This window comes from Bufo bufo, chromosome 9 (assembly GCF_905171765.1).
Source record: "Bufo bufo chromosome 9, aBufBuf1.1, whole genome shotgun sequence".
NCBI lineage: Eukaryota > Metazoa > Chordata > Amphibia > Anura > Bufonidae > Bufo > Bufo bufo.
In genome coordinates, this window is record NC_053397.1 from 109757823 (window position 1) to 110334538 (window position 576716).

Sequence of the window (576716 nt, forward strand, 5' to 3'; positions counted from 1 at the left end):
GCAAACTAAGCTGAAAAAAACAGTGTCAGGCAGCTGCTGCCAAGGCCAATAAGATAATGGGTTGCATCAAAAGGGGCATAGATGCCCGTGATGAGAACATATTCCTACCACTTTACAAATCGCTAGACAGACCACACATGGAGTACTGTGTACAGTTCTGTGCTCTCGTAAACAAGGCAGACATAGCAGAGCTGGAGAGGGTCCAGAGGAGGGCAACTAAAGTAATAACTGGAATGGGGCAACTACAGTACCCTGAAAGATTATCAAAATGAGGGTTATTCACTTTAGAAAAAAAGACGAATGAGGGGAGATCTAATTAATATGTATAAATATATCAGGGGTCAGTACAGAGATCTATCCCATCATCTATTTATCTGCAGGACTGTGACTGTGATGAGGGGACATCCTCTGCGTCTGGAGGAAAGAAAGTTTGTACACAAACATAGAAAAGGATTCTTTACAGTAAGAGCAGTGAGACTATGGAACTCTCTGCCTGAGGAGGTGGTGATGGTGAGACAATTGATGATAAAAAAGGGGACAATCGATGATAAAAACTTAATCTGCATGGAGCCCCCTTACACCGAAAGTGGAAATTTGAAAAATATGATATTGATGGTGGTAGTGATAACCACAATGTTATCATAAAATACTATCCATCAGTGGTAACACTGAGGGTACTTAGTTTGGAACTTATAGCAACTTATTATTTGTTGTCAAGTGACAAATAGTGTTGTACATACAATAATGTGGATACTTTAAACCTGAGGTTAAGACCAAAACTATGACTAATAGTGGCTGTATTCTAGAGTTTCATTTAGATCGAACAGAGAGAGTGTTGAACCTGTAGATCCAAAACATCTCCTTTTTGCACAGCTGGGAGTATGATTGGGGAACCAAGTCTATGGGGGTCAGTTTCAGGCCTGAAAAGTTGCTTGCATGTATTTCAGAGAAGTTTTTGGACACGCCGTGTTTTAGGTAATGTCTCTGAATGTTGGACCAATGTTGGTTGAGCCTATCTCTTACTGTTTGAGTGGTGCGTCCTATATACTGTAGGCCGCAGGGGCACTCCAACATGTAGATGACATACCTAGAGTTACAATCCATGTTGTGTCTGAGTGGGATAGATTGCCTTGTGTTCGAGATGGTCACTGTATTAACATTATTAGAGATGGTGTGGCAACACATACATCGTTTGGAGTCACAGAAAGGACCCCTTAGGTGTTACCACTGAATTAGCTTCAGGGGCAGCAATGTTTTGAATGGGAAGTTTTGGGCACGAAGGGGCTAGTACATTTTTCAAAGTCTTTGCTCGTCTGAAAGTGATATTGGGTGTAATGGGAAGGGTTTTGCCAATGACTGGATCTTGGTGAAGAATTGGCTAATGTTTTTGGAGAATCTGTTTAATGGATTTATGAGGAGAGCTATATCTCGTAAAAAAAAATGTAGTTGAACGTCCATTGGTTTTGGTTCAGAAGTGGTCATTTGGGGTTTTAAACAGTCATCCTGGATCTCCTTCAGAATTTTATATTTGGAGTCTAGTATGAGGCTCTTTGGGTACCCCTTGTCTCCGAATATTTTCTGTATTATCTCTAGTTGATTTACCAGGATATAATCATCCGAGAAATTCCTATGGACCCGTTTCATCTGCCCGTAGGGAATGTTCTTTTTCCATTTGTGAAAATGGCAGCTGTTAAAGTTCAAATATATATTGGCATCTACTTCTTTAAAATGTGTGCTGGTTATGATACGACCCTCTCGAATTTGGAGGTTACAGTATATAGGACGCACCACTCAAACAGTAAAAGATTGGTTGAGCCTATCTCTTACGGGCAGATGAAACTGGTCCGTAGGAATTGCTCAGATGACTATATCCTAGTAAATCAATTAGAGATAATACAGAAAATATTTTGAGACAAGGGGTACCCAAAGAGCCTCATACTAGACTCCAAATCTAAAATTCTGAAGGAGATCCAGGATGACTGTTTAAAACCCAATATGACCACTTCTGAACCAAAACCAATGGACGTATATAGCTCTCCTCATAAATCCATTAAACAAATTCTTCAAAAACATTGGCCAACTCTTCACCAAGATCCAGTCATTGGCAAAAACCTTCCTATTAGACCCAATATCACTTTCAGACGAGCAAAGACTTAGAAAAATATACTAGATAGAGTTGAGCGAACACCTGGATGTTGGGGTTCGAGAAGTTCGGCCGAACTTCCCGGAAATGTTCGGGTTCGGGATCCGAACTCGACCCAAACTTCGCCCCGAACCCCATTGAAGTCAATGGGGACCCGAACTTTTCAGCACTAAAAAGGCTATAAAATAGCCCAGGAAAGGGCTAGAGGGCTGCAAAAGGCAGCAAAATGTAGGTAAATCCCCTGCAAACAAATGTGGATAGGGAAATGAAATAAAAGAAAAATAAAATTAATTCAAATTAACCAATATCAATTGGAGAGAGGTCTCATGGCAGAGAATCAGGCTTCATGTCATAGCAGAGAATCAGGTTTCACGTCACCCACCACTGGAACAGGCCATTGTCAGATATTTAGGCCCCAGCACCCAGACAGAGGAGAGAGGTTCCATAGCAGAGAATCAGGCTTTATGTCATAGCAGAGAATCAGGCTTCAAGTCATAGCAGAGAATCAGGCTTCATGGCATAGCAGAGAATCAGGCTTCACGTCACCCACCGCTGGAACAGGCCATTGTCAGATATTTAGGCCCCGGCACCCAGACAGAGGAGAGAGGTCCCATAGCAGAGAATCAGGCTTCATGTCATAGCAGAGAATCAGGGTTCAAGTCATAGCAGAGAATCAGGCTTAATGGCATAGCAGAGAATCAGGCTTCACGTCACCCACCACTGGAACAGGCCATTATCAGATATTTTTAGGCCCCGGCACCCAGATAGAGGAGAGAGGACCCATAGCAGAGAATCAGGCTTCATGTCATAGCAGAGAATCAGGCTTCACGTCACCCACCACTGGAACAGGCCATTGTCAGATATTTAGGCCCCGGCACCCAGACAGAGGAGAGAGGTCCCATAGCAGAGAATCAGGCTTCATGTCATAGCAGAGAATCAGGGTTCAAGTCATAGCAGAGAATCAGGCTTAATGGCATAGCAGAGAATCAGGCTTCACGTCACCCACCACTGGAATAGGCCATTGTCAGATATTTTTAGGCCCCGGCACCCAGATAGAGGAGAGAGGACCCATAGCAGAGAATCAGGCTTCATGTCATAGCAGAGAATCAGGCTTCACGTCACCCACCACTGGAACAGGCCATTGTCAGATATTTAGGGCCCAGCACCCAGACAGAGGAGAGAGGTCCCATAGCAGAGAATCAGGCTTCATGTCATAGCAGAGAATCAGGCTTCAAGTTATAGCAGAGAATCAGGCTTCATGTCATAGCAGAGAATCAGGCTTCATGTCACCCAACACTGGAACAGGCCATTGTCAGATATTTTTAGGCCCCGACACCCAGACAGAGGAGAGAGGTCCCATAGCAGAGAATCAGGCTTCATGTCACCCAACACTGGAACAGGCTGCTGTCAGATATTTTTAGGCCCCGGCACCCAGACAGAGGAGAGAGGTCTCATAATAGAGATTCAGGCTTCATGTCATAGCAGAGAATCAGGCTTCATGTCACCCAACACTGGAACAGGCCACTGTCAGATATTTTTAGGCCCCGGCACCCAGACAGAGGAGAGGTTCATTCAACTTTGGGTTGCCCCGCAATATAATGGTAAAATTAAAATAAAAAAAGGATTGAATGAGCAAGTGCACCTGGAGTACAATAATATATGGTTAAGGGGAGGTAGTTATAAATGTCTAATCTGCACAAGGGATGGACAGGTCCTGTGGGATCCATGCTTGGTTCATATTTATGAACGTCAGCTTGTCCACATTGGCTGTAGACAGGCGGCTGCGTTTGTCTGTAATGACGCCCCCTGCCGTGCTGAATACACGTTCAGACAAAACGCTGGCCGCCGGGCAGGCCAGCACCTCCAAGGCATAAAAGGCTAGCTCTGGCCACGTGGACAATTTGGAGACCCAGAAGTTGAATGGGGCCGAACCATCAGTCAGTACGTGGAGGGGTGTGCACACGTACTGTTCCACCATGTTAGTGAAATGTTGCCTCCTGCTAACACATTCCGTATCAGGTGGTGGTGCAGTTTGCTGTGGCGGGGTGACAAAACTTTTCCACATCTCTGCCATGCTAACCCTGCCCTCAGAGGAGCTGGCCGTGACACAGCTGCGTTGGCGACCTCTTGCTCCTCCTCTGCCTTCGCCTTGGGCTTCCACTTGTTCCCCTGTGACATTTGGGAATGCCCTCAGTAGCGCGTCTACCAACGTGCGCTTGTACTCGCGCATCTTCCTATCACGCTGCAGTGCAGAAAGTAAGGTGGGCACATTGTCTTTGTACCGGGGATCCAGCAGGGTAGCAACCCAGTAGTCCGCACACATTAAAATGTGGGCAACTCTGCTGTCGTTGCGCAGGCACTGCAGCATGTAGTCGCTCATGTGTGCCAGGCTGCCCAGAGGTAAGGACAAGCTGTCCTCTGTGGGAGGCGTATCGTCATCGTCCTGCGTTTCCCCCCAGCCACGCACCAGTGATGGGCCCGAGCTGCGTTGGGTGCCACCCCGCTGTGAACATGCTTCATCCTCATCCTCCTCCACCTCATCCTCGTCCTCCAGTAGTGGGCCCTGTCTGGCGACATTTGTACCTGGCCTCTGCTGTTGCAAAAAACCTCCCTCTGAGTCACTTCGAAGAGACTGGCCTGAAAGTGCTAAAAATGACCCCTCTTCCTCCTCCTCCTCCTCCTCCTGGTCCATCTCCTCTTCCATCATCGCCCTCAGTGTTTTCTCAAGGAGACATAGAAGTGGTATTGTAACGCTGATAACGGCGTCATCGCCACTGGCCATGTTGGTGGAGTACTCGAAACAGCGCAACAGGGCACACAGGTCTCGAATGGAGGCCGAGTCATTGTTGGTGAAGTGGTGCTGTTCCGCAGTGCGACTCACCCGTGCGTGCTGCAGCTGAAACTCCACTATGGCCTGCTGCTGCTCGCACAGTCTGTTTAGCATGTGCAAGGTGGCGTTCCACCTGGTGGGCACGTCGCATATGAGGCGGTGAGCGGGAAGGCCGAAGTTACGCTGACAGGCGAGCAGCGGCAGGATGTGAACGCCGGAAGCGTGCACAGACGGCCTGCACTTTATGCAGCAGCTCTGACATGTCGTGGTAGTTGTGAATGAACTTCTGCACCACCAAATTCAGCACATGCGCCAGGCAAGGGATGTGCGTCAAATCAGCTAGTCCCAGAGCTGCAACGAGATTTCGCCCATTATCGCACACCACCAGGCCGGGCTTGAGGCTCACCGGCAGCAACCACTCGTCGGTCTGTTGTTCTATACCCCGCCACAACTCCTGTGCGGTGTGGGGCCTGTCCCCCAAACATATGAGTTTCAGAATGCCTGCTGACGTTTACCCCGGGCTGTGCTGAAGTTGGTGGTGAAGGTGTGTGGCTGACTGGATGAGCATGTGGAAGAAGAGGAGGAGGAAGCCGAGTAGGAGGAGGAGGCAACAGGAGGCAAAGAATGTTGCCCTGCGATCCTTGGCGGCGGAAGGACGTGCGCCAAACAGCTCTTCGCCTGGGGCCCAGCCGCCACTACATTTACCCAGTGTGCAGTTAGGGAGATATAGCGTCCCTGGCCGTGCTTACTGGTCCACGTATCTGTGGTTAGGTGGACCTTGCCACAGATGGCGTTGCGCAGTGCACACTTGATTTTATCGGATACTTGGTTGTGCAGGGAAGGCACGGCTCTCTTGGAGAAGTAGTGGCGGCTGGGAACAACATACTGTGGGACAGCAAGCGACATGAGCTGTTTGAAGCTGTCTGTGTCCACCAGCCTGAATGACAGCATTTCATAGGCCAGTAGTTTAGAAATGCTGGCATTCAGGGCCAGGGATCGAGGGTGGCTAGGTGGGAATTTACGCTTTCTCTCAAATGTTTGTGAGATGGAGAGCTGAACGCTGCCGTGTGACATGGTTGAGATGCTTGGTGACGGAGGTGGTGGTGTTGGTGGTACATCCTCTGTTTGCTGGGCGGCAGGTGCCAACGTTCCTCCAGAGGCGGAGGAAGAGGCCGAGGCGGCAGCAGCAGAAGAGGTAGCAGGGGGAGCCTGAGTGAGTTCCTTGTTTTTAAGGTGTTTACTCCACTGCAGTTCATGCTTTGCATGCAGGTGCCTGGTCATGCAGGTTGTGCTAAGGTTCAGAACGTTAATGCCTCGCTTCAGGCTCTGATGGCACAGCGTGCAAACCACTCGGGTCTTGTCGTCAGCACATTGTTTGAAGAACTGCCACGCCAGGGAACTCCTTGAAGCTGCCTTTGGGGTGCTCGGTCCCAGATGGCGGTGGCCAGTAGCAGACGGACTCTATTGGCGGCGGGTGTTCTGCTTTTGCCCACTGCTCCCTCTTTTGCTACGCTGTTGGCTCGGTCTCACCACTGCCTCTTCCTCCGAATTCTGAAAGTCAGTGGCACGACCTTCATTCCATGTGGGGTCTAGGACCTCATCGTCCCCTGCATCGTCTTCCACCCAGTCTTCCTCCATGACCTCCTGTTCAGTCTGCACACTGCAGAAAGACGCAGCAGTTGGCACCTGTGTTTCGTCATCATCAGAGACGTGCTGAGGTGGTATTCCCATGTCCTCATCATCAGGAAACATAAGTGGTTGTGCATCAGTGCATTCTATGTCTTCCACCGCTGGGGAAGGGCTAGGTGGATGCCCTTGGGAAACCCTGCCAGCAGAGTCTTTAAACAGCATAAGAGACTGCTGCATAACTTGAGGCTCAGACAGTTTCCCTGATATGCATGGGGGTGATGTGACAGACTGATGGGCTTGGTTTTCATGCGCCATCTGTGCGCTTTCTGCAGAAGACTGGGTAGGAGATAATGTGAACGTGCTGGATCCACTGTCGGCCACCCAATTGACTAATGCCTGTACCTGCTCAGGCCTTACCATCCTTAGAACGGCACTGGGCCCCATCAAATATCGCTGTAAATTCTGGCTGCTACTGGGATCTGAGGTAGTTGGTTCACTAGGACGTGTGGCTGTGGCAGAACGGCCACGTCCTCTCCCAGCACCAGAGGGTCCACTAACACCACCACGACCATGTCCGCGTCCCTTACTAGATGTTTTCCTCATTGTTACCGTTCACCACAAAAAGAAAAAAATTATTTGGCCCAATGTATTGAATTTAAATTCAGGCCTTTTTTTTACAGGCACCTAACACTATCTGGCTATCTATTTAGGTACCGTATTACACTAATACAGGCACAGCAGTAACGACCGATTTAGCTAAATATAAATTGTAGGCCTAGTATTTAGGCCCTGGATGACAGGTATCCCTTTTACGGACAGAATTAGACTTGGAAATGCACGGTAGCGTGTGAAGTTATTGAGAATGACCCTATCCGCACCTTCAATGTAATATACCCTTTTATGGGTAGATTTAAACTTGGCCTGATACAGCAGAAACCACTGATTTGGGGAATTGCTAAGTTGGGAATTGTATTTCAACCCAGAACAAAAACTGTGCTTTGGCGGACACTAAATAGATTGACCAGCCACAGCAGTAACAACAGATTTAGTTGAATATAAATTGTAGGCCTAGTATTTAGGCCCTGGATGACAGGTATCCCTTTTACGGACAGAATTAGACTTGGAAATGCACGGTAGAGTGTGAAGTTATTGAGGATGACCCTATCAGCACCTTCAATTTAATATACCCTTTTATGGATAGATTTAAACTTGGCCTGATACAGCAGAAAACAATTATTTAGGGAATTGCTAAGTTGGGAATTGTATTGAACCCAGAACAAAAACTGTGCTTTGGCAGACAGCAGACAGTATTACAATTGGCTAGCCACAGCTGAAACACCAGATTTAGGGTACTGCTATTTTGGCAATTGTATTTTACCCCTCAATAAAATAGCAAGCACAGCCAAGCCCCTGATGTAGGATATAGCAAAAAAAACAACACACTATTGATGGTTAAAAATGGACTTGGTGGGAGCTTGTGCTGGCGCGCCACAAGACACAAAATGGCCGCCGATCACCCCAGAAAAAAGTGACTGAAAAACGCTCTGGGCAGCCTTAAAACAGTGAGCAATTGAATAGCTGAGGTTGTATGATATACAGCTGTATATATATATATATATATATATATATATATATATATGTAAATAAATCACTGCCTAATCTCGCCCTAACAGCAGCAGCTGCATCCTATCCCTACACTGATCAGAGCAGAGTGACGTGCGGCGCTACGTGACTCCAGCTTAAATAGAGGCTGGGTCACATGCTGCACTGGCCAATCACAGCCATGCCAATAGTAGGCATGGCTGTGATGGCCTCTTGGGGCAAGTAGTATGATGCTTGTTGATTGGCTGCTTTGCAGCCTTTCAAAAAGCGCCAAGAAAGCGCCGAACACCGAACCCGGACTTTTACGAAAATGTTCGGGTTCAGGTCCGTGTCACGGACACCCCAAAATTCGGTACGAACCCAAACTATACAGTTTGGGTTCGCTCATCCCTTCACATGATCGCACATCACAAACGCCTATGGGATCAACACATGATGACGAGTAGAAGCAGCACACAAGCTCAAAGCCACCATCCTCCTCCTGGTCCAGCATCTTCAGCCACGTCAACCACTGCTGTCCTCCTTGCCCTCTCTCAACCACCCGCCACTCCGCCTCTCACCTTCAGCAGTTCCATCTCATCTGCCCACAGTCAGGTGTCTGTAAAAGGAAATGTTTGAGCGTAGGAAGCCAATGTCACAGAGTCACCCCCTTGCCTGGAGTCTGACAGCTGGCTTGACGGAACTCTTAGCCCGCCAGCTTTTACCATACCAGATGGTGGAGTCTGAGGCCTTCAAAAAATTTGTCGCTATTGGGACACCACAGTGGAAGTTACCCGGACTAAATAAAAAAAAAAAGGCAATCCCAAACCTCTACTCTCAAAAGGCAATCCCAAACCTCTGATTGAAAAGGAAGTCATGGCATCTCGCATACAGTGTTGGGGCAAGGGTCCATCTGACCACTGATACCTGGTCTGCAAAGCACGGGCAGGGCAGGTATATCATCTACACTGTGCATTGGGTCAACCTGCTGATGGCTGACAAGCATGGAATGCCTGATCGTATACACACACTGGATGTTTTAAACCACGTTGTTCAAAAAAAATTGGATTGCTAGGTGATTTATGCCCTTTATGGATTAAAATCCAACTCTGCGAACATTTGCTAAAATTTGTGTTCGCCATTCGCAAACGGAAAATTTTATGTTCGCGACATCTCTACTTGCTAACAGCCAGGTACTGGATATAATATAATCTTATCTTCTATGTCTTTCTTGCTTTCTGCAAACTACAGGGCGTTTCTCCCTAGTGACAAGCATCAATCTTCTGCTCCATTTTTTGTACAGGTTGCCAACAGAAACGGTTCCACATGGTCCATAGAGGAATATAGTAACTTTGCGCTTAGTCATCAGGATGTGTGCAGGTGCTGGAGGCTTCTCCTGGTCACTTGGTGCTGTGGAGTCCATAAGCTAAAGACTTCTGCTATCTCCACTAGACTTGCTCTATATCCACTATATCTACTGGTCTGTGTAGCTTCTGATGAATTCTCCTCCAACCTCCCTCAGCCTAGCCACTACCAAGGGGGCTAAAATGGTAGCTACATGGTGGACTTTCATCTGACTCTCCTTACTGCACACTTTTCTTCTCCTTCTAACTCCTTATTAGAGTTGAGCGAACCCGAATTGTAAATTCAGGGTTTGTACCGAACTTTACGATTTTCTTCCACCCGAACCCAAACATTTACGTAAAAGTTTGGGTTCGGTGTTCGACGATTTCTATGGCGCTTTTTGAAAGGCTGCAAAGCAGCCAATCAACAAGCGTCATACTACTTGCCCTAAGAGGCCATCACAGCCATGTCTACTATTGGCATGGCTGTGAATGGCCAAGTGCACCATGTGACCCAGCCTCCTTAAAAGCTGGAGTCATGTAGCGCTGCACGTCACTCTGCTCTTCACTAGTGTAGGGATAGGTTGCTGCTGCTGTGAGGGAGAGATTAGGCAGGGAGAAATACAACGAAGTCCTGAAATTCTGCACATCTACAGATGAGAATCATCAATCTTTTGTGGGTGCAGAGCACACAGGTTTTGTGCCTGCCCTGCGCGTTTTTTCAGACACTTTTTTCAGTGGTCATCGGCGGCTATTTGACCGCAATTGCAGTGCATCAGCACAGCATTGCATGATCTCACTCTTGTCTTCATGCCATACCGCTCTGAACCAATCTGTGTGTAACAGAACCAATTTTTTTTGAGTAGCTGAACTAAAGCTATTTTGCTGTGAATCTGTCAATTTAACTAGCCCATATTCACCGCTGTGAGACTATCTGTGTGTGATCAAACCTATTTATAAGTAGCTGAACTAAAGCTATTTTTCGGAGAATCTGTCATATTAACCAGCCCATATACACCGCTGTGACACTATCTGTGTGTGACCGAACCTATTTAGAAGTAGCTGAAATAAATCTATTTTGCTGGGAATCGGTCATATTAACCAGCCCATATACAACGCTGTGACACTATCTGTGTGTGACCGTACACATTTAGAAGTAGCTGAACTAAAGCTATTTTGCTAAGAATCTGTCATAGTAACCAGCCCATATACACCACTGTGACACTATCTGTGTGTGACCAAACCTATTTAGAAGTAGCTGAACTAAAGCTTTTTTGCTGGGAATCTGTCATATTAACCAGCCCATATACACCGCTGTGACACTATCTGTATGTGACCAAACCCATTTAGAAGTAGCTGAACTAAAGCTATTTTGCTGAGAATCTGTCATATTAACCAGCTCATATACACTGCTGTGACACTATCTGTGTGTTAGCGAACCTATTTAAAAGTAGCTAAAATTAATCTATTTTGCTGGGAATCTGTCATATTAACCAGCCCATATACACCGCTGTGACACTATCTGTATGTGACCGAACCCATTTAGAAGTAGCTGAACTATAGCTATTTTGCTGAGACTCTGTCATATTAACCAGCCCATATACACCGATGTGACACTATCTGTGTGTGAACGAACCTATTTAGAAGTAGCTGAAATAAATCAATTTTGCTAAGAATCTGTCATATTAACCAGCCCACATACACCGCTGTGACACTATCTGTGTGTGACCGAACCTATTTAGAAGTAGCTAAAATAAATCTATTTTGCTGGGAATCGGTCATATTAACCAGCCCATATACAACGCTGTGACACTATCTGTGTGTGACCGTACCCATTTAGAAGTAGCTGAACTAAAGCTATTTTGCTAAGAATCTGTCATAGTAACCAGCCCATATACACCACTGTGACACTATCTGTGTGTGACCGTACCCATTTAGTAGTAGCTGAACTAAAGCTGTTTTGCTGAGAATCTGTCATATTAACCAGCCCAGATAGACAGCTGTTACACTATCTGTGTGTGACCGTACCCATTTAGAAGTAGCTGAACTAAAGCTATTTTGCTGAGAATCTGTCATATTAACCAGCCCATATACACTGCTGTGACATTATCTGTGTGTGACCGTACCCATTTAGAAGTAGCTGAACTAAAGATATATTGCTGAGAATCTGTCATATTAACCAGCCCATACACACCGCTGTGACATTATCTGTGTGTGACCGTACCCATTTAGAAGTAGTTGAAATAAATCAATTTTGATGAGAATCTGTCATATTAACCAGCCCATATACACCGCTGTGACACTATCTGTGTGTGACCAAACCTATTTAAAAGAAGCTGAAATAAATCTATTTTTTTGGGAATCTAAAATATTAACCAGCCCATATACACCGCTGTGACACTATCTGTGTGTGACCGTACCCATTTAGAAGTAGCTGAACTAAAGCTATTTTGCTGAGAATCTGTCATATTAACCAACCCATATACACTGCTGTGACACTATCTGTGTGTGACCGAACCCATTTAGAAGTAGCTGAACTAAAGCTATTTTGCTGAGAATCTGTCATATTAACCAGCTCATATACACCGCTGTGACACTATCTGTATGTTATCGAACCTATTTATAAGTAGCTAAAATTAATCTATTTAGTTGGGAATATGTCATATTAACCAGCCCATATACACCGCTGTGACACTATCTGTGTGTGACCGAACCTATTTAGAAGTAGCTGAAATAAATACATTTTGCTGGGAATTTGTCATATTAACCAGCCCACATACACAGCTGTGACACTATCTGTGTGAGACCGTAACCACTTAGAAGTAGCTGAACTAAAGCTATTTTGCTGAGAATCTGTCATATTAACCAGCCCATATACACCGCTGTGACACTATCTGTGTGTGACAGAACCTATTTAAAAGAAGCTGAACTAAATCTATTTTGCTGGGAATCTAAAATATTATCCAGCCCATATACACCACTGTGACACTATCTGTGTGTGACCGTACCCATTTAGAAGTAGCTGAACTAAAGCTATTTTGCTGAGAATCTGTCATATTAACCAACCCATATACACTGCTGTGACACTATCTGTGTGTGACCGAACCCATTTAGAAGTAGCTGAACTAAAGCTATTTTGCTGAGAATCTGTCATATTAACCAGCTCATATACACCGCTGTGACACTATCTGTATGTTATCGAACCTATTTAGAAGTAGCTAAAATTAATCTATTTTGCTGGGAATATGTCATATTAACCAGCCCATATACACCACTATGACACTATCTGTGTGTGACCGAACCCATTTAGAAGTAGCTGAACTATAGCTATTTTGCTGAGAACCTGTCATATTAACCAGCCCATATACACCGCTTTGACACTATCTGTGTGTGACCGAACCTATTTAGAAGTAGCTGAAATAAATACATTTTGCTGGGAATCTGTCATATTAACCAGCCCACATACACCGCTGTGATACTATCTGTGTGAGACCGTAACCATTTAGAAGTAGCTGAACTAAAGCTATTTTGCTGAGAATCTGTCATATTAACCAGCCCACATACACCGCTGTGACACTATCTGTGTGTGACCGTACCCATTTAGTAGTAGCTGAACTAAAGCTGTTTTGCTGAGAATCTGTCATATTAACCAGCCCAGATAGACAGCTGTTACACTATCTGTGTGTGACCGTACCCATTTAGAAGTAGCTGAACTAAAGCTATTTTGCTGAGAATCTGTCATATTAACCAGCCCATATACACTGCTGTGACATTATCTGTGTGTGACCGTACCCATTTAGAAGTAGCTGAACTAAAGCTATTTTGCTGAGAATCTGTCATATTAACCAGCCCATATACACTGCTGTGACATTATCTGTGTGTGACCGTACCCATTTAGAAGTAGCTGAACTAAAGATATATTGCTGAGAATCTGTCATATTAACCAGCCCATACACACCGCTGTGACATTATCTGTGTGTGACTGTACCCATTTAGAAGTAGTTGAAATAAATCAATTTTGCTGGGAATCTGTCATATTAACCAGCCCATATACACCGCTGTGACACTATCTGTGTGTGACCGAACCCATTTAGAAGTAGCTGAACTAAAGCTATTTTGCTGAGAATCTGTCATATTAGCCAGCCCATATACACCGCTGTGACACTATCTGTGTGTGACCGAACCTATTTAGAAGTAGCTGAAATAAATCAATTTTGCTGGGAATCTGTCATATTAACCAGCCCACATACACCGCTGTGACACTATCTGTGTGTGACCGTACCCATTTAGAAGTAGCTGAACTAAAGCTATTTTGCTGAGAATCTGTCATATTAACCAGCCCATATACACTGCTGTGACACTATCTGTGTGTGACCGTACCCATTTAGAAGTAGCTGAACTAAAGCTATGTTGCTGAGAATCTGTCATATTAACCAGCCAATATACACCGCTGTGACATTATCTGTGTGTGACCGTACCCATTTAGAAGTAGCTGAAATAAATAAATTTTGCTAGGAATCTGTCATATTAACCAGCCCATATACACCGCTGTGACACTATCTGTGTGTGACAGTACTTATTTAGAAGTAGCTGAACTTAAGCTATTTTGATGAGAATCTGTCATATTAACCAGCTCATATACACCGCTGTGACACTATCTGTTTGTGACCAAACCTATTTAAAAGAAGCTGAAATAAATACATTTTGCTGGGAATCTGTCATATTAACCAGCCCACATACACCGCTGTGATACTATCTGTGTGAGACCGTAACCATTTAGAAGTAGCTGAACTATAGCTATTTTGCTGAGAACCTGTCATATTAACCAGCCCATATACACCGCTGTGACACTATCTGTGTGTGACCGAACCTATTTAGAAGTAGCTGAAATAAATACATTTTGCTGGGAATCTGTCATATTAACCAGCCCATATACACTGCTGTGACATTATCTGTGTGTGACCGTACCCATTTAGAAGTAGCTGAAATATATCAATTTTGCTGGGAATCTGTCATATTAACCAGCCCATATACACCGCTGTGACACTACCTGTTTGTGACCAAACCTATTTAAAAGAAGCTGAAATAAATCTATTTTGCTGGGAATCTAAAATATTAACCAGCCCATATACACCGCTGTGACACTATCTGTGTGTGACCGTACCCATTTAGAAGTAGCTGAACTAAAGCTTTTTTGCTGGGAATCTGTGATATTAACCAGCCCATATACACCGCTGTGACACTAGCTGTGTGTGACCGAACACATTTAGAAGTAGCTGAACTAAAGCTATTTTGCTGAGAATCTGTCATATTAACCAACCCATATACACTGCTGTGACACTGTGTGTGACCGAACCCATTTAAAAGTAGCTGAACTAAAGCTATTTTGCTGAGAATCTGTCATATTAACCAGCCCATATACACCGCTGGGACACTATCTGTGTGTGACCGAACCTATTTAGAAGTAGCTGAAATAAATACATTTTGCTGGGAATCTGTCATATTAACCAGCCCACATACACCGCTGTGACACTATCTTTGTGTGACCGTACCCATTTAGAAGTAGCTGAACTAAAGCTATTTTGCTGAGAATCTGACATATTAACCAGCCCATATACACCGCTGTGACACTATCTGTGTGTGACCGAACCTATTTAAAAGAAGCTGAAATAAATCTATTTTGCTGGGAATCTGTCATATTAACCAGCCCATATACACTGCTGTAACCCTATCTGTGTGTGATCGTACCCATTTAGAAGTAGATGAACTAAAGCTATTTTGCTGAGAATCTGTCATATTAACCAACCCATATACACCGCTGTGACACTATCTGTGTGTGACCGAACCCATTTAGAAGTAGCTGAACTAAAGCTATTTTGCTAAGAATCTGTCATATTAACTAGCCCATATACACCGCTGTGACACTATGTGTGTGTGACCGTACCTATTTAGAAGTAGCTGAACTAAAGCTATTTTGCTGAGAATCTGTCATATTAACCAGCCCATATACACCGCTGTGACACTATCTGTGTGTGACCAAACCTATTTAGAAGTAGATGAAATAAATCTATTTTGCTGGGAATCTGTCATATTAACCAGACCATATATACCGTTCCCTTTTTTTTTTTATTTCTTGCTTGGCAGAACGTCTAACCATGAGGAAATATTCTAATAAGGGACGCGGTCATGGTCATGGTGGTGGCGTTGGTGGAGCCACTGCTGCTGGGAGAGGACATGGCCATTCGGGTCCAGCTACACGTCCTAGTGATCAAACTACTTTGAGTCCCAGTAGGCGCCAGAATCTCCAGAGATATTTGGTCGGGCCTAATGCGGTTCTAAGGATGGCAAGGCCTGAGCAAGTACAGGCGATAGTAGATTGGGTGGCCTACAGTGGATCCAGCACGTTCACATTATCTCCCACCCAGTCTTCTGCAGAAAGCGCACAAGTGGCACCTGAAACCCATGCCCATCAGTCCTTCACATCACCCCCATGCATATCAGGGAACCTGTCTGAGCCTCAAGTCATGCAGCAGTCTCTTATGCTGTTTGAAGTCTCTGCTGGCAGGGTTTCCCTAGGGCATCCACCTAGCCCTTCCCCAGAGGTGGAAGACATAGAATGCACTGACGCACAACCACTTATGTTTCCTGATGAGGACATGGGAATACCACCTCAGCAGGTCTCTGATGATGACGAAACACAGGTGCCAACTGCTGCGTCTTTCTGCAGTGTGCAGACCGAAAAGCAGGTCAAGAAGGAAGACTGGGTGGAAGACGATGCAGGGGACGATGAGGTCTTAGACCCCACATGGAATGAAGGTCGTGCCACTGACTTTCAGAGTTCGGAGGAAGAGGCAGTGGTGAGACCGAACCAACAGCGCAGCAAAAGAGGGAGTAGGGTGCAAAAGCAGAGCAGCCGTGGCAAAGACAGTTTGCCTGCTACTGGCCACCGCCACCAGGGACCAAGCACACTAAAGGCAGCTTCAAAGAGTTCACTTCATCACACAATGTGCTTACGACAAGACCCGAGTGGTTTGCACGCTGTGCCATCAGAGGCTGAAGCGAGGCATTAACGTTCTGAACCTTAGCACAACCTGCATGACCAGGCATCTTCATGCAAGACACGGGCTGCAGTGGAGTAAGCACCTTCAAAACCAAGAAAGGGCTCAGGCCCCTCCTGCTCCCTCTTCTGCTGCTGCCTCGGCCTCTTCCTCCGCCTCTGGAGGAATGCTGGTACCTGCCACCCAGAAAACGGAGGATGTGCCACCAACACCACCACCTCCGTCACCAAGCATCTCCACCATATCACACGGAAGTGTTCAGCTCTCCATCTCCCAAACCTTGGAGAGAAAGCGTAAATTCCCTCCTAGCCACCCTCGATCTCTGGCCCTGAATGCCAGCATTTCTAAACTACTGGCCTTTGAAATGCTGTCATTCAGGCTGGTGGAAACGGACAGCTTCAAACAGCTCATGTCACTTGCTGTCCTACAGTACGTCGTTCCCAGCCGCCACTAATTCTCCAGGAGAGCCATGCCTTCCCTGCACAACCAAGTATCGGATAAAATCAAGTGTGCACTGCGCAACGCCATCTGTGGCAAGGTCCACCTAACCACAGATACGTGGACCAGTAAGCACGGCCAGGGACGCTATATCTCCCTAACTGCACACTGGGTAAATGTAGTGGCGGCTGGGCCCCAGGCGAAGAGCTGTTTGACACACGTCCTTCCGCCGCGAAGGATCGCAGGGCATCATTCTTTGCCTCCTCTTCCTACTCGGCTTCCTCCTCCTCTTCTACCACGTCCTCATCCGGTCAGCGACAGACCTTCACCGCCAACTTCAGCACAGCCAGGGGTAAACGTCAGCAGGCCGTTCTGAAACTGATGTGTTTGGGGGAAAGGCCCCACACCGCGCAGGAGTTGTGGCGGGGTGTATAACAATAGACCGACGAGTGGGTGCTGCCAATGAGCCTCAAGCCCGGCCTGGTGGTGTGCGATAATGGGCAAAATCTCGTTTCAGCTCTGGGACTAGCCAGTTTGACGCACATCCCTTGCCTGGCGCATGTGCTGAATTTGGTGGTGCAGAAATTCATTCACAACTACCCCGAGATGTCTGAGCTGCTGCATAAAGTGCAGGCTGTCTGTGTGCGCTTCCGGCGTTCTCATCCTGCCGTCGCTCGCCTGTCTGCTCTACAGCGTAACTTCGGCCTTCCCGCTCACCGCCTCATATGCTACGTGCCCACCAGGTGGAACTCCACCTTGGACATGCTGGAGAGACTGTGCGAGCAGCAGCAGGCCATAGTGGAGTTTCAGCTGCAGCACGCACGGGTGAGTCGCACTGCGGAACAGCACCATTTCACCACCAATGACTGGGCCTCCATGCGAGACCTGTGTGCCCTGTTGCGCTGTTTCGAGTACTCCACCAACATGGCCAGTGGCGATGACGCCATTATCAGCGTTACAATACCACTTCTATGTCTTCTTGAGAAAACACTTAGGGCGATGATGGAAGAGGATGTGGGCCAGGCGGAGGAGGAGGAGGAAGAGGGGTCTTTTCTAAGACTTTCAGGCTAGTCTTTTAGAAGTGCCTCAGAGGAGGTTTTTTTGCCACAGCAGAGGCCAGGTACAAATTTGGCCAGCCAGGGCCCTCTACTGGAGGACGAGGAGGATGATGAGGAGGAGGATGAAGCATGTTCATAGCAGGGTGGCACCCAACGCAACTCGTGCTCATCACTGGTGCATGGCTGGGGGGAAACGGAGGATGCAGACGAAACGCCTTCCACAGAGCACAGCTTGTCCTTACCTCTTGGCAGCCTGGGACACATGAGTGACTACATGCTGCAATGCCTGCGCAACGACTACAGAGTTGCCCACATTTTGACGTGTGCTGAGGGTGGCCACCCTGCTGGATCCCCGTTACAAAGACAATGTGCCGTCCTTAATTCCCTCACTGGAGCCTTATAGGAAGATGCGCGACTGAAAGCATTCCCGACTGACGCCGGGGGACAAGTGGAAGCACAAGGCGAAGGCAGGGGAGGAGAAAGAGGTCGCCAACGCAGCTGTGTCAGCGCCAGCACCTCAGAAGGCAGGGTTAGCATGGCCGACATGTGGAAAAGCTTTGTCACCTCGCCGCAACAACGGCTCCAAATGCTGATATGGAGCGTTTTAGCAGGAGGCAGCATTTGACCAACATGGTGGAACAGTACCTGTTCACACGACTACACGTACTGACTGATGGTTCTGCCCCATTCAACTTCTGGGTCTCCAAATTGTCCACATGGCCAGAGCTTGCCCTGTATGCCTTGGAGGTGCTGGCCTGCCCTACAGCCAGTGTACTCTCTGAACGTGCATTTAGCACGGCAGGAGGCGTCGTTACAGACAGACGCAGCCGCCTGTCCACAGCTAATGTGGACAAGCTCACGTTCATTAAAATGAATCAGGCCTGGATGCCACAAGACTTGTCTGTACCTTGTGCAGAAAAGACAGTTCTAACAGCCTCAACCATCCATCCTTGTACTCAAGTGCACTTATTCCTTTTTTTTTAATGTCCCAATATTTTGGGGGATACCCCTATGTAAAAATGCAAAATAACACACATCTGTGTTTGCTACCTATTCTTCCTTCGCCGCCGCTTCCACCAAGACCGCCACGTAAGCCTACACCGCCACATCCACCCATTCACCGCCTCCTCAACCTCTTCCTCCTAGATCATTCCTAATTATTATTTTTTTATTTTCTTTTATCTTATTTTAATTCATTTCCCTATCCACATTTGTTTGCAGAGCATTTGTCATGCTCTTAAGCACATTTTGCTGCCTTTTGCAGCCCTCTAGCTCTTTCCAGGGCTATTTTAGAGCCATTTTAGTGGCCAAAAGTTCGGGTCCCCATTGACTTCAATGGGGTTCGGGTTCGGGGTCAAGTTCGGGTCAAGGTCGGGTCCCGAACCCAAACTTTTTTTTAAAGTTCGACCAAACATGCCGAACCCGAACATCCAGGTGTCCTTATCACTCCCTTCCTGTGTCTAGCCTGTCCCTTTTATAGAGAACTGTACCAGCACCATCTAGTGGTGACTAGTGTGAAGTGTTGATTACAAGTCTGTTAATAGGAATTTACAACTACAGACATATACAGCATAGAATGACATTGTTAAAATACCCTTAAACATACAGGGCCCCACTACTAATACAGAGTGAGTGGGACACTGCAGTATCCTGCCGGCTGCTGCTGGGGAGTGCTGTGATGATCATCCGAGGAACTAGATGAGAATTTACTGTTTTCTTTTCTTTCCTGTGAAGGGGGAACATTTCTGGGCAAAACTGCTGTGAAGGGGCACATATCTGGGCATAACTACTGTTAATGGAGGACATCTGGGCATAACTACTGTGAAGGGAGCACATCTGGGCATAACTACTGTAAGGGGGGCACAGTGTGGGAATAGCTACTATGAAGGGGCCCAATGTGGGCATAGCTACTGTGAGTGGGCACAATGTGGGCATAGCTACTGTGAGGGAGCACAACTTGGGCATTACTACTGTCAAGGGGGCACAATGTTGATATTACTACTGGAAGGAGGCACAATGTGTGCATATCTACGGTTAGGGGGCACGGTGTGGGCATTGCTACTGTGAGGCTGGTACATGTGGGCATAACTACTGTGATGGGGCAGATGTGGGCATAACTACTGTGAAGGGGGCACATCTGAGTATAACTACTGTGAAGGGGGTACAGTGTGGACATAGCTACTATGAAGGTGCCCAATGTGGGCATAACTACTGTGAGGGAACAACTACTGTGAAGGGGGCATAATGTGGATACCACTACTGGGACAGGGCACAATGTGTATATTACTACTGTGAGGCTGCACAATGAGGAAATAACTACTATGAGGGGCACATTGTGTATACTACTACTGTAAGGGAGCACAATGTGGGTATAACTACTTTGAGGGACACATTGTGGGCATAACTATTGTGTGTTGGGCAAAGGGGGAATAGTTACTATGTGGGTGCTTTAAAGAGGACCTGTTACCAAAAACAGTACAATCTGATAGCACCATGTTGTTGAGCAGGAGAAACTGAGCAGGTTGATATATATTTTTGTGAGAAAAGATTCAGTAGGACCTGTAATTTATACATTTATATCTCTGCATTCTCCACCTCCTGTGAACAGCTATCAGCACAAGAGGGAGTTGTTATCAGTGACTGATGGCAGTGTGTATATGAGGGAGGTGTCAGTTAGTATCAGGGAGTGATGCACCCTGTGCCCTAAGGACAGTCCTGCCCAGAATTGTCATTCCATGGTGAATGCAAGTAGTTACTAACATAGACATGTCAGGAGAGGAGATAGAGCCTCTTTAATACTTTATTTTATTTATTTTATGCACTGCTATATTCCACAGTACTTTACAGGCATTAGAATCAAGCTGGCCCTAATGGGGCTCACAATCTAAGGTCCCTATCAGTATGTCTTTGGAGTGTGGGAGGAAACCCATTCAAACATGGGAAAAAATACAAACCCAGATGTTGTCCTTAGTCAGATTCGAACCTAGGACCCCAGCACTACAAGGCACCAGTGCTAACGTACTTTATCTCCTATTATGATCCACTCCTGATTCTGGCTTCAAAAGTACATGAAAACTACATGTCTGGCAGCACCATAACTCCATATCTAATTTTACCTTCTGAGAAATCTGCTTTACAGGGCAAGTTTAAACTGGCAAGTGCATAAACTAAAAAGCAACCTCACCCATCTCCTGAGATAAAAGGAGGTTTTGCCAGGCTCTGAAACCTGCCTGGTAGCCAAAGTGCTCTGACAAATTGAATTAAGAAGAACATGTTTACAGAAAAGTGGTTTATTGGCTGGAAGCTATTTAAAGGGGTTCTCCCGGAATTAAGAAAATAAAAATACTTAAATATTACTTTATTATAAATAAATTCCCAAATACTTTTCATTAGTTATAATGGCTTGTTTTGTCTGGGAGAAATCATTACTGTACTTCATGTCTCCTCATGTCTCCATTCCCACAGAGATAAAGCTGAAGATCATATTAAACGGTATTCAGAATCATAATCCCTGACAAGCAGAGCAGAGAGGAGGATGACAAAGCTCATTAGTTCAGTGTTGTGAAGTAACTTGTCCTCCTTTGTGATTAGGACAGGTTTTATATGTATTAGGCCTCCTGCACACGAACGTATTTTTTTGCGGTCCGCAAAAACGGGTCCCGTTTTCCCGTGATCCGTGACCGTTTTTTCGTCCGTGGGTCTTCCTTGATTTTTGGAGGATCCACGGACATGAAAAAAAAGTCGTTTTGGTGTCCGCCTGGCCGTGCGGAGCCAAACGGATCCGTCCTGAATTACAATGCAAGTCAATGGGGACGGATCCGTTTGACGTTGACACAATATGGTGCCATTTCAAACGGATCCGTCCCCATTGACTTCCAATGTAAAGTCTGGAGTCCCTTTTATACCATCGGATCGGAGTTTTCTCCAATCCGATGGTATATTTTAACTTGAAGCGTCCCCATCACCATGGGAACGCCTCTATGTTAGAATATACTGTCGGATATGAGTTAGATCGTGAAACCTCATTTCCGACAGTATATTCTAACACAGAGGCGTTCCCATGGTGATGGGGACGCTTCTAGTTAGAATATACTACAAACTGTGTACATGACTGCCCCCTGCTGCCTAGCAGCATCCGATCTCTTACAGGGGGCCGTGATCAGCACAATTAACCCCTCAGGTGCCGCACCTGAAGGGGTTAATTGTACTATCATATCTCCCTGTAAGAGATCAGGGCTGCCAGGCAGCAGGGGGCAGACCCCCCCCTCCCCAGTTTGAATATCATTGGTGGCCAGTGCGGCCCCCCCCCCTTCCTTCCTCTATTGTAAAAATTTGTTGGTGGCACAGTGTGCCTCCCCCGCCCCCCCCCCCTTCCTCCCTCTATTGTAATAATTTGTTGGTGGCACAGTGTGCGGCCCCCCCCCTTCCTCCCTCTATTGTAATAAATCGTTGGTGGCACAGTGTGCGCCCCCCATTGGCCCCCCCTCCCTCTATAGCATTAACAACATTGGTGGCCAGTGTGCGGCCTCCCATCTACCCCCCCCCCCGATCATTGGTGGCAGCGGGTTACTAGCAATAGTACAATAGTAAAAGATTCATACTTATCTGGGAGCTGCGATGTTCGTGTCCGGCCGGGAGCTCCTCCTACTGGTAAGTGACGGTTCATTTAGCAATGCGCCACACAGACCTGTCACGTAACAGTAGGTGGAGGCAGCTCCCGGCTGGACACGAACATCGCAGCAGCAGGTAAGTATGAATCTTCTACTATTGTACTATTGCTAAGTAACCATGGCAACCAGGACTGTAGTAGCGTCCTGGTTGCCATGGTTACCGATTGGAGCCCCAGCGATTAAACTGGGACTCAGATCGGAACTCCGCTGCCACCAATGATGATGGGGGGGGGGGGAGATGGGAGGCCGCACACTGGCCACCAATGTTGTTAATGCTATAGAGGGAGGGGGGCCGATGGGGGGCGCACACTGTGCCACCAACGAATTATTACAATAGAGGGAGGGAGGGGCGCACACTGTGCCACCAACGAATTATTACAATAGAGGGAGGGGGGGGGGCGCACACTGTGCCACCAACGAATTATTACAATAGAGGGAGGGAGGGGGGGGGGGCGCACACTGTGCCACCAACGAATTATTACAATAGAGGGAGGGAGGGGGGGGGGTGCACACTGTGCCACCAACGAATTATTACAATAGAGGGAGGGGGGGGGGCCGCACTGGCCACCAACCTATTATTACAATAGAGGGGGGGGGGCCGCACTGGCCACCAATAATATTCAAACTGGGGAGGGGGGGAGGGTCTGCCCCTTGCTGCCTGGCAGCCCTGATCTCTTACAGGCCGTGATCAGCACAATTAACCCCTTCAGGTGCCGCACCTGAAGGGGTTAATTGTGCTGATCACGGCCCCCTGTAAGAGATCGGGTGCTGCCAGGCAGCAGGGGGCAGTCTTGTACACAGTTTGTAGTGTATTCTAACTAGAAGCGTCCCCATCACCATGGGAACGCTTCTGTGTTAGAATATACTGTCGGTTCTGAGTTTTCACGAAGTGAAAACTCAGCTTTGAAAAAGCTTTTATGCAGACGGATCTTCGGATCCGTCTGTATAAAAACTAACCTACGGCCACGGATCACGGACACGGATGCCAATCTTGTGTGCATCCGTGTTCTTTCACGGACCCATTGACTTGAATGGGTCCGTGAACCGTTGGCCGTGAAAAAAATAGGACAGGAAACACGGATCTCGGATGCGGCTGCAAAACGGTGCATTTTCCGTTTTTTACACGGACCCATTGAAAGTCAATGGGTCCGTGAAAAAAAACGGAAAACGGCACAACGGCCATGGGTGCACACAACGGTCGTGTGCAGGAGGCCTTAATAGGATGGCGGCCATTTTATTTCACCTAATGATTCCTCCCTAGACAAAACAAGCCATTCTAACTAATGAAAGGTATTTGGGAATATATTTATAATGAAGTAATATTTAAGTATTTTCATTTTCATAATTTCCGGAGAATTGCAAGGGGTGGTCCCTTGGGGGTAGTGCGAGGGCACCCCCCAAAATAACTACTCGTTAATTGACACCAATGGAAAAGAAAGGGGTAGTGACGTATTAAAACCTAATTTTTATTAGGATAATTATAAGTCCCAAAATGGGAAGAGAACCCCTACCAGACAAATAAAACACACAACTACAGGGGACCTGAGTTGGCAGGTCGCCCGGTGGTCAAATACACGTTCACGTCCCCAGGTGGAGCGGGAGGTGGACTGTATGACCTATAGACATAAACAAATAATGGAGACCGTGGCGTTTGCCGTGGTCTAAAACATGCCAAAAAGGCAAGATAAGGGTAGGTCTTACCGGTGGTGGACGAGAGGACCAGCAAGTCCAATGCCCTGAGGAGGTGTTCTCGCGTGTTGATACGTCCTCCAATTGGCGGTCACTTTGTACAAGAGGGCCACAGGGAAAAATCTGTCCCTGGTAATGCCCTACCTGGCCTAACAAGCCCTAAAGTGCCTGCTAACACGGGGTCCGATCCCCGCAAGGATAGCCCTGTGAGGACAGGGAAAAGGCCCTGTGGGGCTTTTTGGCCTGGGTAGGCCAATAAAGTGGGGGTATAAACTAGTATGGAGATATGTGCAGCGTACTCAAGTTGTGTGCAATAGGTGTTTCTGGGTGATGTAGTGCAATATACACTAACCTGGTACAGCTGACTCTCTGCAAGGGCAGGTATAGGTAGAAATAGTTCGTGACGCCAGTGCCAAGTAAACGGTGGCACGCCGTTTGCGGATGCAGGAATAAATTGAGGAAACGTAGTATTAAAACAGAACTCCAACTTTAGTAGTTTTCAAGCAGAGACAATTTTGGAATCGCAGTTCCTTGGCATACAGTCGATTTCGCAATTCGGTCGATGCAGGCAATTCAGTTACAGCAAGGTGATTACAGAGTGTTGAACACAGGACTTGCAGCACAGGAGCTTGCACTCTAATTCTGTCTGATCCTGGAATATAGCATATCTTCACCAAGGCCCATTAACCTAGTTCTGGCTTTATATCCTTGGCTATAGCTTTAATAAGTACCTCCTCTGTCTTTCTGAGTACCTCTTGCTTTCCTGATCTTTGCTTCTGTCTCTCTCAGCTTCTGGACACTTCCTCAGGCTCTAGAAACTTCTGAGCTGTGGTCTAGACTGACTTTTGCTTCCCTGTCTGGCCTTATATAAACTAGGGCTCTCTAGCTCCCTCTAGCGACTAGAAGCTGGAATGACACCCCTGCAGGCCTGTACATGCAAGTTTCACAGCAACAGGGAAACACATAGCATTGCATTACATGACATTTTATAAAACTGACATATACCAACTTCTCCATAACTAAGGAGGGACGACAGCACACCAAGTGACACTTTGGTAGTGACGGGTATTACAGTTCCCGTACACTACATACCCCACTGCTTTAAGCTGAGTACGACCTCGTACTCCATCATGGGTCGCCCAACTGGAATCTCTACCTGAAATAGAAAATAGAGACATGCAGGCATACATACATGTAATTCATCTGCATTTGCATTTACATCAGATCCAATTGGCAAAGGTGAAGGGTAGTGACAAGGGGCGTCGTTCTCTTCTCTCAGGATAGTGAATGGAACGGGGGCGCTGACCTGGCACAGCGTAACATTATAACCAGGATAGTCCATGACAATGAATAAGTCCATGATAGAACAGCAAAATGGATAAAACAGTATAAAAGTTCTTGGAGGCTCAAAGAACAAACATGAGTCCGTACCCAGGTTATTTCTTATTAATCACAGAGGCTCCCATGCGGTGGAGTCCATCTCTGGGCACATTACTTTTAAAAGAATAAGAATCTCAGAGGCTCAGGTACTTTTGAGTCTGTCTCCGGGCACGGTTCCTTAGTATGAAGTTGCACAATAAAAGGACAGCAAAATAACGGAACTACCCAGGAGTTTCCCGTGGGTGTATCACAGGCAAGGGCTCACGTGGAGGAGTCCATTCTTGCGCACAAATGTCAAGTAAGGTATTGCCAGTGGCAACTGTTTGGGAGGAGACACCACCAGAATAATCAAAGTCTCCTAAACGGACTGGCGGGCGTCCCCTGGTCATCCGGGTAGACCTTCTCAAAACAGGGGTCTCCTCTTCCCTTAGCAACGAGGTAGAAGGGAGAGGAGCAACAGGAGGGTCTCCATCCGTGAGACCTTGGTCAGGAACAGCTGGAACAAGAGAAACAACTGGAACAACAATATCCACGAGAGGGGGTACTGGATCCGAAGCAACTTGAACCGGCTCTTCTGGAGGTGAAGCTACAGTAGGTGCCGGAGCAGGCACCAGCAAGTTCAACCAAGGTGTCAGAAGCCAATGCATGGGATCAGCGTCATACCTCAGATTACTAACAGCCTGCATAGGATCCTCGGGCTGTAGTGCTGACTCTGACACAGGATATTCAGATCCAGAACTCTCGTCACTAGGTTCTGGTGTCAGGCAGAGCTTTAACCGGTTTCGGTGTACAATTTGGGATCCCTTGCCTTCCCGGGTGATCTCATAAGTGTGAGTTCCAACATTTGGGATTGCAGTGACAACATAAGGACTTCGCTCCCACTTACTGTCCAATTTGCTAGTACGACGGTTATTCTTTAACCATACCACAGCCCCTATGGTCAAGGGTTCTGCATGGGCTGTCTGATCATAGTCTCTCTGCTGTCGGTCTCTAGCAAAGTCCATACGTTCCTGAACAATGGCTTTGGCTGCATCCAATCGCCTTTGGTGCTCAGCAACCCAGTCGGTGTTAGGTAATGGGTTAATGCAATCAGGTACATGTATGTCCAATGAATGATCAGCAGGCAATGTCCCTTGGCGCCCAAACATCAAGTAAAAAGGGGTATACCCGGTGGAACAATGTATGGTATGATTGTATGTGAACATGAGCTGTGGCAACAGACTGGGCCAATCTCCTCTGTTCTCAGGAGGCACGGCCCTCAGCATCTCTATCAAGGTCTGATTCATTTTTTCACATAATCCGTTACCTTGAGGATGGTAGGCCGTCGTCCGGATCTTCTTACAGTTGTGTAAGCGGCACAGTTCATGGAACAGATGGGACTCAAAAGCAGGTCCTTGATCGGTGAGGATCTTTTCTGGACATCCATAGGGCAGGAGGAAGTGCTTCCAGAACATTTCGGCTGTAGTCTTGGCTGTCTGGTCTCTCACAGGCACAGCTACAACAAACTTTGTGAAATGGTCAATAATAGTCATGGCATAAGCATACCCTGAGCGACTAGGCTCCAGTTTCACATGGTCGATGGCAACCAGTTCAAGAGGACGAGTACTTACAATGGGTCTCAGTGGTGCCCTCTGATCATGGTGCTCACTTCGTTTTAAGGCACAGGCTACACACTCTCGACACCACTTCTCCATGTCTTCTCTCATGCCCACCCAGTAAAACCGCTGGCGGATAGTAGCCTCAGTCTTTTGGACCCCAAAGTGACCGGATTGATTGTGGTACATCTCCAACACCATACCTGCATCTCGTCGGGGTATGAGAATCTGGTGCACTCTCTCGTTGGACACTGGGTCTAGGCTTCTCCGTAGCAATAGGCCCTTTTGTATGAAGAGTTGATGGCGCTGTCTCCACAGTTTGATGAGCTCAGGATCTGCACTCTTCTGCCGAATCCTCTCAGGGGCTCTGCCACTAGTAATGAAGTCCAACAACTCACCCAGCACTCTACTTTCAGACTGTAGTTTCACCCACCTTTCTTCTTTAGGATCAGGCCTACTGGAGGGTGAAGGAACTGCAGCTCTGTTATTGGTAGCTCAAGCCTGATCCTGTTGAGCAAATTTGTTATAGAAAGCCGGCATCTCTACATCTTCCCAAGCATCTCGCACATCATCAGGAGCCGTCTCTGTGGGAAGCCTGGATAAAGCATCAGCATTATCATTAGTACGTCCAGCACGATACTTTACAGAGAAATTATAGTTGGCAAGGCGAGAGGCCCATCTCTGCTCCAAGGCCCCTAATTTAGCTGTATTTAGATGTGCTAGAGGGTTATTGTCAGTGAATGCAATGAACGGGGTGGCGGCTAGATAATCCTTGAATTTTTCCGTCACCGCCCACACTAATGCCAGGAACTCTAGTTTGAAGGAACTATAATTCTGGTCATTTTTCTCAGCTCCTTTCAGGGAGCGGCTTGCATATGCTATCACTCTCTCTTTTCCCTCTTGGATCTGGGCTAACACAGCTCCCAGGCCTCGCTTGCTAGCATCAGTATAGAGATGGAAGGGCTTGCTATAATCTGGATAACCTAACACTGGAGGCTCGGTCAGTTTCTTTTTTAGCAATTGGAACGCTATCTCTCTTTTCTCATTCCACTCAATGGGCACAGGAGTTCTAGGACTCTTTTTGGGTTGCCCCCTCAAGAGTTCCTGGATAGGATCAGCTATTTGAGCAAAATGGGGGATAAAACGTCTATAGTAGCCGGCAAAACCAAGGAAACTCCTCACCTCTTTGACGGTAGTAGGAACCGGCCAATTACGGACAGCTGCTAATTTATCAGGGTCAGGTTGCACTCCCTCTCCGCTTACTACATGCCCCAGGTATCTTACTGCAGGCTTGAGCAGGTGACACTTGGATGGCTTTACCTTCAAGCCATATTTGATAAGGATTTCAAATACTTCTGCCAAATGTTTCAGATGGTCTTCATATGTTTTTGAATACACAATGACGTCATCTAGATACAGCAGCACTGTTTCGAAGTTTTTGTAACCCAAACACCGTTCCATTAGTCTCTGGAAAGTTCCTGGGGCATTACATAGCCCGAACGGCATACAATTGAATTCAAACAGGCCCATGGGAGTAGTGAAAGCAGTCTTTTCCCTATCCTCGGGGGCCATGGGTACTTGCCAGTAGCCGCTGGTCAAGTCCAATGTGGAGAAATAGGCAGAAGAGCCCAGAGCAGTTAGTGACTCCTCAATGCGGGGCAGTGGGTATGCATCTTTGTGGGTTATTTGATTAATTTTCCTATAATCCACACAGAAACGGATACTTCCGTCCTTCTTCTTTACAAGAACCAGGGGTGCAGCCCACGGACTACGGCTGTCCCGGATCACATTAGAGTCTTTCATCTCTTGGATCATTTCCTTTACAGTCTGATATGAAGTAGGTGGTAAGGGTCTGTATCTCTCCTTGATAGGAGGATGAGAGCCAGTAGGTATGGTGTGTTGTATGGCACTAACCTCTCCATAGTCAGTAGCATGCTTACTGAAGGCCTGGTGGTGCTCCTTGACAAGCTGTAGAATCCCTTCTTGTTGATGTTGGGGGGTAGTCTCGTCCCCTACATGGAGCACTTCCCACCAGGGCACTTGTGGCTGGGTCACCGGCGAACATCCGCTGACTGCAGCTGGTGGCTTTTCTGTCACTGGAAGACGAATGACGTCTTGGAAGGACACCTGGGACAGCTGGGCAACACTGCAATGCTTAGTAAGCGCAACAGGATGATTACTCAGGTTAATCAGACGGACAGGTACTTTACCTTGGGAGACGTTCACCAGGCACTTGGCAGCTCTCACATAAGGATAATCCTCCATCTGGATCGGTTCCACCAGGGCTGGATAATCTCGGCCTTGGACTCCCAGGACAGCACGACACCATAAAAGAGTTTGAGAATTAGGAGGCAAAGTCACAGGTTTATTATCACGGATCTTGGCAGTACAAATTTCTCCTTTCCCATTAGCAAACCTCTGCTGGGCACTTAACACAGTAATAGTCTTTTGAATCACCCTCCTGGATGCAGAGGAAGCAGTGGGCAAAGTCTGATGTAATACAGCAAGTATTTCTGAATAACAGTTTTTGAAGACATTGGTGCCTAGAATGACAGGATGTCCTCCTCTGTCACCGGCCTGCACTACGATCACTCCCTGTTGAGGCAGGGTTACTTCTCCCACCTGCAGGGTGGGTTCCCAGTATCCATGAACCTTTACTGGTTTGCCATTGCTGGCGATAATTTCCACCCAGGATTCAGGCGGTTGGGTCAACTGGTTGGTGTCCCAGAACTTTTCAAATGCAGGCAGCTGAATAGTAGTGACCTGAGACCCAGTATCTAATAGGGCTTCAAAAGGGATCCCGTTGATCTCTATATTGATTTTAGGATGGGATCCTACATAACGTGGCATCCAATTTGGATCCTCTGGACCTAGTGTTCTACCTCCCGAGGGTTGGTCCTCAGCCTCAGGGGTTGCCCGTTTAACTGCCAGCACGTGGATTCTGTGTGTCCCAGCTTTTTGCAGTATGTACACACGGGCTTCTTGCGACCTCTATTACGCCTCCCAGGATCCCTGGGGTGAGTCTCTTGGTATGGAGGTGAGAACGGCCTAGGAGATGACAGGAACTCTTCTTCTGTCATTATGGGTTTTTCCCATTCCTCTATTTTTCTGCACACCTTCTCTAGACTTTTAGTGAGGTGATTTACTTGCTCTGTCAGCATGGCAATAGTATCAGTAGCTGACACTTGAACAGCTTGGCCGGCCTCAGCTCGGTTAGTGACAAGCGGTTTTGGCTTGCAGGCTGATGACTCAGATAGGGCGCTCAACTCAGGAGATACTGTGGACCCCAGAATTTTTATAGCCAGTTCTTTAAAGTCCAGAAAGGCACTGTTAGGGTGCTGGGCGTACAGCATCTTTAACTGGGTCCTTATTTGTTCACTAGACACCCCGTTGATAAATTGTTCCCTCAGGGTCTGGTCCCGGTTATCAGCCTCTTTGGGATCTATCTGGATTACAGCCCCTAAAGCCTCCTGAAGTGATAGGGCATAGTCACGGAGGGACTCACCGGGCTTCTGTCTCTTGCCAAAGAAGTGCATCTTTATCTCTGAGGCAGTCCTAGTTTCAAAAGTGGCTCTGAGGCGGGTGAAGATCTGTTCTAGAGTACTCCGCTCAGTAGCAGGCCATGATAACACTTCCCTGCGGGCAGCCCCCTCCAGTTGCGCCAGCATGATTTCCATTTGCTGGTCGGCATTTATAGGGTATAATCGGAATAGTGCCAGCAACTTTTCTTCAAAGTCCCGTAGGGTATGGGTCTCTCCCCTGTAGCGGGGGAACCATGGGGCCCCGAAATAGTAGGGCATGGTAAAGGGCATCATGCTAGGGGCTGTAGGGTGATCAGGAGCCGCAAGCTCTCCTGGGGCCGGCTGCTCAGGCACTCCTGGCTCTGACATGGTAGTCTATTGAGAGGTGGCCGCTGGCGACTAAAGAGGCCGGTACACTCCCCTTCCCCCCGGTTACAAGTGCTTACCGGTATCGCCGGGCTTGCGCAGGTCCAGTCTCGCGAGGTTCCGGACGTCCTGAGCACCCGATGACGCAGGAGAAGCAGGGCCGCGGCGGTGCGATGATCAAGAGGGGCGGGACTCTCTGTGTCTTTGCAGGGATCCGCCCACGAAAGTCCTCAGCGGCGCGGGAAACTTTACTCCAGGCAGCCGGTGGCCATCTTTAGCAAAACGCTGTCCATTCACTGACAGCAAGCAGGATTGCAAAAAGTCCACAAAAACACATTCCAATGCGGCGGTTTTCTTCCTCTGTGCAGCGCAACACTGCACAGCGCTTTTTAGAGTTTTTTGGTACACTTTGGGTATGATTTTCAGTCCACAAAGTCCACTTGCAATAAACAGGCAAATTGTCACTTTGGTCACAGGGCAACTGTATAAGGCACAAAGTTCACGCTTCTTGCACTGGAAAGCGTGCGTATCCTGTTCGTGACGCCAAAAGAGAGGTGCAGCGTACTCAAGTTGTGTGCAATAGGTGTTTCTGGGTGATGTAGTGCAATATACACTAACCTGGTACAGCTGACTCTCTGCAAGGGCAGGTATAGGTAGAAATAGTTCGTGACGCCAGTGCCAAGTAAACGGTGGCACGCCGTTTGCGGATGCAGGAATAAATTGAGGAAACGTAGTATTAAAACAGAACTCCAACTTTAGTAGTTTTCAAGCAGAGACAATATTGGAATCGCAGTTCCTTGGCATACAGTCGATTTCGCAATTCGGTCGATGCAGGCAATTCAGTTACAGCAAGGTGATTACAGAGTGTTGAACACAGGACTTGCAGCACAGGAGCTTGCACTCTAATTCTGTCTGATCCTGGAATATAGCATATCTTCACCAAGGCCCATTAACCTAGTTCTGGCTTTATATCCTTGGCTATAGCTTTAATAAGTACCTCCTCTGTCTTTCTGAGTACCTCTTGCTTTCCTGATCTTTGCTTCTGTCTCTCTCAGCTTCTGGACACTTCCTCAGGCTCTAGAAACTTCTGAGCTGTGGTCTAGACTGACTTTTGCTTCCCTGTCTGGCCTTATATAAACTAGGGCTCTCTAGCTCCCTCTAGCGACTAGAAGCTGGAATGACACCCCTGCAGGCCTGTACATGCAAGTTTCACAGCAACAGGGAAACACATAGCATTGCATTACATGACATTTTATAAAACTGACATATACCAACTTCTCCATAACTAAGGAGGGACGACAGCACACCAAGTGACACTTTGGTAGTGACGGGTATTACAGTTCCCGTACACTACATATGCTCTAAGTCCCAGGCCCTGTGGGGCTTTTTGGCCTGGGTAGGCCAATAAAGTGGGGGTATAAACTAGTATGGAGATATGCTCTAAGTCCCTACGCGTTTCGTTGGAGAGTATAACATACTTTATATATCCTGCAGTAAGGGAATAAAGGTGACTACCTATAACAGACCCCTTAACTCGTCAGGGGACAGGGGTAAAGGGTAGAATATAAACCCCACTCACAACCTATCTGTGTGGTTATAACAGATATGGGGGGGGGGGCACTAAGGTGGCGCAGACTTAACAGGACTTCATAGTCCGAGATGACCCAGATTCCTGTAAGGTAAAAGACATACATAGTGGTACAGTCAGGCTGGGGCACTCGCTACACTTAATACAATGGCATGTTATATAAAATTACTTACAATTTAGCATGAGGGTCGTATGGCTTTTCCTCATGGGGTGCGGCGCAGTGGATGCACGTGCCGACCATCTGCCGGCATCTGACAGCGCATAAGGGCGCGCTGTATGATTTAAATGAATGGTGAGAGGAGGCTTGGCGCATGCGCGGTGGGCGCGGTCACCGCTCACGTGAATGTCACGTGACGCGGCTGGTCGCGTCCTAGCTTGCGTATGCGCAATTGCCAGAACGGGCAGCAGCATCGCAGCGCAGCCTCACCACGTCACAGCGCCCCATACCCGTCATATGATGGGGGCGTGACCGCGGCGGATCGCCGCGGCAGCTGTCCAGTGACAGGTGTGGGAGGAGCCGGTATGTGTAATAGTACGGCTCCTACAACAACACACATGCCGGTGCTGGGGAGGACAGAAACCATCCCCTCCAGCACGGGACCTGAGCGGGGACTTGCTTGGCAGTCAGGTCACGGGTAGAGATAGAAAATATGAACTCTACATGCTGTCCGCTACTCGCTATGATAAGGAGATAGCGGCAGATGGCCGCTGTAGGTTATAAATCAAGCAGGGGACATTACAGTGGTGTGTCATCCCCTTTCAAATCTAGTAATGACCACGGGTGGCCCATAGCTAAAGCTGATGACACAAGAAAAAGGGGAAGCATCAACCCATTATATTAATATAGTATATGGGGAATGGAGTAGAGACAATTTGGGAAAAATAGAGATGATAAGGAATAACCTCAATTATATGTAGTCACAGGCGGAGAGATAGGATGAAATCAATTAGCATGATCATAGTAGATGGTAACTCCTATTAGTTAGGGCTACTAGGCACCTGGAGATAGGAGGAACCACATAGTACTTGAGGGGCAAAAAGGCCTTGAGACAGGGGCTCATCAAAGCGATTTAGGTGCCATAGATGATATGAATGCCCTATGATATTCATACCCTTATTTCCTCCCTGCCCACTTGAAGGCATATGCCGGTAGTGTATTTGATTGGCTGACCTGCAAATAGGTCACAAAAAACAGCCAAATTGTAACTGATCGTTCAGACCGAGGGGTTGGGTGGTTTTTAATTGAAAAATCCACCAACATTCTCTCTGGAGGATCTTTTTGTCCCAGTCTCCCCCTCGTAGTGGCTTCCTGATATTCTCTAGGCCTAAAAATGTTACGGCTGATGCCCGTCCCCCATGGGCAGAGTGGACATTTCTTGCCACTGGGGTATCCCTGTTATTGCGGATATCACCCATGTGTTCGCCTATGCGTACCCGTAGTTCCCTACGGGTCTTACCCACATATCTCATACCGCACACACAGGTTAAGAGGTAAATAACCCCTGTGGTGCGACAATTGATGAAGTCGCGTATATGATGGGTAAAGCCCGTGGGGTCAAATGTTAAGGACTTACACTGCGTAACAAATTTACAGAAAGTACAGCGGCCGCACTTAAAACATCCGCTGACTGGTCTATGCAGCCACATGCTTTTCTTGGGGGGATTATAGTGGCTGTGGACGAATTGGTCTCGTAAATTGGTCCCTCTCCTATAGGTCACTGATGGGTGGAGGCTGACCACATCGGCCAAATCTGGGTCCATCAAGAGGGTACCCCAGTTCCGTCCGAGAATTTCTTAAATTTTTGCGGCCGCTGAATCGAATGTGTCTATTCTACTTTTTACCCCTGTCCCCTGACGAGTTAAGGGGTCTGTTATAGGTAGTCACCTTTATTCCCTTACTGCAGGATATATAAAGTATGTTATACTCTCCAACGAAACGCGTAGGGACTTAGAGCATATCTCCATACTAGTTTATGCCCCCACTTTATTGGCCTACCCAGGCCAAAAAGCCCCACAGGGCCTGGGACTTAGAGCATATCTCCATACTAGTTTATACCCCCACTTTATTGGCCTACCCAGGCCAAAAAGCCCCACAGGGCCTTTTCCCTGTCCTCACAGGGCTATCCTTGCGGGGATCGGACCCCGTGTTAGCAGGCACTTTAGGGCTTGTTAGGCCAAGTAGGGCATTACCAGGGACAGATTTTTCCCTGTGGCCCTCTTGTACAAAGTGACCGCCAATTGGAGGACGTATCCACACGCGAGAACACCTCCTCAGGGCATTGGACTTGCTGGTCCTCTCGTCCACCACCGGTAAGACCTACCCTTATCTTGCCTTTTTGGCATGTTTTAGACCACGGCAGACGCCACAGTCTCCATTATTTGTTTATGTCTATAGGTCATACAGTCCACCTCCCGCTCCACCTGGGGACGTGAACGTGTATTTGACCACCGGGCGACCTGCCAACTCAGGTCCCCTGTAGTTGTGTGTTTTATTTGTCTGGTAGGGGTTCTCTTCCCATTTTGGGACTTATAATTATCCTAATAAAAGTTAGGTTTTAATACGTCACTACCCCTTTCTTTTCCATTGGTGTCAATTAACAAGTAGTTATTTTGGGGGGTGCCCTCGCACTACCCCCAAGGGACCACCCCTTGCAATTCTTCATTATCTATTAGGGGACATGGCAGGTTTCCTGACCACGGGCCTAGATAGAGATTTGTGGCTCACCGAAGCCCAAACCATCTTTTCAGAACAGACTTTCACCTCAAAAAAGTACACTCCCACCTTGAACAGGGCGTTTGCCGAACTTACCCGAGTATATAAGGAACACATCAGTTCCTGGTGGGAGGTACAGGCATTAGAAAGTTACATAAAACAGGGGATAATTCCCTGAGGCCTTCGCATATCCCTCAGTCCATCTAGTCGGATCAAGAATCCAGGACTACTAAAGAAGTGGGAGAAGGAGGCCACTAGCAGTTCTTTGCGGTTCATGCAACTATTGCTAGAAGAAGAGAGGGTGTTACTAACGAGAGTAGAGAGTAATTTAGCAGACCAAACCGAGACAACTAAAAAATTCAAGCAAGAGGCCGAGTTCAGTATTAAAGAAAACCAGTTGCAGAACACTATTGAGAGGTACCAATATCATCTGAAGGAATGGAAATACAGACAGTTTGCTAGGGATTCCCAGGACTTCAAGGAGAACATAGCCTATCTGTTCCTTACCACCCCTGACCATTCACAAAGAACTGACGTGTCCTCTACCGATACAGACGTTTCTGACAGTGAGAGGGACAGATATCCCAGGACTAGAGCACGTGGGCGTGGTAATTCCAGATCTAGACGCCGGGGTGGTCGCTACAACACATATCAGTCATACGAACAAGCACAATGCTCGTCCACCGGCCAACAGCCATCTGCCCCACAGCCATCATCATCTGCCTCTTTTTTAGAGCAAACCATGCACTATCCACTACGAAATCGAAACATCAATCCTCCGCCCAACCAGTAGGGCGTACTGAGGACAAACTAGTCATTAATCTTTCATCACGTCCCTTAACAGAGGTGGAGAACAGGGTACTTAGACGAGGCCTATCCTTTGTCCCTACTACCCAATTTGACCTCTTCCGTTGGACTAAGGATCTCCACCTGTTCGCCCGCAAGCTGAAGTGGCACAAATACTTCAAGCTAAAAGATAAGAAGGAGAGCTGAGAGCTGGGCGTGCCGGTGGAGATCCTTAGCGATGTACACTTTCTGTTTAATCTGGATAGCACTCGCTACATAGATGACATTTTCATTCTGTGGAGCGGCTCAGAGGATGACTTCGGCAGGTTGGTGGAGGAGGTAAACCATAACACCATTAACCTTAAATTCACTTCATCCATCGTACGTAATAATCTCCCTTTTCTGGACTTATGCATATCCAGAGATACCAAAGGGGGCCTGCAGACCACCATATACCGCAAAGAGAGCTCAACTAATTCGCTACTTCGCTGGGACAGCTGCCACCCTGTCCCATTGAAGCGGGGGATTCCCATTGGCCAATACTTACGGCTTAAACGCAACTGCTCGGATCAGCAGGAATTCACACGTCAGGCGAAAGAACTGAGAGAACGCTTTCTAGCACGGGGATACCCAGACAACACTCTTAGACAGGCCTACCAGCGAGCACGACAGACGACACGCACTAGACTGTTACATCCGACCGTGGACCGGAAAGCTGAGCGACAAAACAAACTAAGGGTCATAGGCACATTCGATTCAGCGGCCGCAAAAATTTAAGAAATTCTCGGACGGAACTGGGGTACCCTCTTGATGGACCCAGATTTGCCCGATCTGGTCAGCCTCCACCCATCAGTGACCTATAGGAGAGGGACCAATTTACGAGACCAATTCGTCCACAGCCACTATAATCCCCCCAAGAAAAGCATGTGGCTGCATAGACCAGTCAGTGGATGTTTTAAGTGCGGCGGCTGTACTTTCTGTAAAATTGTTACGCAGTGTAAGTCCTCAACATTTGACACCACAGGCTTTACCCATCATATACGCGACTTCATCAATTGTTGCACCACAGGGGTTATTTACCTCTTAACCTGTGTGTGCGGTATGAGATATGTGGGTAAGACCCGTAGGGAACTACGGGTACGCATAGGCGAACACATGGGTGATATCCGCAATAACAGGGATACCCCAGTGGCAAGACATGTTCACTCTGCCCATGGGGGACGGGCATCAGCCGTAACATTTTTAGGCCTAGAGAATATCAGGAAGCCACTACGAGGGGGAGACTGGGACAAAAAGATCCTCCAGAGAGAATGTTGGTGGATTTTTCAATTAAAAACCACCCAACCCCTCGGTCTGAACGATCAGTTACAATTTGGCTGTTTTTTGTGACCTATTTGCAGGTCAGCCAATCAAATACACTACCGGCATATGCCTTCAAGTGGGCAGGGAGGAAATAAGGGTATGAATACTATAGGGCATTCATATCATCTATGGCACCTAAATCGCTTTGATGAGCCCCTGTCTCAAGGCTTTTTTGCCCCTCAAGTACTATGTGGTTCCTCCTATCTCCAGGTGCCTAGTAGCCCTAACTAATAGGAGTTACCATCTACTATGATCATGCTAATTGATTTCATCCTATCTCTCCGCCTGTGACTACATATAATTGAGGTTATTCCTTATCATCTCTATTTTTCCCAAATTGTCTCTACTCCATTCCCCATATACTATATTAATATAATGGGTTGATGCTTCCCCTTTTTCTTGTGTCATCAGCTTTAGCTATGGGCCACCCGTGGTCATTACTAGATTTGAAAGGGGATGACACACCACTGTAATGTCCCCTGCTTGATTTATAACCTACAGCGGCCATCTGCCGCTATCTCCTTATCATAGCGAGTAGCCGACAGCATGTAGAGTTCATATTTTCTATCTCTACCCGTGACCTGACTGCCAAGCAAGTCCCCGCTCAGGTCCCGTGCTGGAGGGGATGGTTTCTGTCCTCCCCAGCACCGGCATGTGTGTTGTTGTAGGAGCCGTACTATTACACATACCGGCTCCTCCCACACCTGTCACTGGACAGCTGCCGCGGCGATCCGCCACGGTCACGCCCCCATCATATGACGGGTATGGGGCGCTGTGACGTGGTGAGGCTGCGCTGCGATGCTGCTGCCCGTTCTGGCAATTGCACATACGCAAGCTAGGACGCGACCAGCCGCGTCACGTGACATTCACCTAAGCACGTGAGCGGTGACCGTGCCCACCGCGCATGCGCCAAGCCTCCTCTCACCATTCATTTAAATCATACAGCGCGCCCTTATGCGCTGTCAGATGCCGGCAGATGGTCGGCACGTGCATCCACTGCGCCGCACCCCATGAGGAAAAGCCATACGACCCTCATGCTAAATAGTAAGTAATTTTACATAACATGCCATTGTATTAAGTGTAGCGAGCGCCCCAGCCTGACTGTACCACTATGTATGTCTTTTACCTTGCAGGAATCTGGGTCATCTCGGACTATCAAGTCCTGTTAAGTCTGCGCCACCTTAGTACCCCCCCCCCTATATCTGTTATAACCACACAGATAGGTTGTGAGTGGGGTTTATATTCTACCCTTTACCCCTGTCCCCTGACGAGTTAAGGGGTCTGTTATAGGTAGTCACCCTTATTCCCTTACTGCAGGATATATAAAGTATGTTATACTCTCCAACGAAACGCGTAGGGACTTAGAGCATATCTCCATACTAGTTTATACCCCCACTTTATTGGCCTACCCAGGCCAAAAAGCCCCACAGGGCCTGGGACTTAGAGCATATCTCCATACTAGTTTATACCCCCACTTTATTGGCCTACCCAGGCCAAAAAGCCCCACAGGGCCTGGGACTTAGAGCATATCTCCATGGCCTTTTCCCTGTCCTCACAGGGCTATCTAGGGTCATTGTTTCTAGGGCTAGGTTCCGGACGGGGCCACCCCTTGCGGGGATCGGACCCCGTGTTAGCAGGCACTTTAGGGCTTGTTAGGCCAAGTAGGGCATTACTAGGAACAGATTTTTCCCTGTGGCCCTCTTGTACAAAGTGACCGCCAACTGGAGGACGTATCCACACGCGAGAACACCTCCTCAGGGCATTGGACTTTCTGGAGTGTAATAATATTACAGGATATAGCTACTAGAAAGGGGTCGTTGATCCAGGGAGACATTCTGATTGCCTGATTGGAGTCGGGAAGGAATTTTTTATTCCCCTAAAGTGAGGAAAATTGGCTTCTACCTCACAGGGTTTTTTTGCCTTCCTCTGGATCAACTTGAAGGATGACAGGCCGAACTGGATGGACAAATGTCTTTTTTAGGCCTTATGTACTATGTTACTATGTTACATTCGGCACACTTTACACAAGGAGATGCTGTATGCGAGAGTGATGCAGAGGAAGCCTTTTCTCCGCCCACAGCACAAAAAGTGCCGCTTGAGGTGGGCTAAAGCATATTTGGACAAGCCAGCTTCATTTTGGAATAAGGTGCTGTGGACTGATGAAACTAAAATTGTCACGAGGGTGTCTAGAACCACGCCTGACTCCGTTATACCCGGGGTCAGGAAGTCGCAGCGGTTCGCTGCGCTCTCTATGTAAGATAGGGCTGTTTCCTTATGGTAGCTTTCTGGGTTTGCTTTGCAAACCCTTTTGGCTCACTCAGGGATCCGTAGCTCTTTCTCCTCAGCTGTTCCTTGTCCAGCACTCCCAACCTCCTTATATTCCCCTCTCACACTTCTCTGGTTGCCAGATATAGAGCTTCCTGCCTGGACATCTATTCTGACCCTCTGGAGCTGTGTTGCTGCATTCTCTGGTTGTTGGTCCAGAACGCTACCCTCCGGATCCCTGTTGGTCCTTTGTGGTCTGCTGTGGTCGCCCACCTGGGTGTACGTGTTTGTCTGTATTGTCTGTCCTCTCCCTGGTGTTTCCCTCTTAGTCTCAGTGGTGCGGACTAGCGATCCCTCCGGCCCGTTCACTTTTTAGGGCTCATTTTAGGGAAAGCCAGGGTTTAGGCACGTGATCGCCGCACGGGTGAGGAACCCGTCTAGGGCAGTCAGGTGCCAGCCGCAAGGTGAGTCAGGGGTCACCACCTTTCCCTCTCCCTTGGGCAGGGCTTTCCCTTTTCCCTCCCTGTGCGTGTCGCCGGTCATTACATTATATCTGGCCCTTATTTTGTGTAGGTAAAAAAATAAATAAAATTTTTACCTACTTAGAATCCAGTATGGATCAAATTGCTGCTCTGTCCAAACAGTTTCATGGCCTGTCTTTAGAGGTGGCAGGATTGAAGGCGTCGGTCCTCCAGCAACAGCAGCAATTACAACTGACCGCAAGCCCAGCGGTTGCTACTGGTAACCAGGTTGTTGCGGAACCCAAGGTCCCTCTCCCTGACAGATTTTCTGGGGGAAGGGACAAGTTTTTGACATTCCGTGAGGCCTGTAAATTATATTTTAAACTGCGCCCTTACTCCTCTGGTAATGAAGAACAGCGGGTGGGGGTTGTTATTTCCCTGCTGCAGGGGGACCCGCAGTCCTGGGCGTTCTCTTTACCTACTGATTCCCAGGCTCTTCGGTCAGTGGATGAGTTTTTCGGGGCCTTGGGTCTCATATATGACGACCCTGACCGAGTCGCACTGGCTGAATCAAGATTACGGAGACTCCTACAAGGAGAGCGGCCGGTAGAGGAGTATTGCTCTGACTTCCGTAGGTGGGCTTCGGATACCCAATGGAACGACCCGGCTCTCAGGAGTCAGTGCTGCTCTGGGTTATCCGAAAGGGTTAAGGATGCGCTTGCATTATATGAGACCCCCTTTTCCCTTGATGCGGTTATGTCCCTTTCTATCCGAATAGATAGACGCCTTAGGGACAGGTTGAAAAAAACGGAGACATTGGTAACCCCTCCCAAGCAGCAGTTAGTCTGTACGGACTTAGACGAGCCTATGCAGCTAGGAGGAACTACTCGTCAGGTCCGTCCTCCTGAGGCTCGCCGTAGGCGTGGGATTTGTTTTTCTTGAGGGGAGAGGGGTCATTTCATTAATGTCTGTCCTTCTTTCCTCAGAAACAAAAGACCGTCGGAAAACTACTAACCCCAGGCTGTGTGGAGGATGTCAGCCGGGGGGTATACGTTTCCTCCATACGTACATCGCAATTTGTGTTACCAGCGGTTATTGTTTTTGGTGATAAGACGGAGACTATTTCTTTCTTTCTAGACAGTGGAGCAGGGGTAAATTTGATAGATGCCCATTTTGCCCGCACTATGGGTTTGTCTCTCTGTACGCTACAGAGACCTATTCCCATATTCGCTATTGATTCTGCTCCTCTGTCTCAGTGTAACCTCACCCACATTGTTCATAATTTACACCTTCGGGTAGGGACCACCATAACGAGATACTTTCATGTTATGTTCTGGAGGGGCTTCCCACTCCGGTAGTGCTGGGTCTTCCCTGGTTGGTAGCGCACAATCCAGTGGTGGATTGGCAGGCCAGGGAGATATTGGAGTGGAGTGAGCAGTGCAGAGAAAATTGCTTAAATAGCAATTGCTTAGTCGCCTCCATAACTACCCTACCTACATTTATTTCGGATTTTGAGGACGTTTTTTCTGAAAAGGGTTGTCAGAAGTTACCACCTCATCGTCCTTATGATTGCCCGGTTAACCTTATTCCCGGCGCAAAATTACCCAAGACCAGGTTATATAATCTTTCAGGTCCAGAGAGACAAGCCATGAAAGATTATATCTCCGAGAGCTTGGCTAAGGGACACATCAGACCCTCTTCTTCACCCGTGGCTGCAGGGTTTTTATTCATTGAAAAGAAAGATGGGGGCCTGCGTCCTTGCCTAGATTTTCGCGAATTAAATCGGATAACCATCCGAGACCCATACCCTCTTCCTCTCATTCCTGACCTGTTTAACCAGATTGCGGGTGCTAGGTGGTTCTCCAAACTTGATCTTAGGGGGCCTACAATCTGATTCGTATTAAGGAGGGGGATGAGTGGAAGACAGCTTTTAACACCCCTGAGGGGCATTATGAAAATCTAGTTATGCCTTTCGGTCTGACCAATGCTCCTGCCGTCTTTCAACATTTCGTTAATGACATTTTTAGTCATCTAATTGGCAGGTTTGTGGTAATATACCTAGATGATATTTTAATTTATTCGTCTGATCTGAGAACACATGAGGTGCATGTCAGACAAGTACTACAGGTCCTACGGACGAATGAATTATATGCTAAAATTGAAAAATGTGTCTTTGCCATTCAGGAGATACAATTCCTAGGGTATTTATTATCTGCTTCAGGTTTCCGTATGGATCCTAGGAAGGTCCAGGCAATTTTGGATTGGGATCTTCCTGAGAACCTCAAAGCACTACAACGGTTCTTGGGCTTCGCGAATTTCTATAGGAAATTTATTAAAAATTATTCTGTGATTGTAAAACCCCTTACTGACATGACTAGGAAGGGGACTGATTTTTCTAAATGGTCTGACGCCGCTAAAGTTGCTTTTTCCTCTCTAAAAGAGAGGTTTACCTCAGCACCTGTACTAGTCCAACCTGATGTCTCTCAGCCTTTTATTGTTGAAGTCGATGCATCAGAGGTGGGAGTGGGGGCTGTACTGTCTCAGGGTCCGTCTCCTGGCAAATGGCGTCCTTGTGCTTTCTTTTCTAAAAAACTATCTGCAGCAGAAAAGAACTACGATATTGGCAATAGGGAACTGTTAGCTATTAAACTTGCGTTTGAGGAGTGGCGTCACTTTTTAGAGCGGGCAGTCCACCCCGTCACTGTGATTACGGACCACAAAAATCTTCTGTACCTCGAATCAGCTAAGCGTCTCACCCCTAGACAGGCTAGGTGGTCGCTATTTTTTTACCAGGTTTAACTTTGTGATTACCTATCGTCCTGGGGCAAAGAATACCAAGGCTGATGCACTATCTCGTTGTTTCCCTGGAGGGGGAAATGTGAGTGATCCGGTGCCCATTCTTCAAAGAGGAGTGGTTGTTTCTGCGGTACACTCTGTTCTGGAGGGGAAGGTGTTAGAGGCCCAGGGGGACGCCCCGGTCTCTTGCCCCTCAGAGAAATTGTTTGTACCGTTGAACCTACGTTTCGAATTATTAAAGGAACATCATAATTCGGCACTTGCTGGTCACCCGGGTAGTAAAGCAACCTTGGAGCTTTTGTCTCGTCGTTTTTGGTGGCCAAGGTTGCGTCAGGATGTATTGGATTTTGTGTCTTCTTGTTCTACCTGTGCGCGCGGAAAAGTTTCACATACACGTCCTGCAGGGTCTCTATTACCACTCGTCATTCCCAATAGACCATGGACACATCTGTCAATGGATTTTATCACTGACTTACCTTTGTCTGCGGGTAAAACAGTTATTTTGGTAGTAGTGGACAGGTTTAGCAAAATGGTACACTTCATTGCGTTACCCGCACTACCTAATGCTAAGACTCTTGCTCAGGTATTCGTCAGTGAGATCGTGAAGCTTCACGGGGTCCCCTCCGATGTTGTTTCAGATCGGGGTACCCAGTTTATTTCTAAATTTTGGAAAGCTTTTTGTTTCCGTTTGGGGGTACACTTGTCCTTTTCCTCAGCTTTCCATCCTCAGTCGAATGGACAGACTGAGCGTACCAACCAAAACCTGGAGACATATCTAAGATGTTTTGTGTCTGAAAACCAAGAGTTGTGGTCATCATATTTACCGTTAGCTGAGTTTGCCATAAATAATCGTCGTCAGGAATCCACTGGCAAGTCACCATTTCTTGGTGCATATGGTTTTCATCCCCAATTCTGTACTTTCAAAGACGGGGGGTCTTCTGGGGTTCCCGAAGAGGAACGGTTTTCGTCATCTCTTTCATCGGTATGGCAGAAGGTGCAAGCTAACTTGAAAAATATGGGAGGTAAATACAAATGCATGGCTGATAAGAGACGGTCGCCAGGTCCGGACCTAGGAGTGAATGACTATGTGTGGTTGTCTACTAGGAATATCAAATTGAAGGTTCCCTCTTGGAAACTGGGTCCTAGGTTTATTGGTCCTTACAAAATTGTAGCCATCATCAACCCCGTGGCTTTTCGCCTGGAGTTACCTCAGACTTTTAAAATCCATAATGTCTTTCATAAGTCGTTACTCAAAAAATATGTTTCACCTCTAGAACCGTCACCGCTGCCACCCCCTCCTGTTGTCATGGATGGTAATCTAGAATTTCAGATATCCAAAATTATTAATTCTCGTCGGGTCCGCCGCTCTCTTCAATATCTGGTGCATTGGAGAGGTTACGGTCCCGAGGAAAGAATGTGGGTTCCTGCATCTGAGGTAAACGCCGACAGGCTAGCTCAGGTTTTTCATGCCTCTCATCCTGAGAGACCTGGTCCTGAGTGTCCGGAGGCCCCTCGTAGAGAGGGGGGTACTGTCACGAGGGTGTCAAGAGCCACGCCTGACTCCGTTGTACCCGGGGTCAGGAGGTCGCAGCGGTTGGCTGCGCGCTCTATGTAAGATAGGGCTGTTTCCTCATGGTAGCTTTCTGGGTTTGCTTTGCAAACCCTTTTGGCTCACTCAGGGATCCGTAGCTCCTTCTCCTCAGCTGTTCCTTCTCCAGCACTCCCAAACCTCCTTATATTCCCCTCTCACACTTCTCTGGTTGCCAGATATAGAGCTTCCTGCCTGGACATCTATTCTGACCCTCTGGAGCTGTGTTGCTGCGTTCTCTGGCTGTTGATCCAGAACGCTACCGTCCGGATCCCTGTTGGACCTTTGTGGACTGCTGTGGTCGCCCACCTGGGTGTATGTGTTTGTCTGTATTTGTCTGTCCTCTCCCTGGTGTTTCCCTCTTAGTTCAGTGGTGCGGACTAGCGATCCCACCGGCCCGTTGACTATCTAGGGCTCATTTCAGGGAAAGCCAGGGTTTAGGCACGTGATCGCCGCACGGGTGAGGAACCCGTCTAGGGACGTCAGGGCAGTCAGGTGCCAGCTGCAAGGTGAGTCAGGGGTCACCACCTTACCCTCTCCCTTGGGCAGGGCTTTCCCTTTTCCCTCCCTGTGCGTGACACCGGTCATTACACTCTTACTCCATATGGACTTCGTCCTCTTAGATCAAGATTATTATTTTTTATTTTTACATATTTTATGTTATTTAACCACTTCAGCCCCCAGTGCTTAAACACCCTGAAAGACCAGGCCACTTTTTACACTTCTGACCTACACTACTTTCACCGTTTATTCCTCGGTCATGCAACTTACCACCCAAATGAATTTTACCTCCTTTTCTTCTCACTAATAGAGCTTTCATTTGGTGGTATTTCTTTGCTGCTGACATTTTTACTTTTTTTGTTATTAATCGAAATTTAACGATTTTTTTGCAGAAAAATGACATTTTTCACTTTCAGTTGTCAAATTTTGCAAAAAAAACTACATCCATATATAAATTTTGCTCTAAATTTATTGTTCTACATGTCTTTGATAAAAAAAAAATGTTTGGGTAAAAAAAAAATGGTTTGGGTAAAAGTTATAGCGTTTACAAACTATGGTACAAAAATGTGAATTTCCGCTTTTTGAAGCAGCTCTGACTTTCTGAGCACCTGTCCTGTTTCCTGAGGTTCTACAATGCCCAGACAGTACAAACACCCCACAAATGACCCCATTTCGGAAAGTACACACCCTAAGGTATTCGCTGATGGGCATAGTGAGTTCATAGAACTTTTTATTTTTTGTCACAAGTTAGCGGAAAATGATGATTTTTTTTTTTATTTTTTTTTCTTACAAAGTCTCATATTCCACTAACTTGTGACAAAAAATAAAAAGTTCTATGAACTCACTATGCCCATCAGCGAATACCTTGGGGTCTCTTCTTTCCAAAATGGGGTCACTTGTGGGGTAGTTATACTGCCCTGGCATTCTAGGGGCCCAAATGTGTGGTAAGGAGTTTGAAATCAAATTCTGTAAAAAATGACCTGTGAAATCCGAAAGGTGCTCTTTGGAATATGGGCCCCTTTGCCCACCTAGGCTGCAAAAAAGTGTCACACATCTGGTATCTCCGTACTCAGGAGAAGGTGGGGAATGTGTTTTGGGGTGTCTTTTTACATATACCCATGCTGGGTGAGATAAATATCTTGGTCAAATGCCAACTTTGTATAAAAAAATGGGAAAAGTTGTCTTTTGCCAAGATATTTCTCTCACCCAGCAGGGGTATATGTAAAATGACACCCCAAAACACATTCCCCACCTTCTCCTGAGTACGGAGATACCAGATGTGTGACACTTTTTTGCAGCCTAGGTGGGCAAAGGGGCCCATATTCCAAAGAGCACCTTTCGGATTTCACAGGTCATTTTTTACAGAATTTGATTTCAAACTCCTTACCACACATTTGGGCCCCTAGAATGCCAGGGCAGTATAACTACCCCACAAGTGACCCCATTTTGTAAAGAAGAGACCCCAAGGTATTCGCTCATGGGCATAGTGAGTTCATGGAAGTTTTTATTTTTTGTCACAAGTTAGTGGAATATGAGACTTTGTATGAAAAAAAAAAAAAAATCAGCATTTTCCACTAACTTGTGACAAAAAATAAAAAATTGTAGGAACTCGCCATGCCCCTCACGGAATACCTTGGGGTGTCTTCTTTCCAAAATGGGGTCACTTGTGGGGTAGTTATACTGCCCTGGCATTTTCCAGGGGCCCTAATGTGTGGTAAGTAGGTAAATGACCTGTGAAATCCTAAAGGTGCTCTTTGGAATATGGGCCCCTTTGCCCACCTAGGCTGCAAAAAAGTGTCACACATGTGGTATCGCCGTATTCAGGAGAAGTTGGGGAATGTGTTTTGGGGTGTCATTTTACATATACCCTTGCTGGGTGAGAGAAATATCTTGGCAAAAGACAACTTTTCCCATTTTTTTATACAAAGTTGGCATTTGACCAAGATATTTATCTCACCCAGCATGGGTATATGTAAAATGACACCCCAAAACACATTCCCCAACTTCTCCTGAGTACGGCGATACCAGATGTGTGACACTTTTTTGCAGCCTAGATGCGCAAAGGTGCCCAAATTCCTTTTAGGAGGGCATTTTTAGATATTTGGATACCAGACTTCTTCTCACGCTTTGGGGCCCCTAGAATGCCAGGGCAGTATAAATACCCCACATGTGACCCCATTTTGGAAAGAAGACACCCCAAGGTATTCAATGAGGGGCATGGCGAGTTCATAGAATTTTTTTTTTTTTGGCACAAGTTAGCGGAAATTGATATTTTTAATTTTTTTCTCACAAAGTCTCCCGTTCCGCTAACTTGGGACAAAAATTTCAATCTTTCATGGACTCAATATGCCCCTCACGGAATACCTGGGGGTGTCTTCTTTCCGAAATGGGGTCACATGTGGGGTATTTATACTGCCCTGGCATTCTAGGGGCCCTAAAGCGTGAGAAGAAGTCTGGAATATAAATGTCTAAAAAATTTGACGCATTTGGTTTCCGTGAGGGGTATGGTGAGTTCATGTGAGATTTTATTTTTTGACACAAGTTAGTGGAATATGAGACTTTGTAAGAAAAAAAATAAATAATTCCGCTAACTTGGGCCAAAAAAATGTCTGAATGGAGCCTTACAGGGGGGTGATCAATGACAGGGGGGGTGATCAATGACAGGGGGGGTGATCAATGACAGGGGGGGTGATCAATGACAGGGGGTTGATCAATGACAGGGGGGTGATCAGGGAGTCTATATGGGGTGATCACCACAGTCATTGATCACGCCCCTGTAAGGCTTTATTCAGACGTCCGTATGCGTTTTGCGGATCCGATCCATCTATCAGTGGATCCGTAAAAATCATGCGGACATCTGAATGGATCTTACAGGGGGGTAATCAATGACAGGGGGGTAATCAATGACAGGGGGGTGATCAGGGAGTCTATATGGGGTGATCACCACAGTCATTGATCATGCCCCTGTAAGGCTTCATTCAGACGTCCGGATGCGTTTTGCGGATCCGATCCATCTATCAGTGCATCCGTAAAAATCATGCGGACATCTGAATGGAGCTTTACAGGGGGGTAATCAATGACAGGGGGGTGATCAGGGAGTCTATATGGGGTGATCACCACAGTCATTGATCATGCCCCTGTAAGGCTTCATTCAGACGTCCGGATGCGTTTTGCGGATCGGATCCATCTATCAGTGCATCCGTAAAAATCATGCGGACATCTGAATGGAGCTTTACAGGGGGGTGATCAGGGAGTCTATATGGGGTGATCACCACAGTCATTGATCATGCCCCTGTAAGGCTTCATTCAGACGTCCGGATGCGTTTTGCGGATCGGATCCATCTATCAGTGCATCCGTAAAAATCATGCGGACATCTGAATGGAGCTTTACAGGGGGGTGATCAGGGAGTCTATATGGGGTGATCACCACAGTCATTGATCATGCCCCTGTAAGGCTTCATTCAGACGTCCGGATGCGTTTTGCGGATCGGATCCATCTATCAGTGCATCCGTAAAAATCATGCGGACATCTGAATGGAGCTTTACAGGGGGGTGATCAGGGAGTCTATATGGGGTGATCACCACAGTCATTGATCATGCCCCTGTAAGGCTTCATTCAGACGTCCGGATGCGTTTTGCGGATCGGATCCATCTATCAGTGCATCCGTAAAAATCATGCGGACATCTGAATGGAGCTTTACAGGGGGGTGATCAGGGAGTCTATATGGGGTGATCACCACAGTCATTGATCACGCCCCTGTAAGGCTTCATTCAGACGTCCGGATGCGTTTTGCGGATCCGATCCATCTATCAGTGGATCCGTAAAAATCATGCGGACGTCTGAATGGAGCTTTACAGGGGGTTGATCAATGACAGGGGTGTAATCAATGACAGGGGGGGTGATCAGGGAGTCTATATGGGGTGATAACCACAGTCATTGATCACGCCCCTGTAAGGCTTCATTCAGACGTCCGGATGCGTTTTGCGGATCCGATCCATCTATCAGTGGATCCGTAAAAATCATGCGGACATCTGAATGGAGCTTTACAGGGGGGTAATCAATGACAGGGGGGTGATCAATGACAGGGGGGTGATCAGGGAGTCTATATGGGGTGATCAGGGGTGATCAGGGGCTAATAAGGGGTTAATAAGTGACGGGGGGGGGGGGTGTAGTGTAGTGTAGTGGTGCTTGGTGGGACTTTACTGAGCTACCTGTGTCCTCTGGTGGTCGATCCAAACAAATGGGACCACCAGAGGACCAGGTAGCAGGTATATTAGACGCTGTTATCAAAACAGCGTCTAATATACCTGTTAGGGGTTAAAAAAAAACACATCTCCAGCCTGCCAGCGAACGATCGCCGCTGGCAGGCTGGAGATCAACTCTCTTACCTTCCGTTCCTGTGAGCGCGCGCGCCTGTGTGCGCGCGTTCACAGGAAATCTCGGCCATCGCGAGATGACGCATATATGCGTGACTCTGCGCAGGGCTGCCACCTCCGGAACGCGATCCTGCGTTAGGCGGTCCGGAGGTGGAAGAGCACTTGCCATGCTCTTAACCACATTTTGATGCCATTTGCAGCCCTCTAGCCCTTTCCATGACATTTTTACAGCCATTAGTGCTCAAAAGTTCGTGTCCCCATTGGGGTTCGGTTTCGGGGTGAAGTTCGGGTTGAACCCGAACATCCAGGTGTCCGCTCAACTCTACCAGAGACTTGTGACAAGCTCACTTGCGTCTCTGTACCTTTGTCTCTCTTGGTTCTGATACTATTCTGCTATTGCTATTGGATACTGTTTTGGCTTTGACATTGACCGCTCTGTTTTTGACCCCAGCTAGTATGACTACTCAACTTGCCTGCTGCACTTGCTAGCAGCTACCTGCCGAATGCAAAATACGATTCCATGCCATCTGCAGAGACCACACAAGGGGGAGATTTATTCAAACTGGTGTAAAGTAGAACTGGCTTAGTTGCCCATAGCAACCAATCAGATTTCACCTTTCATTTTTCACAGCTCCTTTGGAAAATGAAAGATGGAATCTGATTGGTTGCTATGGGCAACTAAGACAGTTCTACTTTACACCAGTATGATAAATGACCCTACGGTTATTTTGGTTTCTGAATAGGATTGCCCTAATCATGGAGGCTATTGCACTGTAGGTAGGACTCCTGTAGTTATAGGGTTGATGCAGGGTAAGTTCACCAGCTCTTGCTGAATTGGCTAACTACTATAGCACAGGATTGGCAGTGGATGCACAGTTTATGGGACAGGTTAACTTTATCCAATCAGTTTCATCATAGGATTCCATGGATGAGCGGCTGCATACAAACCTTAGGCCTTATTCACACATTAGTGTTTAGTGAGTGTTTTCCGTTATTGTGAATTATTATCAGTTATTGTGTGTCAAAATCAGGTTTGGATCAGAAACACAGAACAGGTGCAAATCTTTCCATTATATCTTATTTGTGTGTGCTCCTGGTTTTGGCTCAGGCAATGGTCAGGCAATTCCTGACCAAATGTTGACCGTGTGAATGAGGACTTACATCTCAATACCAAGCATTGGATGGAGTGGTGTAAATCATGCCGCCATGGGACATTGGAGCAATATGTGTTCTGTGGGGAGACAAATCATGCTTCTCTATCTGGAAGTCTGATGGGGAAAGCCTTTTTTTGTTCCAACATGACTGTGCCCCAGGTAGGGTTGCCACCCGGCCAGTATCTCACCGGCAAGGCTGGTATTTTAGTGGCCCTGCCCGTGCCAGAATTTTTTTTCTACCAGCAAAATGTTATCAATAAAAACTACAGAATGGTTACAGATGGAAATCGAAAAAAGTTACAGATGTCAGAATATGGCAATACAAATATTTTCTTTTGAAACTTTTTTTTTTTTTAACCACTTAAGGACCACAGGTTTATACCCCCCTAGTGACCAGGCCCTTTTTTACAAATCGGCACTCCACAACTTTTGCGGTTTATTGCTCGGTCATGCAACTTACCACCCAAATGAATTTTACCTCCTTTTTTTCTCACTAATAGAGCTTTCATTTGGTGGTATTTTATTGCTGCTGACATTTTTACTTTTTTTGTTATTAATCGAAATTTACAAATTTTTTTGCAAAGAAATAAAATTTTTCAATTTCAGTTGTAAAATTTTGCAAAAACAACTACATCCATATATAAATTTTTCTCTAAATTTATTGTTCTACATGTCTTTGATAAAAAAAAATGTTTGGGTAAAAAAAAATGGTTTGGGTAAAAGCTATAGCGTTTACAAACTATGGTACAAAAATGTGAATTTCCGCTTTTTGAAGCAGCTCTGACTTTCTGAGCACCTGTCATGTTTCCTGAGGTTCTACAATGCCCAGATAGTAGAAAACCCCCACAAATGACCCCATTTCAGAAAGTAGACACCCTAAGGTATTCACTGATGGGCATAGTGAGTTCATAGAACTTTTTATTTTTTGTCACAAGTTAGCGGAAAATGATGATTTTTTATTTTTTTTTTCTTACAAAGTCTCATATTCCACTAACTTGTGACAAAAAATAAAAACTCACATGAACTCACTATGCCCATCACAAAATACCTTGGGGTGTCTTCTTTCCAAAATGGGGTCACTTGTGGGGTAGTTATACTGCCCTGGCATTCTAGGGGCTCTTATGTGTGGTAAGTAGTTTGAAATCAAAATGTGTAAAAAATGACCTGTGAAATCCTAAAGGTGCTCTTTGGAATGTGGGCCCCTTTGCCCACCTAGGCTGCAAAAAAGTGTCACACATGTGGTATTGCCGAACTCAGGAGAAGTTGGGCAATGTGTTTTGGGGTGTCATTTTACATATACCCATGCTGGGTGAGATAAATATCTTGGTCAAATGCCAACTTTGTATAAAAAAATGGGAAAAGTTGTCTTTTGCCAAGATATTTCTCTCACCCAGCATGGGTATATGTAAAAAGACACCCCAAAACACATTGCACAACTTCTTCTGAGTATGGCGATACCACATGTGTGACACTTTTTTGCAGCCAAGGTGGGCAAATGGGCCCACATTCCAAAGAGCACCTTTCGGATTTCACAGGCCATTTTTTACACATTTTGATTTCAAACTACTTCGCACGCATTTGGGCCCCTAAAATGCCAGGGCAGTATAACTACCCCACAAGTGACCCCATTTTGGAAAGAAGACACCCCAAGGTATTTCATGATGGGCATAGTGAGTTCATGGAAGTTTTTATTTTTTGTCACAAGTTAGTGGAATATGAGACTTTGTAAGAAAAAAAAAAAAAAACATCATTTTCCGCTAACTTGTGACAAAAAATAAAAAATTCTAGGAACTCGCCATGCCCCTCACGGAATACCTTGGGGTGTCTTCTTTCCAAAATAGAATCACTTGTGGGGTAGTTATACTGCCATGGCATTTTAGGGGCCCTAATGCGTGCAAAGTAGTTTGAAATCAAAATCTGTAAAAAATGGCCTGTGAAATCCGAAAGGTGCTCTTTGGAATGTGGGCCCATTTGCCCACCTTGGCTGCAAAAAAGTGTCACACATGTGGTATCGCCATACTCAGAAGAAGTTGTGCAATGTGTTTTTGGGTGTCTTTTTACATATACCCATGCTGGGTGAGAGAAATATCTCGGCAAAAGACAACTTTTCCCATTTTTTTATACAAAGTTGGCATTTGACCAAGATATTTATCTCACCCAGCATGGGTATATGTAAAATGACACCCCAAAACACATTCCCCAACTTCTCCTGAGTACGGCGATACCACATGTGTGACACTTTTTTGCAGCCTAGATACGCAAAGGGGCCCACATTCCTTTTAGGAGGGCATTTTTAGACATTTGGATCCCAGACTTCTTCGCAAGCTTTAGGGCCCCTAAAATGCCAGGGCAGTATAAATACCCCACATGTGACCCCATTTTGGAAAGAAGACACCTGTCACGACCGCTATCCCAGCAGCAGTCGTGTCGCACCAGACGGAGGGGAAGGGGGACCCTTATCTACGGATGGGAAATAGAATGGCCACCCCTGACTAACCCTAAGCTGGCACCTGTCTGCCCTGATACCCTAGACGGGGTGTGAACCCGTGCGGTGAGCAGGATGCCTAAACCCTCAGTCGCCCTAACAAGACTGGACTGGGGAAAGGCCGATGGGAGCGCTAGTCACCATCACTCACGTCTAGGAAAACAACAGGGGAAGACAGCAACAAACAAACAACAGCAGAGTTAGACTTATCCAGTCACGAGCAGAGAAGGCGATCCCAAACACGACAGTCCACGCCGGACAAGAGCTCCACAGCAACACCATCAAACGATCTCCTTCCAAGGTCAGAGTAGCACTGGAAGTAAGGACTATATCTGGCAATGACTGCAAGTGAAACTGAAACTAATATAGTAGCTGGGAGTGGCAGACAGGACTCACCTGAGAAGGATGCCTACAAACTCCCAGTCAGGACAAATAGGCTCACAAGGCAAAACCCAGATGACATACCCTGAACCACGGAGCAAACTCACAAGCTATCGCGAGTAGCAAGTCGCTGCGACCTTCTCCTCCCAGACCTGTCTGGATCAGTCACAGTCGTGACAACACCCCAAGGTATTCAATGAGGGGCATGGCGAGTTCATAGAATTTTTTTTTTTTTTGGCACAAGTTAGCGGAAATTGATTTTTTTTGTTTTTTCTCACAAAGTCTCCCTTTCCACTAACTTGGGACAAAAATTTCAATCTTTCATGGACTCAATATGCCCCTCAGCGAATACCTTGGGGTGTCTTCTTTCCAAAATGGGGTCATTTGTGGGGTGTTTGTACTGCCCTGGCATTTGAAGGTCTCCGCAGTCATTACATGTATGGCCAACATTAGGAGTTTCTGCTATTCTCCTTATATTGAGCATACAGGTAATGAGATTTTTTTTTTCCGTTCAGCCTCTGGGCTGAAAGAAAAAATGAACGGCACAGATTTCTTCATTCACATCGATCAATGTGGATGAAAAAATCTCTGCCAAAAAAGAAAAGGAGGGGAAAGGCGTCTGCCAGGACATAGGAGCTCCGCCCAACATCCATACCCACTTAGCTCATGTGCCCTGGCAAGCCAGATTTCTCCATTCACATCAATCGATGTGGATGAATAAATCATTGCCGGGATTATTATTATTTTTTTTTAGATATGCAAAGTGTTTGCCAAAGCATATGAACACCGCCGCCTCCTCAGCTCATATGCCTCGGCAAACGTATCTTTTACTGCAGAGGAGAAATCTCGTCTTGCAGCGCCGCATACACCGACTTTTGTGTAACCTGACAGCAGCGCAATGCTTCTGTCAGAATGCACATCAGTGCTGCAGCTGCTTGATCGCTTGGTCCACCTAGAAGGTAAAAAAAAAAAAAAAAACAGGCCGCAACGCAATAAATTTATTAACATTAACTTTAGAGAACATTAACTCTTATAAACTTTTGAAACAGAACAATAACTTTTTTGCTTACCGGTGATTATTATTTTTTTTTTTTACCTTTATAGGACAAACCTCTCCTTCCCCATGGGACAATGTGCAAAGCACAAATCGCCCAGAGATGTGGCGAAGTACATTATGCACTTTGTCCCAGGTGAAAGGAGAGGTTTGTGGCAGCTCTGTGTGAAAGGGCCCTAAGACCCCTGTGTGCCTGTCCTGTGTGACGCAATCCCTACACTAATAGTGTACCTGAGTGTGGAACTTGCGGAAACACTCCTCTATGCATAGGGCAGGCTGGTCAGGACAGTCAGGACAAAAAAAGGTGGTGTCACGCCTTATTCCACCCCTGCTACAGACACGACATCTTTTTCTTGGGGAACGTTGAGTTGGGGTACCAGGATAGACAGACGGGAAGTGTCTGCCATGTACTCACTGCCGGCTCACTACATCAGGGACTTGGGGCACGGACCCTCCTGGATACAGGAGTTCCGAAATGATCTCTTCCTGGAATTTTAGGAAGGATCCTGTTCTCCCAGCCTTACTGTAGAGAACAAAACTATTATACATTGCCAATTGAATTAAATAAACAGACACCTTCTTATACCAGCGTCTGGTGCGTTGGGAAACTAAATAGGGAGCCAACATCTGGTCATTGAAGTCCACCCCTCCCATGTGAAGGTTATAGTCGTGGACAGAGAGGGGTTTCACAATGACTCCAGTTGCCCGTTCAATTTGGACAGTCGTGTCTGCGTGAATGGTGGACAGAAGGTAAACGTCCCTCTACTTCACCGCGAGCAGTTCTTGGTCACACAAGGCAGCCCTCTCCCCCCGTGCAAGTCGGGTACTAACGAGCCATTGGGGGAAGCCCCGGCGACTAGGTCGCGCGGTGCCACAGCATTGAATTCCGACTAGATGTAAGTGCCGAAAGAGGGCCACGTATGAGTAAAAATTGTAAACGTATAAGTGGTACCCCTTGTGGAGTAAGGGTGACACCAAGTCCCAGACAATCTTGCCACTGCTCCCCAGGTAGTCAGGACATCCGACCGGCTCCAGTTTTGAGTCTTTTCCCTCATAGACCCTAAAATGATATGTATAGCCTGTGGCCCTTTCACAGAGCTTATACAGTTTGACCCCATACCGGGCGCGCTTGCTGGGGATGTACTGTTTTATGCCAAGGCGCCCGGTAAAATGTACTAGGGACTCGTCTATGCAGATGTTTTGATTAGGGGTATACGCATCTGCAAATCTGGATGACAAATGGTCTATGAGGGGCCGAATTTTATGGAGCCGGTCATAAGCAGGGTGGCCTCTTGGATGACAGGTGCTATTGTCAGTAAAATGCATAAAGCACATGATGGCCTCAAAACGTGCCCTAGACATTGCAGCAGAGAACATGGGCATGTAATGTATTGGGTCTTTAGACCAATATGACCGCAATCATTTTTTTTTAGTTAGACCCATGCTGAGGAGAAGGCCCAAAAAAAATTTCAACTCGGAAACTGTGACTGGTTTCCACCGGAAAGGCTGGGCATAGAAGCTTTCCGGATTGGCGGTAATAAACTGTGTGGCGTAGCGGTTGGTTTCTGCCACAACTAGGTCATAGAGATCCGCGGTGAAGAACACCTCAAAAAACTGAAGGGCCGATCCTAAATAAGCCGTCTCCACGTGAACTCCAGACTGGGCGGTGAAAGGGGGCAATACGGGTGCGGCAGAAGCAGGGGATTGCCAATTAGGATTTGCCAGCACCTCTGGGAGACTAAGGGTTCTACGGGCCTGTGAACGCGGTGGCTGCGACAGGGGAGTTATTGCACGTGCCACCGTACCAGCTGGAACTGCCCTTCTGGTGCTCGCCACTTCACCAGGGAATACGGCAGTGCTGGTAGAAGGTCCAGGGTGTGCTGCGCTGCTGGTGTATGCCGCACCATAAACAAGATCAGCGCTAGCACCACTCTGCTGCAAATGAGGATCATCATGCGGGGTATGCAGAACTCTGACATGGGATCGGGTACGCCTGACCGTAGCAGGGACCTCTACCTCGTCATCTTCGCTAGAGTGCCACTGCTGTCTACAGGTTCATATTCTGAACCACTGGATTCAGCGGATGAGGCGTCCCCATCACTTTCATCCATCACGGCCAGAATCCTGTAGGCCTCTTCAGCGGAATACCCCTTGTTTGACATTTTGGGTTCACTAAATTTAGGGGGTATTCCTCTGAGACTACCCGGGAAAAAGAGCAAACCTACCTAGTAAAAAGGAGTGCTTGCGAAGTAATACTGCGATCGCTAATAAAGATCCAAAAAGCTCAAAAGTGATCTTTATAGCGGCGCAGCGATTTTACAGTGTTTTTGCAGTGATCAGAAAAAAAATATTTCTGTCACTGCGGTGGGGCGGACTGAACGCAAGTGTGCGCACAAGATCAGGCCTGATCGGGCGAACACTGCGTTTTTTGTAGAACCTAAGGTGACCCTAATGTACTTATATAGATCTGAATGCGATCAGTATTGATCACTTACAAATACTATATAGTACTAGTGCTGATTAGCGACAGCGATGACGCTAATCAGCGACTAATCAGTGACTGCGGTGCGGTGGGCTGGGCGCTAAACTACCTAGCAAGTAGCTAACTACCTGGCAGGGATGAGGGACCCTTACAGGTGGGGGGTGATCAGTGACAGGGGGGTGGACAAGGGGGTGATCAGGGTGATCAGGGAGTCTAATATGGGTGATCAGGTGCTAAATAAGGGGTTAATAAATGGCAGGGTAATATCTAATGTGTAGTGTGGTGATTTGGTGCTACTTACAGAGCTGCCTGTGTCCTCTGGTGGTCGATCCAAGCGAAAGGGACCACCAGAGGACCAGGCAGCAGTTATATCAGACGCTATTTTCAAAATAGCGTCTGACATGCCTCTTTCATTTATCGATTCAAAAATCCACAGCCTGCCAGCCAATGATCGCGGCCGGCAGGCTGTAGATGAACTTGTGCACTACGCGATCCTGTGTGCGCGTGTTCACAGGAAATCTCGGCTCACGCGAGATGACGCCAATCGGCGTTAGTGTAGCCTGAGAGCGCCGCAGCAATGACGCCTTTCGGCGTTACGTGTGCGGCAAGTGGTTAAGTAGAAAAAACACCAGTCAGCTGTCACGGTCCCTCGGGTGACTGATGTCAAGAAATCAAGGAGATTGGCTGAGCGTGGAGGAATCTAACAGCCTCCTTAATTTCTCTTGATTCAGTGTTGATAGGGTTAATGACCACTTCCCTTTTCTCAGCTGTTCCTCACTGGTCATCACTTCTACCCTTTATAGTCTGACTTCACCCTTCTGACTATGTGGTAGACAGCTTCATTTGGGTTTGGCTGAGCTGATGTGAGTTTGTCTCTGGTGGTCCTGCTCTTCAGTCTCTACAGAAGTTAAGTGTCGTGTTTGTTTGTTATATTCCCTGTTGTTTGTATCTGGGCCTGAGACAGAGACTTCCATTCATCCATCTGGGGAGGAATCGGTTGTCTCTGGTCCTAACCTTTTCCAGGGCATAATAGGGCTATAAAGGCCTAGGTATCCTGCATATGAATATTCCTACCTTCAGGGTCTATCCATATTAATAAATAATTAGGGTTGTCTAGGAGTTGACCTGCTATTTCCCTAATTTCAAGGCCCAGTTTCTGTTCCCCCTTCCCTCCTGTGTTCAGTGTGAAGTCCCCCCCCCCCCCCCCCCCCCCCTTCCACCACCACTGATCCTGACATTATCTACAGCTGTGGCGAAACCAACCTCGCCACTGGGTGCTGGAGAAGCCTGGTTTGCAGCCTCTTGCCCCAGGATTATGGGCCCTCTCATCAGCCCATGCTAAACTTAAACCCCATGGCGATTTGACTGTGTTTGTGGCATCTGAGCACTGTTCGGATATATTGAGCGCTCAGATCCAAGCCATCTGGGGATAAGTTGAATGTGGGGGTTCTGTTCAGTTTGATAGGAGTTATGTATGTTTGTGTAGTTTTGCGGTTGTTGTGAATAGAGGTATTTTCTGTACCTAGTTGGCTTACCACACCCAGTTAAGCCAATTATCTCACACCGCCTAAGGCCTAGTTCACACAAACATGTGTTTTTTTTTTTTGTTTTTTTTTTTGTGGGTGTACGGGCTGTTTTTTTGTGTTCCGTATACAGAACCATTCATTTCAATGGTTCCGCAAAAAAAACGGAATGTGTTCCGCATGCATTCCATTTCTGTTTTTCCGTTCCGTTGAAAGATAGAACATGTCCTATATTTGGCCGCAAATCACGTTCCGTGGCTCCATTAAAGTCAATGGGTCCACAAAAAAAACGGAACACATACGGAAATGCATCCGTATGTCTTCCGTATAAGTTCCGTTTTTTCTGAACCATCTATTGAAAATGTTATGCCCAGCCCAATTTTTTCTATGTAATTACTGTATATGCCATACGGAAAAACGGAAACACAACGGAACTCAAAAACGGAACAACGGATCCGTGAAAAACGGACTGCAAAAAACTATAAAAACCATACGTTTGTGTGAACTAGGCCTAACTCTGTAAAAACTGGTTTTGGGCAGAAAAGCCATGCTTCCTTTGTTCACAAAGGACTTTTACTAACTTTTGAACCCCTTTTTTGGATATGTTAAATGTCTGTGTTTACTGTAATGGTTGTGACATTGTATATTTGAATAGTGGTTTCTGTTCTATTGTCCCCACGTGTGTATTGGCGATTTCCCTTTGTCCTGAGAGATAATTTGAATTACTCCTCAGTTGTCTCCAGGACAGAAGACATTGTTTAAAACTATGTATTCTCCTGCCTGTGATAATTACATCAACCCATTGTGTAAGGTAATTGTATCACAGGAGAAGGGGGGAGGATTTGGTATGGGAGTGTTTTACTGTATTGTATGTGTTTATTGGTTGTTTTTACAAAACCCTGTGGGTGGTACTAAGGTGTAACAATGTTATATAAGAACAATAAACACGCAGCTCTTGCTGTCCACTGCTTTACCCTCAACACAGAGCCTCGTCTCGTTCTTGGGGGGGGGGGGGGGATTCACTGTATGCTGTTAGAGACTGATTGCTAGGAGTGTAAGCCGCTTGGGTGCGTTTCCTATTCGTCTGCTAGCAGCTATTCGTGAGGTTCCGTTCGGGAGTTTGGAGCATTCACTTGTAGGCCGTTACAACCGCCATATAAACGGCCATTTTGTTCAGGTCAGTGCAGCTATGGATCCTATGTCTCTACTGGTCGAACAGCTGCAGGGACTGTCTTTGGAGGTAGCTGACCTCTGCGCGACAGTCTTACGGATTCAGAGACCACAGGCGGCTGGTTCCGATGGTGGGTACCAGGCATGCCCTGAACCTAAGGTTGCCCTCCTGGACAGATAGGGTAGTGACATCTTCATTCGGTTCAGGGAATTGTGTAAGTTGTACTTTAAGCTGCATCCATACTCTTCGGGGTAGTGTCAACGTGTGGGTATGATAATTTCTTTGCTTAAGGATGATGCACAGTCTTGGACTTTTTCTTTGCCAACCGGATCACCGTCCCTCCAGTCGGTAGATGAATGTTTTAGAGCCTTGGGTCTTATTTATGATGACCCGGATCGGATCTCTCAGGCTGAGACCAAGTTACGTGGTTTACGGCAGGGAGAACACTCCGCGGAAATCTATTGCTCTGAATTTAGGAGATGGGCTACGGATATGGAGTGGAATGATCCTGCTCTCTGTAGACAGCTCTGTCAGGGTCTATCTGAGAGGCTGCAGGACGCGTTGTCCTTTAATTAAAAACCTGAGTCATTGGAAGCAGCCATGTCCCTTGCTGTACGTCTGGATAGACGCTTGAGCGGGAGATCTAAGAGTCCTCACCCTCAGGATGTACTGTCAAGTAAGGTGGCGCTTCCTTTGACACTTATGGTAAAGAGACACCTGTGGTTACGCCTTGTGAGGAGCCTATGCAGTTGGGGGGAGCAACTCCTGGGACTGCTGGTAAGAGCTCTGGTCATATGAAGGGAGTCTGTTTTTGTTCTGGAAAGAAGGGACATTTTGTGAATATTTGTCCATACATTCAGCGTCAAGGTGTAAACAAAACAAAAACCGCTTAATCCCCAAATTACTACTGGTGCTGTGGGTGGGGAGCAAGAAAACTTTTGTCATTTACTGGTAGTACCTGATTTCTCCTGTCTGCCGTGGTGGCGCTAGAGTCCAAAACTGTGGAAATCAAGGTATTTATAGACAGTGGGGCTGGGGTTAACCTGATTGATGGATCAGAAATCTGTCTTGTGTTATGTGTTGGAGGGTCTGTCTGCTCCAATGGTTTTGGGCTTACCATGGTTAAGCAAACATAATCCTACCATAGATTCTTGATTGGAGTGATTTTTGCATGGACAACTGTCTTAATGTATCTTTCTCTGTGGCCACCACTAAAACTGTACCGTCGCTCATTTCTGCATTTTCTGATGTGTTTTCTGAGAGTGGTAACCAGGAGTTTCCCCCGCATTGGGAGTATGATTGTCCCGCCAATCTTATTCCTGAAGTTAAACTGCCCAAATCTTGGTTGTTTAATCTTTCGGAGCCCGAAAGAAAGGCTATGCGAGAGTGTATCACCAAGAGCTTGGCGAAGGGTCATATCAGACCATCCAAATCCCCAGTGGCTGCTGTTTTTTTTTTTTTTTTTTTTTTTTTTACAAAGATGGTACCCTTAGACCATGTCTGAACTTCCGCGAGCTCAACCATATTTCCGTCCGTGATCCTTACCCTCTCCCGTTGATTCCGGATTTCTTTAGTCAGATTGTCGGTGCCAAGGTGTTCTCGAATTTGGATCTGAGGGCGGCATATAATCTGGTAAGGATCAGGGAGGGGGATGAGTGGAAGACTGCATTTAATACCCCTGAGGGTCATTTTAAAAACCTGGTCATGCCCTTTGGGTTAAACAATGCTTCAGCGTTTTTTCAACACTTTATCAATGACATCTTTCATCATCTGGTGGGGAGATTTGTTGTTGTATATCTGGATGACATACTAATTTATCCTCCAGACATGGAGACTCATGAGGATCATGTGAGACAGGTGTTACAGATCCTAAGAGATAATAACTTGTATGCGAAGATGGAAAAATGTGTTTTTGCTGTTTAGGAAGTGCAATTCCTGGGTTACCTGCTCTCACCCTCAGGTTTTCGTATTGATCCCGAGAAAGTCCGTGCGGTGTTGGACTGGGATCGACCCGAAAATCTGAAAGCACTTATGCAGTTTTTGGGATTCACCAACTACTACCGTAAATTCATCTTGAACTATTCAACTGTGGTTAAACTTTTAACAGACACGACTAGGAAGGGGGTCGATTTCTCAGTTTGGTCTAAGGCGGCATTACAAGCCTTTTCTGCTGTGAAGGAATGTTTTGCTTCAGCCCCTATTCTGGGGCAACCGGACATGTCTCAGCCATTCATTGTAGATGTTGACGCATCCGAGGTAGCGGTGGGAGCAGTTTTGTTGCAAGGTCCTTCACCTAGTAAATAGCACCCATGTGCTTTTTTTCTCTAAAAAAAACTCTCGACTGCTGAAAGAAATTATGACGTGGGTAATAAGGAATTGCTGGCCATTAAGTTGGCTTTTGAAGAATGGTGAAATTGGTTGGAAGTAGCAATTCATCCTATTACGGTAATTATTGATCACAGAAATCTGTCTTACCTTGAGTCGGCTAAACAATTGAATCCAAGGCAGGCCAGATGGTTGCTGTTTTTCACCAGATTTAACTTCATTGTCACCTGCTGCCCTGGGGTTAAGAACGTCAAGGCAGATGCTTTGTCATGCAGTTTTCCGGGTGGGGGGGTGGGGGTGGGGGGGGGGGGGGGTAATTCTAAAGAGCATAGTCCTATATTTTTTTTCTGAAGGGGTAGTCATATCTGCCCTATAGCCTGATTTTGAGGCTAAGGTGTTGGAGGCCCAAGAGGATGCACCAGACTCTTGTCCTCCAGGAGAATTGTTTGTTCCTTCAGACTTACGTCATAAGGTATTTGAGGAACATCACTGTACTGTCTTAGCTGGACACCCTGGGAGTAGATCCACTGTCTATCTCATCTCGCGCAGATTTTGGTGCCAGGGCTGCTTAAGTGTGTTGAGGACTATGTGTCAGCCTGTCGTACCTGTGCTCGTGCTAAGGTGATACATACTCTGCTTTCTGGATCTCTTCTTCCGTTACCCATCCCATCCAGACCTTGGACGCATTTGTCCATGGACTTTATCACAGATTTACCGAATTCTTCGGGAAAAGCCGTGATCCTGGTGGTAGTTGATCGGTTTAGCAAAATGGCGCATTTTATAGCATTGCCTGCTCTACCTAATGCCAAGACTCTTGCACGGGTGTTTGTCGATAACATCGTGAAACTACATGGCATTCCCTCTGATGTGGTGTCTGATCGGGGGACACAGTTTGTTTCCAGATTCTGGAAAGCGTTCTGTACTTGACTGGGGGTACAATTGTCCTTTTTCTTCAGCTTTTCATCGTCAGTCGAACGGACAGACGGAGCACACCAATTAGAATCTGGAGACTTACTTGAGATGTTTTGTTTCGGAGAACCAGGAGGAGTGGTCTTCATTCTTGTCGTTAGCTGAGTTAGCCATTAATAACCGTAGACAGGAGTCCACTGATAAGTCAGTTTTTTGGGGCATATGGATTCCATCCACGGTATGGAACATTTTCTGGTTCAAACTTCCGGTATTCCTGAGGAGGAACGATTTTCCTCTTTGTCTTCAATTGGGCGGAAAATCTAAAATAACCTGAAAAAGATGGGCAGCAGGTATAAGCGTGTGGCTGACAGGAGCCATATGAATGGTCCGGACCTGAGAGTGGGTGATTCTGTGTGGCTGGCCACATGAAACATTAAAGGTACCTTATTGGAAGTTGGGCTCAAGATTTATTGGTCCATATAAGATCATTGCCATTGTTAACCATGTAGCCTTCCGTCTTGAACTTCCTCAGGCTTTGAAAATTCATAACGTATTTCATAAATCATTGTTGAAGAAATGTGTCAAACCTGTTGAGTCGTCCTCCTTGCCTCCCGCTCCTGTCATGTGGACGGTAATTTAGAATTTCTAATCAGCAGGATTGTGGACTCCTGAGTTCTCCATAGATCCCTCCAGAATCTCGTCCACTGGATGGATTACAGACCAGAGGACAGAATGTGGGTTCCAGCGGCTGATGTTAATGCAAATCGTCTGGTGAAGGCCTTTCAGAGCCCATCCTGATAAGGTCGGTCCTGGGTGCCCGGAGGTCACCCGTAGGAGGGGGGGGGGGGTACTGTCACGGTCCCTCAGGTGACTGATGTTAGGAAATCAAGGAGATTGGCTGAGCGTGGAGGAATCTCACAGCCTCCAAGATTTCTCTTGATTCAGTGTTGATAGGGTTAATGACCACTTCCCTTTTCTTAGCTGTTGCTCAGTGGTCATCACTTCTACCCTTTATAGTCTGACCCCACCCTTCTAACTATGCAGTAGATAGCTTAACCACTTCAGCCCCCAGTGCTTAAACACCCTGAAAGACCAGGCCACTTTTTACACTTCTGACCTACACTACTTTCACCGTTTATTGCTCGGTCATGCAACTTACCACCTAAATGAATTTTACCTCCTTTTCTTCTCACTAATAGAGCTTTCATTTGGTGGTATTTCATTGCTGCTGACATTTTTACTTTTTTGTTATTAATCGAAATTTAACGATTTTTTTGCAAAAAAATGACATTTTTAACTTTCAGTTGTAAAATTTTGCAAAAAAAACGAGATCCATATAGAAATTTTGCTCTAAATTTATTGTTCTACATGTCTTTGATAAAAAAAAAATGTTTGGGTAAAAAAAAAATGGTTTGGGTAAAAGTTATAGCGTTTACAAACTATGGTACAAAAATGTGAATTTCCGCTTTTTGAAGCAGCTCTGACTTTCTGAGCACCTGTCATGTTTCCTGAGGTTCTACAATGGCCAGACAGTACAAACACCCCACAAATGACCCCATTTCGGAAAGTACACACCCTAAGGTATTCGCTGATGGGCATAGTGAGTTCATAGAACTTTTTATTTTTTGTCACAAGTTAGCGGAAAATGATGATTTTTTTTTTTTTCTTACAAAGTCTCATATTCCACTAACTTGTGACAAAAAATAAAAACTTCTATGAACTCACTATGCCCATCACGAAATACCTTGGGGTCTCTTCTTTCCAAAATGGGGTCACTTGTGGGGTAGTTATACTGCCCTGGCATTCTAGGGGCCCAAATGTGTGGTAAGGAGTTTGAAATCAAATTCTGTAAAAAATGACCTGTGAAATCCGAAAGGTGCTCTTTGGAATATGGGCCCCTTTGCCCACCTAGGCTGCAAAAAAGTGTCACACATCTGGTATTGCCGTACTCAGGAGAAGGTGGGGAATGTGTTTTGGGGTGTCATTTTACATATACCCTTGCTGGGTGAGAGAAATATGTTGGCAAAAGACAACTTTTCCCATTTTTTTATACAAAGTTGGCATTTGACCAAGATATTTCTCTCACCCAGCATGGGTATATGTAAAATGACACCCCAAAACACATTCCCCAACTTCTCCTGAGTACGGCGATACCAGATGTGTGACACTTTTTTGCAGCCTAGATGCGCAAAGGTGCCCAAATTCCTTTTAGGAGGGCATTTTTAGACATTTGGATACCAGACTTCTTCTCACGCTTTGGGGCCCCTAGAATGCCAGGGCAGTATAAATACCCCACATGTGACCCCATTTTGGAAAGAAGACACCCCAAGGTATTCAATGAGGGGCATGGCGAGTTCATAGAATTTTTTTTTTTTTGGCACAAGTTAGCAGAAATTGATATTTTTAATTTTTTTCTCACAAAGTCTCCCGTTCCGCTAACTTGGGACAAAAATTTCAATCTTTCATGGACTCAATATGGCCCTCACGGAATACCTGGGGGTGTCTTCTTTCCGAAATGGGGTCACATGTGGGGTATTTATACTGCCCTGGCATTCTAGGGGCCCTAAAGCGTGAGAAGAAGTCTAGAATATAAATGTCTAAAAAATTTTACGCATTTGGTTTCCGTGAGGGGTATGGTGAGTTCATGTGAGATTTTATTTTTTGACACAAGTTAGTGGAATATGAGACTTTGTAAGAAAAAAAAAAATAAAAATTTCGCTAACTTGGGCCAAAAAAATGTCTGAATGGAGCCTTACAAGGGGTGATCAATGACAGGGGGTGATCAATGACAGGGGTGGTGATCAATGACAGGGGTGGTGATCAGGGAGTCTATATGGGGTGATCACCATAGTCATTGATCATGCCCCTGTAAGGCTTCATTCAGACGTCCGGATGCGTTTTGCGGATCGGATCCATCTATCAGTGCATCCGTAAAAATCATGCGGACATCTGAATGGAGCTTTACAGGGGGGTGATCAGGGAGTCTATATGGGGTGATCACCACAGTCATTGATCACGCCCCTGTAAGGCTTCATTCAGACGTCCGGATGCGTTTTGCGGATCGGATCCATCTATCAGTGCATCCGTAAAAATCATACGGACATCTGAATGGAGCTTTACAGGGGGTTGATCAATGACAGGGGTGTAATCAATGACAGGGGGGTGATCAGGGAGTTTATATGGGGTGATCACCACAGTCATTGATCATGCCCCTGTAAGGCTTCATTCAGACGTCCGGATGCGTTTTGCGGATCGGATCCATCTATCAGTGCATCCGTAAAAATCATGCGGACATCTGAATGGAGCTTTACAGGGGGGTGATCAGGGAGTCTATATGGGATGATCTCCACAGTCATTGATCATGCCCCTGTAAGGCTTCATTCAGACGTCCGGATGCGTTTTGCGGATCCGATCCATCTATCAGTGGATCCGTAAAAATCATGCGGACATCTGAATGGAGCTTTACAGGGGGGTAATCAATGACAGGGGGGGTAATCAATGACAGGGGGGTGATCAGGGAGTCTATATGGGGTGATCACCACAGTCATTGATCACGCCCCTGTAAGGCTTCATTCAGACGTCCGGATGCGTTTTGCGGATCCGATCCATCTATCAGTGGATCCGTAAAAATCATGCGGACATCTGAATGGAGCTTTACAGGGGGTTGATCAATGACAGGGGGGTAATCAATGACAGGGGGGTGATCAGGGAGTCTATATGGGGTGATCAGGGGCTAATAAGGGGTTAATAAGTGACGGGGGGGGGGGGGGTGTAGTGTAGTGTAGTGGTGCTTGGTGCTACTTTACTGAGCTACCCGTGTCCTCTGGTGGTCGATCCAAACAAAGGGGACCACCAGAGGACCAGGTAGCAGGTATATTAGACGCTGTTATCAAAACAGCGTCTAATATACCTGTTAGGGGTTAAAAAAAACACATCTCCAGCCTGCCAGCGAACGATCGCCGCTGGCAGGCTGGAGATCAACTCTCTTACCTTCCGTTCCTGTGAGCGCGCGCACCTGTGTGCGCGCGTTCACAGGAAATCTCGGCCATCGCGAGATGACGCATATATGCGTGACTCTGCGCAGGGCTGCCAACTCCGGAACGCGATCCTGCGTTAGGCGGTCCGGAGGTGGTTAATTTGGGTTTGGCTGAGCTGCTGTGAGTTTGTCATCTGTATGTTCCTCTACAGAAGTTAAGTGTCGTGTTTGTTTGTGTTTGTTATATTCCCTGTTTGTATCTGGGCCTGAGACAGAGACATCCATTCATTCATCTGGGGAGGAATGGGTTGCCTCTGGCCCTAACCTTTTCCATGGCCTAATAGGGTTATAAAGGCCTAGATATACTGCATATGAATATTCCTACCTTCAGGGTCTATTCATATTGATAAAGGAAAAGGGGGTTAGTCAGCACATCCCAATGCGCAGGTGCACGTCGCTATGGCTGAAAACACATATAGAACAACACATAATGCAACAGCACTTTACAAACCAAATAAAGTACAAAGACATTACATTGCAAATACTATGCTAATAAATTAGAGATGCTTGGCAAATATATTTTGTACAAAAATATTTGAGCCCGTCTGCCGCACGTCAAGGCGATCTCTATAAGACTGGAACCTAACACTAAATTCACCTGTTATGTGCCATGACAGCGACCATGAAATTCAGGAGGTGTAGGTTCCACATGCATGCTGGGCCCCTTTTGGTTTATATCTCTGTGGTGGCAAAATGGCCTCCATTGAATCCAAGTAGCAACATGCATGCAGAGCAAACTATATACTCAGGCTGATTTTAATTAGCATATGAGGCAAAACAGGCTACAGGAGTGCACAACCAAAATAGGAGTCAGCCACGTCTCCCATATAAACTACAAAGGAAAAGGGGGTTAGTCAGCACATCCCAATGCACAGGTGTAATATGTCTTTGTACTTTATTTGGTTTGCAGAGTGCTGTTGCATTATGTGTTATATTGATAGATACGGTAGTTAGTGCCCGGATTAGGGTTGTCTAGGAGGTAACCTGTTTCTTCCCTAGTTTCCAGGCCAGGTAACTGTTCCCCTTCGCTCCTGTGTTCAGTGTGGAGTTCCCACCCCCCACACTGATCGTGACATCAGCATCATCAATCCTATTGTGCGAGGCAGGTAGGGTTGATCATGGCAACTAAAGTGAGCCGTTCTGCAATCAATACTGCCATTGCAGAGAAATTCTTATTTTCAGTCATATGCAAATGAGGTGCTCGGAGCACCACTGTACCTCCACCTCTCCCTATTGCCACTCCCCCTCCTAGTCAGATTGATAGGGCCAGGCATCCTTACTGCTCCAAAGCCTGGCACTAAAATGTAACATACACATACCTCCCAACTTTTGAAAAGGAAGAGGGACAGTATGTGTGGCCATGTGGCCACGCTTCTAACTCCACCCAAAACATAACTAAACTCCTAATCCCACCCAGCCCCCACATAGTAATTATTTCCCCTTTATGCCACTACACAGTACTTATGCCAGCATTCTGCCTCCTTCACAGTAGTTATGGCCAGATGTGTGCCCCCTCACAGTAGCTTTGCCCAGATATGTGCTTCTCACAGTAGTGATGCCCAGATATGTGCACAGTAGCTATGCCCAGATCTGTGCCCTCTTACAGTAATAGGCTCATCTGTGCCCCCTTACAGTAATGGGCTCATCTGTGCCCCCCTTACAGTAATGGGCTCATCTGTGCCCCCCTTACAGTAATGGGCTCATCTGTGCCCCCCTTACAGTAATGGGCTCATCTGTGCCCCCCTTACAGTAATGGGCTCATCTGTGCCCCCCTCACAGTAATGGGCTCATCTGTGCCCCCCTCACAGTAATGGGCTCATCTGTGCCCCCCTCACAGTAATGGGCTCATCTGTGCCCCCCTCACAGTAATGGGCTCATCTGTGCCCCCCTCACAGTAATGGGCTCATCTGTGCCCCCCTCACAGTAATGGGCTCATCTGTGCCCCCCTCACAGTAATGGGCTCATCTGTGCCCCCCTCACAGTAATGGGCTCATCTGTGCCCCCCTCACAGTAATGGGCTCATCTGTGCCCCCCTCACAGTAATGGGCTCATCTGTGCCCCCCTCACAGTAATGGGCTCATCTGTGCCCCCCTCACAGTAATGGGCTCATCTGTGCCCCCCTCACAGTAATGGGCTCATCTGTGCCCCCCTCACAGTAATGGGCTCATCTGTGCCCCCCTCACAGTAATGGGCTCATCTGTGCCCCCCTCACAGTAATGGGCTCATCTGTGCCCCCCTCACAGTAATGGGCTCATCTGTGCCCCCCTCACAGTAATGGGCTCATCTGTGCCCCCCTCACAGTAATATGCCCTGCTGTGTCCCCTCACGCGGAAGGACAGCTCTCTGCTTCATCATTACAGGCAGCTGTCCCTGCTTCCTATGGAAGCAGGGACAGCTGCTAGAAAGCAGGACATAACCCCCTGTGCAAGGACTGCGGGAAGGACAGCCACTGAAATCCAGGACTGTCCTGCAGGATCCAGGACAGTTGGAAGGTATGTATAGAGTATGTGCAAGGTTTGTGTGCCACATAAGAATGAAACACATACAACAATCACTGAATTGCATTTTTCCAGGTTTCCACTACATTGTATGCAATGGCAATGGTGCCATTAAGCCTCATGCACACGGCCGTTGTTTTGGTCCGCATCCGAGCCGCAGTTTCTGCGGTTCGGATGCGGACCCATTCACTTCAATGGGGCAGCAAAAGATGCGTTGCTCCGTTTCGTGGCCCAGCAAAAAAATAAAATAACCTGTCCTATTGTCCGTTTTGGAGACAAGAATAGGCAGTTATATCAATGGCTGTCCGTGCTGTTCTGCAAATTGCGGAACGCACACGGACGCCATCCGTGTTTTGCGGATCTGCAATTTGCGGACCGCGAAACACACAACGGTCGTGTGCATGTAGCCTTAGAGATTACAACTTGTCCTACAAAAAAATAAGCTCTGATATGTGAACAAAAAATAAAGTTATGGTTCCTGCAAAGAGGAAAAATACGGAAAATTGTTGCATTACGAAGGCGTTAAAAAAAAAAATATTGACTGCTGATGTACAGTGCACAGCCACACCGGAGATGACGGTGCTGTATATACAATAGATGAATCCTAGGTGCCTTGTTTGAGAGCACTCCTCCCAGTCTCCTGCTAGAACTATGCTTGCAGTCATTTGCACACAGCCTCCAACAAGCAACCTGGCCCAAAGAATCACATAACTGCCAGCAAGGGGAGCTCTTGCATATAGTCTCTAAGTATTCTCAATCCCCAATACTCTCAAAAACACAAAAAGGGACGGATAAAGTTGTTGAAACTTTGAGTAGTTGCAAAGCATGCTGGGAGTTGTAGTTTGCACTCCAACTTCCCTGCCTGGCACTTATATGCAGACAGAGAGAGAAGGCTACAGGTGAGTGATATGTTGCTGTGTAATGTATGGTATGCTAGGCGCTTTTAACCTCTTGTACACTGCCTGAGTACAAACTGTATTTAGGAAGTGTCTGCTGCCTCCTTCCATAGCACTTCCTCTAGAAAGCGGCTAGTTGTTTCCTTCATTTATGGAGGGCAGGGTGGCTGGGGGCTGGAGCTGTACTGCCTCTTCTAGATGGTATATACTGCAGCACGCAGCTTCTAGGAGATTGGTCATTGCCTTGCTTCCTGTGTCACTGCAGCTGGGAGTTCAGTACTGACTAGACATTATTTCTCTCCCAGCTTCTGCTTTCTTGTATGAGACTAGTTTGAACCATTATGGCTTCACACATGGTTGTAGTTCTATTAGCAGCGGGACCGTGTCGGTAGTATTAGGGTAGCACAGAGTCACTGACAAGGCAATAAGTACAGTAATCTCACAGTATGTCATTTCAAATACATAATATGTACAGTGCTCCATTCATGCAGAGTTTATAGATCAGCCGCGCACATTTATCCGGTGACGTGCCAAATCGATGACCACTTGCACCATTTTTAAGAGTATTCAACAATTTTTGCACATAAAACTGGTATTTCCAAAAGTTGAGGCAAATGTAACTGATGCACAATATTGGTACTCCTGTTCAGCAGGCGGTGTAAAGAAGAAATATGCTTCTAAAACGAAATGTGTTCTGCGGACGCAAACCATGGATACCAGCCATGTCAATGTCACCATTATGTTTCTCCCTGCCGTAGTAGCATCATATTTAGTGTTGAGTGAACTTTTGTTTTCAAGTTCGGTGTACAAGGTTCGAGTTCGGGTTATCTAAGAATTCCATTATGGATTCCGCTACCACGGACCATAGGTTAACCACCTCAGCCCCCAGTGCTTAAACACCCTGAAAGACCAGGCCACTTTTTACACTTCTGACCTACACTACTTTCACCATTTATTGCTCGGTCATGCAACTTACCACCCAAATGAATTTTACCTCCTTTTCTTCTCACTAATAGAGCTTTTATTTGGTGGTATTTCTTTGCTGCTGACATTTTTACTTTTTTTGTTATTAATCGAAATTTAACGATTTTTTTGCAAAAAAATGACATTTTTCACTTTCAGTTGTAAAATTTTGCAAAAAAAACGACATCCATATATAAATTTTGCTCTAAATTTATTGTTCTACATGTCTTTGATAAAAAAAAAATGTTTGGGTAAAAAAAAATGGTTTGGGTAAAAGTTATAGCGTTTACAAACTATGGTACAAAAATGTGAATTTCCGCTTTTTGAAGCAGCTCTGACTTTCTGAGCACCTGTCATGTTTCCTGAGGTTCTACAATGCCCAGACAGTACAAACACCCCACAAATGACCCCATTTCGGAAAGTACACACCCTAAGGTATTCACTGATGGGCATAGTGAGTTCATAGAACTTTTTATTTTTTGTCACAAGTTAGCGGAAAATGATTTTTTTTTTTTTCTTACAAAGTCTCATATTCCACTAACTTGTGACAAAAAATAAAAACTTCCATGAACTCACTATGCCCATCAGCGAATACCTTGGGGTGTCTTCTTTCCAAAATGGGGTCACTTGTGGGGTAGTTATACTGCCCTGGCATTCTAGGGGCCCAAATGTGTGGTAAGGAGTTTGAAATCAAATTCTGTAAAAAATGACCAGTGAAATCCGAAAGGTGCTCTTTGGAATGTGGGCCCCTTTGCCCACCTAGGCTGCAAAAAAGTGTCACACATCTGGTATCTCCGTATTCAGGAGAAGTTGGGAAATGTGTTTTGGGGTGTCATTTTACATATACCCATGCTGAGTGAGATAAATATCTTGGTCAAATGCCAACTTTGTATAAAAAAATGGGAAAAGTTGTCTTTTGCCAAGATATTTCTCTCACCCAGCATGGGTATATGTAAAATGACACCCCAAAACACATTCCCCAACTTCTCCTGAGTACGGAGATACCACATGTGTGGCACTTTTTTGCAGCCTAGATGCGCAAAGGGGCCCACATTCCTTTTATGTCTGAATGGAGCCTTACAGGGGGGTGATCAATGACAGAGGGGTGATCAATGACAGGGGGGTGATCAATGACAGGGGGGTGATCAGGGAGTCTATATGGGGTGATCACCCCCCTGTTATTGATCACCCCCCTATAAGGCTCCATTCAGATGTCCGTATTTGTTTTGCGGATCCGATCTATGTATCCGTGGATCCGTAAAAATCATACGGACATCTGAATGGAGCTTTACAGAGGTGTGATCAATGACAGGGGGGTAATCAATGACAGGGGGGTGATCAGGGAGTCTATATGGGGTGATCACCACAGTCATTGATCACGCCCCTGTAAGGCTTTATTCAGACGTCCGTATGCGTTTTGCGGATCCGATCCATCTATCAGTGGATCCGTAAAAATCATGCGGACATCTGAATGGATCTTACAGGGGGGTAATCAATGACAGGGGGGTGATCAGGGAGTCTATATGGGGTGATCACCACAATCATTGATCACGCCCCTGTAAGGCTCCATTCAGATGTCCGTATGCGTTTTGCGGATCCGATATATCTATCAGTGGATCCGTAAAAATCATGCGGACATCTGAATGGAGCTTTACAGGGGTGTGATCAATGACAGGGGGGTAATCAATGACAGGGGGGTGATCAGGGAGTCTATATGGGGTGATCAGGGGCTAATAAGGGGTTAATAAGTGACGGGGGGGTGTAGTGTAGTGGTGCTTGGTGCTACTTTACTGAGCTACCTGTGTCCTCTGGTGGTCGATCCAAACAAAGGGGACCACCAGAGGACCAGGTAGCAGGTATATTAGACGCTGTTATCAAAACAGCGTCTAATATACCTGTTAGGGGTTAAAAAAACCACATCTCCAGCCTGCCAGCGAACGATCGCCGCTGGCAGGCTGGAGATCAACTCTCTTACCTTCCGTTCCTGTGAGCGCGTGCGCGCGTTCACAGGAAATCCCGGCTCGCGCGAGATGACGCATATATGCGTGACTCTGCGCAGGGCTGCCACCTCCGGAACGCGAATCTGCGTTAGGCGGTCCGGAGGTGGTTAAGGTCCGTGGTAGCGGAATCCAAAAAGGAATTCTTAGATAACCCGAACCTTGTATGCCAAACTTAAACAGAAGTTTGCTCATCCCTAGTCATATCTATTTTGCAAAACGGACAAATATATGACATGTTCTATTTTTATTTATTTTTTCCAAGACTGTAGCACAGACATACGGATGGGGACAGCACAGTCTGCTGCCTGAATTTTTGCAGCCTCATTTAAAGGGATTCTGTCACCTCGTTTTAGCCTATAGTGATGCGGACATGCACGGCTAGATTGCCTCTAGCATGTCCGCATAATACCTGCCCCATAGCGCTGTGTCCTTTTATTATGTTTAAAAAATGATTTTTATAGATATGTGGGTGAGCCTGGTAAGGAGCCCAAGGGCTCTTCTTGGAGCCCAGCACCGCTTGCGTTCTCCGAATCTCCTCCTTGCTCATAGTTAGATCGACGTAATATCGCAATGCGCAGTGCCGGCATAGTGTTCCTTCTCTGGGCTGGCATCAGCCTCAGGGAAGGAACTGCACATGCGCGAGCTCGTGCATCGTGAGATTACGGCGATCTAACTGTGAGCAAGTAGGAGATTCGGAGGCCGCCTTCACAGGGGGGCGTGGCTGGGCTCCAAGAATGTTAGTACAGCCCCTTGGGCTCCTTACCAGGCTCATTTACATATCTATAAAATAATTTTTTTAACACAATAAAAGGACACAGCGCTATGAGACAGGTATATGGCGGACATGCTAGCGGCGATCTAGCCTTGCATGTCCGCATCACTATAGGCTAAAATGAGGTGAAAGAATCCCTTTAAGTAAATGTGTCTCATCCAATATACAAAAAAATGCAGATTGGATGCAGAACATGGCCTAATTATGGAACATTAATTACTAGTAACTGTAGTAATTACATGTCTATGGCCCTATTGACAAACTGTCAACCTTTTAGGGGACATTCTCATGACAGAATTTACAGTGGAATTTTGGAAAGGGCAGCCTCACCAAAATTTCAGCCAAAACCCACGAGCCACTGCATTCTTTTCTTCCTCCCATTCATTTCAGTGGAGGGCAGCACTGACGATTGTGGACACATCCATTCCAGCGCAGCCTCGGCTATGAGCCACCGCTCCTCAATCCTCAGAGCTGTATTCCATTGAAAGGAATAGGAGGCAGAAAGAATAAGGCCGCTGGCGGGTTTTAGATTGAATTTCAGTGGGCCTGTTGGTGCCAAATTCCACTGTAAAAGCAATCGGGTGGTCGTCCCCTTAGGGTGGTGTCACACACAACTTCTGTAGCAATTTTTAATGCAGGTTATTGAGCCAAAGCCAGAAATGGGTTGGAAGGGAATGAGAAATAAAAAGGAAGGTGTAAGGAATATGGATTATTATTTACTGTCAGCCATGTTCCCACACTAGCCATCTGCTGTCAGATAGCAGAGGTAGTGAACTCCACAGGGGGGCCCTGCTTCAAAGCCCAGCCAATTGGCAGAGAACTAGGATGCCAGGGAGGGAAGATATACATATCTCCCCACAGAAACCAAATAACGGTACCATGCTTGGACTCTACTGGTAGCCGGAATCCAGGCGGATCCATTGGTTACAGAACCACCTCCCTGCGACATTATGGTCTGGAGTCATGAGCCCTGATCGGTTTTGACTCATTTGCTGCCAGCCCCAGAAGCTGACCTTACCTGCTGCTCAGGAATGTGGTAACGTCACGCCTTGGTAACCAGTGACCATACCGTATCTCTCTGGCTCTATGTATTTGACGTCCGGCAGCAGCGAGGTCCGGTATTTGTCACAGAAGGACATAGCCCTTTTTCCACTGCATGGAACTGACATGACTTTAGGCTACTTTCACATCAGCGTATTTCCTTTCCGGTATTGAGATCCGTCATAGGATCTCAATACCTGAGGAAAACGCTTTAGTTATGTTCCCATTCATCGTCAAAGGGGACAAAACTGAAAAGAACGGAGTGCGCCATAATGCATTCCTTTCTGTTTGGTTGCGTTCCTATGCCGGACAGAAAAATGCTGCAAGCATCATTTTTCTGTCCGGCATGGGATGAGAAGCAAGACGCATCCGGCATGAAACAAAATGTAAGTAAATAATGACTGATCTGTTGCCCATTGACTTATAATGGTTTTAGTCATGGTCATTTTAGAGGTAATACTACCTAATCTGTTCAGAACGGATGCAGTCGTTTAAATGATCATAACGGAAGCGTTTTTTGCTGAACCCTGCCGGATCCAGTAAAAACTCAGATGTGAAAGTACCCTCAGCGCTTATGCACATGAACGTATTTTCTTTGTGTCCGTGCTGTTTTTTGGGGTCCGCAAAAAAACTGAAGTTACTCCGTGTGCATTCCGTTTCCGTATGTACGTATTTCCGTTCCGCAAAAAAATAGAACATTACGGACAAGGATAGTACTGTTCTATTAGGGGCCAGCTGTTCTGCTACGCAAAATACGGTATCCAAACAGACGTCATCCGTATTTTTTGTGGATTCATTTTTTTTGCGGACAGCAAAATGCATACGGTCGTGTGCATGAACCCTTAATCGACTGTTTCTTTGTTTTTCCACCGTTCAGCTGTCCTGCAGTAGCATTATTGAATTGGAGCAGTGTTGTAGTAACTAGCAGGTGAGTATTCTGTTTTATTTCTTATCTTTCATGAGACTACTGGGGACACTATGGGTAAAGTAAATATTGGTGGCACCTCGGGGGAGTGCTAAATACTGTGGGCACTACAGGAGCAAAATGCTAAACACTGGGGGTAGTACAATGGGGACTGCCATGCTTAATGCTGGGGGGCACTACAGGGAGAAATGCTTAATACTGGGGCCACTACAGGTAATAAGTGCTAGACATGGGGGACACTACAGAGGGGGGAGGCCATGCTAAAGACTGGTGGCACTACAGAGGGGGCTTTGCTAAATACTCGGGGCACTACAGAGAGGGCCATTATAAATACTGGTGACAAATAGGTTTCCCTTATTTCGATTGTGCAATCCCACCCATCTTCCCAGGGCTTTTAATCAGAATATGATTTACACTGTAGCTGGATTCTACATTGTCCCGAGTTTTGTAGGCCAAAAGCTCTAGAGGCAAGAATGTTAGTGTAGGTCCTGTCTGGTAGATGGGCTTGACATATACTTAAAAAATGTGTGCAAATAGCTTCTGATTTACATATAGTAAGTACGGCAGTAATGCAGTTTACATTTATTTATATTTTCAATGTTTGCATATGTCTTTGTGCATAAAGCAGCGTGCTGCTACTTGTAGTATTTTTTTGCTTTTGCATTGCAGCCACTGTAGCAAGCAGCTGACCTTTTAACCTTCCTTTATACATAGTTTGGAGGTGCTGGTCTCTTTTGCATTCACCTGTTTGTGAGAAAACAGGAGGTTTCTTTCAGAAAGGAGAAGAGTATACAGCCTACGAAACATATAATTATACAATGTGTGTGTATATATACAGTACAGACCAAAAGTTTGGACACCTTCTCATTCAAAGAGTTATCTTTATTTTCATGACTAGGAAAATTGTAGATTCACACTGAAGGCATCAAAACTATGAATTAACACATGTGGAATTATATACATGTGAAACAACTGAAAATAGGTCATATTCTAGGTTCTTCAAAGTAGCCACCTTTTGCTTTGATTACTGCTTTGCACACTCTTGGCATTCTCTTGATGAGCTTCAAGAGGTAGTCCTCTGAAATGGTCTTCCAACAGTCTTGAAGGAGTTCCCAGAGATGCTTAGCACTTGTTGGCCCTTTTGCCTTCACTCTGCGGTCCAGCTCACCCCAAACCATCTCGATTGGGTTCAGGTCCGGTGACTGGAGGCCAGGTCATCTGGCGCAGCACCCCATCACTCTCCTTCATGGTCAAATAGCCCTTACTTTCAAAGTTTTCCCAATTTTTCGGCTGACTTACTGACCTTCATTTCTTAAAGTCATTTTTTTTTTTTACTTAGCTGCTTTTTTCTTGCCATAATACAAATTCTAACAGTCTATTCAGTAGGACTATCAGCTGTGTATCCACCTGACTTCTCCTCAACGCAACTGATTGTCCCAACCCCATTTATAAGGCAAGAAATCCCACTTAATAAACCTGACAGGGCACACCTGTGAAGTGAAAACCATTTCAGGGGACTACCTCTTGAAGCTCATCAAGAGAATGCCAAGAGTGTGCAAAGCAGTAATCAAAGCAAAAGGTGGCTACTTTGAAGAACCTAGAATATGACATATTTTCAGTTGTTTCACACTTGTTTGTTATGTATATAATTCCACATGTGTTAATTCATAGTTTTGATGCCTTCAGTGTGAATCTACAATTTTCATAGTCATGAAAATAAAGAAAATTCTTTGAATGAGAAGGTGTGTCCAAACATCACTGATGCGGACCCATTCACTTAAATGGGTCCGCAAATCCGGAGATGCCGAACGGAACCCTACGGAAGCACTACAGAGTGCTTCCGTGGGGTTTTGTCCCGTACTTCCGTTCCGCAAAAAGATAGAACATGTCTTATCTTTTTGTGGAACGGCCAGATCGCGGATCCATTCAAGTGAATGGGTCCGCGATCTGCTGTGGCTGCCCCACGGACTGTGTTCGTGCATTGCGGGCCGCAGCACGACCACGGGGTGCACACGTTCGTGTGCAGGGGGCCTAACAGGGACATCTACAGCACCCCTCCCCCAGAAAAGTGACCTTTTCCCGTAGTTTCCAAAATGGGGTCACTTTTCTGGAGTTTCTACTTTAGAGGTGCATCAGGGGGGGCTTCAAATGGGACATGGTGTCAAAAAAACATTCCAGCAAAATCTGCTTTCCAAAAAACGTATGGCGTTCCTTTCCTTCTGCGCAATGCCGTGTGCCCGTACAGCAGTTTATGATCACATATGGGGTGTTTCTGTGAACTACAGAATCAGGGCCATAAATGTTGAGTTTTGTTTGGCTGTTAATCCTTGCTTTGTAACTGGAAAAAATGGATTCAAATGGAAAATCTGCCAAAAAAGTGAAATTTTGAAGTTTTATCGCTATTTTCCATTAATTCTTGTAGAAGACCTAAAGGGTTAACAAAGTTTGTAAAATTGTAAGATCAGTTTTAAATACCTTGAGGGGTGTAGTTTGTAAAATGGGGTCATTTTTGGGTGGTTTCTATTATGTAAGCCTCACAAAGTGACTTCAGACCTGAACTGGTCCTGAAAAAGTGGATTTTAGAAATTTTCTGAAAGATTTCAAGTTTTGCTTCTAAGCCTTCTAACGTCCCCCAAAAATAAAATGGCATTCACAAAATGATCCAAACATTAAGTAGACATATGGGAAATGTAAAGTAATAACTACTTTTGGAGGTATTACTATCTATTATAAAAGTAGAGAAACAGAAGTTTGGAAATTTGCTAATTTTTCCAAATTCTTGGTAAATTTGGAATTATTTTTATAAATAAAAATACTTTTTTTTTTTTTTTTTACTGTACTGTATTTTACCACTGTCATGAAGTACAATATGTGACTAGAAAACAGTCTCAGAATGGCCTGGATAAGTAAAAGCGTTTTAAAGTTATCACCACATAAAGTGACACATGTCAGATTTGCAAAAAATGGCCTGGTCCTAAAGGGGTTTTCTCATCTCAGACAATGGGGGCATAGCGCTAGGATATGCCCCCATTGTCTTATAGGTGCGGGTCCCACCGCTGGGATCCGCACATATATAGAGAACGGAGCCCTGAAAGTGAAGGAGAGAGCACTGCGCATGCGCAGCCGCCCTCCATTCATTTCTATGGGGCGGCCAAAAATAGCCGAGCGCTATTGGCCGTGCACGCTCCCATTCACTTCTATGGGAGAGGCGGGGATTAGCGCTTGGTGGTGGATAGACCCCGGGAAATCTGCGGTTCTCCAGCCACAGCGCTCCCTGCTCCGTTCTCAATATAGGTGCACCGCACCTATCAGACAATGGGGGCATATCCTAACGATATGCCTCCATTGTCTAGGATAGGAATACTTCTTTAAGGTGAAAAATGGCAGGGTCCTGAAGGGGTTAGAGAAACTCCCCAGTTTATTATTATAGACCCGATCAGAGCTGAGATGACTTCTAGGTATAGAGGAATGCTAACCAGTGTCCTTTTCTCCACAGGACCTACCTTCTCAAAGTTGCTGCGGGAACCCCCATATTTTATCGTCTGGTAGCATCTTGATGCTGTGTGAGCAGGTAACATTTAAATGTATCCGTATGGTGGGCCCTAGGCACCCGAGTCCGACACTGAAACCATGGCTTCATCAGATTGAGTGAGAGACTGGCAGTGTGCCAGAAAGCTTCCGTATATGCAGTATACATATAAATAGTGGAGGGTTAGTTTTGAACTCACTGCCAGATTTGTAGGTTAAAAAAATGAGATGCAGGTTATCAATGGCCAGGTCAGTTTACAGGGAGATTTCTCTGTTGAGGTGGAGTGAAGTCACAGCAGAGCAAGCAATGGCCACAAGGCCTGTTGATCCAGTAGCAATAGACCATGACCTGCCTGAAAGGTCCTAGCAGTGACCATGCTTGCAGTCCAAGTCAGTGAGAAAATAAGTGGCTACTGGTTAGACCAGGTAGGTAAAACATGCAATAGAACCATGTTTGGTGGACTTCAAGCTAATTGGCGCCTGGATGGCGCTTAATCATGAATGTGGTGGCACAGTTGTAGACATATGCATCTGTCCCTTATGCAATCTCACCATGCCCTAATTTGTCATATTTGAACAAGAATTTTGTTTTTGTTAGTGGACATGCACTTTATTAGAATTGTATGAGGGTGATGACCGTAAATGTGGCTGTATTTCTGATGTGGAAACAGGTTTATCATTAGACATTTGTAATGCAGTCACTGATTTGCACAAAAGTTGCATGAGTAAGTACCGTATTCTTTTTCTATTTAACCCCTTAAGGACCCGTACAGCGGGCTGATCGGGCAGGTGCAGGAGCTACGCCCGCCCGATCAGCGGCAGGGGTCCGGCAGTCACTGATAGCCGGACCCCTACTGTATGCGCTGACATTAGTGAAAACACTGATGCCGGCGCATTAACCCTCGCACTGCCACGATCAGCACTGACCGCGGCACGTGTGGGATCCTGCAGGGTGAGGGGTGGCCATCGGGTCCCTGCGCTGCTGTGATGGGGACCCTATGGCAGGGAAGGCAGCTCGATGTCTTCCTTATGCATTGTGGCTGCCTTCTGTGACAGCCTGTGAGATCCAGCCCCCTGGATCTCACAGGCAGGAAGCTGTAAGTGTATTACACTGTGTAATACACTTAGGCTGGGTTCACACGGGCGAGTATTCTGCGCGGGTGCAATGTGTGACGTGAACGCTTTGCACTCGCACTGAATCCGGACCAATTCATTTCTATGGGGCTGTGCAGATGAGCGGTGATTTTCACGCATCACTTGTGCATTGCGTGAAAATTGCAGCATGCTCTATTTTGTGCGTTTTTCACGCACAAAGTGAATGGGGCTGCGTGAAAATCGCAAGCATCCGCAAGCAACTATGGATGCGGTGCGATTTTCACGCATAGTTCCTAAGATGACAGTCTATTCACTGTATTTTCCTTTATAACATGGTTATAAGGGAAAATAATAGCATTCTTTAATACAGAATGCTTAGTAGGTCAATTGAGGGTCAAATTTTTTTTTTTTAACTCACCTCCTCCTCTTGATCGCGTAGTTGCCGGTCTCTTCTTACTACTTTAATCATGAGCTGCCGGCTAAAGGACCTGTGGTGACGTCACATCACATGGTCCATCACCTTGGTGATGGACCATGTGATGAGCTCAGTGACGTCACCACAGGTCCTTTGACAGGTCCTGAAGAAAGCACAGGAGACCGGCAGCTACGCGATGAATTGGAGGAGGTGAGTTAATTTTTTTTTTAATCCTCAATTGACCTTCTATTAAGTATTCAGTATTAAAGAATGCTATTATTTTCCCTTATAACCATGTTATAAGGGAAAATAATTACATCTACACAACCTTGAACCCAAACCTGAACTTCAGTGAAGAAGTTTGGGTGTGGGTACCACATTCAGTTTTTTATCACACACGTGCAAAACTCATTGCACCCGCGCGATAAAAACTGAACGCAATCAAAACTGACTGCAATTGCGTACCTACTCGCGCGGGTTTGCCGCAATGCACCCGGGACGCACCCTGAGCCAAAACGTGACGCCCGTGTGAACCCAGCCTTACAGCCAATGCATTACAATACAGAAGTATTGTAAAGGGGATTAGACCCCCAAAACTTGAAGTCCCAAAGTAGGACAAAAAAGGTGAAAAAATAAGTAAAAAAAATAAGAAGATTCCTTTTCCCAAAAGAAAGTAAATTTTTTTTTAAAAATAGGAGAAAAAGAAAAGACATATTAGGTATCGCTGCGTCCGTATCGACCGGCTCTATAGAAATATCACATGACTTATTCCCTCAGGTGAACACCGTCAAAAAAATAAAATAAAAACTGTGCTAAAAAAACTATTTTGTCACTTTACATCACTAAAAGTTCAACACCAAGCGATCAAAAAAGGCATATGCCCCCCAAAATAGTACCAATCTAACCGTCACCTCATCCTGTAAAAAATTAGCCCCTAAGACAATCGCCCAAAAAATAAATAAATAAAAACTATGGCTCTCAGACTATGGAGATACTAAAACATGTTTTTTTTTTTTCAAAAATATTATTGTGTAAAACTTAAATAACTAAAAAAGTATACATATTAGGTACTGCCACGTCCGTAATGACCAGCTCTATAAAAATATAATATAAAGTGTTAGAGCCCAGGTTGCTCTGCCTTTTTTCATTGTTTCCCCACCCCAGCCTTTGCCTATGCCCGTCCTCCTTTTCCCTTGTGTCATCCTTCAGTCCGGCCAAGATCCCGCTCCTGTGCACTGCCTCGCTGGGCCGGAGCATGCCCACTGCGATGCCCATTGTGGGCACAGCAACGCTTTAACTACTGCGCCGGCAAACACCACATTGCCGCTGGTTTCGCCGACGCATGAGCAGTAGTTAAAGCGATGCTGTGCCAACAATAGGCATCGCAGTGTGCATGCCCCGGCCCAGCGAGGCAGTGCACAGGCGCGGGATCTCGGTCGGACCGAGGGATGGCGCAAGGGAATAGGAGGGCGGGCAGAGGCTGCGGCGGGGAAACAATGAAAAAAGGCAGAGCAGCATGGGCTCCAACACAGTGAACACCGCCACTGGGCACTTGCGAGTGCTCATTTGAATATGAATCTAACTTAGTTTTTCCAGCTTCTGCAAGTGTAAAGAAAAATACAAAGGTACTATTACATTTATGTAAAGGTGTGCTATAGGACAATGTAAGCACTGTGTATATGGCCATATGGAGGTGACAGACTCCCTTTAATTCTTGTGGAACACCTAAAGGGTTAAGAAAGTTTGTAAAATCAGTTTTGAATTCCTTGAGGGGGGTAGTTTCTAAAATGGGACCATTTATGGGTGGTTTCTACTATGTAAGCCTCACAAAGTGACTTCAGACCTGAACTGCTCCTTAAAAACTGGGTTTTCAAGATTTTCTTCTAAACTTCTAAGCCTTCTAACGTCCCAAAAAAAGAAAATGTCATATACAAAATGATCCAAACATGACGTAGACATATGGTAAATGTAAAGTAATAACCATTTTAGGAGGTATCACGATCTGTTTTAAAAGGATAGAAATTGAAATTTTTGAAAACTGAATGTTTCAAAATTTTTGGTAAATTTGGTATTTTTTTATAAATAAAAATGAAATATTTTGACTCAAATTTCCAGTGTCATGAAGTACAATATGTGACGAGAAAAAAATCTCAGAATGGCTTGGCTAAGTAAAAGCATTTTAAAGTTATCAACAAATAAAGTGACACATGTCAGATTTGCAAAAAATTGCCTGGTCCTTAAGGTGAGTCCTGAACAAGGATTTTTGTTAAACACAGTTAAAATGCATAGTTAATTAACCCCTTCTACCCCGGGCCAGTTTTCGCTCTTCTGCCCAGACCATTTTTTGTAAATCTGACATGTCACTTTATGTGGTAATAGCTTTGGAACACTTTTACTTATGTAAGCCATTCTGAGATTGTTTTCTTGTGACACATTTTACTTCATTAGTCATAAATATGAGTCAATATATTTCACCTTTATTTGTGAAAAAATCTAAAATTTACCAATTTTTTTTAAAAATTCCCAGATTTTCAAATTAAAATTTCTCTTTTATAATAGATAGTGATACCTCAACTAATAGTTATTACTTTACATTTCCCATATGTCTACTTCATGTTTGGATCATTTTGAAAATGACATTTTATTTTTTGGGGACGTTAGAAGGCTTAGAAGTTTGGAAGCAAATCTTGAAATTGTCAAAACCCACTTTTTAAGGACCAGTTCAGGTCAGAAGTCACTTTGAGGGGCTTAGATAATAGATACCACCCAAAAATGAAACTACATCCCTCAAGGTATTCAAAACTGATTTTACAAACTTTGTTAACCCTTTAGGTGCTCCACAAGAATTAATGGAAAATGGAGATGAAATTTCAGAATTTCACTCTATTGGCAGATTTTACATTTTAATCCATTTTTTCCAGTAGCAAAGGAAGGGTTAACAGCCAAACAAAACAATATTTATTAGGCTACATGCACACAACCGTATGTGTTTTGTGGTCCGCAAAAAAAACCTGATTACGTTTCGTATGGCATCCGTTTTTTTGCGGATCCATTGTAATAAAGTCTATCCTTGTCCACAAACTAGAAAAAAAATAGGACATGCACTATTTTTTTTGCGGAGAAACGGAACGGACATGCTGATGCGGACAGCACACAGTGTGCTGTCCGCGTTTTTTGCGGACCTATTGAAATGAATGGGTTCCCATCCTATCCGCGAAAAAAACGGATCTGACACGGAAACAAAATACGGTCGTGTGCATGAGGCCTTACCCTGATTCTGCGGTTTACAGAAACACCACACATTTTGGCGTAAAATACTGTATGGCCACACGGCAGGGCGCAGTAGGAAAGGAGCGCCATATGGTTTTTGGAAGGCAGTTTTAGCTTAACTGGTTTTTAGATGCCATGTCTCATTTGAAGCCCCCCTGATGCACCCCTACAGTAGAAACTCAAAAAAGTGACCACATTTTGGAAACTTTGGGATAAGGTGCCAGTTTTTTTTTTGTACTATTTTGGGGTACATATGATTTTTAATTGCTCTATTATGTTTTTTGTTAGGCAAGGTAACAAAAAAATGTTTTGGCACTTTTTTTTAATTTTTTTTTTAACAACCTTCATTTTTTTTTAATCAACCTTAGATCATGCGCTATTTTTATAGAGCAAGTTATGGACCCAATGATATCAAATATGTCTACTTTCTATGATGTTTGTTTCAGTTTTACATAAAGCATTTTTGAAAACAAAAATTTGGTTTTTGTATCCATTTTCTGAACGCCCTATTTTTTTATTTTTCTGTTGATCGTCTTGTGCAGGGGCTCGTTTTTTGCAGGAAGAGTTGCCGTTTTTATTGGTACCGTTTTTGGGTACATGTGATTATTTTTTTTTTTGATCATTCATTATTCACTTTATGGGGCAAGGTGACCAATAAATTGGTTGGTTTGGCACAGTATTTATTTTTACAGCGTTTACCTGAGGGATTAGGTCATGTGACTTTTTTTATAGTGCAGATTTTTACGGATGTGGCAATACCTAATTTGTCTACTTTTTCTTATTTGTTTAAGTTTTACACTATCATTTTTGAAACTAAAATGATATTTTAGTGTTTCCATAGTCTGAGAGCCATAGCTTTTTTATTTTTTGACCGATTGTCTTAGTTGAGGTATCATAATTTGCGGGATGAGGTGATAGTTTGATTGGTATTATTTTGGGGGGTATATGCCTTTTTGATCGCTTGGTGTTGCAGTTTTTGTGATGTAAGGTGCCGAAAATGGGATATATACACTTTTTTAAAAAAAAATTTACGGTGTTCACCTGAGGGATTAGGTCATGTGATATTTTTATAGAGCTGGTTGTTACGGACATGGCGATACCTAATATGTATACTTTTTTTTTTTTATTTATTTATTTCACTAGCACAATAAAAGCCGTTTTGAAGCAAAAAAGTATCATATTTTAGTGTCTCCATTGTCTGAGAGTGATAGTTTTTTTTTTTTTTAAGGATTGTATTAGGTAGGGTCTAATTTTTTGTTGGATGAGGTGACTGTTTCATTGGTACTATATTGGGAGCATACGCCTTTTTGATCGCTTGCTGTTGCAATTTTTGAGATGTAAGGTGCCCTAAATGGATTTTTTTTTACAGTTATTAAATTTTTTTTATGATTATCGGACAGGGCGGATCATGTGATATATTTATAGAGCCGGTTATTACGGACGTGGTGATACCTAATATGTGTGTTTATTTTTTTTCAGTTTTATTTTTAATTTATTTATTTTTTTACTTAAAAACGTTAGACACACTTTTAAACTTTTTTTTTTTTTTTCTTTACTTTATTTTTGATGTTCACTTTTGGGGGTCTGATCCCCTCTGCAATGCATTACAATACATCTGTATTGTAATGCATTGCCTGTTCGTGTACTACAGTGAGTAGTACACAAACAGGTTGCCTAGGAGACCCAGCCTGAGGCTGGATCTCCTCGGCACCCGTAGAAGGCCGGTCCCGATGCCGTGCAAGGCATTGGGCAGCCTCTGCACGGCATCGGGGTGACTTTTGACACATCGAGTCCCCGACACAGCATCACGGGGACTTGATGCGCTCCCTAACCCGACACAAACCTCAGGCAGTGGCTGAGGGACAGACAACATAGGGTTGTAGTCAATGGAGTATATTCAGACCAAGGTCTTGTTACCAGTGGGGTACCTCAGGGATCTGTTCTGGGACCCATATTGTTTAATATCTTTATCGGCGAAATTGCAGAAGGCCTCAATTGTAAGGTGTGTGTCTTTTTGCTGATGACAAAGATTTGGGTTGATGTTCCTGGAGGGATACACCAAATGGAAAAGTATTTCGGAAAACTAGAGGAATGGTCAAAAATCTGGCAACTAAAATTTAATGTTGATAAGTGCAAGATAATGCACCTGGGGCATAAAAACCCAAGAGCAGAATATAAAATCAGTGATAGTCCTAACTTCAGTATCTGAGGAAAGGGATTTAGGGGTCATTATTTCAGAAGACTTAAAGGTAGGCAGACAATGTCATAGAGCAGCAGGAAATGCTAGCAGAATGCTTGGGTGAATAGGGAGAGGCATTACCAGTAGAAGGATGGAGGTGTTCATGCCGCTCTACAGAGCTCTAGTGAGACCTCATTTGGAGTATTGTGCGCAGTACTGGAGACCATATCTCCAGAAGGATATTGATACTTTGGAGAGAGTTCTGAGAAGAGCTACTAAACTGGTACATGGATTGCAGGATAAAACTTACCAGGAAAGATTAAAGGACCTTAACAAGTATAGCTTGGAAGAAAGACGAGACAGAGGGGATATGATAGAAACTTTTAAAAGAGGTAAAAGAGGAGAGAATATTTAATAGAAGAAAAACTGCTACAAGAGGACATAGTTTAAAATTAGAGGGGCAAAGGTTTAAAAGTAATATCAGGAAGTATTACTTTACTGAGAGTAGTGGATGCATGGAATAGCCTTCCTGCAGAAGTGGTAGCTGCAAATACAGTGAAGGAGTTCAAGCATGCATGGGATAGGCATAAGACCATCCTTCATATAAGATAGGGCCGGGGGCTATCCATAGTATTCAGTATATTGGGCAGACTAGATGGGCCAAATGGTTCTTATCTGCCAACACATTCTATGTTTCTATGTTCTATGTCGCGATCAGCGCGGACCGTGGCATAGAAGGGGTTTATTAGGATACTGCAGGGGCCCGGCTACCAGGGACTGTTGGGCCCCTTCAGTGATCCCGCGCACCGCTTCGGTGCCCGCCCCCGATCACCATGACGTACTATTACGTCAAATTGCGGGAATGTAGTGGCTTCCATGACGTAATAGTACGTCGTGTTGGGAAGGGGTTAAGGAATGGTCAATTTTTCTGTTAAGGGGTTCTTTACCTTTTTGTTACAGATCTATCCTTTGGATAAGTCATCAGCATCTGATCGGCGTGGGTCTGAATGTCGCCACCTTCTCAAACAGCTGATTGGCAGGGGTCTCGGGTGTCAGACCTTCACTGATTTAGATACTGATGACCTATTCAAAGGATAGGTTATCAGTAAGAAAAGAGTAAAGAACTTTTTTAGGAGCTCATTCACTGTATCACAAATGGGTTTTGCAGAACATTTACACTTGAATGCTCCCAACTGTGGAATGTTAGCCTACCCCTTTGTTATGTACTCAATAGGTGTATTTGAACATCTTTATTAACTATGATATATGTCTTATTGTTTCGGTTAGAATATGTTTGCCATGTTCCAATCTATTATATGAAGTCTGATGTGCACAACCAGTTACCATATAAAGATTGGAACCATCCTATACAAGAAGTTCCAGCTTCTTTTGTCTTGACTCTCTCTGTATATTCCCCCAGGCCTTTTTATATTTCTTATGGGGCCTATGTACTTGTAGACTGTTAGAATAACTGAAAATATTCCTGAGTTGTTACCTTTTTTGGCTTGCAATTCTTACTTGCAAAACTTTTTCGTTATATGTGTAGTTTTATATATATTATACCTCCTCTCTTTCATATCAGTACACTGCTGGATACACTAAATACACTGACAAACTTTTGAGTTTCAGGCTCTATCTCACCATCCACTACAGTTTTGAACATAAGACTGCCATCATTTTATAGAAAATGATCTTGGCTATCTCATAGTTAAATTGGACTTGCAACTATTTAGCATATTATTAGTTATGCAGATTGTCATTTAACTGCATTGTTACTGTTTTGCTCCTAAAATTCAATTTTTATTTTATTTAGTATTTTGTAAATCCACATTTGGCTTTCAACACTGACTGAATCCTTCTGGGCATGCTCTGATCAGATTCAAGCATGTCTCGACTAAAATCTGTTCCCAGGTCTCTTCTACATGTTCCCATTGTTGGTGCATACTTGTCAACTCAATTGGGTACAAATACAGCTTTTTCTTCATCTCTACCCACAAGTGTTCAATTGGGTTGACGTCTGGGGACTGTGGGGGCCAATCCAGCACCTCTACTTCATTATCATTGAACCATTTTTTTGCTAATATTGTCATATGCTTCAGGTCGATGTCCTGCTGGAACACTGTTGTCCTTTTCATACCCATAGTTCTCAAGTGTATGAAGTAACTTGTCTTATAGCATACCCACATATAGCTCAGCATTGAGATCACCATCGATTCTGGTCAAGTATCCACACCTTTAGCTGTGAAACAACCCCATATCTGGCTTCCTCCATCGAACTTGACATTTCCTTCAATTTATCGATCCGTTAGCCCCCCTTTTTCTTCCAGACCCATTTGCACCCATCAGAGCCCAGTCTATTGACTTTCGTCATCACTCCAAATCACTAATCTTCTACTGCCCACTTTTTTGCAAAATCAAGCTGTAAGGAAAATGGATAATTATTTACTGGCAGCCCTGATTGTCATTTGAGTCACCTTTTGGCATGTACATCAGTGTACATGCAAAATAAGTTCCCACCCCCAGCCATCTGATTGTCAGCTAGCAAGGAAGAAAGCCCCAGGCGTCCAGGCTTCAAGGAGGCCCCAGGTGGAGAATGTCACACCTCAATCAGCCAGTTTGGAGGCAAGCTAAATCCTGCAGGAAAACCCAGCAGGAGGTATCAGCCCTTGCTAGGATCAATGCTACCTCCCAGACATGTTGGCACCTACATTTCATAAGGAATTCTGAATCGCCCGGCCATCGCAGGCGCAAACCGGATACATATTTGTGTCCCGGTGGCCACGATGTACGTGCCCATGGTCTTTGGTTGATGGGGGGATGTCAGGGAAGAGAGATCCATATCTCCCCACAGAAACCAAATAACTGTACCATGTTTGGACTCTAGTTGTAGCTAGAACCCAGGCGGATCAATTGGGCCTGGAACCATCTTTCTGCAACATTCTGGTCTGGGGCTATTAGCCCTAAGGGATTTTATGGGTCATTTGCCCCAGCACAAGAGAAGTTGGGGTGGACCCTACCCATAGGCGGGGAGGGGAGCGGCCGGCTACAGGTCATAAGCCCATACAAGCCAGAGGGTGGCGTATTTTCTGAAGGGGGTCTCATCGTGCCAATGTGTTTTGAGAGACAAGGATCCAGCTGACCTCACTGCCCCGTTAACGGCATGTTGCTGCTGGAGCAGCCTATCAAGCATATACAAAGAGGAGTTCCAGTGTGTCGGGCTGTCACAAATTAGACGTCTGACGGGCAGGTGGTGTCACCGCTGAATGTCAGCAAGGCGAGCCATGGCCGTGTAAGATCTTCTAAAATGGCCAGACGCAAGACGTCCTGGACCCCGGGGTATTTGGCAACGAATCGCTGCACGACTAAGGTCAGGACGTGTGTCATGTCATTTTGCCCTGTTTCAGCGTGCTCAGCAGATTGGCACCGTTGTTGCGCACCACTTTACCAACTGTCAAATTGAGCAGGGTTAGCCACTCATTGGCCTGTGACCACAGAGCTGAAAGCAGTGCAGGACCGGTGTGGCTCTTGGCTTCCAGGCACGACAGCCGCAGCACGGCATAGCAATGTCTCACCTGGCACGTTGAATAGGTTCTGGGGACTGGGGAGCTTGTGGGGCGCAGTGTAAGAGGCAGTAGCAGTGGAAAAGGAGGAGTCAGCCAAGGAGGAGACTGAGGATGGAGTAGGAGAAGGAGAAGAAGAGGCAGGCCTGCATGAAATCCGTGGCGGAAACACAATCTACACGGGAGCCACGGGTTACATGCTTGACTGCCTTCAGAAGGTTCAGTCAGTGGGCAGTAAAAGTTATGTACCTTCCCTGCCCGTGTTTGCTAGACCACGTGTCTGTGGTCAGATGTATCTTGGCACCAACAATGTGTGCCAAAGATGTATTTACTTGCCGATGAACGTGGCCATATAGCTCTGGGATGCCCTTCTGGGAGAAATATTTCCTTCCGGGGACCTTTGTTCCTTTGTTGCGTGCTAATGGCCACAAATTTTCTAAAGGCCTCTGAGTCTACCAGTTTATATGGCAGTAGTTGGCGGGCTAGCAGTTCCGAAAAGCCAGCGATTAGCCGTTGGGCAAGAGGGTTATTCGGCGTCATCATTTACGCTCGAACATTTGGGCCATGGAAGCCAGCCTTCTGCCAGATGAATGCGACAATGGCACGGTTGAAGGGGGAGTGGAGGAAAAATGAGAGGAGAGAGGAGAATGAGAAGAGTCAGGACGTGGAGCGCTGGGAGTGTGGCTTTGCTACCTCCTCTTCCTCATCTGATATCAAGAATGGCTGGCTGTGCATCAGTAAGGTCTGGGAATGGATGGGAAAATAATTCCTCTGACTCGAGTGGAGAGACTATGGTGGTGGTGGTGTCTTTGGGGGTGCACACAGCAGAGAGTGAGGGTGCAGATACAGAGGCTGAGGAGGGTGCAGAAGCGGAAGGCTGAGTGAGCCACTCAACTAACTCTGGTGCGTCCTTTGAAGTAATCGCACGCGCCTTATACAACTTCCCTCTTAGGCTCCGGCTTGGTGCACAACGCCTACCACCCCTGCGGAACGGCCTGCCTCTTCCTCTGCCTGTAATTTTCAAAATGACCCTGTGCCTAAGTCCCTAGAGAAGAGCAGTATTTGTGGAAACAGGTATATCGAACCCCTTAATCAGTATTTTGTGGAAGCAGGTATATCGCAGCCCTCAATCAATATTTAGTGGAGAAAGGTATATCAAACCCCTTAGGCTCCATTCACACGTCCATTCTCTATGGGGACGGAATGGATGTGGAGAGCACACCATGTGCTCTCCGCATTTCCAGAGCACGCCACCGATCTTCTGGTCAGCGGCTGTGGAAAAAAATAGAACATGTCCTATTGTCTGCAATTGCGGACAAGAATATGCATTTTTATGGGGGTGCCGCAATGCACATGACATGTGAATGGACCCTAAATCTGTATTTTGTGGAAGCAGGTATATCGCAGGCTTCAATCAATATTTGGTGGAAACTGGTATATCGAACCCCTTAATCAGTATTTTGTGGAAGCAGGTTTATCACACCCCTCAATCAATTTTTGTCCCTCTATATAGCTGCGGTATCGCAACAGAACCATACACAACTGCTGCTCAATACAAATGCACTATAATATACTTTCTATGTTAGAAAGTATATTATAAGTATATCACACCTATCGATAGCACACCTATACCAGTCTTTAAAAGGAATTTTGTGGCCCTATTAGCTAGCATTTGGTGTCCCTAATAGCCTTTCTCTGCTCCACAAAGCAACCTCTCCCTACACTGGCAAAACACAGAATGTAAATAGGCTGATAGATCGGGTTCTGTTATAGGGTGGAGGTGTGTCCATGTGCTGAAACGTCTCAATTGGCTGTTCTGTCCCACCTGATGGATGTAGAAATAAGTAGATGCTGGACCTTTTGAGCCGAACGTATGGACAGCAGGAGGCGCACTCTCACAACCGGTTGTTTAGCAATTTTCAGTTTATTTGTAGACTGGTTCACGCACAACCATTTCTAGGGTTTACAAAGAATGGTGTGAAAATGGAAAAACATCCAGTATGCGGCAGTCCTGTGGGCAAAAATGCCTTGTGGATGCTAGAGGTCAGAGGAGAATGGGCCGACTGATTCAAGCTGATAGAAGAGCAACGTTGACTGAAATAACCACTCGTTACAACCGAGGTATGCAGCAAAGCATTTGTGAAGCCACAACACGCACAACCTTGAGGCGGATGGGCTACAACAGCAGAAGACCCCACCGGGTACCACTCATCTCCACTACAAATAGGAAAAAGAGACTACAATTTGCACGAGCTCACCAAAATTGGACTGTTGAAGACTGGAAAATGTTGCCTGGTCTGATGAGTCTCGATTTCTGTTGAGACATTCAAATGGTAGAGTCCGAATTTGGCGTAAACAGAATGAGAACATGTATCCATCCTCTGATGGCTACTTCCAGCAGGATAATGCACCATGTCACAAAGCTCAAATCATTTCAAATTGGTTTCTTGAACATGACAATGAGTTCACTGTACCAAAATGGCCCCCACAGTCACCAGATCTCAACCCAATAGAGCATCTTTGGGATGTGGTGGAACGGGAGCTTCGTGCCCTGGATGTGCATCCCTCAAATCTCCATCAACTGCAAGATGCTATCCTATCAATATTGGCCAACATTTCTAAAGAATGCTATCAGCACCTTGTGGAATCAATGCCACGTAGAATTAAGGCAGTTCTGAAGGCAAAAGGGAGTCCAACACCGTATTAGTATGGTGTTCCTAATAATTCTTTAGGTGAGTGTATGTGTACAGTTATAATCTATAATGTGGCACTTCTGAGGTATGAGAATCAATAAGGCATGAAGTACTACTTTTGAGCAGAAAAGGGGACTGTGGGGCACATGGAGAGAAAAGGGGAGAAACTCCTTTTATAAAGTCCATTCTAGTCTCAAAGGAGAGCTTCTCTTGCAGTTTTTCTCAATGCTGTCAGGGAGTGAGGGACTCTTGATGGTATCATCACAAGTCCTGGCAGCTTCACCTTCCTAACCTGAGAACTACATAATTCTCTGTGAAGTACCTTCACTAGATGGTGCAGGACCTGTGATGTATTCTGATGTATAGCAACCAAAAAAACGGCGAATCGGCATTGACTTATTTTCCGTTTTGTCGTGTATGGGATAAATATTTTAATAGTACAGGTGATTTTGCACGGTGATTTCTCCTTGTGGGTCCCCAATAGCTACAGAGCGGGCAGAAAGATGCATTAGCTTTTTTTCTTCTGCGATCCCCTGTTGCATGAGCGTGAACATCTGTTCTAAGATAAATAGCAGAGGAATTACATTGTTTGTGCCATCTTTGTAGCTACTTACACATTTTGTGGCCTCTTCGAAGGACTTCAGTACACAACAGGTATCTCTGAGCTGCCACTGCCTGACATCAAAACAACCCATACTCCCTGCTGAGTTGGTCTGGTGCATGACAGAATCATTCACAGCTTTCTGCTGTTCGCACAGGCCCTTGAGCATGTGTAAAGTAAAATTCCAGCAAGTTGGAACGTCACGGATCAAGGGGTGACCTTTCTGTTGCAGGATGCCGCAGGATAGGCCATCAATATATCACCAGTAGGGGTCCAATACCTCACACAACCAATGATTAGTTCTGCCAGAGCTTCTTTTAGACAGCTACACACCTTTTGTCAACTGTGTAGTGGACCAGGCTGGTATCCTCTTCCATTGAAGTGAATGGGAGCAGTTACCAAATCCGACTACTTCACAATAGACTGAGCTGTGTAGTTCCATCGCTGACTACTAAAGCTAATCATAAACAACTATCATGAGGATAGTCCATCAATATTAACCCCTTCCTGCTGTGGCTCAACTGTGAGCAACGGTGTCTTTACAAACAGCTGATCAGTGGAGATCCCAGGTGTTAGACTCTCCTGTCTGGAGAATAGGTCACCAGTTCAAAAATCTCGTAAAACCTTTTTAAAGGGCTTCTGTCAGCCCACTAAACCGTGTTTTTTTTTTTTTTTGCTTAATAATAACCCCTACACTGCGATTTATCCATACATAAGTGAAATAATAATTTTGGTTCAGTAGAATTTGCTAAAACCCTATTTTTATAATATGTAAATTACCTTGCTACCAGCAAGTAGGGCGGCTACTTGCTGGTAGCAGCCGCATCCTCCGATGGTAATGACGCCCCCTCTGCTTGTTGATTGACAGGGCCAGCGGACGGAATCTTTCTCCGCTGGCCCTGCCTGTTTTCATTCAATATCTGGCGCCTGCGCCGCGGCCGTACCTATCTTCAATCGGCGCAGGCGCACTGAGAGGCGGCCACTCACTCGGCCGCTTCATCCTCAATGCGCCTGCGCCGGGTGTAGATGTGACGTCATCGGCGCAGGCGCATTGAGGATGAAGCGGCCGAGTGAGTGGCCGCCTCTCAGTGCGCCTGCGCCGATTGAAGATAGGTACGGCCGCGGCGCAGGCGCCAGATATTGAATGAAAACAGGCAGGGCCAGCGGAGAAAGATCCCGTCCGCTGGCCCTGTCAATCAACAAGCAGAGGGGGCGTCATTACCATCGGAGGATGCGGCTGCTACCAGCAAGTAGCCGCCCTACTTGCTGGTAGCAAGGTAATTTACATATTATAAAAATAGGGTTTTAGCAAATTCTACTGAACCAAAATTATTATTTTACTTATGTATGGATAAATCGCAGTGTAGGGGTTATTATTAAGCAAAAAAAAAAAAAAACACGGTTTAGTGGGCTGACAGAAGCCCTTTAACCTCTCAGATTCTGTCAGTTGCACCTAAGAAGTCTCTTCCCTGGAGCCATCAAGGGAGCTGTTCGGTTATGGCAGCCTTGGGCCCTCCATAGGAACATAACAAATTACCATTGCAGCCTATAGGAGAAGTGATCAGATGATCACATCTTAAAGTCCCCTAGGGAGACTTGGGGAAAAAAAAAGTTTAAAAATGTAAAAAATCACCCACTGTTGTCATTTTAAAAATAAACAATAAAAAAATTAAGATGATAGGCATTTCTGCCTCCCAAAATGCCCAAACTGTTAAAATATAAAAGTATTTATCCCATGAGGTGAAATCAAAATGGCCAATTTGCCGTTTTTAAATGAATAAAAAGTGATCAAAACACCCCCCCCCGCATGGTACCAATAAAAACTATAGATCGCCCCCCAGAAAAAAAAATGAGCCTTGTACAACCCAATATACATAAATAGTAAAGATGAAAAAGTAACATTGGTCAAAATATAATGATGGAAAAAAAATTAAAAATTTTCAAAACTTTAAAAAAAAAGTTTTAAAACACAAGAAAAACTATAAAAAATGTGGTATTGCTGAAATCAAACTTACTTGGAGAGTGAAGGTCAGCTTTACCATAAACACTAAAAAATAAAACTGGCAGAGTTGTGTTTTTTCCCAATTCCACTTCATTTGGAATTTTCTTTTTCCAGCTTCCCACTACATCTTATGCAATATTAAATGGTGCTATTAGAAAGTACAACTTGTTTTGCAAAAAAAAGCCCTCACACACGTATGTGAACAGAAAAATTCTAAAGTTATGGCTCCAGGAAAGCAAGGAGTAAAAAACAAAAATGAAAAAAATGGAAAATAGCTTGGTCAGGGGAGGGGACCTAGGCTGCAGCTATGTATAAGAGACTTGCAGGCTGGCGGTATTCAGTTTCACTGAATGTTTAACTGCTGCCGCCTTCCCCACACTTAAATCGCAGGATCAAGAGTAGGCTAAGTAAAAGATCCTGCAATACTGCTGACCAGCTTGATTTTCTGCAATATCGCTTTATAAACCTTGGAAATAAGGTGCGTTATATAAAGCGAAAAATACTGTGTGTGTGTGTATAGATAGATGGATAGATATAGGCCGGCAGCACTCCAAATATATCAAGAAAGCGTGTAGTTTATTGACCCAGAGTCAGCAGCGACGTTTCAACAGCTTGTTGCTGTCTTTTTCAAGCCCAGTGTGTGTATGTATGTATGTATGTGTATGTGTGTGTGTGTGTGTGTGTGTGTGTGTATGTATGTATATATATATATATATATATATATATATATATATATATATATATAGTAATTTTTATTTCAGAAAGCACACAAGGATCTATGTATGTCATAGTTCTTTTATCTAATGGAATAATCCGAAAGGGAATTACACAGTATGTCAGTTCCTGACCTTTTTGCTATATTGTTTTAAGTAGTTAAGTAACTATTTCATATTCATCCGTCAATGTACTCTTTGATTATGTATTTTACCTTGAAAATACAATAATTTGGCAAGTATCTCAGAACAAAGTAAAACCCTGTTATCTGAAATAAAATAAAAAAACCTGTAAAGGTTAGCTACTAGAGAGGGGTCGTTAATCCAGGGAGTTGGCTGGGGAAAATTTGGCTTCTACCTCAGTGTTTTTTTTTTTGTTTGTTTTTTTGCCTTCCTCTGGATCAACTTGCCGGATGACAGGCCGAACTGGATGGACAAATGTCTTTTTTTGGCCTTATGTACTATGTAAGGTGGCCAATAGCATTGTAAAGTACTTGTCCAGCTAACACCGTTCCTCCTACTTTCCCCTTTTCATGTGAGCTCTATAGGGGGCATAAAATGCTAAGTCACTCATAGGTTAAGTATGTACAGTGCAATCTGCAGATGGTATATAAGACTCATCTTCTGCGGTTGTGCTGAATTATGCACAACGCTGATGTAGGCTGACATAGAGTGGTGGTTGCTGCTATGTCCCCATACCCTGGTTCTGGATGCTAGCCACATCTGAGTAAGTAGATTTGCCAAAAAAAGGAGTGAGATGGAACAGCGACCACCAGTGGAGAATGGAACACTGTTCAGAACAAGAATAGTAAATAAATATATATGGTATGTAGTGGCTCACCTGCCGTGATTTCTGGAATGAGGTGCCCTGTTAAAAATGCTTACCCTAAAAGCTTCTCAAAAGAAGTATACAAAATGTATTATATTAACAAGCACTCTGTCATTTGGAACTGTATTAAAATCTAGTGCTTTAATTGGATAGTCCTATTGTGCATATAAAAATAGATAACAAGAAAAGAAATGTATGAATAGGACAGATAGAGACTGGTTGCTATAAGTAATAGTCAATATAGATACAATTAGCAAAATATTTCATCGACCCTAATACATATATTTTCACTATTTCATACATAAAAAACACAGCAGTAAAAAAAAATTGAAAAAATTACATATAAAAAGAAGAAAAATGAAAATATATTAAATATGAAAGATATCTGTCACCAAACACGTTTCGGAGCCTGCACGCTCCTTCCTCAGTGGTACACTGGTGCAGGCTCCGAAACGTGTTTGGTGACAAAATTAAATGCAATCTAGGAAGACCCCCTAAAGGATTATATACCGAGATTTACAGCCACAAACAAAACTCAAATAAAAAGGGGATCGACATTTACCAAAGACAAGAGGAAGGAAATATTACAAATACTCTGAAGGTTCAATAGTCCCAGACTTAGTAGTGGTTTGTTAACCCAGAGGAAAGGCGAAGTTACCAACACGTGGGACCCATGTGGAACACCAAACCTGGAAAGGACAACATTGCGGCTACATTGCTCGGTATATGGGGAGCCGTTCCTGTTGAAGATGTCAAGGCGGTAGGTAATATAGCTGCTCAGCAGCGATAACACTCTAACCATACTCTATTGAATATTCTGTTCTGAATGAATACTCTACTCCGAATGTAATAGGGGGCATTATAGAACTAAGCTAATAATCCAAAGGATATTATCACTTTATTTTTACACTAAGAGACTATATACAAACAGAATATATTAAAGGATACTTAATGAAATAGAATATACTAAATAATATTATATTTTTAACAAATCAAGAAATAACAATTGAAGAAATCACAGATCACTATGAAAGCATGATTAATTGAAACATTTTTTATTTTAAGTTTTTTCACAATCACTGGGTTCGATAAATATTATTCCCTTGACTAATTATGTTAAAAATAATTATTTGCCTTAATCATGAAGAAATTTGATTTGGATAGAATTATGGAGTAACAAAAAGAACATTAACATCAATAATTGATTTGGGAACTGAGCATTTTTCTCTCTCTCTATATATATATATATATATATATATATATATATATATATATAGTTGAAAATTCAGGGCAGCACTCCTTGTAGCAGATGTTGGGTGCCAGCGGTATCGACACTCGACCACAGTGTCAAACAACCAGAAAAATAAACACACCGCAGCACATCCATAAGGTGAAAAATGTGGGATCCTTTATTCACCCAAGCAGCGACGTTTCGGTCCGCTTGCTGGGACCATTTTCAAGCATTGCTTGAAAATGGTCCCAGCAAGCGGACCGAAACGTCGCTGCTTGGGTGAATAAAGGATCCCACATTTTTCACCTTATGGATGTGCTGCGGTGTGTTTATTTTTCATATATATATATATATATATATATATAATAATTTTTTACTGCTGTGTATGGAATAGTGAAAATATTATATGTATTAGGGTTGATGAAATATTGTATCTACACCGAGCAAAAATATAAACGCAACACTTTCGGTTTGCTCCCATTTTGCATGAGCTGAACTCAAAGATCTGAAACATTTTCTACATACACAAGACCCATCACTCTCAAATATTGTTCACAAATCTGTCTAAATCTGTGTTAGTGAGCACTTCTCCTTTGCCGAGATAATCCATCTCACCTCACAGGTGTGGCATATCAAGGTGCTGATTAGACAGCATGAATATTGCACAGGTGTGCCTTAGACTTCCCACAATAAAACGCCACTCTGAAATGTGCAGTTTGATCACACAGCACAATGCCACAGATGTTGCAACATTTGAGGGAGCGTGCAATTGGCAGTTCAGGAATGTCTACCAGAACTGTTGCCCGTGCAACGAATGTTCATTTCTCTACCATAAGCCGTCTCCAAAGGCTTTTCAGAGACTTTGCAGTACATCCAACCGGCCTCACAACCGCAGACCACATGTAACCACACCAGCCCAGGACCATGATCGTCTGAGACCAGCCACCCGGACAGCTGCAGCAACAATCGGTTTGCATAACCAAAGAATTTCTGCACAAACTGTCAGAAACCGTCTCAGGGAAGCTCTTCTGCATGCTCGTCATCCTCATCGGGGTCTGGACCTGACTGCAGTTCGTCGTCGTAACCGACTTGAGTGGGCAAATGCTCACATTCGATGGCGTCTGGCACGTTGGAGAGGCGTTCTGTTCACGGATGAGTCCCCGTTTTCACTGTTCAGGGCAGATGGCAGACAGCGTGTGTCGTGTGGGTGAGCGGATTGCTGATGTTAACGTCGTGGATCGAGTTGCTCATGGTGGCGGTGGGATTATGGTATGGGCATGCGTATGTTATGGACAATGAACACAGTTGCATTTTATTGATGGCATTTTGAATGCACAGAGATACCGTAATGAGATCCTGAGGCCCATTGTTGTGCCATTCATCCACTACCATTACTTCTAGTTGCAGCATGATAATGCATGGCCCCATATTGCAAGGATCTGTACACAGTTCCTGGAAGCTGAAAACATCCCAGTACTTGCATGGCCAGCATACTCACCGGACATGTCACCCATTGAGCATATTTGGGATGCTCTGGATCGGCGTATACGACCGCGTGTTCCAGTTCCTGCAAATATTCTGCAACTTCGCACAGCTATTGAAGAGGAGTGGACCAACATTCCACAGGCCACAATCAACAACCTGATCAACTCTATGTGACGGAGATGTTTCACTGCATGAGGCAAATGGTGGCCACACCAGATATGGACTGGTTTTCTGGTGGCCTTTTATTGTGGGAAGTCTAAGGCACACCTGTGCAATATTCATGCTGTCTAATCAGCACCTTGATATGCCACACCTGTGAGGTGGGATGGATTATCTCGACAAAGGAGAAGTGCTCACTAACACAGATTTAGACAGATTTGTGAGCAATATTTGAGACAAATGGGTCTTTTGTGTATGTAGAAAATGTTTCAGATCTTTGAGTTCAGCTCATGCAAAATGGGAGCAGAACCGAAAGTGTTGCGTTTATTTATATTGACTATTACTTATAGTAACCAGTCTCTATCTTTCCTATCCATGCATTTCTTTTCTTTTTTATATAATTTTTATATGCACAATAGAAATTTCCAATTAAAGCACTAGATTTTAATACAGTTCCGAATGACAGTGTGAGTTAATATAATTAATTTTGTATACTGTTCAGGACAAAGCAACTGGTGGAGCAAATCTATGGTGAGATGAATTGCCTCTAGGGCAATATTCTATCAAATTCACAGGCATTGAGAAGGTTCGCCACTCGCCCAGCGGGGAAGGCTGGGACAAACGGATCCTCTAGAGGTAAACATGGTGGATATTCAAACTAAAAACTGTACACCCCCTGGGTCTGAACGAGCAACTGAATTTTTGGCAGTTGTTTATAGTTAAGTCATAAACTCAGCCAGCCCTATAAAACTATTCCAAAAGTCAGATTTATATTTCAGTTTCAGCTTACATTTTGTTCAGTTTTTTATTTACAATTAGAGTTGAGCGAACACCTGGATGTTCGGGTTCGAGAAGTTCGGCCGAACTTCCCGGAAATGTTCGGGTTCGGGATCCGAACCCGATCCGAACTTCGTCCCCAACCCGAACCCCATTGAAGTCAATGGGGACCCGAACTTTTGGGCACTAAAAAGGCTGTAAAACAGCCCAGGAAAGAGCTAGAGGGCTGCAAAAGGCAGCAACATGTAGGTAAATCCCCTGCAAACAAATGTGGATAGGGAAATTAATTAAAATAAAAATTAAAAAAATAAAAATGAACCAATATCAATTGGACAGAGGTCCCATAGCAGAGAATCTGGCTTCACGTCGGCAGAGAAACAGTCTCTTCATGCCATAGCAGAGAATCAGTCTTCATGTCAGCGCAGAATCAGTCTTCATGTTATAGCAGAGAATCAGGCTTCACGTCACCCACCACTGGAACAGGCCACTGTCACACATTTAGGCCCCGGCACCCAGGCAGAGGAGAGAGGTCCCGTAACAGAGAATCTGGCCTTATGTCAGTGTAGAATCTGTCTTCATGTCATAGCAGAGAATCAGGCTTCACGTCACCCACCACTGGAACAGGCCACTGTCACACATTTAGGCCCCGGCACCCAGGCAGAGGAGAGAGGTCCCGTAACAGAGAATCTGGCCTTATGTCAGTGTAGAATCTGTCTTCATGTCATAGCAGAGAATCAGGCTTCACGTCACCCACCACTGGAACAGGCCACTGTCACACATTTAGGCCCCGGCACCCAGACAGAGGAGAGAGGTCCCGTAACAGAGAATCTGGCCTTATGTCAGCGCAGAATCTGTCTTCATGTTATAGCAGAGAATCAGGCTTCACGTCACCCACCACTGGAACAGGCCACTGTCACACATTTAGGCCCAGGCAGAGGAGAGAGGTCCCGTAACAGAGAATCTGGCCTTATGTCAGCGCAGAATCTGTCTTCATGTCATAGCAGAGAATCAGGCTTCACGTCACCCACCACTGGAACAGGCCACTGTCACACATTTAGGCCCCGGCACCCAAACAGAGGAGAGAGGTCCTGTAACAGAGAATCTGGCCTTATGTCAGCACAGAATCTGTCTTCATGTCATAGCAGAGAATCAGGCTTCACGTCACCCAACACTGGAACAGGCCACTGTCACATATTTAGGCCCAGGCAGAGGAGAGAGGTCCCGTAACAGAGAATCTGGCCTTATGTCAGCGCAGAATCTGTATTCATGTCATAGCAGAGAATCAGGCTTCACGTCACCCACCACTGGAACAGGCCACTGTCACACATTTAGACCCAGGCAGAGGAGAGAGGTCCCGTAACAGAGAATCTGGCCTTATGTCAGCGCAGAATCTGTCTTCAAGTCATAGCAGAGAATCAGGCTTCACGTCACCCACCACTGGAACAGGCCACTGTCACACATTTAGGCCCAGGCACCCAGGCAGAGGAGAGAGGTCCCGTAACAGAGAATCTGGCCTTATGTCAGCGCAGAATCTGTCTTCAAGTCATAGCAGAGAATCAGGCTTCACGTCACCCACCACTGGAACAGGCCACTGTCACACATTTAGGCCCCGGCACCCAGACAGAGGAGAGGTTCATTCAACTTTGGGTTGCCCCGCAATATAATGGTAAAATGAAATTAAAACTAGTATTGAATGAGGAAGTGCCCTGGAGTAGAATAATATATTGTTAAGGGGAGGTAGTTAATATCTAATCTGCACAAGGGATGGACAGGTCCTGTGGGATCCATGCCTGGTTCATTTTTATGAACGTCAGCTTGTCCACATTGGCTGTAGACAGGCGGCTGCGTTTGTCTGTAATGACGCCCCCTGCCGTGCTGAATACACGTTCAGACAAAACGCTGGCCGCCGGGCAGGCCAGGACCTCCAAGGCATAAAAGGCTAGCTCTGGCCACGTGGACAATTTGGAGACCCAGAAGTTGAATGGGGCCGAAGCATCAGTCAGTACGTGGAGGGGTGTGCACAGGTACTGTTCCACCATGTTAGTGAAATGTTGCCTCCTGCTAACACGTTCCGTATCAGGTGGTGGTGCACTTAGCTGTGGCGTGTTGACAAAACTTTTCCACATCTCTGCCATGCTAACCCTGCCCTCAGAGGAGCTGGGCGTGACACAGCTGCGTTGGCGACCTCTTGCTCCTCCTCTGCCTTCGCCTTGGGCTTCCACTGGTTCCCCTGTGACATTTGGGAATGCTCTCAGTAGCGCGTCTACCAACGTGCGCTTGTACTCGCGCATCTTCCTATCACGCTCCAATGTAGGAAGTAAGGTGGGCACATTGTCTTTGTACCGGGGATCCAGCAGGGTGGCAACCCAGTAGTCCGCACACGTTAAAATGTGGGCAACTCTGCTGTCGTTGCGCAGGCACTGCAGCATGTAGTCGCTCATGTGTGCCAGGCTGCCCAGAGGTAAGGACAAGCTGTCCTCTGTGGGAGGCGTATCGTCATCGTCCTGTGTTTCCCCCCAGCCACGCACCAGTGATGGGCCCGAGCTGCTTTGGGTGCCACCCCGCTGTGAACATGCTTCATCCTCATCCTCCTCCACCTCCTCCTCATCCTCGTCCTCCAGTAGTGGGCCCTGTCTGGCCACATTTGTACCTGGCCTCTGGTGTTGCAAAAAACCTCCCTCTGAGTCACTTCAAAGAGACTGGCCTGAAAGTGCTAAAAATGACCCCTCTTCCTCCTCTTCCTTCTGGGCCACCTCCTCTTCCATCATCGCCCTAAGTGTTTTCTCAAGGAGACATAGAAGTGGTATTGTAACGCTGATAACGGCGTCATCGCCACTGGCCATGTTGGTGGAGTACTCGAAACAGCGCAACAGGGCACACAGGTCTCGCATGGAGGCCCAGTCATTGGTGGTGAAGTGGGTCTGATCCACAGTGCGACTGACCCGTGCGTGCTGCAGCTGAAACTCCACTATGGCCTGCTGCTGCTCGCACAGTCTGTCCAGCATATGCAAGGTGGAGTTCCACCTGGTGGGCACGTCGCATATGAGGCGGTGAGCGGGAAGGCCGAAGTTACGCTGTAGCGCAGACAGGCGAGCAGCGGCAGGGTGTGAACGCCGGAAGCGCGAACAGACGGCCCGCACTTTGTGCAGCAGCTCTGACATGTCGGGGTAGTTGCGAATGAACTTCTGCACCACCAAATTCAGCACATGCGCCAGGCAAGGGATGTGCGTCAAACCGGCTAGTCCCAGAGCTGCAACGAGATTTCGCCCATTATCGCACACCACCAGGCCGGGCTTGAGGCTCACCGGCAGCAACCACTCGTCGGTCTGTTGTTCTATACCCCGCCACAACTCCTGTGCGGTGTGGGGCCTGTCCCCCAAACATATGAGTTTCAGAATGGCCTGCTGACGTTTACTCCGTGTTGTGCTAAAGTTGGTGGTGAAGGTGTGTGGCTGACTGGATGAGCAGGTGGAAGAAGAGGAGGAGGAAGCTGAGTAGGAGGAGGAGGAGACAGGAGGCAAAGAATGTTGCCCTGCGATCCTTGGCGGCGGAAGGACGTGCGCCAAACAGCTCTCCGCCTGGGGCCCAGCCGCCACTACATTTACCCAGTGTGCAGTTAGGGAGATATAGCGTCCCTGGCCGTGCTTACTGGTCCACGTATCTGTGGTTAGGTGGACCTTGCCACAGATGGCGTTGCGCAGTGCACACTTGATTTTATCGGACACTTGTTTGTGCAGGGAAGGCACGGCTCTCTTGGAGAAGTAGTGGCGGCTGGGAACAACATACTGTGGGACAGCAAGCGACATGAGCTGTTTGAAGCTGTGTGTGTCCACCAGCCTAAATGACAGCATTTCATAGGCCAGTAGTTTAGAAATGCTGGCATTCAGGGCCAGGGATCGAGGGTGGCTAGGTGGGAATTTACGCTTTCTCTCAAATGTTTGTGAGATGGAGAGCTGAACGCTGCCGTGTGACATGGTTGGGATGCTTGGTGACGCAGGTGGTGGTGTTGGTGGTACATCCCATGTTTGCTGGGCGGCAGGTGCCAACGTTCCTCCAGAGGCGGAGGAAGAGGCCGAGGCGGCGGCAGCAGCAGCAGCAGAAGAGGCCGAGGCGGCAGCAGCAGAAGAGGTAGCAGGGGGAGCCTGAGTGACTAGCTTGTTTTTAAGGTGTTTACTCCACTGCAGTTCATGCTTTGCATGCAGGTGCCTGGTCATGCAGGTTGTGCTAAGGTTCAGAACGTTAATGCCTCGCTTCAGGCTCTGATGGCACAGCGTGCAAACCACTCGGGTCTTGTCGTCAGCACATTGTTTGAAGAAGTGCCATGCCAGGGAACTCCTTGAAGCTGCCTTTGGGGTGCTCTGTCCCAGATGGCGGCGGTCAGTAGCAGGCGGAGTCTCTTGGCGGCGGGTGTTCTGATTTTGCCCACTGCTCCCTCTTTTGCTATGCTGTTGGCTCGGTCTCACCACTGCCTCTTCCTCCGAACTGTGAAAGTCAGTGGCACGACCTTCATTCCATGTGGGGTCTAGGACCTCATCGTCCCCTGCATCGTCTTCCACCCAGTCTTGATCCCTGACCTCCTGTTCAGTCTGCACACTGCAGAAAGACGCAGCAGTTGGCACCTGTGTTTCGTCATCATCAGAGACGTGCTGAGGTGGTATTCCCATGTCCTCATCATCAGGAAAAATAAGTGGTTATGTGTTAGTGCATTCTATCTCTTCCACCCCTGGGGAAGGGCTAGGTGGATGCCCTTGGAAACCCTGGCAGCAGAGTCTTCAAACAGCATAAGAGACTGCTGCATAACTTGAGGCTCAGACAGTTTCCCTGATATGCATGGGGGTGATGTGACAGACCGATGGGCTTGGTTTTCATGCGCCATCTGTGCGCTTTCTGCAGAAGACTGGGTGGGAGATAATGTGAACGTGCTGGATCCACTGTCGGCCACCCAATTGACTAATGCCTGTACCTGCTCAGGTCTTACCATCCTTAGAACGGCATTGGGCCCCACCAAATATCGCTGTAAATTCTGCTGGCTACTGGGACCTGAGGTAGTTGGTTCACTAGGACGTGTGGCTGTGGCAGAACGGCCACGTCCTCTCCCAGCACCAGAGGGTCCACTAACACCACCACGACCATGTCCACGTCCGCGTCTCTTATTAGATGTTTTCCTCATTGTTCCCGTTCACCACAATTTTGAGAATGGCAAATTTGGGAATGCTTTTTCAACCCAGAACAAAAAGTCTGCTTTTACGGTCACTACAAATAACTTGACCAGCTAAAACAGTGCAGATTTGGTTGAATAGAGATGTGAGACCTGTTTTTTTTTTTGCGCTGTGTGACAGGTATAGGTTTAATCACAGAATCACACTTCTATCAGCACGCTAGCGTGTGTCTTAGGTTTTCCTGAATGACACTATCAATACCTTCAATGTAAGATTTTTTTTTTGGGATAGATTTCAAGTAGGCCTCAAATACCAGAAACTAATTATTTTGAGAATGGCAATTTTGGGAATGCTTTTTCAACCCAGAAAAAAAAGTGTGCTTTTACGGTCAATACAAATAACTTGACCAGCTAAAACAGTACAGATTTGGTTGAATAGAAATGTCAGGTCTATTTTTTAGGCGCTGGGTGACAGGCTCAACTTGCCCCTGATGTAATATATGGCCAAAAAATAACCACACTGTTGATGGTTAAATGCACTTGGGTGACACAGGCTCAGCCTGCAGCTGATGTAGTATATGGCCAAAAAATAACCAGACTGTTGATGGTTAAATGCACTTCGGTGACACAGGCTCAGCCTGCAGCTGATGTAGGATTTAGCACAAAATAACCACACTATCGATGGTTAAATACACTTGGTGATAGCTCGTGCTGGCGCACCACAAGTCACAAAATGGCCGCCGATCACCCCAGAAAAAAAGTAATCTAAAAACGCTCTGGGCAGCCTCAAAAAAGTGAGCAAGTCAATAATAGCACTTCAATGATCCACAGCTGCAGATCGATCACTGAATGAAGTCTTTTGGAGGAGTTAATCTGCCTAATCTCGCCCTAACGTCGCAGCTGCAACCTCTCCCTATACTGATAATAGCAGAGTGACGTGCGGCGCTACGTGACTCCAGCTTAAATAGAGGCTGGGTCACATGGTGCACTGGCCAATCACAGCCATGCCAATAGTAGGCATGGCTGTGATGGCCTCTTGGGCCAAGTAGTATGACGCTTGTTGATTGGCTGCTTTGCAGCCTTTCAAAAAGCGCCAAGAAAGCGCCGAACACCGAACCCGAACCCGGACTTTTCCGAAAATATTCGGGTTCGGGTCCGTGTCACGGACACCCCAAAATTCAGTACGAACCCGAACTATACAGTTCGGGTTCGCTCATCCCTATTTACAATATCATTTGCATGTTTTAAAGGCTATGTACACTTTTGGATTGTACTCAGTTAGAGCTAAAAATCATTTTTTCAACTGGTCTTTATTAAAAATATGGATTTTTTTAAATGTACATAGCTGAGATGCTCTAGCAGCTGCCTCTGGATTTTCTCTCTTTTCAGTCATCTGGGGAGCAGACAGACTCTTTATCTCTGCTCTCTAACCTTATAAACACTCATTAAAGCTCCGTTCTTATCTTACTGATAAGAATGTGGCTTAAATAAGTGTTTGACCTCTGCATAGTTTAGAAATAAGTTTTATTAGATAGCCGGCACAGAATGAAAGTGAAAGTAACAGTCACACAGTTAGAAAAACAGTTAACCCTTTGTGACAGGATGGCTCAATATAATAAAGGCCAATTGAAAATATGATTTTTAGCCAAAAATTAGTAAAATGGCGTACATTGCCTTTAAACAGTACTTTAGTTTGGTATTCCTGCCCTATAATGCACTTATCTGCTGTAACTATGGCTACTTTCACACCTGCGTTCAGGTGTCCGCTCGTGAGCTCCGTTTGAAGGGGCTCACGAGCGGTCCCGAACGCAGCCGTCCAGCCCTGATGCATTCTCAATGGAGGCGGATCCACTGAGAATGCATCCGTCTGCCAGCGCTCAGCCTCCGCTCAGTGAGCGGACACCTGAACGCTGCTTGCAGCGTTCGGGTGTCCGCCTGGCCGTGCGGAGGCGAGCGGATCCGTCCAGACTTATAATGGAAGTCAATGGGGACGGATCCGTTTGAAGATGACACAGTATGGCTCAATTTTCAAACGGATCCCTCAGCCAAAACTCCGTCCTCCCTCAGCCAAAACTCCGTCCTCCCTCAGCCTTCAGCCAAAACTCCGTCCTCCCTAACTCTAAATATGCCCTACTACACACACTCTTCACCTGACAGAGCTGCTAGCTGCTGGAGAGGCAAAGGACCTATGATGATGTCATGACCATGTGATGAGTCACGTGTGTGGGAGGGGTCAGATGTGCACAGCAGCTGGTAGAGTGTACAGAACTGGAGCCATCAAATAGAGCTCTGTATTAGAGATGTGTGTAACCTGCATGTAGCAGAGCTGTGTACTGTGTAGCAAAGCTGTATGTGTAACCTGCATGTAGCAGTACTGTATGTGTAACCTGCATGTAGCAAAGCTGTGTACTGTGTAGCAGAGCTGTATGTGTAACCTGCATGTAGCAGAGCTGTGTACTGTGTAGCAGAGCTGTATGTGTAACCTGCATGTAGCAGAGCTGTGTACTGTGTATATAGAGCAGTGTGTCTAACCGCATGTAGCAGGGCTGTGTACTGTGTAGCAGAGCTGTATGTGTATAACCTGCATGTAGCAGAGCTGTGTACTGTGTATATAGAGCAGTGTGTCTAACCACATGTAGCAGGGCTGTGTACTGTGTTACAGAGATGTGTGTGTAACCTGGGAACTATAAAAAAGTGTAAAAAAAAACAAAAAACATAAATTCAGATCACCCCTCTTTTCCCAAAATGAAAATAAAAGAACTAAAAAAATACACATCATCGGTTTCGCAATGTGTAAAAACACCCATTGTATAAAAATATATTCCCCATAAGGCAAACAGCAAAACAGAAATAAAGAGTCCAAATGTCCGATTCGCCTTTTTTGATCGCTTAATTTGCTACAAAAATTTAAATAAAAAGTGATCAAAAAGTCTTAAACACCCCAGAATGGTATCGGTGAAAAGTTCAGATTGCCCCGCAAAAAATGAGCCCCCACCCAGCTCCGTACACATAATTACAAAAAAGTTATAGGGCTCAAAATATGGCGATAAAAAAATAAATCAGATTTTTATTTAATTTTTTTTATCACTATTAAAACGCAAGAAAAACTATACATATAAGGTATCGCCGGATTCGATCTGACCTATAGAATAAAAGTAACCAGTCAGTTTTATCGCACATCGAATGTCGTAAATAAAAATCCCGTAAAACTGTGGTGGAATTGCTTTTTTTTTTTTCAACAGGAAGAATGGGCAGTTTTACCATCTGAGAAAATAAAGAGCCTCATCCACAACTACCACAAAAGTCTTCAAGCTGTCATTGATGTTAAAGGGGGCAATACATGGTATTAAGAACTGGGGTGTGTAAACTTCTGATCAGGGTCATTTGGGGAGTTTGTGTTTTGATTATGATTTATAAAGAGTAAACACAGTTGTTTGACATAAATGGCTTCAGCCGACCACTAACCATGAGCGAGAGAAAAGTGTCCGTGTTATCATTCATATTCTCTGAACAATGGTTAAAGGGGTATTCTCATCTTAATGATTACTGTTAAATCTGATAATGATTTGACAGTGAACATTTTTCTAAATAGATTTTATTACCCAATTCCCACCCTTTTTTAGAAAATAAGTCATCTCTTACCTGATGTTGTCTTTGGTCTCCCCTGGTTACGGCCACCTCTCCGGTCGAATCCCGCTGGGCCGCGCTTGCGCAGAAGACTGAAGATTCTCTCCCGGCCGGGCCGCGCAATGTCCTGAACGTGCATGCCACCGCGCATGCACCATGATGACTTCTTCCTGGCCAGTATAGTACAGAGCCGCGAACGCGCACGCCGACTCTGTACTATACAGGCGAGGAATAAGTCACCATGGCACATGCGCGGCGGCGTGCGCGTTCAGTACATTGAGCGGCCCGGCCTGGAGAAAATCTTCAGTCTTCTGCGCAAGCGCGGCCCGGCCGGGAGAAGAATCCATGAAGTGAACATCGCGCTCAAGGAAGGTAAGTATGAAAAGGGAAGATGAGAATACCCCTTTAAGAAATCATAAATTCTGCAAGGGTATGTAAACTTATCAGCACAACTGTAAGTAGCTGTGTGATATAAATCTGTGGAATATGGGAAGCATAAGAGGATGTGAACCATAAATCCCATCTTTGTAAGGCCTCTTGCACATGGCCGCTGTGTGCCTGTGGTTGTATTGTGGACCACATACGGCGGTTCCGCAATACACAGGGCACCAGCCGTGTGCATCCCGCATCCGTGATGTCGACCCATTCACTTGAACGGAAACACGGATCGGATCCCCATAGAAGCACTACAGAGTGCTTCCGTGGTGTTTCTGGCCGTGCCTCCGCACAGCAAAAAGATAGAACATGCTCACGGACCCATTCAAGTTGAATAGGTCTGGATCTGTCCTGGCCGCTGCACGCACGTTGCCCGTGCATTGGGGACTGCAAATTGCTGTCCCCAATGCACGGAATGGACCAACAACGTTTATGTGCAAGAAGCCTAACACTTGTGATCTAGTTTTGTGTGAAGCGGCATATATGCATTCATGTTGCATGTATTTATTTATTAGGGCTACCAATTCTGAGTAACTCGGAGTGGCAGGCAGGAGATTTCCAGAATCAGATTTATTTTTTTTGTCGCCATATTTTGACCCCTATAACTTTTTTGTAATTATGTGTACGGAGCTGGGTGGGGCTCATTTTTTGCAGGGCAATTTGAACTTTTCACTGATACCATTCTGGGGTGTTTAAGACTTTTTGATCACTTTTTATTAAAAAAATTGTAGCAAATGAAGCGACCAAAAACTGCGAATCGGACATTTGGACTCATGCAGGTTACACACACATCTCTGTAACACAGTACACCACTCTGCTACACAGTACACAGCACTGCTACCTGCAGGTTACACATACAGCTCTGCTACATGCAGGTTACATATACAGCTCTGCTACACAGTACACAGCTCTGCTACATGCAGGTTACACATACAGCTCTGCTACATGTAGGTTACACATACAGCTCTGCTACACAGTACAAAGCACTGCTACATGCAGGTTATACATACAGCTCTGCTACACAGTACACAGCTCTGCTACATGCAGGTTACACATACAGCTCTGCTACACAGTACACAGCTCTGCTACATACAGGTTACACATACAGCTTTGCTACACACACAGCACTGCTACATGCATGTTACACATACAGCTCTGCTACATGCAGGTTACACAAACAGCTCTGCTTTATGCAGGTTACACATACAGCTCTGCTACACAGTACACAGCTCTGCTACATGCAGGTTACATATACAGCTCTGCTACACAGTACACAGCTCTGCTACATGCAGGTTACACATACACCTCTGCTACATGCAGGTTACACATACAGCTCTGCTACACAGTACACAGCTCTGCTACATGCAGGTTACACATACAGCTCTGCTACACAGTACACAGCTCTGCTACATGCAGGTTACACATACAGCTCTGCTACACAGTACACCGCTCTGCTACATGCAGGTTACACATACAGCTCTGCTACACAGTGCACAACACTGCTACATGCAGGTTACACACACATCTCTAGTACAGAGCTCAATTTGATGGCTACAGTTCTGTTCACTCTACCAGCTGCTGTGCACATCTGACCCCTCCCACACACGTGACTCGTCACATGGTCATAGCATCATCATAGGTCCTTTGCCTCTCCAGCAGCTAGCGGCTCCGTCAGGTGAAGAGTGTGTGTAGTAGGGCATATTTTGAGTTAGGGAGGACGGAGTTTTGGCTGATGGCTGAGGGAGGACGGAGTTTTGGCTGAGGGAGGACGGAGTTTTGGCTGAGGGAGGACGGAGTTTTGGCTGAGGGAGGACAGAGTTTTGGCTGAGGGAGGACGGAGTTTTGGCTGAGGGAGGACGGAGTTTTGGCTGAGGGAGGACGGAGTTTTGGCTGATGACGGACGACGGAGTTTTGGCTGATGTCTGAGGGACTTTTGCCTGACTGACGATGGAGTTGTGGATGATGTCTGACGATGTCCTAATATGTTTGCCGTATAAACGGGTGGCACGGCTTCCCAGGCTGCCAACTGATATGTCTGGAAACTAAGTGGACCGCCATACGCAGTCTCTGTCTAGGAGATGACATATGCCGGATCCCCTCAGTTATGACCATGGCACCATATGCACTTATAAGGTGGTTTAATCCTTTTATGCCCACTTATAGTTACCCATATGAGGTGGGGGATACGGACAGCGCTCCACCCTCTCTTCTGTGGAACTTTAGTTATCCCCTGATTGCTCTATAATATTTTATTCCCTATCCCCTGATGAGTCTTGGGTTACATTTAGAACGCGTGGGGACTCTCTTCTTTCTCCCTGTTTTGAAGACTTATTATCATTGCCCCATTGATAGGGAAGTCCAGGGCATTGATAACCGGGAAAGGTTCTGGACAGGGCCGTTCTTGTCAGGGCAATTACTGCTTATTTAGGAGATTATTAGAGTAAAAATAGACCTGACAAGGCATTCTCGGGCAAGAAATCTCTGACCACTATATACGATGTAGCAGGGTTAACACACTTTTTTGAGACATGTTATCTAATCTAAATGTGTTAACAATTGCTTTTCAATGGCTTTTGTTTCAAGGTAACGTGATGAGTAGGGATGAGCGAACCCGAACTGTATAGTTCGGGTTCGTACCGAATTTTGGGGTGTCCGTGACACGGACCCGAACCCGAACATTTTCGGAAAAGTCCGGGTTCGGTGTTCGGCGCTTTCTTGGCGCTTTTTGAAAGGCTGCGAAGCAGCCAATCAACAAGCGTCATACTACTTGCCCCAAGAGGCCATCACAGCCTTGCCTACTATTGGCATGGCTGTGATTGGCCAGTGCACCATGTGACCCAGCCTCTATTTAAGCTGGAGTCACGTAGCGCCGCACGTCACTCTGCTATGATCAGTATAGGGAGAGGTTGCAGCTGCGACGTTAGGGCGAGATTAGGCAGATTAACTCCTCCAAAAGACTTCATTCTGTGATCGATCTGCAGCTGTGGATCATTGAAGTGCTATTATTGACTTGCTCACTTTTTTGAGGCTGCCCAGAGCGTTTTTAGATCACTTTTTTTCTGGGGTGATCGGCGGCCATTTTGTGACTTGTGGTGCGCCAGCACGAGCTATCACCAAGTGTATTTAACCATCGATAGTGTGGTTATTTTGTGCTATATACTACATCAGCTGCAGGCTGAGCCTGTGTCACCGAAGTGCATTTAACCATCAACAGTCTGGTTATTTTTTGGCCATATATTACATCAGGGGCAAGTTGAGCCTGTCACCCAGCGCCTAAAAAATAGACCTGACATTTCTATTCAACCAAATCTGCACAGTTTTAGCTGGTCAAGTTATTTGTAGTGACCGTCAAAGCAGACTTTTTGTTCTGGGTTGCCATTCTGAAAATAACTAGTTTGTGGTATTTCAGGCCTACTTGAAATCTATCCCAAAAAGAAAATCTTACATTGAAGTTATTGATAGTATCATTCAGAAAAACCTAAGACACACGCTAGCGTGCTGATAGAAGTGTCATTCTGTGATTAAAGCTATAACTGTCACACAGCGCAAAAAAAAACAGGTCTCACATCTCTATTCAACCAAATCTGCACAGTTTTAGCTGGTCAAGTTATTTGTAGTGACCGTCAAAGCCGACTTTTTGTTCTGGGTTGAAAAAGCATTCCCAAATTTGCCATTCTGAAAATAACTAGTTTGTGGTATTTCAGGCCTACTTGAAATCTATCCCAAAAAGAAAATCTTCCATTAAAGTTATTGATAGTATCATTCAGAAAAACCTAAGACACACGCTAGCGTGCTGATAGAAGTGTCATTCTGTGAATAAACCTATAACTGTCACACAGCGCAAAAAAAAACAGGTCTCACATCTCTATTCAACCAAATCTGCACAGTTTTAGCTGGTCAAGTTATTTGTAGTGACCGTCAAAGCAGACTTTTTGTTCTGAGTTGAAAAAGCATTCCCAAATTTGCCATTCTCAAAATTGTGGTGAACGGGAACAATGAGGAAAACATCTAATAAGGGACGCGGACGCGGACGCGGACATGGTCGTGGTGGTGTTAGTGGACCCTCTGGTGCTGGGAGAGGACGTGGCCGTTCTGCCACAGCCACACGTCCTAGTGAACCAACTACCTCAGGTCCCAGTAGCCGCCAGAATTTACAGGGATATTTGGTGGGGCCCAATGCCGTTCTAAGGATGGTAAGGCCTGAGCAGGTACAGGCATTAGTCAATTGGGTGGCCGACAGTGCATCCAGCACGTTCACATTATCTCCCACCCAGTCTTCTGCAGAAAGCGCACAGATGGCGCATGAAAACCAAGCCCATCAGTCTGTCACATCACCCCCATGCATATCAGGGAAACTGTCTGAGCCTCAAGTTATGCAGCAGTCTCTTATGCTGTTTGAAGACTCTGCTGCCAAGGTTTTCCAAGGGCATCCACCTAGCCCTTCACCAGGGGTGGAAGAGATAGAATGCACTAACGCACAACCACTTATGTTCCCTGATGATGAGGACATGGGAATACCACCTCAGCACGTCTCTGATGATGACGAAACACAGGTGCCAACTGCTGCGTCTTTCTGCAGTGTGCAGACTGAACAAGAGGTCAGGGGTCAAGACTGGGTGGAAGACGATGCAGGGGACGATGAGGTCCTAGACCCCACATGGAATGAAGGTCGTGCCACTGACTTTCACAGTTCGGAGGAAGAGGCAGTGGTGAGACCGAGCCAACAGCGTAGCAAAAGAGGGAGCAGTGGGCAAAATCAGAACACCCGCCACCAATAGACTCCGCCTGCTACTGACCGCCGCCATCTGGGACCGAGCACCCCAAAGGCAGCTTCAAGGAGTTCCCTGGCATGGCACTTCTTCAAACAATGTGCTGACGACAAGACCCGAGTGGTTTGCACGCTGTGCCATCAGAGCCTGAAGCGAGGCATTAACGTTCTGAACCTTAGCACAACCTGCATGACCAGGCACCTGCATGCAAAGCATGAACTGCAGTGGAGTAAACACCTTAAAAACAAGGAAGTCACTCAGGCTCCCCCTGCTACCTCTTCTGCTGCTGCCGCCTCGGCCTCTTCTGCGGCTGCCGCCGCCTCGGCCTCTTCTGCTGCTGCTGCCGCCGCCTCGGCCTCTTCCTGTGCCTCTGGAGGAACGTTGGCACCTGCCGCCCAGCAAACATGGGATGTACCACCAACACCACCACCTGCGTCACCAAGCATCTCAACCATGTCACACGGCAGCGTTCAGCTCTCCATCTCACAAACATTTGAGAGAAAGCGTAAATTCCCACCTAGCCACCCTCGATCCCTGGCCCTGAATGCCAGCATTTCTAAACTACTAGCCTATGAAATGCTGTCATTTAGGCTGGTGGACACACACAGCTTCAAACAGCTCATGTCACTTGCTGTCCCACAGTATGTTGTTCCCAGCCGCCACTACTTCTCTAAGAGAGCCGTGCCTTCCCTGCACAAACAAGTGTCCGATAAAATCAAGTGTGCACTGCGCAACGCCATCTGTGGCAAGGTCCACCTAACCACAGATACGTGGACCAGTAAGCACGGCCAGGGACGCTATATCTCCCTAACTGCACACTGGGTAAATGTAGTGGCGGCTGGGCCCCAGGCGGAGAGCTATTTGGCGCACGTCCTTCCGCCGCCAAGGATCGCAGGGCAACATTCTTTGCCTCCTGTCTCCTCCTCCTCCTCCTCCTACTCAGCTTCCTCCTCCTCTTCTTCCACCTGCTCATCCAGTCAGCCACACACCTTCACCACCAACTTCAGCACAGCACGGGGTAAACGTCAGCAGGCCATTCTGAAACTCATATGTTTGGGGGACAGGCCCCACACCGCACAGGAGTTGTGGCGGGGTATAGAACAACAGACCGACGAGTGGTTGCTGCCGGTGAGCCTCAAGCCCGGCCTGGTATTGTGCGATAATGGGCGAAATCTCGTTGCAGCTCTGGGACTAGCCGGTTTGACGCACATCCCTTGCTTGGCGCATGTGCTGAATTTGGTGGTGCAGAAGTTCATTCGCAACTACCCCGACATGTCAGAGCTGCTGCATAAAGTGCGGGCCGTCTGTTCGCGCTTCCGGCGTTCACACCCTGCTGCTGCTCGCCTGTCTGCGCTACAGCGTAACTTCGGCCTTCCCGCTCACCGCCTCATATGCGACGTGCCCACCAGGTGGAACTCCACCTTGCATATGCTGGACAGACTGTGCGAGCAGCAGCAGGCCATAGTGGAGTTTCAGCTGCAGCACGCACGGGTCAGTCGCACTGCGGATCAGACCCACTTCACCACCAATGACTGGGCCTCCATGCGATACCTGTGTGCCCTGTTGCGCTGTTTCGAGTACTCCACCAACATGGCCAGTGGCGATGACGCCGTTATCAGCGTTACAATACCACTTCTATGTCTCCTTGAGAAAACACTTAGGGCGATGATGGAAGAGGAGGTGGCCCAGGAGGAAGAGGGGTCATTTTTAGCACTTTCAGGCCAGTCTCTTCAAAGTGACTCAGAGGGAGGTTTTTTGCAACACCAGAGGCCAGGTCCAAATGTGGCCAGACAGGGCCCACTACTGGAGGACGAGGAGGACGAGGATGAGGAGGAGGTGGAGGAGGATGAGGATGAAGCATGTTCACAGCGGGGTGGCACCCAAAGCAGCTCGGGCCCATCACTGGTGCGTGGCTGGGGGGAAACACAGGACGATGACGATACGCCTCCCACAGAGGACAGCTTGTCCTTACCTCTGGGCAGCCTGGCACACATGAGCGACTACATGCTGCAGTGCCTGCGCAACGACAGCAGAGTTGCCCACATTTTAATGTGTGCAGACTACTGGGTTGCCACCCTGCTGGATCCCCGGTACAAAGACAATGTGCCCACCTTACTTCCTACACTGGAGCGTGATAGGAAGATGCGCGAGTACAAGCGCACGTTGGTAGACGCGCTACTGAGAGCATTCCCAAATGTCACAGGGGAACCAGTGGAAGCCCAAGGCGAAGGCAGAGGAGGAGCAAGAGGTCGCCAACGCAGCTGTGTCACGGCCAGCTCCTCTGAGGGCAGGGTTAGCATGGCAGAGATGTGGAAAAGTTTTGTCACCACGCCACAGCTAACTGCACCACCTCCTGATACGGAACGTGTTAGCAGGAGGCAACATTTCACTAACATGGTGGAACAGTACCTGTGCACACCCCTCCACGTACTGACTGATGCTTCGGCCCCATTCAACTTCTGGGTCTCCAAATTTTCCACGTGGCCAGAGCTAGCCTTTTATGCCTTGGAGGTGCTGGCCTGCCCGGCGGCCAGCGTTTTGTCTGAACGTGTATTCAGCACGGCAGGGGGCGTCATTACAGACAAACGCAGCCGCCTGTCTACAGCCAATGTGGACAAGCTGACGTTCATAAAAATGAACCAGGCATGGATCCCACAGGACCTGTCCATCCCTTGTGCAGATTAGATATTAACTACCTCCCCTTAACAATATATTATTCTACTCCAGGGCACTTCCTCATTCAATACTATTTTTAATTTCATTTTACCATTATATTGTGGGGCAACCCAAAGTTGAATGAACCTCTCCTCTGTCTGGGTGCCGGGGCCTAAATGTGTGACAGTGGCCTGTTCCAGTGGTGGGTGATGTGAAGCCTGATTCTCTGCTATGACATGAAAACAGATTCTGCGCTGACATAAGGCCAGATTCTCTGTTACGGGACCTCTCTCCTCTGCCTGGGTGCCTGGGCCTAAATGTGTGACAGTGGCCTGTTCCAGTGGTGGGTGACGTGAAGCCTGATTCTCTGCTATGACATGAAGACAGATTCTGCGCTGACATAAGGCCAGATTCTCTGTTACGGGACCGCTCTCCTCTGTCTGGGTGCCTGGGCCTAAATGTGTGACAGTGGCCTGTTCCAGTGGTGGCTGACGTGAAGCCTGATTCTCTGCTATGACATGAAGACAGATTCTGCGCTGACATAAGGCCAGATTCTCTGTTACGGGACCTCTCTCCTCTGCCTGGGTGCCTGGGCCTAAATGTGTGACAGTGGCCTGTTCCAGTGGTGGGTGACGTGAAGCCTGATTCTCTGCTATGACATGAAGACAGATTCTGCGCTGACATAAGGCCAGATTCTCTGTTACGTGACCGCTCTCCTCTGTCTGGGTGCCGGGGCCTAAATGTGTGACAGTGGCCTGTTCCAGTGGTGGGTGACGTGAAGCCTGATTCTCTGCTATGACATGAATACAGATTCTGCGCTGACATAAGGCCAGATTCTCTGTTACGGGACCGCTCTCCTCTGTCTGGGTGCCGGGGCCTAAATGTGTGACAGTGGCCTGTTCCAGTGGTGGGTGACGTGAAGCCTGATTCTCTGCTATGACATGAATACAGATTCTGCGCTGACATAAGGCCAGATTCTCTGTTACGGGACCGCTCTCCTCTGTCTGGGTGCCGGGGCCTAAATGTGTGACAGTGGCCTGTTCCAGTGGTGGGTGACGTGAAGCCTGATTCTCTGCTATGACATGAAGACTGATTCTGCGCTGACATGAAGCCAGATTCTCTGCTATGGCATGAAGAGACTGATTCTCTGCTGACATGAAGCCAGATTCTTTGCTATGGCATGAAGAGACTGATTCTCTGCTGACGTGAAGCCAGATTCTCTGCTATGGGACCTCTGTCCAATTGATATTGGTTCATTTTTATTTTTTTAATTTTTATTTTAATTAATTTCCCTATCCACATTTGTTTGCAGGGGATTTACCTACATGTTGCTGCCTTTTGCAGCCCTCTAGCTCTTTCCTGGGCTGTTTTACAGCCTTTTTAGTGCCCAAAAGTTCGGGTCCCCATTGACTTCAATGGGGTTCGGGTTGGGGACGAAGTTCGGATCGGGTTCGGATCCCGAACCCAAACATTTCCGGGAAGTTCGGCCGAACTTCTCGAACCCGAACATCCAGGTGTTCGCTCAACTCTAGTGATGAGTTAAGAAATTTGAGTTAAAAGAGTGTGTGTGTGTGTGTGTGTTACCCCTGCTACATCTGTATGCTGTCCTGAAACCTGAGAAACTTGAGCAATCCATGGATACAAGTAAGATCATTCCATTTACTGCTGTTCTGTTGAGGCATGGAATGTCGGCGTCCGGGTCTGCTGCTGGAGGAAAGAGGAAGGTAAATGGGTCTGGACTGATAGGAATATATTGTCAGAAGCTGGGTAAGTGATGCTGCAACTTGTCTGCCATGGATCATTGGGCAGTCACAGTACACAGCCATAACAGATCTGACTGATTAGTGGCTTTGCGCTGAACAGTATTCTGTTCTACAATGGTGTCCCCAGTGCCATCTCCCTTCTTTTTTTTTTGCGTATTCTCTATAGGGACAGGGGATTAAGACCCATCTGCTATCAGGGAAAAGTCAGGAGGCATTTATACACAATAAATGGATGGCCGGTCTGCATAATCAGTGGGTTTAGTCGATGTTTGTCTAAAATGTATGTCCACCTTAAATGTTTTATTATTTTTAAAACCGTTTGAGTACCTACAATAATTTTTAAACTGAATATTAAGGGAAGTCAGCACAAAACTCTCTTTTGAACTGTATACAATGCATGGTAGGGCTGTCTCCCCATATTATACCCATACCCTGAAATTCTGTGCTTGAGTCCTTAGTTTGAACCTCAGTATATGTCTAGAACAGCTCTCTGGTGCAACGCCGCCTCAGTCTTATGCCTCATTCACACGTCAGTGTTTTGGTCAATGATTTCTATCAGTAATTTTGAGCCAAAACCAGGTGCGGCTTTAAACACAGAAGAGGTGCAGATCTTTCCCTTATACCTTCTCTGTGGAGACTCCAAACCTGGGGTTGGCTCACAATCACTGATGGAAATCACTGACCAAAACACTAACGTGTAAATGAGGCTTAGGGATGCAGTCTGGGGGCTTAAAGGGTTATTCCCACCTGAGAGATTGATAGCATATTGCTAGAATATGCCATCAATGTCCGAAAGATGTGGGTCCTACCTCTGGGACCTGTTCCTATCTCCAAAATGGGACCTCTGAAGTGAAAAGAGACTGGCCGCGCATGGGAGTTAAAAAAAAATAGCCAACCACTGGCACAGCTATTTTTAGCAGACCCATAGTGGTGAATGGAGAGATGATATGCTCTCAATTCACTGCTATGGGACTACAGAAAATAGCCAAGTGCATTAGCTCGAGTATTTTTGGAACTGCCATGGCTATTAATGGAGAGCACGCTGCATAGGCGCCACATGCTCTCCTTCACTTCAGATGCCCCGTTCTCAAAATAGGGGTGGGACCCACACCTATCTAATATTACCATATCCTAGCGATATGCCATCAATGTCCCAGATGGTCCAACCTCTTAGTTTTTTCAAAAGTACCGCATGAGCTCTTTACTGAGTAGCTACTGGAAACTCCTAAATATATTGTACAGGATTAGAAAACAGTTGGTGCTGTTTACTAGAAGCAGCACCTTTTTTTATCCATGGCTTGTGTTGTGTAAAACATAGTGAAACGTGTCTGCATTTAAATGAAAGTAACCTGAGCTTTTAAAACCAAAACTGACTATTGCCTAAGGTTACTTTCACACCTCCGGTGTAAAACTCTGGCAGACAAGAAGAGAATTGTCTCCTTGTCTGCGTACAGATCTCCGCCGGACTCCATTATGCTTAATGAGGCCAGTGGACATTCCCTACGCATCTGGCAGCGGCAGATCTGGATAATTCTGTCAGGCTGTTCTCTGCTGGAACAGCCTGCCGGAATGCAAACTGGAGGTTTGCCTTCCATTCACTGTTTAACTGCTCACTGTCGACATCGCAGTGGTGAGCAGATGTAATTACAAGCCGTTCCATTCACTTCTGTAGGATGGCTCCTTCCTATTCAAGCATATAGGAATGAGACATCCTATTGAAGTGAATGGGATGGCTTGTAATTACATCTGCTCACCGCCACAATGTTGATGGTGAGCAGGTAAACAATGAAGGGAAGGCAGTCCATGCACGGAGCGCAGCCTTCTCTTAAACCAGCTGATCAGTGAGGGTGCTGGGTATTGGACCCCTGCTTATCGGATATTTGATGACCTATCCTAATCCCAGAAAACCTCTTTAATGTCCTTACAATATTTTTGTGGTGCTTTTCAGTCTATACCATTAATTGCAACTATTGTACAGTTGATTTTCTCTTGTTGACTTAGGCTACTTTCACACTTGCGTTCGGGGTTCCGCTTGTGAGTTCCGTTTGAAGGCTCTCACAAGCGGCCCCGAACGGATCCATACAGCCCCAATGCATTCTGAGTGGATGCGGATCTGCTCAGAATGCATCAGTTTGGCACCGTTTGGCCTCCGTTCCGCTCAGCAGGCGGACACCCGAACGCTGCTTGCAGCGTTTTCGTGTCCGCCTGGCCGTGCGGAGCCAAACGGATCCGTCCTGACTTACAATGCAAGTCAATGGGGACGGATCCGTTTGACGTTGACACAATATGGTGCAATTGCAAACGGATCCGTCCCCCATTGACTTTCAATGTAAAGTCAGGAGTCCCTATTAATATACCATCGGATCGGAGTTTTCTCCAATCCGATGGTATATTTTAACTTTAAGCGTCCCCATCACCATGGGAACGCCTCTGTTAGAATATACCATCAGATTTGAGTTAGATCGTGAAACTCAGATCCGACAGTATATTCTAACACAGAGGCGTTCCCATGGTGATGGGGACGCTTCAGGTTAGAATATACTAAAAGAACTGTGTACATGACTGCCCCCTGCTGCCTGGCAGCACCTGATATCTTTACAGGGGGCTGTGATCCGCACAATTAACCCCTCATAGCCCCCTGTAAGAGATCAGGTGCTGCCAGGCAGCAGAGGCCAGACCCCCCTCCCTCCCCAGTTTTAAATTCATTTGTGGCCAGTGCGCCCCCTCCCTCCCTCCCCAGTATTATATTCAGTGGTGGCCAGTGCGGCCCCCTTCCCTCCCTCCCCAGTATTATATTCATTGGTGGCCAGTGCGGCCCCCCCTCCCTCCCCAGTATTATATTCATTGGTGGCCAGTGCGGCCACCCCTCCCTCCCTCCCCAGTATTATATTCATTGGTGGCCAGTGTGGCCCCCACCCCTCCCTCCCTCGTATTATATTCATTGGTGGCCAGTGTGGCCCCCCTCCCTCCTCAGTATTATATTCATTGGTGGCCAGTGCGGCCCCCTCCCTCCCTCCCCAGTATTATATTCATTGGTGGCCAGTGTGGCCCCCCTCCCTCCCCAGTATTATATTCATTGGTGGCCAGTGTGGCCCCCCTCCCTCCCCAGTATTACATTTATTGGTGGCCAGTGCGGCCCCCCTCCCTCCCTCCCCAGTATTATATTTATTGGTGGCCAGTGCGGCCTCCCTCCCCAGTATTATATTCATTGGCGTCCAGTGCGGCCTCCCCTCTCCACCCCTCCCCTAATTAAAATCACGCCCCCCCATCATTGGTGGAAGCGGAGAGTTCCGATCGGAGTCCCAGTTTAATCGCTGGGGCTCCGATCGGTTACCATGGCAGCCAAGACGCTACTGCAGTCCTGGCTGCCATGGTTACTTAGCAATTTTAGAAGCATTATACTTGCCGGGCGCTCCTCCTACTGGTAAGTGAAAGGTCTGAGCGGCGCATTGCTTATAGCACAGACCTGTCACTTACCAGTAGGAGGAGCGCCCGGCCGGTCACAGACATTGCAGGTAAGTATAATGCTTCTAAAATTGCTAAGTAACCATGGCAGCCAGGGCTGCAGTAGCGGCTTGGCTGCCATGGTAACCGATCGGAGCCCCAGCGATTAAACTGGGACTCCGATCGGAACTCTCCGCTTCCACCAATGATGGGGGGGGGGGTGATTTTAATTAGGGGAGGGGGGGAGAGGGGAGGCCGCACTGGACGCCAATGAATATAATACTGGGGAGGGAGGCCGCACTGGCCACCAATGAATATAATACTGGGGAGGGAGGGAGGGGGGACGCACTGGCCACCAATGAATATAATACTGGGGAGGGAGGGGGGCCGCACTGGCCACAAATGAATTTAAAACTGGGGAGGGAGGGGGGTCTGGCCGCTGCTGCCTGGCAGCACCTGATCTCTTACAGGGGGCTATGATACGCACAATTAACCCCTCAGGTGTGGCACCTGAGGGGTTATTGTGCGGATCACAGCCCCCTGTAAGAGATCGGGTGCTGCCAGGCAGCAGGGGGCAGTTATGTACACAGTTCTTTTAGTATATTCTAACTTAAAGCGTCCCCATCACCATGGGAACGCCTCTGTGTTAGAATATACTGTCGGATCTGAGTTTTCACGAAGTGAAAACTCAGATCTGAAAAAACAGTTATGCAGACGGATCCGTTCTGAACGGATGCAAGTGTTTGCATTATAGGAGCGGATCCGTCTGTGCAGACACCAGACGGATCCGCTCCGAACGCAAGTGTGAAAGTAGCCTTATACAAACAATAGTTACCTACAAGGATCTTTTTTTTTTTTTATTAGGTCTGCCTCTCTTTTTTATGTATTTTGTTTTCCTATAGTCCTGATTCAGTAATGGTTACATGTACTCTGGGGTTTAACTGAACTATCAGGTTACCCTTGTAACATTAGTTAAATCTGCTTTCTATGTCTTCTTGTTTATTTAGGATTGTCAATTCGGTGCTATTTTAGGAGGAAAAAACCTGCTGTGTAAGTCTGTGGTCACAATTTCCTTCTCATGGCGTCCATAGATCCCTATCAGTATATAATAGTAAGTAGATATCTTTCTTGTTTTGCGTTTAGTATTTTTCCATGCAGTAATACCAAACTGATTAAAGAAAATAATTTTAAAGTGTTAGATAAAAACTGTGAAATAAAAAGATAGTGTAAAATGGGGCCCAAGGATGAAAGCAAAGAAATGTTGTTTCAGAAAACTAAGGACAGAAGCTGTCTCTCTAGATAACATGGAAGCGTTGACCATTAGATTCTATGTAAATGTGGTCACATAAGGTCTTTCAAGCTTCAGGTACAATTGTTTCCCCTTTTCATTACTAGTATTTCACAGTGTCTGGGTCACAAGTTTGTCTCTGAAACTGAAATATCTGTATTCAATTCTTACTGTTTCCTCCTTTAAGTTCACTGCCAGGCTTCTACACTGCCTTTCTATTTAAAGAGGACCTTTCACCTTGAAAAACATTGTGAACTAAGTATGCTGCCATGGAGAGCGGCGCCCAGGGATCTTACTCCACTTACTATTACCCCTGGGCGCTGCTCCGTTCTCCCGTTATCCCCTCCGGTATCTTTACTCACTAAGTTATAGTAGGCGGTGTCTGCCCTTATCCTGTGGGCGTCTCCTTCTCCTAGGCTGTAGCGCTGGCCAATCGCAGCGCACAGCTAACAGCCTTGGAGAAAAAAAACTCCCAGGCTGTGAGCTGTGCGCTGCGATTGGCCAGTGCTGCAGCCTAGGAGGGGGAGACGCCCACAGGACAAGGGCAGACACCGCCTACTATAACTTAGTGAGTAAAGATACCGGAGGGCATAACGGGAGAACGGAGCAGCGCCCAGGGGTAATAGTAAGTGCAGTGAGATCCCTGGGCGCCGCTCTCCATGGCAGCATACTTGGTTCACAATGTTTTTCAAGGTGAAAGGTCCTCTTTAAGCTGCTCAATGCATTTATTTTCAGCAGTTGCCGAACTACCACCTCGACAGCCGTTAGCGGGGCCCACTGTTTCTGTACTGGCAGGTGAGGCCCAGGATGTAATGGATGACATACTCCAGTCCGACTACTGTTTCTGTCTTCCATGAGGGCCTGTGCTCTCCCCAGAGGGTGTGATGTAGTGACATAATAGTGCCTGCTGAGTAGAATAGCACACAGGCAGGGGATTATCCTCTGGCCTGTGCACTCTCCTACTCACTTATGAATGCTAGGGGGGCATAACTACTTTGTGGGAGCACTAAGGGGCCTTCTATTGTTGGGGGCACTAAAGATGCATAACTACTGTGAAGGTGGCATTCTAATATGTGCATAACTACTGGGTGGGACTACTAAGGGGACATGATTACTGTGTGGGGGTACTAAAGAGATATTCTACTAAGTGGGGCAGTAAGAGGGCATATCTACTGTGTGGGGACACTAAGGGGGTACAAAAAATACTGTGTGGTGGTACTAAGGCTACTGTGAAAGGGGCAATAAGGCGAGATTCTATTGTGAAGTGGGGATAATTACTGCTTTGGAGCACAAAGGTGGCATGCCTATTGTGTGAGGGCACTAAGGAAGGAATAACTACTGTGTGGAAGCACTAAGGGTGCAGAACAACTGTGTGGGGCCACTAAAAGGGCATAACTACTGTTTGGGGGTACTAAGGGGGCATGACTACTGTGTAAGGGCAGTAAGGAGGAATGACTGCTGTGTGGGGGCACTAAGGAAGCATAACTACTGTGTGGAAGCACTAGGGGGCAGGACTACTGTGTGGGGCCACTAAAGGGGCATGACTACTGCTTGGGGGCAGGAAGTGAGGGGAAGGGGCTGTTCAAAAATTTGCTATGGAGCCCAGCTTTTTTTTGTTACATCCCTCATTTTCTGGGAAAAATAACGCTAATTCTAAACAAAATAAAAAATCTTTTATTGAAAACAAATAGTTTAAAAAATAAGGGGGACACTACACCCTCTTCAGTTGAAAACAGGCCAAACGGGGTACCTAGCAGGTTGAGAGGGACTCAGATATACACCATCAACCTGTATGGTAGCCAAATAAGACCTGAGGTGACTATATATAAAAAAAACTCACTCTTATTCCTAGTATTCTCACAGTTAGTATTGATCACACACAGGTATGAAAAAGACAGCCCACAAAAAAGTCGGGCAGGTCTAGTTAGTGTTACCAGCCTCCCTAAATAGTTTCATACACCCCAGTCTCCTAAAAATGTCCACCTGGGTGAAAGAGCCAGGATCAAAAAACCAAAAGCAATGTGCCAGAGATGAAAAGCCTGATTGCCTATGACCCAGCCTGACAATTCTACACAAATTAGGTGTTAGTACATGCTTTACGCGTTTCTGTGTGGGAGTTACCATGCTTCATCAGGAGCAAATCACACTCATAAATTACTGTCCATGGATAGTGCCGGATAGTGCACTCTACAGTGCGGCAACTTTGTATCCACAGACAGTAATTTATGAGTGTGATTTGCTCCTGATGAAGCGTGGTAACTCCCATGCAGAAACGCGTAGAGCATGTACTAACACCTAATTTGTGTAGACTTGTCAGGCAGGGTCATAGGCAATCGTGCTTTTCATCTCTGGCACATTGCTTTTGTTTTTTTTGATCCTGGCTCTGATTCACCCAGGTGGACATTATTAGGACACTGGGGTGTATGAAACTATTTGGGGAGGCTGGTAACACTAACTAGACCTGCCCGACTTTTTTGTGGCCTGTCTTTTTTATACCTGTGTGTGACCAATACTCACTGTGAGAATACTAGGAATAAGGCCTCATGCACACAACCGTTTTTTTTTTTGCGGTCCGCAAAAACGGGTTCAGTTTTCCGTGATCCGTGACCGTTTTTTTGTCCGTGGGTCTTCCTTGATTTTTGGAGGATCCACAGACATGAAAAAAATGTCGTTTTGGTGTCCGCCTGGCCGTGCGGAGCCAAACGGATCCGTCCTGAATTACAATGCAAGTCAATGGGGACGGATCCGTTTGACGTTGACACAATATGGTGCAATTTGAAACGGATCCGTCCCCCATTGACTTTCAATGTAAAGTCAGGAGTTAGAATACCATAGGATCGGAGTTTTCTCCAATCCGATGGTATATTTTAACTTGAAGCGTCCCCATCACTATGGGAACGCCTCTGTTAGAATATACCATCGGATTTGAGTTAGATCGTGAAACTCAGATCCCACAGTATATTCTAACACAGAGGCGTTCCCATAGTGATGGGGACGCTTCTAGTTAGAATATACTACGAACTGTGTACATGACTGCCCCCTGCTGCCTGGCAGCACCCGATCTTTTACAGGGGGCTGTGATCAGCACAATTAACCCTTCAGGTGCCGCACCTGAAGGGGTTAATTGTGCGTATCATAGCCCCCTGTAAGAGATCAGGGGCTGCCAGGCAGCAGGGGGCAGACCCCCCTCCCTCCCCAGTTTGAATATCATTGGTGGCCAGTGTGCGCCCCCCCCCCTCTGTTGTAATATCATTGGTGGCCAGTGTGCGGCCCCCCCTCTATTGTAATATCATTGGTGGCCAGTGTGCGGCCTCCCCTCTCCCCCCCCCCCCCCCCCCCCCTTGCCCGATCATAATCTTTGGCAGAGGAGATTCCGATCGGAGTCCCAGTTTAATCGCTCTGGGGCTCCGATCGGTAACCATGGCAACCAGGACGCTACTGCAGGCCTGGTTGCCATGGTTACTTAGCAATATTACAATATTAGAAGCATCATACTTACCTGCTGACTGCTGCACTGTCTGTGTCCGGCCGGGAGCTCCTCCTACTGGTAAGTGACAGATCATTAAGCAATGCGCCGCACAGACCTGTCACTTACCAGTAGGAGGAGCTCCCGGCCGGACACAGACAGCGCAGCAGCCAGCAGGTAAGTATGATGCTTCTAATATTGTTATATTGCTAAGTAACGATGGCAACCAGGCCTGCAGTAGCATCCTGGTTGCCATGGTTACCGATCGGAGCCCCAGAGCGATTAAACTGGGACTCCGATCGGAATCTCCGCTGCCACCAATGATCGGGGGGGGGGGGGGAGGGGAGGCCGCACACTGGCCACCAATGATATTAATACAATGGGGGGGGGGCCGCACACTGGCCACCAATGATATTACAATAGAGGGAGGGGGGGGGTGGCTGGGGGAGGCCGCACACTGGCCACCAATGATATTACAATGGATCTTCTCTGAAAAAGCTTTTATGCAGATAGATCTTCGAATCCGTCTGTATGAAAGTAACCTACGATCACGGACGCGGATGCCAATCTTGTGTGCATCCGTGTTCTTTCACGGACCCATTGACTTGAATGGGTCCGTGAACCGTTGTCCGTCAAAAAAATAGGACCGGTCCTATTTTTTTGACTGACAGGAAACGCTGATCACGGATGCGGCTGCAAAACGGTGCATTTTCAGATTTTTCCACGGACCCATTGAAAGTAAATGGGTCCGCGAAAAAAAACGGAAAACGGCACAACGGCCACGGATGCACACAACGGTCATGTGCATGAGGCCTAAGAGGTGAGTTTTTTTTTATATTTAGTCACCTCAGGTCTTATTAGGCTACCATACAGGTTGATGGCATATATCTGAGTCCCTCTCAACCTGCTAGGTACCCTGTTTGGCCTGTTTTAAACTGAAGAGGGTGCAGTGTCCGCCTTATTTTTTAAACCATTTGTTTTCAATAAAAGATTTATTATTTTGCTTAGAATTAGCATTCTTTTAGGCTGAGGCTTCCTATTCTATTTTGGAATGTATACTTTGATACTACCTGTAGTGTGAGGTGAAAACAGAATGAAGCCAAAGAGAGGAGCAGTGTGAATGTTTGTTTAATTTTCTCAACCTATAATTTCTCCTATTTTTAGTAAATTGCTGCTTTGCAATGTTTGCTTACTGCTCTTCCTAATTTTATTTCACTTCTCTTTTCCATCCTTATGCTTTCCAAGCCTTTGGAGGGGGGTGGGGGGTGGGGGGTTCTTTGGAGGTAAGTACCAATTCTTTGTTATTTCTTAACTAATTCTAGTACCCCTTTTTTAATTAATAAACAAACCTCTGTTTAAGGGTACATTCACATGATCGTGAAAAAATGGCCATGAAAAACTGACAGTTTATAGGTTTTTAATGCCCATTATCTGCCTGTTTATCCATTTTTAACAGCTGTTTTGTATCCATTTAGCATTATAGTTTTAAACGGACATTAAAACGAATGTATTTTATAGGCTTTTTTTTAAAAATTATCCCGACTCCTGCATTGCCTACCTGTATCGATAATTACCCCTTTGTTCCTTTGGTATTATAAATTGCCTCCTTTGTGTCCCCAGTATTATAAATTGACCCCTTTGTTGCCCCAGTATTATAAATTGACCCCCTTGTATGCTTAGTATTATAAATTGCTCCCTTTGTGGCCCTGGTATTAGAAAACTGCTCCCTTTAGTGAAAACAAATAAATACTCACCTCAACCACGTCAGAGCGCTCACTCCTTACTGCAGACAGCAGGACCTGTACTCCAGCATGATCACGCTAGGAGCACAGGTCCTGCTGCTTCAAGCATTCTGACGTGTTCCAATGGTTAAGGTTAACACTTTTTTATTTTATTTTTTAACCCCTTAAAGGCTCTTTATAAATTTTTTATGGAAATCTGTCACTAGCAACCTCCCTTTCAAACTGTTTGCCTAGACACATAGGGGAGATTTATCATCTAACTTGCACCAGAAAAGTGGCTTTATAATGTCGCAATGTGTGTGTCTGAAAAAAAAAGTCGCAATTGCCTCTTCTTTCTTTACCAAAAAGGGGTGTGGCCAACACCCAAGACCAATTTATCTTCCTTTACACCGATTCTTTGGTGAAAATGAAACCAGAAATCTACGGCAGCTCAGAGTTGCCATAGATTTCTGTTTAGGTACATGGACTAGTGGAAAATGCGTCTAATTTATGAAAAAGCCTGTGCCTCATTATAAATTAGGTGCAAGCTCCTGTAGTGCAGGGGATATCAAAACTGGCACAGAAAGTGTCGGTCTTGATAAATCTCCCCCATAGTTGTGGTTCAAATTGCTGTTTTTCTTTGGCCCCCTTCACACAGGCGTCGCAGGTGGGGGCCGGATGCGTTCAGGGTGCATTGTGGGACACCCGCGTGAGTAGGCACGCAATTGCAGTCAGTTTTGCTGCGATTACGTTCCGATGTTCATTTTTTTCTGTGCGAGTTCAATGCATTTTGCACGCGCGTGAGAAAAAACTGAATGTGGTATCCAGACCCGAACCCGGACTTCTTCACTGAAGTTCAGGTTTGGGTTCGGTGTTCTCTAGATTTTATTATTTTCCATTATAACATGGTTAATACAGAATGCAAAGTGATGACGTCAGCGAAGGTCCTTTTGCAGGTCCTTCAAGAAGAACAAAGATGATCCCGGCTGCGCGATCAAGTGAATGAGATGAGTAATGTTTTCATTATTTTTTAACGCTCAAGTGACATTTCACTTTGCATTCTGTATTAAAGAATGCTATTATTTTTCATTATAACAATGTTATAATGGAAAATAATAAAGTAAATGGGGACCCGGGTACACTTGCTTGCGGATGCTATGCGATTTTCACGTAGCCCCATTAATTTCTATAGGGCCAGCGTTGCGTCAAAAATGCAGAATATAGAGCATGCTGCGATTTTCACGCAATGCACAAGTGATGCGTAAAAAACATTGCTCATGTACACAGCCCCATTGAAATGAATGAGTCAGGATTCAGTGTGGGTGCAATGCGTTTACCTCGCGCATTGCACCCGCGCAGAAAACTTGCCCGTGTGAAAGGGGCCTTTTCTTTATTTGAGGCTCCCAAGTCATGATACTTTTTCTTAATATGCAGATTTGGTCTTTGGTACATCAATGACGTCACTCTTGCACTTGTTGCACCCAAACTCCGCTCCTTTCTGTGGCCATACACAAATGAGGGGAGCTTGTGTACAACAAGAGCAACGGAGATGCCCTCATTGCACCAAAGGTCTAATTTGCATAGTAAGAAAAAGTATCATAACTCAGAAACAGAGCCTTGGATCAGCTTCTTAATCAGGTGAACCATATCCATGTGTTAATTCAAACTGTTTGATAGGGGGTCGCTGGAGACAGATTCCCTTTAACAGCTGTTAGATGGGTGTGCTCCTGTCTAAACGGCCGTTAAAAACATTCTTATTAATTTCAATGTGATCCTTCAAAGGGGTCTGTCTGGCTGTGAAAATAGCCAAACTTATAGCATGTCCTATTTTTTACATCCTATTTTTTGACCGCCTCTATTCACTGGCTAGTAAAAAATAGAAAAACTAACAAACAAACAAACAAAAAAAAAAAAGAGCCATGTGAATAGCCCCATAGACTTTAATTGATTCTAAAAACGGTTGTGTGACAGCCGTTTTTTACTGCTGTGTGGATTAGGCCTCACTCAATGTTTGTGCAGGGGATTAGGAGCTTTGTAACACAAAAGTGGAACTCCAACCTTTAGAAATGGCACTGGCAAAGAGTACTCAACTTACATGAACGAGGTGAGTCTCCTACTCACTCTGAATAACATATGCGTCACTACTTTTTAACAAAAACTTACAAAAAAATAAAAAATTGCATTATTTATGCACAATAATGGATTTATTACTGCATCTTTGGATCTACAAATTTTGTCGTAAACAGCACATTAAGGCACTTGGTGACATACTGTTACAGTGCTCCAGACAAAAAAAAATTCAAGGAGCCATTGGCTTCTAATCTGAAAAATGTAGGAGCCAAATGAAATTTTTTAGTCGCCATATTTTTGTTGTAACATAGGGGTCAGAAGCTGGGTTTTCTTTAGCCTCTTGGCTATTAGTTTTTCTATTCATAAACCTCAACATTGAGCTCCCAGCAGCAGATAGAAGCCTGCAGGGCACGCTGGCAATTCTGGTGTGACATCACCTGGGCACATGGTCTTTACTCAGCAGAGGCTCTGTTCCCTCCATGCTGTCCCTGGCACTATATGAGCAGTTGGCAGTGGCGCGTGCTCCCCTGTTCCATAAATGGCAGTTAAATTATCATGCGTATTCATACGCATTAGACATTTTTTAGGGAGAAAAACTGTCTGTACAAGCGTCATGAATGCCAGTACAGTCGTTATTGCGACTAAGGATGAGCGAATCGACTTCAGGTGAAACATCCAAAGTCGATTTGCATAAAACTTTGTTCCCTAATTGCGACCTCTCCCGCTCACCATGTCTGCGATGCTGCATGCCCTAACCCTGCTGTTCTGTCGAGACTCCACCTCAAGCCTGGCAGGTAACAGCCATATTTTAATGAGGAGCGCCGTTAGACCTCTCCTGCACATCAGCCGTACTGTGCATACAAAAAGAATAGACTAAGTGCAAAAAAAAAGAGGGGTGTAAAGTGGTTGTCCCAAATGGCCATTTATTACATAACCACAGGTTAAATAAGCCTGGGTTTATATGGTGACTTTGGCCCCTTGCAGACGACCCTTACTCCCGCAGCGAGTCCGCAACACAGCACCCGACCTGACCTCCCAGCACTGAGGGAATCACATAGCATTATATTGATTTATGATGCTATGTAACCCTTACAGTTCTGGAATGTATTGGATAACACGGACAGCATTATGTCAGTGTTATCCAATACATTCCAGAACTGTAAGGGTTACATAGCATCATAAATCAATATAATGCTGGGAGGTCATGCCGGGAGCTACGTTGCGGACTCGCTGCGGGAGGAACGCTAGTCTGCAAGGGGCCTTTGGCTGTGACAAACCTCACATGGCCAGAGATCACAGTGTAGCAATGCAGCATTGCCACTAGTGAGAGGGGTCATTTTGGGACCTGCACATTGTCATGACAGCCCCAATAATTCTCACAACTGTAGGGTTGCAATGCGACCCCATTCACTGTCACGATTTGAAACCCTGCACTACATTACGCTGGCAACAGTGCATTCCTTTCTTTTTATTTAGCACACAGACATAATGTGCACCAGGCCCAGTGACAGAATTGCATAAACCAGCTATGGAATGAGTTTCATCTGCTAGTGTGAGGAGACATGAAGCCCAGCGTTACTCAGCATTCTGTGTGTGGCTGAGCGCACTGCAGCTGTCCTCCATCATTGCCCTCTCTTCTCCACCACTTACCCCTTACATGGGGGGCACAGGGCACCCTCAGCACATGGCGCAGTGTACGCAGAACTCTCACCTCCATGCGTCGCATGACTGAAAAACTCATCTACTTTAGCTGCCCCTTGTCTATGGAGCAGTCGGCAGTGAGCGCACTCCCCGTTTTCATAACTGAAAAGCAAGCTGCTGTGTTCAGCGGGGGAGAAGTGGGGGGGTGTGAGAGGAGCAGCCAATGGTATGGCAGCCTGTGGATACTATGACCAATCAGCAGCCTCCTCACTAATAACAGAGCTCTGTACTGTACGGAGCTCTGTTATTGGATTGCTGTGTGTCTGCTGGATGCAAGACCTTTCTTCTTAAAGCGGCAGAGCAGCGGAGGGTCTAGGCGCAAATGGCGACAAGACTACATAGTCTTGTCGCCATTTTGCATTTCTAAGTCACATTGGCGACCAATTTGGCCGCCATCTGCCATTTTGCATTTCTAAGTCACATTGGCGACCAATTTGGCCGCCATCTGGAGCCCTGTTATTAAACAATCATAGTAGCATAGTTTATAAGACTGAAAAAAGACATTTGTCCATCCAGTTCAGCCTGTTATCCTGCAAGTTGATCCAGAGGAAGGCAGAAAAAAAACACTGAGGTAAAAGCCAATTTTCCTCACCCGACTTCAATCAGGCAATCAAAATAACTTCAGTAACAAATTTTCAAGAAGTCTCTCATGACCCCAGATCCGGGAGATTCATCCGTGCTGCCTTTTTCTTCATATTATGGGAGTGTCTGGATAACGCAAATTGAGGGTCAGCTATGCAAAAAAACATTTTTCTTGCAATCAGAATAACTCCCTGGATCAACAAACCATCTCTAGTAGCTATAGCCTGTAATATTATTACACTCCAGAAATACACTGCTCAAAAAAATAAAGGGAACACAAAAATAACACATCCTAGATCTGAGTTAATTAAATTTTCTTCTGAAATACTTTGTTCTTTACATAGTTGAATGTGCTGACAACAAAATCACACAAAAATAAAAAAATGGAAATCAAATTTTTCAACCCATGGAGGTCTGGATTTGGAGTCACACTCAAAATTAAAGTGGAAAAACACACTACAGGCTGATCCAACTTTGATGTAATGTCCTTAAAACAAGTCAAAATGAGGCTCAGTTGTGTGTGTGTGGCCTCCACGTGCCTGTATGACCTCCCTACAACGCCTGTGCATGCTCCTGATGAGGTGGCGGACGGTCTCCTGAGGGATCTCCTCCCAGACCTGGACTAAAGCATCTGCCAACTCCTGGACAGTCTGTGGTGCAACGTGACGTTGGTGGATAGAGCGAGACATGATGTCCCAGATGTGCTCAATTGGATTCAGGTCTGGGGAACGGGCGGGCCAGTCCATAGCATCAATGCCTTCGTCTTGCAGGAACTGCTGACACACTCCAGCCACATGAGGTCTAGCATTGTCTTGCATTAGGAGGAACCCAGGGCGAACCGCACCAGCATATGGTCTCACAAGGGGTCTGAGGATCTCATCTCGGTACCTAATGGCAGTCAGGCTACCTCTGGCGAGCACATGGAGGGGTGTGCGGCCCTCCAAAGAAATGCCACCCCACACCATTACTGACGCAATGCCAAACCGGTCATGCTGGAGGATGTTGCAGGCAGCAGAACGTTCTCCATGGCGTCTCCAGACTCTGTCACGTCTGTCACATGTGCTCAGTGTGAACCTGCTTTCATCTGTGTAGAGCACAGGGCGCCAGTGGCAAATTTGCCAATCTTGGGGTTCTCTGGCAAATGCCAAACGTCCTGCACGGTGTTGGGCTGTAAGCACAACCCCCACCTGTGGACGTCGGGCCCTCATATCACCCTCATGGAGTCTGTTTCTGACCGTTTGTGGCCCGCTGGAGGTAATTTTGCAGGGCTCTGGCAGTGCTCCTCCTGTTCCTCCTTGCACAAAGGTGGAGGTAGCGGTCCTGCTGCTGGGTTGTTGCCCTCCTACGGCCTCCTCCATGTCTCCTGATGTACTGGCCTGTCTCCTGGTAGCGCCTCCATGCTCTGGATACTACGCTGACAGACACAGCAAACCTTCTTGCCACAGCTCGCATTGATGTGCCATCCTGGATAAGCTGCACTACCTGAGCCACTTGTGTGGGTTGTAGACTCCGTCTCATGCTACCACTAGAGTGAAAGCACCGCCAGCATTCAAAAGTGACCAAAACATCAGCCAGGAAGCATAGGAACTGAGAAGTTATCTGTGGTCACCACCTGCAGAACCACTCCTTTATTGGGGGTGTCTTGCTAATTGCCTATAATTTCCACCTGTTGTCTATCCCATTTGCACAACAGCATGTGAAATTGATTGTCACTCAGTGTTGCTTCCTAAGTGGACAGTTTGATTTCACAGAAGTGTGATTGACTTGGAGTTACATTGTGTTGTTTAAGTGTTCCCTTTATTTTTTTGAGCAGTGTACATCCAGGCCCCTCTTGAACTCTTTTAGTGAACTCGCCATCACCACCTTCTCAGGCAGAGAGTTCCATAGTCTCACTGCTCTTACCGTAAAGAATCCTGTTCTATGTTTGTGTACAAACCTTCTTTCCTCCAGAGGCAGAGGATGTCCCCTTGTCAGTCACAGTCCTGAGGATAAATAGATGATGGGAGAGATCTCTGTACTGTCCCCTGATATATTTATAAATAGTTATTTAGTTATTAGATCTCCCCTTAGGGTTATTCACTTTAGAAAAAAGACAACTAAATTTGCCAATCTTTCAGGGTACTGTAGTCCACCCATTCCAGTTATTACTTTAGTTCCCCCTCCTCTGAACCCTCTCCAGCTCTGCTATGTCTGCCCGTACATACTAAATGGTAAAACACTGGATAACACTTACATGGATAAGGACTTAGGAATTTTAGTGAACAGCAAACTAAGCTGAAGAAATCAGTGTCAGGCAGCTGCTGCCAAGGCCAATAAGATAATGCATCAAAAGGGGCATAGATGCCTGTGATGAGAACATATTCCTACTACTTTACAAATCATTAGTCAGACCACACATGGAGTACTGTGTACAGTTCTGGGCTCCAGTGAACAAGGCAGACATAGTAGAGCTGGAGAGGGTCCAGAGGAGGGCAACTAAAGTAATAACTGGAATGGGGCAACTACAGTACCCTGAAAGATTATCAAAATTAGGGTTATTCACGTTAGAAAAAAGACGACTGAGGGGAGATCTAATTACTATGTATAAATATATCAGGGGGCAGTACAGAGATCTATCCCATCATCTATTTATCCCCAGGACTGTGACTGTGACGAGGGGATATCCTCTGTGTCTGGAGGAAAGAAGGTTTGTACACAAACATAGAAAAGGGTTCTTTACGGTAAGAGCAGTGAGACTATGGAACTCTCTGCCTGAGGACGTGGTGATGGTGAGTACAATAAAGGAATTCAAGAGGGGCTTGGATGTATTTCTGGAGCGTAATAATATTACAGGCTATAGCTACTAGAGAGGGGTCGTTGATCCAGGGAGATATTCTGATTGCCTGATTGGAGTCGGGAAGGAATTTTTTATTCCCCTAAAGTGAGGAAAATTGGCTTCTACCTCACAGGGTTTTTTTGCCTTCCTCTGGATCAACTTGTAGGATGACGGGCCGAACTGGATGGACAAATGTCTTTTTTCGGCCTTATGTACTATGTTACTAAAACGTGTAGAAATCTGAGTCTCAATTCCTTTTGGGATTTGCGTGTCCACCTATCCTTTGTTTGAACTTGATGGACGTATGTCTTTTTTCAACCGTATTAAATATGTAACTATGTAATATAGTGTTATTTGCTTATTTTCAATGCAGTACTCCAAGATAGCATCTCTTAGAAAACCTTCAAACAGTTTACCCACAAAAGATTTTAAACTTACCGGCCTATAGTTTCCTTGCTTGGTTTCTGGACCTTTATCAAATAATGGCACCACATTTGCTATGTGCCAATCCATGGGCAGACACAGACAGCAAATTCTCAACCTAACGTATTCCCTCCTAACATTACATACAGCAATACAAAACATACAGGGTAAGGCTACTTTCACACCTGCAGGACTACGATTTGGCAGAGAATGCAGCGGTTTGTGTCCTGCTGATTCTCAGCAATTTTAACAGATTGTGGCCATATCTCTGCTGGAACCCATTATATTGTAGTTAATGGGGCAGGCGGACATTCTGTCTGTATCCAACAGTGCCGTATACAGTGAATTTCGACAGGCTGTTCTCTGCTGGAACAGTCTGCCAAAATCACTAACGCAGATGTGAAGGTAGCCTAATACATCGCCACATACCTCGTACATCCAGTGACGTTTCCTTAGATGTAGATGTTCTCTTTCCTCATCTTCTTCTTTCAGACCAGACCACCATGATTTCTTTCAGCCATCTCTTCTCTGAAGAGTTTGACAGACAGGCATCTTAGTTTCCTTCTGTTTCATCATCCTCCCACCTACTGAACATCCCATCATACACCCCCAATACTGTGCCCACTGTGCTCCCCAATACTATTCTGCAGAAACAGATAAACCCATGAAAATACTAGTACCACACAGATAGTGCCCCCTTCAATAATTATTCGCACACAGTGTCCTAAAATATAACTGCGCCCAGGAAACAGTGTCCCTGACACTAACAGTGTAAACATAATGTCCCCCAAAAATAATGATGCTGTCCCCCCACACACAGTAATACTGCTCCCCAAAAGTCCCACCAATTGAAATAATTATCTGCCACAGTGCACTTTGTAGTAATAATGTCCCCACTGTGCCCCAGAAGTAATAATGCTGTCATAGTGCCCATGCTAGTATTTATGTTTCCCATAGTCCCCTACTTGTAATAATGCACCAGGTAGTAATAGTCCTCTTTATAATGTGTGACACTAGAAAAAAAGCCCCCTTCTAATGTGCACCAGTAAACATAGAATGTGTCAGCATATAAGAACCATTTGGCCCATCTAGTCTGCCCAATATACTGAGTACTATGAATAGCCCCTGGCCCTATCTTATATGAAGGATGGCCTTATGCCTATCCTATACAAGCTTAACCACCTCCGGACCGCTGTACGCAGATTCGCGTTCCGGAGGTGGCAGCCCTGCGCTCAGCGACGCATATACGCGTCATCTCGCGTGAGCCGGGATTTCCTGTTAACGCGCGAACACAGGCGCGCGCGCTCACAGGAACGGAAGGTAAGAGAGTGGATCTCCAGCCTGCCAGCGGCGATCGTTCGCTGGCAGGCTGGAGATGTGTTTTTTTTAACCCCTAACAGGTATATTAGACGCTGTTATGATAACAGCGTCTAATATACCTGCTACCTGGTCCTCTGGTGGTCCCCTTTGTTTGGATCGACCACCAGAGGACACAGGTAGCTCAGTAAAGTCCCACCAAGCACCACTACACTACACTACACCCCCCCCCCGTCACTTATTAACCCCTTATTAGCCCCTGATCACCCCATATAGACTCCCTGATCACCCCCCTGTCATTGATTACACCCCTGTCATTGATCAACCCCCTGTAAAGCTCCATTCAGATGTCCGCATGATTTTTACGGATCCACTGATAGATGGATCGGATCCGCAAAACGCATACGGACGTCTGAATAAAGCCTTACAGGGGCATGATCAATGACTGTGGTGATCACCCCATATAGACTCCCTGATCACCCCCCTGTCATTGATCAACCCCCTGTAAAGCTCCATTCAGATGTCCGCATGATTTTTACGGATCCACTGATAGATGGATCGGATTCGCAAAACACATACAGGCGTCTCCCTGGAGCCTTCCAGGGGGGGTGATCACCCCATATAGACTCCCTGATCACCCCCCTGTCATTGATCACCCCCCCTGTCATTGATCACCCCCCTGTAAGGCTCCATTCAGACATTTTTTTGGCCCAAGTTAGCGGAATTTTTTTTTTTTTTTCTTACAAAGTCTCATATTCCACTAACTTGTGTCAAAAAATAAAATCTCACATGAACTCACTATACCCCTCACGGAATCCAAATGCGTAAATTTTTTTAGACATTTATATTCCAGACTTCTTCTCACGCTTTAGGGCCCCTAGAATGCCAGGGCAGTATAAATACCCCACATGTGACCCCATTTCGGAAAGAAGACACCCCCAGGTATTCCGTGAGGGGCATATTGAGTCCATGAAAGATTGAAATTTTTGTCCCAAGTTAGCGGAACGGGAGACTTTGTGAGAAAAAAATAAAAAATATCAATTTCCGCTAACTTGTGCCAAAAAAATAAAATTTCTATGAACTCGCCATGCCCCTCATTGAATACCTTGGGGTGTCTTCTTTCCAAAATGGGGTCACATGTGGGATATTTATACTGCCCTGGCATTCTAGGGGCCCCAAAGCGTGAGAAGAAGTCTGGAATCCAAATGTCTAAAAATGCCCTCCTAAAAGGAATTTGGGCCCCTTTGCGCATCTAGGCTGCAAAAAAGTGTCACACATCTGGTATCGCCGTACTCAGGAGAAGTTGGGGAATGTGTTTTGCGGTGTCATTTTACATATACCCATGCTGGGTGAGAGAAATATCTTGGTCAAATGCCAACTTTGTATAAAAAAATGGGAAAAGTTGTTTTTTGCCAGGATATTTCTCTCACCCAGCATGGGTATATGTAAAATGACACCCCAAAACACATTCCCCAACTTCTCCTGAATACGGCGATACCAGATGTGTGACACTTTTTTGCAGCCTAGGTGGGCAAAGGGGCCCATATTCCAAAGAGCACCTTTAGGATTTTTACAGGTCATTTACCTACTTACCACACATTAGGGCCCCTGGAAAATGCCAGGGCAGTATAACTACCCCACAAGTGACCCCATTTTGGAAAGAAGACACCCCAAGGTATTCCGTGAGGGGCATGGCAAGTTCCTAGAATTTTTTATTTTTTGTCACAAGTTAGTGGAAAATGATGATTTTTTTTTTTTTTATTATTTCATACAAAGTCTCATATTCCACTAACTTGTGACAAAAAATAAAAAATTCTAGGAACTTGCCATGCACCTCACGGAATACCTTGGGGTGTCTTCTTTCCAAAATGGGGTCACTTGTGGGGTAGTTATACTTCCCTGGCATTCTAGGGGCCCAAATGTGTGGTAAGGAGTTTGAAATCAAATTCTGTAAAAAATGACCAGTGAAATACGAAAGGTGCTCTTTGGAATATGGGCCCCTTTGCCCACCTAGGCTGCAAAAAAGTGTCACACATCTGGTATCTCCGTACTCAGGAGAAGTTGGGGAATGTGTTTTGCGGTGTCATTTTACATATACCCATGCTGGGTGAGAGAAATATCTTGGCAAAAGACAACTTTTCCCATTTTTTTATACAAAGTTGGCATTTGACCAAGATATTTATCTCACCCAGCATGGGTATATGTAAAAAGACACCCCAAAACACATTCCTCAACTTCTACTGAATACAGAGATACCAGATGTGTGACACTTTTTTGCAGCCTAGGTGGGCAAAGGGGCCCACATTCCAAAGAGCACCTTTCGGATTTCACTGGTCATTTTTTAGAGAATTTGATTTCAAACTCCTTACCACACATTTGGGCCCCTAGAATGCCAGGGCAGTATAACTACCCCACAAGTGACCCCATTTTGGAAAGAAGAGACCCCAAGGTATTTCGTGATGGGCATAGTGCGTTCATAGAAGTTTTTATTTTTTGTCACAAGTTAGTGGAATATGAGACTTTGTAAGAAAAAAAAAAATAAAAAAAAAAATCATCATTTTCCGCTAACTTGTGACAAAAAATAAAAAGTTCTATGAACTCACTATGCCCATCAGCGAATACCTTAGGGTGTGTACTTTCCGAAATGGGGTCATTTGTGGGGTGTTTGTACTGTCTGGGCATTGTAGAACCTCAGGAAACATGACAGGTGCTCAGAAAGTCAGAGCTGCTTCAAAAAGCGGAAATTCACATTTTTGTACCATAGATTGTAAACGCTATAACTTTTACCCAAACCATTTTTTTTTTTTACCCAAACATTTTTTTTTATCAAAGACATGTAGAACAATAAATTTAGAGCAAATTTTATATATGGATCTCGTTTTTTTTGCAAAATTTTACAACTGAAAGTGAAAAATGTCATTTTTTTGCAAAAAAATCGTTAAATTTCGATTAATAACAAAAAAAGTAAAAATGTCAGCAGCAATGAAATACCACCAAATGAAAGCTCTATTAGTGAGAAGAAAAGGAGGTAAAATTCATTTGGGTGGTAAGTTGCATGACCGAGCAATAAATGGTGAAAGTAGTGTAGGTCAGAAGTGTAAAAAGTGGCCTGGTCTTTCAGGGTGTTTAAGCACTGGGGGCTGAGGTGGTTAAACTCCTTCACTGTATTTGAAGCTACCACTTCTGCAGGAAGGCTATTCCATGCATCCACTACTCTCTCAGTAAAGTAATACTTCCTGATATTACTTTTTTGCACCTGTAATATATTTGTAGTAGAAATTTGCTTGCATCAGACTTTGTGTAAGGAAAGGTAAATCTCTTCACGACTCAGAAAAAGGTGTTATCATGTTGAGTTCTGCTGAGCACTCCCCCCCCCCCCCCCCCTCCTGCCCAGTCTGTTCACTTTTATTTAGTCACAAAAAGGGTCTAAAAAGGGGCCGGCCCGTCACCCGACCACTTACTTCATGTAACAAGGATACAGGAAGTGATGACACAGGAAGATGAGAAACCACCATCATTTAGAATAACATAGCCAGCTAACAAACACATGTATACAATAACCTCCCATTACAACTGGAGTGAACTTTATCCAGCCATGCTCAGTGATCAATGCCAAATAAAGTTACTATGATCCTCATGGATGTTTATTTACAGGACAACGTCATTATCTCCAGCGGCTGATCAGGTGCACTAGAGACAACACACGTTCCTTTCATATATTGTTCTCCCCTTTGAGGACCAAGGGACGTATTTGTCCCATGTTTTTAATTGCCTGTATCATCTGATTAAGAACTTAAAATACTTTTTTTTTTTTTTTTGAGTCAAAATATAAGTTCTTATCAACAAATGGATCTAGCTTTTTGCCAGTTATTTCATGAAATGGCTTAGTTACAGCAACTGAAGTGTACGGACTTCAGTTGCTGTAACAAAAAAAAATTTGCTTCTTTTGGCTCTCCACTAAAAGTAACCTAAATAGTCACATTTGTCCCGTGTCATAACTCCTCCCCCAAAAATGACAAGTGTGGAAATGCTTTTATTTATTGTTCAAATACATTCTTAAATGGAAAATATATCATTTTTATATTGATGACTGTAATCTTATGGTCCTCAAAGGGTTAACAAATGCATCCACGGCCAAGCCAATAAATCCGCGTCTTGCACGGTGGCCCTAGCCGGCGTCCATACATTCGCCAAGAAAACACTGCTCCGTTGAGCACATCAGTCTCCCCCGGCCCACAGCCCAGCGCATAGCACATGGACCATTCACCGATGGAGACCTCTGCGCTCGGCAGCTGTGTATCCACATACACAGGAAGATATCCACTCCAATGGTTTACCCTGACACTGAGAGACATGATGACAATACACAATATATTAAATACACATCCTAATAAAATTTCCACAACACCCCTCTTATTTAAAACTATTGTAGCAGTTTTTCTTCTTTTAAATATTCTCTCCTCTTTTACCTTGTTGATTACCTTTTATGTATTTAAAAATTTCTATCATATCCCCTCTGGCTCGTCTTTCTTCCAAGCTATACATGTTAAGGTCCTTTTTAACCTTTTCTGGTAAGTTTTATCCTGCAATCCATGTGCTAGTTTAGTAGATCTTCTCTGAACTCTCTCCAAATTATCAATATCCTTCTGGTCTCCAGTACTGCGCACAATACTCCAAATGAGGTCTCACTAGTGCTCTGTAATGCGGCATGAGCACCTCCCTCTTTCTACTGGTAATGCCTCTCCCTATACACCCAAGCATTCTGCTAGCATTTCCTGCTGCTCTGACATTGTCTGCCTACCTTTATGTCTTCTGAAATAATGATCCCTAAATCCCTTTCCTCAGATACTGAGGTTAGGACTATCACTGATTTTATATTCTGCTCTTGGGTTTTTACGCCCCAGGTGCATTATCTTGCACTTATCAACATTACATTTTAGTTGCCAGATTTTTGACCATTTCTCTAGTTTTCCTAAATCCTTTTCCATTTGGGGTATCCATCCTGGAACATCAGCCTTGTTACAAATCTTTGTGTCATCAGCAAAAAGACGCACCTTACCATCGAGGCTATCTGCAATTTCGCTGATAAAGATATTAAACAATATGGGTCCTAGAACAGATCCCTGAGGTACCCTACTGGTAACAAGACCATGGTCTGAATATACTCCATTGACTACAACCCTCTGTTGTCTGTCCCTCAGCCACTGTCTAATCCATTCAACAATATGGGAGTCCACGCACAAAGACTGAAATTTATTGATAAGCCTTCTATGTGGGACAGTATCAAAAACCTTACTAAAGTCAAGATAAGCAATGTCTACTGCACCTCCACCATCTATTATTTTAGTCACCCAATCAAAAAAAAAAATCTAAGATTAGTTTGACATGATCTCCCTGAAGTAAACCCATGCTGTTTTTCATCTTTCAATCCATGGGATTTTAGATGTTCCACAATCCTCTCCTTAAGTATGGTTTCCATTAATTTCCCCACTATTGATGTCAGGCTTATTGGCCTATAGTTGCCCGATTCCTCCCTACTACCTTTCTTGTGAATGGGCACAACATTTGCTAATTTCCAATCTTTTGGGATGACTCCTGTTACCAGTGATTGGTTAAATAAATCTGTTAATGGTTTTGCTAGTTTACCGCTAAGCTCTTTTAATAGCTTTGGGTGTATCCCATCAGCCCCCCGTGACTTATTTGTATTAATTTTAGACAGCTGACTTAGAACCTCTTCCTCTGTAAAGACACATGTTTTAAAATATTCATTAGTCTTCCTTCCTAACTGAGGTCCTTTTTCTTCTTTTTCTTTTGTAAAAACTGAACAGAAGTATTCATTGAGGCAGTCAGCTAATTCTTTTTCTTCTTCCATGTACCTTCCTTCTTTTGTTTTTAATTTGGTAATTCTTATTTTTTTTTGTTTCCTTTTTTCATTTATGTATCTGAAGAATGTCTTATCGCATTTTTTCACTGACTGAGCTAATTTTTCTTCTGCCTGTTCTTTAGAAGCTCTTATAACTTGTTTGGCCTCTCTCTGCCTAATCTTATAAATTTGCCTGTCATCCTCTTTTTTTTTTTTGTAATTACTAAATGCTATCTTTTTGTTTTTAATGATTTTGGCCACTTCTGCTGAGTACCACAGTGGTCTCTTCCTTTTTTTTGCTTTTACTGACAAGCTTAATGCAATTATCTGTTGCCTTCAATAGTGACACTTTTAAGTAGTCCCATTTCTCCTGAACTCAATTGAAACTGTTCCAATCTGATAGGGACTCATATACCACTAATTTAATTTTAGAAATGTCAGTTTTTCTAAAATCTAAAACTTTTGTTTTTGTGTGGTGTGACTCAGTCACTGTACTTATAGTAAACCACATTGACTGGTGATCACTAGATCCCAAGCTTTCCCCTACCGTAATATCAGATACCAAATTCCCATTTGTGAATACTAAATCTAAAATGGCCTCCTTCTGGGTTGGCTCCTCCACTACTTGCTGTACAGATGATCCCAGTAGGGAATTTAGAATATCTGTACTCCTGGCAGAACTAGCTATTTTGGTTTTCCAGTTTACATCAGTAAGATTAACGTCTCCCATAATAATAACTTCCCCTTTCAATGTCATTTTAGCTATTTCCTCAACTAGTAGATCATCTAATTCTTTGACTTGGCTAGGTAGTCTATGTATCACACCTACACGAGTTACCTTATGATTATCAAGCTGCAAGGTAACCCAAACTGACTCTAAATTTGTCTCGCTAACTTGTATTAAATTAGATTTTATGCTATCTTTTACATACAGGGCCATCCCTCCCCTTTCTTGCCTTCTCTTTCTTTCCTATATATAGAGAACCCTGGTATTGTTATATCCCAGTCATTACTCCCATTGAACCATGTCTCAGTAACAGCCACTAAATCTATATTCTCAGATGCCATTATAGACTCAAGTTCATTGATCTTTTTCCCTAAACTGCGAGCATTTGTAGACAAGACTCTGACCTCAATCGTGAATACAATGTGTCTTGTTTTCTTTGATGTATCCTGCCTTTTTTATTAATTATGTAGTTTATAAAATGTATTTTCTTTTTCCCTAGCGGAATTGATTACTAAGCGAATTGGATAACATCCCACTATATACTTTTCATTATATTGCCTATTGTCGTCAATGAGGGGGAGGAGTCTTGCTGATGTCAGTTCATCTGTATTTCATTTGTCTATTTAAAAGATTCCATGTGAGATGTTTGTGCATAGTCTGAAGAAAGCTTAACCTATCTGCTACTGGCATCTTCTGGCATTGTTCCGGGGGGCAGTCGGACTGCTGGATTATCACTCTTTTGCCTCCCTTTCTTAGTTTAAATGCTCCTTAGCAAATACTTTGAACTGTTCACTGAGGACATTCATTCTTTTGAGAGAAAGATGCAAACCATCTTTCTTTTACAGTTCTTATTCATTCCATCGAAAGCTAACATGAGACACAAAGCCAAACCCTTGGTACAGACACCATTCACCAAGCCATACATTGAATTCCTTAATGTGCATGTTCCTGTCATGCTGAAGGTTATGCACAGGCAAAACTGCAGAGAATGAAACAGTCGGAGCAACCTCCCGTATATCATTACCAAGTGTGTGAAAAGCTTCCTTCGCCTTTGAAACCTCATTGCAAGCCAGATAATTTGTCCCTAGATGGACAATAACATCCACCTCCCTTTCCTGCTTTGCTTGCCTAACAATATTAAGGATGCGTCGTCTGTCCCTGCTAGCGGTAGCACCAGGGAGACCTCTCACAAAACAATTTTCCTCAAACTTCACACCTCTTATGATAGAATCGCCCACTAATAGCACTAGACTGACATACACATTACAAACATGCGTGTACTACCTTTGGCACATATTTCTGAAGCCCCGTTTTCATCAAGGAAATTCTTGGCCGGAAGTGGCTGTTTTCTTGTACTCAGTGATGTACCGGGTCCTTTGCAGGCAAGCAAAGCCTCCTCTTCCGCTGCTCAGGGAGCCCGGTGATGTCACTGTCAGCCTAAGTAATTATGCAGAGTGGATGGAGGGGCGGTAACTAGGCTGGCGGACATTATGCTAAGCCCCGCCCCTCTGGTCTGGTGACTTCACCGGGCATGGAGCTTTATAATGTGCAGGAGGCTGAATATGTATGAGGGGGTGGGTGCAGAGACGAGATGTTAGACTGTAGAAACCAGGAGATGCCGTGCTGCACTGGGACCCACAGTGCAGTGCGGCAGGAAGTTATCGCACAGATAAACAGCTATATAAACAATCTGTTGGGGACCGTAGGAGCCATGCAGCAGTGTAAAAGCTACCTAAAAACATCTGGGGAACATTGACTCTGCTAGTAACAGTGAGTAAACTGTTTTAAAAAAAAAAAAATTGATCCCGGACAACCCCTTTAACCTCTTAAGGACATAGGGCGTACAGGTACGCCCTTGTGCCCTGGTACTTAAGGACACAGGGCGTACATGTACGCCCTGTGTATTTTCGATCACTGCCGTGCGGCTGGCAGTGATCGGAACCCGGTGCCTGCTCAAATCATTGAGCAGGCACCTAGGCTAAATGCGCGGGGGGGTCCCGTGACCCCCCCATGTCGGCGATCGCGGCAAACCGCAGGTCAATTCAGACCTGCGGTTTGCTGCGATTTCTGAAGTTTCTGGTCCCCGCGGTCCCTGACCGCGGGGATCAGAAACTTTATATGCCAAAAAAAAAGTTTTATTCACCCCCCCCTGCACCCCCGAATGATTTTTATGGTGGCGGGAGGTGCAGGGGGAGGGTTGCGAGCGGTGTGGGCGGTGCGGGAGGCGGGCGGTGCGGCAGGCGGGATCGCGATCCCCCGCCCGCCTCCCCTTGTATAATCGTTGGTGTCTAGTGGGGATACCAGGGTGCCAGCACATTGCTGGCACCCTGGTATAAACGGCTGACATCTGCGATGCGATGTCAGCCGTTTAACCCTTTCCATACAGCGGTCCGTACGGACCGCTGTATGGAAAAGGTTAACAGCGCAGGGAGCTCCCTCCCTCTCCCATCGGGGGGCTGCTGTGCCTTTGCAGCCCCCCGATGGGGAGGGAGAGAGCCCCCCGAGAGATCCCCTCCTTACCCTTCCCCGTCTGCGAAGTTCTGAGCAGTACTGAGCAGACGGGGAAGGTTCCCATGGCAACAGGACGCCTCTCAGGCGTCCTGCTGTCCATGGTGCTGAACAGATCTGTGCTGAAAGGCATAGATCTGTTCAGTGTAAGTAAAATACAGTACAGAACAATATATATTGTACTGTACTGTATTATACAGACATCAGACCCACTGGATCTTCAAGAACCAAGTGGGTCTGGGTCAAAAAAAAGTGAATAAAAGTGAAAAAAAAGTAAAAATCAAAAAACACATTTATCACTGATAAAAAATGAAAAAAATAAAATTCCCTACACATGTTTGGTATCGCCGCGTCCGTAACGACCTGATCTATAAAACGGTCATGTTACTTTACCCGAACGGTGAACACCATAAAAATAAAAAATAAAAAACTATGATGGAATTGAAATTTTGCCCACCTTACTTCCCAAAAAAGGTAATAAAAGTGATCAAAAAAGTCGCATGTACGCCAAAATTGTAACAATCAAACCGTCATCTCATCCCGCAAAAATCATACCCTACCCAAGATAATCGCCCAAAAACTGAAAAAACTATGGCTCTTAGACTATGGAAACACTAAAACATGATTTTTTTTGTTTCAAAAATGAAATCATTGTGTAAAATTTACATAAATAAAAAAAAAGTATACATATTAGGTATCGCCGCGTCCGTATCGCCCGGCTCTATAAAAATATCACATGATCTAACCCCTCAGATGACCACCGTAAAAAAATAAAAATAAAAACGGTGTAAAAAAAGCCATTTTTTGTCATCTTACGTCACAAAAAGTGTAATAGCAAGCAATCAAAAAGTCATATGCACCCCAAAATAGATGCCAATCAAACCGTCATCTCATCCCGCAAAAAATGAGACCCTACTTAAGATAATCGCCCAAAAACTGAAAAAACTATGGCTCTTAGACTATGGAGACACTAAAACATTTTTTTGGTTTTAAAAATGAAATCATTGTGTAAAACTTACATAAATAAAAAAAATTGTATACATATTAGGTATCTCCGCGTCCGTGACAACCTGCTCTATAAAATTACCACATGATCTAACCTGTCAGATGAATGTTGTAAATAACAAAAAAAAAAACGGTGCCAAAAAAGCTATTTCTTGTTACCTTGCCGCACAAAAAGTGTAATATAGAGCAACCAAAAATCATATGTACCCTAAACTAGTACCAACAAAACTGCCACCCTATCCCGTAGTTTCTAAAATGGGGTCACTTTTTTGGAGTTTCTACTCTAGGGGTGCATCAGGGGGGCTTCAAATGGGACATGGTGTCAAAAAAACCAGTCCAGCAAAATATGCCTTCCAAAAACCATATGGTGTTCCTTTCCTTCTGCGCCCTGCCGTGTGCCCGTACAGCTGTTTACGACCACATATGGGGTGTTTCTGTAAACTACAGAATTAGGGCCATAAATAATGAGTTTTGTTTGGCTGTTAACCCTTGCTTTGTAACTGGAAAAAAAATATTAAAATGGAAAATCTGCCAAAAAAGTGAAATTTTGAAATTGTATCTCTATTTTCCATTAAATCTTGTGCAACACCTAAAGGGTTAACAAAGTTTGTAAAATCAGTTTTGAATACCTTGAGGGGTGTAGTTTCTTAGATGGGGTCACTTTTATGGAGTTTATAATCTAGGGGTGCATCAGGGGGGCTTCAAATGGGACATGGTGCCAAAAAAACAGTCCAGCAAAATCAGCCCTCCAAAAACCACACCGCACCTTTCACTCTACGCCCCGTTGTGTGCCCGTACAGTAGTTTACGGCCACATATGGGGTGTTTCTGTAAACAGCAGAGTCAGGGCAATAAAGATACAGTCTTGTTTGGCTGTTAACCCTTGCTTTGTTAGTGGAAAAAATGGGTTAAAATGGAAAATTAGGCAAAAAAATGAAATTCTCAAATTTCATCGCCATTTGCCAATAACTCTTGTGCAACACCTAAAGGGTTAACGACGTATGTAAAATCAGTTTTAAATACCTTGAGGGGTGTAGTTTCTTAGATGGGGTCACTTTTAGGGAGTTTCTCCTCTAGGGGTGCATCAGGGGGCTTCAAATGGGACATGGTGTAAATAAACCAGTCCATAAAAATCAGCCTTCCAAAAACCAAACGGCGCACCTTTCACTCTACGCCCCGCTGTGTGGCCGTACAGTAGTTTACGGCCACATATTGGGTGTTTCTGTAAATGGCAGAGTCAGGGCAATAAAGATACAGTCTTGTTTGGCTGTTAACCCTTGGTTTGTTAGTGGAAAAAATGGGTTAAAATGAAAAATTAGACAAAAAAATGAAATTCTCAAATTTCCTCCCTATTTGCCAATAACTCTTGTGCAACACCTAAAGGGTTAACAACGTATGCAAAATCAGTTTTGAATACCTTGAGGGGTGTAGTTTCTTAGATGGGGTCATTTTTGGGTGGTTTCTATTATGTAAGCCTCGCAAAGTGACTTGAGACCTGAACTGGTCCCTAGAAATTGAGTTTTTGTAAATTTCGGAAAAATTTCAAGATTTGCTTCTAAACTTCTAAGCCTTATAACATCCCCAAAAAATAAAATATCATTCCCAAAACAATTCAAACATGAAGTAGACATATGGGGAATGTAAAGTCATCACAATTTTTGGGGGTATTACTATGTATTACAGAAGTAGAGAAACTGAAACTTTGAAATTTGCAAATTTTTTTCAAATTTTTGTTAAATTATGTATTTTTTGGTGCAAAAAAAATTTTTTTTTTGACTCCATTTTACCAGTGTCATGAAGTACAATATGTGACGAAAAAACAATCTCAGAACGGCCTGGATAAGTCAAACCGTTTTAAAGTTATCAGCACTTAAAGGGACTCTGGTCAGATTTTCAAAAAATGGCCTGGTCCTAAGGTGTAAAAAGGCTGTGTCCTTAAGGGGTTAAAAAACAATAAACACTTTTTAAAAAAAAAATTTTTTTTTCATCGCCAAATTCTGACCCCCACAAGCTTTTTATATTTTTGTCTAGAGAGCTCTGTGGGGGCTAATTTTTTTTGTGGGATGTTCTGTCGTTTTTTAATGATACCATGTTGGAGTGTTTTTGACATTTGAAATGGCGAATCGGCCATGTTTTCCTGTTTTTTATATTTTAATAGTTCAGGCATTTTGGGGTAATGCCCATTTATTTTTTATTTTTTTTATATTCTGGGGAAAGGGTGATTTTAAATTTTTTATATTTTTAAAACCTTTAAAAAAAGTTTTACTTTGTTTTACGCCCCCAAAGGCATAGCATAGCAACATGCAGAAAATTCACTGTATTCAAATGAAGTCCTGCAACCTGCAGGCCTACATTGGAATATACCTGTGAAAGGCCCAATAGTCTCCAGCAGGCTCAGCCTTTTCACAACTAATGAACGACTCCAATGATCACTTCATGGGGGAGCTATTCCAGGCCAGGAAGTGCAGCAGTTAAAAACAATAGAAACATAATGAGACTGCCATAGGCTGAAATGATAATTCATTGCAGTGTATGGAATCAGCGATCACATGTTCAAGTCCCCTAGGGGAACTTAAAAACACGTAAAAAAAATAAAAATAAATCAAAATTAAAAATTATGAAAGTTCAAATGGTTCCATTTCCCCATATTAAAAATACTTAGGTGTCCCTGCACTCCAAAATGCAATGAACGTCGTAACGAAAAAAAAAAAAAAAATGTAATAATGGCTGATTCGCAAAACCAACCCAATTTTATTTTTTTTTATTAAAAAGTGATCATAAAAGCCCACACACCAAATAAGCCCACACACAGCTTCATAGACCAACTATAAAAATTTTTATGGGGGCAGCTTTTATTTTTTTTTATGTATTAAAAAACAAGAGACTATATAAATATGGTATCGCTATAATCTTACTGACCTGAAAAATGAATATAGTGGGTTCGTTTTTACACATAAGGAAAACTATAAAAATGAAAGCCATATAACTGTGGCAGAAGATTTTTTTTTTTTTTTTTTTTCAATTATATTTTTTCTAGCTTCCCATTACATTGTATACAATAGTAAATGGTACCATTAGAAAGTACAACTTGTCCTGCAGAAAACAAGCCCTCATATGTCTATATGAATGAAAAATAAAAAACATGGCTTTGGAAAGACAGAGTAAAAAGGAAAACCAAAAATTGCAGGGTCCTGAAGAGGTTAAACCACTGGTATTCAATGTGAATGGTTTAATAACAGTGTATTACTAAGTGCCTTTATATGTTGTTCCCCAGACATTTGTAGAATTTAAGCTATTGGGGGAATTTATCATGAGATTATTTGAAGTCAGTTTTGAGTCTACATTGGCACACTTAGAGGTCGTCTCACCTTTCAGTTCATTCTCTGGCCGTCACACTTGGATTGGTGGCACAGGGAGCGCTGTAATCACGCCCACAGCTTGCCTGTGCCGTGCTCGCTCACCTGGCTGAGAGTGCAAGGGCACACTATATTACAAAGTTAAAAGCCAGCCGAACAGCTGTCATCTATCACAGATGACAGCCTAAATTCCGGACATGTAGCAGTTTGTTCACCCCTATGCCTGGAGCTGCTTTTTCTTGTATGGAACAGCTCTGAGGCTTCTGACATTGCCAGGAGCTGTTCTACACAGCATATATGAGGTGGCCGGGACAGAAGGGAGCTAGTGCACATGAGCAGCTTTGAGAGCTCGCTCCCGTGATCCCAACCACCATACAAGCCAGCTCTGTACTTCACAATGAGCAGACGCTCATCTTGTAGCCCTTAGAGCATGCCTGTTGTCAGGGGTTACGGCCACCACTGCAATCTAGTAGCGGTGGCCGTAACCCCTGACAACAGGCATGCTCTAAAGGGCTACAAGATGAGGATTATCTAGGAGAGGAGGCAGTTTTGAAACATGAAGTATATTAAAAAGTTGTTTATTATGGGCAGGGGCGGATTAAGTGCATGATGGGCCCGGGATGGTCTACCCAACTCGGACCCCTCCCTCCATTTTAGTTTAGTTTTGTTTTCTATATGAAGAGGCTGTGGTGCTTTGTGAGTGCCACAGTCTCTTCCTAGGCCATATGACATGACATTCATCGTTACATGGTCTAGGTGCAGCTCCGTTCCATCCGAGTGATTGGGGCTGAGGTGCAATACCAAGCACAGTGCTATCAAATGACAGCGCTGAGCAAAGAGGCTGCGGCGCTCACTGGAACATCGCAGTCTCCTCAAACAGATTATTGGCTAGGGTGCCAGGAGTTGGACCCCCACCAATCTCATATTGATGACTTATCCTGATGATAGGTCATCAATATATAAATCCCAGAGAACCCTTTACCTTATGCTATCTGTAGTGTTACATAGGACTGCAAAAATACCCAGGAGCCATCTGAAAAATTTAGGAGCCAAATTACATTTTTAGTTGCCACATTTAAAATGCATACCGTATTTTTTACTTTATAAGACGCACCTGAATGTAAGATGCACTCCAAGTTTAGAGGAGGAAAATATTAAAAAAATATTTTCAATCTAAAGGTGGGCTAAAACATGTGCAGTACATGGGTGCATACCTATGGATGAAGGGGGTTATAGTCATATTATATAAACACTGTCCAGTGTACCGTAATTCACCTGTGTTATAATCCCCCTCATCCATAGGAATTCACCATAGGAAGCATTGACTTCTTCCTCCCATTTTGGGGGGGAAAAGTGCGTCTTATAAAGCAAAACATACGGTAAATTATAATAAAATAAGACTCTGAGGAGAAGATGAAACGCAGCTCACAGTAGTGAGCCAGCTCTACAGGAACTAATCAGATTCTACATTTAATTTTCAAAAGGAGCTGCCTAAAATTAAAAGTGGAATCTGGTTTCTATGGGCAACTAAGCCAGTTCTTTGTTACACCAGTTTGATAAATGACCCCCTATAGTGTCTACAGCAATTATAATGTCCCCTGGAGTGCCCCCAGTAATAATAACATCCTATATTGTGCTCCAGGTAATAATGCCTGTATAGTGTCCCTATTTACGGCACCTGACGGGTTAATAGCGGCGGATCGCATCTCGCAGTCATAGAGGCTGGGTGCCGGGTATGGGACACAGCCCCTCCCCTCCCTGCTATCAGCCCATTGGTGGCAGCGGCAGCAGCGGTGCAGGGGGGAGGGACTGCCTCCTTCTCCTCTGTGCTGTTGAGAAGAACATGGCGCACGCTGACAGCAGCGCGTGCCATGTCAGTTTAGTGGGAAAGCAGCGGAGGGTCTAGGAGCAAATGGCGACAAAACTACAAAGTCTTGTCGCCATTTAGCAATTCTAGGTCGCATTTGCAACCATTTTGGTCACTATCTGGAGCCCTGAACATCCCCCACACTACCCCCATATAGTAGTTTGCCCCCACACTGTCCCCACAGTATTAATTTCTCCACACTAGTAATTTGCCCCCACGTAGTAGTTTGCTCCCCACTGTTCCTTCAGTAATATTCTCCTGTGCCCCCCAGTAATGTCCCACAAAGTTGGCACACAAAAAAAATAAAAATAAAAGCTAATACTTACCTGTGTCCCAGTCGGCGCTCACTCGTAGATGGTAGGTAGGTGCGCTGCGCACACACGTCAGTGTGCTGCGTCCAGGCACAGGCACACGATGACGTCATCACGCCCGCCTGCGCCGGGATTTTACTACCGCATAGGCTTCAGGCCTACTAGGCTTGAAGCCTATAGCGGTGATTAGGGGGCAGGAAACTATGCGCTCCCGTGCCCTGTTGTAGTTTGTGGGCGTTTGGGTCAGAGTTGGGCCCAAGAGCGATGCCGGGCCCGGGGCTACAGACCCAAACGCCCCAATTGTAATCCGCCACTGATTATGGGGTTATATTGAACATAACTACCATTGTTCCAAGTGAGACAACCCCTTTATTGCCAGATTTATCAAATGTCTCATGTTTGATACATTTGTGTTATCCTTAAGGCCTCTTTCACACGAGCATGTCCGGATGCGTTGCGGCAAACCCGTGTGAGTAGGTACCCAATGGCAGTCAGTTTTGACTGCGATTGCGTTCCGTTGTTATCGCGCGGGTGAAATGTGTTTTGCACGCGCGTGATAAAAAACTAACTGTGGTACCCAGACCCGAACTTCTTCATAGAAGTTCAGGTTTGGGTTCAAGGTTGTGTAGATTGTATTATTTTCCCTTATAACATGGTTATAAGGGAAAATAATAGCATTCTGAATACAGAATGCTAAGTAAAATAGGGCTGAAGGGGTAAAAAAAAAATTAAAAAAATTAACTCACCTTAATCCACTTGTTTGCGCAGCCGGCATCTCTTTTGTCTTCATCTGTGAGGAATAGGACCTTTGATGACGTCACTGCGTTCATCACATGGTCCATCACATGATCCATCACCATGGTAATGGATCATGTGATGGACCATGTGATGAGCGTAGTGACATCATCAAAGGTCCTATTCCTCACAGATGAAGACAGAAGAGATGCCGGCTGCACGAACAAGTGGATTACGGTGAGTTAAATTATTTATTTATTTTTTAACCCCTCCAGCCCTACTGTACTATGCATTCTGTATTAAGAATGCTATTATTTTCCCTTATAACCATGTTATAAGGGGAAATAATAATAATCGGGTTCCCATCCCGATCGTCTCCTAGCAACCGTGCGTGCAAATCACACCGCATCTGCCACTTGCTTGCGGATGCTTGCGATTTTCACGCAGCCCCATTCACTTCTATAGGGCCTGTGTCACGTGAAAATCACCGCTCATGTGCACAGCCCAATAGAAATTAATGGGTCCGGATTCAGTGCGGGTGCAATGCGTTCACTTCACGCATTGCGCCCGCGTGGAAAACTCGCCCGTGTGAAAGGGGCCTAAACCTAACATTTTTGTCTAGAAAAGATACTCCAGTTTCCTACTCCAGTTTCCTACTCCAGTTTCCTACTCCAGTTTCCTACTCCAGTTTCCTACTCCAGTTTCCTACTCCAGTGAGACTGACCTTTTTTGTGACTTAAAAAAAAAAGCCTCAATGATAAATCTGAATTAACATAGCTTACCACACACACTTTTGCGCCCACATTTCAAAACTGAATTGAGTGGTGTAAAAATACTAAAAGTTAAAAAGAATTGTGTAAGTGAGCCTAAAGTCTTAAAAGGCCCTATATTTTGACTTTTTGAAATGGAATGATAAATCGGGTCCATAGTATCCAACTCCTTTAAAACTCCTAGGGCCAGATTTATCATTAGCTCAGGTCAGAATAATGGAGTGAAAAAGTCCCAAAAAAAGTCCCAAACGCTAAAACTGCGCACAAATTTGGGACTTTTTTCTGCTCTGCACTATGCTCGCCAGTTTTCTGAAAGTGGGCGTGTTTTCTTATGTAAATGAATCTCTAGACAGATTTACTATTGGAACTATTTAAAAAGTCGCAAAAAAGTCGCAATTTCACTCCAGTGAGGACCATGCTTATCTTATGAGACTTTTTAATAGAACATGCGACTTTTGGTTAAAAACGTGCAACTTTTTCGTAAAGATGTGCGACTTTTGTAAAGCTGCTTACTGACAGATAAACTGCTACCGTCAAACCACATTTATTACAGTCTTAAAGGGCCGATCATAAATCTGACTTGGCTAAAACTGACTTTAGCCATATGTTAAAGTGGAGTGAGCTGTCAGTCATGATAAATCTGGCCCCTATTCTTTACATTATTTTTTTTATGTATACCGTAGATCCATTTATTTTTATCTATACTTGCATGCTATTCAGACCTTTTGTCTGAAAATAGCTTAGTACATGTACGGATATTATAAGGCTAAATATTTGCCTATGATATTTTTGTTGTTTTACATATATTATTCAGTGTGATTTCCATACACAGTATTCTATAAAGACATAATACTTGTGTAGTGCAATTTATGAAATAGGCAAGGATTATATGGATAATAAAATGTATAAGTATAATAATGTATAAATAATATAATATATAATGACGTAATAATGCATGTGTAAAAGTATACAAATGAAAAATTAGATTCTTTTTTTTTTACAATATATGCTGTAGATTTTAAAGAGGAAATTAGAAAAGTAAACCAAAATCTACATATAGACAATGGGCCAGATTTATCATGACTCTGACAGCTCACTCCACTTTAACATATGGCTAAAGTCAGTTTTAGCCAAGTCAGATTTATGATCAGCCCTTTAAGACTGTAATAAATGTGGTTTGACGGTAGCAGTTTATCCGTCAGTAAGCAGCTTTACAAAAGTCGCATGTTCTATTAAAAAGTCTCATAAGATAAGCATGGTCCTCACTGGAGTGAAATTGCGCATTTTTTTGCGACTTTTTAGCGACTTTTTAAATAGTCCCAATAGTAAATCTGTCTAGAGATTAATTTACATAAGTAAACATGCCCACTTTCAGAAAACTGGCGAGCATAGTGCAGAGCAGTAAAAAGTCGCAAATTTGTGCACAGTTTTAGCGTTTGCACATTTTTTTGAGACTTTTTCACTCCATTATTCTGACTTGAGCTAATGATAAATCTGGCCCAATGTCTTTTGTATAAAAAAACAAAAAAAACTTTGCAGAGTTAATCAGTCAGTGTGGTACTGCATTGCAAATTTTATATTTTTAGTTGATCCAATGTGACATGACATATGGTGCTTGATCCTATTTCGACCTGCTGACCATTCACTCAGAATGAAGACCACACTCACAGTTCATCATCATGGACAAAGGTTCTCTATGTTAAATGGGTTTTCCAAGAATCAACAAGCGTCATACTACTTGCCCCAAAAGGCCATCACAGCCATGCCTACTATTGGCATGGCTGTAATTGGCCAACTGCAGCATGTGACCCAGCATCTATTTAAGCTGGAGTCACGTAGCGCCGCCCGTCACTCTGCTTGGATTAGTGTAGGGAGAGGCTGCAGCTGCTGTGAGGGAGAGATCAGGGAGGAATCTTATCAAGAACTGTTTTTTGTACTCAGCGATCTACAGAAAGTGTTTTGTGGGTGCAGTGCACAATTTTTTTTAAGCCTGCCCTGAGCCAACTACTGCTGAAAACAATATTTTTTTTTTCTTAAGTTAGTCAATATCAATACATGATTGGCAGCCATTTTATGCAACGATAGCCTGTTCTGGTGCACTATCTGCATGTCTGCAAGTCCAGAAATACTGCTTTGGCATACTGGGGTGAAAAAACCCTCTAATATACTGCACATCTGGGATTAAACATGCATAAGTGACTGTCACATTTATGCCACAAATACTGCTGTCATATACAGTAAAAATAATAAAATTTGAGTGCAATACCCTACATCAGGGTTTTTATTGGCGGTTAATTATTTTTGACAGACTTAACCACTTTTTACTTTGCTTTGTAAACGCTAACTATGAGGAAAATATCTAATAAGGGACGCGGTCGTCGTCGTGGTGTTGGTGGAGCCTCTGTTGCAGGGAGAGGACGTGGCTGTTCTGCCACAGCTACACGTCCTACTGAACCTACTACCTCAAGTCCCAGTAGCCGCCAGAATCTACAGCGATATTTGGTCGTGCCTAATGCCGTTCTAAGGATGGTAAGGCCTGAGCAAGTACAGGTGCTAGTCAAATGGGTGGCCGACAGTAGATCCAGCACGTTCACATTATCTCCCACCCAGTATTCTGCAGAAAGCGCACAGGTGGTGCCTGAAATCCATGCTCATCAGTCTGTCACATCACCCCCGTGAATATTGCGGAACCTGTCTGAGCCTCAAGTCATGCAGCAGTCTCTTATGCTGTTTGAAGATTCTGCTGGCAGGGTTTCCCAAGGGCATCCACCTAGCCCTTCCCCAGGGGTGGAAGACATAGAATGCACTGACGCACAACCACTTATGTTTCCTGATGATGAGGACATGGGAATACCACCTCAGCACGTCTCTGACGATGACGAAACACAGGTGCCAACTGCTGCGTCTTTCTGCAGTGTGCAGACCGAAAAGGAGGTCAGGGAGGAAGACTGGGTGGAAGATGATGCAGGGGACGATGAGGTCCTAGACCCCACATGGAATGAAGTGCCACTGACTTTCAGAGTTCGTAGGAACAGGCAGTGGTGAGACTGAGCCAACAGCCTAGCAAAAGCGGGAGCAGGGTGCAAAAGCAGAGCAGCCATCGCCAAAACAGTTTGCCTGCTACTGGCCACCGTCACCAGACACTGAGCACACCAAAGGCAGCTTCAAGGAGTTCCCTGGCATGGCACTTCATCACACAATGTGCTTACGACAAGACCCAAGTGGTTTGCCCGCTGTGCCATCAGAGCCTGAAGCGAGGCCTTAACGTTCTGAACCTTAGCACAACCTGCATGACCAGGTATCTACATGCGAGATACGGGCTGCAGTGGAGTAAGCACCTTCAAAACCAAGAAAGGGCTCAGGCCCCCCCCCCCCCCTGCTCCCTCTTCTGCTGCTGCCTCGCCCCTTCCTCCGCATCTGGAGGAACGTTGGCACCTGCCGCCCAGCAAACAGAGGATGTGCCACCAACAACACCACCTCCGTCACCAAGCATCTCCACCATGTCACACGGAAGCGTTCAGCTCTCCATCTCACAAACCTTTGAGGAGAAAGCGTAAATTCCCACCTAGCCACCCTCGATCCCTGGCCCTGAATGCCAGCATTTCTAAACTGCTGGCCTTTGAAATGCTGTCATTCAGGCTGGTGGAGACGGACAGCTTCAAACAGCTCATGTCGCTTGCTGTCCCACAGTACGTCGTTCCCAGCCGCCACTACTTCTCCAGGAGAGCCGTGCCCTCCCTGCACAACCAAGTATCGGATAAAATCAAGTGTGCACTGCGCAACGCCGTCTGTGGCAAGGTCTACCTAACCACAGATACGTGGACCAGTAAGCATGGCCAGAGACGCTATATCTCCATAACTGCACACTGGGTAAATGTAGTGGCGGCTGGGCCCCAGGCGGAGAGCTGTTTGGCGCACGTCCTTCCACTGCCAATGATTGCAGGGCATCATTCTTTGCCTCCTCTTCCTACTCTGCTTCCTCCTCCTCTTCTACCACCTCTGAAAGTATCCTTTCCTTCTCAATGCACCTAGATTCCTTTCTTTGTCCTCGGAGACAGGCCTGGAGAACTATCAGTGACACATAGTCTGATGTCAGTAACAGCTCTGAGTTTATTCTTGACCATACGGGCCTTTTATCCATCCATCCATACAAGAACAGCCACGGCTCTCATTTGTCACGGCCATGCCCATGACCGTGACTCTTTTACCGCATGCGGTTGCCTGCGGTTTTGTATGGGCGTTCAACCACGGGTGAGGGCCGCTTGTCTGTGGCCTCACTTGTGGTTGCCGCTGGCAACCAGTGTTGTTTTTAGCAGCAGAGCAGCCTGAGCGTCGCTAGGTAGCTTGCTGCCCTGGCATGCGGTCACACCTAGCAACCTTCTGTTAGGTGTGTGTGTTGTGTGCACTGTGTTGTATGTTATTGTGTGCACTTTCCCTTATGTAAGTGGTGTTTTCCCTTCCCTGGTGTTGGAAGGGTTAATCTCCTTCCTAGTGTGTGTGCACTGGGTGTGTCCGTTTGTGGGTGTGGCTGCCTGGGCTATATAGCCTCAGTTTAGACAGACTTCTGAGGGGTACTCCAGCCTTGTAAGCTGGAGGAACTCTCCTGGTCATTTCCATCTGCCAGTGTGGGCCACCCTTGTGATCATAAATTGTGATACACTATGTTATGTTATGATCAGTTGATTTGTTCCTGTGTATATTTGTGCAGCTATGGATCTGGGTTCCTGTGTGTGGTTGTGTGTTTGCTGGGTTCATTGAATCTTGTTCTGGACTTCAGCTTGCCTGCACAGGGATCCAGTCAGCAAGGCTGTGGCAGGTAAGTGGAACTAGTTCACATTACCTGCCATATCCATAGGACTGTTTGTGTTCCCCCATTTTCCCAACAGCTTGGCCGTTGAGACTCCTGCTCCTCCGTGCCTAGGAGGAGTGGGGCGTCTTACTCTGACTCCTAGCGCAGGAACCGGACGGAGGGTGAGTTAGGGATCCGAGGTTCCTGCGCATGGGTCCTCCTACCTTTAAGGTCGGCCCATGCAGTTAGGAGTTAGGGTCAGGGTAGGGACGCTGTTAGGAGGTGACCTGCTCCCTATCCTGTTCTCCTGGCCGAGTAGGCCATAACATGACCAGGCTTTACACGGCTGAGGATTTCCCCCATCCTCAGTCGTGACATCATTACAATAGTGCTGACTAGGAACAGTTCCTTATACAGACAGAAGGTCAATGTAAATATATATTCACCCGTTAGTATGATGTCACCCAACCTTCTGTCCTTCATACAGATCATATAGCTTATTCTATTTAACCCTTCAATCCCCTCTTAAGTCATGAATATGACTTATCTTTTTTCTCTCATAGAGAGGTAAGTAGCATATGATTGTCCAGGGTCTGTGGGTTTTGGACACATTACACAAAACATCTGTATGAGGGAAGGGATACATTGGATACAACAACATATGACAATCAAGGAAGCAATTATAATACTGATCAATAATGTTCTTAACCTACTCAAATCCGGCAGCCAGCTCGATAACAAGTCCCACCAAGAGGATGAATCAACATCTTTCTTGATATTATTAGCAATTTCATGTAATGCTTGAATATGGGACTGGATTGATCTGGAATGGTCAGATAAATTAAAGCAACACATTCCTTTAAAATCTTGACATCTTATCTTCTGTTTAAGTAACAGATAATCCACAGCAAATCTAGTTTCTAGCACTGCTCCTTTTACGCCTTGTATATCTAAAAGCATGTCTGATAAGGCGATAGAGGTATGATTCAGAGATTTAGCTAAGTCACATGCAATAGAATTTATAGTACGAGTATTATATATAGCCAGTCCAGGCACTCCTAATATAGAGGCGCCCAAACTTGTATATTCTGTACAGCTGAGAAGGGGTAAAGTTGAGTCACAGTCTTCTGATAAAGTCTTGGTAACTGATCTGTAAGCACTCCCGATAGGGGGTTGACTGGGAAGGGCCAAAGTTAGCCTGGATAACGCACAGGGACCTCCAATAACATTAGCAGGAATGTAATTGTAAGTGTTGTTACCACAAGACAAAAAAAATCCCTTAGGGAGCATTATATTCTAGATAAAACTGGGAGTCACAATGGTCTTATTACAACAAATGGAATTATCCAGGGAGCTGGCAAGCCTACTATTCTTTTTTCAAGTGTCGTCAATACACTGCGTGCAAAATTATTAGGCAAATGAGTATTTTGACCACATCATCCTCTCTATGCATGTTGTCTTACTCCAAGCTGTATAGGCTCGAAAGCCTACTACCAATTAAGCATATTAGGTGATGTGCATCTCTGTAATGAGAAGGGGTGTGGTCTAATGACATCAACACCCTATATCAGGTGTGCATAATTATTAGGCAACTTCCTTTCCTTTGGCAAAATAGGTCAAAAGAAGGACTTGACAGGCTCAGAAAAGTCAAAAATAGTGAGATATCTTGCAGAGGGATGCAGCACTCTTAAAATTGCAAAGCTTCTGAAGCGTGATCATCGAACAATCAAGCGTTTAATTCAAAATAGTCAACAGGGTCGCAAGAAGCGTGTGGAAAAACCAAGGCGCAAAATAACTGCCCATGAACTGAGAAAAGTCAAGCGTGCAGCTGCCAAGATGCCACTTGCCACCAGTTTGGCCATATTTCAGAGCTGCAACATCACTGGAGTGCCCAAAAGCAAAAGGTGTGCAATACTCAGAGACATGGCCAAGGTAAGAAAGGCTGAAAGTCGACCACCACTGAACAAGACACACAAGCTGAAACGTCAAGACTGGGCCAAGAAATATCTCAAGACTGATTTTTCTAAGGTTTTATGGACTGATGAAATGAGAGTGAGTCTTGATGGGCCAGATGGATGGGCCCGTGGCTGGATTGGTAAAGGGCAGAGAGCTCCAGTCCGACTCAGACGCCAGCAAGGTGGAGGTGGAGTACTGGTTTGGGCTGGTATCATCAAAGATGAGCTTGTGGGGGCTTTTCGGGTTGAGGATGGAGTCAAGCTCAACTCCCAGTCCTACTGCCAGTTTCTGGAAGACACCTTCTTCAAGCAGTGGTACAGGAAGAAGTCTGCATCCTTCAAGAAAAACATGATTTTCATGCAGGACAATGCTCCATCACACGCGTCCAAGTACTCCACAGCGTGGCTGGCAAGAAAGGGTATAAAAGAAGAAAATCTAATGACATGGCCTCCTTGTTCACCTGATCTGAACCCCATTGAGAACCTGTGGTCCATCATCAAATGTGAGATTTACAAGGAGGGAAAACAGTACACCTCTCTGAACAGTGTCTGAGAGGCTGTGGTTGCTGCTGCACGCAATGTTGATGGTGAACAGATCAAAACACTGACAGAATCCATGGATGGCAGGCTTTTGAGTGTCCTTGCAAAGAAAGGTGGCTATATTGGTCACTGATTTGTTTTTGTTTTGTTTTTGAATGTCAGAAATGTATATTTGTGAATGTTGAGATGTTATATTGGTTTCACTGGTAAAAATAAATAATTGAAATGGGTATATATTTGTTTTTTGTTAGGTTGCCTAATAATTATGCACAGTCATAGTCACCTGCACACACACATATCCCCCTAAAATAGCTAAAACTAAAAACAAACTAAAAACTACTTCCAAAAATATTCAGCTTTGATATTAATGAGTTTTTTGGGTTCATTGAGAACATGGTTGTTGTTCAATAATAAAATTAATCCTCAAAAATACAACTTGCCTAATAATTCTGCACTCCCTGTATAATCATATACACTATTCTTAGGTAATCCACTTTTTATGTCTCTATCACAATATAAAGTCATATCCTGGGAAAAGGTAAAACAAGTCTCTGCTGCAGTCACGTTAATAGTAGTTATCAGCAGACAAACAAATCTCCCAGAATATTGTGGGGTCATCATATTCAGCCTGTGGCAAGGCACTTTTCAGGGAAACTTCTTCTGTGCTCCCCTCTTTGTTCAGGGAATTCACACCTGCTTCACCCTCTTTGTCTTTGTCTGTCACCGGAGAAGAAGCCTCAGGGACCCTTTTCACTTCTAGTGTGAATCCAGATTGGAGCCTCTTCTGTGAGAATCGCTGTTCTGGTGACTGTTACCACTCGGGTGGGTGGTCCAAATGGGAACTTAGTCTGTTTTCGTCCTTTTGCCAGGCACTGGACTATCACCACGTCTCCCGGTTGGAAATGATGCGTAGGTTCCTGTGGAGAGAAAGGAGAGGCACGAGCAACATCTCGTTCAATTTGATCTAAATTTTCTACAAGTTTTCTCACATATTCTGCCTGTACTACTTCTAGATCCCCTTTTTCTATCACAGGGGCCTTTGGACCCCAAGGGGTGGGGAAGGGTCTTCCCATTAGGACCTCAAATGGTGAGTAACCAGTATTCTTATTAGGCTGCATCCTAATTTCTGCTAGGGCTATAGGCAAGAACTTTTTCCAGTTAGTGAATGTACCTCCAGTAATTTTCCTTATTTTCTCTTTAATTGTTCTATTCATTCTATCCACTACCCCTGAACTCTGTGGGTGATAAGGAAGATGAAACTTCCAGTCAATCCTAACTGCTTTGGAAAGCTCCTTACATACCCTGGACGCAATATCTGAGTCAATTTGAACAGGACACCCCCATCTGGGGATGATCTCTTGTAACAAAATTTTTACCACAATTTGTGTGGTTTCATTGGTGGTAGGAAAGACCTCCGGCCATCTAGATAACATATCCACAATTACAAGGAAATACTCCTGCTTTCTTCCTGTCTTTGGGATATGTGTGAAGTCAATTTGTAAGTGAGTGAATGGTGAAGTCGAGTAATTCAGATGCTGATGTTGGGCCTTCTTTGAATTATTTGGGTTGTTTCTAAGATAGATATATAATACACCGTGAAACATAAGATTGTACCTTTGATCTAAGACCTGGTATAAAAATATCTCTCCGAATGAGATCAGTGCTTGCCTGTGCTCCCCTATGGCCAAGACCATGATATTGTGCAATTAAAATCAGGGCGCTTGCAACTAGGATACATGATTTCCCCTCTTTGCAGATAAGACCCATATTAGGGTCTTTTACTGCACCTACCGACTGCCATTCTATTTTTCAAGAGAAGATACAAGCGGCACTTCTGCTTTCAGCGGTGCGGTGCGCGCGTCCCGGGAGGAAGATCCACAGATAATGGTATAGTAAGGACCAGCACTCGCTTCAGTAATAATTTCAAATAGATTTAATGGTCACATACAAATGATAAGTGACGCGTGCGTTTCGGCTACTGTGAGCCTTTGTCAAAACATAGTGTGTACAAGTTACAGACAATTTAAATAGCCCGCGATAGAGCAGGAAATGACATCAGGTTACCATGGCAACATTGTAAACAAAGGACACAACAATGCAGAGATAGTGATAGAACAGGTGGATGAGCAGCTGACATTAATTGCTTGATAGGGCACCAGGCTAGGCACTGCTGTAAGCTGTGAATCATATAATGCTGAGGATATAATATAACATGCTGGATGCTAGTTATTATAACAAACTAATTCAGAGAAAAAAAAAAGGAAAAAAGAGCATAATTAATTCACAGTACACCATGCTTTACACTGCCACATTTTACTAAACCTTGTTATATGATGCAAAATACTGAATGCAGCGGTGCTGCTATTATGCGTGGTAAACTTACGCTCTGATCAAGCACTGAATGATATATTTCCAAAGATATAATATAACATGCTGGATGCTAGTTACTATAGCAAACTAATTCAAAAGAAAAAAGAGGAAAAAGAACATAATTAATGCACAGTACACCATGCTTTACACTGCCACATTTTGCTAAACCTTGTGATATAATGCAAAATACTGAATGCAGCGGTGCTGCTATTATGCGTGGTACACTTACGCCCTGATCAAGCACTAAATGATATAGATTGGAGTCAAGTTCTCTGTGGAAGAAAGAAAGAGGGAACATGTTAAGAGGGTCACTGCACAATAAAGTTTATAAAAAACTGTTTAAGTCATAATCACGATTTAATCCCTTTGGTTCTAGGGTTTGGAGGCGATGGATCCAGAAGGCTTCTCTTTTTTTGAGTATTTTACACCTGTCTCCTCCTCTCCTGGGCAGTGATACGTTCTCTATAATCTGGAAGCGTAGCTGGGAAATGGCATGTCGGTGTTCCTCAAAATGATGTGGGATGGGGAGTAGTAAATTTTTCTTTCTAATAGTAGATTTGTGTTTACAGAAACGGTCTTTCATCCTCATGGAGGTCTCACCGACATACACAAGACCACAGGGACACTTCAGGAGATAGACAACGAAATTACTATTACAAGTGAAGAAGCCATTTATTTTAAATTTTTCCCCTGTGTATGGGTGGGTGAAGTGTTCCCCTTTAATGACACTAGAGCAGTGTATACATTGAAGGCATGGGTATGTCCCATTCTTGGGTGTTGAGAGGGTGGCCTGGCGCTGGGTATGTCTGTCACTACCTACATCAGCCCTGACTAGGATGTCTCGGATGTTTTTGCACCTTTTGTAGCATATCATAGGGGGAGATTGAAATTCCGTGACATTGGGGTAGGCTCTGCTGAGAATACTCCAATGTTTTTTGAGGATAGTCCTGCATTTATTGACCCAGGGGTGGTATTTCACCACAAAAGGGACCCGTGGCGGTTTAACACTAGTAGTGGTACTGTCTTTAGGCGGTTTCGCCTGTTGTGTATTTAACAGATCTCGCGGATAGCCTCTGTCACGGAATTTGTCTAACATTTCCTCCTGACGCGCCGTTCTCATGTCTGTGTCAGACACTATCCTATTCACTCTCTGTAGTTGTGAATAGGGAAGTGATTTTTTGACTGCAGGTGGATGGTTGCTGGTGAAGTGCAGCAGACTGTTGCGGTCAGTATCCTTGGTGTACAGGTCTGTATGTATCTGTCCCTTCTCATCTTTTATGACCCAAGTGTCAAGGAAATTAATTTTAGACATATCTGAATGCATGGTGAACTGCAGTTCCTTCCACACAGAGTTGATGTAATGCATGAATTGTTCGAGGGTTCGAATGTCGCCCCGCCACACGCAAAATATGTCATCGATAAATCGTCTCCAGAAAATGCAGTGGTCCTTATATAAAGTGTCATCATATATATATTCTTTTTCGAACCATGACATATAACAGTTTGCATAAGGCGGTGCGGCATTCGAACCCATCGCGGTCCCCCGCTGCTGGCGAAAAAAAGTGTCCTGAAATAGGAAGTAATTTTCATGCAGTATGGTGGTGAGCAAACTTAGGAAAAAGTTTTTTTCATTGTCATTATAGGTGGATAATGCCAACAACCATTCAACTCTGCCATTCTATTTTGTCACTACTGGTAGCCAAATCCTGGAGGCTGAGCAATAGATTGTCAGTAAGGGTTATGTCTGGAACTAGGGAGAGCATTTGAACTGTTGTTGCCATTCTAATAGCAGCCTCTTTTGCTGCCTGATCAGCTAGGGCATTCCCTTTTAGCTATGTGCGTTTGGAGACCAGTATGTGCCTTACAATGGATAATAGCAACTTTGCTTGGTAATTGGATGGCGGCCAGGAGATCATGTACTAGGGTGGAATGTGAGATTTGTCTCCCATCTGCAGCTATGAAGCCTCTCCTCTGCCAGTTTACCCCATGATCATGTACAACCCCAAAGGCATACTTGGAATCGGTGTATACATTTACATCTTTCCCCTCAAAAAGACAACAAGCTCTAGTGAGGGCAATCCGTTCAGCTGCTTGGGCTGACTGAAAAGGTATAGGATTCGATTCCAGTATAACATCAGGGAGCTGAACCACAGCGTATCCTGCATGATAAGTGTTGTCATTAGGGCGGGAACAGGATCCATCCACAAAAATATCAGGTGCCCCTTCAATGGGTGTGGACTGTCAGGCCTAGGTGAGGTATGTTCATGTAAAGGTTCAGTACATGCATGGGGAGGAGGCAAATCATCCTGCTCTCCCCTATAGCCAAGTAGGGCATTCAGTATAGCCATTGGACCGAATGTGGGTGCTGAGTATTTGATATGAAGTTGAGGATTAGATAGAAACAAAACTTCATATCCAGTCAGTCTTTGTGCTGACATATGTTGCGTATGTATGTTCCTCAATAGGGCGTGAACATTGTGTGAGGTATGCATAGTGGTGGGATGACCTAGGGTAATAGGCGTGGCCATCTCAGCGACCATAGCACAGGCTGCCAAACTCCTGAGACACGCAGGCATGCCCTGAACCTGTACGGGAACCACTTTTGAGAAAAAAAGCAACAGGGCGGAATTTGCCTCCATGATCTTGCGCCAGGACTCCCGCCATGGTTTTACAATTGTCCCTGGCAAATAAGTGAAACATCACGCCATAGTCGGGTAGGCCCAAACCTGGACTTGAAACCATTGCACATTTCAAATGACTAAAAGCTTGTAACATTTCATCAGACCATTTAATGAAGTCAGGCATCTCAGTATTAGTGGCTTGTCTCAGAATATTATCATAGTAGGAACAATCAGCAATCCATTGGCGGCAGTAACCAATCATGCCAAGAAAGGTCAACATGTCTTTCTTGGTTTGTGGGCGGGGAAGACCCAGTACGGAGGTAATTCTGGCATGGCTGATTTTCCTCTCACCTTTACTGAGAACAAAGCCTAAATACTCAACACTTTCCATACGCCATTGTAATTTCTTCCTAGAAACTTTGTGACCACTTTCACATAACCACAGTAATAAACTAACACAGTCTGCCTGGCAGGCCTCCTGAGTAGAACTGCATATGAGGAGATCGTCCACATATTGTAGAAGGACAGATCCATGAGGGGCAGTCCAAGGGCGCAGTGTAACTTGGAGGACAATGGAGTAGACTACTGGGGAGTCTACATAACCCTGAGGCATTCTACACCAAGTATACTGGCGAAATTTAAATGTGAAGGTAAAAAGTGGCCGTGTCTCTTTGTCAACTGGGACAGAAAAAAATGCATTTTTTAAATCAATAACAGCAAAAAACTCTGCATGGGCAGGAATGGCTGATAGCAGAGATGGTACGTCTGGAACCACAGGGTCTATAGGTATGATCCTGTGCATTTACCGCTCTAAGATCCTGAACAAACCTAAAGGTATCATCTGCCTTTCTCACTAGATTGATGGGTGTATTATAGGGGGAGATAATTTCCTCAATAACCCCTGCCTCTAGGAATTCCATCAACATAGACTCAATCCCCTTTTCTTTTTCTGGGGAAAGGGGGTATTGTTTAATGTAAACAGGTGCAGCGCCGGGCTTAAAGGGAGTCTGTCACCACATTTGGGCATATTAGACCGATCAAATAGGGTTATATGATAGTAGCGGGCGCATGCGCAGTAGGTATCGCGATGCCCTGCCAGGAGCGGGCATCGCATTGCGCATGCGCCCGCTACGATTTGGACCGCACAGCCGCAGTGGAAAAGGACAGGGGAGGGGAGTAAACGGGCGGGCAGAGGCACACGGAGGGCGGGGTTATGAGCCGTTTAGGAGGTGCTGCCTGGGGCTCAGAGGATTGAGAGACCGCCCTGGGCACTTGAGAGGGCTCATTAACATAACCTTATAAGTTCATTTTCGGCTAAAAGAAAAGTCCGTTTTCTACAACAAAGGTACCGTTTTTAAGTTCTGGGTGGATCATATAACCCTATTTGATCGGTCTAATATGCCCAAATGTGGTGACAGACTCCCTTTAAGCATTGCCTTATATGGTGTACAAGAGATAAGGCCAACATCTTGGTCCGTATTTGCCCAAACCACAGGAGGTACCGGATCAAGTAGCGGATCCTGAGGTTGGCATTCCAAATACAAAAAACAATTATCCTTTGGAACATGTATGGGCATAACTGAGGATGTGACATGTAGGTATCCCGTCTTGCTAATCCCCAACTGCAACTTTAACAGAACAAACAAATCTCTCCCTTATAAATTCACAGGACAATTTGGAATGATCCTAAAACTGTGTGTGAACATTGACTGGTGCTAGTATGGATGTTGGATCGAGAGGGGAGGAGTTTGATAAGATCTGGTCAGTATCCCATTAATTCCCACAGAGGGCTCAGCATTCTCTCTTGGACCACTATAATAATCCTCACATATAGTACTACTAGTAGCACCAGAATCCACAAGAAAAGGGAGAGGACGTCCCTCTATGGTTAACACAATCAGTGGTGATTCCTTATAGTGGTTTGTATTGAGAGTGAATGCTGGGATACTGTCCCCCAGGCATCCGCATTGTGATGTCTGCTGCCCCCAGGCTACGGGAAAACGAGGGGTATTATTCTGGGGCTGTGGCAGTGTTGGGGGGAGATCTCGGATCTGAACTTGTGGATATGGTTGGGTGCCTTGAGCTTGGGTATCATTTAGGGCAGGTTGCCTGAGTGGGTAAGGGCATCGACTGATCCAGTGGTCAGTTTTCCCACAATTAAAGCAACCTGCCGGACGATTTCTATTATTCCCTCCTCTCCCAGAGCATGGCCCTCTACCCCTTCTTCTGCTACTTCCCCTAGTGAGCTGATTTGAGGGACAATTCCTATCCTGAGTTTGGTAATTGGCCTCTTTAGGTCTTACTATTTCAAAACAACCCGCCGTATCTTTCTCCAGTAACTTATTTTGGAATTGATCTTTATTAAGACTAGGCCATTCGGAGATCATTTGTTTAACAGTAAGCTGGAGATGTGGCTGTAGATTGGTAAGGAAAGTCTGAATGAGCATAGAATGCATATTATCCTGAATACTCATTCCTGCCTCCAGAGTCCAAACTTCATTGAACCTCTTCCAAAAGTCTATAACAGACTCTCCTGATTTTTGTTTACAGGCTACAGCAGTTGGCAACGAGGACCTAGTCGGAAAACACTTCTCCATTTCACACTTAATTTCTTCCCACATTGTGTCTATGCCTGCCTCAGTACTTAATTTATAATTTCCAGCCGGCGTATTCGGAGGCTCTATAGTGCTTATAGAGGGGACCTTACTCCAATCCCAGGGGGAATTGTGTCTAACTATCCCATCTATTATAAGGCGCATATCCTCCTGAGTCAGACATCTCCCTTTACAAGATCTCTTTAAATAATGAAATGTCCCAGATGAAGATGAAGATGAAGAGGGTTTAGGGCAGTGTTTAACAATCTTATTAATATCATCTACTTCAATAGGTTTCTTTAACAAGGTGTCCCCTACAGTCATAAAAGGGAACTGTTCCTCAAGGTCACTGTCCTCATCATGATGAGGTATATGTTCAGGTTTGGGAAAATTATTTTGTGATCTAAGGCGCATGGGAGCTATGACATCGCCAGCACCAACAGCACCAGCTGCTGGATCCTGACCACTCTCATATCAGGCATAGGTTGTGGTAACTGCAGAGGTGGCTGCGGGAGCTGGGGAGCTGTAGGTGGTTGGATGTTGGTAGCAGTATATGCAGCCAGTAAATCTAAGTCATCTTTTGAAAGGGATGGATATATCTGTGGGATATTTCCTAAATAGGGAGGAGAGGGCTTCTGGAGGGAACCCCTTGTCAATTCTTTTTTTTACTCATGTTTCTTTTTATATCCCTCCTGGTTCTCTGCCTTCTGTTTGTTAACCTTTTTATTTGGTCTATCATACCAATATGGTGCATAAGTAAGCCAATTTTCCCCTCCCGACTTCATATACTGCATGTCCCACTGGAGGTCTGGACCATAATATGAGTAAGCTTCAGTGTCACCCAAACATAACCCTTTTACCATATCCATATGGAAGGTGTCATTAGCCCCTTCCCGAGGGAACAAATTTATACTCTTCATCCCCTCTGTCCATCCTGCCATATTTTCCACCCAGGGAGTAACTAAATAATAATCAGTCCCACAGACCCGGGCTACATAATTCTTACATGTTTCTCCTACATTCGGAGGGGGTGGAGAGACCTTTCCTTGCTTTGCACCCATTTCTTATAACTTAATTGAGACGGAGGCAGAGCAAAACTCTCCCCAGGACTGGCTGTACTGAACTGTAAAGGCTCCGACAATTCCTGTCTACTGGGTCAGAGTACTTATGTCTATGCTCAACTTCCTTCTCAACGGACTGTTAGTATTATCCCTTCAAACCGTCACTTGTGTTCACTAATTTCTGGGTTAGCTGGTTTAACCTCGCCAGAAAAGTGGGGCGTCTTACGGTTATCCAGGACACACAATAAAGTTAGTACAGTTTTCACAGTATCATTTGCTGCTTACCTTCAGCATAACAATTACTTCATGCTTTATAACATCATAACATAACAGAAAGCATAAGAAAGCGACAGAAAAGAAGCGATAGAAATTGGGTGACAAGAGAAATCAAGGTGCAGACACTATTTGAATTCCTCTTTTAAATCCTTCCCTAAAGAATTTATCTGTTAGACTTGGCCATTAGTCTATTTATAGTCTATCTTGCCTAAAGATAGATACTGCTCCTTTCAGTTTGTCTAAACTGGATTAAAAAAAGAAGCAACAGAAAAATTTTCGGAAAGCATGGGAATGTCCCCAGTCTTTAAAGACAAGAATGTTCCGTTACTTATCGAATTCCTGTACACTTTATTCCGGACAGAGCCCACAGCTGAAAGTATCCTTTCCTTCTCAGTGCACCTTGATTCCTTTCTTTGTCCCCGGAGACAGGCCTGGAGAACTATCAGTGACACATAGCCTGCTGTCAGTAACAGCTCTGAGTTTATTCTTGACCATACGGGCCTTTTATACATATATCCATCCATACATATAAGAACAGCTGCGGCTCTCATTACAATAGTGCTGACTAGGAACAGTTCCTTAAACAGACAGAAGGTCAATGTAAATATATATTCACCCTCTAGTATGATGTCACCCAACCTCCTGTCCTTCGTATAGATCATATAGCTTATTCTATTTAACCCTTCAACCTCCTCATCCGGTCAGTGACAGACCTTCACCACCAACTTCAGCACAGCCAGGGGTAAACGTCAGCAGGCCGTTCTGAAACGAATGTGTTTGGCGGACAAACCCCACACCGCTGTCACTACCAGAGCTTTGAGACGTTCTCACAGCTCTGTTTCTCCACCCCTGTGATGATGTCACTACCAGAGCTTGGAGGAGTTCTCACTGCTCTGTTTCTCCGCCCCTGGGATGAGGTCATTACTTTCTGTTTCCTTCCTTCCAGCTGTTCCTCCTATGTTTGATTTCTCTGTCTTTAAATCACCCCTCCTCCTTTTGTAGAGTGTGGATTATATTTCTCATTTGAGTTGTAGCTCTTGCTTGAGTATCTTCACTTGTATGCTATCTTTTCACTGGACCTTTGTTCTGCTGCAGCAAGTACTCCGGATATTGCCACCTGTCTTTGGATCCGTCTTCTCTGCTGCCGCAGCACCTTCAGCTAAGTGTGCAGACATTGTAGTGTATCTGTTTGTTTTCTGACCGGATCCGAGGCGACCACGGTTCCCTCCATATACTGAGCAGGGCACCGGTGGCCGTGCCCCTTCCACTATTGTAGGGGTTACAGTGGTCATCAGTCTTAGGTACGCGGGCATGCCTCGTTCCACCATTAGGATCCGGGTATGTGCTTAGCAGCATAGGGAAAGCTTTGAGGGTCTGACAGGGGTCACCCTTTATCCTCTCTAGTTTGGGTCCGGTCAGTGGCTCTATTTTCTGTGTATGCTCTAGTTGCTCACTTACAGCCGTGACAACCACGCAGGAGTTGTGGCGGGGTATAGAACAACAGACCGACGAGTGGTTGCTGCCAGTGAGCCTCAAGCCCGGCCTGGTGGTGTGCAATAATGGGCGAAATCTCGTTGCAGCTCTGGGACTAGCCGGTTTGACGCACATCCCTTGCCTGGCGCATGTGCTGAATTTGGTGGTGCAGAAATTCATTCACAACTACCCCGACATGTCTGAGCTGCTGCATAAAGTGCGGGCCGTCTGTGCACGCTTCCGGTGTTCTCATCCTGCCGCCGCTCGGCTGTCTGCTTTACAGCGTAACTTCGGCCTTCCTGCTCACAGCCTCATATGCGACGTGCTCACCAGGTGGAACTCCACCTTGCACTTGCTGGAGAGACTGTGCGAGCAGCAGCAGGCCATAGTGGAGTTTCAGCTGCAGCACGCACGGGTGAGTCGCACTGCGGAACAGCACCACTTCATCACCAATGACTGGGCCTCCATGCGAGACCTGTGTGCCCTGTTCCGCTGTTTCGAGTACGCCACCAACATGGCCAGTAGCGATGACGCTGTTATCAGCGTTACAATACCACTTCTATGTCTCCTTGAGAAAACACTTAGGGCGATGATGGAAGAGGGGTCATCTCTAACACTTTCAGGCCAGTCTTTTAGAAGTGGCTCAAAAAGAGGATTTTTGCAACAGCAGAGGCCAGGTACAAATTTGGCCAGCCAGGGCCCACTACTGGAGGAGGATGATGATGATGATGATGATGAGGATGGGGATGAAGCATGTTCACAGCGGGGTGGCATCCTACGCAGCTCGGGCCCATCACTGGTGCGTGACTGGGGGGATACAGAGGATGCAGACGATACGCCTCCAACAGAGGACCGCTTGTCCTTACCTTTGGGCAGCCTGGCACACATGAGTGACTACATGCTGCAGTGCCTGCGCAACGACTGCAGAGTTGCCCACATTTAAACGTGTGCTGACTACTGGGTGGCCACCCTGCTGGATCCCCGTTACAAAGACAATGTGCCGTCCTTAATTCCCTCACTGGAGCGTGATCGGAAGATGCGCGACTACAGGCGCACGCTGGTAGACGCGCTTCTGAGAGCATTCCCGACTGACGCCGGGGGACAAGTGGAAGCACAAGGCGAAGGCAGGGGAGGAGGAAGAGGTCGCCAACGCCGCTGTGTCAGCGCCAGCACCAGCACCTCAGAAGGCAGGGTTAGCATGGCCGACATGTGGAAAAGCTTTGTCACCTCGCCGCAACAACCGGCCCAATTGCTGATATGGAGTGTGTTAGCAGGAGGCAGCATTTGAACAACATGGTGGAACATGGTGACTGATGGTTCTGCCCCATTTAACTTCTGGGTCTCCAAATTGTCCACATGGCCAGAGCTTGCCCTGTATGCCTTGGAGGTGCTGGCCTGCCCTGCAGCCAGTGTACTCTCTGAACGTGTATTTAGCACGGCAGGAGGCGTCATGACAGACGCAGCATAATTTATACCACCATCAAACATACATTCTTGTACTCAAGTCAAGTGCAATGATTCTTTGTTTTCTTATTTTTTATTTGTCCCAATATTTTGGGGGCTACCTACCAGAATAAAAAAAATAAAAAAAAACATTGTTGGCTACCTCCTCCACCTACAACACCACATTCACCGCCTCCTCAACCTCTGACTCCATATCCACCTCCTTCTCTGAGTTGCAGATTAATAATTTGTAATTTTTAGTTATTTTATTTCATTTTAAGTTATTTCCCTATCCACATTTGTTTGCAGAGCAGTTGCCATGCTCTTAAGCACATTTTACTGCCTTTTACATCCCTCTAGCCTTTTCAAGGACTATTTTAGAGCCATTTTAATTTTAAAAAAGTGCCAATTTTAGTGCCCTAAATTGAAAAAATTCTTATTTTCAATTGTCGGGTGACATTTTAAAGTTTTTGGCGAATACAAACCCCTGCTGTGCCTGGGTGACAGGGGCCTAAATCTCTCGAAATCCTCTGTTGTATTGCTGGGTGACAAGAACCCCCTTTTGCCGTGAATGAACCCCTGCTGTGCCTGGGTGGCAGGGGCCTAAATCTCTCAAAATACCCTGTTCTTTTGCTGGGTGACATGAACCCCCTTTTGCCGTGAATGAACCCCTGCTCTGCATTGCTGACAGGGAACTAAATTTAGTGAAAACATCTGTTACTGATCGGAAGATGCGCGACTACAAGCGCACGCTGATGATAGCATTCCCACCTGACAGCGGGGGCACAGTGGAAGCACAAGGCGAAGGCAGAGGAGGAGGAAGAGGTCGCCAACGCAGCTGGGGCACCACCAGCACCTGAAAAGGCAGGGTTAGCATGGCCAAAATGTGGAATAGCTTTGTCAGCCTTGGAGGTGCTGACCTGCCCTGCAACCAGTATATATTGTGAATGTGTGTTTAGCACGGCAGAGAGCATTATCACAGGCCGCAGCCAATGTGGACAAGCTTACGTTTATTAAAATGAACCAAGTAGTAGAAAATTGCAGCACACAGTATTTTTCTTTGCTTGTTAAATTTTAATCTTGTATTATCATATGATCATCATGATCCAGTGCAATTACATGGTATATAGGGCAGGCATATGCAAATCAGTTTGGCGACCGGACATTTCGGCCTGTCAGGGTCTTCTTCAGCGGTCTTAATCTAAAAGAGCAATACGTACTTCCGTAAGCAATGGGGTACATGCATAGAGATCAAAAATTGATGAAAAATTATAAAGAGAGGTTTTTTTATATATAGAACACGAAATCAAAACATCTTGAAAAAATATATGGAGGAACTAAAAGCAAGAGACAGTTTGTTAAAGTCTGGGAGTGAACAGAATCGTACCACCAACTATGGTACGGAAGTTGCAATAATGACATACATAAATGCGGTCTGTTGTTCTCATGGTGGGTCACAGGATCTTATTAACTCATGGCCTATTTTGGCCAGTATAAATAGTATATATTCCTGTGTATCTATATGGCCAGTAGACGTATATTGGACTAGACAGCACTAACTGGAGCAGCAACAAGGTAAACATACAGCATAGGCAACATTATTAGACATTCATGCAAGTAGTTATACATTCACCACTGTTAGGAAGGTAGCAAGGGATTAAGGTCCCATCAGTATTTACCTGTAGCTGTGCCCCTGTAGCGTGTGGCGCTGGATGCAGGGCAATGACATGGAAAGTGCGCCCTTTAAAGCGGCGAGGGATGCCAGGCTTGCTGGTCACGTCCGGCGTGAGTCACGTGACACGGGCAGAGCCGACGTGCATTCCAACTGCGTGTCAAGCGCTCAGGCCGGACGTGTGCTGCGCTGTCTGAGAGGCGGAGAATGCCGAGTCATGTGATGTTATCACATGTCTCGGGGGAGGGTCTGTTTCTATTCTAGCCGGTATGCCAAATATGATGAATTATAAGGGCAGACTTTATATAGAACATAAAGGAAATTATTAGCAGCATGCCATATATGAATAATATACAGGTGTCTGGGCATAACAGAATAGGTAATGCCACTGTGGGCAATATATAGTGACCTCTAGAGAAGCGCATATTAAGATAGATAGAATAAATAGACATCTTAGAATAAAGTGGTGAATTAAATGACAGAAGAAGGAGTAATTAGTACATCTCTAGAAAAAATATAGTTATTAAACAATTGATGATATTTCCTGACTCATTGATACAGAAAATAATAATTACATCATACCCCTAATTTCAAGTATAGTGGGTAGAGTGGATGAAAGGAAAGGGTGGGAAAAGGAATGGAGAAAAGGGAGGGAAAGGGGGGGAGAATTATCTCTTACAAGTCGTGTTTCAACGGGTCTGAAAAAGAAAATAAAAAACGTATTAGTTTCATAGAGTCAATCATTTTTACAGTCACATTAAACATTGATGGAAAAATCGCATTCCTGGTTGAGGCCGTGCGGTGAAAGAGTCCCCAGCGTGTGGATCCAGTATGCCTCTCTTTATTTTAAGCGTAAAATCCGGTTACCGCCGTGTCTTGGGGAATCGACTTGCTCCAATACTTGAAAGCGTAATTGCGAGACCCAGTGTTTTTTTTCACTGAAGTGATATGGGACAGGTAACAAGGTGTGTCCAAGTCTGATAGTGGATTTATGTTTGCTAACTCGATCGCGGACATGCTGTGTTGTCTCTCCCACGTATGCCAGGCTGCATGGGCACTTCAGTATATAAATCACAAAACTGGAGTCACACGTGTAGAATCCCTTAATCGGGTATAATCGTCCTGTTCTTGGGTGAGTGACATGTTCACCTCTGATGACACTAGAGCATTGTGCACAGTGTAGACAAGGGAATGTCTTTTGTCGTTGGCTCTTCAAGAATGTCTGTTTGGGTGATTTGGTGAAGCTCCCTATGTCGGCCTTAACTAGTTTATCTCTAATGTTATGGGGTCTTTTGTAGCAAGTGAGCGGGGGTTTGCTGAACTCTACGATATTGGGGTAGGCTTTTGTTAATACTGACCAGTGTTTCCTCAACGCCTGATGAATTTTGGGAACAAGGGGATGATACGTTGTTACGCAGGCCAGTCGTTTAGGCTCATTCCTCCGTGGTGGAGTCATATCACTCATGTTATTTATTGTGGAGTCAAGGAGAGCTTGCGGATACCCTCTTGTCTGGAATTTTTCTGTCATTTCTTTAAGTCTAGATTTTTTTCACGTCGTTATCAGAGACGATGCGGTTGACTCGTATGAATTGTGACTTGGGGAGGGAATTTTTGGTGGCCCTGGGATTGCAACTATTATAATGGAGAAGACTGTTGCGGTCTGTTGGTTTGTTGAAGAGATCTAACGTTATATTGCCCATTGGTTCAAGTTTGACCATCGTGTCCAGGAAGCTTATTTCTTCCTGGCTAGTCTGCATAGTGAAGCACAATTCCAGATAAATTGTGTTAAGGTCCTGAACAAAATTCTCAATGGTGACAATGGGGCCCCTCCATATGCAAAAGATGTCATCAATAAAGCAAAGCCACATGACAGAGAATTGGTGGAATAGAGGGTGTGTGTATACGTGGTCCTTTTTGAAAGCTATCATATAGGCATTTGCATATGGAGGGGCCACATTGGACGGTACCCATTTTCTGGCCATAATATGGATCGCCAAACATGATATTTTTTTATATGTTAGTATGGTTTTTAATAACTCGATACAGAATTCCTGTTGTATCAGGTGGAATCCGGAATGCGTATATAGGAGTCTGGCCGCGGCCTGAGTCCCCTTGTCATGTTCGATAGATGTGTAAAGACTATTGACGTCTAGTGTAACAAGTGTACAGTTCGGTGTTTTATCTGATTGTTGTAGTTTAGAAATACAATCTGTTGTGTCAAGAAGAAAAGATCTGGACGTCTTGATCAATGGGGTGAGGATTTTTTCAAGGTAAATGGCCAATGGAGAGAATACAGAATCCGTGGAGGCCACAATGGGGCGTCCTGGGGGGTCTTGTAGGGTTTTCTGGATCTTGGGTAAAGTGTAAAATACCGGTGTGATAGGATCTTGTTTGGTAAGGAATGTGGCTGTTTTGGAATCGATTACATCTAAACTAGTATGTGTATTAAGGATGTTGGATATAAATTTTTGGACTTGTCTTGTTGGATCCTGCCACAGGGCCTCATATGTTGTATCATCACTTAATTGTCTCCTGATCTCACTCATGTATTTTGTTTTGTCCATTATAACTAGGGCACCACCCTTGTCGGCTGGTTTAATGATAATATCACTCTGTGTTTGTAATGAATCTAGGGCCATCCTTTCCTCTGCTGTTAGATTATTGGTATGTTTGTAATGACCTTGTGTATTATCTTTTAAGATTTCATGTAAAGTCTTTTGGGCAAAGGAGATAAAAGTTTCTACTGGGTGTTTATTGCGTGGCGGCATAAATGAGCTCTTGTTCCTGAGGCCTAGTGATTCCAAAGATAATGCGCTAGGTGAATCAGTGGTGATTACTGGTCCTGGTTCCATTTCGCTAAAGTGTACTTTAAGTCTCAAGGTCCGGTAAAACCTCTGGAGCTCTTGTTCCAGAGTAAATGTGTTTAGGCTTGGTGTTGGGCAGAAGGATAGTCCCTTCTGTTAAATATAAGTCTGTTCTGGGGATAGGTTGGTGGAGGAGATATTAACAACTAAGTTGTTCTCCTTACTTGGGATCTTGTCTGTATGTGACTTCCTTGACCGTTTGCTCCCGCCTCTCCTAGTGCGCCTAGTCCTGGTCTGTCTCTTCTCCTTCGGTTGCCTAAAAAATGAGCCGGGCGTCTGTAGCCTCCTGATCGATCACTATCCGATGAGGAACCAGGGCCTGAATAATGATGGTATCTGTTATCCCAAGAATTATATTGTGGGTTTCCCTTCCACCTGTAGACGTTATCCAAGCGGTAGTCTTCTGCGTCACGTATGAATTTTAGTCGCTTATTCTGTTCTGTGATTTTTCTATATTTGCTCAGTTGTTTGTCAATTCTCTCTTTAGCTCTTTTCCAGTCCTCTTCAGGTGCTGATGTGGTGAGGGTAGTTTCTGTGGTTTCAATCTTCTTGGACAACTCTTCTATTGACTTTTGTAGTTGTTCTAACATGAGAAGGATTATGTCAAAGGAGCACTTATTCAAGATATTCTCGAATCGTGTACAGAATTCTGCGTTGTCCGCGAACAATGTGGGTTTCAGTCTTGATCGCAGACCTCTTGGTATACGATTCTTCTTGTACTACTCGGCAAGAGTACTGCAATGGAGCTCCCATCCAATCAGACGTTTGCGATCTCTTTCATAGTCGCGTATCTTTAATTCGTGGCTGGGTATGTGCAGGAAATTGCTGGGTAGGTTTGCTCCAGAAACAATGCTGTCAGCAGTGTTAGTATCATATGAGAACACATTTGACATGTTCTGATAGGGTGTTGGTAACTCGCAGTACCATTCAATCTGTTAAATTTGGAGTACCGCACACCGTTGATTGCTGGTGCCAGCAAGGACTTGTTTAGTCGTGATCAAGTAGTAGAAAATTGCAGCGCACAGTATTTTTCTTTGCTTGTTAAATTTTAATCTTGCATCATCATATGATCATCATGATCCAGTGCAATTACAGGGTATATAGGGCAGGCATGTGCAAATCAGTATGGCGACTGGACGTTTCGGCCTGTCAGGGCCTTCTTCAGCGGTCTTAATCTAAAACAGAGAAATACGTATGGAAAGGGGGGGGGGGGAATTATCTCACCCTTACAAGTCGTGATTTCAACGGGTAATTTCAGACCCGTTGAAATCCCGACTTGTAAGGGTGAGATAGTTTCCCCCCTCCTTTCCCTACCTTTCCCATGTCCTGTTCCTCCATTCCTTTTCCCACCCTCCCTTTCCTATCCTTCCATCCACTCTACCCACTATACTTGAAATTAGGGATATGATGTAATTTATTATTTTCTGTATCAATGAGTCAGGAAATATCATCAATTGTTTAATAACTATATTTTTTCTAGAGATGTACTAATTACTCCTTCTTCTGTCATTTAATTCACCACTTTATTCTAAGATGTCTATTTATTCTATCTATCTTAATATGCGCTTCTCTAGAGGTCACTATATATTGCCCACAGTGGCATTACCTATTCTGTTATGCCCAGACACCTGTATATTATTCATATATGGCATGCTGCTAATAATTTCCTTTATGTTCTATATAAAGTCTGCCCTTTATAATTCATCATATTTGGCATACCGGCTAGAATAGAAACAGACCCTCCCCCGAGACATGTGATAACATCACATGACTCGGCATTCTCCGCCTCTCAGACAGCGCAGCACACGTCCGGCCTGAGCGCTTGACACGCAGTTGGAATGCACGTCGGCTCTGCCCGTGTCACGTGACTCACGCCGGACGTGACCAGCAAGCCTGGCATCCCTCGCCGCTTTAAAGGGCGCACTTTCCATGTCATTGCCCTGCATCCAGCGCCACACGCTACAGGGGCACAGCTACAGGTAAATACTGATGGGACCTTAACCCGTTGCTACCTTCCTAACAGTGGTGAATGTATAACTACTTGCATGAATGTCTAATAATGTTGCCTATGCTGTATGTTTACCTTGTTGCTGCTCCAGTTAGTGCTGTCTAGTCCAATATACGTCTACTGGCCATATAGATACACAGGTATATATACTATTTATACTGGCCAAAATAGGCCATGAGTTAATAAGATCCTGTGACCCACCATGAGAACAACAGACAGCATTTATGTATGTCATTATTGCAACTTCCGTACCATAGTTGGTGGTACGATTCTGTTCACTCCCAGACTTTAACAAACTGTCTCTTGCTTTTAGTTCCTCCATATATTTTTTCAATATGTTTTGATTTTGTGTTCTATATATAAAAACCTCTCTTTATAATTTTTCATCAATTTTTGATCTCTATGCATGTACCCCATTGCTTACGGAAGTACGTATTGCTCTGTTTTATATTTAGACGGCTGAAGAAGGCCTTGACAGGCCGAAACGTTCGGTCGCCATACTGATTTGCACATGCCTGCTCTATATACCCTGTAATTGCACTGGATCATGATGATCATATGATGATACAAGATTAAAATTTAGCAAGCAAAGAAAAATACTGTGTGCTGCAATTTTCTACTACTTGATCACGACTAAACAAGTCCTTGCTGGCACCAGCAATCAACGGTGTGCTGTACTCCAAATTTAACATATTAAAATGAACCAGGCATGGATCCCACAGGACTTGTCCGTACCTTGTGCAGAATAGACATTTATACCAGCCTCAACCATCCATTCTTGCACTCAAGTGCACTTATTCTTTGTTTTATTTTGTTATATGTCCCAATATTTTGGGGGATACCCCAATTTAAAATAAAAAATAACACAAATCAGTGTTGGCTACCTATTCCTCCTTTACCGCCGCTTCCACCTACACTGCCACGTCAACCTACACCGCCACATCCACCCATCCACCGCCTCCTCAACCTCCTACTCCTAGATCCAGATTGTTATTTTTAATTTTTCTGTATTTTGTTATTTTAAGTCATTTCCCTATCCACATTTGTTTTCAGAACAGTTGTCATGCTCTTAAGCACGTTTTGATGCCTTTTGCAGCCCTCTAGCCCTTTCCAGCACTATTTTAGAGCCAGTTTAGTGCCCAAAAGTTTGGGTCCCCATTGACTTCAATGGGGTGGTTCGGGGTCAAGTTCGGGTCCCGAACCCGAACATCCAGGTGTCCGCTCAACTCTACTGATGACCTATCCTCAAGTATCTGATCGGTGGGGGTCCAACACCTGGGACCCTGGCCGATCAGCGGTTTAAGAAGGCATGGTGCTCCTGTGAGTGCTGTAGTCTTCTCTCTGCTTTTCCAAGGCCAGTGACGTTGCGTCCATCACTCATGTGGCCTAGATGCAGCTTTGCCCCATCCAAGTGAATGGTGCTGAGCTGCAATACCAAGCATAGCCTCTATACTATATACGGCGTTGTGCTTGGTGAGCTGTGAGAAGGCAGTGGCACTCACAGAAGCACCGGTGCCTTCTCAAAACAGCAGATCGACGGGGGTCCTCTTGGACCCCACCGATCAGATTCTGATGACCTATCCAGAAGATAGATCATCCGTACAAAAATCTCAGAAAACATTTTTTAAACATTTTTCCAAATTAAGAAGATGGTGTTAGGCAAATATTTCAGTTGGGTGCAAATGGTAGTATGGTTCCCAAAGTGTATTCACCGGGGAAAAAAATTGTCACAAATATTTAAATACATAAACGTGACCCAAACATATGGTATGATGCACAGCAAAGTTAGTAGCAAAAAAATTTCCTTGCATTTAAAGAAGCACTCCTATATTATTATTATTTTTTTATTCTCTGGCACTTTAGAAAGGTACTCAATTGTCACAGATGTGGTGTGGGAGGGAAACTTCACACTGAGCGCAGGAGGAAAGAGGATAGGAACTAGGCATGGAAACTAGGGTAAAGGAGAAGTTCACCTCCTAGAACAACCTTAACCCAAGTCCTGAATAACTATCAGTATGAACTGACCTCGATGGTAGGAAAGTTCATACACAGGAACCTAGAGCCCTAACACCCCCTGAAGGACCCTGGTTTAGTGACAGGACTTGAGACAACTTATTTCTCCACCAGAAGGATGATCAGTAGTCTCCCTCAGGCCTAGATACAAAAGACATGGAAATACTACAAACAAAATACAAATGGGGGAGATGACACTTAACTTCACGTGGAGCAAAGGAAGCGCCAGGAGCTCAACCAAGATCCAACGACCAGCTAGCCCAGAGTCCAGAATCTGAAGCTATAAACTGCACCCCCAAAAGGGGTAAGCTGTAATAAATAATGGAAGTTAAATGACCAAACCAACCACTCCTACCAGAGGTGTGGTCATTACCAAAACAACACAGACACAAAAAATCCACAAGGAACCATTCAGATTAACCCATGTGTTGCCAGTCTCTCTGATCTCCTGGCACCTGTCCGTGACATCAGTATAAAGTATAGTGAATGTGGTCTTCTTAATGGTGACTGTGTCTGTGAGTTATCCCCTCCATTCTTATCTTAGCTGTCATGTGACTGACACTGACTCTCCACCTGACACAGCATCTTATGTATCAACAGGAAGTCACTTTCTCCATTCATTCTTATGAGACTGACATCAAGGCTCTCATAGGAGTGAATAGAGAAACTGACTTCCTGTTCACACAAAAGAAGCTGTGTCAACTAGAAAGTTAGCATGTCAGTCACATGACACAGCCAAGGAGCAGAAGAGTGGTTGGCTCACAGATACAGTCACCGTTGAGAAGACTACATTCACTACAATTGTAGTATCTTTCTAACTGGCCAGATAATACAAATATTTGTGGGAATGCTTCTTAAATATTGGGACTTGAGGAGGAAATATAATCAAAGAAGTATAAGGCTACTTTCACACTGGCGTTTTGGTTTCCGTTTGTGAGATTCGTTTCAGGGCTCTCACAAGCGGTCCAAAACGGATCAGTTTTGCGCTAATGCATTCTGAATGGATAAGAATCCGTTCAGAATGCATCAGTTTGCCAGCGTTTTGGTGTCCGCCTGACGATGCGGAGGCAAATGGATCTGTTCTGACACACAAAGTAAGTCAATGGGGACGGGTCCATTTTCACTGACACAATATGGCACAATAGAAAACGGATCCGTCCCCCATTGACTTTCAACGGTGTTCAAGACGGAACCGTTTTGGCTATGTTACAGATAATACAAACGGATCCGTTCTGAACAGATGCATGCGGTTTTATTATCGGTGCGGATCCGTCTGCGCAGATCCATGACGGATCGGCACACCAAACGCGAGTGTGAAAGTAGCTTAATACTTTTGCATTAGCATAGTGCCATATAACTGAGACAACGCTAGGTGTCCAAGCAGTAGATTACAAGTGTAAAACCCCAAACCAAGTAGATGGATGGTGCCTCTCTATGTTTATCTCGATGAAGCAAATGCTTCATTAACCCCAAAGGGAGGGGGAGAAACAGGAGACTTGGCTGCACAAATAGACATTAAACGTTGAACACCTAAGGTTACTTTCACACTGGCGTTTCTGGGTCCGCTTGTGAGATCCGTTTCAGGGCTCTCACAAGCGGCCCAAAACGGATCAGTTAAGCCCCAATGCATTCTGAATGGATAAGGGTCCGTTCAGAATGCATCAATTTGGCTGCGTTTGGTCTCCGTTGCGTTTTTTAGGCGGTCACTAAAACGCAGCTTGCAGCGTTTTGGTGCCCGCCTGACTATGCGAAGCCAAACGGATGTACAATGTAAGTCAATGGGGACGGATCCGTTTTTCACTGACACAATATGGTGCAATTGAAAACGGATCTGTCCCCCATTGACTTTCAATGTAAGTCAGGACGGATCCGTTTTGACTTAGGCCCCTTTCACACGGGCGAGTATTCCGCGCGGGTGCAATGCGTGAGTTGAACGCATTGCACCCGCACTGAATCCTGACCCATTCATTTCTATGGGGCTGTGCACACGAGCAGTGATTTTCACGCATCACTTGTGCGTTGCGTGAAAATCGCAGCATGCTCCTCTTTGTTCGTTTTTCACGTAACGCAGGCCCCATAGAAAGGAATGGGGTTGTGTGAAAATCGCAAGCATCCGCAAGCAAGTGCGGATGCAGTGCGATTTTCACGCACGGTTGCTAAGTGACTATCGGGATGGGGACCCGATCATTATTATTTTCCCTTATAACATGGTTATAAGGGAAAATAATAGCATTCTGAATACAGAATGCATAGTACAATAGGGCTGGAGGGGTTAAAAAATATAAAAATAAAATTTAACTCACCTTAATCCACTTGTTCGCGCAGCCGGCATCTCTTCTGTCTTCATCTGTGAGCAATAGGACCTTTGATGACGTCACTACGCTCATCACATGATCCTTCACCATGGTGATGGATCATGTGATGGACCATGTGATGAACGCAGTGACGTCATCAAAGGTCCTATTGCTCACAGATGAAGACAGAAGAGATGCCGGCTGCGCGAACAAGTGGATTAAGGTGAGTTAAATATTTTTTAATTTTTTTTTAACCCCTCCAGCCCTATTGTACTATGCATTCTGTATTCAGAATGCTATTATTTTTCCTTATAACCATGCTATAAGGGGAAATAATACAATCTACACTACAACTAACCCAAACCTGAACTTCTGTGAAGAAGTTCGGGTCTGGGTACCATAGTCAGTTTTTTGTCACGCGCTTGCAAAACACATTGCACCCGCGCGATAAAAACTGAACATCGGAACGCAATCGCAGTCAAAACTGACTGCAATTGCATTCCTACTCGCGCGGGTTTGCCGCAATGCATCGGGACGCATCCGGACCTAATCCGGACACGCTCGTCTGCAAGGGGCCTTAGACTTTTTTTTGAATGAATAATGCAAACGGATCCGTTATGAACGGATACAAGCGTTTGCATTATCGGTGCGGATCCATCTGTGCAGATACAAGACGGATCCGCACTGAACGCCAGTGTGAAAGTAGCCTTAGACCCGTTCACATAATTGGGGTCATTTATCAAACTGGTGTAAAGTAGAACTGGCTTAGTTGTCCATAGCAACTAATCAGATTCCACCTTTCATTTTCAAAAGGAGCTGTCTAAAATTAAAAGTGGAATCTGGTTGCTATGGGCAACTAAGCCAGTTCTACGTTACACCAGTTTGATAAATGACCCCAAATGTTTTTTGGGGCTGCTTTACATGTGTTTTCCACATGGAATCTGTGACAAAAATGCCTCTAAAATGCCTCTTATTCATTTCAATGGCAGAAAAAAAACTTGTTTTTCCCCACTCTGAAAAAAACTGTGTGGAAAAAAGAAGCAGTAAGCTCTATCTTGGAGGAGCGGAATCTGTGCTGATTCTCCCATTAAAGTGAAAGGGAAGGTGAAAAAAATGTGCCAAAAAATGCATCAAAATGGAGCAGAAAATCATCTCGGATTCTGTACTGATCTTTTTTAGTGCATTTTCAAAATCCTTCTCCTAAGGCCGAATGCACACGGCCGTGAGCGGTCCGTGGTAACACGGTTTGGATTCCTGCTGAGAGCAGAAGCGCACGGAATCATTGGTTGCTATGACGCTGTGCGCTTCATGCCGCCGCTGCACTACAGTAATACACTCGTATGATCTATACTGTAGTGCAGCGGCGGCATTAAGCGCACAGCGTCATAGCAACCAATAACGCTGTGCGCTCCTGCTCTCAGCAGAAATCCAGGCCGTGTTACCACGGACCGCTCACGGCCGTGTGCATTCGGCCTAACAGTTATGAAAGTTAATGACCATGTTAATTCAACAAAGCAGAAGCAGCCTAGAGATATAGGTAAAGATCAAGTGGCCTAGCCAGAATAATAGGTAAACAGAAGGCTTGGACTGCCCCAAGTGGAACAGGTGAATCCCCTGGTGGGCCCTAGCCCCCCAACCTCTGCCGGTGGCACATGACACAGCACAATGCATGGACTACATTCAGATAGACAGAGTACAGCATCTCAACCAACCTATGTCCAATTGAAACACTGTAAAGAACAAAGAGCACCACACCCCCGTGTGAACTCTGCTAGACCAGTGATCACTCGGGGACTAAAACTTACCGGAGGAGGTTGGGCTTGACATGCACAACGGCAGTAGTTATGTGAACTTAGTCTGGAAGCAGCTACCTTCTACAGCATGATCTTCAAATCACCCGATCACAGTAATTATAAAAAAACAAAAACAAAGAAAAAGCAGTGACAAGGCTAAAATATTCCACAATTTAGTTACACAATAAGATTTATTGGTATTATGACTAGACACTTTGCCTGCTATGTTGGGAACCAAAAGCCATGCAATGTGGTTGGACTGAGAAAGGAACTAGATGCCAATCACAAGACTAAACTTTAATAATTTCATAGTTTGTGCAGCTGGTACCATTTTGGCACAACACTGCCACTGTACCTTGGCTGGTCTCAGGAATGGTTATTCAAAGCAAGCCTTATTGCAATGCTGGCAATTATAACGCCGAAAGGGCAGGTCTCTAATTGTGAATGATCTGTGCCACAAAAATGACCGCTTTTTCATGCCAAAAGGTTGTGTTTTCGAAACCACCCTAAGATGAGAAGCTCTGTTGAATCATATCTGTTCCTGGGCTAGTCCAGTCATGTCATCCTAGTGCCCAGCTACTTTCTATTTTAATATTTGCTTTGCTCTGGTAAAGTTTTACATAGATGAGCAATGTATTCTTTATACATTGTACACTACAAAGCCACATCTCTAATGAGACTAAACATAGTGGAACATGTATTAGGCAATATTATATAGCACTGGTGGCGGCTGAATATTGTCTCTGAACTTGTAATCTTGTTCCTCCCTGCAAGCATTCAGATTCCACATTGTGGCAATATCACAGATGAGCCCACAGTTTTCATACATGATATTCAATGTGCTTTATCTAAAGGAAAAGTTTTGTAAAGCAGTTACATGTAGAAAGCAAATGTGATGCAGAAATGATTGTTCTTATAAATATTGGCCGTACTTGTAAGTAAAGTTACAGGTACAGTATTATCAGTCTGGTCAAAGAGGACTTATAATCAGTGCTGTTTGTGGATTGAGGATAGTTACTGGGCACCCTGCCTTCCTCAGATAACTGCTGCCAGTTCTGGCACAAAATGCGTTGTATGAGCCCCATTTACGATTCTTATTTTATTTGTTTTAATGTCAAAATAAACAAAAAACCTAAGAAAGTGTTTTATATCATTTGTGGGCTATCCTTGATCCAGGAACAGCGTCAATTCCAAGTCTGTCCTCTTTGACCAGACCAATGATTGTCATACTAGGACTACAGTCATATGATCTGAAAGGACTTGTCAACCAGTTCCCTAAAGGGCAATCCCCTTTAAAAAATGCATATCGGAGTTATGCCTACCAGCATAAATCAAATAGGGAAGTGCAGCTAGCGCAGATATGAGTTGTCTTTATTTTTGGCTGTGGTACACTTTCCATTTTTTCACAAGCTTCTTCGCAGGTACAGTATTAGATCTGAACATAAAACCAAAAACCAATTGTAATTGTTAGTATTTGACAAAAGAGAAGATGTCACCTCTCCTAACATGTCTGTTTTAGTTCCAAGACAGGCTAGCGGACACAGTACAGAGGCAACTACAAAGTCTTTAACTTAAACAGTTCAGTTTTTTATTCACACATAGGGAAAAACAAAAAGTAATGGTTTGCAGTCTTGGTGTTTGTTCACGCCATAAAAAGTCCACAGAACAAAAGCCTTCACCTGGTCAGCAGTTTTTCCACCCGCAGTCCACAGCACGCTTTAGGGCCTGTTTCCCAGCAGGCGTCTCTCAGCCCTTTAGTACGGCACAAGTTCTCAGTTTCAAAAACACACAGAGACTGACAGTGCTCCACGGTCAGATGGAGGATAATCCACACCGAGCTGAGACTGCTGGCTGGGTTTTATATAGGCCAATAAAGACCCGGTCTGGAGCGTGGGGAGAAGCCACCCACCCAGCACTTTGGCTACTCCCAGTAAGAGCTGGCTTGGATTGGCTTTACAGCCACACTGACTACAAACCGTGTCAACCAGCACTAGCTGCCGCTGATACTTAAAAAAAAAAAAACGGCTCTTACCTCACCGAGGCCAGGAATCTCGGTGACACATACCTTCCACCAATGACGGCCCCTTGCACCTTCCTACAATACGTACATTTCCCATGAACTAAGTGATGCAATAAATTGACAATTGGGCGTGGCCATACCTCTTCTGAAAGTGGTGTGTTCCTAGAGTGCACTGATTAGAAGTGTAAGAGTACTGACATGCTCATTTGACAAGGGGAATGGCAACATTCAGCTGTCAGTTTATTGATACATGACCATGATGAATAAGGTACAACACACCAGAGAGTTTTGAGAAATATGATTCACAGCTCTTATTTTATGAGCAATGCAGATAATATATTATCTGTTGTATACTAGGTTAAAAAAAACAGCCAGTATATAGTTTTAAAGTAGTAAAAGAAAAACGAGAAAAGTATGATTTGTATTGTATAATGTGTAATTTATCAAAACCTCATTATTTTACAATTTCACCCCCACAGGTTGAACATCAGTATTCACATAGATTTACAGTAACAGTCCTAAAAGCAACAAATGTTACCAAAGGAACTTTTGGTGATATGCGTAAGTAATATTTATTAAGTATTCTGTACTTCAGCTTCTAGCTCCATTTACAATAGGCACCGCTGTGCAATGAGTATGCTTATTTATACTTGTTATTATTAATCAGCATGTTCTGTCATTAAAGGAGTTGTCCCTGCAGGGACTATTATATCTCTATTGACAGTTTAGGGCAGGCATTCTCAAACTGCGGCCCTCCAGCTGTTGTAAAACTAAAGCTCCCACAATGCCCTGCTGTAGGCTGATACCTGTAGGCTGTTTGGGAATGCTGGGAGTTGTAGTTTTGCAACAGGTGGAAGGCCGCAGTTTGAGGATGCCTGGTTTAGGGCATAAGTGTCTGGATGATGGGGTTCCGACTGCTGGGGCCCTGTGTTCTCCTGTTTGAAAGGAATGGAAGTCACTTATGTGTGCCGCCACTCCATATAAATCTTTGGGAGTAAATTTGCTGGAGATAGCCAAGTGCTTGTACTCAACTATCGCAGGTAGTCCTATAGAGTTGAATGGAGCAGATACATCACTACTGCCCAGTTCAAATGGGGGAACACAGGGCCACCATTCTCATGGTTGGTGGGGGCCTCATTGGTTGGTACCCATCCATTAGACACACATCCCTTATCTTGTAGGGGATAAGTATTTGTGATAGGACAACCCATTTAAAGTATTTTTTTTTTTTTTTTTTTTTTTGTTTATTGTACTATTGATAAAGACTGTTTGGAAAATTGTCATATAAACCTGAGTGAAAATAGCACAATTTAGCTAGTACAGTGAAAAACTACTGTAACCCAAGCCTAAGATGATAGAACTGCCCTTACTTACATCAATACTTTGATCTCTGTTCTTTTATTTTACAGTTGACACGCCTGACCCTTATGTGGAACTTTATATTGCATTAGCACCAGATGGTAGAAAGAGAACTAAACATATAAACAATGACATTAATCCAGTTTGGAATGAGTCTTTTGAATTTATTTTGGATCCAAACCAGGATAATGTTTTGGAGGTATGGTGAACATTCTGTGTTAACAGATATCGCCACATAAAAGTCTGCACATAGCTAAACTCTCCTGGCACCAGTAAGTTCCTGCGTGCCACCTTTCAATGTTTCAAAAAGTGTGCTGTGAATCCCACAGTGTACTAATGGAACCCCTATGTAATATATTTCAAGGCTGGTCATAGGTTTTTATATACTCTTTTCTGATGGTAACCACAGAAGTGGACAAGGTATCTGCTGGTATACACTGTATGTGTTTTCGATACAAGTAATGGGTCGGTGTTGGCATAAAATGTTTTTATCCTTCAAGGACCCTTTTACCCTGGCTGAGGATCGGGCCAGTAATTGCACCTTTTGTGGGGAACCTAAAATCGTCATTTGTCAGCAGCAGTTTGCCCTGTGTAAATGGGATTTGCTACCAACAATACTCAAGCTTCATGGGGGCAAGTAATCAGCATCACAATCATTTATCCCTCATTCATCAGCCGCATTAAAGACCTTTTTAACTACAGTGGCAAGCAAAGGTTTGGGCACCCCTGGTCAAAATTACTGTTACTGTGAACAGTTAAGCATGTTGAAGATGAAATGATCTCCAGAGAGATGGTCTGCTCAGCATCTTCTGCTCTCTAGCATATTGTCCACACAGTGGACACCATGCTTAATGTGACAGGGGTCACATGTATTGCATGGTCATTCTTCTGAATGGCTGGCATTACAGTCTAAATTTGCCCCTGAAGTGTATGAGTAAAGTTTCTCCCAGAGATAACAGCTGGATGTTAGGGGGTTCAGATACTCTTTGTGAGACAATTCCTTCAAGTGGAAGATATATTGAGCCAATTTCACTATCTATCTCACTAGTTTTTTTCTTTTTCATTATTCATGTTTTTTCTTACTCCATGTTTTTCTTACTTTTCTTACTTCTGCCTATCTAAATAATTTTTTCTGTTCATATCTGGTGAACCCTGAAACACTTGTGTGTTCCTAGGTGACTTTAATGGATGCAAATTATGTGATGGATGAAACTTTGGGCACAACAACATTCAAGGTCACATCATTGAAGCCTGGAGAGAAAAAGGAAGTCTCCTTTATCTTTAATAAGGTATTAAATAAGACAAGATTATATTTGTTAACACCCTGGCCCAGTAACACTTGGATTACATTAAAGGCTATTACACCTTCAGCGGCAATTGTTTATTATTACATTCTACTTATTCTTGGGCTACATTTTTTTTCTTCTATTGGTCTTAATTCTAAAAAAAAGTTTGTTTTCTACAGGCTTCATTTTCACTGTATCTTCTGCTTTTCAGTGAATTAGTCAGAGAGCTGCTCTGAGGGCTTTCTCTCTAGTTCCTTGACAGCTCATAAACACTTATTTAAAGGGGTTGTGCAAGAATAGAGGGGTTTTGGCAACCCCCCCGACACACACACACTGGCCCAAGGATACCCTTGCCACTGCATACATTTAGGTGAGCCATTCACCGCAGCAGCCAGTGATTGCCTGTGGTGATGTCAAAATGGATGAGGGAGCCCAGCGGAGCATCACAGACTGGAGGAGAAGGAGCAGGGAGCTAGCACCATAAAGCAGGTAAGTAAGCTTTCCTTCCCCAATTCTTGCACAACCTCTTTAGCCCCTTAGGGACCGGGCTCATTTTCACCTTGAGGACCAGGCCATTTTTTGCTAATCTGACCAGTGTCACTTTATGTGGTGATAACTTTAAAACGCTTTGACTTATCAAGGCCATTATGAGATTGTTTTTTCATCACATATTGTACTTCATGACAGTCATAAAATTGAGTCAAATTTTTTTATTTTTTATTATAAAAAAATACAAAATTTAGCAAAATTCTCTACTTCTATAATACATAGTAATACCTACAAAAATAGTTATCAATTTACATTATCCATATGTCTACTTCATGTTTGGATCATTTTGGGAATTAGATTTTATTTTTTGGGGATGTTACAAGGCTTAGAAGTTTAAAAGCAAATTTTTTTATTTTTCTGAAATTTTCAATAACCTACTTTTTAAGGACCAGTTCAGGTCTGAAGTCACTTTGTGAGGCTTACATAATAGACACAACCCAATGTCCAAATGACCCCATTCTAGAAACTACACCCCTCAAGGTATTCAAAACTGATTTTACAAACTTTGTTAACCCTTTAGGTGTTTCACAAGAATTAATGGAAAATAGAGATACAATTTCAAAATTTCACTTTTTTGGCCGATTTTTCCATTTTAATAATTTTTTTCCAGTTACAAAGCAAGGGTTAACAGCCAAACCAAACTCAATATTTATGGCCCTGATTCTGTAGTTTACAGAAACACCCCATATGTGGTCGGAAACTGCTGTACGGGCACACAGCAGGGCACAGAAGGAAAGGAATGCCATACGGTTTTTGGAAGGCAGATTTTGCTGGACTGGTTTTTTGACACCATGTCCTATTTAAAGCCCCCCTAATGCACCCCTAGAGTAGCAACTCCAAAAAAGTGACCCCATTTTAGAAACTACGGGATAGGGTGGCAGTTTTGTTGGTACTAGTTTAGGGTACATATTATTTTTGGTTGCTCTATATTACACTTTTTGTGAGGCAAGTTAACAAGAAATAGCTGATTTGGCACCGTTTTTTTTTTTGTTATTTACAACATTCATCTGACAGGTTAGATCATGTGTTATTTTTATAAAGAAGGTTGTCACGGACGCGGCGATACCTAATATGTATACTATTTTTTTTATTTATGTACGTTTTACACAATGATTTCATTTTTGAAACAAAAAAAATCATGTTTTAGTGTCTCCATAGTCTGAGAGCTATAATTTTTTCAGTTTTTGGGCAATTATCTTGGGTAGGGTATGATTTTTGCGGGATGAGATGACGGTTTGATTTGCACTTTTTTTAGGGTACGTATGACTTCTTGATCGCTTGCTATTACACTTTTTGTGATGTAAGGTGACAAAAAATTGCATTTTTTTACACCTTTTTTTTTTTACAGTGTTCATCTGAGGGGTTAGGTCATGTGATATTTTTATAGAGTAGGTTATTACGGATGCGTTTATCTAATATGTATACAATTTTTTATTTATGTAAGTTTTACACAATGATTTCATTTTTGGAACAAAAAAAATCATGTTTTACTCTCTCCATATTTTGAGCCATAGTTCAGCAGGTCATGTGACATGTTTATAGAGCCGGTCGATACGGACGCGGCGATACCTAATATTGTTACATTTTTTTCTTTATATTTTTTACAAAAAAAATGTACTTTATTTGGGTGAAATGAAATTTTTCTTTTTTATTTACTTGAAACTTTTAATTTTTTGGGCGGAAAACTTTTATTTTTTTAACTTTTTTTTTCACTTTATTTTTTGTCCCACTTTGGGACTTCAACTTTTGGGGGTCTAGTCCCCTTTATAATGCATTCAAATACTTATGTATTGGAATGCTTTGGCTGTATGAGTAATACAGTGTGTATTATTTATACAGCTTCCTGCCTGTGAGATCCAGGGAGCTGGATCTCACAGGCTCTCCACCGGAAGGCAGCGTCGATGCCTAAGGAAGGCATTGCGCTGCCTTCCATGCCATCGGGTCTCCATTGCAGCCTCACAGGGACCCGATGGCACCTCTGATCACCGCCACAACCACCCCGTAAACGCCGCAAACCACAGGTCTTAATTGACCTGCGGTTTGCGGCGATCGCCGATATGGTGGGGTCACAGGACCCCCCGCGCATTGTCCTAGGGTGCCTGCTCAATGATTTAAGCAGGCACCTTGTCCCGATCACCGCCCGACGCGCGGCGGTGATCGGAACTACACATGACGTACCGGTACGTCATGGTTCCTTAAGTACCAGGACATCATGACGTACCGATACGAAATAATAGAATGCAATAATAAAAAGTGCCTCAAATTAGTTTCCATAGCCTTTAAGTTTGGAAAATGGATATTAAATGACGATTGAAATACTGAGCATCTTCCGAGATCCTCCTTTTCTGTATATAAATCAGCTTGGAGGAAAATAGCTACTAAATACCGTATCAGACCACTAAAATGAAGTCTGAGAGTAAAGCATCACTATTGAATATATATTTTATACCATATTAATGCCTTCCTTACAAGGCTGAGCCCATAAGGTTTATTTAGTTTTTGCGTCATCATATGTAAATAGTAACATTCTAATATTAATGATGTGATATTTGTAAAAAGTTTAAACAATTCTATCCTCTATTAGGTTACAAAGGTTTTTCTAGGAGTCTCATTAGAGGAATGGTATGTATAATAATTTTAGTCACTTTAGAGCTTTTTCATTTTCTTATTATTTTATTATATTTGTAAAGTATACCATTAATTTGATGTTTGTATCTGGAGATGAGCAAAGTTTTGAAAAATTAGATTTGGCCAATTCGCCGAATTTCGACAAGAAATTCAGTTTGTTGAATAAATTCCTCATGAATTGCGATAAATCAGGTATACCCAGGCCACTCTGCCTAATCATATTCATCCCACTTGGTGGCCCAATCTCATTGTGAAGGCTTGGAACTTAAACTGCCGGGACAGTGCAGAGATAGTGTATCGCTGTGTACAGTATGTTCTAGTGCACCCACATTTATAGTTTATCCGTTCTGTAGGTGCTGTGCTTTCAGTATTACAGATGTAATTTAGCTCTGTCTACATCACTGTGCGGTGCACCAAGATTCATACTGTAGATTTTCCCTTCTGTTAAAAATAAAAACATACAGCACTCTTCAGTAAAGCCTGTGCGCACCCCTGCAGGTGCTGTGTCCAAATGGCTCCTTAGTGGAACAAAATAAAGAAATGGAGGCAGCACCAATAAAGTTGGCTGTAGATTTACTATGCATCTGTAATATAGGGCAATGTTAACGTCAGGTCTAATTTGTCGCTATGGACTTAACTGTACAGTGCCCCAAAATTCAAGTTGTGGCAGCAACATTGACAATAGTGGCTTCATGACAGAGTGGGGAGGGTGGCAGCAGTGGCAATACCAGTGGCAGTAGTGGGCCTTTGACAGGTTGGGGACAGTGGCAACAGCAGTGGCAGTAACAGTGACAATAGTGGCCCCCTGACAGAGTTGGGAGGGTGGCAGCATCAGCAGTGACAATAATGGCCCCATGACAGAGTTGGGAGGGTGGCAGCAGTGGCATACTAGATTGTGGCAGATCACAGTAGTAGCAGAACCCAAAAACAGCAGTGTAATAGCAAGGCCCAGTGGCATGCATTTAAAACATTTTACATGTACATATCAGTAGGCCAAGAAGCCCAAATGTAGGAATGGCATTAGTCGCATCAGTCAGGTGGCAATATCAGAATGGTGACAGCAGTACGTTGCCAGAAGTAGCGACTCATTCTGCAGAATATTCTGGTGTGGCAGCACACTACAGTATGATGATTAGTGGCAGAATTATTTATTCTGTTACATCAGCGTTTGGAAATCCAAATTGATCAACGCCTGATTCATCTTTATGAACTTTAGTCTCTCAACATTTTGGGAGGAAAGGAAAGATCTCTTAAGGGTAACTATGCCCCCCGCCACACTGAATGCCCACTCTGATGGCACTCTGAGCAGAAAAGTATGCCCATGGCAAACTCAGCCTGTTGCGGTCACACTTCAAATTTGCATGCCCAATAGTCCAGGGAATCTTGGATCATGGCATGACAGGGTGCAGTCCAATATGTCACCACCTGCTGGTTGAGATTCTTCTGCATGTCACCCTCCCCCCCCCCCCCCCCACACACACACAGACACACCAGTCATGGCAGTGAAGAGTGAGCGCAAAAGGGTCCATTCGGTCAGACCTTTCTGAGGACGGGCGATGACGTTCGTAGGGAGCGACCAACTGACTACACAGCATGTCTCTATAGTAGTCCATTTTTGCATCTAAAAAATGCCCCCATTTTTGACTGGGAGTGAGGGTCTGACAATGTGGATAGCCAGTGGTAAACCCTCTGCCAAATCATGACAATGTGGCTGTCAGTGCACAAACATGACCACATACATCTGGCCATTTGCGCAAAGGACTTGGAGGGCCTCCCTGCCTTCATCTCCAGTGCGTATTGCCACGGTCTGTTTCGGTCATCTGCATCATCTTCATCGTCGCCCTCCAACTCCTTATGCTTCTCCTACTCCTCTCCTGTCACTTGGGCAGATAAACCATCTAGTTGTGTATAAAATTCCTGGGCGTTTATGTCCTACTCCTCCTCCATTTCCAATTCATCCCTTTCAAGGCTCAGGTGGCCATGAAATGGAGGTGCCACGTCTTCTGTCCCTGCACAGATCAGATTTGTCAGCATCCCCTCCAGGACGTGAAGGAGTGGAATGACATCATTCATCCTGTTGTTCTGCCGACTGGCAAAGTGGCAACATTAGCACCCTGGCCGAGCCTCACCTTCTGCCCACATATCCTGCATACTGCCATACTAATGTCCCCCAGCGACTTGGTGAAAAATTTCCACACTGAAGAGTATGGCATTTTCCCTGTGTTGCCTGCCTTCTGCTTCTTCTTTTATGAACCCATGCACTGCTAGTGTGTTCCTCACAGGTTGCCTCCCGACCACCATACGGTGTACTCCTTCCATGTTTGGCTGCAGATCTTCCACTGCTTCCACCCTGCTGTCTTATGAGCATGCTGACAACTTTGCCCCCTGATGATGACGATACCCTCTCTTCTCCTGGCTCCCATGTGCGATCGGCTACATCATCATCTACATCTGCTTGGTCATCACTTGTGTCACCCTCACTCGTCTCTTGCGCTTGTTCCTGACCTCTCGCAACATGGGCTCCCATCCGACTGTCATCATCGATAGCTACATGCCTGGAGGAGCCTTCAGTGGACTCTCCTACAAGTCTGTGCTGGCGTGTAACTGTTGACTGTCCACATAAAGCTCACCCTCGTTGAAAAACAGAGTAGAGCTGGTGGCATACATTACTTGGCTAGCAGACGGAGCAGCAAAAGGAAGAGGTAGGTTCAGGACAGGTGAGGGCAGAGAGGCAGTTCCTGGGCCTTGCCAACTAAGTGTGGTGTCAGAGGAACCCATGGATTCCTGGCTGTGTGTATCTGTTGTCACTTTGAGATGATGTTGAAGTACAATACAGCTGGATTGTTGGTCAAAACACAACCGCTGGATGACAGTGCCAGCTCTGGCCTGTTGCTGCGGCTGCTGCTATCACCACCCCTTCTTCTGCTGCTACTTGTGCCAGCTACAGCAACATTTTGCCACTGCCGTTTCTTTCGAGAGCCCAGGCAACTGTCTGTTGGCCATAGTGTGCAGTAACTGTATCAGTAACGTAACGGATTAGCTAAGATTGTGGTAGTTGAACAAGATGCACTCAGATATTAGACCTCTCTTTAATACTGAAGCACAATAATTATATGTACAAAGTAACAGATTGACAGGAGGTGTGGCAGCAGTTGAACAAGATGCACATGGCGATAACACTCAACCTGCACTGTCCCTATGCTTTCTCTTTAGCAGGGGTGTACAACCCACGGGCCACATGTGGCCCCCAGAACCAAGGTTTGCGACCCCTGTCCTTCTGGGCAGAAGCACAGCTGATCCTGCTATCAGCTGTGTTTCTGCTCAGAGCATCGCACAATGCGGGATTACAGCAGTGTAGGAGGAGCAGGTCATGTTCCCAGCTGTCAGTGACAGCGGAGGAGCCGAGGAGAAGGCAGAAGCGGTTTATCAGTGTTTTTTTCAGATACACAACTGGGCTTCTTGGGATGCACCAACTACAGTGGAAATAGTGCAAAAAACAAAAAGCGACATTGTCTCCCAAAGGTCTTTTTATGAACTTTGAGTGATACTTGGGGGGACATATTATGTAGCAGGAATATATAAAAAATTAAGTAAAAAAAAAAAAATTATAGAAAAAAAAAATACATAAAAGAAAAACACTAACCAAAACCGTACCATTACTGCTCCCATTCATATGAAACTATACTTAATTTAGAATAAAAACAACCAACTCAAAATAGGGAACTAGTTATACTAGTAATTATTTATTTTGGCATCAGTTTGCATATTTAAATAATGAGTTGCAGTTCAAAAAAAAAAGACTTTTTAAAAATGTTTTGTACAGTTTCCCCCAAATAAAACTACTAAATATATTGCAAATCCTATGTGTCACATAAAAAATGTTGCAGAAATTATTTTGGTAGTCCAGCAAATAAAAAAGTTACAACTGTGTGAACCATGTGCGCTAAATCACAAAAAAGTGTCTGATCTTTAAGGCCTATAACCAATAAGCGGTCTCCCCGCTAGTAAGGTAAAGTGCTTATTGATTATTGTATGGCACCTGAAATTGGATTGGCAGGCGGTGGTGATAACTAGAGATATCGCGAACATAAAATTTTCCGTTCGTGGACGGCGAACGCGAATTTCTGCAAATGTTCGCGAACGGGCGAACCGCCATAGACTTCAATAGACAGGCGAATTTTAAAACCCGCAGGGACTCTTTCTGGCCACAATAGTGATGGAAAAGTTGTTTCAAGGGGACTAACACCTGGACTGTGGCATGCCGGAGGGGGATCCATGGCAAAACTCCCATGGAAAATTACGTAGTTGACACAGAGTGTGGTAAGTTGAATTCGCAATGCGATTAATATAACCTGCATTAATCGTATTGCGATTACAACTTAGATCTGAGATCCTAATGGTTGTATTGCTAGAATTGACGAATATAACGAATATAGCACTATATTCTCAATCTTCGTTATATCCTAGCAATACAACCATTAGGAACCCAGCTCTAAGTTGAATTCACAATGCGATTTAATATAACCTGTATTAATCGCATTGCAATTACAACTTAGATCTGAGTTTATAATGGTTGTATTGCTAGAATTGACGAATATAACTAATATAGCACTATATTCTCAATCTTCGTTATATTCTAGCAATACAACCATTAGGAACTCAGATCTAAGTTGAATTCGCAATGCGATTAATATAACCTGTATTAATCGCATTGCGATTACAACTTAGGTCTGAGTTCATAATGGTTGTATTGGTCACGCCGTCACGTGGTAAAGGGGGACGGGGGTGTGACTCACTGCAGCATGGTGAGTGGTGGGGCGCCGCGACAGCTGCCCTGCAGGAGTCTCTGGTGCCAGGAGGAGGAGGTAGGTAGAGCGGCTCTGACTTTATAGACCAAATTATTTTAATACCCCAATAATAATAAGTTAATAACCTAACCCCATTCATAAATTACTGTGGATTATTATAGAGACGGCCCCAGGCCAGGAAACATAAGGGGTTGGGTTGAACTGTGGGCTGGGGCCACCCGGCCACATTTACTAATCTTTGCTCAGGGGGGCCCTCATAAATATAGACCCACATGGTGTGGACTGGTCATTTTTACTAAGGAATATAGTATAAACGTTTATGTGCAAAAGAGAAAATAAGAAGTCAGCTCCAATCAGATATCTGCACATAGACCAAGACTCTGGGTCTATGCAGATATCTGATTGGAGCTGACTTAGTGACTCCCTTTTTTTCTCTCTTTATTATGGCTTCGGGGGGGGGGGGGGCAGGGGTGACACCATTTTCTACCGCACCGGATGACACCAGCCATAGCAACGCCATTGTAACCATTAGGAACCCAGCTCTAAGTTGAATTCGCAATGCGATAAATATAACCCGTATTAATCGCATTGCGATTACAACTTAGTCAAATTTGTGACACTGCAGCTTCAGAATGAATCTAAGATGGATGCTGTCCCTAAAATGGATGCTGTCCTTGCTATTTGATAGGAGGTGGGAGGGTCTGGGAGGGAGGGTATGCTGATTGGCTGGAATGTGTCTGCTGACTGTGAGGTACAGGGTCAAAGTTTGCTCAATGATGACGTATAGGGGCGGACCGAACATCGCATATGTTCGCCCGCCGCGGCGAACGCGAACAAGCTATGTTCGCCGGGAACTATTCGCCGGCGAATAGTTCGGGACATCTCTAGTGATAACCAGTGAGTGCCATCCTCTGAACTGAAGGAAAGCCCTAATTTATGAATAGGAGGCAGGATGGAAGAAAATGTCGGCACTTTTCCAGTAAAAATGATTTTTTAACAAGTTCCCGCAGCACGGCCCCTGAAATAGAAGATTCATAATAGCCTGCTCACTGCCACTCCAGTCCTCCACTGTCTCCATCTTCTGTTCATTGGGTGGAGCACAACATGTGACTATGCCCAGAGCCAGCCGGATGTAAACAGCGCAGAGACAGAAAGGTGGGGGCAGCACGGAGGAACGGAGCACCAGGGAGCAAGTAAGTACAAATCTTCTGTTTCAGGGAACATGCTGCGGGCACTTGTTAAAAAATCATTTTTACCTTAACTTAAATCCCTTTAAGCCTCTATTACACTGCATGATATTTGGGCCACTTACTGGGAACACGTGTTCATAGCAACACTCTTTCCTGATATCTGGCCTCTATAATCGTGCCGCTAATTAGCCAATAAACAAGAATCCATCGTTTTGTTGGCTGATTTGTATATGTTATCAGGATGAAAGATGTACAATAATCATGCTGCCGATAATCAATAGAACTGAATGATAGAGGAATGACTGTGGTAGGGATTCCTCCCCATTTACTTTGCATTGGCCTGTGTAATAGGCCGATGCAAACAAACGCTGATTAATATTTTTTTTTATTCGCAGCCCCTTGAAATAGAGCAATGTGACAATGCGGCCCTCAGACCAAAAAAGGTTATGCACTCCTGCTCTATAGTGTCTAAAAACTCTCCCTATGAGCTCCCTACACTGTCCCTGCACTCTACCTATCCAATATTATTTTAACCCCCTCAGCCCCCCTAGCTTAAACACCCTTAATGACCAGACCACCTTTTACAATTCTGCACTACACTATTTTCACGGTTTATTGCGCGGTCATGCAACTTACCACCCAAATTAATTTTACCTCCTTTTCTTCTCACTAATAGAGCTTTCATTTGGTGGTATTTCATTGCTGCTGACATTTTTACTTTTTTTGTTATTAATCGAAATTTACCAGTTTTGCAAAAAAATTAAATTTTTCACTTTCAGTTGTATTTTTTTAATACATTTCTGTATAAATTTTTCTCTAAATTTATTGTTCTACATGTCTTTGATAAAAAAAAAATGCAATAAGCGTATATTTATTGGTTTGGGTAAAAGTTATAGCGTTTACAAACTATGGTACAAAATTTCCGCATTTTGAAGCAGCTCTGACTTTCTGAGCACCTGTCATGTTTCCTGAGGTTCTACAATGCCCAGACAGTAGAAAAACCCCACAAATGACCCCATTTCGGAAAGTAGACACCCTAAGGTATTCGCTGATGGGCATAGTGAGTTCATAGAACCTTTTATTTTTTGTCACAAGTTTAGTGGAAAATGATGATTTTTTTTTTTTTCTTACAAAGTCTCATATTCCACTAACTTGTGACAAAAAATAAAAACTTCCATGAACTCACTATGCCCATCACGAAATACCTTGGGGTGTCTTCTTTCCAAAATGGGGTCACTTGTGGGGTAGTTATACTGCCCTGGCATTTTAGGGGCCCTAATGCTTGAGAAGTAGTTTGAAATTCAAATGTGTAAAAAATGTCCTGTGAAATCCTAAAGGTGCTCTTTAAAATGTGGGCCCCTTTGCCCACCTAGGCTGCAAAAAAGTGTCACACATGTGGTATCGCCGTACTCAGGAGAAGTAGGGCAATGTGTTTTGGGGTGTATTTTTACATATACCCATGCTGGGTGAGAGAAATATCTCTGTAAAAGTCAACTTTTCCCATTTCTTTATACAAAGTTGTCAATTTACAGAGATATTCCTCTCACCCAGGTATATGTAAAAATACACCCCAAAACACATTGCCCTACTTCTCCTGAGTATGGCGATACCACATGTGTTTTGCAGCCTAGGTTTTGCAGCCTAGGTGCGCAAAGGGGCCTAAATTCCAATGAGAATCTTTACGATTTCACAGGGCATTTTTTACGCATTTGGATTCCAAACTTCTCACGCTTTAGGTCCCCTAAAGTGCCAGGGCAGTATAAATACTCCAGAAGTGACCCCATTTTGGAAAGAAGACACCCCAAGGTATTCCGTGAGGGGCATGGCGAATTCCTAGAATATTTATTTTTTTGGCACAAGTTAGCGGAAAATGATATATATTTTTTTTCTCTTACAAAGTCTCATATTCCACTAACTTGTGACAAAAAATAAAATTTTACATGAACTCGCCATGCCCCTCACGAAATACCTTGGGGTGTCTTCTTTCCGAAATGGGGTCACTTGTGGGGTATTTACACTGCCCTGGCATTTTAGGGGCCCTAAAGCGTGAGAAGAAGTCTGGAATATAAATGTCTAAAAAATTTTACGCATTTGGATTCCGTGAGGAGTATGGTGAGTTCACGTGAGATTTTATTTTTTGTCACAAGTTAGTGGAATATGAGAAAAAATAAATAAAAAATTTCCGCTAACTTGTGACCAAAAAAAATAAAATCTTCTATGAACTCGCCATGCCCCTCAAAAGTGATCTTTTTATAGCGCCGCAGCGATTTTACGGTGTTTTTGCAGTGATCAGAAAAAAAAAAATTCTGTCACTGCGGTGGGGCGGACTGAACGCAAGTGTGCGCACAAGATCAGGCCTGATCGGGCGAACACTGCGTTTTTTGTAGAGCCTATAGAACATGTCCTATTCTTGTCCGTAATTGCGGACAAGAAAAGGCATTTTCTATATAGTTCTGGCAATGTGCGGATCCGCAAAATGCGGAAAGCACATTGCCGGTGTCCGTGTTTTGCGGATCCGCGGTGTCCGTGTTTTGCGGATCCGCAAAACACATACGGACGTCTGAATGGAGCCTTACAGGGGGGTGATCAATGACAGGGGGGTGATCAGGGAGTCTATATGGGGTGATCACCCCCCTGTAAGGCTCCATTCAGACGTCCGTATGTGTTTTGCGGATCCGTGGGTCCGCGGATCCGCAAAACACATACTGACGTCTGAATGGAGCCTTACAGGGGGTTGATCAATGATAGGGGGGTGATCAAGGAGTCTAATATGGGGTGATCACCCCCCTGTCATTGATCACCCCCCTTTAAGACTCCATTCAGACGTCCGTATGTGTTTTGCGGATCCGCGGATCCATGGATCCGCAAAACACATACAGACGTCTGAATGGAGCCTTACAGGGGGGTGATCAATAACAGGGGGGTGATCAGGGAGTCTATATGGGATGATCAGGGGTTAATAAGTGACAGGGGGGGGTGTAGTGTAGTGGTGATTGGTGCTACTTACAGAGCTGCCTGTGTCCTCTGGTCGTCAATCCAAGCAAAAGGGACCACGAGAGGACCAGGTAGCAGGTATATTAGACGCTGTTATCAAAACAGCGTCTAATATACCTTTTAAGGGGTTAAAAAAAATCGCATCTACAGCCTGCCAGCGAACGATCGCCGCTGGCAGGCTGCAGATCCACTCGTTTACCTTTGGTTCCTGTGAACGCGCGCTCCTGTGTGCGCGCGTTCACAGGAAATCTCGCCTCTCGCGAGATGACGCGCCGGCGCGTCCAGGAGGAATGAATCGACCGCCTCCGGAACGCAATCCTGCGTTAGGCGGTCCGGAGGCAGTTAAAGATAGCTTTCTGAAACACTGTCCCTAGCGCATAAGCGCTTGTCACATCTTTCCCTAAGCTAAGCTCACAGTGAAATGGCGGAGATCTCGTGGGATGAGGTTTTTATAAGGCTGTGACATCACAGGACTATCTGCTGATTGGCTGGCTGCACGACATTATGGGTGATATCATGTTCCCGGGCTTCTTACTTTCACTTTGTAACACGTGCAGCCACCATTTTGGGGAAAAAAACGATTTGTTACCATGAAGTGAGAAGAAATTCGGATCCTTGGCGAATCCAATTTTTCCTAAACTGCGGATTGAATTCCACTTCTGATGCTTCGATTCACTCGACACTATTTGTATCATATAGACATATTCCATTTATTATTCATTTTTCTTTTGAGCAGTTAAAATTTTCTTATGCGTTCTATTAAATAAGTTGTATAGGATTAGAAAAACATGGCTGTTTTCAGTCAAAAACTGACAGCCAAATTAATCCCTTAGTGACCAACCTATTTTTGGCAAATGCGATCGCGGGTGGGCCGATGGGAGACAGAGGGAGTCCGCTCTCTTTGTCAGCACTTTACTTGTGGCGAGAGCCATTAAAGTGTTAAACAGCCCAGATCAGCACTCCTCCCGGTCAGGGCTGTTAGAGCAGGGCAGCGGCTCTCTTGTGAGAGCCGGGTCCGTGCTGCACTGGGGATCTGTGCAGAGCTTAGACTGGGCCGCCATAAAAAAGTCTAAGGCCCCTTAGTGACCACCGTAAAAACACGTATCGGTGGTCACTAAGGGGTTAAGAGTTTTCCAGGATTTTTCAATTGGATAGGTCATCAGTATCATATTAGTGGCAGTCCGACACCCGGAACCCCCGCCGATCAGCTGTTTTGAGAAGGCAGCAGCTTACCAAGCTCAGCACTGTACCATACACAGTATAGCGGCTGTGCTTGGTATTGCGCTCAAGTGAAAGGGGCTGAGCTGCTCATAGGCCGCAACACACATGAACGTGACGTCACTCGGCCTAGGAAAAGCATAGAGGAGGCCGAGACAGTTGATAGACGGGGGTCCTGGGTGTCGGACCCCCACCGATCAGATACTGATGACCGATCCTCTGGAATATAAATATCTCGGAAAACCCCTTTAACTTCAATAGAGCTAAGCTACTGTACGAGTTACTGTCCATAAATAGACATATGGTAACAATGTTTCAGAAAGAAAGAAACTGTGTTTTTCTAATCCTTTTCCTTTGTCTTTTTTTTATATGGTAGAACCTATTGTTTCCATTAAATTCATTGCCAGAACTGAAAACTTCCAGGGCAGTAAGAAGTAATACCAGAATAGAAAATAAAAGTTTTAATATCATGCAAGATACTAGGAACTGAGCAATTTATCCAAAAAAGGTTATCTTGCGTAACAAAAGTGTGTACAGAAGTAAATTCATCTGAAAAACGTCTCATACTATGTGTAAGCCAGTGAATAAAATGTGTTATTGCAGCACGGTGGCTCAGTGGTTAGCTCTGGTGTCTTGCAGCGCTGGGGTTCTAGGTTTGAATCCAGCTAAGGACAACATCTGTATGAAGCTTGTACAGTATGTTCTCCCCGGGTTTGTGTGGGTTCTCTCCAGGAACTTCTGTTTTCTCATACAAGACATACTATTAAGAAATTTGAATTGTGAGCTCCACTGGGGACAGCGAGCGATGACAATGTCCATAAAAGTGCTGTGGAATATATCGGTGCTATATACCTAATCAAGCAAAATAAATCCCTTTTAATTGCAGTCTTGCAGATATGATACATTTTAATGGCTAACCAAAAGAAAAACTATGATTTTACATAACGAACTTGCAGTAGGTCTCGTTCTGTTTTTCTTAATGAGAGCGATAAAGTTTAGCATACTGTATTTATCTGCACACATTTGCTATGTTTCATTTTGAGATGTTTTAAATAACAAAATTAAAAAGTTCAGTTTTTTTATGCAGTTCTTCCTCTGATCTGAGGTTCAGCATGGCTCTGTGTGATCAAGAAAAACTTTTCCGTCAGAAACGGAAACATGTGGTTATCAACGGAATAAAAAAGCTATTGGGACCTGAGGAGAGCAAAGATTTGTATTCCACTTCAAGAGACGTAAGTTTAAAAGTTAGTGGGCTATAGAGCTGTGTTTAAAATATAGATAGATACACTGCATATATATATATATATATATAATTTGTTTTACACAGTAAAAGCATTTTTGAAACAGCCATAGATTTTTTTTTTTCTGCCGATCATTTTGTGTAAGGGCTTGTTTTTGCAGGAAGAATTGTCGTTTTTATTGGTACCAATTTTTGGTACATATGATTTTTTTGATTGTTCAAAATCACACTTTTTTGGGGGCAAGGTGACCAAAAAAATGGCACAGTAATTTTTTTTTTTTACGGTGTTCACCTGAGGGAATAGGTCATGTGATATTTTTATAAAGCCGCTCATTACGTACGTACTATGTCTATTTTTATTACATTTTTTTAATTTTTATTTATTAAAAATCATTTAATGAAGGTAAAGGGGCACTTTTTTAATGTAAACTATTATTTTTTTTATTTTTTTATAAAACACTTTTTTTTTCTTGTCTCAGTACAGATACATTTCAGGATCTGATTCCTGTTTCAATGTAGTGAAATACATGCTGTATTGTACTACAATGAGTGTCAGTATACTACACTGACAGTGTTCCATTGAGAACCCGCCTGGGGGCTGAGTCTCACAGGCTTCCATACAAGGCAGACCCTGAGGCCTTTGCGTGGCCTTGGGGTCCCAGGGAAGCATTTTGCCCCCCATCACTGAAGCATGGGGGGTTGATGGAGAAGTAGAGAGAGCCCCTCCCTCTTCGACCCTCGTATATGCTGCAGTCAGTATTGATCACAGCATTTAGCGGTTTGATCTGCCAGCATCAGCATTTACAGCGATCAGTCGGCGGATACAGCAGGGCCCTTGCATTGATCTGGCACGCAAAACTCTAGTGCCCACCTGATCATCATGTTGTACTAGTACATCAAGTTGCGGAAAGTCGGCATGTTGGCAAGTGGTTAAAAGGGCTGTCTGAGTTATGTAAAAAAAAAAAAAAGCACTGTAAATCTGATGGTCAGCAATATATACAGTACATAAGCAAAGCATGTTTTAGGCGAAAAAATATATATTTAATCATTTACCTGGTTCTGTTTTGGCCCCTATGCATGTATTTGCAGAGCTGTGGGGGAGTGTAACAACAATCTCTGTTTTCCTCATGAATATTTGTGTGTATCCACAAAGACTGCCTTTTCCCTCACCCTGTTCTGCAAAGGAAGTGAATAAAATTGCTGCCCTGCCTTCAGTCTGACTGTTGGGATACTCATGTTGTATGTGTTGGACTACAAGTCCTAGGCGTACAGTACAATTACATTGCTGATACACACAGGATCTTCCCCCAACCTGTTCTTGTACAATGCTCTGCAGACAGCAGAAGAGTACAGAGGAGAGAACTCCTCCGGTGTTTGTCAGCTCTGTGTTTGCAGGGTGAGGATGGAGGGAAGATCCTGTGCAAAGCATTTGTCTCTTCAATGCCTGGAGAAGAGGAAACCCTGCAGCTGCTCAGTAATTGAGGCTGAGCGTTCAGCCCTGAGTCTTTGCTGCTTATGGTAGAAGGAGTTAAACTGTACTGAAGAATCCAGTGGGAGGGGAGACACAGGCAGAAATCAGCACATAGTGCAGGGGGCGTGGCTTGTTGCTCCAACCAGCACAGCCTTCATAGTGAGGTTCTGTGCACAGAGGCAGACCTGCTCCCTCAGGCTTGTGCATAAAACATCGTCAGAGCAGGGAGAGAAGCTGACATCACAGGTCATGGGACCTTCAGCTAACTAGGAGAACAGGCCACTCTAGATGAAGCGAGTTCACATCAGCGTTCAGCCTTTCCGTTCTCCTGCTCTATTATAGGAGCAGGAGAAGGGAAAGGATGGATTCGGCACATAACTGAGCCGAACGGAGTATACGGACCCCATAGACTATAATGGGGTCCGTTAGGTTTCCGCTCAAAGGAAGATTTTTGAAGCGGAGACAAGAGTCCTGCGCACACAACTTTTGTCTAAATTTTCTCTGAGCGGAAACCTAACGGACCCCATTTATAATCTATGGGGTCCGTAGGTTCCGTTCGGCTCAGTTATGTGCCGAATCCGTCCTTTCCCTTCTCCTGCTCCTATAACGGAACAGGAGAACTCAGCCTTAGTTAGAAACATACAAAGAATAAAAAAATAACTTGGACAATCATTTCACATTTCTCTGCAGTGTCTACAGGAGACTAACGTTAATAAACCAAATTTCATGTACAGATAAAAAAAAATCCCTTTGTGTGAGTTGTTGTTCACTCGTTTGTCACGTTTTACTCTTCTCTAGGTACCAGTAATTGCAGTTCTTGGCTCTGGAGGCGGATTCCGTGCCATGGTTGGATTTTCTGGGGTGATGAAGGCTTTGTTTGAGTCAGGGGTTCTGGACTGTGTCACGTATATTGCTGGTTTATCTGGATCTACATGGTAATAGTCTAATTTTTATCATTAATAAGTACAAATGATACAAATACTTGATGCTCAGGTCAGTTCATTATGAATTCAGAGTAATATGTGGATGTATACTATTGGTTTTGCTAGCTTTGACTTCTTGACAAATTGAATTGAAAATGAAAAATTCTGTTGATTTTGAAAACTACTTGTTGGTTAACAGGGTGTATTCAAGCTTACTAAACTGATGGTGTCAAGTGTTATTTCTTCTTGCTCTGCTCCAACTAACAACCAATTTGCAAAGCAGCAATTTTTTTTCTTTTTTTATCATCCATTCTTATTGTTGTATTTGTATGAAACACACTATTAGCTAATTTCAATAACTGTGTGCTTCTTGAGAAATTACTAAATTGTACTGTTCTTGTTAACGCTGAAGTATATAAATGCCGGAAAGACAATTCTGGTGGCTCTTGTCTCATAGCAAAATAATATTTCTTTTTTAATTTGACTACATTTGAGTTCTTGAATTACCTGTATTTTGTGGACTGTAAGACAACATAAAAGTAGAAAAGAAAATATTTTCTACTTATTAAAACTTCCCTGGTAGTTTAATGCAAGGGGGGGGGGGGGGGGGGGCGGCGTCAATGTTACTAACTTTAATAGTCATGGGTAGAGGGGGTTAATAGTTTACAGTCAGCTCCTGTTAATCATAGCATGTCATCTTTTGACAATTGAAACGATCAGCAATGGCGCATTTGGTCAGATGATAGGAGTATCAACATCACAAGAAGGTCTCTGATCCACATTTTTTGTGGATTCCAATGCATTCATCTCTATTGGTCTGCAAAAAAATAAAAATAAACGCACTTTGATGTCATCCGTATTCGCATTCATGTGTCCAATCCACAAAAATATAGCACATGTCCTATTCTTGGCCGCAAAATGCAGACCACAGACCCACTGAAGTCAATGGGTCAGCAAAAAACGGACACAACACGGACATCATCCCAAGTTACAGCGTACAGTACAATACAGTCTTGTGTAGTCCTTTTTTACTGGTCTGACTCCTCCTTTAGTTACACTATGGGAAGGGCTATGTGTCTTACGGTGAATGATCATTCAGCCTCCTCTCCTGCCTGCACTGATCACACAGATTGGTGTTGGACAAGAAGAGAGATAAGTTTGCAGATACATATCTCTCTCATTGATCCAGCAAAGCGCTGTATGAGCGTTCTGCCAGTTCATTAAGGAAGCAGTCATGGAGTCTGGCACTGCTGCATCACTCTGAATGAGGACTATAAGACTCAGGTACTTTTCAGCAAGATTGAAAAAAAAAAAAAAAAAAAAGGCATTCTTATGGTCCAAAAATGCTGTACCTTAAGAAATAAGTGACATCATTATGGCATGGCCAATAATTTCCTCTGTTAAAGGCTATGTACACCTTTGTAGGCAATATTTGTTTATGATTGCATTTTATTCATTTTTGGCTAAAAATAATATTTTAATTTGGCCTTTATTAAAAATATTGAGCCATTCTGTCACAAAGGCTTTAACTGTTTTTCTAACTGTGTGACTGGTACTTTCACTTTGTGGCGGTCATCTAATAAACCTCATCTCTGAACTACTAATAAACATGTCTTTAAACCACATTCTTATCAGTAAGATAAGAACTGAACTATAATGAGTGTTTATAAGGTAAGAGAGCAGAGATAAGGAGCCCGTCAGCTCCCCAACTGATGGAAAAGACGGAAAATTCACAGGCTGCTACTACACCATCTCAGCTATGTATAAAAAAAGGACGCCTTATTTTTAATAAATTGAAAAAAATCATTTTTAGCTCAAAATAAGTACAATGCAAAAAATTACCCCCAAAGGTGTACATAGCCTTTAAGTAGTGAACCAGTCTGATGTGCAGCTGCAGCATAACAGTGATTTCTAATCATGCAGCTGATACACGTGCTGTTCTCTGTTCATATCTGCCCTATGGCTTCCCTTTATAAAGGTGGCCATAATACTGTGCTGAATGTGTTGGATGATAGTTCAGAGTCACCTGACCTCCATGGAGTCTGTGGGGCTGTGCCATTGATTGTGTTGTTTTGGTGGAGTAATGCCTCATGCTGTTCTATAGACAAAAAGCCTTTATAGGGATGTGAACACAGCCCTAGACTTGTGAGAAGGATCCCTTTAACTCTTCTGACATGTCATTTTAGTAAATACTGGCATTCTCCATGAAATAAGAATAGTGATGCATCCTTTTTTAGAACACTGCATTGTGCTTATCCTCTCTTATGCCTTCTGAAATGTATAAAGAAATGTACTACTGGGAATTACAATTCCTCCTTTCAATAGGATTTATCCCTACACAGACGGATGTCCATGGGACATGCCCATTTTACAAGCGGGACATGACACCCAGTTGTCCATTAATTCATGTATTTCTAGGAGGAATAACAGAGGAACAGCATGGTTCAGAAATGTTATTTTATGTGGAATAAAAGTATTTTCTTAAAGAGGTCCATCCATCGGGACATTTATGGCATATCGCTAGGATATCCCATGAATGTCACCTCTGGGACCTAACTCCAGAACAGGGCCTCTGCTACGGGACTTAATATTGTTACGCAAGCTCACTTGGCTATTTTCAAAAGTCCCATAGCAGTTAATGTGCAAGCCCCGCCACCTCTCCATTCGCCAGCAATTGCCTATTTTTGGAACTCCCATGTCGGTGAATGGCGGCTGCTCGCTGTTTACTTCAGGCGTCCTGTTCTGGAGTTAGGAGAGGGTCCCAGAATTGAGACTCACAACTATCTGACTGATGGCTAATTGTAGCAATAAACCATCAGTGTCCCAGCTGGGCCAACCCCTTTAAACAACCTGGCAGCATGTTCTGAAAGAGTCAGTGCACTTACATGAATGTTCACACAAGTGTATGTGATTATTCACACCAGGGAGAATGTAAATATCTATGTAGACAGTAGTTTGGATTCCACACAAGGTCTCCATGATAAGGCTGCGCTTCACAGAAATGAGAGCAGGAACTGTCGTCAGAATTGGGCAGCATTTCAGTGTCAGGTTTGGGCCAAGTAATCCAAACCCTAGCATAAAACTAAGACTAAAACTTAAAATCAATGTTTCACACTTTTCATCCATACACATTAGATACAGTAGTTGCCCAATGCAGCTGTAATTGATGGGTTCAGATAACTTCTATATATATGCCCTCTTTACTGCACTAAAGTACGTAATAAAGCATAGTATAAGTTGTATGTAAGCACTCCTGCCCTATGCTTGTTTTTTTTCTATACACATACAGAAGAAATCCAGACAAGAGATTGTACTGTAAGTGCTGGATAATGTTGTGTTATATTTATAGACTCTTTTTGCATCGCCCTGTTTTGCAGGTATATGTCTACACTTTACTCTAACCCTGAATTCCCAACAAAAGGTCCAAAAGAAATCAATAAGGAGCTCATGCACAATGTCAGTTACAGTCCCCTTCTTTTATTAACACCCCAGAAAATCAAACGTTATGTTGAAGCCTTATGGAAGAAGAAGAGCTCCGGACAGCCTGTTACCTTCACTGATATTTTTTCCATGCTCATTGGAGAGACACTTATCAAAGATGTAAGATATCTTATTTTCTACATTTCCAATTTGATGCGGTTGAGGTTTTCCTGGAATTTAGCATTTAATACCACAAAATTATTGTTAACAGAGGGATCACCAATGATAAAGAGGCCTGTAATGGGGCTGGCAGGAATGCATATATCTTGCAGGAATTTATCGAAAAATGTCCAGCTACATGATGTACTGTTGAGACAGTCTAGTAATAATTCTAAACTTTGAAATCTGAAAACAATTATCATAGGTTTATAAAACCACCTCCTCATTCAGTGGCTCACATTTATTATTCAGTCTACACAGGATATTGAAGGAAATTGAGCAAGTTAAAAAGTCACATTTTAAATTGTTCCTAATTTGCCACATTTGTCTTCTCACTCCAAAAACAGATGAGGAAAAGGGTGCATTCAAGTGGGAAATTTGAAATTCTTTTCATCAAAAGCAAAGTTAAAAGGCTGCTCCAAATACACCTGATTTATTAAATGGTGACGGTGTTGTTTCATTAAACTTTGCATTTAACAGCACAAGTAAAAATCTAGCATTTTTGACAGTATCTCTGTTTAAGACGCTGAACAGCTTACACAGAACAGACCCTTTTCAGCCACTTCTGTACCTCTGCCTCCAGCCCTGATCATTCACTCGTAATTTAGTAGTAAACTCTGTCTATAAAGTTAGTGGCAAGATGGATTTTCAGCTTTATTTAGGAATAAGGTTACAGCTGCAGCCCATATAAATCTGTGAAGAGGGGAAAGAGAGAGAGAGAGGCACAGACACAAAGGGATGCTGCTGGCAATAGTACGTTTTCTGTCTCCCTCCAGTGCTGGATTCACAGCAAAACTGTTCAGTACTGCTGTATAATATCCTCCAACAAGATCTGCTGTCCCCTCAGTCTTCACTGAACTCAGGAAAACGGACTATTAGAAATTAATTAGTATGTGAGCCATGAGACTGAATGGTAACAAGCTGGCAGAATATATTTAATATTCAACTAGATATCTGGAAAATTCCATGGAGGCCATGATCTGACATGGACTAGAAATTCAGCAAATTGGACCCTTAATATTCCAGACATTCTGAATTGAAAGTATCTTTTAGTGCCAGTAGGCAGTGGATCCAGCAAGGGTTAACCAGTAGGCAGTGGATCCAGCAAGTTTCTAACTAAATATAGTGTCGCACAAATCTATAACTACTCATAGCAGACACATACCATATTTTTCACCCCATAAGACGCATTTTTCCGCCCGAATACTAATGAGAGCTTCCATTATGGAAGCGCTCATTAGTACCGGAGGACCAGGAAGCAGTGAAGGCTCTGTACTCACCGCTTCCTGGTCCTCGGCTGTTGGCTGTGCAGTGACTGCGCACAGCGTGAGGGCGCTCTGTGACAGCACAGCTGACAGCAGGAGGAAGATGATCGTGTGTGGTGAGGAGCAGGAGAGGTAAGTGTTTTTTATTTTATAAAACATGAGGCTGCTTCGGGGCTGATCTGATATGGTGGGTCTGCAATGGTGGTGATGAGAGGCATAAGGCTGATAATGGGGGCTAATAAGATGCATAAGGACTGATATAGGGGCTAATGAGAGGGATAAGGGATGATAATGGGGGCTGATGAGAGACATAAGGCTCATAAGAGGCATAAGGACTGATATGGGGGCTAATGAGAGGCATAAGGCTGATAATGGGGGCTGATAAGAGGCATAAGGAGGAAAAAATAAACGAACCAGCACCTCCACAATAAGTGAATATAAGAACGCAGGTGCACGCTACCTTGGCTAAAACACACTTGGATTCGTAGAACTACAGGTAACAGCACTCTGCTAGTCAATTGCACAAAGATATAAGCAAACACTGAAAGAATAAATGCTTGGGGGTCATACTTACTGCAAATGCAGCTAGAAGCTTTTTGCGAATATAATTGATCAAAAATATTTCGGGCCCATCTACCGGTCGTCAAGGTCGCTTCTAATCAGATGGGTCCTACTCTGACATGCCTCTCCTGGGCTTACAGCCTACAATCTGGGCAAAGTAGTACCAAGCTGCATCCTACACATGCCTCTCCCAGGTTGTGAGCCTGCAGTATGGGCTGGGTAGAATACAGCTGTACAAGCTATCTAATTAAAAGCACATGGTAAATGGGCTGGTGGTGCACGGTTCAATCTCACCACCAGGGGGAGCCACTCCCCTAGTGGCAGTGACAATGGGGAAAAAATAAACGAACCAGCACCTCCACAATAAGTGAATATAAGAACGCAGGTGCACGCTACCTTGGCTAAAACACACTTGGATTCGTAGAACTACAGGTAACAGCACTCTGCTAGTCAATTGCACAAAGATATAAGCAAACACTGAAAGAATAAATGCTTGGGGGTCATACTTACTGCAAATGCAGCTAGAAGCTTTTTGCGAATATAATTGATCAAAAATATTTCGGGCCCATCTACCAGTCGTCAAGGTCGCTTCTAATCAGATGGGTCCTACTCTGACATGCCTCTCCTGGGCTTACAGCCTACAATCTGGGCAAAGTAGTACCAAGCTGCATCCTACACATGCCTCTCCCAGGTTGTGAGCCTGCAGTATGGGCTGGGTAGAATACAGCTGTACAAGCTATCTAATTAAAAGCACATGGTAAATGGGCTGGTGGTGCACGGTTCAATCTCACCACCAGGGGGAGCCCCTTGACGACCGGTAGATGGGCCCGAAATATTTTTGATCAATTATATTCGCAAAAAGCTTCTAGCTGCATTTGCAGTAAGTATGACCCCCAAGCATTTATTCTTTCAGTGTTTGCTTATATCTTTGTGCAATTGACTAGCAGAGTGCTGTTACCTGTAGTTCTACGAATCCAAGAGGCATAAGGACTGATATGGGGGCTAATGAGAGGGATAGTGGCTTTTGAGAGGCATGGAGGCTGATATCTGAGGTCTGATTGGGGGTCATTTACATTGGGGTCTGAGCTGACGTCTGATTGGGGGTATGATCTGAGGTCTTATTGGGCTCTTATTAACATTGGGCGTCTGATTGGGGCTGTCAGCTGAGGTCTGACTAACTTTGGGGGTCTTATTGGTGGTCTGACCTGAAGTGTAATGAGAAAATATTTTTTCTCGTCTATTGTTCTCCTCTAAAAAAGGGCGAAAAATACGGTATTTCATTTTCTGTCTGGTGTGGGCCTCTTCGTAAATTTGATGCATTTCAATTTATGACTTTCATATAAAAGGGGTATTCCCACCTTGGACATTGGTGGCATATTCCTAGAATATGCCACCAATCTTTTATACTGTAGGTGCGGGTCCCACCTCAGGGACCTGCACCTATACTTAGAACGAAGCTCACAAAGTGCCGGAGGGAGCTCTGCACATGCGCGGCTGCCCTCTATTCATTTCTATGGGACTGCTGAAAATACAGCTCAGGTATTTTTGGAAGTCCTATTGAAATGAATGTGAGGCACATGACTCAAACGTAGCCACCACTCTGTTCACTTCTATGGGGCTTACGGAAATAGCCAAATCAGTGCTGTCTACTTTCCCCAATCCCATAGAAATTAATGGAGGGCACTTTGCGGGCTCCATTCTATGTACAGGTGCAGGTCCTAGCAGTGAGACCCGCACCTATAAGACATTGGCGATATTCCTCCAATGTCCAAGATGGGAATACCCCTTTAAGTACCAGTCTTTAATCTTCCCTTTAGTATGTGTGTGTGTATAAACAAGCATTGTGGTATTGTGCAGAAAAAGGGAAATCAAATAAGTCAGTGCCTTCAGTAAAAGTAAAAGGGAAATATGAATAAAATAAAAAAGTAAATGGTGAAAGAAGGCAACTGTAATATCTTGCTTCAACAGTACAAATGCAGTTCTCTCATTCACATACGGATGAAGCTAATGAATTGGGCACTTTCCTTCCAAGTTCACTTACCGTATTTTTCGCCCTACAACCGCACTTCTTTCCCCCCAAAAGTGGGAGGAAAATGGCAGTGCGTCTTATAGGGCGAAGGCTGCCATTTTTACACTGATACACCGCCGACTGCAAGCTGCACAGCGCGACCGGCATGTGTATCAGCGAGGAGGGGCTGGGGGCCGGCCTTTCGTTTTGTAATGGCAATGGGGCCCGGTGCAGTCACTGTATTCTATTGCACCGGGCCCCGCTCACTGTACTAATGGTATCTACTGTAACTGCAGGCATGCAATGGTTAACTATAGATATGTTCGATCCAGCGCTGAGCAGCCTGTACTTACGATCATAGCAGGCTGGAGGCAGGAGGCTGGGCGGGCACTGGCAGCATAACTTCCTACGTCACATGCCTGTTCCGCCCACTTTATGAATGAAGCAGGCGGCGCAGGCACGTGACGTAGGAAGTTATGCTGCCAGTGCCCGCCCGCCCTGCCTCCAGCCTCCAGCCTGCTATGATCGTAAGTACAGGCTGCTCAGCGCTGGATCGAACATATCTATAGTTAACCATTGCATGCCTGTCATTACAGTAGATACCATTAGTACAGTGAGCGGGGCCCGGTGCAATGGAATACAATGACTGCACTGGGCCCCGCTGCCATTTAAAAACTAGTGTAGATGCCAGACCCCACCCCCTGTATTGAGGGTCATTCACAGTGGCTGACACTGTTATGGGGGGGTCTGTGGATGTCAAAAAGCATAAGATGATATTTATCTGCCATCCACAGACGCCACCATAACAGTGATAGAAGACAGTTGCAGAGCAGCACAAATGGACCTCCTGACCAATCTGGAATGCACCAGCCGCGATAGGAACACCGATCCACAGCAGTCCCATAAGCAATGGTAGAAAGTAAAGAGGTTTACAGCAGCATGTCCGGTGTGACTATTTATGGGGGAAACAAGAGTGCACACACAAAAAGATACGGATGTTTCATCTGAAGTTGATTCGCTCATCCCTAATTATATCCTCATATGTTAGGGAACTTTTCTCCTTCATCTGGTTTCCATAGCATCAGTTTTTGCAAGGAAATGTGTGACCGTTTGCCTGACCAGATGAATTTGGTAAAAGCAGCGTTAAGGGTTAACCACATCTGCATGTTTAATCAATAGGGGGATGGCTTGAAGTGGGTATAACAAAACTCATAATTTTAACCAAGTGACCTCAACCCATAAAGGAAAAGGGAGTGCCACCTTCTGTCCCTGTCTTCTGTATAAGTGGTGGATAGTTTAACCCCTTAGGGACACATGACGTACCGGTACGGCATGTTTCCCGAGTCCTTAAGGACACATGACGTACTGCTACGTCATGTGTTTTTCCGATCACCAAATCATTGAGCAGGCACATCGGCTAAAGTATTCGAATGCATTGTAAAGGAATATACCCCAAAAGTGGGACAAAAAAGAAAGTGAAAAAAAAAGTTGAAAAAATAAAGTTTTCCCCCCAAAAAATTAAAAGTTTCAAGTAAAAATAAACAAAAACTTCATTTTCCCCAAATAAAGTTAAAAAAATTGTAAAAAATAGGAAAAAAAAAAAGTATACATATTAGGTATCGCCGCGTCCGTATCGACCGTCCCTATGAGCATATCACATGGCCTAACCCCTCAGATGAACACCATAAAAAATAAAAACTGTGCTAAATAAACCATTTTTTGTCACCTTACATCACAAAAAGTACAACAGCAAGCGATCAAAAAGGCAATTGCCCACCAAAAAAGTACCAATCTAACCGTCACCTCATCCCGCAAAAAATGAGCCCCTACCTGAGACAATCGCCCAAAAAATAAAAAAAACTATGGCTCTCAGAATATGGAGACACTAAAACACGATTTTTTTTTTGTTTTAAAAATGATATTATTGTGTAAAACTTACATAAATAAAAAAAAGTATACATATTAGGTATCGCCGTGTCCGTATCGACCGGCTCTATAAAAATATCACATGACCTAACCCCTCAGATGAACACCGTAAAAAATGTAAAATAAAAACTATGCTAAATAAACCATTTTTTGTCACCTTACATCACAAAAAGTGTAATAGCAAGTGATCAAAAAGTCAGACGCACCCCAAAATAGTGCCAATAAAACCATCATCTCATCCTGCAAAAATCATACCCTACCCAAGGTAATCTCCCAAAAACTGAAAAAATTATGGCTCTCAGACTATGGAAACACTAAAACATGAATTTTAATTTGGAGTTTCTACTCTAGGGTTGCATCAGGGGGGCTTCAAATGGGACATGGTGTCAAAAAAAACAGTCCAGCAAAACCTGCCTTCCAAAAACCGTATGGCATTCCTTTCCTTCTGCGCCCTGCCGTGTGCCCGTACAGCGGTTTACGACCACATATGGAGTGTTTCTGTAAACTACAGAATCATGGCCATAAATATTGAGTTTGGTTTGGCTGTTAACCCTTGCTTTGTAACCAGAAAAAAATTATTAAAATGGAAAATCCTGCCAAAAAAGTGAAATTTTGAAATTGTATCTCTATTTTCCATAAATTCTTGTGGAACACCTAAAGGGTTAACAACATTTGTAAAATAAGTTTTGAATACCTTGAGGGGTGTAGTTTCTTAGATCCGGTTACTTTTATAGAGTTTCTACTCTAGGGGTGCATGAGGGGGGCTTCAAATGGGATATGGTGTCAAAAAAACCAGTCCAGCAAAACCTGCCTTCCAAAAACCGTATGGCATTCCTTTCCTTCTGCGCCCTGCTGTGTGCCCGTATAGAGGTTTACGACAACACATGGGGTGTTTCTGTAAACTACAGAATCAGGGCCATAAATATTGAGTTTGGTTTGGCTGTTAACCCTTGCTTTGTAACTGGAAAAAAATTATTAAAATTGAAAATCTGCCAAAAAAGTGAAATTTTGAAATTGTATCTCTATTTTCCATTAATTCTTGTGGAACACCTAAAGGGTTAACAAAGTTTGTAAAATCAGTTTTGAATACCTTGAGGGGTGTAGTTTATAGAATGGGGTCATTTTTGGGTGGTTTCTATTATGTAAGCCTCACAAAGTGACTTCAGACCTGAACTGGTCACTAAAAATTGAGTTTTTGAAAATTTCTGAAAAATTTCAAGATTTGCTTCTAAACTTCTAAGCCTTGTAACATTCCCAAAAATATCATTCCCAACATTATTCAAACATGAAGTAGACATACGGAAAATGTAAAGTAATAACTATTTTTGGAGGTATTACTATGTATTATAGAAGTAGAGAAATTGAAACATGGAAATCTGCAATTTTTTTACAAATTTTTGGTGAATTTGGTATTTTTTTACAAAAAAAATAAAAATTTTTTACTTAATTTTACCAGTGTCATGAAGTACAATATGTGACGAAAAAAAAATCTCAGAATGGCCTGGATAAGTCAAAGTGTTTTAAAGTTATCAGCACTTAAAGTGACACTGGTCAGATTTGCAAAAAAAATGGCCTAGTCTTTAACCCCTTAAGGACTCAGCCCTATTTCACCTTAAGGACTTGGCCATTTTTTGCAAATCTGACCAGTGTCACTTTAAGTGGTGATAACTTTAAAACGCTTTGACTTATCCAGGCCATTCTGAGATTTTTTTTTCGTCACATATTGTACTTCAAGACACTGGTAAAATGAAGTCAAATTTTTTTTAATTTTTTTGCATAAAAAATACCTAATTTACCAAAAATTTGGAAAAATTTGCAAATTTTAAAGTTTCAGTTTCTCTACTTCTGTAATACATAGTAATACCCCAAAAAATTGTGATGACTTTACATTCCCCATATGTCTACTTCATGTTTGAATTATTTTGGGAATGATATTTTATTTTTTGGGGATGTTACAAGGCTTAAAAGTTTAGAAGCAAATCTTGAAATTTTTCTGAAATTTACAAAAACCCAATTTTTAGGGACCACTACAGCTCTGAAGTCACTTTGCGAGGCTTACATAATAGAAACCACCCAAAAATGACCCAATTCTATAAACTACACCCCTCAAGGTATTCAAAACTGATTTTACAAACTTCGTTAACCCTTTAGGTGTTGCACAAGAGTTATTGGCAAATGGGGATGAAATTTGAGAATTTCTTTTTTTTGCCTAATATTCCATTTGAACCCATTTTTTCCACTAACAAAGCAAGGGTTAACAGCCAAACAAGACTGTATCTTTATTGCCCTGACTCTGCCGTTTACAGAAACACCCCATATGTGGCCGTAAACTACTGTACGGCCACACAGCCGGGCGTAGAGTGAAAGGTGCGCCGTTTGGTTTTTGGAAGGCAGATTTTGCTGGACTGGTTTATTTACACCATGTCCCATTTGAAGCCCCCCTGATGCACCCCTAGAGTAGAAACTCCATAAAAGTGACCCCATCTAAGAAACTACACCCCTCAAGGTATTCAAAACTGATTTTACAAACTTTGTTAACCCTTTAGGTGTTGCACAAGATTTAATGGAAAATAGAGATACAATTTCAAAATTTCACTTTTTTGGCAGATTTTCCATTTTAATATTTTTTTTCCAGTTACAAAGCAAGGGTTAACAGCCAAACAAAACTCATTATTTATGGCCCTGATTCTGTAGTTTATAGAAACACCCCATATGTGGTCGTAAACTGCTGTACGGGCACACGGCAGGGCGCAGAAGGAAAGGAATGCCATACGGTTTTTGGAAGGCAGATTTTGCTGGACTGGTTTTTTTGACACCATGTCCCATTTGAAGCCCCCCTGATGCACCCCTAGAGTAGAAACTCCAAAAAAGTGACCCCATTTTAGAAACTACGGGATAGGGTGGCAGTTTTGTTGGTACTAGTTTAGTGTACATATGATTTTTGGTTGCTCTATATTACACTTTTTGTGCAGCAAGGTAACAAGAAATAGCTTTTTTGGCACCGTTTTTTTTTTTTTGTTATTTACAACATTCATCTGAAAGGTTAGATCATATGGTAATTTTATAGAGCAGGTTGTCACGGACGCGGCAATACCTAATAATTTCTTTTTATTTATGTAAGTTTTACACAATGATTTCATTTTTAAAACAAAAAAAGTTTGTGTCTCCATAGCCTAAGAGCCATAGTTTTTTCAGTTTTTGGGCGATTATCTGAAGTAGGGTCTCATTTTTGTGGGATGAGATGACTGTTTGGTTGGCACTATTTTGGGGTGCATATGACTTTTTGATCGCTTGCTATTACACTTTTCCAGGACGTCCTCCATGACAGCACCCATGGAGGATGTCCTTACTGGTTTCTGTTGGGACAGGAAGAGAGAGACAGTTTAAAGGGCCCCTCCCCACCCCCTTGCTCCAGTGTTCTTCCTGTCCCAACAGGGATAGGAGGAGTTAGGCAGCTCTCTCCTAGTAAGTTAGGTAGGGAACGGGGGCGAGTCTGGTCGGGGGGTTCCTACCTCTCCTCTTCAGACTCCGGCAGGCCCCCGAACCAGCACCACTCTGGGAAGCGGTCCCCTGGTTAAGTCCCCGATTCTCTCTCTGGCCGGCCGCATGAATCGGGGACGCTGTTGCCGCTTCTCCCCATCGGAGCTCTGGGCTCGGCTTCGGCTCCTGCCTCCTCTGACGTCAGTTCCTGGCCGCGCTCACGTGACCGGAAGCCGGAAGTAATTACGACGCGATGCGGAAGTAACAAGCAGCATGCTGGAGACACGCCGATCCGGTGGTCTCGCATGTCCTGGGGGTTGACTCTTCCCCGGAATGAGTCCCCCTGGGAAAGAGCAAGTGAAGGCGGAGTCAGGCGGCGACGGGCGGACCGGTAAGTCACCTGAATCTTATTTAAGACGCCAGATGGCAGCCTGCTAGGTTGCATCATGGAGGTCCAGGGGTCCAGCAAGCTTGAAACTTGTTCAGACTCCCCCGTCCAGGCCCCTGTAAGTAGTCACTTGCATACTTTGTACAGGGATAGGTCTTTGGCTCAGCAGTTCCCTAATGGCCTTATCCTCCCTTTTCTCTTAGACTTCTAAGGAACCAGGGCACAGGCCTCATGGGGATCCCAAAAAGAAAGGCAGGAAATGCCCGACCTGCCAAACAAAGCTGCTAGAGTCCTATAAGAAGCAGCTATGCCCAGAATGTATCTCCAAAATTATGAGGGACGAACGGGCATCCCTGCTTTCAGATCTAAGGGATATTGTAAGAGAGGAGGTGCAGGCGGCAACCTCTAGCCAAACACCCCCTCCTCCTCCCCCCCCCCTCCTCCAAAAAAGCCAGGATCCAGTCAGGTTCTGACTTAGAGGAAGAAGGGTTATGTGTCTCAGACAATGACGACATAGAGTCCCTCCATCAGAATGAGCAGAGGAGATACTTATTTTCGTCTGAGGACTTAGATTCCCTGCTTACCGCCATTAGACAGACCATGGCTATTGAGGAGGAGGAACAGACTCGTTCGGTGGAGGACGAAATGTTTGGGGGTCTTAAAGTCAGGAGAAAGAAGGTCTTCCCAGTAAATGAAAATCTTAAAGATCTCATCACAGAGGAATGGGCTGACAGCGAAAGGAAGCTCTTTATTCCCAGGGATTTTAAAAATCGTCTGCGGTTTGACCCAAAGGACACTAACCTCTGGGACGAGGTTCCCAAAGTAGATATCCAGGTGGCCAAGGTCGTGAAAAAAACCTCAATACCCTTTGAGGATTCGTCACAGCTAAGGGACCCCATGGATAGGAAGCTAGACGGCCTGTTGAAAAAATCCTGGGAGTCAGGGGCAACCGCAATTAATACCAACATTGCAGCTACTTCGGTTTCCAGAGCCTTAATCTTATCGATTAATCAACTGGAGAGTCACCTTAGGGCAAGAACATCCAGGGAAGAAATCCTAGAGTCTCTCCCGCTTCTAAAGATGGCCTCTAGTTTCCTGGCGGATGCCTCAGCGGAGACCATTAGATTCGCAGCCAAATCCCAGTCTCAGACTAACGCCGCTAGACGGGTCCTCTGGCTCAAGTCCTGGTCTGGGGACGTAGCGTCAAAGAACAGACTCTGCTCCATTCCGTTCTCTGGCTCGTTTATGTTCGGCCCAGTTCTGGACTCTATTCTCCAGAATGCGGCAGATAACAAGAAGGGGTTCCCTGAGGAGAAACCTAAAAAAAAACAGCCCTTTCGGAGACCCTCGGGCCAAAATCAGGCCAGGGCCTATAGAGGGAAAGGAAAATCGGGCCGCTGGAGCTACCCCAAGAGTAGAGGTAGGGGTTTCCTCTTCAACCCCAACACCAATACAGGGAAACCATGACGCCAGACCAGTGGGAGGGAGACTTTGTCACTTTTGGGAAAGATGGAAGAGAGTTACCTGCAATCAATGGATCCTGGACTCCATCAGGGACGGCTTCAGGATAGATTTCAGAACTCCTCCTCCCCAGGTGTTCCAGGTGACCTATTTCGAATCTCCTCTCCTCCAACAGCAACTAAGGTCACATATTCAAGACCTCCTGTCTCTGGGAGCTATCACCCAGGTTCCTCCTCCCCAGCAGTTCACAGGCCATTACTCAAGACTTTTCTTTGTGAAGAAGCCAGACGGGTCGATGAGGACAATCATCAACTTGAAGTTTCTGAACAGGTGGGTGACGTACTACAGGTTCAAGATGGAGTCAATAAAATCCTCCACTCCTCTGATCCCTCCAGGTGCTCACCTTTGCACATTGGACCTCAAGGATGCATACTACCACATCCCCATACATCCCCAACACCAACAGTACTTAAGGTTTGCGGTCAGGTACGGAAAGGAGACCTCTCACTACCAGTTCCAGTGCCTGCCGTTCGGTATCTCATCTGCCCCCCGCCTATTCACAAAGGTAGTATCCGAAATGATGGCCTTCCTTCGCCAGAATACAATTACAATCGTGCCCTACCTGGACGACTTCTTGCTGATAGCAGACTCGGTTCAAAAATTGCTGGGGGACATCCGTCAAACCTTAGCCCTATTCAAGGACTTGGGGTGGATCGTGAACTACCCAAAATCCGACTTGATACCGGACACAAGAAAGGAATTCCTAGGCACTCTCCTGGATACAAGAATACAACACTCTTTTCTTCCAGAGAGAAAACAGACCAATCTGAAACAAAAGATAGAGTTGTTCAAAAAGAGGAAAACACACTCAATCAGGGAAGCCATGCAGATTCTGGGACTGATGACCTCCTGCATCTCAATAGTACCCTGGGCCCAATTCCACTCCAGGACCCTCCAGAATGCAGTTTTGACAGCTTGGAACAGAGATCACCGTTCTCTGAACTCCAGGATGAAAATATCGGGAAAAGTGATAAAATCCCTGTCCTGGTGGACAGAACCAGGGAATCTGGAGAAAGGAGTCCCGTGGAATTTGACTCCAGCCATAACCGTCACCACGGACGCAAGTCTGAATGGCTGGGGGGGCACGTGGACCAGCATCTCTTCCAGGGTTCCTGGCTCCTTCAAGACAAGATAAGATCCTCAAACTACCGGGAACTGAAGGCAGTGCTGAAGACTCTGAGAGCAGCCAAACATCTCCTCAAGGATCAGCATGTCAGGATCCTATCCGACAACATTACTACGGTATGTTATCTAAAAAGACAGGGCGGTACCAGATGCCCGCTCCTTCAGGATCTTGCAGATCAAATCTTCATATGGGCAGAAAAGGAAGTTCGGTCCATTTCAGCAACCCATCTAAAGGGGTCTCAGAACTCGAGAGCCGACTTCCTAAGCCGTCACAGGATCGACGCGGGAGAATGGAATCTGAACAAACAGGTTTTCAGACAGGTCTGCCAGCTATGGGGTTATCCAGAAATAGACCTCTTCGCATCCAGGGGGAATTCTCAACTGGACTGTTTTTACTCACTAAACCCCAGCGAAAACCCAGTGGCAGTAGACGCCTTAGCCCAGAATTGGGACATGAAACTGGCCTACGCCTTTCCTCCCTTTCCCCTAATCCCGGCAGTCCTAAAGAAGATGAGGACCAGTACCACCACTCTGATCCTGGTCGCACCAGACTGGCCCAAGAGAGCTTGGTATCCCATCTTGAGGGAGATGTCGATCAAAGACCCGTACCCCCTTCCAGACAGGAAAGATCTGTTAACGCAGGGACCTCTGGAGCATCCCAATCTCAACAAGCTGAGACTGACTGCTTGGATCCTGAGAGGCAAACCCTGAGGAAAAAGGGTCTCTCCGATCAGGTAATATCAACACTGCAGCAATGTCGTAAACCTGTGACTTCAGCCATATATCTCAAAATATGGAAGAAATTCTCATCTTGACTAGTTCAGAATCATCCAGAGTCTAGTAATCCATCCATAGGCAATATACTAGATTTTCTTCAGAAAGGGTTCGATATAGGTCTAAAACCAAGTACCCTCAAGGTACAGATCTCAGCCTTAAGTTGCTGCTTAGATATACCATTAGCAGAACATAGGTGGGTCAAGAGATTTGTCAGAGCAGTCTCCAGAATACGACCCACCCTGAGACAAACAGTTCCTGAGTGGGATCTAAATATAGTTCTAAATGGCCTATGTGATGCTCCCTTCGAACCTGTTGAGGATATTCCCATCAAACTTCTATCCCTCAAGGCGGTGTTTTTAATAGCTATCACTACTGCTCGTAGGATAGGCGAAATTCAGGCCCTGTCAGTTAGGGACCCCTTTTTGAAAGTCCTAGACGATAGGATAGTTCTTAGGCTGGATCATTCCTTTCTTCCCAAGGTTGTCTCAACGTTCCACAGAGAACAGGAGATAATTCTCCCTTCGTTTTGTACCTCCCCAAAAACATACAGGAGGAGCGGTTCCACTGTCTTGATGTGAGAAGAACGGTCCTCGCCTACATCAAGCGGACAAAATCCTGGAGAAAGTCGTCAAACCTCTTCATCCAATTCGGTGGTAGGAACAAGGGAAGCAAAGCCTCTAAAACCTCTTTAGCCCGCTGGATCAAGGAGACTATCAGTAAATGTTATAGACTGCAGAGTTCATCCTGCCCCATAACGTTGAGGGCTCATTCTACCAGAGCCATGTCTGCAACCTGGGCGGAGAAGGCTGGAGCTTCCATCGACCAGATCTGCAGAGCGGCAACCTGGTCCTCCTCCACTAACTTTGTCAGACACTACAGACTGGACTCTATGGCCAATCAGGACTTAGCTTTTGGCCGTAAGGTCCTACAAGCAGTGGTCCCCCCCTAATATGGCGTTCTAAGTTGTTAGTTCTCCATGGGTGCTGTCATGGAGGACGTCCTGGAAACATATGTTTAGTTTACCGGTAAACTGCTTTCCAGGAGTCCGGAATGACAGCACCCAATACTACCCCCCCCATTTTTTGTTCCTTCCGGGACACTTTTTTGGTTTGTATATTTGTACTGCTACTGTATACAGTGTGAAGTAACACTTGTTCTTGAAATAAAGATGTGGCAGCCTATCCGGTGTAGTAAGTTATAAACACTGGAGCAAGGGGGTGGGGAGGGGCCCTTTAAACTGTCTCTCTCTTCCTGTCCCAACAGAAACCAGTAAGGACATCCTCCATGGGTGCTGTCATTCCGGACTCCTGGAAAGCAGTTTACCGGTAAACTAAACATATGTTTTGTGACGTAAGATGACCAAAAATTGCTTTTTATTTTTATTTTTTTTACGGTGGTCACCTGAGGGGTTAGGTCATGTGATATTTTTATAGAGCCGGTCGATACGGACGCGGCGATACCTAATATGTATACTTTTTTTTTATTTATGTAAGTTTTACACAATGATTTCATTTAAAAAAAAAAAAAAATCATGTTTTAGTGTTTCCATAGTCTAAGAGCCATAGTTTTTTCAGTTTTTGGGCGATTATCTTGGGTAGGGTATGATTTTTTTCGGGATGAGATGACTGTTTGTTTGTTACAATTTTGGCGTACATACAACTTTTTTGATCACTTTTATTACCTTTTTTGGGAAGTAAGGTGGGCAAAATTTCAATTTCATCATATTTTTTTTTTTTTTTTTTTATGGTAAAGTAACATGACCGTTTTATAGATCAGGTCGTTACGGACGCGGCGATACCAAACATGTGTAGGGAATTTAATTTTTTTCATTTTTAATCAGTGATAAATGTGTTTTTTGATTTTTACTTTTTTTTCACTTTTTTTTTACTTTTTTTTTTACCCAGACCCACTTGGTTCTAGAAGATCCAGTGGGTCTGATGTCTGTATAATACAGTACAGTACAGTATATAGTGTACTGTACTTTACTTACACTTTGTCTGAACAGATCTATGCCTTTAACACAGATCTGTTCAGCACCATGGACAGCAGAATGCCTGAGAAGGCGTCCTGTTGCCATGGGATCCTTCCCCGTCTGCTCAGTTGTGGCCACAACTTCGCAGATGGGGAAGGGTAAGGATGGGGGCTCCCTCCCTCTGTCACCCCATCCTGTCGGGGGCTACAAAGGCACAGCAGCCCCCCGATGGGGGAGGGAGGGAGCCGCATCTTACTGTTAACTCTTTCCATACAGCAGTCAGTACGGACCTCTGTATGGAAAGAGTTAAACGGCTGACAATGTGCTGACACTCTGGTATACCAGTAGCAATGTGCTGACACTCTGGTATACCACTGTACACCAACGATTATTCAAGGGGAGGCGGGCGGGGGATCGCGATCCCGCCTGCCGCAGCGCCCGCCTCCCACACTGCCCGCAACACTTCCCCTGCACCACCCGCCGCCATAAAACCATTCAGGGGTGCAGGAGGGGTGGAAAAAAATGTATATGGGGCATTTTGACAGGATGCCGGCTGAATGATTTCAGCCAGCATCTTGTTCGGATTAACCCCAGCAGCGCCGCAATCTCATTTTAAACTCATGACGTACCGGTACGTCATGGGTCCTTAAGGACTCGGGAAACATGCCGTACCGGTACGTCATGCGTCCCTAAGGGGTTAAGGTGAAATAGGGCTGAGTCCTTAAGGGGTTAAAGTATGTAAAAAAATGGGCAAATTCCCTAACTGCAGTCCTAAATAAGTGATATGCTGTTTGAATGAGAAAGGGGCAAGGCTAGAATCGCACCATAGTTGGGGAGAGTGTTTCGGCTGAAACTCCAAAACCTCACTTTTGAGGGGGGTAATATTATAACCTGAAAACGAGCCAAAATGTTTAAGCAATGCCTTTAGGGGGCAGAGATGAAGCTTGGGTTGGGATAGAAAAATCTAAAGATCATCGGCATAAAGGGCAAATTTAACTTCTTTCTTGCCAAAAGAAATACCTTTATATAAGTCAGAGTATTCCAATAAATGGGCCAGTGGCTCCAACGCTAAATCAAATAAGAGTGGCGATAAGGGGCAGCCTTGGAGGGGGAAGATCGGAGGCAAATAACCAGAGGAGTATACCCATGCTAATGCATATAGCCCGTTAAGGAAGGTATGGAAATGTCCATGGATGTTGAACTTGTCCAACACTGCTCCCAACCATTCCCATCTGACTGAATGTCAAAGACCTTTTTGGCATCTAGGGCTAGCAGAATGGGGGAGTCACCTGTCTGGGAGCAGTGCTGGATCCAATCCAGGGTTGCCAACACCTTCCTAATGGTAACCACTGTGGAGCGCCCCTTAATAAAGCCAACTTGAGAAGGACTCACTACGGATGGCATTAGCGAGCCCAACCTATCCGCCTATATTTTCGTCATAATCTTTGTATCTTGGTTGATTGGGAGATGGGAAGATATGAACCAAGAACTTGAGGAACTTTCTGTGGCTTCTATAAGAGTTTGATGTGGGCAATGTTAGAGTGTCACAGGAACTGTCCCATGTGAAGAAGATGATTGTAGTAGGAGAGTAGGGTGGAATTGCCTCGTGAACCCATCGGGACCCGGTGCCCTGCCATTATGGCGTGACTTGATGGTGTTTGTGACTTCCCCTTCTGAAATATGTGAACTCAGAGCCTCCTGTTGCTCCTGTGTCAGAGAGGGCATGGAAGTAGAGGACTGGAACTGTGAACCTGCCGCCGTATCTCCCGAGGTGGCTGAGTAAAGAGTGGCATAAAAATGTCCCAGTATGGGGTTAATGACCTTAGGTGTTGTCTGGGGGGCCCTGCTCTTATCATTCAGAGAAGAGATGACCATAGGGGAGAATCGCCCTCCGGCTAAATTTGCCAGCTTGTGACCACATTTGTTTCCATAGCGGAAGAGGTCAGTATGAAAGGCTGACCTATACATACAGGTGAAACTCGAAAAATTTGAATATTGTGCAAAGTTCATTTATTTCAGTAATGCAACTTAAAAGGTGAAACTAATATATGAGATAGACTCATTACATGCAAAGCAAGATATTTCAAGACTTTTTTATAATTTGGATGATTATGGCTTACAGCTTATGAAAACTCCAAAGTCACAATCTCAGGTACCCTTTGCTCAAAGGGTATGGATTAATTAGCTGACTAGAGTGTGACACTGAGCCTAGAATATTGAACCTTTTCACAATATTCTAATTTTAAGTTGCATTAATGCAACTCCTTTTAAGTTGCATTACTGAAATAAATGAACTTTTGCACGATATTCTCTCATTTTTCGAGTTTCACCTTTATTTTCCCATCCAACCACAGCTCATAATTAGACTGCACAAACGCTGTGGAGGCCGCCCTCAGTGCCCTGCTCACTTCATGGTATTTTTGGGATACTGTCTAACGTAACCCAGGATCTTACCCCTCAGGACTGCTTTAGCCAATTCCCAGTACAGCGGAGCATCCGATGCATGGAGAGCATTGTCGCTCTGGAATTCCAACCACCAGCCTTGCAATATCCCCTTGAAGTTCTCATCTCTAGCTAGAAATGAAGGGAAACGCCACAAATAATCAGTCCCTCTCAGGTGAGTGTCCTGCAAACAACTGGATATGGGTGAGTGATCCAAGATCACCAGGTCATGTATCTCAGCAGTAAGCACACAGTCTCCTAAGCTAGAGCTAGCAACTAGAAAATCAGTGGGAGAGCACTTCTAGTGCACATGTGAAAAGTGTGTGTGTACCCTATCATCCGGATACAGTAATCGCTAGGCATCATGCAACTTTGTGGAGGCCAAGAAAGTATCTAGGACTGTGTCTTTAGGTCGAGGGGTGGCCACCACGCCATCGGCTCAGCGTCTGTGTTCCTGAACGGATAGTACCGAATTAAAATCCACTCCTACCACCTTATTGCGAACCGCATCCTGGTGCAGCTTATTACATAGTTACATAGTTAACGGTTAAAAAAAAGACATAAGTCCATCAAGTTCAACCAAGGGATAGGTGGGGACGCGAATCCCAGAAGGAAGTGAGACTCAGATTTCTACACATTTTCATAAGCATTAATGTCATTTTCTTTCAAGAATTCATCTACTGTAAACCCTTTTTAAAACTGTCCACTGTGGTGGATGACCGAAGAATTCTTTCCTTGGTGAAGAAAACACCCTTCACAACAGTTGTCCAGATCAAGAACACTCTCCAGGAGGTAGGTGTATGTGTGTCAAAGTCCACAATCAAGAGAAGACTTCACCAGAGTGAATACAGAGGGTCCACCACAAGATGTAAACCATTGGTGAGCCTCAAAAACAGGAAGGCCAGATTAGAGTTTGCCAACTGACATCTAAAAAAAGCCTTCACAGTTCTAGAGCAACATCCTATGGACAGATGAGACCAAGATCAACTTGTACCAGAGTGATGGGAAGAGAAGAGTATGGAGAAGGAAAGGAACAGCTCATGATCCTAAGCATACCACCTCATCAGTGAAGCATGGTGGGTGTAGTGTCATGGCGTGGGCATGTATGGCTGCCAATGGAACTGGTTCTCTTGTATTTATTGATAATGTGACTGCTGACAAAAGCAGCAGGATGAATTCTGAAGTGTTTCGGGCAATATTATCTGCTCATATTCAGCCAAATGCTTCAGAACTCATTGGACGGCGCTTCACAGTGCAGATGGACAATGACCCAAAGCATACTGCAAAAGCAACCAATGAGTTTTTTAAGGGAAAGTAGTGGAATGTTATGCAATGGCCAAGTCAATCACCTGACCTGAATCTGATTGAGCATGCATTTCACTTGCTGAAGACAAAACTGAAGGGAAAATGCCCCAAGAACAAGCAGGAACTGAAGACAGTTGCAGTAGGCCTGGCATAGTATCACCAGCGATTAAACCCAGCGTCTGGTGATGTCTATGCTTTCCAGACTTCAGGCTGTAATTGACTGCAAAGGATTTGCAACCAAGTATTAAAAAGTGAAAGTTTGATTTATGATTATTATTCGGTCCCATTACTTTTGGTCCCTTAACAAGAGGGAGGCACATATGCAAACTGTTGTAATTCCTACACCGTTCACCTCAATTGCATGTAAATACCCTCAAATTAAAGCTGACAGTCTGCAGTTTAAGAACATCTAGTTTGTTTAATTTCAAATCCATTGTGGTGGTGTATAGAGCCAAAAATGGTAGAATTGTGTTGATGTCCCAATATTTATGGACCTGACTGTATATGTATAACACAGTGGACCAACACCAGCAGATGACATGCCTCCCCAAACCATCATTGACTGTGGAAACTTCACAGTCGATCTCAAGCAACTTGGATTGTGTGCCTTTCCACTTTTCCTCCAGACTCTAGGGCCTTGATTTCCAAATGAAATGCAAAATTTACTTTCACCTGAAAACAGGACTTTGGACTACTGAGCAACAATCCAGTCCTTTTTCTCCTTAGCCCAGGTAAGATGCTTCTGACGTCGTCTCTGGGTCATCAGTGGCTTGACACAAGGAATATAAACTTGTAGTCCATGTCCTGGTTACGTCTGTGTGTGGTGGCTCTTGGAGTATTGACTCCAGCTGCAGCCCACTCCTGATGAATCTTCTACAAAATCTTGAATGGCTTTTTCTTGATAATCCATTCTGCAGTTATCCCTGTTGCGTGTGTACCTTTTTATGCCACACCTTTTCCTTCCACTCAACTTTACATTATTATGCTTGGATACAGCCAGATTTTTTTTAGCAATGACCTTTTATGGAGGGTGTCAATGATTGTATTCTGGACAACTGTCAATTCAGCAGTCTTCCCTATGATTGGGTAGCCTCGTGAACCAGACTGAGGGTACAAAATGAGTAGTTTTCTGGCAAAACTGACCCGTGACCTTCATTCTCTGGGTCAGTATGATTACAATGATATCACATATGTATAGGTTTTCTATGTCTAAATAGTGTAAAAAAATAAATGAATACTTTTGAAAAAAATTTTACATCACTATATTCTGATCCCCATTACTAATTTTATAGTTATATCTATGGAGCTCATTTTTATAGTTATATCTATGAGGGCTCATTTTTTTGCACGACAATCTCCATTTTGGAGTGTGTTACGGTTTGATCACATTTTATTACATTTTTTGGGGTAAGAGAAGCGATTAAAAAATGGCAAATCGGCCATTTTGACCCTTTTTTCCGTTGGGAAAATATTTTTAGATTTTAATAGTATGGGCGTTTTCAGATGCGGTGATGCCCATGAGGTTTATATTTTTTGTTATTTATGTATTTATTTTTTTATTCTATGGAAAGGGGGGTGATTTAAACTTCTATATTTGAAAAAATATATATATTTTTTAACAGGTTTTTTTTATTTTTATGGTTTGTTAGCTCATGTTTGAGGCTAAAAAACTCTGTATTTTTTTTTATTCTGTACCATTATGTTTATTATTTATCCATATTGGTACTAGAATTGCTTACTTCTTATGTTGGCCTGCCACCTGTTGGCTAAAATAAGAATTGCAGCTTCAATTCCCTGGGTCTCTTCAGAGAGACCCAGCGTATTAAAATCAATTACCAGCATCCTCATTGGTTGCAGAGGATGCCAGATAAGAAGCCTGGAAGCGCAAGCTTCTGCGTTTTTCACCCTTTAGATGCCGCAATCACACTTGATCACAGCATCTAAAGGCTTTAATGTAGGGATCGACCGATATTGATTTTTTAGGGCCGATACCAATAATTTGTGAACTTTCAGGCCGATAGCCGATAATTTATACCGATATTCTGTGAAATTTCATTTTTGAAAAAAATATTCCTACACAAATCTGCTGAAAATGAATATTTTTATTGTTAATGTGTAGTTGTTTTTTTTGTAAATCTTTCTTTTTTATTTATACTTAATATTTTGGTGCTTTTTTTTTTTTACTAACTTTTAGCCCCCTTAGGGACTAGAACCCTTGTCCTATTCACTCTGATAGATCTCTATCAGGGTGAATAGGATCTCACACTGTCCCTGCTGCTCTGTGCACACAGCAGCAGGGAGCTTACCATGGCAGCCAGGGCTTCAATAGCGTTCTGGCTGCCATGGTAACCGATCAGAGCCCCAGGCTTACACTGCTGGGGCTCCGATCGGAGGAGGAGGGGAGAGGGGACCCTGTGGCCACTGCCACCAATGATTAAAACTGGGGGGGCTTGGGTGGGGGGGCGCACTGTGCCACCAATGATTAATGCTTGGGGGGCGCACTGCGCCACCAATAATTAATACTGGGGGGCTTGGGGGGGCACACTGCGCCACCAATGAACATAAATCTCTAATTTATTCATATACAGGAGGCGGGAGCTGGCTGCAGAATCACATAGCTGGCTCCCGACCTCTATGAGCGCTAGCTGCGATCCGCGGCACCTGAGGGGTTAACTACCGCGGATCGCAGCTACCGCTCATAGAGGCCGGGAGCCGGGTATGTGATTCTGCAGCCAGCTCCCGCCTCCTGTTCAATTTGAATGAATGAGTAAGTTAACATCTTTGGTGGCGCAGTGGCCACAGCCCCTCCCCTCCTCTTGTCTTCTCTCCTCTCATTGGCGGCAGCAGCATCACGGGGGGAGGGAGACACTGCTTCCTTCTCCCCTGTGTTGCTGAGGGAACACGGAGAGCGCTGAGAGCAGCGCGATCTGTGTTCCTCATACGTTATCGGAATATCGGCAAAATAGATGCCGATACCGATAACTGTCAAAATCCTGAATATCAGCCGATAATATTGGTAAAACCGATAATCGGTCGATCCCTACTTTAATGACCGCGATTATTGCTGGTCATGGTGATTAGCCACGGGTCTCAGCTGTTTGAAACAGCAGAGACCCAGCCGACCACCATGTTTGCCCATCACTCCAGCACAGTACATGTACGGCACTGGTAGCAAAGGGGTTAAAAGACTTGGATGAATTCTTACAGTTACAGTGCATTCGGAAGTCTTTGCTTTTTTCACTTTTTTTTTGTGTCCCCAGTCAATCTACACTCAATTGCCCTTAATGAAGAAGGTGAAAACTGAATTTTACAAATATTTGCATTCAATAGGAATTTGGGCATATAATTTAACTGTAATTGTAAATATATTTTTTTTATTATTTTATTAACATTTCATGAAGATAATTTAGTTTATTTTTACTCTTGGACAAATTCTTTAAAAGTACTGTAGGTAACTATGACTTACATCAGCTTTAAAGTTGTAAGCACCATGCCTATTTTATTTTATTGCAAACCTGTTCTAATTGTCCTCATTATTAAAAAATATAGACTGAATAACTCACCATGTTAGCCACAAGAGCATTCCGAAAATAAAGGCAGATCTCAGTTCCTAGTCACTTCCAAGGTCGCTAATAGTTTTCTAACTGATATATCACCCACTCTGGAGGGAATTGCAATACATCACATTTGATTTTGATTGAGAACTATTTCTTTCCTGCAATCCTTCAATCTACATGAGCTTTTTTGTGCGGAGAGAAGCCTATCTGTAGGTGTCCCATAGGTAAGAGCCCCACTGATAATAATTTTAATGGTTATCATAGCAATATGCATTCTTGTCACATTATAAAGTAGGAATACCCTTTTAATGACTTTCTTTTGACTTTGTATCAGGGATACACTATATCTGGATGTTTATAGGCACAGTATTCATTAACACAGATTGCCGCATTCAGAATATTTTCTATACAAACTCCTGTGAATCTCTTGACAGCTCTGCTCAGGTATCTTATTGTTATCATGTGATACAGTTGTCAGTAACATTTCCTTTACTATTGCCATGACCAATACGGATTTCAATAGTAGCCTAGTAAAGGACAGTAGGGGACCCTCAGAACATCCCTGCTCACTCCAATTACACTTTAGGGTCAAGCAGACCTCCGTATGCTTTGCCAATAGCTGAATATTCATTAATGTGACCAGTTAGTTATACTTTAACTATCGTGGGTAGGTTGAATGCTCACACACATATGAAGGCTATTAGGTGAACAAGAAGAGGAAGTAGAACCATGAAGCATGAATAGCTTCTTGTATGAAGCAAATAACATAGTTAATGATTCACAACAGTGATAGCAATAGCAATGAAATGGATGATACACACAGGCATGGGCAAATTAGGCAGGAAGTTTGACAAACTAATTGGACCTCAGGTGCAACTACAGTTCATTTTATATGGCTTTAATACTATCTAAAATTATAACACTTCTGCAGATAAGCCTTGTAAAATGGCTTGAGATTGACTTCTTTATAATAAAAGCGTCACTTGGACTCATAAGGCCACATTCACTCGCCCGCTGCATCAAATGTATCAAGACACCCACATTTTCCGAACAGAGGATAAAGAGTGTCCTTTTGGCCTCTGTCGGACTGATATACCTTGGTGTACATTTTTTTCTGTTGTATTGAACAGTTACAGTCTGATGTGCTATTTCATGCAAAGGAATCCTGAGAAATAAAGGATACTGTGCAGAGCACATTTTATATCATGGGAGCCTATAGGCGAATCATCTTCTTACATTGCACTCATTTTGGGCTAAAACTGTTTTCCTAAGGCCTTTACTGAATCGTTTTTAACAATTTGTCCTCTGCAGCCTGCACCTTTTCACATGTACTGTAGGTTGTTCTGTTTCCATAAGAAGTCCATCAAAGAAACTGACAACAATATAGGGGAAAAGGCGCTCATAGGGCAGTATGCATAGATATGTGGGTGTCAATTTAGTTGATTAGGCTCACCTTATGTTGTTGTGCAATCATAGGCACAACACTAGTGTAGGCGGGTATGGAGAAGAGGTCAGTGCTGCGGTGTCATCCAATCCTTGTTGCGAGGGGTTGCCGGCCCCCAGGAGAAACGTGAATCAATAGTAACAGAAGAGATGTAGGTGAGATTCAGCCCACGTGACGCTGACACTTCTTTTGGTGCAAGTTGACGACCACAGGGTTATATAAGAATATCTTTTTATTTCTAAGAGATGACAATGCGTTTCGGAGCAACAGAGCTCTAAGTCTGAAATCCGGGCCAGAGAATGAATGAGTGATGCAGCTACACGCGCAAGGAGCTCTGTTGCTCTTTTTTATATAAACCTATGGTCATCAAGTTGCGCCAAAAGAAGCGTTGGTGTCACGTGGGCGGAGTCTCGCCTACATCTCTTCTGTTAATATTGAAGCAACTGTCTGAGGGCTTGTTCTATAATCCATATCTGCATTCCTGGGAGCTCATAAATTCTTACCAGTCCTTAGACAGATTTCACTGCGAAGGAGACACGGGGCGACTATGCTAAATGTCAAAAGATGCAGGCTGCAGAGGACAAATGGTTAAACATTTTAAACAAAGACCTATTGAAAAACAAATTTTGTAGCCCCAAATGAGTAAAATGTAATAATAATATATCCCCAAAAGTGTCCATAGCCTTTAAGGAAAAGCAAAATTCAAATGACACCAAGGAGATTAAGGGGGTCATTAATCAAGACTAAGCAGATGTTGATATCCCCTGCATCAGTAGGAAGATGCACAAAATGTGTCACCAAAAATGTTTTCTGCCAGTTAAAACCGGCTAGCGAAACATCTTTTTTTTTTCTAATCTATATATTTTTTTCTGATTGCAGTTTTTTTATTCTATTTCCTGAACATGATTATGGGGGAAGCCATCTTGCCTGAGCTGTTCATAACATCCTTTAGAAAGCATTAAGGCCTCTTTCACACGGGCGTCATGTTTTTTGCCCGGATAAGATGCAGGTGTGTTGCGGGAAAATGCACGATTTTTCAGCACGAGTGCAAAACATTGTAATGTGTTTTGCACGCGCGTGAGAAAAATCGGCATGTTTGGTACCCAAACCCGAACTTCTTCACAGAAGTTCAGGTTCGGGTTTGGGTTAGGTGTTCTGTAGATTGTATTATTTTCCCTTATAACATGGTTATAAGGGAAAATAATAGCATTCTGAATACAGAATGCATAGTACAATAGGGCTGGAGGGGTTAAAAAAAAAAGAAAAAATAATTTAACTCTCCTTAATCCACTTGTTCGCGCAGCCGACATCTCTTCTGTCTTCTTTCTTCAGGACCTGGGCAAAGGACCTGTGGTGACGTCACTGCGCTCATAACATGGCCCGTCACATGATCTTTTACCATGGTGATGGATCATGTGACGGGCCATGTGATGAGCGCAGTGACGTCATCACAGGTCCTTTACCCAGATCCTGAAGAAAGAAGAGAAGCCGGGCTGCGCGAACAAGTTAAATTTTATTTTTATTTTTTTAACCCCTCCAGCACTATTGTACTATGCATTCTGTATTCAGAATGCTATTTTTTACCCTTATAACCATGTTATAAGGGAAAATAATAATGATCGGGTCTCCATCCCGATCGTCTCCTAGCAACCGTGTTTGAAAATCGCACCGCATCCGCACTTGCTTGAGGATGCTTGCAATTTCCACGCAGTCCCATTCACTTCTATGGGGCCTGCGTTGCGTGAAAAACACACAAAATAGAGCATGCTGCGATTTTCACGCAACGCCCAAGTGATGCGTGAAAATCACCACTCATGTGCACAGCCCCATATAAATAAATGAATGGGTCCGGATACAGTGTGGGTGCGTTCAACTCACGCATTGCACTCGCACGGAAAACTCGCCCGTGTGAAAGGGGCTAAGAAAATTACTTTACGGCAACCCCATGGTCCATAGACACAATGGTCTGGAGGGAACCTCAATGACTTCTATGGGAGAGTTTTCTGGGCATGCTCTGTGACCTATGCAGGTCATTGTACAAAGAAGGAATAGATGAGCTTTGGCAATCTATTGTGAATGGTGGATCCTCTCTTATCTGTCATTCTAATCCTACCTGTAATGATATCTGTGTATAGATAAGCAGATAACTGCAGTAAAGTGCTCTGTACAGACCAAGTGGCACCTATTATTATGGTTAATGGTTAGTGGCCAGTGCGAAAAACTGCAGGATTATTTTTTTTTTGTTTAAATATAGATATTGCTATGGAAAATTAAGAATAACATCAAAAATTCTTTAAAAATATATAAAACACAAAAATATGATTTAAATAATAGGTCATTTACTGATGACATATTTCCTTTAATTTCTGAAGAAAACGCCTCATCAGAAATTAAGCACATCCATCCTCCTTCAGTCTGTGTACCTGTAATGAAAAAACAGACATAAATTATGACATCTGCAGGGGTCGATGTTCCTGCTTATACCCCGACCTGGCCATACCCCCTTTTTAGAAAGTGGCACGGGTGGCATAGGATTGCCATTTGCAACTGCATTTAGTCGCAATGACATTTGAAAAGATGCAAGTCAGCGGTTTGCAACTTTTGATGCCAGTTTCTGGTGTAAATGACCCCTTAAGGCTGCGTTTACACGAGCGTGTCCGGATTAGTTCCGGATGCGTCCCAGTGTGTTGCGGCAAACCCGCGCGAGTAGGAATGCAATTGCAGTCAGTTTTGACTGCGATTGCGTTCCGATGTTCAGTTTTTATCGCGCGGGTGCAATGTGTTTTGCACGCGCGTGATAAAAAAACGACTGTGGTACCCAGACCCGAACTTCTTCACTGAAGTTCAGGTTTGGGTTCGGTGTTGTGTAGATGTTATTATTTTCCCTTATAACATGGTTATAAGGGAAAATAATAGCATTCTGAATACAGAATGCTTAGTAGGTGATCAATTGAGGGTTAAAAAATAAAAAAAATTAACTCACCTTGTCCTCTTGTTCGCGTAGTTCTCCCGGTCTTTAGTTCTTTAAAAAGATGAACTATGGGCTTAAGGACCTTTGGTGACGTCAGATCACATGCTCCAATCACATGGTACATCACCGCGGTGATGGACCCTGTGATTGGAGCATGTGATCTGACGTCACCAAAGGTCCTTTAGCCCATAGTTCATCTTTTTAAAGAACTAAAGACCGGGAGAACTACGCGAACAAGAGGACAAGGTGAGTTAATTTTTTTTTATTTTTTAACCCTCAATTGATCACCTACTAAGCATTCTGTATTCAGAATGCTATTATTTTCCCTTATAACCATGTTATAAGGGAAAATAATACAGTGTATAGACAGTCACCTAGCAACCGTGCGTGAAAATCGCACCGCATCCGCACTTGCTTGCGAATGCATGCGATTTTCACGCAACCCCATTCACTTCTATGGGGCCTGCGTTGCGTGAAAAACGCAGAACATAGAGCATGCTGCGATTTTCACGCAACGCATAAGTGATGCGTGAAAATCATCGCTCATCTGAACAGCCCCATTGAAATGAATGGGTCCAGATTCAGTGCGGGTGCAATGCGTTCACCTACCGCATTGCACCCGCGCGGAAATCTCGCCCGTGTGAACGCAGCCTAAGTGCTTTTCCACCTGCTTTTTTGCTGACTAGTGGCACTTTTCTGTCTGTATTCCAGATGACTTTCTTTCTAATTATTTTTGTTTTTCATAACAGAGAATGAACAGCAAGTTAAGTAACATGCAGGAAAAAATAGGCGATGGTGAATGTCCAATGCCATTATTCACTTGTCTTCATGTCAAGCCGGATGTGTCAGAGCTGATGTTTGCTGGTAAGCTTTCTGGACATCTGTGTATACTGCAAGCAGCATATGTGACTCCTGTTTCTAAAAGAGGATCTATGTATTCACATGCCATGCATGATCAAATCAACTAGTGCATATTCTTATATCCGTGAGAAGAGAAATATGAAGCTGAATTTGTACCCTAGTATGATTATGTGACAGCGGAAGCTGATTCTGCTGACGTAGTTGTAAATGTGGTTCAGATTCAAATCTCCAAGCACTAGTCGTATTAGACTTTGGACTTTGTAGAAATTTGGTGATGAACTATTGTTGCTTGGAGATTTAGAGTGGACTACCCCAAATCTCCCTCATGACGTAGCTTCCTACCTCTCGCATCACTGAACTAGATACCTTTTAATAACTTTCTTGATATCACTCTATGCATTCCTTAAATGAAAACCATGCATTTTAGCAACTTTTATTGCAATCTTTGGCTGTCCCGCTGTTGTGAAACAAAATTTAGCAATTTTTTACTAAGCAGCTTTCATGGCGCGCTATTTTCACTATAGCTAGAGATGCATTGTTTGCACACCACTGAACTGGCTTATAAGAGCTCTAGACAGCTCCCCTAGTGGCAGCAACACGTACTAGAAATAATAATGAAACGGTGCGGTGTATAAGGAAAATGTTTAAAAGGATTTGTTTGCAGTCTTTTCTAATTGTAGCATGCATAACATCCAGTATTTACTTCTTATCTTCCCCTTTGCATGTACGGTTTTGACCTATAATTCCCACACGATTTTAGTGCATGTATCTTCTTACTATATATTTCTGCTCTTCCACATGGCAAGCTTTCTGACTTTACAGCATTCCTATTGTAGCTAATGACGTACTTTCTTTCCTAAATTTAAACAAGTGGAATTAGTTAGAAAGAAATAGTCTCGCCTTGCCACCCTGTTACTGGACCTTTTTACGTCTTAAAGCTTTGGAACAATTTCCATTAAAGTTGTATTATCCCATAAATGTCTGTTGGGGATCTGACCTAGGCTATAAGTCTTTGACTGCATTTACTTTGACTTAATTCACTCTTAAGACGTAAGCAGGAAACCAATCATAATTATAACGTAGGAGTTGTTGAATAATTTCTGAATACATTTAGTTCTGACGTATTAAGCAAATGATATCAAATCTAGAAGTACGTCGTCTAGTAAGTGACTAAACACCTAATAAAAGGTAACTAATGTGACATTATATTATGACTGAGTGCTAAATCTGTTGTTTTCTCCTTGTATACGTGCTGCTGGGTATTTCTGCACATCTCCCACATCATAAGCACAATATGGTTTCTATTGTGTACAATAAAAGGAAAAAGTTATTCAGTATATAATACGATGTGTCTGGCAATCTGGCGCTGCACTATAAAGCATGCATGCACGTACATTTAAAGGGAATGTGTCATCAGAAAATGACCTATCGTTTAAATCATGGTTTTACTTTTAACATATCTATTTAAATAATTTTTGATTTTATTTTTAATTTTCCATGTCAATATATATATTTAAACAAAAAACATAAAATCCTGCAGTTTTCGCACTGGCCACTAAACCTAGTAATAGATGCCACTTCTTGGTCTGTACTGATCACTTTACTGCTGTCATCTGCTTATCTATACCCAGAGGTGATATAATTGCAGGCAGGAATAGAATGACAGATAAGATGGGATCCACCATTTACAATAGGTGATTGGCAGAGCTTATTTATTCTTTCTTTGTACATTGACCTCTGCACAGGTCACAGAGCATGCCGAGAAAACTCTCCCATAGAAGTCAACGAGGTCCCCTCCTGACCATTGTGTCTATGGCCCATTGGGCTGCCGTAAAGCAATTTTCTTAATGCTTTATAAATGCTGTTAACCCCTTAGGGACCGGGCTCATTTTCACCTTAAGGACCAGGCCATTTTCTGCAAATCTGACCAGTGTCACTTTATGTGTGAATAACTTTAAAACGCTTTTACTTATCCAGGCCATTCTGAGATTGTTTTTTCGTCACATATTGTACTTCATGACACTGGTAAAATGGAGTAAATAAAAATTCATTTTTTATTTATAAAAAATACCAAATTTACCAAAAATTTCCAAGTTTCAATTTCTCTACTTCTATAATACTCCAAAAATAGTTATTACTTTACATTCCCCATAAGTCTACTTCATGTTTGGATTTTTTTTTTTAATGCCATTTTATTTTTTGGGAATGTTACAAGGCTTAGAAGTTTAGAAACAAATCTTGAAATATTTCAGAAAATTTCTAAAACCCACTTTTTCAGGACCAGTTCAGGTCTGAAGTCACTTTGTGAGGCTTACATAATAGAAACCACCCAAAAATGACCCCATTTTACAAACTACAGCCCTAAAGGTATTCAAAACTGATTTTACAAACTTTGTTAACCCTTTAGGTGTTCCACAAGAATTAATGGAATATAGAGATAAAATTTCTAAATTTCACTTTTTGGGCAGATTTTCTATTTTATTTTTATTTTTTTCCAGTTACAAAGCAAGGGTTAATAGCCAAACAAAACTCAATATTTATGGCTCTGATTCTGTAGTTTACATAAACACCCCATATGTAGTCGTAAACTGCTGTACGGGCACACGGCAGGGCACAGAAGGAAAGGAATGCCATACGGTATTTGGAAGGCAGATTTTGCCGGACTGGTTTTTTGACACCATGTCCCATTTGAAGACCCCTGATGCACCCTTAGGCCTCATGCACACAACGTTTTTTTTTTTACGGTCCGCAAAAACGGGGTCCGTAGGTCCGTGGGTCTTCCTTGATTTTTGGAGGATCCACAGACATGAAAAAAAAAGTCGTTTTGGTGTCCGCCTGGCCGTGCGGACCCCAACGGATCCGTCCTGACTTACAATACAAGTCAATGGGGAAGGATCCGTTTGACGTTGACACAATATGGTGCAATTGCAAACTGATCTGTCCCCCGTTGACTTTCAATTTAAAGTCAGGAGTCCCTATTATACCATCCAATCTGAGTTTTCTCCAATCCGATGGTATATTTTAACTTGAAGCGTCCCCATCACCATGGGAACGCCTCTATGTTAGAATATATTGTCAGGGTTTTGGGGGGGCGTGGCTAACTGCGGACTGAGGAAGACGTCTCTCTCCTCAGCTCTGAGACTGCAGACCTAATCTGATCTCATCCGCTCATTTTATAAAGTATAAAGACCTCATCTTTGATCTTAGGGGACTGCTGCTAACATCTGCCCGGATTTGAGACCTGTCCGGGAACATAGGACAGCCCCGTTCCGAAGATATCTGTGAGGCCTAACGGAGGAGGAATCCCCGGCCTAGATTTGCAAGGGGGCGCGGTGGATTACAGAACCTGACTTCTGTCCGAGTCCGCAAGAACCAAAATATCGCAAGTCCGGTTATAATAAGATCGGTGAGACTACAAAATACACTCCGACCGGACTTGGAGGAGCTTACCTCGGACCGGAACGCCAGCTCAGACCTGAGAAGCCGCGGCCTGAAGTTTCAATAAGATCGCGCTGCGCCGAAGAAGACCTACACATACAGAGCCGGCTGTTACCTCCTATGTTCCCTCCCTGGGATCGGATGGGATAATCTTCACTAGGCGGAGAATCACCACAAGTGCCATACTCCAGGTTACCGCCACAAACAGCACTTACCTGGACAGCGTGGAGACCCGCCATCTTGCCCTGCAGGAGGGAGCCGGTAAGAGACTGTTTCCTCTGCGTAGTTGTTCAGCAAGGAAGCGGTAACCCTACAGGGAGCCAAGAAGACCCGTTTTTATTAACAGTCGCAGACTCAGCGACAAGATCCCCCAACATATAGTAGCACTCACCTTCTAACCCCAGGCCACATACCTACAAACAGAGGTACCAGTCATTCGCATCTCAAGTGCGATATTGAGCTCTCATTAGAGAAAGTTCTGGCGGAGGGTTTAGGTAAGGAGACAGTGCCTGATCGGGGTTTAGACCAATCCCCAGGTCATTCATTTCTCAAGCTTTGTCTAAGGCTTTAAACCCAGTGATGGAAGAACTTAATGTAATAAAAAATGAAATGAGACAGATCGGCCACAGAGTAGAAGCTTTAGAAGCTACACAGTCGACTTTAACCAACTACACAAAACAAAACTCAGAAGCCCTAGCTGTCTACAAACTGCATATAGATCAGTTATATGACTACATAGAAGATCAAGACAATAGAGGCAGACGGAACAATATACGTCTAAGAGGAAGCCCAGAATCAGTAGCTTCAGACGCAATACCTAAAGCGGTTTCAGAGATCTGCCTATCACTGCTAGGTGAAGATTACTCAGACCCTATAATTATTGAAAGAGCACATAGGGCCTTGAGACCCAAACCTAAAATAAATGAACCCAGGGATATCATATGTAAACTCCTTAACTTTGCTCAAAAAGAACAAGTTATGAAAAAATCAAGAGAAGGGACACAAGTTGTATATGAGGGCTCAACAATACTTCTTTTCCAAGATCTAGCACCAGCTACCCTTAACAAAAGACGCACTCTCAAACCCCTGACGGACTTTTTGAGACATAAACGCATCCCTTATCGATGGCTGTTCCCATTTGGTTTGCTAATAACCTGGCGGGATAAGAAATTCGTCATTAGAACCCCGAGGGACTTACCGGAGATATTGTCTACCATGAATATTACAGATGTGGACGTTTCTGATTGGACCACCTCCAATGATGTCATTATTCCAGAGGAGATCCCACCATCTACACCGTGGGAGACGGTACCTACGGGAAAAGCTCTGAAGAATAAGAAGAAACATGGGAAGATGACTCCACGACGTATTATTATGGAGGAGGACTGACAGAGTCGTCCAGACAAGTCCCTACCGTCCTGCAATTAAGCAGGCATCGCTTCAACACAATATAGACCTCATATGGTCTGATTCATGTACAGGCGTTCCCACAGGGTTTTCTTTTCCCTAATATGTCTTGTTCATCACTCACCTCTCAGATGGTTTCCTATCTGGAGAGATGATGGGGATTGGATGTGGGTCCGCCTGATTTAATTTTATTTAACACATGAATACTCCTTCACTTAATTTGTTTTTGACTCTGTTCAAATGTTTAAAAAATTTGCCTCTTCATGGTTTGCTACAACTACTATGCAGCTCCCTAAATTGTTAGTGACCTGCTTCCCTCTGATATTTTTCAGAAAGTTAACATTTACTAAGTCCCTTTTAGGACTAACCGTCTTTTTAGCAAACGGGAGGACCAACTGTCTTTATGTTCTCATTAATATTCTGTTTTATTTGTGTTTTGTCTTAGTTGCAACAACTCTTCCCTTCCCCCCCTTTCCTATATGTGTCCTGGGATACTTAAGTCCATCAACCTTGCCTGGAAGACGTCAACTACAACATACACACTCAGGGGTATGTACGAGTTTTACATCCACAATCATGCACTTGTTTTATGGCGGAGACACGGATAGCTTCGTACAATGTTAGGGGCTTTAAAACCCCAGCTAAACGTTGTCAAATCATAAAACAATTGCATAAAGAGAAAGCTAACATCATATTTATACAGGAAACACATTACAAGCACAATAAAGTACCTAATTTGTCCCGTTCCTATTATAACTTATGGTTCCATAGTTCATCTCCATATTCAAACAGATTAGGGGTCAGTATAGGATTTCACAAACCTCTGGATTTTGACTTAATTGACTCCGAAGTTGATAATGAGGGTAGATTCATTCTCGTGAAAGGAAACATTAATAAACAAAGATATACCTTAGCAAACATTTACGCTCCTAATTCGAAACATAGTCAATGGTTTAGTTCATTCTGGGAAAAACTGGAGAGGTTCAGAGAGGGCATACTGATCTTAGCCGGAGACTTCAATCTAGCTCTCAACCCAAGGATTGATACCTCCACAGGTAAATCAAACGTTCCAAAATCTACACTAGTCAAGGTTAAAAAACTCCTGCATAAAAGTTCCCTGGCAGATGTTTGGCGCTCTCTTAACCTTACGTCAGCGGATTTCACTCATTTCTCAGCACCGCACAATTCCTACCATAGAATTGACTACATATTCATATCATCAGACAAACTACAGATATGCACTGAAGCCCATATTGGCCCAATATTACATTCAGACCATGCTCCAATTTTTATGTCGCATAAACAACCCAATGCCTACCCTAAGTCCTTTCTGTGGAGATTAAATGAAACACTCTTAGATAGCCCAGAGGTTAAAACTAAGGTTAAGAATAAACTTCAGGAATACTTCTCTATTAATTCAACAGAAGATATTTCTCCCAACACTGTCTCGGAGGCACATAAATCAGTTATAAGAGGGGAATTTATTTCTGTGGCTTCACATTTAAATAAGAAAAGGAAAAAGATAATAGCGAATCTTTATAGTAAGATATCCAAACTGAAGAATTTACACAAAAGATCGTTTAATAGTAAAAAACTAGAGGAGCTTATGTCAATTAGGAATGAGTTAAAAGGGATATTAAATACTCAATGAGCTAAAATATACCTGTCATTGAGACAAAAATTTTTTGCTCATGGAAATAAGCCCATTAAATTCATGTTGGCCACACTATGTCAACGGAAACGAAAGCAAAGAATATCAGCTATTAAGGGCCCAGACAACACATTAACCAAAGATGACAAAAACATAGCAGACGCGTTTAGGAAATTTTACTCTGACCTTTACAATATAAATAAGTCTGACTCTGAAAAGATCAAAGCAGATAAATTAACTAGAACAAGAGAATTTCTACAGAACATCAACCTTCCCTCCATCACTAAAGAACAAGCTCTCAAACTTACCTTACCTATTAATGAAACAGAAATCACCTCAACTCTTTCCCAAATAGCCAAGGGAAAGTCCCCCAGCCCAGATGGTCTCCCTATCCTTTATTACATAGCCTTTAGGGACACCTTAACACCCTTTATGCTTAAAACCTACAATGCAGCCCTGTCTGGTAGCCCTTTCTCACCACAAACTCTAAGCGCCCATATAACCCTAATCCACAAGCCACAGAAAGACCCTACAATGTGCTCAAACTACAGACCCATTTCATTGTTGAATCTAGACATCAAAATATTTGCTCGCATTCTTTCAGCAAGAATAAAACCGCTATTAAAAGACTTGATTCACCCAGATCAGACAGGGTTTATACCTGGCAGAGAAGGAAAAGACAATACTTACAAGATAATAAATTCTATTGCTTTAGTGAAAAAAGTAAATGGCTCCATGGTCTTACTAGGTACAGACGCAGAAAAGGCATTTGATAGAGTGGCCTGGCCCTTTATCAAGAATACGTTGTCCACGATGGGATTCCCATCTTCTTTCATTGACGCAATCTTCACAATGTATGAAAAACCGAGTGCCTTTATTAAAGTAAATTATATCATCTCCTCAGCGGTGAATATTAACAATGGAACCAGACAGGGCTGTCCCTTATCCCCAATTCTCTTCAGATTGACAGTTGAACCCTTGCTACAATCTATTAGGCAATCCCGAGAAATCAAGGGTCTAATTTGCAATGAAATGGAATTCAAGCAAGCTGCATATGCAGATGACCTCCTTTTAATGATCACCAACCCTAGAAGAGCTTTTCCAGCAATTGTTAACCTGTTTCGCGATTTTGGCTACATCTCTAATTTTAAAATTAACCTTTCAAAATCACAAGCGCTAGGAGTTAATATCCCGGATAAAGAAATCCGAATCTTAAAGACCATCTCTTCCTTTGAATGGACCCCCACCACTTTGAAATTTCTAGGGATCAACATTTCAGCAGATTATAACAAACTTTTTGAACACAACTACCGCCCACTACTGAGAGATATACCGGAGACTCTTGGTTCATGGTCACCTTCCTTTATATCCTGGTTAGGACGTAGGAACATATTTAATTCCCTAATAGTTCCGAAAGTCACATATATTTTGCAAGCACTTCCATTAAAACTCCCACGTAGCTTTTTTGCCTCCTTTAGGAAGATTTGTTCAGCATATGTTTGGGGAGCGAAAAAACCCAGACTCGCTCATAAAATTCTTACTCCCTCCAGATAGGGGTGGAATTGGTCTCCCTTCTTTAGAAAGATTTTACAAAGCTGTTCATATCAGCCGTATAGTTGACTGGATCTGCAAACCAGCCCACAAACATTGGATAACCATAGAGGAGAGTCTAATGGAAACCCCCTTGAGGAAGCTGATTTTCTCAGAACATTCAACACTCATCCCTATTACTAGAGATAATAACCTTCCCACAGCTACCTACGGTATCTGGCAACGCCCGGAAATAAGAGACCTTTGTTCTAAATACCCATCTCCACTGTTAACCATTGGAGATTGTTTCAAAATGTCTGAGGATGGCTTTCAATCTTTACCACCTCAACTCCGGAATTCACAAATAGCCCCTATAGAGCTCTTAGATCCTGATGGAGCTATCTTAGACTTAAATGCTATCAAAGACAAATTTAAACTCCCAACACTTAATGACCTCCAATATATATACCTTCGCACTGCACTAAAACCTGTATTCTCAAATGATAATTGGGGGGAAAAAAAATACATGGTTTGAAGACCTTCTTATACAAACTAAACAACCTTCAAAATCTGTTATTTGCAAGAACCTACTTAGTTTAGAATCCCCACCCTCCCTATACTTTCTGAGAGAATGGGAAAGTGATCTTAAGACTAAACTCTCCAAATCAGAAATTAACACAGTACTTACATCGGCAAAAAATACATCTAGATGTATTACGGTTCAAGAAAACACATACAAAGTAATAGCTAGATGGTATCTTACCCCAGTCAGATTAAGTAAGATGTACAGTTCCGCTTCGGACCGTTTCTGGAGATGCTATATTGATAGAGGCACATACCTACACATATGGTGGTCCTGCCCTAAAATAAGCACTTTCTGGACAGAAATACTAGGCATTCTCAACTACCTCCTTAATGACAAACGTCGCACACTACCTCAATGCCCCAAAATAGCTCTCTTAAATGTACTTCCAGACACTATTCCCTACGTACAGAAACAGCTAATCAGACAATTGTTGTCAGTAGCTAGGATTATGATCGCCTCAAACTGGAAATCTAACGTGTCCCCCAAAGTGTCAGACTGGGTCGACAGAGCAGAATCACTAGCTAGACTAGAAGAATTATCCCACTGGGAACTGAGATCCCATGATAAATATGTAGCCATATGGCATGGATGGAGACTCTGGAGGAAAGGTTTGGGGATAGCCACAAATGACGAGTAAGGTTTTAGTTTTTCCTCTAACCTAGCACTTCCATATTCACCATTAGGGACCTTTGGTAGAGACAAGTCGTCATAGCTGGCGGACTCTTACCCTCTACCCGTATATCGAACGTTCAGAGGCAGGTTACTGCACAGACCAATCCATAATATCTACTTCTTCACTCTCTACCCTTCCCCTCTTCCCTCACGTTCTTATCCCTTTGTCCAAATTGTGTGTCTGTTCCCCCCCCCCCCCCGCGCCACACGGCATGGCTTTATCTTATGGCATAGGTGTTTGACATTATGTCTTGGATTCCTCTGAAACAATCAGATTTACTCCATGCTATTTTCAGTCTTAACTAAGTTCAGACGTACATCACAGCTAATTTGACCACACTGCACTGAAGTTATACTTTTGAACCCTAATGTGTCACACTAGCAGATGTGAGAGGTATTACTATGATATGATGCACCTTTTGGATCACCTGACAGTGGTGGCCTATCTAAATGTCTGTACGCCTATTGGATATGCCATTATTTCCATAATGTATGCCGTATGTTCAAAATGTTTACATACGTTTGAAATGTTTACATACTTTTAAATGTTTATATACATTCAGAAGTCTATGTACTTTTGGAATTATTCATACCTTTGAAATCAATAAAAAGATTTTTAAAAGAAAAAGAATATACTGTCGGATATGAGTTAGATCGTGAAACTCAGATCCGACAGTATATTCTAACACAGAGGCGTTCCTATGGTGATGGGGACGCTTCAAGTTAGAATATACTAAGAACTGTGTACATGACTGCCCCCTGCTGCCTGGCAGCACCCGATCTCTTACAGGGGGTTGTGATCCTCACAATTAACCCCTCAGGTGCCGCACCTGAGGGGGGTTAATTGTGCGTATCATAGTCCCCTGTAAGAGATCGGGTGCTGCCAGGCAGCAGGGGGCAGTCATGTACACAGTTCTTAGTATATTCTAACTTGAAGCGTCCCCCCCTCGGCCCCCCCTCCCTCCCTCTATTGTATTAATTTCATTGGTGGCCAGTGTGCGGCCCCCCCTCCCTCCCTCTATTGTATTATTTTCATTGGTGGCACAGTGTTCGGCCCCCCCGGCCCCCCCTCCCTCCCTCTATTGTATTATTTTCATTGGTGGCACAGTGTGCGGCCTCCCCTCTCCCCCCCCCCCCCCGATCATTGGTGGCAGCGGAGAGTTCCGATCGGAGTCCCAGTTTAATCGCTGGGGCTCCGATCGGTAACCATGGCAACCAGGACGCTACTGCGGTCCTGGTGTCCATGGTTACTTAGCAATATTAGAAGCATCATACTTACCTGCTGCGCTGTCTGTGACCGTCCGGGAGCTCCGGCCGGTCACAGTGACAGGTCTGTGCGGCGCATTGCTTAATGATCACACTGTGTCACCAATGAAAATTATACAACAGAGGGAGGGGGGGCCGCACACTGTGCCACCAATGAAAATAATACAATAGAGGGAGGGGGGGCCGCACACTGTGCCACCAATGAAAATAATACAATAGAGGGAGGGAGGGGGGCCGCACTGGCCACCAATGAAATTAAAACTGGGGAGGGAGGGGGGTCTGCCCCCTGCTGCCTGGCAGCCCCTGATCTCTTATAGGGGGCTATGATATGCACAATTAACCCTTTAGGTGCAGCACCTGAGGGGTTAATTGTGCGGATCACAGCCCCCTGTAAGAGATCGGGCGCTGCCAGGCAGCAGGGGGCAGTCATGTACACAGTTCGTAGTATATTCTAACTAGAAGCGTCCCCATCACTATGGGAACGCCTCTGTGTTAGAATATACTGTCGGATATGAGTTTTCGCGAAGTGAAAACTCAGCTCTGAAAAAGCTTTTATGCAGACGGATCTTCGGATCCGTCTGTATGAAAGTAACCTACGGCCACGGATCACGGATGCGGATGCCAATCTTGTGTGCATCTGTGTTCTTTCACAGACCCATTGACTTGAATGGGTCCGTGAACCGTTGTTCGTCAAAAAAATAGGACAGGTCATATTTTTTTGACGGACAGGGAACACGGCTCACGGCCGCTGATGAACAACGGTGCATTTTCCGAGTTTTCAACGGACCCATTGAAAGTCAATGGGTCCGCAGAAGATCACAGAAAACGGAACAACGGCCACGGATGCACACAACAGTCGTGTGCATGAGGCCTTAGAGTAGAAACTCCCAAAAAGTGACCCCATTTTAGAAACTACGGGATAGGGTGGCAGTTTTGTTGGTACTATTTTAGGGTACATATGATTTTTGGTTGCTCTATATTACACTTTTTGTGGCTACTTTTTTTGGTTGTTTGTTTCAGTTTTACATAACAAAGCATTTAAAAAAAAAAATATTCTTTAGTGTCTCCACATTCTGAAAGTCATAGTTTTATTTATTTTTTGGGCGACTGTCGTGTGTAGGGGCTCATTTTTTTCGGGATGAGATGACGGCTTGTTTGGCACTATTTTGGAGTGCGTATGACTTTTTGATCGCTTGCTATTACACTTTTTGTGATGTAAGGTGACAAAAAATGGCTTTTTTTTTTTTTACGTTATTTACCTGAGGGGTTAGGTCATGTGATATTTTTATAGAGATTAGGTTATTACGGATGTGGCGATACCTAATATGTATACTTTTTTTTATTTATGTAAGTTTTACACAATGATTTAATTTTTGAAACAAAAAAAATCATGTTTTTTATTTAGTTTTTGGGCGATTATCTTTTAAAAGTGTTTTTCATAATCAAAAAAAGAAAGTTTCATGTAAAAAAAATTCCCAAAATAAAACACATTAAATTGTGAAAAAAAATAGAAAAAAAATAAAAAACAGACATATTGGGCTAAAACAAAAAGTGCAACACCAAGTGATCAAAAAGGATAATGCCCCACAAAATAGTACCGATTAAACCGTCATCTCATCCCACAAAAGATGAGACCCTACATAAAACAATCGGGCAAATAATAAAAAAAAACTATGTCTCCCGAAATATGGAGACTCTAAAACATGATTTTTTTTTTTGTCACCCAAAAATTGAACCACAATCTTCACGAAGTGAAAATCGAAAAAACTTTATTGACAATTTATAATAAGTACATGCATAGTAACAAGAGGCAGCACAAAGGTGGAACACAAGGATGAGGAAAAGGACCCAAGAGGGGGCAGAGAGGTCAGCACACCAAAAACAGGGAAAAGGATAATGCTAATGAAAAGCACCAAGACGCCTGTAAGCAGTAAGCCCCGGACAAAAGCTGCAACAGAGTCAAATATGAGGGCAAAAGCTTGATGGTTAGAAAAAAATATTCATACCCTGGATGGTGTGTTGATCTCTCAGCCGCCTCCTGGCGAAACGGCGTTGGCGAAGATTGTGGTTCAATTTTTGGGTGATATTGGTGGCTCCACGTTTCCACGAGTCAATATTTTCGTGATTTATTTCTGTCTGGTAATAATTGGGTGGCCATGATTTTTTTTGTGTCAAAAATGCTGTTAAAACTTAAATAAATAAATAAAAGTATACATATTAGGTATCGCTGCGTCTGTAAGAGCCTGCTGTATAGAAATATCACATGAACTAACCCTTCAGCCATTTTTGTCACCTTACATCACAAAAAGTGTAATACCAAGCAATAAAAAAGTCATACGCACCCCAAAATCATACCAATCAAACCGTCATCTCATCCCGCAAAAAATGAGACCCTACCTAAGACAATCACCCAAAAAATAAAAAAAACTATGGCTCTAAGAATATGGAGACCCTAAAACAGGGTTGGCCAACCTGCGGCTCTTCAGCTGTTGCAAAAGTACAACTCCCAGCATTCCCATGCCGCCTAAAGCTATCAACCTACAGCAGGGCATGGTGGGAGTTGTAGTTTTACAACAGCTGGAGTGCCGCATGTTGGCCATCCCTGCACTAAAACATTTTTTTTCTTGTTTCAAAAATGCTAATTGTGTAAAATTTAAATAAATAAAAAGTATACATATCAGGTATTGCCACATCCGTAACAACCTGCTGTATAAAAATATCACATGACCGAACTCCTCAGGTGAACACTGTAAAAAATAAATAAATAAAAACTGTGTGAAAAAGGCCATTTTTTGTCACCTTACATCACAAAAAGTGTAATACCAAGCGATCAAAAAGTCATATGCACCCTAAAATAGAACCAATAAAACAGTCATCTCATACCGAAAAAAATGAGCCCCTATATAAGACAGTCGCCCAGAAAAATAAAAACTTTGGCTTTCAGAATATGGAGACACAAAAAACAACCCAAAAAAGTAGTCATATTTGGTATTGTTGCGTCCATAACAACCTGCTCTATAAAAATAGTACATGATCTAACCTGTCAGATGAACATCGTAAAAAGCTAAAATTAAAAACTGTGCCAAAACAGCTATTTTTTGTTACCTTGCCTCACAAAAAGTGTAATATAGAGCAACCAAAAATCATATGTACCCTAAAATAGTACCAACAAAACTGCCACCTTATAGTTTCCAAAATGGGGTTACTTTTCTGGAGTTTCTACTTTAGGGGTGCATCAATGGGTCTTCAAATGTGACATGGCTAGAGATGGCCTTGCGGTTCGTGCGCACCATGATTTTTTGCATAGTGCCAAACTTTGACCCATGATACATCCATCAGGTGGGACAGGACAGCCAATTGAGACATTTCAGCACATGGACACACCCCCAACCCTATAACAGAACCCGATCTGGCAGCCATTTTACATTGTGTTTTGCCAGTGTAGGGAGAGGTTGCATTTTGGAGCAGGTACAGTTAGGGACACCAAACGCTAGCTAATAGGGCCACAAAAGTCCTTTTAAGGACTGGTATAGGTGTGCTATCGATAGGCGTGATATAGAGGGGTGTGATATACTTAAAATATACTTTATAACATAGAAATTATACTATAGTGTATTTGTATTGTGCAGCAGGTGTGCGGTTCTGCTGCGATACCGCAGCTAGATAGAGGGACAAACGCTATTGGAGTAACTAACTGCAACTGGTGTGATATACCTGTTGCCCCAAAAAAAACTGCTTGAGGGCTGCAATATACTTTCTTCCACAAAATCCTAATTGAGGGGTGCTATATACCTGCTTCCACAAAATACTGATTGAGGCGTGCCATATACCTGTTTCTGCCAAATACTGATTGAGGGGTGCCATATACCTGTTTCCGCCAAATACTGATTGAGGGGTGTCATATACCTTCTACCACAAAATACTGATTGAGGGGTGCTATAGATATATACCTTCTTCCACCAAATACTGATTGAGGGCTGCAATACACCTGCTTCCACAAAATACTGATTGAGGGGTGCCATATACCTGTTTCCGCCAAATACTGATTGAGTGGTACTATATACATGTTTCTGCCAAATAGTGATTAAGGGGTGCCATATACCTTCTTCCACAAAATACTGATTTAGGGATGCTATTGCTATATACCTTATATTCTCAAACTGGGGGCTTTAGACAGGACTTTACATAAAGGCAGACCCCTCCCCTCTCCGGTTTTGACGATCCTTTCTAAACAGACTGTAACCTTGTACATTAACTGCCCAGTCATAGCTATCATCCAGCGATGTCTCAGTTATTCTCACTATGTCATAGTCCTCCTCACACATCACTAATTCAAGTTCCCCAGTTTTATTAATCAGGCTTCTGGCATTAGTGTACATACAATTAAGAGTTTTATGTATATTTTTTATCCTACACCTTTCCTTCTGAACTGTTCTAGTCCCTCCTTCCATTCCTCCCCCAGTCCCACTACCTTGCCCCCGGTCTCTATCTACACTATCTTCCCATCCTATAACATAATTACCCTCCCCCCAGTCCTTAGTTTAAACACTCCTCCAACCTTCTAGCCATCTTTCCCCTAACATAGTTGCCCCTTCCCCATTGAGGTGCAGCCCATCCCTACGTTTTAGATACTCAATTTGCGATTCCAAACGGGTAATTTCCTCACATTTTGAACAATGATATACACCCTCGAACTTCTGTCCCAGGACTGCATACATCAGACAAGATGTGAACTAGACTGCGCTGTCAATAATGGAACACATACTAAATGGGGATTACACAACGAAAGCGAAAAATACAATAGAATGCAGTAATAAGAAACTGATCTACTGCAGTCACCCACTGAAGTTCCTGAATCTGAAGTCACCTAATCTTAAGTCACACACTTATACAACACACACTTAAATCAAACACGTGACATGCAAACTCGCGTTATATGCCTGCTTATACAGTCCTGATCAAAAGTTTAAGACCACTTGAAAAATGGCAAAAGATCATATTTAGCATGGCTGGATCTTAACAAGGTTCCAAGTAGAGCTTCAACATGCAACAAGAAGAAATGGGAGTGAGACAAAACATTTTTTGAGCATTCAATTTAATGAAAACAACGAATAAACTGAAACAGGCTGTTTTTCAGCTGATCAAAAGTTTAGGACCACACCTCCAAAAAAAACAAACCCCCCCCCCCCAAAACAGAAATCCAACTTCCAAACATGAACTCAGTAATGAGTAGCTCCGCCGTTATTGTTTATCACTTCCAAAATTCGTTTCGGCATGCTTGATGCAAGCATTTCCATGAGGTGAGTGGGAACATTTCTCCAAGTGGTGAAGACAGCCGCACGAAGGCCATCTACTGTCTGGAACTGTTGTCCATTTTTGTAAACTTCCCTTGCCATCCATCCCCAAAGGTTCTCAATTGGATTTAGATCAGGGGAACATGCAGGATGGGCCAAAAGAGTGATGTTATTCTCCTGGAAGAAGTCCCTTGTCCTGCGGGCATTGTGTACTGTAGCGTTGTCCTGTTGAAAAACCCAGTCGTTACCACACAGACGAGGGCCCTCAGTCATGAGGAATGCTCTCTGCAACATCTGGACATTGCCAGCGGCTGTTTGATGCCCCTGCACTTCCTGAAGCTCCATTGTTCCACTGAAGGAAAAAGCACCCCATACCATTATGGTGCCCCCTCCACTGTGGCGCGTAGAAAACATCTCAGGTGGGATCAGCTTGTCATGCCAGTAATGTTGGAAACCATCAGAGAATAAAACTTTCTTCCATTTTTGAATGTCCCATGTTTGGTGCTCTCTTGCAAAGTCCAAACGAGCTGTTCTGTGGCGTTCAAGGAGATGAGGTCTTTGAAGACGTTTTTTGTTTTTGAAGCCCTTCAGTCTCAGATGCCGTCTGATGGTTATGGGGCTGCAGTCAGCACCAGTAAGGGCCTTAATTTGGGTCGAGGATCGTCCAGTGTTTTGACGGACAGCCAATTGGATCCTCCGGCTCAGTGCTGATGACATTTTTTTGGGTCTTCCACTTGACTTTTTTGTTCCATAACCCTCAGGATCATTTACTGCGTCCCACCTCAGCAGCGATGGCGCGCTGTGAGAGATCCTGCTTATGCAGTTCAACAACCCGACCACGTTCAAAAAGGGAGAGTTTTTTTGGCTTTGCCATCACAACGTGTGACTACCTGACAGAAAATGACAATGAATCCACATCTTTGCACAAATTTGGCCTTTTAAAGGCATGTGGTCCCAAAATTTGGATCAGCTGAAAAACAGCCTGTTAAAGTTTAATCGTTATTTTCAATTAATTGAATGCTCAAAAAATGTTTTGTCTCACTCTCATTTCTTCTTGTTGCATGTTGAAGCTCTACTTGGAACCTTTTTGAGAGCCAACAATGTAAAATATGATTTTTTGCCATTTTTCAAGTGGTCTTAATATTTTGATCAGGACTGTATAAATGAAGCTCTCAAAACCAGCCTGTTTTTTCCCTCTGGATTCAAAGGACTGGGCTGCCCTCAAGGCTGGCTTTTTACCTCTCCTAATTAGACAGCCACACCCTGGAGAAGAGAAAAAACTATGTTATCACAATATATTCTCAGCTGCTTTGCAATGAACCTTGCAGCAGAAGCAAGTCACAGTGTACAATAAAGTTAGATACAGCCACTCAGCAATGCACACAAATAATTTAGCTCTCAGATACTCCCTCACTTAATCTAAAGTCACACACTTAGGCTGCGTTCACACGGGCGAGATTTCCGCGCGGGTGCAATGCGGTAGGTGAACGCATTGCACCCGCACTGAATCTGGACCCATTCATTTCTATGGGGCTGTTCAGATGAGCGATGATTTTCACGCATCACTTATGCGTTGCGTGAAAATCGCAGCATGCTCTATATTCTGCGTTTTTCACGCAACGCAGGCCCCATAGAAGTGAATGGGGTTGCGTGAAAATCGCAAGCATCCGCAAGCAAGTGCGGATGCGGTGCGATTTTCACGCATGGTTGCTAGGTGACAGTCTATAAACTGTATTACTTTCCCTTATAACATGGTTATAAGGGAAAATAATAGCATTCTGAATACAGAATGCATAGTACAATAGGGCTGGAGGGGTTTAAAAAAATAAACTCATTAACTCACCTTCTCCTCTTGATCTCGAAGTTCCCGGTCTCTTCTTTACTTGAGTTGTGGGCTAAAGGACCTTTGAGTTGAGTTTACTGAGGAGTTGTGGGCTAAAAGACCTTTGGTGACGTCAGATCACATGCTACATCACCGTGGTGATGTACCATGTGATTGGAGCATGTGATCTGACGTCACCAAAGGTCTTTTAGCCCACAACTCATCAGTAAACTCAACTCAAAGGTCCTTTAGCCCACAACTCAAGTAAAAAAGAGACCGGGAACTTCGAGATCAAGAGGAGAAGGTGAGTTAATGAGTTTATTTTTTTAAACCCCTCCAGCCCTATTGTACTATGCATTCTGTATTCAGAATGCTATTATTTTCCCTTATAACCATGTTATAAGGGAAAATAATACAATCTACACTACAACTAACCCAAACCTGAACTTCTGTGAAGAAGTTCGGGTCTGGGTACCAGTGTCGGTTTTTTATCACGCGCGTGCAGAACACATTGCACCCGCGCGATAAAAACTGAACATCGGAACGCAATTGCAGTCAAAACTGACTGCAATTGAATTCCTACTCGCGCGGTTTTGCCGCAACACACCGGGACGCATCCGGACCTAATCCGGACACGCTCGTGTGAACCCAGCCTTATACAACACACACTTAAATTAAACACGCGATGCGCAAACTCGCGTTATATGCCTGCTTATATAAATGGAGCTCTCAAAACCAGCCTGTTTTTTTCCTCTGGATTCAAAATCCCAAATGCTGATTGAGGGCTGTGATACACTTGCTCCCACATAATAATGATTGATGGGTGCCATATACTTTCTTCCACCAAATACTGATTGAGGGGTGCTATTTCTATATACATTTTTCCACCAAATACTGATTGAGGGCTGCGATATACCTTCTTCCACAAATACTGCTCTTCTCTACGGACTTAGGCAGAGGGTCATTTAAAAAATGAAAGGCAGAGGAAGAGGCAGACCGTTCCGCAGGGAAGGTAGGGGTCGGGCAGGTTCACCAGGCCAGAGCCTAAGTGGGAAGTTGGAGAAGGTATGTGCGATAACTTCAAAGGGTGCACCAGAGTTGGTTGAGTGGCTCACTCAGCCTTCTGCTTCTGCACCCTCCTCATCCACTGTATCTGCACCCTCCTCACTCTGCTGTATGCACCCCCAAAGACACCACCACTACCACCATAGCCCCTCCACTCGAGTCAGAGGAATTTTTTTCCCATCCATTCCCAGACCTTACCAATGTGCAGCCATTCTTGGCATCGGATGTGGAAGAGGAGGTATAAACGGTTGCCACCCAGCGGTCTGACGACAGTACCCAGATCAGCCCAAGGAGGGTGATCCCCGCTGTTGCTGCCTACTCCGAGATCTCTAATGTCAGTAGTGGTGAAGGTAACGATTAGTGTTGAGCGCGAACATTCGAATAGCAAATTTTTATCGCGAATATCGCCACTTCGAGAATTCGCAAATATTTAGAATATAGTGCTGTATATTTGTTATATCGAATATTCTGCATTTTTTTCCACCTGAGCACATGATTTCTCTCTGCTTCTTGCTTGTGGGCCAATGAGAAGGAAGCAATGTCAAGTTCGCAACAATACTTACTGCACCAATCAGTAATCTATAGTCAGATCTGCTAAAATGTGAAGTTGCATGTAGTGCGAAAAAATATTCTAATCTCTGCCCATTAGCGCAATCGCGAATATATTGGAGCACTTGACTCTATCTGCATATAAAGCTATTGTAATGTACTGACGTGCCAACCATTTTCTCCAGTCTCAGGAGAAACTCATGAAATTTCTAGCAGCTTGAAAAATGTAGCCAAAGTAACCCACGCCTGTATTTCGCATTTTGAATTCGCATTACGCGATTTTTACATTGACAATTTTTTGCATTCAATTAAATCTTAAATTTGCGAATATATGACGAATATTCAGCAAAATATTCGTGAAATATTGCGAATTCAAATATAGCCCCTGCCGCTTATCACCAGTGACGATGATGACGTGTCAATGGATGTCACGTGGGTGCCCACAAGAGAGGAAGAGGAGGGGAGTTCAGAGGGAGAGATGGAGCAGCAGATAGAGAGGAGAAGCAGGCAGAACTCGCAGTGCTCAGAAGGCAAAAAGCAGACTGGAAATGTATCTGGAGCGAGCCATCCACCATGCACGGTCACATCTTGCACTCCCAGGACGCCGGCACATGGCTCCACAGTGTGGGATTTTTTTAACGTGTCTGCTGCTTATAATAGTGTTGCCATCTGCAGCCTGTGCTGTCAACTCATAAGTCTCAGTAAGCCCAACATTCACCTAGGGACGACCGCCTTAAGAAGGCACCCGGCCTCCCATTATCGAGCCGAGTGGGCGCAACACCGTCAGAACCCACAAAGCCACACTCCTGTCGCTCCACATCCTGCCTCTTCTCCTTCTCCTCTCTTCGCCCATTTGTCCTCCACTCCACCTTCCACCGCGCCGTCTTCGCGTTCATCTGGCACAAGGCAGGCTTCCGTGGCCCAAATGTTCGAGCGTAAAAAAAAAAAAAATGATGATGCTGGATAATCCTCCATAATAATAATGAGGGAGTTTGTGGTACATCTGAAGTAGGCCTCGGAGCTGTACTCTCTCAGGACATCAATGGGGAGGAACATCCCGTTGTTTTCCTGATCCGCAAACTCACCCCAGCCGAGACTAGGTACAGTATAGTTGAGAGAGAGTGCCTGGCCATCAAGTGGGCACTCGAGTCTCTCCACTATTATCTGTTGGGGAGAAAGTTCCATCTGGTGACCGACCACTCCCTCTCAAGTGGATGAGCCAAGCCAAAAAGAGGAATGCTCGGGTCACCAGGTGGTTTTTGTCTCTACAGAACTTCAAGTTTTCCGTGGAACATAGGGCAGGCAGGTTACAGGGAAATGCAGATGCCCTGTCCCGGGTAAACTGTCTGGTGGGTGTTCACCCCTCAGGGTTGAACAAACGGGGGAGGTATGCAGGAAAGCGCAAGGGGCCGTCATTGACGGAAGATATGGGTCACTGAGGTTCCTGGCCTCGGTGAGGTAAGAGCCGGTAACTTTAAGTGTCAGCAGCAGCTAGTGCTAAATGACACTATTGGTTATTTGGTGTGGCTGTAAAACCGATCTGGGCCGGCTCTTACTGGGAGCACCCAAAGTGCAGGGTGGGTGGCTGTTCCCCATGTTCCAGGCTGGGTTTTGGTTAGGGATATTAAACCCACCAGCAGTCTCAGCTGTGTGTGGATTATCCTCCATTTCACAGTGAATATCTGTGGAGTCTCTGTGGTTTGGGATCTGCAATTTGTGTGCCGTACTAAAGGGCTGAGAGCCGTATTGCTGGGAAGTAGCTCCTAAAGCCTGTTGGGGACTGCTACTGCCAAAACCGCTGAAAAGGTAAATGCTTTTTGTTTTGTGGACTTGCCATGGTGTGAATGAACACCAAGATGACAAACTGTCATTTTTGTGTGAATAAACAGTGAACTGTTTAAGTCAAAGACTTTGTTTTTGCCTCTGTACTGCATCTGTTAGTCTGCCTACCAGAGCGAAATCCCCACAGGGGGCATGTTTTCTACTGGAGCACATTATGGGGGTTTTATTACTATTGAGGGGAATAATAGTGGGCATTAGTACTACTGGGGGCACTATAGGCAGGAGTATTACTGGGGCATACTGTGAGGGCTTTATTACTGCTGGGGGGCAAATTTGTACTACTGGGACACTATAAGAGTATGTATTTACTACTTGAGCATACTGTGGTGAGTGTAATGCCAATGGAGCATTATGGTGGGCTTTTCATCAACTGTGGAGCACTGTGATGGGTTTATTACTACTGGAGGCACTATATTGGGCTTTATTACTACTGGAGGCACTGTGGTGGGCTTAATTATTACTGGGTCACTATAGGGAGTTTTAATACTACTGGGGGTACTATAAGGGTCTATATTTACTACTGGGGCACACTGTGGGGACATGACTACTACTGAAGGGCACAGTGGTGGACTTTATTAATAATGGGGACAGTCTAGATGGCTTTAGTTCTACAAGTGCACTATAGATGAGCATTATTATTTCTGGGACCCCTATGGGTGCAATATTACTATTTGGGCATTATGATGGCTCTATAGGGGGAATTATTACTACTGAAGAGTATAATGTGGGTTTTACTACTACTGAGGGCACTGTAATGGGAGGTACTACTATGAGATATTATGGTGGGCTTTATTACTTCTGGGGACTATGGGGGACATGATTACTAGTATGTGCCCTATAGGGGCATTATTATTTCTGGGGCACAATAGAGGACATTATTACTATTGGACACTCTAGGAGATAATTATTACTATAATTGAGACTTTTGGGAGCAGTATTGCTGCAGGCACCCTGGCGCAGTATCAGCTTATTTTGTGGGGACACTAGGTTTACGACACTATTACTCTCAGGGGCACTTGCATTTGCTAGGAACAATTATTTTTGAGGACACTGTGTGGCAATAATTATTGAAGGAGGAACTATCTGTTTCTGCAGTATAGTATTGGGGTGGAAGGACTGGGTATTCAGAAGGTGGGAAGGATGATGGAAAAGTATGAACCTGAGATATCTGTGTGGCAAACTCTCTACACAGACGAGACATCCATATAAGATGAGACGTCACTGGATGTAATAGGTATGTAGTGATGTATTATCCTGTTTATCTGTTAGTCTGGGATGTGGGATAATAAAAAATAGTATTGAGGTAGTCAGTTCAAACTTTTTGTCATTAGGGGGTACTCAGTGTGAAAAGGTTGAAAACTACTAATTTGCTGATTTATGTCTTAGAGTTTTTTGGATGTATTGTGACTGCCATTAATTCTTGTAGGTTAGATATTAATGAGAAGGCTTCTCAACAACTGATTTTTCATTATAGAATATTTACATAGTATACGCATTAAAATCATTATTTATAGTTTTGATGCTTTATCTGTTCTATCCTTAGTCATTTGAAAGAAGGTTTGTTATTTGTTCTTGTACTTGAAGTTTAGATTTTTTTAAGTTTCTCTACAAAACATCCTGTTAACGCATGTCCTTCTCTAAAAATGCTCCTTTTCTAAAAATAAAGGACTATTGGGAGCCACAGTGGCGACTGGTCTTGAAAACTGAGAGACTGTTGGCCAGTTTTGTTGTTTCGGGTTGCCACAAGTTACAGCCTCATCTGGATGGCCACTCTTGTGAGGACTCCGCCCATCATCAACAACCTTTTATGCCCCAGTTCATTGTTTTATCCCCTTTCTCAGGTTACTTCAGAGCCTCATTGAACTATTATGCTGCTGTTTTATGTGCTTTTATATAACATTTTATACCTTCCATGGGATTACAATTAACTTTATTGTTCCTGTGGATTACAATTGACTTTTACCTCTTTCCAGAGAATTCTACATCAAGCACTTCAAAGAAAAAGGACTTAAAGGGGTTATCCCATCATAATGATCACTGTTAAATCAGTTAATGATTTGACAGTGATCATTTTTGTAAATATACTTGATTAACAAATTCCCACCGTTTAGGAGAAAATTCATCCCCACTTACCTTATTGTTGTGACTCGGTCTCCCCTGGTTACGGCCACCACTCTTCTCCAGAATCCCGATGGTCGCGCTTGCTCAGAAGACTTCTTCTTTTCTCCCGGCTGGCTGCTCGCTGTCCTGAACGCGCACGCTGCCGCGCATGCGCGACGGTGACTTCTTCCCGGCCAGAATAGTACAGAGCTGCAAACGCGCACGCTGGCTCTGTACTATACTGGTCACATGGCGCATGCGCGGCAGCGTGCGCGTTCAGTCCAGCGCCGCGGCCCGGCCAGGAGAAGACTTCAATCAAGATGAAGCCCGCCCCCAGCCAGAATCCAGGAAGTGAACGGCGCGGTGGCAGCAGGTAAGTATAAAAAGGGGAAGTGGGATAACCCCTTTAAGCCATATTTGAGCGTATTATTGCACTAATAAATGCATAACGTTTTTCTATTATGTCTACAGGTTATGCAACGTTACAAGCTTGTACCTGAGCTCTTTGTGATCTCTATTGCTATATTATTGCACTGTTTATTCACTCAAATTTACAGGTGAAGCAACGTTCAAGTATCATATGCCCATTGTGTGTATTCTTTTCTAGGTGCCGCAATGTGACCTTCATGCACTTATTGTTATATTGCACTAACTTTTGCCTTTAGCCAGATATGTAGCACCTTACTTTTGTGTGCCTTGCTTTACAGCTCTTGTTCTCTCCCCCCTTTATACGGACTGCCTCCATACTAATGGCCTACACCCAGTGTTATATATCCTAGGTACCCAGGGTAGGACCAAGTGGTAAGTCTCAGGCAGGTCCAGTAACTACACAGGTAACCACGCTGCTTCGGGAATGGTTAGAGGAGTTTTTGACCCCTCCTTCCCGTTTTTTATTTGTTCAGGATTGCTCCCATCCTGAGGTGTCTTCAAGGAGTTTCATGGGATTATTATACCCTCCTCCTGTGACATTGCCAGAAGCGCATGGAGAAGCTGATACTTCCCCTTCTGTGCCTTTGCCTAAGGTATGGTGCCTCAAACCTTAGAGCCATTTTAGCTACCCATAGTCACCATAGTGATCGTGCTATAAGCCTTATATTTTGACTTTGGTGCAGGGAAGGGAATACAGGATAAAGCCACCCTTCCATTTGCGGGCATTTCATTACATAATGGTGGGATTACAGAGTAAAGACACCCCCATGCTTTCTTTGGTGTTCAGAGGCCGGAACACTTCAAAGTCAGTCAGTAGTGATTGCTTAGTGCAGACGTTTGGTTCACTGGTTAAACCGAGAGGGAAACTGTTACTTAGGACACCCTACTCATGCAGGCAGGAACCTCAGAGTAGCCGTTTTGTGTATGTCTTTGTGTACTACAACACCTTGGGAGGGCCCTGCGATAGTACCCTGTGCACGCTGCAATTGGCGTCACAAACTAACTATAGACTATTAACTACCCATATCCTGGCCCACTGAATAAGTGGGAAATTTTCTGAAAAATGACAAGATTTGCTTCTAAAATTCTAAGTCTTCTAACGTCCACAAAAAATAAAGTGGCATTCACAAAATGATCCAAACATGAAGTAGACATAGGGGGAATGTAAGGTAATAACTATTTTTGGAGTTATTACTATCTATTATAAAAGTAGAGAAATTGAAATTTGCTAATGTTTTTGGTAAATTTGGTATTTTTTTAATAAATAAAAATGAAATTTTTTGACTCAATTTTACCATTGTCATGAAGTAAAATATGTGACGAAAAAACATTCTCAGAATGGCCTGATTAAGTAAAAGCGTTTTAAAGTTATCACCACATTAAGTGACACATGTCAGATTTGCAAAAAATGGCCTGGTCCTTAAGGTGAAAATTAGCAAGGTCCTTAAGGGGTTAAAAGATAAATGGAAGCTAATTGTGTGGTTGTTTTTAACTAGGTGATCCTCAGCTTGTATGTCTTTTATAGTGCTTTAAGTTTATTGCTTAAATAAGACCAAATATGTTTTCCTGTAGATTCATTCTGCTCCATTTCTGAAGGGTAATAATGGTCATGGAGAAGAACATGTTTTCCTTATTTTTTCTTTGAGTACTGTATGGCAGCATGATCAAGCACTATGGGATATATAATTTGAATCCTACAAAGAAAAAAATGTGGGGGATTCAGTCAGCACAACCCTATATGCAGGTGCACATCGCTATGGCGAAATACATATACAAAGAAAAGAACACAAATGCAATAGCACTCTGCGACCAGCACTCCGCCCTGCCTCCATGCTGGATGTTGAATGAGGCATTGGTGTACATTTTGGCCAAAGCGTAATAAGCCACTCACCACGTCAAGGTCGCCTCTATGAGTGGTCCCTAACACTAGTTCCTACCTGTTTATGGGCCATGACAGCCACACAATTTGAATCCTATATTATGATATTATTTGGGCACAGTACGGTAGTATGTATTATCTGTAAATTCCGTCTGAGGAGTGATCACAGCAATCACAAGCATTTACTGTATGGTGAGTTATTAATCTATGTCATATAAGAGTAACACCTGAAACTTTATTTAATTTGTATTTTTACCAAGAGTGTATATTTTGTTCAAGAAAAACCAGAGCCCCAAGTCAAATGAGAAGTTTGAGACGATAATAGAACAAAAACACAGTAATTTAATCAGAGCCATACTCAAAATATGGACATCTATACACATATCTTATATCTTACATAGTTTTCTATGTCCTTTAAAATAAAGTTCATCAATTGAAACATCAATTTTTCCTGAGTGCAGAAAACACATATTTGTACGATACCAAGTGAACTATACTGGAGTTTATGTAATTTATTGGTTTGGTTTTCTGTTTACATACTTTCTCAGAAGATTTCACTTCAAAAGCCTTAGATGGCAGGTCACATGCTGCAGGAAAGGGGGATAGTTTGTCAGATAATGCCGTCCACCCCTGCACGTACACATCTCCAATTTAAGGATGATCTAATTTTGCTTTTCTCATTAAGCAACAGAAAAGCTAGATTCGGGCCTGACTGATGGCTCCATTTGAAATTGTCATGTGAATATAAATGTGAATATAAATGTGTCATGTGAGTATAAATACAGTGTTGTTATCTTTATAAAAGCCATCTCATAGTCTTACATAGTGCAAGTAAAAAATATACTGTACATGCTCGTTTTAACCATCTGTTGATTCTTCTAATAGTTTTCTTATAGCTGGCCATATTAAGTGAAGAAGTAGCAATTGCAGATTCCTTTTTTTTTTTTATCTTGCAGATTGGGTGGAATTTACCCCATATGAGATAGGAATGGCAAAATATGGCACATTCATGTCTCCAGAAATTTTTGGAAGTAAATTTTATATGGGCACGGTTATAAAGAGATATGAGGAATATCCACTGCACTTTTTTATGGGTATGTAAGCAATTTGGCAAACAATATTACTAGAGATAGTGTTCTTCAAATTATACAATGGTATAAATTCTTTAAAAAAAACAAAAAACTGATAAGTGTGTTAATTGAAGACAAGTACACTCTGTGAGTTAGAGCTGTAAACCTTTTTAGATCATGCATAGACTGTGTAATGTTAATAACCATTGTGAGTTTAATGTAGTGAAAGATTAATTGCAGCATACACAATGGTCTGTTAGTCATGGTCCGTATTTGATAAGTATTTTTCATTAGTATTTGTAAGCCAAAACCAGGATTGGGTCCAAAACACAAGTCTGTACATTAGGCACTTGATCCTAGCCTGGGATTATAACCCAGAGTGCATGTTTGAGTCTGAATGTCTCGCTATCGCTATTGTGATTATCCATTTAGCCTCCTTTGCTGGCTGGATTTATTTTTCCATCACATTATACACTGCTCGTGTCCATGGTTATGATGAACCTACAATCCATCAGTGGTGGCCGTCTTGCACACTATAGGACAAAGCGCCAGCCTATGCGGAACCCCACAGTCCCAGCCACTAGAGAGGCCGGGACCTTTTTCTATTGAGCAGCACAGTGTCTCAGTGGTTAGCATTGGTGCCTTCCAGGGCTGGGGTCCAAGGTTTGAATCCGACCAAGAACAACATTTGCATGGAGGTTGTATGTTCTCCCCGTGTTTGTGTAGGTTTCTTCCAGGTTCGCCAGTTTCCTCCCACACTCCAAAGGCACACTCATAACCCCTGGAGACGAGCAGTGTATAATGTGATTGAAAAATTAATCAATCCAGCAGAAAAGGCAACATGGACAAGCACAGAACATTAGTAAGTGTCTTGTATTAACTTTGTCTACATGGTAAATGCCATTTGGTGAAGTGAGACAACCCCTTTAAGGATGTTAAATTACCACGTGTGCTAATCAACAAATAATCTCTGGTCATTAAAAGGGTTATTCAGTAACAGATATTGATAACCTATCTTTTGGACACCCAAACCTCTTGCCAATCAGCTGTTAGAAGAGGTTGGGCACTCCGTGAGCACTGCGGCATCTTCCTAAGCCATGTGACATCACTCACTGCACATCGGTCACATAGCCTAGTTGCAGCTCAGCCCCATTAAAGTGAATGGGTCTGGGCTGCAATATCAAGCACAGTCGCTATACAATGTATGGCACTGTGCTTGGGAGAGATGCTGGGAATTGGTTGCACTCACCAGAGCTCCTGTGAGCGCAGTGGTTCCCTGTAACAGCTGATCACTGGGGGTGCTGGGTGTTGCACCCGGCCGATCTAAGAAATGATGACCTATCCTGAGGTCCTATCGGCGTCATTTGTACGCCCACAAGTACACGCAGCCCTATTATAGATTTTCCTGCTTGGGAATGACATGATAGTTTAGTAGGGATGAGTGGACCCGTGGATGTTCGGGTTCGTCGGGTTCAGCCGAACTTCGGGTTGAAGTCAATGGGGACCCGAGCTTTGGTGCACTAAAATGGCTGTAAAATAGTCATAGTAAGGGCTAGAGGGCTGCAAAAGGAAGCAAAATGGGATAAGAGCAGGAAAATTGCCCTGCAAACATGTGGATAGGGAAATAACTTAAAATAACAATAGAAAAAAATTTAAAAAAAATCTGGAAGCAGCGGTGGAGGAGGAGATAGCAAAGACTGTTTTTGTTTTTTTGTTTTTTTTTCCCCTTTATTTATATTTTTTTTATAAATTTGGGAAGGTCCCAAAACATTTAAAAATGGAAAAGAGAACGCAAAGAGAGAGTGTGCTGGAGTATGACAATAGCTGGGTGCGGCCGGTACACTTGTCTATTCAGCACAAGGTACGGATAAGTCCTGTGGGATCCATGGCTGGTTCATTTTAATGAACGTGAGCTTGTCCACATTGGCTGTGGACAGGCGGCTGCGCTTGTCTGTGATCACCCCCCTGCCATTCTAAACACACTGTCACGATTCTAGTGGAATACTGCTGGAATCCAATGGCAGGGACAAGGCCTGTACACAGGAAATACCGGAGTCTTGAATAGGAGGTTGCAGGACTGAAGGCTGTAGCAGAGCCAAGCAGGCGGAGCCGTAACCGGTAGCAACAGTGCAGGACCGAAGGATGCAGCAGAGCCAGGCAGGCGGAGCCGTTACCGGTAGCAACGGTGCAGGACCGAAGGATGCAGAAGAGCCGAGGTTAGACGAGCAATGGGTCAGGGCAGGCGGCACAGGAACGTAGTCAAGCAATCCGGGTCGGCAACAGGAGGTAGCAGGATGTCACAAAGTAGCAGGGTAAACCACAAGTAGGAGGAACAAACCAGAGAGCTAGTTCCAAGCAAGAGGACTGCACGAGAAGAAGCTAAACACAATACTCAAGCAATTAGTAACAGGCTTGAGAGGTTTAAATGTGAAACAGGAAGTAAGATGGCACCCAGCTGAGACACAATCCACCATCTTAACAGAGGGAAAACTTGAGGGCAAGACCATCTGAACTAAACAGACATAGCAGGATGATTCCTGACACACACGTTCGGGCAATACACTGGCCGCAGGGCAGGCCAGCACCTCCAAGGCGTAAAGGGCAAGCTCAGGCCATGTGCCCAATTTGGAGACCAAGAAGTTGAATGGGGCAGACCCATTAGTCAGTACGTGTAGGCGTGTGCAAATGTACTGTTCCACCATGTTGCTGAAATGCTGCCTCCTTCTAAGAGGTTCCGTGTCAGCTGGCGGTGCTGGTTGTCGTGGCGTGCTGACGAGGCTTTTCCACATTTCAGCCATGCTAACCGTCCCTACTTAGGTGCTGGCAGTGCCCCAGCTGCGTTGGCGACTTCTTCCTCCTCCTCTGCCTTCACCTTGTGCTTCCACTGAGCCCCCGCTGTCAGTTAGGAATGCCATCAGCAGTGCATCTACCAGCGTGCGCTTGTACTCTCACATCTTCCGATCACGCTTTAGTGACTGAATTAAGGAAAGCACGTTGTCCTTGTAACAGGGATCCAGCAGGGTGGCCACCCAGTAATCAGCACTGGTTAGAATGTGGGCAACTCGGCGGTCGTTGGACTTTTTTAAAATGCAAAGGAACACTATGTGTCTCCAAGCCCTTTTTAATGTTGCAGATATGCTCCTTAATTCTTGTTTTTAATTTTCTCGTAGTTCTCCCCACATATTGGAGGCCACAAGGGCACGCCAATAGATACAAGACTCCTGTACATTCACACGTAATTTCCCCCTTTATTTTAAAATCAAGATCTTTTTTATTTCAGTTAATTACTTGTACACTTCTGATTCTATTTCCTTTGGCCCTGTTTTTACACGGGAGGCAAAAGCCACACCATGTGAATTTGTTCCCTTTCCTTTTAACGTTTTCGGTTGGAATTAAACTAGGCACTTTCCTGTATATTTTTACAACAGATGGTCAAATCCTTTTCTAGATATCTTTTTCTACAAACAGCTCATGAATGACCTGACTTTGTATTTTATAGGTCACTGTATAATTGCAATAAATTCTCTTGAATTGTCCTTTTGGTATATTTTTTAGCCAGGGGCCATAATGGCAACTGGTAGTTGCAATATATGCGTTTACGTTGGTCTCTTTAAAGAAGGTTTTTGTTTTAAAGACATTGTCATCAATAACAATAGTTATATCTAGGAAGTTAATAGAGGTGGCGCTGATGTTACTCGTAAATTTGAGATTCCAATTATTTTTATTAAGATCTGTAATGAGATTTATCAATCCCTTTTCTCCTTCCCATATAAATAAACAGTCGTAGATATAACGTTTCCAAATCCGCAGTTCTCCATTTAGATTTTTTTTTTCTCTAGGATAGGATTGATTCTTTCTTTTTCCCAGAGGTCCATGAAAAGTTTAGCGAAACTGGGGGTGAATTTCTCCCCCATTGCAGTCCCTGTCTGCTGTAAATAATATGTATTTTGAACCAAAAATAATTGTGACTAAGATAGACGTCTACACCATCTGAAATACATTTTCCTTGTTGATTTAACATTTCAGGATCATTCTTTAATTCCTCCTCAACTGCCCTGAGTCCCAATTCTTTTGGGATAATCGTGTATAATGATGTTACATCTACCGTAGCGAGCCACGTGTTCTCTCGATTCTGTCCTAGGCTTTTAATGAACTCGATGGCATTATTTGTGTCCTTGAGATAGGAGGGAGCCCGGGTGACATACTTTTGGAGGAAAAAATCGATATATTCTGTCAATCTACTTATAAGTGGGTTAATCCCTGAGACCATGGGTCTCCCCAAGGGATTAGTCAGACTTTTATTGATCTTCGGCAAGTGATATATGACAGGGGTCACTGGAAGCTTAATGGTCAAATAATCAAATTCCATTCCCCTCTCGAAGCAACTCTATTTTGCTTTTATATTCTATTGTATATTTTTTTTTTCAATATTTGCTAAGTATCCCCATCAGATAACAACAGTATTTTTCTAAATCCATTATTACCACTCCCCCCCCCTCCCCCCCACCTTATCTGCCGGCTTGATGAAAATGTTTGGGTTAAATTAAAGTTTTTTGAGAGCTAATTTTTTTTTCTAATGTGAGGTTGTGGTATTTCGGTTTAGTATCCATTTTATCTAATTCCTTAAGAAGCCCTCTTTTAAACGCCTCAATACACTCATTATCTTTATTTTTTTGAAAAAAAGTGTGTTTCTCCCGCAATTGTGTATGAATCACTTCATTTTCAGCCTCTTTAGAGGTGCCTGATTACTTAGACAATATTTGGCAATATTAAGTTTTCTAATATATTAATGGACATCCAGGAAAGCCTCAAACTTATTAAGTCTATTGGTTGGCGCAAATTTTATCCCCTTCCCTAGAACCTCTTTCACGTTATCTGCAAGAGTATACGAACTAAGGTTAAAAATCCCGCTCACTTCTCCCTGTCTTTTTGGGCTTTGGGATCCTGTTTCCCTTTTCCCCTTCCTCTACAAGACTAGAGATGTTCGCGAACATAAAATTTTCTGTTCGCGAACGCAAATGTCCGCGAACGGGCGAACCGCCATAGACTTCAATAGGCAGGCAAATTTTAAAACCATCAGGGACTCTTTCTGGCCACAATAGTGATGGAAAAGTTGTTTCAAGGGGACTAACATCTGGACTGTGGCATGCCGGAGGGGGATCCATGGCAAAACTCCCATGGAAAATTACGTAGTTGACGCAGAGTAGGGTTTTAATCCATAAAGGGCATAAATCGCCTAACATTCCTAAATTGTTTGGAATAACGTGCTTTAAAACATCCAGTGTGTGTATACGATCAGGTATGATGTATCGATCAGGTAGTGTAAGGGTTACGCCCGCTTCACAGTGACAGACCAAACTCCCCGTTTAACGCACCGCAAACAGTCTATTTGCACAACCGCAAACTCCCCATTTGCACAAGGTTGGATACCAAGCTAGCCATGTCCCGTTCCTTGTCCTCACTGACGTCATTGAAGGTCTCTTCCTCTACCCAGCCACGTACAACACAAAGGGTCCCCAAAAGGTGACAACAAGCCCCCTGGGACGCCTGCTGTGGTTGGTCTTCCACCTCCTCAAAGCCACCTTCCTCCTCTGACTCCTCTTCTTCAGACTCCTCTCTCTGCGTTGCCACAGGTCCAGCAATCGACGACAAGGCTGCTTCTGGTGGTTATGATGACCACCTTCCTCTACATGCTCATCTACGGCCTGATCCAGCACTCTTCGCAGGGCACGCTCCAGAAAAAACGCATATGGGATGAGGTCGATGATGTTGCCTTGGGTTTGACTGACCAGGTTTGTCACCTCCGCAAAAGGATGCATGAGCCTACAGCCATTGTGCATGAGTGTTCAGTAACGCGGCCAAAAAATACCCAGCTCCGCAGAGCCTGTCCTCTTTTTTTTTTTAATTAAAGGGTTTCACTACCACCTCATTTTGAGAAATTTAGCTGTCAGACACTAGCGATCCGCTAGTGTCTGCTCTACCAAACAATGCTATTATAATAGCTTTTTGTGCAGCCGTTTCCATAAAAAACGAACTTTTATCGATATGCTAAGGAGCCTCTAGGTGCTATGCGGGCGTCTTTTCAGCACCTAGAGGCTCGGTCTACCTTCACAAAATGCCGCCCAGCGCGTCCCTCCAACCCGCCCATCTCCTCTGGAATGCGATCCTCCCTCTGAGTCAGAAGACGAATTCTCGCGCATGCGCCATGCGCATCTGTCTTCGGCGCAGGCGCAGTTAATGTCTGACAGACATCTCCACGGTTAAACATTAACTGCGCCTGCGCCGAAGACAGACGCGCACGGCGCATGCGCGAGAATTCGTCCGCTGACTCAGAGGGGGGATTGCATTCCAGAGGAGATGGGCTGGAGGGACGCGCTGGGCGGCATTTTGTGAAGGTAGACCGAGCCTCTAGGTGCTGAAAAGATGCCCGCATAGCACCTAGAGGCTCATTAGCATATCGATAAAAGTTTGTTTTTTATGGAAACGGCTGCACAAAAAGCTATTATAATAGCATTGTTTGGTTGAGCAGACACTAGCGGATCGCTAGTGTCTGACAGCTAAATTTCTCAAAACGAGGTGGTAGAAACCCTTTAAAAAAATCTGTTCTTACCAGTTTAATCTCTGTTTTGTCCCCTATCAGGGGCCGGTGTATGGAATAGATTTTAGGAACCGGGAGATGGAAAAAGATGGTTGGTCGGTCCTCTTACTTCCAATTTGGGGCACTGCGCGTGCGCCGTGCAATGTTCTGTGCCACCCTATATGAGTGGTGTGTTAAGTAGTACTATTCTTATCAGTTTAATCCCTGTTACGTCCCCTATCAGGAAACGTGTATCAAATAGATTTGAGACAACCGCAAAGAGTTGTCAATAGTTGACACACTCATGACATAAATTTTATTCCTCTATGCGTCAATCTTGGTGTAGTGACGACTGTGCTCGTGCGCACGTTTGGGAGATTGCAGACAATGGCGGTTTTTCAAAGCCTATGGTCGTGCTGAGGTAGTTAAGTGACCCAGAAAACAATGATTCGCAGTGTGGGCCCATTGTGGGCCTAGTAGGCTTTAATGATCACCTTAGATGATCCCAAAGAAAATTAATGTTTTTTCTATGCAAAATTATCCAGCCGATCGCTTTTGGTCTGTTAACAATGAAGCAACGACCTTATCATCTGGGGTGTGCCAACATTGCCAACACACTCATAGAGGTGATCGCTTTATTGTGATACGCAAGCCCCTTCACCACAACAAGGTAACAATCACGAAGGGGAATTGACACATGTATGTGCCTTTTTTTTTTGCTGCCACAGTGCAGCACCAGAGGCCAGAAAAATTAGGCATGTACACATGCCTGAAAAATTAGGTATTGTTGCAGCCGCTGCTACTGTAGCAGCGGCCGGAAAAATTGATGTTTTCCAGGCAGAAAGTGCACAAAAACATTGCGGCTTGAACCCTAGTTGGTTGCGGATAAGTCACGCAAGTCATCCGGCATGCAGAGATTAAATACAGCAGCGTGTGGACCATTTTTAGCCCAAGGCATCTCATCAGGCCTTTTTTAGTCAAATGCATCCCCCACTGTCAGTCCCTTCGGGATCCATGCCTCATTCATCTTAATAAAGGTTAGGTAATCTAGACTTTTTTGACCTAGGCAACTTCTCTTCTCAGTGACAATACCTCCTGCTGCACTGAAGGTCCTTTCTGACAGGACACTTGAAGCGGGGCAGGCCAGAAGTTCTATCGCAAATTGGGATAGCTCAGGCCACAGGTCAAGCCTGCACACCCAGTAGTCAAGGGGTTCATCGCTCCTCAGAGTGTCGATATCTGCAGTTAAGGCAAGGTAGTCTGCTACCTGTCGGTCGAGTCGTTCTCTGAGGGTGGACCCTGAAGGGCTGTGGCGATGCGTAGGACTTAAAAAGCTCTGCATGTCCTCCATCAACAACACGTCTGTAAAGCGTCCTGTCCTTGCCGGCGTGGTCGTGGTAGGAGGAGGATTACTTTCACCTCTTCCCCTGTTAGATTCCCGTTGTGCTGTGACATCACCCTTATACGCTGTGTAAAGCATACTTTTTAACTTGTTTTGGAACTGCTGCATCCTTTCTGACTTCCGGTAATTCGGTAACATTTCAGCGACTTTCTGCTTATACGGGGGTCTAGTAGCGTGGCCACCCAGTACAGGTCGTTCTCCTTCAGCCTTTTTATACGAGGGTCCCTCAACAGGCATGACAGCATGAGAGACCCCATTTGCACAAGGTTGGATGCCGAGCTACTCATGTCCCGTTCCTCATCCTCACTGATCTCATTGAAGGTCTGTTCTTCCCCCTAGCCACGTACAACACCACAGGTACCAGATAGGTAACAATGAGCACCCTGGGATGCCTGCTGTGGTTGGTCTTCCTCCTCCTCAAAGCCACATTCCTCCTCTGACTCCTCTTCCTCAGACTCCTCTTCCAGCGTTGCCGCAGGTCCAGCAAGCGATGATAAGGCTGTTTCTGGTGGTGATGGTGACCACAACTCTTCCTCTTCCTCTTCACGCTCATCTACGGCCTGATCCAGCACTCTTCGCAGGGCACGCTCCAAGAAGAAAACAAATGGGATGATGTCACTGATGGTGCCTTCGGTGCGACTGACTAGGTTTGTCACCTCCTCAAAAGGACGCATGAGCCTACAGGCATTGCACATGAGCGTCCAGTAACGTGGCAAAAAAATACCCAGCTCCGCAGAGGCTGTCTTAGCACCCCGGTCATACAAATACTCGTTGACGGCTTTTTCTTGTTGGCGCAGGCGGTCGAACATTAGGAGTGTTGAATTCCAACGTGTCGGGCTGTCGCAAATCAAGCGCCTCACTGGAATGTTGTTTCGCAGCTGAATATCGGAAAAGTGCGCCATGGCCGTGTAGGAGCGCCTGAAATGGCCACACACCTTCCTGGCCTGCTTGAGGACGTCCTGTAAGCACACACCTTCCTGGCCTGCTTGAGGACGTCCTGTAAGCACAAAGTGTTATACGATTAGATTCAACACATGTGCCATGCACGGCACATGTGTCAACTTGCCCAAATTCAATGCCGCCAACAAATTGCTTCCGTTGTCACACACCACTTTGCCGATCTCCAGTTGGTGCGGGGTCAGCCACTGATCCACCTGTGCGTTCAGGGTGGACAGAAGTGCTGGTCCGGTGTGACTCTCTGCTTTCAGGCAAGTCAACCCCAAGACGGCGTGACACTGTCGTATCCGGGATGTGGAATAGCCCCTGGGGACTTGGGGGCGTGCAGTTCATGTGGAGCAAGACGCAGCAGCAGAAGAGGACTCAGCCGAGGAGGTTAGCGAAGAGGATGGAGTAGGAGGAGTAGAGGAGGTGACAGCAGGCCTGCCTGCAAGTCGTGGCGGTGTCACCAACTCCTCTGCAGAGCCACGCATTCCATGCTTGGCAGCCGTCAACCTTTTCCACAATAGAGTACAGGTTGGGGATTGCCTTTTGTGGAAAAAAAATTCGGCTGGGTACCTTACACTGCGGTGTCCTAATAGCTACACATTTTTTGAAGGTCTCAGACTCCACCAGCTTGTATGGTAAAAGCTGGCGGGCTAAGAGTTCAGACAAGGCAGCTGTCAGATGCCGGGCAAGGGGGTGACTCTGTGACATTGGCTTCTTATGCTCAAACATTTCCTTGACAGACACATGACTGTGGGCAGATGAGCAGGAACTGCTGAAGGTGAGAGGCGGAGTGGCGGGTGGTTGAGAGGGGCCAAGGAAGACAGCAGTGGTTGACGTGGCTGAAGATGCTGGACCAGGAGGAGGATGGTGGCTTTGAGTTTCTGTGCTGCTTGTACTCACCATGAGTTGATCCCATAGGCGTTTGTGATGTGAGATCATGTGCCTTCGCAAAGCAGTTGTACCTAGGTGGGTGTTGGACTTCCCACGACTCAGTTTCTTTTGGCACAGGTTGCAAATGGCATCGCTGTTATCAGAGGCAGACACATAAAAAAATGCCACACTGCTGAGCTTTGCAATGACGGCATTCTGGTGGTGGCAACAGCATGCGTTGATTGGCGTGCTGTCTGGCTGACCCCTGGTGCCGATACATGCTGTCTGACTGTGCCACTAGCTCCTTGCGACGACCTCCCCCTGCTTCCAACTCGTCTCCTCCTCCTCTCTGTCTCCCCATCTGAACTTTCCCCCTGTTCTTCTTCTCTTCGAGCGGGCACCCACATGACATCCACGGACACATCGTCATCATCAACCGCTTCACTTGTATCTGACAACTCAGCAAAGGAAGCAGCAGTGGGTAAAACATCATCATCATCACTCCATACGTCCATGTGTGTGATGCTGACTGACTGAAACATATCCCTGTTATCTACATCCTCTGGCAATAATTGTTGTGCATCACTCATTTCTTCCAACTGATGTGTAAATAACTCCTCTGACAGATCAAGTGAAGCGGCTGTGGTGCTAGTGTTGGTGGTGTTGGCGGCGGGCGGGCGAGTGGTAACTTAAGAGGTGCCCGAAGCTGAGCTGGAGGAGGATGGTGCGTCAAGGTTCCGAGCGGAAGCTGGAGAAGATTGGGTGTCCTGTGTAAGCCAGTCAACTATGTTCTCAGAATTTTTCGAGTTCAGTGTACGTGGCCTCTGAACACTGGGCATTATTCTAGGGCCAAAGGAAATCACAGCACCACGACCACGACGGCCACTGCCTCTGCCTGTCATTTTTTTTTTAGATCAGTGGTACTATGCGTGCAAGGTACTGTGCCACCCTATATGAGTGGTGGGCAGTGGGCACAGTACAGTTTGTGGGCCTGACACACACTGGTAGGCAACTGCAATTATATTAAAGGGTAAAAATTTAATAACTTTTTTATCTGCAAGGTACTGTGCCACCCGATTTGAGTGGTGTGCACACAGTTCAGTCTGTGGGCCTGTGGCCTCTCACACACTGGCAGGCAACTGCAATATATATATATATATATATATATATATATATATATACACAGTACAGACCAAAAGTTTGGACACACCTTCTCATTCAAAGAGTTTTCTTTATTTTCATGACTATGAAGGCATCAAAACTATGAATTAACACATGTGGAATTATATACATAACAAACAAGTGTGAAACAACTGAAAATATGTCATATTCTAGGTTCTTCAAAGTAGCCACCTTTTGCTTTGATTACTGCTTTGCACACTCTTGGCATTCTCTTGATGAGCTTCAAAAGGTAGTCCCCTGAAATGGTCTTCCAACAGTCTTGAAGGAGTTCCCAGAGATGCTTAGCACTTGTTGGCCCTTTGGCCTTTACTCTGCGGTCCAGCTCACCCCAAACCATCTCGATTGGGTTCAGGTCCGGTGACTGTGGAGGCCAGGTCATCTGGCGCAGCACCCCATCACTCTCCTTCATGGTCAAATAGCCCTTACTTTCAAAGTTTTCCCAATTTTTCGGCTGACTGACTGACCTTCATATCTTAAAGTAATGATGGCCACTCGTTTTTCTTTACTTAGCTGCCTTTTTCTTGCCATAATAATACAAATTCTAACAGTCTATTCAGTAGGACTATCAGCTGTGCATCCACCTGACTTCTCCTCAATGCAACTGATGGTCCCAGCCCCATTTATAAGGCAAGAAATCCCACTTATTAAACCTGACAGGGCACACCTGTGAAGTGAAAACCATTTCAGGGGACTACCTCTTGAAGCTCATCAAGAGAATGCCAAGAGTTTGCAAAGCAGTAATCAAAGCAAAAGGTGGCTACTTTGAAAAACCTAGAATATGACATGTTTTCAGTTGTTTCACACTTGTTTGTTATGTATATAATTCCACATGTGTGAATTCAGTGTGAATCTACAATTTTCATAGTCATGAAAATAAAGAAAACTCTTTGAATGAGAAGGTGTGTACAAACTTTTGGTCTGTACTGTATATATATATATATATATATAAAAAGCAGACTGATGTACCAGCCCTAAAAAGGGATTTTTGGGGTGCTGTCAGGACACTGTCCTTACATCAGATGAGTCTTTGAGGACTGGAGTGGACACAGAACACTGGCCTAGCCAACGATTTCCCTATTAAATCATCAGCAACAGCACTCTCCCTGCTTTCACTAACACTGCAGCTTCAGAATGAATCTAAGATGGATTCTGTCCTTGCTTTTTGATAGGAGGTGGGAGGGTCTGGGAGGGAGGGTATGCTGATTGGCTGGAATGTGTCTGCTGACTGTGAGGTACAGGGTCAAAGTTTGCTCAATGATGACGTATAGGGGGCGGACCGAACATTGCATATGTTCGCCCGCCGCGGCGAACGCGAAACAAGCGATGTTCACCGGGAACTGTTTGCCGGCGAATAGTTCGGGACATCTCTATACATGACTTCTTTTTTGGGGGGTCATTCCTAAAATACTCTGATTGTATTTTTCTTTTACTTCTGTTGCTTCCCTTCTCTGAATTCCTTTCATCGCTTCGTCAGGGGCGAGTACTCCACCTTTTTTAGGGGTCTTTTTATATCTTCAAAAAAGAAGAAGCGTGAGCGAAACCCGGGTCGGGTAGGAATACGAGGGTGATTCTATGGCTGATATGCTTTTAATTTTATCACGTTTGTTAGTATAATTAAAACCCTTTATATGCGACTCTATCGATGGTGCTTCACTATCTATGCGCCTTTCTGATACTTCACAGAGCAACATACCCAGTGGGACAGTGTCTTGTGTGAAGATTGATGTTCCTTTTCCTGGGTCTGCAACATACTTATGACCTAAACATAGGAGGAATCCTTCCTGAAAATTGAAAAGAAGCGCAGTCCTACACAACGTATAGTATATATTGACTCCTGTGCCACGTTCTCTTCCATCATCGGCCGAAGTTATTTTTTAAGAAGACATAGAAGTGGGATAGTAACGCTGAGGACAGCGTCATCGGCACTGGCCATGTTGGTGGAGTACATGATGAAGGCCCACTCGTTGGTGGTGAAGTGGTGCTGTTCCGCAGAGCGACTCACCCGTGCATGCTGCAGCTGAAACTCCACTATCGCCTGCTGCTGCTCGCACAGTCTGCCAGCATGTGCAAAGAGGAGTTCCACCTTGTGGGTACGTCGCATATGAGGCGGTGAGTGAGAAGGCCGAAGTTACGCGGCAGCGCAGACAGGCGAGCAGCAGCAGGGTGATAACACCGAAAGCGCGCACAGACGGCCCACACTTTCTCCAACAGCTCTGACATATCAGGGTAATTTTTCAGGAACCTCTGCACCACCAAATTCAGCACATTCGCCAGGCAAGGGATGAGCGTTAAACCGGCTCGGCCCAGAGTTGCTACAAGATTTCACCCGTTATCGCACACCACTAGCCCAGCTTGACGCTCAGTGGCACCAACCACTCATCGGTCTATTGTTCCATGCCCATTCACAGCACCTGCTCGGTGTGGGGTTTTTACCCTAAACAGGTGAGTTTCAAAACAGCCTGCTGTTGTTTCCCCCTGGTTGTGCTGAAGTTGGTGGTGCACGTGTTACGCTGACCGGATAAGGAGGTGGTGGAGGAGGAAGCTGAGTAGGAGGTGGAGGCAACGAGAATTGTCCTGCAATCCTCTGTGGCATAAGGACATGCGCCAAACTGCTATCCGCCTCAGGCCCACTGCATTTACCCAGATATAACGTCCCTGCCCGTGCTTACTGGTTCACGTATCGGTGGTTATGTGGGCTTGCCACAGATGGCGTTGCGCAGTGCACACCTGATTTTGTCCGCCACTTGGTTGTGTAGAGCAGGGATGGCTTGCCTGGAAAAGTAGTGGCGGCTGGGAACCACGTACTATGGGATAGCCACCGCCATAAGGTTTTGGAACGTCGCCCATCTCCACCAGACAGAATGACAGCATTTCAAAGGCCAGGAATTTTTTAATGCTGGCATTCAGGGCCAGGGATCGCTGGTGGGTAGGGGGTAATTCTTCTTTCTCTCCAGTGTTTGAGGGATGGACAGCTGAACGCTTCCATGGGACAGTGTGGAGATGCTTGTTAGTGTTGATCGAGCTTGCTCGGCCGAACAACAGTTCGGCCAAACACCGCGTGTGCTCGAGCGCAATTCTTGAGTTAGTGTATTTAAATCCTGGCAGTTTGAATCCTGGAAGAGACATTTCAGAAATAGAGATTAAATTTATATATTTTATATTTTTTTTTAGTAATTGTAAAAAATGCATGGCACAAAATAAATGTGTAATTACAACAAAAAAAATATTATAAAATATATATATATATATATATATATATATGTAAATATTAAATCATACTTCTGATATATATGAATGCATAATATGTGGGAAACTACTACTGATGTTTTAGCCATAATATATTTACATATATTATAAAGTATTATTTATTCTAAATATAATATATTTAAATATATTATGGCTATAAACTTGTTTATATATAAATGTTTCTGAAATGTTTCTGCCGGGATTCGAACTCCTTACCTTGTACATTAGAGGCAAGGACGTTAACCAGTACACTATACAGCTACATGTTAACCTGCACAAAAATATAAAATAAGTCTTCTGCTGAATAGGAATTTTCACTACATCAGAAACTACTATGATTTTTTGACACAGTTTAGCATTCAGCTTTATAGCAGATCCCAGCAGAAACTTTTCAGAAATTAGATTTAAATACACTGGGGTGTCCCCAAGCACGGACTTCATATGTGGGGACTCCTAAGCCGAACTAGAGTCCAGATACCCTGCCCTCTTCAGAGCAGGGGGTGCCTGGAGTTCTCCCATTGACTTCCTTTGTGCTGGGGTGCTCGGTAGAACACTGAAGCATTGCGAAATGTTCTACTCAAGCACACGAGCACCTTGGTGCTCGATCAACACTAATGCTTGGTGGAGGTGGTGTTGCTGCCACATCCTCTGTTTGCGGGGTGGCAGATGCCACTAACTCTCCAGAGGGGGAGGAAGAGGCCGATGAGGGAGCAGGAGGAGCCTGAGATCTTTCAAGGTTTTTGAGGTGTGTACTTTACTGCAGCTCATGCTTTGCAGTCAGATCATGCAGGTGGTCATGCAGGTGGTGCTCAGGTTTAGAACATTTATGCCTCGCTTCAGACTCTGATTGCACAGCGTGCAAACTGCTCGCGTCTTGTCGTCAGCACATTGCCTGAAGAACTGCCACACCAGGGAACTCCTTGGAGCTGGCTTTAGTGTGCTCAGTCCCTGGTTCGGTGGGCACTGGCTAGCGGACGGACACCCTGCTTTTGCACCCTGCTTCTCTTTTGCTGTGCGTCTGGCGCTGTGTGACCACCACCTCTTCCTCCAAACTGCACACATCACTCGCATGACCTTTACTCCATGTGGGGTCTAGGACCTCATAATCCTCCACATCATCTTCCACACACACTTCATCCCTGCCCTCCTTGGCGGACTGCACACTGCAGAAAGCTGCAGATATTGGCACCTGTATTTTTTCATTATCAGAGACGTGCTGCAGTGGTCCTCCCATATCCACATACTGAAACATAAGTGATTGGGCATTCAATCTTTTCCACTTCTGGGGCAGGGCTAGGTGGATGGCCCATGGAAACCCTGCTAGCAGAGTCATCAATAATAGACTGCTGCATGACTTGGGGCTCAGACTGCTTTGCTGATTTGCAAGGGGGTGAGGTGAAAGACAGATGCCCATGGGCTGCAGGTGCCAACTCTGCGCTTTCATCAGGGGACCGGGTGGGAGACAATGTGAAGGAACTGGAGGCACTGTCAGCCACCCAATCTACTACCGCCTCTACTTGTTCTGGCCTCACCATTCGTACACCGGTATTCGGGCCTACAAAATAATGCTGAACGTTCTGTCGCCTACGTGCACTTGAGGAAGGTGTTTCATTTGGGCGTGTAGCTGGCACAGATCGACCACGTCCTCTCCCTGCAATAGAAGCTCCACCAACACCAGCAGCACCATGACCAGGGCCACGTCCCTTATTTGATGCTCTCCTAATTCTTTGAGGTCACCGAACTAACAGACAGATTAACTATATTAATTTTCCTGTCCCGTATCAAGTCATCACATGTGGTCAGATGAGACCAAAGTAGAACTTTTTGGTCTAAACTTCACTCATCGTGTTTGGAATAAAAAGAAGGATGAGTTGCATCCCAAGAACACCATCCCTACTGTGAAGCATGGAGGTGGTAACATCATGCTTTGGGGGTGCTTTTCTGCAAAGGGGACAGGACGACTGCACTGTATTAAGGACAGGATGAATGGGGCCATTTATTGTGAGATTTTGAGCAACAACCTCCTTCCCTCAGTCAGAGCATTGAAGATGGGTCGTGGCTGGGTCTTCCAACATGACAACGATCCAAAGCACACATTCAGGATAAACAAGGAGTGGCTCCGTAAGAAGCAAATCAAGGTTCTGGATGGCCTAGCCAGTCTCCAGACCTAAATAAAACATCTTTGGAGGGAGACGAAACTCCGTGTTGCTCAGCGACAGCCCCGAAACCTGACAGATCTACAGGAGATCTGTGTGGAGGAGTGGGCCAAAATCCCTGTTGCAGTGTGTGCAAACCTGGTCAAGATCTACAGGAAACGTTTGACCTCTGTAATCGCAAACAAAGGCTTCTGTACCAAATATTAACACTGATTTTCTCAGGTGTTCAAATACTTATGTTCAGCAGTGCAAGACAAAGTAATTCTTTAAAAATCATACAATGTGATTTCCAGATTATTATTTTTTACTTCTGTCTCTCAGAGTGGGAATGCACCTACAATATGAATTTCAGACACCTCCATGATTTCTAAGTGGGAGAACTTGCAAAATCGCAGGGAGTACAAATACTTCTGTTCCTCACTGTATGTCACCCACCGACCTAACAGACGGATTAACTATATTAATTTCGCTGTCACGTATGCAGTGCAGGTGTACCACACACCAAAAATGGGTATATGTCACCCACCGAACTAACAGACAGAATAACTATTGTATTTTTGTGTCGGGGTACAAAGATGGTGCATTGCACCCACAAAAGATCTCTATAGTTCATCCACAGAATTAACAGCAAGATTAATTATTATATTTCTGTGTCAGGGGCGCAAAGCTGGTGTATTGCACCCACAAAAAAAATCACTATTGGTCACCCACAGAATAAATAGCCAGATGAGATTCCTAACACTCTCCTTTACTTCAGCTGCCTGCTTCCTGTCCCTGTACTACTCAGAGCTGATGGTGCTACACGTGATCCAGCTTGTATAGAGGCTGGGTTACAAGATGCATCGGTCAATCACAGCCATGCCATTACTAGACATGGCTGTGATGGCTTCTAGCCCACAGCTTAAAAGCTTGTTGATTGGCTGCCCTGCAGCATTTCAACAAGCTTTATTAAATGCCTGAACACCGAACTCAAACCCAAATTTTTGCTGTAAAGTTTGGTACGGACCCAAACTTTGCAGTTTGGGTTCGCTGAACACTATAGTTTAGTCTTTGTTCATCTTAACCAACATATGGGATCATTTATCAAACTAGTGTAAAGTAGAACTGGCTTAGTTGCCCATAGCAACCATTAAGATTCCACCTTTCACTTTCCAAAGGAGCTGTCAAAAATGAAAGTTGGAGCCTGATTGGTTACTATGGGCAACTAAGCCAGTTCTACTTTACAGCAGTTTGATTAATGACCTCAATAGTATTCAAACAGTTTAGAAAGAGTGGTATACAGTAAATGTGTAATACTGTTGTCTATGCTGTGTAGTTAAATGATAGTTTTGTTTATAATTTTGTTTTTGTCTGTTTTATTTAGGCGTTTGGGGTAGTGCCTTTTCAATATTGTTTAACAGAGTTCTTGGTGTTTCCAACCAAACCAAAGGTGCCACAATGGAAGAAGAACTAGGTAACCACAGTAGCATCATCTGTATCATACTGAAAAAGTGAAAATAAGTTTTACACATGTATACTGTACATATTCATATTCTAGAATTTCTACATCCAATCTGGTGTTATTCTGCATATTTTATGTCCTTTACATTTTTATGGTTTCTGTGCAGCGTGGTTTTTACAAGCCACCTTTTTGTATGCAGTTATCATTATATTAACTACGACTGTTTACTTTTAGTTTTTAACGGAAGGCTGCACTACCTTTCTTATCTTTGGCGCAACTGTGTCAAGAAAGAACATGTCCTTTTGTAAGCTGCATTGGCTGTGCATTCGCAGGTTAGCTCCACTCAGTGGGGCGAAACTGCAAGTGGGTCCACAGTATTCAAATTGAAAAACCACTGTGGTTTCTACCGCGGAATGGAACGTGGTGGATTTTGCATTTGCAAAATGTTTTTCAGCCTAAGGCTGAAAGACACATGTTCATCCAGTTCAGCCAATAATCCTGTAAAGTTTATCGAGAGAAGGTAAAAACCCTCATGAGATAGAAGCCAATTGTGTACAATGGAAATCCACATTGCCATTCTTAAGGCTGCATTTTTTTTTTACCACACAGATTTGAAACCAGCATCAAGTAGCCTTCCTTTTTATGTTTCAGCCACAAAGGTTCTTTCTAGACACTGCAATTTTAGGTTTCCGTGCCATTGCCCTCACACTGACTCCAGAAGAGCATTTGAGACTGTCTCTTCAGCCTGTTCAATTTTTAAAGACTTACACTAGAAATCCCATATAGAACTCCATTCAGCATGATCTTTTTTTCTCTGGTGAATTTAGGTATAAGGCTGAATTCATATTAATGTCCTGCTTTTGCAGGATACATTATGGATATTATTATTTTGATCCATTTTAAAAAGAACATCAACAAATCCCATTGACTACTTGACTTGATAATGGATATTCTGGAGCCATTAAGCTATAGGATTTGACTGGTTTCAGTGCTGGCATATGAGAGGTTTTCAGCTGAATTTGGGATCTGGAAAAGTCTTTGCATCCTTTAGGAGTATCCTGTAGCTTCAAATGAAGTAAGAACAGATTAGGGTTAGGCTTCTGATCTAAAATGCAAATACAGTGTTATCAGGGTTAGCACTTCAGACCAAAACTCATGGGTGACAAATCAGTTCCACCAGATCTCATGTAAGGTGCTTTACTAGAAAACAAGAAGATATACTGTATGTCTCCAAACTCAATGGCCTTGTTGTAGACCCCTTATAACAAATGCTTAGCTGGGGCAGTCATAGATACTTATTTTTCAAATAGAGTCAAATTATTTTCTAAGGATTTGTAGGGAGAAGGGAATGAATCTTAGATGTGAAAGTTGTAGGTGCCAAATAGGAGTTTCATGTCATTAGTTCCAGTGTGAACATTGCCTTATATTTAAGGTGTTATTTGTGGCATGCTAAAAGCAACATTCTTGAATTCTAAAAATTAATATTTTTATGTGTGGATAACTGGCTGTCAAATGTATTTGCAGATGAAGCTACAGTAGGTCTTATGCAGCTACTGTCTTATAAAAGTACTGAAATCTTTTGTTTCTTCTATTAGAAAACCTTAAACCAAAGCACATAGTCGACAACGATGACAGTGACGATGAACAGCAAGAACCAAAAGGTAACATGTCTTGATTTGTTCCTCAATGGGCACTCACTAAATGGCTTCACGAGGCACCAGCAATTTATTGTCTTTAGTAGTATTTAAGCAACCAATATAGACTACGGCAGACATTTATTAAGACTGGTGATTTAGATGCCAGTCTTAGTCCCTCTGCACTGCCGTTGGATTTGCCCGTGTTATGTGAAGGCACAGGACTCAACATATTTTTGGCGCTTCCTCCAGCAGGTGGCTGTTTTTGGAGCTGATTTTGAGGCAGAAATGCTCCACATTCAGCACCAGAAAAACTCAGTGTGAACTGGCCCTTATAATCAGGTTTTACTCATTGCCTCACAAAAGTCTTGTAGGGTTTGTGATAAAAAATAGAAAAATCCAATTTTGTAGAAATCTATGATAAATATGGTTGACTGTTTCAACAATGAAAAAGCTAACATTACTGTATTGCCAGTGCAGTCACAGCCATGGAAACAACAGAGGACCTGCTAAATATGAACTGAGTGTCTTAGGCTGGGTTCACACTTGAGCGTATTTGATATGCGCGTTTAATGCGCGTTTTATGCACGTTTCTGTGCGTGTTTTTGTCCATAGTCAACGCGCGTATTACGCGCATTTGTGTGATTGACAGCAGTGATTGACAGCATCTTAGTCAGGCTAGACATTTGCCTCTCACTAGGGTGTGGCTTTTTATTGCCTGTTGCTATGTGCCAAACTGGTCACAAACGCGCAAAAGAACATATTTGCGCGTTCCTATGCAATCCTATGGCCGCAAACGCGAGACAAAACGCCCCAAAGAAGCTCAAGAACTTTTTTGAGCGTAGGGCGTTTTTCAGCGCGTTCAAACGTGCTGTAAAACGCTCAAGTGAGAACCAGGGCCATAGGGAAGCATTGGTTTTCATGTGTTAAGCGTTTTACAGCGCGTTTGAACGCGCTGTAAAACGCTCAAATGTGAACCCAGCTTTATTATATGAGCTTTCAGTAATATTCTTGTCTTCATATTTGTGCATGTACAAACCGGATTTCCAAAAAAGTTGGGACACTATACAAATCGTGAATAAAAACTGAATACAATGATGTGGAGGTGCCAACTTCTAATATTTTATTCAGAATAGAACATAAATCACGGAACAAAAGTTTAAACTGAGAAAATGTACCATTTTAAGGGGAAAATATGTTGAATCAAAATTTCATGGTGTCAACAAATCCCCAAAAAGTTGGGACAAGGCCATTTTCACCACTGTGTGGCATCTCCCCTTCTTCTTACAACACTCAGACGTCTGGGGACCGAGGACACCAGTTTCTCAAGTTTAGAAATAGGAATGCTCTCCCATGCTTGTCTAATACAGGCCTCTAACTGTTCAATCGTCTTGGGCCTTCTTTGTTGCACCTTCCTCTTTATGATGCGCCAAATGTTCTCTATAGGTGAAAGATCTGGACTGCAGACTGGCCATTTCAGTACCCGGATCCTTCTCCTACGCAGCCATGATGTTGTGATTGATGCAGAATGTGGTCTGGCATTATCTTGTTGAAAAATGCAAGGTCTTCCCTGAAAGAGATGACGTCTGGATGGGAGCATATGTTGTTCTAGAACCTGAATATATTTTTCTGCATTGATGGTGCCTTTCCAGACATGCAAGCTGCCCATGTCACACGCACTCATGCAACCCCATACCATCAGAGATGCAGGTTTCTGAACTGAGCGTTGATAACAACTTGGGTTGTCCTTGTCCTCTTTTGTCCGGATGACATGGCGTCCCAGATTTCCAAAAAGAACTTCGAATCGTGACTCATCTGACCACAGAACAGTCTTCCATTTTGCCACACTCCATTTTAAATGATCCCTGGCCCAGTGAAAACGCCTGAGCTTGTGGATCTTGCTTAGAAATGGCTTCTTCTTTGCACTGTAGAGTTTCAGCTGGCAACGGCGGATGGCACGGTGGATTGTGTTCACTGACAATGGTTTCTGGAAGTATTCCTGATCCCATTCTGTGATTTCCTTTACAGTAGCATTCCTGTTTGTGGTGCAGTGTCGTTTAAGGGCCCGGAGATCACGGGCATCCAGTATGGTTTTACGGCCTTGACCCTTACGCACAGAGATTGTTCCAGATTCTCTGAATCTTCGGATGATGTTATGCACAGTTGATGATGATAGATGCAAAGTCTTTGCAATTTTTCGCTGGGTAACACCTTTCTGATATTGCTCCACTATCTTTTTGCGCAACATTGTGGGAATTGGTGATCCTCTACCCATCTTGGCTTCTGAGAGACACTGCCACTCTGAGAAGCTCTTTTTATACCCAATAATGTTGCAAATTGACCTAATTAGTGTTAATTGGTCTTCCAGCTCTTCGTTATGCTCAAATTTACTTTTTCCAGCCTCTTATTGCTACTTGTCCCAACTTTTTGGGGATTTGTTGACACCGTGAAATTTTGAATCAACGTATTTTTCCTTTAAAATGATACATTTACTCGGATTAAATGTTTGATCTGTCATCTACGTTCTATTACAAATAAAATATTGACATTTGCCATCTCCACATCATTGCATTCAGTTTTTATTCACAATTTGTTTAGTGTCCCAACTTTTTTGGAATCCGGTCTGTATTTATTATATATTTTTATATTTATTATGTTATTATGTTTAAGGGGGCTGAAGAAACAGACATTCAGTAATTTAGACTTTTTGATCACCTTTTTTATTCCATTTTTTTGGAAGGCCTGTGTGGATTTAATAGGAAATTTTATGGGTTATTGCAGAAACATTTTAGAATAGTGAAAAGAGAATGTTCCCATTTTTTCATTTATTTTTTACACATTTTATATATTTTTTACATTTTGTTTTCAGTGCAAGCAGAGAACTTGATCACTCACATAATACATTGCAATATTTTTGTATTGCAGTGTATAATGCCTGTCAGCTTAGCACCTAATAGATGTAATATTTCTAGAAAACAATCATAACACCACAGAAGTCATAAAAATCTATTTTTTTACACATCAACAACAGCAATGTTTCAACTCGGTCCTGGTCTTCAATAAGAACCATGGCAGGTCCGAAACCTCACTGTTGTTTATGTTAATACATGACTTCTGAAGTAGTATGATCTTCTATGAGAAATATGATGTGAGCTATCATTTGTTAGTGCAATGTGAGCACGCTGGAGGATTGTGCTGCTGCCTCTCCATTTTTTTAATATGTGCAGTAAGTTAACACACTTTGGGGTATTGTAAGCACTGGCTGCCCTAACAACACATCAATACTCTGCAATTACGTTGTGTGGGGGACCATAAGGGAACAGTGGTCAGCAATGACATGTCTTCTAATGAGGTAAATGGCTAGGATTAAAGTTATCTCTGATCCTGGCTATTGCAGCAGGAGCCTAGCTGTATTTTATAGCTGGCTGCTGCTGCAGATGTTGTGGCAGAGTTTCTTGCCTGTGCCATCACCATCTTCTAGGTGCTCATTAGTATTTGCCTTGGCTTATTGCAATTACTACTCTTATTCTTGATTTTATTTAGGTAGTGAAAATACTGAAGCTGAAGAGGAATATCAAAGAAATAGTCAAGCAAGTTGGGTGCAACGCATGTTGATGGCCTTAGTTAGTGACACTGCCCTATTCAACACACGTGAGGGAAGAGCTGGCAAAGTGCACAACTTTATGCTGGGTTTAAACCTAAATACATCATATCCTTTGTCACCTTTAGCACATATGACTACCCAGGAATCTGTGGATGATGATGAGACTGATCTTGCAGTCGCAGGTAACTAACCATTAATACTATTATCTTCTGTTTTCATTTTTTATTTTTTTTATATTGACAATTTTTATTGTTTTTCTTTTTCATAGATTTGGTCATTGCCAAAAACATAATGCAATAACATTACATAAGAAATGCCAAAGAGTAACAGTCACAAGTACAAGTAGTAGTAGAATATGTAAAACCAGGCCGGCATGGCCCCATAAGGACAGGTTTCAAGTAAAAGTGAACATTAACACTTATTTAAATCAACAGTATGACAAAAGTACTAAGGCACAATTAGTGTGTTGTGAGGTAGAGAGTATCTAGGGTATAAAACCCCTAGGTTTAGTTTACAGGTCTGTGGCTAGTGGGGGATGAGAGCTAGGAGAATTTTCTTTGAGATCTCCAAGGGGACAAAATTTGGAGGAAAGTGGGTCTTGACCGTGACTCCCAATGAGAGATTTCTTCTAGTCTATATATCTGGTCTACTTTGTTAATCCAATGATCAATACAGGGGATCTCGGGAGACAGCCAGTGAGTCGGTAAGAGTAGTCTGGCTGCTGCTAATAAGAGAGAGAAGAGTGTTGATTTATAGGGGGCCACTCCCCCTATTCCCAAGGATAACAAAGTTAGTTCAGAAGAGCAGGGGAAAGAGGTCTGGCAAATCTGCTTGCTCAGTTTAATTATGTTGTGCCACCAGGGATTGATTAGTTCACATGACCACCAGATGTGTAAAAAGGAGCCTTTGGCCCTGTTACACCTCCAGCAGATATCAGAGGCATTTGATTTATACATACATGTCTTATCTGGAGTCCTGTACCATCTCGTAAGGACTTTATAACTGTTTTCTTGGATACGTATACACCTAGAGATCTTGTGGGGAGAGATCAGTGCTTTAGCTATCTCGGGGGGTGTCAGGGTCCGCTGAAGGTCTTTCTCCCAGAGTCCAGTTACTGCAGGTTTGGGCATAGAATAAGGAGATTTCAGCTGCTTGTATATTGTGGAGATGATTTTGGGAGGGTATCTTTTGTTACCTATCATTTCTTCAAACCAGCTAGTTACGCTTGAAGGAGGAGTTTTCCTTGTGAGAAGGAGTGATTGGGATCTAAGGAAGCGCATAAGGATAGGGTTGCGAATCTGTGTTTTAAGCATTTTGCAGATTTCAGGGTCTGGGAGTATGCAGCCATCCTGATCCAGAAATTGTGAAATGGCAACCTCCGAGAACCTCAGGGAGATAGGGCAGCTTTCCCTCAGATCCTTGGGAGCCAGATCAATAACATCCTTTATAAGCATAAGAGGAGAGGGTAGTGATAAGGCCCTGAAGCTGAACGAGAACCATCTCCAGACCTTTAAAGTATTCCGGATGAGGGGATTAGGTATTGAGCTTGGTACCGGAGGATGTCTGTCAGCCAGCAGAAGGGCCCTAATAGGGGAGGGTAGTAGGGCATTTTCCAGTATGAGCCAGGATTTATGAATTGGGCTTCTAATCCAATCTACAACTCTTGAAAGCTGGATGGCCCTCATGTACGTCTCTGGGTCAGGAAGTCCAATTCCCTCTTTAGCTCTAGGCTTGGTTAGTGTATCAAAGGAGATGCAGGAATTTTTACCTTGCCAAATGAACTTGCGTATATGTTTATTCAGGGAAGCAAAGTAGGATTTAGGGATATCAATAGGGAGCACTTGCATCAAATAAGTGAGTCTAGGTATAACCAAAGACATAAGAATGTTCTTTCTTCCAAACCAGGAAAGGTATGGAAAGTCCAATGAGTCCAGCTGGGCTTGTATGGATAATAGAAGGGGTTTATAGTTTAGTTGAAATAGCTCTGGCAGGTGGGGAGAGATCTTTACCCCTAGGTATGTTAATAATTGGGTTTGCCAATTGAATGGGGGGTTTATCTGGAGGGACGAAAGACTAGGGGGGGAGAGGCCAACATGCAAGATTTGGGATTTGGAGGGGTTGACTTTAAAGTTTGACAGTGAACCAAAAAGGCTAAGTTTTGATAATATTTTGGGCATGGATTCATGTGGGTTAGTGGTCAGGATCAGTAAGTCATCTGCAAATGCTGCCAGTTTAAATTCATGGCCCCCAACAGTCAAACCTCTGATCTCTTTATCTTGTCTAAGTGCTTTCAGAAGTGACTCCCTCACCAAGACAAATATAAGAGGTGAGAGTGGACAGCCCTGTCTCGTTCCGTTTCTTATTGGAAAGTGGGAGGGCATGAGCCCATTGACTGACATGGACGCTGAACAGTGGGTATACATTGAAAACACAGCATTGATGTACGGTTCTGGTAGCTGAAATTTTGAGAGGATCAACCTAATGTATGTCCAATCCACTCTATCAAATGCTTTTTTAGCGTCCGTGCCAATCATGACCAGGGGGGTGGCTTTATGAGAAGCGTAGTATAAAGCATTTAATATCTTGGTGGTGTTAGCCTTCCCTTCACGTCCCTTAACAAATCCCACTTGATCAGGATGGATCAAGTCGGGTAGTAAGTTTTGCAATCTTGTGGCTAATATTTTGGCTAAAAGTTTGATGTCAACATTGAGTAAAGATATAGGACGGTAGTTGGAACAGGGGGTGGGGTCTTTGCCCTCTTTAGGTATAATTGTGATAGTGGCTTTTGTCATATCAGAGGAGAGTGGGTGGCTGGCTAATGCGCGGTTACAGATGGGGAGCATAAAAGGCAGTAATATCTCCCTGAAGGTCGAGTAGTAGGATATGGGGAGACCATCAGGGCCGGGGCATTTTCCTTTAGGGGTTGACTTAATGGCTGTTGTTAGTTCTAGGGCAGTGAATGGCTTAGACAGAGATTCCTGTTATAATGAAGTTAGGGACAGGAGATTGAGGGTGTCTAAGAAGGATTCACTGTTGGCCTCTCTTCCCAGATAAGGGTTTGGATGATCAGGGGATGGAAGATTGTAAAGAGACTCATAAAACAGCCTAAATTGTTCAGCAATCTCTTCTGCTTTAAAAAGTTGAGTGCCATGAGGGGACTTGATGCAATGAACATATTGGGAATTTCTTCTCTGCTTTATTCTTTGCATCATGTACTTTGAGGCTTTATTGCCATGAGCGAAGGTTTTTTGTGGGGCAGACAAGAAGAACTTGGCTGAACGCTCATTTAGTAAGTTTTTTAGTTGAGTTCTGAGAGAAGAGAGTTCCGACAGTTGGTGGGCGAGTAAAGATTGCTTATGGGCTTTTTCTGCCTTGTGTATTTTTGATAGTAATGTAGTGAGTTTTTTCTCAGATTCTTTCTTAAGAAAAGAGCAGAAACTGATTAGTCTGCCTCTAATATATGCCTTATGGGCGTCCCAAAGGACCTGAGGGGATATCTCAGGGGTATTATTGATTAAGAAGTACTCCTCTAGGAAGGAGGATATTTGTGACTTATGTTTGGCAATGACCAGCAGGGACTCATTGAACCTCCGACCTGAGTGTCTATCAGACTTGACATCCAGGCGTATATCACAATAAATAGGGGAGTGATCAGATAGGGTAATGTCACCTATCCGAGAGGATGAGCAGAATTGTAGTTTTTCTATTGGAATTAGAATATAGTCGATTCTGCTATATGAGTTATTGTCTCAGGGTTAAGGCAGCGCCATATGTCTACCATACTCAAATTGTAGAGCTTTGTGTGTAACAATTTAAGAGCTCTCGTTGACACAGGGGATTTCTTTGAGGATGTGTCAATGAGTGGGTTGAAGGCTAAGTCTCCGGCTATGACCAGAAAACCTTCCCTATGGGCTTCTACTAAAGCGAGGATATTGATGAGCCAATTAATCTGGTCTGTATTAGGAGCATACAGTTGCAAGAAAAAGTATGTGAACCCTTTGGAATGATATGGATTTCTGCACAAATTGGTCATAAAATGTGATCTGATCTTCATATAAGTCACAACAATAGGCAATCACAGTCTGCTTAAATTAATAACATACAAATAATTAAATGTTACCATGTTTTTATTGAACACACAATGTAAAAAACATTCACAGTGCAGGTGGAAAAAGTATGTGAACCCTTGGATTTAATAACTGGTTGAACCTCCTTTGGCAGCAATAACTTCAACCAAACGTTTCCTGTAGTTGCAGATCAGACGTGCACAACGGTCAGGAATAATTCTTCACTATCCCTCTTTACAGAACTGTTTCAGTTCAGCAATATTCTTGGGATGTCTGGTGTGAATGGCTTTCTTGAGGTCATGCCACAGCATCTCTATTGGGTTGAGGTCAGGACTCTGACTCGGCCACTCCAGAAGGCGTATTTTCTTCTGTTTAAGCCATTCTGTTGTTGATTTACTTCTATGCTTTTGGTCGTTGTCCTGTTGCAACACCCATCTTCTGTTGAGCTTCAGCTGGTGGACAGATGGCCTTAAGTTTTCCTGCAAAATGTCTTGATAAACTTGGGAATTCATTTTTCCTTCGATGATAGCAATCCGTCCAGGCCCTGACGCAGCAAAGCAGCCCCAAACCATGATGCCCCCACCACCATACTTCACAGTTGGGATGAGGTTTGGATGTTGGTGTGCTGTGCCTCTTTTTCTCCACACATAGTGTTGTGTGTTTCTTCCAAACAACTCAACTTTGGTTTCATCTGTCCACAGAATATTTTGCCAGTACTGCTGTGGAACATCCAGGTGCTCTTGTGCAAACTGTAAACGTTTGGACAGCAGTGGCTTCCTCTGTGGTATCCTCCCATGAAATCCATTCTTGTTTACTGTTTTACGTATCGTAGATTCGCTAACAGGGATGTTAGCATATGCCAGAGACTTTTGTAAGTCTTTAGCTGACACTCTAGGATTCTTCCTCACCTCACTGAGCAGTCTGCGCTGTGCTCTTGCAGTCATATTTACAGGACGGCCACTCCTAGGGAGAGTAGCAGCAGTGCTGAGCGTTCTCCATTTATAGACAATTTGTCTTACTGTGGACTGATGAACAGCAAGGATTTTGGAGATACTTTAATAACCCTTTCCAGCTTTATGCAAGTCAACAATTCTTAATCGTAGGTCTTCTGAGAGCTCTTTTGTGCGAGGCATCATTAACATCAGGCAATGCTTCTTGTGAAAAGCAAACTTAGAACTGGTGTGTGTTTTTTATAGGGCAGGGTAGCTGTAACCAACACCTCCAATCTCATCTCATTGATTGGACTCCAGTTGGCTGACACCTCACTCCAATTAGCTCTTGGAGATGTCATTAGTCTAGGGGTTCACATACTTTTTCCACCTGCACTGTGAATGTTTACATGGTGTGTTCAATAAAAACATGGTAACATTTAATTCATTGTGTGTTATTAGTTTAAGCAGACTGTGATTGTCTATTGTTGTGACTTAGATGAAGATCAGTAATATATAAAGACTCCTGTACTCCACTTGAGTTTCAATGCAAAGCTTTTATTTTAGTGCGGTTCCAGTCAAAACATTTTCGGCTGAGAAGCCTTCTTTAGTGTAACTGGAGAGGCATACAAAGTGTCATAGATGAATATACAATAATCACAATAGGTATAGAATCAATTGTATAGTACATATAATATCGCAAAAAGGTGCGTCACAAACAAATATCAGGTAGTATATCGAATATATTATATACAAAAGGGGGACGTGTCGATATGGCACGTGAGGAGAGCATTAGCTGTCATCTGGGGATCCAGCAGGATCATCATCGGAGTGGTCTGTGGTCAGTAGGTGGTTTGAGGTGGTGCGCTTTTCTCATGGTGAGACTGTGGTGCTTCACTGGTTACAGAGTTGGTCAATGGGTAGCAGTAAGTGGGGTTAAGGAACATAATTTGCGGAGTGGGACAGAGAATATGCAAAAACCGTATTCTATGGACCGTATCATAGAAACCAAAATTGAACGTGGTGTACATAAACAAGTTTATATATCATATGCTATAGGCTAAACAATGTTTCATCACAAGTGGTTAGACAGTCTAATTACATGCAGAGTCCGCTGGGTAAGGATTTCGCAACATATTGTTAAGACAGACTGGGTATAGATTATACAACATATTAGAACAGGCTATTGTCTCTATATGAATACCATATAGGAGAGTAGTTCAGTAGCCACTTATTCATTGTTAATTCTTACCCGGATTATGGCCGCATCGAATCCGAAAAAAAGCTTGAATAAGAAGAGTTTCCTCTGTGGTCGGCAGGGATGCTGCTGTTTGTATGGGCTCTGTGTCCCTTTCTGGCATGCGGTCCGGGAGGCTATAGCCTGTATTCCGGATTGCCATGCTGCCGGTTGTGTCTCCGTTCCCCTTATGTGGGATCCGGCTGCGCAGCGTGGTTGGAGGGGCGGGTCCTAGCTGACGTACTTCCGGGTACAGTGAAGATGGCGTCCGGAGCTTCTCAAGTATAATTGCGCATGCGCGCGCTGCGTCCGTGCGGCCGCTGGGGTGATCAGCTGTTGTCTGCCACTATGTGCAGACTCGCATGCGCCTGGATGCGATCCTGCTGACAGTTAGCTATTAGGATAGTGGGGGAAGCGCTGGGACTGTGGTTTGGGAGGGTAAAGCTTCTGAATTGTCATATTTACCTGTGGAGGTCCATTGGGGGAGTATCTATCATATTTACCTCTTAGTTGGTCAACCAATGGATTCGTTTGTCTATAGATGTCATATTTACCTATGGATGTCCATCAGAGCAGTGTCTGTCATAATTACCTCTAGATGATGACCAATGTAGTAGGCTATAAAGGATATGATCTATTCAGTTCCCATCAGGAATTAAGATGAGGATCAATATCTGCTCTAGAATATGAATAGAGGTATTGTTAGAGCTGCTTGTTTTAGGAAAAATCAATGTCTGTAACCTATATTTATGTTATCTGTGGTTCATGGGGTAGTTCATGTGATAGATCTGCACCCGAAGTTCATGCTGTGTATTATATAGATGGAGGTTCATTTTCCACATATGATTGCCTGTGGGCACCGTTAGCGCCGCCGCATTGGTTTAAGTCTATGTGCTTTAGGGATCATATAAAGCTTCCTATGTCATAGTCCCGATTTAGACCCTTTGGTTCGAGTGTTTGAAGGCGGTGTATCCACATGGCTTCCCTGGTCATGAGGAGGCGTGATAAATCTCCGCCCCTTCTGGGAACTGTTACTTGTTCCACTACCTGGAACCGTAGTTGGGCGATGGTGTGACGTTTGGCTGTGAAATCTGCGGGAATGGGCAGGTGGTTGTTTTCACATCGGATATTAGACTTGTGCTGGCATATTCTGTCCCTAATGGTCTGTGTGGTTTCGCCCACGTAGGTCAGGCCGCATGGGCATTTGATGGTGTAGACTACATTGGTTGAGTCACATGTAAAGTAACCCCGTATTGGGATCCCTTGTCCTGTAAGAGGGTGGAAGATTTTGTCCCCCTTTGTGACGTGTGAACATTGCGTACAATGCAAGCAGGGGAAAGTGCCCTTGCGTTGCGTTTGTAGTAATAGTTGTCTTGGGTTCTTGATGTTGGAGCCCACATCTGCCCTCACAAGCATGTCTTTTAGGTTTTTGGGGCGTCTATTGCATGGTAGGAACGGAAGTGAAAATGCCTCGATGTGCGGGTACGCCTGATGTAGGAGGTGCCAATGTTTCCGTAAGATGTGTTGTATCTTGTGGGCAAAGGGGTGAAATGTGTGCACAAAGGGTACCCTTTGGGCCTGTTTTTCCCTAATTTTTTGGCTGGGTTTTAGGCATTCTTTTATTACCGTGTCGGGATAGCCCCTGTTTAGGAAGCGTGTGGACATTTCGTCCAATCTCTTTTCCTTAATTGCCGTGTTGTCGACTATGCAGGATATTCTTTGGAATTGCGATCGTGGAAGGGATTTTTTCATACTGGTAGGATGGAAGCTGGAGAAATGTAATAGACTATTGCGGTCGGTCGGTTTAGTGTGTAGAGTGCCGTTGAGATCCTTGGAGACTGTAGTGTCTAGAAAGTTAACTGATGTACTGCTGTGGTGTAGGGTGAACTGAAGTTCAGGCCGGATGGAATTCAAGTAGGTGAGGAAGTTTTGTAGTGATTCTGTAGTGCTGTTCCATATGCAGAAGACATCGTCTATATATCTTTTCCAAATGACTACATGTTGTTGGAATTCTATGTTCGTGTAAATATGGTCCTCCTCTAGCGTGGCCATGTAGCAGTTGGCGTATGGTGGTGCCATGTGTGCCCCCATTGCGGTCCCTTGTTTTTGAATGAAGAATGTGTCTTCAAGCAGAAAGTAATTTTGGGTAAGTACAATTTGGAGGAGGTCCATACACAGTGAGGAGATTTCAGGTCTGGTGCCCGTTGTCTCGAGTAATCTCTTAGTGGCAGCTAGACCCTTGCTGTGTGTAATTGATGTGTAGAGGCTTACAACATCAAGGGTAGCCAAAATGCAGTCTGGTTAAACCTGTTTAATGTCCCTTATGAGGTGCAAAAATGTGGACGTGTCAAGGAGGAATGACTTGGTGGTTTTAACTTTTGGTGTGAGGACCTTTTCCAGGAATTCAGAGATGGGAGATAGAATGGAATCAGAGGATGAGACTATAGGGCGTCCTGGGGGTTTGTTGAGACGTTTGTGGACTTTGGGTAGTATGTACATTACAGGTGTTATCGGGTGTTTTTTGGATAGATAAGATATTGTTTCATTGTCAATGGTGCCCTTGCCTAGGTGGGATGTCAGTACTTGTTGGATGTTGTCCCTGATGGCTGAGATGGGATTACGTGACAGACGTTCGTAAATGTTAGTGTCATTTAGTTGTTTATGGATTTCCTCGAGGTAGTCCCTCTTGTCCATAACCACCAAAGACCCGCCCTTGTCGGCCGGCTTGATGGTTAAGTCCTTGTCTTTTTGAAGGCATAATAGAGCATTACGTTCATCCTGTGATAAATGAAGATCAGATCACATTTTATGACCAATTTGTGCAGAAATCCATATCATTCCAAAGGGTTCACATACTTTTTCTTGCAACTGTATATGTTCACAAATGTGAACAGTGATTGTCCCACCTGGCCTTTGAGGATGAGATATCTACCATCTGGATCTTGTATGTGGGATTTATATTGAAAGGGAAGGCCTCTATGGAAGCCTATACCAACTCCTCTCGAGGCGGCACCCCCAGCCCCACAGTGGAATCAGCTGGGAAATTTAGAGTGAGAAAGATTAGGGTATTTATCATGTTTGAAATTTGTTTCCTGGAGAAAGACTACTGAACATTTCTCTTTATTTAGCAGAGAGAAGATCTGGCATCTTTTAGAGGGGGATCTCAACCCCTTGACATTGTAAGATACTAGTCTGAGATCAGACATATTCGGGTATTTCAAAGGGTGTACAGGGGGCTGTAGATAGCTTAATAAAAGGGCAATGACCAACCAGTATTAGGAGGAGAGAGAGGGTGCCACCTCAAGGAGAACATTCCAATAGCCACCACTTCAGACGGCCACAACTCTGCGTTTTCTTTCTCAGCACTACCTTCAATTCACACATATGAAAGATTGTTAGGCTAGATCTTGAGTACCTGTCAAAGCAGTAAAAATAAAAAACATAAAGTGTAACAAGAAATAGAAGCCAAAAATGATTAGTTATTCGCCATTCATGGTAGAACTTGACATCTTTGTCTCCCTGGGTGGATGGCATAAGGGGGGAAAAGGCAAAAATACCTAGGAGCAGCAACTCCCTCTATGGAGTCAGTATAACTGGAGAATCTTAATGATGGAAAACCCATGGGCTTGTATAGAACTAGGGAACACTCATTTTTTAAAGCTGTAATAGCCGAGAGTGGATGAGGGGGGGGGAGGGGTTTAATCTTTTTTGTTCTATAGAGAAGAGAGAGCTGGGCAGATTTTTGTTGGAGGCAAAGGTATAGGGGTGGGGACTCCACTTTTCGTGATTTGTGGGAGGTAGGACTTTATGATACGGGAGTTAACTCATCTATCACATAGACTACATTTTTAGATAAAAAACTATCCTAGCCTAAGAACAGATGGGAGAGGGATCCCTACTGTCTCGTCGTCCAATACTGAGTGGAGATAGGGCGTAACTGGATGTAGTGAGAGTATGAGTACCTATATCACCACTCAGTATAGAAAGCAGAGTCATGTGGAGAGTACTGAATAAATGTAGTAGTGGTAGAAAGTCCCGTAGAATAAATCCTGTAGCTCTCTATTCACAGGGAGGGAAGTTGGAAGCTGGTCACTTATCTGACAGAGCTAGACGCTTAGGGGTGGAAGAAAAGTTCCCTCTTCTGGACCTTTGGAGCTTTGGGGTGCGGAGAGGCTTCCAGGGTGTCACTGAAGGCAGGTCCGGTAAGGTGGTCATATTCTGAATTTCTGGACCATGTCCCAGTTTTCTATGGGTAATGGAGAAAGCTGAAGGAGGTCGTAAGCTTTATCCAGGTCACTGAAGGAGGAAATGTGGATGCGACGACTATCATGGAGAAAGGAAAGTCCAAATGGAAATGTCCATCTATAAATGATCTTGTGGTGACGTAACCAGTCTGTGAGTGGCTTCATTGCCTTATGTTTTCTCAGTGTTGATTGAGCTAAATCCTGGAAGATGGTGATAGTATTATTTTCCCACTCTACTGAGCTGGAGTTTCTGGAACTTTCCAGTATGGCTTCTTTAACTGGAAAGTGCAAAAACTTGCAAATCACATCTCTGGGTGGTTCGCTAGCTTGCGGCTTTGGGCGGAGTGCTCTGTGAGCCCTTTCAATTAGGACCTCATGTGCAGAGTCCGGACCCAGTAGTTTAAGGCAGATCTGGATAACCGTTTCAGGAATATCTACTGCTGGAATTGTTTCAGGAATGCCTCTGAAGCGGAGGTTGTTCCGCCTACTCCTGTTTTCTTGATCTTCCATTGCGGTATATAAGGCGTTAATATGATTCTGAGCTAGGGATAAGCTGGAGGACACCTCGCTCTGGTGTTGTAGGATTGTGGCCTGGGTTTCTTCCAAGGTTTCCACCCTCCGGCCTATGTGGCGTACGTCCTCCTTTATTGAGGAGAGGTCCAGGCTAAGGGGTCCCAGAGCGTCTGCCAGGGCTTCTTTAATATAAGCTCTGGAAATGGGTAGGCAGTCTATATCACCGGGATCTTCCCCTACCTTATCGCCGCCTGTAGCCGTTGCCTGCTTGTGGCTTGAGCAAGGTGTTCCGGGCGCCATCTTGGATTCCCTGCTCACTGCTGCAGCAGCCGCCTTTTTAATAAATTTCTCCATTTCTCCGGATTGGCTCAGAGATCGGGTATGTCCCATCTGGTCAGCGGTTTTCTGGCCACCTATTTTGACCATTTTGAGGTCCAGTGCGCTGAAGGTAAGGAGCTATGAGGGATATGCTGGCAGGAGAGCTGCACCTCACACAACCATCCGACTCTGGTGCCGACTCCACCCCCTTCTGTTTTCATTTTTAACATGTTTGGACATCATGACCTAAAGTATGCACATTATGTTGTCTGCCCACCCTACTGAAAAAAAATTGTATGAACAATAAACAGCTTAAAGAAGTTTGTGAATTTACATGTTTCACAAATACCACATTTGCTTAAACAGTAATTAAAGGGGTTCTCCAGGAATTAAGAAAATGACATTTTGAAATATTGCTTTATTATAAATATATTCCCAAATACCTTTCATTAGTTATAGTGGCTCGTTTTGTCTAGGGAGCAATGGTTTTTTTTCCCCCAATATTCTTTATTAATTATAAATAAATACATATATAGCTTATAAACATACTAAAACATACATTAAAAGGGGGCATAACATGTCCGCATAATATATTAATCTACTCATATAAGCTGCCTATACAAATAATTCTTCATATAGAGAGAGCTTACAATACTTTCTATCATCCCGATAATATTATTATCCCCACCCTTGTTGTCACTGGAGCCACCGGGGTCGAACATGACACAGTCTTAGAACCAATTTTTCCAGACCTGATACCAGGCCTGTATCTGTTCCTTTCCCTGATACCATACTCGCTCATATTCCCTAGTTTTATCTATGAGCTCCGTCCATTCTTCAAATTTGGGGTATTTAGCTGAACCCTATTTCTGTACAATAATAGCCTTGGCCAATGATAACCGCCTTAACTACAACAATTTATACTTCTGACTTTTTTTTTATCTTTGGAAAAATGCCTAAAATTGTGGTTTCTATTTTTGGAGTCAGTTTTAAGGAGGAACTATTATCTAATCTATTAAATATCCTTGTCCAGTACTCTGCAATAATTGGGCATTCCCATATTAGATGAGTGAATCCAGCATCTTCAATATGACATTTAAGGCACTTATGTTCTTTAGCCTGGTAAATCTTAGATGAGAGCAGAGGAGTATAATATAAACTATGTATTATCTTGAACTGAATTCATCTATGTGAGTTTGAGATGGAAGATTTTTTTATGTTTTTATAAATTTCATCCCATTCTAGTGGGTTATTACATCCCAGTTCTTCTTCCCATTTGGTCTCGCTCTTAAATTTAATGTTTTTTGATAATTCTTTTATCAATCTGTGATATATTAGTGAGATTGTGAATCTAATCTGTGACGTCTTATAACAGTAATCCAAAAAAGTGCTATCTCTATTTATCAAAATTTTTTTATCTATATAAGTAATTATAGTTTTAAATTTCCTAAAATAGCTATGAGTGAAATTAGTGTAATACCCCTCTTTTCGCAGTACCTGGCATCAGGAAAAGTGAGCAGCTGATTTAAATTTGTGTTTTGCCAAAGTGGGGTAAATTGTACAGCATGCGAAGTTCCAACTAAATGTCTTGTTTTCTCCCATGTTTTTTGCAACATCTCACTGATAGGGTTTTCTCTATCCCGCACACCCAAAAAGCCTGTTTCTAAGATATGGAAGATGTATTTTTGTGTGCCATAGTGATCCCTAAATAATTGTCTTCTGTAGCCACTATTCCTGTTATTTATACACCATTGTAATTGTGCTGCTATATAGTATCCTCTGAAAAAGGGTAGGGAAAGTCCACCCTCCCCTTCAGACAGCCAAAGATAGTTCTGTTTAATTCTGATGCGTTTCCGTCCCCCTATTAGCTCATCAATTAATCTTTCCAACTAATTGAAAAAGGAATCCTCAATCCATATTGGACTGGCAATCAGTACGTACAATATTATCGGTAAAAAAATCATCTTGATCATAGCAATTCTATTTACCTGTGATAATTGGAGTTTCTGCCATACTCTAATTTTTTCCCTAACTTTATCTATCATCAGGGTTATATTTAATCTGCTATAGGTTCTTAGATTTGCTCCCACCTTTATACCCAGATAGGTAAATGAATCTGTGGGGGCCAATATATGAACCTTGTTATTTTTGCACTGGGCTACTCGTTTTAATGGGAGTAACAGTGATTTTTTTCCCAGTTTATTTCATACCCGGATAGAAATCCAAATTCATCAATCAATTTCATAATTCTTGGCAATACATTATATCCAGCTTTAAGGAATAAGAGAACTTCATCAGCGTATATATAGGCTTATCTTATCATTGCTCCCTCTCCCCCCGAAACCCTCAACTTTTTCGTCTGTTCTAATTTTACAGGCAAGGGGTTCCAAAAAAAGTGCAGATAATACCGGGGAGAGATGGCAGCCCTGTCTAGTACCACACTGCAAAACAAAAGATGGTGTATGGTCGCCATTTATTCAGATTTTATCTGTAGGCTGGCGATATAAGATTTGAACCCATTTGATGAAACTGTTCCCCAATTTCATTCTTTCTATGACTTTCCAGAGGAAGGGTCATTCCACCCTATCAAACACTTTTGCAGCATCCAAGGAAAGGATGGAACGGTCCTCCCCCTCCCCAACCTGGATATTAAGGATGACCCTCCATATATTTTCCTGAGCATTCCATCTAGGGATGAATCCAGTTTGATCTTGGTGTATCAATTTATTGATCACCGTTTTTAATCTATTTGCGAGAACTTTAGTCAGGACTTTATAATCCGTATTTAACAGTGATATTGGTCTGTAAGACCCAATTTCCTGACAATCCTTACCTTTTTTTTAACACCAAGGTAATGACTGCATCCATAAAAGAGGGAGGCAAGGATCCCAGTTTCCAGGATTCGTTTAAAGCCGAATGCACACGGCCGCGAGCGGTCAGTGGTAACACGGCCTGGATTCCTGCTAAGAGCAGGAGCGCACGGCGTCATTGGTTGCTATGACGCCGTGCGCTTCATGCCGCCGCTGCACTACAGTAATGCACTCGTATGATCTATACGACTGTATTACTGTAGTGCAGCGGCAGCATGAAGCGCACGGCGTCATTGTGAGGGGGTCACAGTCTGGGGCCCCCAAGATGAAACATATGATACTCCAATTGGATACATCTGTGACTACATTGAATATGCTATAGTGATATAACATGCAGTTTGTGTGACTGGCCACTAGAGGCCCTTAGTCGGAGAGCCCCCTTAGAACTAATGGAGCGAGATGTTGACAATTAATATATAAAAAGAAAAGTAATCTTATAGCTGCACCTGATTGGCTTTCTTATTTAAATAGACTGTAAAAAATAGCTTCTTATTTATTTTGTGCATTTTGTTATTTTGTTGCCATGTCCTAACTTCCTGAGAAAAGCAATAGGGGCTGGAGAAAGGAAGTGGCAGGAGGACAGAGAGTCGGCAGTTGGAGAGCAACGGATTCAGACGTGTCTGCTAAATTGTTTACCTGAGGTGTCCTGTGATCAGCCAGAGATTGAAGGCTTTATCCACAGCAAGCAAGGGACGATTGGTGAATATCTGCTGCCTGCTAAAGAGGATCTGTAGTCTTCATTTATAATCAGGAGCTGAGAAGACCAGAGGCCTGCCTGCCCTGAGGCCAGCGGTGAATCATCATCAAGAAAACCAAACTGCCATTCAAGCCTGCACTGGAGATCTCAGCCTGAAGCATTTTACACTCGGTTAGTGCGCACTTTTAATGGGACTTAAATTCTGAGCTCAGGTCCCTCCCTGCAATCAGGGTGAGGACAAGTTTTGGCACCGCTGCAGCAATTAAAGAATTACTGCGACAGCAAGTGGATCCACATCCCGGCTCTGAAGTTACAAATAGCCACGTGGAAGTTCAAGGGAGTCTAGCTGAGGTGGGGGAGTGGGCATTACCGGCATTTGGGGGGATAGTGTGGGATTTTTCTGTATTTGGCCTCTGTGAGCCACAGTGCCCCTCAGCCGAGATCCCAGGTACACAGACCCCAAATTTAGTGTTGATTCCTAGTGGCTTCAGTTCGCTGTGTTTGGTTAGGAGATCCTGCCATATTTAATGGCATTTAGGCAAAATATGAATATTTAAAGGCACAGTACCGGCTGGGGTCCCACTGTGGACAATCTTGGGTTGCTAACAACCTATAAAGGTTGTATCACCACTTCAGTACACCAGAGCATACCTCACTCCGTGTGGTCTGGCTGGATCACAGTGTACATTATATTGTATATAGTTTTCTCTTCTAAAGTCAGTAAAATTATTTTTGTTCACACAACTCACTGTGCGTGCATTCATTCTTGTGTGGTTCACTGTATCCCAATGGACTCCCTCGGGTCCACCTCTTACAAATTGGCGTAGTCGGCAGGATACAGTGACACCCATGCAGGCGGAGGGAGCGGCTCAGCCTGCCCTACAGGCTGTAGCAGCGAGTTCAGGGGGTGGCGAGGCAGTGGCGCCCATTGCCACCCACAGGGCAGCACCCCCACAGGCCCTGATGGTACACCTCCTGACGGGTGCTCTGTTGAATCACTTAGCAAAATATGACGGGAAAAACATGTTGCTATCCGACTGGGTAGACCGGGTTAGGGGAGCCATAAAGATGTATAACCTGGCCCCTGAGATATGTTTGAAGGTTGCCATTAACGCACTAGAGGGGCGGGCTAGACGGACCATTATGGTTAGGCCCCCGGAGGAGCGTGACACGTTTGATAAAATCGTGGCCTATCTCGAAAAGGTACATGGGGGTTGGCAGAGGTCACGACTCTATGTGCCCAATTCTTTAGCCAGACCCGGCCCTGCAGGAGTTAGGGAATAACCTTAATCGTCGAGCCCCTAGGGCTCTGGGTGATCCTGGAGGTGGAGACGATCCCTTAAGGAACCATTTTGTGATGGGGATTGGGGACGAGCGGCTAAGGCAGCAAATGTCCGAATACATAATCCAGAACCCGGACAAACCATTTGTGGAAGTCTACACAGAAGCAATCGCACGGGAACTCCGAATGACTACGGGAACCTTCAAGGCTGTGTCGGCTGTGCGAATGACTGGCAAAGTGCGGGAAGAATCCTCTGGAGAGGTGGTCCAGGAGAAGCTGTGTGAGGCAGTGACTGCGCTGTGTGCCGAGATAACTCGATGGAGGACGGCCGATTCGACAAGGAGGAGTGCCCCCATGGCCATACCAGCCATCCGGCAGGCAGGAGAGGAAATTCCTATGGGACGACCCCGTGAACAGAGGGAACGGATCCGGGTCCGCTGCTGGAAGTGCAAGCAGCTGGGTCATTATGCCCGAACCTGCTCCTCGGACCGGGCAGACGAAGGAGAGGGCCTTCCTTTAAACTCCCCACTGCCGCAGTGACAGGGCGGCCTGCGGTGGAGACTGGGAGATGACGCCCTATCCATGGGAACCAAGATTTGTACTCCGAGAGTCCATGGCTCAAAGCAGACATCGAGGGGCAGAGGGTTCGCTGCCTGGTGGATACCGGGTCAGAGTGTACGATTATGCCCTATGACTATTTTGAGGCCCATTTCGGGTGCAAAATGAGACCAGAAGCTGGCAGCCTGATCCTCTTGGTCGCGGCCAACAATGAAAGCTTGGTAGTGAAGGGGGTGGTATGGATGAGGATAAAAAAATTTGACCAAGATATGGGAACCAAAGGAGTGATCCTAGTGACAACATTCCCCCAGGCGAGGGTTGACCGTGACATTAGGGATGAATGTCCTGCGGGAGCTAGACCACCAGCTTTTTGCTAAGGAGGGCCCCCGCTATTGGCAGCATGCCACGACTCATCGACAGACAGAGAGTCCTTAGGCAGATGGTGAGGAGTTGTGGCTTGCAGAACAGCGTGACTCCAGGCCAGTCTGTGGGGATTGTAAGGGTTCCATTGTGCACCACAAAGGTGTTTGGCCCACATCAGGAGCGTGTAGTTATGATGGCCGTGGGCACCAACCGGAAGCTAGACGGCTTGGAGGTCATGGTAGAACCTGTTCCCAGTGGAGAAGAGAGAGCGAAACCGTTAGTAGCTAGAGCCTTGACAACCGTGAGAGATGGTCGAGTACCCGTCAGATGCATCAACCTGCAGGACCAGGAGGTCACCGTGCCACCCGGGACCCTGCTAGCCGAAGTCAGAGTGCAGGACGGGGAAGTGCTCCAGAAAGAGGAGTTCACTCTCGAGTCAAGTCAGCAAAAAGTATGGACTTGCGCTGTGGGGACGACCCCAGAAGAAATCCCCACTGCGGATTGGAATGGTTGGAAGATTATGGAGCTCATGGGTATGGATCAGGGAACCTTGACTCCTGAGCAGCAAGGGAAGGTAGAGACCCTTCTGTGGGAGTACCAAGGTGCCTTCTCCCACAATGAGGCGGATTTTGGGTGTGCGACAGCGATAGAACATGAAATCCCCACAGGGGACTCCCCGCCGATCCGAGAGCGATACCGGCAGATCCCTCCCAAGGTCTATCAAGAGGTGAAAACTATGTTGGCAAGTATGCTGGATAACGGGGTTATTCAGGAAAGCCAAAGTCCATGGGCGGCACCAGTGGTATTGGTCCGAAAAAAAGATGGGACTCTCCGGTTCTGCGTTGATTACCGGAAGCTGAACGCAAATACAGTACGGGACGCTTACCCTCTCCCGAGGATCGAAGAGACATTGTCTGCACTGGGGAGAGCCCAGTTCTTCTCCACCCTCGACTTGGCCAGCGGATACTGGCAGGTGCCTATGGCGAAGAAAGATAACACGATGGGCTTGTATGAATTCAATCGGATGCCATTCGGACTAACCAACGCTCCGGGTACATTCCAACGGTTAATTGAGCACTGTCTGGGAGACCTTAACTTTTGAATCGGTGTTGATATATCTTGACGATGTGGTGGTCTTCGGGAAGTCCTTTGAAGACCATCTGGCCCGGCTGCGGCAGGTCCTCCAACGCTTAAGGGACCATGGGTTGAAGATGAAATCAAAAAAGTGTCAACTCTTTCGTCGAAGCATTGAGTATCTGTGCCATGTGGTGACCCCAGAAGGGGTGCAACCCTCTCCCGGAAAAGTGGAAGCGGTTCAGAAGTGGCCACGACCAAAGACCCAAAAACTCCAGGCGTTTTTGGGGCTGGCAGGGTACTACCGTCAATTTATCCCCAAGTTTGCACATATTGTGGGGCCCTTGAATGAATTGCTCTCGGGGACAGCTAACAGTCCAAAAAACCATCCAATTTTGTGGGGGGAGAGGCAGGAGAAAGCACTAGATGAAGTAAAGGATGCTCTGACAAAAGCCCCAATCTTAGCTTATGCTCGGTTCGATACCCCGTTTCTGTTATACATGGATGGGAGCCTGCATGGCTTGGGGGGCCGTGCTAGCGCAGATGCAGGATGGTCGGGAGCGGGTTATTGCGTATGGGAGTCGCTCCCTCTGAGGGTCCGAGAGAAACCCAGACAATTACAGCTCCTTTAAGTTAGAGCTGTTGGCCTTGGTATGGGCAATGACGGAACGCTTCGCCGAATACCTGACTGGGATGGAGGTGTTGGTGCACACCTGAATAATGCGAAGTTGGGAGCTTTAGAACAGCGGTGGATAGCTCGACTGGCGAAGTTCAACTACCGGATCAAGTTCAGGTCTGGAAAAGAGAATGCTAACACTGATGCATTGTCCAGAGTACCTGTGGGCTCCCCGGATGGAGAGGGTGACAATGACGTGGAGGAGTCTGAGACTCCTGACCTGGGTCGCCTACCTTCCTTTGCGGCAGTGGCACACTTGCTGTGGATAAAGCCTTCAATCTCTGGCTGATCACAGGACACCTCAGGTAAACAATTTAGCAGACACGTCTGAATCCGTTGCTCTCCAACTGCCGACTCTCTGTCCTCCTGCCACTTCCTTTTTCCAGCCCCTGTAGCTTTTCTCAGGAAGTTAGGACATGGCAACAAATTAACAAAATGCACAAAATAAATAAGAAGCTATTTTTTACAGTCTATTTAAATAAGAAAGCCAATCAGGTGCAGCTATAAGATTACTTTTCTTTTTATATATTAATTGTCAACATCTCGCTCCATTAGTTCTAAGGGGGCTGTCCGACTAAGGGCCTCTAGTGGCCAGTCACACAAACTGCATGTTATATCACTATAGCTTATTCAATGTAGTCACAGATGTATCCAATTGGAGTATCATATGTTTCATCTTGGGGGCCCCAGACTGTGACCCCCTCACATCCCACCCCACTAGAGGGTGGCGACCTCGACACCACTCTCACAGACCCAGGGTTCCCCCACACAAACTCCTCCTGAGCATAGCGCTGAGGAGGATTCCCTGCCGTGGGCCTTGTCGTCCGACGTATTTGAGAAGGGGGTGTCTGACTTGGTACCACCGCACTCGAGGGTGACACCGGATCAATTACAGTTGACCGGGGAGGAAATCCCTCTGGATAGGTCCAGAGCACCGCCCACCACTCATCTGTCATCGCCCCTTTCTGGGAAACCGGTTCACTCCTGGGCGGAGCCTGCTCTCGAAATCGGCACAACCGCAGCATGTTTCTATGTAAATTTCTAACAGGACCTCCACGCCCCTCTGGTTCAATCTCGTAGACGGGTATGTCTGAACCCACCCGGCGCCGAACTATATATGGTGTGGCCTCCCACTGATTGTCCAGTTTTCCACAAGCCCTCTTCTCCCTGACCAGCACACGATCTCCCGGAGAGAAGACTTCAGTCCATACTGACCCCGAGTTAGGGTGTTGTAGTCGCTGCAACCGCTCTCCCACCACCTTGTGGACGGTCCTCAACCGTCGTCGATGTTCTCGAGTCCACTCGGTTGCAGTGCGTGCTTGCTCACTGTCAGGCGAGGGCATGTTCAACTCTCCCAGCTCTCTCCCAGCCCGACCAAACATAAGCATGTACGGTGAGTAACCGGTCGTGCTGTGCACCCGGTTATTATAGGCCCAAATCAATTCGGGGAGATACTCCGGTCATCTGGATTTCTGATCCTTTTACAGTGTCCTCACCATCTGAAGGAGTGTACGATTGAAGCGTTCACATGCCCCATTCCCTTGCGGGTGATACGGTGTAGTCCGGGACTTCTCGATACCATACAGGTGATATAGTTCATTCAGCAGGGCCCCCTGAAAGCAGGCCCCCTGATCCGAATGTATCCGACTTGGACACCCATACACCTGTTTAAAACTAGGGCAGATGGCCTCCGCTGCTGACTGGGCCATCTGGTCTCGGGTTGGCACTGCCACTGCAAACTTTGTAAAATGATCAGTCATAACCAAACAAAAACCATGACCTGAATTGGAGTGCCCCACCTGCACATAATCTATCATCAATAGTTCTAATGGCTGGGACGTTTGGATGGTCTGAATCGGAGCCCTCTGCTCCACACTTTTGTTTAGGTCGCAAGCTCTGCACATCTGACAGGCCTTCTTCACCATCCGTTCGAGATCTGGGCAGTAAACCAGCCTCTGTAGCCACTTATAGGTTTTATCACTACCAAAGTGGGCACCCCTCTCATGAGCGTCTCGAGCAGCCGTGGATGCCATGGCAACCGGAATAACGATTTGCCACCGATGCTCCAACTCTGTCCGTGTGTAGCCCTCCCGATACAACAGGTCGTGGGCCACTGTCAGTTTGTCTCACTGCCGGAGCAGCTTGTGGCCCTCAGGCATCAGACTTTCTCGCTCCTCTGGCTTTGGCCACGTTTTATGCCGGACCCACTGTTTTACCCTCCAGATATCTTTACACTCATTCTGGGCCCGCACCCAATCTGCATGGGTCCTTCCTAACAGTACAGGTGGCCCTTGCACCACCCCACTATATGTAAAATCCTATGTGTCATCCAAGTTATAATAAGAAAAAGAAGAAGAAAAAAAAAAAAACGTGAAAAAGAAAGACCCCGATATCTCCAGCGACAACAATCCCCCCCTTACCCTCCCCCAACCTGGTTCATGAGTGTAGACCAACTCATAAACCTCTTACTAATCGCCTCACCCGTCCCCGTCCACCACCAACTCCTCAGCCCCCCTCTGGATCACAGTATTTGTATTAATCGTTACTTCTTATACACGCAAACCCCGATCTCTCTAGCCAATCCGATGTATCAGCAGAGTTAGTAAAGAAGTGTACAGTATCTTTGTAAACAATCCTTAGTTTTGCCGGGTATATCATTGAGTATTTTATGTTAGCTTGTATAAGCCTTTTCTTGACATCTTGGTATGCTCTCCTTTTATTTTGGGTTTCTCTGGAGAAGTCTGGATAGATCTCTAGGGAGCAATCATTAGGAGAAATAAAATAGCCACCATCCTATTAGTACACACAGAACCTGTACTAATCACACAGCAGGATAAGTTATTTCACAACACTGAGCTAAAGAGCTGCCTCATCCTCCTCTCTACTCTGCTTGTCAGGGATTATGAGCCTGAATACAGTTTATTAGAACTTGATCTGAATCTCTGTGGGAATGGAGTTCAGGGGAGACATGAAGTACCGAGAGGACTTACAGGACAGGCTGTGGTAATGTGGGGGTGTGTGACAGCATACAAGTGCTGCTGCTCATCAACCACAACCCCACCCTTCTGTCTGTTCTTTATGTATCCATCCCTACAGAATTCAGATGAATATCATATTAAAATGTATTCAGAATCATAATCCCTGACAAAGCAGAAAGGAGGCTGAGGCAGCTGTTTAGCTCAGTATTCTGAAGTAACTTGTCCTCCTTTGTGGACAGGTTTTGCGTGTACTAATAGGACTGCGGCCATTTTATTGCCTCTGATCATTGCTCCCTAGACAAAATGAGCCATTATAACTGATGAAAGGTATCTGCAAAAAAAAGTATAATAAAGTAATATTTAAGTATTTTCAGTCATTTTATTTTCATAATTCCCAGAGAACCCCTTTAATAAGTTAAAGAGCTATGGGGATAATTTATGAAGCTAACATACACCAATATTAGGTGTCTTTAAGGCTCAGAATCTGCAACTTTTCCCTGCTCACATCAGCTCTAAAAGTGGCATGGCATAGAAAAAGGTCTAAATGTAAGACAGTTCGGAAGCTGTCTTACATTTAGAAGCGGCGTCGGATCCGCCGAAGTTATGAAGAGGCCGCCGCCTCTTCATAACTCCGGCGGATCCACCACCAGTACAGGGGGGTATTAAGACCGGTGTCTAAAACGCCGGTCTTAATAAATGACCCCCTATGTTTTTCAAATATAAATGGGGTTTCTAAGATTTGATAAACATTGGCAGTGGACTAGGAGGTTTATAAAAAATATATATATATATATATTAATTACCTTGTATCGTCCCGGTCACTACTGCTCTAATCTCTGCATCGGTCGCGTGCTGTTCATTGTTCCAGTCACCATTTTAGCCTATCACCAGCTTCTGGCCCCCGACGACCGTAAACTATATATCATCTACAGTTGCAAGAAAAAGTATGTGAACCCTTTGGAATGATATGGATTTCTGCACAAATTGGTCATAAAATGTGATCTGATCTTCATCACAACAATAAACAATCACAATCTACTTAAACTAATAACACACAAAGAATTAAATGTTACCATGTTTTTATTGAACACACCATGTAAACATTCACCGTGCAGGTGGGAAAAGTATGTGAACCCTTGGATTTAATAACTGGTTGAATCTCCTTTGGCAGCAATAACTTCAGCCAAACGTTTCCTGTAGTTGCAGATCAGACGTGCACAACGCTCAGGAGTAATTCTTGACCATTCCTCTTTACAGAACTGTTTCAGTTCAGCAATATTCTTGGGATGTCTAGTGTGAATCTCTTTCTTGAGGTCATGCCACAGCATCTCGATCTGCAACTTGTACAAAATTATTTGGGCCCGTCTGCTAAACGTTAGAGTGATCTCTGGGAGACGGGAACCTAACACTAAATTCTACCTGTTATGTGCCATATCGGCCACCATAAAATTCAGGTAGTGCAGGTTCCACATGCATACTGGGTCCACTCTGATTTTTATTGTATTTGGTGCCAAAATGGCCTCCATTAAATCCAGGGAATACAGGTACCAATATGCATGCTGAGCCCACTCCATACCTCTCCTGGTGCCAGGTGGCCTCCAATAAAGGCAATGAGAGTCCACTCTATACCTCACCTGGTGCCAAAAGGCTTCCAGTGAGTGTAAGTAGAGCAGGCTACAGCTTTATGCTTACACTAATTAAAATCAGCCTTTGGGGCAGACAGGCTGGTCAGGAGTGCACGACTGAGGTGTCGGCCACACCTCCGGTTCAAACTACAAAGAAAGAAGGGGGTCAGTCAGCACATCCCAATGCGCAGATGCACGTTGCCATGGCTAGGAACACAAAGGGAAAAAAATGCAGCAGCACTCTGCAAACCAAATAAAGTACAAGAAAGTATTCTGATGCTAATGCCACGCTTATTTTGTAAATTTGAGATTCTATAGATGTATTTTTTAACCTTTTTACATAGTTACATAGTTTATGAGGCTGAAAAAAGATATATGTTCATCCAATTCAGTCTGTTATCCTGCAAGTTGATCCAGAGGAAGGCAAAAAAATAAAATAAACAACCCTGTGAGGTAGAAGCTAATTTTCTTCACTTTAGGGGAAAAAATTCTTTCCCGACTCCATTCAGGCAATCAGAATAACTCCCTGGATCAACGACCCATCTCTAGGACTATAGCCTGTAATATTATTACACTCCAGAAATACATCCAGGCCCCTCTTGAACTCATTTAGTGAACTCACCATCACCACCTCCTCAGGCAGAGAGTTCCATAGTCTCACTGCTCTTACTGTAAAGAATCCTCTTCTATATTTGTGTATAAACCTTCTTTCCTCCAAGCACAAAGGATGTCCCCTCGTCACAGTCCTGGTAATAAATAGATGATAGCAGAGATCTCTGTACTAATCCCTGATATATTTATACATAGTAATTAGATCTCCCCTTAGATGTTTTTTTTATATAGTGAATAACCCTAATTTTGATAATCTTTCTCGGAAACACTTTTGTCTAGAAATGCTACTCCAGTTTTCTACACCACCCCCTGCTGGAGTGGTTTGAGACTGTTTGGTAATTAAAGAAATAAATGAATCCCAGTCATAAATCTGGAGTGAAATGCATGATCATAGCTAACCACACCCACTTTCCCACCTATTTTTCAAAACTGGAGTGAGTGGCGTAAAATACAAAAAGTTGCAAAAATTGTGCACAAATGGCCTCAAAAAGTCACAAAAGCCCAATTTGGAATGTTGAATTCTGGAATGGAATGCTGTAATGCAGATCTTAAATTCCCACTCCCCTTTTTTCAGCTATGCAATGTAGCAACATTCAAGACAACTAGTAAATATTCTGGTGTTTCAACTATTTAATCTACTTTCTAAGAGATATTCCCATTTAATAATGTTGTGGGACCAGCGCCTAGAATGAATGAACCTTGGGCTTATTCCCTGCACAGCAGCACTGCTATCTATTCACTGTGAAGAGGACTGTGAAGCAGACCCACTCAAAACAAAAATTGTGCTTGAGCAGGAGCACTATGCACAGCAGGTGTCCCACAAAAGGGCAGCACTTCTTAAACAGTGGCACTTGTCATGATTAAATCTGGCTGGAGGATTATACTGATGAAAACTGACAAATGTATGTTGCGAAAAGTGGGAGGCACAGCCACTGCTCTGCTTACCTGCTCCCAATCTCTTGGGTTCTGGCAGCTTTAACCAGCCATTATCTTTGTTCTCATACCCTGCAGGCCGAGCCTGCAGAGTAGCTGTGCTCATCCTCATGTGCTATAGCCTGCTGCTTGCTGGCACTTCCTTTTTATGCCCCTAGTCTACTGCAACTGTCTTCAGTTCCTGCTTGTTCTTGGGGCATTTGGCATTAGCTGAAAAAAGGGGAGTGGGAATTTAAGATCTGCATTACAGCATTCCATTCCAGAATTCAACATTCCAAATTGGGCTTTTGTGACTTTTTGAGGCCATTTGTGCACAATTTTTGCAACTTTTTGTATTTTACACCACTCACTCCAGTTTTGAAAAATAGGTGGGAAAGTGGGTGTGGTTAGCTATGATCATGCATTTCACTCCAGATTTATGACTGGGATTCATTTATTTCTTTAATTACCAAACAGTCTCAAACCACTCCAGCAGGGGGTGGTGTAGAAAACTGGAGTAGCATTTCTAGACAAAAGTGTTTCCGAGAAAGATTATCAAAATTAGGGTTATTCATATTATACAGACATCAGACCCACTGGATCTTCAAGAACCAAGTGGGTCTGGGTCCAAAAATAAAGTAAAAATAAAAAAAAACACATTTATCACTGATTAAAAATGAAAAAAATAAAATTCCCTACACATGTTTGGTATCGCCGCGCCCGTAACGACCTGATCTATAAAACGGTCATGTTACTTTAACCGAACGGTGAACGCCATAAAAATAAAAAATAAAAAACTATGATGAAATTGAAATTTTGCCCACCTTACTTCCCAAAAAAGGTAATAAAAGTGATCAAAAAAGTCGTATGTACGCCAAAATTGTAACAATCAAACCGTCATCTCATCCCGCAAAAATCATACCCTACCCAAGATAATCACCCCAAAACTGAAAAAACTATGGCTCTTAGACTATGGAAATACTAAAACATGATTTTTTTGTTTCAAAAATGAAATCATTGTGTAAAACTTACATAAATAAAAAAAAAGTATACATATTGGGTATCGCCGCGTCCGTATCGACCGGCTCTATAAAAATATCACATGACCTAACCCCTCAGGTGACCACCGTAAAAAAATTAAAAATAAAAACGGTGTAAAAAAAGCAATTTTTTGTCATCTTACATCACAAAAAGTGTAATAGCAAGCGATCAAAAAGTCATATGCACCCCAAAATAGTGCCAATCAAACCATCATCTCATCCTGCAAAAACTGAAAAAACTATGGCTCTTAGACTATGGAGACACTAAAACTTTTTTTTGTTTTAAAAATTAATTAATTGTGTAAAACTTACATAAATAAAAAAAATTGTATACATATTATCGCCGCGTCCGTGACAACCTGCTCTATAAAATTACCACATGATCTAACCTGTCAGATGAATGTTGTAAATAACAAAAAAAAACGGTGCCAAAAAAGCTATTTCTTGTTACCTTGCCACACAAAAAGTGTAATATAGAGCAACCAAAAATCATATGTACCCTAAACTAGTACCAACAAAACTGCCAACGGCTTCAAATGGGACATGGTGTCAAAAAAAACAGTCCAGCAAAATCTGCCTTCCAAAAACCGTATGGCATTCCTTTCCTTCTGCGCCCTGCCGTGTGCCCGTACAGCAGTTTACGACCACATATGGAGTGTTTCTATAAACTACAGAATCAGGGCCATAAATAATGAGTTTTGTTTGGCTGTTAACCCTTGCTTTGTAACTAGAAAAAAAATATTAAAATGGAAATCTGCCAAAAAAGTGAAATTTTGAAATTGTATCTCTATTTTCCATTAAATCTTGTGCAACACCTAAAGGGTTAAAAAAGTTTGTAAAGTCAGTTTTGAATACCTTGAGGGGTGTAGTTTCTTAGATGGGGTCACTTTTATGGAGTGTCTACTCTAGGGTTGCATCTGGGGGGCTTCAAATGGGACATGGTGTCAAAAAACCAGTCCAGCAAAACCTGCCTTCCAAAAACCATATGGCGCACCTTTCACTCTACGCCCCGTTTCATCCCCATTTGCCAATAACTCTTGTGCAACACCTAAAAGGTTAACAAAGTTTGTAAAATCAGTTTTAAATACCTTGAGGGATGTAGTTTATAGAATGGGGTCATTTTTGGGTGGTTTCTATTATGTAAGCCTCGCAAAGTGACTTCAGAGCTGTAGTGGTCCCTAAAAATTGGGTTTTTGTAAATTTCTGAAAAATTTCAAGATTTGCTTCTAAACTTCTAAGCCTTGTAACATCCCCAAAAAATTAAATATCATTCCCAAAATAATTTAAACATAAAGTAGACATATGGGGAATGTAAAGTCATCACAATTTTTAGGGGTATTACTATGTATTACAGAAGTAGAGAAACTGAAACTTTGAAATTTGCAAATTTTTCCAAATTTTTGTTAAATTAGATATTTTTTGGTGCAAAAAAGAAAAAAAATTTGACTTCATTTTACCAGTGTCATGAAGTACAATATGTGACGAAAAAACAATCTCAGAACGGCCTGGATAAGTCAAAGCGTTTTAAAGTTATCAGCACTTAAAGTGACACTGGTCAGATTTGCAAAAAATGGCCTGGTCCTAAGGTGTAATAAGGCTGTGTCCTTAAGGGGTTAAGGACGCGCTCCTGCTGCCGCTTCTTCACTGCGCCTGCGCCGAAGGAAGGAAGCTGGCAGCAGGAGCGCGTCCTTCATTCACTGCGCCTGTGCAGAATACTAAACAGGATGGCGCAGGCGCGGGATTTACGGGACACTGAGGAGAACTCGAAAGTCAATCAACTGGACCTGGGTGTGCCAAAGGTTGCGTAGACCGAGCCTCTAGGTGCTGAAGCAACGCCCTAATAGCACCTAGAGGCTCATTAGCATATTTTAAAAGTCTTTATTTTAAGAGAACGGCAGCAGGCAGGGAGTTATAAAGCACACTGTTATGTACTGCTGACATTAGCACATCGCTAATGTCAGTCCGCTACATAACGTTATTTCTCATGACAGAAACCCTTTAATGACTTGCTCCAATGCCCTTAAGAGTAGTCCTAAGCCAAATCTGTTCAAGTGACAAAGCAGATCTACATCCACAACAGTCATATTATCATGCTTTATAAAAAGTGCCATATGAAACTAGTTGCGTTTGATTGATAAAACTGGCTCCTGTCAATAACCACTATAAATGGATTCTTCAGTTTTTTAGCAAATTTTTCTAAATTTGGCTCCCCCACCCCAACAGACCTGTGGAAGGAAATGTACTTACCCGCACCCCCCCTGAGCTCCAGCTCCCTCGGTCCACTGCTGTGTTTACCATACTTTTGTTCTTGTTTGTAAACTTCTGGCTGCAGTTGTGACATTTCCTATAAGTCAGTCTTCCTCAACTCCAGTCCTCAGGGCCCACCTGCTGGTCATGATTTGAGAATATCCCACAGAATGAATACCTGTAATAAGTTCTGATGCGTTGACATTAATTATAACACCTGTTCAATACTAAGGAAAACCTGAACGACAGGTGGACCCTGAGGACTGGAGTTGAGTAACACAGCTGTGCTGCAGCAGTGGACAAAAGGAACCTGACTCAAGCAGTGGGGAGCAGGTAAGTATGCTTTCCTTAACAGTAATGATAGAAACCAGGCATTCTTATTTATTTAATTATTATTATTTAATTATTTTATCCTTCCGCATAATTAATTACTGCCCAACGTTTCGGTCCCACACAGACCTTGTTCACGGCCTTAGTTTTTTGGGCATCATGGATGGTGGGTGGTTTGCTTTCCTTAACAGGCCTGGCTGTGAGGGAGGAAACAAAATTTGTGAAAAAGCTAGTGCCCTTTTAAGATTAATTCTCATTTGTTTAATATGATTTTGGTGAATCTGTGAAGGGGCAAGCAGTGCCCAACCAATTTGAGGATTGTTGGTGTACAGCTGTAGGGTACCTCCAATGAATACAGTACATTATGGCATATCTTTATTATTGTTCTTCTGCTGTATTTTGGATGAAACCAAAATAATAGTATGAGTTGCAACTAAGTTGGTCACATCAGCACATGGCAACTGTCAAAAATATAATACAGTAGAAACCCTTTGACTGTTAAAACTCTTAATACTGCATTTGTTCAGAAACCCCATATTGTCAATGATCCAAAAAATGTTTGCATCAAATTTGGCATACAGTAGCACAGCTAATGTGTAAATGCAAGAATTTTCACCAGAACGTAAAAGGGTTGCCCTCTTTTAAAATTTTTGATTTTATGACCAATCCTCAGGATAGGTCATCAATATCAGATCAATGGTGGTCCAATAATCTGTTCGAAGAGAATGCAACTATCTTACGAGCACTGTTTTCTTCTCTGTTTACCTGCTTGCTGTTGACACTGCAGTGGTGTGCAGGTTTAATTACTGCTCCTCTGTCGCATCCACTTCAGTGGAAAGGCTCCCTCTAATTCAAGTGAATAGGGAGGAATTTTTCCATTGAAGTGAATGGGATGGGAGAGCTGTAGTAACACCTGCTCACTGCTGCAATGTGCTCGGCAAGCAGGTAAAGAGAAGAGAATACACTGCTTGTATGATCTGATCGGTGGGGTGCTGGCAATCATCAATATATCAAAAGTGGACAACCCCTTTAAACAGGGCCGTCTCCAGGTTCATGTGGGCCCTTGGGCGATAAAGCCTCAATGGGCCTCCTTGTGGCATTTTGCACAACACAAGCGGCAATGAAGCTGCATGTGTTATAGATGTTGCCAAATACAATAGACAGAACACGCTACTAAGCGGATATATGTGAACCAATCCTTATACCCTTTCTTTTTTTTTTTATCTACCCAGTGTTTTAATCCCTCAGGTCTACTCAGTATTCCGTTTTTACTATACACCCTCTAAAGATAAACAGACATTGAATATAATTTGGAGCACAGCAGGGCAGGCTGCAGCAGACTAGGGTTGTCACAATACCAAAATTTTTATTCAATTTCGATACCATAAAAAAGTATTCCGATACTCGATATCATTCGATACCACACGAAAAATAAAATAAAACAACAAAAAAGCTGCGTGCATTCCGCTTTTTTATGGATCGTCCGGCCCATATTCGAACAGTCCTACCCTATTTTTTGGGCGGACAAGTTGACAAAAAAAAAAATGGCGAATCGCACGTTTTTATTTAATTTTTTCTCTTACTGCGCTAACCGCAAAAAAAAATTTTTATACTGTATTTTAATAGTTGGGAATTTTCAGACGTGACGATATGTAATATTTTTAATTATTTATTGTTTATATGTTTTATATGTAAAATTAGGAAAGGGGGTGATTTATACTGAATATTTTGGTGTTTTCTTTTTTTACTTTTTATTTAATAACTATTTCCCCCTTAAGGGCTAGTACCTTGAATCTTTTAATCCCTTGTCCTATTCACCCTAATAGAGCTCTGGGCTTTGTGCACACAGCAGCAGAGAACTTACCATGGCAGCCAGGGCTTCAGTAGCGTCCTGGCTGCCATGGTAACCGATCGGAGCTCCAGGATTACACAGCTGGGGCTCCGATCAGATGCTGCCACTGCCACCAATAAGGAGGAGAGGAGGGGACCCTGTGGCCACTGCCACCAATGATTTTAATACTGTGGGGGGGGGGTTGGGGGGTGCGGCACCTAAGGGGTTAACTGCCGCTGATCGCAGCTCCCTATCAGAGGTCGGGTGCCAGCTATGTGATTCTTCCACTGGCACCCGCCTCCTGTATCTGTATTAAAGGTTAATTATCATTGGTGGCACAGTGGCCACAGTCCCTCCCCTCCTCCGCCCACCCTCTCCTCATTGGCGGTGGCAGCAGGACAGGGAGGGACTGCTTCCTTTTCTTCTGTGCTGCTGAGGGAACATGGAGTGCGCTGAGAGCAGCACGCTCCATGTTCTGTGATACTAGGCAGGGTGATGTTTAACCACCTCCGGACCGCCTAACGCAGGATTGCGTTCCGGAGGTGGCAGCGCTGCGCAGAGTCACGCATATACGCGTCATCTCGCGAGACGCGAGATTTCGCTCAAAGCCGGCCCGCGCATGCGCATCGCGGGTCGGCAAAATTAAAAGAAGTATTTCGTCACCAGCCTGCCAGCAACGATCATTGGCTGGCAGGCTGGCGATTTTCAAAAAATCCAATCCAAAGTCATATAACAGATCATATTAGTAAATATGATCTGTTATATGGCTTGTCTGCTCCTGTGCTGGTCCTTTTCGTCGGTTGGATCCAGCACAGGAGCAGACTGAACTGTGAGTAGCACCAACACTACACCTTAGCCCCAGATCACCCACCTGCACCCCAATTAACCCTTTGATCACCCCTTTGATCGCCCCTGTCAATCACTAGTGAAAGGAAAAAAAGTGATCAGTGTAAACTGTCACTTTTTTTTTTTCACTGGTATTGGCTGTTAGGTTTTAGGGATAGTTTAGGCCCCTTGGTTAGGTAGTTAGCGTCAGTTAGCGCCCACCCCACCGCACCGCAGTCACTTTTATTCGCTGTTTAGCGTATCGCTAATCAGCATTTGTACTTTTATAGTATCTGTAAGTGATCAAAACTGATCACGGTCAGATCTATAATAGTATTAGTGTCACCTTAGCTCGCCCTCCACCCAAAACGCAGTGTTTGCCCGATCAGGCCTGATCGGTCGCCCACACGTGCGTTCACCCACGCCCGCCCCACCGCAGTGACAAAAAATATATATTTTTTGATCACTGCACATTCATTTTACACGCACTGCGGCGATAAAAAAATCAGTTTTGATATTTTTTATCAACCGCAGCGGCCTCCGGTACTTCGCTAGCCTCCCCTTTGTAAGACAGGTTTGCTTTTTTTCTTGGGTAGTCTCAGGGAATACCCCTAAATTTAGTAGTCCAAAATGTCAAACAGGGGGTATTCTTCTGAAGAGGCCTACAGGATTCTGACCCAGTCGGATGAGGAGTGGGAACCCTCATCTGACGAATCTAGCGGGTCAGAATATGAACCTGTGGAAAGCAGTGGCTCTCTGACCCAAAGTTCGGACGAGGAGGTGGAGGTCCCTGGCAGCACCAGGCGTACCCGGCCCCATGTCGCTAGACCACAGGTTACGCAGGATCCGCTTCAAGAGCAGCAGAGTGGGGCTGTCGCTGCCGGATCACGTGGTGAGGCATACACCAGCAGCGCAGCCCTTCCTGGACCTAGTACCAGCACTGCCGTACAACATGGTGAAGTAGCGAGCACCAGAAGGGCAGTTGAAGCTGGTACGGTGGCACGTGCAATAGTTACCCCGTCGCAGCCACCGCAAAGACGGGCCCGTAGAGCCCCTAGAGTCCCTGAGGTGCTGGCAAATCCTGATTGGCAGTCACCAACTTCAGCCGCACCAGTAGTTCCCCCTTTCACCGCCCAGTCTGGAGTTCGGGTTGAGACGGCTCAAATCGGTTCGGCCCTGGGATTTTTTGAGCTGTTCTTGACTGCGGAGCTCTTGGACTTAGTCGTGGCAGAGACCAACCAGTATGCCACACAATTTATAACCGCTAACCCGGGAAGCTATTATGCCCAGCCTTTCCGGTGGAAACCAGTCCAAGTTTCCGAAATTAAAATTTTTTTGGGCCTTCTCCTCAACATGGGCCTGACAAAAAAGCATGAATTGCGGTCATATTGGTCAACGCACCCAATTCATCACATGCCCATGTTCTCTGCTGCTATGTCCAGGACACGATTTGAGACCATCCTACGTTTTCTGCATTTTAGCGACAATACCACCTCCCGTCCCAGAGGCCACCCTGCTTTTGACCGGCTCCACAAAATTCGGCCCCTCATAGACCATTTCAACCTGAAATTTGCAGATTTGTATACCCCTGAGCAAAACATCTGCGTAGACGAGTCCCTAATACATTTTACCGGGCGCCTTGGCTTCAAACAATACATCCCAAGCAAGCGTGCCCGGTATGGGGTCAAATTGTATAAGCTCTGTGAAAGGGCCACAGGCTATACCCACAAATTTCGGATCTATGAGGGAAAAGATCAGACCCTGGAGCCGGTCGGTTGCCCTGACTACCTGGGGAGCAGTGGGAAGACAGTCTGGGACTTGGTGTCACCCTTATTCGGCAAGGGGTACCATCTTTATGTGGACAATTTCTACACAAGTGTGGCCCTCTTTAGGCATTTGTTTCTAGAACGGATTTGCGCCTGTGGCACCGCGCGAACTAGTCGCGTGGGCTTCCCCCAACGGCTTGTAACCACCCGTCTTGCAAGGGGGCAGAGGGCTGCCTTGTGTAACGAAGAACTGCTCGCGGTGAAATGGAGAGACAAGCGTGACGTTTACATGCTCTCCTCCATTCACGCAGACACGACAATCCAAATTGAGCGAGCAACCCGTGTCATTGAAAAGCCCCTCTGTGTCCACGACTATAATGCGCTCATGGGAGGGGTGGACTTCAATGACCAGATGTTGTCTCCGTATTTAGTTTCCCGCAGAACCAGACGCTGGTATAAGAAGGTGTCTGTATATTTAATTCAATTGGCGCTCTACAATAGTTTTGTTCTCTACAGTAAGGCTGGGAGAACAGGATCCTTCCTCAAATTCCAGGAAGAGATCATCGAGAACCTCCTTTACCCAGGAGGTTCCGTGGCCCCATCCACCAGTGTAGTTAGCCGTCTACACGAGCGACATTTCCCCAGTGTCGTTCCTGGTACCTCAACCCAACCGTCACCCCGAAAAAGATGTCGTGTCTGTAGCAGGAGTGGAATAAGGCGTGACACCCGCTATTTCTGTCCTGACTGTGCTGACCACCCTGCCCTATGCTATGGAGAGTGTTTCCGGAAGTACCACACACAGGTACACCTAGCATAGGGATCACATCTCACCAGGACAGGCACACAGGGCTATTAGGGCCCATTCACTCACAGCTGCTGCAAACCTCTCCTTTCACCTGGGATAAAGTGCATAACGTACTTCGCCACATCTTTGGGCGATTTGTGCTTTGCACATTGTCCCATGGGGAAGGAGAGGTTTGTTCTATAAAAGGTAAAAAAAACGAAACAAAAAAAAAAATACCGGTAAGTAAAAAAGTTAAATGTTCAGTTAAAAAAGTTTAAAAAAAGTTTCTATGTTCTGTTCAACAGTTAATAAAGTTATTGCTTTGCGGCCTGGTTTTTTCTTTTTTGTTTTGTTTTTTTTACCTTTCAGGTGGACCAACCGATCGACTAGCTGCAGCACTGATGTGCATTCGGACAGAAGCATTGCGCTGCTGTCAGATTACACGCAAGTCGGTGTATGCGGCGCTGCAAGACGAGATTTCTCCTCTGCAGTAAAAGATACTTTTGCCGAGGCATATGAGCTGAGGAGGTGGCGGTGTTCATATACTTTGGCAAACACTTTGTATATATAAAAAAAAAAATCCCGGCAATGATTTATTCATCCACATCGATTGATGTGAATGGAGAAATCTGGTTTGCCAGGGCATACGAGCTGAAGTGGGTATGGATGTTGGGCGGAGCTCCTATGTCCTGGCAGACGCCTTTCCCCTCCTTTTTCTTTTTTTGGCAGAGATTTTTTCATCCACATTGATCGATGCGAATGAAGAAATCTGTGCCGTTCATTTTTTTCTTTCAGCCCAGAGGCTGAACGGAAAAAAAAAATCTCATTACCCGTATGCTCAATATAAGGAGAATAGCAGAAACTCCTAATGCTGGCCATACATGTAATGATTGCGGAGACCCTCAAATGCCAGGGCAGTACAAACACCCCACAAATAACACCATTTTGGAAAGAAGACACCCCAAGGTATTCGCTGAGGGGCATATTGAGTCCATGAAAGATTGAAATTTTTGTCCCAAGTTAGCGGAAAGGAAGACTTTGTGAGAACAAAATCAAAAAAATCTATTTCCGCTAACTTGTGCCAAAATTTTTTTTTTCAATGAACTCGCCATGCCCCTCATTGAATACCTTGGGGTGTCTTCTTTCCAAAATGGGGTCACATGTGGGGTATTTATACTGCCCTGGCATTTTAGGGGCCCCAAAGCGTGAGAAGAAGTCTGGTATCCAAATGTCTAAAAATGCCCTCCTAAAAGGAATTTGGGCACCTTTGCCCACCTAGGCTGCAAAAAAGTGTCACACATGTGGTATCTCCATATTCAGCAGAAGTTGGGGAATATGTTTTGGGGTGTCATTTTACATATACCCATGCTGGGTGAGATAAATATCTTGGTCAAATGCCAACTTTGTATAAAAAAAATGGGAAAAGTTGTCTTTTGCCAAGATATTTCTCTCACCCAGCATGGGTATATGTAAAATGACACCCCAAAACACATTCCCCACCTTCTCCTGAGTACGGAGATACCAGATGTGTGACACTTTTTTGCAGCCTAGGTGGGCAAAGGGGCCCACATTCCAAAGAGCACCTTTCGGATTTCACAGGTCATTTACCTACTTACCAGACATTAGGGCCCCTGGAAAATGCCAGGGCAGTATAACTACCCCACAAGTGACCCCATTTTGGAAAGAAGACACCCCAAGGTATTCCGTGAGGGGCATGGCAAGTTCCTAGAATTTTTTATTTTTTGTCACAAGTTAGTGGAAAATGATGATTTTTTTTTTGATTTTTTTTTTCATACAAAGTCTCATATTCCACTAACTTGTGACAAAAAATAAAAATTTCCATGAACTCACTATGCCCATCAGCGAATACCTTGGGGTCTCTTCTTTCCAAAATGGGGTCACTTGTGGGGTAGTTATACTGCCCTGGCATTCTAGGGGCCCAAATGTGTGGTAAGGAGTTTGAAATCAAATTCTGAAAAAAATGACCTGTCAAACCCGAAAGGTGCTCTTTGGAATATGGGCCCCTTTGCCCACCTAGGCTGCAAAAAAGTGTCACACATCTGGTATCTCCGTACTCAGGAGAAGGTGGGGAATGTGTTTTGGGGTGTCATTTTACATATACCCATGCTGGGTGAGAGAAATATCTTGGCAAAAGACAACTTTTCCCATTTTTTTATACAAAGTTGGCATTTGACCAAGATATTTATCTCACCCAGCATGGGTATATGTAAAAAGACACCCCAAAACACATTCCTCAACTTCTCCTGAGTACGGGGATACCAGATGTGTGACACTTTTTTGCAGCCTAGGTGGGCAAAGGGGCCCACATTCCAAAGAGCACCTTTTGGATTTCATAGGTCATTTTTTACTGAATTTGATTTCAAACTCCTTACCACACATTTGGGCCCCTAGAATGCCAGGGCAGTATAACTACCCCACAAGTGACCCCATTTTGGAAAGAAGAGACCCCAAGGTATTCGCTGATGGGCATAGTGAGTTCATGGAAGTTTTTATTTTTTGTCACAAGTTAGTGGAATATGAGACTTTGTATGAAAAAAAAAAAAAAAAAAAAATCATCATTTTCCACTAACTTGTGACAAAAAATAAAAAATTCTAGGAACTCGCCATGCCCCTCACGGAATACCTTGGGGTGTCTTCTTTCCAAAATGGGGTCACTTGTGGGGTAGTTATACTGCCCTGGCATTCTAGGGGCCCAAATGTGTGGTAAGGAGTTTGAAATCAAATTCTGAAAAAAATGACCTGTCAAATCCGAAAGGTGCTCTTTGGAATATGGGCCCCTTTGCCCACCTAGGCTGCAAAAAAGTGTCACACATCTGGTATCTCCGTACTCAGGAGAAGGTGGGGAATGTGTTTTGGGGTGTCATTTTATATATACCCATGCTGGGTGAGATAAATATCTTGGTCAAATGCCAACTTTGTATAAAAAAATGGGAAAAGTTGTCTTTTGCCAAGATATTTCTCTCACCCAGCATGGGTATATATAAAATGACACCCCCAAACACATTCCCCACCTTCTCCTGAGTACGGAGATACCAGATGTGTGACACTTTTTTGCAGCCTAGGTGGGCAAAGGGGCCCATATTCCAAAGAGCACCTTTCGGATTTGACAGGTCATTTTTTTCAGAATTTGATTTCAAACTCCTTACCACACATTTGGGCCCCTAGAATGCCAGGGCAGTATAACTACCCCACAAGTGACCCCATTTTGGAAAGAAGAGACCCCAAGGTATTTCGTGATGGGCATAGTGAGTTCATAGAAGTTTTTATTTTTTGTCACAAGTTAGTGGAATATGAGACTTTGTAAGAAAAAAAAAAAAAAAAAAAAAAATCATCATTTTCCGCTAACTTGTGACAAAAAATAAAAAGTTCTATGAACTCACTATGCCCATCAGCGAATACCTTAGGGTGTGTAGTTTCTGAAATGGGGTCATTTGTTGGGTGTTTGTACTGTCTGGCCATTGTAGAACCTCAGGAAACATGACAGGTGCTCAGAAAGTCAGAGCTGCTTCAAAAAGCGGAAATTCAAATTTTTGTACCATAGTTTGTAAACGCTATAACTTTTACCCAAACCATTTTTTTTTTACCCAAACATTTTTTTTTTATCAAAGACATGTAGAACTATAAATTTAGAGCAAAATTTCTATATGGATCTCGTTTTTTTGCAAAATTTTACAACTGAAAGTGAAAAATGTCATTTTTTTGCAAAAAAATCGTTAAATTTCGATTAATAACAAAAAAAGTAAAAATGTCAGCAGCAATGAAATACCACCAAATGAAAGCTCTATTAGTGAGAAGAAAAGGAGGTAAAATTCATTTGGGTGGTAAGTTGCATGACCGAGCAATAAACGGTGAAAGTAGTGTAGGTCAGAAGTGTAAAAAGTGGCCTGGTCTTTCAGGGTGTTTAAGCACTGGGGGCTGAAGTGGTTAAAGGGACCGCGACTGCCGCAATTTTGAAATGAGGAAATGAGTGGGCCGGGGATGCCGGGTGTTGATGCTGGCCCCGCCTTTAAAAATTTCGGTCAAGCCCTCCAAGTTTTTAGAACAATAAAAACCTTTGGCCTCTTGCACACAAACGTTTTTTTTTCCCCGTTTACGTTCCGTTTTTTGCGTTCTGTATATGGACTGTATACGGAACAATTCATTTCACTGGATCCGCAAAAAAAACGGAAGGTACTCCGTATGCCTTCCGTTTCCGTATTTCCGTTTTTCCGTTCTGTTAAAACATCTCCTATTATTGTCCGCATTTACGGACAAGGATAGTACTGTTCTATTAGGGGCCAGCTGTTCTGTTCCTTAAAAAACGGAATGCACACGGACGTCATCCGTATTTTTTTAGGATCCGTTTTTTGCGGACCGCAAAATACTGAAAAAGCCATATGGTTGTGTGCAAGAGGCCTTATACTCACCCATTTCTCAAGCACTATTCACTGCAGTGCTTTTTCAGTCCACCTGCTGTTACTTGTTACAAACTGCAGTATTGATGTGTCTGTATACAGCACGTGACTTTTGCAGTTAATCCGTATCCTCAGTTGTCTAAAATGGAGTACAGTGATTGGCTCCAGTGATCATGTATAGAACACCTGCACAGGTATACGTCACGTGACTGCTGCAGCCATACACTATTCTCAGAAGTTTACCACAATATCTGTGACATGCATAGTGATGTGCAGATGTACAGTATGGCACGTGACTGTCCTTAGCAATTGACCATTGAGAATTGTGATTGGCTGCAGCAGACAAAAAATAATTTTTTAAACATAATTTACAGTACCTAGCATATACAGGTGAAACTCAAAAAATTTGAATATCGTGCAAAAGTCCATTTATTTCAGTAATGCAAATTAAAAGGAATTGCATTAATGCAGCTTAAAATTCGAATTTTTGTGAAAAGTTTCAATATTCTAGGCTTAAAGTGTAACACTCTAGTCGGCTATAGTGATGTCCCGAACTATTCGCCGGCGAACAGTTCACGGCGAACATGGCTTGTGTCACAGCACAACGGGAATCTAACTGGGGAAGAGGTGAAAGTAATCCTCCTCCTACCACGACGGCAGCAAGGATAGGACGCTTTACAGACGTGTTGTTGATGGAGGACATGCAGAGCTTTTTCAGTCCTACACATCCACAGCCCTTCGGGATCCAGCCTTAGAGAACGACTCGACCGACAGGTAGCAGACTACCTCGCCTTAACTGCAGATATCGACACTCTGAGGAGCGATGAACCCCTTGACTACTGGGTGCACAGGCTTGACCTGTGGCCTGAGCTATCCCAGTTTGCGATAGAACTTCTGGCCTGCCCCGCTTCAAGTGTCCTGTTAGAAGGGACCTTCAGTGCAGCAGGAGGCATTGTCACTGACAAAAGAAGTCGCCTCGGTCAAAAAAGTGTTGATTACCTCACCTTCATTAAGATGAATGAGGCATGGTTCCCGAAGGGACTGACAGTGGGGGATACGTTTGACTAGAATAACTTAACAATAATGGGTAGCTTATTTAATTAAAACTTAACATTTAATAATGTCTTTAGGTAAAATAATGGGCCCTTCTATCTTAAAGCGAACCTTTCACCTGGATTTCACTTAATAAACTATTACCAGTACCTTATAGATTATCCTCATTCTGTTTCAATGCATTCTTGTGCCGCTTTCCTGGGATGTATATTGATGGAAAAAAACGACTTATAAAGTCCTCGTCTCCAGCTCCTGAAGTCACGCTAGAAGTCAAGGGGGTAGCCCTTCCCTCACTCCAGGCTGTAACTCCCCTGCCCTAACCCCGCCTCTAAGCAGTGTAACTGACACCCGGCTCAGTCGCCGGGACCGCGCTTGTACAGGCGGCGCATGCGCAGTCGGCCTCAATAGCAGCGCGATCCCGTCTATCGCGCGGACTCAAGCGCGATCCTGTAACTGAACCGTCCGTCCCCGGCGCATGCGCGATTCAGTTACAGGATCGCGATTGAGTCCGCGCGATAGACAGGATCGCGCTGCTACTGAGGCCGATGGCGCATGCGCCGCCTGTACAAGCGCGGTCCTGGCGACTGAGCCGGGTGTCAGTTACACTGCTTAGAGGCGGGTTTAGGGCAGGGGAGTTACAGCCTGGAGTGAGGGAAGGGCTACCCCCTTGACTTCTAGCGTGACTTCAGGAGCTGGAGACGAGGACTTTATAAGTCGTTTTTTTCATCAATATACATCCCAGGAAAGTGGCACAAGAATGCATTGAAACAGAATGAGGATAATCTATAAGGTACTGGTAATAGTTTATTAAGTGAAATCCAGGTGAAAGGTTCGCTTTAAACACTTCTCAATAGTAACCACTGATTACACTAATCTCCTATAAAAAATAAACGGAGACGGGAAGGACCAAACATAGGGATAGCAAATATATTAATGAAGACAGGATGAGAGGTAGTTAGGTACCAAGGCAGAGGGACACAGTGCTGGGTCCAATCCCTAAGTAACCCTATCACTGCCTATCCTCCCCCCTATCTACTGCTAATGCCCTATTATCACCCTCCCTAAACGTGGACAGCCCAGCTTTGCCCGATAGACAGAAATTGGTCCCACAGATGATATAGACCGATGACAATTACAAAAAGGGCATATGAACTGGCATAAATTTGTATGGTGGATAAGGTCAAGTATGATCACAGTATGGCTGAAGGCCACCTGCGATACCTGGTCAAATCCACACACAAATATAATAGAATATAAATATTGTCAGATGATCATAATGTCCCGACACGTTTCCTCAATAATACCTGATTCATCAGGGGACAGAATTATATCTAAGAGACCCCTAAACTGGGGTCACTTATCCAACCAGATAAAGGGGTCACAGAGAGTACATTATTATACCATATCTGATTAAATAGCACAGTCCACCTTATTATAGACGACTGCACAACAGTTGTTAATTTACAAACAGGTTGTAATGTGAACTCAAGCCAACCAAACGTTGTGGTAACAAAGGTTTATGGCCAAGTCACCCTCTAGTTCACGTGGCCTGCGGTGATTCCTGGTATTTAAATCAATATTCATAAAACTAGTCTAGTTCGCATCGAATATACACTATTGTCCGGATATAAATGTCACCATCCGGAACAAAAACCAAGAGTAACCCCAGGTCACCAGTCTCAACTACTCAAAAAGTATATTCATCAGTGAGACTAGTTCAAATATAGTGAAACAATCATGGTCAGGTCACAAATGTATCACATTGATTAGAGGTGTCTATATGGTATACATTGTAACAGACCTCCCACTAGTAATATCACCAGTAGACGTTAAAAGGCTTATTCAGTGCTCAATGTTTAACAATGCTATGTTATTATGGTATACACGCATGTAAGCATATTCAACTTATCTGTCCAGTTGTAGATAATAACTGTTTCCAGATAGAAATAGGTGGAGGGTGCTCCTCGGCGTCCCGCGTGTAGCAGTGGCAATGGAGTCATGTTCGCGGGTCATTTTAAAAGGCTGTGAAGCCCCGCCCCCATTTCACACACCCTCAGCGTCATGCAACGTCAGAGTCATGTGATGCGTCAGCTGTTCAGCTTGTACTAACATAGACCAGCTCCTTCCTATGACGTTGAGCGTGGAGACGTGTTCCTGTTGCCAGGTAACCACAGGGAAGCTCAGTCTTCATATTGAAGCCGAGACCCAAACACTTAAAGTGACCAAGCAACATGCCGTCTTTTACTTAGTATCTGTCAGAAAAAACTAATAATTACCACCTCAGACCAACAGGCCGTCGGGCAACGTAACCAAATAGTTAACTTGTCCAACCAGCAGCTCCATTGTAGCAAAAGGGAGTACAAAGCACTATTAGACTTGGAGAAAAAGAAGAACCTAATCATCAAATCCTCGGATAAGGGTGGTAACATCGTTCTGATGAACACCAATGACTACAAAAACATGTGCCATGCATTGCTTGACGACAAAGATACATATGAGAAATTGAGGGGGGATCCCACTGTAAAAAATCAGAAGGATTTAATTGACATACTGCGACTAGCTAAGACAGGGGATGAATTTGAGGGGGATGAATTTGATTATCTATATAAAAAACATCCCACTATAGCTACCTTCTATAGCTTACCCAAAGTCCATAAGGGTGGTACCCCTGTCAAAGGACGCCCGATTGTATCGGGTGTAAACAGTTTGACCCAAAATTTAGGGATCTATTTGGACCATATTTTAGCACCATTTGTTAAAACACTGCCCTCATACCTGAGAGACACGAGTGACCTCCTTGGTCGCCTTGAGGGGATCAGCTTGGAGGAGGGAACATCTTTGACCTCAATTGATGTTGAGGCCCTCTACTCGTCCATACCTCATGACTTAGGTATGAGGGCAGTGGAATCATTCCTCTTCACCAGAGGACGATAGTTTTACCCACACAATAAATTTGTTTTGCGTTTGCTTGAATTTGTCCTTACAAGGAACTACTTCCTTTTTGACGGCGTCCTCTACCACCAGCTCAGGGGCACTGCGATGGGGAGTTCTTGTGCCCCGTCGTATGCTAATTTGTTCCTGGGCTGGTGGGAGAGGACGCTGGTCTTTGGCGATGTACCCAGCAGACACATTCCATGCATTGTTACCTGGGCAGGATTCATAGACGACGTCTTTGTTGTCTGGAAAGGGGGAGAAGTGGAATTCTGACTTTGTTAAGGAATTGAATGTCAACTGTATTAATATGAAATTTACCTCAGTCTTTGAAAATAATACCTTGCCTTTTCTTGATATCTTGATCTCAAAGGGTAAAGATGACTTGATACAAACAAATATCTTTAGGAAGCCCACCTCCACTAACTCACTTCTACACTGGAGCAGCCACCATCCCTTCCCCCTGAAAAGAGGAATATCAGTGGGACAGTACCTGCGTATCAGGAGGAACTGCTCCACCTGGGATGCAATTAAAGAACAGGCTAATGATTTAAGAAGTCGTTTTCGGGAAAGGGGCTACCCGGATGCGGTCCTTAAGTGTGCCTTTAAAAGAGCATGTGAGAGCAAGAGAGATGATCTTCTCTACTCCAAACCTAAAAAAACAGAGAGTGGGTTGATACGCCTTATAGGCACTTTTGATGACTCCTCGGAAGAGGTCAAACAGATATTAAGAAAGCATTGAGAGGTCCTCCTCATCGATCCAGACATTAGAAAGGTGGTCTGCGAAACAGTACAGGTCACTTACCGTAGGGGCCTTAGTCTTAGGGATCGCCTAGTGCACAGCCACTACAGTGAGACACGTGATTTTAGAGAGACATGGCTCCAACGTCCAATCAGTTGTTTTCACTGTAGTGGCTGTGTGGCATGTGGACATATCACACCGGGACGGTCGTTCTGTGCCAATGTCACCAGAAAAAATTACCAAATTAGACAGTTTATAAATTGTCGCACTATGGGAGTGATCTACAGGGCCAATTGCAAATGCGGCCTTGAGTACATAAGGAAAACGACCCGTGAATTGCGACGACGGATAGGTGAACATTTGGGGGACATTAGGAACGACATAAACACGCCCATGGCAAAACATGTCAACACGGTACATGGTGGTGACGCGTCGGAATTGAGATTTATGGGCATTGAAGTAGTCGCAAGACCAAAAAGGGGGGGGGGGGACTGGGACCGGAAGATTTTGCAGAGAGAGACGTGGTGGATTTTCCACCTTCAAACTGTGGTCCCCACGGGCTTGAATGAGCAATTGTCATTCAGTTGCTACATAGAACCTTAATATATCACTCTATTTATCAGTGATGTGATCCGGCCCCATCCGTCACCCCCGGCATACGCAAAACATGGATATATCAATGGAGTGGCATTATTAGCCACTCTATTGTAGATTTGGTTGGGATACCCATAGAGGATGAGTACTAAATCTAGGTGACGGTAAAGCGATTGTTTGGAGATAAGTTATTTGAGGATTCACCTTATAAGCTCTGATATTCCACTAGGTGATCTGCAGACCAAGCAGACCAATGGAAAATACTTTGAACTTAAGTGGGAGCAAGGGTTGAGCATATTTGCCCTCTGACTTTACCTTTGCACCTCAATACACCCGCCTCACACATGCGCAGTGGTGCGCGTTCGCCGTCTAATAGATACTAAGTAAAAGACTGCATGTTGCTTGGTCACTTTAAGTGTTCGGGTCTCGGCTTCAATATGAAGACTGAGCTTCCCTGTGGTTACCTGGCAATAGGATCATGTCTCCACGCTCAACGTCATAGGAAGGAGCTGGTCTATGTTAGTACAAGCTGAACAGCTGACGCATCACATGACTCTGACGTTGCATAACGCTGAGGGTGTGTGAAATGGGGCGGGGCTTTACGGCCTTTTAAAATGACCCGCGAACATGACTCCATTGCCACTGCTACACGCGGGACGCCGAGGAGCACCCTCCACCTATTTCTATCTGGAAACAGTTATTATCTACAACTGGACAGATAAGTTGAATATGCTTACATGCCTGTATACCATAATAACATAGCATTGTTAAACATTGAGCACTGAATAAGCCTTTTAACGTCTACTGGTGATATTACTAGTGGGAGGTCTGTTACAATGTATACCATATAGACACCTCTAATCAATGTGATACATTTGTGACCTGACCATGATTGTTTCACTATATTTGGACTAGTCTCACTGATGAATATACTTTTTGAGTAGTTGAGACTGGTGACCTGGGGTTACTCTTGGTTTTTGTTCCGGATGGTGACATTTATATCCGGACAATAGTGTATATTCAATGCGAACTAGACTAGTTTTATGAATATTGATTAAAATACCAGGAATCACCGCAGGCCACGTGAACTAGAGGGTGACTTGGCCATATACCTTTGTTACCACAACGTTTGGTTGGCTTGAGTTCACATTACAACCTGTTTGTAAATTAACAACTGTTGTGCAGTCGTCTATAATAAGGTGGACTGTGCTATTTAATCAGATATGGTATATTAATGTACTCTCTGTGACCCCTTTATCTGGTTGGATAAGTGACCCCAGTTTAGGGGTCTCTTAGATATAATTCTGTCCCCTGATGAATCAGGTATTATTAAGGAAACGCGTCGGGACATTATGATCATCTGACAATATTTATATTCTATTATATTTGTGTGTGGATTTGACCAGGTATCGCAGGTGGCCTTCAGCCATACTGTGATCATACTTGACCTTATCCACCATACAAATTTATGCCAGTTCATATGCCCTTTTTGTAATTGTCATCGGTCTATATCATCTATGGGACCAATTTCTGTCTATCGGGCAAAACTGGGCAGTCCACGTTTAGGGAGGGTGATAATAGGGCATTTGCAGTAGATAGGGGGGAGGATAGGCAGTGATAGGGTTACTTAGGGATTGGACCCAGCACTGTGTCCCTCTGCCTTGGTACGTAACTACCTCTCATCCTGTCTTCATTAATATATTTGCTATCCCTATGTTTGGTCCTTCCCGTCTCCATTTATTTTTTATAGGAGATTAGTGTAATCAGTGGTTACTATTGAGAAGTGTTTAAGATAGAAGGGCCCATTATTTTACCTAAAGACATTATTAAATGTTAAGTTTTAATTAAATAAGCTACCCATTATTGTTAAGTTATTCTGGATTTCAAGGGTTTAGCCCACTATTTAGTTATTATAGTCTGACCCACTACAATTGGTCGCATTATAATGATACGTTTGACTAACAAAAGGCCTGATGACATGCCTTGGCCTCAAAATGGTTCCCACGCTGCTGTATTTAATGTCTGCATACCGGATGACTTTCGTGAATTCTCCGCCACCAACTAGGGTTCAAGCCGCAATGTTTTAGTCACCTTTCTGCCTGGAAAACATCCATTTTTCCGACCGCTGCTACAACAGCGTCTGCAACAATACCATTATTTTTCAGGCATGTGTACATGCCTAATTTTTCTGGCCTCTGGTGCTGCCCTGTGGCTGCAAAAACAAAACAAAACAAAAAAAGGCACATACAAGTGTCAATTCCCCTTCGTGATCGTTACCTTGTTGTGGTGAAGGGGCTTGCTAATCACAATGAAGCGATCATCACCTCTATGAGTGTGTTGGCAATGTTGCCACACCCCAGATGATAAGGCCGTTGCTTCATTATGATCAGACCAAAAGCGATCGGCTGGATAATTTTTCATCGAAAAAACATTAATTTTCATATATATATATTTTTTTTAAAGTTGTATGGGTTTTTAATACATAAAATAAAAAAATCATAATAAAGTCTCTTAATCGTTTATTAGAAATAATGCAGACAATTTAAAAAATCCCATCAATTCCAATACAAAGCAAGTACAGAGCTCAGAACTAAATAATTTCAGGATGTCGTAATGGTTCGTTAATTCGACAATGGTTAATCAATTCGACACACGTCCCCGAACAGGGGACGTAACAGGGATTAAACTGATAGGAATAGTACTAGTTAAGACACCACTCATATAGGGTGTCACAGCACATTGCTCTGTGCACGCGCAGTGCCCCAACTTGGGAGTAAGAGGACCGACCAAGCTGCTTTTTCCATCTCCCGGTTCCTAAAATCAATTCAGTTTGGTGTATCAGAGTTTGGTCTGTCACTGTGAAGGCAGTCGAAGCTACCCAGCCTAAAAATTTTTTCACAAAAGGCAATCCCTGATATGGGACGTAACAGGGATTAAACTGATGAGAATAGTACTACAGAAAATACCACTCATATCGGGTGTGACAGTAAATTGCACGGCGCAGACGCAGTGACCGTGGATTAAAACAAAGGGGAGGGAGCCAGCGTTTTTTTAACCATCTCCCCATTCGAAAAATCTATTCAATAAATGGACCCCAGATTGGGGACGTAACAGGGATTAAATTGATGAGAATAGTACTACAGAAAATACCACTCATATCGGGTGTGACAGTAAATTGCACGGCGCAGACGCAGTGACCGTGGATTAATACAAAGGGGAGGGAGCCAGCGTTTTTTTTAACCACCTCCCCGTTCGAAAAATCTATTCAATTCACCTTTCGGGGACCCTTGGTGTTGTTCGTGGCTGGGTGGAGGAAGAAACCTTCAATGACATCAACGGGACATGGGTAGCTTGGTATCCAACCTTGTGCAAATGGGGAGTTTGCGGTTGGGCAAATGGACTGTTTGCAGGTGTTTGCGGTGCATTAAAAGGGGAGTTTGGTCTGTCAATGTCTGTGAATCGGGTGTAACCCTTACACTACCTGATCGATACAACATCATACCTGATCGTATACACACACTGGATGTTTTAAACCACGTTGTTCAAAAAAAAATTGGATTGTTAGTGATTTATGCCCTTTATGGATTAAAACTCAACTCTGCGTCAGCTATGTAATTTTCCATGGGAGTTTTGCCATGGATCCCCCTCCGGCATGCCACAGTCCAGGTGTTAGTCCCCTTGAAACAACTTTTCCATCACTACTGTGGCTAGAAAGAGTCCCTGTGGGTTTTAAAATTCGCCTGCCTATTGAAGTCAATGGCGGTTCGCCCGTTCGCGAACATTTGCGTTCGCCGTTCGCGAACGGAAAATTTTATGTTCGCGACATCTCTAGTCAGCTAATTAATCCATACCCCCTGAGCAAAGGGTACCTCAAAATTGTGACTTTGGGGTTTCAGAAGCTATAAGCCATAATCATCCGAATTATAACAAAGGCTTGAAATATCTCGCTTTACATGTAATGAGTCTATCTCATATATTAGTTTCACCTTTTAAGTTGCATTACTGAAATAAATGAACTTTGCACAATATTACATTTTTTCGAGTTTCACCTGTAGATGTATTATTAATATTAGAATCATTATTATATGCTTCTGCAGCATGCCAAACTTTTAAGTACTTCCCATCTCACCGTGGAAAATACTGGAAAATCATGTAACTTTTTTTAAACATTTAAAAGCACTTATACAGAAGTGTATATGCAGGAGGTCGAAGCAATTTTTGTAACTATTAACTAAATATCTGATTTTAATTCCATTGCAGACCCTGATGAATTTGAACAGATATATGAACCACTGGATGTGAAAAGCAAGAAAATACACATTGTTGACAGTGGTTTAACATTCAATCTTCCATATCCTCTTATCTTAAGGCCTCAAAGAGGTGTTGATCTTATAATTTCTTTTGATTTTTCTGCAAGACCAAGTGATTCAAGCCCCCCATTCAAGGTAATATAGTAGTTAATATGTGTGTTTATTGCAATTATGTATTTAGCTGGATACCTGAAATGGATGCTTGTGGTTTGGTTGTCAGCGTTTTAATCGCTGCTGAGGTTTCGATTAGATTAAAACCTATATTTATACCACAAGATATGATGTTTCTTTGCTTATTTACATAAAAATAGAAAAGTATAAATTAAATATTTTTTTCTATACAGGATGTGAATAGTCTCTCCTTTCAATTTAATAGAGGTTTCAAGTTAACAGGGGTAACAAAAAAAGCTGAGTTCAAGGTTCTTTTGTAACTCCCACTGGCTTGAAACAAAGGAGCCTTGGATATACATTTGGATATCCCATTAATATACATAGTGGGAAGACCTATTTAAAAGAAGTCTATCACCTTCAAAGTAAGCATACCTCCATGTAGGATAGGTTCCCCTAAAATATAATGATAAGTCTTTTGTGAAATTCCAGTGCTTTAATCCTAAGAAATGTATGTTTGTATTCTTATGCAAATAAGGTTTTTGGTGGACCATTGACAAACACTTGGTGCACTGGCTTGCTCTGCCGTAGTTCTAGGCTTCAAAATCACACATAATGTTGATCAAACAAGGGTGAGGAGCTGGGCAGTGTTATTGGCAAAGCAATGGTGCACCAACTGAAGTGGTCCCACCAGCCTTGCAATGAAAACCTTATTTATAGAAAGATAAAAAAGAAGCATTTAACAGGATTAGAGGACCATATTTTAAGAATGACATGGTTATATTTCTGGGCACCCACTCTACAAGTCAGCATGCTTATGTTTAATATACATGTAATTGTGGAGGTGACAGACTCCCATTAAATGGCTTAAGCAAAATGTCTTATGTATTATTTTCAAACTAGACACATCATTCAAAATAGTTAAATCTCCATTACAGTTTTATTTATCCCAGATAAATAGAGTTCGAGCTAATAGCGGTAGGTCCTAAGCCACAACCTGTTTGGGTGAGGAGCCTCAGCAGTCTCCCTTTTCTTTGCCCCTTAATCCCCACAAGTAGGTACAGATTTTCCCAAACAGATTACCAGGTTGCATTCCCCAGAATGGTTACCAATTAGAGCTAATGATCCTCACCAGGAGGGCAGCTAGAATATGACAGGCATGAGGACCAGACAAACTTTAGCCAGAGATTAAACAAAGTGTCAGGGCTGCAGCCAGACTTCGAACAACAGGTACCAGGCATACAATGCAAAAGGCAATGCAGGAGAAATATCCAGGTACAAGGCTCAGGTCAAGACTATGGCAAATAAGGATGAGAATTACTCTGGTAAATGAGGCAGGCAAAAGTAAATACCATAATCTGCAGGAAATGGAACCAAGGCAGGGTTCCCTTTAAATAGGCTTTTGGGTGAGCATTTGGTTGCTTTGATTGGCGATTTAGTTTACTCTTAATGTTTATAGACATACTATTTTTTGATCCATGTCAAAAACCATAAACCTATGAAACAGTTTGAGATATATCCCTCTTACTTGGTTAACATTTCCATTGTGTTAACCCTTTGGAGCCTACAGTCTGTGTATTCAATTTGGCAGTTTAATAGCTGATTGCTTTTAACAGTACACTGTGATTACCTGAACCCAACATTCATTGTGACAACTTGATCCTACAAATGAGACAAAGACCTGACATACGGTAATTATGCCATTGTCACAAAAATAGCACCAAGCCTAAGTGCCATTCTCCCATACACATTTTTAATGCATCATTTTGTGAATAATCATTCTCATTAAGTTTTGCAGAAGTGATCAACAAGCAATAAAGTGTCATTCATAACATAAAGAATATTATCAGCATACAAGTACAATTGATAAGGAAAGTGCAATGGGCACTAGTGTATACTCAGGGGTATCCCCCAATAGTGGCAATAAGGCTAATACAGTCCTGATCAAAAGACCACTTGAAAAATGGCAAAAAATCATATTTAGCATGGCTGGATCTTAACAAGGTTCCAATTTGAGCTTCAACATGCAACAAGAAGAAATGGGAGAAAACACAAAGGCAAAACATTTTTTGAGCATTCAATTTAATGAAAACAACAAATAAACTGAAACAGGCTGTTGTCCATTTTTGTAAACTTCCCTTGCCATCCATCCCCAAAGCTTCTCAATTGGATTTAAATCAGGGGAACACGCAGGATGGGCCAAAAGAGTAATGTTATTCTCCTGGAAGAAGTCCCTTGTCCTGCGGGCATTGTGTACTGTAGCATTGTCCTGTTGAAAAACCCAGTCGTTACCACACAGACTAGGGCCCTCAGTCATGAGGAATGCTCTCTGCAACATCTGGACATAGCCAGCGGCTGTTTGACGCCCCTGCCCTTCTTGAAGCTCCATTGTTCCACTGAAGGAAAAAGCACCCCAGACCATTACGGTGCCCCCTCCACTGTGGCGCATAGAAAACATCTATGGGATCTGCTTGTCATGCCAGTAACGTTCGAAACCAAAGGACCATCAAGGTTAAATTTTTTCTCCTCAGAGAATAAAACTTTCTTCCACCTTTGAATGTCCCATGTTTGGTGCTCTCTTACAAAGTCCAAACGAGCAGTTCTGTGGCGTTCAAGGAGACGAGGTCTTTGAAGACGTTTTTTGTTTTTGAAGCCCTTCAGTCTCAGATGCCGTCTGATGGTTTTGGGGCTGCAGTCAGCATCAGTAAGGGCCTTAATTTGGGTCAAGGATCGTCCAGTGTCTTGACGGACAGCCAATTGGATCCTCTGGCTCAGTGCTGATTACATTTTTTTGGGTCTTCCACTTAACTTTTTTGTTCCATAACCCTCAGGATCATTTAAGAAATTCCAAATGACTGTCTTACTGCGTCCCACCTCAGCAGCGATGGTGCGCTGTGAGAGACCCTGCTTATGCAGTTCAACAACCCGACCACGTTCAAAAAGGGAGAGGTTTTTTTGCCTTTGCCATCACAACGTGTGACTACCTGACAGAAAATGACAATGAATCCACATCTTTGCACAGATTTGGCCTTTTAAAGGCATGTGGTCCTAAAATTTGGATCAGCTGAAAAACAGCCAGTTTTAGTTTAACCACCTCAGCCCCCTTAGCTTAAACACCCTTAATGACCAGACCACTTTTTACACTTCTGCACTACACTACTTTCACCGTTTATTGCTCGGTCATGCAACTTACCACCCAAAAGAATTTTACCTCCTTTTCTTCTCACTAATAGAGCTTTCATTTGGTGGTATTTCATTGCTGCTGACATTTTTACTTTTTTTGCTATTAATCGAAATTTAACGATTTTGTTGCAAAAAAATGACATTTTTCACTTTCAGTTGTAAAATTTAGCAAAAAAAACTACATCCATATATAAATTTTTCTCTAAATTTATTGTTCTACATGTCTTTGATAAAAAAATAAATGTTTGGGTAAAAAAAAAAATGGTTTGGGTAAATGTTATAGCGTTTACAAACTATGGTACAAAAATGTGAATTTCCGCTTTTTGAAGCAGCTCTGACTTTCTGAGCACCTGTCATGTTTCCTGAGGTTCTACAATGGCCAGACAGTACAAACACCCCACAAATGACCCCATTTCGGAAAGTAGACACCCTAAGGTATTCGCTGATGGGCATAGTGAGTTCATAGAACTTTTTATTTTTTGTCACAAGTTAGCGGAAAATGATTTTTTTTTCTTTTTTTTTTCTTACAAAGTCTCATATTCCACTAACTTGTGAAAAAAAATAAAAACTTCCATGAACTCACTATGCCCATCACGAAATACCTTGGGGTGTCTTCTTTCCAAAATGTCACTTGTGGGGTAGTTATACTGCCCTGGCATTTTAGGGGCCCAAATGCGTGCAAAGTAGTTTGAAATCAAAATGTGTAAAAAATGGCCGGTGAAATCCAAAAGGTGCTCTTTGGAGTGTGGGACCCTTTGCCCACCTAGGCTGCAAAAAAGTGTCACACATGTGGTATTGCCGTACTCAGGAGAAGTTGGGCAATGTGTTTTGGGGTGTCATTTTACATGTCTCTTGCCAAGATATTTCTCTCACCCAGCATGGGTATATGTAAAATGACACCCCAAAACACATTGCCCAACTTCTCCTAAGTACGGCAATACCACATGTGTGACACTTTTTTGCAGCCTAGGTGAGCAATGGAAGTTAGTGGAATATGACACTTTGTAAGAAAAAAATAAAAATAAATAAATCATCATTTTCCGCTAACTTGTGACAAAAAAAAAAAAATTCTAGGAACTCGCCATGCCCTTCACGGAATACCTTGGGGTGTCTTCTTTCCAAAATGGGGTCACTTGTGGGGTAGTTATACTGCCCTGCTGGGTGAGAGAAATATCTTGGCAAAAGACAACTTTTTCCATTTTTTTATACAAAGTTGGCATTTGCCCGAGATATTTATCTCACCTAGCATGGGTATATGTAAAATGACACCCCAAAACACATTGCCCAACTTCTCCTGAGTACGGAAATACCACATGTGTGACACTTTTTTGCAGCCTAGGTGGGCAAAGGGGCCCACATTCCTTTTAGGAGGGCATTTTTAGACATTTGGATCCCAGACTTCTTCTCGCGCTTTAGGGCCCCTAAAAAGCCAGGGCAGTATAAATACCCCACATGTGACCCCATTTTGGAAAGAAGACACCCCAAGGTATTCAATGAGGGGCATGCCGAGTTCATAGAAAAAAAAAATTTTGGGCACGAGTTAGCGGAAATTGGTTTATTTATTTTTTTTCTCACAAAGTCTCCCTTTCCGCTAACTTGAGACAAAAATTTCAATCTTTCATGGACTCAATATGCCCCGCAGCGAATACCTTGGGGTGTCTTCTTTCCAAAATGGTGTTATTTGTGGGGTGTTTGTACTGCCCTGGCATTTGAGGGGGTCCGCAATCATTACATGTATGGCCAGCATTAGGAGTTTCTGCTATTCTCCTTATATTGAGCATACGGGTAATGAGATTTTTTTTTTTGTTCAGCCTCTGGGCTGAAAGAAAAAATGAACGGCACAGATTTCTTCATTCGCATCGATCAATGTGGATGAAAAAATCTCTGCCCAAAAAAAAAAAGGAGGGGAAAGGCGTCTGCCAGGACATAGTAGCTCCGCTCAACATCCATACCCACTTAGCCCGTAGGCCCTGGCAAACCAGATTTCTCCATTCACATCAATCGATGTGGATGAATAAATCATTGCCGGGATTTTTTATTTTTTTTTATATATACAAAGTGTTTGCCAAAGCATATGAACACCGCCGCCTCCTCAGCTCATATGCCTCGGCAAACGTATCTTTTACTGCAGAGGAGAAATCTCGTCTTGCAGCGCCGCATACACCGACTTGTGTGTAATCTGACAGCAGCGCAATGCTTCTGTCAGAATGCACATCAGTGCTGCAGCTAGTCGATCGGTTGGTCCACCTGGAAGGTAAAAAAAAAAAAAAAAAAAAACAGGCCGCAGCGCAATACATTTTATTAACTTTATAATAACTTTTGAACAGAACATATAAACTTTATTTAACTTTTTGAACTGAAAGTTAACTTTTTTTGCTTACTGGTGTTTCTTTTATATTTTTTTTTACCTTTTATAGGACAAACCTCTCCTTCCCCATGGGGCAATGTTCAAAGCGCAAATCGCCCAAAGATGTGGCGAAGTACATTATGCACTTTATCCCAGGTGAAAGGAGAGGTTTGCAGCAGCTGTGAGAGAAAGGGCCCTAATAGCCCTGTGTGCCTGTCCTGTGAGATGCAATCCGTATGCTAAGTGTACCTGTGTGTGGTACTTCCGGAAACACTCTCCAAAGCATAGGGCAGGGTGGTCAGGGCAGTCAGGACAGAAATAGCGGGTGTCACGCCTTATTCCACTCCTGCTACAGACACGACATCTTTTTCAGGGGGGACGGTTGGGTTGAGGTACCGGCAACGACACTGGGGAAATGTCGCTCATGTAGACGGCTAACTACACTGGTGGATGGGGCCACGGAACCTCCTGATACAGGAGGTTCTCGATGATCTCTTCCTGAAATTTGAGGAAGGATCGTGTTCTCCCAGCCTTACTGTAGAGAACAAAACTATTATATGCAGCCAATTGAATCAAATATACAGACACCTTCTTATACCAGCGTCTGGTGCGTCGGGAAACTAAATACGGAGATAACATCTGGTCATTGAAGTCCACCCCTCCCATGAGCAAATTATAGTCGTGGACACAGAGGGGCTTTTCAATGACACTGGTTGCTCGCTCAATTTGTATTGTCGTGTCTGCGTGAATGGAGGAGAGCATGTAAACGTCACGCTTGTCTCTCAATTTCACCGCGAGCAGTTCTTCGTTACACAAGGCAGCCCTCTCCCCCCTTGCAAGACGGGTGGTAACGAGCCGTTGGGGGAAGCCCGCGCGACTAGTTCACGCGGTGCCACAGTAGCCAATCTGTTCTAGGAACAAATACCTGAAGAGGGCCACACTTGTGTAGAAATTGTCCACATAAAGATGGTACCCCTTGCCAAATAAGGGTGACACCAAGTCCCAGACTGTCTTCCCACTGCTCCCCAGGTAGTCAGGGCAACCGACCGGCTCCAGGGTCTGATCTTTTCCCTCATAGATCCGAAATTTGTGGGTATAGCCTGTGGCCCTTTCACAGAACTTATACAATTTGACCTCATACCGGGCACACTTGCTTGGGATGTATTGTTTGAAGCCAAGGCGCCCGGTAAAATGTATTAGGGACTCGTCTACGCAGATGTTTTGCTCAGGGGTATACAAATCTGCAAATTTCTGGTTGAAGTCGTCTATGAGGGGCTGAATTTTGTGGAGCCGGTCAAAAGCTGGGTGGCCTCTGGGACGGAGGTGGTGTTGTCGCTAAAGTGCAGGAAACGCAGGATGGCCTCAAATCGTGCCCTGGACATAGCAGCAGAGAACATGGGCATGTGATGAATCGGGTTTGTGGACCAATATGACCGAAATTCATGCTTTTTGGTTAGACCCATGTTGAGGAGAAGGCCCAGAAATTTTTTTAATTCGGAAACTTGGACTGGTTTCCACCGGAAAGGCTGGGCATAAAAGCTTCCCGGGTTGGCGGATATAAATTGAGTGGCATACCGATTTGTTTCTGCCATGACCTAAGTCCAAGAGCTCTGCAGTCAAGAACAGCTCAAAAAATCCCAGGGCTGAACCGATCTGAGCTGTCTCAACCCGAACTCCAGACTGGGCGGTGAAAGGGGGAACTATTGGTGCGGCTGAAGTTGGGGACTGCCAATCAGGATTTGCCAGCACCTCAGGGACTCTAGGGGGTCTACGGGCCTGTCTGTGCGGTGGCTGCGACGGGGTAACTATTGCATGTGCCACCGTACCAGCTTCAACTGCCCTTCTTCACCATGTTGTACGGCAGTGCTGGTACTAGGTCCAGGGAGGGCTGCGCTGCTGGTGTATGCCTCACCACGTGATCCGACAGCGCCAGCCCCACTCTGCTGCTCTTGAAGCGGATCCTGCGCAACCTGTGGTCTAGCGACACGGTGCCGGGTGCGCCTGGTGCTATCAGGGACCTCAACCTCCTCGTCCGAACTTTGGGTCAGACTGCCACTGCTTTCTACAGGTTCATATTCTGACCCGCTAGATTCGTCAGATGAGGGTTCCCATTCCTCATCCGACTGGGTCAGAAGCCTGTAGGCCTCTTCAGAAGAATACCCCCTGTTTGACATTTGGACTACTAAATTTAGGGGTATTCCCTGAGACTACCCAAGAAAAAAAGCAAGCCTGTCTTACAAATGGGAGGCTAGCAAAGTACCGGAGGCCGCTGCGATTGATTAAAAAATATCAAAACAGATTTTTTTTATCGCCGCTGTGCTTAGAAAGTGATAGTGCAGTGATCAAAAAATAAATAAATTTTTGTCACTGCGGCGGGGCGGGCGTGGGTGACCGATCAGGCCTGATCGGGCAAACACTGCGTTTTGGGTGGAGGGCGAGCTAAGGTGACCCTAATACTATTATAGATCTGACTGTGATCAGTTTTGATCACTTACAGATACTATAAAAGTACAAATGCTGATTAGCGATACGCTAATCAGCGAATAAGTGACTGCGGTGCGGTGGGCTGGGCGCTAACTGACGCTAAACTACCTAACCAAGGGTTCTAAACTATCCTAAAACCTAACAGTCAATACTAGTGGAAAAAAAAAGTGACATTTTACACTGATCACTTTTTTCCTTTCACTAGGTGATTGACAGAGGCGATCAAGGGGTGATCAAGGGGTGATGGGGGGTGATCTGGGCCTAAGTGTAGTGTTGGTGGGTACTCACAGTGATGTCTGCTCCTCTGCTGGAACCAACCGACGAAAAGGACCAGCAGAGGAGCAGAGAAGCCATTTAACACATCATATTTACAAATATAATGTGTTAACTGGCTTTTGATTTGATTTTTTAAAAATCATCAGCTTGCCAGCCACGATCATTGGCTGGCAAGCTGATGACGTGACCTCCCTCTAACTTTTGCCGGCCCGCGATGCGCATGCGCGGGCCGGCTAAGCGCGTCATCTCGCGAGATGACGCATATATGCGTGACTGTGCGCTGAGCTGCCGCCTCCGGAACGCGATCGTGCGTTAAGCGGTCCGGAGGCGGTTAATCGTTATTTTCAATTAATTGAATGCTCAAAAAATGTTTTGTCTCACTCTCATTTCTTCTTGTTTCATGTTGAAGCTCTACTTGGAACCTTGTTAAGATCCAACAATGTAAAATATGATTTTTTGCCATTTTTCAAGTGGTCTTAAACTTTTGATCAGGACTGTACATAGATCTTTTTGAGGGGGAAGATTGTTACTCAATTTGCTTTCCCTCAGAAAGTGAATACATCATTTTTTCAGAATCCCAACACCTATGCTATAATATGTCAACAATATGCAAAATGTAGTTTTTTTTTAAACCAACAAAACATAAACCTTGTCCACCATTTTTGCCTTTGATGCTCTGTAGTCTTACCCTTAACCACTATATATATTTGTACCTTGCTACTCTTCACCCATGTACAGATGCCTCACATGCAAATTGAGGGAGGCAGGCTAAAAACCTTAATAGAGATCTTTTTCAGGCTTTTTGAGTCTCTGTTTATGGTTGCTACACAAGACATTATAATGCTTGTTTATAGGGGTTCAGCCCTGAACCCAGACATATCCCCTTCTTCCCACACTCAGCCCCTCTGACATGAGCATCAGAGCATTTCATGTGCTTTTTCTGCAGATCCGGTGATGTCTTCTGCACTAATGGACGAGCTTTAGCACTGCCCTAGCCTGTAAAATGATTAGGGAAGTGCTAAAGCTGCCCATTAGTGCCAGTGACATCACTTGGAACACTGCTAGGCAGAAGCCTCCGCCTAGCAGCGAAAAAATATAAAGAAAAGCTGGATCGCACAGGGCATCGGTGCTGAGTGGGGTAAGAAGGTTATATGTCCAGGTTCAGGTCCAGCTCTGAACCCAGACAACCCTTTTAAATACAAATAATATACTGTACAGGGAGTGCAGAATTATTAGGCAAGTTGTATTTTTGAAGATTGATTTTATTATTGAACAACAACCATGTTCTCAATGAACCCAAAAAACTCATTAATATCAAAGCTGAATATTTTTGGAAGTAGTTTTTAGTTTGTTTTTAGTTTTAGCTATTTTAGGGGGAATTCTGTGTGTGCAGGTGACTATTACTGTGCATAATTATTAGGCAACTTAACAAAAAACAAATATATACCCATTTCAATTATTTATTTTTACCAGTGAAACCAATATAACATCTCAACATTCACAAATATACATTTCTGACATTCAAAAACAAAACAAAAACAAATCAGTGACCAATATAGCCACCTTTCTTTGCAAGGACACTCAAAAGCCTGCCATCCATGGATTCTGTCAGTGTTTTGATCTGTTCACCAACAACATTGCGTGCGGCAGCAACCACAGCCTCCCAGACACTGTTCAGAGAGGTGTACTGTTTTCCCTCCTTGTAAATCTCACATTTGATGATGGACCACAGGTTCTCAATGGGGTTCAGATCAGGTGAACAAGGAGGCCATGTCATTAGATTTTCTTCTTTTATACCCTTTCTTGCCAGCCACGCTGTGGAGTACTTGGACGCGTGTGATGGAGCATTGTCCTGCATGAAAATCATGTTTTTCTTGAAGGATGCAGACTTCTTCCTGTACCACTGCTTGAAGAAGGTGTCTTCCAGAAACTGGCAGTAGGACTGGGAGTTGAGCTTGACTCCATCCTCAACCCGAAAAGCCCCCACAAGCTCATCTTTGATGATACCAGCCCAAACCAGTACTCCACCTCCACCTTGCTGGCGTCTGAGTCGGACTGGAGCTCTCTGCCCTTTACCAATCCAGCCACGGGCCCATCCATCTGGCCCATCAAGACTCACTCTCATTTCATCAGTTCATAAAACCTTAGAAAATCAGTCTTGAGATATTTCTTGGCCCAGTCTTGACGTTTCAGCTTGTGTGTCTTGTTCAGTGGTGGTCGTCTTTCAGCCTTTCTTACCTTGGCCATGTCTCTGAGTATTGCACACCTTGTGCTTTTGGGCACTCCAGTGATGTTGCAGCTCTGAAATTTGGCCAAACTGGTGGCAAGTGGCATCTTGGCAGCTGCACGCTTGACTTTTCTCAGTTCATGGGCAGTTATTTTGCGCCTTGGTTTTTCCACACGCTTCTTGCGACCCTGTTGACTATTTTGAATGAAACGCTTGATTGTTCGATGATCACGCTTCAGAAGCTTTGCAATTTTAAGAGTGCTGCATCCCTCTGCAAGATATCTCACTATTTTTGACTTTTCTGAGCCTGTCAAGTCCTTCTTTTGACCCATTTTGCCAAAGGAAAGGAAGTTGCCTAATAATTATGCACACCTAATATAGGGTGTTGATGTCATTAGACCACACCCCTTCTCATTACAGAGATGCACATCACCTAATATGCTTAATTGGTAGTAGGCTTTCGAACCTATACAGCTTGGAGTAAGACAACATGCATAAAGAGGATGATGAGGTTAAAATACTCATTTGCCTAATAATTCTGCACGCAGTGTATATCTGTTATTATACTTGGACTCTGAATTCCTTTGATTCGTCATAGTCCCACATACCCTTACTGGTGTTTATTATTTCATTTTGATCCTATTAGGTTCAATGTGTTATTACTGGTATCACCTTATCAAAATTTTCATGACTATAAAACATATCCAGTTAGTGGACTAGGGTGCTTTCTGTACCAGGGGGGATTTTCTTTTCTTCTCTTTTTGTTTAGCTGCCACAGAATGTTTTTAATTTATCATCAATTTGTGATATATGCAATACAGAGATTTTTTTTATATCACTTGCTCCAGATCTTTCAGTAGTGTTTGTTTTGAGGTAGTGTTTAGAGAACAGGTCCCTACAATATTTATGGGCATGAATAGGTTATATCAAATAACCTTGGCATATTTCTATAATTATTCCGAGAGACAGAGAGAGAGGATTATTTTGTACTAAACTGAATAACTACATTACATTAGTACATTATTTTCTTGTATAATGGAGACAAAACAAAAAGATGGCTTATTCCTTATCACGATACCAGCCAATATACCACGAATGATACTTTTAGTTGTATTAATGGAGAAATGAGTGAGACTTTTCCACTGTGTCATGATAACAAGGTTAGATGACATGGTCATTGCTAAAGGTAAATATTTTAAGCATAGTGAATAACTTCCTTGACCAAGTACAACTTGTTTTATGTATCTGAACAGATCTTTGTCATAGAGAACTTTTGACTTCTTCAAGGAATTTAAAATATCTTAAATGTTTATTACCACCCCAGGAACTCCTACTTGCTGAAAAGTGGGCACGTATGAATAAGCTGCCATTTCCAAAGATAGACCCACACGTCTTTGACAGAGAAGGCTTAAAGGAATGTTACGTATTTCAGCCGAAGAACCCGTCAGTAGAAAAAGACTGCCCTACTGTAATTCATTTTGTCTTGGCTAATATTGCATTTAGAAAATTCAAAGCTCCAGGTATGTGCATTAAAAGGTTTACTTTTTATGTTTCAACATGGTATCTGTCCATTCTGAGAAAAAGTGGCCTACTGTTTGTATAATGATTTTTTAAATCTATATTCCGTAAATGATAGCAGACCTCTGAAATGCCGCTTATATTTGACATGGAGATGTCAAAGTTTAGTAAGATCTCATAATGTCAGCTGTTCTCCATCTACGGTATCTTCTGCTTTTCTACCCTTAACCAACACTCCCAACATCAGCTATTTATACTTTGATTTTGAGACATGTAAGGACAGATAGGCCTCATGCACACAACCGTTTTTCGGGTCCGCATCTGAGCCGCAAAAACGGCGGCTCGGATGCGGACCCGAAAAACGGTTGTGTGCACTTCACTTCAATGGGGCCGCAAAATATATTTTTTTAGCATATCCTATTGTTGTCCGTTTTGCGGACAAGAATAGGCATTTCTATAATGGTACCATGGAAGGCACACGGGTGGCTTCTGGTTTTTGCGGCTCCGCGGTTTGCGGACCGCAAATAACGGCACGGTCGTATGCATGAGGCCATATATGTGTAAAAACGCCCTGGTTAATTTACACTGTGCCATGAAAATCAGTTGACTACAGAAGGACTATTTTAAAGTTGTGCTTTGGCAACAACTGGCATCATTTCAGGTTACAGTGGCAAGACCTTGCATGTATAAGTGTTCAACAATATTGGAAACCTTGTACAGTTTAGTATCTTTATGCCTATAAAAAAAGAAAAGTATTTTATTGTATAAGTATTAGTGTTGGGCGAGCATGCTCTGCCGAACACTAATTTTACACGAGCATCGCAATGCTAGAATCTCCTCCCCGCACGTTTTTTGCCTGCTACGCAGCCAATAAACGTGCAGGTAAGTACTTCCATTCACTGTAATGCCGTAGCCATGTTGGTTACTGGCATTACAGTGATTGGCTGGCCAAAACGCATCATCGGGTGCTATATAGCACCCGATGACACGTGTTTGGCTCAGTCTTAGTCCGGGAGAGCTGTGCTGAAGAAGGGACAGATAGTGTAGGGAGTGAAATAGTAATATTTTATTAAAAAAACTTGTTAGAGAACCAAAAGTCCTTTCAAGAACTATTGTATCTGGCAGCAATATAAATTTTTATGCGCTAATTAGCTTGCATTTGTCTGGCCGCTGCAGACAGCAACATTATCTGCGCTACATCTCCTGTATAATGTTTGCATATCCGAAATATCAGTGACATTCACTCAAATTTTTTTGCTGCTGGTGGCAGCAACATTACCTGCGCTACATCTCCAGTATAACGTTAGCGCATCTGAAATATCAGTCACATTCAGTGTAATTTTTTTTGCCGCTGGTGACAGCGACATTATCTGCACTATATCTCCTGTATAACGTGTGCGCAGCCTAAAAATATCTGTGACATCCAGTGTACTTTTTCTATAGACTATGTCCGCTGCGGACAGTTACATTACTTCAGTGTAATTTTTTATTAGCCGCTGGTGACAGCGACATTACTTGCAGTTTACCTCCTGTATAACGGTTGCGCATCCAAAAATTATCTGTGACATTCAGTAAACATTTTTCATAGACTCTGTGGACAGCGACATTATCTGTGCTACATCTCCTGTTTAACGTGTGCGCATCCAAAAAATATCTGTGACATTCTGTGCACTTTATTTGCGCATACACTTACAAAACCTGCGCTACTGTACATGTGACATACTTGCAAGCATGTATACCATTTAATATGCGCAAGGCGAGCAGTAAGGGACAAAGAAGTGGCTGTGCTGCTGATGGTGCAAGCAGAAGCCGTGACCCTGGGTGCGGTGAAACTGTGCCTGCTGCCAGAGCACAAGAAACACACTCATCTACGATACCTAGCTTCATGTCGCAGTTTGCAGGGCGGCACAGGACACCACTCTCGAAGTCAGACCAGTGTGACCAGGTGGTCTGTTGGATTGCAGCAGATAATGCTTCCAGTCGGTTAAGCGCCACCCTGTCTTACACAAAGTCCAGTCTCAGTAGCCAAGAGTCTGGTCAACAGAATCCTCACCCTGATACTCCTTCCTCCCACCATGGAGAGTCTTTGCAAACAAGTGATCTCACATTCGGATATTACCGAGGAGCTCTTTTCATCGCCATTCCTTGATTTTGACCTCTCGACAAGCCCACTTGAAGAGGGATATGAGGAGATATTGTGCCCTGGTTCCCAAACTCTGGAGCATCCACAGTCACAAGAAGATGACAGTTGGGAACGGCAATTAGTGTCTCAAGAGGTTAATGATGAGGATGAGACACAGTTGTCAATAACTGAGGTTGTTGTTAGGTCAACAAGTCAGGAGGATAACCAGAGTGAGGAAGTGGAAGAGGAGGTGATGGACGATGAAGTCCCTGACCCCAACCTGGTGGCAAGATGAGCAAGGACAGCAGTACAGAGGGGGAGGGATCCGCAGCACCGCAACAGGCTGGAAGAGGCAGTGGGGTGGCAAAAGGGAGAAGGCGGTCCACACCAAACAGGCCCGCAACAGGCGCTTTTTTGAGGAAAGTGCGGACGATAAAATGTCATTTGCAACCTGTGCAGTACCAAAATGAGCAGGGGCATGAACACTAGCAACCTCACAACCACCAGCATGATCCGCCACATGGCATCAAAGCACCCTAATAGGTGGGCCAAATGCCTGCGTCCACAATCTGTGTCTGCGGGTCACACCACTGCCTCCTCTTCCCCTGTGTTACGTGCTGGCCAATCCCCTGTCCAAGATGCAGGCCCGGATGCCTCCCGCCATGCACCTGGACCTTCGCAAGCACCATCAGCTAGCAAATCCACTTCTGTGTCCCAGCGCAGCGTACAAATGTCTATACCCCAGGCCTTTGAACAAAGCGCATATACCCAACCACAGGCCATAGCACTAAATGCGCACCTTTCCAAATTGCTGACCCTGGAAATGTTCCATTTAGGCTTGTGGACACTGAGGCTTTCCGCAGTCTGATGGCGGTGGCCATCCCGCTTTACTCTTTCCCCAGCCGCTAATATTTTTCATGGTGTGCAGTGCCCACCTTACACCAGCATGTGTCCCGTAACATCACCCGTACCCTGACCAACGCAGTTATTGGGAAGGTCCGCTTAACGACTGACACATGGACAAGCTCCTAATGTTTTAGATGGTCAGCTCAGCAGAAGACATTCGCCCCTAATGTTTTAGAGGGTCACCAGCAGGCCATCAATCATCATTTTAAAAGGGTGTGTATGATGCCCTCCTTTATGTGTAATAAAGGGTGTATTGTAGTGCCAGTTCCTGTAATTTTTGGCAGCCCTTTCACTTAATGCATAGGCTTTATGAGTGTAGGAGTCCCATTACCTGAACAATTTTACCACAATGTGAATGAGGCCCTCATTTATGTGATATACAGATTGTATTGGAGTGCCTCTTCCTTGTTATTTTTGGCAGCACTTGCACTTTATATACAAGTAAATATACAGGAAAGAATGTTTCCTAACAATTTTTCCTCTAAAATAAATTTTATGTTCGGTTTTGTGCGTATCATTGCCAGTCTGTAAAAGTGGCGTACTACTCTGTCAACATCATTCCCAGCAGTGACCTGGGAGTCCAAGATGCATCCAGACATCCTCCCCATGCTGTTCCTGAACCATTTCAGTGGTGTTTCCATCAATTTCTGACCTTTTCCTGTGAACCAGACACCCTCCCCTCTTCAGAGCAAGGGGTGCCTGGTTTAATGCTCGGGTACCCCCATTGACTTCCATTGTGCTCGGTAGAGCACCCAAGCATCTCGAGGTGTTCTACTTGAGTACCCGAGCACTTTGGTGCTCGACCAACACTAATAAGTATATATTTCAGTGTCCGATGTGTCCTTACATCCAAAGTAGTATAAGGTTGGAAGGTACCCCAATCTGATTGCGTGGGTGATAGAAGATGGTTCCCAAACCAGATAATGATAAAATTTAGACTCCTGTACTCCACTTGGTTTTCAAGAAGAATGCTTTTATTAGTGTGCGGTTCCAGTCAAAAACGTTTTTCGGCTTATAGCCTTCTTCAGTACAACCGGTTCGAGCCGCATAGGTGAGAGGAAAAAGCATGGAGGTAGTAAACCCTCAGTGGGTTGCAGGAAGCTGCGTAGGTAGGGGGCTCTATGGCCCTGTGTGGCAAGCATTATGGTGAGGCAGTAGCCTGAGTGCCGAGGCGCCTCGGCATTCAGGCTACTGCCTCACCATAACGCTCGCCACACAGGGCCATAGAGCCCCCTACCTACACAGCTTCCTGCTAACCACTGAGGGTTTACTACCTCCATGCTTTTTCTCCACGCCACCGGTTGTACTGAAGAAGGCTATAAGTCGAAAAACTTTTTTGACTGGAACTGCACACTAATAAAAGCATTATTCTTGAAAACCAACTGGAGTACAGGAGTCTAAATTCTATCAATCTACAAACAGGCATGGTTGTGTCTGATGATGGCCGTAACTTGGTGGCAGCTTTGCAGCTCGGCAAGATCACACACGTACCTTGCCTAGCCCACGTGTTCAACCTAGTGGTTCAACGGTTTCTCAAAACCTACCCCAATTTTCCTGAGCTATTGGTGATGGTGCGCAGCGTATGTGCCCATTTCCGCAAGTCATCGACAGTTTCCGCCGCTCTGGCAACGCTGCAGCAGCGCTTGCAATCGCCAGCTCACCGACTGTTGTGCGATGTGAGCACGCGCTGGAACTCCACGTTCCACATGTTGGCCACACTTTGTGAGCAGCAGAGGGCAGTAGTGGAATACCAGCTGCAACATAGTAGTCACCTTTCCAGTCAGCTTCTGCTCTTCACAAGTGATGAGTAGGCATTGATGTCTGACCTCTGTGAGGATTTACGCTACTTTGAGGAATCAACACAGATGGTGAGCGGTGATAACGCTATTATCAGCGTAACCATCCCACTTCTGTGTCTACTCAATCGCTCGCTGCTCACAATTAAGGCGGACGCTTGGCATGTGGAAGAGGTGGAAATGGGGGAAGAAAGTACACAGGGTGATAGCCAGACCATCCTTAGTTTTTTTTTGCAGCGCAAATTGGATGATGATGATCATGAAGAGGAGGAGGAGGAGCAGGAGGCGGTTGCCTCTGCTACAGAGTGTAGTACCCATGGAAGTTTTATTCCATCTGAAGAGGAGGAACAGAATGAGGAGATTGAGAGTCATCCTCCTGATGAGCACAGCGAAGTCTTGTCTGTTGGGAACTCAGCACACATGGCTGACTTTATGTTAGGCTGCCTTTCCCGTGACCCTCGCGTTGTACGCATTTTAGCCAACACTGATTACTGGTTGTTCACCCTTCTCGACCCCCGATACAAAGAGAACTTGTCATCTCTCATTCCTGTGGTGAAGAGGACGAGCAAAATGGTGCAATACCAAGAAGGTCCTTGTGAAAAAATTGCTCCAAAAATTTCCAGCTGACAACGCTAGCGGCAGAGTACTTAGTTCCTTGGCCAACCGAGGAGGGGAGACGAAGGGAACACACAGCAGTTCCAACCGAGGCAGGGCAACACTCTCTCCAAGGACTGGGACAGTTTTATGACACCCCGCCAGCACCCTCAACCTGATGCGCTGCCTAGTGTCACAAGGAGGGGAAAATTTTGGGAAATGGTGAATGAGTACGTAGCAGACCGTGTCAGCATCCTCAGTGATCCCTCTGTGCCTTACAACCATTGGCTGTCAAAGCTGGACATGTGGCACGAACTGGCGCTCTATGCGTTGGAGGTGCTGGCCTGCCCCTCCGCCAGTGTTTTGTCAGAGCATGTATTTAGTGCTGCTCGAGGCATTATAACTGATAAGCGCATCTGCCTGTCAACTAAAAATGCTGACCGGTTGACTCTTATAAAAATGAACAAGGCCTGGATTGCCCCTGACTTCTCTACTCCACTAGAGGAAGCGGCTGAACATAAAGGCACTCTAAATGTGGCTTTTATGGTGTATTGAATACACTGTATTCCCATGCATCCCTTCCACCACTAAAAAGGGTATATGGTTCAATCTCCCTTTTCTCGTCCTCTTCCTCCATCATATCAACATGCTTATTAGGCTGCCCTCACCCATAATGTTTTTGAGGGTCACCAGCAGGCCCTCACCCATAATGTTTTTGAGGGTCACCAGCAGGCCCTCACCCATAATGTTTTTGGGGGTCACCAGCAGGCCCTCACCCATAATGTTTTTGAGGGTCACCAGCAGGCCCTCACCCATAATGTTTTAGATGGTCACCAGCAGGCCCTCGCCCATAATGTTTTTGAGGGTCACCAGCAGGCCCTCACCCATAATGTTTTAGATGGTCACCAGCAGGCCCTAGCCCATAATGTTTTTGAGGGTCACCACCAGGCCTTCACCCATAATGTTTTAGATGGTCACCAGCAGGCCCTCGCCCATAATGTTTTTGAGGGTCACCACCAGGCCTTCACCCATAATGTTTTAGAGGGTCACCAGTAGGCCCTCGCCTATAATATTTTAGATGGTCACCAGCAGGGCCTAGCTCCTAATGTTTTAGATGGTCAGCTCAGCAGAAGACATTCGCCCCTAATGTTTTAGAGGGTCACCAGCAGGCCATCAATCATCATTTTTCAAGGGTGTGTATGATGCCCTCCTTTATGTGTAATAAAGGGTGTATTGTAGTGCCAGTTCCTGTAATTTTTGGCAGCCCTTTCACTTAATGCATAGGCTTTATGAGTGTAGGAGTCCCATTACCTGAACAATTTTACCACAATGTGAATGAGGCCCTCATTTATGTGATATACAGATTGTATTGGAGTGCCTCTTCCTTGTTATTTTTGGCAGCACTTGCACTTTATATACAAGTAAATATACAGGAAAGAATGTTTCCTAACAATTTTTCCTCTAAAATAAATTTTATGTTCGGTTTTGTGCGTATCATTGCCAGTCTGTAAAAGTGGCGTACTACTCTGTCAACATCATTCCCAGCAGTGACCTGGGAGTCCAAGATGCATCCAGACATCCTCCCCATGCTGTTCCTGAACCATTTCAGTGGTGTTTCTATCAATTTCTGACCTTTTCCTGTGAACCAGACACCCTCCCCTCTTCAGAGCAAGGGGTGCCTGGTTTAATGCTCGGGTACCCCCATTGACTTCCATTGTGCTCGGTAGAGCACCCAAGCATCTCGAGGTGTTCTACTTGAGTACCCGAGCACTTTGGTGCTCGACCAACACTAATAAGTATATATTTCAGTGTCCGATGTGTCCTTACATCCAAAGATGATGCTAAGGTCTATAGATAACATAAAGGTTAAATAGAGTTTACATCCTTAAAGTTCTACCTAGCTATTTGATCCAAGGAAGACAAAACAAAACCTTTTTGGCAATTCTCCAGCCTTTAATTGTTTGAGACCACACTCCTCTTCTTCACCTCTTTATAATATTTAAAATTCTATCAAAAAAGTGTTTTAAAACCCAGTCATTAACTAGACCGATATCATATACACTCACCTAAAGAATTATTAGGAACACCTGTTCTATTTCTCATTAATGCAATTATCTAGTCAACCAATCACATGGCAGTTGCTTCAATGCATTTAGGGGTGTGGTCCTGGTCAAGACAATCTCCTGAACTCCAAACTGAATGTCAGAATGGGAAAGGAAGGTGATTTAAGCAATTTTGAGCGTGGCATGGTTGATGGTTGTTGGTGCCAGACGGGCCGGTCTGAGTATTTCACAATCTGCTCAGTTACTAGGATTTTCACGCACAACCATGCCTGGTCTGATGAGTCTCGATTTCTGTTGAGACATTCAAATGGTAGAGTCCGAATTTGGCGTAAACAGAATGAGAACATGTATCCATCCTCTGATGGCTACTTCCAGCAGGATAATGCACCATGTCACAAAGCTCGAATCATTTCAAATTGGTTTCTTGAACATGACAATGAGTTCACTGCACTAAAATGGCCCCCACAGTCACCAGATCTCAACCCAATAGAGCATCTTCGGGATGTGGTGGAACGGGAGCTTCGTGCCCTGGATGTGCATCCCTCATATCTCCATCAACTGCAAGATGCTATCCTATCAATATTGGCCAACATTTCTAAAGAATGCTATCAGCACCTTGTTGAATCAATGCCACTTAGAATTAAGGCAGTTCTGAAGGCAAAATTGGCTCCAACACCGTATTAGTATGGTGTTCCTAATAATTCTTTAGGTGAGTGTAGATTGGCATAGTTTATGACTGGGTTTGAACACACTTTCTTGATGGAATTTTGATTTATTTAGTGTGACCCATTTTTAGGTCTAATTAACCTATATAAAAGAAGAAAATCATAGCAAATTAATTCTGTTTCACAGTCACTCAAAAGCCAGATACCAGTCTTCTCATGTGCGGGGGGAAAAAATGTTTAAGGCACTAAAACTTTCAGCTCCTCAGTCCTCACCTTTCTACCCCATCCTCTTTTATCATTCCACAGTTTTTTCAACGACTGCAACATAAAATAGTGAATATTACTGGAGCCAGTATCTTATTTTGAATAATTATATATTTTAAAACACTTCTCTCCAGTGTAATTTTCCCCCTTTTTCTATTTTGTACATATCTGGTCGTCTCTCCAGTTTCTGCAGATGGGCAGCAGCTCACCCCGTGTGTCAGTCAATCACCTGTATCTCCCAGGAAATGCATTGCAACCAGCTGTTGTTAACCATTTCCTCCCCTACATAGACTCTCACATGCTGCTCCACTTATTTAATATATGCACTTATATAGTGCCACTATATTCTGCAGCGCTTTACAGATATTGGCATCACACTGTCCCTATTGGGGCTCACAATCTACGTTCCCTATCAGTATGTTTTTTGAATTTGTGAGGAAACCAGAGGAAAGTACCCAGAGGAAACCCGCACAAATGTTCTTACAACTTCATGCAGATGTTGTCCTTGGTTGGATTCGAACCTAGGACCCAGGCTCGGACTAAACCACCAGGGAGGCGGGGGATTCCTCGGTAGGCCCCCAGTCTCCTGCGCCCGGAGATAAGACAGAGGAGTAATTATCTCTCTTGTTTCTCAGGAGAGATAATTATAGTAGCCACTAGGTGGCAGTATCGCACAGTGATGCAGCCTCCTACTGGTGTAAATTGTACAGGAGGCCCCACAGTATCTTCTAAACTTCCCGGGCTGCTGGCAGTGAAGGAGGAGATAACATGTCTGACCATCCTCCTGCCCTCCCTGCTGTCAGAAAACTGTGGTTGCTGGAGAGAAGGACTCCTCTGCGGTGCTGGGCTAATTTCTCAGGTGTGTGACAGTAGTTAGCTGTAGGAGACTGTAAGGGGGAAATGGGGGATTTGTTTATAGTAGACCTGTGTATGTGGCACAGTGGTATTGGGGGGACTCAGCCCTAGGTCCCCCAGTGCCTCTGCTTTAGGTGCACCCCCATAAATGCACCAGCTCCAGATGCCCCCACTCTAAATGCACTGCTAATATTGCCTCTTCTCCAGTTACCCCTGCTCCAAGATCCCCACTATTACTCTGCCTCAGGTGATGCTAATGCCCTCAGTTTCAGTTATGAACCTCTGTTTGTGTCCTTTGTTGACTTTGCTCCTTTAAAACCGTTGCTTAGACTTTGTTAAAGGTTATGACCTGCAAAGGGGGTTGGACTTATGACTGAAAAATTCTGCACAGTGTGTCACATTCTCCAGTATTGACACGTATGTTTTACATGGCTGTAGTGATGATATTCCATATTTTCAGGCATAACTGCTGCCATGTAAAGATATACTTGTGGTGGAGGATTTATAGGGGTTGTCTAGGTTTTCAAGTTATCCTCTCCACCCCATAGGGCATAACTATATGATTTGTGGTGGCCAATTCTGTGACCCCCCACTGATCCCAGTAATGGGTCCTGTTCCCCCTTGTTGATTGTGTGGCAGGCCATTCTCTTTGGGTCCACTGGAAATAGGCAGCCCTGTACTCTGCCATCTCCAGTAACCCCATAGAGAATGGATGTAGAGGCAGGGCATATGCTCGACCTGCCACTCAATCAAGAAGGGGGATTAGTAGGGATAACTAGAAAAGTGGACACAGGCTTTTTAACAGGCGAGCATTTCTATTTTAGTTTGACACATATTTTGGGCCAGATTTTTTATTTTTTTTGCGGTTCGGAATGCAGGGAACCGACCGTGGGCCAGCCGCATGCGGATCGCGACCCAATTCACTTGAATGGGTTCTGCAATCCCTCCGTTCCACAAAAATAACAAGTTCTATCTTTTTGCGGACCGGAAGAACGGAACCCCACAGAAGCACTCCTTAGTGCTTTCGTTCCGTGGTTCCGTTCTGCACCGCATCTTCGGATTTGCGGACCCATTCTATCCTGTAGATAGGCAATAGGTCATTATGGTAGGGCAATCCTTTTAGATATAATGTAGATTATGTGCAATTTGAGGTGGTTAAGATTCGGTAAATTTCATGCCAGACATTTATGCTTAATAGGGTTAAAGGGTTTGTCTCACTTCAGTAAATGGCATTTATCATGCAGTTAATACAAGGCACTTACTAATGTATTGCCTCCATATTGCCTCCTTTCCATCACATTATACACAGCACGTATCCGTGGTTATTACTACCGTGCAATCAAGCAGCGGTGGCCGTGCTTACACACTATAGGGAAAGGCTGGAAATGCTCATAGGCCAACACCTTTACCTATAGTGTGCAAGTACGGCCACCACTGCTGGATTGCAGAGTGGTCAAAACCATGGATACGAGCAGTGTATAATGTGATGGAAAATAGTGAATATGGAGAATCATGCATGTGTCTGGTTTCTGACTGACTTAAGTGCAGGATATCCATATATGTGTAAATTCTGCCACATGTATGTTTGTGCATTTTGCTGTGAATGTCTGCCATCATACTTAATCTTTAATATTTCTGTAATCACTGCAAGTGCTCATGAACACGACCGTTAGATGTTTTGCAGTCTGCAAATTGCAGATCCGCAAAACATGGATACCGGGTGTGTGCATTCCACATTATGCGGAATAGAACAGCCCTATCCTTGTCTCCTTGGCTGTAATACCGACAATAATAGGACATGTTCTATCATTTTGCAGAAAGGCCATGCAGTCATGCAGACACAGAATGCACATGAGTCAATTTTTTTTTTTGCGGCCCTATTCAAGTGAAGTGAACGGTCAGACATGAAAAAAAAATACGTTTGTGTTCAGGAGCCCTAAGGTGGGCCCCCAGCATCAGTTACACTGGTGGGCCTTAAGTACCCCAGTCCGACACTGCTAGGACCCCAGTGCTGCAAGGCACCAGTTCTAACCACTGAGCCACCATGTTGTCATAATAAACAGCACTATGGTATGCAATTCTCCAACAAACCCCTCCACTCCCCAATTTCCTTTTGCACTATCAAGAGACAAACAGATACAGAGCTACAGTATATATTTCTATAAATTTAGAAGTAAGGATCAATGAATGAAAGGTGTCTTGGCCGCTTGACTATGAGATTACTACATTGGCACTGAGAGAAGGAAGAGAGCACTATTGAGCATGTCCATCATGCAAGAGGCCCTGCCAGATAGATTTGAAATTCCCCAGTCAATGCATAGTAATACTTTTCGAATGATAACTACTTTAGGATATTTTAATGTCAGTTCTCTTGATACAGGTTTTACTCTGTATGTCTATATATTAAAACATGCTTTCAGTGAACAGGATTTTGAAAGAAAACCATAGATTCCACATCTCTTAAACTTTAAAAGGGTTATTTATGAAAATTTGTTTTTCAAATGCCAGTCTTAGGGCTCATGCATATGACCGTGTGCTGGCCGTTCCGTGCATTGGGGACCATAATTAGCGGTCCTCAATGCACGGCATCATCCGTGCGGCGGCCGCAGACAGATCCAGACCCATTCAACTTGAATGGGTCCGTGATCTGTCCGCACCGCAAAAAAGTAGTGCATGCACGGACAGAAAACCCACGGAAGCACTCTGTAGTGTTTCCGTGGGCTTCGGTTCCATGCCTCCATTCCGCATCTCCCGGATTGCGGACTCCTTAAAGTGAATGGGTCCGCGATCCGTTATGCAGGCTGCACACGGCCGGTGCCCGTGTATTGTGGACCCGCCATATGCATGAGCCCTTGAACTGAACTTTGTTACAGTGAAATGCACCAATGTCGACACATTTTAGACTCTCCTAAATTGTTCTAAACAAGCTGAGCGAGTTCTCTCTGCTCTGCACTGGCACTAACCCCAAACCTGATGTCTGCACATGAGGTACTGGCTTGGCTATAGTCCTAAGTCAAGTATCAAAGCCTGTTTGAAGATTGAACATTGAATTCTGGGATATCTGCCTTCCAATTGAATAGCTCCAGTGGCATAGCGTTCTTTTCTTTTTTGGTAAGGAGCACTATTTTGCAGACTGTTCAAAAATCATGTATACATTTGTTCTACAATTTTCTATGTCCAAAAATTTAAACTAAAAAAATCATTGGAAACTTGCTGACCCTGCCACTTATCAAAGGGAAAAAAAGGACAGATAAGTTGCAAATTTTATCATGTGTCATCATATGTAACATTTCTATGCCAAAATACGTAATCTTAAGATAAATTTGGTCTCTTTCTCACTCTGTATACATAAGATTCATTAAGTACATATTTATAACCTTTTTTCCACATATTAAAATTATTATTATTATTAGGATTGCTGTTTTATTACTCTAGTTTTACTGTTATGCATGCTTTATTTTTTTTCGGATATTTATACTAACATGATTTTTCCATATATAATTCCAGGTGTACCCAGAGAAACTGCTGAAGAAAAGGATTTTGCAGATTTTGATATTTTTGATGACCCTGAAAGTCCCTTTTCGACATTTAATTTTCAATACCCAAATGAGGCATTTAAAAGGCTGCATGATCTTATGGAGTTCAATACCCTGAACAACATAAATGTATGTATACCAGTTTATTCATATTTCTTTAATCTGTAAGATTTGTAGTCTGCTTATGCTCAGCAGGAATACTTAATATTTATAGTGTGAGGAGATGAATGTGAGTGGGACTGCTGGAGCTTAATAAATACACTCCAAGATCCAGCTGCATTGTCTTGTGCTAAAAGAAAGCTAACCACAACAAATGAAGCCTGAAAGCTTTCCCTCATTCAGCAGACATGCATGGTCATCTCACTAAAATTTTGCTTAAATATGCCTCTTTCTTCACTTATGAGCCACTTCCATCCTCTTCCTGAACTGTTCCATCAACTTCAATAAACAGCTACCTCACCCCAGTTCTGGATCCACAGCAACATTGCTCAGCACTGCTGTATACTGTGCTTAATGCTGCCACTGTTTCTGAGGATGTACTATAGGTAGACAGGAGAGCACGAGCTCTTCTTTTTACTGTGTTATATGTATTGGAGACATCATACTCTCCATCCACTCGCTCAGGTAAAATTGACAATTAGAGATGGAGTTGGCATGAGGCCATCAATCCTCTAGAGATGTACCGCTGCTTATAGCAGTGAATGGCTGCAGCCATGCACATGATCACAGAATGGGAAATCACACTTCTGGTCCACAGGGGACTAGAAGCAGCAGAGACCTTCAGCCTTGGAGCAGAGTGGCAGTGAATAGGTGAGTAAATTTCTTTATTTTTATCACATTCCAAATTATTTTCGGCTTGGGGTTCAGACAAGCTCTTTAAAGCATACCTGTCATTTTAGGTGAATGATGAATAAGCTGCCATGTGTGTATGGAAGAAGTTGCAGTTTATCTGGCCATTATTATATTCTGCATTTTTTTTACTAGTTGTCCCTGTTCTCTCTAAATTGTTGAAATTTTCTCTGAGCTAGTGAAAGCTAGCCACTATGATGTATCCCATACACAGAACGCATAGAAAAGAGGAGATTCTACTTCTCCATCCCTCTGTTGCAGGGGAGCAGGAGCATGGACATACTACAGCACTTAGCAGAGCCACAGCAGCTCCTCCCTTCTTTCCCCTACACTCTCCATAGACATCTACAAGCAGCACGTAACCATATCCCTCAACGATCCAGTAGTCTATCTTCTTTCTCAAGCCATATTTTATCTGTGGATTCAATGCGAATGACCAGTTCAGGATTTAGAGGAAGAAGATATTGCTGAGAAAGTGGAGAAAGACATTTTATATCTAATAAGATATATTGCAATGTTTCTTTGCTTGTACTATTAATTTATGCAGTTTGTTGAAAGTTCAGTGCCTATTTAAAGATCATTTTTGCATGGTAGTTATACCATACCATCACACATATGACAATTTTACTGGCAGAGATTAATTAAAGGAAAACCGCACTTTTAAACAATTTTCTTTGTTAAAATCTAAATGAACAAGTTAAGTAGCGTAAGCTTTACTATTTGTTTCTCAAAACATAATAAGTGAAAAGTCATTGGGGAAACTAGAATTTGATTGCACATAAAAAATAGTATACAGGTGAAAGTTGTATTTATGTGGCCCTTTCACAAACTCTACATGTAATGGGTACGACATTCTCAAAAGGTCTGTGTCATTATAGACTGCTCTTTCTCCTATGAAAATACATACCTAATAGAAACAGGCCCATGTGGATCCCTCCACAATATGAACTTAATGGTATTTTGATTTGAACATGTATTAGGATTAAAACCAGATGTGCTGAACTTGCTGGATCAAACCTGGCTGTATTATTGCTGTACGGGAGGAGTTTTTATTATTCGAATGAACCACACAAATCACTCCACCAACTCGACCCATATTCATTGTAGCTAATACATTCTTTTAGTCAGTGTTTTGCATCAGTATTTGATCAGGATTGGTAAGCCAAAAGCAGGGGTGGGTCCAACACACAGATGAGATGCAAATAATTCCTTTACATTTGATCTCTGTTTTGGACCCACTCCTGTTTTGGCTTACAAATACTGATGCAAAATACTGACCATCTGAAAGAGGCTTTATGGATGCTCAAAATACATAGGATTGTTTTTTGCCGTCACCATGCCCGGTCTTTCATGGGGCCACTACTGCCGCTGCTGATGCTGCTGCCACCACCCTCACTTTGTCATGGGGCCACTTGAATCTTAGGGCACTGCACGGTTAAGTCCACAGTGTTCTATTAGACCTGAAGCTTTTAATGATCTGTAATACTGACGCACAGTAATTTCACAGCTAACAGAATGAATTAGCTATGAATCTTGGTGCACTGCACAGTGATGTAGATGGCAATTAGTTACAACTGCCTGTAATAATGATGGCACAGTACCTACAGAACAGATTAACTATGAATGTGGTTGTTCTAGAATGTAATGCAAATGGCGATAGCCTCTTCCTGCACTGTCCCTGCAGTTTAGGTTCTACGCCTTCATAGCGAGATTGGGCCACCACTTGGGATGCCTATGAATAGGAAGAGTGGCCTGGGTATATAACATCTATCACAATTTGTGGCAAATTAATTTGGAATGAATCAAATTGCTTGCAGAACTTCAGCGAATCGTCCAAATCAAATTTTTAGAAACCACTCATCTCTAATTATATGATAATATATTGTACATACCAAAACTGTGTTGAAAGTCCCAAACTGATTAATCACATGTGGTTTGATTAAAATGTTATATAAGCAGATTACTTTATAATAATTTCTAGAATATTTATGCTGCTTGTTGTATGTGTTATTGTAATAAATATCATCCCCCAAACCCAGTAATGACTTGTTTAAGAAAAATCCCTCTACATGTTTGGAAATGTGTATAAACTGTGTAAATATTATACTTTCTTCCCTCAACAGCATGCAAGACTTTGCATGAATCCTGTGTTAGGCCTCTTTCACACTTGCGTTGTCCGGATCCGTCGTGTACTCCATTTGCCGGAGGTGCCCGCCGGATCCGTAACACCGCAAGTGAACTGAAAGCATTTGAAGACAGATCCGCTATTAAAGTCCTGGTTGCCATAGTAGTAGTGGGGAGCGGGGGAGCGGTATACTTAGTCCGTGCGGCTCCCGGGGCGCTCCAGAATGACGTCAGGGCGCCCCACGCGCATGGATGACGTGATCGCATGGATCACGTCATCCATGCGCGTGGGGCGCCCTGACGTCACTTTGAAGCGCCCCGGGAGCCGCACGGACGGTAAGTATACTGCTCCCCCACTCCCCACTACACTTTACCATGGCAAACAGGACTTTAGTGTCCTGGCAGCCATGGTAACCATTCAGAAAAAGCTAAACGTCGGATCCGGTAATGCGCCGAAACGACGTTTAGCTTAACGCCGGATCCGGATTAATGCCTTTCAATGGGCATTAATTCCGGATCCGGCCTTGCGGCAAGTGTTCAGGATTATTGACCGGAGCAAAAAGCGCAGCATCCTGCGGTATTTTCTCCGGCCAAAAAACGTTCCGTTCCGGAACTGAAGACATCCTGATGCATCCTGAACGGATTTCTCTCCATTCAGAATGCATGGGGAATGCATGGAGCCCCGACGACGGAACTCTATGCCGGAACAGAACAACGCAAGTGTGAAAGAGCCCTTAAACATTTGGAATGATATTCATGACAAACATAGACCCATATTTACTAATGTTGGTGCGCCTAGATCTTGTGATAAAATGGGGCACAATTTGGCACAATACAGCACATTATTGGTGCAATCTAGCACATCTAGTTTTAGAAAAATCCTGTGCACCCGGTTTACCATGGTGTTTGGCTTAGTAGGAAAGAGATGTGTCTTAGCGGGGAAGGGGGCATGGTCAAAGATGCACCATTGTGCTCCAGAATTGCACCAAAACCTATTTATATGTAATGAACACCTATGTTTCCATGCAGTACATATACATACACAATGCATATTTTACATTCAAATTCTATGATTTGTTGCAATATTACATTTTTAAATGTCTGTAGTGGATAAAGAAGAAATAATAGATTTGAGCGTTTTTCAGGAAAATGAACTATAGGTGGTCAATACTACATTATATGCAGTAGCAATAGATGTACAATGGCGCTCACTGTTTGTATTGCCCAAACAATCCAGATATCCCAGTCTTCAGAGTGCTCAGTGGTAAAATAGTAGATTAATAATAACAAGACAAATAGAAGAAAGATATACTGCGGCACTCACCAGCCCTTAAAATGTATTTCCTTTATTTCATCCTTAAAAGAATAGCAGCATAGTGAGGTGGATACAAAACAACGATCAGTACAACAGACTGATTGTCCTTACATTCAATTACAACATCCAAGAGTTCCACCTTCCTACCCAATTTGATGCAAATCTCATGTTATAATAATTATGACTAATATACATCTCAAACTCCTTAAATAGCTCATCCCAGAAGACAATAATATCATCTAAATATGGGTAATAAAGCTTCAGATGTTTGACAAAACAATTATCAATATAATAAACTATAATTTATAATAATATAAATAATATTTAATCTATTTAATTTAATGTCTATGTGTGTCGTTAAAAGAGATCGACAGTATCCACTATAACAGTGACATCTACAGTACCCTTCCCCCTGAAGGGTAAATTCACACGACCGTGTGTAATCCTTTCCTATTTGCGGTCCGCAAATAATGGAACCGTGTGTCCGCATTTTGCGGACAAATGACTTCCGTATGTCTTCCATTTTTTACGGTCCGCAAAAAACGGAAGGAAAAAAGAGAGAGAGAGAAAAAAAAAAGAATTATGGCCTTCAAAAATACGGAAACGGATCCGCAAAAAACGGATGACATACGGAACCATTCCGTATTTTATCCGCAATTTGCGGATCCATTGACTTGAATGGTGCTGCGGACCGATCTGTACGGACAATAGTAGGACATGCTTTATATTTTTGCGGAATAGAAATGCAGACACACGGATGCGGACCAAATAATGAATGTTGACCATACATTTTATTCATCCATAGGAATGAATGGGTCTACTTCTATTCCGCAAAATGCGGAACGGATGCGAAAAAATAATACGGTCATGTGAATGTACCCTAACAGTGACCTCCACAGCACCCCACCCCTTAACACTGACCCCCCCACAGTGCTGCGTCTCCTTAAAATAGGATGTCCACAGCAGCCCACCCCCTTAACTTTGACCTTCACAGCAGCCTGCCCTTTAACGGTGAGTTCCAAAGCATCCCACCCCCTTTACAGTGACTACCACAGTACCCCACTCCCTTAACAGTGACCTCACAGTACCCCGCATCCTTAACAGTGACCTCACAGTACCCCGCTCCCCTTTTAATAGTGGCCTCCACAATCCCCTCCTCCCCTAACAGTGACCTCCACGGTGCCTTCCCCTTCAACATTGACCTCAGCAGCGGCCTGCCGCCTTAACAGTAGAATCCACAGTGTCCTCCCCTTTAACAGTGACCTCCACAGCTGCCGCCCCTTTATTAGTGACCTCCACAGTACCCTATCTCCTTAAAGGGAGTCTGTCATCACAGTTTCACCTTTTTAACCCTTCCCATAGCTTTCTAGCAGCATTACAGTTGATTAAAATGTTACCTTTATAAGCAATAGTGGACATAAAACTGGCAAAAATCAGGCAGCTCTGCCTTATTGTCGCTTCCCCCCGCCCAGTCTTTTCCTCTGCCCGCCCATCTTCTTACTTCTCCTCTCGCCGAGACCTCTGTTAGCCGGCGCATGCGCATTAATTACTGTGATGCCGTACCAGGAATGGACATCGCAGTGCGCATGCGCCGGCCGATGGACTCAGTGCGCAGGCGCGGGATCTCGGCGAGAGAAGAAGTAAGAAGATGGGCGGGCAGAGAGAAAGGATGGGCGGGCAGAGGGAAAGACTGGGCAGGGGGGAAGCGACGATAAGGCAGAGCTGCCTGGGCACCTACGAGGTTGACACTGCCTCTGGGCAATTGCGAGCCCTCATTTGCATATCCTACTCATTTTATAAGTCCACGATTGCTTATAAAGGTAACGTTTTTATCAACTGTAATGCTGCTAGAAAGCTATGGAAAGGGTTAAAAAGGTGAAACTGTGATTTACACAATAACATTCCCCTTTAACACTGACCTCCACAGAGCTCAATTCCCTTAAAATGTGACCTCCACAACACCACGCCCCCTTAACAGTGACTTCTACAGCACCCCGCCCTTAACACTGACCTCCATAGCAGACCGTTCCCTTAACTGTGACTTCCACCGTTCCCTGCCCCCTTAACAGAGACCTCCACAACGCCCGCCCCTTTAACAGTGACCTCCACAGCATCCTGTCCCCTTAACAGTGACCTTCACAGTGGCCGCCCCTTTATTAGTGACCTCCACAGTACCCCGTCTCCTTAACCGTGATTTCCACAACACCCCGCCCCCTACAGTGGCCTCTACAGCAATATGCTCCTTAACACTGACCTCCATAGTGGACCATCCCCTTAATTGTGACCTACAAAGCAGCATGCCCCTAGGGTGGCCAGAGGTCTGGTTTTAGGCCAGACATTCCAGCTTTCAGACTCCCTCTCCTTCTGGTGCAGGGCCTGGACGGACACAGGGATGTCCTTTTGAACAGCTCACTCTCAGACAGCAGCACTGTGCTGTCTGAGTGTGAGCTGCAGGTGGAAAGTCACCCTCCCTCCCACCCCTGCAGCTGACAGAAGAGATTTTTACCTTCTTTTTTTTAATCCCTACGGAGTGGGAGGGGGAGTGCCCTAACCGGGTCAGGGGCGTGACTTAGTGGGGCCTGGGGGCAGGGTTTTTAAGTCCGTCTTTCCTGCCCCTTGAACTGTGACCTTCACAGCTCTGGGCTCCCTTAACAGTGTCATCCACAGCACCCTGCCCCTTTAAAGGAAATCTGTCACCAGGATAATCACTATTGAAGTAAAGTCAAAGCCTTATAGCACTTAGTACCTTATTTCCAGATGTGCCTTTGTTTCATCAATAGATGTTTTTTATCCTCTGAATATCCAGTTTATTTGGTATGCAAATGAGACAGTAAGATGCCCAGAGGGGCGTTACTCTTGCAGGAAAGAGCCCAGGCCCTCCTACTAGTGCCCAAGCCTGCCCTCATACTGGGAGCAGGGAAAAGGGGGGCAGAGTTATGGCTTGAATGTGATGTAGGAGGGGTGGGTGGACACGTGGCAAGAGGCGTGCCTGGGCTCCTTCCTGCAAGAATGAAGCCCCTCTGGGTGCCTTACTGGCTCATTTGCATACCAAATAAACTGGATTTTCAGAGGATAAAAAACATCTATTGCTGGAACAAAGGCACATCTGGAAATAAGGTACTAAGTGCTATTAGGCCATGGCTTTACTTCAATAGCCATTATCCTGGTGACCGATTTCCTTTAAAGCTGACCTACAGCAGTGAAGAAAAATGGTTGAGTTGTTATGGAAACCTGGTGTAAAACTGTGTGTATGTGGAGACTAATGGCCTGCAAGCTTCTATTGGCTGATGCATTTTTTGGGAATTTCTTAGGAACGGTACGTGCTAGAGAGCTAAGACCTGGTCTAAAACCTTCCCAGACACCTGGTGTACCTGTGTGCCAAATTTCGTGATTGTGAATGCGATGGTGCAAATTCCTTTAGCGGACATACATAGACACACACACACACACACATACATACACTCAGCTTCATATATTAGATATAATTTTCCTCAAAAGCTGACAAAAATAGGACAGCAAACATTGGAGCAATCAGAGTCTTTAAGACTGCTCCTGACAATTGACAATACCACTGTTGACCAAATTGGAAAGCTAAATATCAGAGGTGCACAACCCGCGGGCACCCCCCGGCACCAAGGTTTGCAGCCCCCATCCTGCTGGACACAAGCACAGATGATTGTGCGATCAGCTGTGTTTCTACCCAGAGAGTCATATAATACTGGATTAGAGTTCCTGCTCCTGCACTGCAACAGGAGCAGGTTGAGTCCCTGGCTGTCAGTGACAGTGAGGGAACCGAGGGGAAGGCACTAGCAATTTATCAGAGCTTCTGCCTTCTTCTCAATGAGTGCTATGTAGCTTGGACTCTGCGATGGGGGCAGAGGAGCGCAGAGCTGCAGGGTAACTAGACCCTAATCAGTTCTGTCTTGTACAAAGCCCCCATAGCAGTCTGGTTTTCCCTGTAACTGAGGTTCCTTTGGATGCCCCAGTTACAGTGGAAATGGTGCAAAAAAAAAAGTCTCATTGCCTCCCAAAGGTCTATGCTATGTGGCTAAATTATAATTGTGGTCGTGGCAACCAAGAGAATGCACCTGTCCCACCTGAGACTACCCTGCCCCTAAGCGGTTAGAGTTATGCCGCAACCCCGCCGTAGTAGGGACACCTGAAAGAGGGCATTCCCTTTAAGAGTAGTGGATAGTAAGGGAGGGTGGGTGGGGAAACGCTGTGACGACGTACAAAGGGCCATTGAAGTAGGCAGCCAAGCCCTTCCCACAAATACAGGCCAATAAATCGGCCTTACACTTGTGGTCATGGCAACCAAGAGAATGCACCCCGTCCCACCTGAGACTACCCTGCCCTTAAGCGGTTAGAGTTATGCCGCAACCGCGCCGTAGTAGGGACACCTGAAAGAGGGCAAAAGACATACTGAGTAGCAGGAGTAATTTATTACAGCATAAATCACAAAACCAGACTTTGAAAAGCCATTGACATCTCAGTTTTAGGGTAAGGTATATAGCGACTAAAGCACGAGGTGTGCCAACGACCCAACTTCTGGATGACATGTGGCGGTACCTGATTCTTGGAGGCTGCGGATGCTGCACCTATACGGAATGAATGTCCAGAGATCGCGGCTGGGTCACTGCCCAAACTGGCGACTAAGGAGCGTATGTGAGACACGAACTGGTGAGTAGTGAGTGGTACCACCCCGAAAGGCAATAGTGGACTATCTGGCCTGAACCCAACTAAGGCTGTCTGCAGCTGACAAAGAACTCTGACAGGGCACTATCGATGAGACGTAGGGAAATAGGACACTGGGACTGGGGGACCCATCTGCGAGGTCTTGGACGTCCTCAGCAGTAGCACGTAACCTTCGGGACTCTGGACCAACTGGCTGAGTGTGAGAAACTTGCTACTATTAGCGGAACAAGTAAACTCCCCAGGCCTCAAGAAGCCATAGAAGGCTAAATAAACAGCGGATTTAAGCACCAGGCTGGGCAAAACCCCGAAAGGATTCCTATCCAGGATGTCAGATAGGTTTACGGAACAGCAATCCAGTAACGCCTTGTCTGCGTACTTGGCCTCCTGGTCCACATCTGCTCAAACCCCTCAACGTAGCTTTGACAGCATGCACAGAAAACACAGATGCCCGTTCAGGATGGCTGACAGAGAGGAAATGCTCCACCCCCGACATGTATGACTTCACCGTGTTGTGGGACAGCTTGAGCTCCGAGTGGCAGTAGCCAATGAAGGCAAGGATGTATTCCACAAAACTGGACTCCCTTTGAGGGCATATTCCCTGAAACCTGCAAAATGCCCTCCACCCAGTGCGATACGCCCTAGCCGTATTTGGCGAAAGGGACTTGGCTAGTAAGGCGTGGGCCGTTTCTAGGTGACCAGTCAAACCAGTATTAGTGACTCGTGAGGGTGGACGGTAGCACCCACAACATCTGCCTCTGGCATGACCTGCGAATAAAAGGGAGAAATTAGCCCTCGATAAAGCGTCAGCTGCCACATTTTGAGAACCTGGCACATGCGTACTACTAACACAAAAATGATGTTGCAATGAGAGTTGAACTAGACGTCTCAAGAGACACATGACATGAGCTGACTTAGACAACCCACTAGTTAAGATATCTACCACCGCAGTGTTGTCGGTTACAAACAAAACAGTGCGATTTATCCAGCGGCTTCCCCAAACACGTGCGGCCACCAAAATGGGGTACAGTTCGAAAAGTGCAGAGGTTTGCAGGAACCCTGGGATTTGTCTCACCTCAGCAGGCCACTCGCCTGCGACCCAGTGGGTGCCAAAAATAGCAGCGAAACCTGAGCTAGCGGCCGCGTCCGAAAAGACTACAGGAGATTGGCTAGACAACTCGGGGATAAACAAGGACACCCCGTTCCACTGGCAAAAAAAGTGGTCCCACATGTGTAGGTCAGCTAAAGCCTGACTATCCAGACGTACTGGGTTGTCCTGTTCCGGAGCTGTGGTCAGGAGCGCCAGCAAGCGGGAGATGAACGACCTGCCTTGCGGGATGATACTCATGGCGAAATTCAACATACCCAGTAACGACTGTAAATCAGCCTTAGTGACCACGGTTGTGACAGAAAATCTGTGAATGACTTCCCTGATCCTAACTAGTTTGTCCGACGGTAACCTGGCTGACATACACTGCGAATCTAGCTCAATGCCCAGGAAGGTGATGACTGTGGACGGGCCCTCGACTTTCTTAGGGGAGACCGGGACACCTAACTGGGAAAAACATATCAACAATCTCCCCAGCCCTAAGGGGGCTGACCCTGGCCTCTCGATCAGCAGGAAGTCATCTAAATAGTGAATAACAAATTCACAGCCTACCTTATATTCTAAAACCCAATGGAGGGCCTGAGCCAACTGATCAAAGAGCCACGGGCTGTTCTTAGAACCGAAAGTGAGTTTGGTGGAAAAGTAGTATCGGTCCTTCCACTTAATGCCATGCCATTGCCAGAGCGCTGGCATAATGGGAAGTAATTCAAAGGCATCAGAGATATCAACCTTAGACAACATCGCTCCGAGTCCTAACTGCGTGATAATGGCGATGGCCTGGTCAATAGAAGAATACCTCATGCCCACTTCCTCTGAAGGAATGAGGGAGTTAAGACTAGGGACGTGGGAACCATGTGGGGCTGACAGGTCGATAAGTCTCTCCTTCTTGCTAAACTTACCTGTGACCACCCCAACAGGACTAACTCTCAACCGCTGAAAGGGGGGCACTTGAAAAGGACCGATCAAAAAACCCTTATCCAACTTGGTCTCAATTAGTTTGTCTGCAGCACAAGGATTCCTCTCGGCAGACTGAAGGTTCCTGCACTCATACGTGAACTCTGGTGTCGTGATTAGCCCAGTATGAAAACCCTCGCAAAATCCTGAAATCAGAAACTGCACGAACCCCGGATTATGATGACCCTGCAAACACCCCCGTAAACAATCAGTATTGACCACATTCATGTAGGCTTTAATTGATTTTAATGTGCATGCGACTTTGGGATGGGCCCTGAAGCAATTGGAACAGATGTGCAGCAAACGACAGTGACAAAAATTACAAGATGTGTAATTGTAATTATTACAAATCTGGGCCCTACCCAACTGAACAATGGGCCGGCCTAACTTGTCAACTGAGCTGGGAGCCCTGAAGACATCAAGTGGCCCGGCCGACGAACCGTAAGGGTAGGACAGCGTACTGGCGGCTGATTTGTGGCACCACTCAGCTGAGTGAAAGATGGACTGACATGAAGAACAGAATGGAGCTTTTAGACCAGCAAAATGCCTGTAAAATAACTCTGTGTTTAAGTTGGACCAATCTGTGACAAACTAAAACTGCGCTAACGCTGCCGCTGCCTTGGCTGCAAAAGAACAATGGTAATCGTAAAACGAGCACCCTCCATACTTATATCCCAACTCTGTGACTCGGAAAAGGTAAAGATCGAGTTCTTCCCTCCTGTCAGGCCTAACAGAACATATATCTCTGAAAAGGCTGAATGCCATGAAGAACTCTGGGATGGTCAACTTGCGGTTGAGCCTGTGGTCACGGCCTCTCAGCACCACCGAGACCTCCCCGCAAGCAATAACTTTACTGTCAGACAAGTCCCTAGAGGCTATCAGCAAAGAAGCGAGGTTAACATCCCTACCCTCTAAGATATCCTTCCTGATGTTGGCCGGAACAAAATGAGAAGGAGAAACGTTGGGAACAGCCTGGGTAGTACGTGTTCCCCCCACTGTGGAGGTGGCGGCAACGGGTACGTCAGGGGGAGAAACAGGAATGAACGAGCCGCTAGACTCAACGGACTCCAACCTCGCTTGCATAGTAGTAACAGCTGACGTTAGGCTGTTCAGCATGACATACAACTGAGTGAGAGACGTTTGCACCGTGGTCATGGAGAGATCATCTTGACGCAGTGCCACAGAGTCTTTCAACAGCCGATATAATTCCGCCTTCTTGGCGGAAACCGGGAAAGGAATACCCCTCTTCGTCAGTTCCGAAGTAAGCCTAGGGATAGTCCATGCTCGCAGGGACGGTTAACTGCCCCCTTCGGACATTCCTGCCACATTCTCGTCCACAGACGCATCTGATATCGTCGAGGCATTTGACATCACAACTGTGGAGACAGTAACATAAATCAATCGGCTGAAACTGCACGACCACAAGCACCAGTAAACCTGCCCAACAGTGCGCGGAAAAGTCCCCCACCCACCGTGCAACTCCGCACGCGAAAGAAGACAACAGGAGGACCGTGGAGGAGTGGCCAGGAACCGACACCCAGAAAGTAACACACAGAGGGTGAGACCATGCAGAATACCTACGGACTGACAACCGCAGAACGCTAATAATACAGCACGACCTGGACGTGAGACAGTGCATGAGACACAAACCAAGCTCATGACTTCTCTCCTCCCCCCTCCCCGACGTGTACCCCTACTACCTTGTCGATAAGCCAAAATCCAGGATGTAACTCGAGACAAGGTTTGGACCTAGAAGCAAAACAATTAAGGCATCAACACTGGATTGTGCACACGTCGTGAGTAAACCATGCAAATGTGTAAAACATGAATGATGTAACAAGAGCAGCATTTTTTTTTTTTTATATTACAATTAACCCTTTGCAAATAAAAAATTACTTAAGCTGGTAACCTAGGGAGGGGAAAATACCGCGGCAAGCCGCACCTACTAAGCCCCCGTACTGGCTGAACACCGACACAAGCGAACCTAGGTGTCATGCCCTGCTCTGACTATGTGCGGAGGTCGGCCAGAATAGCAGCACGTGTTTAATGTTTTGTTTTGGAGCCGTGCTGGATCCGCCTCCCATCAGGTGCACTGGGTGGGGTCATTAGTTTAAATAGCACTCTTTTCCTGTGCTCTGAGCGGGTTATAGAAATCAGTCTGGCCTTGGAAGCAAGCAAGCAAGGAAGAAGGGTTGTCTGTTCCAGCTCAGAGAAGATAAGTGTGGTTTCAGTTTTTGTTGTTTGCTGTCTAGGTTGTATTTGTGTCATCTTTCCCATCCAGGTTCTGTGCGAGCAGGCTGCTCCTATTCCCTTTTCACCATCTCTGGGAATCTAGGGTGTTTTAGCCCAGGCACGGCGACACTTCATTCCTACCTTCAAGGTCTGAATGTGGGCTGAGCAGTGCAGGGAAAGAAGTCAGGGATTGGCTAGGAGGTGACCCTTCCCCTGCTTCTTGCCTAGAGCCTGGTTGTTGGTTTATCTGTTTGTCTGCGTTCCGGTCTGCCGTGACCTTATAACCCGCCATACTTTTACTGTCATTGCTCAGCGGTTTTGTGATGACGTCAATTGATACGTTAGTTAACCGCATGCAGGGGCTAGCCCTGGAGGTTGATGCATCAGAAGTGGGGGTTGGAGCGGTGCTGTCGCAGGGTTCATCCCCTGGCAAATGGGTCCAGTGTGCCTTTTTCTCCAAGAAGCTCTTGGTCGCCGAGAGGAATTATGATGTTGGGGATAGAGAGTTGTTGGCTATCAAGTTGGTCTTTGAGGAATGGCGTCGCTGGTTGGAGGGGGCATCTCACCCCGTTACGGTATATACAGACCATAAGAATTTGGCTTACCTGCAATCTGCCAAGCGTCTGAACCCTAGACAGGCCAGATGGTCACTGTTTTTTACCAGGTTCAATTTTGTGGTTACCTTTAGCCCAGGAGTTAAGAACGTCAAGGCAGATGCCTTGTCTCGCAGCTTTCCTGGGGGAGGTGATTCAGAGGATCCTGCCCCGATTTTGGCGGATGGGGTGGTGGTCTCCGCTCTGTACCCTGAATTGGAGATGGAGGTGTTGGGAGCCCAGGAGGGGGCTCCTGGTTCTTGTCCTCCAGGGAGGTTGTTTGTTCCTGAGGGCCTGCGACACAAGGTGTTCAAGGAACATCACAATACTGTCCTTGCTGGACATCCTGGTGGTAAGTCCACCTGTGATCTGGTGTCCCGGAGGTTCTGGTGGCCAGGGTTACGTAAGAGCATTGAGGATTACGTGACAGCTTGTGAGACCTGTGCTCGGTCGAAGGTTGCTCATACTCGACCGGCTGGTTCACTTCTTCCATTGTCTATTCCGTCTCGTCCCTGGAGGCACTTGTCTATGGACTTTATTACGGATCTGCAGAGTTCCTCTGGGAGAACAGTGATTTTGGTGGTAGTGGACCGTTTCAGTAAAATGGCTCACTTTATATCATTAACTAGTCTGCCTAACGCCAGGACTCTTGCGCAGATTTTTGTGGATAATATTGTGAAATTGCATGGTATTCCTTCGGATGTGGTCTCTGATAGGGGCACGCAGTTTGTCTCCAGGTTTTGGAGGGCGTTCTGCTCTCGGCTTGGCATTCAACTTTCGTTCTCTTCGGCTTTTCATCCGCAGTCGAATGGTCAGACGGAGCGTACTAATCAAAACCTGGAGACCTACTTGAGGTGCTTTGTGGCTGAGAATCAGGAGGACTGGTCCTCATTCTTGTCCCTAGCAGAATTTGCGTTGAATAACCGTAGGCAGGAGTCCACGGGTAGGTCGCCATTTTTTGGCGCATACGGTTTTCATCCTCAGTTTGGTACCTTTTCTAAGACTGGTTCCTCTGGGATGCCAGAGGAGGAGAGATTTTCTTCTGCCTTGTCTTCCATCTGGCAGAGGATCCAAGGGAATTTGGAGAAGATGGGTGAGAGGTATAAACGAATGGCTGACAAGAGACGTGTGACTGGTCCGGACCTGTGTGTGCGTGATCTGGTGTGGTTGTCCACTAAAAATATCAAATTGAGAGTGCCATCTTGGAAACTGGGTCCAAGATTTATTGGTCCGTACAAAATTTCTGCGGTAATCAATCCTGTAGCGTTTCGGCTGGATCTTCCGCAGACTTGGAGGATCCATGATGTGTTCCACAGGTCTTTACTGAAAAAAACACGTGAAACTGGTGGAACCATCGCCATTGCCTCCTCCTCCTGTTCTGGTCGATGGAAACTTGGAGTTCGAGATCTCCAGGATTCTCGACTCTAGAGTTCTTCGGGGTTCCCTTCAGTACCTGGTACACTGGAGGGGATACGGCCCTGAGGAGAGGATGTGGGTTCCGGCGCTGGATGTCAGTGCCAGCCGACTAGTAAGGGCTTTTCATAGATCCCATCCGGATAAGGTTGGTCCGGGGTGTCCGGAGGTCACCCGTAGAAGGGGGGGGTACGGTCATGCCCTGCTCTGACTATGTGCGGAGGTCGGCCAGAATAGCAGCACGTGTTTAATGTTTTGTTTTGGAGTCGTCCTGGATCCGCCTCCCATCAGGTGCACTGGGTGGGGTCATTAGTTTAAATAGCACTCTTTTCCTGTGCTCTGAGCGGGTTATAGAAATCAGTCTGGCCTTGGAAGCAAGCAAGCAAGGAAGGAGGGTTGTCTGTTCCAGCTCAGAGAAGATAAGTGTGGTTTCAGTTTTTGTTGTTTGCTGTCTAGGTTGTATTTGTTTCATCTTTCCCATTCAGGTTCTGTGCGAGCAGGCTGCTCCTATTCCCTTTTCACCATCTCTGGGAATCTAGGGTGTTTTAGCCCAGGCACAGCGACACTTCATTCCTACCTTCAAGGTCTGAATGTGGGCTGAGCAGTGCAGGGAAAGAAGTCAGGGATTGGCTAGGAGGTGACCCTTCCCCTGCTTCTCGCCTAGAGCCTGGTTGTTGGTTTATCTGTTTGTCTGAGTTCCGGTCCGCCGTGACACTAGGCCCCTGACCAGCAGCCTCCGCTAGGATTTCTCACGGCGGACCAGGCCTGTAGACCGTGCGGTATTCTGTAACCCGCCCCTCCCCGGAGACCTTGCTTCACCAACTACGAATTCCCGCCCCCCCCCCCTTTTTTTTTTTTTATATCTCCGTCCCTACCAAACCAGGCCCAATACACCCGCCTAAGATCCCTGATAATCACCTGCATGGACTCATTAACACCCTGTACCTAAATAACCCCCTGGGAAACCTTGTGTATAGCCGGCAGAAGAAAGCCAGCCACCGCCTATGAGCTGTTCCCCCTGACCGAGCCTAGTTATCCCACCCCCGATCCCTGCCTAACTAACGTCACGGCGGCTCGTGCCAGACTTTATCGAAGACGAGGAGCGGGGACACGCTGTCCCCTGCACTTTTACACAATTGCCGCGTTGGGGGCTTGCGCTGCTCCCTGGCAAAGTGCACCAGTGCGGGGGGAGCCCCCCTTCAGCCAGGGGCTGACCTGCCGGCCCGCTGGACACCCGTACCGCGTTGGGAGCAGCGCAGCTCCCTGGCATTGTGAACCGGGGCAGGGGGAGCCTTTCCTTCACCATGTGCCCCGCCGGCTTGAATCGTGTGCCACGTGGGGAGCCGCACAGCTCCCTGGCAGAGTGCACCAGTGCGGGGGAGCCCCCCTTCAGCCAGGGGCTGACCCACCGCCGGCTGGGCACCCATACCGCGCGGGGAGCCGTGCAGCTCCCTGGTATTGTGCTCCGGTGCGGGGGTGCCCCCTGCCGGCCGGACTCTAACACAGCGCGCTGCAGAGAAGCAGCTTCTTACCCTCGCCGACACCAGGATCTCCAGGTACGCCGCACTCCTCTCGCTGGGACGCCTTACAAAGTGGGAGGTGACGCTGGCCGTTGAAGTAGGCAGCCGAGCCCCTCCCACAAATACAGGACAAAAAATGTTGGGGGACATATTATGTAACAGAAATATATTAAATAAAATAAAATACATAAAAGAAGAAAAAAAAAAAGACCAGCTGTCACCATTATCGCCCCATTCACGTGAAACTATACATATTATATAACAAAACAACCGACGAAAACGGGAACTAATTATAATAAATTATTTAGGTGTCAGTTTGCATATTTAAAGAAATAGTAGTTATAGTTTGAAAAAACAAATGACTTTTTAAAAATGTTTTGTTCCCCCATCTAAAAAAAATATATAATATAATATATTATATATATATATATATATATATATATATATATATATATATATAAAATGAAGACGCAGCTCACGAACAGTCGGGTGCAGAATCAGGCCAATACGATCCGGCACCAAGGTCCCATTCAATGGAGAAAATTCAAAAAACCAGAAGCACTCCAGTAAAGTAAAAAAATCAACGTGGTTTATTCACCCAGTGTCAAATAGCAGCGACGTTTCAACCGCTTTCTCTTTTCTCAAGCTATGTCAGTGCGCCTGCGCCATTGACATCAGCCCTACACCTGGAAGAGAAGACGCCGGCATCGCTGGTAAGGAGGCGGAGAGTCCGGTGACGTCGCTGGATACTTGATTCAGGGAAGTATTTGCCTAATAATCATGCAGCCATTACAATCACCATTACAAAAAGTATATTTAGACACACTTACATATATATATATATATATATATATATATATTTATTTATTTATTAATTATGGGTATATTATTTATAAGCGTTGGTGGTATAGTGTGTCTAAATATACTTTTTGTAAAATAATGGCACCCCATTTCGTTGGTGGTTGTAGTGGCTGCATGCTTATTAGGCAAATACTTACCTGAATCAAGCATCCAGCGACGATGCCGGCGTCTTCTCTTCCGGGTGTAGGGCTGACGTCATCGGTGCAGGCGCACTGAAGAAGGAGCAGCCAAGCGAGCGTCCATCTCTCAGAGCGCCTGCGCCGAATGAGGACCGGTATGGCGCAGGCGCGGGATTTCAGCTGCAGACAGGGCCAGCGGAAGGAGGAGAGCGCTCGCTGGCCCTGTTAATCAAGTGGAGGAGGGGGCGTTTTTTTTCAGACCGAGGATGTGGAGGGTGTGATTGCATGCTAGGGTGTGGGAAGGCGGGATCCAGGGGGCCCAAGTAAATTTTTGCCCAGGGTCCAATCAGTATTAAAGACGGCCCTATCCCTCACCATCGAGTGTGAAAAACAGCTTGAATCCGCAAGCGTATCCAATCACATCTGTATCTAATCCCATCACTGACAGTCCACATGCTCTTCCCTCACTATCTCCAGAGTGTGCAAATGACCATATCCATTTTACGATCCACATTTTTTGCAGTCCCATTGAGTTCCATGGATTTGAGGTCCTCATTTTGAGGACCAGAATAGGACATGTTCTGTCTTTACTGGAACTGACATACGGATGTAAAAAACACACTGATGAAGTCCCTGTGCTTTCCACATCCGTATGTCAGTTCTGTGAAAGATAGAACATGTCCTATACTGGTCCTCATAATGCAGATCTAAAACCCATAGAACTCAATAGGACTGCAAAAAAATGTGAATCACACACGGACAGTAACCTTATTTAGTGGATCCTTGACTTGCAGACCACAAAACAGATATGGTTCTGTGCACGAGCCCTATCACTTATACTCAGCACCCATGACAGTGACATCCACAGTTCCCCTATAACAGTGACATCCACAGTGCCCCATAACAGTGACGTCCACAGTGCCCCATAACAGTGACATCCACAGTGCCCCCATAAGTGACATCCACAGTGCCCCATAACAGTGACATCCACAGTGCCCCATAACAGTGACAACCACAGTGCACCTATAACAGTGACATCCACATTACTCCCATAACAGTGACATCCACAGTGCCCTCATAACAATGACATCCACAGTGCGCCCATAACAGTGACATCCACAGTGCGCCCATAACAGTGACATCCACAGTGCGCCCATAACAGTGACATCCACAGTGCGCCCATAACAGTGACATCCACTGTGCCCCATAACAGTGACATCCAGTGCCCCCTAGTACCATCCAGTAACCCCACTATGCCATGCAGTGCCCCCTTTTTTGCCATCCGTTCCCCCATTGTGCCATCCATCACCCTCTTGTGCCCTCCATTGCCGCCCTTGTGCCATTCATTGTCCACATGTGTCATTCACTGTGCCCCAGTGAAATCCAGTGCTCCCATGTGCCATCCTAATTGCCCCAGAGTGCCATCCACAATTCCACAGTAACGCCTCCCGTCCCGTCCCCAATGTGCCAGTCAGTGCCCCCAGTGAGATCCACAGCATAGCGATCAGCCTCTGTGGCTGATTGCTATGCTGTCACTCCTGCATAGCGCTTACATCGTGCTGTGCAGGAGTCAGTACAGGCTTCACATAGAAGCCTGTACGATACAAAGAGCGGCTGGCGGTCCTGCACATGCGCACTAGCATTCAGCCTAGTGCGCTGTGAAGACTGCCGGACGCTCTTTCTCCAGCAGGAGGCGGTGACGTCACTAGTGACGATTCGTCTCCTGCTGGAGAAAGGAAGCGAAGACAGGAAGATAAGAAGACGGACTTCGGCCAGAAGCCAAGGGACCACGTAACCGAGAGCAGATCTCAGGAACGGCTGCACTCTGGAAGGTAAGTATGTGATCATTAATCTTTCCTCCACAGGTTAGATTTTTAAAGGGAAAAAAAAGGTTAAGCCCGGAGAACCCCTTTAAGAGTTTGTGTGTTAACCATACTTATTTGTAGGAAGCAGGGGCCATGCAGAGGAAAAGAGTGGCGTGGAGCAGGTAAGAATAACTCTTTGGTTTCAGGGGCTACGCTGCAGGAACTTGTTAAAAAAAATTTTTTTTGGGCTACCTATAATCAATAGAACTGAATGAGGGAGGAAGGACTGTGCTACTGATTATTCCTCCCCAGTCACTTTGCATTGGCTTGTGTAGTAGGCCCATGCAAATTAGCACCGATGGACATTTTACACCCAAAAATTGGTGAATTTTACCCGGAAATGTAAATGACAATTACCGTATTTTTCGCTTTATAAGACGCACTTCCCCCCCCCCCCCCCCCCCCCAAAAAAAAGTGGGGGGAAAATGGCAGTGCGTCTTATAAAGCGAACACTGCCATGTTTACTTTGGTGACGCTGTCGCAAGCCGCGATGTATCAGAGGGGTGGGAGGAGGGGACGGAGGCTGGCAACACTCGCGGCGGGGCCCGATGCAGTCACTGTACTGTAATACATCGGGCCCCGCTCACGGCAATTATCACATGTACAGTCTATAATCTTCAAGCAGTATCTCTGCTTTAAACTAGGGCAATCCTCTGTAGCAGTACAACTCACTATGAAAGCGGCAGGCAGAGCGGCAGCGTAACCTCGCGATTCTCACTTATTCATGCTCCTCCCACTTCATTCATGGGAAGGAAGTGGGAGGAGCGTGAATGAGTGAGCATCGCGAGGTTACGCTGCCGCCCTGCCTGCCTGCCGCTTTCATAGTGAGTTGTACTGCTACAGAGGATTGCCCCAGTTTAAAGCAGAGATACTGCTTGAAGATTATAGACTGTACATATAGAAGAAAGCAGAGTGTAATGAAGCAGTTTTCATAACAGTACTCACTATGAAAGCAGCGGTCCAGCCGGCGCGTGACGTCACTCACTCGGTCATGCTCCTCCCACTTCATTAACCTCTTAAGGACACATGACGTACCGGTACGTCATGATGTCCTAGTACTTAAGTACACATGACGTACCGGTACGTCATGAATGGTTCCGATCACTGCCGCTCGGCGGGCGGTGATCGGAACCCGGTGCCTGCTCAAATCATTGAGCAGGCACCTGGGGCAAATGCGCCGGGGGGTCCTGTGACCCCACCATGTCGGCGATCGCAGAAAACCGCAGGTCAATTCAGACCTGCGGTTTTCTGCGTTTCCGGGATATTCGGGTCTCTGAAGAACAGGATGGTGATGGTGGTGTGATTTCACTCCACCAATCACCATCCAGCGATCCTGAGTGGTGATGGTGACATCACCACTCAGGATCGCTTTCTGATTGGTCTGTGGGCGGTCCGGCGGCAGATTCAAAAGAGGCAGGCGCTCCTCTCCTCCTCCTTTTGTGTTCCGGAGGAGAGAGGAGTTGCCTGCACGTGTGTCTGCCATCGCTGCCAGCACCCCCAGGACCCGATCTCTGCCCCCAGGACCCGATCTGTGCCCCAGCACCCCCCATCAGGTACATAGGGACAGCACAGGGAAAGTTTGGTTTAGGCAGGGAAAAAAAAGGGAAAGTTAGTTTCTGAACTTTGATTGCATCACCCTAAGTTAGGGTGTCTGGGGTCCACAGCACAGCTGTGTGACCCTAGACCCCCCCCAGGGGTGCTGCCACTTCTGCCCCCCCCCACCTTTTTGGGGGTGCATTTTTTTTCTTCTTTTTTTTTCTTTTTTGGTGTACGCTGACTGTGGCCGGCACTTAGTGTCCGGCCACTGTTAGCGCATCGCACACCTTACCGCTGATCAACTTCGGACGGTTGATCAGCGGTTTTGAATTTTTTTTTTTACATTTTTTGCCCTTTTTTTAGTTAGTTGTTTTTTTTTTTCTGTTAGTTTTAGGGTGAGTTCGTGAACACCCGTGCCCCCACACACACGCACACAAAATAAAGAGTTACACACACGCACATATACACGCAGACACACATTCCCCTATGGCCTGCCGGATGTTCTCGGCCGAGGAGGCATACGCCCAGCTTGCCTCCGACTCCGAGAGTCCCAGTGAGGACGAGGATGACCCCACTTTCCTGTTGTCATCCGCGTCCTCCTCATCATCTAGCGATGATGATGAGCCCCCAAGGCGGCGGAGACGCCGCCAGGCGGAGCAAGGGGACCGCCATGTTAGGGACCCTGTGGCCCAGCCTAGTACGAGCAGCTCTGGGGCTCGTACTGGTTTCCCGGCCCACCAGTTAAATCCACCGGAGCACCCTGCCGGTGAACTTGTCTGGTGTAGCCCAGAGCGATACGAGCCCGTGATTCCTGATTTTGTAGGCCAATCAGGAATCCAGATTTCCACAGTGGGCTACAGTGAATATGACTTTTTTCGTCATTTTTTCAGTGACCCACTGGTAAATCTGATGGTGGAGCAGACGAATCTGTACGCCCAACAGTTCGTCGCTCAACACCCGGGCTCCTTTTTGGCCAGGCCCGGTGGCTGGACGCCGGTCTGTGCAGCCGAAATGAGGACATTTTGGGGCCTCGTGCTGCATATGGGCCTGGTCAAGAAACCCAGTGTCAGGCTGTACTGGAGTGGGGACGTCCTATACCAGACCCCACTTTACAGTTCGGCTATGACACGCTCCCGGTTTGAGGCCATCCGGAAATGTCTGCATTACTCCGATAATGCAGCATGTCCACCCCGAGGTGATCCTGCCCATGACCGTCTGTATAAGATACGGCCGGTCATCGATCACTTTGGGGCCAAATTCATGGAGGCCTATGTACCTGGAAGGGAGGTCGCAGTTGATGAGTCTCTCATTGCGTTCAAGGGGAGACTCATTTTCCGCCAGTATGTTCCCTCCAAGCGGGCGAGGTATGGCGTAAAGCTATACAAAATTTGTGAGAGTACCTCAGGGTACACTTACAAATTTCGTATATACGAGGGGCGAGATTCCCGAATTCAACCACCAGAATGTCCGCCCACTCTGGGTGTTACCGGGAAACTTGTGTGGGACCTTATGTACCCACTGCTGGATAAGGGTTACCACCTGTACGTGGATAACTTTTATACCAGTATCCCCTTGTTCCAGTCCCTTGCCGCCAGATCCACGTTCGCTTGTGGGACCGTGCGGAAAAATCAACGCGGCCTCCCTGCCCTCCCCCTCCAGGTACCTATCCCCAGGGGTGAGACCCGTGCCCTTACCACTGGAAACCTGTTGCTGGTCAGGTATAAGGACAAGAGGGATGTCCTTATGCTGTCCACAATTCATGGTAACTGCATCACCCCTGTCCCTGTGCGAGGTACCGCGGCAATGGTCCTCAAGCCCGATTGTATCGTCGCCTACAATCGGTATATGGGAGGAGTTGATCTCTCGGATCAAGTCCTCAAGCCATATAACGCCATGCGCAAAACCCGGGCATGGTACAAAAAAGTTGCGGTCTACTTGGTGCAGGTTGCCATGTACAACTCTTTTGTACTATCCCGAAGCGCTGGCAGCACAGGGACATTCCTCCAGTTCTATGAGGCAGTCCTCATGGCCCTGATCTTTTCGGACCGGGAAAGAGCAGGCCGGAGTACCTCGGGAACTGTAGGTGCCCGGATCGTCCCTGGCCAACACTTTCCAGGTGTGGTCCCCCATACTGGAAAGAAGGGACGAACCCAAAAAAGGTGCAGAGTGTGTCACAGGAGGGGGATACGGAAGGACACCACTACTCAATGTGACACGTGCCCCGATCATCCGGGCCTCTGCATTATTGGTTGCTTCAGGGAGTATCACACTTCCATGGAGTACTAAATTCATATCCCAATTTAGCACTGACATCGGATAAAAAAACTGGATCTCAGACTTGAGACACCCAAAAAAACGAAAATTATTTATTAAATGTAGACATATTAGGTATCGCCGCGTCGGTAATAATCTCCTCTATAAAAATACCCCATGACCTAACCCCCCAGATTAACACGGTCAAGGAAAAAAAAAAAAAAAAAGGTGCAAAAAAAGATTTTTTTTTGTCACCTTACATAACAAAAAGTTTAATAGCAAGCGATCATAAAGTCATATAGCCCCCAAAATAGTGCCAATAAAACCGTCCGCTCGTCCCGCAAAAAATGAGCCCCCACATAAGATAATCGGATTAAAAAAAAAAAAAATGACACCTAGACTTTAGAGATACAAAAAAAATTTTTTTGTATCAATAAGGATAATATAGTCTAAAACCTAAATAAATGTAAAAAAAAGTAGACTTATTAGGTATCGCCGCGTTCGTAAGAATCTCCTCGATAAAAATACCCCATGATCCAACCCCCCAGATTAACACGGTCAAAAAAAAAAAAAAAAAAGTGCAAAAAACGATTTTTTTTGTCACCAAACATAACAAAAAATTTTATAGCAAGCGATAAAAAAGTCATATAGCCCCCAAAATAGTGCCAATAAAACCGTCCGGTCGTCCCGCAAAAAATGAGCCCCCACATAAGATAATCGGATAAAAAATAAATAAAAAAATGACACCTAGACTTTAGAGATACAAAAATTTTATTTTTGTATGAAAAAGGATAATATAGTCAAAAACCTAAATAATTGTAAATAAAAAGTAGACTTATTAGGTATCGCCGCGTCCGTAAGAATCTCCTCTATAAAAATATCCCATGACCTAACCCCCCAGATTAACACGGTTAAAAAAAATTAAAAAAAGGTGCCAAAAACGCAATTTTTGGCACTTTTCCATTTCAATCCGTTTTTTCCGGTAACAAAACAAGGGTTAACAACCAAACAAAAGGTAATATTTATTACCCTGATACTGTAGTTTACAGAAATGCCACATTTGTGGTCGTAAACTGCTGTATCAGTAAAAGGGAGGCCGCAAAAGGAAAGGACCGACTTGGTTTCTGGAAGGCCGATTTTGATGGCCTTTTTTATTGACACCATGTCCCTTTTGAAGCCCCCCTGATGCCCCCCTAGAGTAAAAACTCCCTAAAAGTCACCCCATCTAAGAAACTACACCCCTCAAGGTATTCAAAACTGATTATACAAACTTTAATAACCCTTTAGGTGTTCCTCAACAGTTAATGGCAAATGGAGATGAAATTTCAGAATTTCAATTTTTGATAACCTTGCCTCACAAAAATGTAATATAGAGCAACCAAAAATCATATGTACCCTAAAAATAGTCCCCCAAAAAATGCCACCTTATCCCGTAGTTTACAAAATGGGGTCACTTTTAGGGAGTTTCGACTCCTGGGGTGCATCAGGGGGGTTGAAACAGGACACGGTGTAAATAAACCGGTCCATAAAAATCAGCCCTCCAAAAACCAAACGGCGCACCTTTCACTCTACGCCCCGCTGTGTGGCCGTACAGTAGTTTACGGCCACATATTGGGTGTTTCTGTAAACGGCAGAGTCAGGGCAATAAAGATACAGTCTTGTTTGGCTGTTAACCCTTGCTTTGTTAGTGGAAAAAATAGGTTAAAATGGAAAATTTGGCAAAAAAATGACATTTTCAAATTTCATCCCCATTTGCCAATAACTCTTGTGCAACACCTAAAGGGTTAACGACATATGTAAAATCAGTTTTGAATATCTTGAGGGGTGTACTTTCTTAGATGGGGTCACTTTTAGGGAGTTTCTACTCCAGGGGTGCATCAGGGGGGTTGAAACAGGACACGGTGTAAATAAACCGGTCCATAAAAATCAGCCCTCCAAAAACCAAACGGCGCACCTTTCACTCTACGCCCCGCTGTGTGGCCGTACAGTAGTTTACGGCCACATATTGGGTGTTTCTGTAAACGGCACAGTCAGGGCAATAAAGATACAGTCTTGTTTGGCTGTTAACCCTTGCTTTGTTAGTGGAAAAAATGGGTTAAAATGGAAAATTTGACAAAAAAATGAAATTCTCAAATTTCATCCCCATTTGCCAATAACTCTTGTGCAACACCTAAAGGGTTAACAACGTATGTAAAATCAGTTTTGAATACCTTGAGGGGTGTAGTTTCTTAGATGGGGTCATTTTTGGGTGGTTTCTATTATGTAAGCCTCGCAAAGTGACTTCAGACCTGAACTGGTCCCTAAAAATTTAGTTTTTGTAAATTTCTGAAAAATTTCAAGATTTGCTTCTAAACTTCTAAGCCTTATAACATCCCCAAAAAATAAAATATCATTCCCAAAACAATTCAAACATGAAGTAGACAAATGGGGAATGTAAAGTCATCACAATTTTTTGGGGTATTACTATGTATTACAGAAGTAGAGAAACTGAAACTTTGAAATTTGCTAATTTTTTGGACTTCATTTTACCAGTGTCATGAAGTACAATATGTGAGGAAAAAACAATCTCAGAACGGCCTGGATAAGTCAAAGCGTTTTAAAGTTATCAGCACTTAAAGTGACACTGGTCAGATTTTCAAAAAATGGCCTGGTCTTTAAGGTGAAATAAGGCTGTGTCCCTATGGGGTTAAAGAAGCTGGCAGGAGCGTGTTTGACTGAGTGAGTGACGTCACGTGCTGGCCAGACTGCTGCTTTTATAGTGAGTACTGGTATAGAAGAAAGCAGAGCCATTAAAAGATTTTACATATAAAATCTACTGTGTGCCCTGTGGTGTAATGGGGGTCACTATTCGCACAGGGACAATATACTGTGACACATATGATACTGTGACCAGTATAAGATCATCTTATGCTGGTCACAGTATCATATGTGTCACAGTATATTGTCCCTGTGTGAACAATGACCCCCATTACATAAGATGCTATATATGATGCTACATCCCCCGTAGTAGTGTATCATCCACACATCCCCCCATAACAGTGCGTCATCCATAGATCCCCCATAACAGTGCGTCATCCACAGGTCCCCCCATAACAGTGTCATCCACAGGTCCCCCCATAACAGTGCGTCATCCACAGGTCCCCCCATAACAGTGCGTCATCCACAGGTCCCCCCATAACAGTGTCATCCACAGGTCCCCCCATAACAGTGCGTCATCCACAGACCACCATTAGTTCAAAACCCCTCCAAAAGCACACTTTTTGGTTCAATTTTTTTTTTCTTATTTTCCTCCTCAAAAATCTAGGTGCGTCTTATCATCAGGTGCGTCTTATAAAGCGAAAAATATGGTATATATATATATATCTACTAGGTATAGCAGTGGTACTATACACCCAAAAATTGGTGAATTTCACCCTAAAATGTAAATGACAAAGTAGTGAAATGACATAAAATAAAATACGTACAAATAAAAAAAAAAAATTGATTTATGAGGTGGAGTACCATATGGAGTAGGAGTTTAAGGAGGCGGTGGACGTAGCGGTGTAGGTGGAAGGGCGAGGTAGCCAACACAGGTTTTTGGTTTTAATTTAATTTTTTTAAATTAGGGTACACTCTAAAAGAGTGTGAAATATCCAAAATACAAGAATAAGCAATTGCTCTGCAGTATAACAATGGCTGCTTAGTGCCAATATACATGTCTATTCTGCACAAGGTACGGACAAGTCCTGAGAGATCCATGCCTGGTTCATTTTAATGAACGTGAGCTTGTCCACATTGGACAGGCGGCTGCGCATGTCTGTGATGACGCCCCCTGCAGTGCTAAACACACGTTCAGATCATACACTGGCTGCAGGGCAGGCCAGCACCTCCAAGGCGTAAAGGGCAAGCTCAGGCCATGTGCCCAATTTGGAGACCCAGAAGTTGAAGGGGGCAGACCCGTCATTCAGTACGTGTAGGCGTGTGCACACATACTGCTCCACCATGTTGGTGAAATGCTGCCTCCTGCTAAGACGTTCCATATCAGCTGGTGGTGCTGGTTGTTGTGGCGTGCTGACAAAGCTTTTCCACATTTTGGCCATGCTAACCCTGCCTTCTGAGGTGCTGGTGGTGCCCCAGCTGCGTTGGCGACCTCTTCCTCTGCCTTCGCCTTGTGCTTCCACTGTGCCCCCGCTGTCAGGTTGGAATGCCACCAGCAGCACGTCTACCAGCGTGCGCTTGTACTCGCGCATCTTACGATCACGCTCCAATGACGGAATTAAGGACGGTACGTTGTCCTTGTAACGGGGATCCAGCAGCGTGGCCACCCAGTAATTAGCACAAGTTAGAATGTTGGCAACTCGGCGGTCGTTGCTGAGACACTGCAGCATGTAATCGCTCATGTGTGCCAGGCTGCCCAGAGGCAGCGAAAAGCTGTCCTCTGTGGGAGGTGTATCGTCTGTGTCCTCTGTATCCCCCCAGCCACGCACCAGTGATGGCCATGAGCTGGTCTGGGTGCCACCCTGCTGTGAATATGGTTCCTCCTCCTCCATATCCTTCTCCTCATCATCCACCTCGTCATCCTCCAGAACTGTGCCCTGGCTAAACAATTGTGTACCTTGGGTTTGTGGGTGCAGAAACCCACCCTCGGAGCCACTTGGGAATGACTGGCCGGAAACCCTACGAAATTATCTCTCTTCCTCCTCCTCCTTCTGTGCCACATCCTCTTCCATCATCGCCAGGAGCCATTTTTCAAGGAGGCATAGAAGTGGGATAGTAACGCTGAGAACGGTGTTATTGGCACTGGCCATATTGGTGGAGTAGTCAAAACAGCGCAACAAGAAACACAGGTCTTGCATGGAGGCCCAGTCATTGGTGGTGAAGTGGTGCTGTTCCGCCGAGCGACTCACCCATGCGTGCTGCAGCTAAAACTCCACTATCGCCTGCTGCTGCTTGCACAGTCTGGCCAGCATGTGCAAGGTGGAGTGCCACCTTGTGGGCACGTCACATATGAGGCGGTGAGCGGGAAAGCTGAAGTTACGCTTCAGCGCTGACAGGCGAGCAGCAGCAGGGTGAGAACGCCGAAAGTGCGTACAGACAGCCCGCACTTTATGCAGCAGCTCTGACATATCTGGGTAATTTTTAAGGAATCTCTGCACCACCAAATTCAGCACATGCGCCAGGCAAGGGATGTGCGTCAAACCGGAGCTGCTACGAGATCTCGCCCATTATCGCTCACCACCAGGCCGGGCTTGAGGCTGACTGGCACAAACCACTCATCGGTCTGTTGTTCAAGGCCCATCCACAGCTAATGCGCGGTGTGGGGTTTGTCCCCCAAACAGATACATTTTAAAACTGCCTACTATCGTTTACCCCTGGCTGTGCTGAATTTGATGGTGAAGGTGTTACGCTGATTGGATGAGGAGCCGGTAGAGGATGAGAAAGCAGAGTAGGAGGAGGAAGCAACAGGAGGCAAACTGAAGCACCATGCAATCCTCGGTAATGGAAGGACAGGCACAAAACTGCTATCCGCCTCAGGCCCAGGCGCCACTGCATTTACCCTGTGTGCTGTTATGGAGATATAACGTCCCTGACCGTGCTTACTGGTCCACGTGTCCGTAGTGAGGTGCACCTTGTCACAGATGGCGTTGCGCAGTGCACGCCTGATTTTGTCCCCCACTTGGTTGTGCAGGGATGGGATGGCTCGCCTGGAAAAGTAGTGGCGGCTGGGCACGACGTACTGTGTGACAGCCACTGCCATAAGGCTTTAAAAACTATCCGTCTCCACCAGACGGAATGACAGCATTTCAAAGGCCAGTAATTTTGAAATGCTGGCATTCAGGGCTAGTGATCGCGGGTTGGTAGGGGGTACTTCCTCTTCCTCTCCAGCTTTTGGGAGATGGAGAGCTGAAAGCTTCCGTGGGACATTGTGGAGATGCTTGGTGACCCAGGTGGTGGTGTTGCTGGCAGATCCTCTGTTTGCGGGGTGGCAGGTGGCACTGTCACTCCAGAGGTGGATGAAGAGGCCGAGACTGCAGCAAAAGAGGAAGCAGGAGGAGCCAGAGACCTTTCTTGGTTTTTGAGGTGTCTACTCCATTGCAGTTCATGCTTAGCACTTAAATGCCTGGTCATGCAGGTTGTGCTCAGGTTGAGAATGTTTATGCCTCGCTTCAAGCTCTGATTGCACAGCATGCAAACCACTCGTGTCATGTCGTCAGCACATTGTCTGAAGATTTGCCAAGCCAGGGAACTCCTTGGAGCTGCCTTTGGTGTGCTCGGTCCCTTGCTGCGGTGGGCAGTAGCAGGCATACTGTCTAGAGGACGGCCGCTCCGCTTTTGCACCCTGCTCCCTCTTCTGCTGTGCTGGTGGCTCTGTGCAACCACCGCCTCTTCCTCCGAACTACATAGGTCACTCGCATGACCTTGATTCCATGTGGGGTTGAGGACCTAATCGTCCTCCACATCATCTTCCACCCAGTCTTCACCCCTGCCTTCCTTGTCGGTCTGCACACTTTCGAAAGCCCCAGCAGTTGGCACCTGTGTTTCGTCATCATCCCAGACGTGCTGCGATGGTCCTCCCATGTACTCATCTTGAAAGATAAGTGGTTGGGCATCGGTGCACTCAATCTCTTCCACTTCTGGGGCAGGGTTAGGTGGATGGCCCTGGGAAACCCTGCTAACAGAGTCATCAAAAAGCAGAAGAGACTGCTGCATGACTTGGGGCTCAGACTGCTTGGCTGATTTGCAAGGGGGTGAGGTGAAAGACTGATGGACATAGGCTGCAGGTGCCAACTGTGGTCTTTCAGCAGGAGACTGGGTGGGAGACAATGTGAAGGAACTGGATCCACTGTCAGCAACCCAATCTACTATCGCCTGTACTTGTTCAGGCCTCACCATACGTAGAGCCACATTAGGCCCGACCAAATACCGCTGCAGGTTCTGTCGCCTACTCACACCTGAGGAAAGGTTTTCACTTGTGCGTGTAGCTGGCACAGATCGACCACGTTCTCTCCCTGCAACAGGAGCTCCACCAGCAGCACCACGACCTGGGCCACTTCCCTTATTTGACGCTCTCCTCAAATTTCTCGAATTTTTTGCCCTAAATCAGTGTTTAATTAATAGTAGAATAGAACGACAGTATGAACAGGGTGTATCTCACAGGCCCTGAACCAGACTAGGCCTCAATTAAAGATTTGTGCACCAAATGGTGGTATTTCAAATATCTGAATAGAACCACACTATGTAAAGGCTGTATCTCACAATGACATATGCAGCAAAGGCTGCCAAATAAAAAAAAATTGCCCAAACGGGTGTTTGTTTAATAACTGAATTTGACAGCAGTATATAACCCTGAAATTTCAAACGTCAAGATGCTGCAAGGCCTGAAATATTGTGTATTTTGTTTTATTAATGGAAGAATTTAAGCCCTGTATATACAGGGTGTATCTCACACGGCCTGACCCACACAAGGCCTCAATTAAATTTGTTTGCCCAAAAGGGCTGTATTTCAAATACCTGAATAAAAGCCCTGTATTTAAAGGGTGTATCTCACACGCCCTGACCCACACTAGGCCTCAATTAAAGATTTGTGCACCAAATGGCGGGATTTCAAATATCTGAATATAACCGAAATATATAAAGGGTGTATCTCACAATGATAAATGCAGCAAAGGCTGCCAAATAAACTTTTTTTGCCCAAACAGGTGTTTGTTTAATAACTGAATATGACAGCAGTATATAACCCTGACATTTCAAACGTCAAGATGCTGCAAGGCCTGAAAAATTGTGTATTTTGCACAAAAAAGGTGTTTTATTAATAAAAGAATCAAACCCCTGTATTTAAAGGGTGTATCTCACACGCCCTGAACTAGACTAGGCCTTATTTTAATTTTATTTGCCCAAAATGGCTGTATTTCAAATACCTGAATAGAACCCCTGTATATACAGGGTGTATCTCACACGCCCTGATCCACACTGGGCCGCAATTAAATTTGTTTTCCCAAAATGGCTGTATTTCAAATACCTGAATAGAAGCCTTGTATTTAAAGGGTGTATTTCACTCTCCCTGATCCATACTAGGACACTATCAAAGAATTGTGCCCAAAATGGCTTTATTTCCAAATAACTGAATAGAAAGACAGTATGTAAAGGCGGTATCTCACAATGACATCTGCTGCAAAGGCTGCCAACTACATTTTTTTTGCCCAAACGGGTGTTTGTTTAATAACTGAATTTGACAGCAGTATATAACCCTGGAATTTCACTTGTTCTGATGCTGCAATGCCAGAAAAAGAATGAAATCTGGCAAAAAAGTGTGTTTTTAAAAACCCAGAAAATGATGGCTGTATTTCTAGCTTAAATTGTACACTGACTAATCCAGATGTTGTATATTGCCAAAAAAGTGTTTTTTTTTTGTAACAGAATATGAAAGCTGTATATATTAAACTTGAATTAAACACTTACAGATCTGGAAAATAGTGGTTTTGGGCAAAAAAGTGTGTTTTTAAAAACCCAGAAAATGATGGCTGTATTTCTAGCTTAAATTGCACACTGACTAATCCAGGTGTTGTATATTGCCAAAAAAGTGTTTTTTTGGTAGAATATGAAAGCTGTATACACTCACCTAAAGAATTATTAGGAACACCATACTAATACGGTGTTGGACCCCCTTTTGCCTTCAGAACTGCCTTAATTCTACGTGGCATTGATTCAACAAGGTGCTGATAGCATTCTTTAGAAATGTTGGCCCATATTGATAGGATAGCATCTTGCAGTTGATGGAGATTTGAGGGATGCACATCCAGGGCACGAAGCTCCTGTTCCACCACATCCCAAAGATGCTCTATTGGGTTTAGATCTGGTGACTGTGGGGGCCATTTTAGTGCAGTGAACTCATTGTCATGTTCAAGAAACCAATTTGAAATGATTTGAGCTTTGTGACATGGTGCATTATCCTGCTGGAAGTAGCCATCAGATGATGGATACATGTTCTCATTCTGTTTACGCCAAATTCGGACTCTACCATTTGAATGTCTCAACAGAAATCTAGACTCATCAGACCAGGCAATATTTTTCCAGTCTTCAACAGTCCAATTTTGGTGAGCTCGTGCAAATTGTAGCCTCTTTTTCCTATTTGTAGTGGAGATGAGTGGTACCCGGTGGGGTCTTCTGCTGTTGTAGCCCATCCGCCTCAAGGTTGTGCGTGTTGTGGCTTCACAAATGCTTTGCTGCATACCTCAGTTGTAACGAGTGGTTATTTCAGTCAATGTTGCTCTTCTATCAGCTTGAATCAGTCGGCCCATTCTCCTCTGACCTCTAGCATCCACAAGGCATTTTCGCCCACAGGACTGGATGTTTTTCCCTTTTCACGCCAATTTTTGTAAACCCTAGAAATGGTTGTGCGTGATAATCCCAGTAACTGAGCAGATTGTGAAATACTCAGACCGGCCCGTCTGGCACCAACAACCATGCCACGCTCAAAATTGCTTAAATCACCTTTCTTTCCCATTCTGACATTCAGTTTGAAGTTCAGGAGATTGTCTTGACCAGGACCACACCCCTAAATGCATTGAAGCAACTGCCATGTGATTGGTTGACTAGATAATTGCATTAATGAGAAATAGAACAGGTGTTCCTAATAATTCTTTAGGTGAGTGTATATTAAACTTGAATTTAACACTTGCAGATCTGGAAAATAGTGGTTTTTGGCAAAAAAAAAGTGTGTTTTTAAAAACCCAGAAAATGATGGCTGTATTTATAGCTTAAATTGCACACTGACTAAGCCTGCAAATGCACCAGATGGTGCAAAATGGTGATTTAAAAAAAAAAAAAAAAAGATTATTTGTGCTGTTTTTAAAGCTTGGATTTCACTGTCCCAAAAGCTCAGATGCAGTGCTGGTGCACTGAGCTTGCATAAAATGGCCACCGCCGCCGCCCACCTAACTGACTTATAAAAGTTATTTTTTTTCGGTCACTGGGCTCAGGGAAGGATAAAAAAATTGTGCCCTGCACCCACACAACACTATGGGCCAGATTTATCATGACTCTGACAGCTTACTCCACTTTCACATATGGCTAAAGTCAGTTTTAGCCAAGTCAGATTTTTAATCGGCCCTTTAAGACTGTAATAAATGTGGTTTGACGGTAGCAGTTTATCCGTCAGTAAGCAGCTTTACAAAAGTCGCACATCTATACGAAAAAGTCGCACGTTTTTATGAAAAAGTCGCATGTTCTATTAAAAAGTCTCATAAGATAAAAATGGTCCTCACTGGAGTGAAATTGCAACTTTTTTGCGACTTTTTTGCGACTTTTTAAATAGTCCCAATAGTAAATCTGTCTAGAGATTCATTTACATAAGAAAACACGCCCACTTTCAGAAAACTGTCGAGCATAGTGCAGAGCAGAAAAAAGTCGCAAATTTGTGCGCAGTTTTAGCGTTTGGGACTTTTTTTGGGACTTTTTCACTCCATTATTCTGACCTGAGCTAATGATAAATCTGGCCCAATGTATGTAGATCGCTGAGTTAGATTTACGTTTTGAGCAAAGATTCTCTCCTATTCTCTCCCTGAAAACACCAGCAGCATCCTCTCCCTACACTAAGTACAGCAGAGTGACGTGCAGCGCTATGTGACTCCAGCTTATATAGAGGCTGGGTCACATGCTACACTGGCCAATCACAGCTATGCCATTAGTAGGCATGGCTGTGATGGCTTCTAAGGTTAGACAGTTAACCGCTTGTTGATTGGCTGCTCTGCAGCCTTTCAAAAAGCGCTGAGAAATCACTGAACACCGAACCCGAACCCAAACTTTTACTGAAATGTTCGGGTTCTGTTCCGGGTTCCAAAAATCCTGAAGTTCGGTACAAACCCGAACTTTACAGGGTGGCAAAAATCCTTGCACCAGCCCTGCTGGTACTGACTTTTTGGCAAACAAATTACTGCTTGGGACTCTCCACCTTGGCTCAGCACAAGCCATCAGTTCTCTAAAAAGGTGCAGAGTCCACCACTTGGAAAAGGAGGGACTGTTGCACCAGCTTCTGCACCATTGGATTGTGGGTGATCCCTCGTTCCCATAGTTCTTTGCTCAATGTCCTAACACGTGCAGCAGCCATTTTAGTAAAAAATGCGAATCAAATTTTTCCTGAAATTTGGATCGAAATGCTTGTCAACTTCGATTCGCTCATCTCTAGTGTTGATCTAAGTTCTTTTGTGAATAGATTATTGATCAGTATGGTTTATCGAATATTAGATCATGTTAGTATATGTAATTCGCGTTGCACACAATGGCCCACCGCATGTAAAGTGCTGACAAAGGGAGCGGACTCCCTCTGTCTCCCATAGTCACCCTGCAAATGCAATCTCGGGGTGCCGATGTGTGTGAAGGCTGGCTGGGGTCTCGTGTAGACCAGCCTTGAGTAGTTTCCAGCAGGCTGCGCCTCTCTGGCAAAGCCTGCTGGTCATTGTCAGAATAACATTGGTCAATGTCAGAAAAGCAATCAAAATACTGTCTGTTAAGGACCTGCACCCGCCCGATCTGCGGCAGGGGTCCTACAGTGACTGTTAGCCAGACCCCTGCTTCATGCCCCAGCATCGGTGAAAACACTGATGCCGACGCGTTAACCCTTTATGTGCCACGGTTCGCGCTGTCCATGCGGGGATTGGAGCTGTCATTGGGTCCTCGCGCTGCTGTGACAGTGACCCGATGGCATGGAAGGCAGCCCGATGCCTTACTTAGGCATTGTGGCTGCCTTCCGGGAGAGCCTTTGAGATCCAGCCCCCTAAATCTCACAGGCAAGCAGGCTGTAAGTGTATTACACTGGTAATACACTTACAGCCAATGCTTTACAATACAGAAGTATTGTAAAGAATTGTAGAGGGGATCAGACCCCCAAAAAATGAAGTCCCAGAGTGGGACAAAAAAATTAATGAAAAAAAAAAGTTTTAAGTTAAAAAAAAGTGTCCTTTTCCCAAAATAAAGAAAAATAAATTGGAAAAAATAGGGGGAAAAAAGAAAAGTAGACATATTAGGTATCGCCGCGTCCGTATCGACCAGCTGTATAAAAATATCACAGGACCTAACTCCTCAGATAAACACCTTAAAAAATAAAAAAAAACTGTGCTAAACAAACTTTTTTTTCTCACCTTACATCACTTAAAGTGCAACACCAAGCAATCAAAAATGAGTATGCCCCCCAAAATAGTACAAATATAACAGTCATCTCTTCCCACAAAAAATTAGCCCCTACCTAAGCCAATCGCCCAAAAAATAAAAAAACTATGGCTCTCAGAATATGGAGACACTAAAACATATTTTTTTTTGTTTAAAAATGCTTTGATTGTGTAAAACTTAAATAAATAAATAAAACAAAGTATACATATTAGGTATTTCCACGTCCGTAACAACCTTCTCTGTAAAAATATTATATGACCTAGCCCCTCAGGTGAACACCGTAATTTTTTTTTTATACAAACTGTGTCAAAAGCCATTTTTTTTATCACCTTACATCACCAAAAATTGTAATAGCAAACTATCAAAAAGTCATATCCACCCCAAAATAGTACCACTCTAACCGTCACCTCATCCCGCAAAAAATGATAACTTATCTAAGACAATCACCCAAAACATAAAAAAAAACTATGGCTCTCAGAGTATGGAGACACTAAAACATCATTTTTTTGGTTTCAAAAATATTATTGTGTAAAACTTAAATAAATAAGTGAAAGTATACATATTAGGTATTGCCACGTCCGTAACAACCGTCTCTATAAAAATATCACATGACCTAACCCATCAGGTGAACACCGTCCAAATTTTTTCATAAAAACTGTTCTAAAAAAAAAAAAATTTTGTCACCTTACATCACAAAAAGTGTAATAGCAAGTGATCAAAAAGTCATATGCACCCTAAAATAGTACCAATGAAACCGTCAAATCATACCGAAAAAATTAGCCCCTACACAAGACAGTCCAAAAAATAAAAAAACTACGGCTTTCAGAATGTAGAGACACTGAAAATATTTTTTTTTCAAAAATACTTTATTATGTAACATTATTTGGTATTGTAGCGTCCGTAACAACCTGCTCTATAAAAAATACCAAATGATATAACATGTCAGATTAATGTTGTAAATAAAAAATAAAAACGGTGCCAAAACAGCTATTTTTTGTTACCTTGCCTCACAAAAAGTTTAATATATAGAAACCAAAAATCATATGTACCCTAAAATAGTACCAACAAAACTACCACATTATACCGTAGTTTCCAAAATGGGGGCACTTTTTGGGAGTTTCTACTCTAGGGGTGCATCAGGGGGTCTTCAAATGTGACATGGCAGCCTAATATTATCCCAGTGTAATCTGCTTTCCAAAAACCATATGGCATTCTTTTCCTTCTGCGCAATGCCGTGTGCCCGTACAGCAGTTTACGACCACATATGGGGTATTTTTGTAAACTATAAAATCAGGGCAATAAATATTGAGTTTTGTTTGGCTGTTAACCCTGGCTTTGTAACTGGAAAAAATGGATTAAAATGGAAAATCTGCCAAAAAAGTGAAATTCTGAAATTTCCTCTCCATTTTCCATTAATTCTTGTGGAACACCTGAAGGGTTAACAAAGTTTGTAAAATCAGTTTTCTGGCATTTCTACTCTAGGGGTGCATTAAGGGGGCTTCAAATGGGACATGGTGTTAATAAACCAGCCCAGCAAAATCAGCCTTCAAAAAACCATATGGCGTTCCGTTCCTTCTGCGCAATGCCATGTAAAATCCGTTTTAAATACCTTCAGGGGTGTAGTTTGTAAAATGGGGTCATTTTTGGGTGTTTTTTTTATTATGTAAGCCTCACAAAGTGACTTCAGACTTGAACTGGTCCTTAAAAAGTGGGTTTGCGAAATTTTCTGAAAAATGTAATGTAAAGTAATAACTATTTTTGCAGGTATTACGATCTATTATAAAAGTTGAGAAATTTAAATTTGGAAATTTGCTAGTTTTTCAAAATGTTTGGTAAATTTGCAATTTTTTTTTATAATTTTTTTTTTTTTTACCACTGTCATGAAGTACAATATGTCACGAGAAAACAATCTCATAATGGCCTGGATAAGTAAAAACATTTTAAAGTTATCATCATATAAAGTGACACATGTCAGATTTGCAAAAAATGGCCTGGTCCTTAAGGTAAAATATGGTAGGGTCCTGAAGAGGTTAAGTGGTAAAAAAAAAAAACACATAAAATTAAAAAATTCCATAAAATACGCTTTTTAATGAACAAATTTATTTTTTTAAATCTTCGCCATATGTATGGTATTGCCGCGTCTGTAACAAGCCAGACTACATAAATATCAGGTAAATTCTCCCCTACAGTGAACGCGGTAAAAAAAAAAACAGAATTGCTAATTTATTCTTAGTTGCCATGAAAAAAACTTCATTTACTCCAAAATGATACCAATGAAAAGTCGTCCCGCAAAAATCAAGCCCTCACACAACTCCATAGAAAGAAAGATAAAAAAAAATCATTGGTCTTGGAAAGCGGCAAAAAAGGAGTTTTATTGCAATAAAGTAGTCAAACTTAAAAAAATAAATATATATATGTATTTGGTATCACTGCAATTGTACTGACCCAGAGAATAAAGATATTATGCTAATTATACCGAGAAATGAAAGTGGTAAAATTTATAACATAAAAACGCAGTGGCAGAATTGCTGTTTTTCCCATCTCCCTCCCAGAAAGAGTTAATAAAAGTTAATCAGAAAGTTATGTTAACCTAAAACAGCGCCATTACCAGCTACATCTTTTCTTTAAAAAAATAAGCCCTCATACAGCTATATAGACGGAATAATAAAAACATTTTAGCTCTTGGAACGCGACGATTTAAAAAGGAAGAAAAACGCTGGTCAAAAACAGGCTGGTCACTAAGGGGTTAAATACTGGGTGTCATGGAAAGTGGAGCAGGAAATCATTCATTGGGGGAGATTTATCAAAACTTGTGTAAAGGAAAAATGGCTTAATTACCTATAGCAACCCTAGTCCACCTTTCATTTTTCAGAGCTTATTCGGAAAATGAAAGATGGAATATGCGTGCTATTGGCAACCAGGCCATTTTTCCTTTATACCAACTTTGATAAATCTCCCCCATTGTGTTACTTAAAGTTTTTTTTTCACTTCAGCAAATAGCGTTTATTATGTAGAGAAAGTGAATACAAGCCACTTACTAATGTATTGTGATTATCCATATTGCTTGCTTTGCTGGCTAGATTCATTTTTCAATCACATTATACACTGATCATTTCCATGGTTACGACCACCCTGCAATCCATGAGCGGTGGCCATGTTTATAAACTTTAGAAAAAAGCAGCAGCCGATGTGCGCGTCCACTGTCCCAGCCACCAGAGAGACCAGTGCTTTTACTATAGTGTGCAAGCACGACCACCGCTGCTGGATTTTCCCTGAAATTCGGATCGAAGTCCACTTCAATTCGCTCAATACTAACAAAGATGTGAACATTACTACCACTGTAAACAAGAAAGCTAGTTAGATAAGGCATGAACACTGATACAATGTCAGGTATGGATGGATTTATGTGCCTGCTGGAGGTTCTCTGTACGTGTTGCATTAATGTACACATTCTCATTTTGTTACAGGTGATAAAGGAAGCAATTAAAGAAAGCATTGAGTACCGGAGGCAGCACCCATCTCGATGTTCAGTGTCACTCAGCGATGTTGAAACTCGAAAATTCTTCAACAAGAGCAAACAGCAAAGCTGAATTGTCTACCATATTGTGAATTGAGTATGAAGGGAGATTGTGTTGTATGTGGATCCAAAATAAAGCCACGTGTTACATGTGTGCAAACAAACAATCCTTATTTATCATTATATCTACAAGTTCTGTTCATTACTCTTGTTGCTGTCCCTTGTTTTTATATTGAAAATAAGTAAATAATGACTAATAAACTACAAATATTATAATCAAGTGTAATTGATCCAGTCTCATCTTTAAATTTAAATTACTCATATTTTGAATTTTATTCTTAGACTATTTTGTAAGTAGAGCATGAGGATAGTCATTTCCTGAACAAATCTTACCACTGACATTATCTATGACATTCTCATTGTGCTTCACCCTGACATGAAATTAATTTAGACTTAAAAAGTCCAGACAGGTACTGTATGTCTAACTTGTTTTGTTGGTTTTTATTTTTCTTAATTTTTCGATGTGATTTTTTTCCTTCCATGTCTGTAGAGCAACTAGCCATGTGAGATGCTAATGTTTGCTTAGCAAGTCTGAGCCAGATGTCACTCCTCCCTTATCACAGCATTTAGTGCCACCAACAGAGAGATAAAGAAATTGGAATGAAACAAGGAATTAAATATAGACTTCTGGAAGATTAGGACAATGTAATTTTTCTCTAGTAAGATATATTAGAAGTGCTCATGTATGCATTATTGATTTATGAAAATAAAAGTTTTCACTTTCATCCAATATTTAATAAACAATACTGTAGTAAAAAGGGAAAAAAGACAACTTCCATCATTTTAAATAATCCGAATAGGCAGTATTTTTTTAGGTTTGACCATGCTAAACTGTCAACAGACCTAGGTAGGGGGTTAGGGAGAGCAGTACAAACTAAGCATTCATTTGTGGAAAAGAGAATTCAGCTTTATTTCCAAAAGGATTAAAAAGAGCTGAGTGTTTCACAACTACAGCATATCCTTCCAGTCATTGCTCAGCCTTTTAAACATACTTCTATAACAAAACTAGGAAAATAGCTGAGCCAGCCTCATATCTGCAACTAGTTATTTCAGGACAAAAGCCCTTCATCAAGGCAAAGCATATAGAAATTTTTTTTCTAGATAAGAGGCCTTTGGGGACATTTGGGTGGGTACGATTTCTATTATTGAGACCAATTAATATACGTGAAGGTTATTGTAGGCTAGGCAACGTTCCTCTTTTTGGGAAAATTATATCAAAATTAGCAGATCTGGGATCTGATAGGCTTAGAACGCTAATGTGAATTTCTTTACCAGAAACCCACAATACTGGCCTACAATACTCCACACACATACTGAGCATACAAAAAATAAAAAATTCAGCAAACCTAAAACAAACCAAATCTTGGTCCCCTCATCTCTAGTACAAATATACCATTTGTATAGCTTTTATTATAAGGAGTAGTTAAAATATGAACTTCTATTGTCTCAGATTCTACTTCTTAAGGGCACTGGAGGTAGAGTATCACTTTGAAGTCACTCTGCTCTCTGCATCAAGCTGCTTCACAGCCCTTACCCTCTTCTCTGAGTGATAGCTGTATTGGTCACCCAGTTGGATCAATTACCAGGATCTTCAATTCAATAAGTAGATTAATTCAACCTATTGACCTCTTACTGTCTTTATCAAGCAGTTTGAGAGTGCACGCCATGCACAAATATACCCATCCTACAAAGGTCACATGGTACCAATTATTCAAATAACCATTTACACAAAGATACCTAGATCAACATAGTAGAAATCAAACTTCCAAATATAAACATAAAGTTGTAATAGCAGTGCCTTAGCCACACTCAGTAAATATGGAGGTAGGTCCTAGGAGGTGCATTGCAGCTATAACATTCAAATTGTTGGTTCCTAGAGCCTTGCTGTTCTGGAAATATCAATTTGCATGTCTATAGTGATGTCACTAAGATATAAAGGCAGCCAGACACCTCAGTGAATAAGCTGTGCATGCCCTTGGTCAGTGTTAAGCTGGGCATCTCAGAACAAGTGTGCATGTGCTCCAGGTCGTCTGTCAGTGTATCCTGGCATAGTTAGCCTCTGCGCATGTCCATGGGTGCATCACTACAAAGCCACTGTTGTCTGACAACGGCGCAAGCTATAAGGAAGGGGATGTGCCTATATTCAATGCCTCTATGTCTACTGTTATGTGACAGTCAACCATTAACAGATTTATTTAACCAATCACTGGTAACAGGAGTCGTCCCAGAAGATTGAAAATTAGCAAATGTTGTGCCCATTCACAAGAAAGGTAGTAGGGAAGAATTGGGCAACTATAGGCCAGTAAGCCTGACATCAATAGTGGGAAAATTAATGGAAACCATACTTAAGGAGAGGATTGTGAAACATCTAAAATCCCATGCATTTAAAGATGAAAAACAGCATGGGTTTACTTCAGGGAGATCATGTCAAACTAATCTTATTGATTTTTTTTGATTGGGTGACTAAAATAATAGATGGCGGAGGTGCAGTAGACATCGCTTATCTAGACTTTAGTAAGGCTTTTGATACTGTCCCACATAGAAGGCTTATCAATAAATTGCAGTCTTTGTGCTTAGACTCCCATATTGTTGAATGGATTAGGCAGTGGCTGAGGGACAGACAACATAGGGTTGTAGTCAATGGAGTATATTCAGACCAAGGTCTTGTTACCAGTGGGGTACCTCAGGGGTCTGTTCTGGGACCCATATTGTTTAATATCTTCAACGAAATGGTAAGGTGTGTCTTTTTGCTGATGACACAAAGATTTGTAACAGGGTTGATGTTCCTGGAGGGATACACCAAATGGAAAAGGATTTAGGAAAACTAGAGGAATGGTCAAAAATCTGGCAACTAAAATTGAATGTTGATAAGTGCAAGATAATGCACCTGGGGCGTAAAAACCCTAGAGCAGAATATAAAATCATGTAGAAAAAACCGCAGCACTCTCCTGTCTTCAATTCAGTGGAATTTATTTCACCAGCAAAAGATGCATTTTTTGCTGGTGAAATAAATTCCACTGAATTGAAGACAGGAGAGTGCTGCGGTTTTTTCTACATGACGCATCCAAGGGGGAACTTCTGACTGGCTCCCAACACGGCTGGCACCACCACAAGATAAGACTTTAATTTTTCGTTGTGCTGCTATACGCATTTTTTCCTAGAATATAAAATCAGTGATGCAGTCCTAACCTCAGTATCTGAGTAAAGGGATTTAGGGGTCATTATTTCAGAAGACTTAAAGGTAGGAAGACAATGTCCTAGATCAGCTAAGAATGCTAGCAGAATGCTTGGGTGTATAGGGAGAGGCATTACCAGTAGAAAGAGGGAGGTGCTCATGCAGCTCTACAGAGCACTAGTTAGACCTCATTTGGAGTATTGTGCGCAGTACTGGAGACGAAAATTGATACTTTGGAGAGAATTCAGAGAAAAGCTACTAAACTAGTACATGGATTGCAAGATAAAACTTACCAGGAAAGATTAAAGGACCTTAACATGTATAGCTTGGAAGAAAAACTAGACAGAGGGGATATAATAGAAACTTTTAAATACAGTACAGACCAAAAGTTTGGACACACCTTCTCATTCAAAGAGTTTTCTTTATTTTCATGACTATGAAGGCATCAAAACTATGAATTAACACATGTGGAATTATATACATAACAAACAAGTGTGAAACAACTGAAAATATGTCATATTCTAGGTTCTTCAAAGTAGCCACCTTGTGCTTTGATTACTGCTTTGCACACTCTTGGCATTCTCTTGATGAGCTTCAAGAGGTAGTCCCCTGAAATGGTTTTCACTTCACAGGTGTGCCCTGTCAGGTTTAATAAGTGGGATTTCTTGCCTTATAAATGGGGTTGGGACCATCAGTTGCGTTGAGGAGAAGTCAGGTGGATACACAGCGGTCTGTACTGTACATAAAGGGAATCAACAAGGTAAAATAGTAGAGAATATTTAAAAGAAGAAAAACTGCTACAAGAGGACATAGTTTTAAATTAGAGGGGCAAAGGTTTAAAAGTAATATCAGGAAGTATTACTTTACTGAGAGAGTAGTGGATGCATGGAATAGCCTTCAAGCAGAAGTGATAGCTGCAAATACAGTGAAGGAGTTTAAGCATGCATGGGATAGGCATAAAGCCATCCTTCATATAAGATAGGGCCAGGGGCTATTCATAGTATTCAGTATATTGGGCAGACTAGATGGGCCAAATGCTTCTTATCTGCCGACACATTCTATGTTTCTAGCTACTAGCTTCCACTCCACCAAGGCCGGGTTCCTTGGTGGCACATCTCAGGTGAACCACAGCAAACTACAATATGCATCTCCTTAATTGGTTTCCTGCATCATTCTCGGAGACACATACCTTCATTTATATACGAGTCACGTCACTGCCTCACAATGGTTAGAAGATTAGAATGTCAGATTCGGCATAAATGTCCCAGGAAACAAATGCTAGCCTCCTTGCCCACCTTACAGAAAGCGGCTGATTTCCTGGCAGATGCTTCAGTTGATAGCGCAGGCATACTCCCTTGCCAATTCCGCTCGTAGGGCCCTCTGGTTAAAGAATTGGGAAGGTGGGGATTTGTCATCTAAGCAGAAGTTGTGCAGTATTAGTTGTCAGGGCAAATTTTTATTTAGTCCTGAGTCAGATTCTCTACTAGTAGAAGCAACAGACAGGAAAAATAAGTTTCAAGGATCATCTCCGGTTTCCTCTTCAACATCTTTTTTCTCTAGATCTAGACATCCCTTTCGTGCCTCATCTAGATTTAGGGAGAGAGGTCAAAATAGGGACAAACATCAGAGGTTAGGTTCCCGAGATTTTGGGGGAAAAGACTTCTTGTTTGGGGGTTCCTTTTCCCAGCATTAGAAGCCATTTAAAAATGACGCCAGTTGTGGTGTTTGAGAAAGGCTAAAGTTCTTTCTTCCCACCTGGTCAGATATTGCAGGAAATTGGGTCCGGGGTCATAAAAAAGGTCCGGGCCCCCTCAGAAGTTCATGGTGACAAAAGTTGAAGGTTCCTCGATAGGAAAATCTTCTATGGAGTTAGAGGTCTTAGAGTTGAAAAGGAAGAAAGTCCTTATTCCAGTTCCAGTGGAGGAGCAGACAAAGGGGTTTTACTCCCCTCTTTTTCTGGTAAAGAAACCGGACAATTCCTTCCGCACGATTATAAATCTAAAACAGTTAAACAGGTATCTTCGTTGGAGAAAATTCAAGGACGAAACGGTAAAATCAGTGATTCAACTATTGTTTCAGAATTGTTTCATGGCAGTCTTAGATCTGAAGGATGCAAATTATCATATTCCCATACACCCTCTACATCAACAGTTTCTCAGACTTGCAGTAGGTATCGGGGGAGAAATTTGTCATCTTCAGTTCCAGGCGCTACCATTTGACCTTTCTATGGCTCCCAGAATATTTACGAAAGTGATAGCAGAGGTGGCTTCCTTTATAAGAAAAGAGAACATTTTATTAGTTCCTTATCTGGACAATTTTCTGATTGTAGCAAGCTCTCAACGGGCCTGTGTTGTAGTGGTAGAGAAGGTGATGAGGATTTTGAGAGATCTATTTTGGAAAATAAATCTAAAGAAATCCCGGATCCTGCCGGAGACTCGTCAGGTGTTTGTAGGCCTTCTTTTTTAACTGAGGAGAAAATAGCTCGAGTCCATGCCAAGTTACAGATGTTGATGTCATCTCAATATCTAACTATTTGCAAAGCCATGTCGGCCTTGGGGTCTTTGACCTCCTGTATTTCAGCGGTAGAGATGGCCCAATTTCATTTCCGACAACTACCTGCGGAAATTCTCTTAGACCTAAAGAAGAGTGAGGGATTTTTTGGCTCGAGAATGACAATTTCCGAAAATATAATAAGAAATCTGTCCTGGTGGGGAGACAGAATAAATCTAAATCAGGGAGTTCCTTGTAGTCAACCCGATCTAGTCAGTCTGATTACAGATGCCAGCCCTTTGGTGGGGAGAGCTCATTTACTGGATCAGATCATCCAAGGGCAGTGATCCCCTATTCAAAGGACATTCTCTTTGAACAGGAAAGAGTTGCTGGCAATAAGACTAGCCTTAAATTCAGCTATACCTCTGCTGCCTTTGTGAGGGTGATGTCAGACAATCAGTCAGCTATGGCGTATATAAATCATCAAGGGGGGACAAAGTCGGGTTCCCTTATGAAGGAAGCAGACTTGTTATTGCAAAACCTGGAAGGGAAGGTCGGTAACATTTCTGCTCTTCATATAAAAGGCAAGGAGAACTTCCAGGCAGATTTCCTGAGCTGTCATCAGCTGAGACAGGGAGAATGGTCTCAACCCTTCAGTCTTTTCAAAAATAGTGAATCTTTGGGGAGCCCCAGTTATCGATCTGTTTGCCACCAAGGTAAATCGGAAAGTAGAAAAATGTTGTTCTCTGAACCCAAGAGAAATCCCAGATGGAGAGGATGGTCTTCAGAAGTGGAGTTACCCCTTAGCCTCTGCTTTTCCTCCACTCCAGCTTATTCCATTAGTTCTCAAGAAAATCTGAGACGAGGGAGCGATGGTTATTATGATAGCTCCCTTTTCGCCAAGGAGGGCATGGTTCATTCTCCTGAAGTCCATGTCGGTAACAGACCCTTGGATTCTCCCAGGGGATTGCCGTTAGCAACCGATTATAAATACGCTACAGTATTTGGGGTTTGAGCATTTCCTTCCAGTTAGGCCACTCTATTCTCTGATTTTTCTTATTATGTATTGAATGTGTGGACGCTTATCGTTGGTAACATTCTAGTGCTCCTGGTAGCCTGTGTCACATGGCCTGATATAGCCTGCTCACAGCCTCGTCCCTCCTCCCATTGTATTAGTGATCTTACTTTGGAGGTATGTGGAAGTTTGGCTGTGAGTCGGACCTTAGTACCTATCGGACAGTGTTCACACACTATAGGTAGATTCTTACCTACACTGAGATACCTTGGCTGGGTGCGCGGGCTCTGATATGTTCCTGACAGGAATATATTGGCTAAAATCTCATTTTGAAACATCAGTGTGAGGGTCTAGCCTTGTATTGTCAGTTGCATACTATTGTGGTGCACCATTTGCAGTGATCTATATATTCTCCCAGAGATCCCAGACCTTTTGATGCAGGGCCCTGTTTGCCATCCAAGAGTTCAGAGTCTGCACCTTACAGCCTGGAATTTGAGAAGTCATTATTGATTAGGCAGGGGTTTTCAGAGGTGCTGGTGGCTACCTTACTAAAAAGTAGGAAAGTTGTGACACGCTAGGATTTGGAGAAGGTTTTTAGATTTCTCAGGAATCCAGGCAGATTCTTTGCTCTCTAAGATTTCGGTTAATCAGATCCTTGAGTTTATCCAGTGAGAGTTGTCTTTGGGACTGGCAAAGAGTACTCTTAAGGCCTCATGCACACGACCGTTATGTGCATCCGTGGCCATGTGCATCCTTGCGGCCACCCCCCCTCCCTCCCTCCCTTGTATTTAACACATTGGTGGCCAGTGCGGCCGGACCACCCTCCCTCCCTCCCTTGTATTTAACACATTGGTGGCCAGTGCGGCCGGTCCCCCCTCCCTCCCTTTCTTGTATTTGATACATTGGTGGCCAGTGCGGCCGGCCCCCCCTCCCTCCCTTATATTTAACACATTGGTGGCCAGTGCGTCCGGCCCCCCCTCCCTCCCTCCCCCTCCTAATTAAAATGACCGACCCCCCATCATTGGTGGAGTTCCGATCGGAGTCCCAGTTTAATCGCTGGGGCTCCGATCGGTTACCATGGCAGCCAAGACGCTACTGCAGTCCTGGCTGCCATGGTTACTTAGCAATTTTAGAAGCATTATACTTACCTGCGATGTCTGTGACCGGCCGAGCGCTCCTCCTACTGGTAAGTGAAAGGTCTGTGCGGCGCATTGCTTATAGCACAGACCTTTCACTTACCAGTAGGAGGAGCGCCCGGCCGGTCACAGACATCGCAGGTAAGTATAATGCTTCTAAAATTGCTAAGTAACCATGGCAGCCAGGACTGCAGTAGCGTCCTGGTTGCCATGGTTACCGATCGGAGTCCCAGCGATTAAACTGGGACTCCGATCGGAACTCTCCGCTGCCACCAATGATGGGGGGTCGGTCATTTTAATTAGGATGGAGGGAGGGAGGGGGGGGGGCAGCCGCACTGGCCACCAATGTGTTAAATACAAGGGAGGGAGGGAGGGCCCGCTGCACTGGCCACCAATGTGTTAAATACAAGGGAGGGAGGGGGGCCGGCTGCACTGGCCACCAATGTGTTAAATACAAGGCAGGGTGGGGGGGGGCCGGCCGCACTGGCCACCAATGTGTTAAATACAAGGGAGGGAGGGGGGGGCCGGCCGCACTGGCCACCAATGAGTTAAATACAGGGGAGGGAGGTGGGGCCGCACTGGCCACCAATGAGTTAAAAACTGGGGGGGGGGAGGGGGGTCTGCCCCCTGCTGCCTGGCAGCACCTGCCAGGCAGCATCGGGCAGTCATGTACACAGTTCTTTTAGTATATTCTAACCTGAAGCGTCCCCATCACCATGGGAACGCCTCTGTGTTAGAATATACTGTCGGATCTGAGTTTCACGATCTAACTCAAATCCGATGGTATATTCTAACATAGAGGCGTTCCCATGGTGATGGGGACGCTTCAAGTTAAAATATACCATCGGATTGGAGAAAACTCCGATCTAAGGGTTCACATACTTTTTCCACCTGCACTGTGAATGTTTACATGGTGTGTTCAATAAAAACATGGTAACATTTAAAAAAAAAAAAAGTATGTGAACCCTTAGATTTAATAACTGGTTGAACCTCCTTTGGCAGCAATAACTTCAACCAAACATTTCCTGTAGTTGCAGATCAGACGTGCACAACGGTCAGGAGTAATTCTTGACCATTCCTCTTTACAGAACTGTTTCAGTTCAGCAATATGCTTTCTTGAGGTCATGCCACAGCATCTCAATTGGGTTGAGGTCAGGACTCTGACTGGGCCACTCCAGAAGGCGTATTTTCTTCTGTTTAAGCCATTCTGTTGTTGAATTAATTCTATGCTTTGGGTCGATGTCCTGTTGCAACACCCATCTTCTGTTGAGCTTCAGCTGGTGGACAGATGGCCTTAAGTTCTCCTGCAAAATGTCTTGATAAACTTGGGAATTCATTTTTCTTTCGATGATCGCAATCCATCCAGGCCCTGATGTAGCAAAGCAGCCCCAAACCATGATGCCCTCACCACCATACTTCACAGTTGGGATGAGGTTTTGATGTTGGTGTGCTGTGCCTCTTTTTCTCCACACATAGTGTTGTGTGTTTCTTCCAAACAACTCAACTTTGCTTTCATCGGTCCACAGAATATTTTGCCAGTACTGCTGTGGAACATCCAGGTGCTCTTGTGCAAACTGTAAACATGCAGCACTGATTTTTTTTTTGGACAGCAGTGGCTTCCTCTGTGGTATCCTCCCATGAAATCCATTCTTGTTTAGTGTTTTACGTATCGTAGATTCGCTTACAGGGATGTTAGCATATGCCAGAGACTTTTGTAAGTCTTTAGCTGACACTCTAGGATTCTTCTTCACCTCATTGAGCAGTCTGCGCTGTGCTCTTGCAGTCATCTTTACAGGACGGCCACTCCTAGGGAGAGTAGCAGCAGTGCTGAACTTTCTCCATTTATAGACAATTTGTCTTAGGACTCTTTCACACTTGCGTTGTTGTGTTCCGGCATAGAGTTCCGTCGTCGGGGCTCTATGCCGGAAGAATCCTGATCAGGATTATCCCCATGCATTCTGAATGGAGAGAAATCCGTTCAGGATGCATCAGGATGTCTTCAGTTCCGGACCGGAACGTTTTTTGGCCGGAGAAAATACTGCAGCATGCTGCGCTTTTTGCTCCGGCCAAAAATCCTGAACACTTGCCGCAAGGCCGGATCCGGAATTAATGCCCATTGAAAGGCATTAATCCGGATCCGGCCTTAAGCTAAACGTCGTTTTGGCGCATTACCGGATCCGACGTTTAGCTTTTTCTCAATGGTTACCATGGCTGCCAGGACGCTAAAGTCCTGTTTGCCATGGTAAAGTGTAGTGGGGAGCGGGGGAGCAGTATACTTACCGTCCGTGCGGCTCCCGGGGCGCTTCAGAGTGACGTCAGGGCGCCCCACGCGCATGGATGACGTGTCGCATGGATCACGTCATCCATGCGCATGGGGCGCTCTGACGTCATTCTGGAGCGCCCTGGGAGCCGCACGGACGGTAAGTATACTGCTCCCCCGCTCCCCACTACTACTTTGGCAGCCAGGACTTTAACCACTTGCCATCTGGGCCATTTGCCCCCTTCCTGACCAGGCCTAATTTTGCAAAACTGACATATCTCACTTTATGTGGTAATAACTTTGGAACGCCTTTACTTATCCAAGTCATTCAGAGATTGTTTTCTCATGACACATTGTACTTCATGACAGTCATAAATTTGAGTCAAAATATTTCACCTTTATTTATGAAAAAATCCCAAATTTACCCAAAAATTTGAAAAATTTGCAATTTTCTAAATTTTAATTTCTCTGCTTTTAAAACAGAAAGTGATACCTCATAAAATATTTACTTAACATTCCCCATATGTCTACTTTATGTTGGCATCATTTTGGAAATGTCATTTTATTTTTTTAGAAGCAATTCTTCAAATTTTTAAGAAAATTGCCAAAACCCACTTTTTAAGGACCAGTTCAGGTCTGAAGTCACTTTGTGGGGCCTACATAGTGGATACCCCCATAAATGACCCCATTGTAGAAACTACACCCCTCAAGGTATTCAAAACCGATTTTACAAACTTTGTTAACCCTTTAGGCGTTCCACAAGAATTAAAGGAAAATGGAGATCAAATTTTTTAATTTCACTTTTTTGGCAGATTTTTCATTTTAATCAATTTTTTTCTTTAACACATCGATGGTTAACAGCCAAACAAAACTCAATATTTATTACCCAGATTCTGCGGTTTACAGAAACACCCCACATGTGGTCATAAACTGCTGTATGGGCACACGGCAGGGCGCAGAAGAAAAGGAACTCCACATGGTTTTTAGATGCCATGTCCCATTTGAAGCCCCCTGATGCACCCTTACAGTATAAACTCCCAAGAAGTGATCCCATTTTGGAAACTAGGGGATAAGGTGCCAGTTTAATTGCTACTATTTTTGGGTACATATGATTTTTTGATCATTCATTATAACACTTTATGGGGCAAGGTGACCAAAAAATTGGTTATTTTAGCACAGCTTCTATTTATTTATTTTTACAGCGTTCACCTGAGGGGTTCAGTCAAGTGACATTTTTATAGAGCAGATTGTTACGGACGTGGCGATACCTAATATGTATACTTTTTCTTATTTATTCAAGTTTTACACAATAATAGCATTTTTGAAACAAAAAAATTATGTTTTAATGTGTCCATGTTCTGAGAGCTATAGCTTTTTTTATTTTTTGAGAGATTTTCTTATGTAGGGGCTCATTTTTTGCAGGATGAGGGGACTGTTTTATTGGTACCATTTTGTGGGACATACGCGTTTTTGATCACTTGGTGTTGCACCTTTTGTGATGTAAGGTGACAAAGATTGCTTCTTTTGATACAGTTATTTTTTTTTTTTTACGGTGTTCACCTGAGGGGTTAGCTCATGTGATATTTTTATAGAGCTGGTTTTTATGCACGCGGCAATACCTAATATGTATACTTTTTTTATTTGTTTCACTTTAATACAATAATAGCATTTTTGAAACAAAAAAAATGATGTTTTAGTGTCTCCATGTTCTAAGAGCTATAGTTTTTTTTTATTTTTTGAGAGATTTTCTTATGTAGGGGCTCATTTTTTGCGGGATGAGGTGACTGTTTTATTGGTACCATTTTGTGGGACATACGCGTTTTTGATCACTTGGTGTTGCACCTTTTGTGATGTAAGGTGACAAAAATTTTTTTTTTTTTTTTTTTTTTTTTACGGTGTTCACCCGAGGGGTTAGGTCATGTGATATTTCTATAGAGCTGGTTTTTACGGACGTGGCAATACCAAATATGTCTATTTTATTTTATTTTTTCTATTTTTAAAAAAAAAATTTATTTCTTACTTGGGGAATTTTTTTTTTTACATGTGAAACCTTTTTTCTATTTTATTTTTTCAACCCTTTATTTTTATTTTTTTATTTTTTACACTTTTCATCCCCCATAAGGTCATACAAGACCTCTGGGGGACATTTACTTTACTTTTTCTTTTTTTTTTTCACTGTTGATTTCTCCTGTAACTGGGACTGATATAGTAGCCCACAGTTACAGGAGAAATACACCCCCCAGAGAGGCTGTACAGCATAATTCTGCGCTGTACAGCCTCAGAGCAGGGCTGATTGAGGTCTGTGAAAGACCTCACACAGCTCCTGCACTCTCCGGTCCCGGCGGTCGGTGAGCGCTGTGTACACATCGATCTAGAAGTGTCACGACTGTGACTGATCCAGACAGGTCTGGGAGGAGAAGGTCGCAGCGACTTGCTACTCGCGATAGCTTGTCAGTTTGCTCCGTGGTTCAGGGTATGTCATCTGGGTTTTGCCTTGTGAACCTTTTTGTCCTGACTGGGAGTTTGTAGGCATCCTTCTCAGGTGAGTCCTGTCTGCCACTCCCAGCTACTATATTAGTTTCAGTTTCACTTGCAGTCATTGCCAGATATAGTCCTTACTTCCAGTGCTACTCTGACCTTGGAAGGAGATCGTTTGATGGTGTTGCTGTGGAGCTCTTGTCCGGCGTGGACTGTCGTGTTTGGGATCGCCTTCTCTGCTCGTGACTGGATAAGTCTATCTCTGCTGTTGTTTGTTTGTTGCTGTCTTCCCCTGTTGTTTTCCTAGACGTGAGTGATGGTGACTAGCGCTCCCATCGGCCTTTCCCCAGTCCAGTCTTGTTAGGGCGACTGAGGGTTTAGGCATCCTGCTCGCCGCACGGGTTCACACCCCGTCTAGGGTATCAGGGCAGACAGGTGCCAGCTTAGGGTTAGTCAGGGGTGGCCATTCTATTTCCCATCCGTAGATAAGGGTCCCCCTTCCCCTCCGTCTGGTGCGACACGACTGCTGCTGGGATAGCGGTCGTGACAGTATATCTGGCCTTTTAAAAAAAAAAAAAAGTGACATTTCTTTTTTTTTCTTTTTTGCTTGCTGTTTTGCTTTGTATTTTGTCTGTTCCACTATGGATCCGGTTTCGGCGAAACAATTACAGGGGTTATCCCGTGAAGTGGCAGGATTAAAAGCAACAGTGCTGCAGCAGCAATCCTTGGGTTCCACCGTTGCTACGGGAAACCAAGGTACTCCTGAGCCAAAAGTGGCTTTACCTGATAGGTTCTCTGGAGGGAGAGACCAATTTGTAACCTTCAGAGAAGCTTGCAAATTGTTCTTCAGGTTACGCCCTAGATCCTTCGGCGGTGAGGAACAACGGGTGGGCATTGTAATTTCTCTCCTGCAAGGAGATCCGCAGGCTTGGGCTTTCTCCCTACCATCAGACTCTCCGGCCTTACGATCAGTGGAGGAGTTTTTTGAAGCCCTGGGTCTCGTATATGATGACCCGGACAGGGTCTCACTGGCTGAGTCTAAGCTACGTAGACTTCGGCAAGAGAACCGGTCTGCTGAACTATATTGTTCCGAATTCCGTAGGTGGGCTACTGATACGTTATGGAACGACTCGGCCCTTAGGAGTCAGTTCTGCCAGGGGTTGTCTGAAAAATTAAAAGACGCGCTGGTGGTATACGAGGTCCCTGGGTCTCTTGAAGCTGCTATGTCTCTGTCCATAAGAATCGACAGACGACTCAGGGAGAGATTATTAAATTTTACGGAGGCCTCTATAGGGCAGGGATCGGTCTGTTATGGTCCAATGCAAATAGGGGGCACCACTAAACGGGTGAATCCTCCTAAGTTCCGCCGTAGGTCAGAGGTTTGTTTTCATTGTGGGGGGAGGGGTCATTTTGTAAAGGTTTGTCCCTCAGTACCCAAGAGACCACAAACAAAGGAGCCGCCGGAAAACTAGAGTCCCCAGATTGTGCGGAGGAGAACAGTCTGGGCGTATTCATTTCCTCCATACGCATGTCTCAGTTTTTGTTGTCCGCTACCGTTGAGGCGGGCAATAAAACTGAGATCTGTTCCGTCTTTTTGGACAGTGGGGCGTGGGTCAACTTGGTGGATTCACGGTTTGCTCAGGCTCTGGGTTTTACTCCGGAACCGGTATGCAGAACTATTCCTGTGTTTGCCATCGACTCCTCCCCTCTTACTCAGAGAGAGTTAACTCAGATCATCCATAATATCCATCTGCAGGTAGGGGACCTCCATAAAGAGCATATCTCTTGTTTTGTCCTGGACGGTCTTCCGGCTCCTTTGGTATTGGGGCTTCCCTGGCTGGTGACTCACAATCCAGTGGTGGATTGGCAGGCCGGGGAGATTGTGGAGTGGAGTGAACATTGTAAGGACAACTGCTTGAGTAGTAGGTGCTCTACACTCTCTGTAACATCTTTACCTGCCTTTCTGTCAGATTTTATGGATTTGTTCTCTGAGAAGGGTTGTCAGGGGTTACCACCTCATCGTCCATATGATTGCCCGATTAATCTATTACCTGGCAGACAGGTGCCAGCTTAGGGTTAGTCAGGGGTGGCCATTCTATTTCCCATCCGTAGATAGGGGTCCCCCTTCCCCTCCGTCTGGTGCGACACGACTGCTGCTGGGATAGCGGTCGTGACAAGAAGGCAGGGACACCTGGGCACTGTTCCTGCCTTCTCTCTGGGTTGCCCTGCTGTCATTGACAGCGGGCAACCCGATCAGCATCTGCACGATTAGCGTGCAGCTGCACTTTCTGAACGGACGTTCTGGAACTTCCGTTCAGAAATAGAGAAGCACCTCCCGGACATTTATATCCTATGGGCGGACGGGAGGTGGTTAATAGCGTCCTGGGTGCCATAGTAACACTGAACGCATTTTGAAGACGGATCCGTCTTCAAATGCTTTCAGTTCACTTGCGGTGTTACGGATCCGGCGGGCACCTCCGGCAAATGGAGTGCACGACGGATCCGGACAACGCAAGTGTGAAAGTGGCCCTACCGTGGACTGATGAACAGCAAGGCTTTTGGAGATACTTTTATAACCCTTTCCAGCTTTATGCAAGTCAACAATTCTTAATCATAGGTTTTCTGAAAGCTCTTTTGTGCGAGGCATCATTCACATTAGGCAATGCTTCTTGTGAAAAGCAAACCCAGAACTGGTGTGTGTTTTTTATAGGGCAGGGCAGCTGTAACCAACACTTCCAATCTCATCTCATTGATTGGACTCCAGTTGGCTGACACCTCACTCCAATTCTCCAATTAGCTCTTGGATAGGTAATTAGTCTAGGGCAGGGGTGTCAAACTCAAATTCATCGGGGGCCGCATCAGCAGTTTGGTCACCCTCAAAGGGCCGGAAAACTTACAGTTACTTGGCTTGGCCCTTGGGGATCTCGGACGCCACTTCCACACTTTGGCCGGGGGCTCCATGGAGCTGATGAGGTGTTTTATCCTAATGAGAAAGATTTCATAATAAGTATTTGGAGATAATAGCAGCCCCCAGTAATAACAGCCCCCAGTAATAACAGCCCCTCTGTGCCAGTAATAACAGCCCCCGCCAGTAATAACAGCCCCCTTTGCCAGTAATAACAGCCCCCCCTTTGCCAGTAATAGCAGCCCCCAGTAATAACAGCCCCCAGTAATAACAGCCCCTCTGTGCCAGTAATAACAGCCCCCAGTAATAACAGCCCCTCTGTGCCAGTAATAACAGCCCCCAGTAATAACAGCCGCCGCCAGTAATAACAGCCCCCCTTTGCCAGTAATAACAGCCCCCCTTTGCCAGTAATAACAGCCCCCCCTTTGCCAGTAATAACAGTCCCCCCTTTGCCAGTAATAACAGCCCCCCCTTTGCCAGTAATAACAGCCCCCCCTTTGCCAGTAATAACAGCCCCCGCCAGTAATAACAGCCCCCCCTTTGCCAGTAATAACAGCCCCCCCTTTGCCAGTAATAACAGCCCCCACTTTGCCAGTAATAACAGCCCCCCCTTCGCCAGTAATAACAGCCCCTCCTTTGCCAGTAATAACAAACAGCCCCCCCCTTTGCCAGTAATAACAGCCCCCGCCAGTAAAAGTATTGTACATAATAAAAATAATTAAAAAAAACACATACTTACCTCCATGTCAGTGATGTGATGCAGGCCTCTTCTGGCCTGTGTCCCACGCTGTATGGCTCAGGCAGCGCGATGACGTCATCGCGTCGCCTGCTTCGGCCTCTGATAGGCTGCAGGCACTAGGCCGGCAGCCTATCAGAGGAAGGGAAAGGGACACGCCTCTCCCTCCCCTACCGCAGCACAGCAGGCATCTGTATCGCTGTCCTGAGGACGGCAATACAGATGACTGGAGATGAGCGCTTCCACAATGGAAGCGCTCATCTCCCTGTGCCCAGCCGCCGCCGCCAGCTCGCTCGCCTGCCGCATATCGGCGGCGGCTGCGCGGGCCACATGACGAGGTCTGGCGGGCCGGATTCGGCCCGCGGGCCTTGTGTTTGACACCCGTGGTCTAGGGGTTCACATACTTTTTCCACCTGCACTGTGAATGTTTACATGGTGTGTTCAATAAAAACATGGTAACATTTAATTCTTTGTGTGTTATTAGTTTAAGCAGACTGTGATTGTCTATTGTTGTGACTTAGATGAAGATTAGATCACATTTTATGACCAATTTGTGGAGAAATCCATATCATTCCAAAAGGTTCACATACTTTTTCTTGCAACTATATGTGCAGGGGCCTAAGAAGATAACAGAAGTACCGTAACAAAGTCAGACAAGTCAAAGCGAGGAGGTCACACATGTACACAAGGAGCAATCCGATAACGAAGTCAAAACACAATCCGGAGTCTGAAGCCAAGAGGTAACGTCAGTTCCAGGGAGGTCACAAGGTCGAGGTCAAAAACAGTGCTGAGGTCAAAAACACACAGAAGGCACAATACAAAAATGCTGGTGAGGGTAGCAAGACCATTCACAGGCAACCTGTGGCCAGCAGGCTGCCTGTTTAAATAGCAGAACAAGTGGGTCACATGACGAGGCCAGCGTCACGTGACCGAAGTCCAGCCCAAACCATCTGAACGCCGATAAATTGCGATCAGTGGTCAGTACCTCTTTCAGTGAGGAGGCGTGCGCGGCCGGGTCCTCCCCACCCCCTGGTCCCCATGGAGACGAAGCCGCAGGCCGCGTCCTCGCTCCTGCACAGGTGCAGGATGCCGACAGCGCCGCAAGGAGGAAGCGCATCGCCGGCTCCCCGTTACAGTACTTCCCCTTCCACGAGGAGCTACCGGACCCATAATTACTGCATCTTACTAGCCGACACCCAAGACCTCTCCTCAGGACCAAAGCCCTTCCTATGGACCAAATATTGCAGAGAGTTCCGGACCTTCCTCGCATCAATAATCCTAGAGATCTCTTCTTGGTGGACAACCACACTTTATCACCCAACCCAAAATCTACTCCTTGAGAGCGCTTTTTATCTGCGTTACTTTTCTGAATCTCCTTGGCTTTTCTCAGGTTCGACTGAACCTGGGCCCAGACTGTGCACAGTTCTCTAGCCATTACATCAGCCTCTGGAATTTGCGAAGAGGACGGCGAAAATTAACTAAATCACTGATGAAAACCAAAAATTACAGTAAAAAGGAGACATACCGTACCAGTAGATTAATTCACCTGGTTGTTAATGGCGAATTCAGCTAGAGGCAGATGTTTCACCCACAGCTGTTGGTTATCGGAGACATAGCACCTTAAATACTGCTCTAGAGACTGGTTCAAACGTTCAGTTTGACCATTGGTTTCCGGATGAAAGGCCGAAGAAAAAGACAAAGAGATGTTACATTTACAACAAAAAGCCCTCCAAAACCTTGAAACAAATTGGACACCTCTATCCGAAAACCACATTCTCTGGGATTCCGTGTAAACGTATAACATGATCAACAAACAGGGAAGCCAGAGTCTTGACATTAGGCAATTTTGACAGAGGGATGAAGTGTACCATTTTACCAAATCTGTCCACCACAACCCACACAACTGACTTACCCTCAGAAACCGGTAAGTCTGTGATGAAATCCATAGAAATATGGGACCACGGTCTATTCGGGATGGGAAGTGGTCGTAACTCACCCACAGGACAGGACCTAAGTACAGTGTTCATTTTAGGACATGGTCAGATATCATAGTCAAGTATCAAAATAATGCCAATGTGACACCTGACCCTGACACCAGACTCTGATACCTGACACCTGACCCTGACACCAGACTCTGATACCTGACACCTGACCCTGATACCTGACTCTCATATCTGAGTTTGACTTATGCTCTTCATAGGTCAGGGTCAAAGTGAGAATGAGTTGAACAAAAATCCCAAACTTATACAAGGCAAGCTGGTAGCTCAGTGGTAATGCTGTTGCCCCATGTCCAGGCTTTCTGAGTTCAAAGCCCCTTTCAGCCTCAAAAAAATGTTTACATTTTATTATGCCCTAGGTAAGAGGCAAATTTAAATGATGTGTGACGCTGATATCTCACTTCCTTCACTTGTCAGTATCACAAAACATTTTAGCTTTACTGTGGTTTTCTATGCTACATCATATAGATGAACAAAAATCACAAGCTCATCCAAGGCAAGCTTGTAGGTCAGTGGTAATGCTGTTGCCCCATGTCCAGGCTTTCTGAGTTCAAAACACCTTTCAGCCTCTAAAAAATGTTTATAGTTTATTATGCCCTAGATAGCTTCTAAGTATAGAAAAACCATGTGCTAATGTTATAGCTTGGAGGTTACATTAATGGCTTTGCATGTTGAAGTCCCCAGAAAGACATATGTTTTTTTCTTTAATAGCATATACTATAATAAATAATATGTCATTAACCCATAGGATACCAGCGCTGTACCTGTATGTCGCTGGAAACACGGTCACAAATCCCAGCGCCATACAGGGCAGGGGGCGGAAGTGCAAGGGTTAATGAGCCGGCATCAGTGTTTTCACCGATGCCGGAGCATACAGCAGGGGTCCAACTATTAGTGCCTGCCGGACTCCTGCAGCTAATCGGGCGGGAGTAGCTCCTGTGGCCGCCCGATCAGAGCGCTGTACCTGTATGGCGCTGGGATTTGTGACCATGTTTCCAGCGACATACATGTACAGCGCTGGTATCCTATGGGTTAATGACATATTATTTATTATAGTATATGCTATTAAAGAAAAAAACATATGTCTTTCTGGGGACTTCAACATGCAAAGCCATTAATGTAACCTCCAAGCTATAACATTACCACATGGTTTTTCTATACTTAGAAGCTATCACATAGTACTGCGATCTGTATGATCATATATTATGTCTGTGGATAAAGCAGTAATATGTATATCAGCTTTCTGAGCAGATCTCAGTGTGGTGAAGCTATAGCACACTGTGTGTATAATACACATATATACAGTAGATATGTAAAATCCAGGATACAGCTCTGTATACAGGGCCCATGTACTCTTAATAAAATAAAAAAGGACTACTTACATCACACACCACTTGAATTTGTCTCTGATCTAGAGCTCAATAAAATATAAAATATTAATTTTATTAAAAGCCTGGAAGGGGTTTTGAACCCATGAACTCTACATGCAAAGCAAGTGTCTTACCACTGAGCTATAACTTTAGACACCAAAAGTGGTGATTTTTTTTTATCTCTGTGATGTAGTATAGCAAAAAACACAATAAACCTAAAATCCTTTGTGACACTGACAAGTGAAGGAAGTGAGAAATCAGCGTCACACATCATTTAAATTTGCCTCTTATCTAGGGCATAATAAAATATAAACATTTTTTGGAGGCTGAAAGGAGTTTTGAACTCAGAAAGCCTGGACATGGGGCAAGAGCATTATCACTGAGCTACCAGCTCACCTTGGATGCATTTGTGATTTTTGTTCATCTACAGTATATGATGTAGCATAGAAAACCACAGTAAAGCTAAAATGTTTTGTGATACTGACAAGTGAAGGAGGTGAGATATCAGCGTCACACATCATTTAAATTTGCCTCTTATCTAGGGCATAATAAAATATAAACATTTTTTTGAGACTGAAAGGGGCTTTGAACTCAGAAAGCCTGGACATGGGGCAACAGCATTACCACTGAGCTACCAGCTTGCCTTATATAAGTTTGGGATTTTTGTTCAACTCATTCTCACTTTGACCCTGACCTATGAAGAGCATAAGTCAAACTCAGATGTGAGAGTCAGGTGTCAGGGTCAGGGGTCACATTGGCATTGTTTTGATACTTGACTATGATATCTGACCATGTCCTAAAATGAACACTGTAGGCAATATACACTAACCTAAAGAATTATTAGGAACACCTGTTCTATTTCTCATTAATGCAATTATCTAGTCAACCAATCACATGGCAGTTGCTTCAATGCATTTAGGGGTGTGGTCCTGGTCAAGACAATCTCCTGAACTCCAAACTGAATGTCAGAATGGGAAAGAAAGGTGATTTAAGCAATTTTGAGCGTGGCATGGTTGTTGGTGCTAGACGGGCCGGTCTGAGTATTTCACAATCTGCTCAGTTACTGGGATTTTCACGCACAACCATTTCTAAGGTTTACGAAGAATGGTGTGAAAAGGGAAAACATCCAGTATGCGGCAGTCCTGTGGGCAAAAATGCCTTGTGGATGCTAGAGGTCAGAGGAGAATGGGCCGACTGATTCAAGCTGATAGAAGAGCAACGTTGACTGAAATAACCACTCGTTACAACCGAGGTATGCAGCAAAGCATTTGTGAAGCCACAACATGCACAACCTTGAGGCGGATGGGCTACAACAGCAGAAGACCCCACCGGGTACCACTCATCTCCACTACAAATAGGAAAAAAAGGCTACAATTTGCACGAGCTCACCAAAATTGGACTGTTGAAGACTGGAAAAATGTTGCCTGGTCTGATGAGTCTCGATTTCTGTTGAGACATTCAAATGGTAGAGTCCGAATTTGGCGTAAACAGAATGAGAACATGTATCCATCATCTGATGGCTACTTCCAGCAGGATAATGCACCATGTCACAAAGCTCGAATCATTTCAAATTGGTTTCTTGAACATGACAATGAGTTCACTGTACTAAAATGGCCCCCACAGTCACCAGATCTCAACCCAATAGAGCATCTTTGGGATGTGGTGGAACGGGAGCTTTGTGCCCTGGATGTGCATCCCTCAAATCTCCATCAACTGCAAGATGCTATCCTATCAATATGGGCCAACATTTCTAAAGAATGCTATCAGCACCTTGTTGAATCAATGCCACGTAGAATTAAGGCAGTTCTGAAGGCAAAAGCGGGTCCAACACCGTATTAGTATGGTGTTCCTAATAATTCTTTAGGTGAGTGTAAGTTCAGGTGGAGTGTCAGGAGGTTGGAAAGCACAGAAACTTTGGGACAGGGCATCAGCTTTAATATTTTTACTTCCTGGCCTGAAAGTAATACAGAAATTTAAACGTGTAAAGAACAATGCCCATCTAGCCTGCCTGGGATTTCAAAGTTGTGCAGACTCCAAAAACATGAGATTGTTATGGTCAGTAAGAACTGTAACATGATGTAGGCTCCCTACAAAAAATGACGCCACTCGTCAAAGGCCCACTTAATAGCAAGCAATTATCGGTTCCCAATATCATATTTTCTCTCGGTAGCAGATAACTTATGAGAGAAAAATGCACACGGTATCAGGTTGGTGAAAGTTGATGACCCCTGGGAGAGTACCGCTCCTACTCCATCCTCGGAGGTATTAACCTCGACCACAAAAAGCTTCTCTTGGTCAGGTTGGACTAAAATAGGAGCATTAGCAAAACATCTCTTGAGAGTTTTAAAAGTCTTAGTGTCTTCGGGAGACCAATTCACTAAATCCGCTCCCTTTCTAGTTAGGTCAGTGAGAGCCTACAACGACAACCAAATTTTTTTTAATACATTTCCGGTAGTAATTGGAAAAACCCAAAAAACGCTTTTAGAGAGGAGGGCCTCACCCATTCATGAATCGCCTGCACCTTCCCTGGATCCATCTTAAAGGATTGGGGAGAGAGAACATGCCACAAAAACTAAATTTCCTGTACCCCAAATATGGTTGATAAAAAAATGGCTGCACAACAATTGACAAACAAACAATAGATCTGAGAAATGGAGATCATTCTAAATTAAAGTGCTATTATAACTACTCTAAATGGAAAAATAGAAGCTCTTTGCGCACATTTTTGATCAAACGTGTGTCGGGCCCATCTACCAGGCGTCAAGGTGGCTTCCGCAGATGGGTACCTAACACTAATGAACCGCCTCTCTTGGACTTACCTAAGCATACAATTATTAAGGCAGTGTAGTAACCAGCTACATTATACTCTACTCAGAAGCCCCAGGCAGATGGGCGTTGCTCAGTCTAAAAGAGGCGCTACCCTTAATATATACTACAAGAAAATTTAGACTAGCACAGTCATATTCATAGTCACAGGTGCATATCCATCAAGCAAACATGGTTGATAAAAAATATGGCTGCACAACATTTCACATACAAACAATAGAGCTAAGAAATGAGGATCATTCTAAATGAAAGTGGCATTATACCTACTATAAATGGAAAAATAGAAGCTCTTTGATAAATACAAGGTCTTAATCCACCATCTTTTTTTTCAACAAAGAAAAATCCTGCCCCCATAGGGGAAACCAAAAGTCTAATAGGACCTTTTTGTAAACTTTCCTTCAGGTAGTCCCTCATAGACCTCCTTTCAGGGCCAGATAGATTATAAATACGACCCTTAGGATACTTGGATCCTGGAATAAGTTCGATAGCACAATCATATGGTCTATGAGGGGGAAGGAACTTGGCATCACACTTGGAAAACACATCACCGAAGTCACTGATGTAAGGTGGTAGGTTATTTGATTCAGAAGTGATTCTAGCTTGAATAACCGGTAAACACCATGACTCACACTTTCGTCCCCATTTCTCTAATTCACCTGTGGACAAATTGATAATTGGATTATGAATTTGAAGCAAAGGCATGCCCAAAACTACTTCGACTGGTAATTTTTTTAATGTAAAAAAGGAACAACTCTCCTTATGACTAACCCCCAGGATCAAGCTTACCTCAGGCGTACAATATTCCACAGTACCGCCCACCAAAGGAGTGGAATCAATAGCTATAATGTGTATAGGCTTGGGAAGGAACAAAATTGTTAATCCCAATGACATACAAAATTATAGTCGATAAAATTAGAGGCAGACCCAGAATCAATGAACGCCTTCCCAGACCCTATACACATGCCCAAAGAAATAATCACCGGCAAAAATACTTTTTCTTTTACTACCCCTGGGAGTACCTTATCCTTCTGATCATCAGGCCTGGAGAATCTTTAGGAGGTAGGAATTTTGGAGCAAAGGCGTACTCAGTGATCAGATTCTCCGCAGTAGAAACAGGCCCCCTTTTGACGTCTAAGATCCCTCTTGGTCATCCCAAGTTGCATGGGTTCTTCTGGGTTACTTTCCAACTTGACTCTCAAGACTGAAGAGCCCAGTTTGACCACCACCTGTGGAAAAGTCAGAAGTTCTCGCCGTATTTCCCTAATACGTCGATCTAGTCTGACAGCTAGGGTCATAGTCTGTTCTAAAGTGTCAGGGGTGGGATAACAGACCAACATGTCCTTCAGGTCATTGGAGAGTCCAGTTTTGAATTGACACCTAAGTGCTGGGTCATTCCAGCCAGAGGAAACGCACCATCTCCGGAATTGGGTGCAGTACTCCTGAACAGATCTGTCCCCCTGACAAAGAGACTTTAACTGGGACTCTGCCACCGTCGACCTATCGGGTTCGTCATACAGTACCCCTAAGGCCTGAAAAAATGCTTCAACAGTAGTTAGGCAGGGGGAGTCCACGGGAAGGGAGTGAGCCCATTCTTGCGGATCTCCCTGCAGCAAAAAGATGATAATGCCTACACTTTTCTGTTTGGAACCTGAAGAATGTGGACATAAACAAAAATAAAGCTTGCAGCTTTCTTTAAATGTCAGGAAATACTTCTTATCCCCTGAAAAATGGTCAGGCAGTTTGACATGAGGTTCAAGATTTTGAGCGGAGGAGGCCACTACAGGTGGGGCCTGGTGCAATTCCTGCCGCTGTAGCCTCTCCGTCAAATCCTGCACCATTTGGGCGAGACTATATACCTGGTCCATGAGGACTCGCATAGGGTCCATGGTATAGGTAAGGCCTGTGAATCTGTCACGGCAGAGGGTAGGGATAAGTGCAGCCCTAAACTCCACCCCACCTCTGTCCCTGCCTACTTGCAGGCCCATCCTAACCAACGGCGTGGTCCAAAACACACAGAAGGCACAATACGAAAATGCTGGTGAGGGTAGCAAGACCATTCACAGGCAACCTGTGGCCAGCAGGCTGCCTGTTTAAATAGCAGAGCAAGTGGGTCACATGACGTGGCCAGCGTCACGTGACCCAAGACCAGCCCAAACAATCTGAGCGCTGATAAATTGCGATCGGCGCTCAGTACCTCTTTCAGCTAGGAGGATGCCGGCCGCACTGAGAAGGCGTGCACTGCCGGGTCCTCCTCTCCCCCTGGTCCCCATGGAGACATTGAGACGAGGACACAGGCCGCGTCCTCGCTCCTGCACAGATGCGGGATGCCGGCAGCGCTGCAAGGAGGAAGCACGTCGCCGGCTCCACGTTCCAAAGATTTTCTAAGGCAGTGGACCGAATTTCTCCAATGGTTCCCCCATGGGATTTAAATCTTGTTTTAAATGTACTGACTAGTCCTCCCTTTGAGCTGTTGATCTCCTGTTCGATGAAGCTCCTTACTTTTAAGTTAATTCTCCTGGTAGCCTTAACCTCTAGCCCGTAGGATCAGCGAGATTCAGGCCATCTCCATTAGTCCTCCCTTTATGTCTATTTTAGACGATAGAGTGGTTATTCGTCCAGATCCTGCCTTTTTGCCAAAAGTCCCCTCCAGGTTTCACAGAGTCCATGCAATAGTCCTTCCGAACTTTTTTGATAGTCCTAAAAATCAGGAAGAAAGGGATTTCCATTCCCTTGATGTTAGGAGATGTCTTTTACGTTACCTGGAGGTAACTAAAGATTGTAGAAACTCTTCTGAGCTGTTTGTCCTTTTTTGGCCACAAACAACTCGCTAGCCAGTTGGATTAGATTAGTTACCTCCTATCTTCTGGCAGTTCTCCTCTTTCTCTAAAAGCGCACTTGGGCTGAAAGAGCTAATGTTTCTATCGAACAAATTCGTCTACTGTCACTACTTCAACTAAATTCTTATTCTGATCTTCTTTTGGGGAAGAAGATGTTACAAGGGGTGCCCCCTTCCCACTTCCCGTAAAGAATGTTTTTTTCTTTCTCTGTAACCTCTCTCTGTGGTGCTGTCATGGGGAAAGGTCAAAATGATGATTATACTTACCGGTAATTGGATTTTCCAGACCCCATGACAGCACCCTGCCTTTACCCTCCCTGGTGTTTCCATGGTTCTCTATTTAGTTACACGTGGAGTAGCAAAAATAAATAATAAAAAATTGATGTCATACATGTTATAAACCAAATTAACCTGGGTCGGATTCACTCGCATGCTATGTAAACCACTGAGGTAAGAGAGTGGCTCCACCTTTTTATTGTGTAGATTTCCTGTCTCTGGGGGCAGATCCTCTCTGTGGTGCTGTAGTGGGGTCTGAAAAATCTGATTACTGGTAAGTGTAATCATCATTTTTAGGACGTTAGAAGGCTTAGAATTTTAGTAGCAATTTTTACCATTTTTAAGAAACTTTTCAAAACCCACTTTTTTAAGGACCAATTCAGTTACTTTATAGGGCTTACATAGTATAACCCAACCATAAATGACCCCATTTTAGAAACTAAACCCCTAAAACTGATTTTACTTTGCTTTGTTAACCCTTTACATGTTTCACAAGAATTAAAGGAAAATGGAAGTAAAATTTAGATTTTCTTTTTTTGCAGGTTTTTCATTCAATCCCTTTTTCCTGTAATGCAACAAGGGTTAACAGCAAAAAAAACTAAAAACAAAAAAAAAAAAACAACTCAATATTTCTTACCATCATTCTGCGGTTCACAAAAACACCTCATATGTGGTCAGAAACTGCTGTGTTGGCACACAGTAGGGTTCAGAAAGGAAGGAAACCAAATGGTTTTTGGATTGCAGATTTTGATGGAATATTATTTAGGTGCCATATCACATTTGAAGAGACCCTATGGTACCCCTACAGTGGAAACCCCTTATAAGTGACCCTATTTTGGAAACTACAACCCTCAATTAATTTACTAAGGTGTTTGCTGTCTGCTTTGACTACACAGATATTTCATACTATGTAGAAATACTTGTCTGTGAAAATGAAAATTTTCATTTATTTCAGTAAAATGTTGAATTCGCCCCCCATTTTTCATTCTCACAAGGGGTAACATTAGGAAGAGCACCCCAAACTTTGTTAAACATTTTCTCCTGAACACAGCAACACTCCATGTGTGGTCGTAAACTGCTGTTTAGGCACACAGCAGGTTGCAGAAGGAAAGGAGCACCATATGGTTTTTTGAGGGAATATTTTGCTAGAATGGTTTTTGTTCACCATGTCACATTTAAAGAGACCATGAGGTACTGATAGAGTAGAAACCCATAAAAAGTTACCCCATTTTGGAAACTACACCACTCAAGGAATTTATTGAAGGATGTAGTGAGTGATTTGACTCCCCAGACCTTTCATAAAATTTAGAAACACTTGAACTCTGTAAAAATTAAATATTATTGGGGTCATGTATCAAAGTGGTGTAAAGTACAACTGGCTTAGTTGCCCATTGCAACCAACCACATTCCAGATTTCATTTTCCAAAGGAGCTGTCAAAAATGAAAGGTGGAATCTGACTGGTTGCTATGGGCTCCTTACTTTTAAGTTAATTCTCCTGGTAGCCTTAACCTCTGCCCATAGGATCAGCGAGATTGAGACCATCTCACAGTATTTACCAAAAGATGTAGTGAGCATTTTGACCTCACAGGTGTTTTGCAAAAATTAATACACAGTAGATGGCTCCACCACTAATCGGTACACCAAGTACCATGTACTCCAAGTGTGGTCATACTCAAATGCTCAACACCACTAAGCCACAACTCCACTCAATATTAATAACAAATATCTTTATTAAGGTCTCATTAAAACATATATGACCATAATTCGCAATATAAATTTAAAATAGGATCCCATATGTGGCAACTAGGAGGTCATCACCAGCAATGCTGGTCAGTCCATATACATAAGAGGGTGATAAAGGAATACACCCAAATTACCTACAGTAAGTTGTAACATAGTAACATAGTATATAAGGCCGAAAAAAGACATTGGTCCATCCAGTTCGTCCTGTTATCCTACAAGTTAATCCAGAAGAAGGAAGAAGCCAATTTTCCCCACTTAAGGGGAAAATAAATTCCTCCCCGACTCTATTCAGGCAATCAGATAACTCCCTGGATCAATGACCCCTCTCTAGTAGCTATAGCCTGTAATATTATTACACTCCAGAAATACACCCAGGCCCAGCTTGAACTCTTTTAGGCTAGTTTCACACTTGCGGCAGGACGGATCCGACATGCTGTTTAGCATGTCGGATCCGTCCTGTGGCTGTTCGCCGTGCCCCCGCTCCGTCCCCATTGACTATAATGGGGATGGGGGCGGAGCTCCGGCGCAGCACGGCGGTGCACGGAGAAAGCCGCCGGACTAAAAAACCTGACATGCAGTAATTTTAGTCCGGCGGCCTTAAGCCGTGCACCGCCGTGCTGCGCCGGAGCTCCGCCCCCATCCCCATTATAGTCAATGGGGACGGAGCGGCGGCCCGGGGGCACGGCGAAACAGCCGCAGGACGGATCCGACATGGTGAACAGCCTGTCGGATCCGTCCTGCCGCAAGTGTGAAAATACCCTTAGTGAACTTACCATCACTACCTCCTCAGGCAGAGAATTCCATAGTCTAACTGCTCTTATCGTAAAGGATCCTCTTCTATGTATGTGTACAAACCTTCTTTCCTCGAGGCGCAGAGGATGTCCCCTTGTCATAGTCACAGTCCTGGGGATAAATAGATGATGGGATAGATCTCTGTACTGACCCCTGATATATTTATACATAGTAATTAAATCTCCCCTCAGTCGTCTTTTTTCTGAATAACCCTAATTTTGATAATCTTTCAGGGTACTGTAGTTCCCTCATTCCCGTAATTACTTTAGTTGCCCTCCTCTGAACCCTCTCCAGCTCTGCTATCGTATGTCTGCCTTGTTCACAGGAGACCAGAACTGTACACAGTACTCCATGTGTGGTCTGATCAGTGATTTGTAAAGTGGCAGGGCTATGTACTCATCATGGGCATCTACGCCACTTTTGATTCAACTATTATCTTATTGGCCTTGGCAGCAGCTGCCCGACACTGGTTTTTACAGCTTAGTTTGCTGTTCACTAAAATTCTTAGGTCCTTTTCTATGTCAGTGTTACCCAGTGTTTTACCATTTAGTATGTACGGGTCACTTGTATTATTCCTACCCATGTGCATAACCTTACATTTGTCAGTGTTAAACCTCATCTGCCACTTCTCTGCCCAAGCCTCCAATCTATCCAGATCCATTTGTAGCAGTATACTGTCCTCTTCCTTGTCAATTACTTTACACAGTTTAGTGTCATCCGCAAAAATTGATATTTTACTTTGCAAGCCTTCTACAAGATCATTAATAAATACAGTGCCTTGCAAAAGTATTCACCCCCTTGAGTTTTTTCATATTTTGTTACATTACAGCTTTAAGTTCAGTGTTTTGTTAATCTGAATTTTATGTGATGGATCAGAACACAATAGTCTAAGTTGGTGAAGTGAAATGAGAAAAATATATAAATAAAACTATTGTTTAGAAATAGAAAACAGAAAATTTTCATGTGCGTATATATTCACCTCCTTTGTTAGGAAGCCCATAAAAAGCTCTGGTGCAACCAATTACCTTCAGAAGTCACATAATTAGTGAAATAATGTCCACCTGTGTGCAATCTAAGAGTCATATGATCTGTCATTACATATGCACACCTTTTTTGAAAGGCTCTAGAGGCTGCAACACCTAAGCAAGAGGCATCACTAACAAAACACTGCCATGAAGACCAAGGAACTCTCCAAACAAGTAAGGGACAATGTTTTGAGAAGTATAGGTCAGGGTTAGGTTATGAAAAAAATATCCAAATCTTTGATGATCCCCAGGAGCACCATCAAATATATTATAACCAAATGGAAAGAACATGGCACAACAGCAAACGGACGCCCACCAAAACTCATGGACCGGGCAAGGAGGGCATTAATCAGAGAGGCAGCACAGAGACCTAAGGTAACCCTGGAGGAGCTGCAGAGTTCCACAGCAGAGACTGGAGTATCTGTACATAGGACAACAATAAGCCGTACACTCCATAGAGTTGGGCTTTATGGCAGAGTGGCTAGAAGAAAGCCATTCATTTCAGCAAAAAACAAAAAGGCACGTTGTGAGTTTGCGAAAAGGCATGTGGGAGACTCCCAAAATGTATGGAGGAAGGTGCTCTGGTTTGATGAGACTAAAATGGAACTTTTCAGCCATCAAAGAAAATGCTATGTCTGGCGCAAACCCAACACATCACATCACCCAAAGAACACCATCCCCACAGTGAAACATGGTGGTGGCAGCATCATGCTATGGGGATGTTTTTCAGCAGCTGGGACTGGGAAACTGGTCAGAGTTGAGGGAAAGATGGTGCCAAATACAGGGATTTTCTTGAGCAAAACCTGTACCACTCTGTGCATGATTTGACATTGACCCCAAACACACTGCTAAAGCAACACTTGGGTGGTTTAAGGGGAAACATGTAATTGTGTTGGAATGGCCTAGTCAAAGCCCAGATCTCAATCCAATAGAAAATCTGTTGTCAGACTTAAAGGGAACCTGTCACCGGGATTTTGTGTATAGAGCTGAGGACATGGGTTGCTAGATGGCTGCTAGCACATCCACAATATCCAGTCCCCATAGCTCTGTGTGCTTTTAGTGTGTAAAAAAATCGATTTGATACATATGCAAATTAACCTGAGATGAGTCCTGTCCCTGACTCATCTCACCTACAGGACTCATCTCAGGTTAATTAGCATATGTATCAAATCATTGTTTTTACACAATAAAAGCACACAGAGCTATGGGGACTGGATATTGCAGATGTGCTAGCGGCCATCTAGCAACTCATGTCCTCAGCTCTATACACAAAATCCCAGTGACAGGTTCCCTTTAAAGATTGCTGTTCACAACCGCAAACCATCCAACTTGAAGGAGCTGGAGAAGTTTTGCAAGGAGGAATGGGCAAAAATCCCAGTGGTAAGATGTGGCAAGCTCATAGAGACTTATCCAAAGCGACTTGGAGCTGTGATTGCCGCAAAAGGTGGCACTACAAAAAAAGTGACTTTAGGGGATGAATAGTTATGCACATTGACTTTTTCTGTTATTTTGTTCTATTTGTTGTTTGCTTCATAATAAAATAAAAAAACATCTTCAAAGTTGTGGGCATGTTCTGCAAATTAAATTATACAAATCCTCAAACAATCAATGTTAATTTCAGGTTGTGAGGCACCAAAACACGAAAAAAGTCAAGGGGGTGAATACTTTTGCAAGACACTGTATATTGAAGAGGATAGGGCCCAGTACTGACCCCTGAGGTACTCCACTAGTGACAGTGACCCAATCTTAATGTGTACCATTAATACTGAGCCAGTTACTTACCCACATACATACATTTTCTCCCAGTCCAAGCATTCTCATTTTATATACTAACCTTTTATGCGGTACAGTGTCAAATGCTTTTATGGAGAAGTCCAGATATACGACATCCATTGATTCGCCGCTGTCAAGTCTAGAACTTACCTCCTCATAGAAACTGATTAATTAGTTTGACATGACCAATCCCTGATGAAGCCATGCTGATATGGCGTTATTTGCTAATTTTTCATTGAGGTACTCCAAGATAGCATCTCTTAGAAAACCTTCAAGCAGTTTACCCACGACGGAGTTAAACTTACCGGCCTATATTCTGGGCTCTGTTTTTGGACCCTTTTTGAATATTGGCACCACATTTGCTATGCGCCAATCCTGTGGAACACTCCCTGTCAGTATAGAGTCTTCAAATATCAGAAATAAGGGTCTGGCTATGACATAGCTTAATTCTCTCAGGATACGAGGGGTGTATGCCATCTGGTCCTGGCGATTTGTCTATTTTAATCTTTTTAATACGCCGCTGCACTTCTTCCTGGGTCAGACAGGGCACTTTTAATGGGGAATTTACTTTTACATTCTGCATTTCATCTGAATACAGAATTTTCTTCAGTGAATAAATTGGAGAAAAAATATTTAATAGCTTTGCTTTCTCCTCATCACTCTCTGCAACTCCCCCCTCATCACTCTGTAAAGGGCCGACACCATTAGATTTATACTTTTTACCATTTACAGTATATAATTGAAGAACATTTTAGGGTTAGTTTTGCTCTCTTTGGCAATTAATCTCTCGGTCTCTAGTTGGGCTGCTTTTATTTGTTTTTTACATATTCTATTTTTTTCATTATAGTTTTTCAGTGCTTCCTCACTACCCTCCTAAAAGAGTGATTTAAATGCTTTCTTTTTGTCATTTATTGCCTTCTTTACAGTTCTATTTATCCACATTGGTTTCTTCTTGTTCCTTAACCTTTTATTCCATAAGGTATGCACCTCTCACAATTAGATTTTAGGATGCTTTTAAAAATATCCCATTTTGTGACTGTATTTTTATTTTTGAGGACTTTGTCCCAGTTAGTTAGGCCTATGGCCTCTCTTAGTTGGCTAAGTTTAGCTTTTTTGAAGTTTGGTATTTTTGTTCCTCCCTGAAGAAACACTCTTTTGAATGATAATTGGAAGGTTATTACTTTATGGTCACTATTTCCCTGGTGTCCCCCCAACCTGCACATCTGTTGTTCTGTCAGATCTATTGGTTAATACTAAGTCTAGTATGGCCGTCCCTCTAGTTGGGTCCTGAACCAGTTGGGAAAGGTAATTGTCTTTGGTTATTGCCAAGAACCTGTTTCATTTATCAGATGTACAGGTTTCAGTTTCCCAGTCTATATCTGGGTAGTTGAAGTCCCCCATAATAAAGACCTCATTATGATTTGCCACCTCGTCTATCTCGTTTAGTAGTAGATTTTCTGTGGACTCTGGTATATTAGGTGGTTTATAATAAACTACAATTAGTATTTTATTATTGTTTTTGCCTCCATGTATTTCTACCCACAGTGACTCCACATGTTCATGTCCCTCACTTATATCTTCTTGAACTGTGGGCTTTAGACAGAACTTTACATAAAGGCAGACCCCTTCCCCTCTCTGGTTTTGGTGATCCTTTCTAAACAGACTGTAACCCTTTACATTAACTGCCCAGTCATAACTATCATCCAACCATGTCTCAGTTATTCCCACTATGTCATAGTCCTCCTCACACATCACTAATTCCAGTTCCGCAGTTTTATTAGTCAGGCTTCTGGCATTAGTATACATACATTTAAAAGGTTTATTTATATTTTTTACTCTACTCCTTTCCTTCTGAACTGTTCTAGTCCCTCCATCCATTCCTCCCCCAGTCCCATTACCTTGCTCCCGGTCTCTATCTGCACTATCTTCCCCCTCAAAACGTAATTACCCTCCCCAGTCCCTAGTTTAAACACTCCTCCAACCTTCTAGCCATCTTCTCCCCCAACACAGTTACCCCTTCCCCATTGAGGTGCAGCCATCCCTACGATAGAGCATGTAGCCGAGAGAGAAGTCGGCCCAGTTCTCCAGGAACCCAAATCCCTCCCTTCCTACACAGTTCTCGAGCCACTTGTGGTACAGGCAGTATTTTGGAAAATACTACATTTGATGTCCTTGCCCTAAGTTGTCTTCCTTTTCATAAGATCTTCATCACAGCTGCACATGTCATTGATTATAACAGGGTTGGGGACTACAAACAAATAGGAACCCACGCTCCTCCATACACAAATTTAGGCAGACATAAGTCCATCCATATAAATAAACAAGATGATTGGAATAGCAGATCCAAAATACACCAGGGAACACCAAAATAGGATTAAAGCAACAAGATAAAAACAGATCACAATGCTGGTGTGCCACCTCTGCTTCCCCGACGTACATTTCGCTCTTGCTTCCTCCAGGGGGCATGTCGCATACGCACCCCAGCTGGGTTTAAATATCCACCAATCTCCTCCCCATACCACATGAAAACAATCTCACAATCAGCCGCATCCCGGTAACCGGAAGTACACATACCGCCATGTTGGAAATGGGCAAGAGAGTCTACAATATATAGAATGAAGCTGGCAACCTGTTCCAATGTGTCAGGGGGCAACAGTCCTATTACTTATTATTACACACCATAATTTTATGAGTAAAATATATCAGTCAGCATGATATTAGTAAAAAACAACCCGACACTTAGATGAAAGTGAAAGTGACAAAGTGCTAGTGCCCAAACGTGCAGGGTGACATGCCACGAGGTGATACAAAAATATATGACTTATATCAAAGTAAATAAAAATAGAATGTAATTCGTACCAATGCAGCATATAGTGTCATGATTATCAAATAAGGTTAAACTAAATAAGCAGTGAATACCAATGCAGCATATAGTGTCATGATTGTCAAATAAGGTTAAACTTAATAAGCAGTGAATAAAATACTTGTTTATTTATATGTATGGACTTATGTCTGCCTAAATTTGTGTACGGAGGAGGGTGGGTTCCTATTTGTTTGTAGGCCCCAACCCCGTTATAATCAATGACATGTGCAGCTGTGATGAGGATCTTATGAATAGGAAGACAACTTAGGTAATTTGGGTGTGTATTTCTTTATCACCCTCTTATATATATGGACTGACTGGCGTTGCTGGTGACGACCTCCTGGTTGCCACACATGGGATCCTATTTTAAATTTATATTGTGAATTATGGTCATATATGTTTTAATGAGACCTTAATAAAGATATTTGTTATTAATATTGAGTGGAGGTGTGGCTTAGTGGTGTTGACCACAGTAGATGGTGCAAAGTAAAAATTGCTATTTTTATACATATCTGCTATTTCAGTGCCCAATATGTTGTACCCATTGTGTGCCAGTGTGGAAAAGTGAGTGCTCTTATCAGGGGCGTTGCTAGGGTCAAAATGATCCGGGGCTCAAGCCCAATGCATATGTGCCATATTCTTGAAAAATATTCGCCCTGTCCCCTTCCCCCCACATACTCACGCCTTAGCACTAGAAACAGATTATACTTTTTAGCCATTTCCGCCTGAGATCCGTTTTTAGACAGAAAAAAAGTACTGCATGCAGGAAGTTTTTTCCACCTTAAAAAAAATATACGATCTCTGAAGTAATGGCTAAAACGGATGCACAATGTTCATAATGGATGAACAGGATCCTTTTTTTCTACAGGATCTGTTTTTTTTTCTGTTCTTCAGAATGGATCAGGAAGAACGGAAAATGAAAGGTGATGTGAATCCAGCGTTTAGGATAGCTGTCTCTTTCAACTCCCCCATACACATACATACTAGCCGAGAGTGCATGGGTTTTTGGTGGATAACAATTAATTAAATCCAGTGACTGATCCATGACAATACACACTTCCAACCTTTGTACATGCTTCTTCTTTTTCTTTTTTCTTTTTTTATCTGTTTTTTGTGTTATTATATTCTGAGATTCAAAATGTTTTATTTTTTACTGTTGATGGAGCTGTATGAGGCTTATTTTTTGTATTATGAACTGTTTTCATTCTGGGGGTACCTACAGCTTTTTGATCACTTTTTCTGTGTTTTTGGTGGGGACAGATAGGATATGACCCTTTCCGGCATTCACCATGGATTATAAATAAGACATTTATTTTATAAAATGGCTAATTAAGGCTTGAGTGATATGTGCCCACAGTCACATCACAGGGCACTGATGGAGTGACAGAGGGAGCCCCCTCCCTCCTGTTTACCGGACAAAAGGTGTTCACATACAACCCCTTAACGCTTATGATGTACAGTTCCGTCATATAGTTTTTAAGGGGTTAATGGCTAGGATCTGTTGGCTGTCATTTGGGGTCTTATATGGGGTGTTTCATCTAGAGGCTTTCTGGGGGATCTTTATTTGGGGGTATGCTTGTAGATAAAGGGTGCCACAGGCAGTGTCCTTTACTCCAGGCCCCTTCCATAACTTATTGGAGTGATCTTGGAATTATCGGGGACCACAAATCAGCTTTACATTAGTGTATATATTTATTAGACTAGGCCTCTTTCACACTTGCGTTGTCCAGATCCTTCGTGTACTCAATTGCCGGAAGTGCCCGCCAGATCCGTAACACCGCAAGTGAACTGAAAGCATTTGAAGACGGATCCATCTTCAAAATGCGTTCAGTGTTACTATGGCACCCAGGACGCTATTAAAGTCCTGGTTGCCATAGTAGTAGTGGGGAGCGGGGGAGCGGTATACTACAGTCCTTGCGGCTCCTGGGGGCGCTCCAGAATGACGTCAGCTTAAGGCCGGATCCGGATTAATGCCTTTCAATGGGCATTAATTCTGGATCCGGCCTTGCGGCAAGTGTTCAGGATTTTTGGCCGGAGCAAAAAGCGCAGCATGCTGCAGTATTTCTCCGGCCAAAAACTTCCGGTCCTGAACTGAAGACATCCTGATGCATCCTGAACGAATTTCTCTCCATTCAGAATGCATGGGGATAATCCTGATCAGGATTCTTCCGGCATAGAGCCCCGACGACGGAACTCTATGCCGGAAAAGAACAACGCAAGTGTGAAAGAGTCCTTAGAAATATAATGTAAGCCTTCTTTTTGGTCCCAGATAATGTAATTCCAAGATCATATCAATCTAGTATGGAGGGAAAGTGGAGTGAATGACATTTGCCTGTAGGAATCACTCTCCCCACCTTTTGAAAATAAAGTGAGTGTAGCCTGCATTGTGTCCACAACCTTCCCCTGGGATGTGCAGTAGCCGTCCTGCTGCCGGTGCCCTAATCCACCCCTCCCCACACATTCCAACCACCACATTCCCAAGAACACAGCTGTACAACTTACACTGTGGCTGGCTATGGCTGGCTTTTATCATGGTGTGACAGAGCCAGCCAGCGCTTCCCACGTGCTCTCTGCCAGCATGCAGAAGGAGGGTCTGATAAGTGGAGCGACAGCAATGAGAGAAGCCTGCTGACTGCTCCTCCACCAATCAGCATAGGTATTGCAGAAGAGAGGGAGGAACACTGCTTGTCTCCTTCTCTCTGCGAAGTATTAATGTATCACACTGTGCCCTGCAACTGCCATAACATTCGGGGCCCTGGAGAAAACATTCGGGGCTCAAGCCCTGAATGTTTTGAACTGGCAATGCCCCTGGCTCTTATAATTATGGTGTGCTTCGTTTTATAAATACCCTACATATGGCCCTAATGTTTTGCCTGAACATACAAGAGGGCTTGGGTGCAAATGAACACATGTTTGGGGCCCAAAGTTGTGATTTACTGTAGAGGTTGTGGGGTGAAATAATAAATGGATCCCCCGAGAAGTGACGTTATATCGGAAACTACACCCCCCCAATGTATTTATTAAGAGGTGGACTGAGCATTTTGGCACAACATATATTTTGCAGAAATTAATGTGCAGTAGACCGTAGAAAGTGAAGATTTTTCCACAGATATTGCATTTCAGTGCCCAATATGCTGTGCTCAGTGCCATCTGAGATTCATACCACAATACTTGAATTCATAGGCAAATTCTACTGGGTACAGAAATGCGATAATCGTTGATGTAAGCTGCTGTATGGGCTCATAGGCTCAGGAGGAAAGGAGCGTCATTTGGCTTTTGGAGCACAGATTTTCTAGAATGGATTTCAAGTGCTACATCACATTTGCAGAGACCGTCAGGTACCCATACAGTTGACTCCACCTATAAATGACCCCATTTTGAAAACTAAACCCCAAACTACACTCAAGTTATTCATCAAGGGGTGGCATGAGCATTTTAACATCACAGTTGTTTTGCAGAAATTAATAAGCCAGAGACGGTGTTAAATGAAAATTTTCCACAGATACGGCATTTCAGTGCCCAGTATATTGTGCCCTGCTTGTGCCACCTGAGACACACCACACCATTTAAATTGTTAGGTGGGTTCTACTGGGTACTGAAATTCAATTAATGTGGATGTAAACTGCTGTTTGAGTACACTGCAGGGTTCAGACAGGAAAGCCTTTTGGCTTTTGCAGCGCAAATTTTGATCGACTGGTTTAAGGGTGACATGTTGCCTTTGAATAGCCTCTGGGTACCAGTACAGCTACAGTTGCAAGAAAAAGTATGTGAAACCTTTGGAATGATATGGATTTCTGCACAAATTGGTCATAAAATGTGATCTGATCTTCATCTAAGTCACAACAATAGACAATCACAGTCTGCTTAAACTAATAACACAAAGAATTAAATGTTACCATGTTTTTATTGAACACACCATGTAAACATTCACAGTGAAGGTGGAAAAAGTATGTGAACCCTTGGATTTAATAACTGGTTGAACCTCCTTTGGCAGCAATAACTTCAACCAAACGTTTCCTGTAGTTGCAGATCAGACGTGCACAACGGTCAGGAGTAATTCTTGACCATTCCTCTTTACAGAACTGTTCAGTTCAGCAATATTCTTGGGAGTCTGCTGTGAATCGCTTTCTTGAGGCCATGTCACAGCATCTCAATCGGGTTGAGGTCAGAACTCTGACTGGGCCACTCCAGAAGGCGTATTTTCTTCTGTTTAAGCCATTCTGTTGTTGATTTACTTCTATGTTTTGGGTCGTTGTCCTGTTGCAACACCCATCTTCTGTTGAGCTTCAGCTGGTAGACAGATGGCCTTAAGTTCTCCTGCAAAATGTCTTGATAAACTTGGAATTCATTTTTCCTTCGATGATCGCAATCCGTCCAGGCCCTGACGCAGCAAAGCAGCCCCAAACCATGATGCCCCCACCACCATACTTCACAGTTGGGATAAGGTTTTGATGTTGGTGTGCTGTGCCTCTTTTTCTCCACACATAGGGCCAGATTTATCATTAGCTCAGGTCAGAATAATGGAGTGAAAAAGTCCCAAAAAAAAGTCCCAAACGCTAAAACTGCGCACAAATTTGCGACTTTTTTCTGCTCTGCACTATGCTCGCCAGTTTTCTGAAAGTGGGCGTGTTTTCTTATGTAAATGAATCTCTAGACAGATTTACTATTGGGACTATTTAAAAAGTCGCAAAAAAGTCGCAATTTCACTCCAGTGAGGACCATGCTTATCTTATGAGACTTTTTAATAGAATATTCGACTTTTTCATAAAAACGTGCGACTTTTTCGTAAAGCTGCTTACTGATGGATAAACTGCTACCGTCAAGCCACATTTATTACAGTCTTAAAGGGCCGATCATAAATCTGACTTGGCTAAAACTGACTTTAGCCATATGTTAAAGTGGAGTGAGCTGTCAGAGTCATGATAAATCTGCCCATAGTGTTGTTTGTTTCTTCCAAACAACTCAACTTTGGTTTCATCTGTCCACAGAATATTTTGCAAGTACTGCTGTGGAACATCCAGGTGCTCTTGTGCAAACTGTAAACCTGCAGCAATGTTTTTTTTGGACAGCAGTGGCTTCCTCTGTGGTATCCTCCCATGAAATACATTCATGTTTAGTGTTTTATGTATCGTAGATTCGCTAACAGGGATGTTAGCATATGCCTTTTGTAAGTCTTTAGCTGACACTCTAGGATTCTTCTTCACCTCATTAAGCAGTCTGCGCTGTACTCTTGCAGTCATCTTTACAGGACGGCCACTCCTAGGTAGAGTAGCAGCAGTGCTGAATTTTCTCCATTTATATACAATTTGTCTTACCGTGGACTGATGAACAGCAAGGCTTTTGGAGATACTTTTATAACCCTTTCCAGCTTTATGCAAGTCAACAATTCTTAATCGTAGGTCTTCTGAGAGCTCTTTTGTGCGAGGCATCATTCACATCAGGCAATGCTTCTTGTGAAAAGTAAACCCAGAACTGGTGTATGTTTGTTTATAGGGCAGCTGTAACCAACACCTCCAATCTCATCTCACTGATTGGACTCCAGTTGGCTGACACCTCACTCCAATTAGCTCTTAGAGATGTCATTAGTCTGAGGGGTTCACATACTTTTTCCACCTGCGCTGTGAATGTTTACATGGTGTGTTCAATAAAAACATGGTAACATTTAATTATTTGTGTGTTATTAGTTTAAGCAGACTGTTATTGTCTATTGTTGTGACTTTTTATGACCAATTTGTGCAGAAATCCATATTATTCCAAAGGGTTCACATACTTTTTCTTGCAACTGTATTTTCTGACAATCATAAGTTTTTTTAATTTTTTTCTCGACAGAGCTGTGTGAGGGCTTATTTTTTACGGGATGAATTGCTATCATCGTTCAATTTTGGGGTACATTCAGGGTATGATTTTTTATCACTTTTTATTTAGCTTTTTGGAAAGCAGGATAAAGAATAGTAATGAGCGGCAGGGACAATATTTCAATTCGCGATATTTCACGAATATTTGGGCAAATATTCATCATAAATTCACGAATTCGAGAACTATTTTCTTGATTGCAAAAATCGGCAATGTAATATGCGCGTATAGCGCGCGCAATACAGGCGTGGGTGACTTTTGCTACATTTTTCAAACTGCTAGAAGTTTCTGGAGACTGGGGAAAATGGTTGGCACGGCAGAACATTACAATAGCTTTATATGCAGTTAGAGTGCTCCAATATATTCGCTATATCACGATCTAACCTACACTGACTATCTCCCACTAACTCTCTGTATTATATACATAAGCTAACTAACAAACTATCTAATGTAATGACACAGCAAAGCTGTCTCTCTCAGAACTGAAAAAAACTGGCTGCTGGGGAGGTTCTTATATAGTAAGGGGTAGGCAGCTTTCCTATTGGTTGCTAGGGATGTTGCTAAGCTCAGAAAAAGACATTGCAGCTTTCTCATTGGCCCACCATCAAGAAGCAGGGAGGGATCATGGGTAGAGTTGAGCGAACACCTGGATGTTCGGGTTCGAGAAGTTCGGCCGAACTTCCCGGAAATGTTCGGGTTCGGGATCCGAACTTGACCCGAACTTCGCCCCGAACCCGAACCCCATTGAAGTCAATGGGGACCCGAACTTTTCGGCACTAAAGAGGCTGTAAAATAGCCCAGGAAAGGGCTAGAGGGCTGCAAAAGGCAGCAAAATGTAGGTAAATCCCCTGCAAACAAATGTGGATAGGGAAATTAATTAAAATAAAAATAAAATAAATTAAAATGAACCAATATCAATTGGAGAGAGGTCTCATGGCAGAGAATCAGGCTTCATGTCATAGCAGAGAATCAGGCTTCACGTCACCCACCACTGGAACAGGCCATTGTCAGATATTTAGGCCCCGGCACCCAGACAGAGGAGAGAGGTCCCATAGCAGAGAATCAGGCTTCATGTTATAGCAGAGAATCAGGCTTCAAGTCATAGCAGAGAATCAGGCTTCATGTCATAGCAGAGAATCAGGCTTCACGTCACCCACCACTGGAACAGGCCATTGTCATATATTTAGGCCCCGGCACCCAGACAGAGGAGAGAGGTCCCATAGCAGAGAATCAGGCTTCATGGCATAGCAGAGAATCATGCTTCATGTCACCCACCACTGGAACAGGCCATTGTCAGATATTTAGGCCCCGGCACCCAGACAGAGGAGAGAGGTCCCATAGCAGAGAATCAGGCTTCATGTCATAGCAGAGAATCAGGCTTCAAGTCATAGCAGAGAATCAGGCTTCATGTCATAGCAGAGAATCAGGCTTCACGTCACCTAACACTGGAACAAGCCATTGTCAGATATTTAGGCCCCGGCACCCAGACAGAGGAGAGAGGTCCCATAGCAGAGAATCAGGCTTCATGTCATAGCAGAGAATCAGGCTTCAAGTCATAGCAGAGAATCAGGCTTCATGTCATAGCAGAGAATCAGGCTTCACGTCATTCAAAACTGGAAGAGGCCATTGTCAGATATTTAGGCCCCGGCACCCAGACAGAGGAGAGAGGTCCCATAGCAAAGAATCAGGTTTCATGTCATAGCAGAGAATCAGGCTTCAAGTCATAGCAGAGAATCAGGCTGCATGTCATAGCAGAGAATCAGGCTTCACGTCACCCACCACTGGAACAGGCCACTGTCAGATATTTTTAGGCCCCGTCACCTAGACAGAGGAGAGAGGTCCCATAGCAGAGAATCAGGCTTCATGTCATAGCAGAGAATCAGGCTTCAAGTCATAGCAGAGAATCAGGCTTCATGTCATAGCAGAGAATCAGGCTTCACGTCACCCACCACTGGAACAGGCCATTGTAGAGAATCACATAGCAGAGAATCAGGCTTCATGGCATAGCAGAGAATCAGGCTTCACGTCACCCAACACTGGAACAGGCCATTGTCAGATATTTAGGCCCCGGCACCCAGACAGAGGAGAGAGGTCCCATAGCAGTGAATCAGGCTTCATGTCATAGCAGAGAATCAGGCTTCATGTCACCCAACACTGGAACAGGCCATTGTCAGATATTTTTAGGCCCCGGCACCCAGACAGAGGAGAGAGGTCTCATAGCAGAGAGTCAGGCTTCATGTCATAGCAGAGAATCAGGCTTCACGTTACCCACCACTGGAACAGGCCACTGTCAGATATTTTAAGGCCCTGGCACCCAGACAGAGGAGAGCGGTCCCATAGCAGAGAATCAGGCTTCATGTCATAGCAGAGAATCAGGCTTCAAGTCATAGCAGAGAATCAGGCTTCATGTCATAGCAGAGAATCAGGCTTCACGTCACCCACCACTGGAACAGGCCATTGTCAGATATTTAGGCCCCGGCACCCAGACAGAGGAGAGAGGTCCCATAGCAGAGAATCAGGCTTCATGGCATAGCAGAGAATCAGGCTTCACGTCACCCAACACTGGAACAGGCCATTGTCAGATATTTAGGCCCCGGCACCCAGACAGAGGACAGAGGTCCCATAGCAGTGAATCAGGCTTCATGTCATAGCAGAGAATCAGGCTTCATGTCACCCAACACTGGAACAGGCCATTGTCAGATATTTTTAGGCCCCGGCACCCAGACAGAGGAGAGAGGTCTCATAGCAGAGATTCAGGCTTCATGTCATAGCAGAGAATCAGGCTTCATGTCACCCAACACTGGAACAGGCCACTGTCAGATATTTTTAGGCCCCGTCACCCAGACAGAGGAGAGGTTCATTCAACTTTGGGATGCCCCGCAATATAATAATAAAATGAAAATAAAAAAAGGATTGAATGAGGAAGTGCCCTGGAGTACAATAATATATGGTTAAGGGGAGGTAGTTATAAATGTCTAATCTGCACAAGGGATGGACAGGTCCTGTGGGATCCATGCTTGGTTCATTTTTATGAACGTCAGCTTGTCCACATTGGCTGTAGACAGGCGGCTGCGTTTGTCTGTAATGACGCCACCTGCCGTGCTGAATACACGTTCAGACAAAACGCTGGCCGCCGGGCAGGCCAGCACCTCCAAGGCATAAAAGGCTAGCTTTGGCCACGTGGACAATTTGGAGACCCAGAAGTTGAATGGGGCCGAACCATCAGTCAGTACGTGGAGGGGTGTGCACAGGTACTGTTCCACCATGTTAGTGAAATGTGCAGTTAGCTGTGGCGTGTTGACAAAACTTTTCCACATCTCTGCCATGCTAACCCTGCCCTTAGAGGAGCTGGCCGTGACACAGCTGCGTTGGCGACCTCTTGCTCCTCCTCTGCCTTCGCCTTGGGCTTCCACTTGTTCCCCTGTGACATTTGGGAATGCTCTCAGTAGCGCGTCTACCAACGTGCGCTTGTACTCGCGCATCTTCCTATCACGCTCCAGTGCAGGAAGTAAGGTGGGCACATTGTCTTTGTACCGGGGATCCAGCAGGGTGGCAACCCAGTAGTCCGCACACGTTAAAATGTGGGCAACTCTGCTGTCGTTGCGCAGGCACTGCAGCATGTAGTCGCTCATGTGTGCCAGGCTGCCCAGAGGTAAGGACAAGCTGTCCTCTGTGGGAGGCGTATCGTCATCGTCCTGCGTTTCCCCCCAGCCACGCACCAGTGATGGGTCCGAGCTAAGTTGGGTGCCACCCCGCTGTGAACATGCTTCATCCTCATCCTCCTCCACCTCCTCCTCATCCTCGTCCTCCTCGTCCTCCAGTAGTGGGCCCTGTCTGGCCACATTTGTACCTGGCCTCTGCTGTTGCAAAAAACCTCCCTCTGAGTCACTTCTAAGAGACTGGCCTGAAAGTGCTAAAAATGACCCCTCTTCCTCCTCCTCCTCCTGGGCCACCTCCTCTTCCATCATTGCCCTAAGTGTTTTCTCAAGGAAACATAGAAGTGGTATTGTAACGCTGATAACGGCGTCATCGCCACTGGCCATGTTGGTGGAGTACTCGAAACAGCGGAACAGGGCACACAGGTCTCGCATGGAGGCCCAGTCATTGGTGGTGAAGTGGTGCTGTTCCGCAGTGCGACTGATCCGTGCGTGCTGCAGCTGACACTCCACTATGGCCTGCTGCTGTCTGTCCAGCATGTGCAAGGTGGAGTTCCACCTGGTGGGCACGTCGCATATGAGGCGGTGAGCGGGAAGGCCGAAGTTACGCTGTAGCGCATACAGGCGAGCAGCGGCAGGGTGTGAACGCCGGAAGCGCGAACAGACGGCCCGCACTTTATGCAGCAGCTCTGACATGTCGGAGTAGTTGTGAATAAACTTCTGCACCACCAAATTCAGCACATGCGCCAGGCAAGGGATGTGCGTCAAACCGGCTAGTCCCAGAGCTGCAACGAGATTTCGCCCATTATCGCACACCACCAGGCCAGGCTTGAGGCTCACCGGCAGCAACCACTCATCGGTCTGTTGTTCTATACCCCGCCACAACTTTTGTGCGGTGTGGGGCCTGTCCCCCAAACATATGAGTTTCAGAATGGCCTGCTGACGTTTACCCCGGGCTGTGCTGAAGTTGGTGGTGAAGGTGTGTGGCTGACTGGATGAGCAGGTGGAAGAAGAGGAGGAGGAAGCCGAGTAGGAGGAGGAGGCAACAGGAGGCAAAGAATGTTGCCCTGCGATCCTTGGCAGCGGAAGGACGTTCGCCAAACAGCTCTTCGCCTGGGGCCCAGCCGCCACTACATTTACCCAGTGTGCAGTTAGGGAGATATAGCGTCTCTGGCCGTGCTTACTGGTCCACGTATCTGTGGTTAGGTGGACCTTGCCACAGATGGCGTTGCGCAGTGCACACTTGATTTTATCAGATACTTGGTTGTGCAGGGAAGGCACGGCTCTCTTGGAGAAGTAGTGCCGGCTGGGAACAACATACTGTGGGACAGCAAGCGACATGAGCTGTTTGAAGCTGTCTGTGTCCACCAGCCTGAATGACAGCATTTCATAGGCCAGTAGTTTAGAAATGCTGGCATTCAGGGCCAGGGATCGAGGGTGGCTAGGTGGGAATTTACGCTTTCTCTCAAATTTTTGTGAGATGGAGAGCTGAACGCTGCCGTGTGACATGGTTGAGATGCTTGGTGACGGAGGTGGTGGTGTTGGTGGTACATCCTCTGTTTGCTGGGCGGCAGGTGCCAACGTTCCTCCAGAGGCGGAGGAAGAGGCCGAGGTGGCGGCAGCAGCAGAAGAGGTAGCAGGGGGAGCCTGAGTGAGTTCCTTGTTTTTAAGGTGTTTACTCCACTGCAGTTCATGCTTTGCATGCAGGTGCCTGGTCATGCAGGTTGTGCTAAGGTTCAGAACGTTAATGCCTCGCTTCAGGCTCTGATGGCACAGCGTGCAAAACACTCGGGTCTTGTCGTCAGCACATTGTTTGAAGAACTGCCACGCCAGGGAACTCCTTGAAGCTGCCTTTGGGGTGCTCGGTCCCAGATGGCGGTGGCCAGTAGCAGACGGACTCTCTTGGCGGCGGGTGTTCTGCTTTTGCCCACTGCTCCCTCTTTTGCTACGCTGTTGGCTCGGTCTCACCACTGCCTCTTCCTCCAAATTCTGGAAGTCAGTGGCACGACCTTCATTCCATGTGGGGTCTAGGACCTCATCGTCCCCTGCATCGTCTTCCAGCCAGTCTTCCTCCCTGACCTCCTGTTCAGTCTGCACACTGCAGAAAGACGCAGCAGTTGGCACCTGTGTTTCGTCATCATCAGAGACGTGCTGAGGTGGTATTCCCATGTCCTCATCATTAGGAAACATAAGTGGTTGTGCGTTAGTGCATTCTATCTCTTCCACCCCTGGGGAAGGGCTAGGTGGATGCCCTTGGGAAACCCTGGCAGCAGAGTCTTCAAACAGAATAAGAGACTGCTGTATAACTTGAGGCTCAGACAGTTTCCCTGATATGCATGGGGGTGATGTGACAGACTGATGGGCTTGGTTTTCATGCGCCATCTGTGCGCTTTCTGCAGAAGACTGGGTGGTAGATAATGTGAACGTGCTGGATCCACTGTCGGCCACCCAATTGACTAATGCCTGTACCTGCTCAGGCCTTACCATCCTTAGAACGGCATTGGGCCCCACCAAATATCGCTGTAAATTCTGGCTGCTACTGGGACCTGAGGTAGTTGGTTCACTAGGACGTGTGGCTGTGGCAGAACGGCCACGTCCTCTCCCAGCACCAGAGGGTCCACTAACACCACCACGACCATGTCCTCGCCCGCGTCCCTTACTAGATGTTTTCCTCATTGTTACCGTTCACCACAATAGGAAAAAAATTATTTGGCCCAATGTATTGAATTCAAATTCAGGCCTTTTTTTACAGGAACCTAACACTATCTGGCTATCTATTTAGGTACCGTATTACACTAATACAGGCACAGCAGTAACGACAGATTTAGCTGAATATAAATTGTAGGCCTAGTATTTAGGCGCTGGATGACAGGTATCCCTTTTACGGACAGAATTTGACTTGGAAATGCACGGTAGCGTGTGAAGTTATTGAGGATGACCCTATCCGCACCTTCAATCTAATATACCCTTTTATGGATAGATTTAAACTTGGCCTGATAGAGCAGAAACCACTAATTTAGGGAATTGCTAAGTTGGGAATTGTATTTCAACCCAGAACAAAAACTGTGCTTCGGCAGACAGCAGACAGTATTACAATTGGCTAGCCACAGCTGAAACACCAGATTTAGGGTACTGCTATTTTGGCAATTGTATTTTATGCCTCAATAAAATAGCAAGCACAGCCAAGCCAAGCCACAATTGATGGCTGCAGCTGCATCCTCTCCCTACACTGATCAGAGCAGAGTGACGTGCGGCGCTACGTGACTCCAGCTTAAATAGAGGCTGGGTCACATGCTGCACTGGCCAATCACAGCCATGCCAATAGTAGGCATGGCTGTGATGGCCTCTTGGGGCAAGTAGTATGACGCTTGTTGATTGGCTGCTTTGCAGCCTTTCAAAAAGCACCAAGAAAGCGCCGAACACCGAACCCGAACCCAAACCCGGACTTTTATACAGTTCGGGTTCGCTCATCCCTAATCATGGGTTCAGATGAAAAAAAAAATCTAGAACATTCACGAATACGAATATATAGCACTATATTCTAAATCTTCGCAAATTCTCTAAGTGCCGATATTCGTGATTAAAATTTGCGATTCGAATATTTGCGCCCAACACTAATAAAAAAAAAAAGGCATCCATTCTGCCATTGCTTTTTGGAATTTGTTATTGTGGGGTACACCACGAAGGAATAATGACTTTGGGGGTCATTTATCAAACTAGTGTAAAGTAGAACTGGCTTACAGTAGTTGCCCTTAGTAACCAATCAGATTCCACCTTTAATTTTTCACACTTCCTTTTAAAAAAAAAGGGAGAATTCTGATTGGTCCCTATGGGCAGCTAAGCCAGTTCTACTTTACACCAGTTTTATAAATGACCCCCTTAATCTTTATTCTGCTGGCCAGTATGGTTACTGTTTTTGCGTTGCCTATTTAAAATATTTTTCTGAGGCTGGTCCTGTGTGAGGGCTGCTTTTTTGTGGGATGAGGTGATGTTTTTAATGGTACCATTTTGGGGTAAATAAAACATTTTGATTGCTTGATATTATGCTTTTTGTGAGACGAGGTCACTAATAAATGGTCATTCTTATTTTTTTTAATTTTCCTGCGTTCCCTTGATGGGGTAGCTCATGTGTTTTTTTTTTTATAGAACCATGTTACAGAAGCTTCAATACCTAATATGTCTATTTCAGGTTTTTTTTTACACTTTTTATAGTACATGGCAAAAAAACCCAATTTTTTTTTGTTACAGTCTTTTTTACTTTTATTTTCGCTTCAACTTTTCAAGGTTTGTTGCCTGCACTGAACTTTCAGTATTACACTGACGTGGGGCAGGGCTTAATAGTGTCAACGCCAGCTCTCTGAGAAGGTCTGGCAGACGTTCTTCTGTACCTCTTGCATGATGTTCTTTGTTTTGGTTTCACTTTGTCATCTCCTTTCCTTCTCCCAGCTGTCACCTATTTACACTAATTGCCTCCCTTTATATTCCCTCCCATATTGCCTCACTTTGCGGTTTATACTACTTCCTGGATTGAAGTGTTCACTGCTGGAGACTTCTGTTACTGCTTGTTCAGATAAGTCCTTTCATGTATTGTGTTTCCTTGCTGGCTTGATTCTAGGTGACCCTGACTCCCTCCGTATTAAGTGCAGGGAGCTGGTGGTCGTGTCCCCTCACTATTATAGGGTTTTCAGGTGTCACACAGTCTAGGTACGAGGGCATGCAATCGTCTACCTCTGAGACCCTTGTATGTGCTTAGCAGTCAGGGTGAGCTCTTAGGGTTTTATAGGGGTCACCTTTATGCTCCTTAGTTTGGGATCAAGCCAGTCGGATGTTTATCCATAACTTCCAGCTATCAGCAACATCATCCGTGACATTATAAACCGCCATTATAGTCTTAAGCAAGGATCCGGTTTCAGCCTTTATTGACCGCATGCAAGGTCTTTCACTGGAGGTAGCAGATCTCCGTAAAACTGTGTCTCAGTTTCAGGTGACCGGTTCTGCTTGCGTTCATGGAGTTTGTTCCGAGCCCCTAAGATCTCGCTTCCGGATACGTTCTGTGGGGGTAGTGAGAATTTTGTTCGCTTTAGAGAGGCTTGCAAACTCCATTTTCGCCTACTTCCCCATTCCTCTGGTGATGAGGAGCAGAGGGTGGGTGTGGCGAAACCAACCTCGCCACTGGGTTTTGGAGGGGCCTGGCTGCTGGCCTCTTGCCTCAGGATTATGGCCCATACTAACTTTTAAACCCCTGAACCTATTCAAGTGAATTTTGGATAGGTTTGTCCCCAGGTTATACTAGTTAAATTGATATAAGTTATATGTATGGACAATGTAAACTCACAAAGTTGTAACAATTTATAATAAGTATAGCTTGTCAGCTTGGGAGATAGTTGAGTGGATAGACAGAGGGGAGGAATATGCTAGGTGTGTTTCTATTGTCCCATTGTGCCATTGTCCCATTGTGTGTTTAAATGGTGATTTCTGTTCTGTTGTCCCCACATGTGTATTGGTGATCTCCCTTTGTCCTGAGAGATAATTGGATTACTCCTCGGGTGTCTCCAGGGCAGAGAGGAGGAAACCATGATGAATTGTGGGGATGTATTGTCTCTGTGTGTCCCGCAGTGCTGCATGTCTGTCCTGTGTCACAGTCTTCCTTCTGGTCCCCTAGGGGCGTGTACACCAGATGGGCTTGGTTGTTTTATACCTCCCTGTGGGCGGACCTGTATTTGCAACAACTGTAATAAAAAAAACAGGCTGGGTGTACCAGCACCTCAGACCACTGCTTGACCCTCAACACGGAGCCTTGTCTCGTTATTGGGGGGACCCGCTGTATGCTGTTAGAGACTGATTGCCAGGAGTGTAAGCTGATTCCTGTTCGTCTGCTAGCAGCTATTCGTGAGGTTCCAGTTTGGAATGCTATTTTGTATCCAGTTCGGGAGTTTGGTGTTCTGCAGTAGCTGTGCCTGTCTCTCAGAAAGGGGCATATCGCCTAAACGGATTTTAACCCCTTGTCTGCTGAAACAACCCTTTACATTGGTGGCAAGCGGCGGGATCGTTCCTACAGCCAGAAGGACATCTACAGGAGACACCATTTCTTTGGATTTTACAACTTAAGGGCAACGCATGTCTCAGTACAGCGACCCTAAAAGCACCAGGATGGAACCAGCAGTGGAGTACAGATACTCTGTTGAGGAATTTGACCGTATGATGTGGTTGCGGCTGAACTTCTTCGGACCCAATCCAGCTGAGAAATCCGTGAAGTTCGTGAGGAGTCTAGTGTTCAAGACCCTACTATACCGGGCAGAAGGTGACGGTCAGCTGCTACGTTGGGTGGACCTCCATCGGAAGTTACAGTTGCGGGACAGAGAGAGCTTAGTCTCCTCTCCCCAGCGGCAGAGTGTCCAGCAGGGAATTGGGAGCCCAGTCTCCATTCCCCAGCGGCAGTGTGAATTGCAGGGAATTGGGAGCCCAGTCTCCATTCCCCAGCGGCAGGCTGAGTTACAGGGGGCAGAGGTAGTTGTTCCTGACCCCCAGCAGCAGAGTGATATGCCGGGAAGGCAGTGTGAAGTGCAGGGAGAGGAGAGCAGCGTCCTCCCTCCCAGCGGCAGGCTGAGTTACAGGGGGCAGAGGTAGTTGTTCCTGCCCCCCAGCAGCAGGGTGATATGCCGGAAGGCAGTGTGAAATGCAGGGAGAGGAGAGCAGCGTCCTCCCTCCCCAGCGGCAGGCTGAGTTACAGGGGCAGAGGTAGTTGTTCCTGCCCCCCAGCAGCAGCATGATTTTTTGGGAATTGGGAGCCCAGTCTCCATTCCCCAGCGGCCGAGTGATGTGCCGGGAATTGGGAGCCCAGTCTCCATTCCCCAGCGGCCGTGTGATGTACAGGGAATTGGGAGCTCAGTCTCCATTCCCCAGCGGCCGAGTGATGTACAGGGAATTGGGAGCCCAGTCTCCATTCCCCAGCAGCCGTGTGATTTATTGGGAATTGGGAGCCCAGTCTCCATTCCCCAGCGGCAGGCGGAGTTACAGGGGGCAGAGACAGTCGGACCTGTCCCCCAGCGGCAGAGTGTCCAGCAGGGAATAGAGAGCCCAGTCTCCTTTCCCCAGCAGCAGGACACTGTATTGGGAGCGGAGACGGTCGGTCGCCCTCCCCAGCGGCTGGAAGTATGTATGGGAGAGGAGCTCGTTACCCCCTCTCCCCAGCGGCAGCTTAACGCACCAGAGGGGAGACAGTAAGCCCCACAACAGTGCAGATGGGACCGTGGTCTCTGCACTTACAGCACAGGGGGTAGAGACAGTCGGTCTCCCCCTCCAACAACAAGGCTCCAACCAGGCTTCTTCCATGGTAACGCTCGCACCAGGGCAGAGTACCGCTGATACCTGCCCACAAAGCAACCTCCACTCCAAGCCAGGGAGCAACACAGAGACCGGGAGTACCAGCTACCAACACAACCTTGGTGGACTCACTGGACAGAGACAGGCTACCAAATTCAACAGGTCCAGTATTGGGTTGTGGGTGGACTGCCAGACTAACTCAGGTACTGACCGTGAGGTCAGGTACCTGGTTAGTCTTCCCTGGGAGGGGGAGATGTGTGGCGAAACCAACCTCGCCACTGGGTTTTGGAGGGGCCTGGCTGCTGGCCTCTTGCCTCAGGATTATGGCCCATACTAACTTTTAAACCCCTGAACCTATTCAAGTGAATTTTGGATAGGTTTGTCCCCAGGTTATACTGGTTAAATTGATGTAAGTTATATGTATGGACAATGTAAACTCACAAAGTTGTAACAATTTATAATAAGTATAGCTTGTCAGCTTGGGAGATAGTTGAGTGGATAGACAGAGGGGAGGAATATGCTGGGTGTGTTTCTATTGTCCCATTGTGCCATTGTCCCATTGTGTGTTTAAATGGTGATTTCTGTTCTGTTGTCTCCACATGTGTATTGGTGATCTCCCTTTGTCCTGAGAGATAATTGGATTACTCCTCGGGTGTCTCCAGGGCAGAGAGGAGGAAACCATGATGCATTGTGGGGATGTATTGTCTCTGTGTGTCCCGCAGTGCTGCATGTCTGTCCTGTGTCACAGTCTTCCTTCTGGTCCCCTAGGGGCGTGTACACCAGATGGGCTTGGTTGTTTAATACCTCCCTGTTGGCGGACCTGTATTTGCAACAACTGTAATAAAAAAAACAGGCTGGGTGTACCAGCACCTCAGACCACTGCTTGACCCTCAACACGGAGCCTTGTCTCGTTATTGGGGGGACCCGCTGTATGCTGTTAGAGACTGATTGCCAGGAGTGTAAGCTGATTCCTGTTTGTCTGCTAGCAGCTATTCGTGAGGTTCCAGTTTGGAGTGCTATTTTGTATCCAGTTCGGGAGTTTGGTGTTCTGCAGTAGCTGTGCCTGTCTTTTAGAAAGGGGCATATCGCCTAAACGGATTTTAACCCCTTGTCTGCTGAAACGGTCCGTTACAGTGGGGATCATCATCTCGCTGCTCAGGAATAACGCTAAGTCTTGGGCGTTTTCGCTGCCGGTGGGGGCACGGCCCCTCCGAGCGGTGGATGAATTTTTTGTAGCCCTGGGGCAGATATATGATGACCCGGATCGTATTGCTCTGGCTGAATCTAAACTGCGTCTTTTATGCCAGGGTAAACAGTCCGCAGAGATATATTGTTCTGAATTTCGGAGATGGGCAGCTGATTCTGGTTGGAACGATGCTGCACTCCGAAGTAAATTTTGCCATGGTCTTTCGGAGGGATTGAAAGATGCATTTACTTTTCATGAGAGACCTGCCTCGTTGAAGTCTGCCATGTCTCTAGCTGTTCGTATTGACAGGCGTCTTAGAGAGAGAGGAGAGACAACTCCTTCCTGTCATATTCAGTCCAAGGACAGTGGGGTGGTCTCATTCAGTGTACACAGGGGCCTCAGTCTCTCTCAATCCTCTCTGAGCAGGAGGCCATGCAGCTGGGTTTGCTTGCCTCTGATAGTAGAGGATTCAGCTCTCAGAGGAGGGTTTGTTTCTGTTGTGGGGGTATAAATCATTTGGCTAATGTTTGCCCCTCTAGGAGATTCAGGGAGTTTTCTGAGGGTAATAAAGAAACAAAAAGAAAAAAAAAACTCTAAAAACTTTCCATTTGCTACTATTGGCAAGGTTCATGCGGAAATTGAAGGTTTGCCGTTTGCTTGTAGCTCCCGTTTTGTCCTACCTGCCAGGGTGGTGCTAGATAGCAAGAACATTGTTTGTGAGATTTTTGTAGATAGTGGAGCAGCTGTCAATCTCATTGATAATCAATTTGCTATAACACATGGTTTCCAGGTATGCACTTTGGAAAAGGATATACCTGTTTTTGCTATCGATTCCGCTCCACTTTCTCAAAAATCGTTAAAGGGCATAGTTCACAATATCCGTTTGACTGTGGGTGATGCTCATGTTGAGGATATGTCATGTTTCGTCCTAAGCGGATTACCTACTCCTCTAGTGTTGGGGCTACCCTGGCTCACTAAACATAACCCAACCATTGATTGGCAGCAAGGCAAATAAATGGTTGGAGTGACTTTTGCACAGAGAATTGCCGAACGGCGTCTCTTTCAGAGGTTTCTACCAAGACTGTACCATCTTTTCTCTCTGAATTTTCAGATGTGTTTTCCGAGAGTGGTGTCCAGGAGCTGACCCCTCACCGGGAGTACGATTGCCCTATTAATCTCATCCCAGGCGCCAAGCTGCCAAAATCACGTTTATACAATCTCTCCCAACCTGAAAGAGTCGCTATGCGTACTTATATCTCTGACAAAAACAACCAACACTTGTTTGCCTTAAACTTGCTATATCAGAGATCCAGTATCACCATTAGCGCAACCAATCATAGATACATAGATCAAATTAAATCACAAATTATAACTCCATCAACAATTGCTTTTAAATAATCATCAATTTTATTAGTACTCACAGAGTTATAACCATTTCTGGCCTCACAGACATTAAGAACATTTAAAATAATCAGTCAGACTTCGAGAGTATGGCAGTTACAATTCATATAAATAAAGTGCAAGTGCAGAAATATATATGGAAAGATACAGTCAGTGCATATAAAGGGTGCTAACCTGTCCAGAGTATATGGTCACAGAGTCAAAATACCGACCCTGGATCCTACAGGCAGTATCAAACACACTACTTTGCTAAATTAACATACAATCAGCAAAAAAAACTATGCATACTGACCCAAGTATCTGCCACAACACCATCAGACTGTGCCCCAGACAGCCTGAGAAAGGGACACATCCGACCCTCGAAGTCACCTGTTGCCGCAGTTTTTTTTTTTTGGTAAGAAAAAATATGGTTCTTTAAGACCTTGTCTGGATTTCAGGAAGCTGAACTGTATCACAATTTGTGACCCATATCCGATTCCTCTGATCCCGGACCTGTTTAACCAGATTGTTGGGGCTAAAGTTTTTTCTAAGTTGGATTTAAGAGGGGCATACAGCCTAGTCAGGGTCAGGGAAGGGGACGAATGGAAGACGGCCTTCAATACCCCTGAGGGTCATTTCGAGAATTTGGTTATGCCCTTTGGTTTGATGAATGCTCCGGCCGTCTTCCAACATTTTGTGAACACCATTTTTTATCATTTAATGGGGAAATTTGTACTAGTGTATCTAGATGACATTTAGATTTTTTCTCCTGATTTCAAAACTCATAGGGACCACCTTCGTCAGGTCTTGCTCATTCTGTGGGAGAATAAATTGTACGCTAAACTGGAAAAATGTGTGTTTGCGGTTCCGGAGATTCAATTTCTTGGTTTTCTTCTCTCCGCTTCTGGTTTTCGCATGGACCCTGAGAAGGTCCGTGCTGTGCTTGATTGGGAGCTTCCTGAGAATCAGAAGGCGCTGATGTGGTTTTTAGGTTTTGCCAATTATTACAGAAAGTTCATTTTGAATTATTTCTCTGTTGTTAAGCCACTCACTAATATGACTAAAAAGGGGGTAGATTTTTTCTCCTGGTCGGTAGATGCGCTTAAGGCCTTTTCTAGTATCAAGGAGAGTTTTGCTTCCGCTCCCATTTTGGTACAACCTGATGTCTCTCTACCTGTTATTGTTGAGGTGGACGCTTCTGAGGTGGGTGTGGGTGCGGTCTTATCTCAGGGTCCCTCTCCTGCCAAATGGCGACCGTGTGCTTTTTTCTCAAGGAAACTCTCCTCCTCAGAGAGAAATTACGAAGTGGGAGATAGGGAGTTGTTGGCCATCAAATTCGCTTTTGAGGAATGGCGCCATTGGCTAGAGGGAGCCAGACACCCTATTACAGTGTTTACCGACCATAAGAATCTGGCCTACTTGGAATCAGCCAAGCGTCTGAACTTGAGACAGGCCAGATGGTCTTTATTCTTTTCTAGGTTTAATTTTGTTGTAACGTTCCGCCCTGGGGTTAAAAATGTGAAGGCTGATGCCCTGTCACGTTGTTTTCCGGGAGGGGGGAACTTTGAAGACCCAGGTCCCTTTTGGCTGAAGGGGTGGTTGTCTCTGCTCTTTATCCTGATTTGGAGGCAGAGGTTCAGGCAGCCCAGGCAGAGGCTCCTGATCTTTGTCCTCCTGGGAGGTTGTTTGTGCCTCTCGCTTTACGACAAGGTTTTTAAGGAGCACCACGATACTGTCCTTGCTGGGCACCCGGGGAGTAGAGCCACAGTGGATCTCATTGCTCGGAGATTCTGGTGGCCGGCTCTTCGTAAGACAGTTGAGGGTTTTGTGGCAGCCTGCGAGACCTGCGCTCATGCCAAGGTCCCTCATTCACGGCCATCGGGTTCTCTCCTCCCGTTACCCATTCCTTCCCGTCCTTGGACGCATCTGTCCATGGACTTCATTACGGACCTGCCTCGTTCCTCGGGGAAGACTGTGATTCTGGTAGTAGTTTTAGCAAAATGGCGCATTTCATTCCCTTTCCTGGGTTACCCAATGCTAAGACGCTGGCGCAAGCATTTGTTGATCACATTGTCAAATTGCATGGCATTCCTTCAGACATCGTTTCTGATAGGGGCATGCAATTTGTTTCCAGATTCTGGAAGGCCTTCTGTTCTCGCTTGGGGGTTCGGTTGTCATTCTCTTCTGCGTTTCACCCGCAGTCGAATGGTCAGACCGAACGCGTCAATCAGAATCTGGAGACAAATCTGCGCTGTTTTGTGGCAGAGAATCAGGAGGATTGGTGTTCTTTTTTGTCCCTTGCTGAGTTTGCTTTAAATAACCGTCGCCAGGAGTCCTCTGATAAGTCACCATTTTTTGGTGCATATGGGTTTCATCCGCAGTTTCGGACATTCTCTGGAGAGGGGTCTTCTGGTTTACCTGATGAGGAGAGATTTTCCTTGTCTTTGTCATTTATTTGGCAAAAGATTCAGGGTAATCTGAAGAGGATGAGTAAGAGATATAAGCGTGTGGCGGATAAGAGACGTGTGCCTGGTTCCGGACCTGAATGTAGGTGATCTGGTGTGGTTGTCCACAAAGAATATCAAACTGAAGGTTCCCTCCTGGAAGTTGGGTCCTAAGTTTATTGGGCCTTACAAGATCTTGTCCGTCATCAATCCCGTTGCCTTTCGTCTTGATCTTCCTCAGACTTGGAAGATCCATAATGTTTTTCACAGGTCCCTATTAAAACCGTATGTCCAACCCACTGTACCCTCCTCTTGCCTCCTCCTCCAATTGTTGTTGATGATAATCTTGAATTTCAGGTCTCTAGGATTGTGGATTCTCGCATTATCCGCGGTTCTCTCCAGTACCTCGTTCATTGGGAGGGTTATGGTCCTGAGGAGAGGGTCCCAGTGGCAGACATTAAGGCCACTCGTCTCATCAGGGCTTTCCATAGATCCCATCCTGAGAAGGTGGGCTCTGAGTGTCCAGAGTCCACCCGTAGAGGGAGGGGTTGTCACGGCCTATGGTGTGCGCTGTGACACTGTTGCTACACTTGCAGTTGCCCGCGGCAACGTGTTGCTGTGTGTGCATGCGGTGGCAGTGTCTCGGCCATCTGGGTGATTGCTCTGACATGGCTGCCACGCATGTTGTTGCCTGCGGCAACGTGTAGCTTTCCATGCTTGTGTGTGCACTTCCCCTTTAAGTGGCTTCCTCCCCTTGTCTGTGTTGGAATGGTTAAATCCCTTCCTAGTATTTTAACACTGGGTTTATGTGTGTGTGGGTGTGGCTGCTTGGGCTATTTAGCCTCTGCTGGATGCCTGAAGCTGAGGGGTACTCCAGCCATGGTGTATGTTGGAGTTATCCTCCTGGTCTTCATATGCCATCTGTCCAGTGAGGGCCACCCTTGTGGTCACAGAAGATGTTAAGATTATGTTCTTGTGGTGTCTCACGTTATTGCAGCTATGGTGTCCTGGGTTCCTGTGTGGTTTGTGGTGTGTGCTGTGTCCTTTTATGTTGGTGTGGACATCAGCACTAATTGCCTCCCTTTATATTCCCTCCCATACTGCCTCACTTTGCGGTTTATACTACTTCCTGGATTGAAGTGTTCACTGCGGGAGACTTCTGTTACTGCTTGTTCAGATAAGTCCTTTCATGTATTGTGTTTCCTTGCTGGCTTGATTCTAGGTGACCCTGACTCCCTCCGTATTAAGTGCAGGGAGCCGGTGGTTGTGTCCGCTCACTATTATAGGGTTTTCAGGTGTCACACAGTCTAGGTACGAGGGCATGCAATCGTCTACCTCTGAGACCCTTGTATGTGCTTAGCAGTCAGGGTGAGCTCTTAGGGTTTTATAGAGGTCACCTTTATGCTCCTTAGTTTGGGATCAAGCCAGTCAGATGTTTATCCATAACTTCCAGCTATCAGCAACATCATCCGTGACACATAGGCCTCCGTAGCTGCAAGACTTCAAGGTCTTTGCAAGCCTGGAGTTGCCATAAAAGCCATTGAGGACCCTGCCATCGCAGCATGGGGACCTGATGGGGTGAGAGAGAGAGCCCTCTTCATCTGCGAACCTTCTATATGCCATGGTCAGCATTGACAGTGGCATATGCGGTATGCCAGACCGACAGGGGAATTATATGTGAGGTCACGGTGTGAGCATAGGTGGGCTGAGGTAAATACAGTTCTGGTTACTCACGGTTATGTCGTCCCTGGGCAGGCTCGCATAAGTGATAAGTAGAACGGCACAAGAATTCTCTGGGGGCACACTCTGGTGTAAGGGACACAGGCCAGATGGTGATTCGAGGTGCCCTTGATGGTCTGTATTAATGTGCCTATGGCAAGGTCGCTTGTAGTCGTGCATCCAGTACCTTTTGTGGTGGTACAACCATTTACTGTAGTGTTAATTAAGGAACTGGAGACTGAGACAAGGATGGTGCAACTTATAACTTTTACTGAATTTTGCTCCTAGTAACAGTAACATCCAAGTATTGAACAGTATCTTTAGGATAGACAGAGGGTAAGCTGCAACAGGTCCACTGCTGACAGGTGTAATGTCTGTCTCTCTAGCTATTAAATTATATAGATTTTTATGCTTACTGGTGGAGGACTTCTAAGCTGGTCCTGGTTATCCCAGTGTAGGTTAGTGAGGCTGCCGGAGGCTGGTAAATCCTTTACTTTTAGCTCCAAAGGTCCTAAGGCACTTATGGAGATGGCCGTAATCCTTTCTTTAGTATTCTCTGAATTAATATCCTGTTGAGTAGAAGGAGCACTTCAACTCAGGGCTCAAGACTCCAGACTGAACTGATCAGAACTAGACTCCACTAGTGACTGACACACCCCGACTAGGCCTGAGCTGGACTATATATATGGGAGGAATTATCTCCTCTAGTGGTAAGCTCAGTGTAATGCAATCTAAATACACCTGTAGGCAGGGATTATACATAAAGTCCATGCAGGCATGAAGAACAGTACCATAACCCATAACAATACTTTTTCTTGAGACTGAAAAGCAAATGGTTAGGCACAATTGTAAATATCAGGCAAACATCAAAAATGGTAATAAACAAGTGAGAAGGGGCGTTGTTTCTTCCCTATGGAGACTGATGAACAGGGACGCTGACCTGGCACAGCGGAACAATTATACACCAGGATAGTCCATAATGGGGAAATAATGAACATGGGTGAAAATCAGGAGGCTCACATGGCATGAGTCCATTCCCTGAGCATAGGGGTAGTAAAGATGATTAACAACACAGAGGCTCAGGTACGTTTGAGTCTATCTCTGGGCACAGACTTGAATGTTGAGACATCAAAACAAAGAAGACTGTAGAGAGTCCTTGGAGTAAGGCAAATAATCAGAGTCAAGAAGTCTCTTACTCATGCTCTGTAGTCTCACCAAGAAGCGAAATTGTAATCCACATTAAACTGGGATAGCTGGAAGCATTCTCCACTGATTCTGAAGTAAATACTCCCTATAACAGGCAGGTGGTTGTCCCTTTGTAATCCGACTGGATCTGCAAAGTGGTGGTCCTTCTTCTGACCTTAGCGCAAGGGGACTTGGTACATCTGGAATTTCTTGCACTACTGAAACTTCTTCCTGAGGTGGCTCCTCTGGCTAACATGAACTGTACTGACTGGAGCAGGCACAGCAATGTTTAACCATGCTGTAAGGAACCATTTTAGAGGATCTGCTTCCATCATTAGTTTTTTCACAGTTTGCATATTCTCTACAGGCTTAACTGGTAGTTCAGATTAAGGTTGTTGCGGGTATCGAAATTTCGATTCCCAATCGATACTTTTTTCTATACTGGGCTGCGAAGCTGTGCAGTCTAGTATCTCTGAACATGAGCGCGCTGCTGTCAGCACGCTCATGTTCCCTCAGCAGCACAGGGGAGAAGGAAGCAGTCTCTCCCTTCCCCCTGTGCTGCTGCTGCTGCCACTAATAAACGGAGAGAGGGGCGGAGAGAGGGGCGGAGGAGGGGCGGGCACACTGCTCCACTAATGATAGGACTTTTCCTGGGCCACTCCATTAAAATCATTGGTGGCAGAGTGCGGCCGCCCCTCTCAACCCCCCCAGTATTAAAATCATTGGTGGCAGTGGCCACAGGGTCCTCTCCCCTTCTCATTGGTAGCAGTGGCCACAGGGTCCCCTCCGATCCTCTTCATTGGTGGCAGTGGCAGTTCTGATCGGAGCCCCAGCTGTATAATCCTGGGGCTCCGATCGGTTACCATGGCAGCCATGACGCTTCTGAAGCCCTAGCTGCCATAGTCAGCTCCCTGCTGCTGTGTGCATAAAGCACAGAGCAGCAGGTAGAGTGTGAGATCCTATTCACCCTGATAGAGATCTATTGGGGTAAATAGGACAAGGGATTAAAAGATCCCAGGTTCTGGCCCCTAAGGGGGGAAATAGTTATTAAATAAAAGGTGTAAAAAAAAAAAAATGTAAAAAAAAACTCACCAAAATATTAAGTATGAATCACCCCTTTCCCAATTTCACATATAAAATATATAAACAATAAATAAACATATCACATATCGCCACGACCAAAAAGTCCAAACTATTAAAATATAAAAAAAATCTATGCGTTGAACGCCGGAACAGAAAAAATTAATAAAAACTGCGCGATTCGGCATTTTTAAAAATGCGGAATGCATGTGGCTTTTTTTGTAAATTTTTTGGCGTGGTATTGAATGGTATCGAGTATCACAATACTTTTTTATGGTATCGATATCGAATCAAAAATTTGGTATCACTACAACTCTAGTTCAGATACTTGAATTGGAGGCTGATGTTCCTCTGCAACAGTTTCATCAGGGACCTCTTTCCCACTTACTGTCCAAATTGCTGGTGCGATGATTGTTCTTTAGCCACACATAATCACCAATTTCAAGAGGCTCTGCTTTGGCAGATTGGTCATAATATTTTTGCTGCCTTTTGTGAGCATGTTCCATGCGGTGGTGAACAATTTCTTGTGCATCAGCTAGACGTCTTTGGTGCTCGCTCACCAAATCAGTTTTTGGCAATGGATTGATGGCATCAGGCACTTGTCCGTCCAAAGTATGGTCAGCAGGTAGTTGTCGGCCAACCATGAGATAGTAAGGTGTATACCCCGTGGAACAGTGAATTGTATTATTGTAGGTATACATCAATTGAGGTAGAAGAGTAGGCCAATATATTCCTGGTAGCAGGTGGCACAGCTCTAAGCATTTCTATTAGGGTCTGGTTAATTTTTTCACAAAGTCCATTACCTTGGGGATGGATTGGTAAGCTGTCGTTCTGATTTTCTGGCAATTGTGAAGTGAACACAGTTCTTTGAAGAGTTGCGACTAGAGTTGAGCGAACACCTGGATGTTCGGGTTCGAGAAGTTCGGCCGAACTTCCCGGAAATGTTCGGGTTCGGGCTCCGAACCCGACCCGAACTTCGTCCCGAACCCGAACCCCATTGAAGTCAATGGGGACCCGAACTTTTTGGCACTAAAAAGGCTGTAAAACAGCCCAGGAAAGAGCTAGAGGGCTGCAAAAGGCAGCAACATGTAGGTAAATCCCCTGCAAACAAATGTGGATAGGGAAATTAATTAAAAAAAAAAAAAAAAAAAAAAATTAACCAATATCAAATGGACAGAGGTCCCATAGCAGAGAATCTGGCTTCACGTCAGCAGAGAATCAGTCTCTTCATGCCATAGCAGAGAATCTGGCTTCATGTCAGCAGAGAATCAGTCTTCATGTCATAGCAGAGAATCAGGCTTCACGTCACCCACCACTGGAACAGGCCACTGTCACATATTTAGGCCCAGGCACCCAGGCAGAGGAGAGAGGTCCCGTAACAGAGAATCTGGCTTCATGTCAGCAGAGAATCAGTCTTCATGTCATAGCAGAGAATCAGGCTTCACGTCACCCACCACTGGAACAGGCCACTGTCACATATTTAGGCCCCGGTACCCAGACAGAGGAGAGAGGTCCCGTAACAGAGAATCCGGCTTCATGTCAGCACAGAATCAGTCTTCATGTCATAGCAGAGAATCAGGCTTCACGTCACCCACCACTGGAACAGGCCACTGTCACATATTTAGGCCCAGGCACCCAGGCAGAGGAGAGAGGTCCCGTAACAGAAAATCTGGCTTCATGTCAGCAGAGAATCAGTCTTCATGTCATAGCAGAGAATCAGGCTTCACGTCACCCACCACTGGAACAGGCCACTGTCACATATTTAGGCCCAGGCACCCAGGCAGAGGAGAGAGGTCCCGTAACAGAGAATCTGGCTTCATGTCAGCACAGAATCAGTCTTCATGTTATAGCAGAGAATCAGGCTTCACGTCACCCACCACTGGAACAGGCCACTGTCACATATTTAGGCCCCGGCACCCAGACAGAGGAGAGGTTCATTCAACTTTGGGTTGCCCCGCAATATAATGGTAAAATGAAAATAAAAATAGGATTGAATGAGGAAGTGCCCTGGAGTACAATAATATATTGTTAAGGGGAGGTAGTTAATGTCTAATCTGCACAAGGGATGGACAGGTCCTGTGGGATCCATGCCTGGTTCATTTTTATGAACGTCAGCTTGTCCACATTGGCTGTAGACAGGCGGCTGCGTTTGTCTGTAATGACGCCCCCTGCCGTGCTGAATACACGTTCAGACAAAACGCTGGCCGCCGGGCAGGCCAGCACCTCCAAGGCATAAAAGGCTAGCTCTGGCCACGTGGACAATTTGGAGACCCAGAAGTTGAATGGGGCCGAACCATCAGTCAGTACGTGGAGGGGTGTGCACAGGTACTGTTCCACCATGTTATTGAAATGTTGCCTCCTGCTAACACGTTCCGTATCAGGTGGTGGTGCAGTTAGCTGTGGCGTTGTGATAAAACTTTTCCACATCTCTGCCATGCTAACCCTGCCCTCAGAGGAGCTGGCCGTGAAACAGCTGCGTTGGCGACCTGTTGCTCCTCCTCTGCCTTCGCCTTGGGCTTCCACTGGTTCCCCTGTGACATTTGGGAATGCTCTCAGTAGCGCGTCTACCAACGTGCGCTTGTACTCGCGCATCTTCCTATCACGCTCCAGTGTAGGAAGTAAGGTGGGCACATTGTCTTTGTACCGGGGATCCAGCAGGGTGGCAACCCAATGGTCCGCACACGTTAAAATGTGGGCAACTCTGCTGTCGTTGCGCAGGCACTGCAGCATGTAGTCGCTTATGTGTGCCAGGCTGCCCAGAGGTAAGGACAAGCTGTCCTCTGTGGGAGGCGTATCGTCATCGTCCTGTGTTTCCCCCCAGCCACGCACCAGTGATGGGCCCGAGCTGCGTTGGGTGACAGCCCACTGTGAACCTGCTTCATCCTCATCCTCCTCCACCTCCACCTCTTCCTCATCCTCGTCCTCCTCGTCCTCCAGTAGTGGGCCCTGTCTGGCCACATTTGTACCTGGCCTCTGCTGTTGCAAAAAACCTCCCTCTGAGTCACTTCGAAGAAACTGGCCTGAAAGTGCTAAAAATGACCCCTCTTCCTCCTCTTCCTCCTGGGCCACCTCCTCTTCCATCATCGCCCTAAGTGTTTTCTCAAGGAGACATAGAAGTGGTATTGTAACGCTGATAACGGCGTCATCGCCACTGGCCATGTTGGTGGAGTACTCGAAACAGCGCAACAGGGCACACAGGTCTCGCATGGAGGCCCAGTCATTGGTGGTGAAGTGGGGCTGATCCGCAGTGCGACTGACCCGTGCGTGCTGCAGCTGAAACTCCACTATGGCCTGCTGCTGCTCGCACAGTCTGTCCAGCATGTGCAAGGTGGAGTTCCACCTGGTGGGCACGTCGCATATGAGGCGGTGAGCGGGAAGGCCGAAGTTACGCTGTAGCGCATACAGGCGAGCAGCGGCAGGGTGTGAACGCCGGAAGCGCGAACAGACGGCCCGCACTTTATGCAGCAGCTCTGACATGTCGGAGTAGTTGTGAATGAACTTCTGCACCACCAAATTCAGCACATGCGCCAGGCAAGGGATGTGCGTCAAACCGGCTAGTCCCAGAGCTGCAACGAGATTTCGCCCATTATCGCACACCACCAGGCCAGGCTTGAGGCTCACCGGCAGCAACCACTCATCGGTCTGTTGTTCTATACCCCGCCACAACTTTTGTGCGGTGTGGGGCCTGTCCCCCAAACATATGAGTTTCAGAATGGCCTGCTGACGTTTACCCCGGGCTGTGCTGAAGTTGGTGGTGAAGGTGTGTGGCTGACTGGATGAGCAGGTGGAAGAAGAGGAGGAGGAAGCTGAGTAGGAGGAGGAGGAGACAGGAGGCAAAGAATGTTGCCCTGCGATCCTTGGCGGTGGAAGGATGTGCGCCAAACAGCTCTCGCCTGGGGCCCAGCCGCCACTACATTTACCCAGTGTGCAGTTAGGGAGATATAGCGTCCCTGGCCGTGCTTACTGGTCCACGTATCTGTAGTTAGGTGGACCTTGCCACAGATGGCGTTGCGCAGTGCACACTTGATTTTATCGGATACTTGGTTGTGCAGGGAAGGCACGGCTCTCTTGGAGAAGTAGTGGCGGCTGGGAACAACATACTGTGGGACAGCAAGCGACATGAGCTGTTTGAAGCTGTTTGTGTCCACCAGCCTAAATGACAGCATTTCATAGGCCAGTAGTTTAGAAATGCTGGCATTCAGGGCCAGGGATCGAGGGTGGCTAGGTGGGAATTTACGCTTTCTCTCAAATGTTTGTGAGATGGAGAGCTGAACGCTGCCGTGTGACATGGTTGAGATGCTTGGGGACGCAGGTGGTGGTGTTGGTGGTACATCCCATGTTTGCTGGGCGGCAAGTGCCAACGTCCCTCCAGAGGCGGAGGAAGAGGCCGAGGCGGCGGCAGCAGCAGAAGAGGCTGAGGCGGCAGCAGCAGAAGAGGTAGCAGGGGGAGCCTGAGTGACTTCCTTGTTTTTAAGGTGTTTACACCACTGCAGTTCATGCTTTGCATGCAGGTGCCTGGTCATGCAGGTTGTGCTAAGGTTCAGAACGTTAATGCCTCGCTTCAGGCTCTGATGGCACAGCGTGCAAACCACTCGGGTCTTGTCGTCAGCACATTGTTTGAAGAAGTGCCATGCCAGGGAACTCCTTGAAGCTGCCTTTAAGGTGCTCGGTCCCAGATGGCGGCGGTCAGTAGCAGGCGTAGTTTCTTGGCGGTGGGTGTTCTGATTTTGCCCACTGCTCCCTCTTTTGCTACGCTGTTGGCTCGGTCTCACCACTGCCTCTTCCTCTGAACTGTGAAAGTCAGTGGCACGACCTTCATTCCATGTGGGGTCTAGGACCTCATCGTCCCCTGCATCGTCTTCCACCCAGTCTTGATCCCTGACCTCCTGTTCAGTCTGCACACTGCAGAAAGATGCAGCAGTTGGCACCTGTGTTTCGTCATCATCGAGACGTGCTGAGGTGGTATTCCCATGTCCTCATCATCAGGAAACATAAGTGGTTGTGCGTTAGTGCATTCTATCTCTTCCACCCCTGGGGAAGGGCTAGGTGGATGCCCTTGGGAAACCCTGGCAGCAGAGTCTTCAAACAGAATAAGAGACTGCTGCATAACTTGAGGCTCAGACAGTTTCCCTGATATGCATGGGGGTGATGTGACAGACTGATGGGCTTGGTTTTCATGTGCCATCTGTGCGCTTTCTGCAGAAGACTGGGTGGGAGATAATGTGAACGTGCTGGATGCACTGTCGGCCACCCAATTGACTAATGCCTGTACCTGCTCAGGCCTTACCATCCTTAGAACGGCATTGGGCCCCACCAAATATGGCTGTAAATTCTGGCGGCTACTGGGACCTGAGGTAGTTGGTACACTAGGACGTGTGGCTGTGGCAGAACGGCCACGTCCTCTCCCAGCACCAGAGGGTCCACTAACACCACCACGACCATGTCCACGTCTGCGTCCGCGTCCCTTACTAGATGTTTTCCTCATTGTTACCGTTCATCACAATAAGAAAAATATTATTCGGGCCAATGTATTGAATTAAAATTCAGGCCTTTTTTTACAGACACCTAACACTATCTGGCTATCTATTTAGGTACCGTATTACACTAATACAGGCACACCAGTAATGACAGATTTAGCTGAATATAAATGTGAGGCCTATTTTTTAGGCGCTGTGTGACAGGTATACGTTTAATCACAGAATTAGACTTGTATCTGCACTGTAGCGTGTGTGTTAAGTTTTTCAGAATGACCCTATCAGCACCTTGAATCTAATATACCCTTTTAGGGATAGATTTAAAGTAGGCCTGATACAGCAGAAACCACTAATTTTGAGAATTGCAAATTTGGGAATTGTTTTTCAACCCAGAACAAAAACTGTGCTTTTACGGTCACTAAAAATAACTTGACCAGCTAAAACAGTACAGATTTGGAGGAATATAAATGTGAGGCCTATTTTTTAGGCGCTGGGTGACAGGTATACGTTTAATCACAGAATTAGACTTGTATCTGCACTGTAGCGTGTGTGTTAAGTTTTTCAGAATGACCCTATCAGCACCTTGAATCTAATATACCCTTTTAGGGATAGATTTAAAGTAGGTCTGATACAGCAGAAACCACTAATTTTGAGAATTGCAAATTTGGGAATTGTTTTTCAACCCAGAACAAAAACTGTGCTTTTACGGTCACTAAAAATAACTTGACCAGCTAAAACAGTACTGATTTGGATGAATATAAATGTAAGGCCTATTTTTTAGGCTCTGTGTGACAGGTATATGTTTAATCACAGAATTAGACTTGTATCTGCACTGTAGCGTGTGTGTTAAGTTTTTCAGAATGACCCTATCAGCACCTTGAATCTAATATACCCTTTTAGGGATAGATTTAAAGTAGGCCTGATACAGCAGAAACCACTAATTTTGAGAATTGCAAATTTGGGAATTGTTTTTCAACCCAGAACAAAAACTGTGCTTTGACGGTCACTAAAAATAACTGGACCAGCTAAAACAGTACAGATTTGGATGAATATAAATGTCAGGCCTATTTTTTAGGCGCTGGGTGACAGGCTCAACTTGCCCCTGATGTAGTATATGGCCAAAAAATAACCACACTATTGATGGTTAAATGCACTTGGGTGACACAGGCTCAGCCTGCACCTGATGTAGTATATGGCCAAAAAATAACCACACTATTGATGGTTAAATGCACTTGATGAAAGCTTGACCCTGATGTAGGATATAGCAAAAAATAACCACACTATTGATGGTTAAATGCACTTGGGTGACACAGGCTCAGCCTGCACCTGATGTAGTATATGGCCAAAAAATAACCACACTATTGATGGTTAAATGCACTTGATGAAAGCTTGACCCTGATGTAGGATATAGCAAAAAATAACCACACTATTGATGGTTAAATGCACTTGGTGGTAGCTTGTGCTGGCGCACCACAAGCCACAGAATGGCCGCCGATCACCCCAGAAAAAAGTGACTGAAAAACGCTCTGGGCAGCCTAAAAACACTGAGCAATTGAATAGAAGCAGTTCAATGATCCACAGCTGTAGATCGATCACTGAATGAAGTCTTTTGGAGGAGTTAATCTGCCTAATCTCGCCCTAACGTCGCAGCTGCAACCTCTCCCTACGCTTGTATCAGCAGAGTGACGTGCAGCGCTACGTGACCCAAGCTTATATAGAGGCTGGGTCACATGCTGCACTGGCCAATCACAGCCATGCCAATAGTAGGCATGGCTGTGATGGCCTCTTGGGGCAAGTAGTATGACGCTTGTTGATTGGCTGCTTTGCAGCCTTTCAAAAAGCGCCAAGAAAGCGCCGAACACCGAACCCGGACTTTTACGAAAATGTTCGGGTTCGGGTCCGTGTTACGGACACCCCAAAATTTGGTACGAACCCGAACTTTACAATTCGGGTTCGCTCATCCCTAGTTGCGACTCAAAGGCAGATCCTTGATCTGTAAGAATTTTCTCTGGACATCCGTATGGTAACAGGAAATGTTTCCAGAAGGCATCTGCAGTTGTTTTAGCGGTCAAGTCCTTAACAGGTATAACACGAATTTGGTGTAGTAATCAATGAAGGACATAGCGTATGTATAGCCTGAGCGACTTGGTTCCAGCTTCACATGGTCAACGATCTCTAACGGTGTCTGGCTTACAATAGGATGTAAGGGTGCTTTTTGGTCATGCTTTTCATCTCGTCCAATAGCACAGGCGGAACACTCTTGACACCACTTCTCAATGTCTCCTCGCATTCCAATCCAATAGAATCGGCTACGGACGGTTGCATCCCGGCGGGGTATTAGGATTTGGTATACTCTGTCATAGGTAACTGGATCCAGGCTTCTTCTCAATAGTAGGCCTTTCTGCGGGAAGAGTTGTTTCCGGTGTCTCCACAGCTTCAACAGTTCTGGGTCTGCATTTCTTCTGCGGATTCTCTCAGGTGTTCTTCCACTGGTGAGGAAGTCATGTAGTTCTCCGATTACTCTACTTTCTGACTGAAGTTTTATCCATCTCTCCTTTTTAATTTGAGATTCTGGATTGTTCTGTAGATAGGGATTTAGGATTCTTTTGTTTTTTATGGAGAGGATGCTTTGTTGGGCGAAGTTTTTGTAGAAATTAGGCATCTCCACTTCTTCCCAGACATGTACATGTGCAGTAGGATCTTCCTTGGTAGGCAGGTGAGATAAGGCATATGCATTCTCGTTGGACTTGCCCATTCTGTATTTTACAGTGAAGTTGTAGTTAGCAAGATGTGAGGCCCATCTTTGTTCTAAGGCACCTAGCTTGGCTGTATTGATTTGCGCAAGTGGGTTGTTATCGGTGAAGGCTATGAAGGGAGTTGCTGCAAGGTAGTCCTTAAATTTTTCGGTGACAGCCCACACTAGTGCAAGGAACTCTAACTTGAAAGAGCTGTAGTTCCAGTCATTCTTTTCAGCTCCTTTCAGGGATCTACTAGCGTAAGCAATCACTCTTTCATGTCCTTCTTGCATTTGGGACAGAACAGCTCCCAGGCCTTTCTGGCTGGCATCAATGTAGAGATGGAATGGATGTTGGTAATCTGGATATCCCAAGACAGGTGGTTCGGTAATCTTCTTGGAGCTGGAAGGCAATTTCCCTGTCTTCATTCCACTCCACTCGTATCTGAGTCTTCTGATACTTCATTGGATGTCCTCTTAGGAGTTCCTGAATTGGCTCAGCAATCTGGGAGAAGTGAGGGATGAAGCGTCTGTAGTACCCTGCAAAACTAAGGAAACTTCTCACCTCTTTTACTGTGGTAGGCCAATTCTGTACTGCAGCTAACTTTTCAGGATCTGGTTTAACACCTTCTGCACTGACAACATGTGCCAGGTACTTGACTTCTGGCTTCAGCAGGTAGCACTTAGATGGTTTGATCTTAAGTCCATGTTTAATGAGAACTTGGAAGACTTCTGCAAGGTGTTTCAAGTGGTCTTCGTAGGATTTGGAATAAATAATGACATCGTCCAGATAGAGTAGGACAGTCTCAAAGTTTCTATGGCCTAAACAGCATTCCATTAGTCGTTGACATGTTCCTGGTGCATTACAAAGGCCAAAGGGCATGTAATTAAACTCAAATAGACCCATGGGGTGGTAAAAGCTGTTTTATATCGGTCTTTAGGAGCCATGGGTACTTGCCAGTATCCACTGGTCAGATCAAGGGTAGAGAAATAGGCTGATGACCCCAGTGCTGTCAGGGATTCTTTAATTCTGGGTAAGGGATAGGCATCCTTGTGGGTGATTTGATGAAATTTTCTGTAATCCACACAGAACCTGATATTGCCTTCTTTTTCCGGACAAGAACTATGGGTGCAGCCCATGGACTATAGCTGTGTTGGATAATATTGGAATCCTTTATCTCTCGGATCATTTGTTTCACAGATTGGTACATCGTTGGTGGTATAGGTCGGTACCTTTCTTTTATTGGAGGGTGAGAGCCGGATAGTGTGTTTGATCCCACAGACTTCCCAATAATCCGTAGAGTGCTTACTGAAGGCTTGATGATGTTCTTTCATGATGTTCAAAACTCCTTCAATTTGGTTTTTGGGCGTAGAGCTGTCTCCCACGTTAAGTACTTCCCATCATGAGACAGGCGGAGCATGTTCTAGAGTACTGGAGCCCTGCGCAGATTGTTCTACTTTAATTGCAGGCACGCTGATAACATCCTGGAAAGAGATTTGCAATAACTGAGCAACAGGATAATGTTTAGTGAGGGTAACGTGGTGATCATCCAGGTTTATGAGACGGACAGGCACTTTACCTTGGGAAACAGTCACTAAGCTCCTTGCAGCTCTGACTAGCAGATGATCGTCTAGCGCGAAGGGCTCTACCATGGCTTGCTAGTCTTGACCTTGAACTCCCAGGGTGGCACGGCACCATATGAGTGTCTCGGTATTTGGTTTAAGGATCACAGGCTGGTTACCTCTGATGCGGACACAGCAGATTTCCCCTTTCTCATTGGCAAATTTCTGTTGTGCACTTAGCACACGGATGGTCTGTTGTATGACCCTTTTGGAGGCAGGTGAAGCAGTAGGCATAGATTGGCGTAATGCCTCAAGCATCTCAGTGTAACAATTCCTTAGGACATTTATTCCTAGGATCACTGCAGAGTCACCTTTGTCTCCGTCTTGTACAACAATAATACCTTGTCGAGGTAGGGAGGTTTCTCCTACTTGCAGAGTTGGCTCCCAATAACCATGTATTGGCACGGGTTTTCCATTGCTGGCTGTAAGATCCAACCAGGATTCTGGTGGTTGCGTAAGTTGGTCCCAGTATTTATCAAATGCAGGCCGTAGGATGGTAGTGACCTGGGCTCCGGTGTTCAGTAGGGCGACAAAGGGAATTCCGTTAATTCGTATTGCTACTTCCGGACGGGATCCTACGTATCTGGGCATCCAGTTGGGATCTTGTGGACCTACTGGTTTACCTCTCGAGGGTCTCTCTTTTAACCACCAGCACATTGGTTCCGTATGCCCTATCTTATGACAGTAGGTGCAAATAGGTCGCCTGCGGGCATTGGAGTGGTCATTTGGGCGCCTGCCAGAACTTCTGGGATATATATCTTTATAGTCAGGAGGGAAAAGTTATTTTCGTACAGGTGTCTCATCCTCCAATAATAAATGCTTCTCCCACTGTTCTAACACACCTTCTCCAGGCTTTTTTTTTTCAAAAAGTTAACCTGTTCTGTCAAGGTTGCTACGGCATTGAGCTGCCTGGCTAGCTACCGGACAACACTTGGAAGGGGTAGCGGGCATGTGGACAAGAGTTTCAGCAATTTTAGCAGGCTCTGGCTTAGGACTCTTTCCCAGAATGCTAATGGATAGCTCTTTAAAGTCCAGGAAGGTGACAGCTAACATTCTCAACTGGCTTCTTAGATTGTCAGTGTTAACACCTTCAATGAATTGTTCTTTTAAAGTTTTGTCTTGGTTCTCTGCCTCACGGGGGTCTACCTGAACCATAGCAACCAATGCAAAGTCTCTGAGTGACTCACCGGCTTGTTGTTTCGTGCTGAAGAACCTCATTTTGACTTCGGACACGGTCTTGGGTTCAAAGATGGCGTAGAGTCTCTCAAAAATGTGTCCCAGTGTTCTTCTTTCAGAGCTAGGCCAGAGCTAGGCCAGGACTTCACCTTCCGGGGTGCGACTCCCTCTAATTGGACTAGGAGTATTTCCATTTGCTGCTCTGTGGAGACAGGGTACAATCTGAACAAGGCACACATTTTCTCTTTAAAGTCTCTTAGGGTATGAGCTTCCCCAGAGTATCGGGGAAACCAAGGGGCCACAAAGTAGTAGGGCATGGTTAGTGGCATCATGCTGGCTGCTGCAGCGGCTGGTGTACTGGAGCCAGCTGCGTCCGCTGCAGGGGATCCACTGAGGTCAGGCTGCACGGTTCCTTCCTGAACAGACATGGCAATGACAGTTTATTTAAATGCTGCAGGCTAAATTTGACTGGATACCCTTTTTGAATGGGGTTGTGTCACGGATGAGATAGCAGATAGCTGGAAGTTATGGATAAACATCCGACTGGCTTGATCCCAAACTAAGGAGCATAAAGGTGACCCCTGTAAAACCCTAAGAGCTCACCCTGACTGCTAAGCACATACAAAAGGTCTCAGAGGTAGACGATTGCATGCCCTCGTACCTAGACTGTGTGACACCTGAAAACCCTATAATAGTGAGGGGACACGACCACCGGCTCCCTGCACTTAATACGGAGTGAGTCAGGGTGACCTAGAATCAAGCCAGCAAAGAAACACAATACAAAACAGGACTTATCTGAACAAGCAGTAACAGAAGTCTCCAGCAGGGATCACTTCAATCCAGGAAGTAGTATAAACCACAAAGTGAGGCAGTATGGGAGGGAATATAAAGGAAAGAGGATTAGTCTAAATAGGTGACACCTGGGAAAAGAAAATGAGATGAGAAAGTGAAACCAAAACAAAGAACATCATGCAAGAGGTAGAGAAGGACGTCAGTCAGACCTTCTCAGAGAGCTGGCGGTGACAGGTTGCTATGGGCAACTGTTGCGGGTGTATGGCCCTTTAAGATGATTGGTACAGGCCGGGGGTTACTGTTGAGGAAAATTCTTATTAAATGTCCCCTTGTTACTGATAGAGGATCTTTCACAGGCTGAATAGTAAGGTCGGGGCTTTTACTTGCGGTTATCCCCGTGGAAGTTGGCTGGCAAAGCGACGGTCCTCCTCTCTCTTGCTCGCACGCCAGATCTCGCGATGCACAAGTCCCATGCGCGGTATCTCTTCAACGCGATCTACAGCCAGAAGGGGCGCTGCTACACTTTACATACAGCCCGGCCTCCCCAGACCGCTACAGGAGTGGTAGGCGGAACTTCCAATAATTACTTTGCATATGGGGCGGTGCACCAACTTTTCCCGCACTGGAAGGGGGTGTAACTTGTTTTTTTCCCACCAGGCTGCTCTGTGATAGCGCAGCAAACAACCACAAGTTCCTTAGGCGGACATCTTAAGTGCAAAACAGTCCAATCAAACATAGCAAGCAGCGGTATTGACTCTTGAAAAATCCACATTCCCTTACATCCTACCAGCTGCACAGATGGGGTTAACTACCCCCCGTGGACTGGTAGGACCAGCGGAATTTTAATGAGCCCAAGAACCAATAACAAAGCTTTACACCCCTACAAAAGGAGAGAACACCCCCCAGCCCACTGTGTTCTTTTCTGTCCTCCGGACAGGTGGACTGGCGGTTCCCCTCAGTTTTTTTGGGGGAAGTGTTTGTTTGTGTTTGGCAGTTTCTTTCCGCCTACTTTGGTATTTTTTTTCTCTTAGCCCCCCTTTACTATAGTTTCGGGGCTTCTCCTTTCTTACCTCCCCTCTTCTCCGTCCGGCGCCGCGTCTCTGATGGGCGCTGCCATCACCGGAAGTGACGTCGGACCCTTCCCGGCGTCACTTCCGGTTCGGGTTGACGTCACTTCCGGTATTCGGCCGAGTATATTCCTTTTTTTTGGCCAGATCTTTTTTGAGGCACTGGCTGTATTCTGGCTGCGCTAGGGTAGCGGGAGTAGTTCAGCCTATTTTTCAAATTATAATAGGCTTATTCTGTCTCAGAGTTAGGAGCTAGTTACATCCTCCTAGGGGCGGGAGCTCCGCCCTTGGGGGCGGAGTTCCGCCTATTTAAAGCTCCTTTTCTCTCTCAATCGTCCTCTGGCAGCACACGCTTTCTAAGCTAGCTCCCAGAGCCCATAAGTACCTCGTGCTTCTTCTGATATTCGCATTGCAGTTTTTTTCTGCTGCGCTACTTTGGTGGGCATCTGCTATGCCCTTTTCTCCTGATGGTTGTCAAATTGTCAGAATTTTTAATTCTTTTTTCTTTGCAGTAATGGCTTCACCTAAGGACCCGGAGACCCGCAAATCGGTCTCAAAGAGGAAGCATCTGGCCTGCTTTGACTGCAGTACGCTGCTGGATGACAATTGTCCCTTTTCGAGGTGTGAGGCTTGCCGTAGATCCCAGTCGACCATGGAACCCACCATGCAGGAAATGTACCAGTGGGTCAAGGGATATGTGGATGATTTCATCAAGGGTGTGGTTAACCTGCTGGACGAGAGGCTTCCTGCCGCTACTCAAGCTCCCATGTATACCTCCGCGCCTGTGGAAAGACCCACCGCAATTTCTTTAGTCTCCTCCTCTTCTGATGAAGAGGAGTTAACATCATGCTTTTTTCCACCAGAGAAAACTCAGAAATTGTTAAAGTCCATCAGGTCGGGGGACCATGATGTTGACACCGGGGAGTCCTCCGATCCCGCCGGTCAGGCACAGCGTGTCTTCAAGGCGGATGAGACCCTTCTTTCCGTTATGTGGATGGAATGAAAAAAATCTGAGAAAGGTCCAGTCCTGACTAAGAAATTCAGGACCATGTTTCCCATGGCAAACTCCTTGGTGGAATCGTGGGGTTCTATTCCCAAGGTGGACATGGCCATCTCCAAACTGTCCAGACGCACTCTGGTGCCAGCAGACGATGTGTCTAGTCTGCAAGACCCCCTTGATAGGAGGGCAGAGTGCACATTAAGAAGAGTCTACTCGGCCGCTGCAGCCTCTGCTTCGACCGCTATTGCGGCTACGGAAGTTTCTGCCTTCCTTTGTTCCCGCCTAAATCAAATCCAGACGGATGTGGACCAGAGGGTGTCCCGAGACGACATCCTGGCCGCATTTAAGACCATCAATCTGGCGACGGACTTTCTGTGCGACACGGCACAGTTACAGCTAAAATTGGCAGCTAAGTCCATGGCCCTGGTCTCTGCAGCCCGCAGGCCCTTATGGCTCAAACCATGGGTCGCGGATAACGCATCGAAATATAATTTGTGCGGTCTCCCCTTTGAACCTGACCGTTTGTTCGGCTCACAATTGGACAAGATTATGGAGGATCTCTCCGATAAGAAGGGGGACGGGGCAGACAAGAGCGCGGCGGTATATCCGGCCAACAAGCAAAATAGATTGCGTAGAGACTGGGGGGCGCAACGAAAATTTTCGAAGCGCCCTCGCAGAGGAGCTAAGGAGGCTAAGCCCTCCTGACTATGGGCCTCTCGCAGGCTCTTGGTTAATCCCCGCTACTCCTGCCATCCTTCCGGAAGATTTTCCTATTCCTTATCCCCTTGTGCCCGTCGGGGGGCGTCTCGCCCAGTTCAAGGATGTCTGGGCTCAGGAGATTCCAGACCTTTGGGTCCTAGAGGTCATTTCCGAGGGCTACTTAATAAACCTCAAGTCGCCTCCTCCGAACAGATTTGTCATCAACCAGCGCCTACCGCCCGCCAGGCAGGCGATTCTGGAGGCCTATATCTAGGACTATATCCTCAAGGGCCTTCTGAAGGAGGTTCCGGCAGGAGAGCGGGGCTTAGGGATCTATTCTCCAGTTTTTCTACACTGCGTGCAGAATTATTAGGCAAATGAGTATTTTGACCACATCATCCTCTTTATGCATGTTGTCTTACTCCAAGCTGTATAGGCTCGAAAGCCTACTACCAATTAAGCATATTAGGTGATGTGCATCTCTGTAATGAGAAGGGGTGTGGTCTAATGACATCAACACCCTATATTAGGTGTGCATAATTATTAGGCAACTTCCTTTCCTTTGGCAAAATGGGTCAAAACAAGGACTTGACAGGCTCAGAAAAGTCAAAAATAGTGAGATATCTTGCAGAGGGATGCAGCACTCTTAAAATTGCAAAGCTTCTGAAGCGTGATCATCGAACAATCAAGAGTTTCATTCAAAATAGTCAACAGGGTCGCAAGAAGCGTGTGGAAAAACCAAGGCGCAAAATAACTGCCCATGAACTGAGAAAAGTCAAGCGTGCAGCTGCCAAGATGCCACTTGCCACCAGTTTGGCCATATTTCAGAGCTACAAAATCACTGGAGTGCCCAAAAGCACAAGGTGTGCAATACTCAGAGACATGGCGAAGGTAAGAAAGACTGAAAGACGACCACCACTGAACAAGACACACAAGCTGAAACGTCAAGACTGATTTTTCTAAGGTTTTATGGACTGATGAAATAAGAGTGAGTCTTGATGGGCCAGATGGATGGGCCCGTGGCTGGATTGGTAAAGGGCAGAGAGCTCCAGTCCGACTCAGACGCCAGCAAGGTGGAGGTGGAGTACTGGTTTGGGCTGGTATCATCAAAGATGAGCTTGTGGGGCCTTTTCGGGTTGAGGATGGAGTCAAGCTCAACTCCCAGTCCTACTGCCAGTTTCTGGAAGACACCTTCTTCAAGCAGTGGTACAGGAAGAAGTCTGCATCCTTCAAGAAAAACATGATTTTCATGCAGGACAATGCTCCATCACACGCGTCCAAGTACTCCACAGCGTGGCTGGCAAGAAAGGGTATAAAAGAAGAAAATCTAATGACATGGCCTCCTTGTTCACCTGATCTGAACCCCATTGAGAACCTGTGGTCCCTCATCAAATGTGAGATTCACAAGGAGGGAAAACAGTACACCTCTCTGAACAGTGTCTAGGAGGCTGTGGTTGCTGCTGCACGCAATGTTGATGGTGAACAGATCAAAACACTGACAGAATCAATGGATGGCAGGCTTTTGAGTGTCCTTGCAAAGAAAGGTGGCTATATTGGTCACTGATTTGTTTTTGTTTTGTTTTTGAATGTCAGAAATGTATATTTGTGAATGTTGAGATGTTATATTGGTTTCACTGGTAAAAATAAATAATTGAAATGGGTATATATTTGTTTTTTGTTAAGTTGCCTAATAATTATGCACAGTAATAGTCACCTGCACACACACATATCCCCCTAAAATAGCTAAAACTAAAAACAAACTAAAAACTACTTCCAAAAATATTCAGCTTTGATATTAATGAGTTTTTTGGGTTCATTGAGAACATGGTTGTTGTTCAATAATAAAATTAATCCTCAAAAATACAACTTGCCTAATAATTCTGCACTCCCTGTAGTTCCCAAGAAATCCGGAGACCTCCGGATGATTATCGATTTGAGATTTTTCAATCGATTTATAAGGAAGGCAAAGTTTTGCATGGAAACTATCAGGTCAGTGATCCACGTTCTCAATCCTGGAGAGGTGATGGCTACCCTGGACCTCAAGGATGCCTATCTTCACATCCCCATCCATTCTGCTTCCCAGAGGTATCTCAGGATCGCGGTCCAGGTCTCGGGGGTCCTTCAATTTGTTGCCTTACCCTTCGGGATTTCCTCTGCTCCTATCACCTTCACCAAGGTGGTGGTTTCGGTGGTGGCAGCTCTGAGGCTTTAAGGGCTGACCATAATTCCTTACCTGGACGATTGGCTCCTAAAAGCCTCCTCGGTTCTAGTTCTTACCCACCATCTTCATGTGGCTATCTCTTTTCTGCTCCGCCTAGGGTGGATCATCAACTGGCAGAAGTCGAACGTGAGCCCGTCGACTTCAGTAACCTATCTTGGCTTCATAGTAGACTCCGTTGGGATGTCCCTCCAGTTGACTCCAGAAAAAAGAACTCGGTTTCTGGACCTGGCAAGGTTCCTATCTGTTCCTCGTCGAGTTTCCATCAGGACTCTCATGAAGGGGCTCATGTCAGCGGCTGCGGAGGCAATCCCTTGGGCCTTGTGGCACCTCCGCCCTTTACAATCGGAGGTCCTTGCCAAATGGGATGGCAGCCCCGCCGGGCTAAATTCCCTGTGTTCCCTGTCTTGTCAGACTCAAACCTCCCTGAGATGGTGGCTCCATCTCCCGGGGGAGAAGTCTATAACCCAGCCATCCTGGGTCATATTGACTACGGATGCGTCCCAAGTAGGCTGGGGCACTCACCTAGACGGTTCCCCAGTCCAGGGGACTTGGTCTCCTCAGGAGCGGCTACTTTCCTCCAATCTCCACGAGATTCGAGCCATCCGGCTAGCCCTCCTTCACTTTGCCCCCCGAATCCGGGGCTTAGCAGTGAGAGTACAGTCAGACAACATGACTGCAGTCCTGTACATCAACAAGCAGGGAGGCACAAGATCTCTACCCCTCCTTTCAGATATCGGGGTAATTCTTCGGTGGGCAGAGTTGAACCTTTCCCACCTGTCTGCCATCCACATCCGTGGTTCCTGCAATATAATCGCGGATCGTCTGAGTCGCAGTCTGCCGACAATGGAATGGTCCCTGCATCCGGAGATATTCAGGCAGATAATCCTCAGGTGATCCTGTCAAGCATCCATTGGATATCTCGAGATGCCTCCAGATCTATATGGATAGATCCAAGGAGTTCAGGATAGATGAGAATCTCTTCATCCTGTTTGCTGGTAAGTCCAAAGGCCGCAAGGCGTCGATTAGTCGCTGGATTAAGGAGGCCATTAGAGAATCTTTTGTTTCTCAGGCTTTGGATCCTCCAGAGTTTGTGAAGGCCCATTCCACAAGGGCCATCTCTATTTACTTTGATGAAAGATGTCTCCTTCCTCTGGAGATGATTTGTAAAGCTGCCTCCTGGAGCTCTGAATCCACTTTCATATCCCACTACAGACTAGACGCCAAGGTAGCGGAGTTTTCGGCCTTTGGGCAGGCTATTCTTAGCTTTGCCAGGCATGAGGGCCCTCCCTAGGGGTTCTTCTTGCTATCTTCCCATCTGTGCTGCTGGTAGGAAGTAAGGGAATCGTTAATTTTTAACAATAATTTGTTTTCCCTTAGTCCTAACAGCAGCACACAAATTTCCCACCCTAGTAAGTTATTCTTGCTATAGACACAGTGGGCTGGGGAGTGTTCCCTCCTTTTGTAGGGGTGTAAAGCTTTGTTATTCGTTCTTGGGCTCATTAAAATTCCGCCGGTCCTACCAGTCCACGGGGGGTAGTTAACCCCATCTGTGCTGCTGTATGGACTAAGGGAAAACAAATTATCGTTAGAAATTAATGAATTTTGCAGACTCTGGTGTAAGGGACACAGGCTAGATGGTGGTTCGAGGTGCCCTTGATGGTCTGTATTTATGTGCTTATGGCAAGGTCCCTTGTAGTCGTGACACCAGTACCTTTATGTGGTGGTACAACCATTTACTGTAGTGTTAATTGAGGAACTGGAGACTGAGACAAGGATGGTGCAATCCAACTTATAACTTTTACTAAACGTTGCTCCTAATAACAGTAACATCCAAGTATTGAACAGTATCTTTAGGATAGACAGAGGGTAAGCTGCAACAGGTCCACTGCTGACAGGTGTAATGTCTGTCTCTCTAGCTATTAAATGATATAGATTTTTATGCTTACTGGTGGAGGACTTCTAAGCTGGTCCTGGTTATCCCAGTGCAGGTTAGTGAGGCTGCCGGAGGCTGGTAAATCCTTCACTTTTAGCTCCAAAGGTCCTAAGGCGCTTATGGAGATGGCCGTAATCCTTTGGGGGTCTCCTTCTTTAGTATTCTCTGAATTAATATCCTGTTAAGTATATGGAGCACTTCAACTCAGGGCTCAAGACTCCAGACTGAACTAGACTCCACAAGAGACTGATACACCCTGACTAGGCCTGAGCTGGACTATTTATATGGGAGGAATTATCTCCCCCTAGTGGTAGGCTCAGTGTAATGCAATCTAAATACACCTGTAGGCAGGGATTATACATAAAGATGCATTGCAGCATGAAACAAGTTATATAAGCATACAAAACAATACACAACAACTTTGCAGTACCCACTAGGGTAGTGGGACACTGCACATATAAGAGGTTAATACCCTGGCAGGGGCCAGTAACAGCTGGGCCCCTGCCCCTACTGCTGCAAATGAATGGTTAATGTTAATAAATAACTATTTTATGAGTAATTATTATCTGCATTTAAGACCTCATGCAAACAACCGTTGTTCTGGTCCGCATCCGAGCAGCAGTTTTTGAGGCTCGGGTGCGGACCCATTCCGTTGCTCCGTTCCGTGGCCCCGCAAAAAAATAAATAACATGTCCTATTCTTGTCCATTTTGCTGCCAAAAATAGGCATTTCTACAATGGGCCGCTTGTTCTGTTCCGTAAATTGCGAAAGGCACACGGGCGGCTTCTGTGTTTTGCGGAACCTCAATTTGCAAACAGCAAAAAACAGAACGGTCGTGTGCATGAGGCCTAAAGCAAAGAAATTTATATTTAGAAAATGACAATAGTTTCCAAATTTTCTGTGTATTTTGGACTTTTTAAAAATAAATAAAGGTAACGCATATTGACTCAAATTTAGCACTAACATTAAGTAAAACTATTCCAAAGTTATTACCATAGGAAGTGAGTCAGATTAAAAAAATGGGGCTTTGTCCTTAACCACTTCCCGACCACCCATTGACTCTAAATGTCCTGGGCAGTTGGGTTTTTCTCTGATCGGCCATTTTAGAACTTCCTTTCAGAGATGGCAGCTGCATGTTAATTGTGCAGCTGCTGTGCTGCTGTGTCGGGGGCCCGCTGTATACAGATCAGAAGCAGAGTGCTGCTTCCTGTGCTGGCCTGGTGGTCATTTGACCGCCAGGGCTGGGAGATTGCAGGAGCTGTCGCCTCTTCCATAGACCACGATCAGCCCTGCACCGAGGCTGTACAGCGTCTCTGGGGGGTGTATTTCTCCTGTAATTGGGGAAGTTAAATGTCCCCTAGAGGTCTTGTAGGACCTTATGGGAGACAGAAAGTGTAAAATAAAAAATAAAAAAATTTAAGAGTTTTATAAAAATAAAAAAAAAGTTTCACATGTAAAAAAAAAATTACCAATTAAGTAATTTTTAAAATGTTAAAAATTGATTTAAAAAAATAAAATAAAATAGACATATTTGGTATTGCCGCATCCATGACAGACGGCTCTATAAAAATATTCCATGATCTACCCTATTAGGTTAACACTGTAAAAAAATAAAAAAAAATAAACATTAGCCAAAACAGCTTTTTTAGTTACCTCACCACCCAGAAAACATAATGGTAATTGATCAAAAAGTCGCATGTACCCCAAAATGGTAGCAATAAAAACATCACCTCATCCTGCAAAAAATGAGCCCCCACACAAGACAATAGCCAGAAAAATATGGCTCTAAGAAAATGGCAACACAAAAACATGATTTTCTTTTTCTAAAAATGCTCTTATTGTGTAAAACATAAAGAAAAGAATAGACATATTTGGTATTGCCGCATCCGTAACAACTGTCTCTACAAAAATATTACATAATATACCCCATCAAGTGAATGGTGTAAAAAAAAATAGAAAAATGACAACAAACAGCTTCTTTGTGAGTTCACCAACCAAAAAATTAGATAAAAAGGTACCAGAAAGCAAAATGTACCCCAAAATGGTGCCAATAAAAACTACAGCTTGTCCTGCAAAAAATATGCCCTCACGTATCTCATGACAGAAAATTCCATGTTAGAAAATCCAGATGCCGTGCCTTCCCTTCTGAGCTCTGGCGTATCCACAAATAACAGTTTACGACCACAATTGGGGTGTTACTGTATTCAGTAGAAAATGGGTAGCAAATTGTGGGGGGATACTCTCCTGTTATCTTTTTTAAAAAGGAAAGTTTAGGCCTAAAGCATCATTTTCTTGAAAAAAATATATATATTATTTTTATTTTCACAGCCAAGGTTAAATTAAATTCTATGAAATGCTTGCTGGGTCAAAGTGCTCGCTACACCCCTTAAAAATTCCTTGGGTGGTGTAGTTTACAAAATGTGGTCACTTTTTGGGGGTTTTCACTGTGGGGGTACTTCAGAGTCTCTTCAAATGCAACATAACGCCCGAAGACTATTCCAGCAAAATTTGCCCTCTAAAAATGATATGTCCCTCCTTGCCTTCTGAGCCCTGCTATGTCCCCATACAGCGGTATATGACCACATATCAGGTGTTTCTGTAAACTACAGAATCAGAGTAATAAATATTGAGGTTTGTTTTGTTTTGTTTATAACCCTTGATGTGTTATAGGAAAAAAATTATTAAAATGGAAAATATGCAAAAAAAGGGAAATTTTAAAATGTCACCTCTATTTTTCTTTCATTTCTGTGGAATACTTAAAACCAGTTTTGAATAGTCTGAGAGGTATAGTTTCTACATTGGTATATTTATAGGTGGTTTCTATTATGTGAGCCCCTCAAAATGACTTCAGAACTGAACTGGTCCTTAAAAAAATTGATTTGGGAAATGTTCTTAAAAATTTCAACATTCTAAACCTCCTATCATCCTAAAAAAAAAAATTACATTACCAAAATGATGCCAACATAAAGTAGACATATGGTGAAAGTTTATTAATAAGTATTTTGTGAGGTATCATTATCTGTCCTAAAAGCATAGAGATTCAAATTTAGAAAACAGTGAATTTTTTCAAATTTTCTTAACTTTTGGATTTTTTTTATAAACAAATATGAAATACAGGGAGTGCAGAATTATTAGGCAAGTTGTATTTTTGAGGATTAATTTTATTATTGAACAACAACCATGTTCTCAATGAACCCAAAAAACTCATTAATATCAAAGCTGAATATTTTTGGAAGTAGTTTTTAGTTTGTTTTTAGTTTTAGCTATTTTAGGGGGATATCTGTGTGTGCAGGTGACTATTACTGTGCATAATTATTAGGCAACTTAACAAAAAACAAATATATACCCATTTCAATTATTTATTTTTACCAGTGAAATCAATATAACATCTCAACATTCACAAATATACATTTCTGACATTCAAAAACAAAACAAAAACAAATCAATGACCAATATAGCCACCTTTCTTTGCAAGGACACTCAAAAGCCTGCCATCCATGGATTCTGTCAGTGTTTTGATCTGTTCACCATCAACATTGCGTGCAGCAGCAACCACAGCCTCCCAGACACTGTTCAGAGAGGTGTACTGTTTTCCCTCTTGTAAATCTCACATTTGATGATGGACCAAAGGTTCTCAATGGGGTTCAGATCAGGTGAACAAGGAGGCCATGTCATTAGATTTTCTTTTTTTATACCCTTTCTTGCCAGCCACGCTGTGGAGTACTTGGACGCGTGTGATGGAGCATTGTCCTGCATGAAAATCATGTTTTTCTTGAAGGATGCAGACTTCTTCCTGTACCACTGCTTGAAGAAGGTGTCTTCCAGAAACTGGCAGTAGGACTGGGAGTTGAGCTTGACTCCATCCTCAACCCGAAAAGGCCCCACAAGCTCATCTTTGATGATACCAGCCCAAACCAGTACTCCACCTCCACCTTGCTGGCGTCTGAGTCGGACTGGAGCTCTCTGCCCTTTACCAATCCAGCCACGGGCCCATCCATCTGGCTCATTAAGACTCACTCTCATTTCATCAGTCCATAAAACCTTAGAAAAATCAGTCTTGAGATATTTCTTGGCCCAGTCTTGACGTTTCAGCTTGTGTGTCTTGTTCAGTGGTGGTCGTCTTTCAGCCTTTCTTACCTTGGCCATGTCTCTGAGTATTGCACACCTTGTGCTTTTGGGCACTCCAGTGATGTTGCAGCTCTGAAATATGGCCAAACTGGTGGCAAATGGCATCTTGGCAGCTGCACGCTTGACTTTTCTCAGTTCATGGGCAGTTATTTTGCGCCTTGGTTTTTCCACACGCTTCTTGCGACCCTGTTGACTATTTTGAATGAAACGCTTGATTGTTCGATGATCACGCTTCAGAAGCTTTGCAATATTAAGAGTGCTGCATCCCTCTGCAAGATATCTCACTATTTTTGACTTTTCTGAGCCTGTCAAGTCCTTCTTTTGACCCATTTTGCCAAAGGAAAAGAAGTTGCCTAATAATTATGCACACCTAATATAGGGTGTTGATGTCATTAGACCACACCCCTTCTCATTATAGAGATGCACATCACCTAATATGCTTAATTGGTAGTAGGCTTTCGAGCCTATACAGCTTGGAGTAAGACAACATGCATAAAGAGGATGATGTGGTCAAAATACTCATTTGCCTAATAATTCTGCACGCAGTGTATATTGACTCAAATTTACCATTAACATGATGTACAATGTGTCAAGAGAAAACAGTCTCTGAATGACTTGGATAAGTAAATTTATTCCAACGTTTTTTCCAAATAAAGTGACATATATCAGATTTGCTAAATTAGGCCTGGTCAGGAAGGGGGCAAAATAGGTTTTATCCTTAAGGGGTTAAGCTTATAATTTTAATTTAAATGTATTGTAATTCATTTTTTTATATGGTTTACTTCTTGGCTTGTACCTTACAGATGTTTTCTGTATTGTAATATACACTGCTCAAAAAAATAAAGGGAACACAAAAATAACACATCCTAGATCTGAGTTAATTAAATATTCTTCTGAAATACTTTGTTCTTTACATAGTTGAATGTGCTGACAACAAAATCACGCAAAAAATTAAAAAATGGAAATCAAATTTTTCAACCCATGGAGGTCTGGATTTGGAGTCACACTCAAAATTAAAGTGGAAAAACACACTACAGGCTGATCCAACTTTGATGTAATGTCCTTAAAACAAGTCAAAATGAGGCTCAGTAGTGTGTGTGGCCTCCACGTGCCTGTATGACCTCCCTACAACTAGTGATGAGCGGCAGGGGCAATATTCGAATTCGCGATATTTCACAAATATTTGGGCGAATATTCGCCATATATTCGAGAATTCATGATCTCCAAGCATTATTTTCTTGAATGCGAAAATTCGCATAAAATTCGCATAAAATATTCACATAAAAATTCGCATGAACTGGCATTTAAAAAAAAAATTAATATTCGTGATTACGAATATATTTAGCAATATTCTAAATATTCGCTAATTCTCGAAATGCCGATATTCGCGATTAAAATTCGCAATTCGAATATTCGTGATCAACACTACCTACAACGCCTGTGCATGCTCCTGATGAGGTGGCGGACGATCTCCTGAGGGATCTCCTCCCAGACCTGGACTAAAGCATCTGCCAACTCCTGGACAGTCTGTGGTGCAACGTGACGTTGGTGGATAGAGCGAGACATGATGTCCCAGATGTGCTCAATTGGATTCAGGTCTGGGGAACGGGCGGGCCAGCACATAGCATCAATGCCTTCGTCTTGCAGGAACTGCTGACACACTCCAGCCACATGAGGTCTAACATTGTCTTGCATTAGGAGGAACCCAGGGCCAACCGCACCAGCATATGGTCTCACAAGGGGTCTGAGGATCTCATCTTGGTACCTAATGGCAGTCAGGCTACCTCTGGCGAGCACATGGAGGGCTGTGCAGCCCTCTAAAGAAATGCCACCCCACACCATTACTGACCCAATGCCAAACCGGTCATGCTGGAGGATGTTGCAGGCAGCAGAACGTTCTCCACGGCGTCTCCAGACTCTGTCACGTCTGTCACATGTGCTCAGTGTGAACCTGCTTTCATCTGTGAAGAGCACAGGGCGCCAGTGGCGAATTTGCCAATCTTGGTGTTCTCTGGCAAATGCCAAACGTCCTGCACGGTGTTAGGCTGTAAGCACAACCTCCACCTGTGGACGTCGGGCCCTCATATCACCCTCATGGAGTCTGTTTCTGACCGTTTTTAGCAGACACATGCACATTTGTGGCCTGCTGTAGGTCATTTTGCAGGGCTCTGGCAGTGCTCCTCCTGTTCCTCTTTGCACAAAGGGGGAGGTAGCGGTCCTGCTGCTGGGTTGTTGCCCTCCTACGGCCTCCTCCACGTCTCCTGATGTACTGGCCTGTCTCCTGGTAGAGCCTCCATGCTCTGGACACTACGCTGACAGACACAGCAAACCTTCTTGCCACAGCTTGCATTGATGTGCCATCCTGGATAAGCTGCACTACCTGAGCCACTTGTGTGGGTTGTAGACTCCGTCTCATGCTACCACTAGAGTGAAAGCACCGCTATCATTCAAAATGGACCAAAACATCAGCCAGGAAGCATAGGAACTGAGAAGTGGTCTGTGGTCACCACCTGCAGAACCACTCCTTTATTGGGGGTGTCTTGCTAATTGCCTATAATTTCCACCTGTTGTCTATCCCATGTGCACAACAGCATGTGAAATTGATTGTCACTCAGTGTTGCTTCCTAAGTGGACAGTTTGATTTCACAGAAGTGTGATTGACTTGGAGTTACATTGTGTTGTTTAAAGGGAACCTGTCATGTGGATATTTGATTATAATCTAACTAATTATATACAATCATTAACTACTAAAAAGTACCTTAGATGTATTCACTTACTGGTGTGACAGATGGTTACCTCATAATATACACACAAAGATGCCACATGCCGCATGCTAATGATGTGATTCGAGTCCGGCGTGATGTCATTGAGTCCAGCGTATATTTAATTCAGAGCTATAGCCACTCCCCCGCCCACCTTCTGCTGATTCCTATGGAAACAAACTGTCATTCAGCAGCAGGTGGGCGGGAAGAGTCAGGAGCTCATGAATATTCATGACTCATCATTATCAGCTGGAGCTTTTCAATACAAGATGTTGGCAGATTGACTGGGTCAATTAAAGAAAGTGACCCAGCATTGTGCTAAGAGAATCAGTCACTTATTTATGTTGCCCTTAGTTAGGACACCATAAAACTGGTGACAGGTTCCCTTTAAGTGTTCCCTTTATTTTTTTGAGCAGTGTATATGATTGCTAAACTTTGACGTTGTCTATGAGTTTACTATGTCTGAATAATCACTCTCTGCAGGATGATGACGTTAGTGACTTGCTATAAGCTTTTTTTCAGGCAATACACAGATTCCGTGATTTTAAAATCCTCTTACAGCGGCTTGTAGTTTAAACAAGAACCTATAACCCACATGTTCCCTCACACTAAAGTATGTAATCTTAATTTATGACTTCCTGATCAGGGTACTCAGCTCGCAATGACTAATAACAAAAAAATGAAACTTTTTTTTTTCTCGTAGCAGACTGAACAAAAAGGATGCGTCCTCTATTGAGAGTTTAAAAGTTATGTCGTACTTCAAAGCTATATGTAATGCCAGACATTCTTTTATCAGCTTACTAAACATGAAACTAAAGTTCATATTATTTTGCCATCTTTTATGATCATGCATTTAACGTGCATGGTCAAATACACCAAATGTTAAAGAAATTACTTTTTTTTAAGACTGTTTTGAAAGAGAAGAGTTTTTATTAACCATATGAAGCCTGTTAACATGCTTGATAACAAATGAAACAGGTAATCAAATCTATCTATCTATGCTGGATAAATAACATGATAACTTGGTTGTTACAGATGTGGCAATACTAATTATGTTTATTTTTTTCTTGACTATATTTCTTAGAATAACAAAGCAGGAAATGGATTTTATTGTATTTATCTGTTTTTGTTTTTAGATTTTTTTTTAACACTTGATCAAACTAGGGGACATAAACTTCAATATTGCAGTGTCTGTCAGTAAAATGTGGACAGGCAATCTATTTGTTTGTGCCCCTGGAAAGGCCTAATAAGTATACTAAGATGGCAGACATGGGGGTCCATTATTAGGTCTATTACTGGCATAATTTTTTTTAATGGAATTAGATATAAATAATAGTGTAGGTGTCCGTATAAGTGAATATTAGCCTGTAAATTGGACCCTTTTAAATTTCCAGGCTACTATTACTGCCATAGCATCCCTTGGCAAATGAGTTGGTTAAACCAGTATGTGAATCAGCACATCACATTATGGACATGTAGATCCAATTAGTAGGGGCTGTTTTTCTGAAGTGCATACACTGATTGTGTTGGTCATCTCTTCCTATTCAAGCAGTGGGTTCCTGCTGTGTCTCTCCTGTCTACAGCTGATGGTCACAACAAGCTATGACATGAAGAGAAAAAGAAAAGGAGACCATTATAGGCAGGATATCTATGGATGAGGGATGCCCCTTGGTTGTGAAGTCAGTAATGTGCGTGAACTGTGCTAGAATGCAGGAATTCCACCCCCTGCTGCATGCTGCCCTCTGGTCAGTGTAGGTCTGGGACTTCATGAACCCAAGGAGAGAAGAAAAAAATACAAAGCTGTTGGTCTCACTACTGGGACACATAACTCTAGGAGTTAATCAATGAGGCTTTATTTATTGTTTAAAAGACGCGTTTCAGGATAGCACTGATCCCTTTATCAGGTTCCATACACCAGACAGGCAGATAGAAAGTTCTAGTTTAAAATGACATTTAGGCAGTAAAACACAAGGCTCCCTACTGGGAGGAGACTAGGAACACACCCATACAGTGATTGATATCCTTGAGTGCAAGGAGCACAGTGTCTCTCAAGGTGTTTAAAAGTTAGTACATACATAACAGGACAGTGGAAATCAAATAAATATAGGGTACATTAAATTAAGCCATAATTAATTACTAAAATGAATATAGACACACCTAACAGGAAAGCCACAAATTAACTATGTAAAAAAAGAAAAAAGTAGACAATCTATTTAAAGGGTAGCTGTCATTCTTTTTTTTTTTTTTTTTTGTAATGTGTAGGGGTAGTGATACTGACCATTTTTGTAATATACTTTGTAATATACATTAATTACTTATATTCTACATTTCTATTAGAAAAATTGTTCTAAAGCATGTGTTAAGAAAACAGAAGACAGGCTATATCTCAAAATGGGTCAGCTATTTTTCTAATAGAAATGTATGATTTCAGTAATTAAGGTGGCTCTCCGGGCTTTTAAAATTGAAGACCTATCCTCAGGTTTGACACCCTGCACCCCCGCTGATCAGCTGAATGAATAGAAGGCACGCAGTGCGTGCGTGCCGTGTCCCTTCTCTCTTCATGCTCGCTGCTGCTATGTCTATGGTGAGCAGAAAGGGCAAAGGGAGACAGCATGCACGCACTGCATGCGCCTTCCCTTCGAATAGCTGATTTGTGGGGGTGTCGGGTGTCGGACCCCCACTGATATCATATTGATGACCTATCCTAAGGATAGGTCATCAATATTAAAAGCCTGGAGAACCCCTTTAAAGTATATTACAAAAATGATCAGCATCACTGCTCTTACACATTACATCAAAAAAGAATGACAGTTATGCTTTAAGGACTTTTTGGGATAATAATTGGTACATGAACATAAATTATAAAAAGCATATAAATTCTAAAATTAAAGCTGAGGAGATCTACAAACTGCAGACAATTAATCCATGCAGCCTTAATGAAATAACGGAAACCATCCTATGAAAATATAGACAATAAAGCATTTGATATAAATTGGTACTATTACATTCTAGTATCATTCTTTATTGAATTATATCTAATCCTTGCATTTCTTGATTTCAGGAGCTCTATTGCCCCCTCATGGCCTTGTGTTGCATTACAATCTTTTGTCTATATATGTGTAGAAATTTGGCCAGAAAGCTTCCACATGTAGGTCAACCATTCGTAGTATACAGTATATAGTAATATGTTTTTCATTACACCTAGAGGATCTACTCTCTCTTCAACTGCTGCATCCTCTCCACCTTAATTTACAGGGCCAGGCAGTGAAAACATCATCATGCCTGGCCTTGTCAATCAAAGCGTAGGAAGCGTGGCAGCTGCAGAGAGAGCAGAGCCTCTAGGTGTACCGACAATGACCCCATTGCTTCTAGAGGCTCATTTGCATTTATTTAAACATCTTTTTTTTCTCAGCAATTCAAGTACATATGAACATGGGACCAACACATACTTTCAGTTGCCAAGCGCACATGCAGCAGGTCAGCCAGTTTTACAGGTACAAATCTGCTTACACATATGCCCTTTAATTTTGTACTAATTTATTAACTTTTTAAAAATATATAATTTATACTTGTGTACCAATTATCCCTGAAAGTCCTTTTCAGTTTCTGTGTTCTTGTTTTCTGCTTCCTACCTTCCTTGAACCATAACTTTTTTATTTTTCCATTTACATAGCCATATGAGTATTTTTGCAAAAAAAAAAAAAAAAGGGCTTTCTAATGGCACCATTTAACATTGCAAAGAATGTAGTAGGAAGCTGAAAAAGAATTCCAAATGGGGTGGAATTGGAAAAAAAAAAATAAATTCCGCCACAGTTTTATGGGTTTGGTTTTTACAGTGCTCACTATGCAGTAAAACTGACTTGTACTCTTGATTCCCCAGATCACAAAAAAAAAAAATTCATTGCCTAACCCACATTACTTTTTTTTATAGTTATGTCTATGAAGATGTGTGAGGGCTCATTTTGTGTGGTTCTGTATTTTTTTGCGGTTCTGGAAGGGGTTAAATAGATTCTATTTTTTGTGCAATGTCTATTTATTTATTTTTCATAATTATTTTTAATGTCTTTCCTGTTAGTATAATAGATGTGTCTATTTACATTTTACTACTTATTTATGGGTTAATTTAATGTACCCAATATTATTTTAAAGGGACATGTCAGGCCCAATAAGCATATTTAGCTATATATATGAATGCACAGGTCTTCTAATGTGTATTAAAAACATCAAAGTATAACCCCTGTCCACCTTTTAAATACAGCAAACTCATGTTTTATAACCTGAAGTAATCGCTTTTTTTTCTGCCCAAGGGGCGGCGTTTTATCTTCACTTCTGCCCAGCCAGCCGCCCCCCAACCGCCGTTTTGAAGCGCCGCCCAGCTCATCAATATTCACTTCGCTGGGCAGCTTCTGCTGTCCCCGACGTTCCGAGATACCGCGCACGCCCAATAGAAAGCTATGGGCATCGGACTCACTTTCAGCTCAGGATCTCGGAACGTCGGGGACAGCAGAAGCCGCCCAGCGAAGTGAATATTGATGAGCTGGGCGGCGCTTCAAAACGGCGGTTGGGGGGCGGCTGGCTGGGCAGAAGTGAAGCTGAAACGCCGACCCTTGGGCAGAAAAAAAAGCGATTACTTCAGGTTATAAAACATGAGTTTGCTGTATTTATAAGGTGGACAGGGGTTATACTTAGATGTTTTTAATACACATTAGAAGACCTGTGCATTCATATATACAGTATAGCTAAATATGCTTATTGGGCCTGTCAGTGTCCCTTTAGTATCCACTGTCCTGTTATGTATGTACTAACTTTTAAACAACTTCAGAGACACTATGTCATTCACTGTATAGGAGAGCAAAAGAGACAGGAGGCAGTGCCTCGTGTGTGTTGCCCTTTGCCACAAAGTGGCAATAGATAATAAGTTGCGCTTACTATATGATGTGATGAGTCAAAACAACTTTATTTTGCCTTGCTCTGCTCTGCTGCCAAAGTCTTTACCCTTACCGCTGCATCGGTGTCAGGGATGAGAAACAGTAGTAGAAAGGAAGAAAAGCAGGACTTTTCCCCAGCGCTGATGCAGAAGACGTGGGACAAGATTAGTATCGTTAAAACAGTAACAATTCTGGAATAAAGAATTGTTACTGTTTTACTGATACTAATCTGGTCCCACGTCTTCTGCATTAGCGCCAGGAAAAGGTCCTTTTTTTCTTCCTTTCTACTACTGATTCACTGTATAGGTGCATTCCTAGTCTCCCTCCAGTGTGGAGCCTTGTGTCTTACTGCCAAAATGTGCTTTTTTAAATTTAACTTTGTATCTGTATGTATGGTGTATTGTACCTGACAAAAGGATTGTGCATTCCCGTAACATGTTTTTTTAAACTCCAAATAAATTCTCATCAATTCACTCCTGGAGTTCTGTGTCCCACCAGCGCTGCTAACAACCCAGAATTTTGTATGTTTTCTCCTCGGGGCCAGAGTTGCTAAGCAGCTCAGCTCACCTTTTTAGCGATATCCTGCTTCTTGCTGCCATTCACTGCTTGTAGCCACCAGCCATGTTGGCTTGCCATGCAGCAGGAGGCTGTTGATGACATCAAGTCTAGTGCCTGATTTAAAGAAGCAACAGACTGCAGTGTTCTGAAACACACTGCCTAATACTGTGATTGTGTTTCATGTAAATTGTGCTTGTGTATGAGTTCCAATAAAGTTGCATAGGGAGGGGGAGGTTCTAACAAGCCTCCCATGGCTGACTCCGCCCTGCACACAGCACAGAAAAGAAGGAGAAGAAGGTCAGTGTGTGTTATGTCTGACCTTAGCAGCCATTTTGGAGAGTTATCCAAACTCCATAGTAAGTTCCATGAGCCAGCCCATAGAAGGGTTGGAGATTACAGAAGATCCAAGCAACTCAGAGAGGGAGGGAGAATATTGGCAAAGGAAGGTAACTGTCATTTATCAGGCTCTAGTTTCCTTTGCATTAGGAGGAGAGATTCTAAGCTACAAGCTGCCCACCATAACAAAGGACAAAAAGGCCATTTTTCAGAATACAGTATTCCTAGAGATGGTACAGAAGTATATGATTATACAGTACTGCAGAGATAGTACATCCCTCCAACCTGGAGAAACAATGGAGAAAGATTGATTGTCATAGAAAACTGCCCCTTATGCAACTTCTGGGAACTAATCTGAATCACTGTAAAAGCTGCCTTGCTGTAAATGACTTTTGCATACATTGATGACCTTTGAATCAGCTTCATTAAAGTACTTGGAGTTTGTTAAGAAACTTGGTCTCCTTATTCTACATCATCTCCTAATTGCACCTAATGGTGCTTGCGTAATGAACACAGGGGCCCAGCCACCAAAGCACCCTAAGCATACCCACAATCATAAAGGGCACCTCAACTTCCATCTGGCTGGTGTTCCCTGCAATAGAGAGTGCCCAGAGGATTTCGTGCTGTCTTCCTCATCACTGCACGATGACCCAGGGAGCTAGAAAATCGTGAGTATTACTACTATCCCCATCAGCCCACCGTGCACCCACCTACTGCCCCTGCGGTCCGGTCCGCTGCAAGCCTGTCATCATTTGTCTGCAAATTAGGAAACATTCTTGTACATTCTAGTACATTGTTTCTTAGTTAATTTTGACTCTGAAACTGACTTATGACACTGAGGGGGGCGGGGGACTTATCAAACTGGTGTAAAAAGTAGAACTTGCCTAGTTGCCCATAGCAACCAATCAGATTCCACCTTTTATTTTCCTAAGGAGCGGTGAAAAATGAAAGGTGGAATCTGATTAGTTGCTATGGGCAACTAAGCCAGTTCTTCTTTACACCAGTTTAATAAATCTCCCCGGTATTGTTTCTGTCTGGCCCCTTGGATTGTCAACCAGTACCTGGTGTTCTACTCCTGGCTCTAAACCTAGCATCCTTGTCTAGTCCTACAGCTGACCATATCCTGACCACTCTCCTTTTAACGACCCTTGACTTCATTCCTTACTATGCTGCTGTTTGTCTCAGTGCACATACCACCAGTTGATGATAGTTCTGATTACTGAAACTTCGGAATCCAGTCAGGAAAGTCAATATCTCGTTGAGTGGTTATAATAGAGATGAACAAAGTTTCATAAATTTTATTGGCACGCTTCGCTGAATTTTCCTTGCTTAGTTCCGAATTAATTTGTCAGGAAGCGTGTTAAATCAGTATATCCTAGCCTGCAGAGAAAGTGTATCTCTGTGTACATCACTGTACACTGCAGCAACATGTGCAGCACGCCAGACCTGCAGGTATTTCGAAGTGAGGTCACGGTTATGGGCAATCGAGGGTTACTCACTGTTTGGAGGAGAACCCTGGGCAGGCATGCGGCAGTGAAGGAGAGGCTGACACAAAGTTCCTCTGGGGCACACTCTGTATGTAAGGACCAGGCCTGATGGTGGCTGAGGTGCCCTGGATGTTGCGGGTGTTTTGAGTGCCTGGGGCAAGGTCCGTTTAAGGATCGTGACGCCAGTGCCTGTAACAGTGGCACACCGGTTTCCAGTAGCAATAAGTGAGGTACACAGGTGGTATAGTGAACCAAACGTTGCTTTACTTTGAACAGTCCAACTTTGTACATACAGATGATGATGCAGTCCATTATATCAATGTTCCACAAGCAGGCTTATTCTGAACAATATGGCAGGTAATAATCTTGCAAGATACTCGGAGGGTACACAATTAATGCTTCACAGACCAGGCTGCACTATCTCACAGCTATTCTGGCTGGCTGTATCCCAAGGCCCGGATGCCTAAATGCTGGCTTTAATCCTTGGTAGTTAATCTTCCTCCCGTATTGACCCTTGCTCTCACTTTATAGTACCTCTGCCTATCAGCTTACTTATCTGAGCTGGTTGTACTGGCACTGCTTGGCTTGAGGGTGTCTGCAGGTTTCTCCCAGGAGGCACATCTCTTCTCTTGGGGTAACTGTTCTGAGCTTACTGTGGCTCACTTTATCAACAGGCAGGCTATAATTCTTCACTAGCCTTCTGGTAGCAACTAGCAGCCTGGACTATCTAGCTGCATGTCAGGAGGAGGCCCTCAGCATATCTCTGGCTAAGATGCCCTCTCACTTCTGTGTCCACAGACTCCTGACTACAGAACTACTCCTCCCTGTCTGGGCCTGAACATTTATACTAGGGGCTCCCTATCTCCCTCTAGTGTCTAGGATGCCTAACTACACCCTCATAGGCCTGCTATGCATGTCACAGGGGAAACAATACATGTAAAAGCACATAGAAAATACATTAAAGTATATGGTTAAATATAATATTACTGTCCCTTTGGAGTAGGAGTAACACGTGACCCAATTGACACTTGTGTAGTGCCCACTCCTACCTAGTGGGACACTACATACCCCCATGATACAACGTTGCCCGTCCTCGGCGCAACATAAAGGGGCCCTTCCCAGCTGGAGACTGCACCTGAAAGAGAAAAATAATGCAAAGCAGGAATACACATCTACATTTGCAAATACACATATATATCAGGCAGCTCTGCTGGCTAAGGAACAAGTCCGGTGAAAAGGGGCGTCGTTCTCTTTTCTCAGGATAATATAAGGGAACAGGGGGCGCTGACCTGGTGCAGCGTATCAAGGTATACCAGGATAGTCCATAATACAATTGAAGTGCAATTGTCCATAATAAAACACAGTAGTCCCATAGAAAATGCAAACATCAAATAACAATTCTTGGAGGCTCAAGGTATATAAATGAGTCCGTACCAAGGTTTCCTTCTTATAATAGATAGTGCAAGTGATAAATACTGGAGGATTGCCAAGACAGAATAGCAAAACAGCATCCCAGAGGCCCATATATGTTAGAGTCATCTCTGGGCACATTTCTTTAAAGTAGCAAAAATCTCAAAGGCTCACGTACATTAGAGTCTATCCCTGGGCACATTTCCTTGGAGCGTAAGTTGCATATAAAAGTCACAGCACAATAATAGTCCACATTATTAAAAAGGGCGTATAAAATAAGTGCTGTAATGTCCCTTAATTAACCTGAAAAGGGGGTTAAAAAGGGTTAAAGGTGCAAACAAAAATTAGCACAACTTGGCTTTTCTAGTTCTGGAAGCAGGCAGGAAATCCTGTTAACAATATGGCCTTGATGCCTTTGGTATTTTCAGTGGCTGACCACTACCACTGAGCCGTGGGAAACTGGCAGCAGCAAACATGGGCCAAAACAAAGGACTCCTGTCCTGAAAGGGTTAATCCACATTGATAGGGTCCCTTGGCAAAAAGTAATCACGTAGTGGCCTGGCAGGCCTACTCATAGGGGCATGTCAAATCCACTTGGCATAACAGTGGTATTCCCTGGTTCCATTTGCAAATTGGGCCTGTATTGGGATTCGACAGACGGATGGGCCCACAAAACGGTATTGGGGGGCAACTGCAGCATAAAAGGACCCCTAATTGGTATTGGCCCCATAGGCCTAGGGGTAATTACAGTTGGTGACCGCATCGGTCCAGGCATAATAATCGTGGGCTGCTGGCCTGCTGCACTGGTCTGGGCACCGCCGCTGCAAGCGGTTCTGTAGGTTCAGGGATGACTGACTCTACGCGGCGGTGTACGGTATAAGAGGGCCTCCTTGGGGGCCTTACTGCAGCTGCAGACACTATAGGTGGCCGACTGGCAGGGACAGGTACCCTTACCTCAGACCCAGCGATGTCCGCGTACTGGAGTCTCCTTTCCTCCTTCTTAGGTGGAGTCCGGATCCTGGCGGTAGCAAGCCGGCGCAGGCCTCGCAGCTGTTCCTCTAGTCGGACGATCTGGTCATCCAGGCTCTCGGGCTCAGCGTCGCTGTTTTCCAATGACGCTGTCGGCACAGGTAGAGTAACTGGCACATCCGGCGCAGCCGCTGCAGTTTCAGGTGGGGCGTCTGCTCTTTTCCATTTTCGGATGATATCCAGGGTAGCATGGAATCGCTCCAAGTTTTCTAACTCTTTTAGAGTCTTCTCCCGGTGGGGCAGCTCAGGGGAAGGATACGGGCTCACCCACTTTTCCACCACTGTTGGTTGCCAGAAGACGTTCGGGCCAATGAAGGAGCCCCGCTCTTGAAAGGCATTATGGGCAGGTTCTGGAGAGCACTTAGGTCCGCGCTCGCAGCCAGTATAGTCCTCGTCTTCTTCCCAGTCCTCCGGCTTCTTTTTGGGATGGGTCACAGCAGTGACGTAAGGGCCTCGCAGGCCCTTGGCAGGGGTAAATTCCACCTCCTCTCCCTCGCGGAGGTTGTGCATGTGTTCCGGGAGGTAGCTCCGCTTGACGGACCTCCGGTTAACATAGAGATCCCTGCCGGTAGTATAATCCTTTATGAAGCCGAAGCCTCTGTCTTTATCAAAGGCCACGACCAACCCCTTTCTCCTTTCCAGGTGGGGTTGGTTGTCAGTGTGGCGCTCGTGCACGGTCTTGGCCAGTTCTTCAAAATAGATCTTGGTTCTGGTCATCTTTTTTATCGCGGCCTCCCGTATCTCTGCCATAAGTGCCGACCACTTAAATGAGGGCTGGTAAAAGTCTCTCCAGGAGCCATAGTAGGGCTCCGGCTGCATCCTCGGTGGCGGGCAGGTGGGTTTCTCCGGTCCCGGAGAGTAGGCCGGTGGAGCATCCTCTTGCTCCATATTATAGGATTCGTTTTTAATCCACCCGGTGCTGACATCTCTTCAGAGCAGTCTTCACTGGTCAACATGCTCGATCCTTCTCTGGAGAGCGACAGGGCGGCACCAATAATTGTAGACAGACCCTCCCATTGTTCCGGGAGGCCATCCCCCAGGTACTCCAGCAAAGGGGAGGCGGAGTCCATTATAGCAGACATGCAAATTTGTAGACAGGGCGGTGGCGCGGACATACAGCCTTTCCCGCACTTTCAGCAGAAGGCGCCAATTTTTCCCGCCAGCAAAGCATGAAGATGACGCAGCAATAAATCCAGTCAAGCTAAGCGGCCTTCTTTGAGCAGCACTGACAGCAAGCGGTGGCTTAAATAAACGGAAAACAGTCCATGCAATAATATAATCTTCACACCGCAATTATTACAGTCCTTTGGCCCAGAAATTTTCAATAAACAAGTAGGGCTTGGGCACTTTATAGGCTTATAATGGTACACAGTTTTGTAATCCACAATGGCGCGGATATGATCGTATCCTGTTCGTGACGCCAATTTATGCAGCACGCCAGAACTGCAGGGTATTGCAAAGTGAGGTCACGGTTATGGGCAATCGAGGGTTACTCACTGTTCATAGGAGAACCCTGGGCAGGCATGCGGCAGTGAAGGAGAGGCTGACACAAAGTTCCTCTGGGGCACACTCTGTATGTAGGGACCAGGCCTGATGGTGGATGAGGTGCCCTGGATGTTGCGGGTGTTTTGAGTGCCTGGGGCAAGGTCCCTTTAAGGATCGTGACGCCAGTGCCTGTAACGGTGGCACACCGGTTTCCAGTAGCAATAAGTGAGGTACACAGGTGGTATAGTGAACCAAACGTTGCTTTACTTTAAACAGTGCAACTTTGTACATACAGATGATGATGCAGTCCCTTATATCAATGTTCCACAAGCAGGCTTATTCTGAACAATATGGCAGGTAATAATCTTGCAAGATACTCGGAGGGTACACAATTAATGCTTCACAGACCAGGCTGCACTATCTCATAGCTATTCTGGCTGGCTGTATCCCAAGGCCCGGATGCCTAAATGCTGGCTTTAATCCTTGGTAGTTAATCTTCCTCCCGTATTGACTCTTGCTCTCACTTTATATAGTACCTCTGCCCATCAGCTTACTTATCTAAGCTGGTTGTACTGGCACTGCTTGGCTTGAGGGTGTCTGCAGGTTTCTCCCAGGAGGCACATCTCTTCTCTTGGGGTAATCTTCTGAGCTTACTGTGGCTCACTTTATCAACAGGCAGACTATAATTCTTCACTAGCCTCCTGGTAGCAACTAGCAGCCAGGACTATCTAGCTGCATGTCAGGAGGAGGCCCTCAGCATATCTCTGGCTAAGATGCCCTCTCACTTCTGTGTCCACAGACTCCTGACTACAGAACTACTCCTCCCTGTCTGGGCCTGAAAATTTATACTAGGGGCTCCCTATCTCCCTCTAGTGTCTAGGATGCCTAACTACACCCTCATAGGCCTGCTATGCATGTCACAGGGGAAACAATACATATAAAAGCACATAGAAAATACATTCAAGTATATGGTTAAATATAATATTACTGTCCCTTTGGAATAGGAGTAACACGTGACCCAATTGACACTTGTGTAGTGCCCACCCCTACCTAGTGGGACACTACACATGCATAGCTAGTTGTTTCTGGTACTGAATCAGTTACTGTGCGTCAGTATGACAGGCAGTCACATACTGTATATGGATGTGTACATTGGCATACGTCACTATTAGGCTCAGTTCACAAGTCCCTTATGTGGTCAGTTACTGGTCCAAAACACAGAACCAGGACTGATCTTTTCAGAATACCTAATTTGAGAGTAGGATTGGCTCCTGATTTTGGCTCACCATACAGTAACTGCTGGAATTAACTGACCAAGTAATTAAAGTGTGAACTCAGCCTTACAGGTCAATGTTTATGGTACGATGTACTAAACCATGCAGTTGCATGCAGTTGCCCAAGATGCTACCATAAAGCGGTCTCTTTTTACACCGTCTCCTGTTTCCACATAGATTGCTTGAGAAGCTGGTGTGTAACACACTGACACATGTAGTGGCCCCATGACAAAGTGCAGAGGGTACTACAAGAACATTTAGACTAGCACATTCATATTCATAGTCACAGGTGCATATCCATCAAGCAAAAATGGCTGCACAACATTTCACATAAAAAACAAGAGCTGAGAAATCTGGATCATTCTAAATTAAAATGGTATTATACCTACTATAAATGGAAAAATAGAAGCTCGTTGCGCACATTTTTGATGAAACGTGTGTTGGGCCCATCTACCAAGCATCAAGGTGGCTTCCGCAGATGGGTACCTAACACTAATATACCGCCTCTCTTGGACTTACCTAAGCCTACAATTTTCAGGGCAGTGTAGGAACCAGCTACATTTATACTCTGCTCAGAAGCCCCAGGCAGATGGGCGTTGCTCAGTCTAAAAGCGGCGCTACTCTCAATATATACTACAAGAAATTTTAGACTAGCACATTCATATTCATAGTCACGCTGCATATCAATCAAGCAAACATGGTTGATAAAAAAATGGCTGCACAACATTTCACATACAAACAATAGAACTGAGAAATGGGGATCATTCTAAATTAAAGTGGTATTATACCTACTATAAATGTAAAAATAGAAGCTCTTTGCGCACATTTTTGATCAAATGTGTATCGGGCCCATCTATCAGGCGTCAAGGTGGCTGAATATAAATGTAGCTGGTTCCTACACTGCCCAGAAAATTGTAGGCTTAGGTAAGTCCAAGAGAGGCAGTATATTAGTGTCAGGTACTCATCTGCGGAAGCCACCTTGACGCCTGGTAGATGGGCCCGACACACGTTTCATCAAAAATGTGCGCAAAGAGTTTCTATTTTTCCATTTATAGTAGGTATAATACCACTTTAATTTTGAATGATGCCCATTTCTCAAGAGTGGAGAGGGTGTCAACAGTAAGTTTGTGTTGATGTCACTGTTTATTTTCCCTTCTTCTGATTCGTCAGAAGAACAACCCAACAAAAAATGGATCCTGTCTTTTGAGCATCCACCTGGTCAGTATTTGGTTAGTAGTCGATTTGTAAATAGTTAATTGGTAAAGCAAACAAAAAAACGTGACACGTGAATTAAGTATTTGCATGTGTCTCCTGCTTTTGGCATCCAAATCATGAGCAAATCCTGATGCAAAATGTTGACTATGGGATAGAGGCCTTATAGATGATCCAAAGACAGGATTCATTATGGTTTTAATTTTTCAGTCACAGAGTTGTGAGAGTGGCAACAGCATGAGGAGTCATCAGAGTGTCCCAGTCACTGTCCAGGTGGGGAGTGGGGGGAAACTCCACACCGTACAATGTAGTTTGGCGGAATATGCCACTAGGCCTGGAAACAGTAATAAAGGGAGCAGGTCACCTTCTAACACATCCCTAAATCCTTGCCCTGACCTCCTAACTATATGAGCGAATCCTAATGGTGGGAGGGCTCATACCCGGATCCCTGGTAATAATGTCAGGGCTAGGAGATGACCTGTTCATCCACAACACGGATGAACCGGAGTGTCCAGCAGGCCTAACAACAAGAAAGGAGCAGACAGTAGCATAAACCAGAGTGGTATCCCTGGTAATAATGTCAGGGCTAGGAGACGACCTGTTCATCCACAACACGGATGAACCGGAGTGTCCAGCAGGCCCAGCAACAAGAAAGGAGCAGACAGTAGCATAAACCAGAGTGGCAGGTAAGCACCCAGCGCAAAAAACACACACTGGAACAACAGCACTTACCTGCCACACCAACTGTAAGAAACAACAACTGCTACTAACTACGGGTTTCTCCTCTGGGAAACCCTGGAACCCACTTCCGCAGGCAGGTGGTCAATGCGGTTCCACCTCCGAGGAACCCAGGAGCCCCCTCACCGGAGGCACAACACACAGGGAAACACCTTGCATACATGCTGGATGAACAACCCCAAATGACCAGACATGAAACTACAACAAGACGTACACCACACCCTGAACATAAACCAACACCAAACATCAACACACGTAAGGTAAGGGAGCATGGAGGATACAATCTATGTCCAACAAGGTTGCCCTCAAACTGGACAGATGGTAAGGTCCAGGATGGCAGCATAACTCCAGCTCCACAAGAAGCTGAAGTCCCACTAACCTTAGGCTCCAAGCCCAAGTACTATAAGAACCCACACCCAGCTCCACCTTGTCACACTTTAACCCCATACCCACCAGAATGGGAAGGGGCAACAACCTTAATGGGGAAGTGTGTAAACATGCTAAAAACTACATGTTGCCACCAGCAACAAGCATGCACGACTAAAGTGTCACTGTCCACTACCACCAGACCAAGACACAGCCGTGACACTCCCTCCCCAAAACATAATGGGGAAAAATGTGGAGGACCCACCACAAAGGGGAGAAAAAATAGCCGGCAGCATACAATCCTTCCAGAGTAGAAAGAGCAGAAAAAGAAAGAGGCAGGTTCAGGACAGGTGGGGGCACAGGGCTTGTTCCTGGGCCATGGCAACTAAGCGTGGTGTCAGAGGAACCCACTGACTCCTGGTTGTGCTTTTTCACCCCAATTACAGAATCAAGGCATTATAGAATTGCCCCTGCATCTTATGGGGTTAATACTAATGAAGCGCTTCCATTATAGAAGTGCTTTGTTAGTACCGGAGTACCAGGAAACGGTGAAGGCTCTGTACTCACCGCTTCCTGGTCCTCTGCTCGGATATCGACTGTGCAGGGCTGCGGACAGCGTGAGGGCGCTCTGTGACCTCACATTATGCGCTGCAATAAACAGCCGACAGCAGGATGAAGAGGATCATGATGGTGTCCAGGAACAGGAGAGGTAAGCAAGTTTTATTTTATTTTATTTGCATTGGGGCTGATGGTTGACATATGGGGGCTGATGGCTGACATATGGGGGCTGATGGCTGACATATGGGTGCTGATGGCTGACATATGGGGGCTGATGGCTGACATATAGGGGCCGATGGATGAATATATGAGGGCTAATAGATGGCTGACATATGGGGGCTGACATATGGGGGCTGATAGATGGCTGAAAGTTGGGGGGTTGATCTGAGGCATTGAGGTCTGATTGACATTGGGGGTCTGATTGGGGCTGTAACTGAGGTCTGATTAACATTGGGGTCTGATTGCTGGTCTGACCTGAGGTATTATGAAAAATATTATGATCCGTGTTTCCTGTCCGTCCAAAAAATATGACCTGTCCTATTTTTTTGACGGACAACGGTTCACGAACCCATTCAAGTCAATGGGTCCGTGAAAGAACATGGATGCACACAAGATTGGCATCCGTGTCCGTGATCCGTGGCCGTAGGTTACTTTCATACAGACGGATCCAAAGATCCGTCTGCACAAAAGATTTTTCAGAGAAGATCCATTGTAATATCATTGGTGGCCAGTGTGCGGCCTCCCCCAGCCACCCCCCCTCCCTCTATTGTAATATCATTGGTGGCCAGTGTGCAGCCTCCCCCCCCCCCCCCCGATCATTGGTGGCAGCGGAGATTCCGATCGGAGTCCCAGTTTAATCGCTCTGGGGCTCCGATCGGTAACCATGGCAACCAGGACGCTACTGCGTGAAAACTCAGATCCGACAATATATTCTAACACAGAGGCGTTCCCATAGTGATGGGGACGCTTCTAGTTAGAATATACTACGAACTGTGTACATGACTGCCCCCTGCTGCCTGGCAGCACCCGATCTCTTACAGGGGGCTGTGATCCGCACAATTAACCCCTCAGGTGCTGCACCTAAAGGGTTAATTGTGCATATCATAGCCCCCTATAAGAGATCAGGAGCTGACAGGCAGCAGGGGGCAGACCCCCCTCCCTCCCCAGTTTTAATTTCATTGATGGCCAGTGAGCTCCTCCTACTGGTAAGTGACAGATCATTAAGCAATGCGCCGCACAGACCTGTCACGTACTAGTAGGAGGAGCTCCCGGTGGGTCACAGACAGCGCAGCAGGTAAGTATGATGCTTCTAATATTGCTAAGTAACCATGGCAACCAGGACTGTAGTAGCGTCCTGGTTGCCATGTTTACCGATCGGAGCCCCAGCGATTAAACTGGGACTCCGATCGGAACTCTCCGCTGCCACCAATGATCGGGGGGGGGGGGGAGGGGAGGCCGCACACTGTGCCACCAATAAAAATAATACAATAGAGGGAGGGGGGGCCGGGGGGAGGACGCACACTGTGCCACCAATGAAAATAATACAATAGAGGGAGGGGGGGGCCAGGGGGGGCCGCACACTGGCCACCAATGAAAATAATACAATAGCGGGAGGGGGGCCGGGGGGGGCGCACACTGGCCACCAATGAAATTAATACAATAGAGGGAGGGAGGGGGGGCCGAGGGGGTCTGCCCCTTGCTGCCTGGCAGCCCTGATCTCTTACATGGGACTATGATACGCACAATTAACCCCTCTCAGGTGCGGCACCTGAGGGGTTAATTGTGCGGATCACAGCCCCTTATAAGAGATCTGGTGCTGCCAGGCAGCAGGGGGCAGTCATGTACACAGTTCTTAGTATATTCTAACTTGAAGCGTCCCCATCACCATGGGAACGCCTCTGTGTTAGAATATACTGTCGGATCTGAGTTTCACGATCTAACTCATATCCGACAGTATATTCTAACATAGAGGCGTTCCCATGGTGATGGGGACGCTTCAAGATAAAATATACCATCGGATTAGAGAAAACTCCGATCCGATGGTATAATAGGGACTCCTGACTTTACATTGAAAGTCAATGGGGGACGGATCCATTTGCAATTGCACCATATTGTGTCAACGTCAAACGGATCCGTCCCCATTGACTTGCATTGTAAGTCAGGACGGATCCGTTTGGGTCCGCACGGCCAGACTTTTTTTTCATGTCCGTGGATCCTCCAAAAATCAAGGAACACCCACGGACGAAAAAACGGTCACGGATCACGGACCTACGGACCCCGTTTTTGCAGACCTTAAAAAAAAACGGTCGTGTGCATGAGGCCTTAATGTCATTTACTTTTAAGAATTTATCTAAACCATTTTTAAAACTGTCTACTGTTCCTGCTATGAGCACTTCCTGAGGAAGCCTATTCCACAAATTCACAGTTCTTACAGTAAAGAAGTTTTGACGCTTCTGGAGACTGAACTTTTTCCTCTCCAGTTGGAGGCAGTGCCCCATTGTCTTTTGAGGGCATTTGACATGGAACAGTTTTTCACTCTATTTTTTGTATGACCCATTTATATATTTGTTTAGTTTAATTATGTCCCCCCTTAGACGTCTCTTCTCAAGACTAAATGCATTTAATTCTATTAATCTTTCTTCATTACTAAGACCCTCCATGCCCCTCCATCAGTTTAGTCGCTTTCCTCTGTACTTTTTGCAGCTGAACCTTGTAGCACACCAATTATAACCCAGGACCATTCTGAATAGGAATCATTGACCACAACTCTCTGGACACAGTCCTTCAACCAGTTTTCAATCCAATTACAAACTATACTTTCCAAGCATATAGACTAGAGATGAGCGAATTGAAGCTGACGCAGTGGAATTAGAGCCGAATGTCATGAAAAATTTGATTTGCACCGAAGCCGAATTTCCTCACGCTTAATGGTAACTAGAGTTGAGCGAACACCTGGATGTTCGGGTTCGAGAAGTTCGGCCGAACTTCCCGGAAATGTTCGGGTTCGGGATCCGAACTCCACCCGAACTTCGCCCCGAACCCGAACCCCATTGAAGTCAATGGGGACCCGAACTTTTTGGCACTAAAATGGCTGTAAAATAGCCCAGGAAAGGGCTAGAGGGCTGCAAAAGGCAGCAAAATGTAGGTAAATCCCCTGCAAACAAATGTGGATAGGGAAATGAATTAAAATAAAAATAAAATAAATTAAAATGAACCAATATCAATTGGAGAGAGGTCTCATGGCAGAGAATCAGGCTTCATGTCATAGCAGAGAATCAGGCTTCACGTCACACACCACTAGAACAGGCCATTGTCAGATATTTAGGCCCCGGCACCCAGACAGAGGAGAGGGGTCCCATAGCAGAGAATCAGGCTTCATGTCATAGCAGAGAATCAGGCTTCAAGTCATAGCAGAGAATCAGGCTTCATGTCATAGCAGAGAATCAGGCTTCACGTCACCCACCACTGGAACAGGCCATTGTCAGATATTTAGGCCCCGGCACCCAGACAGAGGAGAGAGGTCCCATTGCAGAGAATCAGGCTTCATGGCATAGCAGAGAATCAGGCTTCACGTCACCCACCACTGGAACAGGCCACTGTCAGATATTTTTAGGCCCCGGCACACAGACAGAGGAGAGAGGTCCCATAGCAGAGATTCAGGCTTCATGTCATAGCAGAGAATCAGGCTTCATGTCATAGCAGAGAATCAGGCTTCATGTCATAGCAGAGAATCAGGCTTCACGTCACCCACCACTGGAACAGGCCATTGTCAGATATTTAGGCCCTGGCACCCAGACAGAGGAGAGAGGTCCCATAGCAGAGAATCAGGCTTCATGTCATAGTAGAGAATCAGGCTTCATGTCATAGCAGAGAATCAGGCTTCATGTCATAGCAGAGAATCAGGCTTCACGTCACCCACCACTGGAACAGGCTATTGTCAGATATTTAGGCCCCAGCACCCAGACAGAGGAGAGAGGTCCCATAGCAGAGAATCAGGCTTCATGGCATAGCAGAGAATCAGGCTTCACGTCAACCACCACTGGAACAGGCCACTGTCAGATATTTAGGCCCCGGCACCCAGACAGAGGAGAGAGGTCCCATAGCACAGAATCAGGCTTCATGTCATAGCAGAGAATCAGGCTTCAAGTCATAGCAGAGAATCAGGCTTCATTTCATAGCAGAGAATCAGGCTTCATGTCATAGCAGAGAATCAGGCTTCACGTCACCCACCACTGGAACAGGCCATTGTCAGATATTTAGGCCCCGGCACCCAGACAGAGGAGAGAGGTCCCATAGCAGAGAATCAGGCTTCATGGCATAGCAGAGAATCAGGCTTCACGTCACCCACCACTGGAACAGGCCATTGTCAGATATTTAGGCCCCGGCACCCAGACAGAGGAGAGAGGTCCCATTGCAGAGAATCAGGCTTCATGTCATAGCAGAGAATCAGGCTTCAAGTCATAGCAGAGAATCAGGCTTCATGTCATAGCAGAGAATCAGGCTTCACGTCACCCACCACTGGAACAGGCCACTGTCAGATATTTAGGCCCCGGCACCCAGACAGAGGAGAGAGGTCCCATAGCACAGAATCAGGCTTCATGTCATAGCAGAGAATCAGGCTTCAAGTCATAGCAGAGAATCAGGCTTCAAGTCATAGCAGAGAATCAGGCTTCATGTCATAGCAGAGAATCAGGCTTCATGTCATAGCAGAGAATCAGGCTTCACGTCACCCACCACTGGAACAGGCCATTGTCAGATATTTAGGCCCCGGCACCCAGACAGAGGAGAGAGGTCCCATAGCAGAGAATCAGGCTTCATGGCATAGCAGAGAATCAGGCTTCACGCCACCCACCACTGGAACAGGCCACTGTCAGATATTTTTAGGCCCCGGCACCCAGACAGAGGTGAAAGGTCCCATAGCAGAGAATCAGGCTTCATGTCATAGCAGAGAATCAGGCTTCAAGTCATAGCAGAGAATCAGGCTTCAAGTCATAGCAAAGAATCAGGCTTCACGTCACCCACCACTGGAACAGGCCATTGTCAGATATTTAGGCCCCGACACCCAGACAGAGGAGAGAGGTCCCATAGCAGAGAATCAGGCATCATGGCATAGCAGAGAATCAGGCTTCACGTCACCCACCACTGGAACAGGCCACTGTCAGATATTTTTAGGCCCCAGCACCCTGACAGAGGAGAGAGGTCCCATAGCAGAGAATCAGGCTTCATGTCATAGCAGAGAATCAGGCTTCAAGTCATAGCAGAGAATCAGGCTTCATGTCATAACAGAGAATCAGGCTTCACGTCACCCACCACTGGAACAGGCCATTGTCAGATATTTAGGCCACGGCACCCAGACAGAGGAGAGAGGTCCCATAGCAGATTATCAGGCTTCATGTCATAGCAGAGAATCAGGCTTCATGTCACCCAACACTGGAACAGGCCATTGTCAGATATTTTTAGGCCCCGGCACCCAGACAGAGGAGAGAGGTCCCATAGCAGAGAATCAGGCTTCATGTCATAGCAGAGAATCAGGCTTCATGTCACCCAACACTGGAACAGGCCACTGTCAGATATTTTTAGGCCCCGGCACCCAGACAGAGGAGAGAGGTCCCATAGCAGAGATTCAGGCTTCATGTCATAGCAGAGAATCAGGCTTCATGTCACCCAACACTGGAACAGGCCACTGTCAGATATTTTTAGGCCCCGGCACCCAGACAGAGGAGAGGTTCATTCAACTTTGGGTTGCCCCGCAATATAATGGTAAAATGAAAATAAAAAAAGGATTGAATGAGGAAGTGCCCTGGAGTACAATAATATATGGTTAAGGGGAGGTAGTTATAAATGTCTAATCTGCACAAGGGATGGACAGGTCCTGTGGGATCCATGCTTGGTTCATTTTTATGAACGTCAGCTTGTCCACATTGGCTGTAGACAGGCGGCTGCGTTTGTCTGTAATGACGGCCCCTGCCGTGCTGAATACACGTTCAGACAAAATGCTGGCCGCCGGGCAGGCCAGCATCTCCAAGGCATAAAAGTATAGCTCTGGCCACGTGGACAATTTGGAGTCCCAGAAGTTGAATGGGGCCGAACCATCAGTCAGTACGTGGAGGGGTGTGCACACGTACTGTTCCACCATGTTAGTGAAATGTTGCCTCCTGCTAACACGTTCCGTATCAGGTGGTGGTGCAGTTAGCTGTGGCGTGGTGACAAAACTTTTCCACATCTCTGCCATGCTAACCCTGCCCTCAGAGGAGCTGGCCGTGACACAGCTGCATTGGCGACCTCTTGCTCCACCTCTGCCTTCGCCTTGGGCTTCCACTTGTTCCCCTGTGACATTTGGGAATGCTCTCAGTAGCACGTCTACCAATGTGCGCTAGTACTCGCGCATCTTCCTATCACGCTCCAGTGCAGGAAGTAAGGTGGGCACATTGTCTTTGTACCGGGGATCCAGCAGGGTGGCAACCCAGTAGTCCGCACACGTTAAAATGTGGGCAACTCTGCTGTCGTTGCGCAGGCACTGCAGCATGTAGTCGCTCATGTGTGCCAGGCTGCCCAGAGGTAAGGACAAGCTGTCCTCTGTGGGAGGCGTATCGTCATCGTCCTGCGTTTCCCCCCAGCCACGCACCAGTGATGGGCCCGAGCTGCGTTGGGTGCCACCCCGCTGTGAACATGCTTCATCCTCATCCTCCTCCTCCTCATCCTCGTCCTCCTCGTCCTCCAGTAGTAGGCCCTGGCTGGCCACATTTGTACCTGACCTCTGCTGTTGCAAAAAGCCTCCCTTTGAGTCACTTCAAAGAGACTGGCTAGAAAGTGCTAAAAATGACCCCTGTTCCTCCTCCTCCTCCTCGGCCACCTCCTCTTCCATCATCGCCCTAAGTGTTTTCTCAAGGAGACATAGAAGTGGTATTGTAACGCTGATAACGGCGTCATCGCCACTGGCCATGTTGGTGGAGTACTCGAAACAGCGCAACAGGTCTCGCATGGAGGCCCAGTCATTGGTGGTGAAGTGGTGCTGTTCCGCAGTGCGACTGACCCGTGCGTGCTGCAGCTGAAACTCCACTATGGCCTGCTGCTGCTCGTACAGTCTGTCCAGCATGTGCAAGGTGGAGTTCCACCTGGTGCGCACGTCGCATATGAAGCGGTGAGCGGGAAGGCCGAAGTTACGCTGTAGCGCAGACAGGCGAGCAGCGGCAGGATGTGAACGCCGGAAGCGCGCACAGAGGGACCGCACTTTATGCAGCAGCTCTGACATGTCGGGGTAGTTGTGAATGAACTTCTGCACCACCAAATTTAGCACATGCGCCAGGCAAGGGATGTGCGTCAAACCGGCTAGTCCCAGAGCTGCAACGAGATTTCGCCCATTATCGCATACCACCAGGCCGGGCTTGAGGCTCACCGGCAGCAACCACTCGTCGGTCTGTTGTTCAATACCCCACCACAACTCCTGTGCGGTGTGGGGCCAGTCCCCCAAACATATGAGTTTCAGAATGGCCTGCTGACGTTTACCCCGGGCTGTGCTGAAGTTGGTGGTGAAGGTGTGTGGCTGACTGGATGATCAGGTGGAAGAAGAGGAGGAGGAAGCCGAGTAGGAGGAGGAGGCAACAGGAGGCAAAGAATGTTGCCCTGCGATCCTTGGCGGCGGAAGAACGTGCGCCAAACAGCTCTCCGCCTGGGGCCCAGCCGCCACTACATTTACCCAGTGTGCAGTTAGGGAGATATAGCGTCCCTGGCCGTGCTTACTGGTCCACGTATTTGTGGTTAGGTGGACCTTGCCACAGATGGCGTTGCGCAGTGCACACTTGATTTTATCGGATACTTGGTTGTGCAGGGAAGGCACGGCTCTCTTGGAGAAGTAGTGGCGGCTGGGAACAACATACTGTAGGACAGCAAGCGACATGAGCTGTTTGAAGCTGTCTGTGTCCACCAGCCTGAATGACAGCATTTCATAGGCCAGTAGTTTAGAAATGCTGGCATTCAGGGCCAGGGATCGAGGATGGCTAGGTGGGAATTTACGCTTTCTCTCAAATGTTTGTGAGATGGAGAGCTGAACGCTGCCGTGTGACATGGTTGAGATGCTTGGTGACGGAGGTGGTGGTGTTGGTGGTACATCCTCTGTTTGCTGGGCGGCAGGTGCCAACGTTCCTCCAGAGGCGGAGGAAGAGGCCGAGGCGGCAGCAGCAGAAGAGGTAGCAGGGGGAGCCTGAGTGAGTTCCTTGATTTTAAGGTGTTTACTCCACTGCAGTTCATGCTTTGCATGCAGGTGCCTGGTCATGCAGGTTGTGCTAAGGTTCAGAACGTTAATGCCTTGCTTCAGGCTCTGATGGCACAGTGTGCAAACCACTCGGGTCTTGTCGTCAGCACATTGTTTGAAGAACTGCCACGCCAGGGAACTCCTTGAAGCTGCCTTTGGGGTGCTCGGGCCCAGATGGCGGTGGCCAGCAGCAGACGGACTCTCTTGGCGGCGGGTGTTCTGCTTTTGCCCACTGCTCCCTCTATTGCTACGCTGTTGGCTCGGTCTCACCACTGCCTCTTCCTCCGAACTCTGAAAGTCATTGGCACGACCTTCATTCCATGTGGGGTCTAGGACCTCATCGTCCCCTGCATCGTCTTCCACCCAGTCTTCCTCCCTGACCTCCTGTTCAGTCTGCACACTGCAGAAAGACGCAGCAGTTGGCACCTGTGTTTCGTCATCATCAGAGACGTGCTGAGGTGGTATTCCCATGTCCTCATCATCAGGAAACATAAGTGGTTGTGCGTCAGTACATTCTATGTCTTCCACCGCTGGGGAAGGGCTAGGTGGATGCCCTTGGGAAACCCTGCCAGCAGAGTCTTCAAACAGCATAAGAGACTGCTGCATAACTTGAGGCTAAGACAGTTTCCCTGATATGCATGGGGGTGATGTGACAGACTGATGGGCTTGGTTTTCAGGCGCCATCTGTGCGCTTTCTGCAGAAGACTGGGTGGGAGATAATGTGAACGTGCTGGATCCATTGTCCACCCAATTGACTAATGCCTGTACCTGCTCAGGCCTTACCATCCTTAGAACGGCATTGGGCCCCACCAAATATCGCTGTAAATTCTGGCGGCTACTGGGACCTGAGGTAGTTGGTTCACTAGAATGTGTGGCTGTGGCAGAACAGCCACGTCCTCTCCCAGCACTAGAGGGTCCACTAACACCACCACGACCATGTCCGTGTCCGCGTCCCTTACTAGATGTTTTCCTCATTGTTACTGTTCACCACAATAAGAAAAAAATTATTTGACCCAATGTATTGAATTCAAATTCAGGCCTTTTTTTACAGGCACCTAACACTATCTGGCTATCTATTTAGGTACCGTACTACACTAATAAAGGCACTGCAGTAACGACAGATTTAGCTGAATATAAATTGTAGGCCTAGTATTTAGGCCCTGGATGACAGGTATACGTTTACGGACAGAATTACATAGAACATAGAAACATAGAATGTGTCGGCAGATAAGAACCATTTGGCCCATCCAGTCTGCCCAATATACTAAATACTATGGATAGCCCCTGGCCCTATCTTATATGAAGGATGGCCTTATGCCTATCCCATGCATGCTTAAACTCCTCCACTGTATTTGCAGCTACCACTTCTGCAGGAAGGCTATTCCATGCATCCACTACTCTCTCAGTAAAGTAATACTTCCTGATATTACTTTTAAACCTTTGCCCCTCTAATTTAAAACTATGTCCTCTTGTAGCAGTTTTTCTTCTTTTAAATATTCTCTCCTCTTTTACCTTGTTGATTCCCTTTATGTATTTAAAAGTTTCTATCATATCCCCTCTGTCTCGTTTTTCTTCCAAGCTATACATGTTAAGGTCCTTTAATCTTTCCTGGTAAGTTTTATCCTGCAATCCATGTACCAGTTTAGTAGCTCTTCTCTGAACTCTCTCCAAAGTATCAATATCCTTCTGGAGATATGGTCTCCAGTACTGAGCACAATACTCCAAATTAGGTCTCACTAGTGCTCTGTAGAGCGGCATGAGCACCTCCCTCTTTCTACTGGTAATTCCTCTCCCTATACACCCAAGCATTCTGCTAGCATTTCCTGCTGCTCTATGACATTGTCCATCTGGCTCCATTCCTCTAGTTTTCCTAAGTCCTTTTCCATTTGGTGTATCCCTCCAGGAACATCAACCCTGTTACAAATCTTTGTGTCATCAGCAAAAAGACACACCTTACCATCGAGGCCTTCTGCAATTTCGCTGATAAAGAAATTAAACAATATGGGTCCCAGAACAGATCCCTGAGGTACCCCACTGGTAACAAGAACAAGAATCTATGTTTCTATGTTTCTATATATCCTTTGCCAGACAGCAGACAGTATTACAATTGGCTAGCCACAGCTGAAACACCAGATTTAGGGTACTGCTATTTTGGCAATTGTATTTCACCCCTCAATAAAATAGCAAGCACCTCCAAGCACCTCATGTAGGATATAGCAAAAACACACTATTGATGGTTAAATGTATTTGGTGGCAGCTTGTGCTGGCGCACCACAAGACACAAGATGGCCGCCGATCACCCCAGAAAAAAGTGACTGAAAAACGCTCTGGGCAGCCTAAAAACAGTGAGCAATTAAATAGCAGAGGTTGAATGATTTACAGCTGTAGATCGATCACTTCATTAAGTGTTTTTGAAGAGTAAATCACTGCCTAATCTGGCCCTAACAGCAGCAGCTGCATCCTATCCCTACACTGATCAGAGCAGAGTGACGTGCGGCGCTACGTGACTCCAGCTTAAATAGAGGCTGGGTCACATGCTGCTCTGGCCAATCACAGCCATGCCAATAGTAGTCATGGCTGTGATGGCCTCTTGGGGCAAGTAGTATGACGCTTGTTGATTGGCTGCTTTGCAGCCTTTCAAAAAGCGCCAAGAGAGCGCCGAACACCGAACCCGGACTTTTACGAAAATGTTCGGGTTCGGGTCCCTGTCACGGACACCCCAAAATTCGGTACGAACCCGAACTATACAGTTCGTGTTTGCTCATCCCTAATGGTAACGAATCGCATTTTTTCCTAAAATGGCTGCTGTACATGTGAGGACATGGAGAAAGGAACTCTGGGAAGGCGGGGTCACACATAATGCCATGCATGCAGCCAATCAGCAGCCAGCCATGTGATGTCACAGCCCTATAAATAGCCTCAGCCATCTTGGATTCTGCCATTTACTAGTGTACTTAGTACAGGGAGAGATGTCAGCAGGCGCTAGGGACAGTGTTAGAAAAAACGTCATTGTGTTAAAAAAATGATTTATAACTGCAGGGAAAGATTATTCAAGATGTAGGGAAAGTATAGGGAGGAATCATTCCACAGCATTAATGTAGAGCAGGGTTCAGTAGGGGGGATACAGCCTAGGTAATAGGAACAATCCTGCACTGACTGGGCACCCAAATTGCAATTATACAGCTCTGTAATTCCAGCAAACCATTCTTATTAGGGTGCAAGTGCTGTTTAACATAGCCATTAACAGGGTTTATTACAAATAAATATTTCTATGACTCTTATTTGCCCTCGTGCGGTGCAGTTATATGTTCTTAAGCATTTTTTGGCTTGTATTAATGGGAAAAAATGGCTTATTAGCCGTTGTGTGGTGAAGTGAAAAAATGACAGCCCTTTTTGTCGTGTATTAGTGGCAAAATAAAAATATACACTCACCTAAAGAATTATTAGGAACACCTGTTCTATTTCTCATTAATGCAATTATCTAGTCAACCAATCACATGGCAGTTGCTTCAATGCATTTAGGGGTGTGGTCCTGGTCAAGACAATCTCCTGAACTCCAAACTGAATGTCAGAATGGGAAAGAAAGGCGATTTAAGCAATTTTGAGCGTGGCATGGTTGTTGGTGCCAGACCGGCCGGTCTGAGTATTTCACAATCTGCTCAGTTACTGGGATTTTCACGCACAACCATTTCTAGGGTTTACAAAGAATGGTGTGAAAAGGGAAAAACATCCAGTATGCGGCAGTCCTGTGGGCGGAAATGCCTTGTGGATGCTAGAGGTCAGAGGAGAATGGGCCGACTGATTCAAGCTGATAGAAGAGCAACGTTGACTGAAATAACCACTTGTTACAACCGAGATATGCAGCAAAGCATTTGTGAAGCAACAACACGCACAACCTTGAGGCGGATGGGCTACAACAGCAGAAGACCCCACCGGGTATCACTCATCTCCACTACAAATGGGAAAAAGAGGCTACAATTTGCACGAGCTCACCAAAATTGGACTGTTGAAGACTGGAAAAATGTTGCCTGGTCTGATGAGTCTCGATTTCTGTTGAGACATTCAAATGGTAGAGTCCGAATTTGGCGTAAACAGAATGAGAACATGTATCCATCATGCCTTGTTACCACTGTGCAGGCTGCTGGTGGTGGTGTAATGGTGTGGGGGATGTTTTCTGGGCACACTTTAGGCCCCTTAGTGCCAATTGGGCATCGTTTAAATGCCACGGGCTACCTGAGCATTGTTTCTGACCATGTCCATCCCTTCATGACCACCATGTACCCATCCTCTGATGGCTACTTCCAGCAGGATAATGCACCATGTCACAAAGCTCGAATCATTTCAAATTGGTTTCTTGAACATGACAATGAGTTCACTGTACTAAAATGGCCCCCACAGTCACCAGATCTCAACCCAATAGAGCATCTTTGGGATGTGGTGAAACGGGAGCTTCATGCCCTGGATGTGCATCCCTCAAATCTCCATCAACTGCAAGATGCTATCCTATCAATATGGACCAACATTTCTAAAGAATGCTATCAGCACCTTGTTGCCACGTAGAATTAAGGCAGTTCTGAAGGCAAAAGGGGGTCCAACCCCGTATTAGTATGGTGTTCCTAATAATTCTTTAGGTGAGTGTATTTGCCGTTCAGTGGTGCAGTTATATGTTGTAAAGCCCCTTTTGCCGTCTACTAGTGGCACCAAAAAAATATATTTGCCGTTCAGCGATGCAATTATATGTTGTAAAGCCCTTTTTGCCGTGTATTGGTGGCACCAAAAAATATATATTTGACGTTCACCGGTGCAGTCGTATGTTCTATAGCCTTCTGTGGTGTGTATTAGTGGCAAAAGTAAACTATATTTGCAGTTCAGCGGTGCAGTTATATGTTTTAACCCCTTCAACCCCAGGCCTGTTTTCACCTTCCTGTCCAGGCCATTTTTTGCAAATCTGACATGTGTCACTTTATGTGGTAATAACTTTAAAACACTTTTACTTATACAGGCCATTCTGAGACTGTTTTCTCATCACATATTGTACTTCATGACAGTGGTAAAAATAAGTAAAAAAAACATTTTTATTCATAAAAAAATACCAAATTTACCAAAAATTTTGAAAAATTAGCAAATTTCAATTTCTCTACTTTTATAATAGATAGTAATACCTTCAAAAATAGTAACTACTTTACATTCCCCATATGTCTACTTCATGTTTGGATCATTTTGAAAATGATATTTTATTTTTTGGGGACGTTAGAAGGCTTAGAAGTATGGAAGCAAATCTTGAAATTTTTCGGAAAATTTCCAAAACCCACTTTTTAAGGACCAGTTCAGGTCTGAAGTCACTTTGTGAGGCTTACATAATAGAAACCACCCAAAAATGACCCCATTTTAGAAACTACACCCCTCTAGTGATACATAACTGATTTTACAAACTTTTTTAACCCTTTAGGTGTTCCACAAGAATTGATTGAAAATGGAGATGAAATTTCAGAATTTCACTTTTTTGGCAGATTTTACATTTTAATCCATTTTTTCCAGTAGCAAAGCAAGGGTTAACAGCCAAATAAAACTCAATATTTATTACCCCGGTTTACAGAAACACCCTACATGTGATCGTAAACTGCTGTACGGGCACACGGCAGGGCGCAGAAGGAAAGGAATGCCATATGGTTTTTGGAAGGCAAATTTAGCTGAACTGGTTTTTAGATGCCATGTCCCATTTGAAGCCCCCCTGATGCACCCCTACAGTAGAAACTCAAAAAGTTACCACATTTTGGAAAATACGGGATAAGGTGCCAGTTTTATTGGTACTATTTTGGGGTACATATGATTTTTTATTGCTCTATATTAAGTTTTTTGTGAGGCAAGGTAACAAAAAAATTGATGTTTTGGCACCATTTTTATTTTTAATTTTTACAGCGTTTAACCGAGGGATTAGGTCATGTGAATTTTTTATAGAGTAGATCGTTATGCACGTGGCAATACCTAATATGTCTACTTTTTCTTATTTATTTAAGTTTTACACAATAATAGCATTTTTGAAACCGAAATAATGATATTTTAGTGTCTCATAGTCTGAGAGCCATAGCTTTTTATTTTTTGACCCATTCTCTCAGGTAGGGTCTAATTTTTGCAGGAAGAGGTGACGGTCTGATTGGTACTATTTTGGTGGGCATACGCCTTTTTGATCAATTGCTGTTGCAATTTTTGTGATGTAATGTGACAAAAATGGCTTTTTTTACACAGTTTTTATTTATTTATTTATTTTTTACGGTGTTCACCTGAGTGGTTAGGTTATGTGATATTTTTATAGCGCTGTTTGTTACGGATGTGGCAATACCTAATATGTATATTTATTTATATTTTTTTCACTTTAGCACAATAATAGCAGTTTGGAATCAAAAAATTATCATATTTTAGTGTCTCATAGTCTGAGAGCCTTAGCTTTTTTATTTTTTGACCCATTCTCTCAGGTCTCATATTTTGCGGGATGAGGCGACGGTCTGATTGGTACTATTTTGGGGGGTATACACTTTTTTGATCACTTGCTGTTGCAATTTTTGTGATGTAATGTGACAAAAATGGCTTTTTTTTTACATTTATTTTTTATTTTTACGGTGTTCAACTGAGTTACGGACGTGGCAATACCAAATATGTATATTTTTTTATGTATTTCACTGTAGCACACTAATAGCAGTTTTGACACAAAAAAATGATGTTTTAGTGTCTCCATGTTCTGAGAGCTATAGGTTTTTATTTTTTGGGGGATTGTCTTAGGTAGGGGCTCATTTTTTGCGGGATGAGGTGACGGTTTTAAAGATACCATTTTGTGGGGCATACGCCTTTTTGATTGCTTGGTGTTGCACTTTTTGTGATGTAAGGTGACAAAAATTGCATTTATTTACACAGTTTTTATATTTTTTTATGGTATTTATCGGACAGGGTTGATCATGTGATATATTTATAGAGCCGGTCATTACGGACGCGATGATACCTAATATGTGTGGTTTTTGTGTTTTTTTTCTGTTTTTTATTATAAAATAAGGGGCGTTTTTTTTCTTTTTTACTTTATTAATTTTATTACTTTATTAATTTTATTAAAACCCCTTTTTTTTTTTTACTTTTTTTTACTTTACTTTATTTATGACATTCACTTTTGGGGGTCTGATCCCCTCTGCAATGCATTACAATACATCTGTATTGTAATGCATTGTCTGTTAGTGTATGACACTGAGTCATACACTAACAGCCTGAGGCTGGATCTCCTCGGCTCCCGTAGAAGGCAGTTCCCGATGCCATGCAAGGCATTGGGCAGCCTCTGCATGGCTTCGGGCTGCCTTGTGTCGCATCGGGTCCCCGCCACAGCAGCATGGGGACTCGATGCTCTCCCTCACCCGTCACAAACCTCTTCTATGTCGCGGTCAGCGTGGACCGTGGCATAGAAGGGGTTAATCCGCCGGCATCGGCTTTTACAGCGATGCCGGCGGATACAGCAGGGGCCCGGCTACCACGGACTGCCGGGTCCCTGCAGTGATCGCGCGCGTACCGCTCTGGTGCCCACCCGATCACTATGACGTACTATTACGTCAAATTGCGTGAACTTAGTGGTTCCCATGACATAACAGTACGTCAAAGGTCGGGAAGGGGTTAAAGCCCTTTTTGCCGTATATTAGTGGCACAAAAAACATATATTTGCCGTTCAGTGGTGCAGTTAGATGTTCTAAATCCCTTTTTTGTGTATACTAGTGTGAAAAAAAGGGCTTATTAGCCGTTGTGTGGTGAAGTGAGAAAATTTCAGACTTTTTTGTTGTTTTAATTTCCTTTTTATTTATTTATTTGATCAAACAGTATGTCAGAAAGAGAAGTGCCACAGGAGTGGCAGACGCCTAAATGTTTCTGGCGCAGGCTGAGGTCGCAGCAGAGTAAAGGGCCGTGGCAACAGAGGTCACTTCGAGAGGCCTGAGCTCCCAGTGTCAGCTAGCGGTAGTGTCGTGACCAGCAATCCAGCGGTTCTTGAATGGTTGACTTGAATGGTGACTTCGTCGCAAGTGATATCAGACATTCCCAGCAAAGAGTCAGTGGGTTCGTCAGACACAACCCTTAGTTGGCATGGCCCGGGAGCAGGCCCTGTGCCCTCACCTGTCCTCAACCTGCCTTTTCTGTTCCCTCAGCCAGACAAGTATTGTATGCTGTGGGCTCAGCTTCACTATGCAGTGAGGACAAGCTACTAGAAGACAGTCAGGAGCTACTTGCAAGCCAAGATGTGGAGGAGGCATCCGCCTCTTCCTCCACTAGGCGGTCAAGTAGTGATGAGGAGAGTGGCGTGGGAGCTGGTGTTGTGAGTGATCAGGCGCCTGACCCACAGACGGTTGAGGAGAACATCAGTGACATGCAGACAGTACTCGATGATGATGATGTAGCTGATCGCACTTGGGAGCCGGGTGACGAAGGGGCTTCATCATCATCGGGAGAAGAGGTTGTCAACTTGCCCGTGGGGCAGCAGAGGAGCCAGCATGTCGCTAGCGTGGCCGGGAGTCAGCAGGGTGGCAGCAGTGGGAGGTCAGGAGCCAAACGTGCCTGGGGCAGACCACCCGCTTTGCAGGAGCCTACCTGCCCGGGAAGTAGCGGTGCACAGGTTCACGGAGGCAGCAGCGGTAGCAGTTAGTCAGTGCGTAGTGTTGTGGGTAAAATCACCTACTCGGCGGTGTGACAGTTTTTTGTTAAGCCGCCGGAGGAGGTGAACATAGCCATATGTAGAATCTGTGGGCAGAAGGTGAAGCTTGGCCAGGGTGGCAATGTTGGGCCAGTCCTTGAGCCTGTCGGTGTCTGCCAAAGTGCACGGCAGTGCCAACGTGTGAAGCTGTAACTACGGTCAGGGACAATACATGTCCTTTACGGCCCACTGGCCAGGTGATGCTGTTTCCGCCACCACATTCTCACACTGTTGATCCTGCGACAATGTCTGCCTCTGCCTCCTCATCCTCAGCCTCCACTGCAGGGACAATTCACACGGCCCCTCCAGCATACCACATGTGCTGTGTCACGCTGTTCTGCACCTCGTTTGCCTAGCCGAACTGAGTCATACAGGGGAGGAACTGCTCTGTGCCCTTCATCAAGAAATCGAATCCTGGCTTTCTCTGCGACAACTCAAAATCGGAACCATGGTGACCGACAACGGGAAGAACATGGTTTCGGCGCTGCGTCAAGGAGGGCTGAGCCATGTGCCCTGCATTGCACACGTGTTCAATCTGGTTGTCAAGCGGTTTCTGAAGTCTTCCACCCATCTGCAAGACATCCTAAAAATGACCAGGAAACTTTGCATGCACTTCAGCCACTCGTACACCTCAAAGCACACCCTCCTTGAGCTGCAGCGACAGAACGGCACCCCCCAACATAGGCTGATATGCGACATTTCCACCCGTTGGAATTCCACCCTCCATATGTTGGACCGACTGTAAAAGGAGAAAGGCCATAAACGATTTCTTGATGATCCAAGCTAACAGGAGTACCCCCCCTACCCGTGTAACTTTAATGTCAGCCGGTGGCAGATCATGCGTAATACCTGCCGATTACTCAGGCCCTTTGAGGAGGCAACGTTATTTGTCAGTCGCCAGGACTACGGGATGAACAACGTCATTCCACTGCTTTATGTCCTGGAACAGATGCTGGTAAATCTGGCTGGTCAGGGGACTGGAGACGTGGCGCCTAGATCTCACGGCCACATGAGCCCTCTGGGGGCCTAACTGGAGGAGGAGGACATTGGAGCACAAGCAATGTATAGTGAAATGGGTGGTTTTTCTACACATGTGACAGGAGAGTAGGAGCAGCCAGAGGAGCTACAGGCTGATGAGGAAGAGGAGGCAGAGGACCCAGACACACTGTTGCAGTATGCAGTGGAGATGGAGGCAGCGAGTCCCTCAGAGTCACTTGCACAAATGGCCCGATGCATGCCCGCTTGCGTAGTGACAGCTGAATTGTCACCATTCGGCATAGGGATGACTTCTGGCTCTACACCTTGTTGGACCCTCGCTACCAGTCCAAAATGGGGACCTTTTTTACACCTGCTGAGAGGGAGGACAAACTGAACTACTATAGAGACATCCTATGTAGTCAGTTGGTCGCTGCCTATCTGCGCCATCATCCATCCTCTCGCAGGTCTGACCGGGGGGCCCTCTGCGCTCTCGATTCACTGCCATGGCTGCTGGGGAGGGGTGTGGTGGCAGGAGCAGTACCAGCTCCATCAGCAGCAGCCTGAATCTAGAATAGCTGATGAGCAGCTTTCTTCACCTACCTAGTGAAGAAACTACTCAGCAGCAGCTAGACATAGAGCAGAACCTCAACCAGCAGTTGGTGGCATACTTGAAGTGCACCCTGCTAGCCGTCATTGAAAATCCGCTGGACTACTGGGCAGTCAAACTGGATTTGTGGCTGCAACTGGCCGAGTTTGCCCTAGAAATGCTGTCCTGCCCGGCCAGTAGTGTGGCATCAGAGCGGGTGCTTAGTGGGGCGTGGGCCATAGTCACCCCAGGAAGAACTTGCCTGTCCACCCAAAATGTGGAGAGACTGACCTTTGTCAAGATGAATCAGGCGTGGATCTGCCACGATTTCCACCCACCAATGCCTGATGCATCAGACTAGATAGTCCATGGTGCCACACCAACACTTTGACAAAAGAGACCGGTTTCTTCTGGCTACCTGCCTCAGCTACTATTCTAATGCTGCCACCCACCAGATGCCACACATCTGATGCCAAGTGCTGCTTCTTTCACCAACCATCTTCAGCTGGTACTGGTATTGCCAACCACCTCCCCACTCTGTCACCGGGTCACTCTGTGGACTCCTGATGCTGCTGCCACCTCCATACTATGTCACCTTGTCCACTCTGTGATCTGCTCATGCTGCTGCCACCTCCACACTAGGTCACCTTGCCACTCTGTTGCCTCTTGATGCTACTGCCACCTCCACACTATGTTACCTTGCCACTCTGTGATCTCCTCATGCTGCTGCCACCTCCGCACTATGTCACCCTGCCACTCTGTAGCCTCCTGATGCTGCTGCCACCTCCATACAAGGGGAGGACTGACATCTAATGGGGCCCCCAGGCAATAGAAGATTATGGGGCCCCTGTATCCCTGCCCACCCTCAAGCCACACCAACACACAGCCCCACCCGCATATTGCGCCATGGTGGCTCCAGGCTCATGTAGGCCCTTGGGCAATAAAGTCTCAGTGCGTCCCCTTATACAGTGATAACTCTCTGAGTACAGATAATATAGTAGATAGCCCCTGCAGTCCTATGTAACAACACAGATAACACAGTGATGGCTATCTGAGTACAGAAAATGTAGTAGTGTTACCTGCAGTCCTATGTAAAAGCACAGATAACACTAGTTCTGATAATGTGGTAGTGTTAACTTCAGTCCTACAGTCAGGTCCATAAATATTGGGACATCAACACAATTCTCAGATCTTTGGCTTCATACACCACCACAATGGATTTGAAATGAAACAAACAAGATGTGCTTTAACTGCAGACTGTCAGCTTTAATTTGAGGGTATTTACATCCAAATCAGGTGTAGGAATTACAACAGTTTGCATATGTGTCTCCAACTTGTCAAGGAACCAAAACTAATGGGACAATTGACTTCTCAGCTGTTCCATGGCCAGGTGTGTGCTATTCCCTCATTATCCCAATTACAATGAGCAGATAAAAGGTCCAGAGTTCATTTCAAGTGTGCTATTTGCATTTGGAATCTGTTGCTGTCAACTCTCAAGATGAGATCCAAAGAACTGTCACTATTAGTGAAGCAAACCATCATTAGGCTGAAAAAAACACAACAAACCCATCAGAGAGAGATAGGAAAAACATTAGGCATGGCCAAAACAACTGTTTGGAACATTCTTAAAAAGAAGGAATGCACTGGTGAGCTCAGCAACACCGAAAGACTAGGAAGACCACGGAAAACAACTGTGGTGGATGACCGAAGAATTATTTCCCTGGTGAAGAAAACACCCTTTACAACAGTTGGCCAGATCAATATCAAACACTCTCCGGGAGGTAGGTGTATGTGTGTCAAAGTCAACAATCAAGAGAAGACTTTACCAGAGTGAATACAGAGGGTTCACCACAAGATGTAAACAATTGGTGAGCCTCAAAAACAGGAAGGCCAGATTAGAGTTTGCCAAACGACATCTAAAAAAGCCTTCACAGTTCTGGAACAACATCCTATGGACAGATGAGACCAAGATCAACTTGTACCAGAGTGATGGGAAGAGAAGAGTATGGAGAAGGAAAGGAACTGCTTATGATCCTAAGCATACCACCTCATCAGTGAAGCATGGTGGTGGTAGTGTCATGGCGTGGGCATGTATGGCTGCCAATGGAACTGGTTCTCTTGTATTTATTGATGATGTGACTGCTGACAAAAGCAGCGGGATGAGTTCTGAAGTGTTTCGGGCAATATTATCTGCTCATATTCAGCCAAATGCTTCAGAACTCATTGAATGGCGCTTCACACTGCAGATGGACAATGACCCAAAGCATACTGCAAAAGCAACCAAAGAGTTTTTTAAGGGAAAGAAGTGTTATGCAATGGCCAAGTCAATCACCTGACTTGAATCCGATTGAGCATGCATTTCACTTGCTGAAGACAAAACTGAAGGGAAAATGCCTCAAGAACAAGCAGGAACGGAAGACAGTTGCAGTAGAAGCCTGCCAGAGCAGCTCCAGGGATGAAACCCAGCGTCTGGTGATGTCTATGCGTTCTAGACTTCAGGCTGTAATTGACTGCAAAGGATTTGCAACCAAATATTAAAAAGTGAAAGTTTGATTTATGTTAGCAGAATGGGGTGGCTCTACCAATAAGTAGGATGGAGTGGTGCTCAATATCTAAGTGTTAACTCCAACACACCAGAGGATTATAGATAAATAGTGGTAAAAGATATGGCACTTATATACCTGGAGGACTGCTCAAACACTCGACTTTAATTAGGTTCAATTAATACAATATTTCATAAGTCATAATATTTAAAAAAAGTCATACAAGATACGTAAATTGTACAGAAATGAAAAACCAATCGATTAAAATACACTAAAATGACGAATAAGAGTGAGAATCACTAAGGCTTGGGATGATTAATTAATCACATAAGCCTGACAGCATATAAGCACTTAGCATTAGAGATGTCGCGAACATAACATTTTCAGTTCGCGAATGGCGAACGCAAATTTACGCAAATGTTCGTGAACGGGCGAACCGGGCGAACCGCCATAGACTTCAATAGGCAGGCGAATTTTAAAACCCACAGGGACTCTTTCTGGCCACAATAGTGTTGGAAAAGTTGTTTCAAGGGGACTAACACCGGGACTGTGGCATGCCAGAGGGGGATCCATGGCACAACTCTCATGGAAAATTACATAGTTGACGCAGAGTCTGGTTTTAATCCATAAAGGGCATAAATCACCTAACATTCCTAAATTGTTTGGAATAACGTGCTTTAAAACATCAGGTATGTTGTTGTATCGATCAGGTAATGTAAGGGTTACGCCCGCTTCACAGTGATAGACCAAACTCCCCATTTAACGCACCGCAAACAGTCCATTTGCACAACCGCAAACTCCCCATTTGCACAAGGTTGGATACCAAGCTAGCCATGTCCCGTTCCTTGTCCTCACTGATGTCATTGAAGGTCTCTTCCTCCACCCAGCTACGGACAACACCAAGGGTCCCCGAAAGGTGACAACAAGCCCCCTGGGACGCCTCCTCAAAGCCACATTCCTCCTCTGACTCCTCTTCTTCAGACTCCTCTCTCTGCGTTGCCTCTCTCTGCATTATTATAAGGTGTGTTAAGTAGTACTATTCCTATCAGTTTAATCCCTGTTACGTCCCCTATCAGGGGACGTGTATATGGCATCGATTTTAGGAACAGGGAGATGGAAAAAGATGCTTGGTCGGTCCTCCTACTTCAAATTTGGGGCACTGCGCATGCAATCTAATGTGCCACCAGATAGTTGTGGTGTGTTATGTTGTTCTATTCTTATCAGTTTAATCCCTGTTACGTCCCCTATCAGGGGACGTGTATGGAATAGATTTTAGACAACTGCAAAGAGTTGTCAATAGTTGACACACTCATGACATAAATTTTATACATCTATGCGTCAATCTTGGTGTAGTTATGACTGTGCTCGTGCGCACGTTTGGGAGATTGCAGGCGATGGGGGTTTTACAAAGCCTATGGTCGTGCTGAGGTAGTTCAGTGACAGTTAAGTGACCCAGAAAACAATGATTCTGCAGCGTGGGCCCATTGTTGGCCTAGTAGGCTTTAATGATCACCTTAGATGATCACAAAGAAAATTAATGTTTTTTCTATGCAAAATTATCCAGCCGATCGCTTTTGGTCTGTTCACAATGAAGCAACGACCTTATCATCTGGGGTGTGCCAACATTGCCATTGCCAACACACTCATAGAGGTGGTCGCTTCATTGTGATACGCAAGCCCCTTCACCACGACAAGGTAACGATCACGAAGGGAAATTGACACATGTATGTGCCTTTTTTTTTGTTTGGTTTTTGAAGCCACAATGCAGGACCAGAGGCCAGAAAAATTAGGCATGTACACATGCCTGAAAAATTTGGTATTGTTGCAGCCGCTGCTGTAGCAGCGGCCAGACAAATTGATGTTTGTTTCCCAGGCAGAAAGTGACCTAAAACATTGTGGCTTGAACCCTAGTTGGTGGCGGATAAGTCACGCAAGTCATCCGGCATTCAGAGATAAAATACAGCAGCGTCTGGACCATTTTTAGCCCAAGGCAGCTCATCTCATCAGGCCTTTTTTAGTCGAATGTATCGCCCACTGTCAGTCCCTTCGGGATCCATCCCTCATTCATCTTAATAAAGGTAAGGTAATCTAGACTTTTTTGACCTAGGCGACTTCTCTTCTCAGTGACAATACCTCCTGCTGCACTGAAGGTCCTTTCTGACAGGACACTTAAAGCGGGGCAGGTCAGAAGTTCTATCGCAAATTGGGATAGCTCAGGCCACAGGTCAAGCCTGAACACCCAGTACTCAAAGGGTTCATCGCTCCTCAGAGTGTCGATATCTGCAGTTAAGGCGAGGTAGTCTGCTACCTGTCGGTCGAGTCGTTCTCTGAGGGTGGACCCCGAAGGGCTGTGGCGATGTGTAGGACTTAAAAAGCTCTGCATGTCCTCCATCAACAACACGTCTGTAAAGCGTCCTGTCCTTGCCAGCGTGGTCGTGGGAGGAGTAGGATTACTTTGACATCTTCGCCTGTTAGATTCCCGTTGTGCTGTGACATCACCCTTATACGCTGTGTAAAGCATACTTTTAAATTTATTTTGGATACTGCTGCATCCTTTCCGACTTGCGGTAATTCGGTAACATTTCAGGCACTTTCTGCTTATACCGGGGGTCTAGTAGCGTGGACACCCAGTACAGGTCATTCTCCTTCAGCCTTTTTATACAAGGGTCCCTCAACACGGCACAACAGCATGAAAGACCCGATTTGCACAAGGTTGGATGGCAAGCTACTCATGTCCCGTTCCTCGTCCTCAGTAATCTCACTGAAGGTATGTTCTTCCCCCCAGCCATGTACAACACCACGGGTACCAGATAGGTGACAACGAGCACCCTGGGATGCCTGTTGTGGCTGGTCTTCCTCCTTAAAGCCACATTCCTCCTCTGACTCCTCACAATCCTCTTCCAGCGTTGCCGCAGGTCCAGCAAGCGATGCTGATAAGGCTGTTTCTGGTGGTGATGGTGACCACAACTCTTCCTCTTCACGCTCATCTATGGCCTGATCCAGCACTCTTCGCAGGGCACGCTCCAGGAAGAAAACAAATGGGATGATGTCGCTGATGGTGCCTTCGATGCGACTGACTAGGTTTGTCACCTCCTCAAATGGACACATGAGCCTACAGGCATTGCGCATGAGCGTCCAGTAACGTGGCAAAAAAATTCCCAGCTCCGCAGAGGCTGTCCTAGCACCCCGGTCATACAAATACTCGTTGACGGCTTTTTCTTGATGGAGCAGGCGGTCGAACATTAGGAGTGTTGAATTCCAACTTGTCGGGCTGTCGCAAATCAAGCGTCTCACTGGCATGTTGTTTCGCCGCTGGATATTTGAAAAGTGCGCCATGGCCGTGTAGGAACGCCTGAAATGGCCACACACCTTCCTGGCCTGCTTGAGGACATCCTGTAAGCCTGGGTACTTATGCACAAAGCGTTTTACGATCAGATTACACACATGTGCCATGCACGGCACATGTGTCAACTTGCCCAAATTCAATGTCACCAACAAATTGCTTCTGTTGTCACACACCACTTTGCCGATTTCCAGTTGGTGCGGAGTCAGCCACTGATCCACCTGTGCGTTCAGGACGGACAGGAGTGCTGGTCCGGTGTGACTCTCTGCTTTCAGGCAAGTCAACCCCAAGACAGCGTGACACTGCCGTACACTGCCGAGCAAGACGCAGCAGAAGAGGACTCAGCCGAGGAGGTTATAGAAGAGGATGGAGTAGGAGGAGTAGAGGAGGTGGCAGCAGGCCTGCCTGCAAGTCGTGGCGGTGTCACCAACTCCTCTGCAGAGCCACGCATTCCATGCTTGGCAGCCGTCAGCAGGTTTACCCAATGCGCAGTGTAGGTGATATACCTGCCCTGACCGTGCTTTGCAGACCAGGTATCAGTGGTCTGATGGACCCTGGCCCCAACACTGTGTGCCAGACATTCCATTACTTCCTTTTGCACAATCGAGTACAGGTTGGGGATTGCCTTTTGTGCAAAGAAATTTTGGCCGGGTACCTTCCACTGCGGTGTCCCAATAGCTACAAATTTTTGGAACACATCAGACTCCACCAGCTTTTATGGTAAAAGCTGGCGGGATAAGAGTTCAGACAAGCCAGCTGTCAGACGCCGGGCAAGGGGGTGACTTTGTGACATTGGCTTCTTACGCTCAAACATGTCCTTGACAGACACCTGACTGTGGGCAGATGAGCAGGAACGGCTCAAGGCGAGAGACGGAGTGGCTGATGGTTGAGAGGGGGCAAGGAGGACAGCAGTGGTTGACGTGGCTGAAGATGCTGGACCAGGAGGAGGAAGGCGGCTTTGAGTTTGTGTGCTGCTTGTACTCATGTGTTGATCCCATAGGCGTTTGTGATGTGCGATCATGTGCCTTCGCAAAGCAGTTGTACCTAGGTGGGTGTTGGACTTCCCACGACTCAGTTTCTTTTGGCACAGGTTGCAAATGGCATCGCTGTTGTCAGAGACAGACACACCAAAAAAATGCCACACTGCTAAACTCTGCAATGACGGCATTCTGGTGGTGGCAACAGCATGCGTTGATTGGCGTGCTGTCTGGCTGACCCCGTGTGCCGATGCATGCTGTCTGACTGTGCCACTAGCTCCTTGCGACGACCTCCCCCTGCTTCCAACTCGTCTCCTCCTCCTCTCTGTCAGCCATCTGAACTTTCCCCCTGCTCTTCTAGCGAGCACCCACGTGACATCCACGGACACATCATCATCATCAACCGCTTCACTTGTATCTGACAACTCAGCAAAGCATCATAATCATCACACCGTACGTCCATGTGTGTAATGCTGCCTGACTGAGACATATCCCTGTTATCTACATCCTCTGGCAATAATGGTTGCGCATCACTCATTTCTTCCAACTGATGTGTAAATAACTCCTCTGACAGATCAAGTGAAGCGGCTGTGGTGCTAGTGTTGGTGGTGGCGGCAGGCGGGCGAGTGGTAACTTGAGAGGTGCCCGAAGCTAAGCTGGAGAAGGATGGTGCGTCAAGGTTCCGAGCGGAAGCTGTAGAAGATTGGGTGTCCTGTGTTAGCCAGTCAACTATGTCCTTAGAACTTTTCGAGTTCAGGGTACGTGGCCTCTGAACACTGGGCATTATTCTAGGGCCAAAGGGAATCACAGCACCACGACGGCCCCTACGGGGTGGCCTGCCTCTACCTGTAATTTTTTTTTAGATTAGTTAAGTTGTACTATGCGTGCAAGCTACTGTGACACCAGATATGAATGGCACTGTGCACTGGCAGAAGTAGACGCTGTAAGCCTGACACACACGCTTGCAGACAACTAACTGCTATTCAATCTATTACAGTCAAAATTAAAAAAAAATTTAAATGTGCACTACTGTTACACCAGATATGAGTTGCACTGGTGTGATACTGTGCCCTGGCAGGCCCTGAAACGCACACTTGTGAAGGAAAATGACTGCTATTATTTCACAGTCCAGACAGTGTTTTTTTTTTAAAATGAGCACCACTGTTACACAAGATATGAGTTGCACTGGTGTGACATTGTGCCCTGGCAGGCCCTGAAACGCACACGTGTGAAGGAAAATGACTGCTATTATTTCACAGTCCAAAAAGTTTTTTTTTTTTTTTTAAATGTACACCACTGTTACACCAGATACGAGTTGCACTGGTGTGACACTGTACCCTGGCAGGCCCTGAAACGCACACGTGTGAAGGAAAATGACTGCTATTATTTCACAGTCCAAAAAGTGTTTTTTTTTTTTTAAATGTGCACCACTGTTACTTTCACACTTGCATTCGGGGTTCCGCTTGTGAGCTCCGTTTGAAGGCTCTCACAAGCGCCCCTGAACAGATCCGTACTGCCCCAATGCATTCTGAGTGGATGCAGATCCGCTCAGAATGCATCAGTTTGCAACGTTTGGCCTCCGTTCCACTCAGCAGGCGGACACCCGAACGCAGCTTGCAGCGTTTTCGTGTCCCCCTGGCCGTGCGGAGCCAAACGGATCCGTCCAGACTTACAATGAAAGTCAATGGGGACGGATCCGTTTGACGTTGACATAATATGGTGCATTTGCAAACGGACTTTCAATGTATAGTCAGGAGTCCCTATTAATATACCATCAGATCAGAGTTTTCTCCAATCCGATGGTATATTTTAACTTGAAGCGTCCCCATCACCATGGGAACGCCTCTCTGTTAGAATATACCATCGGATTTGAGTTAGATCGTGAAACTCATATCCGACAGTATATTCTAACACAGAGGCGTTCCCATGGTGATGGGGACGCTTCAAGTTAGAATATACTAAAAGAACTGTGTACATGACTGCCCCCTGCTGCCTGGCAGGTGCTGCCAGGCAGCAGGGGGCAGACCCCCCCCCCTATATTTAACTCATTGGTGGCCAGTGCGGCCCCCCTCCCTCCCCCACTGTTTTTAACTCATTGGTGGCCAGTGTACATCGTGGTGGGTATATATTGTCAGAACATCTCAAGGAGAGGGAATTATTATGCAGTATCGGTGGAGCAATTATAGTCATACGACCAGCATATGACAGTAAAGCGGAAAAGCACCACCGATGACGCCTACTCAAGCGGAGGACCATACCAGTGGAGCCATGGTTCCACACAGAGTTTCTTTCTTTTTGTGCATCGTGCTGTTTGGATACATTATGGACCTGTTTGGGTCATATGCTGGTCGTATGACTATAATTGCTCCACCGATACTGCTAATAATTCCCTCTCCTTGAGATGTTCTGACAATATGATTTCAAAAATGAAATTAGTCATAAATGAGTCCTTATCAGACTGGAACGGATTACATGGACACCAGGAGAAATGGGACTACTTAAAAGGTGCATTATTGAAGGCAACAGAAAATTGCATTAGACTTGTCAGTAAAAACAAAAAAAGGAGGAGACCACTGTGGTACTCAGCAGAAGTGGCCCAAATCATTGAAAATAAAAAGCTAGCATTTTGTAATTATAAAAAAACCCAGAGCAATGAAGATAAGGAAATCTACAAGATTAGGCAGAGAGAGGCCAAGCAAGTTATAAGAACTTCTAAAGCGCAGGCAGAAGAAAAACTAGCTCAGTCTATGAAAAAAGGGGATAAGACATTCTTCAGATATATAAATGAAAAAAGGAAATTAAAACAAGGAATAACTAAATTAAAAACAAAGGACGGAAGGTATGTAGAAGAGAATAAAGGGCTAGCCGACTGCCTTAATGAATACTTCTGTTCAGTTTTTACAAAAGAAAAAGGAGAAGGACCTCCACTAGAAAGAATGACTAATAAATCGTTTGATGCATGTATCTTTACAGAGGAAGATGTTCTAAGTTTGCTGTCTAAGGTGAAGACAAATAAGTCACAGGGGCCTGATGAGATACACCCAAAATTATTAAAAGAGCTTAGTGGTGAGCTGGCAAAACCGTTAACAGATTTATTTAACCAATCATTAGTAACAGGAGTCGTCCCGGAAGATTGGAAATTGGCTAATGTCGTGCCCATTCACAAAAAAAGGTAGTAGGGAGGAATCGAGCAACTATAGACCAGTGAGTCTGACATCAATAGTAGGCAAATTAATGGAAACTCTATTAAAGGATAGGATTGTGGAACATCTAAAATCCCATGGATTGCAAGATGAAAAACAACATGGGTTTACTTCAGGGAGATCATGTCAAACAAATCTTATAGATTTTTTTGACTGGGTGAATAAAATAATAGACGGTGGAGGTGCAGTAGACATCGCATATCTAGACTTTAGTAAGGCTTTTGACACTGTCCCACATAGAAGACTTATCAATAAACTGCAGTCATTGAGCATGGACTCCCATATTGTTGAGTGGATTAGGCAGTGGCTGAGTGACAGACAACAGAGGGTGGTAGTCAATGGAGAACATTCAAAACAAGGTCATGTTACCAGTGGGGTTCCACAGGGATCTGTACTGGGACCGATTTTGTTTAATATCTTCATAAGTGATATTGCAAAAGGCCTCGCTGGTAAGGTTTGTCTTTTTGCTGATGACACAAAGATAGGTAACAGGGTTGATGTTCCTGGAGGGAAACGCCAAATGGAAAAGGATTTAGGAAAACTAGAAGAATGGTCAGAACTCTGGCAACTGAAATTTAATGTGGATAAGTGCAAGATAATGCACCTGGGGCGTAAAAACCCAAGGGCAGAATATAGAATATTTGACACAGTCCTGACCTCAGTATCTGAGGAAAGGGATTTAGGAGTAATTATTTCAGAAGACTTAAAGGTGGGAAGACAATGTAATAGAGCAGCACGAAATGCCAGCAGAATGCTTGGATGTATAGGGAGAGGTATAAGCAGTAGAAAGAGTGAAGTGCTTATGCCGCTGTACAGAACACTGGTGAGACCTCACTTGGAGTATTGTGCGCAGTACTGGAGGCCATATCTCCAGAAGGATATAGATACTCTAGAGAGAGTTCAGAGAAGAGCTACTAAACTAGTACATGGATTGCAGGATAAAACTTACCAGGAAAGGTTAAAGGACCTTAATATGTATAGCTTGGAAGAAAGAAGAGACAGAGGGGATATGATAGAAACTTTTAAATACATAAAGGGAATCAACTCGGTAAAGGAAGAGAGCATATTTAAAAGAAGAAAAACTACCACAAGAGGACACAGTTTTAAATTAGAGGGGCAAAGGTTTAAAAGTAATATAAGGAAGTATTACTTTACTGAGAGAGTAGTGGATGCATGGAATAGCCTTCCTGCAGAAGTGGTAGCTGCAAATACAGTGAAGGGGTTTAAGCATGCATGGGATAGGCATAAGGCCATCCTTCATATAAGATAGGGCCGGTGGCTATCCATAGTATTCAGTATATTGGGCAGACTAGATGGGCCAAATGGTTCTTATCTGCCGACACATTCTATGTTTCTATGTAATATATACCCACCATGATGTACAATCTAATCTTCTCTTTTCTTTTCTTTTCAATCTATCACTGCACTGTGCACCCTACTCACCTGCTTATCACTTGTGTCTTTTCTTCTCTCGTGAAGTACATAATTACTTGGTTGTATTTTATTTTATCTATGTGTACCCTATTGGCACTTATTTTTGTGTATGATCAACATAATATTGTAGCAATTCAGCCCCCATGGTTGGGTGCCTCCATTAACACTTATGCTATATATATACACTGCTCAAAAAAATAAAGGGAACACTTAAACAACACAATGTAACTCCAAGTCAATCACACTTCTGTGAAATCAAACTGTCCACTTAGGAAGCAACACTGAGTGACAATCAATTTCACATGCTGTTGTGCAAATGGGATAGACAACAGCTGGAAATTATAGGCAATTAGCAAGACACCCCCAATAAAGGAGTGGTTCTGCAGGTGGTAACCACAGACTACTTCTCAGTTCCTATGTTTCCTGGCTGGTGTTTTGGTCACTTTTGAATGCTGGCGGTGCTTTCACTCTAGTGGTAGCATTAAACGGAGTCTACAACCCACACAAGTGGCTCAGGTAGTGCAGCTTATCCAGGATGGCACATCAATGCGAGCTGTGGCAAGAAGGTTTGCTGTGTCTGTCAGCGTAGTGTCCAGAGCATGGAGGCGCTACCAGGAGACAGGCCAGTACATCAGGAGACGTGGAGGAGGCCGTAGGAGGGCAACAACCCAGCAGCAGGACCGCTACCTCCGCCTTTGTGCAAGTAGGAACAGGAGGAGCACTGCCAGAGCCCTGCAAAATGACCTCCAGCAGGCCACAAATGTGCATGTGTCTGCTCAAACGGTCATAAACAGACTCCATGAGGGTGATATGAGGGCCCGACGTCCACAGGTGGGGGTTGTGCTTACAGCCCAACACCGTGCAGGACGTTTGGCATTTGCCAGAGAACACCAAGATTGGCAAATTCGCCACTGGCGCCCTGTGCTCTTCACAGATGAAAGCAGGTTCACACTGAGCACATGTGACAGACGTGACAGAGTCTGGAGACGCCGTGGAGAACGTTCTGCTGCCTGCAACATCCTCCAGCATGACCGGTTTGGCATTGGGTCAGTAATGGTGTGGGGTGGCATTTCTTTGGAGGGCCGCACACAGCCCTCCATGTGCTCGCCAGAGGTAGCCTGACTGCCATTAGGTACCGAGATGAGATCCTCAGACCCCTTTTGAGACCATATGCTGGTGCGGTTGGCCCTGGGTTCCTCCTAATGCAAGACAATGCTAGACCTCATGTGGCTGAAGTGTGTCAGCAGTTCCTGTAAGACGAAGGCATTGATGCTATGGACTGGCCCGCCCGTTCCCCAGACCTGAATCCAATTGAGCACATCTGGGACATCATGTCTTGCTCTATCCACCAACGTCACGTTGCACCACAGACTGTCCAGGAGTTGGCAGATGCTTTAGTCCAGGTCTGGGAGGAGATCCCTTAGGAGACCGTCCGCCACCTCATCAGGAGCATGCACAGGCATTGTAGGGAGGTCATACAGGCAAGTGGAGGCACACTACTGAGCCTCATTTTCACTTGTTTTAAGGACATTACATCAAAGTTGGATCAGCCTGTAGTGTGTTTTTCCACTTTAATTTTGAGTGTGACTCCAAATCCAGACCTCCATGGGCTAAAAATTTTTATTTCCATTTTTTATTTTTGTGTGATTTTGTTGTCAGCACATTCAACTATGTAAAGAACAAAGTATTTCAGAAAAATATTTTATTAATTCAGATCTAGGATGTGTTATTTTTGTGTTCCCTTTATTTTTTTGAGCAGTGTATATATATATATCTGCTTCACGCATTAGCACTTTATGTCAAGCTAAGTCAGCTGCTGCTTTGGGATACTGGCACTTGTGCCACTATTCCCTTTCACAATATATGGTATGCACCCTTTTATTGTTTATTGTCCATGGTGTGATTTTGATTATGATGAGTCTGAACATGGTCTTGTAATATATCATCGCCATGTGGTGGGGTGTAATCCACCTGTCCATAGCGCAATGTAGTCACCTATTATCGAGTAGTATGAGGGGTTAACGATGTGTCTTGTTATACTGTTTTATTCTATCTTTTGTTCAGCTCCTACCTGCCGGCACTGCGGTCATGTGTTTGTTCACATGATCGCTCTGTCAGCCTAGTCCTGCCCCTACTGGGTGCTTTTGATTGGCTCTTCTGGTGGAGTCTGGGCGTGCCCTCTGACACATCTCTGACACTGCGGTCATGTGTTTGTTCACATGATCGCTCTGTCAGTCTAGTCCTGCCCCTACTAGGTGCTTTTGCCTCCACTGACTGGTCCTCAATTACTGGAGCTTCAACTACATTGGTGGCGTCATTCAGGTCCTGCAATCTTAATTTTCTTCCACACACCTGTGTGGGCACTATATAGGGGAGAGGTTTTTACATATTTCCATATCCCCGGAAGAAACCAGGTTTACTGGCGAAACGGCGTTGGGTCAGGAGTCGGCCGAGAGATCTTTGCACCACTCAGGGTATGTTTAATCTTGTCCTTGTACTTTAACCTCAATCTCTACAATTGCCTTCTTTGCACTTTGTTTGGGGCGTTGCTGTCATGAGGTTTTGAGGTATGCTTTTTTAGCTAGCATTCTTTTTTCCCTGTTGTTATTTTCATGCACTGATCTCCCGGCCTCTCCTTGGGTCCTGCTTCTCATCTGTGTGTCCTGCCTTCTTTTATCATGCATGTATGTGTTCATATATATTTATAATAAAGTCTTTTGGATTTTCATATATACGAAAGTCAGTTTCATTTTTTTGGTGATTATTATGACTCCTTGGGGGTCAGTTTTTTCGATTTATTCAATATTTATTCTGTCCGGTTAATATTGGTTGAACATCCACACTATGTCACCTTGCTACTCTGTGGTCTCCTCATGCTGCTGCCACCTCCACACTATGTCATGGGGTCACTCTGTGGCCTCCTGATGCTGCTGCAACCTCCACACTGTCATTGTGCCACTCTCTGACTTCCTCCTAATGCTGCTGCCACCTCCAGACTCTGTCATCGCTCATGCTGTTCCCACCCTCCCCACTTTATGACTGGGCCACTATTTTGTCTTTCGGCCTGGCTGACATCATCATTTATTTGACCCTTCTTCTAATCTGTCAGAAGGAAAAATGAGACGCACATGGGATCTTGTCTGTGTAACAGCTGTAAGGCATGTATGGTCCCATCAGAATTGGTTTGTGATTTGGTAGCCAAAAGCAGGAGTGGGTACAGAAGACATGCATATATTCCATTCATGTGTCATCTCTGTTTTGGATCCACCCCTGTTTTTTTTTCCATTAGCAATACTGATGGATTACTGACCAAATGCTGTGAAGGGGGGGCTCTACTTGTTTAAGCATTTAATAGAACAGGTTCTGTAGACATCTATGTGGAATCAGCTGCCGATGGTGTAAAAGGAGTGCGCTTCTTCTTGGCGCTAACATGGACCTGTAAGTCTTAGTTCGTACTTGAGTTATTTGGTCAGTTTTTTTACCTGTGACTGCCCAAATAAGTGATGTGTGCAGTGATTCTAAGAGTGACGCCTCTCATCGGCATGTCATACTGACTCACAGTATTATTTCACTACCAGAGCAGACTCCCTACGCGTGTTACTGCAAGGCAAAGTGTTATACACCACTATAAAGGCTCTCTGCAGCCAGGAAATAGCAGTTTTTTAACGAAATTTGGCGCTAATAAATTCGGATCGAACCAATTTTTTTTTTAAAGAGGACCTTTCATCGGTCCAAACATTGTAAGATAATTATCAGACTACATAGAGCGGCGCCCAGGGATCTCGCTGCACTTACTATTATCCCTGGGCGCCGCTCTGTTCGCCCGCTGTGTCCTCCGGTATCTTCACTGAATTGGTTCTACTAGGCGGAGTCTGCTCTGTTTCATCCTGGGCGTTTCTTCTCCCAGGCTGTAGCGCTGTCCAATCGCAGCGCAGAGCTCACAGCCTGGGAGAAACAGAACAGACTCCGCCTAGTAGAACCCCTCCATCCCTAATTTACTTTGCATTCTGTATTAAGAATGATATGATTTCCCCTTATAACGACGTTATAAGGGAAAATTATAAAATTCACACAACACCTAACCCAAACTTCTGTGAAGAAGTTAGGGTTCGGGTCTGGGTACCAAACATGCCGATTCTTCTCATGCACGTGTAAAACCATTAAACGCTTTGCACTCTCTCGGAAAAATCGTGCATTTTCCCTCAACGCACCCACATCCTATCCGGCCCTCACACGCCACGCCCGTGTGAAAGAGGCCTTAGGTTCCTCACTTTTCTATCATCCTTCTCCTTCTTATGCCCAAACATTGTCATCCTGCTGCCACCCCCAATATTGTGGACTATGCGCTTCCCAGTTTCCCAAAATACTATACAAATTATACTGCCATAAAGATAGTCCCCCCCATAATAATAGTGCTCTTAGATTGCCCAGAATATTAATAGTGGCCCCCATAGGGACCCTAGTAGAAATAAAGCCAGTTAGGCTACTTTCACACTCCCGTTTTGGGCGGATCCATCAAGGATCTTCAAAAACGGATCCGTTACAATATTACAACCGCATGCATCTGTAACATCCTGAAGTAAGTCACCAAACTTCTGTTCCCCTGCTTCATAATGTTAATGCGATTGTGTTTTTACCATCTTGTGTAATATAACTGTGTATTTGCCAGAATTAACATTTTTATGCCTGTTATATATATTTGCTGTAGTTCTTAATGTACATCAGCAGGTGGCAGCAGTATGCAACCGGTCAGAGTTAGCTTCTAGCCTGGAACAGACCATTCCAGGCTAGCTCCCCTCTTTCTGAGGAGGAGTGGAATGTTCTCACATCCTACTTCAGGGGGAGGAAGGAAAGTTCTAGGCAGTGTAACCAGCCCCCCTGCTGGGGTAGGCTGTGTTAGTAGGAGCTCCCAGAAACAGGGACCCCAACCAAGGAACCAAGCCTCGGCTGAGGCCCAGATCAACCTTCCCAGTCTGAGTCCCTTACCTCAGCTGGTGGACCAAGAAAGCAGCCCTTCACAGAACTATCAGATCTCCAGGAAGCCTCCACCATACCCTGCAAGCAGTCCTGTAAGTAAAGATCCAAAGATAAAGAGAAGATAAGTACTTCACCAGCTAGTCAGGCCCGAACCAAGCAGACCACAGACAGAGCAGAAGATAGATACCTCCCAGACTCTAATAGGCGTATGATCAGATGCAGAATACTTATAAATTCCTGCCACATATTGCCAAAACCTGCTGGGACCCTAGACTAAAGCTGTAACTTGTATGGATCAAAGCTACATATCATAACATCAAGTAAAGACAAGTTGGACCCTATTATCTGTGTGGATTTCCATCATTCCTCAGTTACTCCTATTAACAGCACTTATTTTGTTGCATGTGAGCCAGGATACAGGAGTCCAGCCGTACCAAGGTAGGAGACACTGTTGACACTACCAAATCTGCTATACAGAGACATTATCCCCCTCTGGCATTCCTTACCTAGTATGTGAGCTCATAACATCTTAAAGGGCCCTGCTACAGTACCTGCGCAAGCTGCAACTGGCGTCACGAACTTATACACATTGTTGAGGGGAGTGTTAGATTTAAATATATATGTATATATGCCCTTACATATATGCATATATATATTGGCCCTTTTGCATGGGCCCGTCCGGGTAGTAGGTGTATACATAGAGATGTATGTGTGCCCCTTTGTCAGCATACATCTCTATGTATATAATATATGTATGGGTGGGCTTATTGCTGCCCATTGAGACCCCCTGTGTTATAATATGTATATGTATATGTATATATATATATATATATATATATACTTATGGATGTGCCCCAAGCATCTATAAGTGTATATATATAGTTAAACTGTCCCCAGAAGCTCCCATGGATGCCCCCCCTTCTGGAATGTGCCTGCTGGGTGGGGAGAGACTGACAACTGGACAATTATGTCCAGTTTCGGCCTCTTCAAAGGACAGATGATCAATAAAGATCCTCTGCCCTTTGTCACCATCTCCGGCAGCGCTGGAGATGGTATGCCTAACAGGGACATGGGAACAGAGTTCCCATGCCCCTGTGTGCCGCTCACCTCCGGCGCTGTAATTACAGCGCCAGAGATGTGCGATATCTCCACAGGCGGGAGGATCAAAGGATCCCCCTGCCTGGGAGAGCGGGCTGGTGCAGGGCGGTAAAACGGGCGCGAGCTCTGCAGGGTTTAAACCCCAGCAGCACTGCGCTCGGACAGATCGGCACCCCCCCCCTGAAGATGAGCGGATCCGGTGCTCAGAACGGGACCCCTCCATACAGGAGAGCGCAGGCAGCGATGTGCTGCGCTCTGAAGAAATGACCGGCCATCCCCACAGAGAGGAGAGAGAGAGCGCAGGCAGCCCTGAGCCCTGCACCCGGAACAAGAGCTGAGAAGAGTTGGAGAGCCCAGAGCAGTTGAGCCCAGAGCAGCCCAGAGGAGGAGAGCAGAAGGACGAAGCTGAATAGACTAAGTATCGCTTTTCCTGTCCTGCCTCCTCCTTAACCCCTGCTGCCCTGAACCCCTAATCCTGCATTGCCCTAGGATCTCACTGCCCCCCTGCCATTAACCCCTTCCCAGCAGTCCCCCAATGGACCCTGCAATCCCAGCAGCATTGCTGCTGCCTTTAACCCCTGCCTTGCTGCCCCAGTTCACAGTTCCCTGCTCTGCAACTCTGCTCCAGAGTCCCCTGTTAACCCCTTCAGTGCCCTGTTCCCCTACTCTCCAGAGTCCCCTGTTAACCCCTTCAGTGCCCTGTTCCCCTACTCTGCCCTGAGACCCCTGATCCACCCCTGGTGGCAACCCCTGCATATCCAAACCCCTGCCACACACCCCTCACTGTACACTTGCAGGGTATTAACCCTTGCATTTCTGTACAGCCCTGATAACCCCTGAATAACCAAACCCCTATTCCCCTGAGCAACCCCTGTATTGCTATACCCACTGTTAACCCTTCCCTGATCTACTCTGTGGCCTGCATACACCCCTGCAGTGCCATTGTTAACCCCTTGTACCCCGTAGGGATAGTATATTGTCAGGCGGGTGGGTTACTGATATTTGTGTGTATGAATGTATTATTGTAATGTATAGATAGTATGTGGGGTGGAATTTGGGATTGTGCTGTGTAGAGTAGTTAGGCTTGTATTGTGTTTATTGTAGTATTGTTTCTATACTGCAGTGTGTACGTCTATATGTATGTATATTCATATCCATTGATCCATGAATGTATATAGATATAGCGTATTGCTAGACTTGTATAATTGTATTGTGTAATAAATATTATTGTTCATAATACAGTGTATGGTGTTTTTAGTAGTCGCCGCCGTAGTATAGTGATAGTAAGGCGCATGCAGCTAGTTTAGTGATTAGTGTAAGGCAATCAGTAGCGATTTGTTGTTAAGTAAGGCATAAATAGGCGGAGCTATCATAAGACGACCCACGCCTATTTATTAATATTAATTATTGAGATTTGCATAAATATCAACAATTAATATCCACTTTAACATTGGCGAGCCAGGCCCACTGCTAAGAATTTGTTTTCTGTGTTTGTTTTTGGTGAAAAAAAATCGCTTACGCTGTGAACTAGTCAGGCGGGAGGGACGCGTTCAGTGCATTCTGAGCGTCCATTGCCTGATAGTTCGTACAGGTAAAGCGTTTTGTTCAATCAGAACCAAACACAGAGCAATCTCTACAGCAGAGAATTTAAATCTTTCTGATTTGTGTATTAACGATTTTCTGATTGCCTTGCACGCCCACTGAACACTGGAGAGAAGTCGTCGCATACGTCACTGAAGAGAGGACCATCGCCGTTGTAGCTGAACAGAAAAGTCAGACTGAGCGGGAGAAGACGTTCCTGATACTACAGGACCTCCTCCACGCAGCACACAAGGGACAACAAAGGACAACACCAAGGAAGATGGCCTCTCATCAAAACGTGAGTATGGACTTCTCCACACTACACCAGCTAGCTAAACACAGCACATTTAACCCCATCCTCCCCACCACTTACAAGTCAGCAGAAATGCTGTGGTCCGATTTGTTAGCACAGGCTTGTACAGTAGTTACGACAAGCTATGTGTTAATAAACGGACGGTGTTGAATAAGTCCACCAAACGGCTTCGGATGCTAGCCAAAGTCGTTCATACGTTTGAGGCTAGCATCTGTAAGCCAAAGGAAGTTGCGCTGGTGTCTCGGTCAACGGAGACAATTCCTCCGAACATTCACTGCCAATGCTGTACCAGTAATTCGGACCAGGTTTCGGCATTGCGGGCACAGCTGGCGGAGAATGTGCAGTCTACTGTTGACCGAGATGTGCAGGTGGCTAGGATAGAGTCACAGTTAGTAGAGCTGCAGAGGCAGAATGTCATGCCCCACTCTGACGATGTGCGGAGGTCAGCCAGGATTGCAGCACGAGTCTAGTATTTGTTTTGATGCTGTGCTGGATCCGCCTCGCATCAGGTGCACTGGGTGGAGTCATTAGTTTAAATAGTCTTCAGCTAAGGTGCTCTGAGCGGATTATACTCTTCATTGTGGTCTTGGAAGCTAGGATGGAAGGTTGGCTGTTTGTTCCTGCTCTCAGCAGATAAGTGTCTTTGGTTGTTTATGTCATCTATCCCATCCAGGTTCTGTGCGAGCTGGCAGCTCCTTTCTCCCCACTTCACCATCTCAGGGAGTTCAGGGTTCTGTTAGCATAGGCTGGTGGACACAGCAAATCTACCATCAAGATTTGATCTGTGGGCTGAGCATTGTAGGGAAAGAGGTCAGGGATAAATTAGGAGGTGACCCTTCCCCCGTCTCTCGTCCAGAGCCTGGTTGGTGTGTAATCTGTTTAACTGTGCACGTCCGCCGTGACACAGAAAGAGGAAATTGAGGCTAAGTTGACTCAGTCTTATACTGAGGTCAAGGCCTTCAAGGAGCGGGCTGCCTCTACTGACGTGACGGTAGCCAAATTGAAGGCTGAGGTTGCTGTAAGGTCCTAGCTAATGTCTGGCATGCAACAGGTTATCACCAATTTGGTGCCGGCCCTTTCTTTTTCTGTAAAGTCAGGGTCGGAATCTCCCAAAAGTTTGCCATGTGCAGGGCAAAAAGATGGGAGAGTAGTCTGTGACCGGTCAAATCATCAGACCAAGCCGGTCCAGACTAACAGAGATTTTGCCCTGACTTTGGGAAAAAGAACAGTTGTGAAAAGTGCGTCCCTGAGGATGGAACAATTCAGGAGAAGGGAGCACGGCTGCAGTGTAGATGGACCTGGGCCATGCAGAGCAAACATCAGATGTTTTGCATGTGGTGGCCTAGGTCACATAGCGAGACACTGCAAAACAGATAGGAACATAACACACAGGACAGGAAACCAAGTCACGTGTTTCAGGTGTGGCAACAAAGGACACATTGCAAGGAATTGCCCTTGTGCAAGTAATTGCAATGTGTCCAGCAGTAGTATTAGGTCATTTAAAATATTGTTTCACACTTAGTGGGAGACGACAGTAACAGTAAATTACCTCCACTATATCACATTATATATGGTCATAGAAAAAATGCAAAAAGGGTAGATCTCACCTCGTCCGAGCTGGATCCACATCCGTGGAGGTAGGTCCTGGCAGTTAGTGGTGCCTATGACCGGTGTGACCAGGGTGCTTGTGTTGTATTGGCATTACATCCACTCCTACGCCACCCTATAATGGCTTTCCTGCCTGTCTAGGGGTAGGGGGCTGTAAAATGGACCTGCCTACCACACATGGAGCACCCGCCCCGATAGGGGCGACCCCACACCGAACCTTTCCCTGGGGTATGGGTCTAGTGTTCTATAAAGCCCTAATTACAATGCCCTACATGCCATGTTTCTGTCTTTCTTGACATCATCAGGGGCTTCACATATGTATTCAAGGACAAACTACAAAAAAAGTTACAGACATACACTCAATATAGGTCACAAATGGTACAGAGTACCGCAAACGCAAAAACTTGTAAGCAGACTCAATGTACTTACTAGAGATCAAGGTGGTTTTAGCCTCGTATCATCACACGGGATAGTGGGTAATTCTTATCCTCTCTGTATCATGGGAAGTGTCCCATGTCAGTCTGTGTCTCACCACAAATAACAATGATTTGGGTGAGCACTGGATACTTGTCAGCCGCCTCCTCATATACCTCTCCTCCCGGTGAGTGTACGCCCCCCTTAGTTACTTGCCTCACCTGTCCGGATCCATCCGAATGCATGTTACTCCATGTGGAACGCACGCCGCTCGCGTGCGTTCCACCGGACCGGAAGTTCAAGTCACATGGTGCGGGCTAACCGGAAGTGAGGTCATGGCCTGCGTCGGAGCGTTGCCAGTTGCATAGCAACCTCCAAGCTCATGACGCACGGCCAGATCACAAAGCAAATGATGACTTGCCTCCTCTTTGAATATGCACAATCGCATTACGGATTTAAAATTGACAGGACAACCAAGCACCTGCCGTAACACTAAAGGTGCCAGTTGATAGGAGAACCAAAGGCACAAGTATATGTATGCTTGAGTGTGATAGCATGGTACATTCAATACACTTGCCTCCATTAGCATTATACTTCCATCAAAAGGTCCCACGGGCATCAGCACATGAGATCCGAGGGGGCCTAAATTATGTTGTATTGAATACAGTCACCCCCATATGACATTTAACCAGAGTCCACCGTCGGGTCACATACGCTCACATTTTAGACGGGAGCACATGAGACACAAGGGAGGGACTCCAGCAGTCACCGTCCTTTTATTGCACCTGAGATCATATAATGCAGCAATTGTTTTCTATGTCACAGTACATGAGATTCAAGGTGACCTGACCAACCTCATATTGGCTAACGACGCCCCCGTCTCTAGACTGGTCAGATTCTACCATCAGATCCCATATGCTCACATTAAAGAACGGGAGCACATGAGATCCAAGGGAGAGAATCCCCCAGACACCCTCCTAACATTACAGCTTAAATCAAATAAAGCAGCAATAGTTTTGTTGTTCATTTAAACCAGATGGGTGGACCGTTCTAAGATAAAAGATCCATTTCGCCTCGCATTGCAGGATCCTCTTATCAAAGTCGCCCCGTCTAGTTCCTGGCTTGATTTGTTCAATTCCCATAAAGGAAAGGCAGTTCATTCTGCCGTCATGTTCGGTGTTCACATGCCGAGCCACCGGTGTGTCTCTCCCATTTCTTATATCACTCAGATGCTCTCCTATTCTTCTCCTCAATTCTCTACTTGTCTTCCCGATGTATTCCTTTCCGCATTCACATGTGATTTTGTAGACTAATCCGACACTCCTACAGTTAATGAAGTCCTTCACTGTGTAGGTTTTGCCGGTATTGTTGCTCCTGAATGACCCCGCTTTGGTCATAAAGGGGCACGCCACACATCGACCGCATTTGAAATTACCACTGATGCCTCTCTCTAGCCATGTCTTTTTCTGGGGTGTTGGTGTATAGTGGCTATGTACCATCATATCACGGATGCTTCTGCCCCGTCTGTATGTAATGCTGGGGTGCCCCTTTATGACCCTACAGATGTCAGGGTCCATCAGGAGCACATGCCAATGTGTAGATATGATGTCTCTGATAGCAGAGGAACATCCGTTGTATGTACTGATAAGGCGAATCTCCCTATTCTCACTGGAGCCACTCTGCCTAGGGGTATCCACCTGTGGGGTCAATAGAGACACTCTATCTTTATTCAAGGCCATTTGGTATGCTGGTGTGAGTACACCTGATGGGTATCCACGTTCCAGAAATCGAGTTTTCAATTCCCTCGCTTGTTTGATGAACTCTGATCGCCTGGAGCAATTCCTCCTCAGTCGCAAGTATTGACCTCTCGGTATTCCCTTCCTGAGTGGGTACGGATGGCTACTTTCCCATCTCAGGAGGGAATTTGTCGAGGTGGGCTTGCGATATATGGATGTCTCCAAACGACCTGTGTGGTTTATGCTCACTCTGATGTCAAGGAAGGGAAGTTTAGATGGATCACATTCGGATGTGAAATGGAGACCTATCTCGTTTTGGTTTAGTTGTTGAACCCAACCCGAGAAGGACTCCGTACTTCCCTTCCAAATGACGAAAACATCGTCGATAAAGCGCGCCCATTTTTGGACGCACTGTAGCTCGATTGTGGACTCATCCTTGAATACTAGAGTATTTTCCCACCAGCCCAGGAACAGATCTGCATACGATGGGGCGCAGGGGCTCCCCATCGCAGTGCCCCTGAGCTGGTGGAAAAAACGCCCATTGAATAGGAAGTAGTTTCTCTTCAATGAAAATTCCAGCAATTCCAGAACGAACGCACTATGTGCCTGGAAGTGTCTCCCTCTTGAGGACAGGAAGTATCACACTGCATATAGACCCCATTTGTGTGGGATAGATGAGTATAGTGCTTCGACATCTACACTCCCAAGTATGCAGTCTTGATCTAACTGGATACCCTCTAACTGTCTAAGGAGGTCCCCGGTGTCTTTCACATGGGATGATAAGGAAAGGACAAATGGTGCCAGGATCTTGTCTATATATATTCCTAAGTTTTGGCTCAGGCTATCGATGCCCGAAACAATCGGGCGCCCTTTCAAGGGCTCGTAGCCCTTGTGTACTTTTGGAAGGCTATAAAAGGTGGCAATCTGAGGATGTTCTGGGTACATGAAATCAAATTCTTCCTGACTGATGAGCTTGCAAAGTTTTGCCCTATCTAATATTTTTTTAAGCTCTTTTTTATAGACGGAGGTCGGATCGCTCTGTAGGATTTCGTAGCAATCTCGTGGGGCTAGCAAGTTCTCACATATCTCTTCATAGTGCTTTGTATTTAGGATGACTGTATTCCCGCCTTTGTCCGAAGGCTTAATAACAATACTTTTATTTTTGGACAAGTTGTCCAATGCATTCAGTTCATCCTGAGTACAATTTTGCGGTGCTGCATACAGGTGTGTGGTCTCCAGATCTTTACTGACCAGTTTAAGAAATACGTCCACGCAATTTGTTTCGCCTATTGGGGGTGCCCTCCTACTCTTATTTTTAAAAGGAGTGAAGGGTCCTTCACCCAAGATGGGTTCGTTAGCTGCTGTTAAGCTTTCTAGCAGTTTTACATCAGATATCATTTCTCTAGGGATACCCATTTCTGCACTTTGTTTTTTCTCGATGTTGCAGAAGTGCTTGTACCAGCGCAGTTTGCGCGCAAAGAGATTCAGGTCTACCACAGTTTTGAATGGATTGTATTTGGGTGTTGGGACAAAGGAGAGACCCTTCTCAAGGACCTTAGTTTCTGTACTCGACAGGGGATAATCTGACAAATTAATTATTTTGGGGCCGGCACTATTGCTACTCCCTGATGCTGTTGTGGTGCTCGATTTCGTAAGGGGTATGTCGGGCCCTGATCTAAAAAACTTTGTCCGGCCTTATTATAGGAGTGGATGTAATGCCAATACAACACAAGCACCCTGGTCACACCGGTCATAGGCACCACTAACTGCCAGGACCTACCTCCACGGATGTGGATCCAGCTCGGACGAGGTGAGATCTACCCTTTTTGCATTTTTTCTATGACCATATATAATGTAATATAGTGGAGGTAATTTACTGTTACTGTCGTCTCCCACTAAGTGTGAAACAATATTTTAAATGACCTAGTAAAGGTTACGTTTTAATTAGTCCCAGTTTACAAAATTTATCAGCTATATTTGGGTGTAATCACATACCACTGCATATACACCAATAGCGGTGGTATTATTAATTTTATTACAGCAGTAGTATTAGCCAGGTAACAAGATGTGCAGTGGGGTCTAGTCAGCTTGGCCATAAAGGAGTTACCTCTCAGCAGCATCACCAGCTGCTGAGGGGTCAGAATGGCCAAGCTAGGCTAGGCAACATTTGACACCCCTGTACTATTTGTTACACCGTTTGTTCCCGGTGTATGTCCATGTTGGGTGTTTTTGTTATCTGTTTGTAAGTTTTTCTTGATGTTGATGGTGGTGGTCCTTGTCTGCGAGAGTGTTCCACCATGCTGATTTTTGTAGTTTACATTCCTTGCTGTAAGTCCAGTCGCTGGTGTTTTTGTTTCATTCTGTGTCCCCTTGGAGTGGAACAGTGTTATACTGTGGATCGAGAATGTATAGGTTCGCGAACAGATAATTTCACACGGGAAATCCTGCACAAAGGATGATGTGATATTATTCTGGGCAACCAGGGTCTCAGATCGATACAGATAACACTGTTGTGCTCCAGGTTTTCGGTAGGGCTGTGTCACACTGGGGACTGGGGCGGACAGACAACATTGGTGTAATGTTGTGCTGCGCACTTAATCCTAGTCCGAGCAGGTAGCACAGCTCTGATGGGGATTGGACGCTGAATGATTGGCAGCAGAGTGTGGACTGTGTTCTTGTGTTGTGGGGTCCTGGGGAGCCAGGGCATGACTATGCCATTGGTTCTGCAGTCCTCCACAGGACAGGATCACAGGGGGAAATCAGCCTGGATACACATGAGTGGACGGGGATACGGTGCCATCAATAACAAGATGGTGCTTTGTCCACAGAACTTCAGTTATCCTAACCTAGTAGGGTGGCCGTCCTTATCTTAGGGAGAAATCCCCCAGGAGCGCCTGGTATTTTCTTCTGCCATAGGTGTGTTTATATGGATCAGAAGAAAAACCCAGGAGATGCCACAGAAGAGGCTAGCTATCCCCCCCTGACACTCTTGTGAGGCTCCAGAGGATCTCACTGGATTTTGGCAACCAAGCGACCTTTGTTCAAAGGTGTTCTAGAGATGGAGGACTGTGCCACAATCCAGCGGGAGCATTATCTCAGGCTCTGGAGAAAGACTTGGAGATGTTCGGGTGGAAGAGCTTATTATCACTTGTTTCACCCAGTGAAACTTCTTCTGGTTCTGGTCATCGTCATATTGGAGGGTCAAGGGACTTATTGACCAAATACACCAGAACCAGACAGAACTTTACCGAACTAACCGGAGGAGGAGGCTCAGGACATAACTCAAACATTGTCCTGTAGCCAAAAATTTCATGGACACACTTTGTTTCCTATGAGGGTTCAGGACTTATAACTTGTGCTATCCTGAAACCCCATAGCCCTATGTACATATTTATTTTGTTTGTTGTTGATTGTGTACCCATGGACACTCTACACCCTGTACAGAATTATTAGGCAAATGAGTATTTTGACCACATCATCCTCTTTATGCATGTTGTTTTACTCCAAGCTGTATAGGCTCGAAAGCCTACTACCAATTAAGCATATTAGGTGATGTGCATCTCTGTAATGAGAAGGGGTGTGGTCTAATGACATCAACACCCTATATCAGGTGTACATAATTATTAGGCAACTTCCTTTCCTTTGGCAAAATAGGTCAAAAGAAGGACTTGACAGGCTCAGAAAAGTCAAAAATAGTGAGATATCTTGCAGAGGGATGCAGCACTCTTAAAATTGCAAAGCTTCTGAAGCGTGATCATCGAACAATCAAGCGTTTCATTCAAAATAGTCAACAGGGTCGCAAGAAGCGTGTGGAAAAAACAAGGCGCAAAATAACTGCCCATGAACTGAGAAAAGTCAAGCGTGCAGCTGCCAAGATGCCACTTGCCACCAGTTTGGCCATATTTAAGAGCTGCAACATCACTGGAGTGCCCAAAAGCACAAGGTGTGCAATACTCAGAGACATGGCCAAGGTAAGAAAGGCTGAAAGATGACCACCACTGAACAAGACACACAAGCTGAAAAGTCAAGACTGGGCCAAGAAATATCTCAAGACTGATTTTTCTAAGGTTTTATGGACTGATGAAATGAGAGTGAGTCTTGATGGGCCCATGGCTGGATTGGTAAAGGGCAGAGAGCTCCAGTCCGACTCAGACGCCAGCAAGGTGGAGGTGGAGTACTGGATTGGGCTGGTATCATCAAAGATGAGCTTGTGGGGCCTTTTTGGGTTGAGGATGGAGTCAAGCTCAACTCCCAGTCCTACTGCCAGTTTCTGGAAGACACCTTCTTCATGCAGTGGTACAGGAAGAAGTCTGCATCCTTCAAGAAAAACATGATTTTCATGCAGGACAATGCTCCATCACACGCGTCCAAGTACTCCACAGCGTGGCTGGCAAGAAAGGGTATAAAAGAAGAAAATCTAATGACATGGCCTCCTTGTTCACCTGATCTGAACCCCATTGAGAACCTGTGGTCCATCATCAAATGTGAGATTTACAAGGAGGGAAAACAGTACACCTCTCTGAACAGTGTCTGGGAGGCTGTGGTTGCTGCTGCACGCAATGTTGATGGTGAACAGATCAAAACACTGACAGAATCCATGGATGGCAGGCTTTTGAGTGTCCTTGCAAAGAAAGGTGGCTATATTGGTCACTGATTTGTTTTTGTTTTGTTTTTGAATGTCAGAAATGTATATTTGTGAATGTTGAGATGTTATATTGATTTCACTGGTAAAAATAAATAATTGAAATGGGTATATATTTGTTTTTTGTTAAGTTGCGTAATAATTATGCACAGTAATAGTCACCTGCACACACAGATATCCCCCTAAAATAGCTAAAACTAAAAACAAACTAAAAACTACTTCCAAAAATATTCAGCTTTGATATTAATGAGTTTTTTGGGTTCATTGAGAACATGGTTCTTGTTCAATAATAAAATTAATCCTCAAAAATACAACTTGCCTAATAATTCTGCACTCCCTGTAGGTACAAATGTGTGACAGCCTATACTCAGGGAAACTCGCCCAACACACTGCGGTGAGTTATAACTTTGCTGTACACATTTGCATCCTATAGTCGTTTCCCATTGACACGGGGGTCTGTGACCTACCTGTGTCTTTGGAGGTGTAGAAAGATAGGCCAGGTTGCATGAGTCTCTATGGGTACACACATTTAATGGAATTTGGTGGTGTTGGGAGGGATGTGACCTGGTTTTGTGTGAATGGGAAGAGTAGATTCCCTAGGGACAGGCCCCCTCCTTTACCAAGTTCATTTGCCACTTTAACCCCAAGAACGGTGATGTTTGTAAGGGTTGGACTGAATGTCAGTGAGTGCGGTGTTCTTTCCCGCAGTTAGAATTTAGGTACCATGACATCACTTCTTACCAGAAATTCTGACCTGCCTTGTAAAGACCTACGTATCCGTCCATGGGAGAACCTCCCCAACAACTGATTCTTCAATCGGGAACGAAAGGAGGCCAGTCCACGGTTGCTACGTGGATCGACCTATAGACTGTGAGGGTGAAGCCATTCCAGAGTCATTGGGAGAGGCTGATACCTGAACATTGACACTGACAGACCACAGACCAAGAAAGTTCCAGAGAAGAAGACGGTGTATTCTGTGGATGGAGACGCCTGGTTACGTTGAAGGGCAGGTCGGAGGTGCTAGAGCGCGATGGGTGATGACTAGGTACCTAAGGGTCATATTACTTCAGTCCTTCCTGAACTGTTACCAAGAGGGAGGTTGAGGGGGCAAATATATCCCAACACTTCCCCAAAGTTTATTGTCGTATTTCGACAACAGGGGGATTGTTGAGGGGAGTGTTGGATTTAAATATATATGTATATATGCCCTTACATATATGCATATATATAGGCCCTTTTGCATGGGCCCGTCCGGGTAGTAGGTGTATACATAGAGATGTATGTGTGCCCCTTTGTCAGCATACATCTCTATGTATATAATATATGTATGGGTGGGCTTATTGCTGCCCATTGAGACCCCCTGTGTTATAATATGTATATATATATATATATATATACTTATGGATGTGCCCCAAGCATCTATAAGTGTATATATATATAGTTAAACTGTCCCCAGAAGCTCCCATGGATGCCCCCCCTTCTGGAATGTGCCTGCTGGGTAGGGAGAGACTGACAACTCGACAATTATGTCCAGTTTCGGCCTCTTCAAAGGACAGATGATCAATAAAGATCCTCTGCCCTTTGTCACCATCTCCGGCAGCGCTGGAGATGGTATGCCTAACAGGGACATGGGAACAGAGTTCCCATGCCCCTGTGTGCCGCTCACCTCCGTAAAACGGGCGCGAGCGCTGCAGGGTTTAAATACCCCAGCAGCACTGCGCTCGGACAGATCGGTACCCCCCCCCCCCGAAGATGAGCGGATCCGGTGCTCAGAACGGGACCCCTCCATACAGGAGAGCGCAGGCAGCGATGTGCTGCGCTCTGAAGAAATGACCGGCCATCCCCACAGAGAGGAGAGAGAGAGCGCAGGCAGCCCTGAGCCCTGCACCCGGAACAAGAGCTGAGAAGAGTTGGAGAGCCCAGAGCAGTTGAGCCCAGAGCAGCCCAGAGGAGGAGAGCAGAAGGACGAAGCTGAATAGACTAAGTATCGCTTTTCCTGTCCTGCCTCCTCCTTAACCCCTGCTGCCCTGAACCCCTAATCCTGCATTGCCCTAGGATCTCACTGCCCCCCTGCCATTAACCCCTTCCCAGCAGTCCCCCAATGGACCCTGCAATCCCAGCAGCATTGCTGCTGCCCTTAACCCCTGCCCTGCTGCCCCAGTTCATAGTCCCCTGCTCTGCAACTCTGCTCCAGAGTCCCCTGTTAACCCCTTCAGTGCCCTGTTCCCCTACTCTCCAGAGTCCCCTGTTAACCCCTTCAGTGCCCTGTTCCCCTACTCTGCCCTGAGACCCCTGATCCACCCCTGGTGGCAACCCCTGCATATCCAAACCCCTGCCACACACCCCTCACTGTACACTTGCAGGGTATTAACCCTTGCATTTCTGTACAGCCCTGATAACCCCTGAATAACCAAACCCCTATTCCCCTGAGCAACCCCTGTATTGCTATACCCACTGTTAACCCTTCCCTGATCTACTCTGTGGCCTGCATACACCCCTGCAGTGCCATTGTTAACCCCTTGTACCCCGTAGGGATAGTATATTGTCAGGCGGGTGGGTTACTGATATTTGTGTGTATGAATAAATTATTGTAATGTATAGATAGTATGTGGGGTGGAATTTGGGATTGTGCTGTGTAGAGTAGTTAGGCTTGTATTGTGTTTATTGTAGTATTGTTTCTATACTGCAGTGTGTACGTCTATATGTATGTATATTCATATCCATTGATCCATGAATGTATATAGATATAGCGTATTGCTAGACTTGTATAATTGTATTGTGTAATAAATATTATTGTTCATAATACAGTGTATGGTGTTTTTAGTAGTCGCCGCCGTAGTATAGTGATAGTAAGGCGCATGCAGCTAGTTTAGTGATTAGTGTAAGGCAATCAGTAGCGATTTGTTGTTAAGTAAGGCATAAATAGGCGGAGCTATCATAAGACGACCCACGCCTATTTATTAATATTAATTATTGAGATTTGCATAAATATCAATAATTAATATCCCCTTTAACACACATATATACTGACCCACTGCATAGCATGACCACTGACCCAGTGCACATCCGTCATGAATGGATCCGTTTGTATTATCTGTAACATAGCAAAGACGGATCCGTCATGAACTCTATTGAAAGTCAATGGGAGACGGATCCGTTTTCTATTGTGCCAGATTGTGTCAGAGAAAACGGATCCGTGCCCATTGACTTACATTGTGTAAAATCAATAAAAATTTAAAAATAAATAAAAAAACACAAAGAAAAAGGGGAAGAGAAAGTTCTCTTTTACGTTGAAATGGTGTCTTAACGGCGCTGCTGATCTCCGTGTGAAGTGGGTTCAATTCACATCAAACAGTACTTATTACATGGAGGTGATCACGCTGCCAGGTGCAAGTAAAGGCTTCTAATCTAGGTCAGATTATATCAGGCTCTTCTATGCAACCGAACAGCCGAGTTCCAACAGGGATAGTTTCTTCACAAACGTGTGGTGCAGGTTAGAGTTTCGTGCACATGGTGATATTCCGCCACAAATCAAATCTCTAAAAGGTTTTATTATACTCACAAAATGGATAGATAAACAAGCATTAAGCAAACATCCACACTCATAAATCCGCCCGGGCGGATTCATGCGACTTACGTTGTGTGCCAGGACAGATCCGTATGGCTCAGTTTCATCAAGCAGAGAGCAAAACGCTTTGATGTCTGCCTCCAGAGCGGAATGGAGACTGATCGAAGACAAACTGATGCATTCTGAGAAGATCTTTTTCCATTCAAAATGCATTAGGATAAAACTGATCTGTTTGGTGGCCACCCGACGGTTTAGGGAGGGTGGGCAGGGACTGGTGGTCCCCCCCCCTTCTTATTCCCTCTTTTGCATGGTTCTTCCTCGGCCCCGTTTGCTTAGGCAGTTAGGGGTCAATGTAGGGATCCGGTTTTAGGGGAGGAGGCGGGCGTCCAGCAGGGCATATAAGCCACTGTCCCTCCTCTCCTCTCCCTCTTTGAGCGGAAGCGCTTTGTGGGTAAGCAGCGCTCTGTCCGCATGAAGATGTCCGCCTCAGATGCCCCCCTGCTGGAGGCTTTGAGGGCGAGAATGGCGGAGGGGGGTGAGGGATGGCTGCGCTCATTTTTGAGCAGCCTCGGTTCCCCTCAGCCTTCCTCCTCCCCTGGCTTGGCGTGCACCCCTGGGGAGGTAACTTCAGCTGATCCCAGTACTGCAGTGGGGGGCAGGCGGTCCGCTCGACTTATCCGTCCCCCCGCTAGGTTTGGGCCCGGTTATTCTGGTACTGCATGCAGGGGGAAACGATATAGGTTCTGTGCCTCTGGTGGAATTGTTGACCCTCATCAGGTCCGATTTGGAGCGTTTCCCTTCCTTTTTTCGTGAAGTGGTTCTGGTGTGGTCCGAAGTTGTCCCTCGCGTTGTGTGGCAGGGTGGGGAGGCAGTTGACAGGTGCAGGAGGACAGTTAATGCCCCTTCATTTCCCCATACCTTAGGTGCTGCTATCGGCGCTGATGCAGCTCAGGCTGGCCGGCAGGTCCCCTGTGCTGCCGAGGGTGGCTCCGCCCATTCCGGTTCCCTCCCCCCTCATGTCCCGTCCTGCTGCCGCTTGTGTAACTGCGGCAGTAGTGTCATCATGGGAGCGCAGGCGAGCAGCTCCTCCTCCCAGGGTCTCCCCCTCACCCCTCCAGCTTCTCAGCCCTTGGCCCCTCATGTTCACCAGGGGCAGCTACAAGTAGATGGTGCTTTGCCACCAGCAGCAGTTATAGAGGTGGCCGCCCCCCCTTCTCACAGTGATAATGGGGTGCAGGTGGACCCCCTTTCCGCCCCTGCATTTAATTCTTACCCACTGCCACCCCCCCGTCCCTCCCCCATGGGTCACGCCAGCGCAGGGTCCGGTCCAGTTCGTCGTCCTCCTCTCCGGAGAGCAGGAGACGCGGTCGGCGCGGTTCCCACAGGCGTCACTCCCGCCACAGGTCAGGTGGCTCGGCGTGGAGCAGGCGCTCCAGATCCTCCAGATGGCGCTCGCCGTCCTCCTCTGAAGGGTCGTTGGCGGCATCGGTGGAGTCTGGATTGGGCGCAGTGGGCGGTCGCGTCATCATTCATCCAGCCTGAGGTTTCGGTTCCTGTTCCTCCGGTGGTTCCAGTCGCTTCTTCCGGTGAGTACCAATCTACGGGAGTTTTGGGGGCGTGGGCGGGGGATGCGAACACAGCCGAATTAGTGAAGATGCTGTTAGAGCGTTTGCAACAGCCTGCCATGGTTCAGGAACCCCCTCCTCCCAGTGTTAAACAGGCCCCCGTACTTGCGGGGGTACACAAGGATTCGTGCTATTGTGGGGTTAGCCTCCTTGGGACCCACCTGGATGAAGCGGTGAGGGAGAAGGTGTGGGCTAACCAGTATGTGGATGTTTGGTCGCTCATATCGGTTGACCAACACACGGTGGACAAGGAGAGGCGTTTCTCGGATAAACCTTCTGAGCATAGACCCCGGGTGGCTAAGACCATGAACAATTGGTTGCAGGCCTTTTCTGTCTTGGGTTGTATTATGGGACAGCGTCATCCTGAGCGGTGTTCCGAGCTGTTCGTTTATCAGGATATAATATATAGTGCCTACAAATCGCACGGGGGCAGCGCATGGTGGCGATACGATGAGGAGTTCCGCCGTCGCTTGGAGTTACATCCAGAGATTGGGTGAGGGGTAAAAGCGACGGATGTGTGGTTGAGATTAATGGTGGCGCAGAGGCCCTCTCCCTTTCCAGCGGCGGCCGCTGGTTCAGGGGGATCGCCTTCCCATGGACCGGTGGCCGCCCGCCGCCCCGGGTCTTGCTGGTTGTTTAACGAGGGGAACTGCAGGTTTGCCGGGTTGTGTAGATTCAAACATGAGTGCTCCGCCTGTGGCGGCCCTCACCCAGCTAGTAAGTGCACCCGCCGCGCAATTAAGCCTTCCAAACAATTTGAACAAGGGGGATATAAGGACCCCGGTGAGCGTGGCAGAGTTCGACCCCTGGTTAGACAGGTACCCCAATAAACAGGCTGCTGCTCAACTCCGGTTTGGTTTTTCCTTTGGGTTTTTTATCCCCTTTGTTCTTAACCGTTCTCCGTTTTTTTCGGATAACTTGAAGTCGGCTCGGGAGCTACCAGAGGTCCTTAGGGAAAAGGTCTATAAGGAGGTTTCATTGGGTAGGATTAAGGGTCCGTTTGATGAGGTACCGTTCCCTAATTTACAGGTCTCCCCTCTTGGCGTGGTCCCTAAGAAAGAACCGGGTAATTTCAGGTTGATTCATTGCTTGTCCCACCCGAAGGGTTTGTCAGTGAATGATGCCATTAGTCCGGAGGATGCCTCTGTGTCTTACGTCTCCTTTGACTGAGCGGTCGCATTGGTCAGGGAGGCGGGCAAGGGGGCCCTCCTGGCCAAGTCAGATATTGAATCAGCTTTCCGTCTGCTCCCTGTTCACCCTGATTGTTTTCACTTACTAGGTTGCTGTGTAGACGGTAAGTTTTACTATGATACGTGTCTCCCTATGGACTGCTCCATTTCATGTCATTATTTTGAGTTGTTCGGTTCTTTTCTGGAATGGGTCGTCCGTTATGAGTCGGGCTCTATGTCAGTTTTACATTATTTGGATGACTTTCTTTTTGTTTCTCCAGGGTCCGGGGATGGTTGTATGTTATTGCTGAATCTGTTTTTGGGGAGGATGGCTCAGTTTGGGGTTCCGATTTCCGTGGAGAAAACAGAAGGCCCGGTTACGTGTTTGTCGTTTCTTGGTATTGAAATTGACACTGTTAATATGGTTTTCCGGTTGCCACGTGAGAAGCTTCAGAAGCTTATGGGTTTAATTGATGGGTTCTTGGCAGTCAGAAAGGTTACCCTCCTACAGCTACAGTCTCTTTTGGGCCTCTTATGTTTTGCATGTAGGGTGATGCCCATGGGACTAGTTTTTGCCCGTCGTTTGTCATTAGCTACCAGGGGTGTCAAGTCTCCCCGGCATCGCATTCGGATCACTGCCTCACTGAAGGAAGACTTGCGGGTTTGGAAGGCTTTTCTACAATCTTTCAATGGTCATACCTGTTATATGTCTGAAGTTACCCCAAATTCTGAACTGTCCCTGTTTTCGGATGCTTCAGGATCATGTGGTTTTGGTACGATTTTGGGGGTGGAATGGTGTGCCGGTGAGTGGCCTGACACTTGGCGATCCTCTGATTTGTGCAAGAACCTCACGTTATTGGAATTGTTCCCGATTATCGTGTCAGTAGAATTGTGGGGGGACAGGTTGGCCAATAAGCATGTTTCGTTTTGGACGGACAATTTGAGTGTGGTTTATGCTGTCAACAGCTTGTCTTCCTCTTCCCTCCTGGTTCTGTCTTTGCTTCGTCATCTTGTACTTCGATGCCTCGAACGTAATATCTATTTTAGGGCTCGTCATGTTCCAGGGGTTGATAATAAGATTGCTGATGCTCTTTCCCATTTTCGTTGGCAGGATTTCAGGTCCTTTCTTCCGGGAGCGGATTTGGAGGGCAGGAAATGCCCGTCGTACCTGTGGGACCTGGTGGACCGGAGCTGATGTCGCTGGTCAGATCATCGGTTTCCCCGGCTACTTGGCAGGTGCATGGTCCAGGGCGTCCGGCCGTTTGGATTATTGGCCATTCATATATTTTCTGGTCGGCCCAGAGAGCTGATTGCCGGCCTGGTGGGAGATCCCTCGGCTTCCGGGAGGTGAATGTATCCTGGAGAGGAATCCGTGGTTTACGATGGGCGCAGCTCCTGTCCCAAGTGGTTGAAATTGGTTTGCAGGCCAATGGCCCGGTTATTCTGGTTCTACATGCAGGGGGAAACAATATAGGTTCTGTGCCTCTGGTGGAATTGTTGACCCTCACCAGGTCCGATTTGGAGCGTTTCCCTTCCTTTTTTCGTGAAGTGGTTCTGGTGTGGTCCGAAGTTGTCCCTCGCGTTGTGTGGCAGGGTGGGGAGGCAGTTGAGAGGTGCAGGAGGACAGTTAATGCCCGTATTTCCCGCTTTGTTAGGTCCCGGGGTGGTGTGGTGGTCTGACACCGGCAGCTTGAAGGCGATAATCGCTCATTAATGAGGCCCGATGGGGTGCATCTAACGGATATCGGTTTAGATATTTTCCTTTCAGGTCTTCAGGACGGGGTGGAGCAGGCCATGCTTTTGTTGGGTGGTGGTCGGAGCCCCGTTTGAGGGCGGTTCTCCTCCGTGGTGGCAAGTTATTACATCGTAAAGGTGTTGGAGGAAAATGGGCGGATCCGCCCGCTGGGAGACCAGCGGCTGGCGGAGAGCACGGTTCAAGGTTTATGGTTTTGCCGTTTGAATAATTAAGCTGTGGCCGATTACCACCCAACAAAATAAAAGGGTTAAAAGATGAACGGTGTCAGTGTCATTATTGAAGGGTTATTATGGGATTGGTATTCGGGGCCAGAGGAGGGTCGGTGTTAATCCCTTCCCCATTCCTGATGGTACCAACAGTCTGGTGGCCACCCGACGGTTTAGGGAGGGTGGGCAGGGACTGGTGGTCCCTTCCCCTTCTTATTCCCTCTTTTGCATGGTTCTTCCTTGGCCCCGTTTGCTTAGGCAGTTAGGGGTTAATGTAGGGATCCAGTTTTAGGGGAGGAGGCGCTCGTCCAGCAGGGCATATAAGCCACTGTCCCGCCTCTCCTCTCCCTCTTTGAGCGGAAGCGCTTTGTCCCTTCCTCCCTCCCTTGAAAGTTGGCAGTTTGATTCTTCGTTTCAAATGGTGACTTTATACGTGGTTCAGTGGAACTTTTATATAGGCAAAGTGCCTCGTTGAAATTTCTAAGTCACAGCTGGCGGCAAGTTATTACATCGTAAAGGTGTTGGAGGAAAATGGGCGGATCCGCCCGCTGGGAGACCAGCGGCTGGCGGAGAGCACGGTTCAAGGTTTATGGTTTTGCCGTTTAAATAATTAAGCTGTGGCCGATTACCACCCAACAAAATAAAAGGGTTAAAAGATGAACGGTGTCAGTGCCATTATTGAAGGGTTTTTATGGGATTGGTATTCGGGGCCAGAGGAGGGTCGGTGTTAATCCCTTCCCCATTCCTGATGGTACCAACAGTCTTGGACCTCTTGTGAGAGCCCATAATGGATCTCACAAACAGAAAGCCAAAACGCGAGTGTGAAAATAGCCTAAGATTCAACATGGAGTATTCACAACATGTGTATTGTGGGGCGGCGTCCTGCGCTGGTATGTCCGCACACCTCCGGCCTTCTTAGAGGTGCTGTGTCCGACCATAGGCAGGGCTGCAGGCGACGAAGACTACGGGGAGAGAGAGACGAGCCTCCGGATAACTCCGCCCTGCTGCATCAATCGTACGCAACGATATGGGGGATCCCAGCCTGACTGCAATGCAAGGTGGCAAAGCAGTGTACAAATTATACGAGAAGCCCAAGTGGCTTTTTTTAGAAATACAGAAGTGGGATGTAGAGAGACCACAGGAGACAGAAAACATAAATAAAGATGAATATGGGTGGAACAGGTATTGAAGACAAAGGAAGGGTGGAGGGGAGGAAAGGGAGGGGTGACCAAGTGTCTGTACAATTAGCAAGCATATACAGTGGATATAAAAAGTCTACACACCCCTGTTAAAATGTCAGGTTCTGTGATTTAAAAAAATAAGACAAAGATAAATCATTTCAGAACTTTTTCCACCTTTAATGTGATCTATAAACTGTACCACTCAATTGAAAAACAAACTGAAATCTTTTAGGTAGAAGGAAGAAAAAATATAAAAAAATAAAATAATATGGTTGCATAAGTGTGCACACCCTTAAACTAATACTTTGTTGAAGCACCTTTTGATTTTATTACAGCACTCAGTCTTTTTGGGTACGAGTCTATCAGCATGGCACATTTTCACTTGGCAAGATTTGCCCACTCTTCTTTGCAAAAACACTCCAAATCTGTCAGATTGCGAGGGCATCTCCTGTGCACAGCCCTCTTCAGATCACCCCACAGATTTTCAATCGGATTCAGGTCTGGGCTCTGGCTGGGCCATTCCAAAACTTTCATCTTCTTCTGGTAAAGCCATTCCTTTGCTGATTTGGATGTATGCTGTGGGTCGCTGAAAGATTAAGTTCCTCTTCATGTTCAATATACGAGTAAGTATATGGAATACAGAAGTTACTGGAGTGGCAGACACACCTATAATTTAAATAAAATAAGCATAGCAAATTTGATCGTTTAAGCCCTGAGTTTGGATGGTCTGGAGATGAAAAATCCATTTGGCTTCTTTTTGCAGAACAAATTTGTCAAAATCCCCTCCTCTTGGGGCTCTACACACTTTTTCGATGCCCTGAAATCCCAGGACACACGGATCTCCCTTGTGGAGGGATTTGACTTGTCTTGCTATGGGGGCATCTCTGTCATTGGGATGTCCCCCAAATGTTCCCCAATGTGGCGTCTGAATTTGCGGATGGTTTTACCAGCATGCTTTTTGCTGCAAATGCATGTGATTAGGTAGATGACCCCCATACTCTTGCAATTGATGGTTCATCTCTCTCTCTCTCCCCGTAGTCTTTGTCATCTGCAGAGTTTCCCATCGCTGCCTATGGTCGGAGACAGCAGCTGTATGAAGGCCGGAGGTGTGCGGACAGACCAGCGCAGGACGCCACACTACACATTTTGTGGCAGCTCCATGTTGACTCTAACTCACTACTTTCTTTCAACACTCCTAATGATACTATTGTTGAAACGCGTTGAGTGTACAGTTCTCAGTAGTAGTAGTAGTAGTAGTATCACATCCTCACTAGTAATGAGCGAGCATGCTCGGCCGAATACCACGTGTGCTCGTCGCATTGCTCGAGTCTCCTCCCTGCACGTTTGGCAGGGCCGGCGCTACCATAGAGGCAAGGGGGGCAATTGACCCCGGGGCCCCGACTCCTTAGGGGCCCCCAGCACCGGCCCGGCCGCAACTACTATATTATCTATAATTGAATAATTCTATTGTGTGCCTGTGTCTGGAGAGACGGGCCGGCGCCGCGCCGCAGTAATGTAATTAAAACTAACTGGGCTGGAGTCTGGAGTCAAGCGGAGGGGCCCCCCGCCGGGCGCCGGCGGCCGCTGACTGTGCCTGCACTGCGCTGCCGCTGCTTGTCTCTTTAAGAGATTCAAGACTGGAGCAGTGGCATGCACGGCACAGGCAGGCACGTCCTGCGTCTGGCTGACGTACGTTGCCACAGGCTCCGCCCCCCCGCCCACAGCAGAGAACTTGGCATTGAGGCAAGGAGCAAGCAAAGCAAGCAAGCGCCATTGGCATTTGGCAGCCAGCCAGCCACAGCCCAGAGCCCAGTCTGACTTTGCCAGCAGCGCCAGGGAAGGCCCGCCGCCCATAGTCAGAAGGCAGCCAGCCCCCAGCCAAGTTCCAAACTTCCACTGACTGGTAGGTTCATAATTCATTGGTTATATTGTTTTGTTGTTAATTAAACTGAATCGGATCCATGATCCATCCATCCATTCCCAGTGTTTCCCACTCACTGACTTACTTAGTCCGGCACCATCTCACCAATCCGGGCCATCCCAGTGTACTACTAGCCCGCCCTGCGGCCCTGGTTCTGTTTGTGTTTGGAGTCAGTTGGACTGGAGAAATGTGCATTTGGGGGGGGCAGTTACTGGTACTACCAGTAACTGCCCGCCCCCCCTTACCCCAAATGCACATTTCTCCAGTCCAACTGTCCAAACAGAACCAGGGCGGGCTAGTATACTGGCACTGGGATGGGTGAGATGGTGCCTGGGATGGATCCGATCCAGTTTAATCAACCAACCTACCAGTAACTGGTTGGTTGATTAAACTGGATCGGTGTTGAGGGGAGTGTTGGATTTAAATATATATGCCCTTACATATATGCATATATATATTGGCCCTTTTGCATGGGCCCGTCCAGGTAGTAGGTGTATACATAGAGATGTATGTATGCCCCTTTGTCAGCATACATCTCTATGTATATAATATATGTATCGGTGGGCTTATTGCTGCCCATTCAGACCCCATGTTTTATATATATGTATGTGTATATATATATTTGTGGTCAGGGCGACGGTCCCTGGACGTAGTAGCTAGCGCCAACCTCTGGCTTGTTAATGCCGGAAGCCTGTAACGAGGATAGGCCTAAAAGGGGGCCTATCCTAAAGGAAGAGCTAAGAAAAAGGGAAGGGAGGGAGGGGTACCTGGCTGCACGTCCCGTCCCCTGTACTCCGTGGACTTTATAGCCAAGGGGCGGGGCCTATTCCCCTCCCACAAATACAGGCTGCACGGCAGCCTTACCTACTTGTGGTCAGGGCGACGGTCCCTGGACGTAGTAGCTAGCGCCAACCTCTGGCTTGTTAATGCCGGAAGCCTGTAACGAGGATAGGCCTAAAAGGGGCCAAAAAGGAGACACAATCATACAGACAGATACTTTATTGTACTGTTACAGGGCAAGAGAACAGAAAGCATTACGGATCTCTGATTGAGGATTTGGAATGTATCTAGAAAAACATGACGACCTCCAGCGCCCCATGCACCTGATGACATGAGGAGGTATCTGGTGTCTAGATGCCGCAGAGGCCGCCCCAATACGAAAGGAGTGTCCCGAGATGCCCTTCGGGTCCTGACCTAACCCCGCCATTAATGAGCGCACATGTGACATGAACTGGGGCGTGGACAACGGCCCTCCTTTGAAGGGAAGTAGGGGACTATCTGCTGCCGCCGCCTGCAGGGCCACAGACAATTGTCGCAGCACCTTGACCGGGCACCAGTCGTTGTGTGAGGGGAAAAACGACCAGGGTTGGAGGCCCTGTCTGAGCGGTCTTGGTAGACGGAATGCTTAGCACAAACAGGTCGTGATGCCAGGTCAAGTGCTGCTTCTGGAGATGACGGCCGTTCCGGACGGAAGCGGTGAATTCCCCCGGACGAAGGAACCCGTAAAACCCTAGGTAAAAGGCGGCTTTAATGATGGTGCTAACCAAGGGCCCAAAAGGATCACCATCCAGAGCCAAGGACAACTGCCTAAACAAGGAGCTGGACATGGGTTGACGGACCACCGGCCTACTTGCACCGGCTTTCTCAATGCCCCGGAGCGTGGCCTTGATTGCCTGCGATGTAAAGAAAGAGATCCGGGTCGGATTGTCCAACGTGAACTGATGTTGAACCCCCGCCAAGTACAGGCGGATGGTATTGTGAGCGAGTCTGAGGTTGCCATGGCAATGCGCGATGAAAGCCATTATGAATGACACGTCATCCACGTTGCCCTGTGGATGACTCTCGGCAAATTTTCTATACAGATTCCAGCCCGTACGATAGTTCCTGACTGTATTCTCAGACAGGCTCTGGTGCAACAGGTCCTTTGCTTTGCTGATCAATGATGCTAGTCCCACACCAGGTCGCTGTATGCTGGAATGCCTGCCCCCCTTGCGTCTGCGAGTGGCATGTTCTGAAAAAAGATATCGACGTTAAACCGGGACAGTGCATCCGCAGCAGTTTTCTTGGAACCCTGAATGTGGGAGCACTCAATGCAAAAATTATGCACCATGGACAACCAAACCAGCCTACGCATGAGAGCCATGATCTTAGGGGATTTTGCTCTGCCATTGCGGATGATGTCGACCAAGTCCTGACTATCGGTAATGAATAACACCCTCGAGTCTGACCAATCGTTGCCCCATACATGGGCCGCTGCCACCAACGGATACAACTCCAACAGGGGGGATGACCGAAGGGCCTGTCCGTCCATCATAATCTGGGACGGCCAGGCACTGGCAAGTCAGTGGTTGCCAAATATGGCTGCAAAGCCCTTGGATGCGGCCGCGTCAGAATAGACCGTGGGAGAGGACGGGTCCCGGGGGGGAATAAACAATCTCACGCCATTCCATGAGGACATGAATGTGCTCCACATTGACAGGTCTGCCATGGCCTGTTGGTCCAAACGAACGACACTGTCCTGTTCTGGGGCCGATGGCAGGAGCAGCAAGAGCTGGGACACGAAGGTGCGCCCCTGAGGCATGACCCTCATGGCAAAGTTCAGCCGGCCCAGCAACGATTGGAGGCTCATCTTGGTCAGGAAGCAGGATTTGGCAGCTTCCTGGATGGCTAATCGGATCTGTTGTAACTTCTCCTCGGGGAGCCTCGCTTCCAACCTTGCAGAATCCATAACGACCCCCAGGAAGGTGATTGTCGAGGAAGGGCCGACCGTCTTCGCTGCGGCGACAGGAACCTGGAGCGCTGAAAATAACTCCAGCAGGGAGGACAAACCAGAGGGCTGTCGGGAGGGGTGCTCCACCAGCAGGAAGTCATCCAGGTAGTGAATACACATAGGAGCCTGCCCATGTTCGACCAGAATCCAGTGCAGGGCCTGGGCCAGACGGTCAAACAGCCATGGGCTGCTTTTTGATCCAAACGTTAGACAATTGGCAAAGTAGTATTTGCCTGCCCACTTGATGCCATAATATTGCCACAGTTGCGGGAGGATCGGGAGCAATTTAAATGCATCAGCAATATCAGTTTTAGACAACCAGGCCCCCCTGCCTGCCTTGAGAATGAATTGAATGGCCTCATCGATAGAGGAGTACGTCATGCTAAACTCTTCCGATGGTATGAGAGAGTTAATACTAGGGATGTGAGAAGAATGAGGAGCCGAGAGATCGTAGATCAGTCTTCTTTTATTTGAGCCTTTCTTCGCCACCACCCCAATAGGGTTGACCCTCCAAACCTCAAAGGGAATCGAGTCAAACGGACCAATGAGGAACCCTTTGTCCAACTCCAAGGATAATGCCGCTTGCACCGCCTCAGGATCCTGTCTGGCAGAGAGGAGGTTCTCGCACTCCCAATTTGAATGCGGCAGGGTCACCAATCCCGTGTGGAACCCTTGTGACAGGCCAGTAATCAAATGCTGCACGAACTGCCGGTCGTCATGACCTGCCAGGAGCGCCTCCAGGAGGTCAACGTTAACGTCGGTCAGTCATGCCTGCTTGGCAGATTTTTTAGGACAGGTGGACCTGGGATGTGCCCGGAAGCAGACTGTGCACACGTGAAGGGCCCTGCACCCACTGAACATGCAGTGACCGAAGTTGAAATTATTGCATATCTGGCTCTTGCCCAGATACACAATTGGCCTGCCAAACTTGTCCATGAGGGCCGGGCCCCTGGGGACCCCTGACGTTCCTGGAAGGGCTCTGTCCGGATGAGCGGCCGCCTCGTTGGGGCACCATTCTGTGGCATGAAAAATGGACTGGCATGCGCCACAAGTGGGGGCTCAGAGACCTGCAAAATGCCTGCAGAATAGCTCCATATCCAGCACAGCCCAATTGGTCATTAATTGGAACTGTGCTAGGGAGGCTGCGGCTTTAGCCGCGAAGGACCGGTGGTAGTCATAAAACGCAGAGCCCCCATACTTGTCACCCAAATCAGTGACCTGGTACAAATAGGCGTCCAGCTCCTCCCTCCTATCTGGCTGTGCCGAGCAAATGACGTCTCTAAACAAACTGAATGCGAGAACAAATTCCGGTATGGACAGTTTGCGATTCAACCGGGCATCCTTGGACCTCATCACCACTGACACCTCCCCGCAATCAATTGTTCTGTGCTCGCTTGCATCGTGCGATGCTATAAGGGATGGATGCCAGGTTGACTTCTTTGCCTGCCAGTATATCCCTTCTAATATTCTCCGCCACAAAATGAGCTGGGACAATGGCCGGAGGAGTAGAGGACATACCTAGGGAACCCGCCACAGGCCATGACACCGCAGCCACGGGCGACACTGACTGCGAAGCGGTGGAGGCCCTGGACTCCAGCTCCATGACCCTGTGCTGGATGTCCGCTACCGAGGCAGCCAGACTCCCCATTGTGGCATTCAACTGAGCCAATGATGACTGGATAGTAGGACCTGCCAGTTGCTTGCTGGATGGCACCGGGCTAGATACCAGCAGCCTATAAAGTTCGGCTTTTCTGGCTGAAGCCGGGTGGCTGATGCCCCTTCTATTCAATTCCGCCACCAGCTTCGGAATTGTCCAGTTCCTCAGGGATCCATGACCAGCCAGACCGGAAACCACGGACCCGGAGATGGACGAGGCGTCATCAATGTCTGAGGCCTGAGACATGTTGACCGCGCTGAAATAACTCTACGCCCTGGTCACTACCTGAGGACAAAACCTTCGTTACTCGTGCGGAGACCAGGCGTACCTTGGACATCCCGGTGCCCCCCCCCCCCCTGGCCCCTGCCAGTAATACCGACCCTTGACTATGGCCGGGCCTGAAGGACCAGAACTGATACTCACCTGGTTATGGAATTTGATGAAAAATGGAACAGATACCGTACCGGAGGCCCATACCACTGACCGAGGTGGAGGCCTTGTTTATGGAAGGCCGAAGGCACTGAGACCCCCAACGAGCTCCCGTATAAACAAAAACAATGTATGAAAATCTAAATGCACTGGGAATATTACCGACCTGGTTATATCAGGCCGTGCAGCCTGCCCCTAAGGGTAAAAGAAAACATGGCCTACATGCGCCAGGCACACAATGATAAGGACTGACGAGCCCACAAACCAGGATGACATGCCCCCGGGGGTGCTGCTAGGTCATGCATGCTGCTATGGGCGGATGTGTGCCAAGACTGGTGAAAAAAAAACCTTGGACGTATTTAGACAGGACACCATGCCCCCGGGGCGGCAGACGCGACATTGCCTGAACGCTTCAGACAGACGTGCAACAAGGAGACGAATAAGACAACCTGGATGTACCAGGCAGGACCACGTGCCACCGGGGTGGCTGACATACTTTGCCTGAACGCTTCAAGCAGACATGCCACAAGAGACGAGTATGACAACCTGGACGTTCCAGGCAGGACCACGCATCACCGGAGTGACAAACATAATAATGCCTGAACGTTTCAAGCGGACGTACCACATGAGACGAACAAATGACACCCTGGATGTTCCAGGCAGGACCACGTGCCACTGGCGTGGTGGACGTAACATTGCCTGAACGCTTCAAGCAGACGTGTAACAGGAGACGAATATGACAACCTGGACGTTCCAGGCAGGACCACGTGCCACCGGCGTGACGGACGTAACATTGCCTGAACGCTTCAAGCAGACGTACCACAATAGACAAGTGACAACCTGGACGTTCCAGGCAGAATCATGTGTCACCGGGGTGGCTGACAGGATACCGCCAGAACGCTTCAAGCAGAAGAGCAACGAGAGAAACGAGTATGACAACCTGGACGTGCCAAGTGGGACAACATGCCACCGGTGCGGCAGACATAACATATGGGAGACGTGTGAATGTGCCTGCGGCCAAACCCACCGTGACACATAACATACCCGTATGCAAATCAGAACGTACCACCTACTGTAAGTAAAGGAATCCTTGGAATGGCGTGAAGCGTCAGATAACCGACCAGAAGCAGCCACTGAAATATGATGATGCATAACAACAATGTAAAGGTATGGAGAATCCCACAATTTTTTATTTTTTTTTACTCAGGGCCAGCCCAGCTTTCCCGCCGGAGCCACAGGCCTGCCAAAGAACGCAGGCAACTGCTGCTCCAGCACGGAGAGCACAACAAGTCAACAACCGGCTGACCAATGGCATCAACTGCTAGAACCCACCGGATCCCTGTTGGATCGAGTTAACAGTATTCAAATGGGACCACGTGGTGTGGCTGTATCTAGACCTGGCTGATATGGCAACTCCGGTAATGTGCTCCTCCGCCCAACAGACCACCGGAGTTGTGCCGGCGATAAGGACATGGCCTCAGGTACTACTATGTAGGCATGATGTAAATGTCTCATATTTGGCCACAAAAATGACGTGTGTAACTGGGACAGTGAATGGGGGACAACGGAATGCTCCCCAATGACGATCAGCAACGTGCCTGATGATGTGCACGTGCTGGTGACCATGAGCCTCTGAACATGCCCGCAGATCCCCCCGGCTGCCGGCGGGGTTCCCATGCCCGGCGCGAGCGTTACCAGGGGCGGAGCCGCCGAGCGTGCCTAGCAACCGCCACACGCGGCCGCTCCCGGGAACACACGCCCGCACGCAATCGGCCTGCGCCGCCCAGCCTGCCTCATGGAAGCCCGCCGGGCCACGGCATTCCCCCCAACGTGCCTGCACCGCCTCCGTACCGAGGTAAGGACCATGATCAGCCGTGCGCTGCCCCCCGCACCGGGGTAAGGACCCGACCCGCCGTGCGGTCACCACTGCTGCCGATGACCGGCATCGGATTCCCTGCTTACCTGGACGAAACGAGGCGAGCCGAAACGCCGACCAAATACTTACCCAGACCGAGACCTAAAGGAGCGGGATGTGCAGGAACCAGACGTGAACCGGAAGTACCAGGTACCTGGCTGCACGTCCCGTCCCCTGTACTCCGTGGACTTTATAGCCAAGGGGCGGGGCCTATGCCCCTTCCACAAATACAGGCTGCACGGCAGCCTTACCTACATATATATACTTATGGATGTGCCCCAAGCATCTATAAGTGTATATATACAGTTAAACTGTCCCCAGAAGCTCCCATGTATGCCCCCCCCCTCTGGAATGTGCCTGCTGGGTGGGGAGAGACCGACAACTGGACAATTATGTCCAGTTTCGGCCTCTTCAAAGGACAGATGATCAATAAAGATCCTCTGCCCTTTGTCACCATCTCCGGCAGCACTGGAGATGGTATGCCTAACAGGGACCTGGGAACAGAGTTCCCATGCCCCTGTGTTACAGCGCCAGAGATGTGCGATATCTCCACAGGCGGGAGGATCAAAGGACGGTAAAACGGGTGCGAGCGCTGCAGGGTTTAAACCCCAGCAGCACTGCGCTCGGACAGATCGCCCCCCCCCCCCCCCTGAAGGTGAGCGCATCCGGCGCTGAAGTCCATTGCCTCCCCCCGATATAGAAGAGAGCGCAGGCAGCTACCCGGGCTGCGCTGTGCTAGGACACAGGACCCCCGACATCCCTTCCTGAAGGAGAGAGCTTCCGGCATTGAAAGGACACAGAGGAACGCAGGCAGTACTCACTAGCTGCTCTGCATTAACTCCACCAGGCCAGAGGAGGGGAAGACCGAGCAATCGATCTGCTCCAGTGAAGACAGGAAGGAGAGGGAATCCAGCAGTGTGCCAAGTCCTGCTGGATGGCTAAGTAGCACTGCCCCATTAACCCCTTTAGTGCCCTGTCCCCCTGCCCTGCCCAAACACCCCTGCAAGTAACTCCTTCCCTGATCCCCTGCTTGGCATCAACCCTGTCCTGTAACCCCTTCACTGCCTGAGCAACCCTGTCCTGTCCCTGCAGAGCATTAACCTCTGCATTCCATATGTTAACCCCTTCAACCCTGTCCTGTCCCTGTAGAGCATTCTGCATTAACCCCTTCAATGCCCTGCTCTGCCCTGACACCCCTGCAGTCTGCCCTGCAAGTCAGAGCCCTGACCATTAACCCCTTCAATGCCTGATCCCTGCTACTGCTGCCCTGTTAACCCCTACCATACCAGGGGTTAACCCTTTCTTGGGTTACCCCTTGCCCGGCCTTTCCCAGAACCCTGTGTTCCTTGGCCTGCAGGTATTAACCCCTGCAGTGCCACAATTGTGTGTTTAACCCCTTGTACCCCGTAGGGACAGTGATTAGTCAGGCGGGTGGGTTACTGATATTTGTGTGTATGAATGTATTATTGTAATGTATAGATAGTATGTGGGGTGGAATTTGGGATTGTGCTGTGTAGAGTAGTTAGGCTTGTATTGTGTTTATTGTAGTACTGTTTCTATACTGCAGTGTGTACGTCTATATGTATGTATATTCATATCCATTGATCCATGAATATATATAGATATAGCGTATTGCTAGACTTGTATAATTGTATTGTGTAATAAATATTCCTTATTGTTCATAATACAGTGTATGGTGTTTTTAGTAGTCGCCGCCGTAGTATAGTGATAGTAAGTCGCACGTAGTGTAGTTCAGTGTAGTGTATATGTAATCAGAGGTAATCACTAGTGTTTGATGTCTATTTAGGTATAAATAGGCGGAGTCATCACTAGACTCCTCACGCTTATTTATGAATATTAATTATCGATATTTGCATAAATATCAATAGTTAATATCCCCTTTAACAATCGGGATCCATCCCAGTCTGGTAGGTTGGTTGATTAAACTGGATCGGATCCATCCCAGGCACCATCTCACCGGTGACAGTTTACTAGCCCGCCCTGGTTCTGTCAGTTGGACTGGAGAAATGTTGCTTTGCCACTTGCATTTGTTTACAATACGGGACGTTAAAGTCAGCAAGTGTCATGTGGGGGGGGGGGGGGCCTTATTGTTTTCTGCCCCAGGGCCCCATTTCACCTAGAACCGGCCCTGACGTTTGGCGCCTCCTAAGCAGCCAAGTTAGCTATTAGCCTTACACTGATTGGCTGGCCTGAACACGTGATACCAGTTTATATAGGAGCCGATGTCCCGCGCTCGGATCATTCAGCGTCATGGAGAGCAGACAGTAGGCAGGGACAGACAGTGTTTGGCTGGAAATTGACAGATTTAACTCCAAAAAACGATTGAAAGACCAAACAGTCCTCTTAAGGACTATAGTGTGTGTTTGACAGCAGTGCAGCACCATTTATATTTTTTTTTACCAGGGGTTAAATTTAGCAGTATCAGGGACAGGCGTCTTCAGGAAGGGACAGATAGTGCAGGGCTGGAAAATCGCTTTTTTAAGTACCCAAAAGCTTTTAAAAGACAGAAAGATTTGATATTAGTGAGATCTACAGTACGCCATCAGAAAGCCCTGTGTTTAGCAGACACTATAAAAAGGGACTTATTCACTAGAGTGTGTCTGCAAGTGAGATCTACAGTACGCCATCAGAAAGCAGTGTGTTTAGCAGACACTATAAAAAGGGGCTTATTCACTAGAGGGTGCCTGCTAGTAAGATATACACCGCGCCATCAGAGACCTTTTTTTTTTGGGGAAATTAACCTAATTTGTTCCACATCTGTGTGTGCGTTCAATCTGCAACCGTTATATACAGTATTCCAGCAGAGAATTATTTATATTTTGGGAAAATGTAACTAGTTTTGGGAACATCTCTGTGTGCGTTTAGGCCGCAACCGTATATACAGTATTCCAGCAGAGAATACATTTTGTTTGGGACAAATTTTACTACTTTTGGGCACATCTGTGTGTGCGTTTAATCCACAAACGTTATATTCAGTATTCCAGCAGAGAATTATTTGCATTTGGGACACATTTAACTACTTTTTGGCACATCTGTGTGTGCGTTTAGGCCGCAACCATATATACAGTATTCCAGCAGAGAATACATTTTATTTGGGACAAATTTTACTACTTTTGGGCACATCTGTGTGTGTGTTCAATCCACAAACATTATATACAGTATTCCAGCAGAGAATACATTTTATTTGGGACAAATTTAACAGTTTTGTGTCAAATATACTGTCCATATAGTGTGGCTTTCTGTGACAAATACTCTATCACATTTGAAAAGAGTGTCTGTTGCGCCAATCTAAATAATCTGGGCATAATCTAGTGTCCATATTCTGTTCATTACTGGGGCATATTTTAAATCTGTGTGTCTTGTGACAATATAAATAATCTGGTCTAAATCTAGTGTCCATAGCGCGTGGCTCTCTGTTTCAAATACAGTACCACATGTATAGGCGTGGCAGACGCCGCATTTGTGTGAGGGGAGGCGCCAGCACCACTACAAAAGGTGGGAGCGGCGAGCTCCCAGGTGAAGCGGTCTTCAGCTTCAGCTCAGACGTCACTTCCGGGATTCTCCTGCCAGTGCTCACGCTCTTGCTCCGGCGTGGAACGCGATCCCCCGATACTTCCTCCGGTGGGCAAGTATGAGGCGTGCAGCCGAAGCGAGGGGCCGTACATCGGTACACACGGAGGGTAAGTGGGGTGGGGTGGGGCGCAGACACCAGCCAGACACGTTCATACTCACCAGCGGCAGCCGGATCACTGGCACGCACGCCCGGTCCTTGCAGCGCATCAACCCGCCTCCTCACATGTTTTCTTCCACAGGTTGTCGCTAGTGGCAGTTCGGTATCTCTTACTAAAGCAGCGCTTACTGTGGGTGTGTTGAAGGTATTGTCTGGGGATGATAGGGCCGTGGCACGGCAAATCTGGGATTCGATCATCAAGTACATTTTCCTTTACAGGGCGCCAGTCTCAGTGAATAGTTGAAGGTAATGGAAGAAAAAAAAAAAGGGGAGTATCTGCCTGCGGGTGAGGGGGGGGGGGGGGGGGGTGAGAGGAAATGTTGGCGATGGTGACATTATCCTGCTGCATGATAGGTCGTGTAGGGGAAATTTTCATAAGGGGCAGTACGGCCCGGGTATTCTGCACCAATCAGCTGCGCCCTCTCATCGCTGGGGCGCTAGTCTCGCATCACCATGTATTGTCAGGCTCACGTGTCTGTCTGTCCTCTCTGAGTACCCAAATACGCTTCGCGCACGCGGGGTGCGTTTGCAGTTGGCTCAAGCTACGCGTGCTGGGTTTAAGTGATGGTAAATGTGGATCAATGGTTGATGATTTAAAAGCGGTCCGTGACGTGTAGCGCTCTGGGGCGAAGGGGGTTGGGCTCCAATGGTCAAATGATCGTGGTTAGGATTGTTACCTTCAAAGCTACATCCGTGTGTCTGCATTTACATTTTGTCCTATACGCCATTCACTACTAGAGCAGCGTTCGCTGTTGCATTACATTAATACTCTGCTCACTTTCAGATTGCATTCATACGGCTGCTTTATACCATGCTCCTCATACTCATACTCAGAGCTGTGCCCATACCATGTTTTTAGGCACCACTCTCATCCAGAGCTGCATTCACCCACTTGTTCTTACATCATGTGTTATACTCTGCTTTCACTTAAAGCTGCATTTCTTTTCATTACTACATAATGGTTACTCTGTATTCTTACTAGGGCTATCAGCACACCGCTCTGATACTGCTCTTCCGATAAACATAGCTGCTTTCTTTTCAGGCTTACGTTTCTTTCCTCTGTGGTTTGTTACATTCCTTAGGCCTACCTTTTTCTGTTTACTTGGGGGGAAGAGAGGGGAAGGAAAAAAAATAAAAAAAATGGGTGGTGTTCTTTAAATCCTGGTTTGCATGCACTCAGACTGGTCTCCTTTACTTCTGGTTCGCATTCACTCAGATTGATCTCACGCTCCAGTTAACCAAATAGCTCCCTAGTGGACAGTGGGCCAATAGGAGTAAGTTCCTACTATGTTTTCACAGTTGTTCATTTGTTTGTCACGACAAGGGTCTTTTCCTAGCGAAATGCAATGCCTCTGGCTCTTGTTTTCTTCCATCTGTTTCAATTTTGCGGTTGGTTAATGTTTCGTTTATGCAAGTGGTTCGGATCACTAATGTCTATGCATTTTCCATTAGGTCTGGCTCACGTTTTAATTACTTATCGTCACTGTAAGGTCATCCAGGTCAGTCTCTTGGCTTCAGGGGGCCTCATGGCTTAGGGGGCCGGATGACCGTTCTTCATGTTGTTCGTTAGGGGTACAATATGGTGTAGGCTGGTTAGCGTCCTAGGTTGTCAGAGAGGGTCATGGTTATGCGAGTCCCCAAGTCATACTGGAGCTGCATAAGTGGTTTATAAAGAAAAAATAAAAATAAAAAAATAATAATAATATAAAATCCGCCATTAGAATCTGTCTCGCATGGCTCCGCCATTAGTCTCTCACGCATGGCTTCTCCGTTTTTAGGTTTACACATATGACTCCGCCATGAGTCTCTCACGCTTGGCTCCGCCATTAGAATCTCTCACGCATGGCTCTCCGTTTAGTTTCACACACATGACTCCGCCATTAGAGCCTCCCACGCATGGCTTCGCCATTAGTCTCTCACGCATGGCTTCTTCGTTTTTAGGTTTACACATATGACTCCGCCATTAGTCTCTCTCACATGGCTTCTCCGTTTTAGGTTTACACATATGACTCCGGCATTAGTCTCTCACACATGGCTTAGCCATTAGTCTCTCACGTATGGCTTCTCCGTTTTAGTTATACACACATGACTCCGCCATTAGAGCCTCTCACGCATGGCTTCTCCGTTTTTAGGTTTACACATATGACTCCGCCATGAGTCTCTCACGCTTGGCTCCGCCATTAGAATCTCTCACGCATGGCTCTCCGTTTAGTTTCACACACATGACTCCGCCATTAGAGCCTCCCACGCATGGCTTCGCCATTAGTCTCTCACGCATGGCTTCTTCGTTTTTAGGTTTACACATATGACTCCGCCATTAGTCTCTCACGTATGGCTTCTCCGTTTTAGTTTTACACACATGACTCCGCCATTAGAGCCTCTCACGCATGGCTTCTCCGTTTTTAGGTTTACACATATGACTCCGCCATGAGTCTCTCACGCTTGGCTCCGCCATTAGAATCTCTCACGCATGGCTCTCCGTTTAGTTTCACACACATGACTCCGCCATTAGAGCCTCCCACGCATGGCTTCGCCATTAGTCTCTCACGCATGGCTTCTTCGTTTTTAGGTTTACACATATGACTCCGCCATTAGTCTCTCACGTATGGCTTCTCCGTTTTAGTTTTACACACATGACTCCGCCATTAGAGCCTCTCACGCATGGCTTCTCCGTTTTTAGGTTTACACATATGACTCCGCCATTAGTCTCTCACGCATTGCTTCTCCGTTTTAGTTGTACACATATGACTCCGTCATTAGTCTATCACGTATGGCTTCTCCCTTTTAGTGTCACATATGACTCCTCCATTAGAGTCTCTCAAGCATGGCTTGGCCATTAGAGTCTCTCACGCATGGCTTCTCCCCTTTTAGTGTTACATATGACTCCTCCATTAGAGTCTCTCAAGCATGGCTTGGCCATTAGAGTCTCTCACGCATGGCTTAGCCATTAGAGTCTCTCACGCATGGCTTCTCCATTTTAGTGTTACACGTATGACTCCGCCATTAGTCTCTCACGAACGACTTCTCCGTTTTAGTGTTACACATATGACTCCGCCATTAGTCTCTCACGTATGGCTTCTCCGTTTTAGTTTTACACACATGACTCCGCCATTAGAGCCTCTCACGCATGGCTTCTCCGTTTTTAGGTTTACACATATGACTCCGCCATTAGTCTCTCACGCATGGCTTCTCCGTTTTAGTTGTACACATATGACTCCGTCATTAGTCTCTCACGTATGGCTTCTCCCTTTTAGTGTCACATATGACTCCGCCATTAGAGTCTCTCACGCATGGCTTAGCCATTAGAGTCTCTCATGCATGGCTTCTCCCCTTTTAGTGTTACATATGACTCCTCCATTAGAGTCTCTCAAGCATGGCTTAGCCATTAGAGTCTCTCACGCATGGCTTAGCCATTAGAGTCTCTCACGCATGGCTTCTCCATTTTAGTGTTACACGTATGACTCCGCCATTAGTCTCTCACGAACGACTTCTCCGTTTTAGTGTTACACATATGACTCCGCCATTAGTCTCTCACGTATGGCTTCTCCGTTTTAGTTTTACACACATGACTCCGCCATTAGAGCCTCTCACGCATGGCTTCTTCGTTTTTAGGTTTACACATATGACTCCGCCATTAGTCTCTCACGCATGGCTTCTCCGTTTTAGTTGTACACATATGACTCCGTCATTAGTCTCTCACGTATGGCTTCTCCCTTTTAGTGTCACATATGACTCCGCCATTAGAGTCTCTCACGCATGGCTTAGCCATTAGAGTCTCTCACGCATGGCTTCTCCCCTTTTAGTGTTACATATGACTCCTCCATTAGAGTCTCTCAAGCATGGCTTAGCCATTAGAGTCTCTCACGCATGGCTTAGCCATTAGAGTCTCTCACGCATGGCTTCTCCATTTTAGTGTTACACGTATGACTCCGCCATTAGTCTCTCACGAACGACTTCTCCGTTTTAGTGTTACACATATGACTCCGCCATTAGTCTCTCACGCATGGCTTCTCCGTTTTAGTTTACACATATGACTCCGCCATTAGTCTCTCACGCATGGCTTCTCCCTTTCAGTGTTACACATGTCTCTGCCATTAGAGTCTCTCACACATGGCTCCGCCATTAGAGTCTCTCACGTATGGCTTCTCCGTTTAAATTTTACACACAACAACGCCATTCGAGGCCGGCTGCGTAGTCCCACAACAAGTAAGTTCCATGTCTTTTTCTGCCTTCAGACCCGCTCGCATGGCTCGGTTATCTGTGGCTCGCAATACAATTTTCTTGTGGTGGCTCGCACGTGGGACTTGTGCCATTAGAGTCTCACTCACGTTATTGTTTTCCCTGACTTTTATTTTCTAGGTTGTTGGGTTTCATTGTTTTCTTTATAAGCAGTCATCCCAAGCCTGCCTTTGCGGACATCATCTTCTCCCAGGCATGCTTACTTAATTTACAAACTCGGGCTGAGGGTGTTGGTGTCCGGACTAAGTCCTGGTTATCGGTCCATCTTCCAATAGGAGGTACAGTAATAAGGCGCAGCTTACGAAGTCTGTCATGTCTTCTGACACGACTAGTCCTATCACGACTACAGGCGCAGCATACACAGTTTATCACGACCTTAAGCATTTTCTGTCACAACTGCAGGTATCGTGTACATTCTGTTCTCATTACAGGCAACATTAGCTCGTTAATCGAAATAGCCATGTATTCCTGTGGATGGTTCCCCAGGCCGGTGGGTTTACACATTTCACTTAATTTACGACTACAGTAAGACGGCAGACACCATGTTCTGACTTGTGGGCCCTTAATAGGAAGTGTGGCCTGGGGAATAAGTAGAGGTAAAGTATTTTGCCACCAGGTACAGTTAGTGCCCGATCAGGGCCCTGGGCGGATGGTTGGAATTCATTTAGGCCCTTCCAACAGATTCACCATTGTTTGTTTCAGTCTGCAGCTCTCAGGATTCAGACCTTCTCGTAATAAGGTCATATGTTAGTCAACATAGGAGTAAATCGTTTCTGGTTACCGGCCACTCTTTCAATTGCATCAGCATTAACCATCTCCAAGTACGATGTGGCGGTACACAGGACAAAGAGGTAAGGTAGATGGAAGTCACTGTGATATATATGGTATATTCCGCACCTCCATCGTGAAAGGTCTTTTCCGTTCAAAATCGGGTGTCGTAACGGTATGTATATATTTACTCTAAACAAGGTCTGCTCTTTTTGGCCCCTTTAGGCTGCGCTACCATGGCAGTCATGGCATAATTCTACTGCTTGTTATAGATAGGGGTAGATAGGTTAGGTTCACCTTTCTGATAGCCTATCCGACCACAGGTATTAAGCAAATATATTGCTGCATTTGTGGGAGGAGAGGCTGATTACAAGGCTAATTACACGCACCTGTGGGCCCAGGCTGGCTGATTACTAAGCTGATTATACGCACCTGTGGGCCCAGGCTGGCTGATTACTAGGCTATTTATAGGCACCTGTGGGCCCAGGCTGACGATGATTCCGCTGATCTCCCCTACTAGCTCTTGGCTCCGTTCCCCTCAGCATTCAAGTCTTCCTAAAGCACGTCCGGATCCTCCTCTCCAAGCTAAAGGTAAACCCGCGATCAATCACGGGGCATTCCTTTAGGATAGGCGCAGCTTCCGCAGCTTCAAAAAATAGCACCCCGGCGCACATTATAAAGAAACTAGGTCGGTGGCAGTCTTCATGCTATACCAGGTACATTCCCAATCCATGCTCCGAAATGTCTTGTGCTTTTCAGAAGGTATTACTATAAGTCCGTAACATGAGTTCTTTGTACCATCCGTGTCTCACGCGTCATTTTTGGCCCCTTTAGGCTTTCCTTACACAAGCAGTTCCGCCACACCCCCACTGCTAAGGTTAGGGCTCATCATCTGCTAGCCGATCCGATCACAAGGATAGGCGCGGCAGACGCCGCATTTGTGCGAGGGTAGGCGCCAGCACCACTACAAAAGGTGGGAGCAGCGAGCTCCCAGGTGACGCGGTCTTCAGCTTCAGCTCACCCTCCCACCCACAGCCCTCAACTCACACATCCTCCTTCCAAGGTGGCCCCCTTTAGGCTTTCCTTACACAAGCAGTTCTGCCACACCCCCACTGCTAAGGTTAGGGCTCATCATCTGCTAGCCGATCCGATCACAAGTGAAAACAGTGTATTTGTGTGAGAAGTAAAATATTTGTGCCACATCTACTGTGTGTGCATTTCATACATATTACTAATGTAGCGCACCCGTGGGTGTGCCTTAGAAGTGGAATAGTAGGTTCAGATCTCTCTTTGCTCTGGTGAACTCCCTTTTT

The 576716-nt window shown here is 44.9% G+C and overlaps 1 protein-coding gene across 5 annotated transcripts; it reads left to right on the forward strand.

The window, feature by feature from the left end:
• Window positions 1-70542: 70542 nt before the first annotated feature.
• Window positions 70543-401759, forward strand: PLA2G4A (phospholipase A2 group IVA). 5 transcript variants are annotated; one of them, XM_040407267.1, is made up of 19 exons: window positions 70581-70655; window positions 79850-79924; window positions 123749-123852; window positions 189531-189612; window positions 190461-190609; window positions 191586-191699; window positions 194830-194867; window positions 206171-206315; window positions 208593-208729; window positions 212095-212317; window positions 239848-239962; window positions 266446-266583; window positions 284301-284390; window positions 285974-286039; window positions 289556-289798; window positions 337390-337574; window positions 349389-349584; window positions 362355-362512; window positions 401429-401759. In XM_040407267.1, the coding sequence occupies exons 3-19, from the start codon at window positions 123820-123822 to the stop codon at window positions 401549-401551; spliced, it is 2235 nt and encodes a 744-aa protein (XP_040263201.1). In that variant the 5' UTR covers window positions 70581-70655; window positions 79850-79924; window positions 123749-123819; the 3' UTR covers window positions 401552-401759. The 5 variants fall into 5 exon arrangements, with proteins under 5 accessions (XP_040263203.1, XP_040263201.1, XP_040263202.1 ...); XM_040407268.1 differs by lacking the exon at window positions 70581-70655 and adding an exon at window positions 76316-76356; XM_040407269.1 differs by lacking the exon at window positions 79850-79924 and having other exon boundaries at window positions 70543-70655.
• Window positions 401760-576716: the final 174957 nt, after the last annotated feature.

Bases quoted from the DNA above. Each gene is read 5' to 3' on its own strand.
- PLA2G4A (XM_040407269.1), top strand. From the start codon at position 123,820: ATGGCGTCCATAGATCCCTATCAGTATATAATA. The intron at 206,316-208,592 runs GTAAGTTTAAAA...ACTCTTCTCTAG, and splicing joins TGTATTCCACTTCAAGAGAC to GTACCAGTAATTGCAGTTCT. The intron at 349,585-362,354 runs GTATGTGCATTA...ATATAATTCCAG, and splicing joins TAGAAAATTCAAAGCTCCAG to GTGTACCCAGAGAAACTGCT.